General features: G+C 44.3%; 4 protein-coding genes across 12 annotated transcripts; all 4 read left to right on the top strand.

Moving 5' to 3' along the window:
* The first annotated feature begins 24021 nt into the window (after positions 1 to 24021).
* TNIK (TRAF2 and NCK interacting kinase) lies at positions 24022 to 343312 on the top strand. 8 transcript variants are annotated; one of them, XM_075004331.1, is made up of 33 exons: positions 24022 to 24445; positions 79567 to 79632; positions 203631 to 203687; positions 208803 to 208928; positions 226580 to 226690; positions 231028 to 231118; positions 231939 to 232069; positions 244924 to 244978; positions 246791 to 246869; positions 254380 to 254555; positions 257451 to 257517; positions 258916 to 259120; positions 273491 to 273601; positions 275229 to 275315; positions 277334 to 277525; positions 278344 to 279477; positions 286846 to 287010; positions 289040 to 289273; positions 293599 to 293705; positions 297569 to 297732; positions 300311 to 300408; positions 308739 to 308923; positions 311182 to 311308; positions 314945 to 315109; positions 321231 to 321345; positions 322417 to 322587; positions 323898 to 324041; positions 325603 to 325737; positions 326792 to 326892; positions 330047 to 330196; positions 331955 to 332114; positions 334388 to 334527; positions 339327 to 343312. In XM_075004331.1, exons 1-33 carry the CDS (start codon positions 24389 to 24391, stop codon positions 339408 to 339410), a joined length of 5190 nt encoding a protein of 1729 aa, XP_074860432.1. In that variant the 5' UTR covers positions 24022 to 24388; the 3' UTR covers positions 339411 to 343312. The 8 variants fall into 8 exon arrangements, with proteins under 8 accessions (XP_074860432.1, XP_074860425.1, XP_074860426.1 ...); XM_075004324.1 differs by lacking the exon at positions 278344 to 279477 and having other exon boundaries at positions 273494 to 273601; positions 339327 to 342903; XM_075004325.1 differs by lacking the exon at positions 278344 to 279477 and having other exon boundaries at positions 311182 to 311299; positions 339327 to 342903.
* A 25855-nt stretch (positions 343313 to 369167) lies between these two features.
* Positions 369168 to 403570, top strand: SLC2A2 (solute carrier family 2 member 2). Of its 2 annotated transcripts, XR_012646807.1 has the most exons (13): positions 369168 to 369221; positions 373950 to 374045; positions 375292 to 375533; positions 377155 to 377279; positions 379230 to 379345; positions 381963 to 382125; positions 383697 to 383884; positions 386163 to 386267; positions 391300 to 391401; positions 393934 to 394137; positions 394350 to 395765; positions 400089 to 400165; positions 402730 to 403570. XR_012646807.1 is itself a non-coding variant. In XM_075004115.1 (11 exons), exons 1-11 carry the CDS (start codon positions 369189 to 369191, stop codon positions 394551 to 394553), a joined length of 1578 nt encoding a protein of 525 aa, XP_074860216.1. In that variant the 5' UTR covers positions 369168 to 369188; the 3' UTR covers positions 394554 to 400160. The 2 variants fall into 2 exon arrangements, 1 of the variants encoding a protein (XP_074860216.1); XM_075004115.1 differs by lacking the exon at positions 402730 to 403570 and having other exon boundaries at positions 394350 to 400160.
* A 10911-nt stretch (positions 403571 to 414481) lies between these two features.
* EIF5A2 (eukaryotic translation initiation factor 5A2) lies at positions 414482 to 425050 on the top strand. The gene is made up of 5 exons (XM_075004398.1): positions 414482 to 414661; positions 415126 to 415315; positions 416704 to 416808; positions 419270 to 419401; positions 419984 to 425050. The coding sequence occupies exons 2-5, from the start codon at positions 415151 to 415153 to the stop codon at positions 420041 to 420043; spliced, it is 462 nt and encodes a 153-aa protein (XP_074860499.1). The 5' UTR covers positions 414482 to 414661; positions 415126 to 415150; the 3' UTR covers positions 420044 to 425050.
* A 6564-nt stretch (positions 425051 to 431614) lies between these two features.
* Positions 431615 to 434757, top strand: RPL22L1 (ribosomal protein L22 like 1). The gene is made up of 4 exons (XM_075003916.1): positions 431615 to 431677; positions 432913 to 433005; positions 433397 to 433518; positions 434495 to 434757. The coding sequence occupies exons 1-4, from the start codon at positions 431669 to 431671 to the stop codon at positions 434637 to 434639; spliced, it is 369 nt and encodes a 122-aa protein (XP_074860017.1). The 5' UTR covers positions 431615 to 431668; the 3' UTR covers positions 434640 to 434757.
* The last annotated feature ends 36664 nt before the right edge of the window (positions 434758 to 471421 follow it).

The following is a 471421-nucleotide window of genomic DNA, read 5'->3' as shown; positions in this document are numbered from 1 at the left end:
GAGTCCCATCAAAATCAGGACCATTGCAGGACCAGGGCTTAGGCTGGGAGTGTAACTCCTGTGCAGTGAATGAATGTATGCAATGCAAAGCCAGTGTACATGAGATCAGATTTGGGCCTGAAGATCAAACATGGAATCCAATGAACCTTTTTTATCTTTTGCTCTGCTTTTCTTTTTTTATATTCAAGTGCTCGTGATCAGTCCATTTTTAATCTACCAGGCTAGTTTCCTAACATAATGTATCATAATGCTGTGAGTAATTCCTATTTATCTGGCTCTCTCCTGACATGTGGAAGATAAGATTCACAGGTCAAGAAACATACAAGTTTCCTCATACTGAACTGATTGGAAAAACAAAGAGCTTCCAAAATATTTTTGCTTCAGATGGACAAGGGTTGATGTGATTCCAAATTTCTGTACTACTTTGCTTTAGATAGATAAAATTGTGAACACAGTGAATGTTCCTTCTGTGAAGGGTTTTGAATTGACTGTTTTGTGTCCCTGGTACTACTAATGGCTGCTTCCTTCCCTATGTATGGCTGTATTTGGGAAACAGATATGTATTATTTGACTGAAATATAACTAAATATAAAGTATCTGAAACATTTAAGTGATGGCTTTTCATTTTAAATTGCTGTTGGAATTGTCTTGGAATTAAATTCCTGTTGCTTGTCTTTTTGCAAGCCATAGCCAAACTGTGCTCTTGTGCTGAATGAGGAAAACAGCCTCTGCAAATAGTGGAACTCCAGGGCTGTAAAACTTGGGTAAAGGCAGAGCTGGCTCAGGGTGAAAAAAAATCTTTAAAAATGCAGCCCAAGACAAAATTACCAATGGGACAAAGGCATTGTTAACTTGTCTATGGTCAGTGAAAACCAATTAATTTTAAAGGAACATTTCTGAGATGTAGAAGCAGGGTCTGTGAGGTTCTAGGCAGGCACTACATCTTTGTTGTGACCACTGCTGACCAGGGACACAGGGGCTACGTCTACATGTGCACGCTACATCGAAATAGCTTATTTCGATGAATAACGTCTACATGTCCTCCAGGGCTGTCAACGTCGACGTTCAACTTCAACGTTGGGCAGCACCACATCGAAATAGGCGCTGCGAGGGAACGTCTACACGCCAAAGTAGCAGACATCAAAATAAGGGTGCCAGGAACAGCTGCAGACAGGGTCACAGGGCGGACTCAACAGCAAGTCGCTCCCTTAAAGGGCCCCTCCCAGACACAGTTGCACTAAACAACACAGGATCCACAGAGCCGACAACTGGTTGCAGACCCTGTGCATGCAGCATGGATCCCCAGCTGCGGCAGCAGCAGCCAGAAGCCCTGGGCTAAGGGCTGCTGCACAGGATGACCATAGAGCCCCGCAGGGGCTGGAGAGAGAGCGTCTCTCAACCCCTCAGCTGATGGCCGCCATGGCGGACCCCTCTATTTCGATGTTGCGGGACGCAGATCGTCTACACGTTCCCTACTTCGACGTTCAACTTCGAAGTAGGGCGCTATGCCCATCCCCTCATGGGGTTAGCGACTTCGACGTCTCGCCACCTAACGTCGATTTCAACTTCGAAATAGCGCCCAACACGTGTAGCCGTGACGGGCGCTATTTCGAAGTTGGCGCCGCTACTTCGAAGTAGCGTGCACGTGTAGACGCGGCCAGGACTGTGACCAAGGGGAAATACAGGAAGTCCCACCCTAAGAGGCATCAATGGCAGCTCTCTGCAATTTCATAAGTGGCTGGCACTCCCTATATAAACCAGGAAGTCATTTCTGAAAGAAGTGGGAGCAAAGCAGATCTTCAGTGTGCACTTCTGCCCTAGAACCTACTTCACCTCCCCTTGCTGTGATTCACCTGGATCCAGACTCTCAACTTAGGCACAGCACCTCACCCAGACTCTGGTTTACTGACTGGCCCTCCCACCCCCACCATTCAGGGACCCTAACCCAGCCTCACCCTGATTCTCATTCCATTCTTTCTCAGTTTGGTAATGGACTCCCACTTTGCAGTTTGATCTGTTCTAGCCTCAAATTGGTCTCTGATGCAGACCTATTGCTGAGCAGCTCGCTGTGTGGTCACAAATGCTTGGCCCTGACAACGGCGCTCACATCATGCCCCACATTTAAATGTTATAAATACAAGTTTTGACATGTAGTGTACACATTTCTATCACTTCCTCTGTTGGTGAGGCCCATTCTATAGCAGGACAGAAAGAGAGGCTACAGGTCAGAACCACAGATTACAGGTTGTGAGGCACAGAATAATCTTACTGCAATCTAAAGCAAAGTAAATCTTGCTCCCCTCCTGCCCTCCCCCATCAAGGGCAAGTCGTCTTTGTCAGCCTCCCAGAATACAGAACAATGCATGATATAATCCAATAATTGTTATTATGGATACATATTTTGCTCTCACTTCCATGCTAAATGAAAGGGGGTGGTCAAAAAATTTGACGTGGAATAAAGGGAGACCAACCTGAAAAAGTTCAGAAACACAGGTTTACAATATCTATGACAGGTGCTGCTGCAAACACACCTAATCAGCCCCAATCAAGGGGGATAGGTTGAAAAGCCTTATGTTTGCCGGGCAATTGGCAACACCCGCCAGCTTGAATGCTTAAGAGCTACTAAAGCTGGGAAGGAGTGAGAAGGAGAAGAGCAGCTAGAGAGAAAGGTCAGTCAGAGAGGGAGGTGGAAGTCCTCTAGCTGGTGATTGACCCAGCCTGTGAAAGATGAGAAAACTCTAAAACTGTATGTAGTTAGGCAGAGGTAGGGGGGAAATGTTTAAAGAATAAAGGACACAGGTGTTGTCCAGGGCTGAAATCTTGTTGGATGTATTTGGGAGAACAGTTTTGGGCCTGGTGCTACAGTTTGGTGGCCCAGAGATAAAGAGAACCCTGCAGTGGTTGACTCAGCAGAAGGAGGTGTTGCAGACCCCACGCTAGGGATGTTGAGTAGCCACTGAAAAAGGCTCCCCCCCCCCCCCACCAGCCCATTGGAGCTAGGACATGGCATTTAAACCATGTCCAAGCTCCAACCGGCTCCTTCCCCCTTGCTATGGCTTGCTGCTTGAGCCCCAGCTGGCAATGAGTCATCCATTTCCCCCCTGTGGTGGCTTTTCAAAGAATCACAGCAAGGAGAAATTGACATCATTTTGTGGCACTCTTGGACAGTTCTCAAGGCCATGGCACACTGGTTGAAGACCACTGATCTTGACCCTAAACATCCCCACCTGAGAAGAGAGCACATAGGAGTATAAGGGGGACCAAAGGATCACCCTGGGTTATCCTTAGGGGTGGAGACCCTGGGGCTGTGAGAGAGGGATCTAAGGAAGGCCTGAAGGTGATCCACCCAGCCAGAGAGGGCTGAATTTTGCTGGGCTGGGCACCCAAATCCAAGGCATGTGGCAGCTTGGGTGAGGTCTGTCCTAGCCCTGATCTCTTGCCAGAGGAAAAGAAGCACAGGGGGCAGTCAGGACAACAGACCTGAGGCTGTGACTGGTGTGAGGACCTCTGCATTGTTGTAACATGTGGGACCTCTCACCTCCTTCCTGGTGTATGTTTTGTGAGTGGAGAAGTGGTTAACCCCACAAAGATGGGCCCAGGGACCCTCCAGGTGAGTATGAGGGGTTCCTTTAGAATACCTTCCCAGGTAGAAGAAAGCAGGGCCAAACAAGACCAAGCCTGGCTTTCAGTGCTAGGGGGGGGCGTGTGGCAGGGTGTTGCTGCAAACTCAGCTAATCAGCCCCTGCAAGGCCACTCAAGAGGGATAGATTGGGGCTGGTTGAAAAGCCTTATGTCTCTTTGTGATTGGCAACACCTTCCTGCCTGGTGAATCAGGAGCAACAAAGTCTGGAAAGAAGACAGGTATGGGGGAAGCTAGAGAGGGAGGTGGAAGCTCTGAAAATGGTTTTGACCCTAGCCTGTGATAGGTGAGAGACATGTGAAGACTGCATATTGGTGATGGGAAAATGTTTAAAGAATAAAGGACACATGTTGTATGGAGCTGAAGTCTCCCTGGACTTATTTGGGAAAACAGACAAGTCTGAAGGAAGTATCCAAATGAAGTATTTTATAGAAGTTATTCTGTGGTGGTTGCTCCCCAAACATTTTAAACTGAAAGTGAAATTTACACTGGGAAAGTCAATAGTCATGGAGAAGTAGCCATGTTAGTCTGTTATCTTCAAAAACAATAAAAGCAGCCCTGTAGCACTTTAAAGACTAACAAAATAACTTATTAGGTGATGAGCTTGTGTGGGGCTGACCCACTTCTTCAGATCTGGAGATTGTGCTATTTCCAGTACAGCACTGACCTGAAGAAGTGGGTTGGCCCCAAGAAAGCTCATCACCTAATAAAGTATTTTGTTAGTGTTTAAAGTGCTACGGGACTGCTTTTATGTTTAAGCAGCCCTGTTCAAACCCTTTTGCAAAAGCAGAAGAATGCTAATTTCTGTGTATCTAATACTTTACCTGCCCATGCCCCAAGGCATATCCAACTTCAAAGCTTTCCAATGCCATCTGTTTCCTAGATAAGCACAATAAATCATGATAAGGCAGCAAGGAGTTTCAGTGAGGCTGGATGCAGCTGGGACTAAAGCAAGCTGCCTGTGAATGACACCTTAAGTCTTTCCTACTCTGACTTCTAATCTCACTGCTAATTATATACTTCCTGCATCAGACTTCTTTAGTCTTGGAAATAAAGATAACTAAGAGAGAAGAGCCCAATAGCACTGAGTGTCAGTCACTTTGTGGTCATGGAAATACTTGCAATGATTATTGTTATAATATACTGTGGCCTTGTTTAAAAGGTCAGTGTTTATCTGCAAGCAACCACAGTAGTTTCCTATTCTAAGTGCAGGTGGAATGTGTGCTATCTCAGTGTGTGGATATGTTGATGCACAAGAAGAAACGGCCCTGACTGGAGAATCATGGGTCTGACTGTCATTTACAGCAAGGCCCCTTTATGCTGATGTAAAGCAGGCTTACTGTAAAGAGAGACATCAAATGCATGGTTACTGGTCTCCTTCAGACAGAAAACTGTGCATGCTGAGCATGATTTCATCCATGTCTGCTAGTAACCTGGTTTGGGTTTTTGAGCTGTAGTTTCTGATTCATAATCCACAGTTTGCATACCATGCAAGGAGGAAGAGGGGATCACTCCCTCTCCACCCACTGACTTCAGCAGGGCCTGGATGTCACCAACTATGTAGAATTCAAATGAAAAAGTTACACAGCTTGGCATTCCTGTAACCCTCAGCCTTTGCTGAGGGAAAAGGAAGCGTGTGTATCTTGAACAACAGCTGGCATCACTGCTGCATGTAATGGACTGGTTCTTCTCCAGCTCTCTTTACACCAAGGGAAACTGTGCAGCCAGATCATCTCCCAGTTCCTGCTTCCTCCAATAGGGAAATTGTTCTGTAGGTGGATCAACGCTGTATATGCCAGAGAGAAAGCAAGAGAAGAAGAATTATTTGTCTCCTCCAGGCTGTTAGCACATCTGCCTTCAAGAGCTATATTGTGAGGCCAGTTCTTTGGCCTTCGCTATTAGAACACTCATCTACTGAACTCTCACTGACTTGTAAAACTGTAAAAACAACAAGAAGTCTTGTGGCACCTTATAGGCTAACAGATATTTTGGAGCATAAGCTTTTGTGGGCAAAGACAAGAGCATCTGACGAAGCAGGTCTTTGCCCACAAAAGCTTATGCTCCAAAATATCTGTTAGCCTATAAGGTGCCACAAGACTCTTCTTGGTTTTGAAGATATAGACTAACTTGGCTATCCCTCTGATATTTGTAAAACTGTATGGTTTTGTATGCCTGGAATTACTACAGCATTCTAGGTGTTTGGGAAGAGGAAGGGGGGAAAATAAGGAGGTTTTGTGGAGACAGCTCTGAAGACTCAAAGAAAACAACAAGTGGGAGGATTTATTCCCCAAAAATCAAAGTGTTTGTTTCTCTGCAATTTGTGCCATCTCTTCAGATTTTCAAGTATGTCTCTGAAGCACTGATGCAAGTTGAATGAAGGCTTGAAGAGCTTGAATCACAACAGCACAGTGAGTAAAATGCTCATTTTTATTGGCAAAAATCAAAAGTGACAGATACAAAATTAGTTCCATTGCTTTGATTGATTACTTGGCACATAAAGCTTGGAATGATTGCAACAAGGAGGCCTATTAAAGTTCAAGCTAGTACATAAATTAAATTTTTGCAAAAAATCTTACTACTTTTTTAAAGAGAAACTTTTCTGAAATGGTAAATGGATTAGAGCCAGGAACAGAGATGAATAATTTTCTCAGCAGTCAAGCTGGTGTGAATAATTAAGCATACCCTGAATGAGTATTTGAGGACAAAAGGAAGGAATAACACTATACTAATGTTGTTTTGGCTTCATTGGTCTCTGTTATCTTGAGATCAGTATTGCCCAAGAGGAAATGGAAGAGTTGGTAGCATGCTGTTCAACAGCTGTGCAGTTTGCTACTAATGGCCTTTCTGTAGCGTACATCTCCACTGGGAAGCCTTGCAAGTTTTGTGCATGCTGATGGGTCTTACATCATAAGAAGGCTCTTATTGGTGGGAGACACTATGGTTTACAGTGCAGCACAGATAGGAACTGGGAACACCTGATTCTCCACTGGGCTGGGAAGGCAGAAGGCAGATAGAAAATTCGAAGGCTTGTTACCATGCTGTGACAGGAGCGCAGGCACATGAGAAGCACAAGGGAGGAAACAGAAACTTTGTACCAGATAACACAGACTGAGAACAACAGGCAGGGCTCGTGTTAAGTTGTAGTTAGAACAATGCACAACTGGTATCACACCAATCCTCAGCACCAACCATCTGAAGGAGAAGGTTTTCGTCAGCACCCACAATGCAGATGGTCTTGGATTGCCTGCAGCCATTTGTTTTAACATAAAGAAATTATACTTGTTTGGTATTCACCTCTTTGAGTGTCTCCAAAAAGCTGGTTTCTATCCCTGTTCACACAGTGCAGTTCCCTTCACTTTCTGCACACACATCTGAAAGCAGAGCAGGGACCTACTTGTGCAAAACGGCTTGCTAGCTTTCTTACTGCATATTTATAATGACACCTTCCAAAGCCATTCCCATGGACTGAGGATGGGTGCGAGCAGTTACCCCTTTTGGAAATTCTTCACGTAAGTACCGTTTGCTACTAATCCCCCCAACTTTAATATGTCTCCATCAGTTTTTTGTTTTTCTATCAGGCAAGGATTTAAGTGGGGAATGGGAGAGTGAGAATTTCTTCATAAATACCACGTGTTCAAAACAGTGCCCACAGCTGGAGGGAAATCCTCTTCCCTTTCCTTGATTAGCAACAGAGAGGTAGCTGTGTTAATCTGTATCTTAACAAAACAAAAATCCCGTCTTGTAGCACTTTAAAGACTAACAGAATAATTTATTATATGATGAGCTTTCCTGGGGCAGACCTACTTCATCAGATCTGGAGATAGGGCTGTATTAGCAAGTTACATCTATGGGGGTACTCAGCGCTCTTCCAGAGTGTACATTAACTGAGTTCCTCTCAACCTTTTTATGAATAAAAAATGCTTATTTTATGTTCATCTATTTTTTTTAATTTATCCTTTTCTGTACAGTCATAAGTACGAGGGCAAGTTTATTGCCTATAGGAAATTTATTCCAAACAACCAATTACAATTATGTTTTTAAACAAATGCATTGCAAGGGTAGAAAAAAATGGTTTGTCTGAAAATTGTAGGTATTGGGGGTACTTATTTATTTAAAGGGCTACTTTTTTTTGTAAAGTTGAGGAACACTGAGCTAGAGCACAGTAACTTGACATCACAGGTGCCTTTCTAAGTGGAGCATTATTTTACCTGGATTTTTTAAAAAAATATATAGTCTGAAAGATAGATTTGCAACATTACAGGAGTTTAGGATTTGTTTGGGCAAATCTGTCCTCAAAACACAGATTTGATTATATCAAATGTAAACCATGACAACTTCAGAAACAAGCCATCTTTGGGATGTACGATTGATTGACGAAGCAGTGGGAGGTGAGGGGTTCCCCTCTTCTTATATACTGTCCAAACCTTTTTTCACTGGCACCTCAGGTGGGTAATCTGGGAGCTCCAGAGGTAACAGTATGAAACACAACAGCAGACTCTCCACCTGCTGTGGGTAAGGAAAAGCAAAGGATGCATAAAACATACTGACCAATGGGTTTTACACTCTACTCTGGACAGAAGAAGCTTGTTTGAGCACCTTAAGCCCACAGCATGTTGAATCCTGTGTGAGCCCCATTTCTGTCATGGCTGTAGTCTTGGCTGACTCAAGAGACTGCACAGACCTCTGGAGCAGAAGGCATGAAGCTAAAGAGCTGGGTTTTGTAGGTAGAATGGAATGAGATGTCTAACAGAGGTTACACTAAGGCTCTGTTTTCATTGCAGAGTTAATGGATGTTAATCTGTGCTTGAATTAACCCCTCTTGAGTTAACCTTGCTCCCATGAAAGCAGCCACAGTGTGAAATAGCATGAGGGCTGCACAGAATAATTGTGTTAGCCCTACAGAGCAATGCTAATTCAGCCAGTAGCCTGTACTCCCTGAGTAGCCCATCAACTCCTGGTTATACCACCACACTGGAGTTAAAGGTTTTTGTGTGTGGATGGTCTTTGTGTGAGTTAGGGGCTATACTCAGGTTAACTATGCACTGAAGACAAGTCTTTACACAGCTTGGGAGGTAGGAAACAGGCCTTGAACTCCTTGAGGCAATGAAGAACCTGAGGATTCACAATACTGGGTCACCTGAAATTATCGCCCTCAGGCGTTTATCCATTTCAGAATTCTTTCCATCTTATTCTCTCTGTAGCTTGCTGTACTGGCCACCCCAGCATCGGTACTGTGAGCATCTTATAGACAGCACTGCTGATTGAGAGGTTAGTCCACTAACTAAAGCACTAGCTTATGACTGACCTGGGTTCAACAGTGTGCTCTGCCACATTCTTCCTGTGGGACCTTGGCCAAGTCACTTAGTCACTCTCTGCTTCAGTTTCCCAAACTGTTTTTTTTTTTTTGAAGAGAGACTAATAGCATCTCTCTACTTTACAGGGGTTCTGAAGACAAATACATTAAAGATTGTCAGGTGCTCAGATACCATGGTGATGGGCAGCTAGCATATACAGGTATACAGTAGTCCCTCGGGATGCACCAGGGTTGCAACCCTCGCGTATCCTGAATTTTGGGTAAGTCGGAGTGTTTGGGTGCTGGATTGGGGATGAGGGGTTAAGCCTGGGGTGGAATAGGGCTGCAGGCGGGAGCGGGAGGGTAGAGTTGAGCAGGGGCGTGTGCAGGGGTTGGAGCAGGGTCTGTGGATGTTGGAGTAGGGTCGGCGGGGGTGGTGAATCCGACCCCTGTGCGGGGCTGTACTGTGCCAGGGGCTGGGAGCCCCATGCATGGGTTGGGGCTGCAGGGGGCTGTCTCATCTTGAGGAGGGAACAAGGGGTTTTAGCCCCCCAGGCTGCCTGCAGCAAGGGACAGCTAGGCAAAGTAAAAGCCTTTCCCCTACCTTCCCAAAGTAGTGCCTAGCACTGCTCTGCAAAGGCAGGGGGAAGGGGCTGTTAGCCTGCCTCGGTGACTGCAGCTGTGGGAAACTAGGCAGGCTGACAGCCACACATCTTCAAGTTGTGTGAAACTTGCATTCATGTGAGTTGCACGCAATCTGAAGATGCATAAAGTGAGGGTTTATTGTATTTTGGGCTAGAAAGAGTTCATCTGTGTATGTGTGGGGGGGCGGTTAATCCAAAGATTTTGGAGCATTTCAGCTAACTTACAGTAAGGGACTCATACCCATACTCTACACATCAGACACCCAGAACCATTTGTGGCAACTTTTTTTCCCCACAAGGCACTGGCACATAAACCCAAAATGAAACAGGACTGCAGAAACTGTGGGATAGGTGCCCACAATGCATTGCAGCCACAGTCGAACTTAGACAATTCACTGGGGACACACTAAATTGACTTTGTGAGCAGGTGTGGACTCTCAACTTCAACTTTATAAAAATCTAATGTTTAAAAAATCAACTTCAATAAATTTGACTTCACTCCCAAGGGTAGACATACCCTGTGGCTCAGGTTTATATAGGTTCTCTGAAAAGCAAAGGGCTCAGAATAAACGTGCTTCATATCTAAGGGTTTAATATCCAGGTGTAATAACTCCACACACTTTTTTTTTTGGTTCATCTCTGAAAACAAGAGCTATGCAGCTGTTGCCCTCTAGATGGTGGTAGATACTAAACATGACCAGCATTCAAAAAACATGTCATTGTGCACCATAAGAAAGTCTCCCTTTTTTTTAATCCAGAGGTTACAGGTTCTAACACAGACTATGTATTATATTTATGCACCACTGAGTCTAGTTGATATGCTAGGAAGAACCTCTCCAGTAGCTCTGTGTGAATTTGTTCAGTGTCAGTAGGAACATGTACCTCTAGCAGTGCAAATGAGAGGCCAGTGGAGCAGTTCAAACGCACAGTACTGCCTTTGCTGTGGGATACTTGGCTTACAGTTTTACTCTGAATATCTCACACAAGAATACAAATATTGTGCAGGAAGAAGAATAATGCTGTGAAAGGCTATGTTGCTGTAGCTTGAACCATATTGAATACACAGCATTTAAGCAACCCAATTAATGCCTTTGCTACAAAAACCAAAGAGCCAGAATTACACTTGCCTCTGAAAATAGGCATTTAAGGTAATGGCTTATGCCAAATGACAAAGAAAATTTATGGGCACTGGGAAAAGGAGGTGGGAACCAAACAACAACTGTTTAGATTGATGCTGATTTGTAATTAGGGCTCCCAGCTAAGCACGGTAACGATCATAGTACAAGATGACCCGCACGCGAGGTTGTGCTTTGGAACATGACATGGGTAATATTTGGAAGGAGGTGTTATGGAACCTCTCCTAATTTCTCAGGCATGCACCTGTGTGTTTGCACTGAGCTCTCCTTTCAGTGACAGCAGCTGAAGGGGCTGCTGAAATTTTCACTTCACTGTTCAATTGTCACAAAATAGGCAGCATTGTATTATGCTGTAGTGCACTTTTTGCTGGTCTTGTCTTAAATACATTCTCTGCTTAAAAATGATAGTTCCCTCAAGAGACCGTATCAGCTTTCCAATGGTTCACTGTGATATATATCTCCACTCTGCTTCCTCACAGACCTTATCTGTATGATATCAATTGTACAGAATAGAAATGCTTACAAACCTATTTCCTGCTACAGGATCAGCAATTATACCCATTTACACGCTCTAGGAATTTCTCCTGAGCTCCAGATGGGTACGGATGAGAGTGGCTGTGGAACCAGACTCTGTGTAGAATAATGAATAATTCATTCAGACCTAGCTGCTAACTTTCTACTCTTTTTTGAGTTGGACTGCATCAACTGCTTATTGCCCTAAAGAGCCTCAATCATTCAATTCGTTCTGAATTTGATGGTGCTGGGTTTTCTTCTGTATTTCCTGTGCATCCCAGATTTATTAAGACTATTACCTTTTCAAAAAGATTTATTCAAAACACCTCACTGAGAAAATCTCATTGGGCTGTGGCATCTTGTTTTGAAAGGAACCTTGCACTAAGATCAAAATGGTGGCTATAGTGAAAACAGATTAAAACTAATAGTCTCAGGCTATGTCTAGCCGGGCGGGGGGGTACTGTTTCAGAATATGGCGGTATTCCTAAATAGCTGCCTGCATCTATGCAACCCATTCGTTGTCTTGAAACAGTTTTCGAGATAATGGGAATGCTATTCCAGGGTCCCTCTACACCTCATGGCATGAGGAGTACAGGGATGCCTCAAAATAGGGCTTTATATCAGCATGTGGTGCCGTTTAGACGCATGCCGTAAGGATGCTCAGGGTAGAGCAGCACCGGAGTTGCTTTGCAGCACTGTGCAGAAGCTCATCTGAACTGATTTGCCACCATCTGGTACCACTTTTTGAAACAGTTTTTAATGAGTGTCAATGCAATCTCCCTTAGCATCATTCTTCCTGGCCTTGTAAATGAGTCGACTGCATGGGACAATATCAAACTCTTTACTGAAATCCAGATAAATTATAGCCACTGCTTCATCATTATCTGCCCGTTCAAAAAGATTTGTGCAGGTTTCTTAGATAAGGATTTCCTTTTATGACAGCAGGCTACAGACCTGTGTGAAATTATACTGATTGTGTCTAAATGGTAAGTAAACTATCTTGTCACCAGTAACAAAGAGGAAGCCGTGCTAGTCTATACACTATCAAAACAAAAAGCAGTCAAGTAGCACTTCAAAGACTAGCAAAATGGTTTATTAGGTGAGCTTTCGTGGGACAGACCCACTTCTTCAGAAGTGGGTCTGTCCCACAAAAGCTCACCTAATAAACCATTTTGCTAGTCTTTGAAGTGCTACTTGACTGCTTTTTGTTTTTATCTTGTCACCAGTATTTCCAATACTTTCCCACCAGCAAGGTTACACTGCACCTGTTGCTAAAAGACGCTCCATGGATCCTTTGCCAGTCACTCATAGCAGGACCTATTACCAGCCCTGACAGTTTTTTTTCAAATCTAATCTGCCCCAGACCCTTGGAAGGCCCCCATTAGGATTGAGCTCCAACCCTTGGTTTACATAGCCAGCACTCTAGCCACTGATCAAGGATCATTTTTCAAAAGCCCTGAAGGGCAGATATTTAAAGGCATTTGGGTGCTCAACTCCCATGGCTCTAAGTAATTTAGGTGACTGTCCCAATTTCAAAGCACTCAGTGAAAGAGAGGTACCTGCATAAAGATGAGAATCTGGGCTTTAGGAACTCAATGGCCATTGCCAATCAGATGGTAGCAGTACCATCTGATTATCTGATCTGAATTCCTCCATCTCCCACCATATCAGCATCTGCCTGTAAAAAGTCTATTCATATTTATTCACCACCCCATTAACTTTAATTTCTGTTCTAACCTGAAGCCAAATCAGCTGATGGTCACCACTGCATGGTGTGGCCTGTATCTCCATCATGACTCCTGCATTCTTGTCTGGGCTTTAAGCTGAGGGAGGCCCCTCCCACTCTGTAGGTCAGTGTGCATGCTGAAATTTCTTTTAAATTTATATCCTGTACAAGGCATTTTACAAAGATATTTTCAACCTTATTCTCTTCATTTCTCAGACTTTTGTTTTATCTTGGATGAAGGAAACTGCATGTTACCAGCAGACTGGGCCCTTTCCCTTTTATTTCCTTATTCGTTTCACATCACTGCTGTTTTAAGTCCAATGATCTGCAAGTGACTGCAGTAAATGAGACATAACAGGAACTAGCCTCATTTTCCCTGGCATTGGTACTGCAACATTGCCCAGATTTTCTTAAATTCCTATCTCTAGGGTGAAAGGCATCTTCATCCTTTCTCTCCCTCTGTTCTCCTGTCTTGCCTTTCCACATCATCCTTCCCTTTGTTTACATTCTTCAGCGATTTCTGTAGGAGCCAGAGTATGAATTAATGTTCTATATTTATTAATATTTGCATTAGAATAGCTTCTAAAGGTCTCTTCCAGACCAGGCCCTAAGCCTCACTGTTCTAAGCACTGCACAGATACATGGAAAGAGGCAATCTGTAGCCTGAAGAGCTTATGAATCTAAATTGACAAGGCACACAAAGGGAAATAGATATACACCAAGATGACATGATTTGCCCTGGTCCTAGGGAATGAGAATTAGAACTCACGGCTCCTGACGCTCATATCAGCATGCTAACTACCAAATCACATTAGCTCACTTGTAGTTATTTAACATAGCCATACTGAAACACTAGTGGGGCAATGAATATAAAAGATACAGACACAACGGGTCCCCAAAACAGCCTTCACAGCCCAGGGGCTGCGAGCTACCTTTAGACATACACACTTGAAATACTTAAAACTGCTGCTTTGCGTAAAGTCTCCTGTAAACCAGAGAACAGTGGACTGTGCTACAGAGAGCCCATTGGTTCTGATTGTTCAATGAGCAGAAGCAGATGCAGAGATTTTTCCTCAGTCTTTGCATTGCATTTCTGCAGCAAATTATTTGGCAAGCTGAAGCTCAGATGGTGCTCAGACCTGCTTGTTGTGATCAGCAACTACAGAAGCCATGTCCAGAATATGCCAATGATAATGATTGATACTCTTTCCTTATACACAATGCTAGTTGTTCTTATGTCCCAGTAGATGGCAATATTTCTGTTAACTGTGTACATAGGTGGGAATCTCTTTTACATAAAACTCTCCTCTCAAGATATACTCCTGGTAATTAACTAGCTGTTAGATTTGGTATAGTTTTAAAAAAAACACACCTACTATTTTCTATAGTTTTTTTTTTTTAACAATAATACAATCTGCTGTACATTGTAAGTGCCCTTCAAAGCTAAGGAAGGCTACATTTACACAGTACCCAAACTCAAAATAAGATATGCAATTTGTGCTACGCAAATTGTGTATCTTATTTTGACATAGGCTATTTTGACATTTGGTGGTGTCTAAACAGTGCCAAATGTTGAAATAATGCACTATTTCGAAGCATCCCTTACTCCTTCAATGAGGACTACCGGGATGCCGATAGTGCACCTGTTATTTCAAAATAACAGGTGTATTTCAAAGACATGGAGTAGCTATTCTGGGATACAAAGTATCCTGCCATGTAGCCATAACCAAAGAGTCCAAATGAAAAAAACCCAGGAGAATTCAGCAAGTTGTGGAAAAAACAAGAAGTAACTGGTTGCTCATTCTAACAAGACCTATCTAAACACCAAAGGAAAAAATGATTAGTCCATACTGTCATTTCATAGATGAGTATCAGAAAAAAACAATAGTTTGCTCTGTCAGCTCACCATTTGGGGAGAGGAAGAGAGAACCATGTATCCATCCCACGAAAGACCATTCTGTTTTGCCCAGTTTTACAGTGGTTCATAACAATGAATATAAGATTCTAGTTCTTGTAAAAATTGCTAGACTCAGCCACAAAAGAGACAGCTCCAAGCGAGGGAGTAATAGTGTAAACTTCCCCTCCCTGCTCTGACAATGTGCCTTACCTCTGAGATGGACAGACATTTCAAAGGGTGACATGTCCAGCCATTTCTTGGTGTTTTATCCAAGGTGTGGGCTACAATACGCAATGCTGCTGATCTACCTCAGGTAGGCAAATAGTTTAACTTAAGTCAACATACATACCATGGTGTCTTGCCGGTAGGGGCTGCTCTCCTGTCAGAGCCGGCTACTCTTCATGTTTGGGTGGAGTACCTGTGTCGAGGGGAGAGCGCTTGGAGATTAATATATTGTATCTAAGCAGACATGATAAATAGATGCCAGTGATGTCTGCGGTGTTGATCCCAGGCATAGTGTAGACATATCCTCACAGTGCCAATAATGTGTTAGCTAGTGCTGATTTTTACATTATTTTTTTAAGTGGAAAAGGGCTAGTAAGTGAACTGAGACCATCAGTTCATTCATCCAGACCATTCCGTAGTGATCAGGATGGATCACAGCCGGAACAGGTTTAGTCTAACCCACTATCTTAGGAATGAAAGACTCTAATTTTGGGTGCCAGACCATCAAACCGTTTATGTAGTTGACTTACATGGGCAGTTCTACAAAAGTATGTAATGTTACCAGTATACAGCCAAAACTGCACTGATAAATCAATGAACAGTACCTGCTCTTATCGTAAATAAGCTAGCCCTTTAAATTGTAAAGTGGAAGTTTCATTAGTGCATGTTAAACTTGCTCTGGTTTTACAAAGACACTTTCCAAAAATGGAATGACAGAGAGAGCTCCCATTTCCTGATGTCTCATCTAGTTCTTCACCATGTGGGATTCTCTGCCATTATTTTAAATGTATTTAGACAGTGAAGGTAGCTAAGAAAGCCACTCTTCCATTGCCATGGTCTTTGTTTTCTCTTTTCTATGCATTGCTCCACACTTTCAAAAGTCCTGGTTCTGTAGTCATTGTACATGCAAAACATCAAATGCCTTCAGGGAAAGGACCATCGCCCCAAACCCAAAAAATAAAAAATCCTGGGTCAGGACTCAAAAATTATAGGACTGGCAATGTTCAAGTCATGCTTTCAAAGTTTTCTCTGCACCCAGGGGGCATAGAAACTTCTTTTTAGAAAAGGATGAAAACTGAACTTTTCTTCTGATCAATTGACTCCAGGCACTATGGTTTCAAGAAGACTATGAAACACTGTAAGAATCATCATGATGGTGTTGGCAACACAACGTGTATGTAAAGGCAGCTGGAATGGGCTCGGAAATCTTTACCTGGGTAATTATTATATCTGTTTAATTGGAAAATTCCCTACTCTGCATTTCCCATTGTCCTTTAGCAGGATCCTTCTCTGGTGGGGTGGTCACTGAACAAGAGGAAGAGGAATGGCTGACATACAGGCTTTTAAAAAATCCAGCTAGTTGTGTTTAGTGTCTTTTGCTATTCATATCTATAGTCTTTGCATCGAGGGGGGGTGGACATACATGTGGAGATGGCAGTATGCAGTACTAGCACGTAATGACAGAAGAACAGCCCTGAGAACAGAAATACCTGACTTTCTGCAAAGGTTATGGTCCTGAGTTGTATTCTTGAGATCACAACCTAAAGGCATTCCTAAGTTATGGTAGAAGATCATAGTTTGCTAAGGAGTGAAATCACATCACATTTCCTACAATCAGTACACAAATAAGATTTTTCTCTAGTTTTTTTGACACATCTAATCATTGGGGATGTAAAGTCCTATAAAGATTCAAAGATTCAATGGGTACATATCCCTTTATCCTCAGATTTGGTCTTTAAGGGTTTATTTTTCTGGAGAAGAGGTTAATAAGCCAAACCTTCTAGAGCATCATGGAGATATGTAACACAAATAAATAATACACTGGACCTTAGATACTCGCTATGGACTAATAGGGGACTATCAAAGATGCCAATGTCAGTGTGCATACACTAACCAAGGCAAACACAGCTTTGCAAATTTTATTTCTATTTAAAAATGGAAGGTTTTAAATTAAACCTTAGTGTTCTATTTAACCCTCATAAGGGTAAATAGTACAAGATCACTTCAAGGGACATTAACATCCCCAGCACTGAAAGCCATCCCTTAACACCCACAGGCCAGATATAGGGCTTAATCTGCATAAGTTACAGGTGTGATGTGTCACAAAAAAGCAGTAGGGCTTCTTTTAACACACTTAATGCTATTGTTTTTTAAATGCTTGTAGGATGCCATTCCATCTGGCCAAATTACAAATATTTGAGTCATGATGTGCAGCGCCCCCTTTATCCCTCATGAGGACAAAAACTTACCTGCAGTGGCAGAAAAACAAAAAAGAAATATTGTTCCCTCATTAAATGCAAAATGTGGAAGGGAAAAATATGCACTTGAGGGCACAGTTAGCACAGCCTGGTGGATTTTACCATCACTCTGTCTCTTTATTTGAAGCGCCCTTAGATAGTTAAATGCATACCATTGTTCTCTGTAGCTGAATCTATGGAGTTGTTTCAAAGTGCCCACACAGTTTCCCCCATTGCAGTGATTACAGGGCTTTGTTTTTAAAGGATGCAACAACTAATTATTTTAAAAAGCTTTTCTTGTCATATGTTCACTCTGGGTTGAATCCTGCAGGCCCCGCACACACAGAAAGCCGTCCTGATGAACTCCCAAGAATGCAAATAAGATCACTTGTTTGAGGAATGGGGCAGGAGCTGCTCCTGAAGATCTCCATAAAAACTCCATTTCTGAACTTCTTGCTGAAGAGACAACACTACTAATGACATTGACATTGACTTCATTAGTTACTCCAGATTTGCAACAGTGTAATGGAGAGCAGAATTTGACTCTCTGTCATGTGTATCAATGGACATGATGAAGTAACCCCACTCTGAGCCTGCCATAGTTGGTAAATAGCTGCCTTACATTGCCTTATACCCAGAATGGGAGATCCAAGTAACTGAACCACCCAAACCAAGCCCGAAGAACAGATGGAACATTTGGCTGGCCCTGTGGGAGTGCTCTTCTACACCCCAGCTCCGCGGTAACAGCAGTGAGGATTGGAAGGAATAAATTGTTTTTGCATCACTCATGTACAACTGAATATGAAGGGTCACTCTAAGGGGATTCTGATTACAAAATATCAAAGGCTTCCAGAGGGGCTTTGTCTTTCTCATGGCGTGTCTTGTAGAACCAATCCTAGTACAGCTGTAAGGGAAACCTACATGAAATGACAACATTCACAGGGAGCAAAGGACCTTTCAGAGACACTAAATTCTTCAAAAGACACCACCTTGCTTCTGCATTCTGCTTGAGCCTTCACCAAATGGCCATTGGAGAGAGTGGAACTCTCTTCAGTGGAAAGACAAGGTGGGCGAGATAGTACCTTTTATTGAACCAGTGAGGGAGACAATCTTTCAAACTACACAGAGCTCTTCCTCTTCCTGAGGTCTTGGAAGAAGTCTCCAAGTGTCGCAACTAAATGGAAGTTTGGGCAGATTTTCTAACATAGTTTAAGCATATGATCCTGGGACTGACCCAACTACAGTTTTGTTACATAGGTTACCTTCAACTGTCAAGGGTGGCCTCAGGGCTGTCTGTAGGCATATGGAGAGTACTGCATAGTGCACCACTAAATTTGGGGAACCACTTTATTTCCCCACTAGTTAAGTGCTATTTCGAAATGCAGATTGTGTGTAGCAGCATTATTTCAAAATATGCTATTTTGGAAAAGCAATCCCAGAATAAGGCTGCTGTGTAGCCATACCCTTAGACTAGGGCTACACTGTAGCCATAACTCAAAATAATTTATGCAATCTGTGAAATGCAAAGTGCATAATTTTTTTTCAAGTTTAACTTATTTCAAACTTGGCACCATCCACATGGCACTGAAGTTCAAAATAAGCATCTATTTCAAAGTTTCTGCTACGCCTTGTACGATGAGGGGTACCGGAACCAGAATACCATACTTGAAATAGTGCTGTATATAGCTATGGTGTTGCTATTTTGGGATACAAATGTATCCCAAAATAGCAACTATAGCGTAGCTAATAGCCTTAGGGACTAACAAATTGAGGCTTGCATAGAAATAGTGTGCTGCATTCACTCGTTGATGTGGATACCACCTGTTCTGTTAGTAATAAAACACAGGCAAAGTGTCTCAGAGTGATAGTGAAGTTCCCAGAGTGTTTTCTGCTCCTTTGCATCTCTCCTTTGGAAACTCACATCAGCATGAGAATGGCCAGTCACCTGATGTCCCAATTAAAATGCATTTGGGAAGATCAATAGAGGCAGGATGGACATAAAGTAGTCATTAATTTCTGAGTATCTTGTAACACAGCTGCGGCAGGAATCACGTTAGCTTGAAATCCAATTATTATCCATTTAATAGAGTATTAATATTTAAACGCCTTTTACTGTATTTAGACAATGCCCTTTAACGATGGCATTTCATGTAAAAATGTTGGCCTAGCTCCTCGGCTAGTGTCAGGCCCTACTGGGGACCTGGGGTGAGTAGAGGAGAAAGAGTACAATTACCCCAGGGCCTGGCAATACAAAAGGGCCCAGAGCTCCCAGCCCCATGCCTTTAAATTGCTGATGGAGTGCCGTAGTCTGTGGGGGGGGCGCCATAGGCCAGGCGGAGCTGAGAGCTAGCTGCCTCAGCCCCGCCCCTTCTGCTACAGGCGCTGCCCTTTCTGGGAGGTGTAGAGCAGACCCCTTTCCTTGCCCGGGGGCCTGGTGATGCTGTGAGCCCTGCTAGATGGCATAAATCAGCATATTTATATGGAACATAATGTGGCAGTGCCAATTTACGCTCACTGAAGGTCTGGTCTAATAGTCATGGAATTCTTTGGAAATCAGTGTATTGGGTCAATCTTTCTTCCTTCTCCCAATAATCAAATATATCAGTGAATGGGTTATTGCGAGTCTATTATTTCAGTCACTCTTTTTCTTTGCAAAGCCTATATAATCCTTTTGGAACTAATCCAAAGCCTATTGAATTCAATTGAAATCTTAAGTAAATGTGTCCGTTTAGCACATAATTTTTTTTATATCTTAAATCATTATTTTTATAACTCTAATCACTTTTGTAACTTAAATCGTAATTTGAAACCCATATATGGACAAAATTGATGTATCGTTATTTTGTATTTTTCTGCAGAATGAAATATTCAGAAAATTTTCAATTCAGAAATGAGGAAACATTTTGTTTCCAAATTTTCTAGTTAAAATAAATCATTTTGATAGTCCTTGAAACTGAAATGTTCCATTTTGATTTGTTGAACTAATCCAAATTTTTTCATTTCAAATCAGTTCCTGATTAAACTGCATTTCTATAGCTTAGTGCATTGGCTGATGGAAGTTGTTTTTCAGGACCCAAACCCTTCATTCTTCACTAAGGACAATGCTCCTTGTCTATATACCACATTCACCATAAATACTCACAGTTATATGACACCTATGATGTACCAGGCTGCTTGGTGAGTGTGAACTCTGCTTTTGTATCATGGAAGATGTAGTCCTCTAGTGAGCCCAGTCAACAACATACAAGTGAGGTCCAAACTACAGCTCCCCTGAAGCTATGCAACACAATAGGAAAAATGCTGTTTAATGCTGAACTGATTAAAAATGACAAGTTTCTGGTCAGTTCAACAAAATGAAATATTCTGGGTCAAGTGAAACTAACCTAAAATTAAATATTTCATGTCAATGTTTCTGATGTCTTATCACTAATTTCCAGCACAACTGAAATTTCTTGAACTCCTAAAGTGATCACAGATTTGGATACAGTAGATCTCCGACTTACACCAGGGTTGCATTCCTGTGCAATCCCACATAAGTCAAATTTTGTGCAACTCAGGGGGGAACCAGGAAATTGATTCAGTTCCAGGTACTAGCCCTGGTCAGGTTCCTGGCTCCAGTGACTGGAGTGGAGCTGGGAACCAGACGGCAGCCTGGCTCCCAGCTTCCCTCCACTTGCTGGAGCCAGGAACCTGACCAGGGCTATTGCCCTGGTCAGTTTCCCTGCTCCTGTCAGTGGTGGCAGCCAAGAGTCAGGCTCTCGGCTGTTGCCACTGACAGCAACATCTGCTGTCCCTGACAAAAACGGTCTCTCCTGTCAGGGGCGGCAGCCACGCCAGTCAATGATACATCTCAGCTGCCACTCCTGATAGGAATGAGGAAACTGACCAGAACAGCAGTGCTGGTCAGCTTCCCCACCACTCAGTGTCACGGTAACCCGAGATATGCAAAACTCTCAAGTGTGCATATCTCAGGGGTCTACTGTCTTATAAACACACACAGATAGTAAAGTAACTTCTTTTCACAGAACATCCTGTCAGCAGATGTTCATTAGGCCTAGAGCTGCAATTTGCACTGAAGTGCATTGAAGCAATGGGAATTTTCACTACACTATAAACTGTATAATTTAGTATACTTAGTCTGTTGTTGATATAAGTTGGCTCTGTATATTTGCCATCTTCAAGGACAAATTATTTATATAAGCCTCTATTCTGCAAGCAACTCTGCCAGCATAGCAACAACATTGTTGTAGGTGTCCATGTTAACATTCCTGTTTGAAAGATTAAGGTGAATACCTGTTTAAAAAATGCCACACACTGTTTCAAAAATTATATTTCATATTTGCTAAATTGAAAGAATATTAAAATACATCTTCTCTTACCATTTCTCTTATCTGGAACAATTAAAGCAGTAACACTGCTTCCATTTTTGTTTCTTACTGGCTTCTAGCCAATTTGGCTTTCAGGTTCTCATGTATTAGTACAAAATTGCAATGTTCTAGGTTACAACCAGTATAAACAACACTAGGTTTAAAAGACAATTCTATTGTTTAAAAGTAAGAGAATAATATCACCAATTTGATTGTTCCATTGTTTTGTAAAATTCTTCATCCCCATACTTTAAAATTTGAGTCTAAATTAGATCATTTAAATGTCTTCAGAGATTAACCTTTTTGCAATATGTTACTGATTTCCTTATTGTTGTACAGGAAACCTTGACAGCAGACCAACTGGGCTTGCAACACTGTGCCACTAAAATGCTTTCAGATTCTATTTTTCTGTATATTTCAGTTACCTGAGACATTTGGCAGTCCAATTAAAAGAATTATTTTTTGGTTTGCACTTTAAATTAGGGGGAAATGCTGTAACTACCAGCACGGGGTGAAGACGCTGTTGATCCATTTCTCTTCCTGTATCAGTAACTCTGCCATCAGTGCTAATGATGATAATAAGACATTGATTCAGTTCTAGAGCTCTGAACTTCCTGCCCTGCAGGGTATTCACTGTGCAGACAACACAGTGACTGTCAACAGAGGGGACAAAGTGAGGCGGAGCTATGTGCTGTCCCTGGATCTGCTACTGGTTTAGATCCTTTCTTATGTGGAAATTTTAGTCTGTAGGCTCTGTTTTGCTAGGTTAGCCTGCTGTTGGTTGGCTCTGCTTCCTCTATTACTCCAGCTAATAAGTGCACCTCAGACTACAAGGCCCTTTTCTCACTAGCTGCAGGCATGAAGCCTTTCTGTTAGTTACATGAATGTTTGCTACTCAAAAAGAAGTGCAAAGAGCAAGCATTTTAATCCATAAAGCACAATTAAAATACAACCTTGTCTCCCACACACATGTTCCTGTGTGGTTGTGTTGCCACTTCACAGATCTACGTTTTGTAAGATCCCCACAAAAACCTGTGAAGTTTGACAGTCTTTCCAGTGCATCTTCTATAATATCCTTCCTGAGGCAAAACATGCATGGAACGTACCAGGTGTGGGGGTGGCTGACACTAACAACTAAGGGAAATGGGAAAAGATGGCTCTTCCTGCATTCTGCTAGATTCTACTGAGTCTTGCCCCCAGACCCAACATTATACAAAGTAGAAAACAAGTCTAGCTGCATCTACTGGAAAAAAAAATCCAGTTATTGACACATCCCAGAGCAAGAGCACTGCAACTGCCCTCCCAAATCTGATATTTGAATCCTATTGGTTCAAACTAATTTTTAGGCCTCATCCCCATATTGATGGGCATAGGAGAGAATAAGTGTAGTCACTCCTACCTCTAACAACTTCAGATCCTAAGACAACGTGGAACACCAGTGCTGCAAAAACCTGTGTTCAAGCATCTGAATCTTGGCAATTTTTGGTCCCCAGCCCCCAAATCTAATATACAGTAAGTGGCTTCTCCTGCACTGCAATGTGGAATGCTGAATTCTTACGGTGAAGGAGGAGTGGAATCTCGTGTTTTCCATGTTAATGGTACAGTTAGAGGACTTGGGGCCAAAAAGGAAGGATCCAGCTGCTAAATATTTGTGGTGCTTTTGTTAAGAGACATCTGGATTTTTGCAGTAGAATTTGGGGAGCTAGAGTTCTCTCTAGGGCTGCTTGTGTGCTTGGATTTGGGATTTAAATAGAACTATCTGAATCTAGAAGGACCCCATATACATTTTTGCAGACCTGCTGCATGATTTTGCCAGAGAGCCTGGACATTTTGTTTTGTTTTTGTTTTTTTGGCTTGTCTACATTTTTCCATTTAGACAATAAAGCTTGGGAACATAGTGCTTAAAATGGGCTGAAGGCAGCAGTACCCAGGTACCCTGTATGCTTCCCCCGCCCCCCAGTATTATCAGGCTGGGCTTCAGGGTCCAGATTTTGCTCTTAAAGCAGGAACAGCCACAGGGCTTCTCAGATTGTCCACAAGGACAGATCCGGACTTTTGTGGTGCTCCAACTGCAGGATGTCTGTGTGTGTTTGTGGGAATGAGGGCGGTGTTTTATTTCCTTTGAACCCACAGAGTCTTTATCCTGATGGTTTATCCTGAGGGTTACACGTCCAGGAATCAGCAGGGTCGGGCAGGTCTGACCTCTCCTTTCCCAGCAGGAGAGCGCCAGCGCATGGCCTGGAAACGCTGCTTCTCTCCTGAGGGAAGGCAACACCCACTCCGTGACACTCACTCCTCCCAGGAAGCCGTGATAGACACCCGTGTGGCGCTCTCTCCCTCCGACTGGCGGAGTGGATGTGTCTCGTTATCACAGCAGCCAATGCAGCCGCCATCCCCAGCCAAGCAGAAAGCATGTTCCATTTAAATACACCCACTCCCCAGCAGCGCCCGTAGCCTGGCACCGGCCTCCCGCTCCCGCTCGAAAGGATTGCAAGCCAGGGGAGATTTGCACGGGCACTCTTTGCTGAGGGATTTTTGTTTTGCTTTTGGGGACGTGTGTGGCGGTGTTCCTCGGCGTGCTGCGAGGTGTCTCCCCTCTGAGCCCCGCATGAGGAGAGGCGGGGAATAGACCCAGCGGGGGGAATCCGAGCAGAAGGTCGCAGCGGTTCAGGTCTTATCCGTGGTCAGTTTCACCGGCAAAGAAGTAAACATGGCGAGTGATTCTCCGGCGCGGAGCCTGGACGAGATCGATCTTTCCGCCCTGAGGGTGAGCAAAACCCAAACAAGCCGGCTCCTCATCCCGCCGCCCCTGCCCCTGCCCCTGCCCCTGCCCCTGCGCCCGCCTGGCGCTGCACGAGACAAGTTTGCTATTGTAGGCGCGCGCGGGGTGGGGGTGGGGGTGGGGGGCACGGCTTCGCCTGTGCCCGGGTGATTGGGCTGCAGCGCGGGGCGCGCCTGTTCGCGCGCGCGCGTGAGAGAGAGCAGCCGTTATCGCGCGCGTGCGTGTGTGTATCTCTGTGTGTGTGTGTGTATCTGTGTGTGCGCGCGCGCGCGCGCGCGTGTATCTCTGTGTGAGTGTGTGCGCGCGCGCGCGTCTGTGCGTGTGTGTGTGTGTGTGTGTGTGATGCTTTCTGAAGATCCAAGCAGAGGAACAAAAATCTAACTACAACCGGCTGGTCCAGAGCGCCTGACGTTTCTGTAGCCCGGCCTGCCCCCCGCCCCAGCGAGGTGTGTGTTCACCCGGCTGCCGAGGCGCGGGGGGGATGGAGATCCCGGTCGGTTTTGGGGTCGGCACGGGGCGAGGTGGGGATGAGTCCAGGCGTGTCCGGTCCTCCAGTGGCTGGTGGGCCCGCAGCAGTGTGAGCGCTGGTGCCCAACTAAGCTGCTGCGGCTGCCAGGTAGCAAGCCCTGAGCGCCGGGGCGGAGATGCTGACATTGTGTGTGTGTTGGGGGGGTGGGGGGCTGGCCATGTTGTGTGTGTGTGTGTGTGTGGGCTGGCCTGTCTCTGCGGGTGTGTTGCACCGAGAGGTGTGACTTTCCCTAGCAGCTGGGTTCAGGCAGGTGCCAGAGACACTGGTTTGAATTGTCTCTCTCTCCCTGTTACTCTGTTACACACACACACGCACACGGAGCCTTTAATGCACATACACAAGACACTGCCTTTCCTTCACCCCCGCACTGACTTTAATGCACACACAAAGGGAGGATGTGGCTTTGCTTTTCGTTTGCCCTCAGCGCTGTGGCCATCCTTACAGCAGCAGTCCTCCCCACCCCCCCGCTGATCTGCATGCTCTTGCTTGGGGCCTGGCTCTGCTGCTGCCTCTCCCCTGTCTGGAGCGAGGGGGTGATCGAGTCCATCTTGCTGTTATTGTTGTGAAATTTGCACATAATGATCCCAGAATTATTTCCCTCCTCACCTCCCTTGGCCTCAGGAGAATGGGATGCACCTCTCCTTGGCATTCTCATCAGGCACCAGCTTGTCTTACAGGTCTTGATTAAATATGTGCTTATTAGCTTGCACATTCACCTTTGTAAGTGTGTATTTGTATATACACACACGGGTCGCCAGTGGAACTGAATTGGTGCTGGCTATTAACACAGAGGTGGTAGCGGGGTACGGGGGCCTGGAGGGTCACACCTGGTGGTACAGCTCATTGTTACACATTGACGCTACACCCTGGAGCTTTTATCAAAACAAAAAAGCAGTCATATAGCACTTTAAAGACTAACAAAACAATTTATTAGGTGATATTATTATTACTATTTTATTACTATTACTACTACCATATTTTAGGAGCTTTTGTGTGTGATCATCTTTATATGTTGTCATTAGCTACCCCATCCCCAATTTACTAAAGCTAGGTTCTTATTTGAATTTAAAATGTACTATTTCGATTTCTAATTTACCAAATATGGCAGCCATCACTTTCTTTGTGATCCTTCCTATTCCTTTCCCCTTCCTATTTCTGTAACTCGTTTTCTTCCATCGTTTTGGTGCTTAGACTATATTGCTGATTTCAGCTAACTGTTAGGTTCTGCTCCTTTCAGTGACTAACATAGGCATGGCTGCTGAAATTCCTGTCTGAAGGCTTATTCTTGCTTTATTACAGCAATACGGCTGGCACTGAGTTTTTTTGTGAAAGAAAAATAAATTTAAAGGTGGCATCCACGAAAGACTTTTTGGAGTAGGTTGTAGAAATATTATTTGCTTCAGTGGAAACAAGATTCCTGTCTGATTCATTTGCCCCACTTTCAGGTTTCTGGTTGAATAATGGTGAAATGATTGCTCAGCAGTTCAAGGTGTGGACAAGATTGTAATATTAGGACCATGCATTTTAAAAATAAACATTAAGGTCCAATTCACCTTCACTTGTGCTGGTGAATATCCAGATAAATGTTAACACCCGTGTAAAGGAAATGTAATCTGAGAGAAGAATGAGCTCTGACATAACTGTCCTTTTATGGAACATCAGCAGTTTAATGTTCTTACAACACATTAAGAATTTTTTTAGTACTAAGGATCTGACTGTTTTAAAATTATGTTGTTATATTTTTGTTGTGTGTGTGTGTGTGTGTGTGTGTGTGTGTGTGTGTGTGTGTGTGTGTGTGTTGTCAGCAGGTGGGTTAAAATAACAGGTGTTGTGCAAGATACATTCTGTCCAAAATAATTGCTATTCTTTTGGCCTCTTAGCAGGACTTCGTTTGTATTAAAAAAAATTATTCCAGAAATGGAAATAATTCCAGAAATGGAGATATGAAATCCTTTGCTGAAACTGCATTCATAATGACTCTTGCTATGTACTCTCTCCATGGCATTGTGTGCCTATCCTCCCAACTCCAGCCTCCATTAATTTAGTCAGCCACAAGATCTATTGGCTTAAACAGCATTTAGATGATATGTCTCTCTGTGCTGCCACTTTGAACCCCTGAAGAATGACTGATGCCAATATTCACAGGTGGGGAAGGAGGGCATAGAAGAAAACAAAGGGCATACTGTGAATCTTCACCTACCAAAGTGAAGACAGTCTGTCCAGAGCTCCAAAAATTAAGATACCTGTATTTTGTTGGAGGAAAGATTATTTATATCTTCTATACCAGATAAATTATTCAAGAACAGTTAATTTATGTGAACATTTGACCCTACATGATGAGCCAAGGTCAGCAAGACCCAGGCTGAGCTGCTGCTCTGACTCAGAAGTAGCCCTTAGCAATAGAGATCAATTTTTTTCTCAACATCTAGCTGTGAGGAATATGGCACATGTCATTAACTCATTTGGAACTTCATTCTCTTTTCTAATGCCTTTTTCTCCCACTATGCATGGTATACATTTCCTGGAGGTAACAGACAGTTCCTGGATAGGCACAAAATCCAAAGTGAAGGAATACCAAACACTGAATAATGTAGATGGGAGAGGCCTATTTATGGCACGTTGATTAAACTATTTAAGTCAAACAAAATAGGGGTCCCTAATTTGTTTTGGAATAGATCTTCTAAACTAAATTCATTTAGCACTTAGAATAACTGAAGGTTATTCAGCTGATATGTTGAGGATTTTCAATCATTCCACAGTGTGTGAATCAGAAATCAATAGTAAATTTGCTGCCAGAGCATAAAATATATCAGCGAGGAATAATTTCATAAGGCCCACACAATTTAATTTCTTACAAAATCAGGAAAGCCATGTTGCTGCAGCTTTGTAAATGTGTATGTCTGGGTACAGGAAACATTATCCATTTCTCTAAACGTATGAAATAATGAGAAATAACTCTTTAAAATGTTATAAGCCAGAAGCAGACGGCCATTCAACACTAGGCTGATATAATAGTTCATGCCTACAATCAAATAGGAAATACTAACAGAAACGCTTCTGAAATGTTTCAGAATTCAACTGAAAATTCGTTTTTGTAAATGTACCAGTCAGAAAGATAATATAATGCACAGTAAATGTGCCTATTAATAAGCAGTCAAGTGAACTTACTGCTAGTTCTTAATAAGGAGGTTGTCAGTATTTTTTTCTCCTTGTTTCCTTTTCGGTCAAATAATAGGGGTATATTCTCCATTACAATTGATTTTTAAATGATCTTTATCGAAGATATTTAAGAGCAGGTTAGATAAACATTGGTCAGGAATTAACTAAACGGTGCTTGGTCTTGCTGTGAGGGCAGGAGCCTGGACTTCATGATCTCTTGACGTCCCTTTGAGTTCTAGTATTCTATGATTCTGTGATGTGAAGTTAAATATTGAATAACATGTGAATTAAACCAAGGATCCTGCAAACCCGTTTACACAGAAGCCTTTTAGTGGCCCAGGTGGTCCCATCAACTACTTGACTGAGCAGGAATTTGCAGAATTGGACTGTAAGCAGACATTAATGAATGACATTAAAAAAAATATTTCTGCATTGGTATTTATAACAGCCAGAGACTGGCCCACTACAGTAGTATGTGCATGTGGAATAAACATCTGAAGCAATCAAAAATTATGCATTGAGGTGTGACCTGCTTAAACTACGTGGTTTGGTGAACCTGGTACGCATATTTATGGCCCAGTTCTGCCTCCTTCACTGTTTGTCTCCACTAATCATTTTATAAAGTGCTCATAATCATTGCATCAGTGTGCCTTGGATTTCACACGGAAAGCCAAAGGCACCAGAAAACACAGATAAGGCCTTATATGTTGGAAAAATTATTGACATATTAATCATCCAGAAGGCTGATAAGTATAGTTAATGTCATGGAAAACTGCAAGTGAAGATGATGAAGATATCTAAGAACAGGTAGCAACACAGTTTGTACACTAACATGGATTAGAAAAACAAAACAATATTCATTTGTACTGTGTTGGAAGCTATTATTTTATATTTTTGCCAGTCCTTTCAACATATTTAATAGCAGAACAAACTGAGTTGGCTTGGATATTAGCAGAATAATATTCACATCAGAAATAGTGCAGGCTCTTGAGATACAGATGAGGATATAAGTAACTAGAGATTCAAAAGGACATTTTTGCGACTATTAAATTTACAACCATGCTGTAAATCAGCATACAATAGTGCTCTCTCTGTCAGGTCCTTAAAGATTTTGTTTTTCCTTTAAGAGGTTTTATAACCTGTGTCTCTTTATGGGACCCCTCCCAGATGTTGTGCCACGGCTCAAACATCTACACTGCAGTTTTACAGCCCCACAGTCTGAGGCCCATGAGCCTGAGTCAGCTGCCATAGACCACCTACAGGCAGGGCCTTCTGTAGGGAGTGCAAGGCCTGGGGTAACCCTCTCCAGTACCCCAGGTGCATGACTTCCTTTCTCTCTTTCCCTAAGTCTTGCCCCGTTCCACCCCTTTGCCAAAGTCCCCTCCCCCAAGCAACATGAACTGAGGGATTGTTGGAGGGCCTGGTGCATGGTGGTAGCCAGGGTCCCCCCTCATACATTCACCACAGCAGCGGGAGCCAGATCAACCTGGCAGCCTTCTCCCTACTGCCCTTGTCCAGCTGGCAGTGCTCTGCTTCTCTGCAGCTGTGGGAAGTGGAGCACCCTGTGGTTGGGGTGCTCTGCTTCCTGTTGCCAAGGGTGAATCACATCGAAGTGTGCTGGGAGAATGCGGCAGGGTAGGGCAGAGTGGAGCCGACTGCTGGGTTCTATTATTCGTGCACTGGGCTCTCTGGTAACTCCCCATAACACACGGGGTCCTGTCCATAGGACAGTTGATGGAGCCACTGTAGAGCCCCTCCAAAGCACAGGGCCTGGGACATTCACCCCGAACCATCCTATTGATGGGAGAGCCCTGGCCGTGGGTGTTTACTGCTGTGCTGAAATGCCTATAGATTTTAAGGCCAGAAGCCTTAGACTGATCTTCTGGCTCCTGCAGGCCATAGAATTTTACCCACTCACTGCTGTAAGATCCCCGTACACTCTGGCTGTGTTACTGAAGTTCTTATACTTTAAAGACTGGAAATGATAGAAAATCCCTTATTTACTTTAGTTCAAACAAGCAATTTACCCCTGACCCATGTTGCAGAGGAAGGTGAAACCTGCCCAGAATCTCTGCCTTTCTGACCTGAGGGAAAATTCCTTCCCAACCACAAATATGATGATCAGCTAGACCTGAGCGTGGGCCAGACCTATCTACCAGAAATCTGGGAAAGAATTTTCTGCAATAACTCAGTCCTCTTCCCATCTAGCATCCCATCTGTGGCCACTGGATACATTTGCTAATAGCAGTGTCTGCTGGGCCTCATGTCACCAAGGCGAGCTCATCACATTATCCCTTCCATAAACTTATCAAGCTTAGTCTTGAAACCAGTTGGAGGTTTTGCCTCCAGAACTCCTCTTCAACAGGTGTTCCAAAACTTCACTCCTCTTATGGTTAGAAACATTTGTCTAATTACATGCCTACATCTGTTGATGACCAGTTTATACCCATTTATTTTCCTTCCACCTTTGGTCCCTAACTAAATTAACTCAGCTCCCTCCTCTGATGTATTTTGAGAGAGCCATCCTATCTCCCCCAAACTTTTGTTTTATTAGGCTAAACAATACGAGTGCCTTTAGTTTCCTTTTGGGAGTCAGGGTTTCCATTCCTCTGGTCATTTTAGTTGCCCTTCTTTGAACCTGTTCCAGTTTGAATGTATCTTTCTTAAACAAAGGAGACCAGAACTGTGCAGTATTTCAGATGAGATATCACCAGTGGCTTGTATAAGGGTAAAACATGTCCCAGTCTCTACTGGTAATATTTATCCCATTGCAGGGGATGGCAATAAGCACCCCAGCAGGACAGAAATGGTTTGCTAGGGTTAGCCCCTGTTTGGCCACCTCATGCTTTATAATCAGCATCTGCAGAGACGGCTGCTCGTAGCTCCCAGTGGCTGCAGGTGATTGTTCCCAGACAATGGGAGCTGTGGGAAATGGTGGGCCCACATTGGCTGGGAATGGTGCACTGCAGCCAATGGGTGCTGCAAGTGACCATTCCTGCAGATGATCCAATAAATAAAGCATTTTGCAGCCCCTTTGGGCTAGCCCTGGTGAATTGCAACAGGCCTGTGGACTGCTTATTGGTTATCCCTGCTCTAATGCATTCTAGGTGTGTTAGCAGCCTCTCTCATTGTTTTATTGGCTCATAGTCATCCTGTGATTGACCAGTACACCCAGGTCTTTCTTCTCCTCTGCCACTTCCAGTAATTTCCAATTTATTGCAACAATTCCTGTTCTTAGTGCCTCTGCTCAGGAATTTTCATTTTGTAGTATTAAATTTCATAGCATTTCTGTTACCCAGTTTTCAAGGATCTCCAGTCCTGAAGAATATTCTTGTTTTCTGGACTGAATGTACCTCCCAACTTTTTGTCATCTACAGATTTTGTCAATGTGTGCCCATTTCTGTGCCAAAATCATTAATCAAAACATTAAATAAAATTTGTTCCAAGACTGATCTTTGAGGAGCTCCGCTCCAGCCTGACCATGTCACCACCTCATTTCTCTATAGGATAGATTTCAGTGCCCCAAAATTTAGTTCTTCGAACAGGTATGTTAGTGGGATTGGGCCCCACGGTAGTGCTGATAGCTGCCTTGGGCTCAGAGCAGGGTGGGTGGGAGGCCCAGCCCTCCACTGCCAAAGGCAGAAGGGGCAGGGCTTAGGGTGGTCAGCCTAGGCCCCCCCGCCGTTCTTTTAGAGCTGCCCGTGGAGCAGTGGCACACCGCTCCACAGTGTTTCAAATAGGCCTGTAGCTCTGGCCACCACCACTGCTACTTCAACAGCTTTGGTGGCTGGACCGCCAGTCCCCTTTGGAATGCTGGGCTGGGAGCAACTGTTCCTTCCCCTCCCCCATCTGCAGGCCTGAGCCCTCAAGACTGCCTGCGAGCTACTGCAGTGGTTGCCGTGGCTTGATCAGCTACTGCACAAGCTGTTATCACCGTTTCTCAGCCACTTGAGGGCAAAAGCTGGTCTCAGAAACCAAATCCTATTCTTTCATCACTTTGTGAGCCCACAGTTGCATAACTGTCTTGTATGACTTGTGGTAGCATGTCTGGATTTAACCTGTTTAGCTTCATTTTGTTCCTACATGTCATTTAAGCACATAGCAACCCTTCATTAGTTGGAGAAGGACCTGCTGGAGTGAGAAAGGGGGTTTTAAAAAAGCCAACAACTAAATGTGTGTAGTGAGTATCAAAGCCTGCACTTAGTACAGACTCAGGGTTGTGCCTCAGTACAGACACTTTTGCTTAGGTCAGGGATGGCCAACCAGTTAGGGACTACGAGCCACGTGGATAGAGTGCAAAGAGACACACATTATGTATTTATTTTTATCTATGTAGATAGATAGATAGATAGATATATGGCTCAATGCCCTGCCCCTCTCCCAGAGCCAGACACCCTTAACCCCCACCATCTCAATGCTGGTAACTCACCCAAGCCACCACTCTGTGCTTTGGCTTCATGCAGCTTGAGAGCCCCTCAGACCATTTCTGGTCTGGGCAATGAGATGCAGCCCGTTTCTTGAGTTCCTCCTCCTGAGTGGGAGCAGCTATACTTCTGTCTTTAACTGTAGCATGAGCCTGAAAACCTGGACTCAGAGAGTTGCATCTGTAGTGCAGTTTACACATATCCTGAGATGTGATGCAATATGTTCATAGTCACACAACAGGCTACTGGTGGAGCTGGGGCTAGAACCCAGGGCTCCCACTAGGCTACACTGGCTCTTAAGCCACAAAGAAGCCTTAATCACTTCAAGCTCAGTTACACCAAGTGCTGCATTTAGCAATTAAAAAAAGTCAGTAGCTTTTGATAATTTTTCTCTACCTCCTTTCATTGCTCTGAACTAGGCCTGCACATTGAACTGCCTAATACAGCAGGCAGCAAATGCAACAAATACTGACAGCCTGCATGTAAATGACTTACGATTTCAGAGGGAGATTTGTCTAAAGACTATTTAGAAAATTGAAAAACTTTTTTTTCCCTTTCCAGCACTAATCCTGAGTTTGGGGCGGGGGGGTGCTCAGCTTCTTGCAAGACTGGGTCCTAGCTTTTTGCTTTTGTACCCAAAGAGTTTGGTTAATTGCTTGTTCTGAAAAGGGAGAGAAGTGACTGAAGTTTAAAAAAAATGAAATTAACAAAGAGGCTTAACCATAATTCACTTATAATTTTTTGCATTACTGATTTTGCTATTTTAAATGGCAAACACTTCCATAGCAGAGAAAGGCTCCTACCCTTCCATCCAGAATGTATTTTTTTTTCTTAATTTCCTGCATTTTCACACTTGCTCTGCATACTCACTGGGTCGCACCCCAGAAATTCCAGGTGTGTGTAGTAATCAATCATCATCATCAGTGGAGGTAATAAAATAAGGCAGCCATCACCACTTATACAGGTGGATTTTATGTATCTTAGAGAAGAGCAAACAATATTTCTTCCTTCCAGAATAAGTTAAGCAAATGTGATGTTGAAGCAATTGCCTAGCATAGAACTAACTAACTAGCTCATGTGAATTTAGCAAAGAGTAAAACCAAGATTGTTTAGTTAAATGCTAGTATAACAGGAATTGCTGAAGGTGAAAGATACTGACCTCCATCTTGTGACAGGAACATTGGCTTTGGAAATGAGTTGGTCAGAAGAGGTAGGGTGTCTATGTGGAAAATTTGACTTTTTTTCATTTATGGCTTTTTGATGAATTTTTTTTTTTTAAGGAAAACAGGTGTTTTCTATGAAAATCTTCATTGAGCCAAATAAGTAATTTTTAGGGGAAGGAGGAAGTTTCACTGGAAAATTTTTGACCAGCTCTGACTGAGGAGATTTGAACTTGTTTGTGGAACACCTGGGCAAAGATATCTATCAGTGTGTTACATTCTGACATGAACCCAGAGGAGCAAACTCTAGAGGAAAGGGCCAACTTTGAATTTTCTGTCCCCAATAGTAGTAGTTTTAAAAAGGAGGGAAAGGAGACCTTTCTGAATTTTTGATGGGCTATGTGTATGTCTTTTGACTATGGAGGAGCTAGCAGAAACTGCACAATTTAAATCCTGTTTGTTGACAAGCCAGATATTAGGCAGGCTCTACAGCCTTGACCCTGACCCACGAAGTCTGTTCCCTTACAAATGAAAATCAATTCCCTTTCCCTCAGGTCTTAGAGTGCCAAATATGCCTTATTAGTTGGGGTAACTTCCAAATGAGCACTGTTTTGCAACAGGCACATCTGCCAAATGTGTTCTGTTAGGGATACTTGCTGGGGAAATAAAAGATCATTCAAAGGTCACAGGTCCTGGCTTTACCCATTAAGCCAATGAGCAGGTAGTCTCACCAGGAAAACTGTTGATTTCACATTGTACTCTTGGTTTTTAGATAGCACTGTGTGTGGTGGATGTGTGTGTCCGAGAGAAAAAATGGCTTGAATTATTTAAGAGAACTGGGATGCTATCAGTCGTGAAGTGGAGGGCAGAATGATAACTTCATGGGTAGTCTCTGATAGTCGGAAAGAGAACTTCTGCAGTGCAGCCTGTAATTTTGGTATGGGAGTATAGAAAGTTCCATCCATTAGGAAGCCTTGATCATCCAACAAAGGAGGCCAGGGACCATTCCTCTGTTTAGGATAGCTGAGACTTAAGCAATCCAGATCGTGTCACAGTTGTGAACTGAAAAAGAGATTTGCCTGCTGTAAGAAAAATGTCTTGTTCAGTTTGTCCTAGAGCCTGGAAAGGAGCACTCCCTCCTTAGGAGCAAGTCCTCAACAGTTTGGTAGGCGTAATGTACGTTTCTTAATGACCCCACTTCCAAAAGTGTGTGTCTGTTCATTTGGCTATAAAAGGTGTATGAAACACTGAGAAACTGTGTCTGCATGCTTCCTCTGTGGAGTGCTTTAAAGAGCTAAATCACTCAGTTGCACCTTGTTTTGAAAATGGCACATTTTAGGTGCAAAAGATACAGCAGAATATGAATGTTTCTTAACTAGGAAGAATCCGCAATTCATTTGGGTAAGTCAACACATCTCTCACTTCTTTCCTCTTTTTATTTGTTTACTTCTAAGATAAATTAATAGCAGGGAGGTAAAAGTTAATCAACATTCCTTCTCTAGCTCCTCCTATTGCCTAACTACTATATTGCATTGCATGTTGTATATTGTGACAATCTCCAGTCATTGTGTCATGTTCTATCTCCTGGAGAAGGCAGATGTTGTTAGAGGGGTACCAAGTGCCGCTATGATCACTGCAATACTTAAAGGCTCTTCCGTTAGCCACGTCTTTGAGGGCCTCCTTGAAATCTTGACTTTACACCTCACCCCCCAAACGTGCATGTCTTACTCACGGATACAAATGATTGATACGGTGAACATTTTGGCAAGTGTGACTTTTTCAAGAGTATTTAGCATTGGCCAATGCCACTCCCCATGAGTTAATAGATGTTTACCACTGCTGCCAGTGGGTGCTGAGTCAGTCCAATGGAAAACACTTTATGGGCTTAGATCTTTTGAGACCTTGTGAAAAGAGAGGCCTATGTTTTCAAATGTGGGTGCCTAATGTCAGGCGAGTGAAATCAAGCCATCCTGACTCTGCAGAGGTGTGGAGTATCCACAGCTTGAAATCAATGGGAACTGCTACTTGAGCTCAGTGTGTCTGAAAATTGAGACACGTTTATTAAGGTGCTCAATTCTAGGCAGCCAAGGTTGCAAACATTGGTCAAAGTGAATCCAGGTATGGGCATGTCTGGTGACAGACTTTGCCAGACCCTGGGTAAGGTTGGGGAGTCAGCTCTGGATCCCTGGAAAGGGCAGGGCTGTGGGCTAACCCCTTCCTCTACCTGTCATTGCTGCGGGGACCACACAGCATGGTGCTCTGGCAGTGCTGTAAGGGGAACAGGACTCTGGCTGCTTCCATAGTAGCCATAGCATGGAGCCTTGGGCCCCTTTGTATCATCAGGCCCGCCAGAAACTGCTTTCTTTAGCCCCCAGCTCCTCCCCATTGATGGCCATGAAAGCCAAATGTGCCTGGAATTTTTTTTTTATTCAGTGAACAAAATGGTATTGACTTTATGTACAGCAGCTTATCTTCTAAACCAGTGGTGTCCAAGACAAAACTTAGCTGTTGCCACAGTGCTTCCCTCACCCCCAGCCAGTCACCCTTTCCCCCAGTCACCCGCGCTGCAAACTCACTGGAGCCGCCACCATGAGCGAGCCGCAGGAAGCGCTGCTGCCGCTATGAGCTTGTCCCACCAAGTGGTGGGGTGTGTGCATGGAGGGTGCTCCATGTGTGTGGCTCTAATGAGCTGCTTCACCACTCCGCACTGTCCAGTTTGCCACATGTGGTGAACAGACAGTGTATTGGATACCACGGTACTAAACAATATAGCTGGCTGTTTCGATGTTCCCTTCTCAAGAGACCAAATTGCATGGTGGATGAATAGCCTGCATGTTTTTCGGTTTAAAAATAAAAGGCTCCCCAGAGTGCTAGATGCTCCCCCAAAAGCCTATCCCTTAAATATACTGGATGTGGGGATAGGACATCTTCCTGTATGTTAAAACAACCAGGACTCTGGTGGCAATTTAAAGGCTAACAAACTTGTTAGGGTGTTGGGCCAAAAGCTTTCATGAGTGTTATGTACCCCAGGCAGTAAAAACTCAATAACTTCCACACTGTTTCAGGTGGAAATGAATCCTGATAACCCAGGTAACACCTTTGCTCCCATTTCCCTACCCACAATAGGCATGGTGACTTCATCTGAAACACAGTGGTCCTGGCAGACCAGGCAATTTTCCTTCTTGTTCAATATTCACTATTAGCACCTGCGCTGCCAGTGTCTGTGGGGGGGGGTAGTCATGCAGTACGGAGCATCTTTTAAATTGCCAATGCCCTGGGGAGGAAGAAAGCAGGAAGGGAGGAGGTGAAGCAGTCCTCTTGCAGTGTTGCCTGGGCCCCAGGTTTTAAAATTATAATGGCTTTAAATAGGTTTGCTTTTCTGGCCACGCAGACAAGCTGTCTTCTTTGCAGTGAGGCTTTGGCCGTTCGATATTGATTAGCTGAGACACGGTGGAGACTCTGTGGTCTTCCTTGTGTCCCTCTGTAGAGATCAGTGTATAAGCGTGTTCGGGGAGCTTGGACCGCTAATGGAATTGCGGTAATGAGAGCTTTGCAGATCGTCTCCAAACTGAAATACTCAGACACAGGGCCCAGTGAGGCTCTTTTTAGGGTGGGACTGCTGAGGTGCACCTCCCCTACCTTTTTGCACTCCTCACTGCTGCAGACTGGTGTGGCACCAAGAGCTGCCAGCTCTGCAGTACTGGAGGGACCAGATGCCATTTGCAGCAAATGTCATCTGGTCTGGTAGTGTTGGCAACTTAGCCACAGCTGCAGAGCTCCAGGCTGGCAGCAGGACTCAGAGCAGCAGTGCAGTGCAGTCTTCAGGGATGCCCATGGACAGCAGGCCCGGAGCCCATGGGAACAGTGGGTGGCATGACCCTGGCAGGCACCAGGGCCAGCAGGGCATGCGGTTGGTGGGACCCTGGAGGGACTGCCCCAAGACTGGATATGGTAAAGCTGGATGGAAAACCTTAGGGTACTTCCTGCACCCCATGACAGTGACTGCTGCCTCCTGTCTGGGCTGCTACAAATATAAATACTGCCTAGAACTTTGCAACTGGTGAACATGATAAAAATGGACAAAACCGGCTTTCTCAAGCTAAGGGCTCTTCCCCAGTGGTGATGGACAGAAATCTCAGCCATTAACTCCGCACTAATATTAAGTGAGGGTTTAAAGGGCATCAGGAGTGCTGTGAAAAGGGGAGGAGAGCTGGTTGTGGCAGAAATGAAAGGGAGCAATTGGAGGGAGTTGGGGTGGTGAGAACACCCCTATTCAGGCTGGCAGAGCTCATCTGCTTCACTTTGCTGTCCCGAGAGTGATTAATTTAAGCCCATGTTTCAGGACTTTCCTGAATTGGGGCTTCTGTCACAAGTGTAAACTCCTCGTCAACAATGCTGTGTTGCCTGCCCTTGAAACTAGAGAAGAAGATTGTGAAATATTCAAATAATTTTATTTGAATGCTAGGAGTGCTCCCATTGAAACCATGGACACAACTGAGCTAGGGACTATGCAAAACCAGAGATGATCTTGGAAAAACTTCAAATCTAAGTAGCCAAGGCAGAGGGGGGTGAGGGGTGGGGTGGGGTGGAGGGGCAGTAGTATTGTATTTCCATCTGTAAAATGGAATCAACAAGTTTCACAAAAACTCAACCAGTAAAGCACTCAGATGTGCTTAACTTTAACAATGTGAGTAGTTCTACTGAAGTCAGTGGGACTGCTTACATGTCTGCAGTTTAATCATTGGCCCTGATCCAGCAAAGCACTAGTGATTTGCTGGCGGTCATTGTTTGGGATCTTCTTCGCACTCCTCCTTAAACACGCCTTTGGATCTTCAACAGAGGGCATCTTTTTTCACACAAGATCTGATGGGAAACTTTAATCTTGCAAGGCTGAAAGCTAAATCTAAGGTGTGGAAGTCCTCATCAGAGATATGCTGTTCGCAGATGGTGCTGCTGTCGTGTCACACACAGAAGACCAGCTTCAGAAGCTGCTGGATCGGTTTTCCAAAGCATGCAAGGACTTTGGGCTCTCCATCAGCCTAAAGAAGACAAATTCACTTGCTCAGGATGTTGCTGTTTCTCCATCAATCAGCATTGACAACTATATGTTAGAGGTCGTCCACGAGTTCATTTACCTCGGGTCCACCATCACTGACACCCTGTCTTTGGAGACTGAGCTAAATAGGAGAATTGGTAAAGCAGCCACAACTCTGTCCAGACTCAGCGAGAGAGTGTGGAATAACAACAAGCTGTACACTCACACCAAAATGCAAGTCTACAGAGCCTGCATCCTCAGCACCCTCCTTTACGGCAGCGAGACTTGGACCCTGTACACCCACCAGGAAAAGAGGCTGAACGTCTTCCACTTGCGCTGCCTCAGGTGCATCCGTGGAATATCGTGGAAGGACAGAGTGTCCAACACTGCTGTCCTTGAGCAAGCTGGAATCCCAACTATGCATGCCCTCCTCAGGCAGTGGCAGCTCCACTGGCTTGGCCACGTCCACAGGATGAATGATGGAAGGATCCCAAAAGACATCCTATATGGCAAGCTAGCCTCTGGCAAAAGACCTCCCGGACGCCCCAGCTGCGCTACAAAGATGTTTGCAAGAGAGACCTCAGGGAAGTAGACATCAAGCCAGACAGCTGGGAGGAGCTGGCAGACGATCCCAGCAGATGGAGGCAGGAACTATACAAGGGCCTTCAGAAGGGTGAGTTGAGGATCAGACAGCAGCAAAGGAGAAGCGAGCCCACAGAAAGCACAGCAAGGAGCTGCCAGACACCCATTACATATGCAACAGATGCAGCAAGGACTGTCACTCTCGTGTGGGTCTTCACAGTCACAGACAACGCTGCAAATGAGGATGCCAAACAGAACTACGAAGGGCACGTTCCATAGTCTACGTAGACTGAAGGATGCTATTACTGCTACTACTCATTGGTCACACAGGAAGTCTGTAGTAGAGCCAAGGGCTGAACTCTCATTTCTTGATATCCTATTTAAGGTTTAAGTCACAGGGCATTCTCTCTTTCCAAGCTCTCATCTCTGAGGCTGGAAATAATATATATTAAATCCTATTGGACCAAACTATCAAAGGGGCCTTTACTCGGCTTCTAAACTTGGCCGCCCTCAAGCAAACAGCCTTTGAGCATGGAAATTGTGAGCCAAACATTTGGCTGCTCTGCATGTGAGGGTGCAGGACTTCCCCCCCCCGCACCCCCCACAAGAGTGCAGGTCCAATATTCAGCTTCATCCCGCAAACTCTTGAGTACATAATGTGAGTCAAGTTGCTCAGTGCCTGTTTAACTTGGAGGCCACTTATAAAATGTCTTGTTAAGACAGCTGTTAAGAGTCCATGCTCTGGAATGTACAGAATTGTTTGTTAGACTGGACAATACATTTGAAAACTATTTTGAAATAACTCACTCTATGAGCCTTGTTCCACTATATTGGGAGTCTGTCTGTTTTGCAGTCTATGGACCTGAAGGGTTCTCTGACACCCTTGTGGAAGCTATTAGTTGTTGTTAATGCAGCAGAGTTAACTGCCACTGTGGGCCCCCAGACAAGGTGGGAGGCAGTCCTGCCTCTCCAGAAACAAGAGTGGAAGGGGTGGGCCCTAAGGCAGCAGCCCTTAGCACTACTCGACTTGCAGTACGGGCCCCCTTCCCCTTCCCTCAGAGCAGCGTGGAGGGGCACATCAGTGTGGCCATGACACTTTAAAGGGGCCTGGAACTGCAGGCACTGCTGTGGCCAAAATAGCAGCAGTAGTTGCTGGAGCCCTGTGCCCCTTTGAAATGCCGGGCCCCAGGGGTATCTGCCCTTCCCTTCTCTGCCCCCTCGGCTGGCCTGTGTTAACGCGAGTGGTAACTGTGACACTAAAAACCTACACTAGGCAATTCTGTCTTTCATTAACAATTTTATTTGGTTATGGGGATGGTGTTCAGAGCTAAGTATATCTGGTGCAGGATAGAAAGATAAGGAGGAAAATATTAGAAGTGACAACATAAAAAACAGGAAATTTATAAATACTTGGAATGTGCTGATCTGCTGTCTCCTGGTATTAAATTACCTAGATTTTCAGTTCTCACTCTTGTGAATCACCTGTTTCTGTGGTCTGGTATTGGGTTCCAAAGGCACTACATGGTTACACTGGATGTGGAATGAGCATATCATAGAACTGGAGGGAACCTTGCAAGAGCATCTAGGCCGCTCCCCTGCACTCATGGCAGGGCTAAGTAGTATGTGGACCAGTGCTATTCTGTACTAGGAAGTAAAAAGCAAGTGGGTAACTGAAGGTAAGAGTTGGTCAACATATGCAAAATGAGCATAACAAAACTACTTTTCCTGAAAGGAAGTAATTGAGGGCAAGTTATTGTTTATGATGATGACCTGGCCCAGGTGACTCACATAATGCACTATAATGAGTCACTAGTTAATGATGACCTGCAGAGGAAAAGTGCCCAGTTTCAGGAAATTTATGACTAATTCAATAACCAGGCTAAACAAGTGCATTTAGCATGTTGGTACCTAAAATGTACCTCAAAATAGCTGGTATTTAGAACCATAAATGCATCTCTGCCAGTCACCCCAGTTGGCCAACTAGCTGGTCTCTCTCACGGGTGGTAAAAATGTCATCTTAGCGAGATTTTAGTATGTGGTCAAAGTTTATATTAGGGGTATATTTTATAAAGGTTTAGTGAATGATTAAGAAGCATTATAAGCCTGTTCTAAACATGAACATCCGTTTGGCCCCCGTGACAACTGACTAATACCGATTAAATATTGTTATATTCTAATCAACCTTTAAGCATGACCTAGCCTATGTCAATACACTGCTTTACACACACATACAAAGGCAAGGCCCCTTCACTGAGGAACTGATAATCTGAAGGCTAGATGGGGACTTCTAGGTTAGAGGCAGCCCTTGGATCTCCTGACTCAAATGCCTGCCTCCAAGTCAGTATTTCTTCCCCTCTGGCTTCTTTGCCCCATGGGGAAGGGTCGCGATTTGCCGCTGGCCTGAGGCTGCTAACCCTCTGAATTTTTTTTCTTTTAATTTTTATTTCCCGTCTCATGGTGCTGGGTATCTTCTCTTCAAGCCCTGTCGGCCACAGTCTGGGGACAAGGAGAGAATCTGTCACTTTTTTAACAGTCACTTTGTATGTCTGTGGGGAAAAAAGCTCAAGCTGCTCTCTAGAACACTGATAATGGCTCTGAAACTGGGATTGCAAATAGTGAGAACCCCCCATTTATTAGTTTGAAATGTTTTGGTATTATTTTAGGGGGCCTAACTTGTAACTTTAAGCACAGGGGCAGATAGTACTGCAGAAGAGCAAGTTGAGTCCCCTTAGCTAGAGCCAGACTGGCCAGCAGGTAAGGTAGTGAAGACCCCAGACATCAACCTTCCCCTGCCGCCTGCTCCAGAATGGCCCAGACAGGTGCTGTGGATCCTGCATGACCAGATCCAAAGTCTGGGTGGGGCAGACAAGGTTGCAAGAGGACTTTTGACTGCCTTATGCAGTCACAGTCATGCCTTAAAATTGGTTACATGCAAATAATGAAAGGTTCTGGGGAGGGGACATTAGCAGGAGATGGAAGGAGATGGGTTTAAAGGAGAGAGCCAGTCTAGCCAGCAGGAAAACAGCTGCTTTATTTAGTGATAGGCCTACTTGAAGGTTAGGAGAAGATCATCATGGGGCATTTGAAGGCAAATGGGATTATTTCTGATGAGACCCCAGCCTTGAGAGACAGTCACACAGGATTTAAAAAAAAAATCAAAGCTTAAAGCCCTTAATCTTACCCTCTTCTTTCTAAATTGTATTTTTGTCCATTTCTTAAATGACTGGCAGTGATCCAAAAGAAGATTCTTTTATTGTTTTTTGCTTAAAACAAACCAAACCCACCTCTTCTGTTAGGTGATGTCTTCCAACTCCTCTTTAAAAAGCCTGCATAGAAATTTGCTAGGATTCCCATAGTGTCAAATGTTTCCAAGGCTTCAGACACTCAAAGACAAGCCAGAGATGTAATTCTGCTGCCTTTCCCCTTGGGACAGCTGGTAACAGTTCTTTAATTAAGGCTTCTTGATTCTCTAGCCCAGCCGAAGCTGTCAGGCTGATGACCCCTGAATGCCTTATTCAGAGCTTACTCTTCATGACATCCACTTTTTATTTTAATACTTGTTTTGAACTGCTCCATCATTAGCATGGTGTGCTTGCACTGTGCTGCTTCTGGAGGGCCATCATGCCATGCAGAGCCTTGTTCCCATCCTTTCACAGTCCTTTTTCATTTCTATAAAAGGAAGAAGCCCCTGGGGTGGCTTGCCAAGGAAGATCTGTGGCCATTTAGTCATGCTCTGAGAGCATTTGGTTTTCGTTCACCTTCAGCAACTAATTTCTCAGTTCCAGATTCTTCTCTGGTTTTCTTCTCAGCCACATTGAAAGACAATTCAGATACACTGTGTCCTGTTATACCTCATTTCAGTCTCAACTGAGACTGAGTATGTATATTTGGTGTAGTCTGTCAGGGTATCAAAGACCAGTGATAGCTGGACAAATCTGACATTGCCTTCGGTAGATCACCACCTCTGGAACATTTAGATTTTATAAGGCAAGCCATAAGCCTTTTCCTTAGTTTTGAGAACACAGGCAGCCCACATAACACATTGATTGTGTGTATCTGATCTGGGTGAATAATCGGAACTCTCTGGATATAAGGTTTGCATAATTCAAAATCTGATCAGCCTTTGAGCTGGGTTTGTAACCTGCAAATTATTGAAAGTGCTATGAAGCTCTGATTTACTGGAGTCATTGAGTGCACCAAGTTGCAGGCATCTGACCTGAAATGCACATGTCATCTCTGTTGCACAATACATAAAGAAACTCCTACTGGCGGTAGCTTTCAGGGAAAATCTGTCCAGGACACATTCTTTCCTACTTCCACAAACAAATTGTATCTTTGGATGATTGACTGTGCGGGGCCTTGTCAATAGAAGTCTTTCCCTCTGAGTCAGGCCCTACGGTATGAAGCTTAAATAAGCAACCTATGAACAGACTGAAACATAGGTTCAGATTCCTGAAAGCGCAAAATGCACATCCTGAGATTGACTGGAGGAGGAAATGTTACCTAGAGAAGGTGGCATGAAACTCCTGTGCCTTACTGGAATTTAGGAAAGTAATTATTTCAGCTGGTTTGATTAGCTAAAACCAGAAGTAGTGCTGACAAAAAACATTCACACGCACCAACTTTAGCTGACACAGGCTTGTGGCTAAAAGCTGCATAGTGTAGACATACCCTTAGGGCTATGAAAGCCAAATACTAGCTCACCCCACTCAACCAGTGGCGTTCAACCTTTTTCATTTGCAGACCCCTAAAAATTTTTAAGTGGAGGTGTAGACAGCTTTGGAAATCCTAGACAGTCAGCAGACCGCAGGTTGAAAACTATTTATATAGGGATGACAACCCTTTACAGATCCCTGAGACATTTTCTGTGCACTCCTGGTGACCACAACAAACTGTCTGAAAACCACTTCCCTTGAGTTTCCAGGAGTTTTTCCTTTGAAGTGGTGTAGCAATTCAGGCTTCTCATGCCATACTCTGCCTTTCCTGCATATATGCATAAAATCACTTTGAATTCAAAGGCTTGGACTTGCAGTCTTGACTGCAGCAATGTTCCAATGGAATTGAATGAGTTGAGTTTGAATTGAATGCAACTTTGTTTTGCTGAAGTAATGATTACAGGAGCAGATCCCTAACACCATCCAGGATAGCAGTATTGCAAGACTAGCCCATCATACGCACAGCCTTATCAGAGACAGGCCATACCTCAGGGAAATTATTTCACAAACATTTCTGAGATTTATTATGCAATGTCATGTGATATTTGTGTGAGGTAGAAAGCCCAGGTTACATAACTTTCTTGTGAGTGTAGCGTGTGAGCCTGTTTCAAGATTATGCAAGTAGCAAGTGCTGTGGTTGCAGAACTCTGCAATGTGCCCTCTCACATTCACTTTCTGTTTCAGAGTAAGTTAACGCAGCTACTTACGCTTCAAATAAAATTATAGCTCAATGAGATACTAAAATAAAGAAAGTGGAAGTGAAAGTTTTATTTTTCGCAGTCGAGTTTGTGAGCCAGATCATTAGTTGGTAGTCTGGCTCGGAGGCGTGGTCGGTTGTGAACACCTCTTAACAGGGGAAAGGTCTGTTTTCAGTCACGTTGGTATCAGCAAAAGGTTCTTGGAACCACTTACAGCTGAAATTGTTTTTTTGTTTTGTTTTATTTTTTTTTAAAATCAGTTCCAGCCTGCTGACTCTGCTACAATCCCAGCTCCCTTCGTACGACGACTAGGGCGTTTGGGAGAGATGGTTTGCCAAATCCAGGAGGGCCAACGCCCACTGCAAGCCCCAGGGCAAGGTGTGGGCTGTGGGCTCCATGTGCTGAAAGGTGTGGAGCCTTAGAGGGGCACAGACAAAGGCAGCCAGCCCTTAGTGCTGCCCAGAGTACAGTGTTGGGCCTCCTGCTTCACAGCCCTCAGTACCTGTGTGGAGCGATGGAGTGACACTCCTGTGGCACTTCAAAGGGGCCCAGAGCTCCAGTCCACCACCTCTGCTACTGTGACTGGGAGCTCTGGGCCCCTGTGAAACACTGAGCCCCTGTGCATTTGCCCTTCTTGTCTCCACCCCAGTGGGAGGATCTTGACCAAATCTGAATATTTCTTCCCAGGCAACCTGCAACCTGAGGCCCATGTGAAGCCCATCGGGTTCTATGTGTGGCCCACAAGATATTTTGGTTACTGGTGCCTATTTGCAGGGCTGCCGGATTCTGTCGATTTTTGTCTGTGTAACTTTTTTATGTACCACTATTGCGAAAGTGCCACAGAGGTAAAAGCAACAGCACATGAAGTCGGGTGTGAGCTGATTGCCCGCATTGATTGTAAAAGCCATGTACTCCCTCTGCATCCAGTCAAAGCGCTGCTACGGTTCCATTAGAACACCCTGCAAATTCTGGCTACACCAGCACAGTTAGCAAAGCTACTCTAACCTGGGAAAACATCTTGGTTATGACAGTCTTGTGGTCCATTGAGGTGAAGGAGGGTCACTCATGCAGCCTGCTTGCTAACTAGCTTGACTATTGCTATGTCAGACATATTGAGGGGAACTATTAACTTGCACATTTTATATGAAATAACCTATATTCCCAAGAGGACAATCAACTAAGATTTCTGAAGCCTTTTTATGTGCTTTGCTGGGGCCATGAATACTTTTCATCCCATGTCTGGAGAATATCTCTGTGGTGCGAGTTTGAGAGAGAGGGTAGTTATAGACAATGTTTTCAAGAATTCATGGCCAGATTTTCGAGTGCTGAGCGCCCAAACATGGGCTAAACTTTGCAAATAGCTCAGCCCTCCATCCTCTGCACAAGGACACCCTGAGGAAGAAACAAATGACCCTTTCTCACTGAGGAGATGTCCTATCTGGAGCTGGACAGAAATTGGCAGCTTTAGTAGAACTGTATGTATTCGGTTACTCTGATGGTTGCTGCTGTCCCGGACCAGTTGTAGCTTGTATATTTTCATTTACTTAATAGCTGTACCCAGTACAGCTGCCATCATTTTTGAATGACCACTTTTTAAAGGCACTAATTTCATGTTACTCCCTTAAGTCTCTATTATTTCTACATAGCAGAAAAGGAATTTTAAAAGTTTACCATATTTAGACCTGCAAATTACACTGGCTAGAAGTAAAACAGTTCAGTTGACTTGGGTGCACTCTCCAGGGCCCATGAGTAAACACTGCTTGTCCACCTCCTTTTACTCCATTTATTATGTACCCCTTTCATGGCAGGAGCTTCAGCTTATTTAATAATGAATCTATCCGTAGGAGATACAAATGAGACCTCTTATGGGGTAAGGAATGTTGTATCTTACCCGAGGTGACTCCAGAAAAAAGGGGAGTGGGGTGGTCAGAGCTATGAATAGAAATTAGAGCTGCTACTTCCCCATCTTGTACGGTAACTCTCTACTGCACTGCTGCTTTAGGATTAGATGAGGTATGGTCCTAAGTGTTTTTGATGCTTGCAAGAGCTGCTGAACAAATTCCATTAAGTAAATGTGTGTCTTGTAATCTTGCCAAAGGCAAAATGCTAGTGTTGAAATTTGGAAGGGGAAATCACTTGCAGGTTTGAATTCCCAGCAGGAGAGGAAGATTAAAAAAGTGAAGATTCCGGACAGGAAAAGGCGACACCAAGTTGCGGAGACATCCCAGCAGAGGGAAAGGCCAATACAAGGAGGTTTCAAGGAAATGAAGGACAAGTGTGTGGATAAATCCAGGTCCAGGCTTATTTTTAAGGGAGGGTTCCCTGTCTTTGTATTCCTACGTAGAGTTGTATTAACACGTCATCCTTTGCACCTTTATTTCTGAAATGTACAGCAACCTCCATTCTCTATCACTTCTCCCAGCTTTTGCAGCCAGAAGTCAATTTTCATTCTCTCTGGGCTTTACCAACTAAAAGTCACCAATTCTACAGTTAGTTCTTCATTAGCTATAAAGGAAAAAGCACCAAACCAGGTAATATGTAAATATATTCTCCCCCTTCCACAGACATTCTAATACCTCTGCTCAGTGTGCTAGGAACTTTATGCTACAGTTGTGCACCTGACCTCTCCTGTGCTGGGTAAAGTTACATTCTCTGAGGAACGCTCACAGTGGCTCTGTCTTTGCCAGCAGTAGGAGGCTCTCTCTAAACTAAACTAGAAACACTACAGCAGCACAGCTTCAGCAGTGTAGTGCTTCAATAGACAGATGCTCAACAGCAACCAGAGGGTCCTTCCAGCTGAGAGGTAGGTATCCTGTTGACAGATTTCAGGGTTAGACCAGCCCTTAGCCAGCCAGGTCACTTCCCTCATGCAGTATCATGGTGTTAACTTTGACGACACCTCTCTTTCTCACTGGTTTGTATTCAAGGTGAATTTCAGTAGAACATGTAGGGATAGTCCCACAGAGCAGATTCAGCCTGTTGAGCAACTCATTCATTTGTACTTTCCCATCTATTCCCCAGCAAGTATCTGTTTGTACAATACATGCTTGCAGGTCCTTTCATCAGGAATGAGAAGTGGCACACCCTGCATGCCACAAAACCACCAGTACAAAGTTATTACATGCAGCTTGTGACTCAAGGGCCAGCTTGGGTAAATTAGTGAAACAGCTTCCTTGTCATGGGAGTTCAATTGTACCATACCTAGTGGAATAAAGTAGGTTGAAATCAGTGCTCTCTCTCTCCTAAAATCCTCTTTCTCTTTCTCGGGTGCACATGCCATTAGCAAAGTAGAGAAGAGCTACACTCTTTAGACAACAATTGCAGAGATGCTGATTTAATACCACCCGGCCCCACATGGCTCTCTTATCCTCTGGAGGTGGGTGCTGCAGCAATAAGTGTTTGATAGGCCCAGAAGCCGGGTGTCCATCCCACACAAAGCTTGGCCAAGAGACAGTGGGGCAATTAGACTGCACCTGGAAGAGAGCCCGAGACAGACAAAGGCTAAATGATGATGCCTCACTGGGCAGGGATTGGCTAAGCTTGTATAAAGTCAAAAAGATGAGACTAGCAGGGGACCCACAGAGACAGTGGTATTATCATGTTGTCTTTGGCGTGCTTATTGCTGAAATGTGTGGCTAGCTCCTCTCTGTGTCATTTCTGCAGTCGTGCCCTGGGAAATGGAAGGTATGTTTGTGGCTATGGGAAGTAGTCTACTACTGGTCTCAGGGAGACAGGTTAGAGAAAAGGTCCAGAAAGGTCTAGAGAAGAACCTTGCTGGACTCCAGCTTGGACTAGGGCAATTGTCTGCTGTCTGCATAGGCACCAGGGATGTGCACAAAAAAACTAGAAGTACACTGCTCTCATACGAGCTGTGTGTTTGCAGAGTTTTGTGGCTGGGCAGCAATTCTTGGAAAGAAAAAGAACGTACCTACAATTTCTGTAAAGTGGGGGGGTGCTGCCTCTGTATGCTCATTGGTCAAGAAAGAATTAATGCAGTCCAAGGGATGATCTGGGGAACAGGACTGTAGCTTGAATCATCTGTTGGTGAGGACAAGAAACTGCTTTGTGGGGGAGATGTGGTTAGAAATAGGTTAGGGCAACATGTCCGCTACTCTAACCCATAATGCTAGGCATGGACTGGAGCTTTTTTCCCAGTAGGAAAGCAGGCTGGAATTAGCCTTGTGGGATGAGAAGGACCTGAATGGTCTGAAACAGGCCCTCTGCCTCTTCAGTTTTTCTTTAAGTGAAGTGCATGATCCAGGAATCCCAACATAGCCAGCACCTTGCTGGCATCTTAGCCTTACGTGGCTTGCCTTGAAAAACGTTTAGTGCTTTGCCACACTCACAAAAACACTGATGTGGGGGCTGATAGCCCTTTGGGGCAGCTCATAGACATAAGGCCATCTACTGCAGGGCTGCAATCTAAAGTGCTTTATTTGTATTACTATAGTGCTTTGGAGCCCTAGCTACGGACTAGAACCCCGTTGCACTGAGCACAAACAGAACAAAAAGACAGAAACCCCTTGGAGTGGAACTAACTTCAATAAATATGGAACACTATTTTTAAGACAGTAAGCAAATCTTGCAGCAGGTTTCAAGTTAGAAAAATACTTTGCACATTCCAATGGTTTTTTCTTCTGTAAATCTGAAGCATTGAAAAGTATTGTAAGGAGAGGGGAAGCTAGATTTCATATTATTTCATCCTCCTAAGGCAAAGGAACAGAATGGTAAACTGCCAACAGTGCTTTTTTGTTTGCCTAAAATAAAACCTATTGCAGCCACCTTTGGTAATATATGGGCACACAGCCCAGGGGAATTACAGTTCTTTTAAAGTGATAAAACCCAGCACGATAGAATCTGTTGTCTCTGTGGGAATGAGCTGCACACCCACAGCACAAACTGGGGTGTTATTGTATAATTCTGTGGGTTGCATGGGGTTGGTGGCCACTTCAGTGCTAGAAAGAAACACATTTCTGGAAGTTTTAGAGCAGGGGCTCTGCAACCAAAAGAGCAAAAAGAGCCATTTGTTCTCAAGCCTGTTTTTTAAAAAAAAACAACTCAGTAATTTAAGAGACACGGTGCATGTGAATATGAAATGGTCCTTAATAAATAATGTCAAACCATACTTCCTGTAAGCCCTATTTTAAGAACAGCACACACACACATCCCATGATGCTGTGCCAATATTAAAGGGGGGTTATCCAAAGTTTCAAGGTCACATATCGTTTGCTATTTAGATCTGAGTTGTTCATAACTGAGTTTTTAGATGTTCACTGAAATATTGAAAATAATTAGGAGGGCTTTTTTTTTGTTTACTTTGCAGTTGTAGTGTCAGGAGCCACAAAGAAGTCCTTAAAGAGCTGCATGTGGCTCTGGAGTGGCAGGTTGCAGATCCCTGTTTTAGAGGGTTGTGTTTTCTCCCATGCTGCTTCCCCTGTGTTCTCCTCCCGTCAACTAGCAGTTGCACAACTGATTTGGACAGAAAGGGCCAGGTTCTCTGCTAATGTAAATTATGGATTTAATGAAGTCAATGGAACGTCACCAATGTACACCATGTCAGGAACTAGCCCAAGCAAAATAGCTATGCATATGGTGGAAGCAGTGTCCTCTGTGGAGTCTGACAAATAAGGAATGACTTGTGCCATTTGTTTTGTGGACAGAATAAACTATTGCAGAAACTTTTGTGTCAAGAGGATTGCTGGTTATGAGCACTGTTATCTAACGCTGAAATTATTTGTCTCCTGTCTTGCCCAGCCCATGTGAAAAAGTATGTGCATTATTTTATCAGAAGACTCTCTTCATTTACTGGGTATAAGACAAATTGTCCTAGAATGATGATAAAGGGGAATGGAGACAGGGAGGTAAGATTAAGGTGGTGTGATGCTTCTCTTTGCAGCAGACTGTCTGGATGGATTTCCGTGGAAGACATAAATTTCTTTCACTTTGAATGGGGCTTCTGGGCAGTGAAATCTGCTTTATTCCATACCTGATGTAAGATCACTTTCTGAATCTGCTTTGGTATAACTTCTTGTATGGTCTTCCTCAATGTTTATTTTTCTCTTGCTTCAGAGAAGATTGTCATACTAGTCCCTTCTGGCCTTAAAAAAACCCCTACACAAGCCAACAAAAAAGCCCACTATTAATCTACACACAGTAGGTCACACATGTTCTGGTCTTGTTAACATTTGTGCATGTCAGGTTCGTGGAGGGCAGAGGGGGAGGGGAAGGAGGTCTGATTTTGATCTTGCTCATGTTGGTGTAATGCTGTTGACTTCAGTTGTTACTCCTGGGCTGGGTCTACACATGCCCCTTCCTTTCGAAAGGGGCATGTTAATGAGCAGGTTCAAAATAAGCTAATGAGGTGCTGCAATGAACATGCAGTGCCTCATTAGCATCATGGTGGCTGCGGCGATTCGAAAGTGCGGCTTCTTGAATCGTGCGCTGCCTGTGGAGACGGGACCTTCTGAAAGGACCCCTCCCCCAAGTTTTTGAAAGCCCTTCTTCCTATCTGTGTGATCGGAAGAAGGGCTTTCTAAAACGGGGGGTGGTGGGGGGTTCCTTTCAGAAGGTCACGTCTCCACGGGCAGCACGCAATTCGAAAAGCTGCACTTTCAAATCGCCGCGGCCGCCGTTATGCTAATGAGGCGCTGCATGTTCATTGCAGCACCTCATTAGCATATTTCGAACCTGCTCATTAACATGCCCCTTTCGAGAGGAAGGGGCACGTGTAGACCCAGCCCTGGTGTATGCTTTTCTGAGCCTTGATTTATGCTAGACCTTACAGTCGACTGCAGATATGCATTTCTAGCTATGGCAATTGCATAGCTAGAGTTGACATATCTGCAGTTGACTAAGGCCTGTCATCACTAAGGGAGGTCAACAGAAGTGTTTCTCCAGTCAACCTCCCTTACTCCTCGCAATAGCAGGAGTACGGGGGGCAATTGTTGACCCCAGAGACATCTCCTCTGAGTAAATATAAACAGGCCATTAGATAAGACTGATAAAGTGGTATAATGCCAGTTTACACCAGCTGAGAATTTAGCTCTAGTAAGCTTAAAGCTCTGAAGGTCAGACTCTCTTCATTGGTAGTATTTTGAAGATACTGAACCTGATTCTCCGCGGTCTTGTGCTTTGTGTAGTCGTTAACGCTAGGCAGAGAAGGTATAAAATACAGGACTCAAAGATTATGGAAAGTGCTAAGGCCCACAGAACTGAGCCCCTTAAGTTTTCTAAAGGCTATTGATGCTGTTATAAGGAGTCACTAAATATACATTTATGGAGACTTTGTCTGACCTCTGTAAAATCAAAATATAATCACAAATATTACTTTATATTAAGTCCATGTGTCTTATGGCTTTGATTCCAAAACCCTGTGTGAGGACTGATAACTTACTCTGGTGAGAAGCCCTATGAATTTCAGGGAAATACTGGAGAAGTGTTAACCAGCATAAGGGTGGCAGAATCTTGTCCCGTATAATCAAATCAAATTGGTCTAAATACAGTTTTTTGTTTCCCTCTGTCTTCTCCCCTTTCACTCCATCTCGTGGTCTAATTCCAATCAAAGGTAGAATCCAAATGGGCAAGAAAGAGTCTGGCTTCACATAGCCTAAGAAAAGGCTTGTAATTGATGTGGTGGGTCAGGACCCTGATATGTCAACTGAGATGCTTAGTGTCCCATTTCTGCCAGTCTGGGCACCCTTTTTTACCTGCTCTTGCTAAGCCAGGCACTAAGACCTCCTCTAGCAAAACCCACAGGCAAGGCTACACTGAGCTGTAGATACAGACATGGAGACCAGCACTGGGAGGAATCATCTTAAAGGATTTACTTCTGCACCCAGATATTCACCTCCTCTTTGGGGTTCAAACCCCAAATTAAATGAAATTTGCCTACCTTCCTTGTTGTAAAGGAAGGTATACACAGTTTCTCCCTCCCCATTAGAAATTATATAAACTAGGTTATGTTAAAACCAAAAATATGGTGGGTTATCTATGGAAAGGTGTATTTTAAGTGAACAAAGAAGTAGCAAACAAAGCAAACCAGTTTACTTGGAAAAAAATGCACAGCACACAATCTAAGCCAGATTAACTAACAAAGCTACACGAAAGATTCACCCAAAATGTGGTTCAAATAAACTTCTTCACAGACCAGATGCCCTGCCAGTCTGGGACTTCTGGAGTTTAGTGAAGGCACCTCTACAGCTTGAGCTAAAGGCCAGATAGCTCTCAGCTCAGGCTGTAGAGGACATTCATTCTTTTTCTGTGAAGTGGTCTGGGTACCACTACATGGGACAGTTAACCACACATAGGGGTGTGGGTCACATTTACACCCATTCATTTTCACCCTTGAAAGAGGTGGGGAGTTACCTCACACCCTACCCTTAAATAGGATTTGTGTAAGGTGGGAGGCCTTTGTTTCATAGCTGACCTGCTCCCAGCTTGTCATAGAAAAGTAAAGAATTCAAGATGGTTCCCAGGATTAGTTAACATAGTCACATGTCTCTATAGTGCCCTGGTAGCACTCTTCACAGACCAACTGCAGATGAGCAGAAAAGTTAAGCTCTTTACAGTTCAGTGTCTCTTGCTGATGGGCCCTCAGCACTACCTGTTTTTTTCCATTGCAGTCCTTACGTGCCAGCAATGGGAGTGACCCAAGCAGCAAATATGCAGTACAGATACACAGGTGAATACTCCTAACATAGTCTACAAAAATGATACATGCATGCAGATGGGAGAGTCACATGCTGTAAATCATAACCTTTCCAAAGACTAGCAACAGAGAGGAAGCCTTGCTAGTCTATACACTATCAAAACAAAAAGCAGTCAAGTAGCACTTTAAAGACTAGCAAAATCGTTTATTAGGTGAGCTTTCGTGGGACAGATCCTCTGTGGGTCTGTCCCACGAAAGCTCACCTAATAAACGATTTTGCTAGTCTTTAAAGTGCTACTTGACTGCTTTTTCTTTCCAAAGACGTGTTGCATGAGCCATTTTGCATAAAGCGTATCTCAGGTACAACATTTGTAGCATAATTATATGGAATGCCCCGTCACAGGTGTAAAATGCTGAGTGTATAGAATTTTGTTTTATGTATCTGCCCTTGCTTAATCATGGTTTTCCATGCAGTGGAGCCCCTGCTGGTAGCCTGAGGTCTAGCTCCTTGCATATTCCCTTTCCCAAAGCTCACTGTGGGTCAGGAGTATAGGTCTTGGCTTGATTGTAAGATTTGGACTTTAATAGTGCCATTGAGACTGTACCTTAAGGTAACTGTGCCTCTGTGGTCAGTCTCCTAGGACAGTGTCTGTCAGGGTAGAGAGTAACTTTCTGAGCATGCCCTCCTTCCAACAGATGAAGCAGGGAGCAAATGGGCCACCTTGTCATCCCAGCTGTTCTCAGACAGTTTTTAAGTTTTCTGACTAGGGGCAGCTTAAACCCCACCATTGCCTGTTCATCAGCTTTGTCCATGAGCAGTTCTTTGAAACCCACCTACCAGAATGATAGCCTTGGAATTTGTCCAGAAGGAATATTGGAGTGCAAAGTCTTTTTTGCTTATTCAGGTGGAGAGTGATGTTAGGAGATGATCCTGCTGCAAAGGGATCAGAGGGATTCAGGAGGCACTTAAGAATTAGTGCTGAGGGTCTGTCATGCTGCAGTGGAGCTATGCTTTTGTTTTTTTAAGGCTAATCTTTCCTGGCAAGCCACTACATCTTCTTCGCCCCCCCCAGTCCCCCTGCCCACTCTATTTAAGCAGTGTAATACAATTTTTGGGAAATCACTAGCTCTGTAATTATCCTGCTAGAGGAGTTGAGTAGTTGTGGACAAAAGAAATTTAACAATCACCCCCACCCCCCGCAACCCTTCAGCTCCCCCACCCTGCAGCCAGGCACCTCTGATAAGAGCTGACCTCTCCTGTTTATCTCACAGTGAATTTTCCAGTAGCAGAGCTAGCACATTTTCCATGGTAAAAACATATGTCCCAATCAGTTCTGGAACCGCTAGTTGATTTTGGGGGCAGGGAGGGTCCAGGGGAAGCAGCATGGGAGAAAACACAACCCTCTAGAACATCCAATGAAGACAATGATTTTATGTGAGCTTGGGCCTTACATCTCTATCTTAATTTACCCCTCTGTAAAGCACAGTTGAAACTTCCTTGCCTTTGACAAATGATTTTAAATGTTTGAATGGAAGATGCTTCGTAAGGGTAGAATATTAACAATATGATTTGAGACACACAGTGGGTGGGCTTATTGGATCAACCACTGTTGGCTGAGAGAAACTTTCGGGCTACATAGATCTTCAGTGTGTCTGAGCTCAATACAGATTGGGATACATTGTTAAGCCTTCTGCAAGAGCCCACTTAAAATGAAGCGGACAATTAAGAGTTAGCAGCAGTGGGATGTATTACACATTTTTGTAATGAGCCATAAAACCAGTGTCTGTTTAGTCCATGGTTGAGAGCAGCATTTCTTAAACTGAGAGACCACAGGGCACCAAACAATAATATTTTTTTATGCACAACACCTGAATTTTCTTCAAAAAAATTGTTGCTGGACCAAAACCAAACAAAACCTAAACAGCAACATATACAGCAAAAACAATGAAGTAATTAAATCAGGTAACTTAGCAATGAAGAATTTACAGTATATCTGGTGTTAATAACCAATAATATTTACCAACGGTGTATTTTACCAAATTCTCGTGGCACACCTGCAAGTTATTCATGGAATACTAGTGTTCCATGGAACATAGGTTAAGAAACACTAGTTTTATAGTGTTCGGCAGACTTACAACTTCAAGACCCCAAGCTTGTCTTTTGAAATTGCTGTGCAGGCCTTTTTGAGAAGGAGGTGGACTGAGGCAAAAATTGTATTGGGCTTAGTTGGGGTGCTTTTAAAAAATGTACCTTTTTGCTCCCTGCAAATACTCTGAATCCTTTCATTTTGAAGCTCTGGAGTTTTGTAGTCAGTCTGTCATCTTTCATGCTCTGTTAGAAGCATAATCCATATAGTCACATCAGAAAAGGGGAGAATTTCTCTATAGCACATCATCTGGTTCATAAATTGCCCTTACCTGAAACCGTATTGGACACACACTTGGGCAACTGGTACCAACACTTGTATTGCACTGTTGGCTCACTTATTGTGCTGTGCCTTCCTGTGGAAGACAAGGACCACTAATTTTAAAGTTATGTTTTAGTCTAATGGAAAATACATGTCTTGCAGATGCACCGGGTGCAGTTAACACAAGTAATGAGATATTCTTCCTAACCCTCTCAGTGGGCTCAACGAAAGGTCAAACATGATAGCACTTGTCTGTGAAATATGAAACCCATTTCCAGGGCTGCACCTGCATTTTTATAGCTTGTGCTCCTTACTGAGTGCCATGTTTATAAATTCTTATAACTGTTGTACTTTGTAAAGGCTGGAGTTCCTGAAAAATGACTTTCTTATCCACCCAGTGGAAAGAATGCAGCAGTGTGCCAAACCCAAATGGGAACAGATACAGCAGAAATAAATAACTCATATCCATTTGTTTTACGTTGATTAGTCTGTACAGTTATCATAGGCCAAAATAACATTTAAATCCTTTGGGACTAGCAAATCAAACAAGAGTAACAGCAATTAATTTATAAGCCTTTCCAAATGTTTTCCCCATTCCCTTTCACACCTATGCATCCAGAAAATTAATCTTGCCATTTGTGACTGTGGGCCAGATCCTGCTCTGTGCTGTGCAGCTGTTGTATTTGGGGAATGTAAGCACAGAGAACCATGCACGCTCCAGTATGGAAGGCTTCCAAGCAACACCTCATGTGAGCATTATATAGGGGGAATGGCCAATGTGCCTGGGCTTAGCACAGGAGACTGGCCCTTGTCTGTTGAGGGCAGTATCTGGTGGCGAGTGGGCCCAGTGACCAACGTTCCCTGTAAGCTGAGTGCTTGGGCGGTCTCCCAGGAGAGAGTCAGGTGCTGCCCAGCTAATTAGCAGAGCGCCCTCAGCTGCCCAAATCAGTTGCATGTGCTTCTATTGGTGGTACACATCTGCACATGCCTTAGTGGACAGAACAAAATATTTTCTGCACACGGCTGGAAGTATTAAAAGGAGCGTTGCTAGTGACTGCAGCACCGACTAGCCAGGGGAGTGTGCTGCTCCTTTTCAAAAAATAGGCAATGCATAACTTCCCATCTAAGCTATTGTAACTGGCCCCATGGTGTTCCAGCAAGGTGGGATTTATTTTACATTTCCATCTCTTTTTTTAATCTTTCCAGCCTATTTCTGTGGATTAATAAGTGGAATTCTTTGTTTCAAGATACTCAACTGTCTGGCAAACCCAGGGGACATCTCGCTCCAGAGTTTACAAATATTACTGAGATCCTTGGGGGTAGCAAGTCCCTATCACATAACATGTTATGGTGCTGCAAGGGCAATTTGCCAAGGTATGACACTCAGTCCATTACATCAAATACTGCAGTTGGATTTTCTCATGGGCAGGAATAATTTGTGACCAAGGACTGGATGGTCCTCTCCAGTACCAAAACGATGGGACCACAATCTCCTGATTGGGAGGCGGAGTGGTGCCATGATATCAATATTAAGTTACATCCCAGAACTCTGCATCTTTAATGATCTTCTAACATATGGCCAAATACTTCAGTCAGGGGAAATTCCAGAATGAATGTTGCTTGTGCAATTTTAATTGTGCCCTATGTACATGTGGATTGTGATACAGTTTTTAATTACATGATCATATACTATCTTTTCCCCAGGCTCTGACTCTTTCAGGATAGCTTCCTTCATTAGCCAAACGCTGCACTGCCTACATAACCACCAGTTTCCTCCTGGGTGTTTTCTCTGATGCCCTTGCCATATTGTGTATGAACGTCATGTTACCACATTTCATCTTCACAACACACCTGTGAAACTAGATGCTTTCCTGTCCCCCATTTTACAGGTGGGGTGCTGAGGCATAGAGAGAATGAGCCTGAAAATGTTGTGCCCACTTATTTGGGGGGTTGGCTTTTGAGATGCCTGGTGTCTGGAAGCAGGGACTGTAGCAGAGTCAGTCTTAGGCAAGGAATGCAATTGGCCCGTAGTAGGTTACCTGACTAGTTGAGTCAATGGGCTGTCTTTTAGTCCCTGCGACAGTTCAGTGGCTGCAGCTACGATAGCTCCTGCCTTGCCTTACCGCATCCCAGGCAACCCGGTTCTGTCCATTGGCTCTGATTCCTGACCTCTGATGCTAGTTTCTGGCATTTGGCCTCTGACTCCTAGAGGAGTCAGGAATCGGAGTTGGAACCTCTCAGCACGATGCCTGTTTTGACCATTGGGCCTGCCTCCTTCCTCAGCACTAGGGATGCCTGCCTATATCCTGGTCACATGACACCTGGGGCCTGACTTTTTGTATGTCCTCCCACTCACTCCCCAGGAGTACTTAGGATTGTGTAGCACAGGGGGCAGCAACCTTTCTCAGTTGGAGCACTGAAATTTGACCTTTTGACCTCTATGTACAGTCCAAGTGCCAGTGACACTTTTAAAAATCACTAATAGTCCCACTTACAACAGCTTCATCAATAAATGAAGATGCAGAGCTTTACCATTTATGTGGTGGTTGGTAGCATTAGCTGCTCTTTTGTTAATTCATAGTAGTGTGGCTTTGAGTAAGCTCCCAGCTGCTTTGGGGTGTGAGGGGCAGGCCTGAGCTCCTGTCTCACATGCCGATGAAAATTGGCACCTGTGTTGGGGGTTGCTGACCTCTGGTGTAGCACTTCGGCTGCTTGGCTACTCGCCCTTTTCCTCACTGCTCTTATTCTCCCTCCTCTTATCACTATTTAAATTGGGCTGGGCTTCTTCTCTGCTGCCAGGACACCAGCAAGGGTATGAACGAGAGTCTGTTCACTCAGTCCCTGTGTCTGGTGGCACAAGGGCTTCAGGAGGAACAGGGGAGAGTTGCTTCTCCAAATTTTTCTCAGGTCTATGTGCCACCTTTTTCTCCCTCTCCAGACTTTGCAGGGTAGAATATAGTCACATGTAATTTTCTGTATTCTGTTAAACTTTACTTTCTGCATAATTTTTCTCAGCTGGCACGGTAGCTAAGAGGAGCAATTGTAAGAAAAGTCTCGCTCTCCACCTGCGGCCAAGGGAAGGAGCGTGTTTACTTGTTCTCTGCGGGATGGTGATACCCAGTCTGGCTGGTGTGTAGGAGCTGTATGGTGATGGAACAGGCTCATGGCAAGCAGACACTTCAGAGATTAGCTATCAGGTGCTTACTAGTCTCCACGAACATGCAAACTGCAATTTTTTGGGAGGATTGTACCTTGGCTGAAGAGAGGTAAATTTGATATGTAGCAAAAGGTATGCCCCAGACAACAGGGCTGTCCTGACAAATTTCAAGACACTGCAACAAAAGCTGGAAGCCCAAGGGCTTCTTAGTGAAAAGAGTTACAAGTATTTTTTTGTGACATTGGCATACCAGTCTTGTCTTCTAATATTATCCTTTGGAAATGCCAGAACCGTTTTAGCTAGAACTTTATACCAAAAATAAAAAAAATCAGCTTATGGCAGAAACCTAGCAGGGAAAATGTTTCAGCCCAAATAGTAAATGTTAGTAAAACTGTAAGTGAGCGGAAAATGAGACTTATAATGGAAACAACCTTAACTACAGGCAGCACTGCCAAATTCCACCTACAGTAAAATAAGGATCAGCAACATTTTCAGTGTTCTGTGTAGAAATCTCATGCTTCAGGGCACAATCTGGCTATAGGGACATCCTACTCCATGCCACATCTGTAGTGCCATGCAATTGGCTAGGTGCATCATAAGAAGTTCCCCTTATTTGCAGGATATTGAATTTGATTGCAAATTGCTTTATCCTTTGGTTCCTACAAAGCAAGCAAACAAAACTAGAAGTGAAGCCCTAATAACTTGTGTTAATATGACTGGTATGAGACCCAGCTTCCTGAATTAGATCATCTGTGTAGTACAACTTCAGCCACAAAGGACCTCGCAAGTTTGCTCTGGGGAAACCATCTGTGAACCAGCAGAACATTTTTGCAAATCAACATTTTGGGCCACATTCTCCGCTGATGTAAATAGTAGTGTCCCACTGACTTCAATGCAGCTTCCCCATGTGCATCAGCTGAGAACTCGGGTTTTGCTCTCAGTCATGTACAAGTGAGGGCCTGTTAAGATAAAGACCATGGAATTTCTGATGTGAATCTGGTACCATTTAAGGTGGCCTGTGAGAAAGACTGCTTGGTTCTCTGCCTACAACTTCCTGGTGTGAATTCCATCATGAGAGGAATCTGTGGGTGTGAGAGTACAAACTGACACTCTTATGTAGTTACACTTGATTTTACGGCTTTGGTCTTTGTCAGAGTTGCTATTATTTAAGATAGTTTATTCAATATATCTGCATAGTTTTATGGTGTGTCAGCTGTATTTTGTGCAGCTCCCCAGCTACAGGAACACGAAATAATTCAGAGTAACCTGCTGTTTGTATTGTCCTTTTTTGGAACTATTGCTACTGGGGTTATCTGATTCCTTCCTAGCAACTAGCTGTTATGGTGCCTGTTATGACGAGTTGATGAAAGGAGACAGGCGGAAGGCGTGGAAAACTATTTGAAAAGTACTAATAGTAAAATAGCAGAGCTGTGAAGACTAGGCTAGTGCAACAAGCCCTTCTGAATCCAGTGTAAAAAGCAATCAGTTTATAAAGGAAAATCAAAACAATAACCCATGTTGTTCTTCTAACTCAGCAAAATATGAGGATTGGTAAACTAATGGCAAGCCATTTAAATTTGAATGTATCCATGTTTCAGGAGAAAAATAATTCTGCTTCATTAGGTCCAACCATCCTGTGACAGGCAGTGAACTAAGTGACCTAACTTCTTGGGTACTGTCCACCCAGACTTCAATAAGGCAACACCTGATTAAATTCTGACTTCAAAACCTCCCTTGCAATGCCAAACTTGAAAATTTGAAACTTGAAAATGGTCAGTGCTAATTCTTTCTCAGTAACAGCGGAGACCGATGGAAGACACAAAAGAAACCCAGCACTTAATAGCAGACAGCTTTAGACTGGCTTTCTCTTTAGCGCCTAAACATATCAATTTAAAGGTAAGAACTCTCTCCTCAGTCACTCTGTCTATCAATCTGTCCATAACCAACAAAGGAGAAGGAAGCAGTGGAGCGCAAAAAGACAACAAAAGCTTTGAGTGGGGAAATCCTAGACAGGGGCCCTTAGCACTGTAGTACCAAAGACTTCAGAGCTGGTGCAATGATTTGCAAAGGTATCAATGAATTTTCAAGTTACCATGTCTATAAGTAGCCATAAGCCTGACTTGTTTGAATCACTGACCGCATATATGTTGCACCAATGATGTGTGATTTTCGCCTTACTCAATTTTCAAATTTACCTATTAGAAACTTTGTTTTGAGAAGTACTATTTAGAAGCTATTCATATAACGAATCAATTTCCCTTTGGAAGCCTGAAATCTTTGGCTGGGTATGCTGGTATATTTAACTTGGTGCAAGTGCTTGGCTGATGTGGAGCAGTTATTTCTCAGATGGACAAGATCTAAACATTTATGAATATTATCAGCATGAGACTGCAGATAATGCTTCCTCAGTGAGAAAATCTAGCTGCTGTTCTCTTTTTGTGATCATGAGGTTGATTAGCATGGCACTCCACAACCATTGGTTCATTTAGATTTTTTTTGGAGAGAGATTTTGTAATTCTGTCTCTACGGCTCTTTACAGACATAGGGCTTCAGTTCAGCCGCATCCCTAAGCATGTGGTTTCTATGAAATTAATCACATGTCTAAAGCCAGGCATGTGCTTAGTAGCTGACTGAAGGGGGGAACCATATTCACATGGAATACTGCTCAGAAAACATCAGTGTCTTCACCTTCTTTTTGCTGACACTTTTGTATTCCATGGGAAAATGGAATCCCATGCAGAAGTTCTGATATTCTGGATGCAAACTCTTCTGTGAACTGGACCACAGAATATTGGCTGACTGGAGATTATTGAAAGGGTGGTAGTTACAACACTGATCTTGTGTCCAGTGCTGGACAAGTGACGGATGAAGGGAATTTTCCATCTTCTCACTCTTCAGATTGAACTACTTATCCAGCGAAAACATTCACGCTGTTTAGCTCTGTTGTTCCCAACAACCAGCCGATCTGGACAACTTGGAAAGAAAAGAGGATATGTCGTTTGTCTACATTGGATATCCACACCAGCATGAAGATAGAGACATGATGGGTTATGTCTATAACAGATATAGATATGCACGGATATGCAATTTTAGCTACACCAATTGCGTAGCTAAAATCAATTTATCTGTGGTCGACTTCCATGTCTGACCATATGGCAGAGGTCGACAGGAGCATTTCTCCTGTTGACCTTCCTTAGTCCTCGCCTTCTCCTGAGGAGTACTGAGGTCTACGTCAACCCCTGGGAGCATCATTTCATGCATGAGTGAAGTGAAACCCCAGTCGATCTTCCACTGTAGAGTGGCTCTAGTGAAGGCAGAGTGGACAAATCAGAAGATGACTCATCCTGAGAGGCTGCAGAGGAATGATTGAAATAGATGGAGAAGTCAGTTTGTGTCTGACAGCTGTGACAGAACTCTTTTTTTTCTCTTGTCTATGCAGTGAGTGCACAGCAAGCCAAGGTGTGAATAGTAATGTAGCCTTGCCAGTGATCTTGAAACTCTATTCAAGGTGCTCTTTCATGATGAATATCTTTATTTTGGATGTGGAGCCAGGAATTGTACTATTTCACAAAAAAAATTGCTCTGTGAATTCCTTATTATTTCAAATAAAGAATCCTGTGTTGCTTGAGTAGGAAGGAGGTTGAGTAGTATATGGCATTGATAATTACATGTGTAAGTCTCTGGCTGGATAGGCAAAGGAAGAAAAAAATACTTTTCTAGGTGAAGGGGAAATAAGATTGAGCAATCCCTGTGAATAGGACCCAGTGGTCCAATGTGATTCTGCTTCATTTTCAGCTTCAAAGCAAAACATAACACTAAAAAAAAATGGAAGGCTTATGTCAAGGAAGCCCTACTGTGGGGTGTGTGGTGAGAGGAGTTACAGCTAGAAAAGAATCCAGAACGACTCCTTGTGAAAGTTGCTAGCAGAAAAACATTAACTGAATTATTTTTCTTGCTGCTCTCTTCCCCGTTCTAGTAAAACCCTTCTGTCTTGTTCAACGCTACTTCTGACGATATTCTGATATTATTCAAAGGGATGGTAGTCAGGAATACCTTGAGGACAGGCAACTGGCTATTGCATTTGAAAATCCTTCACTTTTTCTTTGTCACACACCTCGATGGGCAGCTACACTGAGAAGTTTTGGAGCTTCATGTGCTAACTCTCCTGACTCCCTGATGTTCCCACTACATTTATATTTGTGCATGCTGGGGAAAGCCACGATTCAGCAAGGTGAATGGGTTAATGCATACATAGAGGCAACAGCAGGTGGCTTCTTATAACATGAGTAAGACTGGTTGTACTCTGTTGCCCACAAGATATCTGGGATACATTAAAGATTGGTAGCCGTTACCACGTGCTGTCTGACTCCCCACCACAGGGAATGCCTCAAACACATCTACCTGACTTCAAGAAAACAACTTTTGGAGGAACGTAACAAACACAGGACCCAGGCCTGCAGGTCTGTCACATAATCTCTCTTCTGGATTTCAACAGGGCTACTTACATAGGTGCTGCAAGACCAGGCCTGTACTGAGTAAAATGTGATGGGGACAAGGATGAAAATTGATGAGCGTGGAAAGGCTGGGGAAATCCAAATACAGCATAGTTAGGGCAACACAGACTGCAACTCTTCTGCAAAAGCCCCCACCGAACACAAGCAAAGGAGCAGTTAATGTAGTTGGCAAGGAGGTCTGTTAGCCTGCTGAACAGTAGGATGTCGTAGAAGCTCTGTTGCTCTGGACACTTGATTAAGTTTACACTGGCTTTTTTTCAGGCACTCCCCCCCTTTTTTCTTCTGACTCCCCACCTAAGTGTTCACACAGCCAAGCAGGATAATTCAAGATTAGAGAGTTTTTCCCTCAAAACAATTACTCCAGCTTTGCAAATGACTTTTGCCCAACCATCCCCCCCCCTACAAAAAAAAAACCGAAACAAAAAACACCCCCCCCCAAAATAAACAACAAAAAAACCTTTCAAGGTGGAAAAGGAATGTGTGTGAACAAAGCACAGCTATTATCAGCCCACATGAAGGCTTCTTTTGCAATGCTGTGGCTGCGAATTGTGGCTGTAAATGAGAACAGTCACTTTCACAATGCCTTGGCTGTGTGAATGCAGTTTTCCTACATTACTTATTTAGACATTAGAACACTGAAATAAGTAGGGTTAAAAAATGTGGTATAGACATAGCTTAATGTATTGTAAGTAAAACTTCCACACAGTCATGGGAATGATCTGATGATTATTAAGTAAGAGAGAAGCCCTGTTTAACTTGTGTTAATCTACTTTGGATTGATAGTATGATGGATGGATGTGTTGAGATGGCCCTCAAACTTGATGAAGGAGAAAATAATTTTTTAAAATTAAAACAAGGATGACATGGGCATTAGTTTGAAGTCTCCCTGCTCCCACTTATGTTGATTACATGATGTAACCAGAATGCCACTCTCTGACTACATCTACACCAGCCGGCTACTTCGAAGTAGCCGGCACAATGTCAAAATAGCACCCGTTGCGTCTACGCGTGCCGGGTGCTATTTCGAGGTTGAAATTGACGTTAAGCGGCGAGACGTCGAAATCGCTATTCCCATCAGAAGATGGGAATAGCACTTTACTTTGACACTGAACGTTGAAGTAGGGTGTGTGTAGGCAATCCGCGTCCCGCTACTTTGAAATAGCGGAGTCCTCCATGGCGACGCTTTGTCCAGCCCCTGTGGGGCTCTATGGTCTTTGCCCTCAGCGGCTCTTAAAGCTGCAGGGACCCAGAAACCCCATAGCAGGAAGCTGGCAGCGTGCACGCAGCAGCCCTGCCCCGTGGTGTCCCTGCACTGCTAGAAGGACATCATGGCAGCCAGCCAGCCTCACAAGCGCCCCCAGAGCTCCCCCTCCGGGCCATCCCAGGGCTCCCAGGCCTCCAGCTGGCGGGGTAGGAAGCGGGGCCCATCCTGGACAGACCCTGAGTTCCAAGACCTGCTGGGGCTCTGGGGGGAGGAGGAGGTGCTGCACGTTATCGGGAGCAAGCAGCGGAACGTGGTGGCGTTCGCCCAGCTGGCCGAGGGCCTGGCTGCCCGGGGTCACCCTGCCTGCACTCCTGACCATGTCAGGAGCAAGGTCAAGGAGTTGTGGCAGGGTTACGCCTGGGCCTGGGACTCAGCCAGCCGGTCAGGGGCAAGCAGCAAGGGCAGCCCCAATTTCCAGGAGCTCAGGGCTATCCTGGGCCCCCGGGGCACCTCCTCCCCCCCAGCCACCCTTGACACCATGGCCGACGAGCCCCAGCCGGCCTCGGAGACAGGGTCAGGACCGGAGGCCAGCCCTGCCCCTGCATGCCTACAGCCGGGACTCTCCACCCTAGCCACAGAGTGGTCCAGTGAGGAGGGGGAGCTGGTGCTGGACGTGCCGTCCCACAGCTCCAGCTGGGTGTCTGCCTCATGGGCATCTCCGGAGCCTGGCAGTGCACCATCAGGTACGTACCCCACAGGGCACAGACCCCCTGAGCATGGGGTGGGGGCACCAATTGACCGGGGGCCCCCCACAACACCCCAGCCTGACATGGCCCGGGCAATCCACAGCACAGGGACGGTGCCACAGCCACCAGTGCCCAGCAGCACCTCCACCCGTGGACAGTGCTGTGCCCCACCCCCGGTGGGAGGGGAGAGGGGAGGACCACTGGAGGGGGCCACCCACAGGATCACTGCATGCACCAATGGGGGATGGATGGGGCAGGGACACAGGCTCTTGGGAGGGATGGGGGGTGGGCCACGGGTCAAGGCTGGGTACTCACGGCCTCCCTTCCCCTTTCCTCCTATTTCTGCAGCCGCACCATCCATCGTCCCTGACAGCCCTCCCAGACCACCGGAGCACCAGCTGTCGGGGACACTGCCTGCCCCAGTCCAGGTCCACTCCCGGGGATGACACTGCCGCACCACCACCACCTACAACCCACAGGTGGCTGCCGCCCTCTGGTGCCAGGCGGACCTCATGGAGCAGAGGCTCCAATTCGAGGAGCGGGAGGCCGCCTGGTGCCGGCAGGCCTGGTGCAAGTTCATGGCCATCTTTAACCAGGTGGCTGATACCCTTAAGGAGCTGGTGGCCTGTCTGCCTGACCCCGCTGTCGTCCCACCCGCTGCCCCACCCACCAGCTCCTCAGAGCAGGAGCCACCCGGGGCCATGGACCCACCTTGGCCATACCTCCCCGTGCTCCTGGCCCTCAGCCAGCCTCGCCGGGGACCCCGGCTGAGAGGGGGACCAACCAGCCGGACGCGGTGGGGTCGCGCCCTTCCACCTCTGCCCCAGAATGATGGGCCGATGGGTGGCCTGCCCTCATCTCCCCCCTGTAAATAGTTGTCCCCACCCTTGTATATAGTTACTTATAATTGACCCTCCCGTTATAGCTTGTAGAGATGTCCCCACTTGTACATAGTTATTATTTTCATTAATCTGTTTTTTGCTAATATTATTATTTATTTGCCAAAAAGAGGTGACATTTTTGTTTTTTTTGTAAATATGACAGTTTTATTTTTCCCAAAACCTGTGTCCCGTGTGCTTTTGGTGAGGGTGAGGTGTGGGTGCTGGGGCGGGGTGCAGGGATGGCCGGGGGGGTTGCTTACTGGGTCTCCTGGTCAAAGTACTACCTTAGGGCCTCCCGGACCCAGACGCCGTCCTGGTGGGCCTGGCAGCTTGGGGCGGTGGCTGGCTTGGGGGTAGGCTGTTTCAGCCTCCTGTGCCCAGCCCTGCACGAAGGCCTCCCCCTTGCTTTCCACCAGGTTGTGGAGTGTGCAGCAGGCCCCCACAGCCTGGGGGATGTTTGGGAGGACCAGATCTAGGCATGCCAGGAGGCAACACCAGCGGCCTTTCAGGTGCCTTAAGGCTTGCTCAACCACTTGTTGGGCATGGTTGAGGCAGGCATTGTAGCGCTCCTGGCTGTCAGAGAGGAGGCCTGTATAGGGCCGCATAAGCCAGGGCTGGAGGGGGTATGCTGCATCCGCCACAAGGCAGAGGGGTATGTTGGTGGTATCCCCCAGAGGGATCTCCCTCTGGGGGATGTAGGTCCCTGCTTGCAGTTGGCGGCACAGTCCCAAATTCCAGAAAACACGGGCGTCGTGGGTAGAGCCGGGCCAGCCCACGTAGATGTCCTGGAAGCGGCCACGGCTGTCGACCATGGCCTGCAGGACCACAGAGTGGTAGCCCTTCCTGTTGACATAGCGGCCACCACTGTGATCTGGGGCACGGATGGGGATGTGGGTCCCATCAAGGGCTCCGAAGCAGCTGGGGAGTCCCATGGTGGTGAATCCCTCAACAGCCGCATCCAGGTCCCCAACTTGGACGACCCTCTTCAGCAGCAGGGCATTGAGTGCACGCACCACCTGTGGGGAGGGAACACGGGTGCTTGTGAGGGTTTGCAGAGTGTGACCCCCTCCTGAGGCCCCCCTCACCCAGGCCCCCCTCCCCAGCAGGGAGTTCAGCCCCAGGCCTCCTTACCCCCATGAGGACAGCCCCGACTGTGGCCTTTCCCACTCCAAACTGCTGTCCCACGGAGTGGTAGCTGTCTGGAGTGGCCAGCTTCCAGACAGGTATCACGACCCTCTTCTCGACAGGGAGGGCGCACCGCATGTGGGTGTCCTGGTGCCTGAGTGCGGGGGTGAGCCACTGGCAGAGCTCCATGAAGGTCTGCCGGCTCATGCGGAAGTTCCACAGCCACTGTTCTTCATTCCATTCCCCCATAACCAGGTGCTCCCACCACTTGGTGCTGGAGGGGTAGCTCCAGAGTCGGCGGGGCACCCAGTGGGGAAGGGCGAGGAGGGCCCAGTGGTCGGGGGCGTCTCCTGGTGCTCCTGGGGAGGGCTCCCATTCCACAAGCTGCTGGGCAGCTGCCCGGGCAGCATCTAGAAGGGTGCCTGCTCCGCAGGAGGCAGCTTGTAGGGCTTCCAGCTGCTGCTGGAGGTCCATGTCTGCGAGCTGGAGGTCTGCGAGGCTTGCCTCACCAACGCAGGGCTGCTCGTGCAGTGCAGGCCAAGTGTGTCTGGGAGGGGCCCTTTAAGGGAGCGGCTTGCAGCTGCCCCGGAAGGGCTAGTGTGCTCTGTGACCCGGTTCGTGGGCTTTCCTGGCCCCTTATTTCGAAATAGGGGGCTTATGTGTGTGGACGCTCCGCGTTTCCCTCGGGGGCGGCTCTTTTTGATGTTCCCCGGCGCTCCTTCGACATTGAACTTCGATGTTTGCCAGCCCTGGAGGACGTGTAGACGATAATTGTCGAAGTAGCCTATTTCGAAGTTCTTACTTCAAAATAGGCTACTTCGGCATTGTGTCCTAGTGTAGACATCGCCTCTGTTGATTGCTTGATATACCATACTATACACCAATACCATGCAAGTAAATGGAACACATTCTTGGTAAGGTCTTCCCATTCTTCTGAATTAAGAAGACCTCTCTTGGCTGGAGTTTAATGAACATGCAGTGTTTCTTCCTTCAAGCAATTGAGTCTGTGTCCTCTGTGTCAAGAAGGAACATTCACTGTTTCATGGTAAACTCTGTGACCCTTAACAAAGATTCAGAGGGGTAGCTGTGTTAGTCTGGATCTGTAGCAGCAACGAAGGGTCCTGTGGCACCTTATAGACTAACAGAAAAGTTTAGAGCATGAGCTTTCGTGAGTTAACTCACTTCTTCTGAAGAAGTGAGTTAACTCACGAAAGCTCATGCTCTAAACTTTTCTGTTAGTCTATAAGGTGCCACAGGACCCTTCTTAACAAAGATTGTGGCTCTTCCCTTTATATGTACTGGCTGAAGATTGTCATATTGCCATTAATTTACAAGAGGCAACTGTAATGTAAAATGAGACCCTTTGGTGCCTCTCAAACTTGGAAAACTGCACTTCTGACAACAGTTTCCAATATAACCCTGGCCACCTGTTGACAGGTTGAGACAGCTGGATCTAAAAATCTAGATTTCTTTTTAAGATAGATGGTTGATGTTGCTTGGTGTGGAAAACATTTCCTATCCCTGTAAAGGGACTGCATATTGTAGACTGTGCATGCATCAAACCATGGTATTTTGAAATGTTTATAACACAGGCTGTGGTTATCCTTAGTAATAGTGAGATGAGATTCCATTGCAATAGAACTGTGTTGGCTAATGTGCCTGGGGTTCTTGTAAGTTACTGACCCATAGCTGTTCACTTATTTCATGGCTATGCAGTTCCTTGCTCTGATTGGGTGAAGGAGCATAACATTTGGATAATGACTGTAGTTATCTCCACATTTCAGCTGGGGGACTATTTGTTCTTTCAGAGTGGAGGAATAACAGTACAGTGATTATGCAAATACCTTCATTCTGATCTTTTGCTTCTCTCCCTATATAGTCATTGCAATAATGGTTGCATCAGTGTCTCTCACCCTTTCCACTCACTCACAGTTTAAAGGAGTCATTCCTAGTGGCTGGGATGGTAAGAAGATGAGCCTGGAGGAGGTTAAGATATAAAGTTGGGTGATGTTATAGTCAGGAGACAACATTAAATGCAGTGGTGTTTGTTTGCATATGTCTTCAGAGGGAGTTCTGAGGGCAGTAGCTAATGGAGCGCTGGGATTTGAAGGATGCAGAACATGTTCCAGTATAATGATGACTTCAGGGTGCTTTCTGTTAATTCAGTAAGAACCATGTCCAGTACTGATAAACACCTGCAGCCTTCAGCTCTGAGTTTACATAGCCCGGGATATGCTTGTTACCCTGTTAACAGGAAGCACCCTTGAGTTATCATTTAAATAACAAACTGGTGAACAGTTGGTTCTTTCATGCCTTTTTAGTTATTGAAATCTTGCAGTAAAGGTGGTGAGGGTGGATTCTCCACCCCCTAGTAATTCTGCTGGGGTCTGGATTAGACAGAGCGAAGCTACTTGAAATGTAGAATTCTTCCTGCTGCGAATTCTTGTACAGCTAGTGTCTTACTGATAAGTTTTTTTCTCCTTTTTGAAGAATTTTTGTTTTTTGTCACTAAAGTATAGATAGACTTTGCTTTATCATTTACACCCAGAAGTCCTGAAATTCTTTTAATTACACAATAATTTTGGTAAATTGCAACTTTTTTTCTTGGTTAAGGCAGGCCACCCCAACCCCCACCCCCAGTTTCTGGTGGTGTTAGTTCCTGCACCAGTTGTGAAGTCTGACTTTATTTGCTATTGACTTTAGGGAGCAAGATGAGGCCTGATGTTGAAAGCATAAAAGGTGTTTCCTTTGTTAGCTCCAGAATGTGTCCTTCCTCTCAGTCCTAGAGCAATGCATTGTTCACAGCCCCAATCTGAAAGCTATGGAAGCTCAGTAAATCATGAAAGGAAGAATACAGTTCTTTAGGGTTATAGAATTTGCTGCTGGCCATGGATCTAGGTATATGCCATTATACAGGATACTTATTTCCATGTAGGTGTCTGGCTGGTGGTTCTTTGTGCCTTTAAAACATTTTACTGGTGATCTTGGGTCAAATTTTGCTCTCTTGTTGACATAAATCCAGATTAACTTGTTGTGTTCAACGAGCCTCTCTCATGGCTGTCCTGTAGTGGTTAAGGGCCCTGATTGGAAAACAGTTGTCTGAGTTGTCCTACTGAGGCCGATGGAATGTTTATTCAGTTAAAATTACTCCTGTAACTGTGGGCCTGGGCCCTTGCACTACAGGGTGGCATTAACAGCAAAGCCATTCGGAGGATCGGACTGGTTAATGCTTAAAGCAAATACTTAAATGGAAAATCTGAGATTAATTCACCCTATTTTGGAACTGAGCCTAACACAGTGTAGCCAAAGTAACAAAATTTAGCAAATCTTGTATCATTCATGTGCGTATTATAATTATGTATACTGTTCTGTGAGAGGCAGTATGGGCTAGTCACTGTGCACAGAATATTGGTAAGTATAGTTGTGAGCCCTTAGATCTGTTCTCAGTTGTATCAGTTACCAATTGTGTGACCTTGCTCAAGTAATGTCTCTCTTTGCCTCAAGTAATGTCTCTCTTTGCCTCAGTTTCCCTCCTATATTTTGTCTATATTTAGATACTGTGTTTGGGGGAACTATGATCATAGGCAGTTGAGCACAAAGTGTCCCTTGCTGCTACAATAATACAAACCGTTGTTCTCGCCCGCCCAGCGAAATGTGGCGTCGGTGCACAAAAAGTCTATTTTTTAAATCAGAAAAGTTGATTTTTCTCCTAGTTTGCCTAATTGATTTGATATTACTTCAACGTGTTGTGTCCATACACATTCTGGAAGATTTAGTTGAAGAGCTGTTTGAGAATTTAGAGCTTTTGAAAATGGGAGGTTGTAGTCACCACTGAGTTGCAGCTGTAACAATAGGTTTTCCTGACAGTGAAAGCTCCAACAAGCAGAAATGTACGCTGTCAAAGGAACAATTGCAAGGACTCAGGATATTTAAGATGATGATTATGTAACTTCCACCATCGCCATTGTTGTTGCAGTTTCCAGGCCATTTGGTAAGGTGGCAGAGAGGGGCATGGAATAGGTATTAGCAGGAGGGTAAAAGTGAGCCTTGGAGCTCTTTCCTGTAATGAGCTTTTTTGGTGGGGAAAGGAAGATCAATGAATTGCCAAATGTACTATATTCTATCGCCGTAAGCAGCAGAGAGTGCAAGTTCCTTTATCTGTGAAACCCAGTCTGGTCTGAGATTATGAACTGCTTCTCCTGGACAGAGCTCCCTGTCTCTTTATTTATTTTTCCTCCTGAATAATTTAAAGATGCCTATTTTAATTCATCTGTATTTTGATTCCTTATGATCAGTTCCACTTTCCTGAGCTTCTGTTGATCTCTACTACGCTCCTGCAGGATCTCTACCATATTGGTCAAGGCCTGCAGTGATGGCCAATTTGCATTGCAGCCCTTGGAACAAAATAGTAACAATATTTTGCCCAATAGCAGAGAGCCAGAGTATCTCACACCAGCTATTAAGATGCACAAGCCCTTCCCTGCATAAGAAATTGTTTAGCGTCTCTGTGGATGGAAAGTGATTTCCTTTCTCCTCTCCTGGCCCTGGCGTCTATCATATTGAAAGGCAGGCTAACATATTACTTCTCCATGCACTCATAATGAAAAGACGCTTCAAAATACAACTAAAACAAAAATGTGCCTTCCTGCCATTTTCAGGAAGAGAAGAGACCAAGGGAATGACATAACCCTAGCCTGACTAGGGACCGGTCTCTTTTCTATTTTGGTGAACAACTAACATTCCAGTCATGCAGCCATGGGTACATTGAAATTATCAGAGGGGTCACTGTGTTAGTATGTATCCGCAAAAATAACGAGAAGTCCTTATAGACTAACAGATTTATTGGAGCATAGGTTTTTGTGGGCAGAGATCCACTTCATCAGATGCATGGTGTCTTTCATCAGAAGTGGGTCTTTGCCCACGCAAGCTTATGCTCCAATAAATCCGTTAGTCTATACGGGGCCACAAGACTTCTCGTTGTTTTACACTGAAATTGAAACTCTGTGGGCCAGCAGTAAAGGGAGATTCCAAGTCAATTGTGGGTGTAATAAGCAAAAGAGACAAAAATAGCTTTTGCCCTAATAGGGGCTAAGGTAAGAGCCGGGGGTCATCTTGCTCCAAACACCAGGAAGCTGCCTAGATCAAGATGGAGTATTGCACGATGGATCATGTGACTCCCTCTGGCTAATGGAAAAAGCTAGTGTTTGTAATTGACTCTGCATTCAGAGCTGCCACGTGTTCTGAATGCTGTGAAACATTTGTACAGCTGACAGCTGATCTATAACCCAGCTGAGCTCTCATGCCTGTAGCTGGGATGCAGGGAGGAGGTTTTTCTGCTGTCTGTCCTATTCACTGGGGGCAACTATTTGCCTAGCTTAGTAAATAGCAACAGGACTGGCCTTAGGGCAAGATGAGCAAAGAGGTTGCTGTGGGCCTTGTGCCTTCAGGGTCCTGTGTTCCAAGTGACAATAGTGTTCACTGCCCACCGGCCTGGCCCCACTGTCAGTGTGCTGCCTTGGGTTGGGCCCTGTCTGGCTGGCTCTGGTGGCCAGGCATCCACTCAGCCTTCCCTCACTGCTCAAGCCACTGGATCCCAGTGGCAGATGCGCAACTGGCAGCATCATCACAGCAGTGGGCTCAATAATGGCCACAGGCCCTCTGCTGAGCCTCCAGCTTCTTGTCTCCACACTCAGGCCTCTCACGATCCCCCCACCCGCTATCAAGTTTTGTGCAGCTCCATATTTTATTCCATCACTGCTTGGACAGGGCACGTTGACCTTCAGCCGACGTTCTTATACAGAGGGGTCAGCAACCAAAATAGCAAGAACAATCATTTTAAAAGAAAATGGTAAAAACCTCGATAATTCAAGAGCCACAAAATGAGACGGTCCTTAATAAGTAACGTCAGACTATAGTTTTTGTAACCCCTATTTTAAGATGAGTGCACACAATGACTTGTAATACAATACGTATTTACTGCAGGATGTTAAAAAATCTTTTTACATATTCGATTTCTTCACACTCTACGCGTGTGTTTGTGCTACTATCTTCCTGACTTTCAATCCAAAACCCACTTTAATTATGCCACTTTTACTTCATGATTAATTTCAGTTTTCTTTCTTAAAATGTGTGTTGCCCTTCACAGCAGGAACACCGCCAGCTTCCTTTTCCTTTTCAGAATCAAGATTCTATCAGCAACACGATCATATCCCACTGTGCAGTGCACATATGAAAAGGGGGTTTATCCATTGTTTTGAGATCACTTATTTGCTATTTAGATATGAGTTGTTCATTGTTGGGCTTTTAGATGTTGACCATTTATTGAAAATAATCAGGAGGGCCTTTTTTTTACTTTGCAATTATAGTGTCAGGAGCTGCAAAGAAGCCCTTAGAGAGCCACATATGGCTCCAGAGCCTCAGGTTGCAGACCCCTTTTTATATATATATAAGCTAGCCACACGCCACACCACAGATACACAAGCCCTGTTGCCAACACCATCTACATATCTACACAAGAGACACCATCCCAGGACCTAACAACACTACATCAGGGGCTCCTACACCTGCACATCCACTAATGCGATATATGCTATTATAGGCCAGCAATGCCCCTCTACCATGTACATTGGACAAACAGGATAATCTTTGTGCTAAAGGATAAATGGATCTAAATCAGACATCAGGAAAGGTGACACACAATGGTGGGGAACACGTTAACCTTCCTAGACATTTGCTAATGGAGTTATAAGCAGGCACTCTTCCACAAAAGAATTTTATCAGCTGATTGCAGAGGGAGACATGTGAACTGGAGTTCATTTGCAAATTCAGTAATATCAGTTTAGGCTTCAGTAAAGATCTTAACAGGTTAACACATTACAAAGGCAATTTTCCCGCCTTTGATATTTGCATTTTCACATCACGTGCTATGAATGATACACATCCAGCCTGACTTAATTAGCTTCATTAACACAGTCCTACAATTGACAGGTAATTTCTTTTGTTATGTAAATCCTGGATTCTGTAATTTCTACTCCAGCACATCTGGTGAAGTCTGTTTTACCCATGAAAGTTCATGACCTAATACATTTGTTAGTCTCTAAGGTGCCACAGGACTGCTATTTGTTTTTAAAGTTACAGGTTAACATGGCTCTCCCTTGAGCTGTGAGAAAGTAGTTAAGAGCGGAGCCTGACAAAGAAAACAGCATGGATACGAAGTGGGTATTTGGTGATGTTTCTTCACATAGGGCCTTAGAAAGCCAGGGTGAGGCCTTCACACCTATAACCCCTGTGCTAATTAATTTTATGTAAGGGAGGTGGTGTAGGTGGCTGGAGAGTAAGTAGTTTGGTTTGCTCTTTTCAAAGGGTAGACTGAAAAGGGGGTTACCTGATGGGAATTGGTTTTGCACCAATCAGAACGTTAGTTCTGGGATTTTGTATAATTTTCTGGCTAGTGCTTAAACAATTACAGGTTGAACCTCTCTAATCTGGAATTCTCTCATCCAGTCACATCTGTAATCCATCATGATTTTAGTTAGCTGGATGAGCACTTATCATATTTGTGGGCCAAGTTTCTGTGGTCCTATAAAGTTTGTTTACAGCCACCAGTCCTGACTGTGTTCTGTGCTGTTGTTTAGTTGTAATTTACCTCTAAATGTCATCTAAGAGCTCAGAAAGCAATGAAAGTGTTAGTAATGTGCCAGACAATACTGACCTCCTGTGGTGAGGCAAATTCTCTCATTTGGCATCTGTCCAGTCTTGAGGGTGCCAGACGAGAGGTTCAACCTGTATTACATTAAGAGTTGCAACATTCAGTCTGGGAAGATTGATACATATAAAAGAGGATCTCCGTGCTAGAAAGGGAAGACCAAATTCTGGATGCTTGCTTAGGGAGGTAGAAAAGCACTATCACCACCCTGGTACAACCCTGGGTTTCAGACATATGGCCTGAATCAGAGATCTGCAACTATGTGCCATAGCTAAACATGCTGATCCGTACCCTTTGTGAGCAGCTAAGAGAAAAGAGAAGGAAAAAATGTTAATACCACCCGAGGCAGTCTGCAAGTGAATTAGAGTCAGAAATGGAAACTTTTAGAAACTGTTAGATCAGCTAGTCCATCTCTCTGTCAGTGTAGTGTTTAGCCTGGTCTAGTTTTAAATATCCCAAGCAAAGAGGTTTCTTTTTTTGGGAGACTATTCTAGTCCAAAGTTATTTGTAATAGTTATTGTAAAGTTTTTTCCCTTTCATAACATCATCTCATTCTACCTCCCCAGGCTGACAACATGCACCTCTCCAAACCTTCCCCTCCCAATCCTTTGTTATGCTCAATAGTTCCTTTCTGTTTTTAATATTTTAGACCTGTATCTTCCCTTTAGTGGTTTCCCAACCATGACACCAGATACTTGATAACCAGGGCTGGAATTCTTTAGATTCCCAAGTATTGCATACGCTGTACATAGAAAGCATAGTGCAAGACACACTGCTGTACCACAGACATTCCTACACTGAATACGATCGGCGGTATGCTAAGCATGTGCTTCTGTAGAGGCAGATCTGTGCTAGCCTTGCCGCACCCTGGCACTGCAAGAGGTGCAGGAGCAAGCTTTTTTGATACTTCCCTCCACCCAGGCCACGGGCATCAAAGGGCACTGTCAGAGAGATGCCTGGTTTGAAAGAAGCAATCACAGGCTCCCAAAGGAGTTAGATCACAGAGACTGGAGTCCTGCTCCAATGCAAAGCGTACAGGAGACTGAACTGAAAACAGCAGTATGTTGCAAAGGCTGTCACTAGGCATGTCCCAAAGCTGACAAAGCAGTGTTCTTTATAGACATGAAATCGGGACTTGGAGCCATTAGTGCACCAGGTTCTTATAAGCAGAAGAAAAGGAACAGAAAAATAGATGCCAGCTGCTGTTTATTTTTGAGTTCTGCTTCCCAGAGTTATTTTGCTCGGTACTCTCATTGAAACTACCTTGGAAGAGGTTTTGCCATGTGCTCTGGGTAAATATTCATTGTGAATTTAGGAGAAAACTGTGCTTGCATGACTGTAAAATGTTAACATGAGTGGAAAAGCCCCAATGAGACAGTTAGCCAATTTGAGTGTGCCCATCATTGATTTTTGTTTTGTAGTGTCCAGGATGTGGATTTCTTGTGTGGGCTGGTCCAGGCTGAGGTTAATAGGGGAATGGAAATTGGGAAAATCTCTGTGGAATTCCTCAAGGGTCTCCTTCCTGTGAGTCCATATGATGAAGAGGTCATCAATATGGTATTATAAGCAGAGGAGGAGTGCTAGGGGACAGGAGCTGAGGAAACATTGTTCTAAGTCCACCATAAAAATGCTGGCATATTGTGGGTCCATGCAGGTGCCCACAGCAGTGCTGTTGACTTGAAGGTATAAATTATCCCCAAATCAGAAATAGTTGTGGGTGAGGACAGCGTCACACAGCTCAGCTCTCTGGCATCATTGGAGATAGTGAGTCACTCTCCTCCTCCATGCAGCTTCTGAGGGCTGGAAGGTTGGAGGTGCTACGTGCAGACTGGCCTAGGCACTGGCAATTCTGCCCAGGGCTCCACCCATTCTGGGGGTGTAGAGCCAGGCCCCCCATCGAACTTGCCTCTGGGCCCTCTGTGGCTGTTGGCCCTGCTGGCTTTTGGTGACCTATAGAGAGTACAGCTTCCTTAAATAGGGAAAGGAGGAAGGCAGCTGGGGAACTACTTCTTCCTCATGGCATTCATGCACCTGGTCAGGTGGAATCACGGTGAGGAAACCAACAGTGGTGCTTTGGTAGGCACTTTTGGATCAGAGCATCAGTGTGATACAGGGCTCCTTGAAAAGAGATTCTATTATTTGTGCAGACCTATGTATAGGGAGCTCATAAAGCCGGGGCCAGCAGCTCCCTGCACCTTGTAATAGGTGAGCTGTTAACAAAGGGGTATTAACATGATTGTTTCCCTCTCTTTCTCCTCAGGCTCAGTCAGTTACAAAGGGGAACTGATTAGACTCCTGCTCAGTTTCACTCTGCAGCCAGCTCTGTGTATTAGAGACCTGGACTCAGAGAGGAACCTGAGTAATTCTTACCTGTTAACTAATGACTAGCTCTTCAGACTTGACACTTGCCATAAAGATAGGCCATAAGGAAGAGACTGATGCAAAACATGGATAGGGTTGAAGCTGGCTGCCATTCAGATGCAGGGCTTTCTTTACTAATTCCGGGTCCAGACCAGCTGGAGCACCTACACCTGCCCCCTGCATGTAGTGATGGGGGACTGGCAGCTCTCTATAGGGGTGGGAAGCTGTGGTCAAGGTCTTTGGGGACAGCACCTAAGCCCAGAGTTGCTGGGTCCTGGGATGTGGGGAGAGGGCAGGAGTAGGTCAGGGAGGCTGATTTGATGGGTGAGCAAGCAGGAGGCATGGACAGCAGCAAGTGGCATGAGCTGCAAGCTAGAGGGAGGAGCTGGGCGTGGCCAGCAGAAGGGAAATGACTGGTGAGCAGCAACTGGGCGCAACCTGAAGCAGGATGGAGGCCAGGGTGAGGGACTGGCCACTGCAGCTGGTGCTGCCACATAAGCAGCACACAGCTGCTAGGGAACCATGAAATTTGGGAGCCAGGTGCGGCTCCTCCCCATCTTCCCCCAGGGGAAGCCGGGATGAAGTCATAGCAGCATGGCTGTGTGCCTGGCTGGCTTTCCACAGCTGAGGGAGGCCGATGGGCAGACAGCTGCTGCTGTGGGGCTTCTCCCCTGCTTCCCCCAGCTGGGGGTGCTGGGGCTAGAGTGCTTTTGGTTTGCACTTAACTCGTGTTAATGTGAGTTAGGCGCACATCGAAATGGCGCATGCCAGGGGATTACTGTTTAGGTATCATTGCATCTTGCCTGTCTAAATGTCATTTTGGTGCTGTCAGTCTTTTAAGATGTTAATGCGCTAGCGTCTTCCTAGTTATTAGCGCCTGACCTCAGGAGCAGAACTATGCAAAATTATTCTCTGTGAAAACACACAGCACTCAAATCTTGCCTGATTTCGTATTTCATTACAGAATGGAACCATAGGCCAGGCTGGGAGGAATATTGGGTTGGAGCTTACAAACATTTTAATTTATGATGCTTGAATGACATTGAAGCAGTTAGGATGTCGAGCTAGGAGTAACTTGGTGGTTCCAGCACCTTTGGTGTAGAGGTTTTTGAGTTAATTTGAACCCTAATCTTCACACTCAGGGTGGGTGGGAGCAGGGAGGGAACAAGAACCCGTATGAATACAGGCCTTTGTATGCACGGGTATCTGCGGGCGGTGGAGTGGGTATCTACACAGAACTCTCACATCCCTCTCGGCCTGGCCTGAGTGTTGGCTCTGCCCAGCTCTCCTCCCTCTCATACCTGGTGAGCACTGAGCTGCGGGAGCTCCAGCCCCAGGTGTCGCTCAGGGACACATGTTGCCCACATCACACACTGTGCTGCCCCAAGCTTCTGTACATGCGTAAGTAATCATAAAAATACAACATAGAGCCTGCAGTGGGCAGTAAATGAGCTCAAGCACCACCGTGACAACAGGTTCTAGGATCAGATCTTACAGATGCTTACTCCAATGCATAGTGCCAACCCCCATATGTAGTTCCGGTAACTGGTAAGTAAACGTGTTACCTGGAAATCGTTTACTAGGTCAGAGCCTTAGTCTATGTCCACACTTGCATTTGATCAACAAAAATGTTGCTCACGAGTGCTTCACTCTACCCCCTTAAAGTTGTGCTGTGGCAAGTGAAAGTGTGAATGCTGCTCTGTTGGCAGGAGTGCCCTGCTGCCGAAGAAACGAAACCCCTTTGCTGGAGGTTAGAGTTATTTTGTGGACAAAAGCACTGACAAACAGTTCACACAAGCTGACTTTTAGCAATAAAACTATGTCGACAAAGCCTTGTTGCTAAAAGTTGCTTGTGTTGACTTGCTCTCTAGAACTACTGAATCACTAACCCCTTTCATTTCAGATCAACTTAAGGCTGCTACTACATAGGCAGATTAAAGTTACTCTTCAACAGCTGTCAGTGAAATGCTGACTTGATTCCAACTAACTGTTTGTTTGGTTTGAGTTAATCTGTAAATGTTCAGTACGTTTAAAAAAAATCTGTTTTTTCCTTTAGGATCCTGCAGGTATCTTTGAACTGGTGGAACTTGTTGGCAATGGAACATATGGGCAAGTCTATAAGGTAAGATCTCTCAATGTGTCTGAAATGATTGATTTCCTGATACATGAGTGCATGCATTAGAATGGTCAGTTCTTGTCTACAATGCACTACATCAGTTTCAGAGCTGAACAGAATGTAGACACCTTCTTTGTGAGCTTCAACTTCTTTCAGCAGCTCTGTTGCCCAACAAAGTGAATCTTACATCCATTACAATGAGGTTCCTAGTTCTGAAATTGTTCTTGGAAACGGTTTTTTTTTTTACTTTTTTTATTTTCAGTCTTTCCTGAATATGTTCAGCAGAGCACAATCTAGTTGTGCAGTAGTTTAATACATTAGCTTGTCACTTGGAGAGAGCTGAAGTCACAGCTAGACAGGTTGACAAATGAAATGGTTTGGTTTTAATCTAGTTCCCCATCCACATGGCAAGACCAGCATATAGCGTGACTCATTCTGCCAATCTCTATTAGCAAAAGATCACTTCCAGAAAGGAACTTCAGAGTCCTGGAAGCCTGCTTTAAAATTCTTAATACTGGAAATGGTTCTCAACCAAACTCCTGCAATCTCTGGATGCTACTTTGAAATTGGTATATGGTTTTTCTACATTATCCCAATTTCTCTAATGAGCGAATAAAATCTCCAGATCAAATTACCATCGTAATTCAGAATCTGGATCTTAGTTTGTTGCAGGTTTTTAAAGGCTGGTCTCAAATATATTTGCAGCATGGTGTGATGATGAGAGTTAAGTCGCTGGAAACAGTTTTCACAGTCTACTTCAATCTGTGCTAACTGGTCTGGTTCTACCCTGTGATAATTGTCCTTCTGGTTCAACTTTACTAAGGGTCTCTCAGTTTACATGCCTGGTTTATACACACAATATGTATTTCCACATGCAGCTCAGATAATTGTGAACAAAGTTAGTCTGTCTGTATGCTCAAATTCCCTTTTGATAGTTCAAATACTCTTTTTTTGCACACTGCCAATCAGTCACTTTGAAAATGCAGTACTTGTTGTCATGCACTGCCATACGCCAAGCTTCCTTCAAATCAAGAGAAGATGGGAGGAAAAATATATTTAAAAAGCTGTCAGGAAATATTTGTTCTGAATTCTGGTTTCCACATCATCCTTTTGCTGTAGGCTAATTTCTTTAATCTGATGGTAGAATTTCAATGAACCAAGGATGAACTGAGACTTCTGGAGTATAAAAATGTGTGAATGTCTAAGCTGGAATAAATACAAAACTTATCAAGGTCATATTCTGGTGATTCTTCCTCTTTTGCTATTTTTTAATGGTGATACATGAAGTTGATGATTTGCTGTTTTTATTTCCATTGTTCTTCCTGAATCATCAAGGCCAACAGCTTTAATTTTGATGTTGAAATGTTTTTTCTCAGCTGGTAGAAGAAGTGTGGAGTTTGACCTAATTTTAACATGTGCATATTTCTAATAATCAGTGGAAACTATGTGACTGTAATATCCCTTCAAAAGCTTAATGCTTCAATGGAAAAGCAGAGAAATGACATACTTTACACTCTTCTGTACAAAGTTCTGTTTGTTTCCTGTCAAAATATTTTATTTTAAGAGTCCAGTTATCAGAAGAAGAACACTTTAAAATTATTCACACTTAATTTTTTTTTGTCGGGGCAGGGTAAGAGGTTCTGATAAGTTCAGCATGTGGCCGTTTTTCACTTCTGGACAAAACATCTCACTATGTTTAACTAATCTGACACTGATTTCAATCCAAGTGACTCACAATGGCTGTGTCTACACTAGCCAAAAACTTCGAAATGGCCACGCAAATGGCCATTTTGAAGTTTACTAATGAAGCTCTGAAATACATATTCAGAGCCTCATTAGCATGCGGGTGGCTGCGGCACTTCGAAATTGACGCGGCTTGCCGCTGCGCAGCTCGTCCAGATGGGGCTCCTTTTCTAAAGGACCCAGGCTACTTCGAAGTCCCCTTATTCCTATGAATTCCTATGAATTCACTACGTACACCACAACAGAATTTGGCTGTGATTCTGCAGTGTGTTTGAAACACCCGTAGAGATTGCTGGGTGATGTGCAAAGGGGAGGACGTGCAACAGAATGTTTGAGGCAGAATTCTAGTGGTTGAAGTAAGGGAATGGGAGAACCACGGAATGGTTATTCCTGCTATGTTATTGTGGGAGCTTGATGTAGGCCTGCTTTGACTGCTGTATTTGGGAGGCAGCTCCAGGAGCAGCTTAAGGACAGGTGGGGCCCTGGGACAACATAGACCCAAGGCGCGCCCCTCCCCCATATATTAAGTATTAATATAACGTTGTTATTTATGCTTTAAAATCTATTCATGCTTATTACTCATGATCAAAATAAAATTACACTTGCATTACTTTTAAAATAAGAATGACGTGACACACTTGTTCCCTTAAAGTGAATTGTTTAAACAAAATGGAGTTATGGAGCCTTCGGAAACCTCACACCTGGGGGGCCCTGGGGCAGCTGCCCCTTTTGTCCACTGGGCAGCTCTAGTTAGGAGTTGTGCACAGGGAGAGGGTGCAAATACCTCACCTGTCTGAGGCTTTCAGTTTGGGGTAGTATAGGAACTGCCGTTCTGGCCTTTCGCCCTATACTGCACCCATGGATCTTGGTGAAAGTCAACTAACATCTCCCTGGCTCCAATGACCCCTCTATAGGCAGAGAATGACCATGCCTATGAGTCTTTGGAAAGGGTTTTGAGAAGGTGCCCTGTAAGTGCAAAATATTCATTCTCTTGGTGGCAGGGTCTCATTCTGGATTGTTGGGTGTACAGTGAATCAGTGCAGCAGCTTGACTGTGATGGAGCAAACTGGGCTTAGCAGCTGACTGTCAAACAACCATAATCCTATTCATGAGGATGTTTCTCATCACCAAAAATAGCCATATTTTAAAGTTGTTTCTTGGCATTACATTGGTTTAAAAAAAAAAAAATTGTGGCTGCATCCACTGACTCTACCAGCTCCCAGGCTCTGTAACAACCTACCCTGGGCTAAGAACAGAGGGTTTGTATGTGATGTGTTGTGTCAGCTGTTAGTCTTTAAGTACTGTGGCCTTCTAGCTCACTCATCATTTGAAGTCTTGAGTCTGTCATTTGCGTTCTCTTAAGGAATTGTTGGGTGCTTGTCCTGTGTAGGATTGTGGCCCACAGCAACTCTGCCCCCCTAGTGCTACAGGCACTGAGCTCTGTGCAACCCTCCCACTGCTGTGGAGAAGCAGGGCTCAGGAGCAGAGTAGTCAGTAATCTGGGCCACCATAGCCACTGCTGCCTCACTTTCGCCTGTTCTGCGCAGGGCTTGTAGTATGCTGGTAAGATTGCTGGTCTGTGCTGCCCTCTTTTCCAAGTGTTCAGAGCACCTGTGAGCCCTAGCACAGGAAGAGTTGTAATGCCAACAGCTGGAGCCTGACTGCCGCCACCCAGAGTAACTGAGGGGTCAGTCTCCCCTTGATCTTAAGGGGGATGGGTCTGAATGACAGGAACTGCAGCATTTGCAGTGCAATGCAAAACCCCTTCATTTGCATTTATGAAGCAGCTAGTTATAGTGTTCTGAAGACTGAATGCTGGAATGGTTTTGGCACAGGGAGAGCTCTGAGGATTGACATTTCTTATTAGAGCAAGAATATGAACAGTCAGAGCAGCTGCAATAAAAAGAATTGCTAAAGGAGCTCTTTTCCACACTCCTTCAGTCTTTGTTTCCCACTGTGTATGTGGGGGGGGGGGGTCAGCGTGACTCTGGGGGAGGTAACAAATACTGCCAAAGTGTTTGAGATATTAGCAATTTCCCCATCAACCAGCCTAAGACAGCCACGTGCAAATAAGAAGTTCTGCCTTATTAGCATACCACATTTTCTAGCTTGCCTAGGTCCAATATGATGTTGTGAAATGTCTCCCCGATCCACAGCATGTGAAATGAGTGCAGCATGATAGAAAACATGAATGGCCAACATATTTCATCGGCATTATTACTGGAATACCACTCTTGGGGATTCCAGTTGGTTTTAAATGGTATTGGTGAACAGCCCTTCATTATTCAAATTTAGAAGGGTAGTGATGCAAAGCAACTTCTAGGCCACCTGGTGCTCATCCTTTGATTGCTAGACAGCAGAAAATAAGAAAGCAGTCCTGTAGCACTTTAAAGACTACCAAAATAATTTATTAGGTGATGAACTTTTGTGGGACAGACCGACTTCTTCAGACCTGGAAACTTCTGAACAGAAAATAGATTATTGGCCTATTTCCATTTTAAGTATGGCAGCAGCTCCCGACTTGAGCTATACTACCTCAACAACATCACTGGGAGGAATCACGCCTCATGGAGAGACTGTGTTCTTGTATATCAGTGACGGGTGTTTGTTACGTCTTTAGGAGAAGCCTGTTCTACCAGAAAGTGGTAGCAGGGATCACCCTCTAACCTCAAGAACAAGGCCCTTGTTTGGGGACAGAAGCTAGGGTGTGGCGGGGCTCCATGAACAACAGCCCCACATTGAGTACCCACATAAATGTGAGACACTGTCTGGTCCTGAAAGTGACCTGTATAGAAGGATCACTTGAATGATAGAAAACCCCCTTATTACTAAGCTAGTCATGTCTCTGTCTCCTAACTGGAAGCTCTGGGTTACAAATACTTTTTTAGGGGTAGGGAGAGGTGTCAGTTTATCCTCATGCACTGCATAACCCACTCTCTCTGTCTTTCTCTTGGTTATGTTTTTAATTACAAACTGCTTTGGTGGGCTTGAGCTCCTCAGTTGAATTGGAAGAGGTTCTTTTTCTAATAATTCAATGTCTAGCGGAACAGATTTCGGAATATTTTGAGAGGGAGCTACCTACTCTTAATCTATTTAAGATGAGGTTATTGTTTTGTGTTTAATTCTGTCATCTTGAATACATGAATACAATTAACCATACTTAAAATAATCAGCCACTGACTCACTGTTTTGCTGCTTACACATCTACATTCAGTCAACTGTGTGCAACGATAATGGAAATACCTTTGAACAGTTCTCTATTATGTGAATATATTTGACCTCTAATACCATGGCTTGGCGATATAAGGAGAGGAAAAATGTTAATTGAAACTCGTGGAAATTATAGGCAACAATTTTTTTCTTACTCATGGAAAGCAGGAAAACTTGTGACCTTGGGCTTTCACTTCATGGGATATTCCCTGCATACGTCACACCACTATCTTACGTATATCTCTGCATTGCATTGCCTTTTGTGGTATTGTGGTCTCTATGTCCAGCTTGGGACACTCTCCTCAAATGCGATACTCTGTATCTTGACCATGTACACAGCTGTAGGCTGAGAGGAACATGCAGAGGTTACAGTGTTGCCTAACTCTTTATCCTGGGCTGTCTCCTCTTTTTAAACTGAAATAATGTCATTCCTTCTCCCACCTACCAGTTGCCAAATAACTCAGAACAATACTCATATGACTTGTAGCTTTTAGATCTCATAACAGTCTAATTTAGAAGACAGAATAAATCGTGTAATGGCTTAGTGATTAGATGGCATTTACCAGCTAATTAAACAATCAATAGTTACTGTGTAATTATAGACCTATTCTACAGCACAGTACTTTGTAACCAGCAAGATAAAGCAATGCTAAAGTTCTAAATATGGGACCAAATTCCCAGTGCCCTGAGGCCTACAGCATTTGGCCCAGAATACAAATGCTGTTAAACTCCTGGAGTGGATAACACCCAAGCATTGATAGTTAAAATTGATAGAGAGGCACCCATCCAGCTTGTCAGGGTGACTTTTGGAGTCTGGAAGATGGCCCAAGACTTGGATGCAGTCCCTGATTGTTCCTGTTCTGCAAAAGGAGGACTTGATGGTTTGTGAAAATTTTGGCACAGTATTATTATTGAAATGCCCTTGCAAAATACTGCTGCAATTCATCTTGAAGAGGATTGTCCCTGAGAAGGAACATTTTGGCTGAAGAACAAGCTGGGTATCTAGTGTAATTTAAAGTCAAACAAATATTCAGCCTGTGTAGCCTATGGGAGAAGGTGCTAGAGAATGGTGGGAAGTTGATTTTTGCCAAGGCATTCAACAACATCCAAGAAATCTTAAGAGGAGTCACTAAGGGAAAGGTAGAACACTGTACCAAAATTAATCATCTGTATACTTGCTGATGCTACTGACCTGATTTAAATTGTTGCGAAGAGAGATTCAAAAATTATTAGGTGAGTAGTAGTGGAAGCAGAGAATTTCAGTGTAAAGATATTACAAGAAAAGACAAAGATATTACAGTAAAATTCCTTTAATCCAACATCTGATGATTCAGAAATCCTGATGGTCCAGCATCTGGCAAAAATATGTTGAGTACTGGGCAACAATTCCTGTTCCTGTGTGTTACATCTCTTGTTCATGGTGATATGACCTTGTGGTGCTTTGCACTATGAGAATGATAAATACGAAATACTCTTCTAAATAAATTTGGGAAGAAGTATGTGAGACAAATATAAAATACTCTTATTTCTGTATCCAAGAGATAGCTGTGGTAGTCTGTATCTTTTGAGAACAACAAGTACTCCGGTGGCACCATATAGACTAACAGATATTTTGGAGCATAAGCTTTCGTGGGCAAAGACCTGCTTCATCTTTGCCCACGAAAGCTCATGCTCCAAAATATCTGTTAGTCTGTAAGGTGCCACAGGACTTCTTATTTCCGTATGTCACATGCATATGTAAACTCTAATGCTGTGTAGCGAACAATGTTAAAATCTCCCAGGCTTTTTTTTTTAAAGTAAAGAGGGTAGATATAAAGCTAAAGGCTTCTGTAACAGAAGTCTCATTTGTTTGTCTCTTGTTCTTGCAGGACAAACCTTTCTGAGTATAGTTTTCACACTACCCATGCAGAAAATACGTTAGCCCCTTCGTCAGTATCAGTTGGGAAGGGCTCTTGGCTGGTCCAGGGATCTACATGGTAGCTTACTGCAGGCAGTAGGTGAGCTAGGGAAGTGGGAAGCACATTTTGGGCCACCTGCACCATAGACTGTACACATTTACTATGTTTCTCTCTTGCTACTGGAAGGTACATCAGAATGCAAAGCAATGATGTACATCTGCCCTATCATATGCAGCAGATGCCAGTTATTGTCAATCTTGATTGACAACTTTCAGTTATTAGCAACAGTTTGCTGACAACTGATCCTGCCTGGCTGACTTTAATGTTAATGGGATTCAGATATTAGCAACTGAGATGCTGCTGCTTCTTTCCTGTGCAGCCTTGTAGACCACTAATGCCTCTGCTCCCCATGGAAAGCTCTGGAATCTGGCTTGCAATGCTCTGAACTCCTCTTACCTCATACATAGGGGGCCCCCAGCTGTGGAGCCGCCCTGCTGTCTTGGGTGTGGGAAGAGCGGCTACAGTCAGGGCAGTGAGCTGGTTGGCAGCATTCCATGGGCGGCAGGAGTGGAGAGAGAGCCCATGGGAAGACATAATATATGTCCCTGTATTCTCTAGGATGCATCTTACCTAGGGGCCTAGGCTAGTGGGCTAGCAAACATCCAATGCTCACAGCTCTTTATCCCCCACCAGCAGCAGCCCAGCAGACTCGCCTTCCACATATTGGCAACCTCTGAAATATGGCAACGCTTTTCTGGGAACCAAGAGGCTGCTAACAAGCAGAATCCACTGTGTGCATTTATCCTGAGAGAATTCCTTTCAGACCTGCCGCTCTTTTATACTAGGGCTGTTTGTCAAACTACCATGCTCAGTCCTATGAAATCTAAGACACTGCTCACTGTACTAACACTAAACGTGTGTTAGTGTTTTCCCCCAGGACACAGGCTGAATAGAAGTTATTCCTCTGCTCAGGTGTATGCTCCCTATATTGCTGTTGTATATAGGCCAGTGGTGGGCAACCTATGTCCCTATGTGGCCCACTGGGGCGCCACTTGCTGCCCATGGATCCCCAGTGGGCTGTGGGCTGCTGCAGCCCACTGAGTCAGAGGGCCATTTATGCCGTCCACCCACTCTTACTGGTTGCCTGTCCTTGCTATAGGCAAATGGTGTCCTGTTCAGCCCTAATACAATGTACCGAGTTTTGTCTTTTGTCTATAAGGTGCCACAGGAATTCTTACTGTTTTTGAAGATACAGACTAACACGGTTATGGCTATCGCTCTGATACTTGTCTTTAGCATGATCTTTCTTCTAGATTATCATCTGTGGCTTTAATGGTATCTAATACAGAAGGTATTTACAAGCTCACTGAATGCTTTCGTGCAGGAATATGATCTATATCTTACAGGAATGGCTATCTGGTGGAAAGGATCGCTTTGATCATGCACTCAGAGGAGGCTGGGTTTTAAAATGACAATTGTAGCCTCCTTGTTTATCTACTAGTTTATTTAATGAATCAATCCAAGGTGTGAATGGCTCTCTGCAGAGCAAGCCAAAGGTCCTTCTCTGAGGTGAGTTCCATCTGCCACGCACATAAGACTGGCAGTTTTGAGGAAGCCAAGTGGGTCTGTTGGCCAAGGTTGCAAGTGTTAGCTTATGAACTGTGCTTAGATTACAATCTTATCTTTAGTTCCTCTTCTGTTTTTATGTCAGAGTTAGAAAGCTAAGTGAAAGAGGAGGATACCTGTTCTCTGTAGTGCCGTGTGCAGCTAAGGGTCGGTGTGTCTGTCTGTCTCTGTCTGTCTATCCTAATATATGGGGGGTGAATTGCTGGCCCATTGAGTTTTTATTTAGTCCTTACCCAGCTGGAATTTGCCTGAGGTTAGGTATAAACTGACTAAATGCTTCATCATTTGGCCCAGTGGAACTTTACTTGGGCAGGGTATGTGTGTGTCTTAAATTTAGTACTTGCAGTTAGCATGCTGCAGAGTTCTGGAAGGACTAGATTTTACAGTAAGTTCTAGTGCTTAGCTGAAACCATAGCGAATGCCATGGGAACAGGGCATGCACCCAGTTATTGTTTGTCTAAATATGGAGCTGGCCCAGTGAACTGGGATGACTAAGGGCATGCAGCTTTCCAGTACCATTGTTGGTGTGCTCATTTACACATCAATACCTAGAATGCCCTTCTGGCTCACAGCTATTTCACGGTAGTGCTTTGTGAATTTAATTGAGCGGCTGAATGCTGTTTCTGCAGGAAGTAGATTTGCTAAAGGCTGTGTTTATATTTTTTCCTCATTTTTTGGAGGGAAGAAATAACCAGAATTGCACTGTTAGAATGTGTTAGATGTTTAGCTTGTCAGTCATGCAGCTCTGAGGGAAACCAGATTATTATTGAAAGTTTCTTCAGACCTTGGATTTAGGATTGTTCTCATGGGGACTGTGGAATAGACATTGCTGATTCCCGCGCTTGTTGTTAGTTGATCCCTGGAGAGTTCAAGCAAGCAACGCAAGACAAAGATGCCATTAATTGTTTTAATAATCAGTTGCTTTATCATCTCTCTATTTGAAAGACTGACGGTCAACAGTGGGGTGATTAATCACTGATTCTTTAGCTGAGTGGAGGAAAGAGTTACTGTACTGCACAAAATTATTGTGCCAAGGGGCTTGTTACTGAAAAGAATGAATCATAGTTTATACTCCTAGCTTTCATATCTGAAAATGAACTGCTGTGACTTGTCTGGGAGACTGGGCTAAATACTTGAAGAGACACACTTGCTCAGCTAATGGTGTTGGTCCCATGCTTTGTCTACTCACCAGATCTTGGATACAGTCTGATGTACTTGCATTACCAGAAATCCCTGACCAAGGTTTTAGAAATATCTAGTTAGGTAAGATGTGAATTATCAACTTTCAACATTGTAATAGTGTCTAGAGGTCCAGATGTCTTAGGTTCAATACCGGCACATAGTAAAACAAGCAACTTGCTCAAAGGAATCAACATCTAATTTTCAGACAAGAAGTGCATTTTGCAACACAATAGGAAAGAGATTGAAGGCAAATAACCTGTACATGATCACATTGTTACATAAGGTAGTGCACAGCTAATGTTTGATGCCATTTTTGTGTAGTATTGTACCTTCATTTGTGCTGGTTCTCTTAGTCTCCAGCCATTTTCTTCCTCAGGCTTTTGTACTGCTGCCTATCACCAGGTTATGGGAGCATATCAATTTGTGGTCTTGGACAGACAGCTTTCATAAGCATAATAAGGTGTAAGAGCAGATATTAACACAAGTAGTGAAGTCTTAGCTGGGAGAGTACTTAGAACAATGATTTTCTTTTGTTTTTTTTTCTTTGAAAAAAGAAAAGCTTTGTTACCAGAGCAACTGGTACATCTTGTGCAGTTTAATCTGTGAAAGATAGAATCCTCCAAGCCAGTCCCCTCCTCCCCAGCCAACCCACACACGCCCACATGCCAGTATGTTACAGTTAACTTTTGTGCTTTCTGACTGGTTCAAGGGAAAGGTGTTTTGTGCTTCTAGCTTTTAGATTGTAGCTTTTACATGGTAGCGAATGAGAGTCAAGAATTAGTTCCTTATCTTCTGTTTTGCATTATTTTAAATTTGTTTTTTGAGTTTGTGGTGGGAGTGGCTGGCATAAGGGCGGTCAGCAGAACGGTGGGATTATGAGATTACATTTGCCCAGGCTTTCCCCCGTGTTGGTGTGTTAGCTCTGCTTTGGCAGCAAGCAGTGCAATAGTAGTTGTAGCTTTGAATAAAGGTAAAGTCAGGATGCATCGTGAGTGTCACAGTGTTATGTGGTGTGAAAGGCAGAAAAAGAGTTTCCTATTGTGCCATCTTTAACCGTGTATGGAGCTGAAGAGGTGTGTGGTCAAAGGGAGGGGGAAATGTTTGGAGAACAGCCATTCTGTTTGGCACATTCTTTATTTGGGATCAAGGATTGCAAACTCTAGCCCTGAGTAGCAGCAGCATCTCTCTCTAGTGATTAACCTGTTGAGTAGATAATGATACTAGGGAATGACTGGTCAAGGAAGTACATATTGGCCCCCTTCCATGTTTTTCAGTGGGTATAAGGATTCTTATTAACCCTCCTCAGTCATCCTGACATCGGATACACATATACTAAATGTGAGGTTGTCATTTTTTGCTGTAACAGCTCCCTTTCTTAACCAGGATGAAATGACATTATATCAATATGATTGACAACAGCCTGGGCACTGTACATGTACAGTAAACGCTTTCATATCTGGCAGCCCTGGGATGGGGAGGTTGCCAAGTATTCAGATATTCTGGATAATAGAGAGGTATGCCTAGCAATGCATTACACTAAAGAAAAACAAGATTAGATATTAAGAAACAAACAAATATGTTTAGAGTATTTTATTTAACAGCAGCAGTAGTATTGTACACCATAAACTTGTTCTGTATTTGCTGTATTTATTTGTACTTACTCTTCTCATACTGTACTTAGGGAAAACATAACTAAAATTTACTTCTGGTTAAAATGCCAGTTATTTGAGAGTTCTGGATCATAGAATGCCAGATATAAAAGAGTTTACTATAAAGAGATACGTTTCATATCCACTGAGAAGAGGTGATATGACTGGGAGACAATTCTCCTGGGTTTATGGCTCCTTACAGCAGTTGATTCAGATGCCATAATGAGTTGAAAGGGCACTAAGATATTTTATTAAAGGTACAACAGATCAGTGTTGCCTGTAAGCTGAGTGCTTGGGTGGCCACTTAGGAGAGATTCAAGGACTGCCCAGCTGATCAGCTGAGCACCCACAGCTGGCAGCATGTGTTTCTATGGGTGATGCACATTTACATATGCCTTGGTGCAGATAACAAGATTTATTCTGCATGTGGTTGGAAAATTTAGAAGGAACACTGCAACAGACATTCATTTTCAAAACACTACCTAACTTTAATTGTTTGAATATTGCCAAACTTCTCAGAAACTAACTACCCTGTGATAATCTACAGCATTCATCATTTTAGGATGATCACTTTATTCTAAATAAATTAGCCTTATCCCATGGAGCTAACTTTGACCTGGGCTAAGGAGTTTATGCCCTAATAACCCCCTTTCCTGCGAGGGGAACTGCACTAGATGTAGCACAAATAACTGCACTGTACTGCGTTTCTTGCATTATAAAATCACATGCTGAGCTGTTGGTCTATGCTGGAGTGCATCATGACACCAGTGTTCTGAAATGGGAGGTAATCATTTGGTGCTCACCCATGCAATAAGAGGCAAGAGCTGCTCAGAGCTTGGTTCTTATGGAGAAGTTGCTGAGAAGAGTGTTTGTTTGTTTGCATTTTGTCAGGGACCACCTGCACCTAGTCTTCATAGCCTTGCCTACTCAAAAAAAAAAGTTACTTCCTGTGTTCTAGGAATGGTGGCCTATATGTGGCTCCTTGAGGGGAGCAGAGCTGGAGTATGATATCCTTAATGAAAAGTGAAGGTGGTGATGAATGAGATGCTGTACCTGTCAATGCAGTGGCGCCCTCGGCTGTACTCCTGTTTATGCCATGGATGCACCCGGGGGAGGGATGCTGAGTCATTAGTTTGCGCTGTCCCAAAAGCAGTGGCAAGGAGGAGCAGGGCTGGCTGCCCCACTGCTCACTCAGATTTGGCACCAGGGTTTCTCTGTCGTGATGTGTTGAGGGGAGGGGAACTGCAGGGTCAAAACTGAGTGACTGGTGTTGTGACCACTGTTCTTTAAAGTCACAATACTCTTCAGGATTGGCTCCTTGTCCCGTCTGTCCAAACCTGACTGGTGCTATGACACCCGTGCACACTGATTCCATTCTGGTCCTTTCACACGCTCTTCATCCCCACACCCGCCCCAGTCATTACAGAGGCTTGTGTCCCTCTGCTCTCCTACAGGGCTTAGTCAGTGACTACATCGGGGTCTCAAACTTCTGGTTTGCAGGCCGTCCCTTGCTGGAGCAGTACAATCTGCCCCAGGATTACGAGGGAGCCAGAAAGGGGCAGTTTTCAGTTATCATCCCCCAAGCCCTACTCCTTCCTGCCACCACCCCCTTTCCCTTCACAGTACCCACTTGCTCCGCACTCCTGTCTCCCACCCTCACTCGCTTTCATGCAGCTGGGGCATGGGTTAGGGTGTGGGGGTGGGGGTGGGGAGCGTGAGTGCTGTGGCTGAAGGTGTGTGTTCTTGGGTGTGGCCAGGGATAAAGGGTTTGTGGTGTAGATGGGTGGGATGGAGAAGGGCAGTGGCAGTATGAGTTTTGCCATGTGATTGACTGACTGGGATAGGTTGGTAGAGGCACCCAGGGGTGCATTCTCAAGCACCTCCCAGAGCTCTCATGATGCTCAGAGCATCTTAAGCAGATTAATTACAACTCGGATTTTAGAGGCGTCAGAAATATTAAGTTTATTGTGATTAATTGTGTGAGGGTTCTGAGGTGTGTCTTCCTCATTTTTATGTTAATGGTACAGTATATCAGGGAGCTGATCTCCAGTGGGATTCTCTGGAGAGAGTATGCCAGGAGGGAAGACAAGTAGAGTTGAATGAATGTTAATTTTTTTGCAAGCTGAAATTTCCTGTGACTTAGTGAGGATCCAGAAAACTAATTAATTTCTTCTAGGAAATCCTTCCCACCTGCGTGTTTGTTTTTTATAAGCTGTTTTATTTCCAGGCTCTCTTCCAAGCTATTTCTTTTTGTCCAGGTGGGGCTTTTTGTTTTTTGTTGTGTTTTGTTTTTTGGTCTGTGGCTCTAATCCTGAAATCAGCTCTGTGTGGAGGACATTGGGGGCTGCCCTCGGGAACTTGAGCTCACTACTCCATTGTAATTGAAAGCAATAAATTCCCAAGGGCAGGGAGTGTGTCTGACTCTGTGCTTCCCATAACTCTGAATCTAGGGTGCATAATGTATCTTTCTAGTTGTTATCTAAATACTACAATAGACAGTCCTGATGCAGCTAAAAAGGCATTTTTCAGGCATTTTTAGGTTTGGGCCCTTTACAATTTTGAGGGTTTTTTTTTTTCCCCCAAAAGAAAACTAGAGGTAACTTGTTTTTGACTGATTCTAAGATTGTGACTTAAAAAAAAGGGGCAATGGGGGCAATGAAAGCCTTAAAATTTGCCACCTTTCAGTAGTTATGGTACCCTGGGACATCTGATTATAAGCAGGGAAAGATTCTGTTCTAGGTGTCACAAACACCATTTTTTTAATGGCAGGAGTGAGGCTAGCTTGATGACGTGTCTTTTTTATCAAACAAAATGTAATGATTGGCAAGGTGGCCCAGTGTTTAGCAAACTTGCCTGAGACAGCAACCTGGGTTCAAATCCGTGCTCTGTTATAGATTTGCTGTGAGGCCTGAGGCAAGTTAAACCTGGGTTCTCGTTCCTGCACTACTACAGGCTTCCTTTGTGACCTCAGAGAAGTTACTTGGGGTACGTTTTCACTATGGGGAAGCTAGATCCTGCCACAGTCGATCTTCTGGAGCTGGATTTAGTGCAGTGTTGCTCAACATTTTAAAATATAAAATATGTGTATATATGTACCCCTGCCCCATACCTACAATTTTTAGACATTTTTTCTACCATTTTAACACATGTTTAAACAACTTAATGATAACTGGTTGGTTGGAAGAAATTGTCTATAGGCAATAAACTTGCCATTGTGCTTGTGATTGTGCAAAAAGGATAAATTTAAAAAAGAGGATGAAAGTAAAATAAATCCATTTTTTTAATTGATAAAGGTTGGGAAACCAAGGAGTGAATGTACCCTCTGGAAGACTCTGAGTACCCCTGGGGTATATCTACCCCTGCTTGAGAACCACTGATTTAGTGTGCATGCCAGGGACATGCTAAATTGAATTTGCAGGGTGCCTGTGTTGGTGCCCATGCTTCTGCCCCTCATTGCGAGTAGGGGAAGTGGATGGGTTTGAACCTCCCTTAATGGAAACTGCGTGGCAGCCTGAATTATGGTAAGTCAACTTCAGCTGCATAATTAACATAGCTGGAATTGTATATGTCATTTGACCTTCCGCTGTAGTACAGATTTGCCCTCGGTCTTCCCTTGTGTCTGTTTCTCTTCTATAAATTGGGGACAAGAGCACTTCAATCTCATGGGAGTGTTAGGAGAATAAATACACTGAAGATTGAGGTGTTCTCAGGTGGTGGTAATGACGGTATCTAAGTACCCAATGTTGTATAACACATTCTGATGCACGAATTAGTATGCCAGCATTTGGAAAGCCAACATTTCAAGGGCATGCAAGTTCCTTCCTATAGCAATGCAATACAACCATGAAGAAGTCAATAAAAAAAATCCAAGACACAAAACTTTTTATTTGGCTCTTGCCCTGTAAAGTGAATTATCTCCAATTAATTCTAACAATGCTAACAATTCTAACAATGATGGTCTTTTCTGTTCCTTTTTTTTAAAAGGCATTTTGCAGAATATTTTGGCCTTATCTCTTTGCATTGGACTCTCTCTCACGAGAGATGCAGGTGCCTGTAAGAGTGCTGTTTCAAGGGAGGGGGAAGAAAGGAAAAAGGTTATCTTTCTGTGAATATTGTTCAGCCAATATTTTTGAGGCTTTTGGTGGTCATTAGGGTTTGCGCCTTCAGATGCTTGTCTTGCTTGTCGTTTTTTTTCCTTCTCTGTTCAAATGATGTGGTTTGACTCGCTGTTGAAGTCCAACTTAGAAGAGCTGAAGGAAAGACATGCCTAAGGGGAACTGATTGGATCTCTTTGCGTTGCTTGCTAGTTAATCTTTGAAAGCTGACTGTAGTACTAAGCATCACCATTTATTCTTAGTAACAGAGAGTAAGCCGTGCTAGTCTATACACTATCAAAACAAAAAGCAGTCAAGTCGCACTTTAAAGACTAGCAAAATAGTTTATTAGGTGAGCTTTCGTGGGACAGACCCACTTCTTCAGACCAGAAGTGGGTCTGTCCCACGAAAGCGCACCTAATAAACTATTTTGCTAGTCTTTAAAGTGAGACTTGACTGCTTTCTGTTTTGATCATTTATTCTTAGCCGTACCTGAGAAGCCCTTTGTACTAATTACCTGAAGATGGAATGTGACAAACAAATATGGCTGCTTCTGATTTTTTTTTTTTTTTTTTTTTTTTAAGGGGGAGGCTGTTTCCATTTAATTAGCATGGAAGCTTGGCCTAATTTTTTCTTTTGTCAGTTTGATTGCGAAAGGGATATAAACTACAAGCTTAAGAGACTGAAGCCCTCTCTTTATTCACCACAGATACCATAACGGTGCAAATTTCCCCAGGATGGGATGGTAGATTTTTCTGCAGACCCATTCAGTCCTTGGCTTCCCTGCTTTGATAGCCAATAAAGGGGTCAATTAGAGCCTCAGGCTGCTCACTACTGTCATTTTGAGTCTTCTGCATGAAAATGAGAGGCAAAAAGTAATTAAGAAGTGAAGGTCCTGGGGAGCCTGAGACTTGATTAGGGAGAGACTAATACTGCCAGTCTATGTCTGCTTAGTAACAGAAACAAAGGCTAAAGAGGGACTGCATAGATGAGTGAGGTATCAGACACAATTATCCTCCAATGAGACACCATGCTTCTCTTAATTTGTACTCTTGAGGAGGCATACGAAGGGCCTCAGAGGTCTCCTCAGCATAGAAACCTAGGCCTGGCACCTGATCTGCTCCAGCCACTGTTTCTTGTGCTAACTGATGCATGCTACATGAGGACGGGCAGAATAAAGGCTTTTGTGTCTGGTTCTTGAGATGTGCTCACTTATCCACAAAATACTACTGAGAATCCCACACTTGTGTAATGTCTGTGCCCTGCCAAGCAAATGACTTCCACTCACTGTAACTTGCACTGGGTTGCTGTTAGCAACCTAGTGGCTGAAACCCGTATAGTCCTTTACCAGTCCCAAAGCCATTCTCAGTCGGTGACTCTTTTTATGCATTGTGCTGTTGTAAAACTCTCAGGTCCCTACAGCAGGTGATAGATATTGTCAGACCCTAAGGCATGTGGTGGTCGAGCTGGATGCCTCCGTTCTGTCCCCTTTCTCCTGGAAGGGGGGAGGCCTTGGGTAGAAGGGATGGGGCTGGGGCTGGTGCTGTGGTAGTGATGAGCAGCTCTGGGACTGGGCCCTTTTAAATTGCTGGGTCTGAGGGCAACTGCTCCCTTTGCCTCTCCCCTCACTCTTGGTCGGGTGACATACTCCCTGGAGGAGGACTGATGTTGCTGGTCAGCCATGTTTCCTTTCCCTCTTTGCTGGGTGCTCTCTCCTTAGAAGAGGAAACCATTCTACATTTAACTGTTAAATCAGTTCTAGACTAGGATTGACAGGCTTGCAGAAGTAATCTACTTTAAATATAGAAGAGACAGGCATAGCACCGAGGCTGCTTGCCATTGCAAGCTGGGTATATATGTGTTGTCCTTCTCCTTGGGGTACTCCAGTATTTTGAACTGGACATTTGATTGTAACTGAGGTGCTCAGAGGTCTACACTGTTCAGGTTTGGCCCCTTGTCCCATCTGTCCAAACCTGAGCAGTGCCATGACACCCATGCACACTGACTCCATTCTGGTCCTTTCACACGCTCTTCATCCCCACACCCGCCCCAGTCATTACAGAGGCTTATGTCCCTCTGCTCTCCTACAGGACTTAATCAGTGATTTCATCAGGGTCCTCAAACTCCTGGTTTTGCAGGCCATCCCTTCCTGAAGCAGTTGTACAATCTGGCCCAGGATTACTAGGGGTCTGGAAAGGGACAGTTTTCAGTTACCATTCCCAAGCCCCACTCCTTCCTATCACCACCCCCCAAAACAGCTGGTCAGTCCCACTGGAAACATCTCTGGGCTCAGTCATCAGTGGAACAAATCTAAAGCATTAGGAGCCCAGGTCTTTGGTTATTGTTAAGGCTGGTGGTTTTTGCCCTGTTGGAAAAAATGTGCAAGTTGTAATTTGAGCATTTTTAAAAAAAATTACATAATATTTTAATTCTTATGTATACATTAGAAAAGTATTGCAGCTACTGGTAGCAGTCAAAAAGCATGTAAAGACAGCTAAGTGCCAACAAAACTTAGTTTGGATTGTAAGCTCTTTGGGGGCAGTATCTTTTTGATCTGTTTGTACATGACATAGGCCAATAGCGCCCTGGTCCACAATTGAGGCTTTGAGGTGTTGTTGGAATAGAAATAATAAATAACTGAATGAAGTTCCTGCAGGCAGATGTGGGTAAAAGGCTGACTTTATGTAAACAAAAACCAAAACAAAACAAACAACAACCCCACAAAAACTTTCCAAATACAAACCTTAAAAAATCAACAGCATTCAGGGATCTGCCCATGTGGAGGTTGTTGAAGGACTGTAACATTTGGCTCTATGCATAGAGGTATGTGTGTTCTTTGTGTTTTTTAATCAATGAAAAATCCCTTTGTCCTTACCACAGACTTCTATCTTTAGGGAAGAGAGCAGAAGTAGTAACTGAGCTGTATCAGGCCACTTATCCTTAAGTTTCCTTTTACTCAGACTACAACTCTGAAGGTTTTGCATTGAAATTTGTCTGGATTTGTGTTTCATCTTTTGAATGGCTTCATGTAAAATGCCAGGGTTTCAGCTCAAAACCAGGTGGAAAATATGGTGATTTCAGATAGGTGTCAGCTTTGGTTTTAGGGCTTTTTAAAAAATGAAAATGTGGTGTATGAGCCCACGAAAAGAAAACCAAGGCCACGTCTACACTAGCCCCCTGCTTTCAGAAGGGGCATGGTAATGAGCTACATCAGCAGAAGCTAATGAGGCACTGCCATGAATATGTGGCTCCTCATTAGTATAATGCTGGCCATGCACAGTTCTAAAGTGCCGCTTTCGAGCTGCGCTCCGCCCACATAGATGGGGGCCTTTCAAAAGGACCCCCCACCCAGACTTCAAAAGCTTCTTCTTCCTATTTGGTTTCAAAAGGCCCCCGTCTACATGGGTGGCACGTCGATTCTGAAGGGAGTTCCAATGAAGGTAGCATATAGTCCTAAACGTATACTCTAGCTCCCTTCTGAACTGTGTGTGGCCAGTATTATGCTAATGAGACACTGCATATTCATGGCAGCGCCTCATTAGCTTCTGACAATGTGGCTCATTACTATGCCCCTTCCAAAAGAAGGGGGCTAGTGTAGACAGAGCCCAAGAGACATTTAGCAAAATAAAACCACTGATCATTGGACAGTTCTCTCTCTAATCCATTTTACATTTTATCTGTTCCTTATTTGCCACAAGAAAGAAGAATATAGTTTTTTTTTTTTAAAAAAAGTCTGGTTTTAAGCCATCTTTTAAATGCTTTTGAACCTGTTTTATAAAATAAACATTGAAAAAAAAAAAGTTCTGTGGCACTTTAGCAATGGCACCTTAGCCATGGATAAAGGAATATAGGGCCTGTCAGAACAGAGCAATGGTCCATTTAGTCAGTTATCCTACTTTGACAGTGGTCAATGACAGTTTGCTTAAAAAAAGCATGTTAAAATCCTCCCTGGACCTGATTATGGAGTACTTTCTTTCTGACTTTAGCTGGTGATCAGACAACATGTAGAAGTAAGAGATTATGATCTCTTGAATGTTATCCAAGAAAAATATAAATGCAAATGGCTGTGAAGTTTCTAAAATTTATCTATCTGTGTTTAAATGGGATCTACTAATTTTTACAGCTAAAACTGAATTTAAGCATGGAGGTGAGGGAAGTATTATCATGCAGTGTGTAAGAAATAAAGTATTGTAATGACAAGACCAGAGAATTTTATAGAATATCCCCCTAGCTTGGTTTGGAAGCTGTGCTGAGGTAATTTAATCTCAAGTGAAAAAGTGGTTTGTTGCTATTAACTCCATGGTGATGTACTGAGTAGTATATTCAATGTGAAGAAATGCATTTGATGTTTGATTTAAAGTCAGCTCTGCCCTCAGTGCATCAGTCAGTAAAGTTGGCAGGAGAGAGAGTCAGGTGTTCCAAAGAAGGTGTAGTAGCAGGTGTGAAACCTTTGCTTCCAACGGGCACCATGCTTCCAACAAGCTATGCCCCCATGAGAACCACCTGCCTCCCAGTCCTGCTCCTAAAGACCCAATCTGCCCGAGTGATTATCCAAATCCCTGAAATTTGCTTGTGTGTGCAATAGGGTGTACTTTGGTTTGTAGATATATAAGAATGGCTATACTAGTTCCATGTAGACTAAGACCCTGTTTTCCAGCAGTGTCTGGTGACAGATGGTTCAGAGAGAATAAACAGAATAGGACAGATATCGACTTTCCTATTCTCTGTTGTCCAATCCCAACCTCTGAGGTTTAGGGACACTCGGAGCACGTGGTTGCATCCCTGACCATGTTGGGAGGATGCAACCATCCCCTAATAACAGTTGATGGACCTACCCTCCATGAACATATCTAATTCCTTTTGAACTCAGTTACATTTTTGGTCTTTACCACGTCCTATGGCAATGTGTTCCACAAGTTGACTGAAGGATGACTTGCTTGTGTTTGTTTTAAACCTGTTTGTTAATTTCCTGGGGTGATCCTTGTTCTTGAATTATGTGAAGGAGGAAAAGAGCACTTTTGCTACACATCTTGATTTTATAGATCTCTATCACATCCATTATTTTTCCCTTTTTGTGAGCTTGAGGACCTCAGTCTTTTTAATTTCTTCTCACATGGAAGCGGTTCTATTTCCCTAATCATTTTATTTGCTCTGTTCTGTACCTTTTATAATTTAATAGGATTGTTTGAGCTGCATCAACCAGAAATATAATATTTAATGAGTTGGGTACCATGAATTTATATAATGATATAGTACTTTCTATCTTATCTGTTGCTTTCCTATTGATTCCTAACCCTATTTGCTTTTTAACCTTTTCTTACTTGTCACTGCGCTCTGAGAGGCCGAGACCCTCCCATATGTGGCATTGCCTGTCACAATTTTGTTGTTTTTCTTTAAAGTCTCAGTTCATAGATTCAGGTGACTGAGCATCTCAGTTTACATTAAAACGTTAAAAAAAAATCTTATAGTTGACAGTTGTGGGGAAAAAAAAGACTGAAAATGTGAGCCCTACAGGCTCTGAAAACAGCACTCAAATTAATAACACTTTGAAAAAAACAAAAATAAAACTCGCAATTCACGCAAATCTCATGCTTTTTTGAGGGCACAGCCCAGACCTTGTTGGGTTTTTTTTTTTGAGGTTTGACAATATTGCATTTATCTATCACTGTACTGTATGAATCTGATTTACTTCAGAATGAAGAGTAGAAATAAAACAGACTCTCAAACCAGAATTTTTTGCTAGCAATTCCTTTTCTGATGGGACTCTTCAGATCTCTCTTCACTTTCATACTACACCTCTGCACTGCTATGTTTATTTTTATCTTCACAAATATTGCTTTAAGGAGCATGCTGAGTGACTGAGACGTTTTAATCCCACCAGCTGGAATCCTTATTTTTTATTGCCCTTGGATGCTAAATGATAAAATCCTTTAAAATGTTTTGATGAATTCAGCCTTCATTTGTCGCCTGACGGTAAAATGCTTAGGAGCTGATGGTTTAGTGGAAGCCAAAGGTACTTTGTATGATACCTTGCCAGGATCGAGCTGCGACTGCCCACATAGAAAGAGACAGACAGACTCTGGTGATCTGCCTTCTCTAGGCTTTGCTTCTGCAGCGTTGACATGGGGCCTGCTTTTTCTTCTACTCTGTCAGGGCTAATTTATCAAGTGGTGGAACATAATAAAAATCTTTTGTTTGGAAGATCAGTCAGCTGTTCTTTATCAATGTCCTCCTTTTTTGGAAGCAAAATTTTAAATTTATAACATGGATTCCATCATATTGGTGCTGCTCAGATGACTTTTGGCTCTTCAGGGGTGTTTTTGGATAACGTTAACAAGCCACAAAGCTGGCTTGATATCTGTGGTCTGAACATTTAAAATAGTAGGGACTAATGAACAAAAGAAGCCATTTGCATTACACGTTTATTTACTCAGAATACATTTCTCTTGTTCTCCTTTCCAAAATATTGTTGTCAAGCATGGGAGTGCGTTGGAGTGCTCCAGCTAGACATGTGTCTCAAAGGTAGAGCTAGTCAGCAGCTATCTCAGCATTGGAGGTGGGAGCCAGGGTGAGAGAAGAGTGTGTGCTGAGGGGGAATAAAGTGTTGTTCAGTTCTTTTTGCTTTTCGCTTATGTTTCCTTCCTGACCTCTGCTCCTTCCCTATTTATCTGGGGTGAAAGTGTGTGTGTGTGTGTGTGTGTGAGCGAATGAGCGAGAGTGAGAGCATGCGCTGGGACTTCAAACCTCTAGGGATGGAGTTTCCACCACCTCTCTTAGGAGTGCATTCTAGTCCTTCACCGCCTTCCTGGTAAAATGCTTTTTTCTAATATCCAACCTGTACTTTCCCACTGTAACTTCAGACCACTGCTCCTGGTTCTGTCACCGTTGAGAACAGTTGCTCTCTCCATCCTCTTCAGAGCCCCCTTTCAAGAAGTTGAAGACTGCTATTGAATCGCCCCTCAGTCATCTACTCTTCTGCAAACTCAGCCCAAATCCCTCAGCGTCTCCTCATAGGTCATGTGCTCCAGCCCCCTAATAATTTTTGTTGCCCTCTGCTGAACCCTCTCCATGTGTCCACATTCTTTCTATACTGGGGGGCCGAGAACTGGATGCAGTACTCCAGGTGTGGCCTCGCCAGTGCCGAGAAGAGGGGAACAATAACTCCTCTAGATCTGCTAGAAATGCTTCTCCTAATGTGCCCCAGTATACTGTTAGCTTTCTTGGCTACAAGGCCAAACTGTTGACTCATATCTAGCCTCTCATCCACTGTAATCCCCTGGTCCTTTTCTGCTGCGCTGCAACTTAGCCAGTTCGTCTCCAGCCTGTAACAGTGCTTGGGCTTCTTCCATCCCAAGTGCAGGACTCTATACTTGGCCCTGCTGAACCTCATCAAATTTCTTCTGGCTCAATCCTCCAATTTGTCTAGGTTACTTTGGACCTATTTGTACTCTCCAGTGTATCTACCTGACCCCCTATCTTCGTGTCATTTGCAGATATGATGAGGGTGCAATCCATCCCCTCATCCAGGTCATTAATAAAGATGTTGAATAGTACTGGCCCTAGAACTGATCCTTGGGGTACTCCACTTGAAACCAACGGCCAATCACAGAGTCATTAACAACTACACCTGGGCCTGTCCATCAAACCAGTCTTCTATCCATCTTACAGACCATGTATCCAATCCATACTACTTTAACTTATGGGCGAGAATGTTGTGGGAGACTGTATCAGAAGCTTTGCTAAAGTGAAGGTATATCACATCCATTAACTTTTGATATACAATGTCCTGTGCTGTAGTGCCCAATCCAGTTGCTCAAAAATAATGAGTTGGGCTCAAAAATGATGATTGGTTTAAAATTACTATGGTTTCCCTTATGGTTTTGGAGCTTTAGGTATCAGACACCCAAGATGTTATCTGCAACCAGGATGACTAAAAGATGGTGTGTGGTGTGTTTGTTTGTTTTTTTTAAGGGATGGGAGATTGTGGTTTCTTTTTATGGTAGCTGGGATTCAAGACTAGGCTTTTAAATCAAAAAGTCCAAACATTTAATGAAACTTGTGATAATAGCAAGAGTAGACATGAGTGCTTGTACTTGGTAAAGGAATTGTGTGCTCCAGGGGCATCAGTGGGTGTCGAGACCAAACCCCGTTCTCCATTATACATCATCAGTGGAAGGAAGATTGAGTCAGGCAAGCTTCTCGGACAAGTCAGTTCAAGACGACCCTGTGAGGTGACTATTTTGCATGACGGTTTCAAAGCTGGTTGAACACTTCTCATTTTAAACCCTGCCATAAGCTGACCCTAAAGATAAGCCATAAATTGTCATGAAGTATAATATTACTGTAAATTTGAACTCCCTTATTTTTGTTAAGTAGACCAAATGATATCTCTCGAGTTGCAGAACTCTAACATATAGTTGTGCTTCCAGGCCCTTTGCAAAACTCACTTTAAGAAACTACATACAAGAGCTTAAACTAAAGGAAGCAGCAGTTTTATCCCTCAGTGCTGCAGAAGGCCAGGAATGAATCAATCAATCACACAGGAAATGAGTAGTCTTTTACAATTTACATGCAGTCCTGTGACAGATGAACAGCAAATGGCCTTAACAAGTAAACATTAAGATCTCCTGTGGATTTTTAATGAACTAAGGTCAACAAAGAAGCTGCTGGGAGCTGAATAAAATTTAGGAGTAACAGAATCTTAAGAGTCTGTGAAAAGTCAAATTATTGCGTTCTGTGGTAAAAATGACAGGAAAATTTAAAGGTAGACTGTATAATAAAACTAATTTAAAATGTAAAAACCCTTTCTGAGATATATAACAGAGACTTGGCCAGCTATAAGAAAAGAATCTGAAAGCTCTCCACCAATGTCCCTTTAATCCAGCTGTTCCCAACCTTTTCCAGAAAGGCTGTGTCTACACTGGCACAAAACTTCAAAATGGCCTATCAGCTGATAGGAATAAGGGGATTTCAAAGTTGGTGGGGTCCTTTTGAAAAACACCTCCATTTGGACAAGCCGCGCAGGAGCGAAACACAGCAATTTCGAAGAGCTGCGACTGGTGGCATGCTAATGAGGCACTGCATACGCAACTCAAAACTGAGGCTGAGTTGGAAGTAGATTCTCCCTGGGAAAAATATACCACCCCAATTCCCGTCCTCTGGCTTAACCCCCTCTCAGCCCTACAACCTCCCATCCTCCTGCTCCCTAGCTTAAACCCTTCTCAGCATCCCCACCCTCCCGCCCCCAGAAAATTTGCATCCCGGTTTAAAAAAAAAAGCAGAATTTTCAGTCTGCTTTAGAAAGAGAAGCTGCTGAACGCTTTCATGTTCAAATTCCACACATTAACACGTGGTTTGAACCGGGATGCAAATTTTCTGGGACGTTATAGGTGCTCTTTGGCATACTTGGCTTAATCTAATTCTTTATTCCCGCCCCCCCCCGCCCCTCTGCTCTCTATTTGCTCACCTTGATAATTTTTTTTCTGATTTGTCAACTTTGATTACTGTTTTTGGTTCTCTGTGCCTTAAATATTGAGCCTGTTCTGGTCTGGCTATGATCTGAAGAAGTGGGTCTGTCCCACGAAAGCTCACCTAATGAATCACCTTTAACTGTCCGTGCTAGTGGGGCATTTTTTTTCCTCTTTGCCTGAAATGCTACTAAAGATACCTAATTAATAACATGAGTAGGTCTTATTCCAGGGGGCCGTGTGAATTGCTATATATACACCAGACGGTGATACGTAACTCAAGATTACAGTGAATTTGCTTATTACTTAAGCAAGGATGTATGTGATGCGGGAAGAAACTTTGATCCTGCACAAATTCCAGAACTGTAGGTACAACAACTGTATGTGTTTAAGCCATAGGACACGCTTTTCTGACCCACTTAGAACAAATGTGTGTGAGGTGTGCACCAATGCTGAAGCTTTTCTTTCTCCACCATGGCTGAAGTGTTCTGCATCCAGAGCTACGGTGCTACCTTTTTGCATTTTTGTATCAGTGCATTCTAGGAATCTCTTCCACAGTGCCCCAGCAATGATCAACCTACCAGGAGGCATCCATGAAGAGAATCACCATTGATAAATGATGCAATTTATTGGAGGAGATCTTGCTATCTGAGGAAGATTGGCCAGACCAATTAATCCAGTACCACAGTGGTTACAGGAAAACAAACCTCTGCCAGGCTACTCCTGTGTCAGGAGCTGAAAAAAAATCCTGTTAGCTTCCTTCATTACTGACATGATACAGGGCCACAAGTTATGTTTAGAAAGGAACAGGTTTTACCAGTAGCTGGTTAGAAATGTTAAATGTTGTAGTGTGGGCCAGGGCTCATTACTGTCATGTGAACCATGTCCCCCTCTATTGGCTGGGTGGGGCCAGGACTTGTTACCAGTGTTCCTGCTATTTTATTGCATCCAAAGCATGGAGATACGCATATATCTCACAGAGCTAGTAGGGACCTCAAGAGATCATCAACTCTAGTCTCTCACAAAAGAACCTATCACCATCTCTTACACATTTTTTTAAAATCTGTTATGTCTCAGAACCTTGAAATGCCCCCTCAAGGATTGAGCTCACAACCATGGGTTTACAAGGCCAATGCTTTAACCAGTAAGCTATCCCCACCTACCCACCCACGGATGGAATAATTTGTATGTGCCCCAAGGCATTTGTAGATGTGCACCATCAATAGAAACACAGGCTGCTGGCTGTGGGCATTCTGTTATCACCTGGGCAGCTCCTGAATTTCTCCTGGGCAGCCCCCAAGTGCTCATCTTACAGAGAATACTGGTTCTTCCTGGCAGTTACTGAAGCTCTACTCTATCCTTGGTTCCAACTCTTCAGTTGAGTGTGCACCTATTTTGTCGACTAATTAGCCTTCAGCACAGGGATTTGTTACAGTGGGTGAGAATAGCACCTATGCTGTCAATCTCATGAGCACTCAGGTGAGCCGGTAGGTGAACTGATTTCAGTATGTAGAACAGGAAAAAAATGAAATGTGACTAGTAGCTTGAAAGCTCAAGTGTACAATTTAAAACCGCTTTTCTTATTGGGTCTCCTCTTTTTTTTTGAATGGAGAAGCTACCAGCTCTTGAAGTGTTTGAATTAAATTGGTACTGTGTTCTTTTATTAAATGATAATTAAGTCAGCTGGCAATACGGCTGGAGCTCGTTATAAAGACTTTGACTTGTCTCACATGGGAGTTGGTAATCACAGCACCTCTCAGGGGATAAGCCTGCTTGAAAAGTGGTTGTGTTGGATGTACCATTCATATCATTTAACATTAGGTACCATCCAAGACTTAATAATGCTGGAATAAAGGAAAACATTTTAATTCAAAAATTAGAGAAATGGGAACTGTTTTTGGCCCAGGGAGAATCTCTTAATAAAGAAAAATAAGTATTAACTACTGTTGAGCAAACTGTTAAATTTTCAGGCAAACCAGAGCTTGCGACTTTCAGTTGCAGGGTTCTGAAATTATTGAAGTACCGTGGGACATCTGATGATATAATACCTCACTGGAATGAGGTCATCAATAACTCTTGCCTGGGTGTGATTTGCACAGTTGTCAGCATCTGAATTACCATACTATATCTCTGCCTGGGAAAAATGTTGCATTTGGAAAAAAGGGGAGAAAAAAACCCTCCAAAGCAATAGCTTTTCAGACAGCTGGTTTGTTGCTAATAAAGGCTACAGGAAAATGATTACCTATGACACATTCTAATAGGAATGTTCAGAGTCTAAAGCTTAGAGGCACTGCAAGCAATACAAGATCAAGCAACGTCCTTTGGGGAGAAACAGGTGACTAGCACTGTCCACACCAGATAATACCTGTATTAATTTCCAGAAAAGTACACCTGAAATGAAGATGAAAGGTGCAGTGCATTCATGCATGGGGCAGAGCAGCACGGTGGAGGAGAGAAAGGAGACAAAATTAAGGGAGAAAAGGAGCATTATCTCTTGGTGACTGAGTCTGTCATTTGGAAGAGAGAGCGTTTATCAAAGAGGGAGACCAAACTGCTCAGTAACCTGGAAAAGGGACACGTGTGTGTGTGTGTGTGTGTGTGTGTGTGTGTGTGTGTTCGTGTTTTCTCTAGTACCTTCCAGACGATAATCTCAAGGAGCTTTACAAACTGTGTAAGCCTCACTAACTCGCCCCCCCTCTTGCACATGAGAAAATTGATCAATAGAGAAGTTACGGCTGTCTACATCTTTAAGCATCCACTCATTGTGGGCACCTCAAATTTTGGGTGTCCAACATAAGCAAAGTAAAAAAAGGCCAAACTTTCAAAGGAGCTGAGTCCTCTCTGGTCTCATGGGGGTAAATTACAGTGTGGTGTGCTTAGCATCTCTGAAAATCAAATCCTGGATGACTCTAGGAATAGTTTTTGAAAGTATGGGCTTGAGTAATTTAGGCCATAATTTTGCCAAAGAATGTCATGGCCTAGTCAAAAGACCTTCCTTCCAAATATGAAAAGCTGAAATCTGCTGTGTTGCCTAATCCCACAGTGTTGATGTGACCAGCAGTAGAGCTGGTTGGAATACAGTGGAACTGTTTTGTGATAACAGTTTTTGGTTTTGACTAACTTCTGAGGGATGTCTTGTATTCTGGTGATCCACTGGCCTTGCATCTGGGAAGGTGTAAATCTGCCTGCTCTGGGATGTGGGCAAGGGAGAAAACTCCTCTGCTTTGACTCAGGCAGATCAAGGATTTAAGCTGGGCTCTTCTGCATTCCCGATAACCACCCATACCACCTCACTCATACTGCAGCTGATATTTCAACTCCCATCTCAAATTGCAAACTGACATTTTGACACAATTCTGTGTTTGCAGAAATAGTGGGAGGGTTTGGTTTTGGTTCAAATGGGGTGAAAAAAAAAATTGAAACCTCCAAAGCTGCTGTGCAACAGAATGGGCTTCCTCTACTCAGCTGTATTCAGCAGTTATGTGTATTTTGGACACTTCTGTCAATACAGAATGCAAGATTCAAATTCACTGTGACCTTTAACAATATGCCACCTAACCCTTTGTGATCTTATTGATGCGTGATAAGAGATTAGCTCCTTTTCTATCATGAGCGAAAACTGTGTCCAGCTGGAAACCACAGTTCAGACTGTGCACTTGAATGTATTTTATAAAAGTAAGACTTATTAGATAGGTAAAAGCATTGGCTCAATTGAAGATAACCTATGCTTTGAACTAAACTAAGTATCAGTCAGTGATAGACAGTTGTACATCTCTGCACTCCTTCAGAACCTGATTCTGAGCTCAGAATTTTGTCTGAAGAAGCAGAGGAATGGACTCCAAAGGCCTGATCTAGAGTAACTGAAGTCATTAGAGGTCTTTCTTTTTCCTTTAGTCCATTTTGGATCTGATCTGAAGTGAGGAATCCTATGACAAGAATTCTTGCCTGAACAAAAACTCTATTATGCCAATCCACAAGAAGTAATATTGTAGACAGAACAATGAGTGAGAGGCAAGAATAGTTACTGCAAATACGAGGGTATAAACTATGAGAGACGGAATCCCCATTAAAGTACCATGGTGATGGGAGTTCTTCATATAAAGCAAGCATCATAAAAATAAACCATGTAGGCATCTTGCAGAATGTCATTCAATAATGTGATATACCCTTTCTGGGAATCTTGACACCTCGCTATTAGTGAAGCGTCTGTTTTCTGTTCTGCTTGTTTTGGTTTTTAAGTCACACAGATGCTTCCACACAATTATGAAAAAGAGAAGTGAGATCTGGTGAAGCGTCTGCATTTCAATAATGGTAACTAATTTATACATTAACCTTTAGGGATTGTGGCTCTAGCTAAGAACATAAGAATGGCCATACTGGGTCAGACCAAAGGTCCATCCAGCCCAGCATCCCATCTGCCGACGGTGGCCAATGCCAGGTGCCCCAGAGAAGGAGAACAGAAGACAGTGATCAAGTGATTTATCTCCTGCCATCCATCTCCTGCCCTTGTTCAGAAGGCTAGGGCACCATACTTTATCCCTGGCTAATAGCCATTTATGGACCTAACCTGCAAAAATTTATCAAGCTCTTTTTTAAACCCTAATAGAGTCCTGGCCTTCACAGCCTCCTCGGGCAAGGAGTTCCACAGGTTGACTGTGCGCTGTGTGAAGAAAAATTTCCTTTTATTAGTTTTGAACCTACTACCCATCAATTTCATTTGGTGTCCCCTAGTTCTTGTATTATGGGAAAAGGTAAATAATTTTTCTATATTCACTTTCTCCACACCATTAATGATTTTATATACCTCTATCATATCGCCCCTCAATCGCCTCTTTTCCAAACTGAAAAGTCCCAGTCTCTCTAGCCTCTCCCCATATGGGACCCGTTCCAAGCCCCTAATCATCTTAGTCGCCCTTTTCTGAACCTTTTCTAATGCCAATATATCTTTTTTGAGGTGAGGAGACCACATCTGCACGCAGTACTCAAGATGTGGGCGTACCATAGTTTTATATAGGGGAAGTATGATATCTTTTGTCTTATTATCGATCCCTTTTTTAATAATTCCTAACATCCTATTTGCCTTACTAACTGCCGCTGCACACTGCGTGGATGTCTTCAGAGAACTATCCACTATAACTCCAAGATCCCTTTCCTGATCTGTTGTAGCTAAATTTGACCCCATCATGTAGTACGTGTAATTTGGGTTATTTTTTCCAACATGCATTACCTTACACTTACCCACATTAAATTTCATTTGCCATTTTGCTGCCCAATCACTCAGTTTGCTGAGATCTTTTTGTAGTTCTTCACAATCTGTTTTGGTTTTGACTGTCCTGAACAACTTGGTGTCATCTGCAAACTTTGCCACCTCACTGCTTACCTCATTTTCTAGATCATTGATGAACAAGTTGAACAGGATCGGTCCCAGGACTGACCCCTGGGGAACACCACTAGTTACCCTCCTCCATTGTGAAAATTTACCGTTTATTCCCACCCTTTGTTTTCTGTCTTTTAACCAATTCCCGATCCATGAAAGGATCTTTCCTCCTATCCCATGACCACCTAATTTACATAAAAGCCTTTGGTGTGGGACCGTGTCAAAGGCTTTCTGGAAATCTAGGTATATTATGTCCACTGGGTGCCCCTTGTCCGCATGTTTATTAACCCCTTCAAAGAATTCTAATAGATTAGTTAGACACGACTTCCCTCTGCAGAAACCATGCTGACTTTTGCTCAACAATTCGTGCTCTTCTACGTGCCTTGCAATTTTATTCTTTACTAGTGTTTCTACTAATTTGCCTGGTACTGATGTTAAACTTATCGGTCTATAATTGCCAGGGTCTCCTCTAGAGCCTTTTTTAAATATTGGCGTTATATTGGCCGTCTTCCAGTCATTTGGTACCAAAGTGGATTTAAAGGATAGGTTACAAACCACTGTTAATAACTCCGCAATTTCACATTTGAGTTCTTTCAGAACCCTTGGGTGAATGCCGTCTGGTCCTGGAGATTTGTTACTATTCAGCTTATCAATTAACTCCAAGACCTCCTCTAATGTCACTTCAATCTGAGTGAGTTCCTCAGATTTGTCACCTAAAAAGGCTGGCTCAGATTTAGGAACCTCTGTAACATCCTCAGCCGTGAAGACTGAAGCAAAGAAATAATTTAATCGCTCCGCAATGGCACTGTCTTCCTTGATCGCTCCTTTTATATCTATATCGTCCAAGGGCCCCACTGCTTTTTTAGCGGGCTTCCTGCTTCTAATGTATTTAAAAAACATTTTACTATCGTTTTTTGAATTTTTGGCTAGCTGTTCCTCAAAATCTTTTTTGGCTTTTCTTATTACATTATGGCTGTGTCTACACGTGCCCCAAACTTCGAAATGGCCATGCAAATGTCCATTTCGAAGTTTACTAATGAAGCGCTGAAATGCATGAGCTCATGGGAATAAGGGGACTTCGAAGTAGGCGGGGCCCTTTCGAAAAGGAGCCCCGTCTGGACGCGCCGCGCGGCGGCAACGCGCGTCAATTTCGAAGCGTCTCTGCCGCCCGCATGCTAATGAAGCGCTGAGTATGCATTTCAGCGCTTCATTAGTAAACTTCGAAATGGCCATTTGCATGGCCATTTCGAAGTTTGGGGCACGTGTAGACGTAGCCTATGACACTTAATTTTGGAGTGTTTATGTTCCTTTCTATTTTCCTCACTAGGATTTGACTTCCACTTTTTAAAAGCTGCCCTTTTCTCTCTCACTGCCTTTTTAACACGGCTGTTTAGCCATGGTGGTTCTTTTTTAGGTCTCTTACTGTGTTTTTTTATTTGGGGTATACATTTAAGTTGGGCCTCTAGTATGGTGTCTTTAAACAGTTTCCATGCAGCTTCCAGGGATTTTAGTTTAATTACTCTACCTTTTAGTTTCTGTTTAACTAGCTTCCTCATTTTAGTGTAATTCCCCTTTTTGAAATTAAATGCCAGAGTTTGACCGCTGCGGTGTTCTTCCCAACACAGGAATATTAAAAGTTATTATATTGTGGTCACTATTTCCAAGCGGTCCAGTAACAGTTACCTCTTGGACCAGATCCTGCGTTCCAGTCAAGACTAGATCGAGAATTGACTCTCCCCTTGTGGGTTCCTGTACTAGCTGCTCCAAGAAGCAGTCATTTAAGGCATCAAGAAATTTAATCTCTGAATCCCGTCCTGAGGTGACATGCACCCAATCAATATGGGGATAATTGAAATCTCCTATTATTACTGAATTTTTTATTTTGATAGCCTCTCTAATCTCCCTTAACATTTCAGCATCACTATCACTGTCCTGGTTAGGTGGTCGGTAATATATTCCTAATGCCATATTCATATTAGAGGAATGAATTGTTATCCATAATGATTCTATGGAACATTTTGATTCCTTTAGGATTTTTGCTTCATTTGATTCTATATTATCCTTCACATATAGTACCACTCCACCACCCGCACGACCTGTTCTGTCTTTCCGATATAATTTATATCCCGGTATGATAGTGTCCCACTGATTGTCCTCATTCCACCATGTTTCTGAGATGCCTATTATGTCAACTTCCTCCTTTGAAATGAGGTACTCCAGTTCACCCATCTTATTAGACAGACTCCTAGCATTTGTGTAAAAGCACGTTAAAAAACGTTCTTCATTTTATTACTGTTTTATTCTAAACATTTTGCCACAATATTACTTTATTTTGGCAAAATGCTTAGAAGAAAACAGTTTCATAGAATAAATCCATGATTCAGGTCCTTGCACTGAATAATCCCTTATTTCTAAGTACTAATTTGGCTGACAAGGATATAAAAAAATGCCAGTATTCTATGTAACACACTTGTGCAATGGACAAAATTAATATTCATGCTAATTACTATAAATCAAGTCATTTCAATATATGGTATGTCTTATACTCCCCTGATCACTCATAGACTAACCTACTAAGCCTGTAGATGCTCATCCTTTTAGAGCTCAATGGATGCAGATGTTATAAAACAATTTATATAAGGCACAAATGTAGCAAAAACATGCAACAATTATAACCCTTTTTATTGTTGGAGGTAGTATTTTTTGTCAGGATATCAGCAAATTGCTTTCATTGCTTGTATCATTTGTAATCTATGATCACCTCAGAAATGACACAGGATTAAGGCAGGATTTAGTGGAATCCTGCATCACTCATCAAAACACAGGCCGACCAAACAACAAGAATGTAGGAACCTGCTCAGAGTTCCCCAGCTGAGCCCTAGTTTTACAGGGAAATAGCAAGAAAAGAGAGAAAGCAAATATATATTTGTTTGGGGAAACACTAAGCTAGAAGGGATAACAATGAAATATGCCTTACATCACTGAGGACTACCAGAAAGTACAATACCAATTTTAGCAAAAATAAAAATCCTGAAAGTTTGATGCTCTGCTTAAAGGAGGATTGCTGGAAAACCTAGAAACCTGCCCATGTTTTGTGTTGAATTCAGCAGTGAAGAAGAATCTGAAATCCTAACGGGATGCAGAACACAGGAATTCCTATGAAAGTATTTTCATTAAAGTAGGGTCATCTTTAGCTCACATAAGAATGAGATCATGTCTAATGAACTAGTGGGATACTTTGAAGAAGAAATGAAATAGAGTTGACTGGAAGCCCAAGACATAAATTACCTGAATTCCTGAAACAGTTTTGGTTATAGTGCGGCACGGACTGCAAGCTCTCTAGGATGGCATTAGCTGTGAGCCTTTTCAATTGTCGAATGCAATGTTTTGAATATCAAAAACAGAAGGCGCCTGTGAACAGTCACATTTCAGTACGGAAAAAGGTGATCAGGGAAATTAAGCGAAGTGATAAATGCTACCAGTGGTACAAAACAATGAGTGGGAGGGCAGTAGAGTGTGGATCACTTCAAACAGGAAGGGGAATAGTACCATTTCAGAATGATTTAACCATACGAGCAGAAGCAGATTCCTGGCTTAGGCACCTTAACGTAGACATGTGTAATGTAATCCAGAAAGAAGGGAAAACCCCAGTCTGGACAGCATTCCATTATTGCTTTGTGTAATCTGTTTTGTGTAATGTAGTTTGTGAGATGGCATTACCTGCTGGATAGATTAGAAGTACTCTCCTTCCCTGACTGGCAAGTCTCATGCAGTGTTTCTCCAGGGAATACAATGCTTTGAATTTAAGATGAAAGTTTAAGCATGAGAGAATGGTGGGCTCTGGTTGAAAATGTTGGAAATGGAGCCACTTCTCTAATGTATGTCACTTGTGTGAATTTGCACAACTGTGGGGGAAGCTTGTGTCCCACTGTGTATAGTCTACTTTTTTTGCAGACAGCTTGTGTTTTCAGTATGCCCCTTTCACAAGCAGTACATGTTCTTGTATGGGTATGTTTTATATATGTACAAGGAATCTAATGTTTCAAGCAGCTGCTGTTGAACATTCTTACTCTAACATGTATGAATGCACCCTGTGAAAAATCGGACACCTCTCTAGCAGAGGCAAATCCCTTGCTTTGATGAATAGCAATGGGAATCCTCTATCATATGAGGATCAAGGGGTGATGAAGAATACAGGTATGGATTCCAGGTAGGAATTTAGTCTTGTGCGGTTTTAAGTTCTCTGAAGGCACATCAAACTCGGGGGGTGCGGGAAGAAGGGCATTCAATACCTCACAGACTTTGATACTAGTCTGTAGTATGTTTTATGTGCTATATATTGATGGGCTTCTACTTCTGTCTTCTATCTACCCCTATCACGAGGGAAAGACATGATAGTTTTGGCAATTGTGCTGGAGAACATCTCAAATCAGTTTCTCCAAAAGGCTGAACTCTGACAAGATTCTCTTTCCATTAAAAACTGAGATTCAGCTTCTTAACTCAAAGGAAAAAATAATTCTTTGCTGGTATGTGCATTTAAATCCCACCTGCCCCCGTCAAATCAGTGGGAGAAGAATGCTGAGAACCTTGTGGTAGGCATTTAGAATTATTATGAAATAGAAATTTGGTTTTTTAAAGTCTACAATAGTTGAGTTGTAATGAAAAGGAAAAAACATATTAAACAAGTAAATAAGGGAAGTGATATAGAAGGGTGGACTGAGTTTAAATCAAGGTGGCTTAAATCCAGTGATTTTAAATAACCAAGGCTATGCACATTAGTGGGTTTTGCTGGCAAAATGGCTGTTTTGCTGACAAAACCCACAGTGGTCAGATTCCCAAGAATCAACTTTTCCATTTGTACTTCAGTTACTTTCTAAAGCAAGATGTATTCTCATTGGTTGATATAACCATTAAAACATGTTGATTTACAACTAAAATAGAGTCTTTATGTTAGTTTTGGTACAACTTTTTTGCTATCTGGGAGGCTACTATAGCTATATACATTAAAGACATCATCATATAGCTTAATATTTTCAGTTCCCTCTTAACTGTAGATTAAAAAATGGTGAATGATCTTCTGCTTATACTTTTCTTTATGATTTATGTCAAGCTGCATTACGATAAGTGTGTAGTCTAGTTAAAACACAAAGAAACAGTGTATACAGTTTATTTTTGTTAAACAAAACAAGCCCTTAATACAGTACCTGACCTATTCTGCCATGTTTTATAGATCTTGGAGTCAAAAGTTAAATGCTCTGTCTCCCATCCCCATTTCTTTCTTTGTATAGTAAAGCAGCCTTTTAGTCATATTTTGATCAAGGCTCATGAATTCAGAATTTTTAATGAAATGTTTTAACAGATTAGATTTAATAGGATAAGATTAGATCTTAACATATTTTGTATTAAATCCAGATTTCAGTTTAAACCAGCTTACTTTTGAAAAGAAATATTATAATTAACAAAATACAAAATCAAATTTAAATAAAAATCAATTTCAAAAAACATCAGAATTTTATCTGCCCTGTCATTTGGAATTCTGCATAAAGGACAGCATCTTTTGATTTGTGAAGCAGGCCTAGAGAGGAGAACAGGGCAAAATTAGAGGGTCTGGGAACACCCAGTCTTGTGGATTGCACTCCTGAAAACCCTTTGACATTCCAGCTTGACCAGAACTAGCAGATCTCTTTATGCCAAGATAGGTCAGTGACCACCCTGTTCTTTGTCATGGCATTGCAGAGACGCTGCTGCTCCTGGATGATTTTCAAGTTCCAAGTCTCATGATGAATTGGAAATCTCTTGTTAGTCCTGGATGTTTCACTGTCATCTGCCCAATCCCACTGAGCAGATAATGTTTTGACTAGTGGAGAAGAAGCCAGGGAGTATTTTTTAAAAAAAAAAAAAAATCCTGTTTCTTCTGATAAAGTAAGAAGGCGGGCAGTCTAAGTGGTATGGTGTGTGACTCAGACAGAGCCCCTCTCATGCTGGGTGTTATGCGAAGCATACATAATAAAGCAACAATCCAGTGACGGGTTTTGACAACATCTCACTGTCCTGTTGGCGTTTTGTGGCCTGTGGTTGAATCGGGGCAGGCTAGCGGGGTCACAGGACAGGATGTTATGCTACAAGACTAGGTTGCAACAGACTTGCTTCTCTGTTTGCCATTTCCCATCGTTCACTGGTTTACAGGCTGCTGTAATTCTCATACCAAGCATCCCCTTTTCTAGTATGTTCACTCACCTTCACTGCCTCAGTCTTAAGTGTATGTGAGTGATACACTGTATGTATAAACACGTTGAGGAGCCTGAACCTCTGCTGCCAGTACTTCAGCCTTTTTAGAAGTATTTTTCTTTCAGGCATTATTGTACTCTTACATGATGGCCTTCATCTCTTCATTCTGACCTGTAAAGCGTTTTAGTTCTTGTTGATTTTTTGGAGGACTCCTTCCCCCAAAATTAGAGCTCAAAAATGTGGGAAGAGTCTTGGATTTATATATCTTCTTTTAAGAAAATTAACAGAATATTTTGTAGATCTAGTCAAAATTGTCCCATTTTAAATTCTTTTAATATTTCTTATGGAAGACTGGCTGCACTTTAAGTGATATACCTTAAAACTGAACATTGGCTACGGTTATGCTACGCCGCTCTGTCAACAGAAGTCATTGTCGGAAGAGATTTCCCTAGAAAACTTCTGTTGACAGAGTGCAGCCACACACAAAAGCCAATCGGAAGAGTGCTCAGCTCTGTTGACAGAGCAGATGGACTGCCCAGCTGCTCTCTCACTAAAACAGGCAGCTGGAAGAACAGCAGAGAGGGCTGCCCATTGTTGTGGATGCCCTGTCTGCCGAGAGAACTGCCCCTGGGCTGTTTACATGCTTGTTTTGTTGACAGAATAGGTCGACAGAAGCGTTAGGCCTCAATGCTTTGAGGCAGAATGTTGCCAGCAAAAGTGTTGTGTTTATTCAGATACTGTCTACAAATCCCATTTTGTGTGCGCACGCCTCATGAGTTTTGTTGACAAAATTAGAGTTTTGCTGGCAAAACTTGCTAGTGTAACAATAGCCATTTTGTATAATGAAAAAAGGCATATCTACTCAGAAAGATGGCTCAGATACAGTGTGATTTATGCTGATCTCTCCAAAACTCCCAGAAGGGGCATTTGTATAATTCAGAAAACTGTGGCACAGTTGGGTAGTCGTTCTCTTTAGGCAAAAGTTAGCTCTAAAATATCAGGCATGTTACAGGTGGGGTTTGAAGATCATCTGCAGAGCTCTGTCCGGAAACTCACAGAGGGTTTATGCATTCCACTTGTATGCCTGTAAAACTCTTCTCTCTAATGAGAGTTGGTTGTGAGTGTGTGTTTGAAAGCTATAGGATTGCACCCTTAATAAAAGGAGCTGGACAGGAATATTCCATCAAAACAACTTTTCCAATGAAAAATGCCCTGTTTGCAAAACTCTTCTATGTGAGAATTTCATTGGGGTGGGGAGGGATGACAAACCACTCCCCCCCCCATTGGAAAAATTGAAACAGCAGCTGCCCCTGCCTGCCTCCAAAGCTCTGCTGTAGGGACAGTGTGAAATTGATGAAGCCTTCCAGGTGTGGAGCTGAAACATACTGTATTGCTTGTCCCAGAAGGGGATTGTTACAGAAACCCCTTCCTGTGGAAAATTTCACAGTTCTGACTTTCTGCCCCAATTTGTGACAAATTTCTTTTTCAGAGGATAAAATGGCCAGAAAAAGGCAAGGTTGACAAATCAGGCAGCCCAGTAAATCAAATGCTTCCTGAGGATCCCATTTCCCCCATAAAAATGTCTTTCCTCATCCCTGCAGTGTGACCTGAGGCCAAGCATTTGCCCTTCCTGGGAAGTGAATGGCTGCCCTTTGCAAGAGCACCTAATTGGCAGCTGTTGTTGGGGGCTAAGCCTTTTGTCAGCCAGTGAGAGGAGCACAGCTAAGCAATGATACAGGAGTACGGAAAAGAAACATTTCTGTTCTAATTACTGTTTGACAGATTATTCTCCCCACTTTCTGAGAGCTCTCGCGGCTCACTAGCGTGCCCCCTCTGGTGAAGTTAAGGGGTGAGTCATTTGACAGCACTGTGTGTGTTGCTCATCACTGCTAAGGAGCTGGCTTGCTAATGCAAGGGTATTGCAGACCTTTCAGATTTTTAAGCAAATGTAATTTTTTTAAAGACAGAGACAAAACAAGAGGTTTCCATAAAAGAAATGCCTGGAAAGCGAGTGTTCAGCATCCTGGCTGAGTATCGGGGAGTAATGTGCTGAGCTCATCCAGAATTGCTTTGTAAACACCTGACACCGGTTCAAGATCTCTTATGTAGTAACACGTTGTTTTTCTGCCACCCACCTTTTACTCTGAAGGCTGAGCCAAAGAATAACCATTGACATGGGTAGCTTAAGTGTGTGTGTGTGTGTGTGTGTGTGTGTGTGAGAGAGAGAGAGAGAGAGAGAGAGAGAGAGAGAGTTGTAACTTCCCTTTACTGTGGTGGATAGGATGACTACCTGTTTGTATTGTGTGGCACTGTGATGAAGTACTATTTTCTTTGCATCGTGCTAGGTCATGGTAATATTGCACCGTCATGTTAGTTTACGTCCTCTTAATAGGGTAGATTATGAACCACTTACTCAATATGAGTACTTACTCACACAGGTACAGGTTGAACTTCTCCAATTCAGAACTCTCTCATCTGGCAACTTCCCTAACCCACATAATTTCAGTTATTTGGATGACAACTTACCATGGGTGTGGCCAAGTTTCCAGTGGTCCCATAAAATTTGTTTCCAGCCACCAGTCCTGGCTCTGTGTTCTGTGATGTTCTTTAGCTGTAATTTACCCCTCAATGTGTTTTAAGAGTAATTAGTGGAAGTGTTGGTAATGCTGCTAGATAATATGACCTTCCTGTAGTCTGGAAAATTCTGTTAGGCACTGGTTGGTCCCCAATGGTGCTGGATTAGAGGTGCAACCTGTAGTCCCTTTGTAGTCAATGAGACTAAATAATCAGCGCTCATGTGAGTAGCTTGCCAACAAGTTTTGAGTGACTGACTCCCTAATCTGGTCCTATGCAATGATGGTTCATTATATCATCAATACACCTCAAAAATGTGCATCTCTTTTTTTGTCCAAAGATATAGGACATTCCTTCAGATCTTGGAGCTAAGACACTTCTGTGAAGATCCCCAGGCAGCTGAGCACTTAGTTGGATCCTGAGGGTTACCTGGACTAGGGGCTGATGTTGCTTTGACAGTATATGATCAGGATGCTTAGATTTTTTTTTCCCTTCACACTTTACCTTAGTTTGTCTTTTTCCTTCTTCGCTATTGATTGTTAGAAAGCTATTGAAGACCTATTTACCCAAGTTCCCTGTGGCAATTGCACTCCATTGGGTACTGTCTGTTGGGGAGCATTGAATGAACAGCACACATCAGCTCTTCCGCTCAATGTGTCAGCTCCATGACTTGTTTACACTTTGCAGTTGTGAGGTCATTGCCAGATGTGGGTCTCTTATGTGGTTGCCAAGAGCGGTCTGTAATATGCCTAGAGAAGTATGATGTACTGTGGGAGTACAGAGGGTGTCAAAGTTCATTTTAAAACAACGATTTCTAGATCTGATAACAATGTTGGGTGGACTTCAGAGGTATTTACTGACAAATAAAATTAATGAACCCAATTCATTCCTGGTATAATTCTATTAACGTCAGGGGAGTAACACCCTGGATAGATTCAAGGGTTCTCTCAACAAATTTTTTGGTTGCTTCAGAATGCAGTTACCAATTTTTTCTCATGGCTGCTCCAACATTTCCCTGCCCAGGGAAGGTGGGTCGGGAATTCACTGGCTACCTATGGAATCCCAGCCTCCCCTAGCTCTAGCTGGGCAAGAGTAGGGGAGATGCCCAGGGAAATGCTCTGTTGTCAGTCAAGGCAGCTGTAGTATTCAGTCAAGAGCTACCTCTGCCACTCTGCACACTGGCCCCACGTGTCTCCAGAGGCACTGCCTGGTGCTCCCTGAGGAGGCTGCATATCTCAGGATGCTGATCTCTGCTGGCAGTGCAGATGCAAACACCACAGTGGTGCTAGCAGCAGGGAGAAGCTGCTATTTGGCCCCAATCTCCACTCATGCTTTTGCTGTGGCAGGAAAAGTATCATCTTGTGGCTACATCTGAGAAACATTTGATTAGATTGTGCATTTGCATAGCTGGGATCACTCCATTGCAAGTCCCACCCTGGGTAGGTAGGACTTGGCACTAGAGGAGCTCTCACTAACATTAAAAGTGGCAGTGTGGACATTGTTACACCAACAGAGGCCCAGACTAGCCACTTGAGTTCAGATGTACCCTGCCCCCTGGGTCTGAGCTCAGATGGCATGTCATTTGTGTGTGTGCTCTCTCTTTCTCTCACATGTTTATATCTGTCTATCTTGTTACCTTGCTAGTGGCTGCACAGAATAGTAACTGCATGATATATCTGCTTGCAAAGACCACACAATAGCCATTGCTTAACTTGTATTGTTCTGCAAACAAATATTGGGCAGTGCAGGCATAAGAAGTTTAATTTAAAAAGAGTCTGTCACCAGAAAATCAGTTACATGAACAATTGCCTGCTGAGTCTGGCACACTGAAGCCTGATCCTCCGAGCACTGTCCATATACTTGAAGTAAAATGTGTAAGTAACTCGTTTAAAGCTAAACATCTGTGGGTAAGTGATTGCATGGCAGAGGCCTAAGGTCCTGATCCAACTGCTGATGAAGTCTTGCTGGAGTCTTCCCCTTCACTTCAGTGGGAGTGAGAGCTGTGTGTTCAACACTCAACTAATGGCCGGTCAGAGAATTCAAGGCCAGAAGGGACACTTATTATCCAGACTCTCACCTTCTGTGTGTCAGAGGCTGCTGTCACCACCACCTGCACGTGAAACCCAACAACCAAAATGAGACTAAAGTATTACAACCCGTAGAAGACTAGATTATTATGTACCACTGGCAGAGTATAGGAAGGGCTGAAGAGCATGAAAATCAAAGGACCTGTAAATGGCTAGGAACTGATTACATAAGACAGATCTAGATAATCCTGTGCTCAGATTTGGAGGAAAATGGATTGCCAAGTGTACATATAATGGTCAATTAGACCTGAACTTGTGAGCAAGAGCCAGATGGCCAAGAACCAGAGAGAATGTTTGCTGTCAGGTTAGAGAAGTGCTGTACCTTACATGTATTAGAGTGGTAGCTGGGTTAGTCTGTATATTCAAGAACAGCAAGAAGTCCAGTAGCACCTCATAGACTAACAGATATTTTGGAGCATAAGCTTGAGTGTTATACCCTACGTGGTATCCCATCTCCAGCTGTGGCCATTTCTGAGGCTTCCCTGAATACTTCCTGACTGACTGAAGCCCTGAAGCATGAGGAACATCAGACATGAAACAGATGTATCCTCTCCTACCCTCCCCCATCCCCACCCTACATTCCTGCCCAGAAATTTGTCCAGCTCTCTCATAACTAATTGTTTGCCTCCCCAACTCCCAGTGGGAGGCTGTTCCAGAACTTCCAGCTTCTGATCGTGAGAAACCTTTCTCTAATTTCCAGCCTAAATTTGTTCATGTGTCAGGCTTGTTATTTAGCTTAAGTAGCTTTTCATCCTGCCTGGTGTTTACCCCGATGTATTTATAGAGAATAGTTGTATTCTCTCTCAGACTTTGTTTTGCTAGGCTAAACAAGTCAAGCACTCTGCTCTTAGGAGAGAGGCCCCTTCTTGGATAAGCCTTGTGGCTCTTCTCCTGTACTTTCTCAAACATGGATGGCCAGAATTGTACACAGTATTCCAAACAAGAACTTATCTGTGCCTTATATGATGGCGTTAATACTCTGTACTGCCTTGCCGCTACACTCTAGGCTTGCATTTGGTTTTTCATAGCTGCATTGGTGGCTCATTCATCCTGCAATCAACTCACACTTTCAGGTCTTTCTCATAGTATCACTTCCAACTTATGAGCCCCCAGTTTCTAGCAGAAATTCTTATTACATCCTAAATGCATCATCATGCACTTTGCACAATTGTGTTTCATTCAACTGCTGTTACTTCAGTCTTGTCCCTTGAAGCTAAAAGCCATTAGGAAAAGCAAGTGATTTTAATACCAGACTTTTGGGAATTCCTTCCTTAAATCTCTAGTCCAGTGGTGTCCAAAAGAAATTTCACTACTGCTACCCTGAGTCAGTAACTGACCCCCTTCCCACTCGCCCCGCAAGTCAAACACCCCCCTTGAGATCACTCACCAGAATTGTGCTGTGGCTGCAGCTACGGCCACCATGAGAGCCACTCATGCAAGCTACTGCCACATGGCAGGCCACAGCCACCAGCGCCACAGGAGCTGCCTCCACCGCTGCTGCCATGGACTTGTCCCACCCATTGGTGGGGCACATGTACAGAGTGGATGGAGGGTGATCCACGGGTGCGGCTCTGCTGAGCTGCATTTCACCTCGCGCCGGCGTATTGGACATTGTGTGACTCAAAATTGGTCATACTGTAAAATGAATTGAACATTGCTTCACGTTTTATTGGCTTCTAGATTTTATTCATAGCAGCTTGTAGTTAGCAAAATATATTGTGCTTTTAAGTATTGGTTTAAAGTGAAATGGGAAAAATACTCTTCTTTCTCTCAGTTTATAGTGTCATAGTTCAGGTAATGGAAGATAGTGGGTGTACTGTCTCATCTCTCTCTATTGACACTTGCAATGAGGGGGATATTAGAATAAATCTGGATAATTCTGCTGAAATGACCAAGCAATGAAATGTTTACAGGTGACATTTTAAATATCAATATTGTTAGGTTTCATGTTTAACTCCCCTGTTGAGATGAATGGCAGGCACGGTGTGCACCTCATCGAGCTTATGTTTCACGCTCTTTGCAGTATGAATATGAGAGCAGGGCATCAGGTACTCTTGAGTGATGGTTTCTCATCATTTACAGAACTGTAAAGATTAACCCCAGCATTTTTAAAAGACAAGTTAGATCCTGCGGTAAAAGGGGATGAATTCTATGGGTTGGTGAAGTATATGGGGCCTTACTTATATGGTGAAAGAACATGCACAGGGACAAAGTGCCCACCCTATCTCTTTAGCCATCCCCAAAGAAAGCCATTCATCACAGCTGATCCGGCAGAGGTGAAAGCTACAGTGAATGTGCAGCCCCTGGGGGCAGATGGATCACATCTCATCACACACACTCGTAGCCACCTGCACTCTTACACTTACACAGACAAACTCAGGTGAAGAGTTGCACAGGGACAGCAGAGAAAGCCTAGGCATAATGGGTCCAGTGCGTCTTGCTGCAGTCCTGAATCCAGGGTGGCAAGCTGATTGTATGAGCCCCTTGTCACCTTGCTCTCTTGTCAGCTGTAGTACTTGGGAGCAGTCAGTACCATCCATCCTGGGGAGACGGAGGAGCCCAGGGCCGCCTCCTGCCCTATCGCTTTCCACCTCACCCCCAGCCAAGACTAACTCCTGCAGAGAGGTGATGGCAAGAAGCAGAAAAGGGAACTCCTATATCTTTGCACCCATATTCTATGTGCATTGGTCCAGTCCCCCACTGCTCCATGATGCTGAATAGCCATGAGTAATCACCACTGTCCCAGGACTCTGTGGCTACATCTGCACAACAGAGTTATTTTGAGATAACAGCTGTTAGTTTGAAATAACTTCACTAGTGTCCTTAATTTGAAATAACAGGAGCATTATTTTGAATCGGTAACCCTCATTTCAGGAGGAATGATGCCTATTTCAAAACAGATATTTCGAAATAGATACTATTAAGACACAGAATAGTGCTGTTTTGAAAGAAACCATAATGGTGTCCAGTGGCACTGTTTCAGAATGGTACCATGCGTCCAGAAATGCTATTTTGAAATAGCTGGGTGCTATTTCACAATGCATTTTGTATTTCGCTGTGTTGTTTTGAAATACTTTGGGAGGGATAGCTCAGTGGTTTGAGTACTGGCCTGCTAAACCCCTGGTTGAGAGTTCAGTCCTTGAGGAGGCAAAGGGGTTTGGGACAAATAAATGGAAAAAAAAAGATTGCCAAGGATTGTGCTTGGTCCTGCTAAGACGGCAGTGGACTGGACTCAATGACCTCCTTCCAGCTCTATGAGATGTGTCATATCTTATTTGGCAATACCTCTGTAGTGTAGCTGCATCCTGTATGACCATGGGTCATCAGCTAATAGTAGATGGGACTTTGATCTTCTTTTGTTGCACCCTCTTTCTCTGTCTTGAGTGGATTCTTTTGCAGGGCTCAGCTCCTGTTATTCTCTGGCCATTGAGGTACTGCTAGCAACTGGCTGACTAGACCAGCTGGCTTCAGGGACTGATTCCACTGTGCCCACTCCCACATGCACATTTTCCTTACTCATACAAAGGAAAGCTCACTTCAGAGAAAGAAATCAGCTTACAACCATATAGAACAAAGCTACATCGACTAAACAAAGCTACTGTTCCAAAGCTTACAGAAAGCAACAGGGCTTAAAACTATCAGTGTTGCAAGGTACCTGCTAGGAGGAATGGAAATAGTTTTCTGGGTGAAATTGCCAGTATTCAAGAGATGGAAAAAAAATTGCAGACAATATCACAGGTTGATCCAACAGTCAAAGTCTCAAGTGAATGCACGAGCAGCGACAAAAATCCATTTGAAATGATTCTCTGCCTGATGCCCATCTTTGTGAGCGATCAGTGCCAATTATACTCCTCACTTTAAATCTCTTATTATTAAAATAAGAATTCATTACCATATTTCAGGGGTGCATGACTGAGAGCTTTAATGAACACAGGGGTGCAGTGTTATCCCCCGGCAATGCAGCATTTAAAATGAAAAGAACCAGACTTATGCATACAGTATTAGTATAAGACTAGTGGGGTGCACTGGATTTTAAAACTGGGATGAGGGGGTCATAGATTGGGGTCATTCCATTTAGATTTTCAACATTTTAGAAATGATTTAGTGCAAACTGGGAGAGTTTTGATGCTACAGAACCAATAAAAGATCCAGAGCCAAAATTAAATGTGTGTTAAACTGAGGACAATTCCACTGACTTCCTGGCACATTGCATCTCCGTGCTTAAAACATGAAGAGTGAGGATGTGAATCAAGTGCATGTCTCAGGTGGCTGAGTGTCAGTTTAGAGATGAGCTCCGTGCAGACTGATGAATGAGAAGGCTTCCTCCTGGTAGAGGAGCATGGACACTTCTTTGCAGCTGCTATTGCACCTCCATCCTGGAAGGTGAGGATAGTCAAGGACACACTGTGCCCACTCCTTAATCTGTTCCTTGTTAATTCCCCACCTTTTCCTGGTGGAGGGGGTGTAGAGCCATACTCCAGACACTGCTCCCTCTTTGCAAATAAGAGACTGGGCCCAGCATTCACCAGCGGAGGGGGAGCAGTGCTTGACTCCACTTATTTGTGCCTCACCGCATCCCTGGGAGGCCAGTGATATTTACCACCGCTATGATACAGAGGTGGGAGCTCAAGCATAGAGGAAAATGGAACTCTTGAAAATGGACCAGCCCCAGCATACCAGCTGGAATCATTGGGAATAGCTGGTGCATAAAGTTAGACGTGTGTATGTCTTTGCAGGATTAATAGCATTTAAGGCAAAAAGGAGCATCGTGATCATCTAATCTGATCCCCTGTATAGCCCAGGCCAAAGAATTTCACTCAGTAATTCTTGCATCATAACTTCAAGGTTAGCTGGAGCACATTCTCTACAGCAGTGGTTCCCAACCTTGTGGTCTATGAGGGTATTGCAGGGGGTCATACAAACAATAAAAATGATTGTAGAAGATAGTTGTAATTGATCGTAACTTTGCAATTTGTTTATTTTTAAATTAAATTTCTTCCAAGAATGTTAGCGATTGCTGACTGAAAATCTGTTGTGGTTTCCTTTTTTCATTGTGGCTAGCATTGGTTTTAATGATGGTCTGCAAGTGGTTTGGAGGGATGATCAAGGGGTGTGCCAACAGTTGAGGGGGCAATTGGGGTCTGCACTAGTGAAAAGGTTCGGAACCATTGGCTTGATTTAAAACCTTCAAGTGTGGGAGATTCCGTGACATCCCTTGATAAGTCATTCCGGTGGCTAATTATGCTTATTTTAACTTTTTCTACCTTATTGCCAGTTTAAACCAGTCTAGCTTCAGCTTTCAGCAACTGAGTCTTAGCTGTTTGCTGTGTTAGAGTCCTCCAGTATCCCATCCTCTCCCTCTGTAAGGCAGTGATCGCTCTGGGCCTGAATTCACTGCTGATGTAAATGCAGGGGGAGGAGAGAGCATGTGTAGGGTGAGGATGGAGAAAGGTGATCTTATCAGGGTGACCTGACTTAGACTGAGCATGAGCTCATCCTACGGTTTCATTAAAATATGCTTGATGGAGGAGTGTGAGATGGGCCGTGGTGCAGAACTTTTAGCCTGAGTTTAGGGTGGTTGCATTTTCTCATTAGTAGCACAGCCATGAGTGAGTGAGCATAGCTTCAGCAAGTGCAGATAAACCCCGTGCACTACTGCATTCTCTTGTGCATTCGGTAGACATGACCTGCAACAAGGGAAAAAATATTAATGACATTTCCGTAGCTTCCTTAGACTTAAAATCTCCGGTTTAAATGGGCTAAAAGTGAATTCTTAGGGACTAAAGCTTGCAGTTGTTGCCTTGCTGGTTGGAGGCAGGGGGAGGAGAACCGAGTGCCAACAGTCTTTGGAATGTTTGTTATTGTGAAGGAATTCATACAAGGCTTAAAATCACAGCTATTCTATGAAAGATTGACCCATTTGTACCTGTCACCTAGATCAAGTATACCACTTTTATTAAAAGTACCTGCCTGACCTACTCTTTGAATAATAAATCCTTCGCTGTTTTGGAAGAAATTATTATTATCCATCACAACTTGAGAAATCCTGTATCTAACACTGATGATAAATATGCCATCTGCCAGCACATAAACTTATTGATGATAAATTTTTGTGGGCTCTACTCTATATGTACAGGTATAAAACACTGTTAATACTTGATGCTTTATTTTGACGATTCTTCCACTGGGCTAAGACTGGAAGTGCTTGGTATGAATCCACACACTTGACTGGCTTGCCATATTTCATGTTTAATTACCCCCAAGTATTTTAGATTATTTTTGCTCTCTGGCTTTTGCAGCTTGTTACTTGTAACCACTAAAATGAGCTTTGCCATTCAGTAGGTATGAAGCTGCATCAGATGTTACAACAAAATCATAATGACCTCTTCTGTTGCTTTCTTAACAAGATATAAATGAAAAACTGAATAGATCAATTGGGGCTGTAATCTAGATTTGTGATGTGGAATTGGGTCACTGATAAACCAGTGGTTCAGCCTGGGACATATTACAGTCAATATGCCTGTTGTATATCACCCTCTTATTATGATGGCATGAAAGCTAAGAAAACTCAAGGTTATAATCAATTTCTTTTGACTTTCATCTGTAATATAATCAAGAGTTCTGTCAGCTAAGCAAGGAGCATTTAGTCCAAAAGCTATGGAGGGTCAAGCAAAGAATTGTCCTAAATTTCTATCTTCATTAGGATTCAGATGAATGTCACTGAAAGAATATTATGAAACCTCTCGGGAGTGACACCTATAACTGGGGGCTTGAATTCTATATACTTAAGCCTGCTTTCAGGACTGGAGATTGAGGTATATTTTGACAGGTATTTAGTTGCTGGTTATATGAGTTCTTAACCCCAGCTATCATGGGTCTATAGAAGCATTGGGGAAACAGGTAGAATAAGAGAGATTGGACAGACTTAATTGTCTATCTACAGTTTTGGTCCCAGGATATTAGAGACAATGTGGGTGAGTCCATATCTTGTTGGACAAGCTTTGTTGGTGAGAGAGACAGCTTTCGAACTTGCAGACAATTCTTCAGAGCACCATTCTCACCAACAAAAATCAGGCCAATAAAAAAAAAATCATCCTCCATATCTGTCCATCCATCTGACAGCAGTAGTTGCAAAGAGCCAACCTTTCAAAGAGGTCTGTAAAGGCCAACAGTTACTGTACGTATGCAATGCTGGCACACAATATTTGCACACTGACTGAGAACTACCACCTTGTATTCGTCATTCAGAGTGCACCACTGAGAGACTTGGAACCAGAGATGTTAATATTTAACAAATTAACTGGCAGTCCCTAACCTGCTGTGGGCAGAGGTTTGCTCCAGCTCTGCAGAGCCACCAGGGGCAGGGGAGCTCCAGCTGGGCCAGAGTAGCCCCCTCAACGGCAGGCCCGGGGGTGGGGCAGTTAGGAAGGGAAGAAGGGCTGCTAGAGAGGATGCTGGAGCCTGGCTGGGCTGGAGCAGCCCCCTGCTCCAAGGCATACCTGTGGAGGCTGTGGATGGAGACTTCTGTGACCCAGCTGAAGTGTTCCTGTCCACAGCACTCCTGGGTTGGGCCACTGCAGATGGGGGCTGCTCCGGCTAACTGGAGCACTCCTCACCCATGGCTGCTGTTGGCCAAGAGCAGTCCTGGTTCCCGGCACATCATGGGTTGGGGTGCTTCAGCCTGTCCAGAGCAACCCATCCACATCAGCAGCTGTACTCCCCTCCCGCAACCTGTTTAATCAGTTAACTGGTTAAACCTAGTGTTTAATGAGTTAAGTAATTAAACAGGATTTTTCACTCCTACTTTGAAGATGTGAAAGCACTGCCTGTGTGTAAGATAATATATCACAATATCGGCTAACATGATGTTCATCTAATCTGGGGCAGAAAAGGCAGTGGGAAACTATAGCATCACCCAGATCAGAGAGAGAGCTTTTCCAACACCTTGTGCAGATGGTACTCAACAATGTTCCCCCTAATTTTTTCCAGGCCCCTGTGGATTTTTTCCATCCCTATGCAGAATAAATTTTATGTGCACTGAGATGTGTACAAATGTGCACCACCAGGAGAAACATAAGCCTAGTTCTGGGCACTCTTCTAATTTGCTGGGTGACATTTGAACCTCCCCTGAGCAGCCACACAAGCACAGACAGGGAACTCTGACACCTCACCACTGTTGTGACATGGATTCAGTAGCAACCCACACAACAAATGGCAGATATGCTCCCTTTAATAAACTGAAATAACCTCCATAATTACCATCATCATGGCAAATAATACATTTCCTGTTACACATGTCACATGGAGAGGTCACTAGAAAGCTTGATCCCTGCAATGAAATAATTTTACTATTAAAAACAAAATCCCAGGAAGCCTATAAAAACAAAGTATCAAAGGGGAAGCTGAGTTAGTCTGTATCTTCAAAACCAACAAGAAGTCCTGTGACAACTTATAGACTAACAGGTATTTTGGAGCATAAGCTTTTGTGGGCAAAGACCTGCTTCGTCAGGTGCATGAGTGGCGAGGTTTCAGAGAAGAATTTGAAGAGGAAGTCTCAGTCAAGATTTGACTCAGTCCCCTTGACTGAGACTCCCTCTTTAACTCCGCCTCTGAAACTCCCCCCGCACCATGCATCTGATGAAGTGGGTCTTTGCCCACAAAAGCTTATGCTGCAAAATATCTGTTAGTCTATAAGGTGCCACAAGACTTCTTGTTTTATAAAAATAAAAAAAAAAGCTTTTTCCCTCCATGGAATGAATCAGAATACGTAGTGTCTGTGATGCATCCTAGGCTGCTAGCAGGTAAAGGAGATTCTTCATTAAATGAATCAGATTGTGCTTTTTTAGCGGCGGCGGCTCTGGAGTCTCTCACTGCTGCTCTTGATGCTGCTGTGACAATGGATGTGGCTTTTGAGGGTGCGCATAGAGACAACTGTGAAGTCTTAAGTGTTGAGGAGTACAGTAAAATTCCTTTAATCTGGCCTCTGATGGTCTGGAAATCCTGGCAGTCCAGCATCGTGCAAAAATAGTCCCATTTATGGAGATAATCTGACAAAATTTGATGGTGCGGCATACAGAAGTGCCCCAAGGTACGTGTGTCTCAATTAGTGTAAGTTGGGGGCGTGGGTTGGGGCTGTGGGAGAGGGACAGGAGGGTTAAGCCTGGCGTGTTCTAGGGCTGGGGTTGTGGGGGATGCAGAAGCAGCAGCTGCGCCTGCTCCCACTCCCAGCCCCCTAGGGCCTAAATACAGCACAATTTGTCACTTTTAAATATATGGGAACTTCCCGCCCAATATGCGTCGCCCTATGAAGCTGCAGGAGCATGTAGTGGTGACATCCAATAGTTTCGTAATCCAGCACCTATCTGGTCCCAGATGTGTCGGATTAAAGGAATTTTACTGTAGTTGCAAGAGATTGGTCATACACAAGTATGAGGCAGTGAGGTTAGGTGTGTCCTTAAAAATAATGTTGCTGTTTTCCTTCTAAAATGAACATGGACGCAAGCCCATAAACATGTGGCAGGTTCACAGTCTTGTTGTGTGGCTCACTCAATGAAGAAATAGAAGATTTACTTTTACATTTAGATTCCTTTTTAGAAAAGTATTAAAAACAAACATTAATCATATTTCTGGGTTCAAAATCATTTTAACTGTAGCCGTGCTATACGGACCAGCAGCAATGGGCTTAAATTGGAGCAAAGGAGGTTTAGGTTGGACATTAGGAAAAACTACCTAATTGTCGGGGTGGTTAAACAGGGGAATAAGTTGCCTAGAGAGGTTGTAGAACTTCCATCGATGGAGATATTTAAGGGAAGGTTAGATAAACTTCCATTGGGGTGATCTAAGTCAGGAGTCTACAACCTGCAGCTCTTTAAGGACGTGTTGTGGCTCTGGATGCTATAATTGCAAAAAAACAAAAAACCTCCTAATTATTTCTGATACATGGTGAACATGTAAAAGCCCCACAATGAACAACTGATATCTAAATAGCAAGCAATATGTGATCTCTAAACACTGGATAATTTCCCCTTAATGGCCGTGTCTACACTAGCCCCAAACTTTGAAATGGCCACGCAAATGGCCATTTCGAAGTTTCCTAATGAAGCGCTGAAATGCATATTCAGCGCTTCATTAGCATGCGGGAGGCTGCGGCACTTCGAAATTGACGTGCCTCGCGGCTGGTCCCCACGGGGCTCCTTTTCGAAAGGATCCCGCCTACTTTGAAGTCCCCTTATTCCCTGTGAATAAGGGGATTTCCCCTGTGAATAAGGGGACTTCGAAGTAGGCGGGATCCTTTCGAAAAGGAGCCCCGTTGGGACGCGCCGCGAGGCGCGTCAATTTCAAAGTGCCGCGGCCGCCCGCATGCTAATGAAGCGCTGAATATGCATTTCAGCACTTGATTAGTAAACTTCGAAATGGCTATTTGCATGGCCATTTCGAAGTTTGGGGCTAGTGTAGACTTAGCCAATATGTGCAGTGCATTGTGGGATATGATTCTGTATCTGTTTTGATTGTATTACTAATAAAGTCTTGATTTCTTCTAGTTTTATTAATCACAAAAAGTCTGAATTATTTCAAAGTCAAGCTGCATCATAGAACTTTGGCAGGGGAGACTGTTTGTTTTCCCATAGGTTTTCACTGTTTTAGTGTAAGCATTTGCTATGTGTAATGCAGAATGCATGGTACAAGTGGTCATCTTGAAACAGATTTCAGAGCTCTGTATCAACAAGTGCAACTGGGAAGTTTTAACAGACTGTTAGCTGGGCTTTTGTAACTTTTAAAAAAGTGTATTTGGGCAAATATATGCAATTGGGCAAGTATATGCAATGCTTTGACCTTGGAGAGTTTTTGAAGGCTTTTTATATGCACATTTTGAATGTTTGGGGCTACAAGTTGGAAGTAAGCAATATGGCCTGATGTTTAGATTTTTTTAAAAATGTTGAGCAGCAGCTGTTAGTGAAATCTCCCCTCTTCCTCAATAATGTGTAGTTTTTTTTTCTTTAACTGGAACTCCCTAGTTACTGCTGTCATGGCCAACCATCTGACACCTCCTTTCTTTTTAAAGATTAGTCAGATTACAACACGTTTCACTCACAATGTTGCATTGTTCCTTTTACACTGTGATAGGGAGACACTGCCAGCTTCAGAGCAGGTGAGCCAGCTGGAAGGAGAACACAAAGCAAATATCCAGTCGCACACTTGTAGAGCACTGGGTCCTTTCTCCATCCTGTAGAAAGTAAGGCTGAGAACTTAATGAGAGTGAGGGCTTTACAGAACTCTATCGTTGAAACAACTAGCTTATTTTTAGTACAAATCATGCCGCTGGAACCATTTGTCCCTTGCAAATGAGTGGGAATTACTTTGCTGAGTTGTTTCCCCCATAATTTACTTAAAGAAGAATGCTGCTCAATGTGCCACTGCATGGCCCTGATAGAAGGGAACAGAGAGGTTCTTTTCTGTGCCAGTACAAGCACAAACCTCTCTGTTGCTTTGTAAGTATTAATAGCAAATGTGTCTTGCAGACCCTTTTTACTTCCTCCTGTGACACTGTTCTCCTTGCTGGAGAAGGCAAGAATGGGTTTTGTACTCATGACCAGTGTGAGATGAGCTGCTGGCATCTCCTGAGAGGAGCCATTGTTAGTCGCCTTGATACATTTGGGGCCATTTTGTTAAGTTATATTGTGCTTTACTCATTTACAAAAATAAAAAATTTAGGTCAGTTTGCGGACCTTCATGTTTCATTGTTGTTTGGCTTAGACATTGAGCTCCAATCTTAAAACTTTTGCCAGAAAGGAAATGTAGCTTTAGGCTTGTTTTGTTACATGGATTATGTATTTGATGTCTGATAATGAACAGAAGCTGGAAAGGAGGAGGAGGAGACTGTAGAGGGTTAAAGCACGAGGAGAGGGTACAGGAAAGGTCTATCATCTGGTTCTTTTATACCAGGGGTGAGCAAACTTTTAACATTGGGCCCCCCTTTTTGTCCCTGCAATTAGCTGGGCACCCACAACTTGTATAATAAAGTCCAAACTAACAAATTTCTGTTATATTTGTATGAATAAAACAAAACAAAGCCCTTTGGGCATGTGCCAGTCTATGCTAGGCAGCAACATAAACTGCAGTGGTACAAGGACAATGCACACACTGGGAGAAAGGATGTTCGCTGTACAGATGGAGGAAAAGCATGTTTGAAGAGCCTGCCCTACCACCTTCCCCCATCCTCCCACACAGCTATTAAAACAAAAAATTTACTCTGCTTAAAGAGCCCTCTCAACTCCAGCAGTCCCAGGTAGTTCACCTTGCTCTTTCAAGAGCCCGAAAAAGCTTGGGGGGGGCAGTAATTCCACTCCTTCACACCTCTGCCCCCACTCAGTCTTGTCCAACTGACATCTGTGTCTTGTGGCCCTGTACTATAAGTGTTTTTTATTGCAGTAGCACTTGGAAAACCCAACAAAGACCAGGGTCTCCTTGTTCTAGGAGCAGAAGTGACTGATTCTCCATTCACATGTAATAATTTCACACCAGTTGAGTTCCCCTAATGTCACTGGCATTATCTAGCTTTATAGCTGTGTACTTGGAAATCAGGCTCAGAGTTCATGAGGGGTTTTGGGTTCCTACAGACTGCAGGTGACCCGAATATGCAAATTTTGGAATGGACATGAATTTCCCCAAAATGCAATGTTGCACAGATCTGGGCATTTCTGACGTAAGCAGCTCCTCTATTTTAGCCAAACCAGTGTGCTTGTTCCTGGAAACAAGGGCTTGCTTTTGTTCCACTGATGTCTGACAAAAGTCCCATTGAGCACAATGGGAAATAGGATCAAGTTTTGAAAACTGGGAAGCTAAATTATTGTTTTGAGTATATTATTCAGCCAGGAGTACAGCCCTGTGTTCTTCTCTGAATATTCCTGTTAAGGAAAGGGTTAGGGTTCTATACTAAAACACCTTGATCCAGATACCTTTTCTTACAGCAATTACAGTATGTAATATTCTATCAGAGCCCACATTACTCGGTCTTACACTGTTTCCTCAGGGGACGTAAAAGAGAGAATGAGTAGATAACAGATTACTAGAGTAGAAGCATGGAGTGGAGAATGAGCTGGAGGTTATCTGTGAAGCACTCTTAGAAAATACCAGTGTGCATACATATTTATTCTTTGCATATCCTATCTTTAAAAGCACCTTGGCTATTTTTGCAAGGCAGTGATACCAGCTAAAAGTCAGAGCTCCCTGCATCCACTCAGAACAGGAACACTGTATTTCGCAACAGAAATGCCAGATCTACTTTTAGTTGCTGGGGTAGCTGGACTAGTTCCAGTCTCTACAGGCCAAGGGTTTGCTTTCCAAATATGAACACTGAGTGCACTCCATCTTCTTATTGACAAATGTAAACTCTTCCTTGCAATCCAGCCACACCCTCCTTCGGAGGTAGGTCAGTAAATATTATCCCATTTACAGATGGGAATTTGAGACAGTGACGTTAACTGGCTAAAACTACAGAGTGAGTTCATTCAAACCTAGGATTAGAACTCAGACATTCCTAGCGCCTTATCGGGTGTTAAGCAACGTCCCTCCACACCATGTCTTTTAATGAGCACTCTGCATCATGGCATTGTCAGATGTGACTGGACAATGGTTGTAGTTTTATGTTTTGGTAAAGTGCCATGTTTTGTTTTTATAGTTGTGAAGGGTTCTTTTTTTTTTTCTGATTTGTAATCTAATTCCAGATTACGTTTCAAAAAGTGTTTTTAAACAGAGCTGTGCTTGCACCTTGGGTACACTGGTGAAGATCTGGCATGATTCCGTTGTAAAAGAGCTCACAATCTGGTCCATTGGGACACTGCTGGGAAGGTCCAGGATTGTTTATGTATTTCACTGAAACTTTGCTTCTCAGTGATTTTTATCTTAAACTATGTAAGATGCCAAATGCCTGACACTTCTTACTATTTCCCATTGTCCTCAACAGTTCTCTGCCCTTAGCACGCAGAAAGTATATCTGACTTGCTTTAACTTTATTTCTTAATTGCTGGGACTTACAGCTCCATTAACTTACATGTCTAATAATTATTTCATGGCAAACCTCCTCATGGATATTTAATAGTCTGAAAGCCCCATTGAAGCTCAAACCCTGTCATAAGATACCACTTTACATGATACTGTAGGGTTTCTAGAACACACCTGTTTGACCTTTGAATTGAAGATCAGCCTCTATTAGGCAAATGAATTTCTCTCTTCTTCTGTCCTCTCCCACTCTGAACTCTGTGGCTGGTTGTCTAATACAGGGCTTTTTGTATTTAGTTGCAATATTAAATTCTTCTTCTTCTGCTTCTTTTCCCTCCAATGTTAGAGTTGTCATTTTTAGAAATAATTATGTATGCTATAGAGTTATAGTGAAGGTCAATAATTGTATGTTTTTTAAAAGAGCAGTGATAATAACAAGCTTCTGCCTGGGAGCCAAAACACATGGGCCATTCTGTTAATGACTTTAGAGTTTGTGTCTTACTGAAGAGGAATTTTCACACTGCTTGGGAAAGAAAGTCTGCTGAACTCTCTCTTTTATATTCAAATTCGACACACAAACCCTGAGAAGAACACTGAAACAAAGTCGAATTTCTGTCATTTGAACTGTAAATTGATCTTTATGAATGTAATCCGTTTTCTCTGTGGGTAAATCTGGGCCTGTAAGAGAGTTTCCACAACCTGCGAAGACTTTGGTGCAGAACTTCTGCCTATGGCTGCATAGCAGCAGCAACCTTATTATAGCTGGACCATACTATCAGCATGTAAAGAGCAACTAAAGACCTTTGTGCATTCCAGTGCTGAGCTCAGCTTTGGGAGGATTTATTTATACCACTCAATGAAGGAAGTTTCCTCTAAGCACCTTATTGCCATTGTTTCTGCTGTTCAGAAGGAAACGATTACATGTCGCTGAAAATGAAAATACAGTGGCTGGTTGTAGAAAGTCCCAGTTAAAACATGGCTGATTGATGACCACAGAAACCCCTTGCTCACGAAAGCTCACGCTCAAAACTTTTCTGTTAGTCTATAAGGTGCCACAGGACCCTTCGTTGCTGTTACAGATCCAGACTAACACGGCAACCCCTTGTGAACCACATTGTTCCATGACATACAGACAGTCTATTTGTGAGACTGCAGTACGCCACTGGTGCATGGGGTATGAGCCCTGTGCATATGAATGTATATTGCTTACATTTTTTTCCCTTTATCTTAGGTATTTATAGTAACAGTCTCTGCATCGAGCTAAAATAAGCATTGCATGTTTTTTTTGTGATGTTTCTCTCTAACATACAGAACATGTGTATATTTATATGCATACACTATTACACTTGGCACTGGTGGAAATCAGTTGACAAATGCCACTGATTGGACATAGCAAAAGGTTGAATTTTCATATGGGATCATGAAGTAAAATAATCCTGCTCTTGTAAACTTTATTGCACTTCCTACACCCCGTAAATGAGCAAGTGAGCAGAGAATATAATTGTCTTGATCATGTCTTACTGAGATATGACAAAATAGCTTCCAAATTGCAATACTGTTACTTACAGTAAACAGTAGACAGGCAGAACTGAGGGATGCTGTGATAGGCACATGATTGCCAGCAAATCAAACCAAAACATATAGGTACAATTTTGGACTTATTGGCCTTGAAGTGACCTCTTAAAATTTAAATATTACATGTACTAAGATGTTGATATTTTGGTAGTCGTCAGTCCCCCTGGAAATTTTAATTCACTTTTAGGTACAGGAGAACAATGAATTAACTATGGTGTGGTGGAATCTCACTCTTCTCTGCCAGTAGGTAAGACAGATAAACCTTCCAAAAGTAACAGTGCCTGGGCTGTGTCTGCACTAGCAAACTGACAGCTCTATCAAAGTGACTGTGCCACTAAGAGGTTGCTTGTGTAGCTGCCCCCATCTACCAATAGGAGAGAGGCTTTCCCATCAGTGTATTTAAACCACTTACAACCAATGGCAATAGGTATGTCAGCAGACAGCATGTCCCACTGACCTAGGATGGTCCGCACTGGCATATTTGTTGATGTAAGTAAGTTGTCAGAGGGATATTTTCCCACACCTAGTGCACACAACAATCTGGGAACAATCGTCAAGAGTTTCAGTGACATGTTCTGATAGTGGCTGGGTGAGGAGTGGCAAACAGGTACTAATTGTGTGCTGATAATCTTCAGTAGCCCAATGAAAGAGTAAGGTAATACCAAGCTTGTTTACCTCATCATCATTGCAGATATTACCAGGAGGGATCTTTTGTGTGTTGCACAATTTTAAACTTTAGTCTCAACAAAACACTGGTAGAAATCAAGCAAATAAAGTAATAAACCAACCCATTAACATTCAAGTGAAGCAACATCTGAGGCAGCAGATGCTACCAGTTCCTAGCTTACAATCCTGGCTCTGTTTGTGTAAAGGTAGCAGCTATCGGGGAAGCCAAAAGATTTCTTGCCCATTTTTATTAGCAGAGAAATTGGCCCTGTGTAAGTAAGAATGTGCCTTAGCCTTCTCTCTGAAGTTGCACCTGACCTCAGCTCACCTCCAGAAGTGGGTCCTCCCAGCTCACTGGTGATTTTCACTGTCAAGGCAGCATGGAGAAGCTTGTGCTGTTGCCGCTACTGCTGCAACCGGCATGTCCGCTATGCCATTACCATGCATAAAAAGACAGCTTTGGTCTTCAGGGCCATCAGTCTGCTTATTTACATGAATACTAGGCTGGTTATACATGAAAAATAAGTCGATGCTATTCACCATAATGTGCCTTATCAGGGCTTGATGGTCTCTAGAACAACTCTACATGTAACAATAAGGCTTAATAACAAGAATTATTTACAACATGCACCCACTGTACAAAAAAATCTTGTGTAAATTTTAATGTGCAGATGCACAGAAAAAATAATTGTCTTGTCAAAATTAGCATGACAAACCTGGGGATGCAGAATAGCAGCAGAGTTATAAGTTAAATAGCTAGCCTCTGTTTTTCCTTCTCAGAGCTCAGGTAGTGAGTGGAACTCTCAGTGCAGATAAATTATGTACTTGAATATGATGGTCCCTGCTTTCTAAAGCACTAAGGACATGAGTTCAGGGGCCTCCGCGTCTTGCAGGATCAGGTTTCTCGTTTCTTGTCTGCTGTTGACTTTTCAGAGCTGCGTTCCATCAGTGGCCATCTTGAGGTACTAAGATTTTAAGATTGAAAATGGGATTGGATTGTTTCGTGGATATAAAGAATATCCAGAGATGAGATATTGAATTATTTTAGTCTTCAGTAGCTAAGCCAGCCCCTAACTGGCAGAGGTCATAACGAGACCTAAGTGAGGGGGAAAAATAGATTTTTCCCTGTCTGCCTACTGCAGGAAAATATATTATTCCCTGTCTGCCTACTGAAGGGTTCTTAGGCCAGCCTTTGAAACAGGTGGTGCTGGCCTCTGTCTGAGACAAGAGACTGGATTCGATGAACCTCTGGTCTGATGTGGTCTGATGTTTCTTTTGTTCTTACCTTGATTCAAATAGATGTCACTCGTGACACTGACAAGATGGGGAGCTTTCCAGAAGGAACTGAACATGTAGTTTAGTACTTAGGGCTAGGTTGTGGCTGCTAAGATACAGCCCCACCGTAGTTGTATTTATTGGTGGGAGCTCCGGGATGCTGGCACAACACCTCTGGGAGAGCAGAGGAAGTGGAAACCAGAGGGCTACACGACTTGTTTACAGCAAGAGGGGCTTCCTGTTTCTAGGACTGAGCGCAACGTTCCCTTTGCTACTCAAGCCAGAGTGAAGTGTCTGGAGGTACTGGAGGAACTGCAACAGTGTGAGCAGGAAGGAAGCTTGAAAACACAAATTCCACCAACTTTGCAACTGTCAATTAGATTTTTAAACCTAAAGGTTCCTGAGTGCTATTTAATATCATTAGTACTGTACTGACCTTAACTAAATGAAGCACACAAGGTTCTCTACCATAAAGCATCATTTTACACATGGAGAACCTTAGATACAGAGATGCTACAAGTTACTTTCTGAGGCCCAGGGACCTCAATATCAGAGCCAGAATTAGAATACGATGACTCCTATTATTGATTCTATCTTCCAATTTCTTCCTTCTTCTGGACCATTCAAATCAAAGGGTAATATGGACTGTTTTTAACCAAATAATACAATGTTTAATGGCGGGCATCTATTTTATTTATTCCTTTATTTACAGTGCCCATCAGAATCCCACCAGTGTACTAGGGCCCCATTGTGCTAGGAGCTGTATAATCACAGAACAAAAAGAGTCTCTGTTCCAAAGAGTTTGCAGTGAAATAATTGGAGAAAGCTCCCTTATGGGGAACAGTGACTAGCTTCCTGGCCTTATGCATTCCAGCTCCTCGCTGCCCTGTACAGACCCATTCTGGCCCTTAGGTAACATTCTAGCCAATGATGCATGGGCTAGAATAGCATTAAAATCATTCTCCTCTAGCTGTTTTATATCTGCAGGGCTATCAGGAGTAAAAAAGCAAAAAATTGCAAGATGAGAGATTTAGCTGCCTAAATTCTTTAGCAACTAGCACTGCTAAATTTAACAGACATCCTGTTCACAATTCCTTCCATTTCTATTAAGTGGCCAGCCTCTGTTTGGTGTTAATTATGCATTTTTATACATGTACCTGAAATTTTATTTATTCTGAAAACAAATATCCCCAATATCTGGTAGATCAAGTGTAGAAAATCAGAATGACAAAAGGAGCTATTCACTCCAGTTAGAGAGACAGAGCAACAATATTTCTGTCTTACATGACCATTTCTCACATTCAAGCCCTTACCTCCCTGCCCTCCCCGCCCCACAAAAAAAAACCCCACCAGTGCTGGAGCCTCGTTTTAATTGTTCTGATATAGAAATGAATCAAATAGTTCTAATTCTTGAAACATGTTGTTGACCCCTTTTTTCCCAAGATTGCTGGCTGCCTGCCAGCTCTGATTCAGTCAGTTTGCATCTCAGCCATTTGGGATTTCTCCTATCGCTGAGACTGTTGGATCAACCGCACATGTCAGGGGGTTCATTATTTCGAGAAAACCAGAAGGTAGGATAGCTTTGAGACTTATTTTGAAGACTGAAACTGTTTTCCAAGTGTTTGTATTAGAGGGTCTCTGACAAGATGTAAATTGGATTTTTGGTTTTTTTGTTTTTGTTTGTTTTAAAAAGTGTCTGTTATTCCTCTGGTGTGTTTCAAATGAGCAAAATGTAAAAATCTGTCATTTAGGGACCAATGTTTCTTCTAATCTTTTCTATCCATGTGCAGAATAAATTTTTATGTGCGCCATCACTGGAAACAAAATCTAGCTGTGGGCCTTCTGCTAATCAGTTGGGCAACGTTTGACTCTCTCCAGAGTGGCCAGAGAAGTGCACAGTTTGCAGGGAATGCTGTTAGGGACAGATTATGCCACCCTTCACTGCACTGAGACTGCTCTTGGAAGGTGCCTACCTACTCTGGTGATAAGGCCAATACAAGACCATATCTGGGACAGAGCAATGGTGTAAAATTCTACTTGGCACTTGTAAAGGTGGCACAGCTAGCCCTCCATGATGTTTGTTTTACTTTTTGCACATCACTCTGCTTGGACAGTGAAACCAGACATGGGGCTTGCATAGGTTCTAGCCACACAGGTACAGTCTTGTGGCCGTGTTGCTATAGTACCATAGCATAGGTACTTCTTATGGAGAGGAGCATGTTTTTTTCCATTGATGTACATAATCTACCTCTCCGAGAGGTGTTTGCTCGGGCAACAGAAGAATTCTTTTAGTGACCTAGTTGTGTCTACAACAAGGATTAGGTTGACCTAACTACGTTGTTTAGAGCATGCAGTTTTTCACAGTCCTAAGTGATGCTTTTAAGTCAATCTACGTTTTAGGAGTAGATCAGGTCTGGGTCAGTTTCCTTGCCCCCTTTTATAGTCCCTTGCTATAGCTCTTGGGTTAATACGCTATTGTTGCAATTAGGCTTAAGCAAGCAAAATATTTACTCCATCAATATCTCCCTTTTCCACACAAGAATGTAACCTGCACTTGGGGTGGTGATTCATTGTTGCTCTGTAATGGCTAGTCCACCTGACTTTCATTCTGCTACTGCTTGAAGCTAATGGACCAACTCTCTTAATTCAAGTGGTAAAGGTAGCTTTCTGAGTCCTAAATAGCAGAGATCTGTATCTTTAGGTATAGCGTTAAAGGTCTGTGGTTCAAAAACTGTCCAAGTGCTATCAATTTAAAAGAACGCTTGATCCTGATGTGTTTCCATCACAATTCATTGGTGTCCAGGGTGAAGGCTAAGCCTGTGGACTGTGATTCAGAAGAACTACGTTCAGTTCCTAGCTCTGGCACAGACTTCATGAGTGGCCTCAGGCAAGTCACTTAGTATCTGTGTGCCTCTGTTCGTTGTTTGTCTAATGAGGATAGTAGTACTTCTGTCCTTCAGTGGTATCATAAGGAGATATTCACTAACATTTCTTAGACACTTAGACACTCTATGAAGACATAGCTAGGACAGTAGCTATTAACCCTTATTGTACATCACACTTGGAATATGTGGTAGCACACAAAATTGTAAAATACACACAAAGGGCTTCTCTGCTGCTGTCAGAGTCGAGGGAGGAAAACATTTAATTTTTTTACTCCTCTCCAGGTGGTACCTTTTTCCCTTTTTCTTCTGGTGCAGCTCAGTAGCAGTTCTAACTAAAGTGGCAACTGCAAAAACTTCTTTTATGACAATGCGGAATATGATGCTTTCCTATTGAATGTGACACACAGCTGAAAATATATTAACTTTGATATTTGGTCACCAGAACTGAAGATAAAGTTATGACTTAAAAAAGTAAAGACAGATACCAGAAGCACACACTTGACTTATCTTCTGTCACATTATTTCTGTGGTGAAGTACCTTAGGAGGACTTCATGACATCATTTTGCTCCATTAAGATGACAGCAGTAGAGGTCTTTAGAGAAATACGAAGTTGCTGTACTGCACAGTGAGCTCATATTGAGATCGATTACTTTTTTTCCCCAAACTGATCAGTCATATAATGTGCTTTTGAATTGTAATATCAAGAGTAAATTATAAATGGCTGCTATCCTTTATAGTGTATGTGTTGCCCTGTTACTTAGTGCTCACTTATTTGTGTCACCTTGCTCTGAAATATTTGAGGTGCCTCATGACGTTGGATAGCTACCCAAATTGGTCTAGCAGGAAGGTGATAGTGTTACTGTAGGTCTTAACTTGAAAAGATCTTCAGGGTCTTTTTTGTTTTGTTTTATGGGTTCTTTCTATTTTAATTAATGATCTTCCTCTTGCTTTTTATTGATGTAGCACTGAAAGGTTGAAAACCAGGATAGTTTGCAGTTGTGCTGGATGCTACGCAGTCATGCGAAAGGATAATTCCTGTTGCTAACAGCTTACAACTTTAAAATGTCCATGCGCCCACAGATGAACAGGGGAGGGAAAACAGAAAATTCTGCAAAGAAATCAAGAATTGGAGGAGAAAAATGTGACTTCTGTGAAATATACACAACTGCCCAAAAGACACAGCTTCCGTGATGTAGCATGGGGCCATGAATAGAGCAGTGTCCTAGGAACTGGATCGTCTGGATTTTGTTCCCAGTTCTAGCATAGATTTCTATTACCTTGTGCAAACTCCATTCCTTGCCTCCTTTTATCCTCAGGATCCACCTTTCTAAACAGTTTTTTGAGCTACAGATTAATGGAATGATCCAAAGCCCGTTGAAGTCAGTAGACAGGCTCCCGCAGAGCTTTGGAACAGCACTAAAATTATGTTTATTCATATGGACCAAATTTTCCCATCAGACTATATACACGTGAAACTCCCGGTGAAGACAAGTTGCCAGCTGTCTTTCGGAAGGCAGAATGCGGCTGAGTATGTCTAGTTTTCTCCATAGCCATCCATCTTTCACTTTACACTGTTCTCCAGAAACATAACCCCAGCTTTAGTTTTAAAAGCAACATATACCCCAAATGATCATAAAGTCAGTGCGTTTATCACAGTGTTAGACCTTATTGGGCATTGCAGACAGTGATGATGTATGGCAATGCCTATGGCAATGAGGAGCCTTCCTTAAATCCTTTTAAAACGAAACGTTGAAGGCTTTGATTCATTTTTTCTCTTCTTCCCTGAGTTAAGAGAACTTGAAAACATAAGAACAGTCACAGTGGGTTAGATCAAAGGTCCATCTAGCTCAGTATCCTATCTCTGACAGTGGCCAATGTCATATGCCCCAGAGGGAGTGAACAGAACAGATAATCATTTAGTGATCCCTCTTCTGTCATCCATTTCCAGCCTCTGATTAGCAGGCAAGGGACACCATTCCTGTTCATCCTAGTATTGATCGATGTACCCTCCATTAATTTATCTAGTTCTTTTTGGACCTCTAATAAAGTCCTGGTCTTCACAACATCCTCTGGCAAGGAGTTCCACAGGTTGACTGTGCACTGTGTGAAGTAAAACTTACTTTTGTTTGTTTTTAACCTGATAGCTATTAATTTCATTTGGTGACCCCTAGTTCTTACATTATGGGAACAAGTAAATAACTTTCCCTTATTCACTTTCATCCTGCCTGTCATGATTTTATAGACCTCTATCATATCCCTGCTTAGTCTCCTCTTTTTTTAAGCTGAAAAGTCCCAGCCTTTTTAATTTCTCTTCATATGGCATCCATTCCAAACCCCTAATTGTTTTTATTGTCCTTTTCTAAACCTTTTCCAATGCCAATATATCTTTTTTTGAGATGAGACAACCACATCTGTACATACTCTTCAAGATGTGGGTGTACCATGATTTTATATATGGGCAATGAGATATTCTCTGTCTTATTCTCTATCCCTTTTTAAATGATTCCTAAGATTCTGTTTGCTTTTTTGACTGCTGCTGCACATTGAGTGGATGTTTTCAGACAACTATCCACAAACTCGCTCTTGAATGATTATAGTTAAATTAGTCCCAGCATTTTGTATGTGTAGTTGGGATTATTTTTGAAATGTGCATTACTTTGCATTTATTAACATTAAAATTCATTTGTCACTTTATTGCCCAATCACCTACTTTTGTGAGATCTTTTTGAAGCTCTTCACAGCCTGCTTAGTTCTAACTATCTTGAGCAATTCAGTATCATCAGCAAATTTTGTCACCCTACTGTCTACCCCTTTCTCCAGACCATTTATAAATATGTTGAATAGGGTTGGTGCCAGCACAGATCCTTGGGGGGACACCACTAGTAACCCCTCTCCACTCTGAAAACTGACCATTTATTTCTACCCTTTGTTTCCTGTCCTTTAATCAGTCAGCAATCCGTAAGAGGAACTTCTTTCTTATTCCGTGACAATTGACTTGGTACCGCACGCAATACAACAGTGCTCTTCCATTGAGCTGTATTTTCTTCTCTGGTCTGTGATGAATAAGGTACTTAGTGGAGCTGAAAGTCCCCAATGTAAAAATCTATTTTGCAGGTGCAAAGCGTTTACTTTTTCGTTAAGCCTAACCAGAGGTTTAATTGTTGCTCTTCAGAATAGCAAAACAAGAGAATGTAATAATTAGCACTGTCATTATGTCCTTTCCCTCACTTTCATGCTGACATTAGCTGGGTTGAAACCTATTTTTAACCTCTGCTGCATTGGTAACTCCCACTTTATATTTTCAGCCTGGATTTATTTGTTTCAAACTTTGTAAATTTTAAATACCCTAAAATGGGGGTGGAGTGAAATGGAAGTAATTAGGTTAAAAGAAGGGTGGTGGGAAAGGGATCTGTATGATGCAAATGATGGCCAATAAATTATTTGTACATGACTGACTTTTCTGAGGTCATGAAAAATACTGTTTAACAAGCAGTAAAATAAATATCAAAACAAAACACTGACTGGCTTACAGGGTAAAAATGAAAAACAAGCAGTCCTGTAGCACCTTAAGGAAGAACAAATTTATTTATTAGGTAATGAGCTTTCGTGGATAAGACTCACTTTAAAAAACCTGATCTGTATCTTTAGACAATGCCCTCTCAGTTTAAACAGCAGAATGATAAGGTTATCGTGATGAATCTGGGGGCCTTGGGAGGGTCTGTGCCATCTTTCCGCAGCTTCCCACATTGCTTTCCCGCATCCACTTCCAGCCAGGGCATGAAGTGGGGAGTTTTGGCTCCACAGCCCAGCCATGGGCAGCTGTGGGGAGCTGTGGTGTGAACTCTCCTCCTACCCTGGGTGGTAGTCAGGGGCAGGCAGTGGGGCCATCAGCTTCACTGGGCCCCTGGGAAGGGGTTGGGCCTTGGATGGAAAGGGCAGGGTTGGGGCAGCAAGCCCTCAGCACTGCCTTGGACCATGGCGCACCCTCCTCGCTGGAGTCCTCAGTACTGTTTGGAGTGCGCCGCATGGTGCTCAAGTAGGATTGCCAGACTTCCTACCAGCTGCAGGACAATCCCAGATTCAGTCAGCAGTCCCACGTCCTGCAGTTACACACAAATGTCCCACAGAGCTGCGGATTCAGATCTGGGGCTCCCCGGCTGGCTGGCTTCCCATGGCTGGCACTGTTGGCCCCAGCTCCATGCCCCGCCATCTTCTAGCTGCGGGGTCCCCTCCCCGCCAGAGTCCCGTGGCCGGTGCTGCTGGTGGGGCTCGAAGCCCCAGCTGGCTTCCAGCCGCAGGGCTGCAATGGTCCCTGCCTCCTGCCCCATTTTTTGGAAACTTTATGCAGGACTGGCAGCCCTGGCTGGGGATCCTGCAGGTCGGGGTGCCTCTCCTGCCTAAGTTTTCCAAAAATCTGGCAGCCCTATGCTCTGGCAGTGATTTAAAGGAACCAGGGCTCCAGCCGCCACTGCTGCAGTAGCAGCAGTAGAGGCTGGGAGCTACAGGCTCTTTTGTATTGATGGGCCCTAAGGCCACTGCTCCCTTTGCCCCCTTTTGATCCCTGTCAGTGGGTCTGGGGATGGGGCACAGGCCAGAGGCTGTGCTCCTCGGGCCCCCTGCACCATGGGCACGTGGAGAGACCCAGCATCCCACACATAGCCCACGCAGCTCTCACTGTGGCTGACTATGGCTTTGAAGTCCAGCCCACTGGCCAGAGTGAGGTCTGGGAAAACCACATGGGCAGCTGTGGGAAACCTGGGTCCCTCCACTTGCCCTGGGTGGAGGGTCTGGGGAGCAGGGACACAGAAGGGGCTACTTTTGGCTCCCTTCCAGGTATGCTCTCTGGCCTTGGTCCATCTTCTGGCTTGGCTGGATGGGGTCTCAGTGGGCCATCAGCCTCCACACTTCTGGGAAGATTTCAACACACTTGCTGTGAAGAGCCCCCTCTTCTTTTCTTTTGCTGGAAGGATTAAACCCCAGTGGTGGTATGAAGATGAGGATTCTTCAGACTCTATAAAGGACTTACTCTGCTGGGGGTGGTTAAATGTTTTCTTTAAACAGCTACTGTGAAGGAACCATAGGAATGGGATTTCACAGTCTAGACCCTCCAGATTTGTCTTGCTAAATAGCTATTAGGAGAGTGCTTCCAGACTTCCCACAAACACAGCTAGACTTTGATTTACATATAAGCTTTTCTGAACATAATTTTTTCTTTGCTGTTATTTTGAATGTATGTATGGACACTTAACACAAAATGCATGTTCCTCTTTGTGTCGCAGAGATGTGCGTAATACCTAGCCCTCACCTCCCTTTTGTTCTGTCATCTCCTGCTCTTGTATGTATTTTACTCTCTCAAAACCAAAAGAAAACTTAAAAAACAAGCCATATGGTCTTTATTTGTTGGAACTCTCTGCAATGTCTCTGGTTGTCACTTGTGACTTTACACTCCATCGGGACTCATCTTCAGATTTTTGTGAGGTGCCGTGCACGTCTGTGATGCTGTATTAGAACTGTAATCACAATAGCACCTAGAGGCCACATGCAGCCAGAAATCATGACTCCACAATTCAAGATATTGGGGCAGAGTCTGTCTTCTACAATGTTTTGTATAGGCACAAATACCATGGGAATAATAGTAAATACTCCACATTTGCCTTTTGTCAACAGCATGGGGAAATGTTACGGATCCTGTATTTAATTGGGCTAATGAAAGCTGAAGTGTCTGAGAACTAAGCACTTCTAAAAATCTAACCTTTAGGTCCTGATCCTCCATGAAGACAGTATGAGGGCTTCTGTACACTTAGTGCTTGAGCTGTGCTGCTGTAGAGCTTGGTGAAGATGTTACCTATGCCAACAGGAGAGCTTCTCCCATCAGCATAGGTACACTACCTTCCTAATAGCAGTGTTTCCTGGCATTTGAGCTGCCATCCAGGAGAGATTCAAATGGTACCCAGGTGATAAGTGGTGCTCACAGCTGGCAGTATGTATTTCTACTGGTGGGACAAATCTATGCATACCGTAGTGCACAAAACAAAATGTATTCTGCATATGCATGGAAAAAACTAAAGGAAATGTTGCCTGAGAGATGACGGCTATGTTGATGGGGAGCAGCTGTCCCATCAACATTGCACGATCTACATGGGCAGTTTGGTTGGCATAAGTGTCACTCAGCGGTTTGGATTTTCCAGTCATTATACCAACATATGTTGGAATTGCAGGCTACATGAGTGGATGCAGACTGAGGCCATGACTGCTACTTTGTGAAAGGGATTTCTTTCTTTTGGGTCCATGTCTTACCTGTGCATAAAGTGGCTGCCTAGAAGACAGTGATGGGCTGCCAGCAGGAAGTGATTCTGGTAGGAGAGTTTAAGTTCTTGGCAATCTTTTGGTTCTTTGATTTGGAACTTGAATAGTTCAGTTACTTGTTCTTGGATTTGATGGGGTTTGTATCATTGTGACTTTTTTTTACTTAAAAGATATTGGCATTTTAAAATATGGGGTTCTAACTGTACATTTGCAGCTCTGAATCTGTTAGTAATCCCTAAATAGTTATCCTGCTGCCTTCTAGTCATGTAGTGTCATTGTATTCTCCCTACCAGAATGTCTCCTCGAAGCATAAAGACTTGAGTGGCTTAAAGACAAAGCAAAGCAGCTTGCCAGGCTGTAGCAGAATCCATGTAAATTCCGAGCAAGGAGAGGAGTAGTATTTTTATGAGCCAGTGACACTTGTCTGTTACTTCACCTTTGGCATCTAGCAACATGATTTCAGATTGACAGTGACGTTTATAAGCTAATGGAACACTTGTATCCCGGAGTAGGTAAAGTAAAACAGATGAGTGGCAAATAGAGATTACAAATACAAAAACAATTGCTCGTGCTGAATCCTACATTGTTTAGAATACAAATTTCAGAAACTTTAAAAAAATCTAGATAAGATCAGTTCAACATCTGTACTATTTCCTCATATTTCCTTATGCTAGATATGGAAATTACCTAGAATGTGGCAAATACTAAGATTATTTAAGTGTAAATATTTTATTATATGCAGAATCTGGCAAATTTTTCACTCAACATGGCTATATCTACATGGGATGCTGCTGCTGGCAGGTCATGCAAATGAGGTCACTTGACAATGCAAATGAGGCATTAATTTACAAATAGTGTCTCATTTGCAAACTCTTGCATGATCGCTGTCCTGGCACAGGCTTCTGTCACCACAAAACAAGATGCATAGATGGGGTTCTGTTGACCAAAATTCCTCTTGTTGACACCCCTTTTCCCTGATTAAATGAGGGATAAGGAACTGTCGACAAGGGAGGTTTTGGTCAACAGACACCCATCTACACGACTTTGTTTTGTGGCAACAGAAGCTTCTGCTGGGACAGTGATCACATAAGAGTATGCAAATGAGACATGATTTGTAAATTAATGCCTCATTTGCATTGTCAAGTGACCTCATTTGCATGACCTGCCAGCAGCAGCAAGCCGTGTAGACATAGCCCACGTGATTGCATCAGTGCATGTGCATACCCTCTCCCTTGCTCTGTGTTGCAAAATAAATAAATAAAATCATCAAGGCAAAGGTCATGATGTGAGATCAAGTAATTTCTGAAGAAAGGAAATTCCAAATGTTAATGTTCCATGGGCAATGGTAATTTAACTGCATCCTATATATCAAAGAAAGGAGAGAAAGGAATAGAAAATATTACTAACTGGCTATATAGGGTGAAAACAGTGAAACTAACTGTTCACAACATACACAAGGAACTATTTGCAAACAGAAGAAAACTGAGTCCCAAACATCTTTCAGTTATTGCAATAGTTGCATTACTTGGAACAATGGTAGGTGACATTTTTTCAGGGACTATTTTCCAATTGAAAAATAACTGTCTTTAGACAGAAACCAAGCATAGGGAATCTCAGAATATTTCCGTAAGGCAGGAATATGTAAAATCAAAGCATAACAACAAATGGTCCTGCTACCTTAAAGTGTAGTTGAGCTTTAAAAATGACACTAAAAGTGGCCTTAAGGAGTTCCATATTTGTCTGTGCTTTAACACCCTATCAAATGTAATTAGCTGACAAATAAAAAGATGGCTTTTGTTTAATGGCCAGCCCTCTAAACTCAGCCTATATTCTGAAAATCAAACTGTGGTCTTCTCTTGTGCATTATCATCGTCAGGAATAAATCTTTTTTTCCCATTTCTCCAGGTGGCTAGAATTTATTCTTGCTGTTGGCACTCATGCCAAATTGTTCAAGCACAGGTTCCAAAATCCTAATGGTGTGACTATGGAAATGTAGCGTGTGCCTGCGGTCTCAATGACTGTAGTGGAAGCAGAGATTGCCTGGGACGTCTTAAAACAAAGGCTGCTTCTGTCAGGGTGTCAAAATATGAATATAGGAGCTTGACTTTAGGCACCCATATTTGCCAATACTGGTTTTGATTAACAATTCTGCTGATACCCAGTGGGTATGCAATGATGAGACTTGATGCATTGATCTAATAGGTCTGTACAACAAACAATAAAGAACAAAAACTGGTCACGGAACATGAATGAGTATACATTTACAGCAGATTTAAAAGGTTAATTTAGCATAGTCTGTCTTCAGAGTAGAATCATAGCTACAGCTGCATCTGTTAAGCACCCAGAGTTGTAAAATAGATAAGGATGAATACATAAAAATTTCGAGGGAGAGTGTTTCTAGAATTAAGTGTGCTTTCATTATATGCTCTGTGTATATATTATACACACACTCTCTCTCTCTCTCTCTCTCTCACACACACACACACACACACACACACACACACACACACACACACACACACACCCCTCGCTATATGAGCACAATTGGTTCCCAACTTTTTGCTCATAGGTGAAAACTTGTACGAGGGACACTAAATTACCATTAAAATACATGTAAAGTCTCTGGTTTCTAGTGCTCCTAACTTGGCAAAGGAATGGCAGCATGTGGCACTGCTTGTGAAAGGTAAATGAGCCTTGGGGGGGGTGTGGGGGTGGGGAGGGTTAAAGGCTGGGGGTAGTTTGGGGCTACAAGTGGGAGGGAGAGTTAAAACCTGGTGGCGGGTTCAGTCTGTAAGTTGGACGGGTGGGGGCAGGGTTAAGGCTGCGGTGAGTTCGGTCTGTGGGGCAGGCAGGTGATGGGGTGGTTCAGGCTGCTGCAGGTTGGGTCTGTGGGGTGGGGTTTAAGGCTTCAGCAGGTTGGGTGGCTGGGGCTGGTGGGGGTTTCAGGCTGCAGTGGGTTGAAGCCACTGGGCCAGTGAAGGGGGTCAGGCTGCAGTGGTTTGGATGTGTGAGGGGGCAGCGGGGGGTTCAAGCTGCAGCAGGTTGGGTGTGCAGGGCGGGCCGGGGTTTCAGGATGCGGTGGGTTGAGGCCATGGGGCCAGCGAGGGCATCAGGCTGCAGCGGTTCGGGTGTGCAGAGTCAGCCAGGGGGTGAGGGGAGGGGCGGTCAGGCAGTGGCAGTAGGTGTCTGTGGGGCTGGCGCGGGGGTCAGGCTGTGGTGGGTTGGAGCTGTGGGGAGGAGGGTAAGGCTTTTATTAGCAGGAGGTGTTCACTTGGCTAGTGAACAAAGGTGAGTAAGTATATGTCCCTCGTTTTAGTGAGTACTCGGAAGTAAAGTACTTGTTTAATGAGGGATGAGTGTATATTACATACACTGTCTTAATTTCCGAGGCCCTCGCAGTCTGTTGTCAGAGCATTTTAGGAAGACTTGAAATGGTGATCCAATCAATACTTCTGCCTGCCAAAGATTCGTTTGTTTTCTGTAATGATAGCTATTAGATGCAACAGTTGCCATTCAAATGTAAATAACCCTGCAGGGTTATTCCTCTTCAAAAGGCAACTGGTAGCAGCATAGGCTGATTGCACCAAAACCAAAGCATTGCATTTCTCCATAGAAGCATACCTGATAAAAGACAGCATTTGAGGAGGAGGGTTCTGTTCTGTAACTTATGGAGAAACATAAGCCAATAAATGGAAAAAGCCTTTTTTGGGGGCTCCAGCTACATGACAAAAATCCATCATCCTGAAGTGGCTTGCCCATCAATTCTTGATGCAACCACTCTTATTCCTGAGACAGGAGGTCTAGCCAAACTAGATTCCAGTAATGGTTAACCATTTTTTTTAAAGTTTCTATTTAGAAGCCTAGCACCAGCCAGAACATTGAGGTAGTTGAAAAATATGGAGTCTTATGGCGTGGGTGGGTGGCAAGAGCTCCATATTAGTACGGCAGCAAAAACTGTGCACGTGTAAACAGGGTACATGGAAAATATTTTATGCTCATCCTTCTGCCCCAAGTGATACATTCTTCCAGAGGGTGGGGTGTCTTTGGAACATGAAGCCGTGTCGTATCCTTTTGCTGTTAGCCAATCTAGCCCCAGACGGAGGGCCGTGTCACGCGTACTGTAGCTATCCTAAATTTTTCACTTTCCCTTGCAGCAGCATTTCTTGGGTTTTGTTTTGCAATGCCTGCTTTCCTGTACTTCATTTTTGATTGAAATAGTTATATTACAATTTCGGTTTAGATCTCTGTCTTATGTAAATTGGAGAGATTTTCACTGTTACTTCAGTGGGAGAGATGTATGTGTACATAAGCAAATGAATTAGTCACACTTATAACCAGGTGGGAGCCACTAGAAAAATTAGTTGACTGCTGTGTGATGCCTTATTGTAGTTCAGAACCAGGTGATGTACTGTGGCTCTTCCCATCCCAGAAGTGGTTTAAATAGGAAGAAGAAATACATATTGCTAGAATAGAGCATTTGGGATGTTGCTTGAGGTACTAGGTGAGAAGCCCTGCTGTGTTGGAGGTTTGAGATTACAGTGTAAGAAATGGTGAATCATGCTTTCAAGTGGCTTTCTGCTATTCCTGTAAGGTGCCCTCAGGATCCTGGGGGATTTGAAGTAATGCTATGAGGAGTTGGCTTTCAAAGAGTCCAGCATGGTTTGGAATTCCTCCATGGTGCAACCTGAGTGATCTGCTCACCAGAAGTTCCCATTGTGGCAAACAGGCCTTGCTGTGCTGGTCCATTAGAGTTTTCTTTGGGTTCACTTTGCCTCTTTATGCTGCCTGAGCCTCTTTGTTTCAGGGTTACAAGAACTGGAACTGTTTCTGAAATCATTGGAGAGCCCTCCAGTGTGGTCCCCTGCTGAAAAAGGAAGCTGAAATCAGGATGAAGATAAATTTCATTGGACATGGTGTCTAACATTGGGGTTTAAGTTTAGAAGTGGCCAAACCCAAACATGTGGATGAGCCTTCATGGGTAAGACCCACTTTCTTTAGATTTGAAGAAGTAGGTCTTACCCATGAAAGCTCATTAAAAGTGATATAGGACTGATTGTTGTTTGTGAAGCTGCAAACTAGCATGGCTACTCCTCTGAAACCAAGCATGTGGAGTGACTCCTACATGGCTGGTGACAGGCTTTGCAGGGCACTGAGCAGTACATGTGTGGGTGGGGGGACATCAGCTCTAGGCCCCCTGGAGGGGGCGGTGCCTCATGTGGAAGTGGGTGGGGCTAGGGGCAACCAGACCTCAGAACCACCTGGACTGCACGACACCTCTCCCAGCCAGCCCCAAGTGTTGCCCAAAGCGCTGGCAGCAATTTAAAGGGCTGAGAACACCAGCAGCCATGGTAGCAGCAGTTCAGAGCTCCAGGCCTTATAAATCGCCAAGCCTTGGTGCAATTGCCCCCTTCTGCTCTTGACAGCCCTGGACTTATTATCTGTGTTCCCTGTAAGCTGAGCACTTGGGCAGCCACCCAGGAGATATTCAGGTGCTGCCTGGCTAATCAGTAGAGCACCCACAGCCAATAACGTATGTTTCTATTGATGGTGCACATTCTTCTAAGCCTTGGCACACAAAACAAAAATAAAATGTATTCCACTCATGGATGGAAAAGAAATTAGAGGGAACCCTGCTTGCTGTCTGTGGTTGTGTAGTATCTGGCCCTGTGGCTAATTGGGAAGCCTTTGGGCATTACTGTAGTGTATGTAAAGAATAATAATGGGGATGCTAGGTTGAGAAGGTAGTTTGCTGAAAAGTAGAAGTCACCAGGAAGAGGATGAATACAGAAACGAGAGGAAAAAGAGGGACATGAATGAATGGGGTTGGACTGCGGGGAAAAAAAGTAGGGATGGAAGATGACAAGGAAAGAGAGGAAAAGGAGATAGAGGGTTGTGAGAAAGGTAAAGAAAAAAATAATCCAGAAAGCCACCTGCAATGTGGCTGATTGGTAATTTTTTCTCTAGGGGTGTCTGGTTTTACGGATATTCTAGGAGCCTTTTTTGAGAGTGATAGTTCTGTCATTCTTCTTCTCCTCTCCATCTTTTTTCATTTGCTTCTGTCGTTTTCTTCATCTCTCTCCTTCTAACCCCTAACTGTCTTTAGGATGTGGCTCTTCAGTGCAGGCCTGCCACTCTTTATCTCGTGGCTAGTGCCCACGATATGGTTGAAACACTTTAGATGTAAGCCTTGGATCCATAAAAGCGGCGATGTTGCTTCTTTTAGGATGGTGAAATTCCCTCCCCCAGTTCAGTCCTCCCAACCTGAAGACCTCTACAGCCTTTCTGTCTCTTGGACAGTTTGGTGGAACTATTCTTTGTACAAAGAAAACACTCTCAATGCAACGTCAGGGATATTTTAAGTAATACTAATTTGCTTTTAAAATTTCCTTCTGGTTTTCTGGTTATTGCGTTACTTCAGGGGGTCTCTCAGCTCAGAAGGGAAGAATTTCCAGTTAATCTGCTTAGAATAAAAGTGTTCTCTCAAAGGCCATTAACCTGAAAAGGCTTCTGTATTTTGAACATATCTGTCAAACCTCATAAAAAATAAATGCTTTCAGATCTTTTCACTGAGATTGTTTTGAACTGTCCCTGAGCCTGAGGGAAGAAAAGGACATTATTGTCTCTTGTAACACCTGGTGTTTTTCTCCGTTAAATCTTGATTAGTATTTAGGAAGAGATCCAATGCCCCTGTTTTAGTCACAACAATAAGCTGTACTGAAGCTTAATAACACAGAATTTCTAAAAATAAATAATAAAAAAAAACCTGAGGGATTTTAACAGAATTTCTTTCCTCCTTCAACCCCAAAACTTAGAAACATGAATATTCAAGCCTCGGTATATATTTATCCCTATTGTAATCCTGTCAGGTGAGTGGGACTGTCATTTCAGAACATCCAAGACTTAACTCTATCAAGAGAATGCTGCAGATGGTGTGTCTCTGAACATGCATAAGAAGCTTTTTCCAATCTTTAAATGCCTCTGGAATCTGTCTCAACAACTCATCCTCTGGGATCACAAAACCAGTAACTCCCCTAAATTTTGCAGGGAAAAAACTAGACTGATGAGAACCAACAGAATCTGGCAACTCTGTGGATGGGCAACAGTAAATGAAATCTCTTGTGAGCCATACCTAGACCCCAAAGGGCTGCATGTGGCCCTCTGGCCAAAGGTTGACCACCACTGGAATATGTGTTTGACTATAAAACTACACACTAGAGAATGATGACATGAGGTAGGGGTGTGTCTAAAGGTTCAGACATGTGGCTTCCTGAAACCATTCTTTGTATAAGACTAGTTTCCATCTCAGAGGATTGCTCCTTTCCGATGAAGCAAAGCCCTGGCACTTCATAAGGGGCTTTCTTACAGCGCTTCCACCAATCCCGACCAGACGCTGGGCCCTCTTCAGAGAACGGCTACTCATCCAAGCTGACTATGGGAATTTGCCCTGAGCTGGGTCGGAAACCCCCTCCTGAACTTCCATTTCCTCCAGTTGAAGAGATTGTCTGTGGATTTAACAGGCCGTAATTATTGTACTAAAAGCCAGGAACATCTACCGGATCCTTCTGGAGAATTTGATTCCGGTGGACATTGGGGGTGAGGGAGAGGGAGAGGGAGAATCATCTAGAAAGGTTAATATTTGTGGCTAAAATATGTCCTAGCAAAGATCATGGAGATATAGTTGTAACTAGACTGAAAGTATCAGGAAGTCTGGCAATCAGGCTAGTTTCTTGTTCTCATTACAAATGGTCAAGTGACATTTATAACTGTTTAATGAATCCTATTTAAAAAAAAAAAAAAGACTAATGTATCCAGGAACATTATCTTATTTTTGCAGGCATCTGTATATTGTTTTTAAAGGTTAAATGCACACCTTAGGGTTCAGTGTTTGTGATGCATTACCAGTTGGTAACGGTTTGCTTACAGATTTTCAGCTGCATAAATGCTGTGTCAGGAGTGAGTGTTTGCATGTGTGCATAAAATGTGTCATCTTTTGACAGGTCATATACAGCACACGACAATAAAAACACCTCTGTGTACATGTGTGGGATTCTTGCTGTCAGCTGAAAGGTCAAGAGAAATCTTGATGTAGTAAGTAAAATTTCCATTGATGTATAATGGAAACACAGAAGACAGACTCTTCTTGCCAGCTAAAAAGAGAACACTAGACAGACCTGCAGCTCACACTCTACAAATACACTCCTCTGTTCAGTAACAAAGAGGAAGCCGTGCTAGTCTATACACTATCAAAACAAAAAGCAGTCAAGTAGCACTTTAAAGACTAGCAAAATGGTTTATTAGGTGAGCTTTCGTGGGACAGACCCACTTCTTCAGACCATAGCCAGACCAGAACAGACTCAATATTTAAGGCACAGAGAACCGAAAACAGTAAGCAAGGAGGACAAATCAGAAAAAGATAATCAAGGTGAGAAAATCAGAGAGTGGAGGGGTGGGGGGGCTTGTCTGCATACTTGGCTCAATCTAATTCTTGACCTTCCCCCCACCCCTCCACTCTCTGATTTGCTCACCTTGATTATCTTTTTCTGATTTGTCCTCCTTGCTTACTGTTTTTGGTTCTCTGTGCCTTAAATATTGAGTCTGTTCTGGTCTGGCTGTGGTCTGAAGAAGTGGGTCTGTCCCACGAAAGCTCACCTAATAAACCATTTTGCTAGTCTTTAAAGTGCTACTTGACTGCTTTTTGTTTTGATACTCCTCTATTCAGCAATACATCACTGTCTGTCTGTCTCTCTCTTTCTCTCCCTCCCCCGACCCCGTGAATTTTGTACATCTTTAATAGAACCCTGAGAATCTAACCATTTTTTCAGTCTTCCTTCCAGCTGAGTCTGACTGGACATGCCATAATAAAAAAGGTAGCTTGCTATGTAACATCACTAGAACTTTCCCTTCCTGTCTAGAGCTGTCAGCTGCCTCTGATCATTACTTGTGCATGTCAGAGGAGTGAGAGACCAAGGCTACAGCTATTACTACAGCCTGAATCAAGGCTTTGAGATCGATCCACTGGTGTTTGATTTAGCAGGTCTAGTGAGGACCTGACTAATCAGCCACAGATCATTCTTCTGCTTACCCTGTTGCTCTATCCTGAATGAGAAGAGTAAGGGAAGTCTACAGGAGAGTTTCTCCCAGCAATCTCCAATGGCATAGACCCCATGGTAACTCAGATTAAGGTGTGTCAACACCGGCTATGCTATTAAGTTGTGTACCTTCAATTGGCTCTCTGCTCTAGTGCAGACGTAGCCCAAGATCAGTTGGTCAATGCAGTTACCAGGAAGCCACCGCTTAGAACATAACATTACAAGGTTTCTGTTTTTTCCTTAATTAGTAAACTAATGCTTTAACTACACAATAGCTTATAGGCAGTGAGAGGAGCTTGTCACACACGGGGAGCTTTACTTGATCTTGCTACTGAAATATTCCATTTGATCTGATGGATGAAAGAGTGTGAACCACTGATATATGTCTACACTTCCATTTATATGTAAATGAGATTTGTCCAAAGTGAACCTGTTAAGTGTCATTTCCATATGCACATTTAATCCCTTGGGTCCTAATCTCTTTAGAAGAAAGCCTAAAAGCTTCTTCATAGCTTTGTCTATTGGCAAATGAACTGGCAATTTGGATAGGGGGCATAGGGTCTAAAGAGAATTAACAGTTTGACACACGAAAGAAAATATCAGACATTCAGAAGGACATGGAGGAATGCCAAAGGAGGACAGACATCCTCACACTCTCTTGATGAATGTATTATTTCTGGCTGCCGTTTTAACTGATTGGGCCAGTAAAGTTAGCTCACTAGCATATTGGGTTATTGTATCTTGTAAATAAACAGAGGGCTGAATTTAGTGATATTCCAAGGAGTTATAAGCCAGCACTGAGCATGGCCTAGAAGTATTTTTGCACTAATTGATAGTGTCTGTCAAGAGGAGTTTGATTCAGAGGTCTGCATGAGGCACTTTTAGGCCAGAAATGCTACAGTGATCATTCTAAGCATTATGAACCTCCATTCCATCTTCACTCTTTAACTACCTTCTCTGCAGAGGTTTGTTTGCTTTAGTAGTGCAGCTAGAAAACATTTTGGTGTCTTCCTTGTTTAAAAAGTGATTCTAATCTGAAGAGTGATGCAGAGCGTTCAGGTCTCAATACACAATACTTATGTCGAACTGAGGAGAGTTTGTCCAGACCAACAGGTGCTTCACTTTAGGAAAGATGTGGACAAATGAGAGAGTTCAGAAAAGACCAACAGAAATGGCAAAAGATTTAGTTAACCTAACCTATAAGAGAAGGTGAAATAATTTTGCGTGCTTATTCTTAAATAAAATGGACTATGGGCGGGGGGACATTGTAAGTCTTCAAATGTTGTTGACTATTATGGAAAGAACAGTGATTAATTGTTCTCGATGTCCACTAAAGGTAAGACAAGAAAAAATGACTAAGCTGCAGCAAAGGAGATTTAGGTTAATATTAGGAAAAAACTATAAGGATTGTTTAATTGTGAAATAGGCTTATAAGGGAATTGTGGAATCCCTGTTGTTAGAATTTGGACAAAAACCTGTCTAGGGATGGTCCAGCCTCAATACAAGAGGCTGAACATGACGACATCTTAATGGCCCTTCTAGCCCTACATTTCTATGATTCTAAGATGCATAATTGATGTTGGGACTTATACTGCTCACTGACTGCACCTTCATATCGGAGACAGGACAACTGTAACACTGCCTTTTGTGCTTGTTAGACAGGCCCTCTTGATTGTAGCATGGAGGTGATGCGACTGTCGCTTGATATTTTAGATGATCTTCAATTTGAATTTGATTCAATATGTGGCTTTCTCATTTCCTTGCAAACAGATTTGGTAGGATTATCTACATCATGAGCCATCTAAATACTGGGCACCCCAAGTCTGTACCAATGCATGTTGGTGATGCTGACCACCTGATGGAAGGCATCACCATCTTTCAAGACAAGACCCGAAAATTGTAGGGGTTACAGTACTTCATAAGCACTTACGATGTGTTACTGGCAGTCTCTTTATAACAGTTGCATCATTTTAACATCCTTTCTGAAGGGTTCTGCTTTAATCTGAAAATGCCAGTGTGTTAAAGTGCTAAGAATGGCTCTTCTAAAAGGACTTTGCATATTCCCTTGAGGGGTTAATTTCTCTAGAAGCTCAAAGGTAATGGGTTTGCAGTCTTCTCCACCCTTCCACTGAGTGCTGCTAAATTAGAATACACTCTAGTGAAGGAGAATGGTACAGCTGTCTCTAACTATTGCAACAACTCAGTGATCAGCTGTTTCACTGGGGCATCCAACCTCCTGACAGTCTTTCCTTTTCCTTCCAGAGACAGATGCTTGCCGTGCCACCCATGACTCTGCACGCCCTGTTGTGTGGGGGATGAATTGGGATTCATGGTTTGCACCCCCTCATCCTGTAACAAGGTGGGGGGTGGGGCTCATCCCAATGAAGCAGTACTCATTCTTTCTCCATGGGAAACATCTTAATGTTCCATCTGGGGCTCTAGAAAGCACTGCCAGCATAGGCTGCCTGGAAGGTGAGCTGGAGTAATGCGTCTTTTGGGTGTCCTGACACACCCTTATCCAGCCAGACACGCTTATTGTTTGAAGAATGCACTGACTCATTCCAGGTCTCTGGGGGTGGAGAGGGAAATGCAGATATTTTGTGCTGTTATGGGCTTTCCACTACTGAGGTGTCTGCAAGTGGAACCTGCACAGTGATACTGGTCCATGCTGCACCCCAGTGCTGTAACATAGTCAGAACAAACTTTGATTACATCCTTGTGGGCAAGATGAAACCCTGTTACAATACAGTTTCCATTAGAGATGGCATAAATATTGTTCTTAGTGGGGGGTAAAGCAGGCTGTCAGTTACAATGCTGTAAATCTAGAGTCATTCTGATTAGTCGGGATGGACATTCAAGATCAGAATGCAACTGCTCTGAGAAACAATTATTCTGGAATAAACACTCCATGTAGGGGAAGTTACTGAGGTAAAATTCAGTTTCTTCTGAGCAGGGTTCTTCGTGTTTTCCCGTGAAAAATAAAATCCAAAGACACAGGCTCAGATTCTGAGCTCAGTTGCACCACAAAAAATGCTCACATTTGTAACTGATACAAGGCATTCAGAGTTGTCTACAGAGGCAAACAGGTATTGCTCTAGTACTGGAATAGCTATTCTGCTTCAGCTATGCCAACCTATCTCATCATTTTGTGTAGCACTAATACTGTAGTATCTAAGCACATGCTACAGGTCTCTACCACCAAAATTCAGTATATAAAATATATTCAATTCAATGTATAAAAGAATATACCTAAAAAGAGGAGTTTTATTTTTTTCCCCCTATCAGGAAGAGACTCAAGAAAAATAGATTGCTTGGAAGCTTATACATTAATAAATTATAATTATACTTAGCACGTTTCATCCGTAGATCTCAAAAGCACTTTAGAAAGGTGTGGAAAATAAAACTGGAGGGCAGGAGGGTGGCATGGTAGATCCAGGAGTGGAATGTAGGTTCTTGAGTTCCAGTTCAGGGCTCTATTATCCACTTTGCCACGTTACTTAACCTAACATCCAAAAGACTCATTTCCTGCTACTGAGCATCCATGGGGTTCTCTGCTGGGTTCTTCCCCACCCCTCAATTCAGTGTCCCAATAGTACTAAGTTTTTGTTTTGGAAGTTATATTTAATTCCAGCGGGGAGCGGTTAATTTGTATTTCAGTGGGCTGAAAGCACTCTAGAGCTGCTGAATGACTAAAACGACTTCATTGTGTTATTGATAGAAAAACAGAACTTGGTGTGTTGTCTCTGAAGTCTCAAGAGAGAACAGTTTTGTCTTTTGAAATTCCTTTTCATTCCATTCCCTCTTGTGTAATCTATTAAAATCAGCTTAAAATAATTTTGAAAGCGCCTTGTACCGAGCTGCCATCATTAAACCTTTGACAGTTTAGTCATGGCTCATTGCTCTGAAAAGATGTAACATCCACCCACATTTTTTCTCTGTCTCTTCTGAAGAGAGTGGGTATTTTTAATTATCCTGCAAGAGCAACATTGGTCCTTTTGTTTAGGACTGAATGTGGTAACTAATGCAGTGGGGGGCTCCAATGAGCAGTTATATTTGTTGTGCCAATAGCTTGTACTGCACTCAGCACAAAGCACAGTAACTTACTACGTCTTTTTCCTTTTCATTGCTGATGTGTAGGATGCTTTTATGATCTTGTTCATGTCTACAGAGCAGATCCTTAGTGGGTATAAATGGGTGTATCTCCATTAAAGCAAATGGCACTAAGATTGATTTATATCAGCTGAGGATCTGGCCTTGTATTTTAACCTCCCTCTTTAAACATTCCCAGCCTAACTGTTGAAAAGAGCTGGGATTGACCTGTAAAACTCAGACCTAGATTTGCAGCTGAATACAGTGGTGGTTAAGTCAGTGGGGTTGGTTCAGGGTCTCTTTGCTCGTTTATGGAAAACGAATAACTCGCTCATATAGAACACAGTAAATTGCCATCCATTTAATGTGAAATAGGAAGGGGTTTTCTTTAGCTTCAGCCGGAAACCTGAGTGAGGTCAGTGATGAGCTGCTGTGGCTAGGTGGGACTCCAACAATGCCCCTGCCTGTGCCTAAAGTGCTCCCCACCAGGTTGAGGGTTGCAAGGTAGGGGTGTGTGTGGCATGAGGGAGAAGAGTGGTCAGAGAGACAGGGACTAGATCCACCACTAGTTTTATTACAGGAATTTTTTGCTGGCCAGATGTGGCCAGTACTTGGTCATCTGGCACCTCCTGATCTGACCAAAGGGGCAGGAGACTGACTAGAGAATCAGTGCCTTCATGCTTGAGGAAGAGGTTTGTGATGAGAGGTAGTCAAAGGAGTCTGCAGGATCCACAGTGGAGTGCAAGGTTTGGGGAGGGGAATTTAAAAAAAAAATGTAAAATTTTCTCTGTGCTTATAAACAAGGGCTAAAATGTGCTTCAGTTGCAAGGTTTTCAGAATATTATTTGCTCACATCAGTGCAGGCATCACCAAAACTATGGAATAAAAATCCCCTCTTGTAATTCCGATGCCCTTGGAGATAAATATCAAGCGGCTTCCTTTCAGTAGCTAAACAGTTTTCTCTTCTGTGGATTTCAGTTTTCTCACACTGAGTTCCCCAGCTCTGGTTTGTAATTGCCCTTGCAGGCACAGTGGTTGGTTAGGTGGTTTTTTAGAGCTTGTGCAGATCTACCAGCCCTTGTGACTAGGCTGTGGGAAGTCAAATGGCTCCAATCCACTTTAAGTCTTGCTGGCAGCCGAGGCAGGAATCTCTGGCTGTGTGTTTTGGATTAGTCCTAGATCTGCCAGGTTATGAGTGGGAATCCTTTTTCCTGGTTACAAGGCTTCTGTGATAAAAGACCAGAAAAACCCTGCTGTGACATCAGTGATTTATTTCCTCTGAAGTTTGTGGGTTGTTTTTTTCTCTCTCTCCCTCCCTTCACTGCCCCTAACGCTCAGCTTAAAAAAAAAGGTTTTGCCAGAGTATCCTGTCATATGTCATTGAAAATCACGGAAATGTTGCAAATACTGTCCATTTCCTCTGGATGTCCCCCCCACCCCCACCCCACGCCTTTTAAATGAAAGGTTTAAAATGGGGAGAGAGGAGTGGAAGAAAATTGGTCTGCCTTGTAAGGCTATTCTGAACAGGCCTGAACCTGCACTAGTAAAAATATGGTCTAAAATCAATTTGGCAAACAGCAATGCAAAAATCTATTTAAATCCCTTTTGTTTACATGCGCTGCTTAACTGCAGAAACATCCTGGTAGGAAAGGGATTTTGAAAAGTATCAGGATATCACTTTGGCTGTTATGTTTTTTATTAGCATATATGGCTGTCTTTGGAAAGTGGCAGTTCTCACCATGCATTTATAACTGCTGGTGTTGTACATTGTGATGGATGGGAGAGCTACTATCCCTTTTCGAGACAGCTCAGTCTTCTAACTAAATTGCCTGTAAAGGTTTAAACCCAGAGCCCTGTGTTGGCAAGCCACCAGGTGAGTCAATAGGAAGAGAGAGGGAGATTTTTAATTTGAAGCAGTTAACTGCTGGGTGAGTCTTTTTTGTGTGGCCAGAGGAGATACAGAGATGGCTTAAGTCTGAAACCAGGCTTGGAAGTTTTCAGTAATAGCCATGCCTTGAGAGAAATCTTGGAATGACAGATATGTGAATAGAAAGGAAATGTTTAGTCAGACACAATCAGCTTATTCATTTATTTTGGGTTTAGTAACTTTCAAACTCAATTCTAGGGAAGTAATTCTCGATGTTTTAATCCTTTATTTATTTATTTATTTATTTATTTATTAACTTATTTATAGCTGCTCTATAACATCCTAGCAACCAAGTATACCTAAGCAGTATGTTGCCTTTGTTTTGTTAATAAAATCACCTATTTAAGGCCTTTGATTCTTGTGTCCTTGAAGGTAGAGGAGGCTCTGTATGTGTGCATGCCTATGACTGAGAGGTCAGCTATGTGAGATTTGCTGTTGGTTTTCTCTTTTGTGTTTTCAAGCTCTTTCCTAAGGGAGCGTTAAAAGCTTGGGGTCAGGAGCAGCAGGTTTGTATAATTTTTGGTGGTGCCCGGAATGATTCCAGTCTTGCCCACCTACCTGAGAAGTTGATATATATTATCCCCTTTTCTGCCAGCAAATAAATGTTGGTTACTGGCTGGGGCCCCAGAGGCTGGAGGAGCTGCGGTACTGAGTGCGCTGAGAGCCGCAGGAGGTGGAAGGAGCCAGGCCAGCATGCAGCTCCTCTCCTGGTAATGGGGAGAGGGAGGGGGAGTGGGAGGTGTGAGGAGAAGAATAGGGCAGGAGGGAGGAAAGCAAGCAGGGGGGCAGAGAACAGGAGTGAGTGATGGGCTGGGAAGGTCAGCGCATTGTGATACAGTAGAACCATTTGGATATAATGGACTTTTGGCATTACCAGACACCCCTTCCCCCCATTAGTCCATTAAAATCGAGGGTTTATGGTACTAAATTATTCATAATAGGCCACTGGAATATAAAAATGTAGATACACAGTTGTAACACGGGTGGGGCTTCAGGGCTGGAGAGCCATGGCAGACTCCCTGCTGTAGGGCCTGGGGGCCAAGTCCAGGACCTGCTGCTCACCTTCAAGTTGGTCCTGGATCTCTAGTTGTCCATGGACCACACTTTGAGAACCACTGCTCTAGGGCTGTGGATCCTCATCTTAAGCCACAGTATCTTATGCTTTTGCCTCTGGACACCCTCAGTTTAATCCTACAGGCTACGTCTACACGTGCACCCAACTTCGAAATAGCTTATTTCGATGTTGCGACATCGAAATAGGCTATTTCGATGAATAACGTCTACACGTCCTCCAGGGCTGGCAACGTCGATGTTCAACTTCGACGTTGCTCAGCCCAACATCGAAATAGGCACAGCGAGGGAACGTCTACACGGCAAAGTAGCACACATCGAAATAAGGGAGCCAGGCACAGCTGCAGACAGGGTCACGGGGCGGACTCAACAGCAAGCCGCTCCCTTAAAGGGCCCCTCCCAGACACACTTTCATTAAACAGTGCAAGATACACAGAGCCAACAACTAGTTGCAGACCCTGTATATGCAGCACGGACCCCCAGCTGCAGCAGCAGCAGCCAGAAGCCCTGGGCTAAGGGTTGCTGCCCACGGTGACCACAGAGCCCCGCAAGGGCTGGAGAGAGAGTATCTCTCAACCCCCCAGCTGATGGCCGCCATGGAGGACCCCGCTATTTCGATGTTGCAGGACGCGGATCGTCTACACGTCCCTACTTCGATGTTGAACGTCGAAGTAGGGCGCTATTCCCATCCCCTCATGGGGTTAGCGACTTCGACGTCTCGCCGCCTAACGTCGATTTCAACTTCGAAATAGCGCCCAACACGTGTAGACGTGACGGGCGCTATTTCGAAGTTACTGCCGCTACTTCGAAGTAGCGTGCACGTGTAGACGCAGCCACAATGGCCTGGAAAAGCATCCTGGGTGAACTCCTGGCTTCACTGAAGCCAACTGAAGTTTTGCAATTGATTTCAATTTCATCCTCATACCTCATCCTCGTGTCCCGGGAAATCTATTGGAGAACCAAATGCAGGTTTTGTAACTGATGGGAGATCCCCACCAAAAAAGAACGGGAATCTGTATCCCAGGATTTCACTGTAGTGTCAGCCAGGGCACACCACCTGTCTATGATGATTTAGCACCAAGTGGAGATTCAGTGATAACATTTCTGCACTAAAAGGGAAGGTCTTAATAATAAAGTGAAGAGAGAGACCAAGTAATACTATAAGGAGAAGTTCAGAGCCCTGAAGAACCACCTCTCCCTCCAAGAGAGGGCCTTAGTTCCAATAAGGGCAGGCACAGGATGGAATTTCTGGATTGTTTGAATCCTTGACTCCCTGCAGTTGTTATCTGGACTGAAGGATTCAGGCCCAGCCTCTTACTAGCTCAAGCAATGTGCCAAGTTCATGTCCTTTCTTTGCATGTGGCACCTCTTAAACATAGAGCTTCAGTCAGATTTATGACCCTCTGTCCGTAAGTCCTAAACTTCATCTGCTGTGAGAGCCCATTTGCATCCTACACTCCCTGTGTTTTCTATGAGGCTCTGAGACCATCTATCACTGCAAGTGATTGATTGATTGGACAACTGTATCTTTGCCGAGGATAGTCTTTTGCCTTTGCCAACACTTACTCTTCTGTATTTGAAAAGACATAGTGTTTAAAATTGTAGGGTGGGGACAACAACAGACTTTTCTCTGATCAAAAAATATAATTTCTGTCATTGTCAGTAATAATTCTTCAAATGCTTCTATATCCTTTGAATAGCCTCAAAAGTTTTACCATGTGAATTTAGTAAACAGTGTTCTATTAACATGGTTTTTTGAATCATAAAATCATGAGTCACCTTCTTTAGGAGATCCATTTTTAATTAGTGTTTACTGCATTTTAAACCCCTTTGTGGAAATGCTATGTAGGGTGCATTTGAATTACAAATGTATAGATGTTTAGAAACTTCTTGTGGAAAACTACAATTCCTAATTCTAATAAATTCAAGTGTATTTACAGTGCTCTAAAAGCTGTATGAATTGGGTCAGTAATGAAGTATAACAGTGCATGAAATATAACTAATTATTTTTATCTTCTGAAATATTTAATACTTCTGTACCACCTTTTAAGGACTTGAAAGCCTTTGTTAGTGTACCACTAAGTCTCTCAACATACCTGTAAGATAGCTATGATATTATTTTGCTTTTTTTATGGATGGGCAAACTGAAGCCAAGAATGCTCAAGTCACTTGCCCATAGTCAAACTGAAGTTATAGAAGATACAAGAATAGAACACAGCTATCTTGCCTCATAGTTCTATGTTCTGATTACAAGCCCATAGTTCCTTTATAACTGTCATTTGGGAAAAGTATACCCTGAGATTCTCACATGTACCAAAACTCAAGAATCCATAATACTTTTAGAAATTCTCCATTAACTGGAGAACCTACAATGAAATATGTCGTGTCTGTAATCACATGTAAAGAGCTTTTTTAATTTCTACATCCTATTCATTGTGTTCATTATTTCCAACAGCGATGGCTCCTTAGAGGAGACAAGTCAGCAGTTTCCCATGCTCTAAAGAAGGGATATTAAGGACTCTACCACATTGTTGCAAATTGATTCAACCAAATTTTCCTATCCACTTTCAGATATCGCCCTCGGGTGTGGCCTTATGGCAAGGTGAGCAAGGCCCCGTGTTCCAACAGACTATAGCTTTTACCACCAACTGGTTGGGCCCTGTTGCCAGTGCGCCACCTTGGGCCCTGCCCACTTTCAGTGCCCCACGGGGCTGGCTCTGATCACCAGCCTCTCCGGGTTTCATTTCATATGGCAAGCAGTGATGCAAATTGTGGTTTTACTTTGTAATTGATTTTTTTAGTTGGGTGAAAAACCTAAATTTTTAAATGGAAACTTCTGACAACAGATTGGGTGTGTTTGCCACTTAACTAAGTATTGGTCCTGCAGACAAAGGGTTGTTCTGTTGATTCACTGGAGTTGGTGGCTTATTGTCCCATGTATGCATATCGTGGGTAGTGGAAGCAAGCCCCAGCCCTGCCCCAGCCCGCAGCCCCCCTTGGGGCCACTAGCTTCCCTGGTCCTGCCTTCCCATCCCCAGCACCAGGCAGCTGCACAGTCCTAGGTCTCTCCCTCCCTGCTCCCACCTGCCCAAGCTCCTAGAGCCAGGCAGCTCTAGCTTTCTGGGGCCCTGGCCCTAAGAACAGCTGGGTGGCCCTGGGAGCAGCCAAGCAGTCATGCAGCTCTGGCTCCAGGAGCAGCTGGGCAGCTGCAGTAAGGCCCTAGCCTTCCCACCCAACAGGAGTGCGTTGGGCAGGGCCACCCAGGTCGACTTGGGAAAACAGTGTGTTCACTTGCTTCTATTACCTGCTGCCCATGGTATACGCCTGGGAGGGAGGTGGGGAGTACCTCTTCAAAGAGGTGGGTATGCTGAGCAGTCCCAGAGATAGGGGCCGCAGAGCTCAGAGAGAAGGTTAAAAGCCGAATGCTCTCTTAAAGTTTTCTTCATTAACACAGCCAAAATGCAGGGAAAGGGGGTTTGACTCTACACAGCATGGAGACTTTGCTTTGGAGCCAGTTGGGAAAGGCACTTGCTCCTGCTGTGCTTGACTGAAAACCTGTCCCTGTTTAGTTGTTGATAAAGTCCAGTCCCTCTCAGATCCCAGCACAGGTGCATGGATTATACTGCATCAGTCCCACGGTACCCTGAAATTTTTATTTCAAAACAGACATAAAACTCACTCTGGCCACACGTCCTTAGTTGTCACTTGGCCACTCTGCACTGGTGCTCATATGGGATATCCTCGCACAGCCATATGTCACACACAGTGGGGAACCCCTCCTGAAAACCTTTCCTGAACCCCCACTTTTTGGAAAGGTTGGGGGTTTGTTTGAACTCACTAGCAGCAGCATATTCTCCACAGACCGGAACGCACCAACTCAAAGCAGCACCACACCTTGCCAAAACAAGTACAAAACTTGCTGACGCTTACTGCTTCAGTGATGACCACCACCTATGACACAACTTTCAAGATCTAGGCATCCTACAGATGCCTATACCACATGCTGTGATATCTCACCCAATGAACTAAATGCTCCAATGATAATTATGTAGGTGAAACCAGATAATCAGTATGTTCTTGAAATGAACTCTCACAGGAGCATGATAAAAAAGGAAATCACCCTTTCGCCTGTGGGAAACCCTTTACACAAAGTGATCACTGTGTCTGGCCTACCAGTCTTCCCTCTGAAAGGAAACCTGTGCAACACTTTGAAAAGACAAGCTTAAATGGGACCTTAAATTGCTAACACTAACATCCTGGCCTGAAAAGAACTGAACTAGATTTGTGGCTTATTACAACTGGTGCATTAAGAAGTGTTAATGGGCCACTCCATCTTTAAGCTCCCTTAGTTTATGTGCTACTATGTTTGGTAAACAATCTTGTCCCACCTTGTATTTGGCTGTCATGCTCTGAGTAGCATTCCTAGACCTGCAGAAGAGCTCTGTGTGTCTCGAAAGTTTCTCTCACTCACCAACAGATATTGGTTCATTAAGAGATATTACCTTGGCTTGCTCCATCTGCCCTTGCGCTTGGAGTGATTTCCAGATCAAGTAGACTTACTTACTCTAGTTCACATCAAGCTAGCATGATAAACATAGTAGAGTGAGCTACAGCAGTGACACGGGCAAGCTGTCCTGAGTACAAGTCCACCTGAAACTTGTGGGTCTGTAATTGGATGCCTAGCCTGTAGTGCCACTTGTCACTTGCTGTGCTACTGTAGATACTATATGAGTCTATTTTCTTGAGTCTGGACTTGTAGCCACTGCTCAAGGGTAGTGGTAGCCTGAGAAAGAACTTCAAAAGTGTCGTATGTTGTAGGAAAAAAAATTAAGTGTAACGAGGAAAGCCTAGTCTTTAAAACGGTTTCTTTACTGCTCTTTCTACAGTATAGCATGATCAGTGTAAATTTAGGATTAGCTGCGAATAAGGTTCCAAACAAATCCCTTCAGATTTCTGCTAAGATCCTTATCAGCCAAATAAAAGCCCATCAGCCCATGTCCATATGTGTCCCCTTTGTAAATCTGATCATCCACCTGCCTATATTCCAGCACCCAACTGCCTCGGAGACAGATTTTTTTTTCATGGAAACTGAGTGCTGAGTACAAACGCACAGTCTCCACAGAGCTCATTAAAATTATACAGTATTGATTGTGTCTGCGTAAGGTATTTCTTTGTGAATAGAATCCTTAATGGTTATATAGTACTCTAAATCCCTTTCTGCTTTGATAACCAATCTAGGCATTGCACAGAATGATTGATTCAGATCCCATAGCAATTATAAAGTAAATTATGTACCATGCCAGTGCAGTGCTGGTTTTCTCCATTCCCTGAGGTAGGGGAAGTACAGTATGGCTTTCTCTGACTCCCACAGAGCCCTGAGTTATGCCATCTTGCCTGCAACACCTTATGTGTGGTTTGACCTTCCTGAACTAATCTACTTCTATAGTCAATCTTGTGGTTTTGTTTGTTTTTTTTTTAAATAGAAAAGCTTAGTTTCTTGTTCCTCTTCCCTGACCTTGTTGTGCCTGTCTGTACCTACAGTATTTCAAGGGCAGGGCCTGCCTTCTCTTGTACCCCTGGAAAAAACCTACCACATTGTCAGCTCTACCCTGAAAAAATAACTAACAATGAAGACAAGAGAGTGACTGGAGAAACAGGATCCCGGTTCCAAATCCTTACTTCCCAAGCACTCCCACCTGCTTTAGGGATTTTTTTTTCTGAATTTTGATAAGTAAAATGAGAGAAAAATACAAGTCGAGTAGATAGAATCTTGTAGAGGCTCTTTGGGAGGAGATATAATCATTTACCCTGCTGTAAGCTGGACAAACTCAAGAGTTTGATGCGAGCACAGACAAGATCCAGGAACTGGAGGATTAGGGGAAGTGTGGGACATGATATAAAGAAGTTGACTGGATTACGTCCCTATTTCTCTCTCATGGGTACACAGCACTCAGAGCTTCGCTCACTGTGCCTGATGGCTATAGTTATTACAAAGATGGCAATGCATAGGCACACTCTCCCTTATAGCATACTGGTTGTGGGCAGGTGGGATTGAACCTGTGACCTTAGGGGCTAAAGCCATGTGCTCTACACGTGAGCAAAAGGATCCCGGCCACTCAGCTAACGATGTTGACTAGAGACTTCATTCTCCTTCGTCAGTGGTCTCAGAGTTCCACGCTATGGAAATAATGTGGATAGGGATGCTCTACCCACCCCTGCTACTCTTCTCCTAATCCCACTCTTGTGAGGGTGTGGTAAGAGTCCTGCACTCTGTAACCCAGGGATTCCCAGTTTATGGTTGGGACCTAAACGTTGGTCACTGTTAGATTTTTCTAAGGGTCGCTGGCGGGGTGGCTCTGAGCCACATGTGACTCTTTAAGGAACCATTTGCAGCTCCGAGCATTCACTCACTCTGACTCTTAGTCCCTGCCCTGCTGTGCTGACATGGAACTCAATGTAATTGGTTTAACAGCCAGCAGCTGGGATTCGCTTATTAAACCCATGACATTGAGTCCCATTTCAGTGCATTGGGGCAGGGAAGGAAGTAGGAGGGCTGGGGGGCCATATGGAGGCAGCAGTGGTGGTCTGGCAAAGGAGCAGTGGGGGGCAGCAGTGGCACTTGTGTGAGGTAGGTGGGGGCAGTTTGGGGCTGCGAGGGGTTTTGCTGCGGGGGGAGCTAATCAAGATTTATTTAAAAACAAATTCCCCGGGGAGAGCCTCCTACCCCCAGTTTTGAATTGCTTTGGGTCACAAAGTTTTCCTGAATTGTCAAAGTGGGTTGCCACCTCGAAAAGGTTAAGGAACACAACGTAAAAATTCCTCACCTTAAGTTGTTATGCATTTCAGAAAATGGAAAATTTAGTGTACCCTCCCAGCATCCTTGGCGACTCTCCTCTCTCATACTGCACATAGGATAAAAATGGTTTAAGAATGTATTTTGGGTTAGGATCTTTTCTTTAAATGTTACTTAAAATGCTTTACCTGTATGGTACGATAAGCAAGTGTTACACTAGGGTTTAAATAGTCACATAGGCAAAAATTACACTCTTAAGTCCCTATCCCCTTCTATTTGTTATTTCTTATGGAGGCAAATTCCTTATTATAATTGTTTCTCTTTAAGCCGCAACCTTATGGTCCCTGTCCCTGTATATTGAGGACCCCCTGTATAAGGCCTAATTCCCCTCAAGGTTCTGTTCTCTGGCATTTCCTCTGTTGGCTAGGCTTTGCACACCAGCTCCTATAACCAGAGTCAAGGTAGACCAGCTGCAGGTCTTTTCTCAGTGTCTCAAACCCCTGACTGAGCCCAGCTGATTGGGGAAGGATCTGCCTTCCTACCATAGAGAGGCAGGATCACTAATCCTGTGCTCCACAGCAAAGGGATTTCCTCTGTGCACTGCTGTGGGGATGTGATGCTGATGTTGGTAGCAGATACAGCGAGGCCGTGAACACACTTTCATGGCCCAGGTCCATTCTGGGGAGCTGGGAAGGCAGTGATGTATGGGGTTGTGTTTTTGGCTCTCGTAGGAGCAGGAACTTCTGCACTTGCATGGAGAGTGAAAAGCATAAACTGTGGCAGCCTAATCTAGCGACTAATCAACTCTATTGATTCCCACATACACAAACAGCCCTTAAAAGATAAGCTACAGTAGTACTGCTTGACAGGAGCTCAAGAGTACAAAATCCTATTTTACAGCCATATAAATATATGTCACATGAAGGAGAGACTAGTAAGAGTAGAAGAGGACAGGTCTGACACTCCTTTCTTGCTCATTCTTGCCCAACAAACTTTTAAAGATTTGCTGTGTAACTACTGTAGACTAATATCCAGTATCTGGCAGTTGCTCTTAAAAAAGCAAACAACATAAAAAGCCTTTTTGGTGCCCATGTAACACTCTGCCATCATACTAGTACTGATACTGCCTGTTTGTCAATATGAACAGGGCTGGATCCTTCTACATGAGTGGACTTTAAGCAGTTGCAAAATGTTTATTGAGTGTTGAGTGCAAGTGACTTAGAGCTAACTGGGGGTACGGTACATTTTCAATGCTGCCTAGGGCAGACAAAAACCCAGAGGTGACTCTGGATAAAAGGGAAAGTGACTTCCCCTGCATAGAGAACTTCACACAGAAAACAGCTCAGACTGAAAGCAACATAAAGACTTTGCATCTTGGGCCACAGAAGTAAGCACCTCTGGCTCATGAACCTCTGTTGGAATTCTACGCATGGTTACAGCTCAAGCTATTCTTATATACTTTTATATTTTAACACGAAGATCTAAGTAGCCCCCCAGAGAGATAAAGTAAAAGCTTGTGGCAATTGTAATACTTTACACTAAGCTTCATGAAAGACATAAACATTTACCAGCCCACTGCTGTTATTTCTGCTACTGAGCATTTTGAAAGGGGGCCTTTTCATATTAGTAGTAAGGAATTGAGCTGCTGAATCCAGATGTTTTGGGGTTAGCACAGAAATAATGAAATACTGTGTTACAGCTGAAAGTCAAGGCAGATACTTCAGTGCTAGATACTAGATGCTAGTGAAGATAGCTACCGTATTCCTGATCGGGGCCCCATGGACACCTTCTAGAAAAATGTGGTATTAGAAATGATGGATCTGAGCCTCAACATTTCACTCGGCATTTCCCCAGCATTTGGGGTAGTTGGATCTGTGCGTGTGCTATCTCTGAATTAAAACACCCTGGATAAAATTGTGTGATCCAAACAATGAATGAGGACTGAGTTCTCCATTGCAGGAGGTTTTCTCTCAGCAAGACAAAGAAGATCTGAGTTTGTCTTCTGTGAAGTATCAGAGAGGTAGCTGAGTTAATCTGTATCTTCAAAAACAACAAGAAGCCCTGTGGCACCTGACGAAGTGGGTCTTTGTCCACAAAAGCTTATGCTCCAAAATATCTGTTAGTCTATAAGGTACCACAGGACTTCTTGCTTCTTCTATGAAGGATTGTCTGGGTCACATTGGAGACCACTGCTTTCCCCATAACCTGCTGCAGCAGGGTGAGGGGAGCCTGGATTGATATTCAGGAGGACTGGTGGTTACATGTCACAGCCAGAAGCTCTTTGGAAATATGAGAACGAGGCAGTGCTTTTTTTGTGCTGGTACTGAGTACTGGCACCTCTACAGCCCCAGCCGTGGGATGGGGTGAAGGTGGGGAAACAGCTCAGTACCGGCTGCTCTTTTTTCACAAAAAAAGCACTGGAAAGAGGTAAATCTTGGTGGGCAGCTTTTGGTTGTTGAATTTCCTAGTTTGAGACCTAAAAAAGAGGTCAGGGTTCCCCATCTCAGGGCAAATTGTGAGCAGTCCCTTTGTGCAGGCCCTCTCTCCCCACAAAAGCCAGTGCACAACAACATGCAGTCTTCCTAGGAAATTGAAACAAGAATAATTGGCCTTGGAGCAGCCTTAACCCGCAGTTGGGAATGGACGCATGTGTGCTATTTCTGTGTTGCATATGGCACCTGGTGGAGGGAGCACAGCAGATGCATCGATAGCAGTCAGCTTGTTAGCTGAAGCACTTTGCCTGTCAGAGGGAGCAGTCAGTACAGGTCAACTGTGAAATTGTCATTGAATCTGTGCAAACAGACATCCGTTATGATGGCTGTAGTCAATCTGTGGAATTTTAGTTCCTGATATTTCTGTCTTTATTAACCATGATTAGAAACATATTTTCCCTTGTGTCCTTATTGAGCAAAGAGTAGTGGGATTGTGTTTATCTCACTAAGGCTACGTCTACACGTGCACCCAACTTCGAAATAGCTTATTTCGATGTTGCGACATCGAAATAGTCTATTTCGATGAATAACGTCTACACGTCCTCCAGGGCTGGCAACGTCGATGTTCAACTTCGACGTTGCTCAGCCCAACATCGAAATAGGCACAGCGAGGGAACGTCTACACGCCAAAGTAGCACACATCGAAATAAGGGAGCCAGGCACAGCTGCAGACAGGGTCACGGGGCGGACTCAACAGCAAGTCGCTCCCTTAAAGGGCCCCTCCCAGACACACTTTCATTAAACAGTGCAAGATACACAGAGCCAACAACTAGTTGCAGACCCTGTATATGCAGCACGGACCCCCAGCTGCCGCAGCAGCAGCCAGAAGCCCTGGGCTAAGGGCTGCTGCCCACGGTGACCACAGAGCCCCGCAAGGGCTGGAGAGAGAGTATCTCTCAACCCCCCAGCTGATGGCCGCCATGGAGGACCCCGCTATTTCGATGTTGCGGGACGCGGATCGTCTACACGGTCCCTACTTCGATGTTGAACGTCGAAGTAGGGCGCTATTCCCATCCGCTCATGGGGTTAGCGACTTCGACGTCTCGCCGCCTAACGTCGATTTCAACTTCGAAATAGCGCTCAACACGTGTAGACGTGACGGGCGGTATTTCGAAGTTACTGCCGCTACTTCGAAGTAGCGTGCACGTGTAGACGCAGCCTAAGACTGAGACCTCTTTTTTAAATGTAATTATGCATAGCAAATCTAAATCACCAATACCGTTCCATTGGTATACAAAGATTTCAAGTGTGGAGTCCTGCACTGACTGACTTTTCACTGTCCTCTGTTGTACCTCTAGCACCAAGAGGATTAAGGGAAAAAAGTGGCTCAGGTCTGCAAGAGTCTGGTCTGTGAACTTTTCCTTCAGTGACCACATGATAGAGACACTGAAAGCCCCCCCGCCCACTACGCACCTCCCTTCACATTCCATCTCTAAACTGCTGCCATGGAACCAGTACTTAAGCCAAGCGGATGGCATTCTTGAGGTGTTTCAGGAAGCTGTGCTTCTATCCATATGTGTGGTATTTTATCCCTGGGGCACTTTTTTTTTCAGGGCAGAGGTTTTTATTGCAGAAGTCTGGGCCTAGATAAAACGGCATGTAAAACTCATGGGGATCCACAGCTTAAAATCCAACATCCTTTAATTTAGGGCAAAGGCAAATGTTATGGCGAATGTGCTAGGGCGGGTAGGTCAAACTCAAAGCCTACTGTGGGCCGCCCAAATGAAAACTGATAGCTTTCAGGACCACCAAAGAAAATGTACATCTACCAGAAGGTGGCCATTATTTAGTATTATAGATTATTCTTTAGGTATATTTTATAAAATTTCTTCAGATCCTGGTTGAATGTAATACAATAATTTTAATTGAGAATTCAATACTTAATATGAATTTTATTGTTTTATAATTTTATTAATAGTTCATAAAATCTGATGTGTAAAATTGTTTGCTCCCCACAGTTCCCCCTGCACAGCTGCCCAGGGGTGGGTGGGAGGGAGGGGTTGGCAGAGAGAGGGAGGTGCTGATTAGTGGGGCTGCTGGAGGGGATGGTGCAGGGGGAGGGGGAGGAGGAGTTAAGGGAGAGGGCTGTTGGTGGGTGCTGAGCACACTGTCTCCATCCAGAAGCAGGCAGCCCGCACAAAGCAGATCAGTGCTCGCATGGAGGCTGGCCACCACCCAGCAGAAGGGTGGTGGAAGAGTGCCTGCCAGCCTCATTTGATGTGGGTTGCTAGGAGATGGATGTGCACACTGCCAATGGGGAGGCGGTTGTCAATAACACTAGGGGTCTGCCAGCATGGGAAGCAGAGTTTCTGTGTGCTGCCCCAAGGGTCAAGGTGGTGGGGACAGCTCATGAGGGGCCATGAAGAAGACTGACCCTTCTCCTTCCCCCCCTCTTGGCGGTGGAGCACTTTGTCTCTACAGCTTAAAGGCCCAGCTCCCCGCCCCTCCCGCTTCCTTGGGTGAGGGTGCGTCAGTCATGGAGGGTCATTGCCCACTAGCAGATGGTGATGGGGCATAGGTGGCTGCACGGCAGGGAGCATGTTGGGGCCTGAACTTAGATACTTTGTAAACGTGTTCACGGGCTGCAAAATATTCAGTCGGGCCACACATTTGACATGCTTGTGCTAGGGATATAATGGGCACATACAGCGTCTCAGAGGCTGTCTGGTAAATCACTAACCATAGAGGAAACACTGCCTGTTTGGTAGTATTAAGCCCTTGCTAAACGGGATCAAGAAGTGAGTGGTCCAGCTCAGGTGAAGAGACTTGGCTTAGCTCAGCTTAAGCTAGCCCTCTAAAAATAGCTGTATAAATGTCGCTTTGGAGTTGCAGCTCAGACAGGAACTCAGGATGTGAAGTTCACCCCCTTCCTAGGCTTCAGAGCCTGAGCTCCTTTCTGAGCTGCAACTCCAAAGCACTGTCTGTTCAGCTGTTTTTAGAGTGCTAATCTGAGCCAAGCTAACCAGAGTCTATCAGCCCTGGAGCCTTGCTTCCACGGGCTGTGTAGACATGTTCCAAGGCAGAGTTTCCCAAACTAATTCGGCCATGGAACACTTTTGGTCTTGGAATATATTGACGGAACACATACATGCTCATTTGGAGGTTGTGGGAGGGTTTCATACTGAAAAATTGCAGCACGTAAAGCTCAGTATTTGCTGACTAAATGCTGCTGCCCTGACCCAGTTCTGGACCCCAAATCCCTGCCCCAATTCAGTGCCCTTACCCCTCTCCCTTTTTCATACCCTAACCCTCTCCCAGAGCCCACACCCTGCACCGCCTCTTGCCTTGAAATTTCCTCTCACCCTGAACCCCAGCCTGGTGAAAGTGAGAGAGAGTCAGGGAGAGCAAGCAATGGAGGGAGGGGGATGAAATCATAGAATCATAGAAGAAGAGTAGGACTGGAAGGGACCTCGAGAGGTCATCGAGTCCAGCCCCCTGCCCTCATGGCAGGACCAAGCACTTTCTAGACCATCCCTGAAAGCCATCTATCTAACCTCTTCTTAAATATCTCCAGTGATGGAGATTCTACCACCTCCCTTGGCAATGAATGGGGAGAGGACCTCAGAAGGGGCAGGATGGGCAGGGGTTGGGGCAAGGGTGTTTGGGTTTGTCTGATTAGACAGATGGAAACCCTACTCCCAACACACATGCTGGAAGGTGCACTCTGGCACCTTATCAGAAACATGGCCTATGTCAACCAGTTTGCCTGGTGGGGCTCTTAAACCTAATTTTGTTATTAGTACAGTGATATTAATTAGGTGTGCCAAGAATCAGAAGTGCTGAGGGGATGTTAAAGGGCGGTAATAACATAAACTTGTGTTACGGAGAACACACTGTACTGCCTTGTTTTACTTGCGAGAAGTGCTTGTTTTCTCAGTTACTACTGTGGGGGAAAAGCCCAAGAGCCTGCAACCAAAGGCGAAAAGAAGAGGGTGGGATTATAAAGGCTGTGGAACCTGAACAGTGCTGAGGAGGAGGTGTGGAAGAGACTGAGGGTACACACTAACCGGCATGCTTTTGTCCCTGCTACATAGCAGTAGCAAAGTGATTTAGACAGGTGATATTCAGCTGCCTTATAGGTAGTCTTCGTCATAAGAACATAAGAATGGCCATACTGGGTCAGACCAAAGGTCCATCCAGCCCAGCATCCCATCTGCCGACGGTGGCCAATGCCAGGTGCCCCAGAGAAGGAGAACAGAAGACAATGATCAAGTGATTTATCTCCTGCCATCCATCTCCTGCCCTTGGTCTGAAGGCTAGGGCACCATACTTTATCCCTGGCTAATAGCCATTTATGGACCTAACCTGCAAAAATTTATCAAGCTCTTTTTTAAACCCTAATAGAGTCCTGGCCTTCACAGCCTCCTCGGGCAAGGAGTTCCACAGGTTGACTGTGCGCTGTGTGAAGAAAAATTTCCTTTTATTAGTTTTGAACCTACTACCCATCAATTTCATTTGGTGTCCCCTAGTTCTTGTATTATGGGAAAAGGTAAATAATTTTTCTATATTCACTTTCTCCACACCATTAATGATTTTATATACCTCTATCATATCGCCCCTCAATCGCCTCTTTTCCAAACTGAAAAGTCCCAGTCTCTCTAGCCTCTCCCCATATGGGACCCGTTCCAAACCCCTAATCATCTTAGTCGCCCTTTTCTGAACCTTTTCTAATGCCAATATATCTTTTTTGAGGTGAGGAGACCACATCTGCACGCAGTACTCAAGATGTGGGCGTACCATAGTTTTATATAGGGGAAGTATGATATCTTTTGTCTTATTATCGATCCCTTTTTTAATAATTCCTAACATCCTATTTGCCTTACTAACTGCCGCTGCACACTGCGTGGATGTCTTCAGAGAACTATCCACTATAACTCCAAGATCCCTTTCCTGATCTGTCGTAGCTAAATTTGACCCCATCATGTTGTACGTGTAATTTGGGTTATTTTTTCCAACATGCATTACCTTACGCATTAAGTGGGTAAGTGTGCTCTTTACTTCCACCTTGGCAGACAGTTTGCAAAACTAACCCCGCTCAGCTCATGGAATGACCCTGGCATCATTTGTAAAAACCCTTTTGTGTCTAGGGGAGAGTGCAGAATGATGGAGCAAATAAGTCTAGCACAAGGTGAGACTTTGTGAGGAGAGATTTCAAGAGACCCAGCTAAGTGAAAGCAGCTTGTGCCTTAGCCTTTATTTTTCATGTTATACCTATTCTAATTTGATGTTAACTGACCTGTGGGCAGAGACCTTGTCTTCCCATGCATTAATAAAGCTGCATGTTGATGCTATATAAGTAGCCTTAATTCCATTACGTATAATTACTTTCAATGTACAGCATGAGATATCATGAAATATTGTCTACAGTCACAGTGGTCTGTGAACAAAAGCTACTTTCTTTCTTGGTGCAAGTTATTCTCTTACTTATAAACAGTGTTATTAGTAACCAGGTGTCTATGGTTGAATACTTTGTTGCACAGTAATACCATAAATAGGAATGAAGAGTTTTAAAGAGTTTTAAATGTACCTTTAAAGTGAGGATAGTTTACAGTTTGGAAAAGCTATTTACAGAAATTTGCAATTCTGCAATGGTTTAAAATCTCTTCCTGAACTGACTTTTTCTGCATACGAAAAAGGGGAGAAGTCTAAGGACTCCAATACACTGGGGAGGGCAGATGACACAGAACACTGTGGCTAGGAGCTGTCAGGAATCTCTTGGATACTTGGAACTGGTGATCAGCACTGAGTTCTGAAGCCCCTAGTGTATGCATGGTGACTTACTTATAAAAACTGGTTGTATTTGTTAAGATGTAGTGACTAACCTAAGCACAGAGCCTATAGGAATAGTATGGCCTGCCTGAGCTATTTGTCCATGGAAAAGCTGAACATGCTGAGGGGGAAACACCATCCTACTGAGGTGATATTTAGCATTTAAAAAGCAAACTTTTTACATTGGGCCCTACTTTTCATTCCTGCAATTACCAGAGCTCTGCCCCTCCCACCCAGCACCTGTCTAATGTAATCCAAATGGACAGAAATTTGGGTTATGTTCACATGGGGGACAAAAAAATTCAACATGCATAAGAGAATTAGAATGTAGAATGTAAAAAATGTATTAATATATAAATGTGAATATATACATACATAAAAACATTGATATATTTCAACACTTTTAATTAGATAGATGAGCCTGAGACAGGGCAGCTAATTGTGCTGCCCTTCCCCCGCCCAGTGAAATTTCATGCCCCCAAAGGCAGCCCACCCCCTACTTTTTGCCCCCTTGCCTTAACCATTTTCAAGGATGGAATAAGAGACTCTGTCCAATTGGGTTGATATATGGCCTTTAGACCCTTACGGAGTCCTTCTGTAAACATCCTCCTTCCATCTGGGCCCTTATACATGGTATGGCCTCCTTGAATTTATCTGCAAGGCCCTAATGCTTTGCATTTTTACCTTCTTTTTTGGGGAAAAAAATACACTTTAGTGAATCGTATTGATCTGTTTAGAAAACTCCATTTGTTCTTTCCCTTCTTGTACTTTGATTTGTCTGTCTGTTCATCCCTGCCCCTGACCTGGAGCTGCTTGGGGAGAGAACATTTTTCCTTTTGTGTCTGGAAAGCATTGAGCACATTGTGGATATTTCCACAAACAATACATTAATGAAGATTATCTTGAGATCCTTTTTGGAAGTAGCTCAGATGTTTAGAACTTTGGCGTCGGTGTTTACTTCCTGTTGATCAAGTCTTATGATGGTGATCACTCATTGCCGAGTAGGGTCATTGTTCTCGTCAAAAGTAAGAGCAAACAGCAGCGATCTTTCTCTCTTGTCCTTCCTTGTTGGCAAGAGGCAGGCTTAGGTGGTGATTCTTGTTAATTTAAATAATTACTGCATATGGGAGATTGAGATTTCAGGCAAGTAGACACAAGGTGGAAAATAAATGGTAGTGAAGAAACAGAGGACGCATGTCATGATGGTCATGCTCACCAAGGCATCCTTCAGTCTGTGTAGACTATGGATTGCGCCCTTCATAACTCCATTTGAGATTGTCATTTGCAGCGTTGACTGTGACTGTGGAGGCCCACATGAGAGTGACAGTCCTTGCTACATCTGCTGCATATGTAGTGGGTGTCTGGCAGGTCCTTGCTGTCCTTTCTACGGGCTCGCTTCTCCTCTGCCAGCTGTCTGATCTTCATCTCGCCCTTCTGAAGGCCCCTGTGTAGTTCCTGCTTCCAGCCGCTGTGGTCGTCTGCCAGCTCTTCCCAACTATCTGGGTTGATGTCTACGTCCTTGAGGTCCCCCTTACAGATGTCTTTATAGCGCAATTGGGGGTGTCCAAGAGGTCTTTTGCGAGAGGCTAGCTCGGCGTACAGGATGTCTTTTGGGATCCTTCTATCATGCATCCTGTGAACGTGGCCAAGCCAGTGGAGCTGCCACTGCCTGAGGAGGGTATGCATGGTTGGAGTTCCAGCTTGCTCAAGAACGGCGTTGTTGGGCACTCTGTCCTTCCATCATATCCCAAGAATGCGCCTGAGGCAGCGCAAGTGAAAGACATTCAGCCTCTTTTCCTGGCGGGTGTACAAGGTCCAAGACTTGCTGCCATAGAGGAGGGTGCTGAGGATGCAGGCTCTGTAGACTTGCATTTTGGTGTGGATTATTAGAAATACTTCACTCTAATGGTCAGCCTTGTTCGGTCAACATGGAGTATTAGCCTGGTCTTGTGCAATTAGAGCTTTTTGTGCTGGGAGAGGATTTATAGCCTTCCAGCTTTCGTGATGATCTTCTGAAAGCTAAGACTGTGCATTCCCAAACTAAAAGAGTAATAAAAACTGTCCAGCTGAGTTTAAAACACCAAAACAGTCTTTGTTTAAAAAAAAAAAGAGTTTGTGCTTGTATGGTTTTCAAGGGTTTTACTTCTTAAATCAGAGAGGGAAAGAATGGGAAATGGCAGGAATATGTAGGTATGACTAAAATCTACAGTTCTCTGATTCAGTGCCGCTCTCGCTCTCTTTCTCTCATACTCCAAGGGGACAGTGTCAAATTGCAGGGAAATCCTTGTTTTAGCAAACACCCAACTTATTCTTACTCAAATGAGGAGAGAGAAAATATATTTCAGAAATGCCTAGTGTGCTAGTAAATAAGATTTAAGGTGGACGCATTTCTCATGGGCTACATCTTCATTAGAAGCGTCTGTCTACAGAAGAAGAAATATTCTGTCAAAACTTAGATCACATCTTCACATAAAAGCGGATTGATCATTTGATCCTCTCCATTGACAAAAGGGCCCCTCGGTGCATCCACATGTGGTGTTTTTTTTTTTTTTTTTTTTTTGGCGACACTTTCTGTAGACAAAACGCATTTGTGTGTAGGTGCTCTGTGAGTTTTGTCAACAAAACCTCTGTTTTGTTTACAAAATTCTCCAGTGTAGCTGTAGCCATGGATTTTAATTTCCTATTACTGACGTGCTTGAATTAAAACAACCCTGCATTGTATGAGGTGCTGCTATCCACCAAGAATGCATTCACATCTGATGGGAATGGCACATAACTGGACAACCCTGGTGGCATTCTTAGTCTACATCTATACTATAAGTTCAAATGTATTAATATTGATAATGTAATGAGGATTTTATATACTCAGATTTGGCTATCTTCATCTCACATGCTCCTCACAAAGTTGATTTGTTGCTGCCACACTCAATCAGCAAACATCTGCTGTTTCAGCAGTGCACTATGGGAACCTATCCCATAGTTCCCTCATACCAGTAGCATTCTGGGTATGTTCACTGGTATTTGACATCATCTTCCCATGTTGCAGAGAGGGACAAAATACTTTTGGAGCAAAAAGAAAAAAACCTCCTCCAAATGTGATTCTCCGCCACCTCCCATTTGTGCATCCCCAGTGACTTTATACAAAGCCAATAAAGTCTGAGCCACTTTCTATGACAGGAAAAGGCAGAAGGAGCCTGCACTCTGCTACAGGCTCATAGTGACATCTGCCTGCTTTACATATGTTTGGAAGTTAATAGGGGTTCAGCAAATGTAAGGAAAACAGGATTATATTTTTACTGAATCAGCATTTTGGGTGGAAGGGGCAGGGTTGTGACTAGGCCCACCCCCTGCCAGCCTTTCAGGATCAGAAGGGGCTATTGTTCTTTTGAATTGCTGGGCTCAGTTGCAGTTGCCCCCACTGTTTACGGGCCTGACTCCACAGACTGACTGACTGCTGCCCTGCTGGGATGACTTTTAGGAAGTCTCTCAACTCTTCCTTGCTTCAGTTTCCCAATGGAAAATGGAGGTAAAGCTATAGAACTCTTTTTTGTAAAGCACGTTGTGATCCATAGGACTGTGCATATAAACGATATATAAGCGCACAAGGACACTGGAGCTGGGTATTACACAGTGAAACTCCCAGTTGCTTAAAAATGTGAATTTTTCTTGAATACTGATGAAAGGCTCAGGCCCTTTACTGCAGGTTTGTGGAGTGACCCCTATCTTTTCATTTGAAAATAGAATTCATCCCTGCACTAAGGAACAGTACCCTGTGTTTCACCCTGAGAATTTTTGCTATTTGCTGTTCATACAAGGGCATTTTTCATTTTTACCATAGTGATCTCTTTTGAGTTGTACCTTACTTCAGCCAATATTTGTATTGAGTAAATGAAATACCCAGAATGCTTTACCCAAACACTTGAATGAATCAGTTGAAGTTAATTACTTGTGGAAATTTACCACTAGTTTCCTAGTGTGCTGCCACATCACCTTTAAAATGTAACTTTGTTGTCTTCCTCATTCACAGAAATTAGAATTACTTCTGTAGATTGACATGACATTATCAAGTTAGTGATAGTTGGGATAACATTTTGAAGGTAATTAGGAGCATGAATTTATGCTCAGATGAATGCTTAATCAAAAACTAAGGCAGCTTTGAAGGTCACACTCAAATAAATTTGAAGATGAGATTTGGGCTTATACCCAGATAAGCATTGACAGAAAATCGAAAGAAAAAATGCTTAAAGGGGCAGGGGAGGATGGCCTGTTTGGGTGGTTCTTTTTTTTTTTTTTTTTTTTTTTTTTAAAACATTGTCAAATATATCATGATGTAAGGCAGTGCTATATCTATAAAAATAAAAGATGGGAAAATAAAGCTAGCTATTTCAACATAAATGAAACTGGCAAATGGTTTAATTTTGTGGAGTGAGTGATTGGAGGATGGGTTTGTTACCTTCTTAGACATCTAAGTATTTGAAAGCTTTTTTTAACCTCTCATGAGATATAATCTTGCCAGCTCTTACTCATATAAACAGTTCTTATTCACGTGGGTAGTCCTATAGACTTCAGGGGGGACACTGGATTGAGGCTTTGTAAAATCCATATGGAATTTCTGGCACGTGATTGACATACATCTTCCTCTTTTATCCTTTCTTTCTCTCTCTACACCTAAAAAAGAACAGCTGATGCATGAATGAAATACAGTTCTCTTTGAACTAGAACATGGCAGCTGTTCTTAAACAGTACACAGCAACATTATACAGCTTAGGGCATTTAAAGCATATTGTATAAAATTGAAACTACCAAAGGATTTGAGTTGACAGGGGGACATTTACTCAGGATAGAATTAGGTCAGGCTGCTCTGTGGGCTCATTTCCCTCCCTTCCCCACCCTCAAGTGACCTCTTCTTCAATGATCCCAAGTTGCCAGAATCTGTTTTATTGGCATTACCTGCAGCTATAGCTGCACAGAATCTCTCAATATCTTGGGAATTAACACCGTATGGACTTACTCCTGTGAGCAATACCCACTGAAACACTGGCGCCACTTCCTGCAGCACCCAGAGTTTTGAGTTCCTTGGAGGATTTACTAAGTTCCTTGGATAACTCCTGCTTAAGTACCGTGCTGGCCGAACCCTACATATGTTGATGAGTGTTGACAACAACACCACAAAGTGTGCATACAGTGGGAAGGGAGACCATAAAAGTTTTCTTAAAAATTGCTTTCTTTTTGTTCTGGTACCTCTCTGTCATCCCCACCAGGAGAGAACCTGGGATGATTAAACATTGGTTTGTGGTTTTCCACAATCACATTCAGACTAATGACTTGGGTGAAATTCTCATCTTAGCTCTGCATAGTACTACTCTGCTTTGGGATTCTGCGTCCACTGTAAGTATGGCTCCATTGTCATGATTTGGCAAACTGAGCATGTGCAGGGAGGGTGGAATGCTACCACGGAGATCTGAGGAGAATTTGCACTCAGCTTGCAGGCAGCCGGAGAAAAACTAGTGCTTGCATTTTCCACTATAAAATGCATATTTGCCAATGTGTTGGCTCTTCCTTTGTCACGATTGTGGCCTTTCAAAGGTATGCTGAGCTAGGGTAGGAATTCATTTAAATACATCTTTTAAAAACCTGCTACCAAGTGGGTTTAGTAGTCTGTCTGAAGTATTAAAAAAAATAAGGCTATAATAAATAACATGCATATGGAATTCAAACAGAGGTGGAGAATAACAACAATGTTAAAAAGCAGATTGCTATGAATTAGAACTGAGAATAGTAATAATTGTAAAGTGCAGATATTTTACTTTAATTTCTGAGTGCAGAAAGGTACAGTTACTCTATTAACCTAATATAGTAGCAATCTAAGAGATAATGCAGCCTAAGGAAACAGCTGCCTCAGTAGTTTTATGATAACACTGGTTGCAGTTTTATTCATATTTCTAGAGTGAACAGTATCTGCCCCTTTGCCTAATTCTTCATGTACCTTGCTGGGCAGACACCCTGATACGTTAGATGGTATAAGAGAATTATTATTGCATTTATTCCAGCACTTGGCGGTCGGGGCAGTTACAGTGGGAACAGGAGCCAGCCAAGTCAATAAGTGTTTTCCCCATTGAATTCAGTGGGAGGAGGAGCAGGCCGTTGGTTTGTCATTATTTTGAGGCTTTGAAATCAGAAAGCCTGACTGAAGAGCCTGAGACAAGTCCTAACAGGCAAGGCAATGCTCCCATGCATTTTAATGAGGATAGAAATTGTGATAGATGCTGAACCTTCTCCAGCTCCCACTGATCTCTTTGGGAAATGGGCTGGAGAGTGGGGGATCTGCCAAGTGTCAGAGTGTAGTTCAGTAGTTCAAAGGATTTCTGTGCTCTGCACCAGCTATGCTACCAAGTTGTTAGTCCTGTAGACATAGTAGGCATCCTTCAGTCTGCATAGACTATGGATCGCGCCCTTTAAAGTTTCAATTGAGGACTTCATTTACAGCGTCTATTGTGACTATAAAGACCCACACGAGAGTGACAGTCCTTGCTGCATCTCTTGCAGATGTAGTGGGTGTCTAGCAAGTCCTTATTGTGCTTTCTGTGCGCTCGCTTCTCCTCTGCTAGCTGTCTGATCTTCAACTTGCCCTTCTGAAGGCCCTTGTGTAACCCCTGCCTCCATCTGCTGCGGTCATCTGCTAGTTCTTCCCAACTGTCCAGCTCGATGTCTGCCTCTCTGAGGTCTCTCTTGCAGACATCTTTGTAACGCAACTGGGGGCGTCCGGGAGGTCTTTTGCCAGAGGCTAGCTCACCATACAGGATGTCTTTTGGAATCCTTCCATCATTCATCCTGTGGACATGGCCAAGCCAGCGGAGTCGACGCTGCCTGAGGAGGGTGTGCATGGTTGGGATTCCAGCTTGCTCGAGGACGGCGGTGTTGGTCACTCTGTCCTTCCATGATATTCCAAGGATGCGCCTGAGGCAGCGCAAGTGGAAGACGTTCAGCCTCTTTTCCTGGCGGGCATACAGGGTCCAAGTCTCGCTTCCATAAAGGAGGGTGCTGAGGATGCAGGCTCTGTAGACTTGCATTTTGGTGTGAGTGTACAGCTTGTTGTTGTTCCACACTCTCTTGCTGAGTCTGGACAGAGTTGTGGCCGCTTTTCCGATCCTCCTATTTAGCTCAGTGTCCAACGACAGGGTGTCAGTGATGGTGGACCCGAGGTAAATGAACTCGTGGACGACCTCTAACGTATAGTTGTCAATGCTGATTGATGGGGATTCAGCAACATCCTGACCAAGTATGTTCGTCTTCTTTAGGCTGATGGTAAGCCCAAAGTCCTTGCACGCTTTGGAGAACTGATCCAGCAGTTTTTGAAGCTGGTCTTCTGTGTGAGACACTACAGCAGCATCGTCTGCAAACAGCATGTCTCTGATGAGGACTTCTCGCACCTTAGACTTAGCTTTCAGCCTTGCAAGGTTAAACAGTTTCCCATCAGATCTTGTGTGCAGCAAGATGCCCTCTGTTGAAGATCCACAGGCATGCTTCAGGAGGAGTGCGAAGAAGTCCCGAACAATGTCGGAGCAAGCACGCATCCTTGTTTGATGCCGCTCCTGATTCTGAAAGCATCCGATAATGCGCCGTCATATTGGATGGTTCCTCTCATGTCTTCATGGAATGACTGGATCATCTTGAGTAACTGTGGAGGACAGCCTATCTTGTGGAGCAGTTTGAACAGACCATCCCTGCTGACCAAGTCAAAAGCCTTGGTCAAGTCGATGAAGGCTATGTAGAGTGGCTTTCTCTGCTCCCTGCACTTCTCCTGCAGCTGCCTTAGAGAGAAGACCATGTCGACGGTAGACCTCTCTGCGCGGAATCCGCACTGTGATTCGGGGTACACCCTCTCAGCAATCTTCTGGAGTCTGCCAAGGGTGACGCGAGCGAACAGTTTACCAGTGACGCTTAGGAGGGAGATTCCACGGTAGTTGTTGTAGTCGCTTCTGTCTCCTTTGTTCTTATACAACGTTACAATGTTAGCATCACGCATATCCTGTGGAACCTCACCCTCTTTCCAGCACAGGCACAGTAGCTCATGTAGGGGTTCCAGGAATGTGTCCGCGGCGCATTTGATTACTTCTGGTGGTATACCATCCTGACCAGGGGCCTTTCCTGCTGCAGTGCTGTCAATGGCTCTCTTCAGTTCATCCACAGTCGGTTCTTGATCCAGTTCGTCCATTACTGGTAGGAGCTCGACGGCATCGAGGGCTGCGTCAACCACAACGTTCTCACGTGAGTACAGCGTCAACACGGGAGGCAACAGATACCGGTTATAAGCTCTTGCTCAATTGGCGTAGAGAATGAGCGCCAGGGGTTGCCTTCGACAGTGAGAGAGATCCTTGCATCTCACTGGACAGTCACCACCCGCCTCAAGCTGGGCAGCCCCCAGCCAATAGGGTACTGTCCCGCCACAGTTCACCTGCCTCACTGGGTGCGTGAGGCTTAAGGTTCCTGAACCTGACAAGTGACTGAAATTTGGGCACCAGGCAAACCAATAAGAGAATCAACAAGAAATGAAAAACATCAACAATTCAAGCTTGCTTGCTGGAATGTGCGGACCATGCTGATTGGCTTGACTGAAGATCTTCAGGCCATCAGTGACACCCACAAGACTGCTGTCATCAACGAGGAACTGAAGAGGCTCAGAGTTGATATCGCTGCACTGCAAGAGACGCAACTCGCCAATTCGGGATCCCTAAAGGAAGAGGACTACATCTTTTTCTGGCAGGGTAAAGCCCAAGAAGAACCCAGAGAGCATGGTGTTGGCTTTGCTGTCAGAAACACCCTTCTACAAATGGTGGAATTAGTCATGGGCGGATCAGAAAGACTTCTTCAGATTACGCTTCAAACTTGCGCCGGTCCCGTCCACCTGATCAGCGCTTATGCTCCAACCCTGTATGCCACACCAGAAGTAAAAGACAAGTTCTATGACGTGCTTAGTGCTGCTGTAGCGCAAATACCTGCTCGTGAACAACTGTACATCTTGGGTGACTTCAATGCAAGAGTTGGAGCTGATTGGGCCCCATGGACTTCCTGCTCAGGACACTTCGGTGTGGGAAAAATGAATGACAATGGAAAGCGTCTCCTTGAACTGTGCACATACCACAATCTGTGCATCACAAACACATTCTTCCGAACGAAGCCACAGCACAGAGTGTCGTGGAGACACCCACGCTCAAAGCACTGGCATCAACTAGACGTGGTCATCACTAGGCGTAATAACCTCAAAAACGTCCTTCTGACGCGCAGCTATCATAGTGCTGACTGTGATACAGATCACTCGTTAGTTTGCTCCAAGCTCAAGCTGAGACCCAAGAAGCTGTACCTCTCTAAACCTGCTGGAAGGCCCCACATTGATGCCAGAAAGACGGCAAACTCGGAGAAAGCTGAAAAGTTCAGAGAGACCCTCCAGGAAAATCTGCGCAGCGGCCCTGGGGCTGCCATCCAAATGGCAACATCTGAGGGATACAGTTTACAACATGGCCTTGTCGGTATTTGGAAGAAGAGCTAGAAACACGAACGACTGGTTCGAAGCTAACTCTGATGAGATGATTCCAGTCATTGAAAAGAAGCGTGCTGCACTCCTGGAGTACAAACGCTCACCGAGCCAGAGTACCCAGCAAGCGCTTAGAGAGGTCAGAAGAACAGTACAGCAGACAGCCAGGCGCTGTGCCAACAACCACTGGCTCCAGCTACGCAGCAGCATCCAGACCTGTGCCGACTTTGGTAATCTCAGAGGAATGTACGAGGGTATGAAGAAGGCATTAGGACCCACCCAGAACAAGATGGCACCTCTGAAATCCAAATCTGGTGAAGTCATTGCTGACAAAGCCAAACAGATGGAGCGCTGGGTTGAGCACTACTCCTGTAGACATACATTTCAGAATAGTCAGTAACTGCTAGTGCACCTGGTTTACGGTGCCCAAATTCAGGTAAGTGGGGCCTAATTTTTTAAAAGAGCAGATCACCAGCAGTGTTCACACTAAATCTGGCTACTCACTTTGGCATTTAAATGAAGGCTGAGCTCTTCCAAAAATCAGTCCCTGTTTGCAGGGCTGAGTCTCTAGCTCTTAGGGCTGGACTTTCAGAGGTGTGGAGCAGTCAAGGAAAGATGGAGTCACGCCAGTGTACCTAGAAATGAAGGGCACCTGGAACCACTCCATTACTTTTGAAAACTTAAGCAACTATGTTCTTTGGTGTCTTACACACACACTCTCTTTTCCCTGTTAATTTTTACTCTGCAGTATGTAGGTATTGGCTGGCAATCATCTTGTTTTTGCTGGAGAATAGGAAGGCTGAGAGAAGTGCAGAGGGAAAGTCCCATGGAGCAGGAAAAGCAAGGTTTAACGAAGACCTCTGTTGCTTTTCTGGTTCAGTGTCTCACCTGCATTGCATCCTTGCTGGTCCCAGAAGTGGGGAAATACATTCTACCAAGACTACATGAAGATGCAGATAGAGTTTTTGCCTAACCTGTGCCCTGTTACACGGGAGGATGCAGGCCCTCAGTTCAAACAATTATTTAAAACAGAGGTGGGTAATAAGCAGCCCGCGGGCTGGATGTATTTCTCCAGGGTTAACCCCTGGCAGACAGCCAGACCAGACACTTTATTTACCAGTGCATGCACAGATAAGGCTGCTCACAGCTCCCATTGGACATGGTTTACCCTTCCTGTCTAAAGGGAGCAGTGGGAAGCACTGAGCCAGCTGTGCTGCTTTGCACAGCTTCAAGTGTTTTTAATCAAAGATGGTACAGATAAATGTTTCTATAGAAGTCTTATCACCTATCGCAGAACTTCAAATCTAACAAATGTTAGTTAAGAAATTCCTGGGCAGGTTCCCACCTTACTGTGCCTGTGAGTGGTTCTGACCCCGCAGAAAGAAGCTTTCCATTTTTCATGACAGCTACTCTACACTGCCTATGAAGGGACCTGCATATTGCACAGTGCAAATAGGCAGGATTTTTGGAGGGAAGGGGTATCTTAAAACAGAATTCAACTCCGAACAGTCACTTCACAAGAACAGCCAAGGAAGCTGATGTGGCTTCACAAGGCTGCTCAGATCCTTGATTCACCAGGGTGGAGAGAACCACTCAGCATGCCTCTGTCGAGAGCAGAAATTTAGTGATATTTTTGGGAGATTTGAAGTGGAGTTGTGGGGGTCATGCTTTCTGGGACAGTGGTCAGATTGGCAGAGACCCTAAAAGTTTTTTCCCGTACCTAGGTGGTATGGGGCATGCAGATTTGAACTAGAGTAAATAGTGTATAACTCTAAAGTATAATTTAAAGTCTTTAGATGGAGAGCTGAGGATTTCAGTGACTCAACCAGAAATTATTGGTCTAATTTAAGAGTGCTTAGGTGAGGTTCTGTGCCCTGCAGTTGTGCAGGAGGTCAGACTATTAGGTGATCATGATGGTCCCTTCTGGCCTTTAAAGCATGTGAAGAATCCAGGTGAGGAGGAAGAAAATGTGAGATATATCACTGTTCTTTGGAAGTGACCAAGGCACATGTCCTGCAATGAGTTCCATATGTGGACCTTTCTTCTGCACAGAGAAGGTTACTTTAAGGTTGAAGGCTAAGTAAACTGCCTCAAGATCTGCTTCCTACCTCTTCCCTCCCGCAAACTGCCTGAGCAGCCATTACTTTCTCTTTCTCTTAAGGAAAGGTTGTTGCCAGCTGGCTAGGCCAGGGAGTGGAAGGGACACAAGCTGGGCATCTGTCTGGAAGAGTCTGGAGGGAGAAGGAGGTGAGAGAAGTTTCACATAAATGGCAGCTTTGCAGAAATAAAATAGCAGCAAAGTTTGCTTACAGTGAAGTTAATATGAAGGAGAAACAAGATATGTAGTTTTGGTACACAGACAAAACTGGAAGGAGTAATCAGAGGACTTCTAATGCACATGCATTTCAGAACAGTAATCAGAATGGATAAACGCTAGTGGTCCAACTTCCAATACCTGCTATAAGAATACTGTGAAGTAGATTCGCACCATCCTTCTCGTCATCCAAGAGATGTCCTCTGGATGTCCATCTTTGAAGTTGGAGGAATCTTCAACACCTTGCATCTGTCTTCTCTCAGCCTTAAACCCTAACCCAGAACCCATTTAAGCAGTGAACTTCTTTCCATTGGCTTCTGCTGGCTTTTAATCTGGTCTTGAGGGAGAAGATGCCACAGGAACTGATACCAACCTTGCCTAAGGTAGGCCTAGTCCTGTTCTTGGTATCCTTACATGATCCAGCAGATTAGAACACAGTTTCTCTTCAACTCCAGGGACCCAAAAGACTGTTTGCTTTGTCAAGCTGGAAATAGAATGTGGGACAGCTACCTTAGTTCTACAGCAAGTAAATAATCTCAGTCTTGTTTTTTCCCAGAACTGGCCAGTGGACATTTCTACAGCACTATGGAACCAGACAGGAACTTTCTTATATTCTTTTTCAAGTTTGTGGCTCATGGTGAGAGCAGAGTACCTACTTGCAACCTCTGTGTGGAAGTTCGCAGTACACACTAAACAGCTTTGGCTCTTGGCACAAGTCAGACACCTCTACTTATGCTGGATTTGGAGCTAGTCTGAACTGAAAAAATTGTTCCTCATTTGTCAAAAGGGGTATGTTTGCCGATTTTGCATAATTCCCTGAATAGATGCACACCAGTTATGTTATTCCATGACAACAAACCCCTATTAAAACAATCTCTGGCACACTGCTGGAATATTAAGTCTTTGAAGTTATACTTCTGATTTTCAAATGCATGTGCTTGTTTGCAAGTGCTTTGCACAGGATGTGGTTATTGACTAATGCTGTAGAAAGCGAAAGTTGTCACCATAAAGGCTAGTAGTATGTAAAGATATGATGAAAGAAAATATCTAAATTTGTTTCAAGTAGTCGGTGTATTTTCTAAACACAGTTTTAGCAGTATTGATAATTACATTCGTTCTGAGCACCATAAATCTCAGAGGAGTTAACAAAGTGATTGTAGTAGTGACACAAAGGCTATGTCTACACTAGCATTCCTCTTTTGAAAGAGGCATACAAATGAAGGAAATCAAAAATGCAAATGAGGCACAGATGTACATATTTGGCACCTCATTCGCATATTCTTTCGAAAGAAGAAAAGCAGTGTACTTGTGGCTCTTTCGAAAGTAAACCCCATCTTCAAAAGAACCCTTTGTCCTGGAAAAAAAAAAGTGGGGGGTGTTCTTTCGAAGATGGGGTTTACTTTTGAAAGAGCCGCATCTACACTGCTTTTCTTTTGAAAGAATATGCGAATGAGGTGCCAAATATGTACATCTGTGCCTCATTTGCATTTTGATTTCCTTCATTTGCATGCCTCTTTCAAAAGAGGAATGCAAGTGTAGACGTAGCCAGAAAGTCTGTACCACAGCTGGAAATAAAAATAAATCCAAATCTCTTGACTTCATTGGCTCTCTTATAGCTGGACCACACTACAGCTGCCGTATAAACTGTAAACAATTACAATGTACACACTTATGCAATGTCTATACTGGAAACACTCGAGCCGTGCTGCTAAAGAACTGTTCTGTAGATGTGTACTGCAGTGACAGAAGGGGCTCTTCCATGGCTGTAGTAAATCTACGTCTCGCAGAGGTGGTAGTTAGGTGAACAGAAGAGCTGCTGACCACATTGAGGCTTAAGTCATCTTAAGGACATCTCTGTGTGAATTTTTCACACCCCCGAGCAACATGGTTGGATCCACCTAACTTTCTAGCATAGACCAGCTCTTAGAGTAAGGGGCTCATAATTTCATTAATTCAAGGTGAAGGTGTAAATCTTTGATGATAGAGACAACATAATACATCATTGCAAACAATTATTTGCCTTTTCAGATGTTTTGCTTATGCCACAGTGGAGTAGAGCATTTCTCAAGCACATCTAATCTGTCTTCACCTTATTCCAAAATCTTTTTTTTCTTTTACATTAACATAACCTGCCCAAGTTTTATTTTAGTGAATGTTGTATTCTGACTGCTCACACTGCAGAAGCTCTTCTGTCCATTACTACACTAGCAAATATATCTATAGGAGCTTTGGTTCAGTAAAGAGCAAGGCTAGGACATCTGGGAGCTATTACTAGCCTAGCACTGCTTTTCAGCTTAGCTCTTTATAATGTTGGAGAATTCAGAGATTCTGAGGTCAGAAGGGACCACGGTGATTGTGCTTAACAAAGACCATGGAACTTATCCAAGATAATTTGTTTGAACTGACACAAATCTTTAAGAAAAATATACACTCTTTTTATTTTAAAATTGTCAGTTTTGGTGAACCCATCAGAGTTCTTGGTAAGTTGTTCCAGTGGTTGGTTACCCTCAGAGCTACAAATTCGTGTGTAGGCCTGGTGACAGGGGTCTGGTAATTCAAAGGGGCATAGAACTCACGGCCACTACTGCTACTGTGGCCACAGCAGTGGTTGGAGCCCCAGGCATTTTAAATAGCCGCTGGGGTGCTGCACCCACTGTGTGGCTCTGAGGGTGTGGGCACTGGGCTTTGGGTGATGTGGAGAATTGGCTGCCTTGTGGCCATCCCTTCTGCCCGAGGCCTCACTCCTTCAGGGAGCACAGAGGCTCACACTTTGCCCAGGGTCCGTGCAGGCTGCCAATTCCCCTCTGCACATGCCTCTATTTCTGCTCTGGAGACTTGGTCCATACTTTTTTTGGAAAGGGGTGTTGGGTTTGTGGGTGTGTTTTTGGAAAAAACACCTTATTACAAGATCTCCCTGCCCCAAAGCCTTCATACAGCCAAACAGGATAACTGGAGATCAGAGGGCTTTTTCCTCAAAATAATTTCTTTATCTTTGTGAATGACTTTTGCCAACTCCATCCCCCAAAACCCTTTCAAGGTGGGAAAGGAATGTGTGAGAACAAAGCACAGCCTGTGAAGGCTCCTTTTGCAGTGCTGTGGCTTTGAACGTGGCTGTAAATGAGAACGCTCTGTTTCACAATGCTGTGGCTGTAAGAATGCAATTTTCCAACATTATATATTCAGACTTCAGAACGCTGAAATAAGTAAAACCCAAAAAATAAAAACCCATTGCAGTTTTGCAATAACCTGCGTTTGCCTGACTTCAGCTTCCAGTCATTGAATCCTGTTATACCTTTCTCTGCTACACTGATGAGTGCATTATCACATATTTGTTCCCAGGGTAGACCCTGGTAGACTGTAACTGAGTCACCCTTCTTGTTTTTCTTACGCTAAATATTTTAAGCTCCTTTTGTCCATCCCTAATGATGATGACACCAACCCATCTCCCAGGGCTGTTTGTGAAGTTTAACAATTAATGTCTATAAGGCCTCGGTGAGGTGAGGTACTATGGAAGTGCAAAGAACAAGCTATGTTTTTACAATGGGACTTGCTGATCTCATGCTACTGGACAAAGAGCTGCTACTCAGAGATGAATCTAGGGGTGAGTGAGCTAAGGGGTAGCTGCAGATGCCTTCTGTGTCGTGGTGTCCAGTACATTCACCACTTGCCACATGTGGTGCATAGGACACTGTGTTGTGGCACATACAGAGGGGTGACGGGGTGGCCAAGCACGGCTCTTGGGATCTTAAAATGCAGCTCCCCCGAGAGCCGCACACAGAGACTGCTGGCTGCCTGCTATGCGCATGTGCCCCACTGCTTGGTGGGAGAATCATGCAGTGGCTCCGGTAACAGTTCCAGCAGTGGCTTTGGTGATGGTTCCAGTGGCTCTGGTGACTCACCAGCGCTGAATTAGAATGGAAGGGAGGGGGCGCTAGGAGTTTGTGGAGGGGGAGTGCCTGGCTTTGAGGGACGGAAGAAATAACAATTAGTAAAAGATGAAGATCGCAAAGCGTCACACAGATTTCTAGTAACACTAATGTATGGATCATTTGAAATTTTGTTGTTTGTGTTATTTAGTATGAAATATCTACCCATATTTTTATATTATTTAACAAAGTTTTGTATAATATAATGTGGCGAATATGGAAAGACAACAAACACAAGTGTGGCGAGCTTTGAATTCCTGTTGGACACTGCTGTTCTATGGGATGCTGCATTGTTGGATTCCCACCCCTCCATTCTTATTGTCCCGCTCTTGCTTCATTGATGACCAGCCTTTTTATTGTATTTATTTGGCTCAGCTGCTGTGCAGGGGCAAAGGTCGGCTCAGAAAACATTTTTAAACCCTGGGCAAATCATTGGGGCTGCTTGCTCTGCTGCGCCCAGTGATTTGTTTTGAAACTACTGAAGCAGGCAGTGTCTGTGAGTATACAGTTTGATATTTCATTATTTCTTTGCCCACCCATTGCCTCTGCTTTTCTGAACACTCAATGAGCCTTGATTGCATCCCCCGCTGTTGCTCCCTTTGTTTTAATTGGTGTCAGTAGGTTTGGGGGCACTCTGGCAGAACAAGCCACGGTGAATCTGGCAGCTGGAGGATCTGTTTTCATGAATTACACTATCTAAATAAATGGTGAAATGTAGTACTTTAAAGACTAACGAAAGGATTTATTCGGTGATGAGCTTTCGTGGGACAGACCCACTTCATCAGATCAATGGCACTTCTAGTACAGACTGACATTTATAAGTACAGAGGACCAAAACAAAAATTGCAATAAAAACTGACAAATCAAGTACATAGGGTTGAAGTAGGTGGTAGAAGGATGGGGGTGATGTTAAGTGTCCTGCCTGAGACAATTACGAGCGTCAAAGGAGGGGAAGCAGTCCTTGTAATAAGAACATAAGAATGGCCATACTGGGTCAGACCAAAGGTCCATCCAGCCCAGTATCCCGTCTGCCGACAGTGGCCAATGCCAGGTGCCCCAGAGAAGGAGAACAGAAGACAATGATCAAGTGATTTATCTCCTGCCATCCATCTCCTGCCCTTGTACTGAAGGCTAGGGCACCCTACTTTAGCCCTGGCTAATAGCCATTTATGGACCTAACCTGCAAAAATTTATCGAGCTCTTTTTTAAACCCTAATAGAGTCCTGGCCTTCACAGCCTCCTCGGGCAAGGAGTTCCACAGGTTGACTGTGCGCTGTGTGAAGAAAAATTTCCTTTTATTAGCTTTGAACCTACTACCCATCAATTTCATTTGGTGTCCCCTAGTTCTTGTATTATGGGAAAAGGTAAATAATTTTTCTGTGTTCACTTTCTCCACACCATTCATGATTTTATATACCTCTATCATATCACCCCTCAATCCCCTCTTTTCCAGACTGAAAAGTCCCAGTCTCTCTAGCCTCTCCCCATATGGGACCCGTTCCAAACCCCTAATCATCTTAGTCGCCCTTTTCTGAACCTTTTCTAATGCCAATATATCTTTTTTGAGGTGAGGAGACCACATCTGCACGCAGTACTCAAGATGTGGGCGTACCATAGTTTTATATAGGGGAAGTATGATATCTTTTGTCTTACTATCTATCCCTTTTTTAATAATTCCTAACATCATATTTCCTTTCTAACTGCCGCTGCACACTGCGTGGATGTCTTCAGAGAACTATCCACTATAACTCCAAGATCCCTTTCCTGATCTGTCATAGCTAAATTTGACCCCATCATGTTGTACGTGTAATTTGGGTTATTTTTTCCAATGTGCATTACCTTACACTTACCCACATTAAATTTCATTTGCCATTTTGCTGCCCAATCACTCAGTTTGCTGAGATCTTTTTGTAGTTCTTCACAATCTGTTTTGGTTTTGACTGTCCTGAAGAACTTGGTGTCATCTGCAAACTTTGCCACCTCACTGCTTACCTCATTTTCTAGATCATTGATGAACAAGTTGAACAGGATCGGTCCCAGGACTGACCCCTGGGGAACACCACTAGTTACCCCCCTCCATTGTGAAAATTTACCGTTTATTCCCACCCTTTGTTTTCTGTCTTTTAACCAATTCCCGATCCATGAAAGGATCTTTCCTCCTATCCCATGACTGCCTAATTTACATAAAAGCCTTTGGTGTGGGACTGTGTCAAAGGCTTTCTGGAAATCTAGGTATATTATGTCCACTGGGTGCCCCTTGTCTGCATGTGTGGGGCAAGGGCTTGTGCAAATTGGTGTGTGTAAAAACTGAAACAATGGAGGGGCTATCAAACCAGTTGCTGCTCCTTTTTTGCTTCTCTGCCTATAAACCAGCACAACAATATTTGCATTTTATATAATACTTTTGTTGCCTGGTTGGAATACATGCTGCTGTCCTGGCTGCATAAATCCCCTAGTTAAAGGAGCGAGAAGTCCCAGTGGGGGAATTAGCTTCCTATTGAAGTAATAAATTTAGGTGGAATGAAATGCTGTATTGCTCTCTGAAATCATTCTGCTGCCTGCGGAGTCATTGCTTGCACATCCAGAGTCCACCCACAACAAGTGCATCACTGGAAATCCCTAATGAGAGTTTTGGTGTCTAGCAGCGGTTGGCAAACTCACACACTGCTATGGACAAGATAATGCTATGCATCTTTTTAACCTGTGGGAAAGGGCAGTGTTAGAGCTGAGAAGGGCCTGCTAGCCTCAAAGACCCAGACAATGGCTTCAGCATAAAGCACAAGCAATGTGTGGAGTCAGATGCTGCAGGTAGACACCACTGTAAAACCAGAGTAACTTTACATTGCTAGTAGCAGACTCACTCCAGATTAATACCCAAGGAGAATTTAGTTGACTTTAATACACATATTAACATTCATTCTTCCTGGCTTTTTTTCTCCCCCAGATGCAATCAGAGCAGCAATCTCAGCTTTCCTTTGGGAAAAGCAGCTGCATGCATGCTCCAGTTTTTCCTTTTTTGGGCACCAAAGAACATGTCCCGGAAAACTGGTGATGTTGATCCCCCGGGACAGTAGGATCCTCTCCAGTGACCCAGTTTTGCTCATGCAATTTGCAAAGAGTGATGCTGGACAAAGACTGTAATATTATCACATGAAATCCTGGACAAAATGAATCTGCTGCCCTAATTGAGACATTCCATTCTTCCATGTTTATACAATCTGAATGGGAAATGCTGCAGTTGATAGGAAATACCTTCTTATCTTTATTTGTTTTCCCTAATGTTGTGTCTGTCTCTGTCTGCAGAGACTTAAGATCAAAGGCCTCCAGAAGCTATTTTACTCTTGTGCAAAACCGATAAAGCCATAGTTTAAAATTCCCAAATGTGCATTTTTTTAAAAATACACCAACTTAATTTAATACAAGACAAAGTCTCAAATCAAAGCTACTAGAATTCCCACGGTTCTGTGCTTTTAAACACACAAAGGGTGCAGTGAAGTAGTAGGAGGTCCTCAGGGGGCATGAATCAGCCAATAACCAGCACCTCAAATGTAAATTACTTAGATGATTTTATGCCAGTGGATCAGTGGTTCCCAATCTTGTCAGTAACATGGCACACTTCAATGAGACAAACAATCCCACCGCACACCCACTTTTTCCCTAGTGTGAAAGCCTCCAGATAGGAGTAACAGCTGAAAATTTCAGTGGTTACTTGATTACTCATGGGGAGGAGGCAGCACCAGAGAGCAGTTGCCCCTCCCTGCCCACCTCTTCGAGAGGTGGTTGATTGGTTTTTCCCTCCCCACCCTGATCTTTGCAGAGCCTCGGCAGGGGTGGGAGAGAATTGATGACCTGCGCCAGCTGGGGTCTCAAGAAACAAGGCTGCCCTATTCCCAGCTGGTGCAGGGTTGGTTGATTTCCCCTCACAAAAGCTTCGCAAAGTGTCTGCGGGAGGGAAATTGATGACCTTGCACCAGCTGGGACTCAGGCAGCCTTGCTGCATGAGCCCCGAGCTAGCAGGGGGTCATCTAAGTGTGCCATGAAATGTCATCAATCTTCCCTCTCCCCACCATGCTCTGCAAAGAGCTGGGACCCGGGGGCAGGGAATCAAATTTCTGTGGCACATGTAGCCAGTTCTCAGAGCACACCAGTGTGTCACAGCACACTGGTTGAAAACCACTGCAGTAGAGGACTGGGTTTCGTGGAGCTCCACTCTGCTATACCCCAGGCATGACCCTTACTTCACTCCCCATTAAAGTTAAGAGGCTGTGCTGGAGTAGGAGGTGGCTGGTCTGTGTAGCCTCCTTCCGCTTTATGGCAGGAGAGAGTACTGCTGGGCAATGTTCCCTCCGGCATTGGCCATCTGGGGTGGAATAAATTTTGTTAGGTGCGCTAAGGCATGTGTGGATGTGCACCACCAATAGAAACACGTGCTGCCCCATTGTGGGTGGCTATGAGTGCTGTGGTAATCATATGGGAAGCAACTGAATCTCTCCTGGTGACCACACTAGCAGTCAGATTATAGAGAACACTGTTCCTGGGCCATAGGCTGAAAGGTTCTCCTGTGTGACTTCAAAGGTTTGGAACTCAGGGATCTCCTTGGGCCACCCTGCATGCTGCTCACATCCCCACATCATGACACACAGATGCTGTCCTGGTGCCATTGGTGACTCTTCACATGCACAAGATTCCAAGCTATAGGCTAGACCTCCCTGATCCAGCAACCTCGGGATCTAGTGGTCCTGAATGATGGAATTTACTGGAGTAAAGGAGGTTAGGCCTCCAGGCTCTCCTGGGGGCCTCCAGCCTGCTGGCTGAGCTCTCCTCCTAGCTGCTGGCCCTGCTTTCTGCTTGGGGGATCCACTCCTGGCTCATGTGTCTGGGCTCCCTGCCAAGGAGCTGCCCCAGGGGCTCCCTCCATCTGGCCCACTGGCCAGGCTCCCTACTCTATGCTTTGGGGTGGGGGGGGTCCCTGCACCAGCCCACTGGCAGGGCTCTGCTCCTGGCCCACCGGTCAGACTGGCTCTGCACCACTGGAGCGCTCTGGTCCAGGGGCTCTCAGGTCCAGCCACATCTGAGGTCCTGCTGAGCCATGGATGTTGCTGGACCAGAGAGTCCCAGACCAGAGGGGTTCAAGCTTGAGGTTGGCCCTCAGTGCAGGTTTGGTGCTGTAGGGGTTGATCTTGTCTCATTCGAGTCAGTGGAAAATATGCCGTTCATTTTCATAGAGTGGGAACTAGACTTTTAGTGACTACTGAAGAAGGTCACATGCAACGAGGTGCTCTTGTAATTCTATTTCAGTAACTTGTTTGACCTGCAGTCCCTCACTCAGTATAGGCTGTGTCTCCTATGACCTCATGCCACAGAGTTCCTGCAGAATAGATGTTTTCATTAAAAAAAAAAAAAGACAAAGCAGTCAACAGGTACCAAACAGCTGAATCAGACTGGGGAATGAATTCCAGTTTGAAATGCCATTTGTAGGAGAGCTGCACCTGAGCCACACAAAGAATTTGATCATAGCGAAGAGCATAGGATCGTGATTTAGGAGCCTTGGATTCTTCCTTTGGCTCTGTCACTGACTTGCTGTGTGACCTTGCACAAGATATTTCTGTCTGTACCTCCAGCCATTTCCCCTTCTACCATCTGTCTCTGTATTGTAAGCTCATCAGGGCAGGGTCTTTCACTTTGTGTTTGTACAGTGGTGCTGCTGTGATACAAGCAATGATTAGGAAAAGGTATGAGCCTTTTTTTTATTGGTAGCAGTGCAAAAAATAGTTGCCTACACGTTTTCTTGGAAGCTGCCCCCTTTCTTTTCAATTTCTTTCCTGTTTATGTTTTTCACATTAGCGTTGTATGTGAGAGAAGTGGCAAGATAAGAGAAAATGTGACGTGAGCAGTTTTGGTAAAATGTGTAAGTTCTTTGTGGGAAGAAGGAAATCATCACTGAGCAAAATGCAGCACTTTGTTATAGTACAAAAATAGATTGTGCTACAGCATGTAATGAAAAAGTGAGCAGTTTGCATATGTACTAGCCACTTACTGGCTGTGCCTCAGAGGCCAGAAGTACAACAAAACGAGCCTTTCATAGTCTTTCTTTTTAAACTTCAGCTTTTCTGTTTCACAGCTAGTGGGGGTTGGTTACTTAACCGTCCTGCTGTTGTCTGCTGACACATTCTGACTGAACAGCTCTTGTATTTGTGGTTTGCTATTTTTAAGAGACAGTAACCGTCAACAGTTTGGTTTCTTCATTTTATCCCCTCGCCCCCAATGCAAGTGCATACATTCATTTTTTCCATCAAGAAATTAACTACTTGAGTGCTGCCCAACAGTCATCTTCTTACAACTCCTCAGTGTATTAGTTACCAAAAATAAAGGCAGGTATCAGAGGGTTAGCTGAATTAGTCTGTAGCTTCAAAAACAACAAGAAGTCCTGTGGCACCTTATAGACTAACAGATATTTTGGAGCATAAGCTTTCATGGGCAAAGACGAAGCAGATCTTTGCCCACGAAAGCTTATGCTCCAAAATATCTGTTAGTCTATAAGGTGCCACAGAACTTCTTGTTGTTTTCAAAAATAAAGGGTTAACGTCCATTCATATTGCAGTGAATCCAATAGCAAAGGTGTGTTGGTATACATGTTTGTCAGAACTTTTAAATATAGTGAAATGTTTTCTGTAAAGGGACATGGTCAATTCATTTCAATCCAAAGATGTAGGCATCATATAAAACAGTGTTCCAAAAAATCATAATATGAAATGCTTGTGAAATAAAACCATCATCTTGTGTGTTCTGACACACCGTTCTCAGTAGAGATAAAACATGGGATCTTCAGCATGGTGAGTCGGATCTAAAACCTATTAAACTAGTGGGAAGATTTTTATTAGCTTTGGTGGGTTTATAATCTGGTCTGTATTTCATGAGTTCAAAGAGAATTCTTGAGCTATAATCCAAGTATCAGTGGCAGTCATCCATCTTGAAAGATAATGGTATAAGCAATAATTCAGTTACTATTTGTCATGATGCAGCACCACAAATGGTTAAAGGTGGACTTCTTAAATCATAGTCCTTGCCAGTATTCCCTGTAATTTTTTTCCATGAAAGAGTGGAATAAATTTTATGTGCACCAAGACATGTGGATGTGCACCACCAATAGAAACACATGCTGCCAACTGTGGGCAGCTGTGGGCTCTCAACTAATCAGATGGATGGCACCTGAATCTCTCCTGGGCAGCCATTGAAGTGCACAGCTTATAGGGAACTCTGGTCCTTGCCACTGAAAATCCAGGTGTAAAGCACAGGTCCAGAAGATGAATCAGGTGTACTAGTCACATGTGAGGCCTGCTGAGCTTTCTTCTTCACTCTTCACTTCCCCCTTTTCTCGAAGTAGTGGGCTGTTCAACAGTAGGTGAGGCCAGCCACTAGAGCATGCTTTCAAGGCAGCTGTCCTATCCATGTATTTATCTGTTCAGTTATTTTTATTTTGGAATGGGCATTGGATGGCATTGCTAGTTGTGCACACAATGATCTTTTGTGTCTTTTTCTGTCTTTTCAATTGACCTAAACAGCATGTGAATGGGATAGCTCAATGGTTAGTGCATTGGCCTTGCAAACCCAGGTTTGGGAGTGCAGTCTTTGAGGGGCCCTTTCAGGGGTCTGGGACAGGTTAGATTTTAATTTAAAAAAAATGAGTCAGGGATGGTGATAGGTCCTGCTGTCCATGCAGGGGACTGGACTCGATGACATCTTGAGGTACCCTCCAGCAGCTCTGTGAGGATATGTATTTCTCCATGTTTCATTACACTTATGAAGCCCGTTTATTGTCTTTGTTATTACTCATTATTGATATTTATTTAAATTCAGTGAAAATAGGGTGGGATTGTTGCATTTAAACCACCCCCTGCAACATTCTGCATCAAAACAGAATAGTTTTTTGCTGATGCACAAGAACCTGACAGTGAAACCTAGTGGAAAGGAAGAGGAAGTCCCTCAGTTTTCACTTTCCAAGCTTCTATAATTGTTTTGTTTGGGTGTTTGGTTTTGTTATAGATAAAATTTACGTGCTTTTAAGTTCTGTTCAAAACTCCATTGATAGGAAGTTTCCGAATGACATCATGTTCTCTTTTGGGGCTTGAGTTCCACATGGCCAGCACTTCCTCAGGATCAGGCCCTGACTGGACACTTACAAGTGTCTGATTTATATAAAAAGTGAATGGTCCAAGGGTACCAGCGTCAGGGGAGGGCTTCTCTTGACAAGCAGGACATTCACAATGATCAGCCCTGTCTGCTGTGCTTCTTGGGGCCTGTTATGTAGAGAGAGCATCTGGGCAGTACATCTGCTCTGTCGGGAGAGCAGAGTGTTCTCCCGATTTGCTTGTGTGTGTGGCTTCACTCTGTCAACAGAAGCTTTGTCGGGAAATCTCTTCTGACAGTGACTTCTGTCAACAGAGCGCTGTAGTGTAACTGTAGCCTATCAGTTTTCCCTCTTATCTTTTCCATCCATGTGTGGAATTCATTTTTATGTGCACCACTGGTAGCAAAAAAACAACCAAAAAACCACCTGTGAGTCCTCTGCTAATTTGCTGGGTGGCATTTGAATCTCTCCTCTGTGGTCACGCAAGCTCCTCACATCCTAGGAAAGTGGGTCTGTACTCTGGTGAGCATTTATCTGTAATGGACAGTTTGCAGTAAGGTGATTGTCTTTGCTCACGAGAGGCCGAGTGCTGGAATGTGAAAGGCAGCATAGTTCAGTACAGAGTGACGCTAGCAGAGCTCTTGTTTGTGGAGAAAATGTAACAAGCATTAAGAATCCTTCGCTAGTTGATCAAACACACAGTGGGTGAAATGGAAGTTTCACACAACGGATGCTCAGAAGGTACACAAGAAAATATCGGTAATGTTGGAAATGCTGCCATAGTGCGATTGTTTAATAATGTTGTTGCATCAATGAGACAGTGACAAATTCATGTCAAACTTGTGTTGTGCATGAGGTTACTCATCTCAGACCTAGTTCTGTAAACCTTAAGCACATGAGTAGCCTTAAACATCAGTGGGACTACTACTGTAATTAAACTTTTGCAGAATTGGGGCCTATTACAATGCATTCTTGGTGTCGCTATGTAATATAACCCAATGAAAATTAAACTGTTCCTTTTCTTCTTTCTTAGGGTCGTCATGTTAAAACAGGGCAGCTTGCTGCGATTAAGGTTATGGACGTCACCGGGGTAATGTATCCTACTTTGGCTATTTCTGTATCCATGAATTACTAACAGGAGTCGGACAGAAGTCATACATGAACACAATGTGATGACTTGTAGAAGGATTCAGTTTGGGTGAAGAGAGTACAGTAAACCTGAAATGTGCTGTTTTGAGTTGCGTCTAACTCGCATTAACGTGAGTTAAGCACAGCTCAAAATTCTGCTCCACAACCAGCCCTGCCTCACACCACCCACACACAGCTCTGGCTCACCCCCCATTGGGGGGGCAGCTCCTCCCGGCTGCAACCAATCCCCGGGGAAGCAGCAGCTGCAGGCATACTTTGCCTGGAGTCCCAGGGAAGCGGGAGCTCACAGCCCCAGTTCAAACCCCCCTGCACACCCTCCTGCAGTCCTAACCCTAACCCAAGGCTTCATCCCCGTGCCTACTCCTTCCACGGCCCCAGCCTTGGGCCAGGATTATCCCTCCCTAACTGCACCCCCCTTCCCAATTCTGAAAAACAAATCTGTAAAAAGCAGAAAACCTGCCACAGTCCAGCTTCTGTTTTGCTTCCCATGCTACTCCTTAAATGCTTTATTGAAACTTCTAATAACAATCAAATAACCCCAGCACTGAGAGATCAAGCAGGAGAAATGTGCAAATAATGAGATTGCAAGTATCAGCTGGCCATCTGTAGAAAGATGCGGATGCAAATCATGAAGTCATCTGCACATCACAGTGGAAAATCCTTGTGTGATAAATCCGCAAACAGCTACTCCTTCATCTCCTATCACTGACACAGTGCTGAAAGTGAACTTGTTCTGTAGAACCTGTAAGTCACAGTGCTTAGTTGTCCTTAACTATGTTCAGCCTAATTGACTGGTGCAGAAGATTGCAGAAAGCTACCCACAAATTACTGCATTTGATCACTGTGTGTAGTTATGATCTCTGAATTATGGACTGAGATTAATGTTTAAGGAGCTGTCCCTTGCATATCCAGTGTGATCTACTTCACAGAGATTATTGTAATAAAACTGATGGAACAAGACAGTTTTTATTCCCTATGGTTTGAGGCTTTTGCTTTAGGATTCAGCAGCTACTGTAGGGACAGATTTTGGTATGATAATGGCTTCTTTAAAGAGAACTAAACTCCATCAAGTGTTTATCTGATGTCCTGCTTCTTGTGAAGTGTTTATCTGATGTCCTGCTTCTTGTGATGTCCTTGGGATTCACACTTTTGTTTATCTCTGTCCCTGAAAGTCTCTGACATGCCACCTTGATCTTCAGTGTTCAATCTTGGTGTTTCATCTTTATTCTTAACTTAAAATAATTTTAACTTGAAGATGGACCCAAAATAAAACCTTGAGTCCAAAAGTCCTATCCCTTTTCCCTCCGCTCCTCTTAGTGGAGTGCTTTCGAAGCTGTGGTCTGGGGATTACTTAAGGTTTGTCCAGCACATGCTGGTAATGTGCAGCAAGGTGGCAAGTCATACACCACTAGCTCCTCCTCTCCTTTGTAATGAAAATACCCTATTAATGGAGCACATAAATTAAAGTGATATTTCAGGGGTTCCTCGTTGCCTACAAGTCTCATTGACTTCAGCGAGCACTTTCAGTAAGCCTTGGGAAATCGGGTTGCTTTTACTTTAGTGCCCAACTGTAGGCCCCAATGTCTGAATGTTTTGGCTCATGTCTGCTTTTTAGGGTTCAGGCTTGTCTTACCCCTTATTTGCCTGGACTATTCTGCTCTGAGGTTTCGCAGCCAGCAAAAAAGTGACAACTGGCATGGTCATACATTTAAGATAATGTGATGTCCTCATAAAAAGAGCTGAATTCTTCTGAGCTGCTGTTTCCAGCAGCCACCAACCATTCTGAACTTCTAATGTATCACTCAGCATTTGTGTAAACAGCAGGCTTTCTAAGATGGGATGGGATGCTTAGAAGCAGAGGTGGGCTGGAGCCAATCGATAGTTCGTATTGGAATCTGATTTCCTTGTGAGTAGAAACAGTGGCCTGGATAGTCTTTTGTCGGTCTGCGCTTGTTAAATTGCCAGCAGCTCCCACTGTTACATTGATCAAATAAACCCAAACAACAGTCTCTGGCAGTGAAGTAGAACAACGGGAGAGAGGGAGGCCTTTAGGTTGCTCTGTAAAATGTCTAAAGTTATGTAGGCACTAAGCATGTTAGTACAACTGATAAAACATTCCCCACTCAAGCAATGCAAGTGAAATCAACATAGCTTCTGCAACTCATGGCCCGTGGCTACACTAGCACACCCCTTTTGAAAGGGGGGATGCTAATGAGCCACTTTGGCAAATGCTAATGAGGCAATGTCATGCATATGCAGCACCTCATTAGCATAATGGCAGTGGCACGCATTTCAAAAGTGTCACTTCTGAAATGCACACCACTGGTGTAGATGGGGGTGTTTTGAAAGGATCCCCGAATTTTGAAAGCCCCTTCTTTCCAAAATCAAATGGGAGGAAGGGGCTTTTGAAATCTGGGGGGTCCTTTTGAAAGGCCCTCATCTACACCAGCGGCTTGCGTTTCAAAAGCAGCACTTTCGAAACGCACACCACCACCATTATGCTAATGAGGCTCTGCATATGCGTGGCAGTGACTCATTAGCATCTGCCAAAGTGGCTCATTAGCATCCCCCTTTCAAAACGGGGGTGCTAGCATAGCCATGACCGTGGAGTTTATTCTGCCAGCCGCAGAGTTGTACCCCCTCAGCATAGAGCATCTTCACCAGACATATGCACAACTGTATCAGAGCAGCTGTCTATGTAAATGTGACCTTACTCAGAGCCCTTTAAGCCAATTCTTAACCCTCTTTGGTGTTTACGCTCTTCAGATTCTTGTAGACAATAAAACTGGTGGTTGTTTACCCACACAATACTTAATTAGTGCATTTTAACCTTTCCTCCTGCCACTTCCTGCAGTCTCTTAATCATTTTTGCTGCTCTTCTGTGCATTCCTTCAGAAAGATTGTTAATTTAGTCACTCTCTGTAGTAAAGAAAGAAATCTGTGTGTCTGGCCATGGCTGGGAGACATCTGGTCAGAAAATACAGTTTAGAAAGAGGTTGTGTTTGCAGATCAGGTGATCACTAGGGTGTCTCTTTATTTGCTAGTTTATAAAACTGAAGTCAGAACAAAACAGATGGGATGGTAATAGAGGGAGATGGAAGTAACGTTTATTCAGGACTCTTCAGAATAAAGGTAATCAGCAAAAAGGGGTTCACTGCTCTTTCCTGCTCTACGGACACAAGATATCGACATACTAGAATCCTAGAAATAACATACAATAAAATGAGGCTAGGCATATCAAGTCCGCTGTAAACAAAGAAAACAAGCCAAGAAATAGGACCCACAAATGTGTAGCCTTATAGTTCTCCCACCAAAAGACTAGCTCATCTCTTGTCATTTTGCAGGCCAAACTGAGCCTCCATGTATGGAAGTTTAGCTCTGCAAGGGTCAGTGGAGTTCCTCCAGGCCTGACTTTGTCCTCATGAGAATATTCTGAAATTGTTTGGACAGGGTAGATCTTCCTAGTGCTTATATTAAGTCAGTCATGGAGCGTACATGCTTTTTGACAATTTATATATTTAAATCTCAAATCCAACATGCCCTACAATATTTAAGTCCAGCAGAGTGACCTCAGAGTTTTGCAACCCAGCCTTAATTTCCATGCTCTGCGTGCATGACCTTTCCTTAACAGGGTAAAATCCTAATCTTTTGTAAACATACTTTCTGGTTACTGTCTGACTTGTCCATTTCAGAGGGGTAAGGACTATGGGGTGACTGCTGTATTCAGGTTTGTTCTCTGGAATAATCCAAATGAACCACGAGCACTGGGGATAGAAAAGTATCTTTTGTGGAGGAGATGGCGTTGCAGAGCAACACACGTATGGTACGCCCTTGAGTCCAAATGGTTATCTTCACAGAGTTCTGAAAGACTAAATGTAAAATGAACAAATATATATTAACTGACCTGCCAATAAAGATGTATAATCTATCCTTGATGGCCTCATAGCTCAGCAATCTGGAGCCTTTTTTTTTTTGCTTCATCAGAGCTGGTAACTAGTCTTACAAGAGAGTTCAAATGCTTGGAGACAGAACTGCTTTTTCACCCTCAAAGTAGTTTCCTAGGATAAGTCAGTCTTAAGACCTCTTAAGCAGTCCTTATTGCAAGCACTAAGGCACATAAAATAATTCACATAAATTCACAGTCTTATAAAGTTTGTGGACCATAGCAAGTTGGGAGAGGTTGCAAGTGCTTTGGAGTTTATTCAAAATGATCTAGACAAACTGAAGAAAGTATTTGAAATAAATAGGATGAAATTCAATATGGACAAATGAACTTAGGAAGGAACAATCAGTTGCACACATGCAGAATGGGGAACAACTGCCTAAGAAATAGTACTATAGAAAGGTACGTAGGGTCATAGTGGGCCACAAGCTAAATAACTGTCAGCAACGTGACACTGTTGTAAAATAAGCAAACGTCATTCAGGGGGTGCATTAACAGGAGTTTTGTAAGTAAGACATAAGAAGTAATTCTACTGCTCTACTCTGTGCTGATTGGGCCTCAACTAGAGAGTACTGCATTTAGTTCAGGGTGCCACATTTCAAGAAAGATGTGGGTAAACTGGGAAAAGTCTAGAAAGACCAACAAAAACTATTAAAGATCTTGGAAAAAATGACTTGGGGGGAAGATTGAAAGAATCGGGTTTGTTTAGTCCAGAAAAGAGAAGAATGAGGGGACCATGATAACAGCTTTCATTTACATAAAAGATAACAAGGAGGAGGGAAAGGCAATGGGGTTCAGATTACACCAAGGTAGGTTTAGGTTTTGACATTAGGAAAAACATCCTAACTGTCAGGATGGTTAAACACTGGCATAAATTGCCTAGGTAGGTTGTAGAGTCATAATCACTGGAGATTTTTAAGAGTGGGTTAGATTGTCAAGGATGGTCCTAAATAAAAGGTGTAAATAAAAATTAGTGGAGAGCAAGGAGGGGACAAGCATGTGGCCTGCTTAGATTAACAACTGCAAAAAAACATGAAGAGAAATCATACTGATGAAGAATCTGTGAAATGTGTTCTTTGGTGTCACTGAGTTTTTTATTTTTTCTTATCCCAGGATGAAGAGGAGGAGATCAAACAGGAGATTAACATGCTAAAGAAATATTCTCATCACCGAAATATAGCCACATATTATGGTGCTTTTATTAAAAAGAACCCACCTGGAATGGATGATCAACTCTGGGTAAGCAGTGCTTTTAAATGTCCTCTTCTTCCCTTTTTGAGTTATTGAGTTTCCTTTTGTTGTAGTCTAACTGCCCCCCACATTGTTAAAGCTGTTATCTGCCTTCCCCAGGAGCCATGGTTTTTTTTTAATTTCTATATCTTCATATTGCTTGAAACTAGTTACAGCTTGTGCTGTGAGAGAACATACTCCTGTTTTGCCACAAAGGCGGAATTGTACCTTTGATACAGGACTCCATCAAAAATCAACCTGTCAGTAGGATTTAGTGATGTGTTAGAGGAAAGGAAGTTTGATCAAAGAATTTCCAGTGTAATACTAAAGCTATCTACAGGTTGCACTTCCCTGGTCTGGCATGGTTGGGGAAGTGTCCCAAACAAGAGGATTTGTCAGACCATGGGAAGACCACAGCTACTGGCCCCTAAGCCTGCTGCTTATGATAAGCAGGCATTGTGCCTGATTCTCCCCATTCCCCACCTGCTGGGCTGCTCGCCCAGCTGCTGCATGGGGAAGCAGGACAGTGGCATCTGCTGCCTGGCCAGCCCCATGCTCTCTGGGGCTGCCACTCTAACCCATGTTCCTGGGACTGTCGTGGAGCTCCAGTCCCAGATTCTACACTGCCATGGGGCAGATGGGGAGTCCTGGTCCAGCCTGGCCCTGACCCTTCCCAGCTGCCAGGCAGCCAGGGAACCCTAGCCCCATATGTCTGTGGGGCAACCAGGGAATTCTGGCCCAGGCTCTGGCCCTGAGCCATGGTGGGACAGCTGGGGAATGGTGGCCTCAACCTCGTATTGCAACAGGGCAGCTGAGAACCCTGGTCTGGTCCCAGCCCTGTGCTCTGGCCTCTGCCCTCTGTTCAGGGACTCTTCTCCCAGCTGGTCTGCCAATGCTGCTGCCCTCCTGCTCTTACGCTCCTGGACTCAATGATCCAAGAGCATCCATGGTCCTGCCAGATCAGAGAGTGCTGGTTTTTGGAGGTACAACCTGTAGTTGAATCCCTGAGCCTTTTGAACCTCCAAAGGCTGCAGATAACATTGGTTTCAGTTGGAGTCATAAGTTCTCAGCACCTCACAGGATCACAGTCCCAAACTTTCCTCTGTCCCTCCATATATTGCTTGTTTTCGCTTGAATGCAGATGTATACGATTACAAGGGATGCGTTGGCTACTTATACAGTTCCCCAAACTTTGGAGAATTAGGTTCGGATCTAGGTCTTCTAACACAAGAGAAATGACCATGGTCTCGCTCTGGATCCTAGTTGACATATGTCCACCACACATCTGGCAGCATCTGTTCAGGAGAGACCTCAGGCTGGAACATCAGTAAGGGTGTGGCAATTCAGGATTCCATCTAGTTCTTTGTCTGACTATCGCAAACACTAAAAATAGATTGAAGATAGGGTGCCAGATTTTGATCTGTTACACTGATGTAAATCTGTACTCCACTGAGTAACACCTGGGTTACTGAGATCATCTGTCCCTGTAAATAGAGCTTATCTTGTGGCACCTTTTAGGGGAAGTCACGTGGTAGTTGTGTTGCAAAGACTGAAAATAGTGGGACATTAGCGCAAATACAGCACCATAGGTATTGTTTTGTAGTTCAAATAACACTTGTATTTCAGGTAACTGGAACTGTGATATGTGCTGTGGTAACCACGGTCAGATACAAAAGTAATAGCTGCCATACTAGAGCCAAACTTTCTTATAACCTCAGCCCCATTAAGTTCTCAGGAAGGAGGAATTAAGACCTAATTATTCTAGAAAAATTCTGTCCCAGGCTAGAACTGGCAGCAGTGGGCCCAGGGCTGGAACTGGCAGCAGCAGGGCCAACGTCCACCAGTCTGGTTGGGGCTAGAGCCAGTGGCAGTAGGGCCAGGGCCAGTGGTAAGCAGACTGGCCAGGGCTGGTGATAGGGGCGGGTGTCTGGCAAGCCTAACCAGGCCTGAAAACCCGGCTGGGACAGAGGCAGAGGAGCCAGAATCAGAGCCAGTAGCAGGTAGGGGTGGCAGCCTGGGGGGCAGGGAGCCTCCCCAGGTCTGACAAATTCCCTCATTAGGGACCAGGGGGTCCAACCTTTAGCGTGCCAGCCTAACTAAACAGAACCTCAGTGGCATGGGAACATTATTAAGAGTGGAGATGCTGAAATCCAGCCCGTGATCCCTGTCCACCCGCTCCCCAGCTGAGGCGGAGAGCAAAGCTCCAGCATGTGGGACCATCATCCAGCACCTTGGATACAGAGCCAGCAGCAGAGCACCTGCTGCATAGGTAGCAGCTGGGATCTTGGTGCTAGGCTGAGAGCCTGGGGGTGTTGCAGCACCCCCTGCCCCAGCACCCCTAGTTCCTGTGCCTGTGGCAGCCCTTCTAAAAAAAATCCAGTCCATGCTGTCATTTCAGCATCAGATGCTGTACAGGGACCACCTTGTTGCTGCCAGAGCAGTTGAAGCAGTGGGTTGAGGGGAGAACTCAGCTGTACCCTGTTAGGCTAGCCTGCCCCTGAACGTGCTCAGTGGCCCGTCCCATCTTCTGGGGAACCACATGGGACAGGCGCTCTCCTAAACTCTTGAGATAGAATCCTAGGACTGGAAAAGAACCTCAAGAGGTCTCTGAGCCCAGTCCTTTACGTGCAAAACAGCCCAAGTATATCTAAACCCATGCCTGATAGGTATTCATTTTAGCTGCTCTTAAAATCTCTAGTTATGGAAAATCTGCAATTTCCCTAGGCAATTCCAGTGCTTAACCAGCCTGACAGGTTAGGAAGGGAGAGCTTTGGCAGGATCTCCCAACCTTCTCTTTGATCCAGTAGAGGGCACCAGCAGCCCATTTCCTCTCTGGGATAATAACTTTCTCTTGCTGGGGGCTTTGTTGTTGGCCCTAGAGCTCAAGTAGCAGCAGTCTGTGTGTCAGTGCTGAAGGTTCCGGGTGGTCACCCTATTGATGGAGCATGAAGATGTTGTTACAGCTGTATATGTTGGAATTTGTTTGTACTGTGTTGCTGTTTCAGTCTGTTGATTAACTCTTTCTGGTCAGACAAGTGCATTTCAAGTGTAATCTAAGGGCCTCCACAGCAACCTAAACTTGCTAAACATAAATAATCCCAGGTTAGAATCTCCCCTAAATAGAATAGACTCCTTTGTCAAATCCTCCACCCTGGGAAAAGGTGCAGGAAAATAAATGAACCGCCCCCCCTTTCCGATACCTGGACTCAATGAAGGTGTAAACTGGGATTGTGATGCTTCCAAAGCCGCACTTCTCAAATTTCATTGCATTGCAACTTCCTTCTGACAATATAAAATTATTACACAACCCCAAAAGGGACTGGGCATTTATTTGGAAGCGGGCGGTGGGGGAAATGTGGTGAATATGGAAAGACAACAATTACAAGTGTGGAGATCTTTGAATTCCTACTGCACACTGCTGCTTTAAGGCTTGCAGGCTATTGATAAAAGTCATGCTAGGTTCCATCCTCATTACGCGTGAAAGGGATTGTGTGGACAGAAAGAATATGTCCTGTACTGGAGTTAAATAAGAAGCGTTCAAGAGAAACTCCTTTGACAGTGGGAAAAGGCAATGTTTTTGTCTCCGTATTACATCACAGCAGTTTGAGGTATCTGATAGAATGCTCATATATAACAATTTAATCAGTTGTTGCTTCAGAGATAAAGGTTTGTTTATTTTTCACCAGCTCTTTATTGAAATAAAACTGTTTCTGATAATGCACAACTAATTCTCTTTATCGACACTGAGAAGGTTGAAACGGAAATCAAAAAAGGGAGCTTTCTCAATAAAGATTAAGATCTCTTGGAAACAAGGCAAGCTTCAGACAGCATATTGTCGTTCCTCCACAGTACCTTAGTGGTGAAGAGGTCTTTCAGTTCTATTGTTCTCCATTCAGTAACAGCAACCAGTGAAGAAATAATGAGCTGCTACACTGACTAATTTTCCTGAAACTAGAAAGCTGCACACAGCATATTCTGTTGTCTCCTGCTATTTCAGATTTAGTCTCAGAAATCTGACATGTTTATAAACAGGAAATAAAATCACTTGCATATTAGGGAATAGAGGAAGAAGAAGCAGCAGAAGATGATGATAAAACATTTGACACTGGAGATGACAGTGACCTTGTTTTTTTTTTTTCACTTTCTTCTGCGGCATGGAGTGTAGGTCACATGTTGGGATTATCTGCATGTATCTCACTTAGCTTTGCCATTGCCAGCATTTCAGGCATTGGTGCACCTCTGTCCTTCCTGTTTTGAGCTTGTGTTTAGTCTCTTGTGGGCTATAACACTTCGGTTGGATTAGAGTTGTGGGGCTTAGTGTGAAGGTGGTATTGGTGGCTTTTTGATATACAGGAGGTCAACTGGGTGATCTGATGGACCCTTTAAGCCTTAAACTTGGTGGCTGTAAGTGGAAAAGATGTTGAAATGTGTTTAACCATGCTTTGGTCAAAATGTTACTTTCAAACAAGGGGGAGAGGTAGGTATGTTGGAGGGTAGAGAGGGAATCCAGAGTGATCTGGATAAATTGGAGGACTGGGCCAAAAGAAATCTGATGCGGTTCAACAAGGAGAAGTGTAGAGTCCTGCACCTGGGGCTGAAGAATCCCAATCATTCTTATCGGCTGGGGACCGACTGGTTCAGCAGCAGTACAATGGAAAGGGACCTAGGGGTTATGGTGGATGAAAGTCTGGATATGAGTATACAGTGTGTCCTTATAGCCAAGAAGACTAACAACATACTAGGGTGCATTAGGAGAAGCATTTTGAGCAGATCTAGACCAGTGGTTGTTCCCCTCTATTCGGCCCTGGTGAGGCCACATCTGGAATATTGTGTCCAGTTTTGGGCCCCCCCCCAGTATAAAAAGGATGTGGATGTGCTGGAGCAGGTTCAGCAGAGGGCAACAAAAATGATTAAGGGGCTGGAGCACAAGACCTAAGAAGATAGGCTGAGGGATCTGGGGTCGTTTAGTTTACAGATGAGAAGGCTTAGGGGTGATTTAATAGCAGCCTTCAACTTCCTGAAGGGGAGCTCTAAAAAGGAGGGTGAGAAACTGTTCTCAGTGGTGTCAGATGGTAGAACAAGGAGTAATGGTATGAAGTTGAAGAGGGAGAGGTGTAGGTTAGATATTAAGGAAAGACTACTTCACCAAGAGGGTGGTGAAGCATTGGAATGCGTTGCCTAGAGAGGTGGTGGATTCTCCATCCTTCGAGATTTTTAAGTCCGGGCTTGACAAGGTCCTGGCTGGAATGACCTAGTGGGGGTTGATCCTTCTTGAAGCAGGGGGCTGGACTAGATGAACTCCTGAGCTCCCTTCAAGCCCTATGATTCTATGATTGATATCATCTTCTCTCTGCTCATGCAGTTCTTCTGTTGGTGGAGGTTCTATGCAGGAAGCTAGAGAAGACTGAGACAAAATACACTGCAAATCTTAGAGAATTTTACCCCAGACAACTATTAGTTTGTCTTATCCATGTAGATGGGCTACAGCTGTGGGCATAAAGTAGCAGAGCTCAGCTAACAGGTGGACTAGGACATTGAGTCACTCAATATCAAGGAATGTTTTTGGGGAAATAGAGCTGAAGTGAATCTGGGAAACACAAAGCTACAGCTCTGATTCCCCCAGCTGTGTTGTGTGTTGGTGTGTCGCTGTCAGCTAGTGTCTTGTTTTGTCCTAATTTTGTCTGGTCCTTGCGCAGGCACACAAAGAAGGCGCAAGAAATCTTCCCACTTGCTTGGGACCTGCCCTGATAGTCTGCTCTCTACACATCGACACAAAATTTTCTTCAACAGCGGTGGGAGGGGGTGAGACAATGGCATCCTTTGCATTAATTTGATGGATCCAGATCTAAAAATTTAGAAGTAGTAACATGACCCTGGAATAGACAAACAGTGTTAATAATGTTGAGGTGTTGATATACAGAATTGTACACAGATTTGCTTTGTGCCATGGTGAACTCTTTTAAACATTCTTTTGACCCTTTAGTAAAGATACAGGAAAGAAAGCAGACAGTTAAAGCATTTAATGGTAAGCTATGAAGTAAAGCTTTCATTTTAACAGCATCCCTCTTTTCCCTTGACCTGGATGGAGTCTTGGGAGTGGGGAGGGCCCTGTCTGACCATCTTCTAGATGGTATTAAAGATGGCAATAGTTTTATTTTTGGGTAAAAGAGAAGTTACTTGAGATGGGCTAATGCTCTCAGTGTTGCTGCTGTTGCTAAAGTCTGATCCCAATTCCTAGAAGACAAAACCAGATAAGCGCACACAGGCACAAAGGGAAAGAGAGCAACCACAAAGTTTTTAAAAATGCAGCTTTTATTTCTGGTGTGGAATTTAGCTGGCAACCTCACTGTTTTAAACTCCTCCCCACAAAACACAGGCACAGTACATGGTCTTAGCAGCTACCTTGAGACCTGGTAAATGTAGTAGCATTTGTCTGTCCACGGCATTACTTTTTTTAGCTGTTTTCTGGTCAAAGACAAATATGGAGTCATCACTGGCTAAGCCAGGATCTTATTAAGCAGAAGGAAGACGGTAAGAAATAGGAAAGAGGGAAAAATAAGACAGGAAAGAAGAAAAAATACGCTTGAAGAGTTGGGGCAGGGCCAGCCCTGGCAGTGCTGGTGCCCTATCCAGTCCAACATCAGCAAACTTCTCCTTCCCACCCTTCCGTGGAAGGGGGCTGCAAAGGCAGAAGTTATGGGGTGCAAGAACACTGCAGGGCACAGCGGCTCACCTGCAGCCTCAGCCAAGCAGGTGGAAATTGCAGGAGGCAGCGAGTGGCGTGAACCTGCAGTCTGGAGAACTCAGGAATCGGAGTGAGTGGGCACATCACGACCCTTCAGTGGGAGAAGGGGAAAGTGCTACTTCTCTCCCCAGCCGCTGCTACTCTTGAGACCTCCCTGCTGCCTGGTGGGTGGTGATGGGTAGGGTTGCCAGACATCCTGCAGTGTGCAGGACAGTCCCGTATTTTCCTGACAAGTCCCACATCCCACATTTATGCAAAAATGTCCCAATGAACATTTTTGCCTAAACGCAGGACATGGCACTTGTCAGGGAAATTTGCCACCATCTGCCAGGGTTCCTGCAGCTGGGGCTGCTGCTGCAGGGCTGCGAGGTCCACCCACCCCCTAGCTGGGGATCCTATGACTGGGGCTGCCAGCCAGGGCTCGGTGCCCCAGCCAGCTTCCAGCTGGAGCTGCATCTTGCCTTTCCTGCACCCCCATTTCTGGAAAGCCTAGGTGGGACAGGCAGCCCCAGCTGGGGATCCAGAAGCTGTTCTGCATAATTTTTCCAAAAATCTGGCAACTCTATCCGTGGGGCACAGAAGGTGGGGAGAGTGGGAGGGCTGAGCAGGGGCTGGGGCTGGCAGCATTGAGCCCAGGGTGGGGGGAGATGGGTTGCCCACTGGAGCCAATACACAGAACACAGCTGCTAGGGGACCACAAAATATGGGAAATTTGGTGTTCCAAATTTTGTGTTGCCCTACAAAGCTATGTAGTTTGTATATGGGTAGGTTGGGGGTGGGGAGAAGAGAAACCAAGTCTCACATCGTAGGTGGTATTTAGGGTGGTGGAACTGGCAGTGTATTCTGGGTACCTCTTTTGGGCCTGCTCTGGTCAGGACATCTCTCAGGACTGGGTGTCCAAGGAGATAGCAGGGTGGCAGCCATGATGGTGAAACTCACTTCTCCCCTGTCTTTCAGCCAGCCAGTGTCACAGCAACTGTTTTCTTCCTCCACTGATTTTTTTCTCTTCCTTTTGGGACCCCCCCAAAGGAATTACGGGTTGACTAGCCCTTCCTTTCATTATTTTGTCCAACAGTTAGATTTAATTTTCCACCCTCCCATGTTGGTTCATTGATTTCCAGCCTCACACTGTTTTATCATGCATAATCTTATCTCAGTCCTTGATTTCTGTCCTTTTTGTGTGGACTAATTCAGTCCATCTCTTTTTCACCTTTTCCCATCAATATTTGCAGGTTATTAGGACACTGTTTGAATTTCCACATACTAATCATAGCTGGGCTCACAATTAGGGGAAAATTGTAGGTCCAGTTATAACACCCCCTCCACCCAAGTGACCTGCCACGGAACTCTCCCCTGTACATAACCTTTGTAGACATCAAAAAAGCCTTTGACAGCATTGATAGAGACCCTCTGTGGAAACTGCTGCAACACTATGGCATCCCATCCAAAATTATTAACCTGATCCGTTCAATGTACAAACTCTCAACATGCCAAGTTGTTCACAACTGTGTCTTGACAGAATTCTTCAGCATACTCTCAGGAGTGTGACGAGGGTGCCTATTGTCACCTTTCCTTTTCTTGATCACAGTGGACTGGATTATGAGGAGGACAACAGATGGCCATCAATGGGGTATTCAGTAAACACTTTGCAAACCGCTAGAGGATATTGATTTTCACTGACAATGTCACCCTCCTTTCACACAGACATGAAAGCATAGAAGAAAAGGTCACAACACTAGACAAAATTGCGTCAGTGACTGAACTGAGCATTAATAAGGGAAAGACCAAGACAAGGAGGATCAACCAGTCCAATAACAGCAACATCACACAATGCTACCACCACACTGGGAGGGGATGACCTGGAAGATGTGGAGCAGTTGAGCTACGTGAGGAGTATTATGGACAGAGACAGAGGAACAGACAAGGATATCAGTGCCAAGATAGGGAAAGCAACAGCTGCATTCAAGACTCTTTGTCCCATATGGAGTTCACAAATACTATGTGCAATGATGAAACGGCAGACTTTGAACACAAATGTGAAGTGTGCTCTTGCATGGATGCGAGACTGGCATCCTAAAAAGTCTTCAGATCACAAGCTAGATATTCATAAACAGATGCCTGAAGTACATCCTTCACATCAAATGGTAAGATATTGTCACAGATGAGGAGCTTTGGAACAGAACAGTAGAAGAGCCACTTGATATTCAAATCAAGAGAAGAAATTGGGGATGGCTAGGCCAAGCTTTCAGAAAGCCATCATCCAGCATAGTTTGTCAAGCTCTCAAATGGAACCTTTGAGGAATACATGAAAGAGGAAGACCATGAATGAAGTGGAGGAGATCTACTGAGATTGAAGGACAACAACTGGGATACTCCTTGAGTCAACTAGAAGTTTTGTCTCGACAGAGTGAAGTGGAGACTTGTGATGACCTGTGCTCCACTTGGAGTGCAAGGGATTAAGTCAAGTCTATGAGCAGGACATCATGAACACTCCTCGTGAGCTGGGGAGCTCATGAGAGGGATTGTGTCTCTATCTTCCAAACGCAGAGGGATACATTCCCTACAGAGAAGAATGTGCAGTCTAAGAAGACAGAGGGTGAACAGTGGGGCCACTAGCAAAAGTGGTAGTAGGTCTAAAGCTTGTTGATGATTTTTTTTATAAGATAAACACACTGAATTTCGCCCTTCATGCACACAGACAACATCTCTCCATCCTATCACCTATTGTACCCCAAACATCAATTCACAGCCTGCATTCCAGTCTCTTTATGACCTACCTCTGATCGCTTAACTTGTTATTCCCTCCTAAATGAGTCCACTCATCAGGTAAATAAAGCTAATAGAGTAGAGGGCACAGTGAGCAAATTGGTGTTGGTTGGCGTTATTGTACAGTATACTGGGCTTGTGTAAGTGATGGATCATGAGAGGGGGACAGAATTATAGAGAGGGTCATAAAGAAGCTTTAACTTGATTGCTGAGGTGTTCAACACAAAGAAGTCCTTCCGAAACACATTGATGTTCTAGAGCTGATTGTGGAAACGTTATCAGAAGTTCTAGGGCTTCTTCTTAATGGTATCCTGTGGTTGTATGCTGTATGATAATAGGGGTGCTGCTTTGATGGATGATTGTCAGCTGTCCTTGCCATCTGCAGTGTATTGAAGAGATTAAACAAAAGCATCTGCCATGCATGTACAATTGTATTGGATTTTGCTCCTGCTTCTGGAGTTCAATTTACACGGTATGCAGAATAAGCTTCAGAATGGTGACAGCTGAGAGAAGAGCAGTGATACTGCTCATTCCCCAGTGAGAAGTACTGGCCCTTCTGGTGGGAGATGGTTTGCTTCCATGGCAGCCCTATAGATAAGTGGTGAAGTAGATGTATAACCAAGGGGGAAAATTACAATATGCAACTTTCAGAATACGTATCCTTGGCAAGTACCTTGGAGTCCATACTTGCATGCCTTGCCATGTGGTCTCTGCTACTGCTGGGAGGGAGTGCAGTCAGTCTTTTCTAAGATGTAATGTCACTTACAGGCTACGTCTACACATGCATGCTACATCGAAATAGCTTATTTTGATGTAACGACATCGAATAGCATCTACACGTCCTCCAGGGCTGGCAATGTCGACATTGGGCAGCACCACATCGAAATAGGCGCTGCGAGGGAATGTCTACATGCCAAAATAGCACACATCGAAATAAGGGTGCCAGGAACAGCTGCAGACAGGGTCACAGGGCGGACTCAACAGCAAGCCGCTCCCTTAAAGGGCCCTTCCCAGACACACTTGCACTAAACAGCACAAGATACACAGAGCCGACAACTAGTTGCAGACCCTGTGCATGCAGCACGGATCCCCAGCTGCAGCAGCAGCAGCCAGAAGCCCTGGGCTACGGGCTGCTGCACACGGTGACCATAGAGCCCTGCAGGGGCTGGAGAGAGAGCGTGTCTCAACCCCTCAGCTGATGGCTGCCATGGAGGATCCCGCTATTTCGATGTTGCAGGACGCGGATCATCTACATGTTCCCTGCTTCGACGTTGAACGTCGAAGTAGGGCGCTATTCCCATCCCCTCATGGGGTTAGCGACTTTGATGTCTCACCACCTAACGTCGAAGTTAACTTCCAAATAGCGCCCAACACGTGTAGACGTGACGGGTGCTATTTTGAAGTTGGCGCCGCTACTTCGAAGTAGCATGCACGTGTAGACGCAGCCACAGACAGATCAACTGAAGAGTAGTTCTCCCAAGAATGATCTTAAGTCAGGATAACTCCAGCTGCAACTAGATAGTCAGCAGATGCTGCAGGTACAGAGGAGCGTGCATCAGGGAAAACCTGCAAAAACAGAAAAGGAAAGTTGTTTAAATGTGCTATTTCATCTTTTATTAAATTTTTTTCAGCAGCTATAATCTATAAGGGCAGGGTAACTTGCACTTCAGTATAGATTTGCACTGGTGTTCCTGACGACAGAATTTGGCCCATAGTATTCTAAAAATGATGATCCAAATCCTTCCATCACCTACACACATGCAACTCATCCAGGCTTCTGGAGGGTTGCACATGCGTGTACCTAAGAGTAGAACAAGTCTCGTTCCATAATTCTGTGGATATCCACAGACCATGTTGGTGGATCGGATGTGTATACAAGCTTTTTATCTGTGCTGGGCTCCATTCTGTTTAGTGGACATGTGGGGGAATGTCTTTGCACAACTGAAACCTTACACAACTCACATTTAGAAGTTTGAGTTTGGCAGGAAACAATTTAAGCTGACCTTTATTCAGTTCAGGTCCTTCAAAGCTTACTTTCAGCAACAATCCATATGACCTGAAAGCAAATTATGAAAGGAGTGCCTGGGAAGAGGCATTTATAAGTATATTGTCATTGAACAGGGCTGGTTAATGGAATCTGGCTGAGAGGGCAGACGGTTTGTCATAAACAAGACTTTTAATTGCTTTGTGCTAAATAAGCCTGTGCTATTTAATTTCCAGTTCTGTTCAAAGCTATTGCTTCAGGAGCTGTGTTGGTATTGTAAATTCTCAGTCCTGTGAACGTGTCCACTCATTTCTCCTCCCCTCTTTGAAATCCTGCTTAGAAGTCTTGGCCATAGCTACTTTTAGGCTTCCAAAGTGACATAAATTACTTGTCTGGCCTTATGCTGTTCGAAGGTCAAACAGAAGATAACCACACAAATTATATATTTATGAAAGTCTGCTAGGGTGTTTATATTGTAGGCCATTGCTTGGAAAGACTGAAGACTGGCATGTCAGTAGCATGTGTCCCTGTGCTCTGCTGAGTCAAGCAGCCAGGCAAACATGTTGCTGTTGTAGCAGGGCCAAACCTTTAGGAAGAAGCTGCGCCAGGTAGTGCTCTTTAATTTGTAGCCTCTTCTAGCTCTGGTGCTTGTTGAGTCAATTACAATTTACCTTTCTCTGTTCACTTCAGTGTGCTGAATGGGAATGTTCCTTTCTACACAATATTTTAATCAATGCTTAATACAAAATCAATTGCTTTCTCATTTTCAGAAACAAGCAGCAGCTTTTCTGCTGAATAGCCAGGTGAATTTTTCATGTCGCGCTACTTGCTCCAGGTGTTAATAATCGTGGTTTAGTATAAAAAGTAATGTGTGCCTCAATAAAGAAGCAGTTCTCGATAAAAGAGCTATGGAAGCGTAATGGTTCTTAAAAAAGTTTGTATTGGCTGGGGTCAATACCGTGGCCTGTGTGCATCCCATTCTGTATATAAGCACAGAGCTGATAGTAATGTTTGTAGTACCATAGGTGAAGTTGCAAGCACAGAGCTTTATCCACCTTGCTCCCCACCTTTTCGTTTTGTGGATGCCCACATTTGCATAGACAATGGTGTCTAAAATGCCACCAAAATTCCACTGCATTACAGATTCCATGTCTGGTATGAAACTAGTAATGAAGGCTCCATTGCATGTTGATGCTTTGAAACAAGATAATTATTTGTCCCTTTCTCTGTGGACAATTAAGTTCACCATATGTCCTCTACCATAAATCTCTGCCCTAGTAAACTTATTCATAGTGGGTACCAGGAGGGCAGATGACCATGTGGTGGATTAAACACATCTTCAGTTAACAACAGAGCTGGTATAAGATGCAGTTTTGTCATGAGCTTTGGCATGGATTGGTTGAACAGTTGGGATTCAATCAGTTACTCTTGAGCAGGTGGGTGTGACAAGGAAGAACTGGGTGTGAGGTACAAGAAAATTGGTCACAGGAAGGGTAGGGAGAAATAATTCTGGAGGTCCCCTCTTTGGGGCATTGAAATTGTCCTGAAGGGATCCAGGTCAGTTTGCTGGATAACAGTGTCGCTCACAAGAGCTAGTAATTTATGAGCTCTCGATGTCAATTCAGAGCTAGCAAAATGTGATGAACAGTGATGATGGGGCCAGAGGGGACCTGAGAAATGTTTTTGGAGGCCACTTCTTTATCAAGAGTAAAATGACTCATCCACAAGCTGTGAGGATTCACAAAGCAATGCACTCAGAAAATGCGGGCCAGAATGGAGTAACAGCTGCCATACATTCATACGCCTTGCTTCTAAAGATTGCTGCTCTAGTCTAACATAAAAACAAAAATAAATAGTAAATTAACTATATAAAAATCCTTAATGATCATAGAAGTTAAAAATTTAGAATGTAGTTTTACCGCTCCATGCCATCCTGCTTATAATTTTAGTTGAGTAATAAAAATGTAGTCAGCATTTCTGGTTTAGTATCTTTCCCAGTCCCTAAACATCTTCCGTATTTAACAAGCTTGGTAAGGGTACAAGCAGTTATTAGACTAATGGCTCTATTAGTCTTGCATCTCCTGGCACTATTGCACGGATTAGACAGCCCACAATGCAAGAACGTTTGATTATCTCAGAACACTGTACAAATCTGAGGGAACGGATTCTGATGACCAGTCCTGTCATATATCATCGGGTTTACTGTTGTTTTATAAATGGAGAAGCTGACTCAGGAAGGCAATTACCTGGCTGGGGGTGAAACCCACACTTTTGATTCCCAGCCCATTGCTTTAAGCCACAAGACTGCTCTTCCCTTCACAGTGGACAAGTTGTGTTGTCTGATGGTTAGCAAACAGAGCAGGGAACATGACTCCTGTACATGACTACCAGCTTTTTGCCACCAACTTGTGTGATGACCCCAGGCAAATCACTTAACCATGTCAAACATCTGTTCCTGAATGTATAAAATGAAGGTATTGGCCTTGGTATAGGCCAGAGATGTCATGAAGCCTATTGTCCGTAAATTGCTGTGTGTGTGCAAAATAGTGTTAAGGTTAGTCAGTGGGGAGGTGAGGATGAAGTTCAATACAGCCTGTGGTAAACTTCACTGAATACTATCTAACTACAAAGCTACATTATTGCAGTAGTTCATGAATTTAAAACACAAACAGGTAATTCAAGATGTCATGGAAGAGCAATTTCACTTCGCATACTTTGTCCATCACTATTTGTAGCAATTGCTTAGTTCCTTATCCAATCAGTCCAATGTCTTCAAAAGAAATACTGTTGTTTTAGTCGGAAGTCCCTTAGGCATCTACTGCAGGCTGAGAGACATGGATTGTTGAAGTTGTTAGCTTGCGTCTTCACTTTAAGAATTAATGGCACAGATCATTTGAAATGCCTCACAGGTAGCAGCAAATATTCATTGTTAAGCCCCATTGGACCCATGCCCAACTGAACCTGGGCACTGCTGGTATTACCAGTAATATCTGTAGTTGCTGGATATTCTCGTACATATTATGGGATATCCATTTCTTAGTAGCTTTGAGAAGCTGAGTTGGGCATTAAAGTCTCCTCGGACTTGCACCATTTTTTCATTTCTAGGAGACTTCATAATTATTCAGGAATTACATGAGGCAAGTGGCTACTTTGTGTACTTTTTGCTAGCCATCTTGACCTGATGGAAATCTAGGACAGAAATTTTGGGCTGAGTGAGCTGGCAGGACTATAGAGGTGATCATTCAAATTATTGGATAAATTGGATACTTGTAATGATGTTTGGTGTTTTGGTTTAAGAAGTTGTAATTGCACTATATGGTGTAATGGTCCCTCGTTTTTCATTGCTTTCTAGTTACAAGCCATAGAAACATAAAGGTTCAATGTGTGTCTGTCAGTCTTGAGGGAAAAGACACATGTACAGTGATTCCCAACCTTTTTTCCTTCCTGGGTCTCAAAATTCACTCTCAGTTTCTGGCCACAACTCACCCACCCCTTAGCTATGTGCAAAGTTGTGGGTTAGGAGTTATAGTCCGAGCTCACAGATTTATTTAGGAGGTGCTGGATGAATGTGAAGTGGAAGATTGGGGCTGGGGGCGGGGTGCTCTGGGATGTGAATGTGAGATGACAGAGCAGGAGGTGGGGATCTGAATGAAGGTATACGGAGTCTCTCTCACACACTTCAACCACCCTCCATCTCCAACACAACCATATGCTTTGTGATAAAACCCTTATATTTTATTTCTTATATGTGTATGTCAAAATCGTTATTTACCTACTGACCTATCTACAGATTTTCAATAGTTCCCATCACTATAATATCCTAAATGTTTGTTTTTTCCAGATACAAATGTAACTAGTGCCATTCCCATGGAGCAATCAGTTAAGAAGGAAAAGAGACAGCCAAGAACTTTTTTCTGCCCAAGAGTTACATTAATCCATTTTATGGGGAGTAATTATTAATCTAGTCTTTTGTTTTCTGGGTTGTGAAACTGTCTGCCAGGTCACATTGTTTGATCCTTTGTTTTAGGAGGGAGAAGCCCTGATCTCTGTGGATGAGCTAATTACCCGTGTGGTCGCAATTGATTTAGCCAATCTCAAGTTCATTTCTTAAGTCGAGTTTTGTAATGTAAAAGTAACTTTTGTTTCTTATGGACATGCAAAGAATTTTTCATCTTTCATCTGGAGCAGACCTGAGAAACAAATTGATTCTAGAAGTTCTCAAAACTAGACACTGTATGGAAAGGACATACTAAAACAATGCTATCAAAACAAAAAAGCAGTTAAGTAGCACTTTAAAGACTAAGAAGATAATTTATTAGGTGAGCTTTCGTGGGACAGACCCACTTCTTCAGACCATAGCCAGACCAGAACAATTCAAATTTGACACATTAACACGTGATTTGAACCAGGATATAAATTTTCTGGGACATTATAAGGGCTCTTTGGCAAACTTGGCTTATCTAATTCTTGACTCCCTCCCCCTGCCCCTCTCCTCTCTGATTTGCTCACCTTGATAATTTTTTTCTGATTTGTCAACTTTGATTACTGTTTTTGGTTCTCTGTGCCTTAAATATTGAGTCTGTTCTGCTATGGCTATGGTCTGAAGAAGTGGGTCTGTCCCACGAAAGCTCACCTAATAAATTATCTTCTTAGTCTTTAAAGTGCTACTTGACTGCTTTTTTGTTTTGATAGTATATAGACTAGCACGGCTCCCTCTCTGTTACTAAAACAATGCTGTACTAGCAGGAAGATAGACCATCTTGACCTAGTATTATAGACTCAGAGATTCTATGATACTATGTCAAGATGGTCTTTCTTCCTGCTAGTACAGCATTGTTTCTGATGCCCCATTCAAGTGTCTTATCTGAACTGAAAATGATAATAGTGTTTGATTGTTGTTTTTTATGACAGCCAATATGGTAGTCCCCTTGGCTGACTCATCCAAGCAGGTGGAGGGCAACTAAATCTTTTATTTTTTCTCAGCATTTCTCTTTTCAGCTTTCAATTTTTAACAGTGTTGTCACTTGCTTTGAAAATGTGAAATATTAAGTCCTAAGTAATAAGCCAAATTATTTTAGTGAAATTAAAATTATACGTTTAAGAAGTGTAAACCAGTCTACAGACTGGGAAGTTTTCTTCCATGATCATTATGTTAATTGGAATGTCTGTGTGCACACACTCACACAAATATATTGGGCCCAGTCCTGCATTCTTTGTGAACAAATTTCCCCATAAAATCAGTAGGCTTTGGTGGATGCATAGACTGCAGGATCAGAGCCACTGTGCTGATCTTGTCTCTCTTATTTCATGACTGAACGCTTTTGGGCCTGGGCGTGAGTAAGAAGCTCAGGTGCATGCCCTTAGGGTTGCCCACTTTGGTTGGCTGAACTCCTGGGAATTTCTTCACATGGAATAATCTTTAATTTAAGATTAATCTTTAATTCCTGGAGGCTCCAAGACAATCCTGGAGGGTTAGCAACTCTGCATGCCCTCTGTATGGACTCTTACATTTACTGTTTAAAAAAAAAAATTAAGCAGTGGAAGAGTGGGAAAAATGGTCTGGTCTGATTTGAAAGAATTCTAGTAAACAACTACTCATAGCAGAATGTTCCACAGGCTCACAAACTTTACCCACTAAAAATGTTTTCTGATATGGAAGGAAGCAGAGAACAGTCACCCAGCAAAAGAGAGAAATCTTAAGATGATCGTTGGAAGTGGTATTCCAAGAAGAGAACTTCTCCCCAATGTAATGGTGTTTGCACACACTTATGGAAAAAGCATGTTAAAAAGAGTGACTCTGAGGCACATGTATTATTTGTATTGGTATGGAACCAGGTCCTGTAGAATATGCAGTGGTGGGATTGGTGACTTGAAGATTTCTCACTCTCCTCCTCCCCCTGCCCCCATCCCGGCATAGCTTTTCAGTGATAAAATTACTCTACTTTTCTTGATCTATTGCCTTTTGAAGGAATGCAGGCCTCTCCAGCATTGCAATGCACCATGAAAGAAAAAAAAAACTGAAAAATTATTCAAAGATCATTTTCTGTCGCAGTGAAATTGCACCATAAATACCTTGCCAACTGCAATGTACTACACTGGGTTATGCAACCCAGAGGACACCTTCAAGTTTAATTACAGTCATTGTACTTTTGTTTCCTTTGCCAGCTGGTGATGGAATTCTGTGGTGCTGGCTCTGTCACTGATCTGATCAAGAACACAAAAGGGAACACTTTGAAGGAGGAGTGGATTGCATACATCTGCAGGGAGATTTTACGGGTATGTGTCCAAAGTGAGCTACTGTGGTTCTACATGTCATTTACCAGGATGGGCTTTTTACATTTGAAAAGAGTTAAAGCTTGCGAGATGGCACTTCAGGCTGTATGGCTAATGTACTGGCATAACCTAATGCATCTTAGGTGCCTGTAGATTTGAATGATTCATGTGGTTGTCTGCTGCATAATAAATACATGCCAGTTAATGGCCCCCTAGCTCTGTTAGTTTCTGGACTTTTAACTCTGTTTTTCCTTCAACAAAATCTTAATTTCCTTTAACACCAAGTAAGTACAAAATGTATTTAAGATAGAATTCTGTTTTCAATTAACAGAAAGGCAAGGCAAATACAGTCTGCAAAAGGAGTGGGTTTTTTTAAAACATTTTATTAAATGCAGACTCAACTGGCACACTTTTTTATTTTTCAGTGTGTCTGGTGTCACTACTTAAATGAGGATATTGGAATGTTTGTACCCAGGAGATAAGAGTCTGATTTAGGGTTGCCAGGAATCTGGTTTTCAACCAGAGAGCCCAGTAAGAAAGGGACCCTAGTGGCTCTGGCAGGCACTGTCGACTAGGCCATTAACATTCAGATGGCAGCACGATGGGGGGACCCAGCTCCTTATCTGCCTTGGGTCTGCACAGCTACCAGAAGTGACCACCAGGTCCCTGCAGCTACTATGTGCCAGGAAACCCCATCCACATGCTGCCCCTGACCTGCAGGTACTATCCTCAGGGTTCCCAGGCAATGGGAGCTGCAGAGCCAGCACTAGAAAGCAGGTGCAGGCTCCACCGCTCCCATTGGCTGGGAACCATGACCAGTGGGAACTGCGGTGGCAGCACCTACAGGTGTGAGGGCAGCACATGGACAGAGCCTCTCTGTGCCTAGAGGCTGCAGGGACCCTGCCATCTACTTCCTGGGAGCCACATTAAGTGCCATTGGGACCATGTTCCTTTAGTTCCCTCCTGTACCCCAATGCTCTGCCCCAGCCCAGAGGCCCTCCCACACTCAAACTCTCACCCAACATCCACACCCGAAAACCCCATCCCCTGCCCAAGCCTGGAGCCACCTCCTGCACTCCAAACCATTCATCCCTGACCCCACCCCAGAGCCTGCACCCCCAACCAGAGCCCTCACCCTCCTCCTGCTCCCATTTGGTGAAAGTGAGTGAGGCTGGTGGAGGGTGAACAATGGAGGAAGGGCAGTATGGGGCAGGGCAGGGTGACAGTGTTGACAGCCCTATACTGGTTGGAATGGCTTACACTGGTGAGTGGCAGTGTTCTGTAGCAGTGACTTCTGTGAATAATACATTTCTGTATGATGCCCAGGTTATTCAGGTAGGCAGTCTACATGATCATTATAGCAGGGCCTTAAAAATTATGAATCTAAGAAATCAGGGTTTTTTTACATCCATCATATACATGTTGTGGGGATCCTGCACATCTGAATGAGTGACACAAAACTGAGGAAGAAGTGAAGATATAAAATGGTCATGAAGTTCCACTTGCTGTCCACCGGTGACAAAGCACTTGTTTATTTATAACACATGCCACCATCAGCACCACCACCAACAATTTGATGAGCACAATAACAAGTTTTGTAATTAATCAGCTGTTGTAGTGACACATCCTTCAGCCTCAGGAAACCACAGTTACACAGGCTGAGTTAAACTGGTAAGCCTGTTTTACAAAATAGCCCTGCTAGTGCATTAGAGCTTAACCACTGGATTATGATCCAGAGCCACCATCCAGTGTCAAGGCTCATGAGTTGGCTCTGCAATGCATGGCAGCAGCAGGCACACTTTTGAAATGTCTTCTTGCCTAGTTGTGTAATGTTACCTGTCTCCTGGGCTCCAGCACCTCCTGTGGGTTGTCTGCTTCTTCCTGGGTTTTCCAAGGCTCGGCCTTCCAGTCAAGTCACATAAAAGTCAAATCTCCATCTGGGTTAACTGAAAGGGCCAAATGAAAATCCAAACACATCTGAATAACTCTTCTGTCCCCTTTTGTTGCATCTGCTCCCACTAACAAACTGTGTCTGAGGGCTCTCTCGCATGGGAGCCTACCCTGCTCTCCCTCTCTTCTGCCATTGTAGGCCCCAACTCAGCCTCCCACCAGCTTCCAGGAGCCTTAAGTGCTCCCTAAGGCTCCTGTTCAGGCTCTCCAGGGAACTTTCCCCTTTTCAGGGGCTGCCGCAGGGATCATTTCTGTGGCTGTGACTTTTCCCAGGAAGAGAGAAGGAACTACCTACCTCTTCTCTTCTGAGTTAACTACCCTCAGCTGCCCCATCCCCTGCCCAAGCCTGTACTCCAAACCATTACATTACACCTAGCCAGGTTTGCTAAGTGTCCCTGTGTGACCTGACCAGGGTAAGGCTGAGAGATAATTGCTAGGTCAGGGGACAGGCTGAACCCAGCCTGCCTTGAAGGACCAGCTAACCTGTGACAGTGGTCTACTGTTTCTACAGAGTTAAGGGAGAGGAGTCATTTTCTGACCTATAGCTCAAAGGATTTATGCAAACAGCTTGAGTGTCTATCCCCATTCTTCTTTTAGGATCCTCCTGTCCATTATTTAGAATGCAGGTTTCCCTTATGTTATGGAAAACAAACAAACAAATAAAACAACAACAACAACAAAATAAAAACCCAACAACATAAGAATGATAGTGCTTTTCATTCCTTCTTTAAACAAACCCATGCATTTAAAGTTCAAGCTGTGGGTGTGGGTGTGGAGGAAGGTACAAAACTTCAATCTAGTTTTACAAACCACAGAAGAGTTTGAGAGATTGGTAATACTGAAAGATGCCATTCTCAAGAATTCAATGTTGTTACTCTTTTGTGTTTTGTAGCACAATTGAAGACATAATACTCACAGGAAAAAAATGGCTTGTGGCATGTTTATATGCTGTACAGCAAAGGAGGCTTTGGTCCTTATACAACATATTTTCATTAACAGTGTACCAGATATATTTTTTAAGGTACAGGTGTACACTTATGCGGCTTGTGAAAAATCAGTATCGTATCTTGTTAGACAAATTTTCTAGCCTGCTAAGGTGGCAGCCATTCTACCATTTGGGATTATTAAGCCTTATGGTTCTTCAGTTAATTAGCCATTAAAATATTCCAGGCCTATAGACTTTGAGCATTTAGATGCATTTCAAATGAATTCACCCCAGTCACTGGAAGTAAAGGGGTGGCATGTAGAAACAATCATTACATATTGAAAACTTTATAAAAATTGTGTGTCCTTAATGGTGTTTATCTTGTAACTAGATCGGTGGAAACTCATAACTATTATTTATGATTGAAGGTTTGATGTAATTTTATAACACTTAGGGCTGGAGCCTGCATAGCTGAATTGAAGCTTTGTCATTTCCTTGGGCACACACAGGATCAAACAGCCAGAGGCTAACACTGGAATAATTCAGTGAAGAATTGGAACTCAAGAAGGTTTCTGAATCTCCATTGGAATTGTTCTTTGTCGTAGTCCTAAAGTAGCAAGCCTAAAATAACTAATAACTGCCAGCAGTGATAGCAGAAATGATTTTATTTTTCAGTGATTATTCAATATGAAATGAAATTAGTACCCATACAGATTTTTTTTAAAGTAATCCATATTATACCAGACTAGAAATATAGGTGGCTGTCATGTTAAACTCTGAAATAGTACACACATGAAATAAAAATGCAGGCTGTGCAAAGAAATTAATGAACTAATGAAAAAAGGAACAGTGGAAAGCTAGTTTACCCATAGCCTTCAAGAGAGATTTTTTAATTTGAGCTATGTCTCTATTAGGAGTATGTGCAACTTCTAGTATTTGTATTTCTAATAGAGGTTTTTAATGCATGTGAATGCTATTTATTGGGCCAATATAAAATGAGATCTAGTATTTCAGTTTCTGGTTGATAGAAATACAAACAGAAGGCCAGATTTTCTGTTTCAGCACCTAACATGGCTCTCTATGGCAAAAAAAAAAAAGCCCATGAAAAAACATTAATATGAATACTGAGGTATTGAGGCTAATATTGAGATAATACTCAGTCCTAAATCTTTATCAAATTTGCAGTTGTGTTTATGGGGTTTTGTTTGTTTTTACTCGCCATATCAGGCGCAGACTGCCATGACTGCAGTTAGTAAGTGGATGTTTCTACTCATGACATCCCAATGTGGAATGTAGGACATTTTGTGCACATGAAAAAGAGAAGAGTTTTGAGGCAATTTAATTCCGATATAAATCTCCCATTTTTGGTGGGTAATTAGTATGCTGATGGCAAGTGGGGGAAATGGTATCAAATAATACTCTGAGTTTCTTTTATCTGACCTTGCTTATTCCCTGAATTTTCTAGGGTTTGAGTCATCTACACCAGCATAAAGTAATTCATCGAGACATCAAAGGACAGAATGTATTGCTGACAGAAAATGCGGAAGTTAAACTGGGTAAGAATGGCACAGAACTTAATGTAAGGAAAGTGTGGGATGAGTATTGCTGGAAGATGGAATAAAACTGGTAAAGAGCAAGTAACTGACTTGCTTTCTTTGGGAATGGGGACAGATCAGGTAGGTTTTGTGAGATCCCTGAGATACCGTGGAACCACCTTTTCTGGTATAAAGGCAGGGAAAGGTGGTTCCAGCTAAGGGCACAGCACAGTGGCTCATCCCACTTTACACTGGCAGATTCCCCCTTCAAAGGGAAATTCTCCAACCATTTTAAGTTACGTGGTACAAAGGGAACTCGGTAAACCAGAGAATTCAGCCCAGATTATCAAATTCCATGCTTAACATTTCCGTACAATCCTTTGTCCTTAGCCTTTAGTTCCTTATGTCTGTTGTATTTATGCCATTTCCAGGAACAGCATTTCCAGAAAATGGCACTTTTAAGTACACGTGACTTTCCCTGACACACACAGAATAGGACAAAACAAAGTTTCTGGTTTGTTTTCAGTTCCCAGCTCTCGTCTCCATTAGTGAGTACTAGAGTCTTGAGCTCTTCTTACTCAACTATAGTAATGAGAAGCGTGTGCGCTGTTCACATCAGAGGTCAAATGGCCAATCCATCCCTGCTAGGACTCCACTGAGGTCAGGGGAGTTCAATCAGGAGTGACTTTGGCCCAATACGTCTGTTTTCTAAAGACTGAGGCTAGTCAGTCTGTATGAACTTAACATGACTTTATTTTTTTTTCATCTTCATATGTTGTGGCTGAAAGATAACATTCAGTTTTGTATTTGTTTATCTTTTTTTTTTTTTTAATATACACAGTGGATTTTGGTGTTAGTGCTCAGCTTGACCGAACAGTGGGCAGGAGAAACACCTTCATTGGAACTCCTTATTGGATGGCCCCTGAGGTTATTGCCTGTGATGAAAATCCTGATGCCACTTACGACTTCAAGGTACCAAATCAAGCATCTTCATGTTGATTTATATGTTACTACAAATGTGATACTTCTGATGGTTTTAAAATATTCATTAAGGTCTCTGAGTTAGTCAAGGTATTAAAACAAGCAAATTTACTCAGAAAGACCATATCTCAGATTAGTTATTTTAAATCAACCTTGTCACTTTTTGAATTGACGATTCTGATCATAAGCATATGAAGAAGAGGCTGATCTGATCTGAAATGATATGTCCATGTCATAAACATTATTAACATTCAGGATTTTTTCAAAGGATTTGGCATCTTTTTAAAATTTGTAAGTGCACAATAAAGCGCAAAAAGTTCTCCCCTGCATTAATGGCAGTCTGGTTCCAAGATGTCAGTCAGTTATTAATGTGAATCCTTTTTGTGATGCTTAAGCATTGAAGATTACTGCACAAGGTCTTCCTCAGTTCTGAATGAGGTATTAGGGGCTTCCTTTGAACTGCTGTGTTGTGCTGTTCAATACCATATATTTGTAATACTAGCCTGTTAAGAGAGGAAGAGCTGAAATTGTATCTTTAAGTCTGCGAGTCTGGTGGGCATCCATTTAGAGGTCTTATGGTTGTTCCATATTCAGAAATTTGTGGGACAATTCCAGTTATCACTGAACTGTTTATGCATCCCAATTTTATCTGAGGCTTGATGACAACCTAACATCATGTGAGTGCCCACAACATCGTCATGAAGCTGCAATGTTGCTACTGCCCAAGAGTTCCAGACCTGATTTTCAGAAGTGCTGCAGTGCATACTCCACTCCCCTGAGACCCAGCCCCTATATGGGTCGAGCTAGATTTCCAAAACAAATAGACAGTTTTAAAAAATAAATAAGTTTAACCATTGTTGTGCATTTGCCCATTTCTCCTCCCATGAGGGCATTGTGAGACGTCATGTTTGAAAAGTACTCTTGGCCCTTTGGAGGCAAGGACCTATAGAAGACTCACTACATATTAGAGATGTGACTTTCCCATGTAATTACACAAACATTCCACCACTCTGACGCAGCGTTACAGCCTCAATTGCTCTTTCCCACAGAACAGATAAAATATATGTGATAGAGGGCCCAAAAAATGTCAAAACAATCTGAAACATTTTGTCTATTAAGATATGTCAGTCAGCAGCTTAACAGATTGGTTTCTTCAGAGCAGCTGTCCAGCTTCAGAATTCATCCTGCGGGTTATTTAAATTGTTGCTTGTTAATGATATGCAGATGTGCAAATAGTTAATCCCCTTTTGTTAACCACCATGATATACGTTTAAAAGCTGGATAGTCTTAGAGTAGGGATCATTTAGCAAACTTTATTATATGTAACCCATGCCAACCACTGTGTGGTCTATCTCTACTGCAAGCATTTTAGTTCACATGACAAAACTTTTAGGGTGGTCATAATGTTTCTTTTATTTAATGCATATAGTGTCTGCCAAGTGATTGCCAAATATCCAAGCAGATTTAGCCAACCAGCGGATTCCCTAACCCTGTAGCTGGTCTCTGTGTGTATACATGTAGTCTGTATAATACTGTTCCTGAGACATGAACTAAAAGTGTTATTGTTCATTGGCTGCAGCTCTACTGCATGAACCAAGAAGGAGCCCCTTATTAACTCAGAGGAGCAATGTTGAGCTAGCCTCAGCTGGATTGCTCTTTGGCACCTCTCACACGAAAGAACTGGCTTTACAGGGAGTGACTGTTGAACAGCATGGATCTGGTTTCATACATGTTGGCTCAGGGAAATGTAAATTATACTTCCCCGTGCCCCAGAGGTATTCACAAGAAGGCAGGTGGTGCTGCCCTCGCCCTCTCCCAGGCATTTCCACTCTGGGGGATTGGCTTTGATCTTTGGCCAGCTCTTCAAAGGAGCATCCCAAAAAGAGGCTGCAGGGAATATTTGCTGAATTGGCATTTCCTCTAGCTTTACTGGTAATGCCCCTTCCAGCAAGCACAGCTCCTCCATTGCAAATTCTCACTCAGGCTTTCTGGCTCAAGTAGCCTGTGGGTTTCCATCTGCTAAATATACCCTTAGGGTAGTAAGCCTCTGGTTCACCTGAACACCTGATTCTTCCTCTTGAGAGGCTCTTGGATCTCTTGGTAGCACTAGATAGACTTCTTGTTAAGCTGCATGCTCTAAATACGGTTTGGAGAGGTTTACAGCCTGAAAAGGAGTCAGACACAGGGAAGAGCACTTGAAATTTCATAATATTATAAACATTCCTGGTTTTAAATCTTCCTGGCCTTCATTTTTTCCCTCAGAAATCCCTGATGTTTTCCTCCTTCCAAAACAGATACGGTACTTAATATGCAGTAGAATGGTGAGCAAGAGCTGGGATTAGAATTCCCCTATTGTCCTGGGATTAAATGCTCTTAACGGGCTAGATGGCTTTGTCTTTGAAGCTGGCATTGGCTGTTTGCGGCTATAAAATAAAAGGCTGATTGCTGCCCATGCGGCAAACTGTGGTGTGTTTTCAGAGTTTATTATAACCTGGCAGCCATGAGTTCTGGCTCCAGTCTCAGGTTCACCTCCCTACAGCTGATGCTGTAGCTTTGAAGTGGAGAGAAAAATGCAAATGATCATTTTTTAAAAGGATGCAAATCAGATCGTATCAGCTATGGCCAAATGGCTTGAGATAACAAATATAAAAGCCTGGAATTAGTGGATTAAAAAAAGGGACCTCCACAAATTTAATCCTGAGGGAGAGGGGAGGAACTGCTTCTGATCTCACAGTTTTCTTAGGCAAAGAGAGCTTGATGGTGTAAAGTACAGAAGGAAATAACAAATAACGCACAAATATGAATCACATCAAAAAAAGTGAACACAAAACCCACATTGTTCATACATTTTTCCCTAGGGGTTTCTTTTTTGCTGACAGAAATAATGTCAATAAGCTTAAAATCAAAGGAAACATAGATTTCTTCCTCTACTAAAGTGCAATTATTGCAAATATTCTAGGGTATAGGGTATACTAGTATGCTTTCTCTCTGGCAGGTGGACTGCGAAGTTTTCCTAATTTAAAAAGAAACCCAAACTTTAAAAATCCATATCAGTATAAAATGTATTCCGTGATGTGTTTATCCTTCCCTTTCAGACCAGCAGAGGTGATAATCCTTTTTTATATGGCTCTAGTTAAAAATCACTTGGCATCTTGCTTGTAATCTTAGGCATTTCAATATTGGAAGGCTACTGAAAAATAGAGAGGAGTTCAGAGAAGAGCAATAACAATAAAGGGATTGTAAGGACTGACCCATGCAGAAAGACTGAGACAGTCAGTATGTACTGTGTAGCTCAAGTGAACAACAATAAAGGAGGACGTGATGGTCTGCAAGAGATTAAAAGGTGTAAATGCCAACCGTGGAGAGGGAGCTTTTAGGCCAGTACAGGGAATTGCAGCTAGGGCAACAGGGATGAAATGCTATAAGGAGAAAATTTAAGCTGAATGTTAGGCAGGAAAAATGTTATGCCAGTGAAAATAACTAGACTTCAGAATAGGCTCCCAAGGGAGGTGGCAGTGACCTATCAATTGTGACACTTAAACCAGGTTGGGCAAACCTCTAAGAATATGTCAGCATGTCTAGTAGTTGGAGCATGTGAGTAGGAGTCAAGAACTCTTACGTTCTAAGACTGGGCTTCCTTCTTACTCTGACTGGTAGCCTAAGTTCTCTTGGGTTAAATTCAATTGTGATGTAACTCCATGAGGCAGGTGGAGTTTCAACAGGGATGAATCTGACTCTGACTTATTCTTCCCATCTAGGGATAACAATATCTGTAAGACAGATGCTGTGAGGATTGAGTTAATGGGCATGATTCACTCCCTGTGTCACAAAAGGATGCAAATTGTACCCACCTGTGCCAGTAGAGGTGACTGCATCCAAGATGTTATGAGGCCCAGGGCAGTTCAACATTGCATCAGGGTTCAGAAGAATCCTACTGGAATAGGCTGCCCAAGACTTGTTTTGAATCAGTCTATCTCTGAGTGCTGTGCACATCTCATTGGCCAGCACTACCTGCCTGGGCAATGCAGAAGTTTCCTGTAGTTGCCCTAGTGGCTGAGTACTTGCAGGCACCTTGCTCTGCCACAGCTGACCTCTGAGCAGACTTTACCACTGGGGCTGAATAGAGTCCAGTGTTTGCAAAATGGTTTGTGGTTATAAAGAGTACTATCCTTGCAAGCACACGTGCAATTCTCCTTCCTGCTGCTGTTTGTTAAATTTCAGTAGCTCCCAAGTGTGCCAGGTGCTTTCCTAACACACACAAAGATATACTCTTTGTCCTCTGAAGACCACACATTACAAAAATCCAGAGAGAAAGCAGAGAAAATGTACAGCTCATCTGGTATAATAGTATAAATAGGTATAAAAACGTGTTTTTAGGAGGTTTGGTTTTGAAGGGAACTTGTAGAGGTTGAAATGGAGGTGAAAGGTGGAAAGAGCCTGCAGGAAAGTGACAGAGGAACAGAAAAATGAAGAGGAAAAATGAATAGGAGGTAGAGAGAATGGAAGGCAAAGAGGAAAGGCATAATGGAAAGGGATCATGACTTCAGTGGGAATTGCACCCTTGCATTTCATGGCAGAATCAGAACTATTGCGTTTTAAATGTGGCTATTTGTGATTTTTAAGTCTGTCTATATAAGAAGAAGCCAGCATGTAAAGATCATCCCATCGGGCAGCGTCTTTCCTTAAGAGACCAATGTAAAGTATATACCCAAAGTTTTCTGTAAAGAATTTTCAAGATGTAGTTCAAGTCCTACCTCTACTAGGTAACCAATTTGTGCTGACCCCTCAGGTAGCTGACAGGTTTCCTGCAGTATGTTACTAATCTTCAATATTCAACAGCTTTTATGAGATTGTGGGCTTTTTTTTTAATAGTCTTAACACACCTATAACACCAAAATAACCATGGCTTTTACTGTGATACCTCAGTGCAGGGAAATTAAAGAAGATGTGGAAGTCTGGCCTTGTCTTCAGCGTCTTAGCAGAAGTCAACAGAACATAGTGTTGTGTCCTTGGTTGTGGGGCAGAGGGCAAGTCTATCTGTGATTATATCAATCAGCAGTGGGTCTCCTGGAGCCCTGTGGAGGAGCAAGTTGAGTGCTTCTTTTGTCAGAAGCATGACTTCACCCCACCTCTTCCACCTGCAAGCCCGCCCCATTCTGCCTCTCCTGCCTGTGGCCCCGCCCACAGTCCTTGCCCATTTCTCCCTTCCCTTACAGCCTCATCTCCCGCATCATTCATTTCTGGCTCCCTCCTCCACCATGGCCTCAAGACTGTGCCCCCGCAGGGGGAGATTTTTCCAAGGACCCCAAATTGTTCATGGCCTGTGGTAAACTGACATCGATCTCAGTGACATGTGGGATAACTGGCTTTATGTCAGTGAAGACAGGAAATTCTTAGTAGACTACAGTATAGAAGCTGGCATGTTGAAAGGTACCAGAAGGGGAAGCCATTGCCAGTGGGTGCCTGCTGATGGCCATAACTGAAACTGAATTTTGGTCATTTCCTTGGCTCTACAGTGGAATATATCATCTATAGTCAAGCTCCTTGGCTTTCCTTTAGCTGAGACTCTTTATGACGCCAGCTGGCTGCCCACCAACCTCAGAGATGTGTCTGGGGTGATACTTCAAATGAACGCACTGAAATTAGTCTGTGTTCTCTTTTTAATATATTTGGTACTTGGTTATTAATCATCATGCAGCTATACCCTCACCATGTCTAGAGTAATGAATTACCCAACTTCTGCCAAAAGTAAGTTGTATCATGGTCACTAAGAGAACTTATCACTTTCTCTGTCTCTCATGCATATATATTATTTTGTTCCTGTCTCCTGGTAATTGAAGTATTTTCTCCAGAGTGCAGGAACTGAAGTGTCTTTGAGATGCATTAATGGATCTAAAGGCTTAAACCCAGCACATCAGTGAGTTCTAGATGCTCTCTGGCACGGGCAGTTGAACACTGCTTACAAACGTCTCCTGGTGAATAGCCAGGAATATAAATGTTGCCATTTGAAAATGTGATAATTCTAGGAGAAGGCATACAAGTGTTATATCCAAAAAGTTTTCCAAGAAGAAGCCCCCTGTTTGCTCTAGCTGTTTGGAAGATCAGGAGCTGAAATTGCCCTGTGGGCTGCAGGAGGTTTGGAAGCAGAAAGCAAGGAAGCTCTTCTCTTTCTCCTCTCTTTGGAGACATGTAGCTATCTTGTGTCTCATTTAATCAACAGTATCTAGCTCAGTCTCCTTTTTCTGTCTGGGCCGCAGCAAGAGGGTGGCACAGCAAGCTGCCAGAGCACTCCAGATCCCACCGCTGAAGGGAGTTGGGGGGTGGCCCTGCTACTGCCCCGCTTCAGGCCCATGTAATCCACAGGGGCCCTCCTAGTCGCAGGATAGTTGAAGCAGCCACCCCAGAGTCCCCAAAAACGCAGGGCCAAATTGTCCTATGAACAGGATGGCTCAGATCTAGGGCTGAACACGGCTGCTTCTATGCAGGGTACTAGGGCAAAACCCGCCTCTTAACAAAAAAATTGGAAATTTTCCTTCCCCTGAACCTCCCTTAGAAAAGGACAAAGAAGGCAGTTTGGATGGGTGTGATAGGCTCAGAGCTGACTTATGCTTGATAGTTTTAGTGACATAATTATGTCTGTTAAGGGGAGAGCTAATTTTTTTCCCCCATGAACTATTTCAGTAAAGCCCAAGTGTAGGTCCAGGACTACAAGAGAAACACTCTGCTGGTATAGCTATATTGATGCAGGTTGCACCTTCCTCATACAGCACCCTCAGCACCTGATCCATCTCAAATGAGGGAATTTTCCATACGAACGGAGGGCCCCAACTCCAGCCCTAGACCGCACCCCCTCCAGCTGCTGGCCCTTCAGAGAAGCTGGCTTCAGCCCCCATCTCGAAGGCTGCCTCCAGCTCCAGCTGGGGAACCAGTACAAGCCCTGGTCAGGGAGCTGGGTTGATGTCTCCGCCCCAAGCTCGGCATTGGTTCCAGCTGTAGCCAAGAAGCCAGCACCAGGGACACAAGCTCCTGGCCTCCCCTGCATAGGGTCACCTTCCACCCACCCTTTCCATAGTAGCCTTCCAGTCAGGGCGCTCTCATCCAGGAACATCCATGGTCTTGCTGAACGACAGATGTTGCCGGACGGGAGTGTTCTGGTTTTGTGAGGTGAAACCTGCACTGTGTACTATCAAAGAACTCCCTAGTGGGCATGGTTTATATCAGCACCATTGCTGGCAAGCTTATTCCAGCCCTCCTTAACCAAAACAAGCTTTGCCAGCAGAAGCATAGCTTTGTTTCTGTAACTATGGCTACAGGAGGGGCCTCTTCTGGCACAGGGGTATTACTGGGGCATTACACACCTAAGTGACATAGCTATACCTCAAGACTGGAGAAGCTCTGTCCCACCATTGTTGCCTCAGGGAGATTTTTCTAAGGGCCCCAAATTATGGCCTCTGGTAATCCACCACAGATCCCAGTGTGTCTCATTTGGGGAGTCCAAAGATGTTTATACAGCAGACTGAGCCTAGATTCAGTTCTGCCAGTATGAAAATACCCTGTACTATGATAGTTTATTTCCATTTCTGACTCAGAAAAAGCTACCATGGTATAAATGTCTCCAACAAGGTCCACAGCGGAAGGGTTTTGCTGCTTTAGCTGTACACGTATGGTTAGAGGCAAAGTTTCCTCGTGTAAACAAGTCCTGGGACTTCGACATATCCAAATTCCATATCTAGCTCTGCCACACATCGCATGTGTCTTTGGGCAAGTCACTTCTCCTCTATCTCAGCTTCTGTATTTGTAATATGAAGATGGTTATATGTTGCTACATCATGAGTGCATGCAAGATGTCCTCGTACAGCCATGAAGGTGCCTCAAATGAAAGCATGATCTGGCCACCCAGCCTGATTTAGTCCATCCTCAGGCAAAAATTCCAATCAGAATTCAGCTTGAATTAAGGACTTTGGGGTTTGTCCTTGTCAACAGGTAGCTATCCACAGACACATGCAGACTCAAACCTGGGGCATCTGGAGCTTAGTGCAGGTACCTCTACAGCCTGAGCTAAAGGCCATCTGGTTCTCAGCTTAGGCTGTAGAGGACACTTATTCTTTCTCTGTGAAGTGGTCCAAGTGCCACTACATGGGACAGTTAACCACAAACACATCACCTCTGTCAGTGGCACTGCCAGTTGGATTCATCCCTAAGTATTAAAATATTTCAAATGTGTTGAAGTAAAAAGCAAGGAGAGAAGGGTGCAACAGAAGTTGGTGTGACTTGTGTGGTGTCTAGGCAATGGTTTCTAGGTGTTCAGAAATTGCTTCACCGCAAGACCCGTGGAGCATCCTTGAGTCATATTAGCTACGTCTACACGTGAAGCCTACTTCGAAGTAGCCTATTTCGATGTGGAGACATCGAACACGTCCTCCAGGGCTAGCAACGTCGATGTTCAACATCGACGTTGCGCAGCACCACATCGAAATAGGCGCTGCGAGGGAACGTCTACACGCCAAAGTAGCACACATCGAAATAGGGGTGCCAGGCACAGCTGCAGACAGGGTCACAGGGCGGACTAGCACTTCCGGGGCAACAGCTAGCCACTCCCTTAAAGGGCCCCTCCCAGACACACTCAGCCTGCACAGCACGCGGTCTGAAGAGCCATAGGCATGCAGACCTTGGGCGACGCAGTCATGGACCCCCAGCAGCAGCAGCAGCAGCAGCAGCCAGAGGTCCACCCAGCCGCCCCTGCAGGAGCAGGGCTCGCCCTGCTCCATGCCATACGGGAGGCAGCTGAGCACCTCCTTGCCACACCGGAGGAGGAGCGGCCCACAGGGGAGCAGGACTCAACCCCCAACCCTGCAGCACCCCGACCCCCCCCCCCCACCGCCTCACACGCCGCCGCCTGTGGAGCTACCCCACCAGCACCGATTGGTGGGAGCGGCTGGTGCTTGAGGAGTGGGATGACGACCGCTGGCTCAGGAACTTTAGGATGAGCCAGCAGACATTTATGGAGCTGTGCCAGTGGCTCACCCCCGCACTCAGGCACCAGGACACCATGCGGCGTGCCCTCCCAGTGGAGAAATGGGTCGGCATCGCTGTCTGGAAGCTGGCCACTCCAGACAGCTACCGATCCGTGGGACAGCAGTTTGGCGTCGGCAAGGCCACCGTCGGGGCTGTCCTCATGGAGGTAAGAGGACCCACGGGGGGAGGGAGGGAAGCAGCCCTGGCAGGGCAGGGGGGCCCGGGCAGGGCAGGGCCACGCACACCCTGCTCACCCCTCATTGGTACTCTCCCACGTGCTTCCCCTGCAGGTCGTGCGCACCATCAACGCCATGCTGCTCCACAGGCTCGTGAGGCTGGGGGACCCAGATGCCACCATTGCGGGCTTTGCCATGCTGGGCTTCCCCAATTGCTTTGGGGCTCTGGATGGGACTCACATCCCCATCCACACCCTGCAACACAGTGGAGGACACTACATAAACCGCAAGGGCTACCACTCAGTGGTCCTCCAGGCCTTGGTGGACAGCCGGGGCCGTTTCCAGGACGTTTATGTGGGCTGGCCTGGCAGCACCCACGACGACCGGGTTTTCCGGAACTCGGGCCTGTGCCGCCGGCTGGAGGCGGGGACCTACATCCCCCAGCGGGAGATCCCTGTGGGGGGCACCACCATGCCCCTCTGCGTCATCGCAGATGCGTCATACCCACTCCGGCCCTGGCTCATGCACCCGTACACGGGCCATCTCTCTGCCAGCCAGGTCTCCCTCGGCGGTCCGTCCGTCGGTGGCGGGTGGCGGGGCGACGGCGGACGGCGCGGCAACGAGCGGAGCAGCGGGTGGTGTGGCGGGTGGAGCACTCAGGGCGGGCGCAGTGGCGGCCGGCGCGGCATGGGGGGCCAGGTAGTCCACTAGGTGGTTGAACGTGTCCATGTAGGCCCCCCATGTCTCTTGGCGCCAGGCCAGCACCCGCTCCTGGAGGTGGAGGCGGTGTTGCTCCACCCGCAGGCGCTGCTCCACGACCTCCAGCTGCTGACGATGGATGGCCAGCAGCTGGGGGTCCGTCGCCGTCGGGTGGTGGTGCTGGGTCCGCCGTCTTGCCCGCCGTGGGGCCGGTCGGTCCTCCGCCGAGGGGCTGGCCTGGAGAGATGGCCCCGGAGGGGTTTCCGGGACCACTGAAGCCTCGCCGGCGCTCTCCGGTCCTTCTGATGGTGCAGCTGTGGAACACAGGAGGGGGGGAAGAAGAGTGGAGACATGCGTTAGTGTGGGCCCCGAGCTGTGGCCCTTGTCCCCCCACCCCTGTGCTGCAGGTTCCCCATCCCCGTCCCCGGGAGATGCTGCTGTGATGGGGTTCATGGGTCCCCCTGCACTGCACCCCGTCCCCCGGCGGGAGTGACTCTCACTTCACTCAGCAGGGTCTGACAGGAGAGGTTTCTTAGGCCACAGATGCCCAGTTTTTCCCAGAAGTGACAGTACAGCAGTCAGAGACAGTCCTTCCAACCCGTCCTGGGGAGAAGACCCCAAGGGGTGCCCCTCTGGGGTGTAGCTTTCCCCCTCCTCAGGCTGGCTGCCTTCCAGCTCTCCCTTCCCCTAGCCTCTACCTGCGCCCCCCACCCCAATTCAAAGCCAGCTCGGCTCCTCCCTCCTCTTTGTTCAGGGCAGAGGTGTAACCTGCCAGTTGTAGCCCCAGGATCATCCTTTGCCCCTGGGAGCTATTCAGCTTGTTGCTCATATCTAGCCTGAGTCTCGCATTTGCACTCCCCCCACTCCATCACATGCTGCTGCTGCTGCTGCTGCTGCTGCTGTGGGGTGTCCCACCCCCTCCTCCCGGGGGACCCTAGAGGTTCCGCTCCCCCCTGCCCCGGGGATGGGGCATGGTACTGTCATGCTGGGGGGGTGGGGCAGGGGCTGATGCACTCCTGTGAGGGACATGGCACTGCTGTCCTTGGGGCCATGGCCATCTGGGCATGTGGAGGGCCCTGGCCACGTATCTATTACCCCCGCCCCTCAACCTCGGGGGTATACACCGGGGGGATACATACCTGTAGGTCCACTCCTACGGTCCAGGGACACCCGGGGGGCAGACGCCCGGCTGCTGCTCCGGGATGGGAGGAGGATCTGCAGCCCCGTCTCAGTGGAGGAGGAGTCCCCCTCCTCCTCCTCCTGCTCCGGTGCCCCGGGGGTGGGCTCCAGGGGGGGGCCCCCAGGGTGGGGGGCTTACCTCCGGGGCAGACTGCGGCTCCAGGTCCTGCTGGGGCTCCTCAGCCGAGGTCTCAAGAGTGGCCGGAGGGAAGGAGGTGTGCCGGGGGCCCAGGATGTCCCTGAGCTCCCTGTAAAAGGGGCAAGTGACGGGGGCGGCCCCAGATCGGCCGGCCGCATCCCAGGCCCAGGCGTAACCCTGCCACAGCTCTTTCACTTTACTCCGGACATGGTCCGGAGTGTGGGCAGGGTGACCCTGGGCGGCCAGGCCCTCAGTCAGCCGAGCGAACGCATCCACGTTCCGCCTCTTGCTCCCCATTACCTGGAGCACCTCCTCCTCACTCCAGAGCCCCAGCAGGTCCCGAAGCTCGGCCTCCGTCCAGGAGGGGCCCCGCTGCCGCTTCCCGGCCTGGCTGCCAGCCTGGAAGCCCTGGCTGCCCTGGCTCCCCTTGCGGGGGGTCCCCTGGGGGCGCTGTGGGGCTGCCGGGCGGCCATCACAGCTGGGGTGGCTGGCTGTGCTGGCTGTGAGACGTGCAGGCTGGCCGCGTGTCTGGGCTGCCGCCTGCACGTTCTCTCAGCTTCCTGCACAGGAAAGGGAGGGAGAGGGGACCTTTAAGGGACCTCTCCACGTGGCTACCATTGAGCTGAGGGGCTGGAGAGAGCGTCTCTCAACCCCTCAGCTGATGGCCGCCATGGAGGACCCCGCAATTTCAATGTTGCGGGACGTGCAACGACTACACGGTCCCTACTTCGACGTTGAACGTCGAAGTAGGGTGCTATTCCCATCCCCTCATGGGGTTAGCGGCTTCGACGTCTCGCCGCCTAACGTCGATGTTAACATCAAAATAGCACCCAACACATGTAGCCGTGACAGGCGCTATTTCGAAGTTAGTGCCGCTACTTCGAAGTAGCGTGCACGTGTAGACATGGCTATTGATGTCTTATTTACTCTCAGTGTCTCACATCTGCAGAGTCCAAAGGTGTCCTGTGTTTGCACGTTCTATTTTGCCTTGTTCAGTTAGGGTGCCTGTTACAGTGCACATAGACCAGAAGCTGGCAGACACTGGCAGTGTAGGAAGAGGGAGATAAGGTGAAACAATTCAGCACAGAACTGCCCAGAGCTGCAGCTGCCATATCACATGTCTGAGTTTTACTCTCAAAGGGTATATTGCTTTATTATTGAAACTTGATCACCCTGGATCATGGGGGATCTGAGTTCTCATATGGAAGTTGTTTTTCAGTCATTCAAATAAAAAAAAATCCAACTTTCAATTCAGGGAGGGAAGTCCTTTGCCAAAGCACTGACAATGAGAAAACCATAAAAGGAAATCTCCATCGCAGTAAGTTCCAGGCTGTAGAGAGACCATACAGATCAGCCTCTCAGTAATAGTATGGCTCAGAAACCCTTCCCAGGGAATGCAGTATATTAGAACCCTGAGATATGCACACTCAAGTTTAACGTGCCTCATGGTGGTGGGGAGCTGGCGCCTGGCCCTGGGCTCCCTGGAGTGACTTGGAATTTGAGTTACGCATGGTTGCTCAAGAACGTAACCTCCGCATAAATCAGGGGTCTCCTGTACAGTTATTCCTCCCTCAGAGGACTCTCAGTTGTTACAAGTTGCTTCTGCACTAGATGTTTCTCTGTATTTTGTTTTTCAGAGTGACTTATGGTCGTTGGGGATAACAGCCATAGAGATGGCCGAAGGTGCTCCTCGTAAGTAGACACACTGCATTGGTTGAGTTATTACAACTAAATTGTAACTCGCTCTTGTTTGTTAAGCATCATCCATGCCCCACGAATTGCATACAAAGAGTCCCTGCCCCATGGAAGTGAAAAAATTAAGAGTTCACAGGGTGCCCTCGGGAGCCTAGAAGAGGGGATGAATGTTGAAAACTAAAACAGGAAGGCTTCTGGATGCTATAAGTCAGAGTGGTCCAGAGGACAGAGCCCTGGAACAGGGGAGTCCTGAGACCTGGATTCTCTTCCCAGCTGTCTCACTGACTTGCTGTGTGACCTTGGGCAAGTGCTTCAATTTCTGCGAGTTAGAACTGGGATAAAAACAGCTGCCCTTTTTTGTAAAGCACTCTGAAGAGTATGAATGGAAAAACATTTTGAAGACACTGGAGTAGTATTTCAGTGGCCTTTCTTGTGACACAAATAACAATGCATCAGATTTAGGTAGCACATAAGCCTATGAAGAGTCCTACCATAAAACTGAAAGGACCTTGTTTTCTAAAAGTAATCATGCAAAGATCCCAGATGCACATGGCATGGCTTCGAAATGTGGCTCATACATGAGCTGTCATCTGCACCAGTGCCTGTCAGTGTGTTTAAGCACAAAGCTGCAGGTCTACATCTTTCTTAGCTTGCTTCAAACTCTGAACCAACAGCCAAAGCTGGGGAAGTTCAGATCTTGATCCAAGCAGTGCAGCTCAGTCCATATCTAGAATCATAGCACTACTGGAGCAGAAAGGGGTTCTCCTAAGGAGCATTTATCCCCCACACCCCACCTTGTAGTGGAACGTTGGAGTTCTTGTAACTTCAGAGACATCAGCTGTGTCTACACTAGCATTTCTCTTTTGAAAGAGGCATGCAAATAAGGGAAATAAAAAAATGTAAACAAGGCACTGATTTACATACTTGGCACCGCTTTGCATATTTCCCTTTCAAAAGAGCTTCTTTTGAAAGAAGACAAGCAGTGTAGACATGGCTCTTTCAAAAGTAAACCCCATCTTTGAAAGAACCCTTCTTCCTATTTTGTTTGAAGAAGAAGCGTTCTTTCAAAGGTGGGGTTTACTTTACAAAGAGCCACATCTACACTGCTTTTCTTCTTTCGAAAGAAGCTCTTTTGAAAGGAGAATATGCAAATAAGTCACCAGATATGTAAAGCAGTGCCTCGTTTGCATTTTCAATTTCCCTCATTTGCATGCCTCTTTTGAACAAGGAATGCAAGTGTAGACACACCCGTCCCGTCTCTAAACTCTCCACTTGCCCCATCATAAGCTCTATCTGTGAAATGCTCAGTATCTGTTCTGTTTCCTGTCATCAGTCGTCCCATCCGTGGGCTGGCCACCTCAATGGTCCTCTGGATGTGGTGGTTCCCCATGTTAGCCATGGGGCCCAGAATGGTCTGTGGGAGCATCTAAGCAGGAGAGGGTGGAATCTGGCATGGGGCCACAGCCAGGGACATGCCCCCCAACCCCCGCGCTCACCACAGCAGTGGGAAACAGAGCTACCCAGCAGCCTGCTCCACTCTGCCCAACCATCTGCTCTCCTGACCCCTATATTGCTTGCCCCCAGCAGTTCTGAGTCACATCACACAAGGAGCGACTTGGGGGAAGTGGTGCAGTGGAGGCTAGAGGGGGCAATACGGGCGGGAAGAGGTGAAGCATGGGTGGAACTTAGGGGAAGGGGTGGGGTGGGGGCAGAGCAGAGGCAGTGTGGCCCGTGATGGGAGGGTTGCTCAAGGTCCTGCTAGGGACAGCCCTGCCTGCCACACCTAATGCCTCTTGTTGTACCTTTTAGCCCTTTGTGACATGCATCCCATGAGAGCTCTGTTCCTCATCCCCCGGAATCCAGCCCCACGGCTGAAATCAAAGAAGTGGTGAGTCTAATCTTCAAACTGAGGTTCAGACTTTGTAAAATGGGTCACTTGTTAGCATTAAACCATCTTTTTTAGGTGTGGAGGTCTGATCCTGCTCCCAACGAAGTCAACGGTGTAATTTCAGTGGCTGCAGGATCAGGCCCTGATGAAAGGTTACTTTGATCTCAGCTAGCTGCACTGTGTGCGTGGGGTGACAACTTTTTTTTCTGAGGCAGAAAGAGGGGAGCTCTCTAATGTTGCCATTTCACAGTAAAGCATTGGCTTTTGTGAAGAGGTTTGTACAGCCTAAAGCCACATGACACTTGGCTGCCATTTCTTTCTAAAGAAATTCTGTTTTCAAGTGGAAACGTTTATTCATTCCAGAAAGGGGTCGTTTATCTTGAAGGCTCAGGAATGTGGAGATTTTGAACTAAGTTTGGGTTTTATTTTCAAATTTTGGAAGAAAAAAATACAACCGAATCTTGAAGGAAACCAGGACCAAAAAATCCCCACTGCCCTTTTTAAGAAAATGAAAAGAATCCCTGAGTCCAGTAAATATTTTGTTACAGTGCAGATGTAAGCAGAGACCCTTAAAATGCACTGGACTTGAGGTTCCATAATTTTCTCATCCCAGGTTCAGTTGTGGTTTGGCCAGGAAAGACAAGAGCCTTGCCAGTGATATAGGAAGAGAGTAATTCAAATATGGAGATGCAGGAAAAAATGCTGCTTCAGTGCTAGAATTAGAATTACTACCTCTTATCCATTAGCGTTGAGAACACAGGAAAGTGGGTGCACGGTTAAAGGCATGTTTTGAAGAAAAGTGAGGTACAAGTGGTAGTATTTCTAGGTTACATCTGTGGTAATGTTTCTAGATTAGCAATCACCTGATTTCATGTTACATCTTAATTGGAAACCAGCATCTCTAGTGCACCAAGCCCTGTAAAACACGCACACAGGCCCAGCACTAGTTTAGCCATCTTCCTCATCAGCTGGTTGGATCTTAGTGCAATGCCAATGTGAGACAGTTTTCTTACTAACCTGAAACAGTACCCACAGCAGTTATTCAGAAGTCAGCAGAGAGATGAGGGCATTGTGTGACATGATGATCTGTGACAGGGGTGGGCAGCCTGTGGGCTACATGTAACCCACTGGGGCTCTACCTGCAGGCTGCAGACCCCCTGTCTGCCCATCTCCTCCATGTTCCAGCTCTGGAAGAGAGGGGAAGGAGCAGGTACAGAATGCGAATCAGGTAATTTGCACCCTCAATTGCTGGGAGGGATGGGGAGAAAAGCAGTAAAGTGCTCTGGTATGTGAGAGTGCAGGGGGCAGAAAGACAGGTGGGGAAGACAGGTGGAGTCCCAGTGTGCTGCAAACTGCTGTGGGACATTGAGGTGGAGGGCCACTCGTGCAGCCCACTCACCCTTCTCAGTTGCCAATCACTGCTTTAGCCTCAACTACATTAAAGTACCAAGATGAACATGGATTTTTCCATAGGAAGAAAATGGCCAGTAGACTGCAAAGCCGTTGATGGTTGAAGAAGAAGAAATTAAGTCAGTGAAATCCAGTGATAAGTCAAAAAGATTTGGGATCTTGCCTGCTGTTGCAAATAGAAAACCCCGTATAGAACCACAGTCTGCCGCTTTCTGCTGAACTCTTGCGCCTCCGTTTAAAATAGCCCTGATTCTCTTTGAAGTTCAAGGCTGGCTGCTTGTAATCTTCCTCTTATGGTTCAAATCAGCATGATATGATGATTTACTTTCTGCCCCTGAAGTCCTTACGCAAACAAAGCTTGCATTTGGGGGCTGCTTGGGTAAATGCTAGGACCCAGGAGAGCACTCACTCTTTATGCTAAGCATGGTATTTGCTATAAGAGCTCTTTTCAGCCAAGCATCTGTGACTGTGACTGAGGGTTTTGCCTTGTCCTAGCTTGTGAGCCACATTCTGGCTTATCTGGGCCATTTTAATGGGCACAGAGAACCACTAACTTTTAATAGGCCTCTGCCCTGAAGGCCTTGAGCAGTCGAGAATGTCAGATGTTTGGGCTTGACTGTCTTTTCTGGAATCATTTGAATGCACTAGTGATTGCGTACAACCACCCACCAGCCTGCAGCTGTCATGAAGCAGTGCTCCAACGGGTGTGGGATGCTTGCTTAGCCAGTGCAGGCATAAGTTAGGGCAAGGAGCTGGGACTCCTGACTACTCTTTTGTGGCTCTCTCATTGGCTCAAGGTGTGATCTGGAGCAAGTCTCCATGGTTCAATTTCCTCATATGTAAGACAGGGATGATACAGGGGTTCCCTATCTTTTCACTAGTGCAGATCCCCAGTCACCCCCTGCCCCCAACCGTTCATGGACGCCTGCCAAAGCCAATTCTAGCTGCTACGTACACTTGATTAAATGAAAAAGGAAATGTAAATCATTAACATTTAGACATTCCACTTGTGGATAGTTCACTGTGCTCTTCAGTCTCCTTTCTCTTCAATGAGCCTGATTCAGTCGCAGGTTCAGGTTGAATATATGGCTGACGTTTGGATGCTTCTAACCATCACGATCATTTCATCACATATAGGTGCCACAGCTTAGATTTTCTGACACTAATTAATAACATTACTGGAAGATATTTAATTTTAAAATAATTTATTGTAACTTTGCAATTTATTTAAAACTTATTTTCTATGATCGTTTTTACTACTTTATTTTCTTTTTCATGTACCCCCTGCAATACCCTTGCAGATCCCAGGTTGGGAACCAAGGATCTAATATGTAGCGCCTGGGTTGCTGTGATGTTTAGTGAATATGGTTGTAATGCTATGAGTGAAAGGTACCATTGAAGTGTGAAGGGTAAAAATGGTATCCTTCTGGAATGTCTGAAACAGTTGGGTATTGGAGACACTATTTTGCAGTGGTTCTGGTCTTACCTGTCGGGATGTTTTCAGAAAGTGGAATTAGGGGGATGTTATTTGACCCCATGGCAATTGTGGTATGGGTCCTGCAAGGTTCCATGTTGTCCCCTATGCTCTTTAACATATACATGGAGTCACTGGGAGAAGTTGTAACGAGTTTTGTAGGAAGGTTACACCAATATGCAGATGATATTTGCAATATGCAAATTCATTTCCCTTTGACACCAGAACGAGGTCTGGCAATAACTGATGTAAACCTGTGTCTGGAAGTGGTGATGGACTGGTAGAGGTCTAATAAGCTGAAGTTGAATGCAGATAAGACTGAGGTCCTGTGGATAAGGAGACCATGTGTTCAGAAATGTGTCATGGTACCTGTTTTAGATGGGATTACTCTTCCCCTGAAAGAACGGGTATGCAGTTGGGGAGTCCTTCTGGACCCTTTTTTAACATTTGAAAATCAAATTTCTTCAGTGGCTAGGAGTGCTTTTGGGCAGCTTCATCTGATCCACCGGCTGTGACAGATTTGGCCACTGTGATCCATGCTCTTGTCACATCTTGACTGGATTATTGTAATGCACTCTATATGGGACTGCCTTTGAAGGGTCTTTGGAGACTTCACCTGGTCCAGAGTGCAGTGGGCCTGAGTTTTAACTAACACATGTTACGCAGAGCCCATTATGCCAATGCTCCAGCAGCTGCACTGGCTTCCAGTGTGTTTCCTGGTACAATTTAAAGTATTGGTCATGATTTATAAAGCCCTAAATGGGTTGGGTCCATGGTATTTAAAGGGCCATCTTTTCCCATATGAACCCACCCTGGGGACTGAGGTCAGCTGGGGAGGCTCTGGCTTGCTGTTCCCCCACTGGGGAGATAAGATTAACATCAACATGGAGCCGAGCCTTCTCAGCCTTTGCTCCCAGCCTGTGGAATTCTCTTCCCCGGGGTATTTGCGTGGCACCAACATTAACATTGTTTTGGTGTCAGGTTAAAGCCACCCATTTTTCTCTGGCTTTTATTGGTGTTTGAGTTGGTGTGCGGATTCTTCTTACAAGATGTTTTTAGTAGGTTTTATGTCCTTTTGGAGTTTTCTATTTTTAAATCTTTTTATATATGTTTGTTTTTAAAAGAAATTTTAAGCTGCCTTGACTATTTGAAATAGAGGGCAAGGGTAAAAATATTTTAAATAAATAAAATATAAAGGGTTATTTTGTATGTCATTCATAATGTAATCAGTTATGCACCCCCCCACTAATCAACATTTCTTTGGATTGAAGATGCATGATGGGTGCCCACCTGTACTCACAAAAACAGACTACTTAGCTTTTCCTTCTAGGTACAGCAATCCTGTATGACTCTCCCTGTTCACATCCATGCTTCCACAGAGAGCAAGAGAATGGGGCTGGAGGGTAGATCAGACTGTGGGTGGATAGCTATAGTTTGGCATGCAGGTGCTCCAGCTTTTGACAATTACAGCTGTGTCTTCTGTCATCAGAACATACGACAGGCCAGGGTGTTGTTGATTTTTTGTTGTTTGTTTTTGTTTGTGATGGAGGGTGGGGTCCTTGCCGCTCGGCGGGAGAGGGCTGATGGTGGAGAGGGCAGACAGCAGGGCAGCGATGGGGAGGAAGGGCAGGACAGGTGAGGACCACCCACATGCCCAGGTCCTCCAGCAGCGCATACACCGCCTTTATTGCCAGGCCCCTCTCTGTCACCTCCATCACGGGCCAGTTACTTGAATGGGGAGAGGGAATCCAGACTGGAATGGGCAAAGAAGGAGAAAGCTGTTAAAGCATAGTCTTGGTGCAGGCTTAGGAGCCCCGTGAACATGAGCTCGAGTGGGTGAGCATTGACTGTTCTTATTTAGTGAACAAATCTTTGTGCTCCTGGCAAAGTCATTTACTCTTTCCACCTTATTTTTTACTTGTAAAATAGGTCAATAATAGTTAGGCAACATTTGTCTGCTTTGCCTCTGATAACTTGGTACAAAGTCTCTGGATTTGATAACGCACAGGTTCACACATGTAGAGGTTCACCCTCAGTTTGGGGGTTGAAAGTTTCCATAATCTCAAAGTGAAGCTTGTGTGAAGCTGATGCATTTCACCAGGCTTCCTGTTGGAAACATGCAAAACTGAAGGCCATGTTATTTGGCCATGTTAAATGCGTTGGGTTTCATGGGGTTACACCAAGAGATCACCTGGCCCTGAAAAGTTGCATAGTTTAAGTGATGAACCATGAAAGTGTTTAGGAAATGCTTGGCTATTCTCAAATGCTGCAGTTTTTGAGTACTTGAGGATTTGTTCAACATGTTACCTGCAGGGCTCTTTGCCGTCTCCTGAAGAGAGTGGGCATGCCATTAGCCCCCTCCTTGCCAGAGCTTTACATGCTGTTCTTCGGAAAGCTGGCTTTTATTCTGTGTGCTAAGTGGGGTTTGCAATGTGACAGTATGCAGGGTAAAGCCAGAGTTGTGTGTAGGTGCTAGTTTGTTTCATAGAATCACAGAACGCTAGCACTGGAAGGGACACTGAGAGGTCGTCAAGTCCAGTCCTGTGCCCTCACGACAGGACCAAGCACCATCTGACCATCCCTGGTAGGTGTCTATCTGGTTTTATAGGGGCTTGGGTGGTCCTTCTTTCCCCTTTGATTCAAGAAGATTCCAGCATCCTGGATTTCACTTTGAATTTCATGTTCAAAGAAATCCAGAAACTCAGAGTGAAAAGCATCTAAAATAGCAAAGGTTTGCTTTATTAGGATTAAAGCCATATCAAAATGCCACGTTTTGCAGCATTCCCCCTTGAAAGAAGCTAGAGCGTGCCGGAAAAGTACACGAGTAGTGTTTGTGAATTTCATTGCTTGCACATGCAGATATTTGAACAATACATGCACAGATGATCTTACGCGCATGTGCAAAGGGACTCCATCTTTTAGCTGCTGTGTAACGCTACCTTTCAGAGTCTGACTGGCAGCACAAATTCTGTATTTGCTTTCCACTAAAGCATTGAATGTCTGTGCTTATAATATAACTTGACTGTCAGTTTGACATTTTTGTTGTACACAGTGTCATAATCTAACTTTCATGTGTGTATTAAAATAACAGTACTGTATATAAGCAGCCTGGGTAAACAGGAGGTACTAATCTAGGGGAATGTGAATTAAACCCAAAGAAAGAGTCAGTTAGTAACCAGTTAGTATGTATTGTACAGTACGTGTCATACTCTTTAAATATGTAATAAAACACTGATTCTTGGGGCAGTTCATTTCAGCAGTGTACAGCAAATTACTTTTTCATGGTGTGTTTTAAGCAATCAGGTTCTATAAAACAGAGTACCACTTAAATGAGGTGTTTTCAGTTGCTCTTTGTTGTCAATCGTAGCAGTCTCTGGCCACAACTCTCTGTAATGATCCAGGCCCTGACCCTACAATTAGATCTGTTAGATGGCCACATACAGGAGGGGGTCTGCCAACATGGATCCAAATACACATTCAGAACCTCAATCTTTACCTTAACATGCATGAAAAACTGGACTGCATAAAAGCTTCCCCTGACTTGCTCCTTCTGAGATATTCCAACAAACTGTTCTGGAGAGGGAGGGTGGATGTCAAAAATTTACTCATTAATAAATCTGCAGGGGGGATTTCATTGGAGCTGGTCATGTTTATTTTTACATCCTAATTTGTATGGATTAGTACTTAGAGGATAAATCACTTTTTAGTCTACAGTTGAAATATAAAATCCCTGAAAGCTTATTGTTTTGCCTCTCAATGCAATTCATGTAATATCTGTTGGCTTCTGACATTAATTTACAGTAATGTTCCAGTTTGCTACAGCAACATGCACCACAGTGGTCTGTCATCATCTCCTCCTTGTTAAATCCCTGTTCTCTTGGGCTTATAATGTGCTGAAACTAGTTCCAGGGAAACCTTTTGATATGCAAAGTCCGAGGCCAATCAAAATTTGTTTTCTAAGATTTGCTTTGGCTGAGGTTTAGTTTCAGTTTGTAGCATGGCAGGAAGGGGAGGATGGCTAGACTAAGTCAGAACAACGTTGTTCCCACTTCACTCAGCACAGCCAGAATGACAACCCCCACAAGAAGGTGGGGGTTGAAGAAGTGTGGGTGCCTGCTGACAGTCTAGATCTCACAAACATACTATAGTCAAGATGTAATACCCTGTGAGATTAGTGTGTGCTGTCCAAGCTCATGGAGGGAGTAAGTTAAGGGCTAAGAAAAGGGAGAATGTGTAAAAGATTAAAAATCTGTGTAATATCAATTTGGTAAATGTAAATATCACAGTTCACCCCAGATGTCTGTTACTGCATACAAAATACAACAATAGATGATTATAAATAATTGTTGCCCTTTATCCGTATTTTATCATGAAGAAAGAGAGATCCTTCTAACCATCAACAGGAGAGCAGAAAAATTATTTCAGGACAATCCTATTGAAATATTAAACAATAATTATTTTTTAAAAAATTTACTCCATAAAAAAAAATCAAGTTGGTAGCACCTTTTAAGAATCCAGAAATGTCTGTTGTATTTTTACAGGACACAATTCTGGATTCATTGGGGGAATTTTTGTTGTTGAATTTTTTTTTTAAAACTCAGTTGCATATTTTTCTTTCTCTGCTAGGTCTAAAAAGTTCCAGTCCTTCATTGAGAGCTGTCTAGTGAAGAACCACAGTCAGAGGCCGACAACCGAACAGCTGATGAAGCACCCATTTATTCGAGACCAGCCTAATGAAAGGCAGGTTCGCATCCAACTTAAGGACCATATTGATAGAACTAAGAAGAAGCGAGGAGAAAAAGGTTAGAGGCTATTATTTATCATATATATATTGTGTTAGTGTACTGGAAACTTCAGCCATAGAGCAAGGCCCAGCTGAATTTGATACGGGATAAACACCTAACAGAAAGAGAACTGAACTGGGGCATGATGCTTTACTGAAATCATACTCTGCTTAAGGACTGGTCACAGGTTGAACACACATGTTACTTAATTTAGAAGATGATTTAGTTAAATGGGTACAGCCCTGTGGTGCAGATATTCTTATTTTAAATGAAGGGTGAACTATTACCTTGTTGCTTAAATTAATTTATTTGTCTTAAGTGTGATGAAGTGTAGGGTGTGTCTTTTGTGTGAGAATCTCACATGGGGTGTGAAGTCCCTGCTGGCTATCACCTACGCCTGGCCATTCGTAACCTAGGTGACCAGGCCTGGCCATTTGTAACCTGGGTGACCAGGTAATATTTTGCTTCCTGGGGCAGCTAGACAAAGAGATGGGTGGAGCCTCGTTGTTTTTGAATTAGAACCCCAGCCAGTTAGAGGGAGTTAGTCTGGACGTGGGAGAGGAACAAATGGGGCCTGGATCCCCAGGCCTGGGGTTTCCACTGGGGGCCTTCTTCCCCACCAATATGGGTCGGACTGACTACTTCTGATTGCTTTACTGAGGAGTCTGTACCACACTATGTCCCTGTTGCTTAATAAACCCTCTGTTCCACCTGCTGAGTGGGAGTCACTCCTGGGTGTGAATGGGGTGCAGAGCTTGGAGTCCCCTTGCATCCCGTCACACTAAGTAAATTCAAAATGCAGCATTCTGAATCTGTAATAGGAGTCCACACCAGGGAGTGCAGGCATCTCTAGTCACTTAAATCACAAATCAGGCTGTGTTGTCAAAGCCAAAGAACCATTACAATTAGAGCTTGTCCAGGCTTTTCATTCAGAACTATTTTCTGATGAAAAATGTGCTTTTTTCTGGGGGGGCAGGGAATATCTTTCAACCCTCTACAATTTTGTTGAATTTTCATAAATAATTACCTCCCTATCTCCCCCCACCCACCCAAAAAAAAAAAAAAAAAAAAAAACCTTAGAAGTGTAGGAGTTTGGTTTTCAGTGAAAACCCAGCAACTTAGGGGAAAAAAATAACAAATGCTAATATTTAGTTTTTTCATGGGAACAAAAATCATTTTTGATCTGATCTAATGTCTGTTATTACTGAGCATCTTTCCAAAGAGGAATGCAAATGAGGGAAATTGAAAATGTAAATGGGGCACGGATTTACATATCATGCTTTATTTGCGTAATCTCTTTTCAGAAGAAATTCTTTTGAAAGGAAAAAAAGCAGTGTAGATGCGGCTCTTTCGAGAATGAACCCCATCTTCGACAGAACCCTTAGTCCTGAAACAAAATAGAAAGAAGGGTTTTTTCAAAGTGTAGATGTAGCCTGGGAGTTTTACCATTCACTTCACTGAGAGCAGAATAGGAACCTATTGTGCTATAGCAATGTTGAATCTAAGTGCTCAGTATGTGTATTTATAATCTATTGTGTATGTACACAGAGAAGCTGGAAGGATCCACTAAAGCCATGTTCTCTTACGTCATGTTATAAAGTGACACAACACAAATCATATATATAAAAACAACAAGAAGTTCTGTGGCACTTTATAGACTAACAGATATTTTGGAGCATAAGCTTTCATGGGCAAAGTCCCGCTTCGTCAAATGCATGTATATAAACTGTAAAAGTGTCTATTTAAATGAAAAATCAAGTCCCTCCCCCAAAGAATTTACTGCAGTGTCTGCAACAGGAATAACTTACTGAAAAGAATACATTTCCAATGAACTGACTTAACTCATACAGAGATATAGTGAAGCTTCATAAAGGAAGACACAGTAGATAAACCTGTTAAAAGAACATATTGCCAGTGACGACATTTGTATGCATACTATATTGTTTTTTATCTCAATGAGTGAATTTTTTGTAGCATCCAGCCAATTAGCACATTATTCTTGCTCTGATTTCTTTTAAGCAATATCAGTTTTGTTCTTAAATTCCATTTCCTGATAATTTTTTCAGTAAAATGAAAACAATGAAACTAGATTCTAGTGAAGTATTAAATGTATTTAGTCTAGCAAATGAAGGTTATACCCTAGAGATGGAAAATAATTGGATAAATGTGAGCTTTTCTTTTGCTATAATTCTCTTCATCCGATAAAGATTCAATGTTTCACTTATATCCCAATAGAAATTGCCGAATGTGGTACAGCATTATAATTGAGTATTTATGTAAATGCCTTCACTGACTGGGAAGTAGCAATATAGCTATTAATAGGAGAGTGAAAAGTGCATATGTTTTGGCAAAAAAAAGTTTATGCCTTCAGAACTGTATCTAAATCTTGTTTTCACAGGCTTGTTATTCTAGAACTCTGCCCTGACCCTTAGCTTTCTTGAGAGTGTTCATTGAGATGAGGTTCAGAAATTATACTTTAAACATTTGTCATTTAATGTTACATGTTTATTTTACGACAGAGTATCAGCAGTGCCTGTCTTTACACCAGCATCTTGCCACTCTGTTAATACAAATCTGTGTCGTATGTTGAGTCAGGAACACAGTATTCAGTTTGGAACTCCATCCTTAACTCATCCCTTTGTGCAAGGGATTGCACAGCATGTGCCAGATAGCCACTCCAGGACGTATGCTTCGGCAAACAGGAATGCATTATGCTTTTGACTGAATTTCCTTGGTTTTGTGATCCTCATTTAGAATCAGACTTTTGGGGCAAAAAACCTTGAGAATATTGTTGATTTTTCCCAGGGTAAAATAAAGGGGATTTTTGTTCTCAGACCAGAGCATCTGAGTCTTCGAGCAGTAGAAAAACAAATGAGTCCAGTAAAGGCCACTGACATTCAATTATATTCCTAGATGAAACAGAGTATGAATACAGTGGAAGTGAAGAGGAGGAAGAAGAAAATGACTCTGGAGAGCCCAGGTAAAAATCAGGTGTTCATTTCTTTCCTTGTATCTCTCGGATTCTGCACAAAACTGACTAAGATTATAGGATTGTGTGAAGTAGAGATGGAAAAAAGACGAATTTGATCATTGAGTCTACTCTCTGCAAAGATGGGCTATAGTTCCTCTGATAAATGAAGTCTGGATATTAAATTGATGCTATGGCTCACCTTGACCAAAAGGCTGAGGAAAAAACGATACTTCATTTTCTTTGTGGTTTACAATACAGTATGCTAACGTCACAGGGAAGTAGAGGTTCTATGCATGATATTCACTGCTGGGCACCTGTATGCTGGCAGTTTAAAACAGCAATGATCTCTCAATCATTATTTTATCTTATTCTTTCGTTAAAAAATGGTCTAAAAATCATCAATATCAGGCTGTTAACGGTCACATCAGCAGTGTACACCATCTAAAATATCTGAATTCTTATCCCTAATCTGATCAGTTTTTCAATATACAGATGAACATTTCCATATACTCATTTAAATCCAGCCTCCAAAATAGCTCTTGCATTTTTTCACATCTTATATACATAAAACTCTATATGCAGGTGAATTTGCATAAACAAACCAGATTTTTAGATGTCTAAGTACACAGCTCACTTAACTAACTAGTTTGTGTAAAGGAATTTTGCACATATAAATGTTTATGCTCACAAGAACCTAGATCTGGGAAACTGCATGTGTAAGAATTTGGGTAAGGTAAAATTGTAGACTTGGTTTAAAGACAGTTTTTGACAATATGATCCTTTTATTTTCAAGTATAGTTCCTTCTTTACGTGTCGTTTCTTATCATGCAACCCTTCTGATTGCTTCTTCAAGCTAAACGGTGCTTGAACTTTCTTTTGATGACACTTTTAAGAGTCATTGTAATTAGTATCAAGCTATTCCATTGTTTCACGGAGGCAATCTGGTATTTTTATTTCAATGATTCACACTAAATCGGCTTTGTGAACAGCTAAATATAGCACATACAACTGCAACGGAAGGGGCTTTGCTTTAGAGTTACTTAAAAACTTGACATAAATTACTAGTGAGTTTGTGAACAGTGTAAGAACCAATGTCTTCAAGTGAACTGCATCACAAATTCAAGGCTGATCCACTGTAAAGTTTGTGGCCTCCTGAATCCTTTTAAAACATGAGGCAACCGAACAACTGGCAAGTATCTGAGCTATTCTAACTTGTGCATTTGTGATTCCCTGCTTTCTTTCACTAAATACTGTGCAGCGCTCCCTGCACCTATTGGTGTACAAATACTTGAAATGGCAAAGGGCAAAGACAAAAGGGAGCCGGAGTTAAACACAGATATACACACAGAATTTCTCCGTCGGGAATATAAACCCATACCATTTCTGTCATGCTTCTTCCCTGTGAAGCTCCATCCTCAATCTGCCTGGAGAGTCAACACTGAGACGGGATTTCTTGAGGCTTCAGCTAGCGAATAAGGAACGTTCAGAAGCCCTCCGACGGCAGCAGCTGGAACAGCAGCAGCGAGAGAATGAAGAACATAAGCGACAACTACTGGCAGAGCGGCAAAAGCGGATTGAGGAGCAGAAGGAGCAAAGGCGAAGGCTAGAGGAGGTAATTCTCAGAGTCCTGAAATGGGCTTTTAAATGAATGTAATGTGTAATTTTTTTTGTAGGAGAACAAAGATCCTTGTTCAGCCTGTTTAAAATGGAGTATGTTCAAATCTGGCTGGGACAAACTCTGATAAACCAACATGCGTTGAACAAACAGCCCATCCGATCTGTCATATACGTGGTCGTGTACTCCGTCCAAACGACTATCTCCTCTGAAGTCAGTAAGGCCCATTCACTGTACTGAACCTTCCTTATAATGAACAGAAAAGGGTCCCCCCGAACATTTATTGGACACAAAGTTCCACTGTAGCTGCATTTCATCCTAAGGGTCGTCTCACCCTCGGTCTCATGGCCTATAGGCCATCTGTGGCCTGAGCAGTTCCCCAATCTGTTCCATGCACAGCTGCTGGCACTGGAGTCCCTGCAGCCCTGATGAGGTCCTTCTGCTTCCCTCAAGTCCACCTTCCCATCACTGCTCCTCCCTCTTTCTCCTCCCATCACATCACTTCCCTCAAGGGATGCAGTCTCTGGGACTATGGGGATGGCAGGAGGGGTGTGTCCCCTGCACTTACTGTGGTGGCTGGAATTGAGGGGAAGTGGAGCGACACAGAAGCCTCTGCTTTCTGCAGCACCCCACCCCCAGCATGGGCTGGCTTGGGAGATGGCACAGAGTGGAGCAGGTTGCTGTGAAGCTCTGCTTCCCTGCAGTTCCCACTTCCTCAGTGAGTGCTGGGTGCAGCCTAGCTCCCGGAGCTGGCCCCAGCTCCCCTAGGGCCCCACAGGCTAGCCTGAGTATGGGGGATCATCCTGTTCATAGGATGGTTGGGATGGCCCTGCTAAGAGCCCCAAAAGCACGTGTCCTAGGACAGTCTCACGAAAGCATCCCATGAATGGAAAAGCTCTGTGCATACCTCCACTGGGCCATAAGGATGTACTGCCAGTGGCACAGAGCTAGCACCAAGACTCCACTCCAGCCCTGCTGTGCTACTGATGGTAGCACTGGAAGCCTTGGGGGAGGGTAAATTGCCCTAGGGTGGAAGCAGAAAGTCCTTCATGATATCTGCACAAGTCCCATATCCCATTTAAGTCCATCTTTAGCCCTATTTTGAATTCCAGCCCTTGCTGGTTATGTAGTGATGGGAAATTACTTTCTGGCTTCTGCAATGATTAGTATAGGTCTCTAAGCATGACGTTTGACCTTGGTTTCATCATACTATCTACGCACAGTTTGGGTCATAAAATAATTGACCCTATTTAGAATACAGCTATATTATTTGACCCTGACTTTGAGTATTAACGAGTGCATACCTTTTGCTTCAGATGGAGTGGCCTTTAACCTCCTCAAGTGAGCCCTTTGTTCTTATGGTACAGAAAGGTCTATGAAAGAGTAGCGGGGTTTCACCTCTTTCTAACCTTGACACGGTCTCTCATGAAGAAACGCAATGTCCATCTCATCCTGAAGTCATCCCAGCTGCCTCATGTAAGGATCCATACATTAAGAGCAATTAAACTAGCTTTGCAAAGAGGACATCAGTAGGGAAAAACCCTTTGCAGCAAACAGGCTATTGGGGCATCCACCCCATTCCTTTGAACAGGTCAGAGCACCTGTTGTATTTAAATTAAGTTTCTGTACTTGTTGCTGTTTCCATGCAGTGGCTAATATAACTCTGACTAGAGATTTAGACGTGAAAGAATTTCCGGCAGCTGATTGTATACTTTGTAAGAGCAACAAGTGGTTGTTTTTCAAGTTGGTCCTGTGAGCCTCCTTCAGGGCTGTAAACAGCAGGGGGGCAAAACACAAGCTAAGCATTTTCCTGCCTGGGAGATGTCAGTCTGTAACAATGTTAGTGTGCAGTGTTCCACACTTGATAAATTGCAAGGCAGGGATTTTCTTTTTTCTCTGTACTGTTAAACAGTCAAGAGCTTGTGAAAAGTCGAATAGGATTGCGCGCGTGCGCGCACACACACACACACACACACACACAGAATCCCTTGTGTTAGTAAGTGATTGTTTTGAGGACTGTGGTAAGAGAAGCTGACTCTGCCATTGTGCGAAAATGGATGTTGCTGAAAGCAGTAGTGGAAATGGAACAACAGCAGAATAAAAGCAGCACCAGATTAGCTGAAATCCGATAATAAATACAATACTTACTTGATTTGCTAGGGTATTAATATGTTCCCTTTAAACTGAAGCAAATCATTCTCTTCCCCAGACAGGGTTTGAGTTAAGAGCTCTAATCCCCTTGGCTAGGCTCTGCAGGGACCTATCCTGTGAAGCACTCATTTTACTGGGATTTCAGGGTGCTGAACATGTTGCAGGCTCAGACCTTTAGTTCATATGTGGCTCTGAAGAAGTCCTGAGCTTTTCTCTTTCCATTCAAAATTGATGTCACTGTAGCCAGGTGTTGGAACTAATGACTGAACTCCAGCTAACTGGAAAAGTACCCTGAGCTGTTCCCTCTCTCCCGGTTGCTATCTCCCTATGAATGTTTAGGTTTTGAAATGAGAGGAAACAATATTACACGCCAAAGGAGTTGTGGAGGCAGGAGGCTGTGTGCTGTTTTTGTCATGCCACACTGTAGGGGAAAAGAAAGTGCAGCCCTACTTGACAGTATCCTCAACCCAAACGTTGTTCTGATGTCAGCAGTTCCTTTTGTTTCCTGCTCCAATTTCCAATTACTGCTGAATTTTAATAACAGCAATTTTTTTGCCTCACTTCCTCCTACATCTGAGGTTGTACACACCGACCCTATGCCCCAGCTCATGTCTCCTAGCAGAAGCAAGAAGCTATGTGTCAAGCAGCGGTTAACCTAATGTCTGATCGTATATCTTGTGTTCTTGATTGGTGTTTTTAGCAGTAGCAGCAGTAATTGCCTGTCTCAGGAAACTGGTGGGTTGTTTTTTTTTTCAAGTTGCTGAATAAGAGTGTGTCAGTGCAAACCTCTAGCCGCTGGCACTATCAGCCAAGCTAAAATCATGGGTTGGTTTTACTGTTTGCAATGTCTTCAAGTTTTGCAACTGCTTCTGTTTCATAAGTCACTATGGCTCAAATTTTGAAAACCGGGAAGAGCAATGAGCTCTCGCACAAATACCTTCCCATGTGGACTGGATAATTGCACATATAAAGAGGCACTGAGGCACACAAGATGGTGGGGAGGATTGCAGGTGCCCATGGATTTTTTTCCCCCTCTGCCACCTTTGGGGCCTTTTATGAAAAATGGGAGTTGCCTATATGGATGAAGATCTCTCTACCAGTTTTGTACTGCCACCTCCAGCAAATAGTAACATTATTAGGGCTTGTACACAGCGGGTAATTCATAGGAAGGCTAATGCAGGAATAGCAAAGGGGTGAATATAAAATGCAGTAGCTATTCTGTGCTTGGTCTCTGTGTGAGTGCTCTTCCTCTGCACTAAGACTGTCTTTATGCAGTTTAGAGTAATCCATTTCTAAGGCAGATCATTCCAAGAGCACTTTTGTGGGGTTTAGGATAGAGTCTGAGTTAGTACAGGGAGCTAGTGTGGCTGTTCAAGGCTTTCCCCCATGTAGAAAAGCCTTAGTAAGAAGAGAACAAGTAGTTTCATTCATTGGCTACTGTTTCTCTGGATGGCAAGAAGAGGAGAACTGATAGAGTAAGAATTAAATACAGTTCTTGAGGGGATGAAAACCCTTGTGCCTCAGGGCACGAGCCAACCTCTAACTAATGCAGGTTAGTAGAAAACTTTCCCTAGGGCAGGTCATTCATTATTTGCCTGCTGTGAGGTTGCATGCACTTTGCTCTAAAGCATCTGGCACTGGCTAGAAGGACCATTGGTCTTCCCGGTCTGGCAATTCCTGTGTTCCTAAGTGAGACATTGTTTTAACTTTATCTACAGCAGGCAGCTGTGTTTCTGGCAATAGATCTATTGTACGTAAACTCTGCATTCTGTGTGACTCTTGCCATGTTATTGTCTATATTCTATAATATTTATGGGGGGAATTAGATGTAGGGTACTATGTGTATGCCGTAGTTAGGAGAATGACTTTGTTATGAGGTCATAGAACTACGTCAGCACTCCCACAGTAGGGATGAGACTTATGATAGTCTGCAGAGAGGACAGGGTGAATTCATGGATTCTGGGACCTTACTAACTATACTTACTGGCAGCCCCTAACTGTGACACATAAGTGGTCTCTCTAGCCTATTTATATGTATTTCTAGTATGTAGATGTGAACATAAGGGCAAATCTTGTAGAAATCAGGGTGGGAGGACTGTTTAAGTTAGACTGTCCGTCTCCTTACGAATTTAGGATCATTCTGTACTGTGTCTATTTTGACTTTAGATGACTCGAGCAACAGGCAACCAAACAGTGCCTCCGAGTGGCCAGTAAGCAGCTCCCTGCTTCAGTTTCCCGCTTCATGTGTCTTCTCTGGTAATTTGTGGCTTTACAATCATAACAAAGTTATAAAGTTCCTCCTCAAGTCCATGCTTTTACCAGGCTGCTCCCAGACCTTTCCTGCACAAAGTCTTAGGGTTCTCTGATGGAGCCTATTTGCTCCCTGCTGCCAACCCTCCTGGAAGCAATGCAAAATTGGTTCCTTATCCATTTCCCTGTAGCAATTGACTATTATATTTTTCCACTTGAATTTCATGAAAGGGGTCTGAGCATCAGGCCTAGCGATTGAAGTCTTCTGTCTGCAGAAGAGGGCAGAATCATCGGCATCTTCCCCATAATCCCCAAAGATAGTGGTACCTCAATCCTGACTGGTGGAACCTTCCTTATGGGTGAATGGGAAATGTGGTTGACATATCCCTTCAAGGATGCTAATTAGTCACCTGTCCATCGAGGAATGGACTGAGAGCACCAAACAGCCACCAAAGGGTAGCAATCACAAGTGCCTTGGGTTAGATGTCATTGCCAGTCCCCAGAGTCATCTACTGCCTCCCAGAAAGTTGCTTGAAAGTTTGGAATTTGCTTTAGAGAGTAGTGTGCATTACCCCATTGTGTGGACAAGCCCTTACACAGCAGTAAATCATTCTTGCGTTGGAGTTGAGCTGTTCTTGCTTACAACAGTTCTACACTGTCTTCCGTTGGATTACTCCCACTTTATGTTGGTGTAATTAAAAGCAAAACATGTTCTCTCCTGTTGAAAAGTTTGACTGAAGAGCACTGTGTATGGTCAGTGAAAATGTCTCTTGATTGCAATACTCCATCCACAGATCACTGTATAAAGGGGAGCAGATTGAAGCTGAATTTGTCTTTAAAACCCAGTTTGGACCACACAAACACCCTGAGCCCTTGGTTTACTTTGGTGTCTAAGCCAGCCTGTCTAAAAGTGCCAGATGTGCCAGTGTTTATACAGAGAGTTCAGACACTTAAATCCCTCTAAAGAAGGTCAAGCTGAGTAAATGAATGAGTGAGCTGGAAGACAGCAAAGTACCAAAGAGAATGACTTAGAAAGATGCTATGCCCAGACTTCAAAAATGTAATATGGTTACATTGAATCATATGTCATTGAATCATATTAATCAGAGATGGGAGAGGCCTATCAGGGTATCTAGTCCATCTCCCTGCCATTTTCTCTTGCTTTCGCCAGTTAAGTTTTAAATATCCCTGTAGATGGAAGTTTCAAAATATCACTAGCAGTTGACTCTTCCTCCACCCAATAGAGCAGCTCACCATAGAGAAGTTCTTCAGCATTTCTTGTCTTGATGTCATCCCATCACTTGTATGTGTCCCTTTGATGATCCTAAACCAGGGCTTCTTTACCTTTTTCATAGCATAGACCACAATTCAGAAGGGAGACTTGGTCATGGGCATTTGTCTTCCCACTCACAATCTCATAACATTTCACTGAAAATTATGCTTCCAAATCCACTAGTTAGCTTTCAAAATCTCATCTTTAATCTTTCTGGTTTCCATGGTAGTTCTGTGATGTCCCTCTGACTTGGCTCATGTCTTTCTGGCACTGAGGTGAACTCATTATTCTAGGGCTATCCACACCCATGCTGAACAATTTCAAACCTGTATTCTGTCAGGAGTACCTGATTTTAGTTTTGATTCTGGGAGGAGTCAGATGACTTGTATCATAGCAGAGAGTGGGGAATACATGATGTGGAAAGACCTTAAAGAGGAAGGAAGAAAACCATCAGTGCCAGAGAAGGAACCACCTCCTAACATCTACAACTTGACCAATGTTGGTTGAGAGAATGAGTCCTATCCTTTTTGAACTATTTAGCAGCAAAACAGTATTTGAAAAATTATGTGGAATTTTATCTTGAATGTGTCTGAATATGTATAATTTTTATCTATCTCACATGCACACAGAGGAACAGTGTATAGTTTGTCCTGAAACGAGTATGATGAAGACTTCTCAATGGAAGAATCCATCCCTTTGAGTAAAAGTAACCTATGATAGTATGTTATTAGCTTTTAAAAGGATTTAATGACACTTACATCCAGAACCTTTTGACTTGGAATTAGAATTCAAATGATGCCCCAGGGACAAAGAAATGCGATAGCTATATTGGCAGGATTCCATCCTACAGGGGTGTACCCCAGGATCATGAGTGCCACTTAACTTTTCACATTTGTTGACTGTACTCAAAGCACTGTGTCAGATTCTCTTCTCCATTGCACAGCTGCAACTTCCAAGACAATGGAAGACAGAACCAAGTAAACAAGAGCAGAATTTAGCTCAAATGCTTGTTCTGCTGGGAGCAAAATAAGCAGATGCTGAAAATAAAGGAGAATTCAAGAACAAGAGTCATCCTCTTTTTATTTTATTGCTACAGAAAGTTGGGCACATGTGTCCGAGACAAAAGAATATTAAAACTGAATAACATAAAAGAAAATGTTCATATGACAAATATTTATTTAGTTGTTTTGAATAACTTCCTGCCCATAATACAAGAACTAGGGATGACCAAGTGAAATTAATAGGTAACAGATTTAAAACAAACAAAAGGACGTACTTCTTCACATCATGCACAGTCAACCCATGGAACTCCTTTCTAGAGGGTGTTGTGAAGTCCACGACACTTACAGGGTTCAAAAAGGAGCTAGGTAAATTCCTGAAGGATAGCTCCGTCAATGGTTGTTAGCCAGGATGGGCAGCAGAGGCATCCTTAGCCTCTATTTGTCAGAAGCTGGGAATGGATGAGAGGGGATGGATCACTTGATGATTACCTGTGCTGTTCATTTCCTCTGGGGCACAAGGCACTGACCACAGTCAAAGACAGGATCCTGGGGTGGATGGGCCTTTGCTCTAACCCAGTAAGGCCATTCTTACGATTTTTCCTCTGTTATGACTAAAAGCTAACTTCCTAATAACCCTTCTCCCTATGTCCAGCTTATCAACAGACATTGAACTCAGGACTTTTAGCACCACAGCTCAAACCTCTGCCATTCCCATTAGTGCCGACAGCCACAGTAGACCCTGGGGCAAGGGGAGAGGGGGGCTCAGCTCTGTGCCCTGAAAGGGTGAGGGGCAGGAATGGAGGGAGCAGGGCCAAAGGCATTTAGCTCTGACTGCAGTGCTGCCCCTCCCCACCCCGAGTTGTGTGCCGGAGCTGCACTGCCATGACATTTTGAAGGGACCCAGGGTAACTGCCCTCTTTGCCCCCCATATCAGCAGGCCTGGCTGTCCCAACTATTAGCTCAACTGAATCATTGGCTTTGTCTGATGCAGGCTAGCTAGTAGACAGAGACAACATAGATGCTAGGGCTAGAGGTGCTGCCACAAACCCCATCCTGAAGTAGCAATAACAACCTAAATACATGGCTTCTGCCTTCAGCGTTCCTATTATAGCAGTTGTTTCAGCACCACTGGGAACAGACGCATTTAGACAGTGTTTTATGTAGCCACATGTCTGTGCACTGTTGTATCTTTCTTTTCTGTTTCTAGGCAGAAAATATAAAGGTCAAATCTTTACAGAGAATACGTGAGACAAATCTGAGTGTCTTGTTCTTTAGAGATGAAATTTCATTCAGTGCAGTTCTAGGGGCTAGATCCTCAATTGGTATGAATTATTGTAACACAGCTGTTTGTCTCTTCAGATAGAAACTAACCATATAGTAGAGCATCCATTCCACTCTCCAGGAGCAATTGGCAAACTCTTCAAAACTCAATGCATATGGGCTCTATCAGTCACCAACCAACTCATGGATAGACCGTACCAGCCATGGCCATCCGCATTTTCTTTTGGAGGAGCAAGAAACAAATGACTTCTATAGATTAGGATGGGGTATCCAATACATTCACCACTCGCCACATGTGGTGAATGGGACACTGTGTTGTGGTGAATACAGGGGTGGCCAACACATGGCTTTTAGAGCCTTTACATGCAGCTTTACCTGAGAGCCACATGCATGGAGTGCTGTCCGCCTGCTCCGTGCACGCACCCCACTGCTTGGTGGGAGAAGCATTTGGCAGCAGTGGCTGCTCTGGTCAGTTGCTGGCATTGAATTAGCACTGGGGGCGAGGGCAGGAGGACTGGGAGTGCCTGGCTCTGTGAAGTTTGGATAATATAATGTGGCAAATATGGAAAGACGACAGCCACGAGCGTGGGGATCTTTGAATTCCTATTGGACGCTGCTGGATTAGGAGAATGTTTACTAATGGAACTGCATCAGGGCAAACCCGTGCCATAGAAATATGGCATCGCTGTTGCTTGCAAGGTCAGTCACGCCACGGTCATGCACCTAGGCTGGTTTTGTACCTGTGTTGCTACATGACTACCAAAAACCTTGGTATAGACAGGGTAATTGTTTTCATGTACTTACTTATCCAAATGGTGGTTTATCCTTTGCATGATTGTTAGTTTCATAAAGTTTAAACCTGGGACAGGTGTGCAATTCTTGCCCAATTCTTTCACTTTTACTTAAGTCATCTTTACTTAACTTCCTCTTGCTGTTTCCTTTGCTTTGTCTTTTAAAGTCTGCCAGGCTTATACTTGGAGCCCACTGGTATGGGGAGGCTGTCTTAGAATATGGGGTCCTTTGGGCCAACCTTGATATTCCCAGACTGGAGTTCTAACATCTGTGAAATGCATACCAAACCTTGATTCATAATAATGGGACATACCTACCTGCTCCACACAGCAATGCTTGACTATCAGAATAGTTGGTATTTCAAGTCTGCTTCCTTTTCCACTGTTGGCCTAGAAAGACAGCATAGCGCAAAGATACTGCCACCTAGAATATATTTTTCTATCTGTTACTTGGAATTCCCCTTGTTCCTGTCTTGTGACTGATATTTACATTTGGTAGCAGCAGCTGAATTTTTCCAAGAGTTGCTTTTGATGAACATTATTGCCTTTCAGAATTGGTCTGCAATTTGTTCCATGGTTTAACCCTTACATGACTCCATTATGCTGCCTATTCCCTAGTGTATCTAGTTTAACTGACTGAAATGTTACTCTTCTGAAGTCATCTTTTCGTGCCAGGCCTCAGAGGACCGGCCCAGTAGTGGCTTTGCCTGCAGTTGGCTTCCATCATCAATATTTAAAGCCTATAATTTCTAATGCTATATAAATAGGGCCCCATTGTGGCTGGACAAAAAGCTGCATAGAGCATCACCTGTGAAGCTATATAAACACGCACCATTAATTGGCAGTCTTACCTTGTATGAATAATAGATCTGTATAGTGTGAAAATATACAACAGACCTGGAACTTAGAAAAGCATTATCCCATGGCAGGGAAAAGAAAGAGAAGATGGACAGATGTAGGAGAAAAGCAAACAAATGAAAAAGCATCTTCTAATCTTTTGCTGCTATTTCCTGTCATGTTCCTGCTGCTCTGAATCCCTCATTGAGAGGACCTTCTTTTTCAGTCATTCCAACAGTATCAATTCAGCACAGCCAGAGCCGGTGAAATTGACAGCGGCCTAGGCAGGGGTAGATGAGAAAACAATGCAGTGCTGAAATCTTCAGCCACTCTATCATGCTTCCAGGTCATCTCCGAATGCCTGTTGGCTATAGAAGCAGAGCAATGAGTGGAAGCAATTCCAGCACCTCTTGAGACTGAATCTTCTGCTAATTCACAGTATCTATGGTGAAATGGCCTGTAATTCACTAAGCGGTTATCTGCAGTTGGTCATAATGTGACCTGACAAATGACTGTCATGCAGGCAAGAAGGCATGCAGTAGCTCAATATTCTCAGTCAAGATTCCCAAACATGTTTCAGCTTCATATCGCTGAAGAGCCAGGCATTACTTATTTTATTCCATTGATGTGTTATTAAAATAACAGTGCAATATTATATCTTAGCGTGCAGTAGGTATTTGGAAGTTCAGATTACTATATTCAGCTAGTTGTTAAATGGTGTGTTTTATTACAGAGGGTTTTCATGTGGGTGGGGGCTTGAGGGCCATGTGTATGTGTGTAAATATACAGTAAACTCTTTCATATCCAGCAGGTCAGGGACGAGGAGGTTGCCGGGCATTCAAATATTCTGGATAATAGAGAGGTGTACCTAGCAGTGCATACCACTAAAGAAAACCAAGTTTAGATATTAAGAAACAAACCAAAATGAATGCAGCATACTTTACTGAACAACAACAGCAGTACCATACACAGTAAACTTACACAGTATTTATTTGTATTTACTTTCACGCTACTGTACTTAAGGAAATGTAACTAAAATGTACTTATGGTTTAAAATTTGTTTGAGAGTTCTGAATATTAGAATGTCAGGTATGGAAGAATTTACTATGTATGATATGTCAGTGCATGCATGTAATGACAATGGCTTTTATTGATAGAAACAAAAAAGCAGTCAAGTAGCACTTTAAAGACTAACAAAATAATTTATTAGGTGAGCTTTTATGGGACAGACCCACTTCTTCAGACCAGTGGATCTGTCCCACGAAAGCTCACCTAATAAATTACTTTATTAGTCTTTAAAGTGCTACTTGACTGCTTTTTTGTTTTGATAGTATATAGACTAGCATGGCTTCCTCTGTTACTATTCCATTGATAGAGAGTTTTCATCAGAAGGACATTTTTGGATGACAAATTAAACTCTCAGAAGTTTGGCACTCCCATAAATTATGGCCCCTGCTGCAGGGTTAATTCATCCACCCTGCATGCTCTGTGTATTTTATAGTATAGAGATCCGCAACATAAACAGCCATATGGATTCAAAAAAGGCACCAATATATGAGATCAGACATTCACACACTCATTCACATTTTATTTAATAATGTGCATGTAGCGTGACTGTTTACACTGACATTTTTGCTTTCTGAACCTTACAGCTGTAGTTAAGTTTTACAAAAATGTAATTTTCCTGCTCTGAGGCAGGTTAATAACACCAATAAAAATGCCAGTGGCCTACCTAACTTTCCCACCATTAGAGCAGCATTAGGACTAGAACAGCAGCCAAATATCCATTCTCATCTACGTCACTAATAGTGGATGTCTAGAGATGCAGATGTAGTTGCAGTTCAAGTAGCGTACACAGGCTGGTTTTAATCTAGATAACACACGTAAAGGAGCTGTGAAGATGTGGCCCTGTGAGTTGTGTATCTGTGCCCTAACCTCCACCCCCTGCTCCATCACCTGGGCAATCTACTCCCTTTGCTAACCACAATGATATCATTCCAGTGGGTCTTCACAGTTAGCTTTAGCACTTGTAGTTAGATGCAATATTGCACAGGTGTGCCCATCCAAGCCGCATCGCACCTAAGACTGCAGAGCAGACCTACCTAATGAGACCAGTGTCCTGAAAGTGAAAGGCCCTTAGAGTGACCGAGTGCCCGCAGTTTTCTCGTACTGCGCCAAGTGATGCATTTTGTTAAATTCTTAAATAAATTGTGTGCTCATTTGTAGCACGGTGACAATTTTTAATACGTCCATTATTTTTCCGCAAGCAAATCAAGTCCATAGCAGCCATTGTCATTTGTATGATTTACCAAATACACTGCAGCAGAACATTACTGTCCCTACGGAGTCACTACAGGGTTCTGAGTAATTGTATCTGCAGTGACTGAGATGTCCTATTGGAAAAAAAGTGCACAGGAATTCTGATGCTTATGTGGATAATGACCCCTTATTACAGCTGTGTATTCCTCACCACACTGGAACCCCATAGATCCCCAAGATACCTATTATTGAATATTTGCACACTGCTGTCCTCTGGTGGTCAATCTGTTACACTATCCATGGAATTGTTTTTTCATAACATGGATGTAAACCAGACAGATAACATACAGGTGTGTCTATTGCTTTTAGTTGCTGTTTCTAACCCCTTCCTCTGTTATAAGCTGTGCTCCTAAGAAACTCCTAACGGAAGCATATTGTCTAGCATTTTTGTTTTACACCCCTCTGAGCAAGCTGTCCCAGTCCCAACCATCTTTCTATTACTTCTTTGCCAGAATAGGTCAAATCTCTTGGGACTGAATCTCTTCTTGTGCAGATGAAAATCAGGACTGAGTCTAATAACATCAGTGGAGTTACCCTGAAATAGGACCAGTATAAAGACAAGGAGAAACAGGACACTAAAATGTACTCAGTTTCAGATTCATGATTACCTACCTCCCCTCATGCCCTGGAGAGATGACTTCAAGTAGAGGGAACTCTTCATAGCGCTGTACTTGAACAAATCACTCCCATCAATACAGATACAACCAAGTGCTTCATGGCAAGGTGCGCTGTTCCCTAAGTAGGAAGATGTGTCCTGTAGATACAGTATCACCAACAGCTGCTGCGGACCCTGAGACAAGGTGGAAGGGGGGCCCAGCTCCATGCCCCAGAGGGGATGGGGCCATGTACAGTTGGCTCTCAGCACTGCTCGGACTGCAATACTGCCCCACTCACCCACACACACTTCTGCACAGCCATGCGTGGCTGGAACAGGGCTGATGTGGCAATTCAAGAGGGCCCAGAGCTCCAGCTGCTGCCACTACCAAAGTAGCAACAGCAGCGAATGGGGCCCTGGGGGCAACTGCCCCTTTGTGTCCTCCCATCTAGTCAGCGGAACTATGTAGTGAGCAGCAGTGCAAGTAGTAAAGGTTGGAAAATGCATTTTGACAGTGCAGCAGAAAGTGGAAGCCAGACAGTCAAGTATCTCAGGTGGCAGAACCAGTTTAACCCACTGCTAATTAATAATTTTACACATTTTCTTTTCTGTCTTGGAACCCATAGGGCCCATTGGCAGTGCATCTCACCCTTCTCTGCAGTCGATATTGTATATGCACCGCATGTAGGACCTGAGTGGCATGTAATTAGAAAGCCACATTGATTTCCAGGAAAGAGGTTGCAAATGAGGGCAAATCCTCCACATAAAAAGCAGCTTGATCTTCGAATGACTTGACTGAAAGCTTTATTTTTCTTAGCAAACAAGATAGCTTGGTGGAAAATACGCCGTGCAATGGGTCTGGTACTGCCAGCATAATAGGCAAGGGGTATTTTTTGAGTAGTCCCATTCACTCCAGTAAGACTCTCCTTTTGGCTCAAAATCACATCCTCATTTGAGTCTTACTTATTTATAAAGTTCAGTAATAAGGCCTCGATATTTGCTTTCCTTTGAAAGTGTGTGGGAGCAGTGCCCTGGTGATCGATGAAGCTGCTGCTTTGTCCTATGTGCCGCACTGCTCAAGCGAGGACTGTGGGTGAATGTCTGTCATCACTAAACTGCTTTTGTCTAGCTCCTTTGTTGGTGACCAGTGTGGCTGCAGACTCAGACAGCCTCTGAATTGCAGCTGTTTTCTGCAAAGCATACAGAAGAGATTGTAGTGCATCCAGACTTGTCCCTCAAATCAGAGTTCAGACCTCAGAGCTTCTGTGAAATGGCAGTGAGCTGAATGAGCATTTCTTCTTGCACAAAGCCCACCAAGCACCCCCTTCTTGCCAACGTGAGCAACATCCAGGCTGTCATACAGTTTTGCCTGGCTGGGGAACCAAGGACATGTTTGCCTTATTCTGGCTTGCTGACAAAATACAGCAGCCTGCTCTGTCACACATTGTCTGCCTTCATCCTGTCCTTGCATTTCTGCCATACTCTGAAATGTCATGATTTTGGCAGCCAGCAGTGTCACTCTTTTAATATTCGTACTTACATGTTCAGGACCCAGCTATTCTTGTCAGTCACATATTTGCACAAGAGCTGTTGAATTCACTGGGAGTCATGCACGCAGCTTAGAAGATAAGAGTCCTTTGGCTTTCCATAGGACAAGTAGTGGAAAAAGTTCACGTGAAATTTTGAAGGCCCATCTGAAAGTCCAGCCTTCATATACCATCGCCTTCTGAAAAGAAAGGACAAGAATGATTTTATTAACTGGCATAGAGTTTGTAAGAGCTTTCACTTTTTCTTTTTATTTTCACTTTTTCACTTTTTATTTGCATCTGCATCTACCTTACTAGCTCATCTGTTTTTTTGCACACACAGCAGCAGAGAAGAGAGAAAGAGATGAGGAAGCAGCAGGAAAGAGAGCAAAGGCGGCATTATGAGGAGCAGATGCGCCGAGAGGAAGAGAGGAGACGTGCAGAGCACGAGCAGGTAATCTGCAGTGGATTCTGGACAAATCAATCCCCAACATCAAATGCTGAATTCTGAGGTCAAAATTGCTTCCACTTGGGATTATTGTCTATTGAGATACTTTAGTTCTTTGCAAGCACTGGTGAATGACCATTTGTTAATAAGTTAAAAGCAAACCTACTTACTTCTCTCATGTTTGATCACTTTCACAACTAAAGTGTAAATTGCTTAATTGCTAACCCAGTGTTTATTGCTTTTCACTGTATTAATTCCCTTCTATCTGTTGGCCAGCAATTCTGAAGCCATTTAATGTACATTTTCCCACTCCTATGCTTCCTATATAAAGCTTTTGTTTACTATTTTCTCTAGTACTTTACCTTGATTCCCAATAAAACTGGTCACTTCTCTGCCTGAACTTGCCTCTTCATAGCTCTCAGAAGATTTGGCTTCTCAGGACAGTAGGGTAAAAGGAGTAGAAGAATATATGTTGCTGATTTGTCAGCACCAGCTTTAGAATGGGGTGTGCTTAATGCTTGTCCCTCACCCCCATCATGAAAAATAGAATATATATAAGAGTCAGGAAGCTGTTGCATAGAACAACATTTAGCATAATTCATAGTAGCCATAGAGTGTTTCAGTTTTTCTGACAATACTGTTGAACTTACAGAGGTGCTTTATGTCTTCAAGACACTGCATAAGCACTAAAGGCCTTGTCTTGATCAAGAGCTGAGTGTGAAATTCCCATTGACTTAATTGGCACTACTATTCCCTACACTGGAGTGCTCCACCAGCAGGGTTGCAAGGGTTTGCCCTTTAGCTAAATAAGGCTTTCAATGCCACTGCAAGGCTGGGAATACTTATCTATAATTACCAGTGCTTTGCCAGTATATCTATACCAGCTGTAGATACAGCTTATGCTTACAGATGTTTTTTCTGCCTTCTCAAAAGACGTTAGCTATGCTGACGCTATCAAAAGAGTTGTGTCTACAATGGAGGTTTTTCCTGGCATAGCTACCAGCTACAGGGCATTATTTTCTCAGGCATAGCTATACTGACCACACTTGGTAGTGGAGATCTGCCCTTACATTACATTTTCAAGATGAGGAAAGTGAATAGCCTGATGTGGAGATTTTCAAAGGCCCAGAGGAATCACTTTTCTGTACTGACCACTGAAAACCACTTGCCTTCCTCTGCTCATATGGAAGAGACTAATTTAAAAAAAAAAGCTACCCACCCTCCAAATTCTGAGCTCATTTACACCACTGTAAATCCAAACTACTTCCGCAATCTGTAATGGAGTTAATCTCCATTTACATTGGAGTAAATCAGAACAAAACGTTGCCCAACAATTACAGCTGTACTGTTTTTTGTTTGGTTTTTTTCCTCCAGTGCACTGGAATGTAAAGCTTATGTTATTTCAGTTGGCTGCAGGCCGGTGACATTCTCAGTGTTTTCAGTATAAATTAATTGTCTTTGCTTTTTTTTTTCCCAGTTGGATCTCTGCATTTGAGTCAGGGCCTATTAGTGTTTCTGTCATTGCTACCCTTCATGCAGCAGCTCCTTCCTCTGTGGAATTACTGTCTTTTTCTCTTCTCTCTCTCCCTATTCTCCATCCCTGCTGCCAAATCCCTGCTGCCCATGTCTCCAGGAGTACATCAGGCGACAGTTAGAGGAGGAGCAGAGACAGTTAGAGATCCTGCAGCAGCAGTTACTGCAGGAACAAGCTCTACTTCTGGTAATGGGAAGACCACTTCCCTGCTTACCTGCTTTCTGTTTGTAGTGTGTCTATCTGTGTGTGCCTGTGTGTCCCCATGCCTTCTGAATGGCTAGTATAACAAGTCAGGCTGCGTATGATCACCTGCTGCATGGATTTAATAAAACCTGTAAACCGCATAAACCACACAGTTCTCCAAAGCTCCACTGCTAAAAGCAACATGCTGAGGTTTCGGTTTCGTAAATGCAAATGGAGCCGCACTCTGAATTTTTGCACTTTTCCTCTCAATTCCATGACCCCTCACAGATTCAATATCCTTGCCGAAAGCTCCTTTCTCACCCAGTCTGTCTCTGTAATGCCATGCTTTCGGCTTCACTGGAAGTGCAGGCCCTTTCTCGGCCCCACTGTGTTTATTGCAGAGTAATTTTTAAGACCATTAGCAGCGTACTGGAATACAATCAAGCTAAAATGTGCTTGTACTGTGCAAACCCACTCAGCTTTACAGGATTTGATAGCCAAATTTCATTTGTGAACTATTAGTTGTACTTTCCTGACAGGAACATTCTGTGTTCCCTTCTCATGCTGTTGCCATTTTAGACCGTGTTTAATACTGCATTGTATCCTGAATTGCCCTTTTTCATGTAAAGCGAGAGTTATGTTTATCATTATTTAGGGATTTCTTTTCAATAACACAGAGCTCATGATTAGTCTCTGTTTCCATTGGCATTATTTAGAAAAAGTACTTGCACAAATCCCTCCTTTTAAAGGGTATTTAAGTGTTAAAGATTTATTAATTAAACCTTTAAAAAATCCCAGTGCTTCAGAGAGATCTGTTAATTGGCAATTCAAGTGTTGCCACAGTCACCCGCTCCTATGAGGTACGGAGCACGAATCGACATCCAGTGGCTTCAGTGTGGAATGAAGGCCTTCCACACCTTATTAGGTGGGTCCCCCTAAGCCAAACCTGGTGATAAGCAGTTGTAACGTACAAATTACTCAATGGATTTTGTTTGGAGAACTCAGGGTGAACCTGATCCTGTTCTTTGTACATACAGACTGCCTAGGGGATTTAGATACTGGCTTCCCTATTTGAAATATGGCTTTTAACATCTCAGTTACAGTCATTTAAGTTAACGTACTCAGTACATATGTTGCCCTTTTTCTTGGGCCACATACAAACTTGGCATAAGAGGATGTGGCTGTGTTGAGGGCACTGAAGCTGCACTGCAAACACCAGATCTGGTTGAGGACCTTCATTTCCAAACATCTTCAGAATCATGAAGGTCCAGAATCCCATTTCTCCAACGGGGATGGTTGCTTAGACCAATTGACCTTAGTGGAATGACTTGTGCAAGCTGCTGCCCACCTTTGTGAGCAAGGGGTCCGAATGTGGCCCAAAGTGATCGACTACTACAGTGCCCCATACATAGGGGAGCCAATAGACTGGCAGGGCCCCTGGGCAAGTTGGGGAGTGGGGCTGGCTCTGCACTCCTGGGAGGGGTGGAGCCTTGGGTGGAAGGGGCAGAAGCAGGGCAGCCAGCTCTAAGTACTGCCCAGGGCATGCCACCACCTCCACCATGACCTTCTCGACCACCACCCCGACAGCCCTGATAGCTGTCTGGAGTACATATGGCACCCCAAAAGTGATTTAAAGGGCATTTTTGAATTACCAAGTCCTGGGGCAATTGCTCCCTGTATGTGTCATCCCTTCTCCCCCTCCAGCCCCACCCCCACCAGTTGGTGAGCCTGCCCACCCAGAAGTAACCATCAACATCCCCAGTTCCTACCTGAGAACTCTTAAAACTTTGAGGATTTTTTGGTTTTTGTCTTCTAGAATAGGTTTCTCTCCAGGTTTCTTTTGAGTTTATTCCTCCACTGGGCCTCCACAGACTTAAGAGTAGGGCTAAGCCATACTTTTCACTTGGGTGTATTTTTCACCAGACATAAATATCTGATCGTTCTCACTCCCTCGCTTGCTAGCCTGACTGTATCTGTACAGCATCTCTCATCCATGTTATGGTGGTGTCCTTCTTGGGTAGGAATATAAACGCAAACAGCTTGAGGAGCAGCGACAAGCAGAGAGGCTGCAGAGGCAACTTCAACAGGAGCGAGACTACCTCGTGTCCTTGCAGCAGCAGCAACGGCAAGACCCAAGGCCAGCAGAGAAGAAGCCGCTGTACCATTACAAGGAGGGAATGAATGCCACTGAGAAGCCAGCCTGGGCCAAGGAGGTAGGAACGACTCAGTCTACTTGTGCCAGATACTTGTTTGTCCACACAAAGTTGCCTATTATGAATGGAGAGTGGGGATTGGATGTAGTTCTGTTTGAAAGGCTTTCACTACAAGTTATTCTTCTGGGTCTAGATTCTCCTCTGACTTACCCCAGTATAACCCTGTGGGCTACACTGGGGTTACTTTTCATTTACAGCATTGGGAGGGAGTGCTAAGGGAATGGAAATCCCAGAATGCCAGTGCCTGTTTACTTTGCAGTTCAATTAGAGGTGAGGATTCCAGAAGCCAGGCCAAAACCAGGGGCATGTGTAAGACAGTGCTGTAATGATTATTCTGGTGAGAAGTGCTGGATGAAAAGTGGCCTGGTGCAATTCAGTAGCTCTGAAGTGGATTGTTTTACACGGTTTACATTCCAGTTCAGTTCTGAATTCGAAGCTGCTGGTGATATGCATGGGAAGGTTTTTTCTTCCTTTTGTAGAGATTATATGGTACCAAGTTTCCTATCTAGTTATTGTTGTTTGGGGCTTTTCAGGAACACAATGTCTGTTGCTAATCTTTTATGCATAAACAAGCAGCAGCATCTAGCAATGATTATTTGGAAGTTGTGAGGCATGAATACTATAGACCATTTTACTGGCCAGTATTGAAGGAGATGCACACATGCAATCCTGCAGTACAGTCCCTGGATCATATTCATTCCTCTTCCTTTTCCTCTACTTCAGAGACATTTTAATATACAGAAAGAATACTGTCTATTATTACTGTTTGTCCTAAAATAGTGTGTTTTAATAGTATAATTTTGTAATTCTGCTCCCAGGTACAACGATATCTTAATAACTCGCCTGTTCTTCCAGCTAAGCAGAATCACTCTTCTGTTGCCAAACCGTTGGCATCCTTCATTAATGACAAAGATGCAGCACCACAACCCAACATTAAGCCTTCTTCTAATCTTTCCAAGTCACAACCCTCAACTAAACCAAATCTGCAATACCTTCAAGCATTAAATCATCGGAAAGTAAACCCATTAGTCTCTGCTAAACCAAAACTCGTTCCTCCAATTATTAAGATTTCTAAACCAACACCCCAGGTACAGCAACGCATCCAGAATGGAAAAGAAAACATTTTGGCACCTTCTCCATTGAGACTTGGGCATCAAGAGCGATCAAACAAGAATGATGGGATATCCCTCAAAGGGTCTCGCTCTCAAGGATGTAGTCCAGTTAGGAAATCAGGGTTGGGGGTCACCTGTGTTGATTCACCTCATGTTTCAAATGGAATAAGTCCTCACTTGCCTGGTAACAGAGTAAAAATGGACTTTAAAGAACATAATGGAGACAGGGGAAGAAAATGTACTCCCTCGTTCATGCCTGCAAGTGCCTTATTTCTTTCAAGCAGCACACCGTCGTTAAACCATATTGACTCAATGTGTGATAAGCTAGACCTGAGTGCTTCTAGCCCAGAACACATTTTAAGAAAAATGGAGATTCAAGCACTTCCCAGAAAGGTCCGTGCTTCCTTTGAAAGTATCCCAGAACTCCTTCTACCATCTACAGGGTTACATCAGACCCAAATGCAACAGAAAATAGGAAGAAGCATGGATCAGCTGCTTCTTCCATCTCTTGACCCTTCTCCACAATGGTCCCAGTGCAATGCAGCCATTTTGACTCCCTGGTCTTCTCGCTCTTGTTCATCTTCTATGGAATTACTTTCCTTTCCCCTTAATTCCGATCCAGTTCAGTCTTCCAAAGATTGCAGCAGCAATGCTCCAAATAGCATGCCTCCACAGGCAGCCCCAAAATCATTCTCTAATTCTTCCTACTGTTCTCCCAAGCTTTCTCCTCAAGCATGTAATGGGAAAAGTTTTTTAAATTTGCCTGTGACCAGGACATTCCTGTCATCGAGCACTCCTGATCTGAGGGATGTCAGACAGTTTAACTCTGAGCTACTTCTGGTGCGTGACGTCTTCCCAAATCTGTGGGCTTAGCATTTCCTTAGATTGGTAAAAATCAGCACTGCTTATTGAGCTTTAGCTGTGATGGAAATGCGTGGCAGTAAGCAGGAAGATGGGACGGAATTCTATCTTTAATAGCACAGTTTTGAATAAACTGTTCTGAATTCCTAACGTGCCTCTGGCATCTTACTGTCTTCAGTTCTGTCTATAAAAAGATTCCTTCAAGTCAAGATTTAATATGTTGTATCATATTTGGGATGAGGGATTTGGCCATTAGTTCCAATGTATGTCTATGTCTACACATGCCCCTCCCACTTCGGAAGGGGCACGTAAATGAAGCGGGTCAAAATGCTAATGAGGTGCAGGTATGACTATTCAGTGCCTCATTTGCACAATGATGGCCACCCAGAGCGTCGAAAGTGCTGCTTTCGAATTGCAAACTAGCCGTGCAGATGGGGTTCCTTTGAAAGGAAACCTGTGTGCACAGCTAGTTTGCAATTTGGAAGCAGCACTTTGGATACTCTGGGTGGCCATCATTATGCAAATGAGGCACTGAATAGTCATACCTGCACCTCATTAGCATTTTGACCCGCTTCATTTACGTGCCCCTTCCGAAGTGGGAGGGGCATGGGTAGATGTAGCCCAAGGGCCTAACTGTGCCACTCTTACTCATGGTGAGTAATATTTAATTCCATGCGTCACCCTATTTCTTGGCACATAAGGCATGATACAAGAGTGAGTAAAGGCAGCAGAGTTTGTCCCTAAGCATCTTGCTGCAATATATGCTATATAAAAAGAGTGGTGTACTGTCAAAATTTCATACAGCTGATTATTAATTTGTGTAATCAAGTAAATTTCCTAATGAAAGAAAAAAATACTATGATGTAGTTTTGGAACACAATAAATTCAAGTGCACATTAGGCCTTCAGAAAATATACACATACAGAAAATACCATTAGTATCTACAAAATTTTGTTTAGTACCCCTCAGCCTTTTTGTATTTAAAGACTAGATTGTACAACACAAGTTTTCTCAGCCCTAGTGCACTTACTTCACTAGGAGTTACTGTTTTGGAGTGACTAACATGATCAAGGATTGTACAATCTACCTGTAAATAGTCTAAGCCTTCCATTTTTTGTGGACATAAGAACACTGGAGGTTCCCTCTTAAGCACACTTTCAAATCACACATCACGTTTTTTGCTATCACTTGACAGTCTCATTTACTGTGGTAGTGGTCTGCTTTGAACCATGGGTAACCAATAATCACAGTGTTTTGATCTAGGTTTATTTGGTTGTGTCCAGACAGACTCCCGTTTTGGCTCGCGAGAAAGTTGTGTTGGGGCTGTGGCTGTTCTGGCTGCCAGTTTTTAGCCGTATTAGAGGCAATACAAATTGCATGGGCTTACTGCACTGAAGCTTTTCTGGATCAGTTAATATCAGCATTGGTAGTGACAGTCCTCTACCTTCTCCAAGATGATTCATGGGTTAAAATCAGATGTTTTAATGAGTCCAGAGTCCTATCTGCTCAGCCAGACGTTTACCCACTTTTGATCTTCTTCCCTGCACATTTCTTTCTCAGCTGGGGTTTATTAGGAGCAAAGTGATAACTGCTTTTAGCTACAGGTGTAAGATCTTTCCAAATGCCATATGGTTCACTCCTTGTTGTTTATCTTATTTATATAGAGCAATAGATATAAAATATTAATAAAAACAGAAACTGAAATTTTCTGCAGTTAATTTATTACTCTAAAGAGTGGAACATGGATGTTCGAGGACGTGTGCTTCACAAAATGGTGTTTCCCTGCAGGAACTTTACCACATGCAAAATACTTTATATGTGGGGTGTGAGGGATGCCTACCCAAAATTGTGATTTTTTTAATTCTCCCTCTACCCCTCTATGTCCTTTTCCAAAATACTTTATATGTGGGGTGTGAGGAATGCCTACCCAAAATTGTGATTTTTTTAATGCTCCCTCTACCCCCCTCTATCCTTTTCCTGTGTAAAATGATAGTGGCCCCAAAAGTGCCCAAGGTCAGAAAGATTCCCTCTGGAGCAGAGCTATCTGTTTCTATATCTTCCCATACCCACTAGGTTCTGGGAGAAAAGAGTTGTTTTGGGATTCAAACTATAGCCTTGAGGTAATGGCACACAGAGTTGCTGTATCAGTGGATCGTTCTTGGTGCTTTGAGACGGTACCATTCCTATATTTAATGCTGTATGTTCTTGGCATCAAGATTCTGGGGAATTTATTTTATGGTATTTGGTTGATGCGTAAAAATTCTCCCCACATCAAGGACTCCTGGCAGTCTTTCACACTGCTCCAGTGGTAACAATTCAGATTTTTCTTGAGGGGGCAAATTCTGGTCCCCATTGTCCAGCCCCACTCCCCCAACCAGGTCACCCCATTCCATTCCCCACCTATCACCTTCCCCAACAGCCAAAACAGGCTAAATATGAGGGTATGTCTGCTTGGAAATCTGTATGCATGATTCCCAGGTCATGCATAAATAATAATATAATATATATGGGAATACACATCTCATAGAACTGGAAGGGACCTTGGCAGGTCATTGAGTCCAGTCCCCTGCACTCTTGGCAGGACCAAGCACCATCCATGGTGAATTTGTTTTTAAAATCTATTTGCCCTAGGCCCCTAAATGGCTCCCACAGGGATTGAACTAACAACCCAGGGTTTAGCAGGCCAATTATCAAGCCACTGAGCTAGCTTGCTAAAGCCATCAGTGTGCTTCTGGTAGTGTGAGCAGCAACCAGCAGTGGCATGGTCTAGGCCCATCTGAGTACAGATCTTCCTAGACCCCATGTACACATACTCAGCACAGCTTGCCCATGCTGCCATTCACTGCTGCCCTTGTGAGGGCAGCTACACTGCTAGTTTTAGTAGTATGGTTAGGCCAGCTATCACCCTCCCAGCTCTCTGTAGACAGAGATCCTGAATGGCATACACCAGGTCACGGTGCCATTCACTGACATTTGGCCTGGCTACCCCGCCGCATGCAGATGGGTCACATTTTGGCATTGCAACAGGAGTGATGCTCTGGCCATTTTGGCAGCAGCTGTACTGATTTAGTACAAGACGTACATTTAGTGAGGATGGCCCACTTTTTTCCCATATGGACTGTTTTTACCACACAGGAGCTAGCTTGATACTTCTTGAAAAATGTATTTTGTCACTGATGGGCACTTTATCAGGCTGAGGTCCCCAGTTTGTTTCACGGTATTGGCAGGAATTGAGCTCATCCACCTATCAGCTGCAGTCTAAAGGGTGAGCAAAGAGTCAATCAAATCCTGGAGCAGTATCTCTGCTGCTTTTTGAGTTCCCACCCAGATGACATGCTTCCTCTGCTCTGCTACACCAAATTCATACATAACAATGCAATCTGCGCCTTAACTCCACACAGACCATTTTTGGGAAATTATGGCTTTCATCCCTGCTTACATCAAGATATAGCCATGAGCTGCCCATTATTGGTTGCTTTGGATTTAACCTCCCATGTACACCGAGTGCATTGGGAGCCGAAGGAACATTTGCAATTGACTGAAAAATCCTGTAACCCCAAACAGACTAAGACCATCAGCCTGCTTCTGATCTGGCCATAAGGGACAAGGTATGGCTGATGTCCCTGAAGCAGGCTGCCGGGCTGGCTGGAAGAGTCAGCAAACCAACTTGTAAGCCCAGAGGCAGTTCTTCGGTCATTCAACACCTTCGCACGTGGCTGTGATAGCTCTAATGCTTGCTTGTTCCAGCCCTGCTCCTTACTGGCTTCGCTCCCGGTAACCTGGTCCTTAACCGTCGGGTCTGATTTCTGACTTGGGCTTTGGCATCTGCTGTCTGACTTGGGCTCTGAGTTTGGGTTCCTACTCCTGGGTGTTGACACGTGCTCTAACCACTAAACCTGATTCCTGCTGTACCCAGAGAGGACACCTGCCAGTGTCCTGATCTCTGACACATCACTCAGCCACCTATTCCTCCACATTAGCTGTAAAATATCCCATAATCCGCTGCACATTATTGCTTGGCACTCTGTCAATGAGCTCCAGAAGTTGGCGGGAGGACTCCAGTTGAATCCTTGTTGGCAGTTGTAGTTAGTGCCTGAGCTTAAATAATAGGCAGATTTACTGGAACTCCTCTGAGGCAGATTGAAATGAGACTGTTGCTGACTGGACTGTATCCCAGTATTTATGCAGATGCATCCTCATTCAAAAGAAATGCTGTTTCTCTCTCAACTACCCCTTCTGTCCTTGTGTACGTAGCTAAGTCCTCTTTGCAGGAGTTGTTAAACTGGCCTCCAAACTGCCACTGGTAGGGTATGCAGCTGGGGAAAGCACAGTTGTTCTGTCTGGACTTGAGATAAACTAGCATGGTCTAAAAAAACTCTACACAGGCCTCCTCATTCTTAGGATAAAGACTTCCTACAGGACACCGTCTAGTTCCTAAGTTTGGGTTTATTTTATTCGTCTCTCAATACTAAGTGCTTCATATTCAGGGAGAATGGTTAATTTGCATCAACAAACACTTTTTTAATACTTTTATAATCCAGTTTTTAACTGAAAATGTTATAATTATTCCTTCCACTTATACACATACAATTTTTGTTATTTTAGAAACTATCTAACACAACTTAGGCACAAGCTAATTTGTTCTTCATACAATTTGATTTTAATAACACGTACATTGGATATATATCTGGATTAGCCGAAAGCAATTGGATTTTTCTCATGTCTAACTTAGCAACAAACTTGTTGCCCACAACAGAGGACTGTGCACTAGTCTTATTCGTTCCAAAGAGAAACAAATCACCTTCTTGCTGCCATGTTCATTTTTTGTTTCAAATCTAAAGAAAGCACTCTGCATTATTTACGGTATCAAAGGTAAGGATGTTTCTTTCAGTGGGAACGCACTGCAGAGCATTTGCGCTGGGATCTTAACACTTAGAGCTGCTCCTTTTCAGATGCATCTGCTGGAAATACCCTCTTGCAGCTGGCCGTGTCTCCTTGAAGCTTTGTTTTCCCTTTCAGCTTAAAAAGGACACATTATCTGTGTGTCAAATACAGTTGTCTATTGGTGTCTTGAAACTTCACTTACTGTATTGTCTGCCTGGTAACTTGGATTCCTCGAGCCATCCTCTAGCAAAATATATTTGAAGTATGAGGGTGTTTTTTGCATGCCTTGATCTTCCGTTGCCTGTTGCGGTTTTTATGGGTCTTTCTCATCTTTTAGCGGTTGGAACTACCACTTGAGATTTCCTGATCATATGGTCAATGTATGATCTCAGATTTTGCAAACACAACAGTCAAATGATTACTGTTGTAACAGGTTGCAAAAATACATATTCTTGTGTAATTGTAATCTCTTGCAGCAATGCGAGGCTCAATGAGCTTTGACAGGGTTGGGGACTGCTTTCAAGGCAAATGTGAAATGGTCTGTAACCTGTATAGCCATTTTAAATGGGTTAGTCAGATCAGTACCTAGGCATTTCAAATACACAATGAAACAAAAAACTGATCTGGTCTGGCTAGCAGTCAAGAAACAATCACAGACGTGCATTTGGAAAGACTCCATGCAAAGAGTTCAGGATAGACTCTGGGAGCGGGATGTACTATTGGGTATACGTGTTTGATTATGTTCAAACAAAACAAAAAAGGACTTCTGTATTGGGCAACTTGTACATTGTAAGTGGAGGCCCAAATTCTCTGTGGGCATGGGCTGGTACTGCCCCACTGATTTTAAACCACTTGTTTTCTCAAATTGGCAAAAATGGGGTGGGCTAATTCAGAATATGGATGGTTGTTCATGAGGCAGAATGGTGCTTTAGTGGCATCACATTGGTCATCTTCAGAAGTTCTGCCCAACAAAGGACATGAGCCAAATGAGACTCAAGTATAAATTGACAAAGTTGTAATGGGTTCTGGGAAGACCCTTTTCTAGTCTCATTATTATTTTGCCACTCTTGTGAATAGCACCACTCGGTTTTCCAATAATGTTGGCTACGATGCTGAAAGCTTTCTTCTGCCACCTCCAGACTGTCCAGCAGCTCCACTTGGTGCTCTGCTTGTGCCACAGAAAGCAACTGGGGTTTGATCCCAGAGCCATGGGGATGTAGATCCCATACCAGACCCCAAGAAAGAAAGGAAAAGAAGAGAAAGGGCTTGTCTAACTTGCTGGTTTTTGTGGGGGTGGGAGGGAATTTTATCTAAGAAAGAAAGAAAGAGAAAGAGTGTTCACACTCCTATGCATGAAAAGTCAAGATAAGAGAGCTTTTCCCTTAAAATAATTACTCCAGCAATGCAAATGACTTGTCAAACCCCGCCTCACACTTCAAAGTCAAAAATGAATGCATGTGAACAAAGCACAGCTATTATCAGCTTATGTGAATGCTCCTTTTGCAATGTTGTGGCTGTAAATGTGAACACTGCCTCTCACAATGCTGCTGCATGTGTGAACACAGTTTTTTGACTTTACTTATTTCAACTGTGGGCCATCAAAAAAAAAGTATTGTCAAAAAAACATGCAGTGTAGACACAAGCCTAAGAGGTAAAAGTACAGTGTCAAAGAGGAATAGAGGGATGAAGAAAACTGAAACATGGAAGTGTCATGAGAGAAAGTAGATGAAAAAGGAAAGAAACAAATGAAATAAAGGAAATCTATCCTGCCACTAATAGTGCCCCTAGTCAGTGTCAAGGAGTTAGTGCCTTCAGAAGAACCTGGGTTAGGTAGTGGGAAGATCAGGAGAAAAGAGCCAATTAACTAGATACAGAAAAGAGAAAGAAAAAGGAGAGTACCATATTAGAAGTTCTTTGGTTTCATTTTCAAAGGCAGATCTCCCTCACCATGCAAATTTAGCTTTTTTTTTTGGCTCTCTTTTCTTTTCTACTTCTTCCTCCCTCCATCCATCTTCTTTGTATGTCATCTTTCTTTCCGTCTTTCTTTCAGCCTTCTCTAACTCAGCTGAAATGCCCGATTCTATCTAGAGTTTTTTGTTGGGTGTCATCTCTTGCTACCCACCAGGTGCTAGTCAGTTTTCAGCAATTCCCCCACCCTATTCCCAGTGTCCTTTTGTCTGGAGCTCTGAAATTGCCACTTTCACCCCACTGAGCCACACTGGCAGCAAGGAAGTACAGAAAGGAGAACGTTGTTTTAACATTTTCCTTTTGGAGTTTGCCCTAGTATGGAAGTCCTTTTGAATGCAAGCATAGGGCGCTTAGCTTTAATGGGTATGAAAGAGGTGCATAAAACCAATGTACTCATTAGGAATCTAGGAAAATGGCTATACAGGTGACTCAGAGTAAAATTGCAGGGAAGTAAAGCAACTCGTGTTCATTGATTCTCCTGTTGTGTTGCCTTAGGTAGAGGAACGTTCTCGACTCAACCGGCAAAGCTCCCCAGCAATGCCTCACAAAGTGGCTAACAGGATATCTGATCCAAACCTGCCTCCTCGTTCAGAGTCCTTTAGCATTAGTGGGGTGCAGCCGGCTCGGACACCACCCATGCTGAGACCAGTGGATCCTCAGGTAGGGTGCTTTGGTTGTAGGTCCCTGCAAGTTTAATTTCAGAAATCTGGAAGCTGGTGGTTCTGGTAAGATAACCACAACATTTGTGGATTAAAAAGGAAAGAATTTCTTAACACGTGATTTCTCAGCCCTAGACTTGTTTGTGAGTAAGAACAGCATTGACATTTATACTACATGGAATAATAATAAAAGGATTACAGTGCTCGTGGTGCCAAATATAGTATGATCATTAGCTGAAGACATGATTGTGTTCATTCTTCTCGCCTCCATAGTATAACACAGTACTGTTAGGTACATTATGATGGATTATGATGTTTTCTTCCTTCCTTTGAATCATCAGGTATTGGCTGCTATTGGAGACAGTTAAAGGACTTAGGTGAACCATTGGTCTGCTCCAGTATGTCAGTTCTTTTGTTTCTGTTGGGACCCTTTTTATCCAAAGTGAAACCAGAGAGCCTGGTATAATAGACAAATTATGACTTGATGCTTAGGGTTATCAGAAATAGCATTTGCTTCTTTTCCTTCAGTATTTTTTTTTAAATATTCAGTTAACATCAATAGCAGTAACACAACTGGAAAAGCCTGAGCACAAGTTTCAAAAATACATTTCCACAAAACGTAATGCGGCTGTAGAGACCTGGGCCCAGTTCTGCCCCAGAAACGCTGGCAGAGCGCCTGTGCTCTTGACTCGGGCCTCCAAGGATGTGACTGCTGCCAGCACTGGACGTACAATGTTTGCCTAGGTTTTTATGGGGTTTTTATAGTAACATCCACAGTTTATCTGAACTCCATCCACATTTGGTATCTGTCTCGACTGAAGTCTTTAGTACCACCCCGTGAACTAGTGTTTCAATATGAAGGATAACTTGCTATGTGAAGAAGACCTGCAGCACATTTTTTCCAATGAGTCCAGAATTAATCAAACAGTAAGCGTCCCATATCACATTAATCTTTAACTGAGAGAAATTAAATATACGTTATCTGCCTCTTTTAAAAGTTTTCAAACTTTACATTTTTAGAACAAGTGACTGTCATTCATTGTCAAAGTGTCATATATAGACTTTTTCCATTATTAAGATGTTATTGAGAGGCTTCATCATTTCACACACAAAACCTCATATAAATATATGTGTAAATTTGTTATTTACACTGTTAATAGTGGATGCCTTTCTATGCCGTATCAAAAGAGCTCTTGGCTAAATCCCTCCACAGCTTGTAAGTGTGAAGGGTTTTAGGAAGGGCATATGCAGATTTTAGAAAGTTTTTTTTTTTTGGGGGGGTGGGGGGAGGGGGGCAGCTGTGATCTGATGTAACCTAGGCATTTTCAGAAGGATGAGATGCAAGGGTCATGCCATACGCGGCTTCTAAGGCTTGCCGGAGAGAGAATCCTTAGGTCTATGGGAAAGTGTACTATCTAGCCAGACTGTGGAGATTCACACCATTATTGGTTTGGTTTTTTTTTGTTGTTTTTTTAAAGCCATCAGCGCTTCAGACTCCCTGGAGAATGAAGCTGCTTCTTTGCATTTATTTTTTTCCATCTTTTATCTTTTTCTTTTTTCTTTTTTTTTTTAATTAAAAGCCCTAGGAAATTTCATACCAAAGTCATTAAGAGCTTAAGTCCGGGAATGCCAAAGTTAACTTTTCTAATGCACTCTTAATTCTGCTTCCTTGTCTATTTGAGGCTATAGAACAAAATACATGATATATTTTTTGAGAAATAATATGTGATCATGTATATGAAGACTATCATCATGAATATGTGAGAGTAGTCAGAGTAAAGGTTACATGTGCAACCCTAACTTTGGCATTTCCTGACTTTAAAGTACTGAACTATGCAACCTTAATTTTTTTCTAAAACAATTTTATATAAGAATCATTTTATATAAGAATCCAAAAGGGCCTGGAAAAAAAGGTGCAGATTTCAAACCAAGGTGTTTTTAAATACATTAGAATTATTGAGAATTTTTTTTATTTTTTTATTTTTTTTAAAGATTTTATGCTGATGGTTTTGTTTTAACTTGGTGCTTAGATTCCACATCTGGTCAGTGTGAAATCCCAAGGACCCGCCTTGTCTGGCTCCCAATCACTACATGAACAACCCACAAAGGGAATGGCTGGGTTTCAGGAGGCCCTGACCTCTCACCGCACTGAGATGCCAAGGCAGAACTCGGACCCCACCTCAGAAAACCCTCCTCTCCCCGCTCGCATTGAAAAGTTTGACCGAAGTTCTTGGTTGCGACAGGAGGAGGAGGTTCCACCAAAGGTAACGTTTGTATTGCTCCTAACTTCAAAAGCTTGAAAGAAGCAATCTCAGCGCTCTTCCCCTGGCACACCTCAGTGCTGCAATGCAGGGGGCAGAATCCTGGAGCTTCTTTTTGAACTGGTGGAGTTTGCATCCTGTTAAATTCAGGGACTAGTCCTGTGCAGTGCTGAGGATCTCCTGCATAGTGCTAAGCATGACGGTATTCAGCACTTCACAGGTGTTCAGCAGTTTGCAGGTCTGGCCATCTGCTGATACGTGGTTTTTTTCCCCCCTAGAACTACTCTATGTGTAAGTCTCATGTTACACCGGAAAGGAGGTTCACAAGCCCAGGTTGAATCCACAACAAATCTTGTCCCTTGGAAATAAATGTTTTCTGCTTAAATTGAATTATTAGGAAAATAATATGTGTCATACTCAGACTGTTGGTCCTTCTAGTTCCGTATCCAGCCTCCAATTGTAGTCAATACCTGATGGAAGATTTGTAAGGATTCCAGTAGCTTTATGCCTTCAATGACATTATGGCAGCATCTGGCAGTGCCTCTTTAATTAAGACTCTTCTGAAACATATTTCAGTTGTGTTGTTCATAAGCTTTTTTTGCAAGGGGTTAGGAGAAATGATTTATAACTTTGTGGTTACAATTTTCCAGAAAGGAATCAGCTCTCAGCTCAGGAGCATATATGCAAAGAAAAGGTATTGCAAATTGGTTAGACGCATTGATGTAAACCAGGGGTGGGGAACCTATGGCCCACAGGCTGGATCTGGCTTGTGAGGCTCAGGGCTTCCTGCTGCAGTGATGTGAGCTGGCACTTGTGCTTCAGTGACACTGGGGGACCATAGCTGGAGCACAAGCCCCAGCTGTCTCATGCCACCATGTGGGGGGGTTGGGTTGGGAGGGGGAAGCTCCGAGCCTCTGGGGTGTGATCCAGACAAGCCAGGGCCCAGTCCAATCCATGAGCTCTCTCTGGTGGGGGAGGTGCTTCTGCGTGCTGTAGGGACGCACTGCTGCAAGCACAACCCCCCATTGCTCCCATTGGCTGAATAGCAGCCCGTGGAAGAGGCCAGGGGAAGTACTGGCGACTGCCTTCTCTGCAGTGCACAGACCAACGTGTCTCCCCAGAAGTGGCATGAGTCTCACCCCCTCACTCATCCCATGCCCACTTCCTTCTAGACCCTGCACACTCAAACCCCTCCAGCACCCTTCCTTTCTCCCAGTTCCCTCAACCCCACCCTTGCTCCTTCACCCTCCTGCACAGAACCAACACTCTCACCTCTACACTGCTCCTGCAACCCCCCGACTTAGATCCCACACCCCTTCCCCCAGTCGTCTCCTGCATCCTGCCTCCCACCCAGACACTGCACCCCAAGCTCACTCTTGCACCCTACATCCTGCCCAGACCCTGCATTTCACATGCCCCCGCTCACTGCCTGGCAGCCCCTCCCATGCACTGAGCCCCCCATTTTGGCACCACCCACGAACTTAATGGAACGCCACAAAATCAACTAGCCTCAGACGGGGGCCATATCTGTAAGGCTGATGACCGTCCCAACTGATTTTTCTGTGGGTCAGTGGCCCCCAGACCAAAGAAGCTTCCCCACCCTGACGTCAACCATATGTTTCCATTATTTAAATGTCATTTTGTTCTGCTCCAGCAAATATGCAACTTAAATTTTAAAATAAAATAGCTACTATTTATGTATGGAAGCTATGAAGTATTGTGTCAGTGGAAAATATTATTTACAATTTTGGCTGCCATTTTATTGAGAGGATCTATTCGTGCCTACCTGAGGGAGGGTAAGCTGGCAGTAATTTTTTAAAACAGTAATTCTTTGGTGTAAACATGTTTCTTGATGCTAATGGCCTGGACAGTTACTACGCAGTGTCTCACCTTCCCTTACTACAGTAAACTCTTTCATGTCTGGCAACCCCAGGACTGGGAGGTTGCTGGATATTCAAATAATCTGGATAACAGAGAGTAATACCTAGCAATGCATAACACTAAAGAAAAAACATGATTAGATATTAAGAAACAAACAAATGTATGCAGAACACTTTATTTACCAACAACAGCAGTATTGTACACTGTGAATTTATCCTGTATTTGCTATATTTCTTTGTAGTTACTTTCATTATACTGTACTTATGGAAAATAAAACTAAAATATACTTATGGTTAAAATGCCAGTTATCTGAGAGTTCCAGATGATAGAATGCTGGATATGAAAGAGTTTACTGTAATGTGATTCTGAAGGTGTCCACTCCTCACCTCTGGCAACATCTGCTACTCTCCAGGTTTTTGGAAATCTAATCAGTTGAGTGTCAGACCCAGGCACAGGGCAAAAATAGCGACTGTTGCATGTTCTGCTCAGGGTAATGGACATTGATGGTTGCTTCATCCTCCTATTAGAATCCTCTGATGCTCCTATGACTGGGAAGTACAGGTGACTCTTCTGGAGGAGTTGGCAGGGATGGATAAATGTTGTTTTGAATTGTCCTCATTCATTGTCCTACCAAAAAGATAAAAGGGGTTAATTGCTCTTTCCCAGGTTTCTCACTTGCAGTCTCTCAGAAACAGCCCTGTCACCCCTCTGATTCAATCAGTATGTGAGAGTATTTTTAGAGCTTGTGGGGTGGGCTACAGTGTCTACAATATGCTATTGTTCCCCATTTCCTTTCACTCAACCAGGACAAGCAGGTTCCTTGTTTACCTAGTACTTGCTGGAGACCGGGACATGGATAAAAGCTAGCAGACTTTTGGTCATTGAACCTGATTGACCACAGGCCTTTGTGATCTTGTGTCTGACAGTTTTCAAAACCAGATGTTCTAGAAGGTGAAGGAGGCTTAAAAAAAAGACAATGAAGGAATAATCTCCCCCTGGAGAGACATGAAGACTGCTCTCTCCCAGCCCACAATATTTTTAAGCTATCTAATATACATGCAGCTGGAAGGGACCATGGTGTCATTGAGTCCAGTCCCCTGCCCTCACAGCAGAGCCAAGCACCATTCCTGACAGATTTTTTTAAATCTGTTTGTGCCAGCCCCCTAAATGGCCCCCTCAAGGACTGAGCTTACAACCCTGGGTTTACAAGGGCAGTTCTCAAACCACTGAATTATCCCTCCACCTCATAACTGTGGATCTTCCTGTTATCAATGTAGTGTTTAATCCATTCTTAAATTCTACTAAGTTTTTTGCTTCTGTCTCATCTTGTAGCAGAGAGTTCCACGGGTAAGCAGCTACCTTAGCTCTTACAGGGGGCTGAAATATTGCATAACATCCTGCATGATACTAATGGGTAACAGGCACACCAAGAGCTCTAAATTACAGTGGAGTGAGTCAGGATCAATTATTCCAGCCAAATGTTGAAGTATAGGGAGATACACACCTCATAGAGCTGGAAGGGACCCAGGAGGTCATTGAGCCCTGTCCTCTTCTCAGGACCAAGCACTATTTCTTTTTTTTTAAATCTATTCGCCCCACATCCCTAAATGGCCCCTCAAGGACTGGGCACCCAACCCTGTATTTAGCAGGCCAATGCTTAAACCCCTGAGCTATCCCTCTTCCAAATAGCTGGTTTTCAGTGACATCGGGCTTTCAGCTAAATTGTACAGCTGAAATTACTGAGCCCAAAAAGTCATATGACTTCGTCAAGGTACAAAAGCCCAGTAAGCAGTGGAAGTCTTGGTAAGGCTGCTAGACAATATTGACCTCCTGTGGTTCGGCAAATTCTCTGATTTGGCACCCAATTAGGTCCTGAGGGCGCCACAAGCAGAGAGGTCCAACCTCTAGTTGAGTAGCTTAGCAGTGACACAGTGACCATCCTTCTTCTCAACCCTGGTCTTTGACCACTAGGCAGTATTGCCTCTGTGGTGGTATTACAATCTAATTTATTTTTACCTGAATAAGCAACTCTAAAAGCTGCTATAATGAGTTTACAGATCAGTCCAGATTTTAGGACTGTTCTGCTTTGAAATGTGTTTTTGTTAAATTTGATGTTTGTATTTAATGCTTTATATAAATCTCACTGCTTGACGTGAACACCTACATCTTTTAACCTTCAGTTTATATTGTTATGGAGGGCCCTGCCCTACGAAGGATAAAGTAAATGACTTTTCAGGTCTTTCCTGTCTCAAACATCTGTGATTCTTTGTAGGTGCCAAGAACTTTGTATTTTATAACTGCTGTAAATATTGAATATCTCTCAGTGGAAAAGTAATTAATATCCAACTAGAAAACCTGCCGAAAACTCATCTTCCCCAAGCCCATGAAGAGAACGTAGAAGTTCAATCACAGTCCTAATAACATGGACTCTTTTAATTTTCTTTCAGGTGCCTCAGCGAACAACTTCCATATCTCCAGCGCTAGCGAGAAAGAACTCCCCTGGGAACGGCACTGCTCTGGGAACCAGATTAGGATCACAGCCCATCAGAGCTAGGTACGGGAGGCTACATGGGAAAAAAATGGATTCATTAATATTTTCCTTCTCTTAGTGTTATAATTTTCTTGTTGGTGCCCTGGGTTGTGAGCCACACAAAGTAAGCGGGAGCATCGGGCCGGAAGCCAATGTCCACAGACTTTACTGAACCATCTCTGTGGGGTCAGCTCTTGTAACCACATCCTGTGTACTGCTGTAGAGAGAAGCAGTGTCTGTTCATAACAAACATCAAACTAGTGATTTTAGGTCCCAGACGGGTTGGCGTCAAAGGTGAAATTCCTAGTATGCCAGGCCTTCGTCCTCTTGTCAATAAATTTAGCAAAAAAAGAAAAAGCTAAAAATGGAAGCAATCTTTGCTTTCTTTTAACCTAGATTTACAGATAAATGGCCATTGCCTTGCACCTCCACCAGAGCTGGGTGAGGTATGAGGTTTGCATGAACTAGAATTGTACAGCATCACCGGAGGCTGCAAACATTTGAACTCTGGGATTCCTAACATTATCTGTGCAAAATCTGAAGGAGTTGAAATTTCTACATTTCTAGATTTTCCAGAATTTCTAGCTGGATAGTCAGAATGCTCTGGACTCACAATTATTGCTATTTATTTGATTGGGAATTTTGCCATCATCTGTTGGAAGCAGGATCTGTTCCTCTCACCTCCTTCCTACTGCACATTGTGGGTCAAATTCTGCCTAACTCAGTGATGCCAAGGGGTGAGCAGAGATAGCAGTAGAGTCATTCTCCAGCATCTCTGCTAGTCAGATCAGGGTTCCACCTGCAGTGCAGGCAACTGTGCAGGGTGAGGGAAAAGGAGGGGTTACGTTCCTCTTCCTGTAAGTGAACAGGAATTTAAGCCAGATCAAACAATGACAAAACTCCCAGTACGGTTAATGGGTTCCATGGGAACAGTGTATATCGCTGGCTAACATGCTGCTGACAATAACCACTTGGGGACTAGACAGTTCTCTCATTCCAGGTTGGCCTATTAACCATTTCCACCCTTCACGCTATCGGGAAAGATCCTACCCTAGTTTACCCTAATCCTCCCTATGCTCTCCTCTTCCTTTCCCCTTGTGCACCAAGATAGAACATTATGGCTACGGCTACACGTGCACGCTACATCGAAATAGCTTATTTCGATGTAGCAACATCGAAATAGTCTATTTCGATGAATAACGTCTACACGTCCTCCAGGGCTGGCAACGTCGACGTTCAACTTCGACGTTGGGCAGCACCACATCGAAATAGGCGCTGCGAGGGAACGTCTAAATGCCAAAGTAGCACACATCGAAATAAGGGTGCCAGGAACAGCTGCAGACAGGGTCACAGGGCGGACTCAACAGCAAGCCGCTCCCTTAAAGGGCCCCTCCCAGACACAGTTGCACTAAACAGCACAAGATCCACAGAGCCGACAACTGGTTGCAGACCCTGTGCATGCAGCATGGATCCCCAGCTGCAGCAGCAGCAGCCAGAAGCCCTGGGCTAAGGGCTGCTGCACACAGTGACCATAGAGCCCCACAGGGGCTGGAGAGAGAGCGTCTCTTAACCCCTCAGCTGATGGCCGCCATGGCGGACCCTACTATTTCGATGTTGCGGGACGCGGATCGTCTACACGTGCCCTACTTCGACGTTCAACTTCGAAGTAGGGCGCTATTCCCATCCCCTCATGGGGTTAGCGACTTCGACGTCTCGCTGCCTAACATCGATTTCAACTTCAAAGTAGCGCCCAACACGTGTAGCCGTGACGGGCGCTATTTCGAAGTTGGCGCCGCTACTTCGAAGTAGCGTGCACGTGTAGATGCGGCCTACAGGATCTAGCCATGAGATTTTTAAAACAATAGAAAAGGCCAGAGGTTCAGTAATATCAGAAGGAAAAGAATGAGCATAGACAGGTGAAAGCTTGTCTTTGATTTGCAGATCGCAGTAGTCTGGTGGGCAGAGCTTCCAGATCTCTTCAGATGAAATACCAGCTTGAATCTCAGGAATATTTGTTTTCCATTTAGCTTTATATTATGGAAATATTCCTCACTACTTTTCTGGATTCCTTCCAACTTTGTATAAACTCTGATTTTGTATTTAACGTTATTTTAACTGCTATCCTATTATAAATTATATCAGCCATTTCCATGCACAAAAAGCTGCTGTCATTCTTCACAAATGTTAATATTTCTGTTCTCTTTATTAATAACCTCCTGTGCAAGAATCAAGGTGCACTGTACGATAATTCTACATAAAATTCACCCAAGACAAAGTCAAAATGAAACTGATCTTGCCAAGAAATCATTTATGGTAATGGAATTTTGCACAATAAATGCAATTTGGGCTATTCTAAGCACTGGCTAAATTCTTCAGACTTATTTATAACTCACGTGTAACACACATCTTATGCAAGGCCTTTGATTTCAAATTACATAATGCAGAAGTATTGCCACATGTTCTCAGTACTCAGAGTCCTAGTTGAATTCCATGTAACCAGCTTCCACTCATTTATAGGAAGATTTTGAATGATAAAATCAGTTAGCAGAAATGTTGTATGAAAACGTATTGTACAATGCTGTATGAACATACTTTCTCTTGCTATTTCAGTGTCAAATAAGGATTAACTTTAGAAAGATATGTGAAATCCTGAAAAGTATTGAGTGTCTGCAAATCAAAACCACTTTAATTTAAAACTCAGAGTGTGTTTTGCAAGAAAGAGTGAGACAGAAAACAAAGTTGGCAGCTTGTGCATCAGATTTCAGCCCCTTTCTGTCTGACATGACTGAGATATAAGATCTTGAAAATCTGGGAATGCTAAAGCAGAGCACATATACTTTCCAGTCATGTTGCAAATTTTAGCAGAGGAATAAATATTATGGAAAAATAGTTAATTGCAAAGCACCTACTTTTAAAAACAGGAATATTTTAAATATTTAAAATTAAATTACTTTTAAATAACTGATTTTTATTTTGTGAGGTGTTATTTTTTGTTTCTTTAATGAAAGCCAAATCCTGAGTTGGTATAAATTTTGAATACCCCTGTTGACTGTAGTGATGCCAGATGTGATGCTGTCAGAATTAGCTCTGCTATACCTGGCTTTTCCTTAGACAAAGAAAACTCCACTAAAATGTTTTTCAGGACCAATTCCAGTGTGTGCAGGGCATTAAAACTCTCTGTCTGGGCCTGTCTGCGGTGTCAGCTAGTTGTCTTTTAAGTTGCTGAAAATTACTGGTTAGTGATGGAGGGAAAATTTACAAAAGCATCTACACTGCTTTTCAAATATGCTTAAAATCACTTGGATCTTGTTTCCACTAGGAAAAAAGATGTGTTTTCCACTTGAGTTAGCTAACACAAAGTAACTAACCTGAGATGAAACCCTAGGGATGATAAAGCAGTTAAGAGTTTTCATATTTGACAGCAGGATGATTTAAAGGCTATGGAGGAATGGAGTATTTGCACTGACCTGCTAATTAAAAGTACAAACTGCCTTTTCTTTTCTTGGATTTTACCTCATGTTAGTTACCACATTCACTAATTTGAGTTAAGACCACACCTTTTGTCCTAGTGCAGATGCGTCCTTAGTGGCTTGTCAGACTGAGTCTCCCCATTGGGCTGTGAGCTCCTCAGCCACGTACACACTTCTAAAAAGTCACTTTGATGACAATTTTACACAGAATGCTTAGGCTCTGAAGTGCTCAGAAAATAGTGTTATGCGTCGTGGGTGGCATGTCATCATGTCTCTCATGTCAACTTCAATAGGACCTAACTCATTGATAATACTAACCTGTTCTCCGGCTTCCAACTGAACGAAGACTTTCTCAACTCTTCTGAACAGTTATACCATCTAACCACAGTTTTTTCCTTTGTTTTGATGTGCATATAGTAACCCTGACCTGAGGAGAACAGAGCCCATCATTGACAGTCCCCTACAGAGGACCAGCAGTGGCAGCTCCTCCAGTTCCAGCACCCCCAGCTCCCAGCCTAGTTCCCAGGCAGGATCCCAGCCTAGTTCTCAAGCTGGCTCCAGTGAACGTAATAGAGTAAGAGGTGAGAAGACTTTTTTTTTTTTAACTGACCTTTTGGCCCTCATCCTGTAACTTTTCTCCACTTGCTGTATAACCTTTGGCAAGTCACTTAACCTGTCCAAGCATCTGATCTGATCATGTGTGCGTGAAACTGATTTAAGTAGATTCACTGCAGCCATGGAGTTGCATCTGATTTTGGACAACTGCGTTTTCTGAAATAAGGCTCTGCTCCTACACCTGGGTTTCTTCCCTGTAATCTGGAGATGATACCCACTGATTCACAGGACTTTCAGGCTGTCCACTGTAAGGAACTGCATTTGGACAGAGCATTATTTATGTACTTATTTATATATTATGCAAAACCCTCATAGACCTGACTTAGCATTGTGCAGGCAAAGTGACTACACATTGAATTCCAATGTTCTGTATGAATATAGTTGCAAGATACTCCTACAGAAAGAGGTAAAGATTCTATTGCAACAAAATATAATGAATTCCCTGGTTCACTTATTTTCTTCTCTCTGATCCAAATTCAGCTTTTTTGTGTGTTTTACTTCATATGTGTGTAGTGTCTTCTAAACCTCTTTCAGGACAGAACCATGTTAATACTGAGTTTATATGCCTGGCTGACTTGTTTCCTAGCATACTATAGTTGTTGAAAGTTTTCTTTTTCCCCATTTGATCAGAATAGGAGTTGCCAAAGCATATCCAGATAGTTTATCTATATTTCTTTCCAAGTCCTTGTGAAATCCACAAGTGAAAAGAACATTAAACAAATGCTGCATCCATGCTTTGAATTTTTTATGACTTGTCTGTAAGTTGTCTGCAATATTTTTGTAGCAATGTTGGTCCCAGGCTATGGGAGAGACAAGGTGGGTGAGGTAAAAATTTTTTATTTCACTCAACTGTTGGTGCAACAAGCTTTCAAGCTTAGCTCTTCTTCTGGTATGAAGAAAAACTCGTCATAAGCTCAAAAGCTTGTCCCTCTTATGAACAAAAGTTGATTCAATAAAAGACATTTTTACCTCACCCACCTTGACTGTAAGCTGACACATTTCTGGTTAAAATAATCACTCCTCTAAGAAGTCAGTAAAAGCAATTTACAAGCAACTGTTCTGATTTTGGTTTTTAGTTAATGAGGCATGCTATGAGGAATAATGTCCATGCTACATCAGATATGACAGTACTTCTAATTTATCATATGCCCAGCTCCTCTGCAGCATGAATGTTCCTTTAACAGAAAAAGGACAAGAATTGGAGAATATGGGCATTAGGCTTAGTTATCAATTCTCTTGCTACACAGAGAGAAGACAATGCAATAGTGTTATATCACAGAGAGCCCATTTCAAAGAAACTGCATGGCAACTGGCTTTAGAGAGTTATGTAATACAGTTATAAATTAAAAGAAGTGATGTCTGAGAGGGAGAGGATTTGAGCTGTTTTCAGCTAAGCAATAGATGAAGCAGAGAGAAACAGGAAAAGCTTTTCCAAACATGAGGCAACAGATGCTGTGACCCTGCCAAGATTGCTTAGTGGGACATTACCAAGCTACATAGAACTGTGATCAAATCACAATTCTGGGAGACCCTTTTCTGACTTTAGCACACTCTCACATTATGGCTGTGAGCAGGTCACTCAAGGCCAGGTTGTCCATGACCCTTATGTAGAGGTGGGGCACACAGAGATTTCCCTTCCATAACCTCTGCAAGTATCAGACAGAAACTTTAGTCTGTGTGCTTGGGAGCAGGTCTGCTGACAGGAGCGGGGCAAAGCAGGCACCTGTCCTGGGGCCCAGCAATTCAAAAAGACCTGGGGCTCCAGCTGCCACTGCTGTGGCAGTGGTCAGAGCTCTGGGCCCCTTAAATCACTACCGGAACTCCAGGTGGTGCACTCTGAGCAGTGTGAAGGGCTGGAGGAGGGTGGCTATCACCCAGCTCTGCCCCATTTGCCCAAGGCCCCATCCCTTCCACCAGTGTGGAGACAGGGCCCCCTCCCGCCTGGCCCAGGGGCCTGGCATGTCTGTTGCACCCCCTGCTTGGGAGCACAGGGACTGCTCTCTGACTGTGTTACAGAAGGAGTAAGTCACCACTGAAGGAGACTGGCCATGAGCTGTCCCCTTTCTTTACAGCCTCGCTACCTTGATGCAGGTAGCTTGCCCTTTCTCTCTCTACACCAGAGAGTGGAGGCAAGATGATGCTTCAGCACGGTCCTTTCCCACTGTCCCACTGCAGCTGGATGCTTCTGTATCACTCCAATGCAGGTTCTGCTTTTGTGGCACAACCTTAATCTCCATACAGTGAAGACAACACCATTTGCTTACATCTGGGTTAGAGGTATAACTCACTCAAGTGAGAGCTGTGAGCGGGAGGGGGCTTTAGAAGTGCAAAGAGCTGTCTGATGGCTAATTTCTAGACAAGCGGAGGGATCAGACTGCAATAAGCATTTTAAAAACATGGAGGATCATTTTGAAATGAATGAATGAAGAACCACTGGCATTTTCAGAAGTGCCATTGTGCAAAGTTGACAATGCCATTCTGCACATTCTGCTGCCCTCTCAGTTTTTGATCTCCCACTAATAACAGGGATTTGTTTTCACCCAGGGAATGCAAAACCAGAAGGCTCACCAGTGCTCTCTCATGAGCCATCTAAGATGAAACAGGAGGATAACAGAGATGTGACACGACCAAGTCGACCTGCTGTGAGTCTTAAATTATGCCCCGTGGAATTTGCCACATTTCCATTACTGGCAATCGTGCAGCTTTGGGAGCCAGTAAAAAGAGGCAAATGCCATCTCGTCACCAGTTCTGAGGCTATAAATCTGCAGTGTAGCAAGATTAAATGGGTTATATTAATGCATAGAGATTGTATGGTTTACAATAGCCCCAGGCCAGAGAAGCCCTTCAGCACAGCTTAATTTTAAGCATGTGCTGAAGTGCTTTGCTGGATTGGAGTCATAGTTTACATATTGCACACATTTGAGTTGCATTATCTTAGGGTGATTTCTAGATCAGTCATTCAGAGGGGGTGTGCTGCATTCAGAGGCTTGGTACCCAGCCATTGCTAATTGTCCAAATTTAAGAAGAAAATGGCAGTAATATCTGTGCACTTTTATTTTGTTACCTTTTTGTTTTGGTTTGTTTTGGTTTTTTGGCAAAGGCCCATGAAAATCCCTTCCAAAGTCTTTTTTTTCTGGTTTAATGTTGTGTCTGATGTTTGTATGCTAAAACTGCAGAGTGCACTGGGCTCAGAAACCAAATGGATTTCCACTGTTTCTCTCTTTTAATGTGTATTAATGTTTTGTTGATGTTGTTTTTTCTTTACACTTCACAGCATTGCGCTAACAATTCTAATTTTATTTCTAACCTGCTTGCCCTTCCTCTGGCTTTTTCCTGTCCCGATCTGTTTCCTCTGATGCTGCTTAATCTTCCCTTACTCCCAGAGCTATAAGAAAGCTATAGATGAGGTTAGTGATATCTTTTCTTAGTTGGTCATGCCTTTGCAAGGTTGACTAGTTAGAGCTTAATATCAAACCATGTTTTCTTGGTGCTGACATTCAAAAAGGTGACAATGGTTCAGATTTCAAATTTTGAAGATTGTATTTAGATACAGTGAGATAATATGAGGGGAGAAATTGATCTGTTAATACATTTTGCTCAGTATCTTGGCTTCACAAAATCCATTTGCAGACCACTTGCACAGAAGCTAAAACAGGAATTACTATGAATCTTCATGAGCAAAGCAAATTACTTTATCAGTGTTCTGTGGCGTTTAAAGGGTTTAAACTTAGACTGGAACTTTCTTGCGCTGACAAAAGCTGTCTCAGTAGATTGTAGCAGAGACCAGATTCTGCTCTGTTTAAACCCAGTGTGGCCCCGTTGATTTCAAGGGGAAGTACAAATTTAGAAAAGAGCAAATTATCCGTTTTCAGATGAAGTCATTGCCTAATAACACATGTTTTTTTGACAGCATGAGTCAGGGCTGATTCTCTGTGGTTGTATTGTTGGGGCTATAGCCTGATAATTTAAGGAAGTTGGTTTAACACAGGTGAAACATTAGTTTATAATATTATGAGCCAGATTCTCAGCTAGTGTAAATTGTCACAGTAGTTAGCAGAGCTGTGCTGATTGACACGAGCTAAAAATCTGACTCTCGACCTTTAAAGGCCTTGAATATACTTGGGGTTTGCACTGGTGAATGGCAGAACCCCAAGTGCAGAAAAGGAAAGCAATGACTTGCATTACTTGGGCTTGCCCTGCTTCTGGTAAGCATAACTCATTCAATTTACTGTTATACAGGTGCACAGCAGAGCCAACAGCTACCACCGTGGGCCCTTGGGAAAGGGTGGGAGGGGGACCCAGGTCTATGCCCTGGAAGGGCTGGGGCTGAAGGCAGAAGGGGCAGAGCCAAGAGTAGTCAGCCCTGAGTGCTTCTTGAACCATGGCAGTGCCCTCTTCTCTCTACAGCCACATGGAATGGCAGAGCAGCACTAGCAGAGCACTGCAAAGGGGCCCAAAGGTCTGGCAGCTGCCAAAGTAGCAACAATGGCAGCTGGAGTTTTGGGCCACTTTAAAAAGCTGGGCTCCAGGGCAACTGCATCCTTGCCTCTCCATCCCACCCATTCCCTGGTTGGTGGGCCTGCAGGTTTAGCTATACCCAGGCCCACCAACAGCAACCCTGGGCCCCAGGTCAAAAAGGTTAGTAGGCCTGGAGCTCAGATATTTCAGAAGTGATGGTGGAATGTGGGCTTCTTTGCCCCCAAATTCTGAGTAAGGAGGACTTCACCAAACATGGCCACAGTTGTTGGCAGCCTGAAGGAAAAGAGCAAGGATTCAATGGATGTGGATTCTGGGATTCTCTCCTCATTTCCTAGAGGAGCTCCAAGCAGAATCAGCTTATTGTACATTATAGGGGCAATATAGATTGAAGATTACACAATCACTGTCTCTGTTGTGCCTAATGAAATATCTCCTAGCACAGCGATGGGCATCGTAGGCTAGTGAGTGGGTCCCATGGCTGTCTCTGCGTCTCAGTGGGCCTCAAGATTGTCATAACCATGAAAGTCTCCCAGGACAGGGTAATTTTGTTAACTGCTCTTATGCACCTACAATTTGAGGGGTGTTCCAGCTGAACCATAGCAGAATGCTGATTGGATGCAGAGGGAGCAGATGGCTCTCACAGTCACAGTTGTGTGCAGTCAGCACACACCTCACTTCATGTGCCCTGACTTTACATGCATATCACTTCAGTAATACTGGCAAGAAAAAAATCTTTGTGGATGGAAACCAGTGGAATCTGGCAACCCTGCATGTGGGCAGCATTCAACAAAATGTCTCAAAGGCCATATGTAGAACTCAGATGGGCTCCATTTGGCCTGTAGGTTGCCCACCACTGTGCTGGGACAATCACAATAACACCTTTTTGATATAGTGATGTTACTTATATATATGGAGATACACATCTGCTAGAGCTGGAAGGCACCTCAAGAGGTCATTGAGTCCAGTCCCCTGCCCTCACAACAGGGCTAAGCACCATTCCTTTTGTTTTTTTAGTTTTTGACCCAGATCCTGAAGTGTCCCCATCAAGGATTGGGCTTGCACCTGTGGGCTTAGCAGGCCAGTGCACAAGCCACTGGGCTATGCCTCCCCCCTTAGCCCACTTACTGCAGCTATAACTATGAAGCTGCAACCTGGACTAGTGAGTGGGCTCCATGACTGGCTATTTCTATATTAATGAGAAATGTTAGTAAAGAGCCAAATCCTGCCATGTGCCAATCAGTTCTTTTGTGAGGGCCAGAGTACCCTCAACTCTCCTTTTTTTCAGGGACAGTTGAAGGCACTCAGCACCTGCAGGTTCAGACCCAAAGTTATATAAAAGTCTTTCAAGCAAATGCTATAAATCTTCAGAGGTGGTTCGGGAAGTGGCTTGTTTCTTGCAATGTTCTGCACGTGGATTTCTCTAACATAGCTGGTGAAACATGGGTTCACCTGAGCTGTCTGTCTCTATATTTAATCACAGATTTTATGTTGGCTTCCAAACCTATCCACCACTTCAACAGTAACCACAGTGCAACTGCATTTGGAGAACTGAGTTGAATAGAAATCTCAAACCTAGGGCATTGATTGGCAGTACCCGTCCGACATACCATCCATATTTTTTAAACACAAAAATTAAGTTATATGAATTTACAATTCTTGCCATATGTAAATATTATTGAAATAGATTTGTGTATCTAACAATGTTGAATTCTTAAATACATACACTGTACATTTCTGATCTATTATTTATGAAAGGTCTTACACGTATTTGAACATGCACTAACCCTGTTATTAACTGCACCGTTAACTTACACTTCCACACACACTGGTAAGTGACTCCTTTTGACAATGATTTACTAGATGAAGGAGGAGAAATAAAAAGAGAAAACAGCCTGATAGCTCTCCTTGGAGTGAACATTTTGTTTAATGAGATAGTTTGCTAATAAAAATCCCACATCAATCAATATCCAGATAGAGGTAACATGAATATAAAATTCAAGATAAATGAACTTTGTGATTCTGGAAACTGAACTGACCTATTTCCAGAAAATATTAAATCTAAAGTACTTTTTGCAAGTAAGAATGATTTAACTGCACTGATAATGCTGTCACCTTCAGTAACAACATTTCCAACATTATTTGGTGCTAAAGAGCACTTCTTTTCTAGCTGTTAGATTGTTGGGTGGGGGTTCAAAAGTGAGGCAATGAATCAGTAAAACCTTACAAAGTCATTATCTAGAGAAAATGATAGCATCAAAAAATTAACTGTCCCAAAGGCAGAGCCTATACTGGAAAATACAGGTTATCTAATGGCAATGTCTGACTCTTTGCATATGATTGCTACTTTAATTTCTAAATGTAATGTTAAAAACTAATTAAGCTGGTATTAAACAATACCTGGGTAACTATCTGTTAATGATGACCTATAGCAGACTGATAATATATTAATATATGTTAATCAACTCTGTGTCTGACTGAAGGATTGTAACATTCACAGACTTTCAGAGAAATTGCATGCTTATTTTCTAAGCAGCAGATTTCGTCACTATGATTACGTCTACACTTGCAGTCCTCTTCCGAAAAAGGAATGCAAATGAGGGAAATTGAAAATGCAGATGGGGCACTGATTTACATATCTCGTGCTTCATTTGCATAATCTGTTTTTGGAAGAGATTCTTTTGAAAAAAAAAGTGTGGATGGGGCTCTTTCAAAAAAAAAACCCCAGGTTCCAAAGAACCCTTCTTCCCAAAACAAAATAGGAAGAAGGGTTCTTTCAGAGATGAGGTTTATTTTCAGAAGAACCCCATCTACATGGTTTTTTCTTTCAAAAGAATTTGTCCTGAAAAGAGATTATGCAAATGAAACATGATATGTAAATCAGTGCCTCATTTGCACTTTCTGTTTCCCTCCTTTGCATTCCTCTTTCAAAAGAGGACTGCAAGTGTTAACATAGCCTATTACTCTGAGGTTGAACCTTACTCTGGGCGCAACCTGACTGAGCAGTAACTTACTCAGCAAGTAGTCCAACTCACGTCAGTGTCTTTAAGGATAGTCAGATGACCCTAAGAAGTCAGATTGAGAAATCCAGGCTCAGATTTCATTCTCTTGGCTGCTGCAGTTTGTGGGCAGAAATAATGTGGATGCAATTTAATATATACAGTTAACTTTGCTTGGAAATTGCAAGTGTGAAAAAATGGAGACCAGTTTTTCACAATCTGGTCCCTTGATACTTGGAAATAATTGGTGCTAGTCCTAAAATGTTGGGAAAATCATGGCTTTAAATGAGATGCTGTTTTGCAGTGTTCCTATGTACATAAGGTTGGGGAGAACTCTGACTGTTTCAGGAAGAAGTGATTATGGAGTGAATAGGTTTTTTCACTATAGACTGAAAACATATTTAGACCATTCAAATCTTCATTTACTCTCATTTCATCAGTTTAGGAAAACCAACCAAACAAGCCATAGAAGCTGCTTGATTAATTAGTCATCGTGATTATGGATTTGATTATATTTCCATCACCAAGTTATTGGCATTGGAAATAAATTCTTAAATGCCATATTCTCTCTTTAGTAATAATAAAGATCTTTTCTAAAAGGTAATGGCAACACTTCATTTTTTGTGAGGAATGTAGCAGTGTTGCCTGATGGACACTAGACTGGAATTTGGGAGACCTTGATTCTATTCCTAACTATGCAGCTAGCTTTCTCAGTGACCTGAGGCAAGCCCTTTTCCCCCTCTCTGTGCCTCAGTTCTCCCATCTGTAAAAAGGGGGGTAATGGCTCACCTTCTTAATAAAACAAAAAAGCAGTCAAGTAGCACTTTAAAGACTAACAAAATAATTTAGAAGGATTTAGATAATTTAATAATTTAGATTATTTAGGTAATAATTTAGAAAGATTTAGATAATTGAATAATTTAGAATTTTGTGTTCAAATTCAACACATTAACATGTGGTTTGAACCGGGATGGGAACTTTCTGGGTCGTTATAGGGGCTTGTTTGCATACTTGGCTTAATCTAATTCTTGACTCCCCCCACCCCCGCCGCTTCTTCTGCCCCTCTATTCTCTGATTTGCTCACCTTGATCATTTTCTTTTCTGATTTGTCCACCTTGATTACTATTTTTGGTTCTCTGTGCCTTAAATATTGAGTCTGTTCTGGTCTGGCTATGGTCTGAAGAAGTGGGTCTGTCCCACGAAAGCTCATCACCTAATAAATTATTTTGTTAGTCTTTAAAGTGCTACTTGACTGCTTTTTTGTTTTGATAGTATATAGACAAGCACGCCTCCCTCTCTGTTACTTCTTAATAAAGTGCTTGGAGATCTAAAACAGAAGAAGCCACTCTTGAAAAGCAAGGTACTACATCTTGTAAAACAGAACTTGAATTTTAATTTTAATTTGTTATGATGGACCTGAACTCAATGAGTCTTTCTGCAGACTTTACTGGGTATTGAATCAGGCCTTTTATTTTCAGTCTTAAACTTCTAGCCATGCTCTTTACTATGGAATATGTTGTTATCTGTTTCTCCAGATGTTCCATCCAAAGCATGGATGAGATGATGTATATTGATAATACACTGACCTAAAAATGATCCCCAACTTTTATTCGTGGCCATTTTGCTCATGCTTAGTGATGGTGGGCAACAAGAAAAGAGGAAAAAGGCCTTCCCAGCTGTTGCTATCTTGCAGCCACAGTGTATCTGCAGGGACTGCCAAAAACTAAATTTAGTTACACTGACTTCAAATGAATTTGGTATGGTTGCAGGGGAGTAAATCAAAGGCGGTGTGACTACTAATCAATAGGTTGTAACTGAGAACATGTAGGCATGTCCCCATACTAAGTCACTGCATTGAGATAAAGCCTGCTGACCTCAAGTTGTGATATTAATAAAAATCCCCTCTACAGTGTGAAACAGTCATGCTGTTTCTCATTCCCTGCCTCAGATGACTGAAAGTTTCTGATGGTTTCCCACTGCAACAGGCACCAATGAGATCTGACTTCTGGGCAAATTTAAATGTCAACAAAGCATTTGATTTGATCTGTGTGGAACTAGGGATGAATGATTATTTACTTCACTTAACGCAATGAGGGCTTCATTTGGAGTTACTAATCTGAATGACACCCCGAGATTTGATTATGTCCAGGAATAACAAACAAGTGAACTAAAATTTGCTCTGCAAACTATTACAGTGTCTCTATTAAAAACATGCTGGGTTTTCAGCCTCCATTAGATATGTTTTTCATATTTTTTTCCTCTGCTGCTAAGGGGTAAATCTTAAGACCTCCCTGATCAATTTTAATTAACATTGTTATCCTAGTCACTCAGCTGGAACAATATACTGGAGATTTGTGGAAAGCAGTAGAGAGAGAATATGGCCATAAACCAGTTGTGGAATTTAGTATTTTTCAATAAGTTTCTTTCTCCCTAATCCTTTGTCTCTGACCGAATGCACTGATGGCTACATCGGTCACTAATATAGGGAGAAATGGTAAGACTGACAATTGCAATGCGTTGTTCGTCATGTGCATGCTTTGTGCAATAAAATACTCTAACCCATTCTAATTAGAGCTCTCATGCTTTTTTTTGCCCTACTGCTTCCCCCTGCATTGCTATAAAAGCATGTAAGATAATAAAAAGTCTCTTTTCTACACGGTGCCTGCACTGTCCCTTGTACTCGAGTAACTGTCTATTTTATACAACTGTCAGGTCTAAGGTTTCATCCATGTCATGGTAAACTGAAAAATGACTTTTTAAAAAGACTTCTATTTCTTTTTTCATTTATTCCTTAACTTTCTGGCTAGGACATATTGCACATTTCACATAACATGTTTAAGTTACTTCTGCTCAGAGCTTTTTTCCCCCATTGTTATGGTTGACTCAGAGCCATGACTCAAACTTCACCAAACTTGGTGCTGCAGTGAGCTGAGGAGTTTGACTCTGAAGCTGTCTCACTGCTTCCCAGCAACTTCCTGCCAGCTCAGAGTGATGACTGAAATGGATCTTGCCTTGGGGATTGCACCGTTCTTAGAAATGCAGTCATTGCTTTCTTCCCAGTGGCATTTATAATGGTGCAGATGCCATTCTGGTGTGTCTTTGAGAGGCTCAGACAAAAACTGGTGAGGAGAATTTCTAGCTCTGAAATAACATTGTTTTCCAGTTTACTATGATGGTGACTGAACTTCACCTTTTCAACAAGTATACTTTTGATGTGTATATACATATGTGTTTATATATATACACACATGCGCACACATATGTATGTATTAGAAATAGGTGGGTGATTGATTTTCAATGAACATAGTCAAGTTTCATTTTGTTCAATAAATGCTACATGCTACAAACATTGTTTTATGTTTGTTTGATGTTTGTAAAAATTGTGTTATGCTATTTCTTGTTGCTTGTGCTTGGCTTTTGAAGAGATGTATGTGGCACTTCTTTTGTTTTAAATACAATTCATGTTGCCTTTTAATTTTTTTTATGCCTCCCCTTAGGATCTGACTGCATTAGCCAAAGAGTTGAGGGAACTGCGTATTGAAGAGACAAATCGCCCCCTGAAAAAGGTGACCGACTACTCTTCCTCCAGTGAGGAATCAGAAAGCAGTGAAGAGGAAGAGGAGGATGGTGAAAATGAAACGCATGATGGAACAGTGCCTGTCAGTGATATCCCAAGACTTATGTAAGAGGCCAATAATTTAACAGCAAGGCTATGTAATTGCAAAATGCTTTTTGCCTCAGGAAGTCATAATTTTGCCTTTATGCACAATGGTTCCCAACTGGTCTAGTGGGGGTCTCTTGCAGTCCACTGGTCCTGCTGGTTGTCTTTGGAGCATTGGAAGGTTATATGAACTAACTTCTCCTCCTTGCTGCCACATGCTTCACTATCTAGGGTCTTCTCTGAGAATTTAAAGTTAAAAACACATTTATACTTCACTGATTTTATTTCCCATTTAGTCAATGACAGTCATTATAGCTGCCACAGTGCTGTTGTGAATGGGAAGTGAGAGGACCATGGGACTCTCTCTGCTAAGATGTAGTCTGCATTGTGAAAGAGTTTGAGAACCGTGTAATATCTCACGGACCTTGCTATTCCTTTAGCTTCTGGTGTGGTGGGGCCAATATACCATCTTTCTGAGTTTAGTGAGTAGTCTGAGGATTTCAGTCACCACCAGGACTGCCAGCAGGGGGAGGGTAGTTTTCCCAGGCCTGTGGCAGCAGCAGCAGCAGTCAGACCCCCAAGCCCTTTAAATTATTGCAAGAGCACCATGCAGTACAGCCTGGGTGGCACTGGGGGCTAACTGGGAGAGGGGTGGTGTGGTCCGGATGGCACTAAGGGCTGAATGCTCCCAGCTTCTGCCTGAGGCCCTGCCCCTTCCAGGGCAGAACCAAACCCCCCAGAGTTGCCCAGAACCTGACAAAGTTTGTTGCCAGTCCTGGTCACCACTTTGGATGATGTCCTGACTCTGAAAATCAGTCATTTCAGGCCAGTTGGAAAGTTATTACTAGGCAAGGCCAAATTCTTAGCATTGAGCTTAAGTGACTGGGCCTGATCCTATTCCCACTGAACTCAGGTGCAAACCTCTTGTGTGTTCAATGGGAGTCAGATCAGGCCTGCTGTAGTTATTATAGTAAGTGTATGTGCTTGTCATCTTCCAAAACCACAACAGAACACGTGCTGGGGGCCCTGATCTTGGAATGTGTGAAGCACGACTCTCCCTCAATTCTTATTCTATCTTGATCAGCTGTTCTGTGGCCTTGATCATAAATCGTTGTGAGAAGCTCAGATACTATCATCTGAGATAGCAAAGTGTTGTAAACCCTGTTTAACAAATGGGGATTTGAGGCACAGAAAAAGGAAGGGTCAAATCCTCAACTAATACAGGTTGAACCTCTCTACTTCAGCACCCTCAAGACTTGACCAGTGTCAAACCAGAGAATTTGCCAGACCACAGGACGTCTATATTGTCTAGCAGCATTAGCAACATGTCCACCACTTTCTGGACTCTTAGAAGATACTTAGGGGTAAATGAGAGCTAAATAACAGCGCAGGACACTGAGAGCAAGAGCTAGTAGCTGTAAACAAACTTTATGGGACAATGGAAAACTTGGCCACACCCACGGTAAGTGGACATCTGACTGACTAAAATCATGCTGGACCACGGATGTTGCCTGACCAGAGAGTGTCAGACTAGGGAAGTTCAACCTGTATAAATCGATGTCAGTAGAGCTATGCTGATCCCATCCTCCTCAGGACTGGGCAAGAATGCTGCGGTCGAACACCACTTTCCTAGGACCCAGCTCACTGCCTTTACCATAGACCACCACTGGCAATGGGAAGAATGAAGTAAGCAGGGAAAGTTATAGACTTAAAACCCATGTATTACAACATGAAGGTTGTGCTGCTTTGCAATTCAACACATTCTAGGAGAGTATTACAGTGTTATTGCAGTGTTATGAGATTAGCAGTGCAGATGCTCAACCATTCTCTTGGAAACACTAAATCTGCAAAGCCCAGGTCCCACAGGGTGTATGTGTGCTGGAATAAAACTGCGGTATGGCTGAGGCTGGCATGGGTCAGCTGGCTCCAGCGTGTGGGATGCAGAGCTAAACATTTTACCGTGTTGTTTGACCTTTGAGACCCTCCACACATTCAGCCCAAGCCTGAATGTCTATGCAACAGTTTTACAGCCCTGTGGTCTGGGTCCCTGAAGCCTCAGTCAGCTGATTTGGGCCACCTCTGGGTGTTTAGACATGCTGTGTAGATGTATCCATGGACAAGCTGTGTAGCTGTACCTATGGACACCATCACAGGTCCCTTTTAGGTCCCTAGTGGCACATCCAGGCCCAGTCCATCTTGAAATAAGATGCAGAGAGAATACATTTTTTGACATTCATGATGGAAATTTACAATGCTAACATCTTCATTTCTACCACCAGACCAACAGGAGCACCTGGAAGCAACGAATCATATAATCTAGGAATGGTGGCATCCCATAGTCTAGAAACGTCCGATGCAGATACATTTAGCAACATTTCAAGGGAAGGCACTTTAATGGTAAGGGAGGTAAGTAGGAGATAAGAGTATCTATGAAACATTTTCAGGTTTTGGCTTTGTAAGCATGAAGAATAATTATACTGTGTATTCTGAACAGAAAATGATTGATTAAATTGTGCTCATTAATGGCTCAGTAATATAATTATGCAGCATAAACAATTATAACAACAGAAATGATTCTTGCAACTATAAACAGCAGTGAATAGGAATACTAGAAGACCAGGGTGAATTTTGTGTAAAAAAATCAGAGGAAGTCCAAGTCAAAGGAGTTGCTCTCAATTTGCACCAGTATTAAAGAGATTGGAGTTTGGCCCAAAATTTCTCTTTTTCTTCACTGCCTTTTAACTGCTCCCCACCAGTAGTTAACCATCTGCCAGACAGATTCAGTTGATTTTGTATGATTACAACTTCTTACCTGAACACACTAATTGCAACATTTTGGCTCCTGTACAAAGAGGGCTAAAAAACCTAGAACATAATATCCGTGACTGCATTTATGAAGAAGATGGAATGCCAAGTTGGAGAAGTCTCCTGGCTGGACATCAAGCATGTCTCCAAAGGCCACAATAACCTTGACATCTGGTTTTAAGGAGTTACTGAGGAAAAGCTGTGGTCATCCCATGGAATATGATGGGTATATTGCCCATTTGAAATCTTGGTCCTCCACTTTCATCAAATCTCCCCAGTTTAATTCTGTTTGGCTCCTTTTCCCCCTTGCCTGATTCTCAGGTGAATATACTGGTGAGGATGACAGTATGAAAACTATTTCTATTTCAACTTCATTGTGATAAAAGACCGAGGAAGGCATATTAAAAAAAATTCACCAGGGAGAATCCTCAGATTCTTTTTTTCTGTTGTGTTTATCATATTATAGATTTTCCTGAAACAGTTGGAGTGGTGTTTGCCTGAAAAGCCCCACTCTGTTGATCCTGTTAGGTGTAGGGGTGAGTGGAGTCTACTGAGTCAGTGCAGCCGGCAGCTCCTTACTCTGCCTGAACATAAAGGACAGGCCAGTGGCTGCCTAGGAGGAGAGAATTTAGGATGTGGTGTGGGCAGTCCTGGGTGAGGACCTTAGGCACTGCTAAGCCTATGGAGCAGGTTTGAGGTGGTCTTTGATATCTGTTATTTTAGAGCTAACACCAAACCCCAGGAAAGATGTGAGTTTGGACTTCACATAGTGGGAGCAGTTTGTTTTTAGAGTAGGCCAGAAAACGTGCCTCCTCACAATCCCTAGTGTTCTTAGAGCAGAATGATACTTTATTGTTGTGTCAATTCTTTGTCCCTTTGGAGAAAAAATAACTCTTTCCAAGGGCCAGCCTAGGTGATGTACAAACAGGCACGTGCCCTCCAAGAGTGGATAATGTAGGTCGTTGCCTTTGTCAAAATATTGCTCCAGGCCATGACAAGGCTGGGGAAAGGAGTACAGCACTATGTTCTCAAACTCTCCACCAACCAAACACCTGGCAGCTGTAAGTAGCCATTTGCAGGAAGAATATACAAAGAAGGGTCAGAGACCTGTTTGCTCCCCCCTTCAAAATAGCCGAAGACTTCTCACCAAGACCCAAAGCAAGAGAGAAAAATTCCACACAATGCAGCAAGAAAGAAAGGAGACAGCAGAAAAAGTCTCACAACTTGAACTTGGTCCTGCCACTGAATCAGAAATGGATTCAGTGCAAAGTGAGCAAGTGGCATAAAACACATCTAATCCATTGCTGTCCTTCAGTATGTTTGTGCAGAGCTTCTTGAAGCATAGCGATATTTGGACATCTTGTCATGCCAGTGAAGGTAATTACATTGAATGCAAGTGTAAGCCACTGCCCTGAGGAACCAGCCACATTTGAAATGCTGGTATTATGCATTGCTGCTGTAAAACTTGCTTTGCACACACAATATCATAGGAGAGTACTGATCTCAGGTAAGGATTTCAAAACAATCAGGCAATAGGGATCTGAAAAATCTAACTGGTTTTAGAAAATATAATGTCCTATATAATGGTTCTGTCCTGTTGCTGTCCTAGGATCCTCTCCAAAGCCCAGTGAAGTCAATGGAAAAACTCTTGCTGACATCTCTGGGCTTTGAATGAAGCCTTTTCTGTCCTCTTCCCTGCACAAGGACAATGCACAGTTCTAAGGTGAAAAGTGTTCAGTAATCAAAGGTCATGTTCCTTAGCCTGTGTTCTAACTACTTACACTAAACAATCTTGTGTTTAGCTGTGACTCTCTTAGTATCTTTCACAGACTTGAAGGAGAGCTTTGCATAGCTTGAAAATTTGTCCTGTCCACCAATAGAACTTGGTGCACAAAAATATACTACCTCACCCACCTTGTGTCTTTAATATCCTGAGACCAACACAGTTACAACACTGCATAAAGCAAATGGCTAATATGCATAGCCACAGATTGTATTTTTGAGGAGTCTTTACAAATACCCGACACATCTCCTTAGCTACAGAAATTGATAGGCTAGCTGTGTAATTGCTAATAAAAATAGGGATGGGAGAGAACTTCCATAACAATAGCTATCTGTGTGGGAAAAAGTGCTAGAGATGGTGACTGCTCATTTGAAAGTCCCTGGCTACAAAGGCATCTGATATAGACAGCTACTTGGCAGACTCAGTTATGTCACAGAGAAGTGGATTCATGAACACCTAGGAAGTTTTAGGGAAATCATTTTTTCCTTCCTCTGCCTTTGGTACTTGACTATTTGGTAACCTGAGAATTGGACGGCTGCAGGGACCAGGGCTATGTCATCTGTGGCTGCCTATCACAATCCCAGTAATCTTTTAGATGGAGTAGCCCATTCAAACATTTCTCTAATAACTGTAATGAGGCAACAGCTAGTTGGAAGTGTGGTGCCCTTCCAGTGAGTCCTACTAGACTTGTATTCTCCAAACAGGTGTCAGATGTGACTTGCACAGTTTAGAGAGATCAGCTTTGTTGGTTTCCAGTGAGAGCCTCTAGGTGGGGAGAGAATTAAATAAGATGGTCTTGGATTAGCTCACTTCTCTAATAATGTTTATGGAGCAGGTTTTTCTCCTCTCCACAGAGGCATGTAACCCTTGGTGACTTGGTGACTTTGTGTGCACATCAAGATGAGAATAGATCTGTTATTGTATGGAAGGGACATGTTGGTGCTGTTCACTGATGTTTGGTAACTCAAGGAACATGGTTTGGGAGCTGTACTGGCTATTTTGGGAATCCTGCCATCAGACCATTTACCCCTGGAGCTTTTAAAAGGCAGAGGGACCTGCAGCGTCCTCCAGCATACAAAGACCCATTCCACAGATGTCAATGAGACTAGACCTATTCTCAGGCAAAAATAACCACTGGCTTTCAGGGATTTGCACCTGTGTGCCTATGGGTAGAATTTGGTCCAGGGTTTCTTTGTTACAAAAAGGTTGATCCAAAATCATCATCATCCATCTTCTCCTCTTGGTGTAACATGGCTAATTGCTTCTGGATATACTTTGTGATTAATTCTCTCTTTCTCCTGATTTATATTTTGCTGCTTGCCAGATATGCATGGGGAGGATATAGCAGAGAGGACTCCTGTACTGTGCTTGCTTTGGTGCCTGGATATACTGCAGTAGATCTGTTTGTTTGTTTTTTCCCTGTCTCCTCTTCCTTGTACCTTGTGTCTCTGCAGACAACTGGTGAAAAAAAGCGTTCTAGCCATGCAGCCAGCAATGGCTTTGCAGGGCACATCAATCTCCCTGATCTGCTGCAGCAAAGCCACTCGCCCGCAGGCACACCGACCGAGGCCCTGGGGCGAGTCTCCACGCATGCGCAAGACATGGACTCAGTGGCTGAAGTAGGTGGTGGGGCCTCTTTGTTAAATGGCTATTCCTCGTCCTTTGCATTGCTTTGAACAAGAATTAACATCCTCTGAAGAAGGGGCTTTCTCAGTGTTTTCCTCCAGACAGCTCTGCTCTCCTGTCTTTCTTTCTGGTCCGTGAATACGAACGTAGCTGAAGTAACACTGAATTTGCTTAGTGATAGATCACCATTGTATGTTCTAATAGTGAAAATTTGACTTAGGACTCCCTTGAACCCCTGCAGTTAATGTCAATGTTTAATGATGATCTGCCTGAACCAAACATCCCAAAAGTTTGTGAAAATCCACATCTCCGCTTAGCAATTTGGGTTGAAATCTTGGCCTTTTATGAAGTCACTTTACCAGTGACTCTACTGGGGCCTGGATTCCACCTTCTGACTCATCTCTGATGGTGAAGTGAACCAAAAGATTGGTTAAAGATGATGTGAATTGCAGCATACCCTCAATTCATGGGTGTTTCAATAAACGGCAAAGTGACTCCCCTCCCAGCTCTTTGGTAGCCAAGTGGTTAAATGGTTGTGGGGGTTTGTTTATTTGCTTCATTGGATACAAAACTCCTAACAAACATACATATAAACAGAGTGAATCAAAGCGTGCCATTCATGGGCATTTACTAAATATTCACAGTTTTCTTTAGGCCAGATTCTGCTTTCAGCTGCAAGCCAAGATCACCCCATATTAAGTAAAATCTGTGAGTGAATATTCAATAAGAAATAGGCATTTAATTTTGTTATGTAAGTCTTAGTCTAAATGATCCATCATTTTATTCTCTTGACTTTAGATTATCCAGCTGATTTAAAGATACCTTTATAATCAATAATAATAATAATAATAAAATCTGCTTGGAATAAGGGATCCTATTCCTTTTAAAATGTAAGGTAAAATGTAAAATGATACATGTCTGGGGCTAAAGATTTTTTCTGTTTTCTTCTAAAGGCAAGAGAGAGTCAGTTGTTTAGAAAAGCAAATATTTCTGAGGTCGTTCTCAGACTGTTCTTTAAAAATGGAGACACAACATGTTACATACATTAATAGGGTGTGAACCAAAAAAAAAATCCTTTGAGTTTCAAAAATAGAATTTCTGTGGCTGGACAAGTTGAGGATGGGTGTAAGCTGAGAGTCTTTGGCTTCAGTTCAGACTCCTGAATGAGTCACAATACCACTAGCTGAAACCTCCTGTCACATCAGGAATCTGCATAGATATATTGTTTCGTGGAAGGTTGACATGGAAGACGAAACTCACCCCAGAGAAAGCGTGTACCTACTTAAGTCCTGCATGGAGTCTGTGTTGTTGATGAGTTCATGCAGTGCTGCCTTTGTACACCTGCACAGATCAAAGATCTCCATGCTGGCCTTATATAGGCGCAGAAGGCCACAACGAGAAAGGGCTTCAGAGTCACATTTATACAGGTGCTGTCGCCCTAGGTGCCTCATGCAGCTGATGTGTTGGGACCACAGCCGTGATAAAGGCCCAGTGGCTGGAGGTGTAGCTGTCGAAGAGCTGTGTGTTAGCACGGTGCCCTAGCCCTGTTTTGTTGGGGTGGAATACTCTGTATGGGTTGAGTGGATTTTTCCTTTAGTGAAAAGGGCTGTGGGAAGAAGGATTCTAAGTGTTGCAGTCTATTCCTGCAGAGAAGTATTTTTTTTTCTGTATTACCTCACCATAACACGTATATTCCAACTGCCCTCTTGCAGACTCAGATTACACGTTCATCCCTTGCGAAACAGTGTAGGTCATGCTGACTAGTGCTAAAGACGATATATGGAGAATTGTGGCACGTACCTGTGTTGTGTTGGAAAAGCGTAAGATGACCCAAGCTTATTTTAAGTGAATCTTTGGGGTGCATCTATTAAAACCAGTTTTCTTGTATCTTTTATTTTGGACATTTCAATCAAGAGTGGGTTTGAACCTAGCCTATAGGAGTGACAGATAGCGATTACTCCATCTGTATAGCTCTGCAGAACCGGGGGTGATATGTCAGGGCTAAACAGATTGGAGGAGACCTAGTATTATTACCTCACACTGCAGCTTTGTAAGCTGAGATGGGGTTTATAAAAGAACAGGACCTGCAGGAAGATGAGGTCTTAATATTTAAATAACAGATTTGAAAGTTCTTAAAATGCCACCGTCTTAGATGAAGAATCGCTGAGTCTGAGCAAAAAAAGAAAAAGCTTGACACATCATCCATTGTAAACCTTGTGTTTTGAAAGTGTCTTATCCTTAATGAAGGGAAAAATCCCTGTAAATACTAAATTTTCGCTCTGGAGTTGCTGGTGCTTCATGGAAAATTTAGAAAAAGACATTTTATATGGAAACAATTCTGCTTGTGTGTATTTATCTCTCTCACACAAAAGTATGTGTGTCTGGACATGTATTATGTTCTACTAATACATTTGCATGAAAGTATGAGCTGTTTTTTCAGAGTTCATCTCAGACTGCTAATTCCCTGCATGGGAATTAATTATTCTTTATTTTAACATCACAGTCTGTTGTTATGGAGACAGAAGTGATGTCACAGGAGAATATGAATAGGAGAGAAAGGTAGGGGAGAAAACAGGAGAATCAGGGAATGTAGGCAATGAAAATGACTATTAATGTTAGCTCATATGAACCATCTCCCTGGTAGTGCAGGAATGTGCTTGCAGGTACAGTTTCTAGTGTTTTCTCTGTTTAATATTAAGTTTTAAGCAATGAAGCGGCTTCTACTCTTTCGGAGGGTGGTATGGAGGGGGCCATGGTACATCTTTCAGGGATGCAGTTTCTCCTGATATTAGACCTACATATTCTCTTTCTAAATGTAATCCTCTTAGCCCTAGTTATATCTCCATGTACCATCCTAAATGATTCCTCTCCCATCTTGGTGTTTACACCATTCAGGTACTTGAAGGCTGTTAAAATAGTTTCTTAATCATACCTCAGCCAGGCTTTACATAGAGAAAACAGTTTACAAAACTCCTAACGTCCGTTGCCTATCAATGGGACTTTGGCTTCAAAGTCACTGTGGTCCTTTTGAAAAGTTTATCCATAAAACTTTTTAAAATATCCATATATCAGCCCCACCAATCTCTGATCATTCCTGTTGAATATTCACTGTTTATTCAAACTGGATTTTTGTTCATTACAATATTACTTTACATGTTCCCATGGTGATAAAGAGCAGAGAAGAAGAGAGAAAACCTAGCACAGAGTTGTTTCTAAATAGAATGGCTTTCAGAGTGTTCTATGAGTTAGACTTTAAGAAGGCCTTCATTCACCAAAGCTTTATAGGGAGTTTTTGGAAGCTAAATAGCTGAATCATGGAAAGACGCAGAAGAGCTGCTTTCAACAAAATATTCATTCTTAAATGTATTAGCTTAATCCGTTCCTCAGGCGATCTTGCTGTTTTTGCTTGAAACCCACATAGCCTTTTGAGAGCAGTATAAAATTACACTCACCTTAGAGCGAACTACCCTCATACAAGTGTACGCTTATCTTCTTATAGTCAGGGTGATATGCAGTTACTCAGTGCAGTGGCTTTGAGCTCTGGCTTTGTACAGAGTTAGCAGATTTGATTTGAAATCTATGCTAAAGAACTAAAATTAGAAAAGTGTTTCTTCTCTTGTGGAAAGACTTGATTCTTGTTGTTGTAACAGCTTTTAATATCGGTCATACATATAACATATCCTGGGCAATTATGATGATAGAAGAATAAGCTGCTCACATATGGGGAAGAAAACATGCCACTGTGAGTCCCATAAGAATTTCATTTTGTTCAGGAGAATGTCTTAGCCTCGTTTCCCTGCACTAAGAAAACACAGGTTTAAAAGGAGAGCTATGAGATGTGAAAATTTTTTCAGTTTCTTATCACAAAGTTTCAGCTTTGTCATCAGCTCTGATATGTTCAGGTTTAATTTTCTTAGCTAAGATAGGATATTTGGAGCCTTCTCACTTTAATTCTGCTGTCATTTAAACTAAATTCTGGAAACAAAGTAGCCCATTGAATACTGCCAACGCAAAGTGGTAGGATTAATAACGATGCAACCTGACAAAGCTCTTCCTCTTGCTTGGTGGGTCCCATTGCTTTTTGGCAGATTATTTGCCTCAGAGGCTCACAGTAGCCTTCAGGTTAGATGCAGCTTGTTATTCTGATGAGCCACTCTCGTCATTGGCCAGCATGGGGAAAAGAGAGGAGACCAAACGCCATAGTCTCTGCTACCCCTCCAAGTGATTCAACGAAGATAAACCCCTCCTCCAAATCAGTCCTTCTCCCATGCTATATAGAGGATGGAAAAAGAGAGAATGGGGAGACCCAGGCCTGCCTTCTCCTCTGGGCTCCAGCCCAGGGCCCTGTGATAGCCGCTGCCAACAGTGTCTCACATTTCAGTTGCTTGATAGCAATGATTCCCTGGGCCACTTCCCCCACAGGGCCCTCCTTACCACAGGCCCTTTCCTCTGCTACCTGCTAGCACTTAGTCCTCTCAGACACCCCACAGCTCCTTATCTCCTGCACTCTTCACCCAGCCACTGAGCCAGAAGAGAAGAAGCCTTTTTATAGCCAGTCTCAGTCTTTATTGGCTCCAGCTGTCCTGCTTAACCTGGTTCCCTTGAGTTTACAAGCCTCCTAATTGGCCCCAGCAGGTTCTTGCTGGTTCTTGATCCCTGCCCTTATTAGTTTGTTCTGCGAACATTCTATCTAGGGCTTCTATATCTCCCCTTGATTGCTGTTCTGTAGCTCTATGGCCTAACCCTTCACAGTATCTTGTATCAAAAAGCAGTCAAGTAGCACTCTAAAGACCACCAAAATGGTTTATTAGGTGAGCTTTCGTGGGACAGACCCACTTCTTCAGACCATAGCCAGACCAGAACAGACTCAATATTTATATATTTATATTGAGTCTGTTCTGGTCTGGCTATGGTCTGAAGAAGTGGGTCTGTCCCACGAAAGCTCACCTAATAAACCATTTTGCTGGTCTTTAGAGTGCTACTTGACTGCTTTTTGTTTTGATAGTGTATAGACTAGCACGGCTTCCTCTTTGTTACTATTCAGTATATTGTATGGGTGAGGTGGTTACATCCATGCAATAGACTGCAGAATCATGGTGGATCACAGGGCACAGTAATAAATTTCATTTAACATGTCTCCTGGAACACCTCACCTGGGCTCTTCCCACTAATCCATGTCTGCTAAGAGTTGGAACTATTAAAATACTGAATCTCTACTGCCAGCCTGACACAAAAATGTGTCCTTCCATCCACATCCCACAAATATGTGATTTCATCTGAGAATCTAAAGTAGCTTAAGGTACAAGATGTGAGATATTCCGTTCTGGATCAATGATGGATTTAAAGTCCAATATCACATACCCCATCATGACTAGAAGTGAGTGCTTTTTAAACAGATGTTTTGTAACTTTCCAATGGGATAAATATTTCTTCTTTTTTGCCCTGACAGATCACAGGGTAATGACTAGTCAAGGTATGTCTACAAGTGTTCTCCAAGGTGATTTCAGAGGTTTCTAAAATGTATTATTTTCTCTTTCTGCAGTCCATATATCAGAAAATATGCTAAGTAAAATACCTTAGCATTACAAGCATAGACACTGCCTAACCCCCCCGACTCCTCCCCCACCCCAAGAAAAGCGGTGGGAATATTTTTAAAAACTCTCAAAAATTCCTGAAATAGTTTTGTGTAAAATCTGTGGGGTGTCCCAATTACACAATGATACTAGCCTGTGTGATTTAAAGGTTTCATTTGTGCTTTTCCTGGATGTCCTACAAAATTCATGCCTGGATTCACCAATCGTGAGATGCAGTCATCCCAGATTTTTGTCAGTAAGACTTTTCTTCCACATAATCTTGTGTTTGATAGTTAGCATGTATAAGTGCATGTTGTAGTACCTTTTATAAAGCACAGTTCAAACTCTCATGAAGGAATCTCCCTTTTTCATTTATTTATTATTTTGAGATGTGTATAGGAAACTGATCTGATGGCAAAGAGAGCAGTTTTGAACTGTGGGCCCTGGGTGAAGATTAGTTTGTTGTTCTCTGCAGGCCAAAAGATTGAGATTAAGTATTATTTCCTTCATCTGAGCCATTGTCCTGTTGTTTGTTTTATAGTATGGCATGGGAAGTAGCACCAAAGCCTCTTTCACTCCGTTTGTGGATACCAGAGTGTATCAGACCTCCCCTACTGATGAGGATGAAGATGATGATGAGGAATCACCTGCAACAGGTAGGAAGCTGAGTGGACAACGTGGGGTATGAGCTAAATGTGATCAGAATGTACACCCAGAACATAACCCAAATGTTTAAAAGTTTGCATTTTGGCTTTGGCTTTTTTTTTTTAAAAAAAAAAATCCTTCCACTTTCCATTCAAAACCCAGGTATGATGAAATGCCGTAAAAGAAGCCTGTGAGAAAGCAGGAATGTGTCTGGGTCCCTGGTGGTTGGGTAGCATAGTGGCTAGATCATACAGCAGGCAGCAGAAATGGGGGAGGGGGTTGCTGTCCCCTTGTCCTCTGTGCTCCTGGCCCAACAACCCTGAACACTAAGTAGTCCTTAAGTTTCGGGCAAGGCCCCAGTAGTCTAGATTCCCCTGAGGTGGGATCTCTCAATGGGTACCCTCTTTTCTCAGAGGGGTAGGGAAGTGGCTTATGTGCTCCTGTGACTGCTGAGCAGACAAGTTGTGGTTCCTCCACTGAACCTCCGCCTGTCTCCCTACCAGTCAGCCCCAGACTGAGCCAGACTCTCTGCTTTTCTCTTCCCTCCAGGCTTGCCATTGTCGCAGCTAGAGCAGAGCAGGGCTAGCTGTACCCAGAGTCTTTCTTTAAGACCTGGGAAGCCAGGTCCTCCTTCCTTCACAAGGAATTGTAGTGAAAATGTCCACCCTCCATATCAGCTGGGGCAGGGGGAGAATTTTCCAGGACCCTTTTGCAGAAGTAGAGGTTTGGATAGTTCAAAAACTTGGCTGCTGCTATTATTATTTATTTAATTATATCAGGACCTCATTGTACAAGGCACTGTGCACACACACAAGAAAAAGACAGTCTATGCCCCAGTGAGTTCATCATCTAAGTATAAGATAAGAAACAACAGGTGGACACAGAGAGACAGGAAGGGAGCTCAAGGAAACAATGAGACAGTTTTGGTGAGCATGACAGGCCAGCTTGTTTGTAGCATTTTTAATATCTTATCCTTAATCTGAAAATAAAAGGAAAGTTTCCCTGCTGAATCAAGCAGACAGGAAAAGTAGCCAAGCTGTGATGAAGCTGAGAAGGCTATTAGTAATACATTTTCTTTTTAGCCCTTTTTACCAGTGAACTGCTTAGACAAGAACAGGCCAAACTGAATGAGGCAAGGAAAATCTCTGTGGTAAATGTGAATCCTACCAATATCCGCCCTCACAGCGACACGCCCGAGATCCGGAAGTACAAGAAGCGCTTCAACTCGGAAATACTTTGTGCTGCTTTATGGGGTAAAATGCTAATTATCTAACACAACTTGCAAAGTCTGGAGCTTGGGGCTAATAATGAAGGGTTTTAAAACTCTGCTGCTTCAGCATGCGACCACCCCTCAGTCTGCAGCAGCCTCACGCTACACAACAGGCACTGTGAGCAATTCGTAACTGTTGGAAACTTGAGGACCAAGGGCTTGACTGCATGTTGATTTACTAACAGATTTTTGTGAGCATAAGCATTCATGGGCAAAGACCCACTTGATCAGATGCATGTAGTGGAGATTCCAGAGGCAGGTCCTCCGGAATCTCCACTATGTACATCTGACAAAGTGGCTCTTTGCCCACGAATGCTTATGCTCCCAAAAATCTGTTAGCCTATTAGGGGCCACAGGACTACTTTGTTTTTGCGGATATAGACTAACACGGCCACCCCTCTGATACTGATGTCTTACTGTGTAACAAACCCACATGTGAAGCTACAGCTTGCCCTGCAGTAGACTCTTTTGTGGACACCGATACGATGCAGTGAGAATCCAAGAGTACGGCTTCACTACTTGACTGTGTGGTCACTTGCTATGCAGGCAAGCCCTAAGTTAAATATCCACGTCACATGAAATGTGCCCTCCCATTTTTGTCATCTGTGTGCAGAATAAATTTTGTTTATATGCACTGAGACGCTCAGAGGTGCACCACCAATAAAATGTGTGCTGCTAGCACCACCATCCTGCCTGCTGTGGGCACCGTGGGTGCTCTGCTAAAGAGCTGGCCAGCATTTGAATCTCTTGGGCTGCTGCCCAAGCACTTAGGTTAAAGGGAACACTGATCACATGTGAAAAGGCCCTTAGACACCCAAAGGTGACCCATTGCCAGTTAAGTCCCCCCAGTGTAAGGGGCAGGTATCTGCCTATGCATTCAAGCTTGGAAATTGAGGTCTCTGTTTTGGAAACTTATTCAGCCTTGTATTTGTTTCATGGCTTATTGTGTTGTCCAGTAATTTAAGTTTTAGTGCTTGCTTTTATGGATTGTGCTATGATAGTTGTGGTGTTAAGAGGCAACGTGAGGTAACACTTTCAAAATTTGTCCATCCATGTGCAGAATAAATTTGGTTGTATGTACCGAGGTGTTTGCAGACATGCACCACCAGTAGTGCCCTGCTAATCAGTCAGGTTGCATTTGAATTTTTCCTATGTAGCCACCCAACCACTCAAATTAAAGGGAACACAGGTAGAGAGATCTGCATTATTCTTAGTCAGTTTTGGACCCAGCCCTGAAAGCAACAGCAGTGGAAAGCGGTTTTAAGTCATCCCGTTTGCTTCTTTAATATCTAGGTGTTAACCTACTAGTGGGTACAGAAAATGGACTGATGCTCTTGGATCGAAGTGGCCAAGGAAAGGTCTACAACCTGATCAACAGGAGGCGATTTCAACAGATGGATGTGCTAGAGGGACTTAATGTCCTTGTAACGATATCAGGTACACCTGTTACTCTGCCTTGCTGTTTACATCCCTTTTCTCTACAATTTCCTGGGGGCAGTTCTGTCTCACACAGAACCTTCCTCATTAATTACAGGGGTCAAAGAAACTAGATATGAAAAACACCTCTAAGGGGAACCCGTTCTGAGTCAGGGTCCACACAGGTGTGAAACACATGGTGCTGACTGAAAAATGAAAAAAAAAATAGAAAGAAAAGACACTTTCCTCATTCCCCTTGAAAACCAGCCCCAGAGCCTAGGGTGAGGCCAGGGCTAGTAGAATTTGTGTCCCCCATCTAGGTTCTGGCGTGGGCAAAAAATGAGAGGTTCATTGTGGGAGGGGACTGCTAGGAAGTGGGCTTGGGGTGTGGGGTCTTGCAGGAGTGGGACAGGGGTGTCTGGGAAAGTGGTAGGGTGTTGGAGCAGGCTGGGGAAGGGTGATCTGAGTGGGTATGGAGTGCAGGAGCTGGCTGGGAGGTGGGGGGTAGGTCTAGATGGGAGGGGTGCAGGAGTGGGGTGTGGGTCTGAGTGGAAGGCAGTGCAGGAATGGGATGGGGGTTTCGGTGGGGGCTGCAGGAGCAGTCCTGGGGTTCAGGGTCTGAGCAATAGGAGGGCGTATGTCTGGTGCAGATCCCAGGGGGCAGGCGCTGCCTCTTCCCCCCAGCCCCAACCCCTGCTGCTCCTGTGGGCTGCAATTCTGGTCAGTCAGGGTAGTGAGGGAAAAGCCTCCAAGCAGCACTTCTCAATGTTGCTATTCTCCCAGCCGGGTGAGGGGAATGGAGCTGCTTCTTTCTCCTACCAGACAGAGACCGTGGGCCAGATCTGTCTCTGGCTTGCCTGACTCCAGCCTGTTAGGGCTGGTGCTCCACAACCCACAGCGGATTGGACGCTGGGGGAGAGCCCCTGAGCCTTGGGGGCCCAATCCAGGGAAGTTGTGGGACAGATCCAGACTGTGGACCATAGGTCCCTCCCCAGCAGCTCCTGTCTTAGGGCATCTTGTTCCATCATCAGTTGCAAGGTGCCCGGCAGCACCATTATAATCAAGGCTTGTCACCAATTCAGTTTTCAGCCAACAGCTCTCTGCTCTCAGCCCTGAATCAAAGGACAATTTGAGTGTTTAAATATTCAAGCCTGTTTGTCTAGGCACTCCACATGCAGAACTCTCATGGAAATAATATAGCAGTCCTGCCTAGAGAGAGGCTGCCTATTTGAAAAAAACAACAATACTATTTGCCCTCATCCATAGAGGGAGGATCTAACGAATGGGAAGAAGGGGCTTTCAAAGTCCTGTGTCCTTTCGAAATGGCCCTGTCTACACTGGCAGCATGCATTTCAAAAGCAGCACATTCAAAACGCACATGGCCGCCATTATCATATTCATAGCAGCGCCTCATTAGCATCTGCTGAAGTGGCTTATTAGCATCCCCCTTTCGAAGTGGAGGGGTGGGCTAGCGTAGCCACAGCCATAGAAGGGAGCAGAGTGTCATGCTGAGTGTGGGTTGCAGTTGCCTTGTGGTGTTTTTTTTCTTCAAGTATTAATGGGAAGACTCCTTTTTCACTAGGAAAGAAGAACAAGCTGCGAGTTTATTATCTTTCATGGTTACGAAATAGAATTTTACACAATGACCCGGAAGTAGAAAAGAAGCAAGGCTGGATCACTGTTGGAGACTTAGAAGGTTGCATACATTACAAAGTTGGTAAGTGGAACAGGGGGAATGTAATAGATCTAGTCACCTCATAAGGATTTCACTTGGAGGATGTTTTAAGAAATTCATTGTCACCATTAAAACCACAATTTACGCAATTATTGTTGTAGTACTGAAAGAGAAACTGTGAAGTGACAACTCACAATTTTAAAAAGACTTTTCTTTTATCACAGTTTCACCCAGGCAGTAACAATGAGTATGCATTTAAGAAAATGACTTAACTGAATGATGGGCACTCATGTCGTACTGCTCAACTTATCACCTATCACCCATGGTAGTATTCTTACACTCTTGTGATAGGAATATAGGAATTTACACACCAGAACATACAAATGAATCAGCTAGTCTGGAATTCTTTGTCAGTGGCCAGTACTAGGTGCTTCAGAGGCCGATATGAAAGGCCACATAACTGTGCAATATTTTTCTGTCATTGGTTTTTCCAAACTCAGTTATCAAATCAGTTGGTGATCCATTTATGCCACAAAGCAGGAGTATTGATATTCATTGAAATTTGATCCCAACTATAACTGCTGTTGATAATTTATATGAGTGGATTAATCATCTTTAAGTGTGCTCTTTTCTTCACAGCTCATAGTCCATTATGAAGGAAAGTAGTCTGATGGAAGAGTCTTCAAAGAAAGTGTCTTTAAACTTAGCTTATTAAATATTCCCCTGTATTAAATATGTTTAAATAACATTAATTGCTGAAGAAACATAATCAAACATTTTTCCTTTGATTCTCTAGTCTTAATTCTGATCTAGTCAAATAGGAAAAGGATTTTTCCCCTCTTGTTTCTAGGTAATGTGGCACAACAAAAATCCATTGCAGTATTTTGTATTTTGGTAGCATTTTGAACAGTGGTATAGGAATAAGGCAACAAAAATCATTATGCCATCGTCCTAGTTAAACTTTGAATCCATCTCTGTGTACTAGACAAAAATATTAGCACTGGAAAGATAGTCAGAAGCTCTTCCTTGAGTTAAATTGTGTAGTCTTGTTTGAGTAAAATGGATGTTTTAAAATTTAGTTTTATTTCAATTTTAGTGAAATATGAAAGAATCAAGTTCTTGGTGATTGCCTTAAAGAATGCTGTAGAGATATATGCTTGGGCTCCTAAACCATATCACAAGTTTATGGCATTTAAGGTATGTTTATGTTGTTACAAAAATAAATCCATCGTCATAAATACATGGGAATTTCTTTATTATGCAGATTATCAAACTATCATTTCCTTGATTATTTTCCCCTTCTCAAGCCAGACGAGGTATCAGACTCAGGTCTTGTGTGTGCTGAATAGAACTGATCTGGCAGAGTTACTACATGGACTTTTCAATGGCACATCTCCTTCATATTTCAGGCAGACACACAGAAAGATACGTCAAGAATTTATTGTACTTAACACTGCCTTTGAAATTATTGGATGATAGGTGCTATAATAGTGCTAGATATTGTTGGAGACCATGTATTGGTATTGTTTATGCTGGGAATGTATTCTTTTGCAAACGAAAGTTTTTGGCCGAAACTGTAATTTTTTTTCATATTGAAGTATATAAATTATTTTATCTCAAACTAATTTTACATGTTAATGACTTTAAAAAGCTGCATTTTTACTTGTTTGGTTTACATCGTTATTCCTCTCAAAAGAGATTTTTATTTTAGGGTGTAAAGTTTAACACCCTCAGGCCACTTTCTCTGTTTTTTTTTCTTTCCTGTCTGTCCCCAAGATTTTTCACTGGTTTCCTTATTGTACATAAATTGTACCTACACTGCCTGTGCTCTGAGCTCATTACACTCAGCATTTGATAGCACTTTCTAGGCACAGATCTTTGCAGAGAGCTAACTGCAAGGGACAATGGATTCAGACACTGTCGCATGAGGAATAATCTTATTTTATGGTCTCTCTCCAGCAAATATGACACTTCCATGAGTTGAGTGTGACTTCATACTCAACAAAGGGCAATGGACTTCAGGGAGTAAGGAATTAGTCAGAGTTAGGGCTAGCCTAGACTCTTCAATAGAACAGCAATTTTGGCACGTGAACCAGTGCAGCTGGTGAAGGTGCCTTATGCTGATGGGAGAGTGGGCTCCCATCCGCATCATAAATTTACTGCTGCTAGAGGCAGTAATGTCAGCAGGAGATGTTTTCACACCCTCATAGTGGTGTCCATGCTTTCACTTAAGGTGGTGTAACTTCCATTGCTTATTCACATCCCTGAGGCATGTAAGTTATACTGAAGAAAGTGGTATCTTAGACACAGCCTAAGAATGGGATGGGATCCAGCTCCCTGACCTTCAGGCAGGTTTTGAAACTGTAGTTCAGTGCTCCTGTGGCTGCTATTGGAATCTATGGACTAAATTGTCATCACTCCCTTTCCATACCAGTTCAGGGATTCACAGGGACTGGAATTATGCAAATACAGAATGGCCCTCCCTTGCCCTGCACCATCCAGTCCCTCCTAGTTCATTCTTGTTCAGTCAGCATGAAAACAACAAGCAGTTACAAGTGGTCTCCCATCATATGTTGCCAGGCCTACACCCAAACGCAAGCCTTACATGGCATTGTGCGTTGCAAGGGGGAGTTCCTCCCTATGTATTGGCTGAAATACTCTCTTGCATAACAATGAGCTCTCCTCCACGGTCCTGTTTAAAGGCCCAAATCCTGGGGTTACCCAGAAGCATGTGCAAAAAAGAACTGTGTTCAGAATGGGAGCATGGTGAAATTTGTCTAAGCCTCACAAAATATCATGCAGAAAACTCACATTTTTTTTAATGAAGGCACCATCTGACCCCACAGTAGCCCTCCACATACCATCTTTCTGCAGAGATTTGTGCATCAGCAGAGGCATGTGGGCTGGCCACTTCAAAGACTAAATAGTGGCAGAGATAAGAGTTTTGTTTGCTGTTCTGTGGGTGTAAGAGGTTGTGGCCTTAAACTCAAGTATCTATGTAAGGAAAACACACAGGAAATGTAAGTGATCATTATGAAGATGTGATAAAGGAGCTTGAAAGGAACAAATTAAGGAGAGACAGATAACATTAAGCAGCAGGCTAGAACTTTTCCTAAACTTTAACACGGGAGGAGCATTCCCCACGCACCACCCATACTCTCCAGTACCTTGGTTCCAATGGAGAAGTTACAGGGCTCCTTACCATTATAACCAAAACGAGCCCCAGGTTACTAGCTCTTTACAATACAACCCATAATGCGGGATGGGCTCTCCTTGCTTATCTCTCCCCCACCCCCACCTCTAAGTGCAGCTATCTGAGTTCCAGCACCCTCCCGCAGCCTATGAGGGCCACATGGTCTGACCTCAGCCCACAAAGGCTGCAGGGTCCTGCACTATTGTATGAGCCCAAGGCCTAACATCAAAATGCCGGGTCTTTCACCCCTTGGAACCTATTCATATTATTCTTTTAACTGCACTGGAACCAGCTGCTAGTGGCAATGAATAAACAACTCCAGGCAGTATCTCAGTTAGCTACCATGTATGTTCCTACTCAACCCACTGTGGTTGACAGTGCTGCAAGGAAGATAAAAAAATTCCTGGTACTTGGCTGACTGGACCAGGACAGCAAAAAATTTCCTGACACCCACTCCCTTAAGCAGGTGGTCAGCTAGACCCTCTGCATCTGTGGATTGGATTCCTAGTCTTGCTTCAAGTGGGGAGGAGGAGCTGCAGAAACGGAGCTGAAAGAAATTCTACACAGCCCCTGCATGGAGCTAGCTCCTGCGAACTGGGAAATCCTGGCTAGTCAACATTCTCTTCCCAAACTGGCCAATGGATGCCAAAGACACCCAACGGGAGGAGTTACCTACTGCCCTTTTGTGAGTGTCTCCCTCCCTCGCTATAGGAACTCTATCTCCCTTTCACAGTTGGTCCCATCAAGTTCTCCCCTCACCATTGGTGTGAGAGGTTGGCATATGCAATACCTATTCAGATGGCCTTTCAAGCTCTCATTCCAGCTATTGCATCTGTATTTTCCAGTGGCTGCTAGTACTGCGCAGTGACATGCATCTTGTGTGTAATCTGTCAGACAGACTGATTGTTATAACAGGGAGGAAAAACATTAGAGCAGCACTTTGAAGCTTCTTGTGAAGTACAGGAACACAAGAAGAGCTATACTAGTGGATCTACGGAGAGTGGCAGAGTGACCGAGTAATACCCCATGGGGCATCTGAGATGAAATAGGAATATCAATGACCCATTTCATACAAGACAAAACGTGATTTTCTGACTGCAATGTGCTGCCAGTAATGGGCTTTGTATGCCATCAAACTGACTGAATGGATTTTAAAAGTCTTTTGCAGATCTCCAGCATAAACCATTGCTTGTGGACCTCACAGTAGAAGAAGGTCAAAGATTGAAGGTTATCTTTGGATCTCACACTGGTTTCCATGTGATTGATGTAGATTCCGGGAACTCTTATGATATCTATATACCGTCTCATGTGAGTACACGGAAGAGCTGTTTTACTGTATGACTAGCATGACAAATAATGTACATACCAAGGTCTGGAAGAGGGTTCAGCTGTTGCAAATGGTAGTTAATGATGTGGCATTGTGCTGTGAGTAGTAAAATCACTAGCAATGACCTCTCTGACAGGGATGAGAGTGGGTAAGAGGTACTGTACACTTAGTTAATAAAGAAGAAGAATCTGATTCTACAGTCTTTACTTACGTGGGAGAAAATTCAGTCCCATACCAAGCTTACGTAGAATCCGTGCTGGAAAGTCCTATGGAAGGAGGAATCCTCTGACATATACCATGGACCAATAGTGGAGGCATTCCATAGCTGCTGTTTCCTTGCTGGGAGGATAGTTAATAGGGAATCAGGTTCCACCCCAACAAACAAAATGGCCAGTTGCAAGGAAACGGCCCTCATACTGCAGATCCCTTGTGAGAAGTCCAAATTCCCACCTTCCACCCCACTCAGTTTTCCTGAATAAGCTGCATTCAGCCTCTGTGTATGAGTGATGTGGCCTTTTTTGTACAGTTGCAGAAGCAGATGATGTTGAACTGTGGTAAGAAGCTATTGTCACACAGCTTCCGCTAAACTGCTTTAAGCATGTTTTGTAAACAAGGTGAAAACAGGACTGAACTGAGAGTACAAACATAGTGGGTTTTAGAATTAACTTGGTTTAAGCTGGGGTTAGTTCTGTTCATGCTCACACCTGGAATCATGCATGCGGGTCTGGTTGTTCTTCAATGGCTGTTAGCGGTGGTGGTCAGGGATGCAACTCAGTGCTGTGTACATTCTAAACTGCAAACTGCCAGGAGCTGGGACTGGTTGACAAGGGATGGATCAATTAATTGTTGCCCCATTCTTTTCATTCCCTCTGAAGCTGACTACTGTCGGAAGATGGGATAATGGACTAGATAGACCGTAGGTCTGACCTAATCTGGCCATTTTTATGTTCTTATTGTATAGCCAACACACTTGGGTTGTCAGCAGGTGGAAATGAACCTGTGACCTTAGGGGCTAAAGCCCTGAGCTCTATCTCATGAGCTAAAACCCACTGACTCTTAGCCAAGGCTGTAGACCAGAAGCTCCACTCTCGCTTGTCCATGGTCTCAATGCCTCTGGAGTTACATTTCCACCTTGCTTGAGGAAACCATTGGAGAAACAGGGTCAGCTGGAACGTTTTACATCAGCTTAGGAATTCCCTGTCGGTTCGATTAATGGCCCATCTAGGACAATAGTCGTTGTCTGGCAGTACTGCCAGTGCCCAACACTGACGAGGAACGTGCAGGGATTGCTAAGTTAGTGTGTTTCCTTAACTGCTGAAGATGAGATATGTAAGAAAATTTGCTGTATTCTAGCTTCTATCCTTTCTCCAAACACCGCTTATTCCAGAAAGGAGAATATTTCCTCCCCAGTTCTGTACCCAGTATTCTTCATTTGTGTAGCACTGTAATTTGAACACAAGAGGTATTTATCAGTCAATAGCAGTTGATATGTGGTACTGTCAAATGTCAGACATCGTTTTCTGGGGGGTTTAAAAGTTGCAATCTCCTTATAATGGCTGAGGCTTTTTATCTTTGACACTTCAGACAGTTTGATGGTGGGGTAAACTTGACAAATTACTCTCTTTCAAGCCGATCTTTAAATGCCGATGCACAGCAGTGTAATAGGGTGGGATTTTCTTAGACTTTTTTCCCCTCTTTGTTTTAATTCTGATTTGCGGGGGGCGTTATTTTAATCACAGATTCAGGGCAATATCACTCCTCACGCCACCGTCATCCTGCCGAAAACAGATGGGATGGAGATGCTGGTATGCTACGAGGACGAGGGGGTGTATGTGAACACCTATGGACGGATAACTAAAGATGTGGTGCTGCAGTGGGGAGAAATGCCTACTTCTGTGGGTAGGTTAACCCTTCCTCTTTTCCACCATTTACAAGTGTCATGGAGCTGACTACCACTGCAGGCCTGGGGGTAAGATGGGGGAAGGGGCTACTCTATGCCCTGGAAGAGGCGGAGCCTCAAGCAGAAGGGGTAGGACCAAGGGCAGTTGGACCTTGGCACCACCGGGTGCCTGGTGTTCTTCCCCACCCTTTACAAGCCGAGCAGAGTGATGCTCCCGTGTCATTTCAAAGGGCCCTGGAGCTCCCTGCTACAGCTCCAGGCCCCTTTGAAATGACAAGCCCCTGTGCAGTTCTGCCCCCCTGCCCTGCCCCACCACACACACACACACACACACACACACACACACACACCTTTGTGTGGCAGGCCTGACAAATGTAAAACAAGATGAGAAATAAAGGACATGAAGATGGGGTCATTTGGGCATTTGCCAGTCAAAGCAGACCACTCCCGCTTAGATGATGGACCTGGTAATTCTCCATTTGTAGACTGGGCCTTGAGGACTCCCTGTTTAAAGTCACGAAGCTGGCGAGATAGTGTGTCTAGTGGAGAGGGCACTGGGTGGGGAGCCAGGCAAATCTGCATTCTACTCCTAGCTCTACCATTGGCCTCCTGTGTGACCTTGGGCAAGTCTCTTCTTCTCCCTGTTCTTCTGTTTGCCCATCTGTAAAATGGAGATAAAGATAACTGTCTTCTTGTCAAAGCACTTTGAGGTCCATGGAGCAAAAAAGCACTCAACAGGAGCCATTGTTGTTGTTGTATTATTTGAGTGCTTTCCTTGGGTGTGGCTGGCTTCTTCTACCTCTGGCAAATGGAGAGCTAGACCAGGGGTGTGGGAGCTGGGGCCTGCAGTCTGGATCTGGCCTATGGCTTGCCTGGATCCGGCCCATGAGGCTCACGGCCCCGTTCCCTGACATCTGGCCTACAGTGGGGTTGGGGGACGTGGAGTCCTGAGCCTTGCAAGGCCAGAATGAGGGAAGTCGGGGCCAAATCCAGCCCATGGGCTCTGGCTGGGTGGGGGCAGGAAGTGGCTCTGTGCCCCACCATAGGCAGTGCCACTGGCTGCTGTTCCCCTGCTGGGGGAGTAGGTGGGGGGAGGGGCACAGCACCAGAGCTGCCTGGAGGTTTTATCACACTGCTCTGATTGACTAGAATTCCAGCTGAGTAGAACAGGGAGGGACAGTGCCTGAGAGCAGTGGGGTAGCTGTGCCAAGTAAGTACACATGCCCCACATCCCCAGACCACTCCTGCAGACCCCCCACCTTTCACCTGTTCCTATACCCCCTCCTGCTCAGACCCCCACTCTAGCCCACTCCTGCACCCCCCCACACTCTGACCCCACCTCTCACCTGCTTCTGCATCCTCCCTCCCAGCCAAACCCCAAACTCCCACTTCTGCCCTCTCCCTCCCACATACCACACCTGCTTCCCTGCAGCTCCCTCCTGCATACTGAACCCCGAACCCTGCATTTTTCACACACACCACCGCCAGACCCTCAGATGAGTAAATCTGGCCTGGGGGAAACCCTAAACCGTGGTCCTCCCTGCTCTGTCCGTGGTGCTGGCGTGTGAAAGGACTGAAGTGTCACAGTTGAGGCCACATCACTCAGGCTGGGTCTACATGAGCCCCTTCCTTTCGGAAAGGGCATGTTAACGAGTGGGTTCAAAAGATGCTAATGAGGTGCTGCCATGAATATGCAGTGCCTCATTAGCATAATGGCAGCCATAGCGATTCGAAAGCGTGGCTTTTAAATCACGTGCTGCCCATGGAGATGGGGACTTTCCAAATGGACCCCCCAGTTTTCAAAAGCCCCTTCTTCCTAACACCAGATAGGAAGAAGGGGCTTTCAAAAACTTGGGGGGTCCTTTCGGAAGGTCCCCGTCTCCACGGGCGGCTCGCAATTCGAAACCAGCACTTTCGAATCACCATGGCCACTATTAGGCTAATGAGGTGCTGCATATTTATGGAAGTGCTTCATTAGCATCTTTTGAACCTGCTCATTAACATGCCCCTTCTGAAAGGAAGGGGCTTGTGTAGATATAGGGTAGGGGTGGGGTTTTTGTGGGGGGTTTTCTTTTGGAGGAATGTTTTTTGTTTTTGATTTACTTCTCATTTTTAAGTGGCCCTTGTGGGTTGGTGGCCCTCACCCAAAAAATTTCCCCATCGCTGGCCTAGGCAGTCTTTGAATATTGATTGGTGAGAGTGGCTTTGTCCGTTCTTTTATTAATAGCCTGCCAAATGTTTTTAATGCTCTTTTGGAAATTCCTTTTGACAGCCTACATTCATTCCAATCAAATAATGGGCTGGGGAGAAAAAGCTATTGAGATCCGTTCAGTGGAGACAGGACATTTGGATGGAGTATTTATGCACAAGCGTGCTCAAAGGTTAAAATTTCTATGTGAAAGAAATGATAAGGTAAGTCTTCCGCACAGCTTGCATCAGTGCTTTACATCTTTAAGATACAGCCAGCTGCCTTGAGGTTTCAGATCTAGTTTGCCTGGAGGTTAATAAGTAATCACTCTGAGGGCCTGCTTGATGCACACAACACACAAGCAAACCTCTCTAAGTAATTTTCTTATGTAGAGACAACCAGTAATGGGCAGAGGCCCTATATTGATTTGGCTTGAGTTTCCCCTAAGTAGTGATAACAAACCTACTTGAGGAGTCTACTCAAAACCTAATGGGAGCATTTGCCTATCTTTCAACAACTGGAGCAGATCAGTTGTGTTTCCATTTAAAGATTCCATTTTAATGATTTTTTGCATAACCGTCCCCCCACACCCATCTGGCACAGTGAAAATACTGCTGAAATAATACTCCAGATCAAGCTCCTTCACTAATCAATAGCCTGTACTCTAAAATATTGCATAGTCACAAATCAGCTCTGTGTAAAAAGTCCATTCAGAATCTTGTCACATCAGTTACACACATAAATTACATTAAAAGAGTATTATGAATGGTGCAAAGTCAAGTACTTAAAAGTTAACCAACGCCAGAATGCAGGTTGCCCTTGCAACCTTAATTTGATCCCCCTCTGTTCATGTATTTTGATACAGACTTAATGTTTTGAAACTCGATCAGTTCCATATGTGCTGTCTGAGGAAGATTGCCCACATGAACTGGTAGAACAAAATTCTTAAGATGGAGGTTCTTAAGTTGTGTGGTGTCATGGGCATGGAAGCAATGCTTGCAAACAGTTTCGCTGGATGGTTGGAGGATGGATGATACATGGATACCAAAGATGGTTTTCTATGGCCAACTTGCTCATGGAAAGCATTCTATTGTTGGTCAATATAAGCATAATAAAGACATTTCAAAGGCCAACATGAAGTCATGTGGCATACCTCCCAATGATCTGGAAACTCTACTTCAGGACAGATTGTCCTGGCGGTAAACCACCGTACAAGCTCTTAATAGTTTTGAGAGTCAGAGTATCCAGCCATTACAGGAAAAGCATAGGATCCAAAAAGAACATACAATACCTGCATTTAGTAGGTTTCTTACGTGACATCTGTAATCGGCTCTGCCGATTAAGATTCGGTTCAGTCACTCACCAGTGGTGTCCTAGAAGATGAGATCCATCAGTCGATGGCTCAGTCCAAGAAGAATAGTGTGCTTTGAATGTGATTTCCTGTGTTTGCAAATTCCTAGGTTTTTAAAAAGCAAATTGATGAAGTAGAAAGTCCATCATTTGGCATCAGTGTGATTCCCCCTATAAGCAGCGTGAGAATGCTTAGATCCCCTAGACCCATCTATTCCCTGTAGGCTAGCAGAATAACTGATAGCAGTACTGGAATGTCATCCTCTTTGTGGACCAGCACACGGGAGGGATGAAAGAACCAATTTGCCTGTGGGTTTCACAGGTGAATACTAACGGCAGAGGAAGGTTGAGACTCAGGAACTGTGTGTTACATTCCAGGCTTTAGAGGGGAGTGCTCTGTTGTGGACACCAGCTCTTCCACATGCTTTCCCCAGACTTGCTGACTTCCATGCCATCCTCTCCGATATGTCCTTATCCCCATCCTGTTGCCTCATTCCTGGTTATTTGTCCTAAGCCCACGCTCCATGCCCAGCCAGTCAGTTACTCTTTCCTCCCCACACCCCTTCAGTTCCAGTCTCACCAGACTCCATGTCCCAGTCTGCTCCTTTTCTTCCCCCACCCCTGCATTAGCTTTTGTCCCATATGCATTTGCATCAGTCAACTCCTCTTCCACATTCTCCTGGTGGGAAAATTGGGGTCACAGGGAACAGAGGCGAGAGAGGCTTCCTGTCCTCAGGTCCAATGTGTAGCCCTATCCCAGCCTAGAACTCAATTCAGCTGGTTGCAGCCATTACAGGGAATTTCCAGCTTCAGCTCTTCAGCTGTGGGCTGGAGCTGCTTTTTGGGGAAGATGCATACACACTCCACTCACACGCACAAGCTGTGATCAGATGGTGGGTGCACAGTCTGGTTACACATGGGAGCTATGATGGGATGGAGCACGCTCAGTGAAGACAAAATATTTAGAGAGTTTTTTTTCTTTTAAATTTTAAAAAGCTGCTAAAATCACAGCCCTCTGCTGAGCATGTGCAAACTGTCATTTTTGAAAGGCTTCAAACTGGGTAGAATTTTACAAGCCCAGCCAGAGGCACATCCCCATGATAAAGGCTGTCCCTCTGCCAAATTTCAAGTCCTTTGATACAAAGTATGGGGACTCTAGAGCTTCAGAGAAGTGGTTGCCAGCTTTTTTAACATAGCAAAACAGCATAATTTTCCCGAATTTCATTCTCAGAAAGAGCTGAACATTTTGGCTAATTTTTTTTTTCAAAAGATTGACCTGAGGTAGATAACCAGCCTGAAAAATTGTGCAGTCAAAAATCTTGGCAAAGTAGTAGTAGGCATCCTTCGATCCTGACGGATCATGGGTTTGCGCCCCAGTGGGACTGATTCGAGCAGCGTCTTTTGTGGCTGTGCAATCCAATCCGGGAGTGGCAGTCCCTCCTGCACTGTGAGCAGCAGTAGGCAGATGTCGCTCTGGTATCACGGGCACGGATCTTCCTGAGGGGTCTCCTGTCTTCCGCTTCCTTCACCAAGGTAGTTTCATACATAGCAAGAGCTTCCTTCACTCCCTGTTTCCAGGCATGCCTGTCTGAGGCGAGTGAATGCCAGGTGTTCGCACTGATAGAGAGAGTACTAAGGTCACGCTTGCACGTGTCCTTGTAGTGCAATTTAGGTCGCCCTTTCGGCCTCTTTCGAGACGCCAGTTTGCTGAAGAGGAGGTCCTTCGGTATTCGGCCATCCGCCATACATGAGACATGGCCCAGTCAGCGCATACGCCCCTGTTTGAGAAGGGTGAACATAGAGGTGGTGCCTGCCTTCTCAAGCACTGCGCTATTGGGGACCTTGTCCTGCCATGAGATACCGAGTATGCACCTAAGGCAGCGCATGTGGAATGTGTTGAGCCGCTGCTCTTGGCAAAGTGGTAAATAATTAAAAACAGGGCCTTAAAAGGGGAAGCCCGGTCTTTAATTGACAGGGCACTATGGAGTAACTCCAAGCCTAGTTCTCCTCACTGGTACTGATAGCAAATCAGGAAAGCCCCATCAATTTATTAACACCTATTGTAATGATGGTTGGTCTGCATGGGTCATTTCCATGCTTCTGATTTGCTCAGAATGCAGCCAATACAGAGACAACCAACCTGCTGAATTTTCCTTATCCATCCCCCATTCTCTCAGTTGATATCGTAAGTGTTGGATTTCAGTTTCCTTGCACTAATCTTGGAGAGTGTCCCTCTGCATGTAGAAAATGTGGGACTGAACAGAGGTGTCATCTACAGTAACCAACTTTGAGGGCTAATGTTGCATGATGGTTTCGTGCATACACACACACTGCCCAAAAACATTCTGCAAGGTTGTAATTCATAAAGTCACATGTGGTCTCGAGATACAGTAAACCCTTGAGTTACATGGAGGTTGCATTTCTGCAACCCCCTGTAATTCAAATTTTCATGCAAGTCGAGGGGAGACAGGAACAGGGCTGCAGCTTGCAGGAGGCGGGAAACTGACCAGCCCAGCAGGACTGGTCTGTTTCCTGGCTCCCAGAGTGGTGGAGAGCCGGGACCCAGGAGGCAGCCTGTTTCCCATCTCCCCAACATTTGCAGGACCTGGGAAACTGTCCAGCCTGACTCCCCTCTGCTTGCAGAGCCAGGAAACTGAGCAGGACAGCAGCCTTGTTCAGTTTCCTGGCTCCAGCCAGTGGAGGGGAGCCAGAAACCAGGGGCAGCCTGGCTCCTGGTTCCCCTCTGCTCCTTGGAGCCAGGAAACTAACCAGGACTACTGCCCTGCTCAGTTTCTTGGCTTTGCAAGTGGAGAGGAGCCAGCATCCAGGCTTCCACCTGCTCGCCAGCTCTCCTCCACTCCAGAGACTGGGCAGCTGCTCCTGTCTGGGATGGCAGCCTGACTCGCGGCTGTCCCCGCAACAGGAAACCGCTCCTGTCGGGCAGCGTTAACCCAAGACACGTGCAATTTGATTATTTGTATCTCAAGGGTTTTCTGTACTAGCAAGGTGTAAAGTTCAGACTTAGTACTGAAGAATCATTATGTGGCATCCGCCAGCTCTTGTCCTCTGTAATGGCTTGTCTGGAGTGATGCCTACTTGTGAACCTTTCTGGCATCCTAACAATGCTGACGATGAGGGGGACAGACTATATCCCTATGTTTCCTGGATGCCTCTGTAACTTTCACCCCTGGGAGGTGGATTGGAAGACTGCAGAGGCTTAGACCCACAATTTCCTTCAAGTAGAGTCCACTCATTCCTGAGTGTTCTCTTATCTCTTCCAGAATCTTTCTGGTTAGGGACAGATTTCTTCTGCCTCAGTGGCTGTCAAGCTTGTAGTTGACTTCCCCTCATGCAGAGAGGCGGAGCTGCATCCTGCAGTCCCACTGTCTGACTAACAGGATTAAAACTGAGCTTCACTGGAAACCAGGTGCCCTGTCTCCATTCAGCTCTTCAGGGTGGGGGGGAAGAGGGCAGGGGGAAAGAGGGGGACTGGTTTCCTCAAGGTATCGATAATGGGATGAGGAAGCTTCCAGCTCTAGCTTGCTTGTTTGACCCTAGCTTGGGTCGTTAGTGATGAAAAGACATTTGGTGGCTGTTAAATGAATGAACAACAGAAAAAAAAAAACAACATGCAATTAAATGTGTGTGGGTTTTTGTTTTTCTTCCCCAACAGGTATTTTTTGCATCAGTGAGATCTGGAGGGAGTAGCCAAGTTTTTTTCATGACCCTCAACAGAAATTCCATGATGAACTGGTAATAGAAGAATGCTTGATGCTTACCTTCATGGCATTATTAATTTAAAGGACATTAAACATGTGGACTAACACTCTAGAGGCAGTTACGGAAAGCCTTGTGGAATACACCACTCCCCTACACTCTCTCTCACAAACTGTACACCCTTCATTGTTGCAGTCTGGTAATGGAGAAAGAGGATTCCCTGGAGATCCCTAAGAATGCAACATGGTGTTTGGGGCAGAAATAGACACGTGCACTTCGAAAGTAGCGAAATAAACCTCTGGTTGGCCTCCTGACTAAGCTGTGTTATGGTGGATTATGGACTTATTTTTATTTTACTTTTTCTTTGTCTCCTGCTCTGTAAGAATAGGGAAGAAAATAGTGTCAAAGTGTTTTTAATTCTGTCTGCCTGCTAGCATCAAATATATAGTATGCTGTAAAGTTACTAATTAAAACTGGTGAAAGACAGCACAATAAATGTACCTTTTATCCTTGTGATGAAGGCTGTAACCATAAAGCTGGGTAATTTTGGAAAATCTTTTGCCTTCACCAACATTTACGTGTTGCTTTTGGCAGCAACAGCTTAATGGATTTTTAAAGAAAAGAAAAATATTAGTTTTCCCCACTTTTGGGAAATGGATTTTAAGTGGCTAAACTACTAGCCTTAGACTAATAAAATCAACAACCATTTCTGTCAGTCTTGTCAGTCCATATTTCTATATGGATCTTCACATAATGGTGTGTGTTGCTAGGAAAAGTAGTGCCATTTGTTGTTATTCCTGAAAACAGTGGGCGGGTGCATTAGCATTTCTTTCCCCGTGCTACATTATACAAAAGATGGAGCAAAAGAAAGGGATGGAACATAAGCTGAGAGAGACACAAGATCTTTCAGGGGATAAATCTAGGTGGAAAAATGCAGGGAACCACTCGGACGACAGGTCTTTTAACTTAGGGTCCAGTCATAGTGAGAACGGATCGGAGTGTGCAGCTTAAAGGTTGGGCCCACTTAACAGTTATGTTGTGCATTCAGAATTCCCATGGAAGACCATGATAGCTGAGGGTGCCTAGCCCCAATCAGGATTGTGGCCCCAGTGATCATGTGGCTTATGTTGATTTTGTCTTGTGAGGCCATTCTCCAGGTGTGAAGATTGGGATGGGCAAATGAGAAGGTTCTGAGAGGCCAGCATTCACTCCGTGTAGGGGAGAGAGGGGATTAGCGGTGCAGGGAGAAACTGCAAAGAATTTTTAAAAATAGGGTTTCTTTAGTGAAGATTCTGAAGCTATAATCACTTTCGGCCCCCGCTCCCCTCCCCTCGAATTACCCAACATACCGTGAACGACAACATCTGTGCAGAAATATGTATGTATTTAGTTCAGGTTGAATTGTGTCCCTGTAAACGCTGCTCAGTTGATTTAAATTTTAAGTGAGTATCTGGGATTTTTTTTCTTTTGATAGCTGCAAGCATGGCTGCCTATGGTATTAGGGTGTTGCATTATGAGATCTGTGTTGCTGTTTTAACCTACCTCGTTTTGTTTGTTTTTGTTTTTCATTTTGCTGTTCATTGGCTCACTGTTACCTCCAGGAACATATAGAGAGCTCAGCTGGCAATCTCTGCTATAAAAAAAAAAAACATAATGATGCTATTTTAAAAAAAAAAAAAAATCATCATTAGTTAACGTAATCTGCATCCTCTGCTGATTAAAAAAGAATCTCACAGTGCCAGTCCTCAGGGACCTGTAATCCAATGCACCATCCATTAATGTGCTGGTGGACACCAGTTTTGTTCATAGTAATTGAAAATAGTGTCTGGCCATACTGTCAGTGAGAGCACAATAAATATCAGGAATCAAGGGCTAATATCTAGCAAATTAGTGAAAATCTGCTAGTTCTGACCTGTGATTCTTAAAGGTTCAATAGGGTGCATTCAGGCAGTTAAGAAATGGAATCCAGGCAGTTGTTACAGCTTCATTTCTGAGCTTTTGCCATTGGAAAACCATGGCGCTGTCTCAGTCAGAAAATAGAACCCTAGTAAGGTACCTTGATCCTTACCTCAGTTCAAAGTATCACGCACAGCTGTTGGTTAATGGGCTCTGTCTTCCACAAGAAGGACCTGCGCAACGGCAGTTGCTTCAGTGACTCAATCCGTATGGCTATGTCTATGACAGCTTATTTATCTGCACTTTCCTGTTGCTAGCATCGTTTTAGCACCACCTCTGGCAGCAATCTCCAGGCAGCCAATGTACATCAGCTACCCTGGTCAGAGCATGTCACCACAATCCTCTGGGTATGATGCCAGCGGCTGCCAGCACTTTGTCTGAATTAGCACTGCCATCATGGACACTACAAGGGTGAGAAATTCTGAAAATGCTAAATGCCAGCAAAGCTTGTTGTGCATGGTCCAGCTGAAGACTCAAAATCAACAACAGTGCTTTCCTAGTACTGCGTAAACCACAGAAGAGCGCTAAGTGTATTTGGGAGTGCTCCTAAGTAACGAGCCTAAACTTGTACATTCCTGTAAGGATCACTGAATCAACAGTAGAGAGGCTTCAGTCTGTGGGTATTTTGAAAAGTGTCCTTACTTAAAGAGCAGGTATACTGACTTGGGCTAGCTCTAACTGCAACCTAGGGCTGCCACTAAGTGCTCAGGAAGGACCTCCCTTTCAGTCCACATCTCCAAGCATCAGACACCTACGCACCCTTGTATTTTCCTTTGCAGTGAATGGACAATATATATTCAGCAATAACTTTTCTGATTAAATTTAGCAGCTGCTGTAATTGTTGGATACTGGAATTAAAACTGAATCAAAGTCACTTCACAGTGATTGCCACCAGCTCTTTATATGTCCACTGGGGCTACCTTAAACAAGAAGCTTCTTATTAATTTATGTTGCAAACTGATGACTTTTTTTCCCTGACGTGACATGTTCAGAATACACAGCTTTAAATGATTTTTTTTATTGTGGGATTTTTGGGGAACAGTGACAAAATAAAAGGGAATCATTGTGTTTAAACATGAGGTAGTTTGTGAACGTATTTTTTAAAAACCGTACGGTCATTGAAACAAAATCATAAGAAACCAATATGGATGCATTCTTGTTTACAGAGGATGTCTGTGTGCATAACATAGATGAAAAACATTTCTGGTGCCAATGACAATAAAACACAAAACTTCAAAGATGAAGCCATGCCTGTTATATGTTTGTACCGACCCTCTCCCCCGGGGGTAATAACCATTAGCAACTCACAGAGGCAAAATAATCCATGCTCCTTCAAAGGCAGTTAGAGGCTCAATATACTACAACAAAACAGAAGTTCTGGGAAAAATAAGATTTCCTATTAAATATCAGGTCAATGACCCATCGCATCAGTACCCTGCCGGAGAAGTGTGGAAATATCTTCATGGCGCTTGCAGCTCTCATTTGCACCCTGAACCAGAAGATTTTATTATTCTAAATAGCTTGCATGGTGAAACTGACAAAAATGTGATCAACATTTCAGTCAGTGGTCAGCAGACCTCTGGTGTGATATGAAACACTCAACAGTTTTCAAAAGATACCATTTGTTCTTCTTCCATGTCCTCTGTTCAATGAATGCCCATGGATTCCACATCATTGTATCACTTATGAATCCGGATAGTTCTTTGTATGGAAGAGGAAGTTTGACAAGCAGACCAGCGTACAATGCACCCAGCTGATAAAGCCTTGTGTTATATGGGCATGAGAGATGCAAGGCTGTTTTTTCATTCAGGTCCATTATATTTGGCTCCTGTACAACCATGAGCTTGAGTCATCCTGGAAAGACACTGGTTTCTGAAAAGACCCAGAAGGGGGTTGTGGCAGTGCTTCACTTCTTCTCCCACTGCAGCCCCAAAAGCATACATTGTAGGTCAGAGTCACGGGGGTTAGAGCTAAATGAATAGCTAATATCTTGGTTCACTGGGTGACCCAGAAAATTGGGGAACACTGTGGTGGGGGAAATCATTTTGGGTTGACTGAAAAAGGAAAATTTAGCATTTGTCAGTTAATCAAGAAACGAAGAAAAAAATGAAACAATAAAATATGTTTGACTCAGAACGAAACGTTTCCTTGTCACATTTTAACCTTTTTAATAACATGATACAGGTTGCACCTCTCTAATCCAGAACATTCTCGTCTGGCAACATCCATAATCTGGTATGATTTTATTTAGCCAGACAACCACCTATCATGGGTATGGCCAAGTTTCCTGTGGTCCCACAAAGTTTGAGTCCTGGCTCATGCTGTTTTTTAGCTGTAATTTACCCCCTCAATGTGTTCTAAGAGCCCCGTAAACAGTGAATGGCTATGTCTGCACTAGCCGAAAACGTCAAAATGGTCATGCAAACGGCCATTTTGAAGTTTACTAATGAAGCGCTGAAATACATATTCAGTGCCTCATTGGCATGCGGGCGGCCACGGCACTTCGAAATTGACGCGGCTCATCCAGACGGGGCTCCTTTTCAAAAGGACCCCGCCTACTTTGAAATCCCCTTATTCCTATGAGCAGATGGGAATAAGAGGACTTCGAAGTAGGCGGGGTCCTTTCGAAAAGGAGCCCTGTCTGGACGAGCCGCACAGCGGCAAGCCGTGTCAATTTCGATGTGCTGCGGCCGCCCGCATGCCAATGAGCCGCTGAATATGTATTTCAGCGCTTCATTAGTAAACTTCGAAATGGTCAATTGCATGGCCATTTTGAAGTTTTTGGCTAATGTACACACGGCCAATGTGTTGGTAAGGTGTTAGACAATTTTGACTTCTCATGGTTCAGCAAATTCTCTCATTCAGCAAAGGTATGTCCCAAAGGTGCCTGACGAGAGGTTCAACCTGTAGTAAAATTAAACCAAACAAAATGTCAGAACATAATGACTTTTTTTTTTCAGATTTGTGGTCATTTAGGGGGTGGGGTAACTGAAACAGCTAGTGAATTCAACACCAATTTCCAAAATATTTCATTTGACCCAAATCTGCCATTTTGGGAGGAGAGGGTCTTTACTCTGAAAATCATCTTCCTGCTGTAGCTGGGGGATACCCTGATTTAGCATACCTGATTTGATTACACAAGTAGCCTTTATTATCTGGGCCTCCAACAGAGTCTGGACTCCCTTTAAATTTGCTATCCCATGGCAGGAGCATAAGAGGTACAGTTAGGGTTAGGATAACTCAAATGCCCATTTCCTACTCCCAGGGTGCAGGCACAGAGGTAATGTAAGCCCTATACCTGTAACACCAATTTCATGATCCAGTCCTATTGCAGTAAACAGTACACAGAAAGCACTACCTGCATTTTATATAAACATCTCTACTCTAGATTGGCATTAATTATTCCCTCTCAACAATTGATTGAAAGACACTGGGATAACAACCATTTCTTACAGTCCTTAGACCAGCGTATTGTTCACATTAAGGACTTCTTGTTCTATAGGGCTGTGTTCTGATGTGTCCGAAAAGCCACATGGGCCAATCTGATAAAAAGGCAGATGTGTTGTTATTTGGGTAACAATTAAGTCCATGCTGTGGGGAGTCTGGACTTTCCAAAGCTGGTCCCTAGTATGCCATTTTGGAAAATCCTAATTCCTGTCAGTAAAGAACAGTCATTGTTCTCATAAGGAAATAATAAATAACATCATCACCACCAACTGTGTACTATGGATCATCACAATACTCCGGCTTGGTAGGTATAGCTTCACCATGTTCAGTTTACATGTGGGGAAACTGAGGCAGGGAGGTCACGAGATGTGCCCAGTTCCACACTGCAATGCAGTGGCAGAGCCACCTTAGAATAACAGAGCTTCTGAAGCTCCTAGTCACATGCTGACTCCCTGAGACTCTCTGACTAGGCCCATTAAGTGCATGTGCTGATCACTTCCTCCCTCCTTAGCCATCATTTCAGGTAGAGAGTGGGAGGTCATTAGTAGGCTGCCACCTTTTTCTATTTAAAATGTTTTAACCAGCAAACCAAATGAATGTGTTTACAGCCTGTTTTCGTGTTTGATTAGGAATGCACTTAGTGAACATGGCACAACCTTGTGCCCTTCACTGTGCCAGGTAATTTCCAAAGCATCAATTTGCTTTTAATGTTCACAGTAGCAACAGGTCTAAGCAGCAATGGCTGGATCCTCAGCTAAAGGTTGCCTGTGTTCAAAGCGCATTTGGTTTTGGAGCCCATATTTAACATATTTTATCCTTGAAAATCCATCCATCAGTAAATGAATTAACTTCACTGTAGTTAATGGACTCACATCACTATGGAATCAGCGTAAATTGGATCAGAAGCATTTTCAGACGCATGTATGCAATTGCCAGAGCAAAGATGCTCTTAAGATGGTTACAGTAAAGTGTGAGAAAGATACCACCTCCCCCACCCCAAAAGAAGGGGACACAAGTTATAGTGACCAAATCATGGCCACACTAGTGATGTGTTAGTGTAAATCGGCCCTCAATTTCACACAACTAGGGAAAGATGAATATCTGTTTGTAGATGCTGAGAAGTGAATATTTTGTTCTGTTTCCTGGTTCTGCACCATTTATACAACCTGTAGGCTAGGCAGTCCCTTCTGACAGATAAAACTCCAATGTGCTGTCTTCTGTCTTGCTCACGAAGCTTCTTGAAATGTTTTCTGGTTTCAATATGTGGTGAAAGAGAAAGCAAAATGCTATTTCCTCTGCAGCTGGTTGTAAAACGGACAGATGCAGCAGCTAATTGGCTTGTGAAGTGGGATGTGGGGTACAAATCTCTCTGAATTGCTGATTCAAGTCTCCTGTTTATAATGTAAATAGACATGTACAACTACTGGGTTTATGATATTAATTGAAGTGTTTCTTTTTCAGCAGTGATAAATATTACCTGTTATTTTCCTGACTCTCACTTTCTACAGGTTGAACCTCTCTAGTCCGGCACTCTCAGGACGAACCTGGTGCTGAATGAGAGAATTTGCTGAACCACAGAAGATCAATATTGTCAAGAACATTAACAACTCTTCCAAGTGCTGGCAAAATTACCAACACTTCCACTGCTTACTGTGCTTTTAGAAAAAAACAAAGCTGCAGAAATGTAGCACTTTAAAGACTAACAAAATGATTTATCTGGTGATGAGCTTTCATGGGACAGACCCACTTCATCAGATCAATCGCATTTCCAATACAGACTGACATTTATAAGTACAGAGAGCCAAAAAAAAAAATTGCAGTAAAAACTGACAAATCAAATAGGATTGAAGGAAAGGGGTGAGAGGTGAGGGCGGATGGCAATTGTCCTGTCTGAGATCAACAGAAGGGAAGGAGTCCTTGTAATGCTGAGGAAATTGATGTCTTTGTTCATACCCTGTGTTAATATGTTGAATTTGAATATGTGCTCCATCCACAAATTTCTCACTCTAATCTGTTGTTAAATTCTTTATGTTCCAGCACACAGATTCTCACGTCTTGAACAGAACGGCCCACTCCATTGAAGTGTTCACAGACAGGCTTATGTGTATTGAGTTCCTTGATGTCTGGTCTGTGTCCATTTATTCTTTGGTGAAGGTTTTGCCCAGTTTGTCCGATGTACATAGTGTCAGGGCATTGTTCACACATAGCAGCATATATAATGTTGCTGGAAGTGCACAAGAATGTGCCTTTGATCTTGTAAGTAACATGGTTAGGTCCAGTGATGGTATCCCCAGAATAAATACATGAACAAAGTTTGCAGTGGGGTTTGTTGCAAGGAAAAGTTCCAGGATTCGTAGTATTGTGGTGTAGGTTGTGATTGCTGGTGAGAATCTTTCTCAGGTTAGGAGGTTGTCTATAGGAAAGGACAGGCCTGTCACCTAGAGCCTTCTGGAGTGTAGCATCCTAATCCAAAATAGGTTGTAGATTTTTAATGATGTATTGCAGGGGTTTGAGTTGGGGGCTATAGGTGATGACAAGTGGTGTTCTGTTGTTGATCTTCTTGGGCCTATCTTGAAGTAGCTGGTTTCTGGGTATTTGTCTGGCCCTGTCAATTTTTTTTTCACTTCTCCTAGTGGGTATTTCAGTTTTATAAATGCCTGGTAGAGATCTTGTAGTTTTCGGTCTCTGTCAATAGGGTCAGAGCAGACGCGATTGTATCTAAGGGTTTGACTGTAAATGATGGATTGTGTGGTATGAGCTGGATGGAAGCTGGAGGCATGTAGGTAAATGCAGCAGTCAGTGGGTTTCTGGTAGAGAATGGTGTTGATGGGGCCATCAGTGATGTGTACTGTGGTATCCAGGAAATGTGCTTTTAGAAGACATTTAACGAGTAAATTACAGCTAAACAAAGGCAAAGAACACTGAAAGCCAGGACTGATGGCCATAAACAAACTTTATGGGCCCACAGAAAACTTGGTCATACCCATGATAAGTGGTCATCTGGCTAACTAAAAATCATACCAGATTATGCATGTTGCCAGATAAGAAAGTGCCAGAAGAGACGTTCAACCTGTAGTAAGTTTAAAGTTGTGGTCAGTAGTTGTTCACAGTGAAAACTCTCTTCATTGCAGCTGGGCATAACAGTGATCTGCTGTGCATTCTGGTTCTGTTTAGCTTAATTCATAGTGAAGATTTGATTGAGTGAAAGTTGACTGAATTTCTTGCTTGAATGCTGCTTCAGAAGGTCCCTTGAGGCTTGTCTACACTACCACCCTCCTTCGAAGGAAGGATGGTAATTATGGTGTTGGGAGTTTACAAACGAAGTGCTGCACTGCATACGCAGCACTTCATTAAGCAAATTCTCCCCCCCGTGGCAACTTCGATGTACCAGCTTGCATCTAGCTGTGGCTCACCCGCCGGTACTTCGAAGTGCTGGGGCAACTTCAAAGTCCCTTTACGAAATTTTGAGTTTAAAACTTCGAAGTTGCCGCAGGGGGGAATTTGCTTAATGAAGTGCTGCGTATGCACGGCAGCACTTCATTAGTAAACTCCCAACACCCTAATCACCATCCTTCCTTCGAAGGAGGGTGGTAGTGTAGACAAGCCCTTTGAATATGAATCATTCAAAGATTGTGTTCTCCACAGCCAGAGAGAGAGCCCTTGTAGGTTTTATTAGGTGCAATGCTGACCTAGTGCAGATGGAATATCAAGGCTTGGGATGGCACCTTGTTCACTTCAAAAAATTCCATCCTTTCCTAGGAAGTGCATATTGTTCCTGGGAACAGTTCTGAACAGTCATTCTTTGATGCCTTGTTTATAAGGGGCTGTCTAGGACTGACCAGAAAAGTACTGCTTACAAAGAGTGGCTGTATCTCAGATCGAAAGTAAGTTACTCACACAAACTAAACAGCAAGTGTCACCTCTTGGAACAATCCAGTGACAGTGAGTGATGTACATTTGCTCACCTAGTTCTCCATTTCAATGAAATAGTGGTAAAATGGAGATTATAAATAAAACTGCTCTAACCTGGAGCTCTTACTCAGCAACGTGTCTTGCTTAACTGAGCCTAATACCTGTTCTGCAATCCAAATCAAATAGGCAGCAAGTGTATTGTATTGGCCCAAATGGACAAACATGGTTTGTGTCAAAGCTAATGAACAGCCTGCAGCCTGTGTCTGGGACAGACGTAATGAATAGCACGTACCCTGCATGTCAAAGCTTCCCCAGTGTGTCTGTGAAATGAAGGTTTCTTTCATAGCTAGCAGCCAGCATGGGTAGATTTGTGTTTGTAAGACAATGAATAGTAGCAAAATATGTATTTGGGGCACCTTATAAACACATGATTCCAAAATGAGAAGAACACGAGCAGAATCCTATAGTCCTTAATTATATAGCAGCAGTGATTGAAATGCACCACTCCTTGCTGAAGGCATGAATGCAGGACTGCACATCAAGTAGAAATTTACAGTGCCTGTTTCTAGGATGATAAAGTGAATGCGTGAAGGCACTGCATACACAATAAATTCCAAAAGAGATTTATTCAGAAATAGACTTAACGTTGAAGAAAAAAAGGTGCCTGCCCCACACAAAGGCCTGTGGTATGAAACACGTTGCATTGCCCTGAAATCTTCTTATATACACATTCACTACATGTAGAGCTATAGCCACAGCACTGCTCTCCCAACTCAACAGCCTCTCTTCTGTCCTGGCTTTTCATCTCTTTCTCTCCACCATCTGGAATTCTGAAGTAAGAATCGTCTGCCTCCTCTCTTGCTCTGACCATGTCAGACGCACACATCCCCACCCTCCTTGAATCCCTTCATGGCTTCTTGTCTCCTTCTATATCAAAGTCTCACTTGGGGGTTTCAAACTCACCGTCTGTGAGCCATCAGCAGCTGGAGCATTTCTGCAATCCAGCCTGGGAGTCCTGGTGTGTCTGTCCCCATCTCCCCACCCCTTCCCACCATTGACCCACATGGGGGTATGTATATCCCCACCCCCAAACCCTGCCCCTTCCCACTACTTCCCCGCCCTCTCCCTCCATTGCACCCTATCCACCCAAGGGATGTGGCCTCGGGGATTACCAGAGTGCCCTGGCAGCTTTTCCTCCTCACCTTCAGAGTGCTGCATGTTCAGTCTCGGCATTTATTGCTGTTACAGTTCAAGGCAACTGCTTTCCATGTCCCAACAAGAGCAGGTCCATCCCTCCAGCATGAGTTCCCAAGTAAGACAAGCTACCTGTGCAGGACTGCGTTTGCCTTCATTTTCTCCAAGTAACCTTACAGCCCTTTCTAAGCAAGCACATTTAATTTTAAAGGGAAGCATAACAAAGAAAACATACTAAAAATAATAAAAGAGCTTGCATGCATGCTAATAAGCTTACTAGACATTACAGCCTCAATCTCCAACAAGGGCTCTGGTAGAAGTCAGTTCTTCGGCCCCACACAGGGTTTTTTCTGTGGGTACAAGTTTACAACCATTTTAACTTAGGATGTTGATCTTGTTCGCTAATAACAGCTGATTGACAGACAAAGCTTCCTTCCCTATGGGATAGCTTCAAAAGGCTGGATTTTTGCGTAAGTGGGAATGGTACCTTTGTAAAACACCTCCCTCTAGAGACTTCCCAGGAAATGTGCTTAATTGTTTGTCTCCAGTTTCTTCTTGTCTGGCACACCATATCAAATAGTTCTTTGATGTTCATATCACTTCCCAGGGTTTAGACTGGTCAGGTCCATCTCCAGAGAAGTTACATACAATTCCACAATAATAAATATACTTTGTATTTTTAATACAAAGGATTCCAAAGCTGCTTAAAGTTAATTCAGTGGGGTTTTCAAAAACTCTTGCAGAAGATTAGTTAATCTGTCTCAACACCTTTCAACGTTAGTGTCTCTAATCCAGTCTAGCATCTCTTACCTTAACCTGCCTGACTAGGTTGAGGCAGGAAAAATAGGGTAACTAATCACAGAATGAAAAATTAATGGTAGCTTAGGTACAAGTGATCCAGACTTGATCGAGTTTATAATGTGCAAGCAAAATAAAATCAGAGCAGGTGTGTGTGTGTGTGTGTGTGTGTGTGTGTGTGTGTGTAATTGATGATTTAATAAAACCAATTTCAAAATGCTAACAACAATTATGAGGCAAATCTGCTGTAAAAATGAAATCAGAAAAATGTGAATGATATTTAGGAATCATTTAAGACCATGTCACTAGACACACCAAAGGCCCCAGTCCCACAGCTGAGAAAGAAGGTCATGCTGGTTTAAAAAACTAGAGTTACCAGGAAAAAAAAAAGAGGACACCCCTGAGAGGGAGTGTATCTGTAGTAGTATCTACCAACTCACATTGTAGTAATGTGTTATAGTGTGTATATATAGCACTTCAATACAATGTGAGTTGGTAAATACTGATACAAATACACTCCCTCTCAGGGGTGTCCTCTCTTTTTGAAAAATCAAATATGACAACCCTAAAACAAAACAAAACAAAGAACAAAACCCTAATTCAGTGGTCAAGTGAAGGCAGCTGCAATATATACAAACTCATGGAAGAAAGGGGAAGTTGATAGCAATGAATATAAATCTGAAGCTAGAAACTATAGAAAATTGATAAGGGAAGTTAAGATACACAAGGAGAAATCTATGGCCAGCAGAGTTAAAAATTTAAGAAGGACTTTTTAAACCATGTTAGGAACAGAAAGAATGTTGACAATGGTATCGGTCCATTAATAGATATAAAAGGTTGGTTTACCAATAATAAATACTGCAGAAAAGGCAGAAAGGTTCAATAAAGATTTCTGTTCTCTAGCTGGGGAAAAACAAATGATACAGTTTTATTATATGGTGATAATGTTCTTTCCATTCCACTCATACCCTTGGAAGATGCTAAACAGAAACTACAATAGTGTCAACTGTGTGTGTATGGTAGACATTTTTAATTCAGCAGATGCAGATAACTTGCATCCAAGAGTTTTAAAAGAGCTGAAGGAGGGACTTGCTGGACCATTAATGTTGATTTCAATAAGTCTTGATGATCTGTGGAAGATCCAGAACACCAGAAGAAGGTTAATATGCTTCTTTTTTAAAAGGATTAAACAGAATGACTTGGGTAATTATAGGCTTGTCAGCCTGTCCTTGTTCCCTGGAAAGCTAATGGTTTGGCTGACAAGGAAGTCAATTAATAAAGATTACAAAGAAGGATTTAATTAATTCAAATCAATGAGGGCTTGTGGAAAATAGATCCTGTCAAAGTAATAGTGTCTGTTTTGTGAGGTTACAATTTGGTTGAAAAAGATACTATGGTCATTGGTAACTTCCAAACGGTGTTTTGACTTCTTGCTGCACAATACTGAAGGCTACATCTGTACTGACAATAGAAGATTGACCACTTAGGTTTGATCTTGCAGGCTGCCATTTCACAATGTTGACCCTGGAACTCCTCACAAGCCACAAAGTTTAAGGAAGAGTAACAGGAAGCTCGCTCCAATTGACCTGCTGTGAAGACATCCACTGAAGTCAATGGCCGCAAAGTCGATTCTTGGTATGCAATTGGCATACCAAAAATCACATAGCAGCCGTTCACCTTCCAGGTAAGTGTAGACATAGCCTAAGATTTTAAAAACTAAAAGGAAAGAAAATTAACATGCCACACATTAAGTGGATTAAAAACTGGCTAGCTGCTAGATCTCCAAATGTAGTTGTAAATGAAGAGGCATCATCAAGGAGATATTTTCCTAGTGAGGTCCTGTAGGGATCATTTCCTGGGCCAGTGCTATTTACTAGTTTTATCAGTGAATCGGAAGAAAATATAGACGCATCCCTGACAAAATTTGCAGATGACACAAAGCTTGAAAGTGCGCTCAATAATGAAAGGAACTGATTCTGAACAAGCTGGATGGCTTGGGAAACTGGGCTCGAGCAAACTTCGCATTTTAGTAGTAGTAAATGAAAATGTATGAGTCTAGAAACAAAGAACGTAAAAACCTCTAGGGATGGACATTCCACCACCTCTCTAGGTGACCTATTCCAATGCTTCACCACCCTCCTAGCGAAACAGTTTTTCCTACTACCCAACCTAGACCTCCCCCACTGCAATTTGTAACTATTGCTCCTCATTCGGTCATCTGTTATTACTGACAACAGTCCCTCTCCATCCCCTTTGCAACTTCTTCTTCAGGTAGCTGAAGTCTGCCATCAAATCTCCCTCACACTTTTCTTCTGTAGACTAAATAAGCCTCAGTCCCTCAGCCTCTCATAAGTCACGTGCTCCAGACACCTCATCATTTCTGTTATCCTTGGCATGGTTGTGCTTGCTGCTGGAAAACTGTCCAGGTCTGATGCCCACAACTCCAGGAGGACACTGATTGGAGAAAGGTCAGGGAAGAACCATGGGAATAATGAAAGGGTTAGAAAATATGCCTTGTATGAATGGAATCAGAGAGGCTGATCTAATGTAAGGTTAAGGGGTGACTTAATCACAGCCTGTAAGTGTCTAAGTGGGAGGAAATATTTTTAAAATGGGCTCATCAATGCAGTAAAGAAAAGTACAACACAGTTGAAACTAGGAAATTCAGACTGGGAATAAGGCATAAAGCAAAGGCAGACAACGATTTTTCAAGAGGGGAGCTCCAAAAATTTGGTAAGTGGTCAAGGGCCACATCCTTCTGTGTTAATGGAGGAGGTTTGGGGTCTGGGATGGAGGTTGGATGTAGAAAGGAATTTTGGGTAGGTGATTGGGGTGCAGGAGGGCATATGGATGCAAGAGAGGATTCTGATCTGGGTAGTGGTATAAAAGGGGGAGCAAGATCTGAGAAGTGGCTGGGGCCTGAGGCAGGGGTTTGGGTTGTGACCTGGGGCAGGGAATTGGGGAGAGAGTTGGGGGTGGAGTGCCAGATGCCAGCTCTGGCTGGGAGGTGCTTACTGTACCAAATGGCTCCCAGCCAGCAGCCCAGGTGGACCCTCAGGCAGGCTCCCTGCCTACCATGTCCCCACACACCATTCAAGTTCCTTTACACTACTCTAGCTGCTGCTTACGCCCTTCTTTACATCATCAGTGTACCTTAAAAGGACATGTCCTGTAAGTAAGAGTCAGGCCTAGCCATGGAGTAGCTTCCCAGGCAGGAGTGAGCTGATGAAAGGCACAGCTCAGTCATGCAGAAAGGGAGCAGACGTGCATCATGAATTTGTTAATCATTCATGCATTCTGGGAATGATGCTTAACAGCTCAATATAGCAATTGAGAGTGCTTAGAATGAGGCATTGCTCATTTTTATCTCAAAGTCCACAGAGAAATATTAATCCAGTATGAGCAAACCTTGACTGGTTGGAAGTCCTGGGGCATAGGCCAGCAGAGAGAGGATGAGTCATAAGAGAAGTTGGACAAGGATTTCAAGATAATGGATATAAGCATATGGTTGAAGGGACCGAAAAATGATCCATGGGGAGACTGGGCAAGTCACATGGAGCTGTGGATAGCAGGAAGGGGTTGAAGGCAAGAGAACATGCTGAGGAGTTACAGGTATTAATAGAAGACAACCCTTATGTTGCATTCAGGGCTGAAGTCAGTATTTGTTGTACCATGTCTCATATAACAACATGAAGTGACTCCATTCTTATTAAATAAGCCTGGCTTTTTATTAAAGCCATTAAACGCAGAGCTGCCCCTGCTGCAACTTAGCATTCCTAGTGTTCAGCACTCAGACTGATTGCCTGATTCTTCATCCAACCTCCTACTGCATCCTGGGCTCCTTCCTTCCATGTTCCATGCAGATGGCTACAGGCATCAGAGTCCTGAACTGCAACATCTGATTATTGTGCGTGGAGAGAGAGGCATACTGATAGAAAGTAACATTGATGCAGGACTGGTAGCAGGTGATGCACCACCACCTTATGAACCACAGATTAAGATGAATGGCTTTCTAGTAAGAGGTATTGTGATCTGATCATATCTAGGAACTTTAAGATTTTTTCTTCCAGGACGCGCTTATGGAGAAAGGAATGGGTGCACATAGAGGACGTAATAAAGCCAAATTCTTTCACTGCCTTGATTCTCTCTTTTGCTATCTGCTTGCGCACAACAACACCAATGTGATGCTGTCATATGGATGTACACCAAGGTAAGGCACCATTTCAGAAACAGTCTCTAAAGAAAGCACTTACTTGGAAGAAAATAGTGGGATCATGGTAGTTCAGAGAGCACTAGTGGCATTAGCTATTCCCTTAGGCCATGGCTACACTACAGAGTTTTGTTGACAGAAGGGGCCTTCTGTCAACATAACCCAGGGAGCATCTACATACTTGAAGCATTCTGCCGACCGAGTCTCAACAGAACTCTGCATTTGCCACATCCACCCTGACTGAATAGACCTTCTCAGTTCTGGCTCTCCCCTTTACTGGGCCTGCTTCTTTAAAGCCTCCTCTGAAACCCCTCCACACATGCATCTGACAAAGTGGGTCTTTGCCCACAAAAGCTTATGCTCCAAAATATCTGTTAGTATATAAGGTGCCATAGGACTACTTGCTGTTTTTGAAGATAGAGACTAACTCGACTACCTCTCTGATACTTGCATTTGTCTCAACAGTATTATCCCTCAAAAATTTGAGGCATAACAATCTGTTGACAGAAGTGCAGTGTAGACACTTCTGTCCACAGAGCCGACTTCTGGTTGCCCGGCAGCCCTCTTTGAAGAGCTGCTATTCTGTTTTCTGGCACCGGAGGGCAGTGCAGTCTGACAGGTCTCTGCTGACAGAGCAAGTTGTGTGTAGATGCAATCTGTCAACAGAGGTTCTGTCAAGATTACCCTGCCTGCAGTAACGTCTGTTGACTTCTAGTGTAGACATAGTCTTACTGAATGTTATTTTGTGGTAGGGGACCTTAGGAATCAAAGCATGGGGCTTGATCATCCCAACGTGACAGATGCAGTGTTACCCACTTGCTTGAATTTATCACAATATTATGATATTTGGTATTTTCACTTAAATCCACAGCCCTTGGAAGTAAGGGATTACATGAGAAGCTCAGCATCTACCACTGAAAAAGGGTGTGGCCCTCATGGTTGTAGATCGAATGTTGAAAACATGACCCAAAAACAACAAGGCAAAGAAAAAGACACCTCATTTATGCATGTTTGAAAATCTCATGATTTTTGAGCCAGTTTTAGGATTTTGAGGACCATGACTCATGTTCCCTAAATGTGCAGGGCTGACAGTCCTGCCAACCCTTAGAGGCAGAGGGGAAGAATACGCATTCCATCTGACATGCTTCCCCAAACTCCTGCATGCTGGGTGTTTTGTTCCATAGACTACCTTATTCCTACCTTCCTTCAGGGCTCAGCAGTAGCTGTAGCACAAGGTATCATTAATCTCCTGAGAGATTGTGCCTGGCTATGAGAGGACCATTGGGCTGTTGTGGCAAGAAACTGGCCTTGGATCAGGATCACTTGTCCAGTTAAACATGTTTCTAATAGTTCCTCTTTGCATGGATCTCAGTGACCAGGCTGGCACCAAGTGGATAAGTCTTCATCTTGAACCACAATATAAAGTCAAATGCTTTTTTGGTGGGTTGCAGTGAGTTAATCTAGGAGCTCCCAAATTCCCCTCCCCCACCACCACCCCACCCCCCAAAAAAGGCCAAATACTTGCTATGGAGATTGGCTCTGAAGAGACTTAAAATTTCCAGCTTTCAATGCTTGATCTTGAGCTGAATGCAAAGATGCTGGTGACAAGATGGATGACTGCATACTGGGGCATGTTGCTGCATCCAGTCTTGCTCTATAACTGTTTGCAGATTGCTGCATTTTATGCAAATACTGTGTTGCACTTTTGGAGTCCTGGCACCTTCCCAATGCAATCCTCTCCTGAGAAAAGTTTCAGTAGCTGCGTCTACACGTGCACGCTACTTCGAAGTAGCGGCACCAACTTCGAAACAGCGCCCGTCGCGTCTACACGCGTCAGGCGCTATTTCAAAGTTAACTTCGACGTTAGGCGGCGAGACATCGAAGTCGCTAACCTCATGAGGAGATAGGAATAGCGCCCTACTTCGACGTTCAACGTCGAAGTAGGGACCATGTAGACGATCTGCGTTCCGCAACGTCGAAATGGCTGGGTCCTCCATGGCGGCCATCAGCTGGGGGGTTGAGAGATGCTCTCTCTCCAGCCCCTGCGGGGCTCTATGGTCACCGTGGGCAGCAGCCCTTAGCCCAGGGCTTCTGGCTGCTTCTGCGGCAGCTGGGGATCTATGCTGCAGGCACAGGGTCTGCAACCAGTTGTCAGCGCTGTGTATCTTGTGTTGTTTAGTGCAACTGTGTCTGGGAGGGGCCCTTTAAGGGAGCGGCTTGCTGTTGAGTCCGCCCTGTGACCCTATCTGCAGCTGTGCCTGGCATCCCTATTTCGATGTGTGCTACTTTGACGTGTAGACGTTCCCTCGCTGCGCCTATTTCGATGTTGGACTGAGCAACGTCGAAGTTGAACATCGACGTTGCTGGCCCTGGAGGACGTGTAGACGTTATTCATCGAATAGACTATGTCGATGTCGCAACATCGAAATAAGCTATTTCGATGTTGGCTGCACGTGTAGATGTAGCCAGTATCACTTAGCCACTGGTAGATCTCAGAAACCATATCAGCAAGCTGTCTATTACAAAATAATGTTAGTGGAGCAAAGTTTGCTGGGTGGCCTGGTCTTTAATTGGCTATACTTACAGGTGTTCTTTGTGATTCCACACTAGGGCTACGTCTACACGTAAAGCTACACGAATAGGCTATTTCGATGAATAACGTCTACACATCCTCCAGGGCGGGCAACGTCGATGTTCAACTTCAACGTTGCGCAGCACCACATCGAAATAGGCGCTGCGAGGGTACGTCTACACGCCAAAGTAGCACACATTGAAATAAGGGTGCCAGGCACAGCTGCAAACAGGTTCACAGGGCGGACTCAACAGCAAGCCGCTCCCTTAAAGGGCCCCTCCCAGACACAGTTGCACTAAACAACACAAGATACACAGCGCCGACAACTGGTTGCAGACCCTGTGCCTGCAGCATGCATCCCCAGCTGCCGCAGCAGCAGCCAGAAGCCCTGGGCTAAGGGCTGCTGCCCACGGTGACCATAGAGCCCCGCAGGGGCTGGAGAGAGAGCATCTCTCAACCCCCCAGCTGATGGCCGCCATGGAGGACCCGGCAATTTCGACGTTGCGGGACGCGGATCGTCTACACGGTCCCTACTTCAACGTTGAACGTCGAAGTAGGGCGCTATTCCGATCCCCTCATGAGGTCAGCGACTTCGACGTCTCGCCGCCTAACGTCGAAGTTAACTTCGAAGTAGCGTGCACGTGTAGACACAGCTTAGAAAATGCCAGTTAGAACCTGCCTTCAAAACCAGTCTTCAGCTATGATGGGAAATGAATTGTTCACATACATGTTGTTTATTATTGGTTGCTACAGCTGTGTTAGCAACAGCTGTGAGCTCGGCATCTGCCAGCTCTGCGTGAACAGGCGAATGTGGTGATCAAATAGAAGACTTCCAGGAAAAACTTAGAAGCCTGTGAATTAGAGATGGGGGCTCAGCCCTGTGTTCATGAAGTAGCACTTGATGAGGTGTAACCCTGAGGTCCTGATCACTTAATGGGGCTGCTCTGTAATGCCCCTGTGGGAGCCAGAGGGGTACAGAAGGTGTTCCCTGCCTTAGTTGGTAAGTTTTGGCCAGCTGCATGGAGCAGGGTGGCCTGTGCTGTAAGCTTGGCCTCAGTCTCCCAGCCATTCAGTGAAATAAGTAGCCTCAGAGGCCTGAGGCCCCAGACAAGGGAGAGTGAAGTCTCTGCTCTGCAGCCACAGCTGAGAGCCAGCTGGCTTTTAGCTCACGCAGTAAAGCAGTGGTGTCCAAAAGCAACCGAACATGCCACCCCTCCAGCCAGGTGCCAAGCTCCCTACCCCCTCACCTCCATGCAAACTGCCACCGAAGCCACCCAGCCCTGAGCTACCCGAGCCCCGAGCCACAGCAGCTGCCTGAGCCCCGAGCTGTGCCATGCGAGCTGTCCTGAAGCTCAAGAGAGCCACAGGAGGAGCTGTCTCCGCCTTGGCCAGCGTGCTTGTCTCACCAAGTGGTGGGGCAGGTGGTGGAGGGCGCTCCACGAGTGTGGTTCTAAGGAGCCACTTCGCCACACCACACTGTCCAGTTTGCCACATATGGGCTATGTCTACACTAGCCAAATGGCCATTTTGAAGTTTACTAATGAAGCACTGAAATACATATTCAGCGCCTCGTTAGCATGCGGGCGGCCGCAGCGCTTCGAAATTGATGCGGCTCGTCCCGACGGGGCTCCTTTTCGAAAGGACCCCGCCTACTTCGAAGTCCCCTTATTCCCATCTGCTCATAGGAATAAGGAGACTCAAAGTAGGAGGGGTCCTTTCGAAAAGGAGCCCCGTCGGGACGAGCCGCGTCAATTTCGAAGCGCTGCGGCCGCCCGCATGCTAATGAGGCGCTGAATATGTATTTCAGCGCTTCATTAGTAAACTTTGAAATGGTCATTTGCATAGCCATTTCGAAGTTTTTGGCTAGTGTAGACACGGCCATGATGAACAGACAGCGTGTTGGCCACCGCAGCATTAGAGCATGTGGCTTTACCTCCTAAGGTCAAAGGTTCGTTCTCTCCACAGGCTCCAGACTTGTCTGTCAGTGCTTTTAAGTAAAGAAGCAAAACTTCAAAGGCGAGCACAGCATTGTAGCCCATGAAAGTGATGCCCTGGCCCTGGGATGCCAGGCTAATGTGGAGGAGTCCCTCCTGTGTTCCAGTCTCCCCCAGCTCTGCCACAGGGCAAAAAGCAAGAAAGCCGCCTTACTCTGGTTCCTGGCTCTTGACCGGTCAGTATTTCCTGCAGGCCCTCATAGGCCTCTGGAGGAGTGCTGGTTGGTTGCTTGGTCTGAGCGTATTTTCCTTGCACAGGAAGTGTCAGGGAATTGATGCTTCCTGCAGGGGGAAGAGCAAGCTTGATAGACTGTCATTACATACCTCCTCACTCAGTACAGGCCCAAGGTCAGAGCCCTCCCTTCTGCAATAATTGCACTGTCCTCAAAAAGAAGTCTGTGTTGTGGTGCTGAGAAACCAGTTGGTGTTCCCAACAAGAGGGAAGATGACTGAAGTGTCAAATACTAGGATAATGTGAGGGTTAGTGTCCTTCATTGCCTGCAGTTATTTAAGGTGTTCATGGAACATTGTTGGTCAAATGGAGCCCCTAAAAAATAACAGCTCCACAGCCCATTTGATGACAAGGTTCTCCTTCTCAGTGGTGGAATATCGAGTTTCTTGTGGCTGCAGCTTTCAACCAACTGGATGTTTCACACCTTGAAAGTTTTCCAACAGCAGCACTCCCAATCCAACTGTGGGAGCATCAATTTGTAGTATAAACAGGTGGGAGAAGTCTGGATATCAAAGTGCAGACTGCTGAGAGTGGATATCCTTTATCATGATAGGGCCGCATCACATTCAGTTCTCTGTTGGAGTGGTCAGGATGCATTGACCTTTGGGAGGTCTATATGGTGCCACTAGGGTTGAGAAGTAGTGCATGAACCTACAATAACAGCCAGCCAGCCCCTGGAAAGCCCATATCTGTTTCTTAAAAGTGGAAAGCAGGGTCCGCCTTAGAGGGTCTCTGTCTTATCTTGCAAGGAGTGAATCCTGTTGGTCCCTGGGTTACCCTTGGTACCAGGTTTTCCACTTTCTGAACACAGATTTTTGGGGATTGGTGATGAGTCCAACTTTTTCTAGAGACTGCAACACAAAGGCCAGGTGCCCCAGATATGACTGTCAACTTGCATGGCAAACAATTACATTGTCCAAATTGAGAGCTGTAAACTGGCTGTGGTGACGTACAACCTGGAATGTGGCCAATACCCCATACAGCCCAAAGGGCATGTTGATGAACTGAAATAGCCCAAGAAGGGTAGCAAAGGCAGTGTTTTCTTTTCAATCTGGAGAAGTACCCCTTTGTTTAGTTGCCAGCAGGGACCACCTAGCCCCTAGGGACAGCTAATCTGACCTGTTACCACAGGCCACCAACAAGCACCTGCAAACTAAACCCAGCAACTTAAACCGAAGTATTGCAGCCCCTCAGATATTAGACCAGAAGTGGGCAATAATGGTTGATGTGGGACCACTCCAAGAATTTGCTAGGTGGTCAAGGGCCACACTCTTCCGTGTTCATGGAGGAAGTGCTAGATCTGGGATGAAGGTTGGGGTGCAGAAGGGAGCTCAGGATCGGAAACTGGGGTGCAGGAGTGGGTGTGGGATTGCGAATGGAGTTTGGGTGAAGGAGGGGGCTCTGAGCTGGGGCAAGGGGTTGGGGTGCAGGAGGAGGGCTGTATGGTCTGGGAGGGAGTTCTGACTGAGGCAGGGGTGCAGGATGGGGTTCAATGGGTTTGGGTAATGACCTGGGTCAGGGTATTGGGGTGCACAGCTGGCACATCTAGTTTCTTGTGGCTGCAGATTCCAACATAGGTAAGTACTGAAGGGGGTCCAGAGTCCAGAAGCCAGGGGTGGTGGTGACATTATCTAATAGAAATATTAAGACAGCTGATTAAAATATGGCACAAGGTCAGAAAGGGTAAATGATAATTGAGCAATTACAGTTGGGTAGAATAAACCTTTAAACTGCAAACTTGCTTTGGTAGAGGAGTAAAAGGGTAGGTAGTTGCTCAGGTCTTATCATGTGAACAGAACACTTTTCTGTTACTATAGCTCTGATTCAAGAGCAGAAGGGAGCGTTAACATTTAGGATGAAACTTGACTGAAGTAGTATTATTGTTTATATGTCTCTGGGAAGGCTGTAGTAAACAGGATGTCAACTGTGTAATGGATAGATTACCTTGTGCTAATTGCTAACATGTTTGGGAGACAGAAGCTTACGTCAAAAGCCTGTTGTGCTCTCCCAGTCAGTTCCAAAGATGTAAAGTCCCTTTAAACAAGATCCTTTTTCTCTCATTTCTGCTTGGATGCTCATGGGGAAAGCTGCAAGCCAGAAGACATGAGATCCCAGGACATCCCGGTACTCCTTTAATGGGCATCGACTTAAGTCTCAGATCTGCTTGAGATTTCATACAAGGGAACCCGAAGCCAAAAGGTTTGAATGCCCAGTCTTAGGTGGGAATCACCCTGGGTATGGGTTTTGAACTATAACCATGGCCTATGTTTAAAATAACTTTCTGCAACTACAAGATCACCATCTGTGTTATGTAACTGAACCACAGGAGCTGAACTCGTGCATGTATATTGATCTTTCAAACAACACTCTCTTTTTTCTTTTTTTAACACTGTAAAACCCCGAGTTATGCGGGGTTGTGTTCCTCGCAACCCCCCCATGTAACTCAAATTCTGCAGAAGTCAGGAGAGGGAGTAAAGGAATGTTGAAGTGGGGTGCCCATCTCAAAGCTGCCCGCATCTACGCCGCCAATCTGCACTTTGAAATTTGCACAGTTGCCATTATGCTAATGAGGCACTGAATATGCATGTTAGCACCTCATTAGATAGCTTCGACTTACCTCATTACCATGCCCCCTCTGATGGGAAAGAGCAAGTGTAGAAGCAGCCTAAGGGAGGTTGATGGGAGAAACTCTTCCATCCACCTCCCCCTGTGAAGACAGACATGAACGTCAATTGAAGATAAGTTGATTCAAGCTGCGCAGATGCCAAATTGCATGTCTATAGTCAACTTACCTACCTAATGTAGACCTGCCCTAAGGGTGCATTCAGATTCTGCTTATGACTTCCCCACATTGCTGGCCTGATGGGGAGGATGTGGGGTGTCTCCACAGAGCAGGTATTTCCTGCACAGGTCAGGTCAACTGGGAATGAGCAAACAGAGTGTGTGAAAGGGGCGAACACTTGGCTTCCCCCCCTCCAACATGCAGCCAGCACAGCTGAGATCTCCACAGAGTTGCAGTATACGCTTTTGGTAGGCACTGGTGGCGTCCCTCTTGGAGCAAGGCCAGAACTCAGGATAGCCATGTCTACACGTGCACGCTACTTCGAAGTAGAGGCACTAACTTCGAAATAGCGCCTGTCACGGCTACACATGTTGGGCGCTATTTCGATGTTAACATCGACGTTAAGCGGCGAGACGTCGAAGCCGCTAACCCCATGAGGGGATAGGAATAGCGCCCTACTTCGACGTTCAACGTCGAAGTAGGGACTGTGTAGTCGTTGCACGTCCCGCAACATCAAAATTGCGGGGTCCTCCATGGTGGCCATCAGCTGAGGGGTTGAGAGACACTCTCTCTCCAGCCCCTGTGGGGCTCTATGCTCACCGTGTGCAGCAGCCCTTAGCCCAGGGCTTCTGGCTGCTGCTGCTGCTGCTGCAGCTGGGGATCCATGCTGCATGCACAGGGTCTGCAACCAGTTGTTGGCTCTGTGGATCTTGTGTTGTTTAGTGCAACTGTGTCTGGGAGGGGCCCTTTAAGGGAGCAGCTTGCTGTTGAGTCCGCCCTGTGACCCTGTCTGCAGCTGTGCCTGGCACCCTTATTTTGATGTGTGCTACTGTGGCGTGTAGACGTTCCCTCGCAGCGCCTATTTCAATGTGGTGCTGCGCAACATCGATGTTGAACGTCGACGTTGCCAGCCCTGGAGGACGTGTAGACGTGATGTCACTACATCGAAATAAGCTATTTCGATGTAGCGTTCACGTGTAGACGTAGCCGATGAGACAAAAATTATGCCCTAAGTTTAAAAATGTTGTTGTGGACAAGCTTTTCATTATGGGCCAGAATCTCTGACTACATGGGCACAATAAGTGTCCCTTTAACTCCATAAAGAAGAGCAGACTGTGCTGGGTGCATGCTTTGTGTGGTTCCTCTGTCAGCCTGTTGCAGCTCCCCATTCTTAATATCATGGGCAGTTGCTTGTCCATTGCTGAAACATGAGTATTTCTGTAGCAGAAGTGGGATGAAAACGGAGCCTCTGCATTAAACACGGCTTGATTTACTGTGTGATAAATGTGCTTTCTCTACATCTGTTGAAACAACACAGAGATTGCTAATGATCCATTATGTTAATTTCCTGTTTGTTATCCATGGATACAGTTTGAGGGTCACTCAGCTAAGATTCTGACACTGTACTCCCTCCGCACATCGTTCTGCCATGGAAGTCAGTGGGAAATCTATGCATGGGCTCTGATAACAAAACCTACTGATGTCAATAGGAGTTTTCCCTTGAGCCTATGGAGAGCTTGCAGGATTGAGCCCTTAGCCTGTGAAAAGGTGCTGACTTCAGGTATCTGTCAGTAAATTCAGCCGTTCCTGTCTCAGTGATTAATCTTGTCTGTAAACACTCACTATCTAAACTCTGTTTTATCAGGGGAAGGTTGAACAAACTCAACAATTGCTCAGATTCCAAGCCAAATGGACTCTCCTTGATTCTCCTGATGCATGAGAAAAGGAACACCATGTGACTGGGGAGATTTTGTATCCTAGGCACAAGAGCCTGGCACCCACTCAGATGATACTAAGACAAAAAGAGGGTAACCAGCCAATAAGCTGCCATCTGAGCATGGTTTGAGTTGTTCAAGACTAGGGACTGAGTTAGAAGCTGTTGTAGTGTTCATGTACTCACATGCGTACAACAGCTTTCTTTATTTAAACATAATTGGGGCTGATTTGGAAAATGTGGAAACCCAAGCCTGCTCCTTGGCAATCTGTTCTGTTTTCCAAAGGGCGCTACAGCACTTTATGCTGGTGGGCAGCTGCAGTTTATCTCCTGCCATGGGATTTAGTTTTATTTTCTTTTATTCATACAAGACGCATGCTGCAGTGAACTTTTTTTTTGTTAATGAAATCTTGTCATTTGAAGAATCTTTCCCACAGAAAAGCCAAATTCATTGGTGATATCTGAAGCAGCTCAAAAAATTCTAAGGCCCTAATTCAGCAAGGTATTTCTGAATAGTATAAGAGGGGTAACTGAGTTAGTCTGTATCTTCAAAACCAACAAGAAGTCTGGTGGCACCTTATAAACTAACAGATATTTTGGAGCATAAGCTTTCAAAGACAACGACCCAGTTGGGAAGCAGGTGGAGGGCTAGCTCAGTGGTTTGAGCACGGGCCTGTTAAGCCTAGGATTGTGAGCTCAATCCTTGAGGAAGCCATTTAGGGATCTAGGACAAACAGATTTAAAAAAACAAACAAACCGCTGTCAGGGATGGTGCTTGATCCTGCCAAGAGAGCAGGGAACTGGACTCAATGACCTCCCAAGGTCTCTTCCAGCTCTATGAGGTGGGAAGTATCTAGGATCAACTTATCTGACTATCCTCACAGATGGGAGAGCCTCCCTTACTCCTCACCATAATGAGGAGTCTGGGGCTCAACTGCCAAGCTCTTGTAGCTCAATTTTGCATGTCACCACTAGGCACATGAAATCAAGCCCAGGAAGATTCATCCTGACCAGGCTGATCATCCGGTAAGTGCAGACATACCCTTAGACTCAGTCACACATTGTTTCTAACGTTGGCACCAAGATGGCAGGGGTTGTGTACTCGTTGCTCTGGGCACACTGAAAGTACAGCCAGGAATAGCATTCTGCTGTCTTACTTCTCACACAAGTCCAGAAGCACATCTATTGCTCTGTGTGCCTTATATCACTTCATGTAAAGAATTACCAAGAGCAAGGTGATAAATGCAGGGAGCCGAATCTTCAGAAGGACTGAGCAACTGCAAACTCCCACTGAAATCTGCTATAATCCATCTGGCTCTACCCTGTGTCCTACGCTACGTCTCTAATGTGTACCAGCAAGAAATTAAGTAAGAAATCCCAGAGAGAACCATGGCTAAATGAGGGATGTTGCTGAAGCCCCAGATTTGCACAATGTTCAGGAGGATTGAGATCAGTGATGGGCAACCCAGGCTCAGGTGTGGGCTGCATGAGTGGCTCTCCTTCATCTGTGGGCTGCAAAATTGTCATCATGAGGACAGCCTCCTGGGATAGGATAGTTTTACTAAGTGTGCTGGCACACCTAGAATTGTTTTGATTGGCTGCACAGGGAGTGTACAGCTCTCACAGTCAATGTTGTGTGCAGTCCACACACACCTCGCTTCACATGTGCTTGCTCATGGGAGACGTGTAGGTGTTCACTCCACCCCCCCGCCCAGTGCTGTGGAAGGGAGGGCAAATGGCCAGTCAGCGGCCAACAAGGGAACTGCTAAGGGGACTACTGAGGGGGCCCTGGTGCCAGCAGCCAGGTGTGCTTCCCCAACACTCACTGGCCATGGCTAGACAAGCAGAACAATGTGGCCCCAGCTTTCCCTGGTCTTGTGGCTGCACCACTTGCGGGAAGGATGGGACCAGACCTGCACTCACCAGCAGGAAACAGAGCAATGCAGCCAGGGAAGCAGAGCAAGTTGGGGCCATGTTGTTCTGCTTTCCTTGCTGCTGCCAGTGAGTGGGGGAAGGACTGGCCCCTCTCTGTCGGCATTGCCCCAGTCCCACTAGTTCCCTGGGCCACAGTGTCAGGGGGACAGGGAAGAGGGGAGGTGTGGTGAAACAAGGGTAGGAGTGGGAGAGGGATGCGGGTGGGAAGGGCCTGGAGTTGAGGGGGTTTCTCCCAGCCCCTCCCTGGACTGGGTTGGTGGGGTCACATGTTCGGCGCCAAACCCATCACTCTGCCCTTGCTTTATGTCCATGTCGCTTTAGTAATACTGGTAAGAAAATAACTACATGTATAGAACCCAGCAGCATCTGGTAACCCTGTGAATGGGCAACAGCAAACAAAACGTCTCATGGGTCACTTGTAGAACACCAATGGGCCAAATGTGGTCCATGGGCTGCAGGTCGCCCACCACTGATTTATATGCAATGTATTGGTCTGGGCCCATCTCTAGTCCCAGCTGGATCCACCACAAACTTGCAAAGCTGTTAATTCCCTTGTCCTGTCAATCAGCTTGTCTGTACTTATTTGCTCTGCTAGGGCAGGGGTGGGCCATATTTTTTTTTGGTGGGGGCACTCCAAGATTTTGGTGAGTGTGCAAGGGCTGCACTTTTCTCTGGAGGTGGTGCAGGGTCCAGGCTGTAGGCTGGGTGCAGAAGGGGGCTGGGAGTAGGGGACTGTGGTGCAGGAGAGGGTGTGTTGTCTGAGAGGAAATGTGGATGAAGGAGGAGGTTATGATCAGGGCTGAGTTTTGGGGTGCAGGGTCAGGGCTGCGGGTTGGGGGGTCTGGGCGCAGCAGAGGGTTATAGCCTGGGAGAGGGATGTAGGAGGTAGTGCAGGGTCTGGGGGAGGGGGCGGAATTGGGGAGCAATGTCAGAAGTAGGTGGTGGCTGGGAGATCCTTACTTAAGCTCCTTTTGGTCAGCTACACTGTGAGGCAGGCTTTTCTGACCGCTCAGCAGCAGGCCACTATGCCATCCCTGCCCCAGCAAAACATCTTAGGTCTCATTGGCTGGTCTCCTGCACTGCACCCACCCACAAGCAATGGGAAATCAGGCAATAGGAGCTGAGAAATTTTGTTGCACTCCCCACCCCCAGCAAAATCTCTCCTCTCTCATTAGACAGTTTCTGGCCAATAGGAGCTGAGAGATTTTGCAGGGGTTTGGGGACAGCTTGTGATCCATTCAGTGGGAGCTGAGAGGATTTTGCTGGGGATAGGGTAGTAGCCCAAGTTGTCCCCACTCTGCAACCCTGGCGGCCAGACAGGGGCTGGAGTAAAAGGCTTTGCGGGACAGATCCAGACCATGAGCCATATCTTGCCTGTCCCTGGTTTAGTGTCTGAACACAGTATTTTAAAAATGGTGTTTATAAAATCCACTTTCCAAGCACACCCTGAGGGGAAGAAGGAAGGATATCGTCAAAGATAAGAAACAGAAGCTGAGAATAAGGAGACGACTTCAAAAGATTCAGATGAGACTCCAACTCCCAGTCAAAACTAAATGCACTTACATACCTGCAGTTCTTGTTGCTGAGCCTCCAACAGCTCAAAAATCAATTGGAATAGATAAATGGACTGAACTTTCCTCCTTAAGTTAAAGTTTTACTTGCACCTAGTGCGACAATTTGTTTTCTTCTTTACACAGTACATTTTGTGTCCATGCGAACAGTGCTTGAGTGACTATTTTGCAACCTTAGATCCTCTGTCCAAAGGACAGGCACACAGGCTGCAGCCATGTGAAATTCCTCAGCTGTGAACTATACAGATTCCCTTTTGAGGTAGAAGTATTTCTCAGTCTCTATAGAAAGTCAGTCTCTGGCTGCTCTGTTGTAGATGCCAGAGTCATCCTGCAGATTTCTCGTCTATAAAGACGTCACCAGTTGCTAAGACTGAAAGCCCACCAGTTTAATGCATTTCACCCAACAAGAACATGATGATCTCATGAACTCTCAGCCAAGACCAAGCTAATGACCTAGTACAAAGCTCATCTTTATTGATTAGGTACTTGAGCCAAAGAGTACGTGGGATTCATGAACAAGAAACACACAAGCTCTTGAACGGTTCCCAAAAGGCTGAGTATAGGAATAGTTTTTTTAAAAAATTAGGAATGGTTATGAAAACATGAAGGGTCATTTTATGTATTATTTATTTACAATATGTTTTAAAAATCAGTATGTTATGGTAAATTATTATTCTTTTACATAGATATGTATTTGTATGCATGTATACAGATAAGTTGATAGATCTCTTTTGCGGGGGTATGTGTGTAATTATTTAGTTGTATTATCATAATGCCAATGTACACACAGATATCTTTTCAAACAAGATTTATTTGTTTGTTTGGGGTTTTTTTTGCCAATAAAGAGTTAACTACTGTGACCGCTCCATTCAGTTTGTGACCTTTTTATTAAAGCTAGAAAGCTTTTCTTTCCCATATCCCTATTGAAATTCTGGAACAGGCAAAAGGAAGAGTTGTAATTCAGTACATAAATATTACACAGGAGCCAAGAAGGGTGATCACGACTCTGCTGATCTTACTAGAACCAAACAGCAGGTACTGTGAATAGGTACTGAAGCACTTTGTGCAGCCTAGACTCTTGCTGCTGCACCATACAACATAATTGCTCATTGCTGCAGACTCTAATGTTTTTTACCCTCCATGAATCTGGATGGGAGAAAAATTGAACAGTCGTGATTCCCCCACGTTGCATTTTAAATTTCACCATAAATCCATTTCTCTGTCTCCCAATTGTTGATTTGTTCTGCACATCTCTCTGTCTTTATTATTGTTGCACCCTAAATGATACTGAAGTGTTGCTAAATATGGGGGTTGTCATTATTCCTGTTGACTAATCCCATTGTCCCAACTGCAAGTCATTGCCCCCAACTCTCCCCTCCGTGTCTCCTTTCAACTGCCCCTCCTCCTACACCTGAGATATAAAAGTACTTGCCTAGTGTCTGGAAGAGTCTCCAGGCTTGGAAAGGACTGCACCCAGACAATCCTCTGCAATACCAAGAGAATGGAGAAGACAAGCAAAATGCAAGAGGAAAAGGTAAAAGGACTCAACTTTACTACTTAACGGGGAACACATAGCAAATACGTGAGCTGCTATTGATTGTTCATAGCAAAAATACTGCCCAGATCTGGGACCTGCTTGGAAATTTTTTTAAATGATCATTTGCATTTACCAAATGTTTTAAAAGGGGGTGGAAGGAATGGAAAAGAAAAGGAATATAACAATGCATGGAAAAACATTGCTAAAATTTTAGTTAAAAATATCAGCGGGGTAGCTGTGTTAGTCTGTATCTGCAAAAACAACGAGAAGTCCTGTGGCACCTTATACAGTAACAGATTTTTTAGAGCATAAGCTATCATGGGCAAAGACCCACTTTGTCAGATGCATTGGAGTGGAGATTCCAAAGGCAGCATGAAAGCTTATGCTCCAAAAAATCTGTTAATCTATAAGGTGCCATAGGACTTCTTGTTCCCTTTTTGGTTAATTGTTGCATTGTCAGTTATGCAAATGCCTTCGGCAGGATTTAAGCTTGAGTAAAGCCTGAAGAACCGAGCCCACCCTATTGAACATATGCTTTTTAAAGCTTTATATACTACTTCTTAAACTGACTGATGAAAGTGTGTGCTTCAGTTATTGCTCCAGGGAAGCCTTTAGTTGTGTGGAGGAATTTCACTACATACCATCAGTTTGTGGACTGTCTCTGCCCACACTGGTGAGCAGAATGAAAACCCCAGTTGCTTTATGCCCCACAGTGTGCAGGTCTGCTTATAAGTCCCTGCCCTGCAATGTAGGGAGCATCCCTCTCAAAGAAACTGTCTGCTTTCAGCTCCTAAAGGAGCTATTGGACATGGAGGGTGCAGAGCACCTCCAGAGGCACTCCCTGGCTCGCAGGACCTCCCGAAAGACCCACCTCTTGTAGCAATCAACCCTGAATGATGTGGCATCTCCTCAGCACCCACTGATTCCAATGATGTGGAAGGCACCCAGCAAAATAGTGTGTTGGGGGAAGTGGAGGGGGAATACTGCTGCCTCAGTGGCAGCAGGATCAGGCCAGACTGAGGAATTTGATCTACAGGAGAAGCAGCAAGACTTCCCCTCTTTGCAAACCTGCGGGATGCTCTGTTCTCCCTGCTCTTGTCCTGCCATAGCTGGCAAACGTCTTCACCCATGATCACCATTATCGCTGCTTTTACAAGTTCCTGTTTCCATGTGGCTCTAGAATCGGGCTGGCCCTGTTTTCCATGCTGAATCAGTTATTGGCAGCTCTCTTCCGACTCCTAAGCTCCTGTTCCTAGGGGGATGTCATGCTGACAATAGGAAATAACCATGAGGCTAGTCTTCTACACAGTCAATACAAGTGACTCCCTGGGGGATGATGCTTTTGAGGGCTGTATCTATACTGAGTGACTTACAGGCTGGTCATCTTTCCAGGACAGCATCCAACTACCCGTATTTCTCCATGTGTCAGGTGACCATATTTCCCTATGTGGAATATGAAATGTGTTAAAGTTACTAGTAATCAAGCAAGTGCAATGGCAATCAGTCAGAACTATGCAGTATATTCAAAGTAACAAGTTGGCTTCATGCCCATTAAAAAGAAATACTGCCTCCTTAGATTCTTTTTATTTACCCACTTAGCTTTAAGGTGTTAGGGTTCCCGTGGGGAGATATGACACACATACTCCCATACACCTATCTCATTCAGTGGGTGTGGAAGGTGGCGTGACCAACCAACCTGACCCTCCCTTCCTGTCACTCTCCGCCTTCCACACCTGGCTGGACTCCTGGGATGGACCCACCTCTCCTGAAGCCTGGTGCTCCTAAGGCAATGTGGGGGTTGGGAACAGGGGGGCACAAGATTACATGTTCTCCCCAGCTAAATTTCTGCCTGGGCTCACAACGGAATGTGGCCGCCAGCAGCATTTCAGCACTGTGTGGAAGGGAAGGGCTGGGAGCGGCTTCCAACCACAGGGAAGAAGGAGAGGGAGAAGGAATAACTTGGCCTGCATCTTTGCAGAGTTCCTTCCTTCCTTCCTTACCGCATAGTGTGGAAAGGCAGCTTCAGGCTGCTGCTGGCCACCAACGTAACCCAGTTGCCTCCTGTCCCCTGGCTGTAGGGAGAACAGGAAGGGGTTAAGGCCTTGGCATGCATTGTACATTAGGGATCTTGACTGCAGGGGTTTCAGCAGCCTTCGAACCTGGCCAGAGAGTGGCTGAGGAGGAGACGGTGCCTAGGGGACAGAGCAGTCCTATGCTCCCTGGGAGCAGGATCCAGTATAGTCGGAGGGAGACAAACTGGGTGCTGTGGAACCTGAAGGTTTTGGGGTGGGATCTGACTGGAAATGGCTTTCCCCTTCCACTCCAGAGCTTAGCTGAGTGGTGGAGATGCTTCCCTGTGCCAGTGCTGTGTGTGGCTTTGGCATATGCAGTGCTCATTTCTTCTGGTTAGTGTCCTGGGCCACAGGGTCCTGGAGCTTCCCTTGGTACCAGCCCAGCCACAGGTAGTTGGGGAAGCTGGGGAGCTGAGCGCTCCAATGAGGGGCTAATTCCCTGCCTGGTGCTGGGCATGGGATGCACCTCACCAGGGGCAACATGAAGGAGCAGCAGTGTTGGTGAGTGGGCAGAGAACAGTGAGAGGAGGAGCACGTACAAGGCTGATAGCTGGGCAGCAGAGATGACCTAACCAACCACCACCTGGCGCCTGCTTGCACTCACCAGGCCCCGCAGCTCAGAGCACACAGCCAGTGCCAGCCAGAAACAGGGATGGGGCTCTTCTAGCTGACAGCCAGTACATGGTGGCTGTGATGACAGACTAGCAGGAGTGGCTGGCCCTGCATGCTGCACCTTTGCCCTGTCACTTGACTTTCACGTCCCCATTCTCATTCTCAGCCACTGCCCACTCCCAGCTCTGGGGGGGCAGGAGTCTGGCGAGTAAGGATCTGAACAGTAGCAGAGCCCACTAGTACCGGGGGGGAGGGGAAACAGAAAATATGGGGAAATTTGCCCACTTTTAAGAAAAAGTCGGGATATTTGCAGGAGGGCTTAATGAAGGACTGCCCCTTTAAAAGGGGACATTGGGCAAATAAACTCAGTGTCTGATCGTGAAGGCCAGCAGCTTAGGGTCCAGCAGATAATGGTTTTCAAATGTTAAATGGAAGCACAGGCCCCTTTGGAAACCTGTTGTCAGCAGGCAGAGTAGAATTCTGTTCAGTTGATTTACAGTCAAAGTCTATTGCAGACCCCTTGGACGAGGCCTGCAGAGGCTGAGAACCACTGCCAGGGTGAGGCCTGGAGTGGGGGCACAAAGGGTCATGTGCTCCAAGCACTGTTGGGGGGCGGGGAGGGCCCAGGAGCCGCAGGGGGCCTGATGCCCACAGCCACAGTCCCCTCCACCCCCAACCTCGCCGGCAGTGGCAGTGAGAAGTGGAGGAACCCAGCCCCAACCCCTCTGCTCCCCTGGCTCCCAGCTGCATCAGACAGGGGTGCAGCCACCTCGCACCTCCAGGAGGCAGAAAGTGGAGCCATGTGGCTGGGAGCCAGGAGTGCAGAGCAGAGGTTGCCCTGCTTTCCACTGCCACTGGTGAGTGAGTGGTGGCGCCGACCATGCTGCTGGCCCCTGGTGCCCTGTTAGTCCCACAGGCCATGTTGCTCAGGGGAAGGGATGGAGTGGAGGCAGTGTGGGGGCAGAGCTGGGGTAGAGCCTTGAGGAAAGGGGTGTTGCAGAGGCAGGTAGGGGTAGGACCTGGGCTAGGGTAGGAGTTGTTCTAGGCCCTGCGCCCTCCTAGGGACAGACTCTCCTGAGCTGGGGGGGCATAGGGAAGGGTCACAAGGTGGGGGGGGAGTCACTTGACCCTTTCCCCCACCTTGTGTCACTCCCACCAGTTGCCTCTGACCACTGCTGTAAGTTGGTAGACAGGCCCTGGAAGAGATTGGGGGAAAGGCACCAGGAATTAGCACAGCCTAATGTTAGACCAGAAATCAACTTCATTTCAAGATACAGTTGACATTCATGCGTGTGGTGAGTGCTTACTGGATCTTGCCTTAATGAATTATTTACAGGAGCCCTCCTCTTATTACACAATGTGCCATTCTGTCAGCATGGTACAAAAGGCATAAAATCCAGGCTACGTCCTCAAGTACATGTGCTGCAGGCAGGCTGGCCTGAACTGGTTTGTTCTCTGGTGCAACTTAGAGAAACCCCAGGACGGCTCTAAACTACATCTGACTGGAAGCATGCAGCCCCACCTGCACAAAGCTGTACTAGCCAGTCATAGGTCTTTCTCTCAGCACCAACCCAAAAGTGCTCTCTATCTTATGCCTCTCACACTGGCTGCACTAGGAAACTGGGGCTGGCAGGCAACCAGTCTGGTGTAAATTAAATAAGTCTCAGGATTTCTCTTGTCTACTACCAGTGACCCCAGGGGATCATTCTGGCAGCTGGGAATCACCAGGAGTGGGACACACTCCTTTTCCCCTAGACATTCCCTTACACCAGGAAGGCAAGGCCTTGGTGGCATGAAGGAGCCACAGCAACAGCTTTACAGTCTCTGAAAAACTCCTCCCATCTCCCCCAGCTAGTCACACTGCTTTACACCACCAGGCCAGTGCAGAGCAGTATGGGCCAAATTCTGCTCCCTAGTAAAGTCAAGCAAATCCCCTGACTTCCATGACAGCAGAATTGGTCCAGATTTGTACAGCTGACTTGTGGAGCCTGGGAAATAGAAAAGTGACACTGATTTTTTTTGTTCCACAATTCTCTCCTAGCACCTCACAGGAACCTTGGTTCTCTCCGTCTTCACCGCAGTGCTGGGCTTCTTCCAATATGGATACAGTCTTGGTGTCATCAACGCTCCTCAAATGGCAAGTACAGCATATCGGATTTCTTGCAAAACAGGCCAGGACTTGCAGCAGTGCTTATGAAACCTAGTCCGTTGCTATACTATTATTTATAAGCATTAGTGCCTCAGATCCCCACTCAGGATTGTGCTAGGCTCTGTACAAATGCATAGGACAATGAAGTCTTTATCGCTAATACCAATCATTTAACAAAATCATGTACCATTAAGATAATCTTCTCAGTGTTTTCATTACCATTGTTTCCATAGAGAAAGTGCAAAGGTTCCCAAGTTCTTGGTCAGATATTTTAAGTGCTACTATTCAATGTGAGTCTGAAATCTGGTAAATGGGTGGCTGGAAAATGGGACTGTGGCAACAGAATAATCCCAGAGACAGCTGCAAGTAAGCGTCTAAAATCACACCCTGGATGTTCCCACAACCCTCTCGTAGTGTCCTGCATCCTCCCAGCTGTCTATCCCCTGCCTGTGCTTTATGAGGTAACTGCCCTGATTTCCCTAGCATGCATTGGAACTAGCACAGTCCAGTAGTCTCCTATGTGTGGCCAGACGGGCGTAAAAGATGCACGGTTCTGTTGTAAAATAAAGCCTCAGTGTGAAAACCACCATGTTTTCCCCAAATGTCACAAGCTGGTTTAAGCACATGGGTGTGCTCATGACCCCTTTGAGGTTAATGGCAGAGCTCTCATTGACTTCAGTGGGGCCAGTATTTCACCCATAGTATACATACAGCCAGCCTGTCACCAAGCCAGGCTCCAAAATGTGGTGTGCCACTCCCAGGATCAGGCAAGGGATGGCTATTTTGTTAGGAGAGCTACCAGACAGACAGAAAACTGCCCTCATCCCTGCAGACACCCCTCCCACAGCTCTCTGGCACATCAGCTTCTGACAGCTTCCTAGCTCAGTCACCTCAATTCCCTCCCTTTCTGGAGCAGCAGCAGTAGGGCTGTTTTCCTAAGCCCTTTGCTCCAGGGATGCAGAAGAGTTCGCTCTGCTCCATGGCTTGCCCTCACCACAGCCTGCCACTTGAAGCAATCTGTAGGCCCACCCATAGCCCAGCCTTCTTTAATTAGCTGTCTTGAGCTCACCCACTATGGTCCTGGGTGGGGATTGGGTTTAGTCTGCCCATGGGGGCCAGCTACACTGTGATACAGGGTTTCATGGGCTACAAAGGACAAAACCCCTGACTAGGAGATGAAGGCTTCTTGGGTAGTTAGAAGCAGAAAAGCTGATGCATTTCTGTCTCACTGCAGGTAATAGAGGCCCATTACAGCCATGTGCTGGGCATTGCACCTATTGACAGAAGTGCCAGCAATTTTTCAGACACAGATGGAAATATGAGCTTCTCAACCCTCGAAGAACAGGATGTAGGCAAGAGTGTCACAAGTTCCCATCACACCCTCACTCTGTACTGGTCCCTGTCCGTGTCCATTTTTGCCATTGGTGGAATGATTTCCTCATTCACCGTTGGATGGATTGGAGATAAGCTGGGCAGGTGAGAAACACTCTATCTCTGCACATTGACAAATAGCCAGACAACATTGAGGTTTTATTTTGAAATGGTGTTGGCCAGGAGGAGCAAGAATGAGAGCCAGCTGAGATGGCCCAGGGAACCAGTGTTCCCCAGAAGCGGTGCACTTGGGCAACCACGCAGAAGAGGTTCAAATGCCGACCAGGTGATTAGCAAAGTACCCACAGCCGGCAGCAGGTGTTTCTCCTGGTGGTACATGTCCGCACATGCCTCGGTGCACATAAAATTTATTTGTCACATGGATGAAATAGTGCAGGATATCTGAATTGGCTATGAGCTGTCAGAATAGTACCAACCAGCAAGAAAAAGGGTCAAAGAGCTGGCCCAATATCTTATCTGGTGATATGCTTTTTCACAAACTGGTAGCCTAATCTAGAGCTAAAATCAGACTTTGGCCTCAAAATTGCTCTGTTATCAGTACAGCACTCACAATGCAAAAATCTTTCCCCATTTATTTCCAAAGGTTAAGTCCCTAGATTTGAATTTTTATGTGGAGACCACCCCTGGAATTCTTTCTCTATTATTTTTTCCAGCTTGGGAAAAAAATTAATGAACCCTCCAAAACACAGCCCCTTAAATGGTTAAAATCTGGTTTATTGAAATCCTAAATTATAAATCACAGATTTATTGTTGTTGAAGCTTTTATAACTTCAGAAAATAGAGGTTAGCAGGTTTTGTTGTTTTAATTTGAGCCTTTATTTCCCATAACAAAAGAGACTACAGTCTACGTGAAGGGAACTTGTACGGGATATGTGTTATAACTCATTAGACGTTCACTTATTCTGATTGTATCTCTGCCATACAATTTGCAATATTTTCATTTTTCAGTATCCTTTAGCTTTGATTAGCTCCCTGACAGTTGGTTTAAATTTGTATTATAATGCCTGAAAGATTGGTGTATGTCTTCATTTAGAAGACATGGAAAGGGACATGCAGCACTCTTGCACAGTAGTTTGACAGACCGCAGACCATGTGAGTAGCAGGGAAGTTTTAAATAAGTAACCTAAGAATCCAGAATTAAATCAAGCGAATGAGAAAGCAGTGTGTCAGTCATTCCCTTTACACCATGGCTTACTGCCAGGAGTTCAAATCATGTGGAATGCTTTGTGCCTTCAGATCCCACAGAGATAGGTAGACACAGAAGCACAAGACATTAATTGAGTGCAAGAATGAGGGTCAAGGAGCTGGCCCAATATCTTATCTGGTGATATGCTTTTTCACAAACTGATAGCCTAATCTAGAGCTAAAATCAGACTTTGATGAACAAGACATTAATCAAGTGCTTAAAGAAAGATCCTATTACACCAATATAAATAGGGAATAACGCCTTTAACTCCCTGAGCACTTAGCGTTTCACATGGGCAATACAGATGCAACTATATTGGAAGATACAGTGACCTTACTTGAATTTTTATACAGAACGTGTAGTAATAATAATAAGAAGAAGAAGAAGAAGAAGAATTAATAAGACTGATGTAGAGAGCATGAGAACACACATTCTTGAAACTCCAGAATATCTAAAGTGTGATTGAATTCAGTGCTGGATTTACTATCCCAATATAGTTTTGTTCTTAATGAATTGCAGAGTGAAAGCCATGCTGGCTGTGAATATTCTGTCCATCATTGGAAATCTCCTCATGGGGTTGGCAAAATTTGGCCCATCTCACCTCTTTATAATAGCTGGAAGAGCAATCACAGGACTGTACTGTGGTAAGTTAAGGTGGGTTCCAAAATCTCTCTGTCTTAAGTTGTCTCTGTGTATGACAAATGGGCTTCTATGGTAAGTCCATTGTACCAAACTAGGGCACACCAATATAACTGTAGAAAACGAAGAAGAAATATTGAGAGAGGGGACTTGTTTTTTTTAACCAGAACAAATGTAACCTCACACTTATGCCAAAATATCAGGAAATGGAAAGTGACAACCTGAAGTAGATGAGGAGAACTGTACACACTTAATTAAAAGGCAAAGGTCGGCTTTTCAGCTAGTTTAAATTGATATAGCTACATTAATTTCAAGTAAGCTATTCTGATTTACACCAGCAGGAGTTTGGCCTCATTTTCCGTTATCCAGAATATTAATATTAAATCATCAATGTCAAGCCACAAAAACAAATTGGCTGTGTCAAAAAGAGGTTCAAAGCTGGAAAGGATGGCCACATTACCAGTTATGCAAGAAGATTCCCATTTCCACAGCAACTACAAGGACTAGAGCTGATCAGAATCTTGGAAGGTTCCTTTGTGAACATATTTGAAAGAAAAACACAAGTTTTCATTTTGTTCTAAATTTCCTCTCCTTTCCCAGCAATAAAAAGATTACAAATTATTTTTTCTAAACGAAAACTTTGTTTTTCATTTTAAAAAAATTATGTTTTAAATTTCTGGTCCCCACACCCTCCATCTCATCTTTTTTAAACTCTCATTTTTTATAAAATCTTGTTTTATAATGTAACAACTTTTTATTGAAAAAGTTGCAACCAGCCCTTCCAAACATTGAGTTTTATGCCCACCAGAACCTGTATGGAGTTTTAGCTCAGCCATGTGCCTGGGTCAGATTAATTATTTGTTAAACACTGATGTGTTTGGTGCTGTTTAAGACGATCCTGGCCCTTATTTCTTGTAGTCTGAAAGGTAAACATGGAAAGACAAGATACTAGATAAATAAAAGAGTTAACCTTAGAGAAAAATGTTTTCTCCCTCAATCAGTTCCTTGTCACCGGTTACTGATGTAAATACATGTTGTATGTACCTCCCTCATCTGGCACCCTCGGGATCTGATTGGTCCTGAACAAGGGGATTTGCCAGACAAGAGATGGTCAAGTCTGCAGGCTGCCTGGAGGAGGGAGGTGTTCCTACAGGGCTGTCCTGTGGGGCTGCTGGGCTCCCCTACTCTAGCTGGGTTCCCTGCTGTGTCAAGGCTGCCAGCAGGGTCTGTGCCACATCTGGGCTTCCTGCCAAAGGGCTCCTGGTGGGGCTCCCTGACCTAGGCTCGCATCCCCATAGTGGGGCTCTCCAACCCCAGTCGGGCTCCCTATAGTGGGGCTCCCCAACCTTGTTCCCTGCCCGCAGGGCTGCCCCTGGGGCTTCCCCGAATAAGCTGCCAGTGGGCTCCCTGCCATCAGCAGGGCTTCTCTGAAGCTGTGCAGCTGGAGCTCTCATGTCCAGACACTCTCTGATCCAGAAACATCTGCAGTCCTGCCAGATGAGAAATGTTGCTGGATGAGAGAGTTTCAACCTGTGCAATATATGTGTACGTTACCCTATGCACCAGACTAAGAGGGAAATTAGGAAGGATCTCTGAGCTCAAATAATGGAGCTCAAAAGCTGGTTGCCCAGAAGAGAAAAATGGTGACTCTACTGGAAACAGATTTACCCAAATCAAGAGCTTGATTCTGCTCCTGATTCAGGAAAGTTTTTCTTCTAGACAGACTTCCACTTGCTTAAATATCCTTCTGAATGGGGACACAGTGAACAGTTCCTGTGAAGTACTGAGTGTTCTCCACCTCCATTCATGCCCATGTGCATGGAAGGAATTCATAACGCTGCAGGCGATGCTCAGGGTCACACAGTACTGAGCCCCAGCTCATTCTGGGGTGAGCATTTTCAGCTGATTGCTGAGCTGCCATTTACAATATGTAACTCATATGTACGTTTCTCCAGGGCTATCGTCAGGACTTGTTCCAATGTACGTTGGTGAGATATCACCTACAGCCCTCCGAGGTGCCCTGGGAACATTGCACCAGCTTGCTATAGTCTCAGGAATTCTCATTAGCCAGGTATGTAAGAATGTAAACAAAACCATTGAGTGATGTCATTTTAAACTAGCGGGACTGCATGTTGATGAGGGCTTCAAGGAACCCCTTCTTAAAATGCAGCTAGCAAGTTGAAGGGAAATTTGGGGTGATTTATGGAACCTTCTTCCTGGGTATGAAATCATTCCTAATAAAGTAACTCATGCTGAGAAATGAAAAACTCTTCTGAAGGCAAATTTTCCCCTTTCCTTAGAAGGGTTTCGTACACAGCCATTCACATTCAAGATAAATGCTGCAGGTGTAATATCCAGTACAGGTTGAACCTCTCTCATCTGGCACCCTTGAGACCTGACCAGTGCCAGACAAGAGAACTTGCCGGATGATGGGAGGTCAATATTTTCTAGCACATTACTAACACTTCCACTGTTTGCTGGGCTCTTGGAAGACATTTAGGGGGTAAATTACAGCTAAATAACAGCACAGGACACTGAGAGCCAGGACTGGTGGCAGTGAACAATCTTTATTTGACCACAAGAAAGTTGGCTGCACACATAAGTGGTCATGGGGCTACTAAAATCATGCCGGATTATGGAGTTTGCCAGATGAGAGAGTTCTGGATTAGAGAGATTCAACCTGTGTTACTGTACCCAATGGCAACAGACTCAGCTGTGTGAATTGGCATGGTTCTAGGCTCAGGCATTCACACAATTTAAGGCCTCAGAGGGGCTCTTATGTTCTTATAATTTGATCTCCTGTACATCACAGGCCAGAAGACTTTTATGCTTGTATTTTTGGGAAAAAGCTTGAAAAGATTCATTGTTTTCAACAACAGTGTTGTAACCCACCCTGGTTATGGTTGTCCAGAGCTGAACAAACAGTGGAAAGAAAATATCTGACAATACTTATTAGGTATAGAAGCCTAATTTCAGTTTGATGGCATTCACAACCCTCAGTTTTTCACTTTTCAAAGCATATGAGAAGTTTTGGCCCCAAAACCACAAAAAGTAAATTTTAAGCTGGCTTTAATATTTGCTAAAGGTGAATTTCAAATTGCACTTTGCCATTTCAGAATTCACACTGTGTCGGTTAGTGACTGTGACTTATGTAAGTAGCCAACACACATTGTGCATATCAGAGTTTGAATATTCACAATAAACCATAACCTTTTGTGAACCTTTTGTGTGCAGGAACATTAAAATTGATGTTTGCTCATTGTGATTCTGATGACAGAGCAAAGAAAGATGAAAGTAGAAATTTGTAAGAAAGAGCGCTCTCAAAGTGCAGGCTTATACTTTTGGAAGTGCATAAGGTCTTATCACTGAAAGCAACAAGAGTCACAGGTGCACTTTTGTAGGCAGGTTTTGGTTCAACTGAATGTTTTCTACCATTTTAATCTTACACATTTACCTAAGAACATGTCATTTACAAAAAAGTACAATATTGGCAGATACAAAGATCCAGGAGAACAAAGTCTGAGGAGAAAAACATTTCATCTGCACATCTATTTTTCTTGAGTTATTTATATTACAGGTTAATTTTGCCCACATGCACTGATTCAGCAAGTGTTCTGTTCATGATGTAGCTGCAGAATTATGCAGTTTCATCAATGATATTGTAGCTAGGCAGTCACAAGTTTCTATAATCATGCTGTCCCATCTAAGCTACATACAAAAAATAATATTACAGTACAAGTACTCCTAACTGTGCCAGAAACCCATCTATCATTAAACATAGAAGACCAAATTGTACTGTTGGCTAGTTTGCTGTAAATATCAAATAATTCCACTTAAGTCTATACAGTAGACTCCCGAGTTACACATAGGTTGCGTTCCTGAGCAACCGTGCCTAACTCAAATTTCATGTAAGTTGGGAGGAGCTGGCAACCAGGCAGCAGCCTGGCTCCCACCACCCCTCCACTTGCAGAGATGGGAAACTGATCAGCACAGCAGTACTGGTCAGTTTCTTGTTTCCAGTGAGTGGTTCCAGGCTCTCCTGGTCAGTTTCCCAGCTCCCGCAAGTGGAGGGGAGCCTGGAGCTGCCCTGGATGCCACCTGGCTTCTAGCTCTTAACATTCACAGTTTCTACTCATGTTAATGCAAGTAATCCATAAATCAAGATCCTGTATGTCTGGGGTCTATTGAATGTGGGAGCAGGAACCTTTTCACAGATACGATTGATATGACTTTCAGTCTCCTGTTTCTCAGTCACTCACTCTGATATTTTTGCTCTCTGCAGAAGTGGTTTTACCCATGAAAGCCCATGACCTAATAAATTTGTTGGTTTCTAAGGTGCCACAGGACTGCTTGTTGTTTGTGAACCTACAGAGTAACATGGCTATCCCCCTGAGACAATGTCTATGGAGTTATTCCAAAGTTACAGTGGCATTACCAAGAGCACCACAACATGGACTATTATGTAAACAAGGTCTTAACATGTCTTGTCTAAGGCTTTGTGGCATCTCTTACTTTGGCTGTCATGAACACGTTCCATAATCTATGGAACCAAGGGGTTGGGATAGAGAGCTCCTGTTTGCTTCCAACTTCTTTCTGAGATGCTATATGAAAGTGCAATGTTAGTCTGGACTTTCTAGTTCCACAACCTAATTTCATCTGATTCATTTAACACAGATCCATAATTTCAGGTCCTTGGACTAGACTTTCTGCTGGGCAATGATGACATGTGGCCTCTGCTTCTTGGTTTATCTGGTGCTGCTGCTCTTCTTCAGTTTTTCCTGCTCTTAGTGTGTCCAGAAAGCCCTCGGTATCTTTACATTAAGCTCGGAAAGGTGGAGGAAGCTAAGAAAAGTAAGACATCAGTTCTGTTTAATTTTTTAATAATACATAAAACACTGTGGTTGCTTGGAGCAGTGCCCGGATAGTAACTCATGTGCTTAGCAATGGGTCTTGGTTCCAGTCCATGTCTGAGGCCTGTTAGACTGAGATCCATACACACCAATATGTGTGTCTATTCACTGAATAATGCATACCCCATCATATCTTATTTGTGTACTAATCTGGATTTGCCAAAATTTGCATAGAGTGGAACACATCTTAATGGCATCTAGAGCTGTGTGGGAATGAGAATTTCATGTTTGGGGAGGTTTCAATGAACTTTCAGGAAAACAACAAATTTCAAAAGTTTACCACAAAAACAAATAAAAAAAAAAGTCCTTTCAGACCAACTGTGAAATATTTTGACTTGTTTAAATTTTTTGTTCTGGACTTGATTCCAAACACGTTGACATCAATGGCCATCTTGCTGCTGCCTCCCATGGACTGTAGAATAGAACATCTCTCCATATTTCAATATTTCAAGGAAAACCTGTGCTTACAACTTGCAATAGAAATACATTTCTGAACAAAAAGTAGTTCTGAAACAAAGAATCAAAATACTATTGAATTGCTTCATTTCAGTCATTTTTAATGAAATTTTGTTGTAATTGTCTAGTTCTGACTATACACGTTTTTGATGAATCAGCATTTTCCAACAGAAAAACATGTCACTGATACATCATAAACCACCTTTAGTGGAACTGTATCTCATGACAGCTCTCATTTTCCTATGCCAGCTGCAATTGCAGAGCGTATAGGAATTGCTTTTATGCAGTGTGGGTAGCTCTTCCTCCCTATTTCCAGCTGTTTCTACAGGAAACAAGAGCAGTCCACATAAGAAAACAGCTGGAAAGAGAGAGTAGTACATGGTATTGTTAATTCTCCTCTGTCACGTCCTTAAACCATGATAATGATTAGAATGGTTTTCTTGATAATGCACTCTAAAGGTGTGTCTACACTTACTGAAGATCAACTCCTTCAGGCTCGACCTTCCAGGGTTGAATTTAATGCATATAGTGGGGATGTGCTAAATCGAACCTTCAGAACATGCTAAATTGGACCTTCAAAGTTTCCCTCGTCAACCTCCCTCTGTGTGGATGGCCAGAAAAATCGATTTTGGATACTTTGATTCCAGCTACACAGTTTTCGTAGCTGGAATTATGTATCTTAGATCAATCTTTTGGTCTAGTGTAGACCTGACCTAAGGCATTGTCTACACTAAATCCCCGCCCCTTCCCCTCTCAACCTTCCCCACACAACTTCAGCTCTGCAAATAGATGAATTTGACATACCACAGCATCTTCCACATGGTAAAGTGAGAAGGGTCTGCGCTCCCATCAATTCTAGCTACTGTTTCTCATCTTTGTGGAGTAAAGGAGTCAATGGCAGAGTGGTTGGTGATGGATTTATCACATCTAACCAGACACAATAAATCAATGTCTGGTGGATTGATCACTGCAGCACTGCTCCCTGGTGTAGTGGAGACAAGCCATCAGCCCTTTAATATTCCCTTTGAAATGAAAGCATGTCTTTTTTTCCGTGAGGCTTAAAAAGGCTCAGAGGAGACTGTGACCCCACAAAAGAACTCGCTGAGATGGAGAAGGAAAAACAAGAAGCTGCCAGTGAAAAGAAAGTCTCTATCAGGCAACTTTGCTGCTCTTCGAGTTACAGGCAGCCAGTCATTGTGGCACTGATGGTTCAAATATCTCAGCAGTTTTCAGGAATCAATGCAGTGAGTATCCAAGCAACGTTTGCATTCTAAAAGAATTGATACTGATTGGTATTGTATGCATAGTCTAAGGCCATAGTGGTACTTCAGTAATTTGCAAAAGAAATCATCATTGAAATCAAGGGGGTGGCATGTGGGGACAGACCCCAGCGCAAGATGAGAGGAGGGCCCAGCTCAGCACCCCACAAGGGGGCGTTTCCAAGAGCAGAAAGGATGGGGCCAAGCGCAGTCAGCTCTCAGCACCCACCAGACCACGGCACTGACCCCCCATGACCCTCATTCCCTTGCAGCTGATTGCAGCCAGAGCAGCGCTGCTACAGCACTTCAAAGGGGCCAGAGTGCAAGCTGCTGCTGTTGCTAAAATAGCATCAGTGGTGACCGGTGCTCCAGGCCACTTTGAAATGCCCAGTCTGGGGGCAACTGCCCCTTTGCCCCTGCCCCTTTGGCAGGCCTGTATGTATATATGATATGAGACTGTTCTGCTGAAAATCAGATCACATAATGTATGTTAAATACCAGCATGGTCCCCATCGCAGTGGTGTGTGAACCCCTCAGTCTTTGTTGTATTTATCCCTTATCCTCACATCATGCTCCAGGGAGTACTGTTATCTCCATTTTACAGAAGGGGACCCGAGGCACAGAAAGGGAAGAGTATGGCTATACTGCAGCTGGGAGCGTGTGCAAAAAATAAGAGCATGGGCATTACAGCTCAGAGGGCAAATAACTCACACGCACGCACACCTGAGCTCAAGTTTCTAGACCAACTCTGTACCAAAGTCGAAATATCCACACCGCGTGCTACTGTAACATCAACAGGCCCTGGTGGCTGGCAGGCAGGACAGAAGCTGAAACCTCTGGAGCTAAATGCATGAGCCTCTACTGCAGGCGCTAAAAGCTTCTTAACTAATGCTGTAGAACAGACTCATTAATATCTAAGGCCACATCTACAAGGGGAGCCTCTGTTGACAGATCGCATCTACATACAAAAGCAGACGGAAAGAGCAAGCCGCTCTGTTGAGAGAGAGCAGCCAGACTGCCCAGCCCTCTCTCGGCAGAGTGGCTGACCAGAAGCTCTGCAGACAGGGCTTCCTGGGGAACTGTCCTCTCTGTTGACAGAAGTGTCTACAAGGGCACTCCTGTCATCACAACACTGTCCTCGGAGGCATTATACCCTGATCGGGACCAGGGATAACGCTGCTGACTGAACAGCTGAGTTTTATCAACAAACTCTCAACAGAGCGTTTTAACCATGTAGATGCTCAGCGAGTTTTGTTGACACAAGCCACTTTTGTCAACAGAAGCTGCCCATGTAGACATGGGCTAAATGATATTGGTGCCACTAGATCGGACAAAACACCACACTCCAGAGCTGTGTGGGTCGCACTAAATCTCACCGAATCATTTCCCTGCCATTGCTGGTGCCTCAGGCACTGGAGCACATTGGTTCCTCCTCTTCCCTGCCCTGTGACATGGAATGGTCTAGTTTCCTGTGAGCTGCAATGCTTTAGTCTCATTTCAGTTGTTGGATCTAGTATGCAGATGTTGGTTGGTGCTGGCGGCCTGTGCAACACACAAAATCAGACCAGATGATCTAGTGGTCCCTTCTGACCATAATCTCTACTTGGGCTGGGAGGTTTCAAGCTGCATTGTAGACATACTCTAAGTAATTTGCCCAGGGTCGCATAGGAAATCTGTAGCAGAGAAGAAAGAGAACTTGGGTCTCTCATAGACCAGGCTAGTGCTCTAATAACTTCACTATCCTTCTTATCTTCCTGGCAAGGGAGATGGAGTAGATGACCTGCCCATTTTTCCCCCACAGACCCATATCTAGTTCTTAATTTTAGTGAGACAGGAGTTACCTTCTCTTTGGAGAGAAAGGAAAACATTTAAATGATTTGAATGAAGGAAAGTGTATTAACATGAATTTTAAAATCATCCCTAGTAAGAGGTTTGCCTAGCATTAAAAAGAAGCTTGCCCTTCTGACAAATTGGCTTTCAAGATAAAATGCATAATTATATGGAAGAAAAATAGGTTTGGGTTTTTCTTTAATGTATGTACTCTGTGGTTTAAGGTGGGAGATTCAGTAGGATTTCTAACTCCCTTGGGATCCTTTGAAATTTCTAACCTTAATTATTGTAACAAACTGTTAAAAAAACAGCTGAAAAGCAAATCATAACTGAATTACTTCAAATCTCAGCCAAGCAAATGCAAATCTTCCCCCAAAGACAGAAAATTATATTGCAGTGTAATATAACCTTTTATTCTAATTTGTTTTCATAGATCTTTTACTACTCTACAAACATTTTTGTAAGAGCAGGAGTTGATCAACCAGTTTATGCAACCATTGGTGTTGGTGTTGTGAACACTGTCTTCACCATTATCTCTGTAAGTATATATTTCCTCAATAAATAGTTTGACAGCCTCATAAAAAGAATACACACGATAATTTGATTATAAGATTAAGATTTTATTATGGTGTTCAAGGGAGTTGTAGAGCCAAGAAAGTCACAGAGTTGACCCTGCAAACTTATTCACAGGAAAAATGCTCCCTTGCATAAGTAATGATTGCAAGGCCAAGTCTCAAAGTACAGCACTGCATTGTCAAATGTACTGAGAACGAAAACTCTGCCTGCTTCTGTACAAAGCATGAACCGCGGCTAGTTTGTGTTTACTGCAATAAACCTTGTGGCAGTTATCAAGCTCCTGGAGATTGAAGACCTCTTGCTCATAGTTTTGTCTAGAATAGTTAGAGTGTGGGTAACACTGGTGAATGCTTTTCATTAATGAACTGCCCGTGTGTCACAAACTCTGTCTCAACCCTGATGTTCTCTATTATATTTATATAGCACCCATCCTGGTGACAGCTACATGATGTTTTGTAGTCTTCGTGGCCCATTTGATCAATAGTCTTTCTGCCTAGAATGCCAACAACATTCCAGTTTCTGCAGTAACTAACTGAGGTTCTTTTCATGGGAACACTTAAACAACAGGAACTGGATAGAGAAAACCCAAATCATTTTCTGTAGGCCTCCAAATAACCTTCTGAAGGTCATGACTTTCACCCCTACCAACCAGGTGTAGTTTTGAGCCAGCAATCTACCGCTACTGGTGTATGTAAACTGCTGTCACCAAATGCATAAGACACTACAGGCTTCCTGGACAAAATCATTTTCACGAATAAAGACCAGCACCTGCTATAAGAAAGTGATTTGTGTAGTTTATTGTGAAATGGGAGCGAAGGAGTTAAAGGAGTTCCTGTGACACTTTGTATGTTCTTCTATAGCCACTGCATATCAGTTATGGGCCTGTTTACCTGGCTGTATGGTGACATGGACTCGTCAATTCTTTGACCCTGAGTGTTTAAATATTATCTACAATTTGTCGATCAGCTACAGATACACTGTTTTTCTGAACGCTTTGCACTGGACAAAAGGGCTACGTCTACACGTGAAGCCTACATCGAAATAGCTTATTTTGATGTAGCAACATCGAAATAGGCTATTTCAATGAATAAAGTCTGCACGTCCTCCAGGGCTGGCAATGTCGATGTTCAACTTCGACGTTGCGCGGCACCACATCGAAATAGGCGCTGCGAGGGAACGTCTACACGCCAAAGTAGCACACATCGAAATAAGGGTGCCAGGCACAGCTGCAAACAGGGTCACAGGGTGGACTCAACAGCAAGCCGCTCCCTTAAAGGGCCCCTCCCAGACACAGTTGCACTAAACAACACAAGATACACAGCGCTGACAACTGGTTGCAGACCCTGTGCCTGCAGCATGGATCCCCAGCTGCCGCAGCAGCAGCCAGAAGCCCTGGGCTAAGGGCTGCTGCCCACGGTGACCATAGAGCCCCGCAGGGGCTGGAGAGAGAGCATCTCTCAACCCCCCAGCTGATGGCCGCCATGGAGGACCCGGCAATTTCGACGTTGCGGGACGCAGATCGTCTACACGGTCCCTACTTCGACGTTGAACGTCGAAGTAGGGCGCTATTCCGATCCCCTCATGAGGTTAGCGACTTTGACGTCTCGTCGCCTAATGTCGAAGTTAACTTCGAAATAGCACCCGACGCGTGTAGCCGCGACGGGCGCTATTTCGAAGTTAGTGCCACTACTTCGAAATAGCGTGCACGTGTAGACACAGCTATGGAGTGGAGATAGCAATCGGCACTTGAACTCTGCAAGCCAGTGAGACAGTGTAATGAACAGCTTCAGACAAAAGCCCCATTTAACCTCTAGGAATACAGCTGATCACATCTCAGAGTAACTGCTACGTAGGGCTGTGTAGGAGTATAACAGGGCTTGGGGGGTCCCCAAGCCCCTTTAGCCTCAATTCAATTTCTAGGTGCTTTAGCTCCACAGAGGAGGTGCTTAGTGGGGAGGAGCTGCTACTGACCCTGTGAATTCCAGCAGCCCTGGGGTTTATCCAACTGCCCCAGCCCCTTCCTGAGCCTCAGCTGGGTTGGGGTCTGGAGGTCTCCAGTGTCTGTCTTCCAGGTCCCTGTGGGGACTGGCTCTGACTCCAAGGAGCAATACTTCTCTTCCAGTGTGGCAATGAGCTGGCACTAGGGAGCCCTCTCTCCCTGCATAACCAGACAATATCTGTTTTAAGACATTTATATGCTATCTCTCTGCTGTTTGTGGAAGGACCCCTTCAGTATGCCAGCTTCCTTGTGAGTCACACCTCCCTTAGGTTATGATGTAGGCCCCTCTGCCTTCTGGGACAATTCCAACAGAGTCTGGGAAAAACCCTCATTGGGTCTGACAACCCCTCTTGAGGACCACAACCACACTGTTTTGGGTTCAGCCACAGGCCCCTCCACCTCTGGGAACCACTCCTTACTGCCCTTCAGCACACCTGGGCCTCACTGGCTCCCCTTCTTTCTCCTGGGCCCCAGTCACTTACTGCTGGATCCTCAATCCATTGTATGTGGCATATCCTACCACTGCCACCAGATGTAATGGGGCTCAGGGGTCCCCAAGTTCTGGTCCCCATCTGCAGTCAGGAATGACTCTCACTGAGCAGGTGGAACAGAAGGTTTAAGAGTTGACAGGGACACAGCATGGTACAGAGCTGTCAGTACAGCAGCCAGAGACAGTTAGTTCAATTCTGCCTCCTTTGCTCCGCTCCAGCCTGTGGTTTAACCCCCTCTAACTGCCAAGCTTCAAATTCAAAAGCAGCCAGGCTCCACCTCTCTCCTTTGTTCTGTTTTCCTGGTGAGTAAAGGTGCTACCTGGTTGCCTAGGTTACAAACAGCAGGGATTAGGTTACAGACAGTAGAGACTCCATACCTTATATGAGCTATTCTGTATCCCGAAAACACCCTGTCATACATACACATACCACTTCATCACAAGGAGGTAAGGAGTGTTCCTGTCCCCTGGGAAGAGAGCCTGGGTGGAGCAGGATGACCTGCAGGAATCAGTTGGTAGCCTGAGGCCTGGTATACCTTGGTATATGTATGTGTCCCAGGGGAGTGAAGTCCACATTCCTGAGGGATGTGGCTATGTTGACCTAACCCCTAGTGTAAACAGTACTAGCTTACAGAAGGTCAAGAAGATTGGCTACCAATTCTGACAGAAGCATCCCTACTGTCAGCATAGATAGTCACTACATGATGCAGGATTGATAACACCTAATATACATCATGAGCTGTGCCACTCTAGCGTTTTGAGTGTAGGCATACCCTGTTGCAGCTGCACTTGTGCAAACCCTAGAATGGACCTGGTGCCTTAGCAAAAGCTATTATGTCTCTGGTGCATATTACCCTAGTTTGAAATGGAGATGTTAAAATGGTTAACTGGTTAAATGATGGGTGCTTAATGAGTTAATTGTTTTAACCTGGGTCACACCAACTGGCCCTACTGCAACTGAGGTTATGTGGTCCTGCTACTGGTTCTGCCAGCCCGGCTGCAGCTACGGCTGCTCTGGCCAATGTGGCTGGCTGCCACCAGAGTTAACTGGCAAGAGTCGGTTAATTGGTAAGCATGCCTAGTTTGAAACTCACATTGGTGCAGTATATACAGATGGATTAAAATCGTCAGCATAGACAAGGTCAAACTACTAAAATACCCCCAAAGGCGGTGCAAGCTTCCTCCATTTATTTCAGTGGGCAAGACAAGCTGCATTCATGTGAGTCACAATTTAAACTGATGACCCCCATGCATTTGCACCAGTAATTGCAATCTTCTCCAATCTGGACAAAACCTCTGTCTGTAAACACAAGCAATTCAGCAATGAATCACTTTAGTTGGGGAGGATAATCTCTAGAGTAAGAAGGATCTTGACTTTTTTTCGAATTGGAAGGCTAGAATCTATAAAACCTAACCTGTGTGAGAAATCAGTGGAGAGACCTCAAGTTTTTGGAATGTGTGAGTTCTGCACATCCATACATTTGCTTGGTCCTTTGCTATGTTGCTATGAGTAACAGCTGGTTATTAATCCCCATTAGCAGGTAGCAGCATAGTGTAAATTAAAGATTTACATTCAGTACCAAAGTACAAAGCTCTAAAACAGGAGTCAGCAACCCCCAGCACGGGTGCCAAGAGTGGCATGCAAGACAATTTTCATTGGCATGTGAAGTGGAAGCTCAGCCTCATTCCTCCTCTCCCATGCAGCCAGTATCTGCCCATGGATTAACAAAAGACCAGCTAATGCTACCAACCACCATTTGAACGGTAAAGCTCTGCATCTTAATATTAATGTAGGACTATTAATGACTTTAAAAAGTATCAATGGCACTTGGACTGTATAGGAAGATCAGAAGGTCAAATTTCGGCTTTCTGCCTCAGAATGGTTGCTGACCCCGCTCTAAAACATGAGTTAAAAGAGAAAACTATTGCTAATAATAGTAGTATGATGTTATACTCTATGGCTATGTCTACACTACAGTGCTCCCTCAAAAGTTCTTACAGAAAACCTCTTCCGAAAAACTTCTTTCAAAAGAGAGCGTCCACATCCAAAACAGTGGTTCGAAAAAAATCGATCCACTCTTTCAACAGACAGCATCTACACAGCCCCTGCTCTTTCAAAAGAACAGGCCAGGCATCTAAAAATCCAGCACCCTGAGGACTGCCCTTTCAAAGAAAAGGGCATGCAGGGCGTCTGCATGAGTTTTTTTTTTTCTTTTGAAAGAATCTTTCGAGAAAAGGCGCTCTTCCTGATCCGGGAGTGGAAGAGAGCCACCAGAGAAAGGGCTGCATTCTTTTGCTTTCAAATCAAAAAAGCACATTTTCTTTGCAGATGCTCTGTGGGTTTTTTTGACAAAGGCCCGGCTGTTCCAAAAAAACTTGCTAGTGTAGATGCAGCCTATGAGGGCTAATTCCTGGAAGGTGCTCCGTGTAGGTTTAATACATCTATGCTACTAACTGAAGAGAGCAGACTTGATATTGCCTAACATACATCATGATTTTCTGCAGGTCTTCCTTGTGGAGAAAACAGGGAGACGGTCCTTGTTTATTGCTGGCTTGATTGGTATGCTAGCCAGTGCTGTAGCCATGACTGTTGGGCTTGTGCTCCTGGTGAGTTGTTGTTTTTTTTCCATGATTTGTTTTTATTGTCCATTTGCATACAAACATATTGCCAATAACTCTATTTACCACTGAATGTGTTACAAATTTATTTCCAGTAAGATCAGAACAGAATCCTTCCTCATGCACAAGTTCATAAGCATAATCAGCTCACAAGATGAACTCCCAGCTCATGCACACACCTTGCCTTGTGAAATGATCTTATACAACATAAGTAAACTCTGATGCCTGCTTTGCTAACCTCAAACAGCTTGGAGAATGTTGGAATTTCTACCATAATGGACCAAACCTTCAGAGTGCATTTAAGAACTTTCCATGTTGGACAATCATTAGCTAATTTCAAAACAGTTCAAAACATTTATAGCTATAGCAGGTATAATGAAACCTCATGCTTCAGTGCAAAAGCTGATGACTACAGATGTTAAGAAGGAACTGTTCACTAAGACAGCATTGTTCATTTAGCCAGGGTTTGCATTTTCCTATGAATCATCAGATACTAGTGTCTGGTGGACCCAAGGTATCAGACTTGCTGGTTCAATGGTCTGCTCCAATATGACAATTCCTATATTCTAATTATAAGCCTCAGCCACAACCATAGACCTGTACACCTTCAGATTTTGTACAAGCCCACTTTTAGAAGTGAATCTAAACAGTGTAATCCTGGCCTGTCTTTAGTTTCTATCTGTGCAGTTTTCAGTCTGATCTTGGGAATGTTTGTTTGGAATTAGGAATAGGCTATATTTACAGGGGATTCATAATGTATATTTTGGTGAAGGATCTGAACCATTTGAGATTCTCTCCTTGCTAATAAGAATAGAATTTGGCACCCACTCCAGGGCAGAATTTGTCACAATATAAGTAGTCCAGTTTGTGTCTTTGTGACTTTGTGCATGGAGACTAGGAAAGTATCTCACTGCACGTTGAACTTCTCTAATCCAGAACTTTCTTGTCTGGCAACATCCACAATCTGGCATGATTTTAGTTAGCCCGATGACCACTTATCATGGATGTGTGGACAAATTCCCACAGTCCCATAAAGTTTGTTTACAGTCACCAGCCCTGGCTCTCGGTGTTCTGTGCTGTTATTTAGCAATAATTTACCTCTAAGAGTCCAAGAAGCACAGCAAGTATTGGTAAAACTGCTAGACAATATTGAGCTCCTGTAGTCTGGCAAATTCTCTCATGCAGCACAGTCAGGTGCCAGATTAGAGGTGTTCAACCTGCACAAAGACCTTGGAACAAATTCTACCCTCAGTTAAACTAGAGTAAATCCACTGAGTCAAATACATAGATGACGGATAAGGCTATGGAAGTTACAGGTCAGTGTGTAAGTGTACGGGTGTGATCAATGGCAAAATTCTCATGAATACCATTAGGATCAGGATTTCGCCTTCTGAGCTGAACAGAGTCTGAATGTAAGAGCTCTAAAACATTGGTGTCAGTTAAATGTGAAGAGATGTAAAGAGGAAGTGGGGGGGTGGAACAAGGGTGGGGCACACAAGGGGATGGGGCGAACTTGGGAGGGAGAGGTGGTGTGGGAAGAGGTGGGATGTGGGGGTGGGAGCTAATGCCAGAGGTAGGGTGAGGGCAGCTCTCCTTGAGCAGAGAAGGAGTTTGCACACCCCAGAGGAAGCCTGCACCTGTGTGCTTAGCTACGCCCCACAGTGTGGGTGTCCCTTGCTTTTCATTGGTGGGAGTAACTACATGTGCACGACCTGCTGCTGCCAGGGGTGTGTAGTGAAAATAGAAAATAGACCCAATAGATGATTCACCCGTTTAGGGCAAGTGTACGCTGCAGAGCTCTGATTGCAGCAGACGTGGATGGACCCAAGCTAGCTCTAATCTGGATCACTTTCTTACCAATGATAGTGAAGCTTTGGCAGCACGGGCTTCAGCATGGGCTACATAAAGCCACCTGGAACTACTCTGGTGGCTGACTTATGCCGAATGCTGCTGTGGCTTCGGTGTTCTCATACCTGAGCTGCATGGATTAAATCTAGTTTGAGGGGTCTGTACACATGGGCTGCAATTACATATCCCCTGTTGTAGTGTGGACATATCTTTTGATTCCCTCCCACTCAGATTCATTGTGATCTGTCTGGTGAGAACTGGCATTGCTCCATTGGCTTCACTGGAGCTATGCAGATCTATACCAACTAAGGATCTGGCTCAATGGACCACATCCGGAGGTGATGCTTACGAATTGCATTAGGGAGAGTGGATGTGGATCTAAGCAGTCTATCGGCCCTTCTTCTTAATGATGTGACCCCAGAATAATTCAGTTCATGTTAATGCACCTCCTTTGGATTTACCCCTGTGTAACTGAGACTGGTAAATGGCTTGCTCCCTTTAATCTGTTACAAGTTTAATTCTGCATGTCTGTTGCTTTTGCCTAGCTTGTTTGAACAGAAAGCAGCTTCTGCAGCAGCACAATATTTCAATGAATTAATACACTGTAAAGACTGTACTGGAAACCCAGTCACTCATTTTATGAATGCACTTTTTACTTGCTTCTGTTCACAGAGCACTTTTGCTTGGATGAGCTACGTGAGCATGGTCGCAATTTTTCTCTTTGTAATTTTCTTCGAAGTTGGACCTGGACCAATTCCCTGGTTTATTGTTGCTGAACTTTTCAGTCAAGGGCCCCGCCCTGCAGCAATAGCCATAGCTGGATTCTGCAACTGGACCTGCAACTTCATCATTGGAATGTGTTTCCAGTATATTGCAGTAAGAAACATTCCTAAAATCTCGCACATGACTAACATCATCAAATCATTGGTTTTCAAAGCAGTGTAGGGAGTAGACACACATATCTCCCATTAAAATGAAAGGAAGATGCATGTCTAAATTGCTTTGAAAACCTTAACATTTGGAATAGAAATGATAAGAAAGCCATGGGTTATTAATTCATCACTGTCCCTTCATTTTTCCCATTACAGGATCTGTGTGGCTCTTACGTGTTCATGATCTTCGCCGTTCTGCTCCTAGGCTTCATTTTATTTGCACACTTTAAAGTACCAGAAACAAAAGGAAAGTCTTTTGAAGAGATTTCCGCTGAGTTCCGCCGCAAGAGGCGCTCAGCAATAAAAGGACCCAAAGCTGCTACTGAACTGGAGGATTTGCAAGGCAGCAAGGAGGTGTAAAAACACTGTAACATGTGTACAAGAAGGAGATTCAAGAACATATCTTTAAATGCATCTGAAAGAACCTTAGACAAAACCGTGGTTCTGTAAAAGCACTGCAGCTCAAAACACATTGGTCAAATCAGTATCATGTTTCTGACTGATACACCTAATGGTGTAGTATCCTATCAGTGCTGACATTAACCAGGTGTTAAATTCTAAGTGCTCAGTTTATCTTGGTGTTGTCCTAAAAAGACACAGGAAAGAATGGAAGGAATAGCTACAGATAGGCTTCTATGGTGCATTGAATTGATTCAGTGCAGCAAGAATCTTCATTTGCTGGACACTAGTATAGACCAATCCAGGTCATAATGCGGAAGGGGTAAAAGAAAGAAAGAAAAGAGGAGTCGCATGATAATTTATTCTTATGGATGGTTTCACTCTTCCTTCCCATGCCTGCTTCTTCCTTTGATGAATGATAGGAAGCCTCGGAAAAACAAACACTATTGCATTTGTTATATCAAAGATATAACTAGCTGAAGGTGAATTTGCCACCTTATCCTAGAGCCCTGTGGCAAGATTTCCATTAGAATGAGTTAGAATTAAACCCATCTTACTTTCTTTGGTATTTAATGGCTACGAAAATACTTTCTGGTCCCACAAGGACTTTTCAAAACAACTTGAACACTTGAGGAAAGTCTTATAAATTCTGATTGTTGTAGAGTAAACTCTTTCATATCCAGCAGCCCCAAGACTGGGAGATTGCCAGATAATCAAATATTCTGGATAATAGAGAGGTCTAGTTAGCAATGTGTAACACTAAAGAAAAACAATATTTAGCTATTAAGAAACAAACAAATGTATGCAGAGTACTTTATTTACCAACACTACCTGTGCTGTACGCTACAAACTCATACTGTATTTGCTGTTTTTACTTTCACTATACTGTACTTATGGAGAATGCAACTAAAATTTACTTATAGTTAAAATGCCATTTTTTGAGAGTTCTGGATGATAGAATACCGGATATGAAAGAGTTTACTCTATTGATATTTTGGCAGAAAATACTAATTTCTATTTTCTCAGGGCACACAATTTGTCCTTTGTTATAGCATGTTTACTGCTATCACCTGAAAGATGGTAGTATATTCTACAGGAGAGGGCACTGGATTAGGAGTCAGAAGACCTGGATTCTATGCCCATCTATGACACAGCCTCTCTCAGAGACAGTAGGTAAATCTTTCCATCTCCTCACTGCTGTTTACCCTCTCAACCCATATTTGCCTATTTAGATTATAAATTCTTTGGGGGAGGGACTATCTCTTACTATGTGTTTGCACAGTGCCTGGTACTACAGGGCCATGAGCTCTGCTGGACCTTAAAACACTGCTATAATCCAAGTAAAAAATAACAACAACCAAGGGCCAGATAAATTGGCTTAGCACCATCAACTTCAAATGAGTTCCCATTGACTTCATCAGAGCTATGCAACTGACACTAGCTGAGGATTTGGCTGATGGATGATCTACACCTAAGGATACATTTATTCCAGCCTCACTCAGAGTGACAGCAGAAGATTTTTAAAGCCCTGAACAAAAGCCTTTTTTTTTTCCTGCTTGTTTTTTGTTGGGTTTGCTTTGCTTTGCTTTTTCACTTTGGAAATCTCAGGAATGTCTGTTCTCATATTTAGATGTTCTTCTAACATCTCAATCTCCAGGGACATTTTAAATCAGCGGTGAGTCCTAGGTAAAATACACTTATGAGACTCCTTTTGAGTAACCACAAACAGCTGTACAGTACGCTTCCTGAATGTCAGGCTGGCCATGCTGTGGAACTGCTATACCAGCTGTTCAAGCTCTGTGTGCTTGTTGTGCTGCTGCTTCCCACCATGCCAAAGGCGCAGCTGGGCCAGATCTGAATGAGTGGTGTCGCAATCCCCATCCTAGTGAGCAGTACCCTGAACAGCAGCAGGATGAGAGGTCAGTCCTGAAAGCTCCATACCATGGCCAGACCAGCTGTGATGAGTATAATGTACAGCTGCTTGTTTGCGACTGATAAGCCCCATCCCCCATTCCCAGATACATTTGAATCCCAGACATGTCCCCAGTTTGCCTAGCCATTAATCTGATGCTGGGTATTTGATTGCCTTCAATTGAGGTTTTTGCCACAGGTATCCATTATTTAGTTATATGTGAAGCACAAGGCAAACTTGAATCAATAATAATAAAACTTAATTAGGGTAACTTTAGCTGATGCTTTTATAATAATATATATGTACAGTGGATCAAATGGACTGAAAAGCAACATGATCAAGGATCAGATCCTCAGCTAATGTAAATGGGTATGTCAAGTATACCTATTAACACTGACAGAGGATCTGGATTATATTTCTTTTCCTCTCTACATTTTACTACTTTGGTGTTAAGGCTTCAGGACAAATTCTGGACCCATTAAAGACAATAGTAGTTTGGTCAAACTGCAGTGGGACCTAGAATTGGCCCCATAGCATATATTCAGGTAATGAGATTAATGCAATGGGGTAAATTAATTTCTGGTGTAATCTTGGCTGCAATTATACTGCAAAGGAATTTGGCCAATGACTGTCATGTGACATACTGATCACAGATAAGCAGTAGTTGAAATTATGAATACAAGATCACATGAAAACCAGCAGTTTCAATTGTGATGCTACATAACAAGGTCATACTGAAAACACTTGTTCGCAAGTAAAATGGTACAGATCTCACAGGACACAAGTTTCAGAGATTGCCAGTCAAGAGTTTTATACAGTATTAAATATTAAAATAGATACTGTGAATGTAAAAGAAATTAGGCTTGTGCCTTCAGTGATATTATCTTTGCCTGTTACTTAAAAGTGAGCCTGAACAATGCTGTTAATGTTTCATATGTTTTGTTGCTATTTTCCTCCATTAGTTTTGACGGTGGGAGCCAGACCCCTTGGAATGTACCAGCTAGCTGATATGGTGCTCACATCTCCTTGTGTTGCAACCATTACACTAGCACTGCATCAACTAAATTTAAAATGTGTGGGGTACTGGCTGGACAGTACAGGGCTTGGGAGTCAGGAATCCCAGATCTTGATAATCTGAAGTAAATGGGAGTTGTGTGTGACCTAGTTTATATTCCTGACTCGTGTGTAACTGGATAAATCAGGCTTCAATTTGCCACCTGTAAAATGAGTACAATACCTAATGGATGTTGTGCAGCTTGAGTATTCAGAAAGCACTTCATGAGCCTCACTGGGCTGGCAAAGTATTATTACACTGAAAGCCTTCCTGGGGCCAACACTAAGGCTATGGATTCACCATAGAGTTAGCCTGGGTGATTGGCACCTGGGCTAGCTTAGTCTGGGTGTGAGCAGCCCCAGAGCAAAACTACCTGTATGACTGTTTCCTCATCAGTTCTGCACTCACCTAAGTGGAGCCAATGGTCCTCTTTCCCAGTCAGTTGTAGGAGAAGCTGACTGTCCTTCAAGGAAATTATGGGTCAGCAATGAAGAACTATCAGCACTCCAGTGAGTGATTTAGCCTTTATCTCACTGCAAAGAGGACAGGATATAACAAAGTACAGGCTCTGGCCCACCCACCTTTCCTCTTTAGACAGGCCAGCTAACCTGGGCTTAAAGCCCCCTCAAACTCAGGAAAAGGTTTTTTTGTGTAGACAGCAGAGGGTTGGTCTACAATCCACGAAAGCCTTGTGCCTACTCTATAGTGAAGACACATCCTGTCTTTTAACAGGATGCTGCAAATGCTTTGAGGCAAAACAAAGCTAGATTTTAGCAGGAAGATTCTCTTTGAGGCATTTGTGTAAACCGTATAAATTTAGATTGCAAATGTCCATAGGCTTTTACATCCCTTTCAGCTGACCTGTTCTCCTTTGTGATTCATGCACACTGCTTCATGAAGATAGATGCTGTTGGTGTTAAGTCAGCATAAAACATCAGCCTGGGCTAGGTTTAAAGGAGTGGCTTTGAGAAGAGAGGCTATTTATTACCAATAAGTCCACTCAGTCTTGGACTATTTCTATATAGCCCCACAATTCAGACCATGAAGGTGTGAACTGCAGTGCACCCAAAAATACAGTACTGTGCCCAGCAGCAATCCTACTGGCATATATCATTAGAAGATGACATGCATGAAATTGTAATCCTCCTGGCCCCTACAAGTGTTTTCATGCTGATTTCCTGTTCTGTAGTATCACAGTTGGCACTGCTGGTCATTCAGGTACCTTTTATTTCACACCTGCAGTATCCACAGTAGGGGCCAGGAAGGTTACAATGCACCACTTGAGCATGTGCTACAATTCACAGTCCAAACTACAAGGCTGTGTAACGAAGGCCTGGATTTTCCTGCAGCAAAAGTTTGTGTGTTAGTACAAGAATGATAGAGAAAGCATTGATTAAATTCCTCAAAAACAACAAGAAATCCTGCAACACCTTATAGCCTAACAGATATTTTGGAGCATAATTTTTTGTGGGCAAAGACCCGCCCACTCATGCATTTGATGAAGTGGGTCTTTGCACACGAAAGTTTATCCTCCAAAACATCTTTTAGTCTATAAGGTGCAACAGGACTTCTTGTTGTTTTGGAAGCTACAAACTAACTTGGCTACCTCTCTGATTAAATTCCTATATTTATTAAATGAAGCTAATTTAAAAAGTGTGCACTGTGCTGATAAATGCATACTTGTATTTGGCCAAAGAGTCAGAAGCCCTTTTGTAAAAGTGCTTCCTAAATAGACCTGTCCAGTAAAAATACTTTTTATTTTTTATCTGTCTTTCTCTCTTCATTTCACCCCACATTCCTGTGAAGTGTTTTACTGCATTTTGAAGTAACATCCATATCACACTGTCTGATGTGTGTGCCCACCCCAGGGCAGTGTGTAAGAAAGCAGGGCTGAGATCCCAAACTGGGTACGGTCTGTAACTAGATTTCACCAACCCAATAACAAATGTAAATTCCTGACACACCGTAACAACCTTACCACAGAGTCTCAGACAATCCTCTTGGGCTCTCCAGTCTGCTTTGCCATCCAGGAAAGCTGGCTATGTCGACACTAGACGTTAAAGTCAACTGTAGATATGCAATTCTAGATACAACTAGACTAGAGACTTTTCCATGGACCTCCCATATGCCTCATGATATTCAAGAGTGTAGGAGTCAACTGCCAACCCCAGATAGTTCAATTTTGTGCGTTCTTACAAGGTGCATGAAATCAAACACTGGCAGATAAACCCTGACTGGGTCAATCTTCCACAAAGCAAAGACATACCCTTAGTGATAGGTGGTAGCTACACATTAAAGATCACAAAAGAATCAGGTTGCTTCTAGGCCCATGAGGCCAGTCATTTATCCATGTCAATTTGTACCTCAGATCTCACATGTCGCTTGTAGCCAGTCCTATGGTAAAGTATGAATGTATTCAATAAGAAAAGAAATAAAAGAGTTATTACAATGTTAATAAATTAGTTACACCTTCTATAGTTTTAGTAGATGACAAAATTGTAGAAATCTGTCAGTTTTCAATGTCTTTTAGGGCTACCCAGGTTGACACTGGAATCTCCATTTCTGTTTCATTGCTCAGACCTCATCAGAGTCCAGACAGAAAAAGAGGTGAAAAAAATTTCTTGTCAGGTATCTTTATTTCCCTCTTCCAGCAGTCACACTGATGAGACAAGCCCTTTTGCACATAGATTCTTCATGGGAGTGCAGGGGCAATTAGCAAAGTCTTTGTATTGTCATGTCCCACAATGGCTGGCTTACTTTTCATAGCCCTTACAGATGGGCAGGAAGCAATGCATTTTTCCGGGGATTTACCATTTTGCATGGGGTACAATTTTTTCTTGTTGGGTGAGTTAGAGTTCAGAACAAACATTTACAGCTATAGCTCAAACACATCAGCATTACCTTCTAGCAGGGACACAAAAATTATAAAGAGGATTAGTATATGTAGCACCTTACAAGCATTTCATAAAGGCCTGAATTCAAAACACAGTGTTGGAAATTCAGTGCCCATCTTAACTTTACTAATGCACAGACAAGCTGGACTTGTTTCCAGCAGTGAATCTGTCAGCACTTGGTGAGAGCTGGCAGTTGGTATGCCAGCATCACTGTCCATATGGCTTGGAGAAGGAGTCCAGCAAAGGTAGCAGCTACTGTCCCACAACAGATTCATTTCCTTTCTTTACATGATTATGTATAGCTATTTTTTCTATGTGCGGATGATACCACTATGTGAATCAGGCACTGCGATTCTGCAACACCTTAGCTATGTCTACACGTGCACGCTACTTCAAAGTAGCGGCACTAACTTCGAAATAGCGCCCGTCGCGGCTACACGCGTCAGGCGCTATTTCGAAGTTAACTTCGACGTTAGGCGGCGAGACGTCGAAGTCGCTAACCTCATGAGGGGATCGGAATAGCGCCCTACTTCGACGTTCAACGTCGAAGTAGGGACAGTGTAGACGATCCGCGTCCCGCAATGTCGAAATTGGCAGGTCCTCCATGGCGGCCATCAGCTGGGGTGTTGAGAGACACTCTCTCCAGCCCCTCAGCTCACTGGTGGCCACGTGGAGCGACCCCTTAAAGGTCTCCTCCCCCTCCCTGCCTCTGCAGAAAGCTGAGGCAACGTGCAGGCTGCAGCCTGCACACGCGGGCAGCCTGCAGCACCCTCAGCCACCCACCCAGCGGCGATGGCTAGCCAGCAGCGCCCCCAGGGGACCCCCCCCAAGGGGAGCCAGGGCAGCCAGCCCAGCCAGAGGGCCAGCCAGTCTGGGAAGCGGCAGCGGGGCCCCTCCTGGACGGAGGCCGAGCTGCGGGACCTGTTGGGGCTCTGGAGCGAGGATGAGGTGCTCCAGGTAATGGGGAGCAAGAGGCGGAACGTGGATGCGTTCGCTCGGCTGGCCGAGGGCCTGGCTGCCCGGGGTCACCCTGCCCGCACTCCTGACCACGTCAGGAGTAAGGTGAAGGAGCTGCGGCAGGGTTACTCCCGGGCCCGGGATGCGGCCAGCCGATCTGGGGCCGCCCCCGTCACTTGCCCCTTTTACAGGGAGCTCAGGGACATCCTGGGCTCCCGGCACACCTCCTCCCCTCCGGCCACCCTTGACACCTCGGCTGACGAGCCCCAGCAGGCCCTGCAGCCGGAGTCCGCCCCGGAGGCAAGCCCTGAACCCCGGGGGCCCCCCCCAGAGGCCACCCCCGGGACATCGCAGCAGGAGGAGGAGGAGGAGGAGGAGGGGGGCTCCTCCTCTGCAGAATCCAGCCTGCAGATCCTCCTCCTGCCATCCCGGAGCAGCAGCAGGGCCTCCGACCCCCGGGGATCTCCGGACCATGGGAGCGGACCCACAGGTAGGTACCCCTCTCTGGTGGACACCCCGGGGCTTGAGGGGCGGGGGTAAGAGATATGTGTCCTGGGCCCCCCACATGCTCACATGGCCATGGCCCTCACAGCACTGCAGCCATCAGCCCCTTCCCCCCCACCCGGCATGACAGTGCCATGCCCCATCCCCGGGCCAGGGGGGAGCAGAACCTCGAGGGGCCCCCGGGAGGAGGGGGTGGGACACCCCACAGCAGCAGCATGTGATGGAGTGGGGGGAGTGCAAAAGGGAGACTCAGGCTACATATGAGCCACAAGAGCCGAATATCTCCCAGGGCCAAAGGGGGATCCTGGCGCTACAGCTGGCAGGTGACACCTCTGCCCTGAACCAACAGGAGGGAGGAGCCGAGCTGGCTTGGAATTGGGGGGCGAGGGCGGGGGTCACAGGTAGAGGCTAGGGGAAGGGAGAGCTGGTAGGCAGCCAGCCTGAGGAGGGGGAAAGCTGCATCCCCGAGGGGCCCCCCTTGGGGTCTTCTCCCCACAACGGGTTGGAAGGACTGTCTCTTCCGACAGCTGGTGCTGTCACTCCTGCCAGAAACTGGGCATCTGTGGCCTAAGAAACCTCTCCTGCTGTCAGACCCTGCAGGCTGAAGTAAGAGTCGCTCCCACCAGGGGACGGGGTGCAGGGCAGGGGGACCCCTGAACCCCATCCATCACAGCAGCATCTCCCGGGGACGGGGATGGGGAACCTGCAGCACAGGGCTGGGGGGACAAAGGCCACGGCTCGGGGCCCACACTAACGCCTGTCTCCATTCTTCTTCCCCCTCTCCTCTCCTGTGTCCTGCACCTGCACCATCACAAGGACCAGAAGAGAGCGCCGGCGAGGCGTCAGTCGTCCCGGACAGCCCTCCGGGACCCTCGCTCCAGGGCAGCCCCTCGGCCGAGGACCGACCGGCCCCGCGGAGGGCTAGACGGCGGACCCCGCGCCACCAACCGCCACTGGCGACGGACCCCCAGCTGCTGGCCATCCTCCGTCGGCAGTTGGAGGTCGCGGAGCAGCACCTCCACCTGCAGGAGCGGGCGCTGGCCTGGCGCCAGGAGGCATGGGGGGCCTACATGCAGACATTTAACCAGCTTGTGGACTACCTGGCCCCCCATGCCGCGCCGGCCGAAAGATCGCCCGCCCTGCCCGCTCCTGCAGCCCCACCACCAGCTGCTCCGCCCGTCGCCGGCCCGTCCGCCGTCGCCCCGCCACCCACCCGCGAGGGCCAGAGCGCCGAGGGACCCCTGGAGCCACCTGACACTCGCCGGCCCCGATACCTTCCGGTCCAGCCCGCTCCCACCCAGCGGCGGACCAGGCTGCAGGCGCGGCGGGGCTCCCGGCCAGCGACGCCCAGTGCCGGGCTATAGGGGCGAGGGGCCCGGGACGTGGCCCCCCCCTTTGTATATAGTTGCACCCTGTTTGTTTGGCCCCCCCCGTTTGCCCTGTCCCCCCCATGTAAATAGTTCTCCCCTTTATCCTCCCTGGTTTCCTTTTTATTATTTATTGCACACTGTTGTTTATTTGCATTGTTTTATTGTTCTACATATTGTTTTGGTTGGACGTTTGTCCCTGTTTTCTGTTTGTGGTTGACATATTTCTTTTTACATCCCCAAAAAAACAGTTTCAGAAAGACCCAAAAAAAGTTTATGTTCAGCCACAAGTGCGTGCTGTCATTTGTCCAGGACAAGTGGGGGGGGGGCGCTGGGGTGCTCCATGGTGTGGGCGTTGGGGCAGGAGTGTGGGGGAGGAGGGGGCGGGCAGTAGGGGGCCTGGCCAGAGTTCACCCTGCGGCCTGGTCATCGAAGTGGGCCCGCAGGGCCTCCCGGACCCGGGTCCCCTCGGGGTCCACCTGCCGACTGGGGGCAGCAGGTGGCTGGACGTGTGCCCTGGCGGCCTCCACAGCCCAGCCCTGCAGAAAGGTCTCCCCCTTGCTCTCCACAAGGTTGTGCAGGGCGCAGCAGGCACCCACAATCTGGGGGATGTTGTTGGGGCCCGCATCCAGGCGGGTCAGGAGACATCGCCAGCGTCCCTTGAGGCGGCCAAATGAGCGCTCCACCACCTGGCGCGCACGGTTCAGGTGCTCGTTGAAGCGCTCCTGGCTAGCCGAGAGATGGCCCGTGTAGGGGTGCATGAGCCACGGCCGGAGGGGGTAGGCCGCATCTGCAATGACGCAGAAGGGCATGGTGGTGTCCCCCAGAGGGATCTCCCGCTGGGGGATGTAGGTCCCCGCCTCCAGCCGACGGCACAGGCCCGAGTTCCAGAAAACCCGGGCGTCGTGGGTGCTGCCAGGCCAGCCCACGTAAATGTCCTGGAAACGTCCCCAGCTGTCCACCAAGGCCTGCAGGACGACAGAATGGTAGCCCTTGCGATTGAGGTATCGTCCGCCACTGTGATGCGGGGTGCGGATGGGGATGTGAGTCCCATCCAGAGCCCCGAAGCAGTTGGGGAAGCCCAGGGTGGCAAAGGCGGCGATGGTGGCATCTGGGTCCCCCAGCCTCACGAGCCTGTGCAGGAGCATGGTGTTGATGGCACGCACGACCTGCAGAGAAAGCACATGGGACGGCACCAATGAGGGGTGAGCAGGGTGTGCGTGGCCCTGCCCTGCCCTGCCCTGGCCCCCCTGCCATGGCCTGCCCTGCTCTGGCCCCCCTGCCCGGCTCTGGCCCCCCTGCTGTGGCCCTGCCCTGCTCTGGCCCCCCTGCCCGGCTCTGGCCTCCCTGCCGTGGCCCTGCCCTGCCCTGCTCTGGCCCCCCTGCCCTGCCCTGGCCCCCCTGCCCTGGCCTCCCCCCGTGGGTTCGCTTACCTCCATGAAGACAGCCCCGATGGTGGCCTTTCCAACACCAAACTGCTGTCCCACGGATCGGTAGCTGTCCGGAGCGGCCAGCTTCCAGACAGCGATGCCGACCCGTTTCTGCACCGTGAGGGCACGCCGCACGGCAGTGTCCTGGTGCCTGAGTGCGGGGGTGAGCCACTGGCACAGCTCCAGGAATGTCTGGCGGGTCATCCTGAAGTTCCTGAGCCAGTGGTCGTCGTCCCACTCCCCAAGCACCAGCTGCTCCCACCAGTCGGTGCTGGTGGGGTAGCTCCACAGCTGCCGGCATGTGAGGCGGGGGGTGGAGCGGGGTGCTGCAGGGGTAGGTGTTGAGCCCTGCTGCCCTGGGGGCATCTCCTCCCCTGGGGCAAGGAGGTGCTCAGCTGCCTCCCACATGGCATGGGTCAGGGCAAGCCCTGCTCCTGCCGGGAGGGCTGGGTGGACCTCTAGCTGCTGCTGCTGCTGCTGCTGCTGCTGCTGCTGGGGGTCCATGACTGCGGCGCCCGGGGTCTGTGTGCCTATGGCTCCTCAGACCGCGTGCTGTGCAGGCTGTGTGTGTCTGGGAGGGGCCCATTAAGGGAGCGGCTAGCTGTTGCCCCGGAAGCGCTAGCCCGCCCGTTGACCCTGTCTGCACCTGTGCCTGGCATCCCTATTTCGATGTGTGCTACTTGGGCGTGTAGACGTTCCCTCGCTGCGCCTATTTCGATGTTGGGTTGAGCAACGTCGAAGTTGAACATTGACGTTGCCGGCCCTGGAGGACGTGTAGACGCTATTCATCGAAATAGGCTACTTCGATGTAGGCTTCACGTGTAGACGTAGCCCTTGAGACACACACTCAGCTCTGTTAGTGCAGCACTCCTGGGCAAACTTTGGTTGGCTCTTCAGCCAATGCTGACACATAGGAAAGCACCTGCATTTGTTTAAAGACTATGAGCTACAGAATCCCGGTAGGGAATCCCATTTGTGTTCTTTGTACCATTCCTGAACAACATTCCTTGATTAGTTTTATTCAAAATCCTTTCACTTTCCAGCAGATACCTCTAAAGAAAACAGCTGTGCTTACACATGGATTTTTCAGACCCAGAATTTCCAGGCAGTGCACCATTGCTAGTGGTGGCACTTTAATGCAGGCTGTTGCATAGAAAAAGCTGGTTTCATCATTGCATGGTTCAACAATGGCCAGGCTATTAACACTATATGATGTGCAGGCCTTTATCTACATTGTAAGGTTAATGTTCTATGTTAGGTCAAACTATTGCAAGTGTAATTTACTATCTCTGGTGCCTTGCAAAGGAAAAGGTCATTACAGAGTTTGTGAAATCTAGACACATGTTTACCCCTGTCTCATGACATCAGGTTAGCACTTAGAACCTGTACCCTTTACCTGCACGTTCCAGTTTAAACCTGTTCCTGATACACAGCTTATCCAATCATTTTTTATCTTTAATGTTACAGTTTTACAAACTTGCTAATCATTAAGATAATTCAAAAGACCAAATCATGCTTATTAGCTTAATGGTTGTTGTACTTTAGTTAACATGCAAAGGATGTTCCCATGCCACAGTTAGCTAATAACACATTATAATTAATAATCCCTAGAAAAGCATCCTGTCAGCAAGACCTTTGATGACTATTTTTCTAATGCACTGAGGTTATTGCCATTAGGACTTTTCTGTTGTGTCAGATAAACGGCCAACAGCCGCCACTTTCCAACTCTGTAAGCATAATTTGAAAATTAGCTTGATTTCCCTAATCCAACAAATGCAGGACATTTGGACCCATTAACTTTTTAAGCTTTTGCATCCACCTAATGCGGATTTTTCTGCCTCAATTCATGCTGTTTTCCATGTCTTTCTTCCAAATGGATCGCCTCTTTCTACTGAACCAAACAACTGAGGAGAAAGAGGCTGTTGATAGTTCTGCTATAAACTGAGAGTGCAGCCATGGGAGGTGCTGTATACTTTCTGAGGTGTTCACCTCCTGCTGAAGTCATGCACAAGTGTGAGCTCTGCTGCAAAATTTCTCATGAATTTAGCAAAGATTAAGGCCCTGATTTAGCAAAACACTTAAGCGTCAGTGTTCCCTGTAAGCTGGGTGCTTGTGCAGCCCCTCAGGAGGAATTCATCGGTGCCCAGCTGATTGGCAGAGTGCCATGGCGAGGTTTTCTTTCTACAGGTGGTGCACATTCACACGTGTCCTGGTACACATTAAATTATTCTGCACATGGAAGGAAAAAATCCACACACAGATGAAAAAGATTAGAGGGACCGTTGTTAAGTGTGTGCATAACTTTATACAAAACCCATTAAAGCTAAGCATGTGCTTAAGCTTACATCTACACTTACTGTGGAAGATTGACCGCTCACGTTCGATCTTCCGGGGCGCCATTTTGCACATGCACTGAAGAGTATGTTCTGGGATCAACACTGACCACAGAACTCCTTAGGAGCCGTGAGGATTAAGGAAGGTCGATGAGAGGACCTTCTGTCCGGAAGACAGCCACCAAAATTGAAGACTGAAAAGTCAATTTTAGGTACACGACTGGCATACCTAAAATTGCATATCAGCCCTTGACTTTCTGCATGAGTATAGATGCAGCCTAAGTTAGAGGTTTTCAAACTGGGAGGTGCCCACCCCGTGGGGGTACACGGAACCTTCAGGGAGGTGAATGGTAATGCCAGGCAGCTCCGGCTAGTGGGGCTTGTGGAGGGAGTTCCATCTCCACCCCCGGCTCAGCGCACCACCCATTCTGTGGGTCAGTGACAATATCTCCATGCCCAGTGATGACTCTGCCCACTGCCTTCTCTCACCCCAAAAACCTGAGGGTGAGGAAGGGCAGGTGTTAGGGGTGAGCAATCAAAGATTGCGATTAAAAAGAGGCTGCTCTGCTCTGAAAGATGGAAAACAGCTAACCTAGAAAGCTACATGCCTATTAAATTAAAGCTTTGTTCAGAAATCATCAACGGACCATTTAAAACATTAAAACGGAGTTGCTTAGTAGCCACAATAGAGCAGAGAAGTTGCTTTTAAATAAGCAAAAGTTCTTGCAATGCAAAATGTATGCCAGCAAATATGAATTCACAGCTGTTAACTGAAGAGAACAGGTTTGCAGATGACACCAAGACATGCCTCTTAGATGGATTTTTCACAATGGTGCTATTAAGTCATTGTTTAGAGTCATTTACATGCATTACTCTGAATATAGTCCCTACCCTATTGCAGTTAAGCATGCATGCTCTTAATTGGGTGTTGGGGGAAAATATTTAGTGACTTCTGTTGGCTTGCAAATAGCACTAAAGCAACTGAATTGAGGATTTCAAAAATAACTAGCAGGTTTTGTTCTGCTTTGGGTTCCATCTGTCTAGTGGTATGGGAGTATTTGTGATATCATGGCAGTTAGTACCTATGAAAGCATGTGTGTGTGTTTATGGTACTCATTGCATAGGAAATAGCACAAAAGAAGCTTCTATACTTCTGCCAAGCTAAGGAGAAATATCAGCTTCCAGCCACGTTTCCACATTTCTCACAACTGTTAACTAGCCATCTGCAGCTCAGCACTGAAACACAGAAATCTGCTTGTTACTGTTAGAGGACATGAGTGCCAATTTCATGATCTGATGTCGCACTAGTTAACTGTCACTTTCAGCTCAGCATTTGTACACTAATCCACCACATCAGAAGAACATGTGATTAAGATTAAAGAGGGGGATGGAGTTGATAGACTGACATTTTGCTATCAATCAACTCAGCTAAACAGCACCTGCAAAATGTTGGAGGCGTCAATATGCTCAAGCCAATTTATCCCAACTAAAACCTTGGGATGAAAGCTGTAGCCCGAGGACTACATCTACACTAGAGAGTTTTCATGACAAAATAGGAGTTTTTTTTGACAAAACTCACCTGCTTGTACACAAAATGTGTTTTGTTGACAGTCTGTCAACAAAACTTGACACTTCCAACAACAACTTTCTGCCTCTCTGTGATGAGGAATAATACCTTTGTTGACAGCTTGTCAACAAAAATGCCATGTAGACACTCCAGGGGCCCCTCTGTCGACAGGCAGGGCTTCTGGTTCACCAGGAAGCCCTGTTTGCTGAGCTTTCAGCAGGTTGTTCTGTCAAGAGAGTGGTCAGCCAGTCTGGTAGCTCTCTGTCGACAGAGCAGATTGCTCTTTCAATCCACTCTTGAGCGTGGATGTGATCTGTCAATAGAAGTTTTGCCAGAAGATCTCTTCCAACAGTGACTTGTGTCAACAGATCGCTGTAGTGCAGACGTAGCCTAGATGTCCAGTTCTGAACTTAGCCCATCCCACTTCTAGAGAGAAGTTCCTGAAATGTTGTGATTTGGAGACTTTCCCTCATAAGGGACTGTGATGTGTGTGTGCAAATTTGAAGAGGTACCCTGGAGGCAGGGGTTGAGAGCATAGCATGGCTCTGTGCAGCAGTTCACCAGAGACGCTCCCTGATTTGTTGTAATACATTTTTATTCCTCTTTCACTGGTCTGTTATTAATTACCCCCATGAATGCTACAAGGTGTCAAAAGTGGGATCTCCGAAAAGAAATTCTACAGATGCTCCACAAGGGCTATTTAGCAGTTGAGAAGCACAAACAATAAACACCAGAGTTGTTGTATTGCCCAGATCAATCAAGACATGACTAATGTGGTGGGAAACTGCCTTTCTGGCTTGAAATACGACCATGCCCACAAACAGAGCTACTGAAACCTCCACACTTCATCCAGTTCCACAATAGCTTTACAAAGTAAGCACTGATTTATTTGTCTGCAATCAAAGAATTGTTTAGTAAGAACAGATGATTATTCTCTGTATCAATAAATTTGCATACTGCACAGTACTAATAGTGAGTCAGTCATAGCTGGCAGGAAGGGAATCTTCTACAGATATGGAATTCCAGATGAAGTCTTTAGCAATATTGGGCTGCAATTTTCCAGTGCAAGTTTTAAGCAATATGCCATAGATTTCATCACAAAACATCAAGTCCAAATTACCCCCAATAAAATTGACTTGTGGAAAGGCCTATGTGGACACAAAGGAACCTTATGAAGAAAGGTTTATTCATTTACCAAAACACATCTCATGAGAATGGCTTTTCTCGTTCTCAGCTGTTAATGGGAAGAAGAAGCAGATCTAATGTGCTTATTACTGAAAACCTGCTAAAATCTCAGAACAATGAAACCATATAGAAGAAACAAATTTGTAAGAGAAAGCAGAGATATTATTTTGACAAAAGGATCTATGATCTCCTCTCTCTTGAACCAGATGACAGAGTGTGCCTGAGAAATCAAACCACTAATGCTTGGGACCAAATGGTTACATTTAGGCTATGTCTACACGCTGGGTGCTATTTCGGGATATGAAGGTATCCCAAAACAGCAGTGCCACAGCTTTACACAATGCCCAAAATAGCACTGCTACTTCAGGTGTGCTATTCCAGTTCCGCTACCCTTGTCGTACGAAGAGTAATGGAATGTTCAGAATAGCCCTGTAAGGGAGTAGGAGGAAGGCTGGGCAAGGCAGGAATAAACAGAGCCTATTTGCCCAATTAGTGTGCACCTCCCCCACGCGCCTTCACCTGCAACCGTGTCAGGCTTGGAAGGAGTATAAAAGAGGAGAAGCCAGCCCAGTTCGGGGCTGACCAGCCAAGAGGCAGGAACTTGCTCTGGCACATGCAGGGCTGGAGTCAGAGCTGCCACCAGGTCAGCCACCAGAGGAAGGAACCTCTGAATTCTTCCCCAGGCAGAGAGGGCAAAGAACCCCAGAGAACCAACCCCCTGCAGAAGGGAAGCTAGACTCTCGGGACCTTGCCCCAAACTAAGACCACAGCCCTTAGGGGTGGGCTGCACACCTACACCCTGGGTCTCTAGGTTCCACAAGGGGCCTAGCCACTAGATACCCTGCCATCAGGAGGAACCACTTACAAGCCCCTTATTCGGAAATTTGGTGCCATTTGGAAGGCACCAAGTTTGGATTAAGGTATTTTGAAATAATTCACACAAATTGTGTAAAGCAAATTGTGTGAATTATTTCAAAAAAATCTCACTGTGTAGATGTAGCCTTAGAGAACAGCTGAATCCAAGGTTCTATGTAATGCAGACAGACCGGAAGACACATTCTGATGAACTCAAATCAAATGACAGCTGGGGTGGACGCTCGCATTTCCCATCTGACTGGTCCTTTATCATCGATGCACAGAGGGGAAACTGTCAAGGAGCAAGAGAACAACTCAGGTGCTAATGAAAAACTGATACTGAAACTGGAGAGGGAGATTAAGGCTGTGCTACTTTATGCGCCTAAGAATGGCACGGGTGCACTGCGACTGCTGTGCCGCTGTCAGGTCTCGCTGGTAACCACATAGCATAATAAATGGGTTCTGCTGATGCCATATTTAGCTTTAGACTAACAGATATTTTGGAGCATAAGCTTTCGTGGGCAAAGCCCTACTTCAGCAGATGCATGAGTGGGTGGGGGGGTGGTATCTCATGCATCTGATGAAGTGGGTCTTTGCCCACGAAAGCTTATGCTCCAAAATATCCGTCAGTCTATAAGGTGCCACAGGCTTCTTCTCGTTCTTGAAGACACAGACTAACACGGCTCCCTCTCTGACACTTAGCTTTAGACATCCTCCTTTCAAGCTCACTAGCACTATCTGCAGATCAAAGTGATGAAGTGCAGCAGAAACCCCAGAACTGAAACTTTTCACAGGAATGGCTCCAGGGGACAGATGTTTTTGGAGAACCATCTGCAGCCAGCAGGGCGGACAACTATGGCAGGCCCAAGGGTGGGAGGGGACGGGACGGGACGGGAGGGGACAGCTCCACACCCTGGAAGGGGCAGAGCCAAAGGTAGTCAGCCTTTAATACTGCATGGAGCATGGTGCTGCCACCTCTCAACCCCCTCAGAAGCATTGCACAGCAGCATAGTGACATGTTTCAAAGGGGTCCAGAGCTCCTGGCTTCCATTGCTACTGCAGCAGTGTCAGTGGCTGGGAGCTCTGGGACCCTTTGAAATGCCAGATGCTATGCAGCTGCCCCCTCTTGGACCCCCCTATTGGCAGCAACCATATTTTATCCAACTGTATTCATTGTATTTGCCTCAGATTTATGTGAGGGTCAGCAGATTTATTTTGAAGTGCAACATGTTAAGACTGTGCGAGGGGATTGGTTTTGGTTTCTACTGGTAGTACATATCTGCACATTACCTCAGTACTGGTGAACAAAACAAAATTCATTCCATCTAATAGTTTCCATCCAAGAATCACTGTCCAGGAGTCACCTGGAATTGGGCTTGATCTCCTTGAGGCTTCTGCAGCCAACATGGGAGATCAGATGCTAAGTCTGTCAGTGCAGTGGAGCAAAGGAAGACTTCCCCCTCACCTGGACTTGCTCCATGCCTGGAAGTGGCTGGCATATCCCTATAGCCTCTGGAGGAGGCAGGGCATGAGGCCTCCAAATGCTGCCCTTGCCTGTAGGAACCACTCCAACAGCTCTCATGGGCCTGAAACAGGGAACCACAACCACTAGGAGACGTGGGGGAGATGCCTGCAGATGGGGGCAGCGCACAGAGCAACCTGTCCTTTCCCCTGAGGAGCCACTGCTGGACAGGGTGGCCACTTTTGGGATTGATGCCGGGACAGGGCAGGGGTGAACCTGCTTTAACTCCACTGTTTCACTGCCGAGGAGCCACCTGAGGTAAGCTGTGCCCAGCCAGGGTCCACATCATGAAGCTCTGTCCAAGTCCTGAACTCTCTCCTGCAATCCAATCCCCAGCCCCAGGCTAAACCCAGAGCTCCTTCATATGCTGAAGTCTTGGGAACTCAGAACCAGAGCCTGCACCTCCCTGCAACCTAACTCCTGCCCCAGGCTGGTGAAAATGAGTGAGTTTGGGAGAGGGAGGATGGACAGAGTCAGCAAGGCAGGGCTTCAGAAAAGGGGTACGGAAGAAGGAGTGCCAGGAGTATTTTGGTTTGAGGTACATCCTTGATTGAACTTAAATTCAAAAAGTGATTTTTTGCTTAAAAAGATTGGAGACTCCTAATACTCTGTATGGCTATGGTTACACTGACCCGAACTGCTGGCAGTATGCAAATGAAAGGTCTTGAAAATGCAAATAGCTGCTCATTTGCATATTTGCTCACTGGCAAATGCTGCCACTGGTAAAAAAAAGTTGTATAAATGTGGTGCTGCTGGCAAAACCCGACCTTTGTTAGCAGCCTCTTATGTCTGATTTTTTCCAGAGATAAGCTTGTGCTGACAAAGAGGGTGGGGGGTGCCAGCCAAACCACATTTACACAGCTTTTTTTGTGCCAGCGGCAGTATCTGCTGGTGAGTGAATATGCGAATGAGCAATCATTTGCATACTGCTGGCATATAAATACTAGAAAGAGACAAAGATCCATATTGTGTTAGTGTGCTAGACTAGCATGTATTTTGGCCAGGGTTCAAAGTACTTTAAAATAGGGATACCATATTGGAACTTTCAAAAAAGAGGCTACCCCTAAGAGGGAGTGTATCTATATCATCTACCAAGTTAGTAGATACTGATAAAGATACACACCCTCCCAGGGGGTTTCCTCTTTTTTATTTAGTAATCCTATCTAAAATTTCTTACAGATACTGTCTTATTCCAATCTGGGTTCTGCCAGTCCTTTAAATAGCCCCCTACTGGCTTTTGCCACAGCTCAGCAGGCACCCCAGGGAGCAGCTGCTTAATTTGGCCTCTGACTTTGGCCCTTTTACCTGAAAGGCAGCATGGTAAAATCAACCCAGTGATGAACCCCATCCATCCCCATCTGCTACTGACCTAGAGTTCTGCAGATCTGGCTCACCAACTGAAAGGCAGCAAGGCTATGGTGCAGTGACAGGCCCCCTGCAGTGTGGCTTTTTCCTATTGGAAGGCCGGGTGGGTGCCAGTTAAGTCCAGAGATGCCAACTATCCCTCCTGAGAGGAAACACCCCTTGCTTCTGTACAAGATTGTGAGTTGCTGATGCTGCCCAAAGGCGGGGAAGCCGCCCCTGGGCAAAGCAGGGGAGTAGGGTGGAGTGTGGACACTACTGTTCATGGTGGGATGGTGCAGGGCAGCTAAGGAAATCAGCCTTTATCCTTGAAACAAGTTGGCAACACGCCACGCCCCAGCCCCGCAGAACACACCCCCCGACGGGCCAGAGGCCCAGCGTGGGGGCGGTAGACGAGCTGCTCCCCCCAGGCCATGATCCTAAGCAGGGGCTGGCTGGAAGGAGCAGGATGCACTGGGAGCAGAAAAGCGGAGGGAAGAGGCCCCATCTCGAGGGTTCAGGGGCCTTGCCCGGGCCGCCGCTTCGGTGAGTGAGCTCGGACCAGGCTCGCCCTGTCCCTCCCCGCCCCCCCCGGGCAGCCACGAACCAGCCACTTGGAAACTGCCCCGGGACTAATGGCCGCCACCATCACGTGACACTAGACTCTCGTGGAGGGGTATTGTGACCCAAGTCCTTTTCCATTGTAGGGTAGCACGTGGCTCGGCGCACGCGCCTGTGGGCCACTTGTTTCCGGTTGGGAGAGGGTGTCCCACAACCCCTTCAGCGGAAGTGCTCTTGCCGTAAGGCATGTAAAGGAGGGCATGGTCGAGGGGGAAAAAAAGTGACGTCCTGTACCACGTGGTCAGATTCCAGCCAATGCTGAGCGGCGGTGAATCGGCTCGGTACGGACAGGGCGCGCGTGTGACCTGGAAGTGAGCGCGCGCCGAGTCACACAGAGCCCGGCCTGAGCTGGCCTCCCGGCAGCCAATGAGCGCTGCGCCCGCGGGTACAAAGCGGAAGTGGCTGCGGGGTAGGGAGATAGAAGTGGGCGTGAGCCTCTGTTCTCTCTTCCTTCTCCACCGGCCGCTGTAGCGCCAGAGGCCGGGCGCGTGAGTTCTGCCAGCGACGCTCCGTTCCCCTAGCGGCGGGTGAGAGCCGGGCTAGGCACCTAGAGAGGGTCGGGGGTCCCCGGCCTCGGCGCACGGTGGGTGGGTACAGGTGGGGCTTTGCCTCCGTGTTCTGGGGCCCCCAGTCCTGGGCCGGCGGCTCTACAGCGCCTCCCAAGAGGCACGTGGGACGGGTCGGGGCCCCCGGAGGCGTTCCTCGCGCCGCTGTGCGCCCCGGGCCCTGCGCCTCGCTGGGGGGGGCTGCCCAGAGAGTGGGTTGCCTGGCGAGTCTCTTGCACCGCTCCCCCGAAGGCAGCCCAGCTCACTCAGCGTGGGGGCAGGGCTCCTCTGCAGTGCGGCTAAGTCCCCGTGGCTGGCCTGGGTAAGGGAGTTGCTTAGTATCTGCGTGCTCGCTCTAGGTGCAGCCTGTCTCTGGGACCCACACCTTACATGTCGCTGAGCTGTCTAGTTGCTGCTAAAAGCTGCATCTTCTTCTTATTTCCTAGTAACTACCAACGCACCTAGCTTGCCATGGCTGATGAGGTTGACTTCACCACTGGAGATGCTGGTGCTTCTTCCACATACCCCATGCAATGCTCCGCACTGCGCAAGAACGGCTTCGTCGTGCTTAAGGGACGTCCTTGCAAAATTGTTGAAATGTCGACCTCTAAGACTGGCAAGCATGGTCATGCCAAGGTAAGGAAGACTGGTGCATTCTCTTGCCTTTCCAGTTGGGCTTGAATAACTCCTCCCTCAGGACTCTTTATACTAATGTCATGTGTATGCACAGTGATATGTTTCTTGATTCTCCAGTTATGTTTTTATGCACATAATATGTGTGCCAATGCCTCAGAGCAAGTTTTCTTATTATATAATCTCTACCAGGTAAACAGTGGGGTCAATAAGCAAGACCACATGTGCATTTTGCTTGGGGAGTCTTGAAACTTGTGTGGTGGCAGACCAAGAGTTATGAACTGGATGGCCATGCTTTGAGAACGTAGCAAGATTACACACTAGAATTTTCCTAAATTAGGGTTTAGCAATTATGTAAATGTTAGCAGGCATACTTTGTACTAGTTCTTTGTATGGCTTCATTAGTTCCCTGTATTTCTAGTTAACTGGGAGTTAACTTTGATGTACTTTTTGGAAGGCTTGTATGGCCACTTCTTGCTTTTGCAAGTTGACAAATAGTTGCCACAACATGTTATTTGAATACTTAAATCTTTGACAGGTGTTTGTACCTTGATTGTACAAGTCTGTCTGCTAAATAACTGAGGTTAACAGTAGTTAACTAGGGCTTGGGACAAAAACTGAGACTAGTAACCCATGGGAGCAATAAGGAAATCCATGATTTTATAGCTTTAAAAAGTTGCAAACAGAATATCTGGTCTGGCCTACATCTGATAGGTGGATTCACCTAGCTAGATCCTTCTGGCTGTGTTGGATTGTCCATTGAGACAGGTAATCCTCTTTCCATTTAGGAATGGCATGTGCTACTGTAGTGGGGGCACACTGTGATCAGTATCTCCAGAAACTGTCATTAAAACTGGCTTTGTCTACCAATAGCTAAGAGGCTCTGAAATATTTGCTGAAATTGGAAAAAATAAATGCTGGTGACCTTGTTCATTTGGATCTCTTAAGTGACATGGAAACAGCCCAGACATCTGTGGGTGGGTGGTTTAAAGACAGTGGACAGGGAAACAAATACCTTTAGGTGGGGTTAACAGTTCATGGGTGCTGTTTATACCTGGGTTTAGTTGCCTTGTTGCTAAAAAGCACAGATTGGACCTTCTCGTGTCAAGTGACATCACTGTAGAACTGGGATACCAAGACACTAATTCTTATCCTCTTCTGACAAATGTTTTGGACTCTCTTCATACATGGTAATGAAATGAAGTACAAAGAACTTTCTCTTTCAGGTTAAGTATAAACTCATGGACTAAAATTCTTGCCCCCTCGGCTCTAATGGAATCAGGTTTGTTTAAAATGAGCCAGGAACTTAAGTTATTGCCCTGAACAACAAGCTGCCAGTGACTGATCTTCAGTAAACAAAAACTAATTGCTCTTTACTTCTGTTCTTGCAGGTCCACTTAGTTGGTATTGATATCTTTACTGGCAAAAAATATGAAGATATCTGCCCATCCACCCATAACATGGATGTTCCAAATATCAAGAGGAATGACTATCAAGTGAGTCTGGGTGCTAATAGTAGCTTCTTGTCGTCATAATGACAAACTAGTTCTTAACTACATGTCGTCATTTTGTAGATGGTTAAAATAACTAAACCTTGCTGCTTTTCTTTCTGAAGGGTGTTGTGACTACAGGTTGAACCTCTCTAATCTGGAACTTTCTCATCTGGCAAACTCTGTAATCCAGCATGATATTAGTTATCTGGATGACTTATCATGGGTGTGACCAAGTTTCCTGTGGTCCCATAAAGTTCATTTACAGCCACCAGTCTTGGCTCTCATGTTCTGTGCCGTTATTTAGGGGTAAAATACAGCTAAATGTCTGCGTCTGGTAATCAGTGGAAGCATTGGTCGTGTTCTAGAAAATATCGAGCTGTCAATCCAGCACTAGTCAGGCTGAGGGTGCCACGTGAGAGTGGTTCAGCCTGTACCTTGGTGAATGTACGTACTTGTATGCTCTAAAATTTTGGCCCAAGGTTTGGGATGTTAGTTTCATTTTGCTGCCAGGGATAACATGGCTCTCAAATGTGGGGGCAGAGGAAAGTATCTTTACTATAAGGAGTAGAAAAGACTGTGGGTAAGATTTCTGGGCTTTCTTTAGAGAAGCACATTTAGTCTTGGCTGTACTTGAGTGTGCCTGTTGAATTTCTTTCACATTCTAATTCTTGATTCTTTTAGATGGTACTGCTCTAAAAATCAGCATCCTCCTGAAGGATCTGAGAAATGTAGAAGAAACTTCCTTTGTAACCCTTTCCAAGTATTAGAAGGGTGCTGATAAAGTAATCAGACCTCACATCTGTCACCTACCAGTCTACTTTTCACTTTGCAGTAACATAGTTAACATCTTGTGAGCCAAGCTTTAGCCTTGCTACTTGTATTAAGGCTGTGAAATGTATCTGAGGGCTAGCAGAGTTAGTCTGTGTCCTCAAAAACAAGAGGTCCTGTGGCATGTTATAGATTAACATGTTGCGGAGCATAAGCTTTCATGGGCAAAGACCAGCTTCATCATAGGTCTCTGTGCACAAAAGCTTACGCTCCAAAATGTTAGTCAATAAGGTGCCACAGGACTTCTTGGCATGAAATGACAACTCTGAATTAGTCGGAGTGTGCTGAGCTAAACATCTCAGAATCAGATACTAGAAACTTCTTCTGAAGTAGGATGTTAATGGTTTACCACTAAATCTCACCCTAAAGGGATGGGGCTTACTGGTTACAATGCCTTCAGCTGTCAGGAGGCTGCTCCAGCCCTGTAGGACACCTCCCTCCCCCCATGGGCAAGGGCACTCTTCAGGTGACCCTTGTCCAGTCTCCCCATTTAATTGGTTAACTAATTAAACAGGCTTTTTATATTCATTCTCAGAAATCAGCTATGGTAGAGTTCCTTGGTTGTTTAGTTGATTTCTATCAAGATCATATTACATCCCTGATTAGTACTAATTGTCAGATACTAGGTCACATGTTTAGAGTACTAATGCTAAATCTCCTAAGAGATGGAGTATTCTCTTTTTGCTTTAGTATGCATCACATACTCTGTATCCTGTATTGCACGTGCTCTGGATATTAACATCTTCAGAGCTTTTGGCCCCGCATTACAAGCCCTAAGTCAGTTTTATAGGGCATGAGTTTCCAACTTCTGTATTTTTAAGCACTATGGTCCTGGTTCTTTACCTTCATTTAGTGCTCACTCTACTTACTGAAAAGTAAGGTCTTCTCTAGGTCTCTTAGGATGTATCAAGTTGGTGTGCCAAATGTGGTGAGGTCTTAATGGGCAATTTTAGTCTCGATGTCCAGAGCTAGCTTCTTTCTTGGCTATTATTCAAAAACTAGAAACTGCTTAATTTTCATACAGACAATGGCAGTTCAGCACTTTCTTCCCAATTGACCTTGACATTTCTCCAGAGCTTACTGTCAGGTAAAAATCAGATTTTACTTCACAAATTAAAGTCTCTAAAATTTTCTACGTGTAGAATATGCAACTGAGCTTTAACACTCTTGCAAGTAACTTGTTTGAATGCAGCGTGCCTTGTGAAGCAGCACTGAAGTGCTAGACATAAAAAGAACCATTCATTCAGGTAAATGGGATCTGATATGGCAACTTAGAGAAATATGCTGACTTTCTGATTTAGACAGCATATTTGTTTGTAGTGTCACAGATGGTAGCACAACTATCTGTATACTTAACTTGGCCACTGAAAACAAATGTGCAGCTCAATTTAGAGTTACTAGCTTTCAATCCCTTCTCTTAAAACACTGACAGTCTTAAGTGATCTTTCAGCTTGTAATTTGGCACCCATGTTAATATGACAAATGCAGAATCTCAACTACTTCAGTATTGGAACTAGCACGTAACAAGGTGGCTTACTTTCAGTACTTGATACGTTGAAATAATACAAACTAACAAATGTTGCTGCTTAGACAAATGTAGCAGTATGAATCTTCTAAAAATCACTTCTCCCTGTAGCTTATCTGCATTCAGGATGGCTACCTCTCTCTGCTGACAGAAAGCGGTGATGTCCGTGAAGATCTGAAGCTGCCGGAAGGTGAATTAGGCAAAGAAATAGAGGGGAAATACAATGCAGGTGAAGATGTACAGGTAAGAATAAAGCAGTAAAGGGCAAATTTAAAGGTCTCTTTCTTATAAGAGATTCTGGGATAATGAATTATCTTGATTTCTTCCTAGTGTGAACTAGAAAGAGTGCCAGATTCTGACACTTTGAAATGCCTTCTTACCCATCTTATGAGTATAGGTGCCTCAGAATAAATCTTGGGCCAGCCCAAGCAATTTAACACTTCTCTTCCATCTGTAATCAATGGGGACAAACAATAAGCTCTCGTCAGCTGCACTTGCATGTGTCCAGATTCTTTTGCTTTGTCTCAAACAGGAAATTACAATTCTAGTTGAGGCACTGTCGAAACTTAAGTTTTACTGGCATAAATGTGCGAGTTAAGGGTGAGATCAGAATTGCACCCTTTGCCCAACATCTTAAGATACAACTAATGGAAATGTGGCTTATGAGCAAAAAGCACACTAGTATAAACTGCATTTCCACTAGGAAGTCTGTAGCTACAGCTGCTTCTCAAAATAAGGTAGAATAGGATTTCCTCCAAGAGTAGTTTTCAGTGGGCTATGTTATGTATTGGTTATCTGTAACTTTTTTTATCCTTTGCCTTCTAGGTGTCAGTCATGTGTGCAATGAGTGAAGAATATGCTGTAGCCATAAAGCCCTGCAAATAAATGAGATCTCCAGGCTTGAGCAACTGCTCAGGTCCAGACAAACCACAGATCTTAATTTTGGTTCTGATTGTCACCAAAGCTACGGCCTTCACAAGCAACCTCATTTCTTTTTGACTTATTTCAAACTAGTGCTGGATTAATGTTGCAGGCTGACTGGCAATTTTCGTAATCACTGATGTTTTAATTCATTGTATCTCTTTCTAACATGGCTGTATGTTTCAGTTCATGGGTCCAAGAAACCAGATGAGGTTTCATTAGCAGGTATATTTTTATTTGCTTGAGCAAACCATGTCTGTCTGTGTGAACAGACAATGTACAGTATTGAGAGATTTTAGGTAAAATAGTAGAAGGAGATTATAAACTAACATAGAACATAAGTAATAGTTATTTTGACATAACATTTAGATGGAACTGACAAATAGAGAAGCATTTTAACTTTAATATGTTGTGAATTGGTATTCTTATTGAACTGAGGGTGCCAGTCTTATTTCTTAAACCATGAAACTCGTGATTAAAAAAAAATGCCAATGAGCTTGACAGAGTCCTGGTGGCCATGTGCAACTAACTGTATTACCTCTTGTTACACTCCTTTTTGCCAACTTGTTGGCTTACTTTATTGTAACTTTAACTTCATAAAAATGGTGTCAAACTCTGCCTTTGGTATAGGCAGTGAGTCGATGTTGGTTGAATGTTACATAGCCAGATTAAAGGTGCACAAATAGGTGGGATTAGATGATAGTGATAACTTTCACTTGAGGCCTTTGTCAGACTTTAAAAAATAATAAACAGAAAAATTCAGTTCAGTTGCTCTTATAGTTATCTTAAACAATACAATGGAGTGACTAACTCCATAGGAATCTCTTGAAGTGCTTCCAGTGTTAGGTATAAATGTTCAGGGTTCTAACTACTTTGTAGCACAAGGAGCATAGATTTTTATTTTTTTTGACCCCTCTTCTCTGAAACTAAACTACAGCAGTGGAAGTGAAATGCACATCCTTTTTCTTGTATGAAGGAAACGTAAACTTTTTTGCAGCTGAAAACTAAAACTTAGGCACAGCAGACACTGATATAAAACACAATCATGGCTCAAATGTAGGTGTAGGAGGAGTAGTAGTAGTAAATTACTACCCCGAATAAATATGGCAGAAGCTAGGTAGTAGTTGCTGTCATACAGGAGTTATTCCTGACTCATTTAAAATGTGTATTTAGGCATGAGCCTTGTTAATGGCAAACACCACAAGCCCTGGAAAACAGAATTGTCACTAACTTAGCATCTTGTTTGCTCCTTACATATGAATTTCATTCTGCTGTAAACTAGTTCTCAGATTTTATTCAAACTTAAAATTCCAAGTCACTTTCCTATGAGGTGTAGCAGAAATAGACTTATATCAAGCATTAGTCTTTTAAACTTCAGTTGAAAGAAATTTTGAGAGCAGTATGAGAATGTCAAGATTAAAAAAGTTAACCATTATAAGTCTTTAAAGTACTAGGTCACATGTCAAAATATGCAGTTAAATACTGTCAAGCTAAGTTTGTGAGTGTTGTTTTTCTTGTACAAACAAATCTGTCCTTTTTAGCCTACCACATTATAAACTTGCCTGGCAGGTTAATGGCTGCTCACTAATGTGGGACAAGTTAAATATTTGGAATGCTTCCCTTGCAAAACGCACACAATTCATAACCTCTACCTTCCATTGGTTGTGGGAGCTGTGACTTTGTGCTACTCTATGCCACCCTAAAATAAATTTAACTTAGGTGCTCTGCTTCAGCCCTTTCAGTTTGTGGGAGAGTCCGACGTGTTCAGCTCATAAGATGCAGAATTTGAAACCTACTCTGCATTACGGTAGAGTGGGGTGAGCTGGAGTGACTAAACAGATGTGAGAATGTGCCCATGCTGTCACATACTATGATAGAAGGATGAGCATCATGCAACTCAAGCTAGCAATAAATAGCTACTTAATCCATCTTCAAAGCACAATGTACTGTAACTGGCCTTTCCACAGGCAAATAACACTGTTTCTGCCTCACTTATAGGATGGTGTGATCAAACTTCCTAAATGCCCTTGCTTTACATGCAACAGACTTTGATTCTTAAGTTGAGTCTGTGGACCTTCTTAGAAGCTGGAATCAGTATAAATTACAGTGCTTTCTTAATAGCTAAACCCCAATCCTCACCGCTCCTCTTGGCATTCCTGTACCCTAGCAGAAAGTGGAGAGGGGGGTGCAAGGAAAGGGCAATGCTCATTATGATGATTCAAAATATCATAGTGTAGGTCGTCAATCAGTGCCTCTGGAGCTGAACTTACAGGCAAGACGAGGTGCCTGTAACCAGCTGGGATATTTTGCATTGATGTAGCCAAGCTAATGCAAGTTCTGGCTGCTATATCTTTATAGTAAAATACTCCAAACAGCAGTTCAAAGGCTGGAAAAATTCAGCTCCTAGTGTAGCCATCATCTTGTTTCAGTACACCTTTTAAAAGGTCTCCTATGCAACTAAAATGATGCAGTTAGATGCAGCTATTTACAAGTGTGTCCTAATAAAACTAAGTATCTTAAAATAGTCCCTTGATTAAAAGAAGTTTCTTATGGCTAAAAGGCAGTTCTGCTAACTACTGCTTGAAGTTCTGCAAAATACAGGCTCTAAGCTGACACTGCTCCTCCAAACAAGAGTTTGTTCTGTTGCTTGGTTCTGTAGCAGTCTTACGTGTGACTAAATACCTATTTCTCCACCTTTGTAAGGCAATTTGATTGGTGAAAGGGTAATTATTTGGTTATCATACATATTAAGTTGTGTAAAGAAAATGTTACTAGTATCTTGGACACTATGTAACTTAACAATTGTGCTATTTCAACTTATTGTCAGTAGTCATACTTGCAGTAAACTTTAATGTTTTACTAATAGTGGTTCAAATTGCTACATCTTCCTGAAATCTGTGTCAAACTTAATGAGAATGAAAGTTTCTTGCTTTCAAAGCTCCACATTAAGACACATCTCCTCTGTTTACCTAGCTTCTAAATCAGCAATTCCCAAACTTTTTCTGGTTGTGGAACACTTGGATATCATGGCACTCTCTATGGAACGCTATCCTTTTTTTTTTTTTTTTTTTTTTTTTTTTTTTACATCATACTAACTGTGAGGAATGTTACTGATGGAAAGTACATCAGTTGGATTATTGTATGGTACATGCAACTCAACAAATAACAAAACCAGACCTTAACAAAACAAATAGAGCAGGGGTGACCTAAAACATCCCAAAACTTATTTTTGTCCCTGAGAATGGGGATGAGATGGCCATTACTCAATTTCAACAGCAGAACACTTTGCCATAGCTTGCAGAACACCAGTGGTCTGCAGGAACATAGTTTGGGAACTGCTGTTCTGAATTAAGGGTTTTTAGATAAACCTGTTGCTGTTAAGCACAAAAACTGCAGCCAATAAGAGTTTGCAGCAGTTTTTGGAGTTAAAAAACTGACAACTAGGGGGTTTAGGAAATACTTCACTCCTACTCTTACACTCTTATGGCATCAATCTTTATAGAGTTTGCGTCTTTCAGTTCTTTAGATGTACTGTAGGCTGGTTTTGTCTCAAATGTTGGTAAATATTTAGCAACTTAAATGGACCCTTTTAATTTTTGCTTGATATGGCAGCTTTTTAACTAGACTGTTGCCAGTTGAGCCGTTACTGAATGCATTGTTCTCAGGGCTGAAGTTAATTATTTTAACAGTAACTGCTTGCAGGTCTCCTACAAGGTTGTTCAGATACATAATAGCTTGTAGCTTGTGCAAGATTTGTGCACAATGTATTCTACATAATCTGTAAAGAAATTGCATTTGGGAATAGGTCAAACTACTGTAGTTAGTAGGCTTATTAAAGTCAAGCATGCAAAATATTAAGTAGACCTAAATTCAATAACATACTTTTTGTTGGCTAATTAGAATGTAGCTTTTAGAAGAACCAGGTTTGGTAAGGAAGATTCAGTATCTCCTTACTATTCAGGCTTCTGGGTATCACAGTGAATCTTGTGTATTAAGGCAAATTTAATGAAGGTATACATCTTAAAATGAATATAAGGTGGAATTCTAGTTTTGCACAAAATGTTTAAAGCTGCTTGAGTCTTACTTTAACATCAATAGTCTATCCCTGAAGTACAGTATAGTCTATCCCTAAATCCTTTGGGAGAGATTCTGTATTATGGTAAATAACCAGTGTGAACTTAGAAACATTCTTGTTTAGTTTAAATGCTTGCTACATACTGTGAAATAAATGATACCCATTATTCTCATATTATCCTATACTGTATTATAAACATCAAGTACTATTCAGTGTATTTTTTTTAAAAGGGAGTCGGAAGTGAGAGATATTTTAATTACTTTATTTATGCAATGACACCTTACTAATCATAGCAACAAAAAAACCCTGTAAATTATTGTATCTAGTCTTTAGGGATAAGTCAGCAAATGGATCTATTGGTTATCAGCTGGAAGGATTTGAATATTTATATATTTATACTTGCTTTTAAAGTCATAAAACCAGTGACTTGAAAGGTATAGCTGTGCATCTTTCATTTCTGTAAGAGTGAAGCTCTGAGTTACTAAGAGCAAGGAAAGCTTGCTTGGCTTACAAATGATTGTTGAAGGAGGGCTGATGAAGCTGACTAAACTGTTTATATGAAATGTTTGTGCATTTTGACTTAGTTACAGCAAGTAGGTGGTGGAAGCTAAACTTCAAGTCTAGTTATGAATACCGATTTATTTTTATTTACTACCTTTAGCAATACATACGTTCATTCCATATGGAAAAACATTTTTTTAAACTAGAAGGGCTTGTTACAATTGTATGGGGAGCTGGAGGGGGTGGGGGAATGCAGACATTCCTGTCAAAAGAATAAAATCCAAACTCTTAACATTTTGTAGTGAGTATTTCTTTACATGTTGTGAATGTAAATTTCTCCAATAATAAAGAAATACCTTAGTGATAAGCACGATACAAGAATTTGATTTCATCAGGAAATATTTTTATAGTGCAAGTAAAAATCTTTGTTGGAATAATGTTTCCCTAACAAACTGAATGATCAGAACAGTGAGGGGTCTCTGGATGATGGAAGCATCATAAGAATGGCCGTAGTAGGTTAAACCAAAGGTCCATATAACCCTGTACTAGCTGCTGCAGAGAGAATGAACAGAAAAGGTAATCATCAGGTGATTCATCCTGTTGCCTAGTCCTAGCCTCTTGCAAATAGAGACAAGGGACACCTTCCTTACCTAATTATTTGTAAAAACCCTGTTGCAGTCTTGACCTTCAAAACACACTCTGGCAAGGAGCGCCCGGTTGACTGTGGGCGGGTTCAAAAACACTGCCATCATGAAAAATCTGAAGAATGTTGATAAATTCACCTGAGTATTTTCCAATGCCCAAATCTTTTGACTGCATCGAACACCTTAGGTCAAGTGGATGAAAATCTCAGAGATCCTGATGTTGCTCTTTACATTTCTCTTGTATCTCTCTGGATGTAAATGTCATATCAGCAGTGCCTCAACGGGCACGTAATCTGCACTGGCTTTCAGGAATGCCATTTTCAAACACATAGCAAAAGCTGGTTGTAAAGGATGCAGGCCAGAGATGCCCTGATGGTCACCACAACGCTTTTTCTCTTGTATATGTGTACAAGCTGGGCATCTTTTGAGGTCCTGGGTGACTAGCTCCTTCTCCCAAATGGTGCTAAATAAATGGGTGAGACAGTACGTCAGCTTGTCACCAGCAGCTTTAAAAATTTCTGATGGAACTGCATCACTGCTAGGTGCCTTTCCAGATTTCAACTCTAACAGATTTTTGTACCTCATCAAGACTTGGTGGAATGGCCAGCTGTAAATCATTAGCCCACTGAGGAATCTTTTCAAGAATACTGCTGTCAAAAGTTGAGGCCTGATTCAATAATTTGTGAAAATGTTCAGCCCAGCGGTTAGGATTTTAGCACTGTCTGTGATCAAAGTGAAGCCATCAGCAGAGAGCACTGGTGTACAGTCAGCAATGTATGGCCCACAGACTGCCTTGAGCCCATCATAGAATGCTTTAAAATCATGTCTATCAGCCATAGTTTGGACTTTGACTGCTTGAAATTTCCACCAGTCCTCTTATATTTGTTGTAATTTGACTTGTGCTTCCTGCTTAACTTGAATATATGCTGATTTCTTGGAGGCATTCTCTTTATTGTTGATCCAAGCCAGGTATCACATGCATCTTAACAAGAAGAGCCTTGGTATCTCTGTCCTTGTCATCAAACTATATAAAGAAGGAGTGGCCAACTCACAGCTCTTTGCTCGATGAAATGCACTCCTGCTTGGAGCCACATGCCTAGACTGCTCACTGCTGCTCTGCACATGTGTCCAGCACCTTGAGGGAGAAGTGCATGGTGGTGAGAGCCCCCCCCATGCAACCAAGGTTTTGGGTGTTAGAGTCGGGGAAAGGATGGGTACAGTAGAGTACAGCAGGGAGTTTGAGGGTGCCTGGCTCTGGAGGAGGGGAGGAAGATTGGGTTAGAACAAGGGGCTGGCTGTCAAGGAGGGGAAGGGCATTGAGCCATGTATTATATATTTCTTTTTATCTATATATAATGTAAATAGATAAATATATTATACTTGGCTCTTGGCACTCTATCCACAGCTATTTTGGCTCTTAGTCTCCAGTTGGTTGGCCACCCCGGTATATAGGTTATATGGTATTTTCTGTCTTTCTATCTCTTTTTCTGGTGATTCCCAACATTGTGGTTTAATTTTTCTTTTTAAAATTATGCTGCATTTTGAGGGGCTGTTTTTAGAAAACTGTCCACCGTGACCAAGATCTTTCTTGAGTAATAAGCTAATGTAGATTCCATCACTTCATTTGCATGGTTGGCAAAGCTGTATTAAGGTAGGCTGGTGCACAAAATTTTAGAGCCCCTCTTCTAATTTGTCACGCAGAGAGGCTCACAGATTATTTGAACATAAGTAGAATATAAAAGGATTGGGGATTGAAACAAGATGAACTTTAGTTATAGCCATTTTATTATAAAAGATAAGTTAACATTGCAACATAATTTTAGAATTTTTTTCTTGCTTCTGCAAAAGCTAGGGCATCTTCATAATCTGTAATTAAAGCAAAATTACTTTTGAGGGGTTAACAACCTATGAAAACAATTTGTAATGAGGTACTTGAATGGGTCTTGTTTAGAAGGAAATTGTGCTAACTGTAAATTTGTCAATCTAGAAAGTCAGATGAATAGTATATGTGTGTGGTGTGTGTTTGTTTTGTTTTTTGCAACCATCTGCCTCTGTGTAGTGCTCCCAGTCCACAGGAGCTAGAGAAAGTGCTAGATTTACAGTCTGGTTATGTAAACTACAATTACGGTGGGGGTGGGGGCAGGGGCAGGGAATAATCCTAATCTACTAGGAATCCAGGGAATCTACTAGGAATTTAGGTTTGAATTACCTGGAGCTTCCCCTCCCCAACTCATTTTTCAAGGAACTGATTGTTCCCAAGTAACGGAGAGAAAGCTGTGCTAATCTATATACTATCAGAACAAAAAAGCAGTCCAGTAACTCTTTAAAGACTAACAGAATAATTTATTAGGTGATGTGGGTCTGTCCCATGAAAACTCTTCTTCAGATCATAGCTATACCAGAACAGACTCAATACGTAAGGCACAGAGAACCAAAAATAGTAACCAATGTTGACAAATCAGGAAAATATTAAGGTGAGCAAATCAGAGAGTAGAGGGTCAGAAGTGGGGGGTGGGGAAGTCAAGAATTAGACTAAGCCAAGTATGCAAAAGAGCCCCTATTTAAAAAAAAAAAAAAAATTTCCACAAAAAATATAACAAAAAATTTTCATCCCTGTTCAAACCACGTTAATGTGTCGAATTTGAATATAAAAGAGAGTTCAGCAGCCTCTTTCCAAAGTAGTATAAAAATTCCGCTTCAGTGAGACACACTTTCAGGTCATTAACAGAATGGCCCAATCCATTAAAATGCTGGCTGACCAGTTTCTGAATCAGGAGTGGTTTTTGTGTCTGTTTTGTGCCCATTCATTCTTCATCTAAGAGTTTGAAGTCTGTCCAATATACAAAGCATCTGGGCATTTTTGGCACATGATGGTATATATGATGTTAGTTGAGGAACATGAGAATGTGCCTGTGATTCTGTGAATAACCTGGTTAGGTCCAGGGATGGTATCTCCAGAATAGATATGTGGACAAAGCTGGCAATGAGCTTTGTTGCAAGGAAAAGTTCAGGGACTGGTGTTCTTGTGGTATAAACTGTGGTTGTGGGTGAGAATCCTCATGAGGTTGTCTGTAGGAGAGAACAGGCCTGTCACTTAGGGCCTTCTGGAGTGTGGCATCCTGATTAAGGATTGGTTGTAGGTCTTTAATACGTTGCAGTGGTTTGAGTTGAAGTCTGTAGGTAATGACCAGTGGTGTTCTGTTCTTGGCTTTTTTGGGCTTATCTTGGAGTAGCTGGTCTCTGGGTATTCGTCTGGCTCTGTCGATTTTATTTTTTTATTTCTTCTGGTGGGTAATTCAGGCTTATGAATATTTGGTAAAGATCTTGTAGTTTTCAGTCTCTGTCAGTAGGATCAGAGCAAATGTGATTGTACCTAAGGGCTTGACTGTAAACAATGGATCTAGCTGTGCGTGAAGGATGGAACCTAGAAGCGTGTAGGTAAGTATAGTGATCATTGGGTGTCCGGTACAGTGTGCTACCGATCAGGCTGTCCTTGATTTGTACTGTAGTGTCCAGGAAATATATTTCTCGCGTGGAGTAGTTGAGGTATAAGTTGATGGTGGGGTGCAGATTGTTAAAGTCTCTGTGGAATTCTTCTAGAGTCTGTATACCATGGATCCAAATCATAAAGATGTCGTCAATGTATCGTAAGTAGAGGAGGGGTAATAGGAGACGAGAGCTGAGGAATTGTTGTTCCAGGTCAGCCATAAACATAGGAGGATATTGTGGGGCCATGCGGGTGCCCATAGCAGTTCCACAAATCTGGAGGTATAAATTGTCCCCAAATCGGAAATAATTGTGGGTGAAAACAAAGTTAGAGGTCAGACACCAGATGGGATGGTATTCCTGATCACTTGTAATCCATCTTCATGTGGAATATTAGTGTACAGAGCCTCTACATCCATGGTGGCAAGGATGGTGTTGTCAGGAACTTTTCCAATGTTTTGTAATTTCCTCAGGAAGTCAGTGGTATCTCAGAGATAGCTGGGAGTATTGCTGGCATACAGTTTGAGGAGGGAGTCCACATAGCTGGATGGTCCGGTGGTAAGGGTGCTAATACCCAAAATGATAGGGCGTCTGGGGTTTCCAGGTTTGTGGATTTGGGGAAGTAAATAGAATAATCCCAGTTGGAGCTCAGATCATGTGCCTTTTCTATTTTGATTGTTTCCAAGGTCACAATCAGACCTTTGAGATGAGACCATCTGAAAAGACTTATGCCCTTTCTGCTGCACTGGGCACCATAGCAGGGAGATGCAACAGGGCTGTATGTGCATGTAGGTGTGGAAGCTAGCCTATAGCTCACTGAACACTGTGTGTGATGAAATAGGCACTCCAAAAAAGTTAGTGGTGGGTTTTCTGGGGTTTATTTGTTTTCTGCTATCTGTTGAAAAGAGAGCAAGAGAGGTCCAACCAAGCAAAGACTGGGCAACACTGTAAGGTTAGAGGCCCTACCCCCCACTGGTATTGTATGATTAGAATGTTATTGTAGGATGGGGGACCCAGTTATCCAGGAACATGTGGGTTGTTCCTGTGTGACAGAATCAATCCACCTCCTATCATTAGAACACTGCTACAGGATTGGAGATCTGAACAAACAGATGATCGGGGACCTTTCATTCTCAACAGCTATTTCCACTGGTGTTTACAACTTCCCCTCCCCTTGAAGTTAACAACCCTCCCTTTCTCAGGTGCAGACCTAACTTGTCCTTTTCCCAACTGTCTGTTCTTGTTAAAGTAGTGACCTCCCTTTTGTAGCTCAGGACTAATTGCAGCATCACAGCGTGCTGCAGCTTCTCTAAACTAAGCTGACACCCATCAGGTTTGCTAGGTTACTGCAAACTGCTCTGGGTGGCAGGAAGAGGGGAGGAGCACTGAGCATGAAAGGCTTTACCCAAGTGGACCCATCTTCCTATGTATCATGAGTCCTCTCTTGATGATGCATGTGAAGCACTGGTGTTTTGGCATTCAAAGGATCCAGCAGCAATGAAGGTGTGTAAACAGAGGGCCCCTGCTGTCACCCCACCTGCAAGTGTGTTTTGCCATCACACCCAAGCTACGTCTACATGTGCACACTACATCGAAATAGCTTATTTCGATGTAGCGACATCAAAATAAGCTATTGCGATGAATAACCTCTACACGTCCTCCAGGGCTGGCAACGTCTACGTTCAACTTCGACGTTGGGCAGCACCACATCGAAATAGGCGCTGCGACGGAACGTCTACACACCAAAGTAGCACACATCGAAATAAGGGTGCCAGAAACAGCTGCAGACAGGGTCACAGGGCAGACTCAACAGCAAGCCGCTCCCTTAAAGGGCCCCTCCCAGACACAGTTGCACTAAACAACACAAGATCCACAGAGCCGACAACTGGTTGCAGACCCTGTGCATGCAGCATGGATCCCCAGGTGCCCCAGCAGCAGCCAGAAGCCCTGATGGCTGCCAGGACGGACCCCGCTATTTTGATGTTGCGGCACGTTCAACTTCGAAGTAGGGCGCTATTCCCATCCCCTCGTGGGGTTAGCGACTTCCCCGTCTCGCCGCCTAACGTCAACTTCAACTGCGAAATAGCACCCAATATGTGTAGCTGTGACGGGCGCTATTTCGAAGTTGGTGCCGCTACTTCGAAGTAGCGTGCACGTGTAGACGCAGCCCCAATGAGCAGCATCCCACATTGCAACACCTGTTAAGTGCCCCAGAGGCAGGGGTTTGTACCCAGGGTCTTTTGCCCAAGCCCCCTGACTGTAAAAACTGCTTAGGCCAAGGGGAATAGGCAAGCTTATTGCTCCAAGTAAACTGCACAAAGTGCACCCTGCCTCTTCTCTCTGCTCCCCTTTGTGCCCGGTGGGGTGTGTAAAGCCCCGCCGTGAGGACGTTAAGGTCTGGCCCTGTAGGGGTAGGCCCTTAAATAATATAATTTGGGAAAAGGGGGCCCAAAACTTTAGCTTTAGGTTGGTGGGGACTTAACATTTTAAAGATGATTTTTCTCCTTTTAAAAGAGCCCGAACTTCCCTCTCCCTTTAATTCTTAACCTTTTGGCAACTCAGCCTCGGGCTGGTTTTGTTGGGGTTGCTCCACTTCCCAGCCCTGTTCGCTACGGGACACTAACGTGTGACCCACACTCTAACCCTGCAGGGCACAGATCCTGCTCCTTCCCCAGCCCAGCGCAGCTCAAACAGCTGCGGCGCTCGCGCTCACACCCCGCCCGCTCGCTCGCTCGGACGCTACTTCCCCCGCCCCCAACATTCGGCCCCGTGACCCTTCTTTACGCCGCTCCCTTGTGCGTAATGACGTTACACCCACGCTCAATAAAAATCCTGCGCGGTGGCGCCTTCCGCCTTTTCAGAGGCCTGACAAGTGCGAGCGACATGGCGCCGGTGAGTGAGAGGGACAGGAACGTGGCAACCTAGCGGCCGCGGGGCGAGTCAGCGCCGGCCCCCTCTTCCCGCTTGCTCTCCGGTAGGGGAGCCGCTTGTGGCGTTAGGTGTCGCGTAAGGCCGTACCCATTGCCGTGGCTCCAGTGCTTTTCAGCCTCGCTGCCCATGGACGGCGCCTGGCCCAGGCGGGTTTCTTATCACCTCCCCCCACACACACATTAAGGACAGAACCGGGCAGAGGCTGGGCGTGTTCCAAAACCGGGGGAGGGAGGGACTGGCGAACTCGAGGTATAACCGAGAGCTCAAAGCTTAGCTACCTCGTGCCTCAGTTTCCCCCCGAGCTCGGCCTAGCCGGGGTGGTGTCAGGTTCCCAAAGTGCCTGGAGGACCTCGGGTGAAAGGCACGAGGGCAGGGCGCAGGTCACTCGCATTGGCCCTCAGCCTGTAACGTTTCAGATTTGCATTAATAGCTGCCTGTCAGTGGCGGGTTGTGGCGTGGGGATGAGATTTCTAGGGACGGGGACCCAAGGACAAGCACGCTGTTCCGTATTTAAGTAGTCAGTAAAAGCGGCCTGACCTTTTTTTAAAGGTGCTGAAGGCTCCCTGATCCCAGTCATTTGAAAGGGGCTGGGGATACTCTGTAATTCTGAAAATCTCCTAGGGAGACAACTTAGGTTAGCATTTTCAAACAAAGGTATTCCATCCTCTGCCCAGGCTTTGTGGCTGTGCCTTGTGGCTACTTTGCCTGCTAGGCAGGTAGACTTATAATGCCAGTTTTGTGAAGTCTTCTAATACATACAGTACAATGATGATGTTTTTATCTGTATATATAAAGTCAGTCATTGGACTTCTTACTAAGGCACAGAGTAAGAAGGTCTTGATATATAGTTAAGCTGTTATATTTTGTTTTAAAGTTCTTGTACCAGCATGGGCTATTCTAATATAAGCACAGTTACACTGGTGAAACTGCCACTACAGTAGGGCTTTTACCAGCATAGCTATATTAGTAAAATATGAAATTCCCTGTATGGCCTAGCATTGCAGTAAAACTAAAGTTTAGACCAGGCCTTAGGAACCAATTTAATCAGCTCTTTGTTTAGGAGGTGTCAGGCAGTTGTGTGGCACTCTCCTTGCAAGGGGTACTAAATGAGTCCATTTAATGTTCCTTGTAATAGAAGAGGGTTGTGAAGGGAAGGGAAGTGATAGATAATATCTAATTGACTCTTATTTTTAAAGCAAAAAGACAGAAGGTCTAAAAAATCAACTTGCAAGTTTACCCTTGATCTTACCCACCCTGTAGAAGATGGAATATTTGATTCTGGAAATTTTGTAAGTAGCTCTATTCAGACTCTGAATAAACAACTTTGTGATATGTTTAATATATATGGAAATCAGATCACAGATGATAAAGTAAATTATAAGTTTTGCAGAGTAAATTGTAAGTCAGTATGGTTTTAGTTTCTGAATTTTGTTAAAAGGGCTTGAATTTTCAAAAATTTCAAAACATTTTATAGACGGAATATATTAGTTAAATTGAAAGTAAGGTTATTCAAAACTATTAGAGGTTGCTTCAGTTGCTGACAGCAAGATTTTGTTATATGTACATAATATGCAAAGGAAATTTTAAGTTTTAATATATCCTATGTGGCTAGGGTCACTTCCCTAGTTCATACCTAGGGCACCATTCCCTAGTGTTCTTTTTCCCCCATTTTTGAAATAGGAACAGTTCCTAAAGGAGAAGGTTAAGGTCAATGGAAAAACTGGAAACCTGGGGAACATCGTTCACATTGAACGTTTTAAAAACAAGATTACAATCATGTCTGAAAAGCAGTTCTCTAAAAGGTGAGCATAGTTTTTATTTATAGGGTGGTTGTTGATTTGCTTGTTGTTATGGTTGAACTGATTGGGAATTATCCTTTAGTTGAATGGGATTTAATTCTGGTGTGATCTATAGGGGAAAGCAGTACCGTATCTAATTTTCTTAGTGTGTAAATATCAGTTTCTTAAATCAAGCCTGTATCCAGTTTTTGTATCACTTTAACTTGCACGTAGCCATGTCATGTCTTTTTGTGCTGAAATACTTGAGATACGGACTTAATTATGAACTAAGGCTATGTGTATATGACAGACTTAACAAAGATTTCCCATGTATCTGGTCTGTGACAATGAGAGAGCTCTCCAGTCACCTTAATAAAACCATGCCCAAGGAGTGTTCTTAGCTACATCCCTAGGAGAGGGTTTCCCACTTCTATTGGTGAAAATTGCCTTAGTCAGAGGTTGTTTTCACGCCCTTGGCCAACAAACATTTTATCAGAAGTGCTAGTGTAGACAGTGTTGGATAAAGGTGCCTTATACAGGTTTAGCTTATTCCCCATGATTTAGCAGAATATGTTTTATCTATTAAGCACCTTTTATACTGAAGCATTTGCATCCACACTGGGAAATGCAAAGGGGGGTTGCTCCTTTAACAGTTAAAGCATTACAGTTTGTGTGTGTGTAGATGATCTTTTAGGATGCAGGGGAAGACTAAGTGTGTGTTCACTGTCTTGACTGCCATGGCACAGTGTGATCGTGAAGTATAATATTTTGCAAAAATCAGATACTTCAGGAATCAGATTTTACATATGAGGTAATTAATATATACTCAGTTTTAATTTCTGAACAGGAGTGCTAGTCTTGGTGACCACTGGAAATATTCAACATGTAAAAACTACAATCTTTGTATTTGTTGCGTTCATCAGTCATGGATGTCACACAGAAGATAGCCATAAGAATGCTTATGAGAAAATGTTAACGATATTTGCTCTTTTTTTAAAAGGTATCTGAAATACCTCACAAAGAAATATCTCAAGAAGAACAATCTTCGTGACTGGCTTCGTGTGGTAGCCTCTGATAAGGAGACATATGAGCTGCGCTACTTCCAGATCAGTCAGGATGAGGAAGGATCAGAGTCTGAGGAATAAATAAAGCTTTTACTGAAAGCTTTATTCTTCGAAACAGTGTACTAAAGACTGAATATCTATTTATGAGAGCACTTTAACTTATTAGTGAATAAAGGTTTTGTATGCTGTTTCAAAAAAAGATCATGCTGAAGTGGTCATCTTATTAACCTTCCTTCCACTTTCATTCACAGCAAAAGGCCAGTGTAGGGCACAGTACTTTTTCAGTTCTTTCATTGAGGTAAATTAGGAGCACTTCTTGTGAAGTCAGTGGAGTTCTGCTGGTGGAAGACCAGCAAAAGAGCAGAAAATTGGGTACTTTGTGCTTGCATGTACACTAAATTTGCATATATAATGGCATTTGGATTTTGGCATGTGTGTTCTGAGAGGATTTCTTGTGATGCTAGAAGGCTAAATAATAAAAACAGTAAGGTTTTGATGATACAGAAGAATGATCTATTTATGTACAGAAAATATGGAGTAAGATACCAGGTGCTAACATGGAGACTATATCTCCAGATTAGAAGATAGATAACACATCTTTTAGTATTTTCAGGTATCACCAAGTGTTCTCGTTTAGTTCCCACTACAGAAGTTTTTGAAAACTAAAATAAGGAATAATATTTAGTTTTATTTTCCAGTAAAATAAAATTGACAAGTCCCCATTGATGATCACATTTAAAATGTTGAATTTTACTATCTTTCTGTATTTTTTTAATTTAGAATTTCTTTCCCTAATCCGGAATCTAATTTTTTCTGTTGGCTGACTAATCGTGTATTTAAAATCAAGGGATCCCAAAGCCGAGAACAAAATAGTGCATGCTTTAAGATAGAAGAATAAAATGGATTAGGAACTATGCCATTGTTTTCTTCATATAAGCAAGATGTATCTTGAATATCTTACGCAGCAGAATAGTTATGCCGTTCCTAACAAGTGTATGGTCTAAGGCCCAAATCCTAGTTTCACTGAAAGGAATTTTGCCATGAACTAGACTGTAAACATGACAAATAATGTTAAGGGTTATTAAATATAATGTTTCCTTCGAGGTTTATGCCATGTAACAGTTCACACAAGTGAGTCTAAAATTGCACAAACCTTCAAAATTATAGTTTTTGTGCTAATTAAATTTGAGGCACCAAATAGCGCACAGATAATCATGTCATTCTAAGCATACCCAAAATTGATGATGATCAAAAAAATGATAGGTGATGGGGATAGTCGTTTGGAATGTGTTTTGTTTTTAGTCCATTAGTGGGTGACATATCTAGTCTTTGTTGTATTTTTACGCTTTTAGTAAATACAACAATGTTTTTAACAATTAGTTGTATTTTGGTAACTGAAAGCAAGCAGTCTCGTCTCTCACACACACACACACACACTCGGATGGCTGGTACATTATGCAAGAAACAATGAGTATTTGGAAGGGGTGTGTGCAATAAGTTGGTAATAGAAATTAATATAACAGCGAGTAACTCAGTCCAATGTTTCAACATACTATTCCTACATTTTTAAGAGAACCACGTTCTGGTGGTGCCAAAAATCACTTGATAGTGTTCATGATGTTAGAGTTATGATAATGGTGTTCGAGGGTCTCTGTAACTACATGTGTATTTCCCTTATTATACAGGTTGGACCTCTCATCTGGCATCCTCTGGACCTGACTGGTGCCAAATGGTAGAATTTGCCAGATGAGAGGAGGTCAATATTTTCTAGCACATCACTAACACCTCCAGAAGACATTTAGGGGTAAATAACAGCACAGAACACTGAGATACAGGACTGGTGGCTATAAACAAACTATGGGACACGGGAAACTTGGCCACACCTGTAAGTGGCTGTCCAGTTAACTAACTAACATGCTGGTTTATGGATGGTAGCAAATGAAAGATACCCAGATTAGAGAGGTTCAACCTGTATTTAGTTAAACAGACTTGTGAATATAGTTTGAAAAAAAGTTCCCCTGTATTTTTCAGTCACATTGCCCGACAATAAGCTGTCCTTTCAAACTGACTGACCCAACAAAAATATGCTGCTTAATTGTAACGGTCCTGAATCAGATCAAAACCAACAGGTACCACCTCCTGTACCACGTTTTTTGTCCTTTGCTTTAATGGTTGCTGGCTGTTATTCTGGCATATACTAGTAAGCCTTGGTGAGCTACAGATTTTGTATTCAAAAACTATGAAAACAAAGATCTGGGATTTTATGCAAAGTCATGCACCAGATATGGTTAGGTGCAAAGTGCCAACACACTTGTTCAGTGTTTTCGAACAGCTATTTTAAAAAGGAGTTTGTTTCCTGGCTACTGATTGTGTACTCTGGCTGATAATGAAGTGGAATATTCAAAGGCCTATCTTTCCATGGTCTTCCCATCTGTGTTGACTTTTAACACTGAAACCAAGTTTCCATGTGGGTTTTGATATAAATTGTTCCAGAATTTAGTGTCAAATGAGAAATTTTTCCTGTAAAGTTACGGCCTATTAATGATTGCTAAATATATACATGCATTCCATTTCTACACTGCATGGTGTTGAAGGGGTTACATTGGTCAGTGTGTACTGCTTCTGTTTCACAAGCATTATAAATATAATGGGGGGAAGGGGAGGATAATCTTAGTAATTTGAGTTTTATTTAAAAGTCCAAAAAAAATCAGTGGGTTTTCAGGGATCTGTCACTTCATTCACCATAATTACTCATATAAGTATATGGATATAGATGAAAATGCATACACTTCATTAATTAGTGATGTAACCTTTTTGTGATGTCTCTGTTGTGCTTTAGCATAGTACTGTTTCTGTTGAAGAGCACTAGTGAAGATGCAATGTATGTTGATGGTATGCATCAGGCGCATGCATAATCCATCTCAGCCTGGTAGTCTACATCACCGCTCAAAGCATACACAGCCTTGCATACAAATTATTTCTGGTGTTTGTTTTTATTTTTTAATTAGAGGGCGGATCTTGGTTAAAATCATTTTTACTATCCTACATGCACAAGTTATTGCCCTTTGCCTGCCTTATTTGAGGGAGAAAAAAAATAAAACTGGAAACTGCATGCGATATCCTCGCCCTAGTGAGTTTTACCAGATGCCTATGCCAAAGCAGGTAGCTCATACTGTCTATAAAGAATTAGTTCCAGGAACTATTATGGGTGTAGAAGATATGGCACACAGTTCAGGAATTTTGAGTCAGTAGAGGGCAGTGTTGCATAGAAACACTGGCCAATACAGTACCAGTTCTGTTTCTCTAATCTTGCAACATATACAGTAGCATGCCTGTTGCTTTCTTTGCAGCCATCAATACATTAACTTTAATGTGTGAGCCCTTAGCTTTAGCTAGAATTGCAGTTTATTTTCCTCTCAGCATTGTTCTGTTTACAATAGCATACGCTGATGCCCAAAGCTGCTGTGTCATTTTTTGAAGACAATGGGAGTGGGTCTACATTTTCATCCCTCTCAGAGGATTGCTGTGTAATTCCCACTAGCAGGAATGGGAGCAGTACATAGAAAAGATGATACATTTCAATGATAATGTTAGCCCTTTAACGCAGTAAACATAGGACACATAATATGCTGCCTACAGCTCTAACCATACACTCTACATGGAGGTCTTGGTGTATTTCAACATTGCCATGCATTCTTTAAGCAGCAAAAGAAGCCATTGCATTTGCACTGTGAGACTGATGCAGGCTGCTTTACACTTCCCAGCATTTTGTGTTCAACTTACCCCTGTGATGGGTCAAGAGATCAAATCAATAGGAAATGTGAAAGTTGAAACCCTGAGGCTTTTAGCTCGTCTGCGAGCTTCCTAGTTACCAAGGGCTCATGCCTCCACTCACACTCAGGTAAGATTGGGTTTATGTGAACATGAAAACTATTTCTGCTAATAAAGACACCGTCCTCCACCACAACCTTCTGGCTCTTTTTCCTTTCCAGGGTGGGGTTGATTCTCCTTCACAACTTTTCCTTGGCTCCTGTCCACCCCAACTCCATTCCTGTTCCTCTGTGCTCCTTTCCCCACCTCTTCCCAAAATCAGTTCTCCAGCTCCTGCTGCCACCTTCCTCTGCTATTTACTCTGTTTCTTACCCCTGCACTCCTTCATGCCTTACCCTTTTTTTCCACACACTGATTGCTTTCTTCTCCTGCATGCTGCCTGGCTACCACTGAAGAAGCACTGAGAGCACAGGTATGTCTTGTCTCCTTACTCACTGTCCTGGTGCCCAACTGCCCTGGCAGATAACAGGAGCACTTTCAGAGAAAGTCCTGTGTCTCTAAACTGGAGCACACTCTTTGCAAGCAGAAGTGGAGCATTTTGCTGTGCTAATGCTATTCCATGGTGTATGTGCTACTCCAGAGGGAGTTCTGTGCCTAATAAGTGAAAAATGTGCACAATATTTTAAAAATTTTGCAAAGGTCCCTGTATTTTGTGAATAAATGTGGAGGTTTGATCATGGTGGGGGGGCAGAGGCCAGTGGTTACATGGGAGACCACCCTACAGCCTCTGCCTGCCCCCGCAACATGTGCCTTACCTGTGATGCTGCACCCAACTCTGACATAGCATAAGGGCTGGGCCTGTCCCAGAAACACCCCACAACCCTGTAATGCTCCAGGCATAAGATAGTGGGCAAGATGGATGGAGCCTCCAGTGCATTTCTAGCCGTGTCCCCAGTAAAGGTGTGAGGCAGGCAGGCTCAGCCTGACAGGATCCTAGTGTATTGTGCAGTCACAGAAGAGCCCTTGGGATGTGCCCCAGTGTGCTTATCATGTCACTGACATCCATCTTCTTGCTTTCTGGAGCTCCACCACCACCCTGTCCAGAGCCAGCCAAGGCACAGAGTTGGAGTTACTGCCCCCCTGCAGAGCGGTGCAGATTCTGTTTAACCATAGGTGTGAGTGGATGCAGTTCTAGGGCACAGCACCCAGGCAATAGTCCCCAGAAAGGATCAAAATCCTAAATCTCTGCAAAAGATTTGCAACAGGGAGGGCTCATTAGATAAGCCTCCTTTTACAATGAAAGGGAACTAGGCACAGTGGTAGCCCGCCCCAGGTAATAATTTACACTGGGCTTGATTATAAACAAAAAAAAAAATTAAGCAAAGCAGCAGGATTTAAGTGGTTATAAATGAGATAAGCATATCAACAGGAGTTATCAAAGAAAAGAAAAACTTCAAAGCTAATTCTGTTCCTCTAAAAATCTAGTTACTTGTGAGTTCTTCCAGCTGCCCATTTATCAAGTGAAATCTTCAAGTCAGAAATTATCCTGACCTGGGTCTCCAGTGAGGGTCTTTCTTTGGGTGTGCAAAGCAGTTTCCAAGGCAGGCTGAAAACCAACGACAGAGGAACCCCAACGTCCTCTGTACACCTTTCCTCATGGAGGGAATTCCATTGTTCTTTTTGTGTAACAGTATATGCTGCAATGTAGATTGTCACGTGACCAGGTCACCAGTCCAAGTCCTTTTTAGGACATCAGCTACTGTCTGTCTGTTGGGTTGCCACCCATTAAAGGCACTTTGTTGACTGAGTACAGGTTGCACCTCCCTTGTCTGGCACCAATGAGAGCTGAGTGGTTGTGGATGAGGGGATTTGTCAGACGACAGGAGCTCAGGCTGGCTGCTGGGGGGGTGGGGGAGTGCCCACTCCTGCAGGGCTCTCCAACAGAGCTGCCTGGATCTCCTCAGGCGGCAGGGGTTCCCGCAGTTGCAGGGCTGCCAGAGGGGTTCAGTGCCCAACTGGATGCCAGCTGCAGGCCTGCCAGGGTTCCCCTGGCTAGGTCCCCACAGCTGCAGGGTTGCCAGCAGGGCTCTGTGCCTCAGCTGGCTCCCAGCTGTGGGGGCTGCTGAAGTTCCCCCACCTCTGGCAGAGGTTCCCACTGCTGGGGTCCCCATGATTGCAGGGCTCTGCTTCCCAGCTGGGTTCCCCAGGCAGGCAGGGATCCCCTTAGCTTCAGGGCTCTGTGTGCCAGCTAACTTCTTCCAGTGGGGCTGCTGGGGTTCCCTGGCTGGGGTCCTGCAGCTGCTCTCTGGTCCACCAACATCCATTGGCTTGCTGGATGAGGAATATTGTGGGAAGAGAGTGTGCCAGCTAAGGGCGTTTCAACCTGTACTATCTGCTGCCAAGCCAGACTCTCACACTAAGGTAGCCACACCTCCTTTTGATGTCTTCACAGAGCCAAACATTTGGTACACATCTGTAGACAATACTTATAACTTCAACTACCATGGTGCTGCATGCACACAAATAGGATTTCCAGGTCTGGCAGGTTATAACTGGAAAATGATAGGTCACAAGCCATGCCTCAGCCAAAGCATTTCTGAGATATGTGTATTTATAGGCATAGCCCATTTTGCATAAAGCCAGGTGGGGCCATCACATCACGTATAGAGGACGTTAGTGAGGGGAGAGCCACGTATGGAGTGAGATAGTTCTGTGTGGGGCAATCTGGTGGCGGGGGGGGGGTCCAGTGTAGCTGGGGGGGGGGGCTGGTGGAGGTCTGGATGAACAGGGGCTCATGGGGTGAGGGTTCCAGAGGCAGGGGGAATGGGACTCAGCAATGAGAAAGCAGTTGAAGGGGGTCGGAGCACAGGAGAGGGCATCTGGGTGTGATGATGCCAGGATTTGTCGTGGGCTCTGGGTGCAGCTGTTTTGGGCGCAGTGGGGGAGGAGGACTTGTCAAGGAAGGGGGTTGCAGGGAGTGCAGTGGGGGCGGTGAGCTGTGTGCAGGTGCAAGGGGTGGGTGGGGCGGTTGAGTGCAGGGATCTCAGTGGGGAGATTTCTGGGTGTAGGAGAGGTGGGGCTTGGTGACAGTGTTTGCATATGTGGGGGTGGGGGCAGCTGCAAGGGGGTTGGGCTGGTACAGTGATCCCATGGCTAAAGGGCAAGCAGGGCAGGAAGCATATGGAGGATGGGCAGTCAGAAAGGATGTCTGGGGATGGGTCTGAGCTCGCCCCGGCCTCTCCTGGTAGGGGAAAAGGAAATCCCAGCCTCTTCTGTGCCCAGCATGGCCAGGATTAGCAGCTGAGGGTGGCGCAGGCTGGGGCAGCCCCAGCTCCACCCCCACCCCTCCCCATGGTTACCACTCCACCTGCTGGAGAGTGCTGAATGACCAAAATTTTGGGCCTGGGCTGCTGAGGCGAGGGATGTGCCCACTCTAGCACCTTGCACTTGCATCCCCATCGGGAGTCATTTTTTTTCTGTGAGCTCTGTGGGGGACATGAATGCTGTGTGCACACAGTGGTGAGCAATTCTCCCATAAGTAATGTACAATGTGAGCTTTCTTCCAGAGGTTTACGACTTGGACACATTTGGGTGGATTTTTTATGGGAACAGCAAAACGCACATCCCTGACATTAAGCTAACAGCCCTGCCCCTTCCCAATGTTGAGTTCCTGTGCCACAGTTTGGAAACATTACAGCTAGCCTGAGCCAGTGGGTGTGTGAATTTTGTTAATGTGGGTGTTACATATTTTCCTCTAATTTCATCTTTGGAAGTGATCGAACTGTTGCAATTGAAATTTTCCAAAACAAAAACAGTCAGCGGCAAATCACCACCATGGAAAATTTCATCCTGATTGCAAATGTCTGGTAGTCATAAGCAATCAGTGTAATGTGATGGAAAGTACTAGGCAACCAGCTCCACATATAATAATCTCAGATGAAAGAGACTGTCTGCATGTGCATGTGGAAGGAGAGGGAGCAGGGGCAAAGCTTTGTTACAGCAAAACTCTTTTTGGTTTCAGTGGACGTTTATCTAGAGTAATGACTTAGGGCTGCAGGATTTGTACCATGTTAGCAAGCAGTAATAGAAGTAGTTGTGTAATTCCCTGCATAGCATAACACACCTTGTAACTGTCCTGCTCTTTTGACCTAAAGCACCTTCAGAGAGCGCCTTATATTGTACAGAATAATGGACTGTGCACATGTGCTAAGCTAAGGTACAAATAAAAAAGTGGTAACAAGCCTCTCAAAGTGTGTTTGGCTATAAAACCATTTAATGCAGGCTAATTGCAAGCTGGAGTCCAATATTAAAGAGGGTACAGACATTGCATATCAGTGCAGTTATAGAAAACAGAGCACAGGGCAGAGCGGCGTGGTGCATGTGGAAAGAAATATTCAAGCAGAAGCTTTACAACAGCACAAAACAATTGTTAGTGGGGTTGAATGCAAAAAAAAAAAAAAAAAAAAAAAGAAAGAAATAAGGAAAAAGAGAGAGAGCCAAAATAAAGATTGCTCATAGTCCAGATCAGCCAGGATCCAACTTTCCAGTGTCTCTATATATTATCTTGTGCTTCATATTCATTTTCCTCCTACCCAACTTTCTCATTCATTTTTCATTTCCTTCCCTGCATTTGACCTTGAATAGTTGAAACAGTTTATTAATATCAGTTTTAAACTTGTTGTAAACATATGGAAATCAGCATCTCGTGATAATTAAGCATTGACCCTTAGGGCCCAGACCTAGTGTATACCATTGGTTTGCTAGGTTCAGGAGAAGCAAGGAAAAAGCTGCTTTTGTGTGTCATTTTTCACTGCATTTTTGAATCATTCTGATATTCTTGCCCTGTCCAGTAGGAAGTATGTGGAGTGATATACTCCCTTAAAAAACTAGTTGAATTTGCTGAAAATGGGGGGAAGGAAGTTTTTAAAGGGCAAATATTTGCCACAATGTTTGTACACTTTGACAGATGAAAGCAAAAACAACAACAAAACCCACTGGAAAATGATCGGCATATAGCAGCCAGCTGAGGCTAGAGTTTAACTGTGATAATTACTGTACATGGGACACATCAGCTCACCTCCAAACTGGCAGTGTTCTTTAATGACTCAGGCACCACACCATGCTCCAAGAGATCTGAAATCTGTTCATCTGACTCGCTGTAACTTCATGGAAATCATGTTCCCGTCTCAAGCCTCTGTTTCTCCTCCTGCTCTCAGAGCAGGTCTACACTACCCCAGAAGATTGACCAGCTCAGGGTTGATCTTCCAGGGTTTGATTCTGTGCATCTAGTAGGGATGCATGAAATTGTCCTCTCAGGGGCTGCAGTAGAAACTCTTCTGTTGACCTTTCCCTATGTAGACAGCCAAGTTAGCCAAGCGCAGATATGTTGGTTGCCGTATCTAGAATTGTGTCTCTGCAGTTGCTTCTCTTAGCTTAGAGTAGACATAGCCTTAGTCTGTTTAGAAAGTAAGCTCATTTCTAATCAAATACATTATAAATAATAAAATAGTTTGAATTACAGTGCCTTTTATCTGAGACCTACCAACTGCTTAAAAGGTACTGTGCCCACAGCCCCTTTGTGAGAGTAAGAATTGCCCGTGTAATTTATTTTATCTAAACAAAGTAATTGATGTTTTTATGACAAATGAGGAAAATGTGGGCCCAAAAGGGCAAACCTTTTGCCCATGGTTTTAAAAAAATGTCAATAGTAGTGCTGAGTAGTCGAGCTGAGAACAGAATTCAAAATTCCCAACTCTTTATGCTGTGCTTTAACCTCTACAAACAACTCTTCTTAGTGTCTCATTCTGAGAAGGTAAGCTTATTTTGTTAGGCTGAGTTAATGAAAAATGAAGGAGATATACATAAGAGATCTCAAAGTGGCCAGCTAAGCATCCAGATGTTGAGGCTTATGTGACTGTATGGAACATTGTAATCTTTTTGATATTTGTCCAACCTGTTTCTTTGTAGCTGGAACATGATAGAAAACAATCTGAGCTTGCAGGTGGATTGATGCTCCAGTAGATGGAGCAATATCTCTAAATTACTGGCGGGTATTTGAGAGACGAAGAGGATGAGATAATATTTATTGGACCAACCTGGCCCAGTGAAAGAGACAAGCTTTTTTCCTTAGAGCTCTTCTTCAGGTTGTGTCTTGCATTTCACAGAGTTTGCCTGGGACTTTCTCTTCTACGGCACAGGACAGCACTACTTTGTATGTAGAAGCTATACGAATTTCTGATTGGAATATTGTTAACCTCTAGCATATAGATCACTCTGTATTAAATTTTTGGAAAACAATTCTAAGTCCTCATTATTACTATACACTGTTTTGCCTCTGCAAGGAATAAACAATACAAAATTAGTTTTGTTTAGTTAGGAAAACAGACGACTGAGAGGGGACTTGATAGTAGCTTTCAAGTACCTAAAATGGTGTACAAGGAAAAAAGTTATTCTGCTTAACTTCTGATGATGGGGCAAGAAGCAATGGGCTTAACTTGGACCAAGGGAGGTTTAGGTTGGGCATTAGGAAAAACTTCCTAACTGTCATTGTAGTTAAACACTGAAATAAGTTGCCTGGGGAGATTGTAGAATCTCCATTGGAGATATTTAAGAGTAGGTCGGATAGGCATTTGTCAGGGATGATTTAGATCAGGAGTGTCCAGCGCAGGCCGCATGCAGCCCTGGACAGCTAGTAATGCGCCCCCACAAGATCGTAAACTTTTAACATTATTATGTGATTTATATACATTAACTATAGTATATATTTTATATGCGGCCCAAGACAATTCCTTTTCATTCCATGCGGCCCAGGCAAGCCAAAAGGTTGGACACCCATGATTTAGATGGTGCTTGGTCCTTCCTTTAGGGCAGTGGACTGGACTAGGTGACCTTTCGAGTTCCCTTCCAGTTCTAGTGTTCTATGAATGTAAGATATTATCCTTATCCTGGCTAATGTGCCCAGTACAATACATAAAGGAAAACTTATTCATCCAAGGACCTTAAAATCTATCTTAGGCAAACCATACATTACAAGTGGATCCAATCCCTCTGATGCTGTACTGTTGAGGTCAAAGGCAGTCCTCCAGATCACAGACTGCATATATGGCCTTCTTTCTCTACTATGGTTTTCATAAACACTGCACTTGAGAGCTAATGAAACCATAGAAGAGAGGGATTTATAGGTACCGGAAAAGAAGAAAAATGCCCCAGATCTTCAGCTGGTGTAAATTGGCATAGCTTATGAAGTCAGTACACCAGCTGCTTAAAGAAAAGTTAGTGGGCTGATGCTGAAAGATGGCCCAGAGGCTGAAAGCCCCCCAACATGAAACAGTTGTGGAGAGGGAAGTCAGCTTACAATTGCTAGGGATGTGAGACTGTGCATTGAACGAAGAGTTCAAAATTGACATGTTTACCGTAATCAAAGAGGTGAAGTAAAAAGAAAGGTTCCATTTTAACCATTATGTGCAGCGGGGAGGCAATCAAAAAAAAATTATGCAGCTGTAGTACCCTAAACCTCTCAACCTGGGTGCTGTTAACATGAATGTGCAATTGTTAACTGAAGCTTAATAAGATAACAGTAATTGCCAAGCAGATTGAGTAGTGCAGGAAAGAACACAAATGTTTTTTCTTCTTTACAGTGCAGTGGAAATCCAGGGCTCAGTTTCACCTTCACAGAGTTTATTCCAGTTTGTATGCTATCCACAATAACATGGTATCTAAGGGCTTGTCTGTACTTAAATGCTACCGCAATGAATCTGTAGCACTTCACTGCAGGTGCCCTGTGGCAATGCCAGGGGTTCTTCCACCCCTGTATGTAATCCACCACCTGCAGAGATAGTAGCTGGGGTAATAGGAGAATTCGCCCATCAACCTCGTGCTTTCTACCCTGGGGGTTAGGTCTGTTTAACTGCAATGCTCAGGGATGTGGATTTTTTTGTACCCCGATAAATATAGTTATATTGACCTAATATCCAAGTGTAGACCAGGCCTAATTGCCTCTCAAAAGAAGATGAAGCAATTTGTCAACACAACTCTCCCTGGAGAAATGCAACATGTGGGCACGTATCCAAGGGCAGAATTTGTCCAGCATGCATTGATTCCCAGTAATCTACAAACATTCTACAGGTTTTTTTTGGTTTTTTGTTTTTGTTTTTTAGGCTGTGTCTACACAGGCACAAATCTTCAAAATAGCTGTATTTTGAAAATTACTAATGGGGCGCTGAACTGAATATTCAGCGCCTCATTAGCATTAGGATGCTTCCGGCCACGGCACTTCGAAAGAGCTGCTTTCGAAAGCGCGCAGCTGAGTGCGGCTACACGGGCTCCTTTTCGAAAGGACCTCGCACCTTTTGAAATCCCCTTATTCTGATCAGCCAATGTGTGTAAAGTAGGGTGAATTTTGCAAAGGAAACGTGTCACCAGGCAGTCCTGGAGACTGGCATCCTTTGATTGCTCAGTGGTGCAGCACATTGCTGACAGGGAAGCTTCCCCCTCCTGATAACAATGAGAGGGACTCCTTAAAGGGTATTAAGCAATGTTTTCTGTAAGCTCAGTATTTGTGCAGTCACCCAAGAGAGACTCAGGTGCCACTCAGTGGATTAGCAGAGCTACTGCAGCCACTCCCAGCTGGCAGCATCTGTTTCTATTGGTGGTGCACATCCACACATGCTTTGGTGCACATAACAAAATTTATTCTGCCCATGGATGGAAAAAAATGAGGGACCACTGGTGTCAAGAGGCATTTTGGTTTCCATGACCACTCGTGTCTTGGGCTTCCCTGTTCAAAAATGCCAGGCTTGCCACCTCAAATTGGACTAAGACAGTCAAACCAATCAGAGAACAGATGAAGTGGCCAAGCTGCTGCGGTGAGAGAGGGCTGAGGTGCTATGCTCTCTGTAGGGCAGACTGAATACTGAAACCCCTCATTCCCAACCCCACCCCAGGGCCTTAGCTGGATTTGAGCTAGCAGCTGAGACCCAAAAAGCTCTGTATCCTATTACCTGTTATTTAAAGCATTAAATATTTTAACCCAACAAGACTAAGTGCTACAAAAATCAAGTGTAATTTAGATCTTGGTTTTTTCATGAAATTTTGATTACTACACCAGTTTTCTTCTATCACTCTAAAATAGGTGAACATGACAGTAAGAATAATTTTCGTGTGACAAATCTGTTGCCTGTAAAGTAGAGGCAGTTTAAAACATCATATTCACTTTCTCCACATTCTGCAGGGTCTCGCTGAACTGAATCACCAGATGCCAATAATAACATCTGGATCAGTAGTTTTTCATAAATCACTGGAACACGGGCCAAGCAGATGAAACCATGATTTCAATGATAAATACAACGAAGTGCACAAATAATATTCACTTTGGCACTGAAGGTCAAGGATCACCTTCCCACTTGAGGAATGTGATCCTTTGTCACCTGTGCCAAAGTGCCCAGATACCTTTCTCTTGTACTCTTGAATTAGCCAGCAACATAACACAGTTTTGGAATATACACGACAGGTTTAAAGATTAAACATAGATTTGAAAAAAATAGTGCAGTTTATTTTAGTTAAATTCAACCTCTCCACCTCTCAGCAGTGGCAGGAAAAACAGTATTTATTTCATGCGTGCTTCTCAGAATACAATGCCTAAATTATCATCATGCCAACAATTACCTTTTTTTTTAATTTAATTTCACAGCACCAGGGAGCTCTAAAGTAAGGCAAAAGAGTAATATTATTTTCAAAAGCAAAAGCTCTCAGCCTCGGCGGGAAAAGATGATCCAGTATGTGGGGCACTCATTGGGCTGTGAGAATGCTGGATTCAAGTCCCTGATGTGCCTCAACTGCTTGGGTGACAAGGAGTCTTGTGAGGCTAAATTACGTTAAAGATGAGCGGAGTTCAGACTGTACAGTAAACACTTGAAATAAACAGTTATAACTGTGGCAGGCTTGTGCTCAGCACAGCTGAGATACTGGATGTAAAGGTAGCGGTAGTGCTCTGGTTCTCCACTCAGTTATACTTGACACATTGTTCTTAGACCCTGTATAAAACTAAAAGGGGGCAGGAAATAGTGTAGCCTCAAATCCCTGTGGAATACAACTATTTGGCTCTGTTCCTCTCCCAACGTCTGATTTGCAGGAATGCAACAGGGGCGGAGGTGAACACCAACCAAAGCCACGATACCATTGGGAAAACCCAGCAGCAACCTCCCTCACAGAAGCCAAGCCAGGTGCACAGAGGGTCTGTCTGCTTCCACACTCTCCCTTCGCTCCTCAGCAATGCCAACAGACACAGCTGACATGCCATGCTACCATTGGTTGCTAGGTTGCCTTTGAGCCCTTCTGCTGTCAATGAGGTTCACAGACCAGTAGCACTTGTTAATCCTGCTCTTTGTCTCACTGTTCCCCTTACCCTTGATGACCACCACTATATGCGTTCCTAGATGCATCCCTGATAGCCTCACTGAGCATCCTGCTGTCACCATTCCATAAATCACTCCACTTACTTGGTATTATGTGGGAACAGCCCTGTTCTGGAGAAGCAGTTTGGGTTGCCTGTTCAACTATTTCCCTTCTCCATGTCACTCTATTGTATCCTTGGTGCAGTGCTGAAAGGAACCTAATGTAACTTTTCTGCAGCTATTCCCATTCGTCTTTCCAAGTATTTGCACTGTTGGAAAATAAAGTCTCTGGGATGTAGGAAATCTTTATTGGTACTAAGTGGTGGGTGTTGTAAAGATTCCCCAGTTTTTTTCACCTTAATCTCTCCAGGGAGTTTCTTTCAGATATCGGCTCATAGTATAAGTGCAAACTCATGAAAACCCAAGGGACAAGCATCTGCCTTCTGTCTGGCATCAGACTGAAACAGTGGATGGCCTTATTCCTTATTCCTATGGCCTTATTCCTCTTGCTGAGGCTCTGAACCTAATCACGTTTTTGGATTGCTGACATATAACACAGGAACATAAAATAAACCCCCAGATTTTGTTGTTGCAAAAACCAGCAGGTGTTTATAGACTTAGTTTAATGGTAAATGCACGTTTCAGCCTTCTTCTTCGGTTCATCTTTCACGTTAGCAAACAGTGGGCCCTGGTTTACGTGGAGAAGCATGGTCTGGTAGTTAGTTAAAGTACAAAGCTGGGAATCAGGAGAGCATTAGTCTAAGGGTGAGTTCTACAGAAGCTAGCTCTCTATGATGACTTGGCTTTGAAAGTTTCACCATTGACTTCCATAGGAGCAGAATTAAGCCAACAATTGGTGCAGCTACACTGCAAAAAGAAAAAAAAATAAGAAACTCCGTGAGGGGAGGTGTATCTCACAGGTCAAGGACCAGCACACGTTGGAATGTCTGCACTGCTCTCGTTTGAACCCCATCGCCCCCAACGCATGCTTGTTGACCTGTAGTCCAAAACTCGCTGCCTGTGGAGGGTTCATTTTTAACATAGATACACCCCATGAAAATTGCCTCAAAGTTCTACTCTTTGTGTCTCCCTCATCCAGTTACATTGTAAAGCATGGTTTCCCTATGTGGCGGGCATGCTTCCCACTGCTTAGGGTGACCATCTATCCCGTTTTTGGCAGGACAGTCTTGTATTTGGGACCCCAGAAAGGTGTCCCACCTTATTTTATAAGAGGAACTTATTGTCCCATATTTGCTGTGCGGGCCTGAGGGCACGGTATGTGCCTGCTGCAACAGAGGGAGCCAGCAGGTTAGCCTGCTTTCCCCGAGGCTGGGGTTGGAGAGTGCCATGGCTGTGCCGTCCCTGCCACTTCCCTGAAGTTCAGGGAAGGAGGGGGCCCCAGCTGCCCCCCCATTCCCATATGTTGGCCTTGGGAGATATGGTTGCCCTACCCCCCCCCCCACCCCGGAGGGCCATGAAGACATTGCTGGGGAGATGTGAAGCAACCCAGCCCCATCCATCATTGCTCCCATCTCAAGAAAGAGCCGGTTCTTGCTCCCGGCTCTCAGCCCCTGCCATTTCACGTGGGTGACCCTGCTCAGCTGCTATAAAAAGCAGGCAGCCGGTGAAGGCCCACATGGAGCTAGCTGCCTCCTACAAAGGTGAGTGAGTGTGGGTTGGGTGAGGGAGGAGCAGGAGGATGGGGTTAGATGAGGCAGCTGGTGAGCCCTGGATTTTGGGGGTCGGTCTCGGATGGGTGGCTCACAGGCAGCAGGGGCAGCTGTCCTGCAGCTCAGGAGGGCAGCTCAGGTGGCTGATTCCAGCAGCACTAGGGCTTAGGCAGGCGGCTTGCGTGGCTGGCCGGCCCCAGCAGCACGGGGATCAAGCAAGCAGCTGGGTAGCTGGCCTGCAGCTCGGGCAGGCTGGTCAGGCGGGCGGCCTTGCCAGCACAGGGCTCAAGCAGGCAGCCCCTGCAACACGGGGCTCAGGTGGGCAGGTGGCTGGCATGGGGCTCAGGCACCTGGCTAGCTTAGGTTGGGGCCTGTGCTGTTAGCCTGGATGGTCCATAGTTGGTCTCCTAGGATTTCCTGACTTATGAAGAAAATGCAGCATCATCTTTCACATTAAATTAATTTGTTTCTGATGTTAAATTATGTTTTTATTAAATTTTTGGGCCAAGAAAAACTATTTGTGCTTATTTTTAATTTTAAGCGACATTTTTATATCAAAATTTTGTGTTTATTTTAAATTCCGAATTGAAGTTTTTGTTCAAAGGGGATTGAATGATGGTAAAGAAGAGGTGGGGCATGAGGGTTTCTCAAAAATCAAAAGTGGGGTGTGATGCTGAAATGTGTAGGAACCACTATTGTAAAGTATTTGAGGTAACTAGATGGGGAATATGCTAATTACTTCACAGTTAGATTTCTCATTGAGTGGCAAATGAGACTGTTAATTGCAACACAGTATAGAATGATAGCTGCTTAGAGAAACAAGAGCTGCTTTACGCTATGTGTCATAGCCAAGGCTGAGTCCCAATATGCCTTGATACAATAACCTGAGTTGACATATAGTACTCCAGTACACCTCAGACAATACAACTCAAGAGAAGAGAGGAATCCCTTTCTTTTGCTTCAATTATTTGTGATTAGACATCACTGCTGCCACTGTTCCAAATGACAGGATAAAATGAGGTTGTTCAGAAGGAGGTCTAAGCTCACAGATGTCATATTTGAGTTACAGGACATGACAAGAATTGGGTTATACACTAAAGCCACAGTGGCCTTCAAGATCAGAACTAGACTGGAGGGTTTAAAACAGGTTATACCAGAAATTATGTTTATTTTGCTTCTGTTTTTGTGTCTGTAGCCTGCCAGTCTGTATGAGAAACCCTGGCAAAATAAATGTTTTCCTTGTCTTTCTTTTACTGTAACTTTTTTAAGATCTGAGTTTATACCTACCCTGCTGTGGATAGACATCAACAATTTCTTCACCCCATAAATCCTGCTGTAATGATTTTACTGCTGTTCAACATGAGGGGAATGTTCATTATTTGGAATTTGAAAATGACGTTGTGTATTGCACAAGGGAGGTTATATTTTGTGTGGTGTATTTTCATGTGGAACTGTATTACAGCTGAAAGAAATTAATGAAAACTAAACAAAGATGAGACGTCCTTATGAAGACTTTGTTATTGCAGTTAGATGGAGTTGCTGGTTGTTTTCAGTTTGACTAGACCCAGTGACCCAGCTGAGCGGCCAAAACCTAAAATATTCGTTATTAGGGCTATAACTGTGGAATATCCAGGCTGCACTGTATGTAAAAAAAACATAACACTTGTGTCAGGTACCTGTTTATTTATTTTCTCTTTTTCTCTCTCTCTCTCTGGTTCTCCCCCCCCCCCCCACACCCCCTTTGTTTTTGGTTCAGTGGAGCTCTGCCAGTTCAAAGTGTTCAAAAATCATGAGTTGTGATTAGAAGTTGCCCAATATATCATGACTGGCTTAAAAGAATGTTTTTTTATTTATTTATTTTTTTTGTCTTTTGGGTTTTGAGCCTTTAGGGGCCATGTGTTTCCAACTTTTCTCTGAAGCCAGGATGGTTAGAAACTGATTTTGCCTTTTAAATGAAAACACAGGTCTTCATGATGCATACTTTCAGAAGCTGGGACTTTAAATGCAGATACTGTAAGGCTTCCAATTAAACTGGGAGAGCTGACAACAATGTGCTTGTTAAAAGGATTTGGAACCTGAAAAAATTTTTCCTCATTGGTTTGGCCCAGGGGCATCGTTTAGGATTTTGGTGGGGCACGGCAGTGGGGCTAACAGTGTCACCAGGCCTCAGGGCAAGGGAGAAGTGTGGAAGGGGCGGGGCTGAGGGCAGATGGGGTGGGGCTGAGGGCAGTCAGCTCTTAGGGCCCCTCCCAAGTTGGAGGAGTGTCAGAGAGGCACAATACAGCTGAAGCTCCTGTGAACTGCTCCACACAGGAGTACAAAGGGGCCGGGAGTTCCCAGCTGCCCTTAAAGGGCTGGCCCAGGGCAATTTCTTCTCTTGACCCCCCCCCCACTGTCATGTGTGTGTCTAGGCTCCCCTCTTCCCTGTGGGGTGTGTGTGTGTTTGGGCTCCCCCCAGCCCTCTGTATGTGTATGTCTGGCTGGGCTCCCACTTTCCCTGTGGGGTACTCGTGTGTGTGGCTGGGATGCTTCCCTTCCCTATGATAGCATCATACACTATGGGCCTAGTCCAATGCCCATTGAAGCGAATGGAAAGACCCATTCACTTCACTGAACTTAGGCCCTCTGAGATCAATTTATGAACTGTTACTTCTGGGAAAAAAGAAACGTTCAGCCCTTCTCGGTTGTTGGCTCTACATTAATCTAGGATGGCTGAATCTCACATCTTCTTTGGGCTGTGGGAGGACAACGAAAAGTTTGAAAAAGCTAAAATGAAACTACCCAGGTGATGACCTTTCACATCACTGATCTCAGTTCCTGCTTCAAAGTAAGTGAAACAATAGTCAAAAAAGAGCAGCGCTGGCAGAAAACACTGCATGTGGTAAAGGCACGTAAATATATTTGGGGTGCGTGGCATCGGAAAGTATCTTTACTCACCATAAGAAAACGGGTCAGTGCCCTTACCAAGAGTTTTTCTCCTGTATAGGTTGCTACCTTAAATCTAGTTTCTCAAAACTCACACAACCCACCTGGTCTCTTAAAGGGAAAAGAACTTCCTGAAATTTTCTATATAAAAGATCTTGAACACAAACCCAGCAGAAGGAATTGGTTTTTCATCCACTCCAAAAGGACAGCACAGCTCACATCAGAAAAACACACAGCAGTGTCAACATTGGGTGTGAGCCCAGTTCCTGGTACAGGCCTTGCAAACATGTACAAAAGATTAAAAGTGTCAGTTCCCCCAAATTGCTATGCTTCTGTTGCAAATGTTCACAAAGTACAGATCGTTCATTTGGATGAAAATAAGCACAATAATATGAACCAAGGTCACTTATCTTTGGCAAAATTTCACTGTAGAGCAATATTCCAGAATGCCTAGGTAACACTGGCCACAATAAATTATATAATACTTGACCAAGCTAAACTTCACTGCAAATCTAATGATATAGGATTTAGAAAGGCTTAAAATTCAAAGCACAAACAGAATGTACCACATCAATGGTCATATTCAGCTTTTTAAAGAATGACCATTCCCAAAACCCCTTTTCTTTTACCTTTTCTGTTCAGAATAATTTCAGTGATTATCTTCTGGAAGATTGGGGATATACAATTCTGGGTAATTTTAAAAAAAAATTAGGTTGGGTTTTTGGTATGGCCTATAACCTATAGACATGTTTCATTTGCTTGGGGTAACTAACGAAAGAAGATCCGGTTTGATTTATGGGTGTCTGGCTTGTCTTGCTTCAAAGGCTAAATAACAAAGGCTGGAAGATTCTTAGGAGAATATGAGCATGTTACTAAAGTAAACAACGTTTGCTCATCTGCATCATATAACTAGTAATTATTTATTACTACTACTACTTAACCCTGGTGTTCTGTGTGCAATATAGGCCATCTACAAGTCTCCTCCACTTCACTCTGTCTTTGGACAAAACTTCTAGCTGGCTCCAGGAGTACCCCAGTTGTTGTCCTTCAATCTCAGGAGATCTTCCCCACCTTGACTGAGGTCTTCCTCTTTTGCATTTTTCTTGCAGGTTCCATGTGAGAGTTTGACGGACTATGCTGGATGGTGGTTTTTCTGAGAGTGCGGCCTAGCCATCCCCAGCTTTTTTCTCTTGATTTCAGTGTCAATTGGTTCTTATCCTGCTCTGTTCCAAAGCTCCTCATTTGTGATGAAGGCTTGCCATTTGATATTGAGGCTGTACCTCACACATCTGTTTACAAATGTATGTAGCTAAACTGAATAGTGTGTGACAGGCCCAGGAAGAGTTAACCTGAAGTAGGCCTGATCCTGACCAGACAGAATTCCCATTCCATTTGGAGATGCCAGTGCTCACAACCAAGGCTGGACTTGGGGGAAAAAGACCCAGGTACCACATGGGGTGCTGGGCTGGGGGGGCGTGGAGCTCAGGGTGCTGTAAGCTATTCAAAAATTTAACCAATGGAGGGGCATGCTAAACATGCTACTCTCCTGGACCGTCATTTGGTCAAAGCTTAGAGTCAAGCTTACTTCACTGAGAGAAAGGATTTGGCATAGTTTATACTCTTCTGGATAGGGGAAATAAATGGGGGTAGTATGTTACACTAGAGCCGCGTCTACACGAGCCAGCTACTTCGAAGTAGCCACGCCAACTTCGAAATAGCGCCCGCCACGTCTACACATGGCGAGCGCTATTTCGAAGTTGAAATCGACGTAAGGCGGTGAGATGTTGAACGTCGAAGTAGGGCACGTGTAGACGATCTGTGTCCCGCAACATCAAAATAGCAGGGTCCCCCATGGTGGCCATCAGCTGAGGGGTTGGGAGACGCTCTCTCCAGCCCCTGAGCTCTATGGTCGCCCCGTGCAGCAGCCCCTTAAAGCTCCCTGCCCCTGCGTTCCTGTGCAGGAAGCTGAGAGCGCGTGCAGGCAGCAGCGTTGCCACGCAGCGAGCCTGCACGTCTCGCAGCAGCCCCAACCCACCACCCTGCAGTGATGGCCGCTAGCCAGCTCCCCAAGCGCCCCCAGGGCACCCCACCCAAGGGGAGCCAGGGCTCCCAGCCTGGCAGCCAGCAGGGGAAGAGGCAGCGGGGCCCCTCCTGGACAGAGGCTGAGATCCGGGACCTGCTGGAGCTCTGGGGCAAGGAGGAGGTGCGCCAGGTAATGGGGAGCAAGAGGCGGAACGCGGATGCGTTCGCTCAGCTGGCCGAGGGCCTGGCTGCCTGGGGGTCACCCTGCCCGTACTTCTGACCACGTCAGGAGTCCGCCCCGGAGGCAAGCCCCGCACCCCAGGGCCCGCCCCCAGGAGCCCACCCCTGGGTTGCTGGACGAGGAGGAGGGGGACTCCTCCAGGGACCGGGGGGGGGGGGGGGGGGGGGGGGGGGCTCCGCATCGCCCGCCCATCCCGCAGCTCCAGCAGGGTGTCCACTCAGTGGGTGTCCCCCGACCGTGGGAGCAGACCGTCAGGTATGTACCCCCCCCCCCCCGCGTGCACACCCCCAGGGTTAAGGGGCGGGGACAAGAGACATGACCAGGGCCCTCCACATGCCCAGATGACCATGGCCCCAAGGACAGCAGTGGCATGTCCCTCAGAAGAGTGCATCAGCCCCTGCCCCCCAGCAGGACAGCACCATGCCCCATCCCTGGGGATCAGCGGGAGCGGAACCTAGGGTCCCCTGGGTGGGGCGGGGGGGTGGGACACCCATCTTCAGCAGCAGCATCTCCCGGGGATGGGGATGGGGAACCAGCAGCAGAGGGGTGGGGGGACAAGGGCCACGGGTCAGGGCCCACACTAATGGCTGTCTCCACTCTTCTTCCCCCGTGTTCCGCAGCTGCACCATCGGAGGGCCCGGAGAGCGCCGGCAAGGTGTCAGTGGTCCCGGAGAGCCCACCAGGGCCATCCCAGCAGGCCAGCCCCTCGGCGGAGCACCGACCAGCCCCAGGACGAGGCCGACGGCGGAGCCACCAGAGGATGGCCACGGACCCACCCCCCCAAGCTGCTCGCGACCGTCCAGCATCAGCTGGAGGTGTCGGAGAGGCACCTGCGGGTGGAGGAGCGGCAGCTGGAGCTCCAAGAGCAAGCGCTGGCCTGGCGCCAGGAGGCTTGGGGGGCCTTCATGCAGATCTTCAAGCGCATCGCGGAACACCTGGCCCCCCCCCCATGCCGCGCCGCCCGCCGCTCTGACTGCCGTCCCTCCACCATCCGCCACCCTGGGGCCTGCCGCCGAGGGGGACCTGGGGCCTGCAGACACCGGCCGGCCGTATCTGCTAGTTCGCCTGGCCCCGCCCACCCAGCCTCGGCCAGAGCTCCGGCCGAGGCGAGGGTCGCGCCCTCCAACCCCGGGCACCGGACATTAGGGGTGCGGGGCCGAGGACGTGCCCCCCCCCTTTGTACATATCCCCCATTATTTGTATATAGTTTGTGTTGGACCCCTGTTCTGTTCTGCTACCTGCCCCCCCGCATGTAAATAGTTCCCCCCTTTTTTTATATATATATATATTATTAATAAGAGATTGCACTGTTTGGTTTCAAACAACGTCCATTTATTTGCAAGAAAAGTTGCGGGGGGTGTGCTCTTGGGTGCTCTGTGGTGTGGGCGTGGGGGCAGGGAGTGTTGTGGAGGATGTGGGGGGGTGTGCAGTGGGTGGCCTGCCAGCGTTTACCCTGCAGCCTGGTCAAAATGGGCCCGCAGGGCCTCCCAGACCCAGATCCCCTCTGGGTCGACCTGGCGACTGGGGGCAGCGGGTGGCTGCACGTTGGCCCTACCAGCCTCCACAGCCCAGCCCTGGAAGAAGGCCTCTCCCTTGCTCTCCATCAGGTTGTGGAGTGCATGGCACGTGCCCACAACCTGGGGGATGTTGGTGGGGCCTGCATCCAAGTGGGTGAGGAGACACCTCCAGCGCCCTTTGAGGCGGCCAAAAGTGCGCTTGACCACCTGGCGCGCATGGTTCAAGCACGTGTTGAACAACACCTGGCTGGCTGTGAGATGGCCCGTGTAAGGGTGCATGAGCCAGGGCTGGAGGGGGTACGCCGCATCTGCGACGACGCAGAGGGGCATGGTTGTGTCCCCCACAGGGCTCTCCCGCTGGGGGATGTAGGTCCCTGCCTCCAGCCGGCGGCACAGGCCCGAATTTCTGAACACCCGGGTGTCATGGGTGCTGCCAGGCCAGCCAACATAAATGTCCAGAAGGCAACCCTGGCTGTCCAGCAAGGCCTGGAGGACCACCAAATGGTAGCCCTTCCTGTTGAGGAAGCATCCTCTGCTGTGCTCCATGGCACAGATGGGGATATGGGTCCCATCCAGAGCCCCAAAGCAATTTGGGAAGCCCAGGCTGGCAAACCCCACGATGGCAGCATCCGGGTCCCCAAGCCGCACGAGCCTGTGGAGGAGCAGGGCATTGATTGTGTGGACGACCTGCAGGGGGAGGACATGAGAGACCACCAGTGAGGGGTGTGCAGGGTGTGTCTGGCCCTCCACCCCAGGGCCTCCCCCCCAGGGCTCCCCCCCGGGGGAACCTCATACCTCCATGAGGACAGTCCCGACGGTAGCCTTGCCCATGCCAAACTGCTGCCCTAAGGATCGGTAGCTGTCTGGAGTGGGCAGCTTCCAGACAGCGATGCCGCCCCGTTTCTCGACGGTGAGGGCACATCGCATAAAGGTGTCCTGGTGCCGTAAGGCAGGGGTGAGCCACTGGCAGAGCTCCAGGAATGTCTGCCGGCTCATGCGGAAATTCTGGAGCCAGCGCTCGATGTCCCACTCTCCGAGCACCAACCGCTCCCACCAGTCCGTGCTCGTGGGGTAGCTCCACAGCCGGCGGCGTGTGCAGGCGGGGTGGGGGGAGAGGGGCGGGGTGGAGGGCAGCAAGGTCTGGGGCTGCTTCCTCCTCCCCTGGGGGCAGCTCCTCTTCCACGAATAAAAGGTGATCAGCTGCCTCCTGCATAGCACTGAGCAGGGCAAGCACTGCTCCTGCAGGGGTGGGTGGGTGGACCTCTGGCTGCTGCGGGTCCATACTGCTTCGACAGGGTGTGTGGGCCTGTGGCTCTGCAGACCACATGCTGTGCATGCTGAGTGTGTCTGGGAGGGGCCCTTTAAGGGCGTGGCTAGCTGTTGCCCCGGAAGTGCTAGTCCGCCCTGTGGCCCTGTCTGCAGCTGTTCCTGGCACCCTTATTTCGATGTGTGCCACTTTGGCGTGTAGACGCTCCCCTGCAGTGCCTTCTTCAATGTAGTGCTGCACAACGTCGACGTTGAATGTCAACGGCACCAGCGCTGGAGGATGTGTAGACACTATTCATCGAAATAGCTTATTTCGATTTCGCTACATCGAAATAAGCTATTTCGATGTAGCATCCCCGTGTAGACGTAGCTTAGGACAAACAAAAACTTGGGTTCTTTTGATTTATATCGTAATGCCACTGGTGTCAGTTGAGACCTTACTTGTTTAAACCAGATGAAAAGAGCTCAGCTCTGGACACCAGAGGAGTTTACAAAAATAATGCAATGGTGCGAAGCAGCTAGTGTTTGGGCTGGTGCTGAAATATCAGTTACAGATCCAAAATACAGAGTTCATGATACAAAAAACTTTTTTACTCATCTCTAGCAGGAAGTCTGTTTTTCTCAAACACTGATAAAAAATTCACCAAGTGCTATAAAATCAAAAGTAGGGCATGAAAAGTAGCATTCATTCCAGTGCACTTTGGGGGTTCTTTTCAAACTCTTCCTGTCCTTGTAAGTAAATTCCACAGGGGGAAGAAAGGCTTTTTAAATCGCAAGTGCAGTGTGTTCTGCTTAAATCCTCTTGACTCTTTCTATTACTGTCTATCAGTGTGAGATCACACTGACATGGAATGCATACCGTAAACGTAATATTCTAGTTGTGCATTTAAAGATGGTGGCCAGTGTCCTCGGTATATTACCGAAGGAGGCCAGTAGGTCTGGAAATTAGTATTATGACTTGTAATCCGGCTGGATTTTTGTCTTGTATTTGTGCAATTTTAGTTGGGTGGAAAATTATTGCAATTACAGAAGACTATTTACAATTTATGTGCGTGTTATAACTGAGATTTGCAATGACAGTTAAGCGATTTGGATTCTTAAGTTACCAATAAAATTAATGAGCTTTTTGTGTCAAAACCCCCTAGGCACCTTTGAAAATCTTCTGGAACTGCCCTGATACTCCAGGACTTATTGGAAATCAACTTTAAAGGTCCAGCAGTCTCCTCAGCCAGCCTTTTAAAAATCATGGTTGCAGGCTATCTGGAATCCACTGATTTAAAAATATCTATCTTGAGTAGCCCTTTACCATCCCCCAGAGATACTACCAGAATGGAAAAAATGTAATCACTGCATCATGAGACTGCATCATCTGTTTCTCCCCAGAAACAGAACAGAATATATATATATTGTCAGGATTTTCTTTATTCTTAATATATTTTAAAAGCTTCTTAATGTCCTTACCTCTGCTGACCATTGATTTTTTTTCCCCGTGGTGCACCTTGGTTTCCCTTATCAAATTTCTTCAATTTTTAATTTATGTTCATTATTCTCAACTTTCCCTTTCTTTTATTTTTTGTATTTTTGTATTAGTTTTATAGTTGCCTTCACAGTCCCTCTAGACCATAGTATTGTTTTAAAAACAGCATAGGTTTCTTCCTCTGTTCTGTGATCATGGCATCTGGTAAGGTGTTCTTAACTGATTCCCAATTATCACTCATATTTCTCTGATTAAATTGCTCCTCTCAGTGGTTTGGCTCATAACTGTTTTCATCTTTGCGGAAATGACCCTGTTAAAGAATTATTTATATATATTACTGTCCTGGACTTTATTCTGCTTCCACATTATAAAAGTGAGCTCATCATGGTTACTTGTGTCTAAAGTGACCACTAACTGTTCGTTATGTGAGTGCTTCCTGGTTACTTGACAAAACCCAATATAGAATTTTCCTGTGACACCTGCAACACTTTTGGAGACAGGAAATTGTTGTCTATAATGTTTAGAAATGCCAGGATGTTTTACTACATGCACCCATGAGGCATGTCCCTCAGACTGAGGTCCCCATGGTCTCACTGTGAAGTCCTGTACGCTAACTCCTTGTTGCCAAGCAGCTAGGTAGCATTGCCATGGTTACACAGTGATCCTACACTATGTGTCCCCTACTCATTATGGAATCTGAATTCATAGGCATAAGCAGGGATATAGCCCCACTCAGTCTTTCTCCAAAGCAGTTTGAGGGGGTCTGGATGGGGAGCAAGTAAAACTAACCCATTGGCCAAAGTAGGTAAGGTAGGGCATGAGGAGTGCAGGCAAGAGTAATTTCTTAGCAGTGTACTTACTATTCCCTGAGAGCTAGAGCTGGTTGGAAGGTTTCCCACAGAACACTTTTTCTGCCAGAAATTAAAATGAATCAAAATTGAAATATTCAACAAAATGTTGATGAAGGCCAGGCTGGTTTCCTCCTCAACCCCATCTTTGTCTGTGGCAGCCCAGCAGAGCTATAAAACTCGAAAAATTCTATGTATGTGCTCCAGGAAGTGGTTTCTGCACACCACTTCACACAGCGATCGTGCAGAGATGCTGTACTTTTATGGCCAGAATACATTAACGCTATTTTTGCTGCCTATATATTCACCTGAGTAGGATATAGTTATGTCATTTTTTTTTCTTTGCTCTTCCCAGAATTTGATCTTAAATTTTCAGGACCAAGACAGAAAAAAGCTAATTATTTTGGATCAACCTGAAGAATTAAGTTTCCTAATGACCTCTGTGATTCTGTAACTTTACAAGGGTCTCTTCTAGCACGATTTGGATGAATGCATCAACATACATACAAACAAAAGTGCAGGAAGGATTAAGCTTTGATGAAGTAATGCTTGTTGTAATTGATTTTACAGACACTTAGCAAAGGCAGAACTGGAAGAAACAAAGAGATGACCGGCTTTTTAATATGTGAATGGAATATCTGGCAAACACTGAGTAATATTTGTTATATTATTAGCATATGGATTGGCTGAACCTGTCTCTGAAACGACTAGCCAAATCCTAGTCTCGTTTCTCCGTCAGTTCATAAAGACAGAGTGCAGTATGAAACATGGAACACAATGCTTCAGTGCATGGTTACAACTCTGAACTTAATGTGCTTAGAACTGGTGAGATAAATAATTGTATCGCTGCATCTCTCTGAGAACAGCCAGCTGCAGTGTACTATGAATTTGCCATAGAGAATTGTGTAACTGGAACACTGCAGAGAAATGCACGGAGGGCTGAGTATGATCTCACTCACACCAAGGCAGTCAGTGGATTATCCTTGTGTTAAACAGGTGAGAGAGAGATCACCACGCTCCAATTCAGAGACATGCTTTCTGTGTGTTTAGAAGAGCTCACCAAGCCATGTTCACGAAAGCATGTAAGTGGGGTACTCAAAGCACCTGCTTTAGTGTCACTGGCTTTTTGGGACTTAGCATATACTTCTAGACAAGCATGTGGTTTAGTGCTTTTCAAAAGTACAAAACTGCAAGGAAGGTTGATCACTCCTGATGCAGGACAGAACAGAATCAGTAACCATGCTGTCACACCCTATCACCCCATGCTTTATGAAAATTGGCTTATGAGTATGAATATGAAGCTCTGAAAGGTTCTTTATCCAAAACAGGCTATAACATGTAATTTCAAAGTTATAATATGCTGCATCGCTGTATATCCTATTTTTGTGCATGTATCATTTTTCTGTGAAATTAGAAATATGTGTGACGCTTTTAATTCTAAATTTGCTAATAAGGGCCATTAATAATACTTTAGGAACTTAATGGCTCAACACTCAAACCAATGATCCATAAAGAGTTTTATGTTTGTCTGTAAGCCCAAACAGTGGCTGGTCCTAGAAAGACATGTGACCATGCTAGCCAGTACTGGAATCCATCTTGAATCTGGTACTTTTCCATGGAGAGGTAGCAACTGAACAAAGGGTTCCTGCCTTGGGGAAAAGGCTATATAAGGAATGGAAAAAAAATCAGGTCTTTGTCTTCAGCTGGCTTTTGAAATTGCCTCTCCACCCTCAGGGGATACACCTGAGAAGACCTTGAAATGCAGAACTGTTGTGAAAGTATGAAGGAAAAGTTGCTGGGCCCAGGTCAGAAAGAGATTCACTCTGGCTTGAGATAAGAACAATATTTTAGGGTGAGAATGTGCAGATAACAGGTTTCTCAGTGTATTAAAATCAGCTGTCATCCTTTCTTTATTTTAAATTAATAACTTATTTTAAGCTGTCTATTTTCATTTGCCATTGCTCAAATCCTACTTTTTATACCTAATAAAAACACTTTTGTTTATTATCAAGCCCAATGTATCTACTTGTGTGGCGGGGGAGAGGTGGAGCAACCATTGTGCATATCTCTGTCATTGATAAAGGGAAAAAACAGCTTCATGAGCTTTCTCTGTACAAAATTCTTGCATGTGGTAAAATGGATTTATATGGGGCTTGGTCCCTTTTGGGGCTATTTGTTTCCTGGGTGTTGTCAAAGGTCTTATATCTGAGTCCTCCCAAAGCCGAGTTGGTTCAATGTCTGGGTCGCTCTGCTGAGGGGCAGTTACCCCAATGCTGTGCCTTGACTGGAAGAGACCAGAGCTTCTGGCCCAACAGGACAGGGTGGTGGGGGCCCCAGAAGGTATGTAAGTGGGCATCAGTGACTTGATCAGCACACCGGGGAACCAAGCTAAGGGGATTTCTGTGCTCCAACCTGTCACACGTGTGATTCTAACAATCCTTCAGGACAACCATTTCTTTAAACGCTCTTTAGTGCAGAGGCTACTAATAATTCAGGGAACATACATTTGGTGAGGTGGTGAGCTACAAGCAGCTAACTGGGTAGACAGACAGAGAAGTGTTGGGTGTCCCAAAATAATTTCTGGGTGGCAGAGTGAGACATGCACAGCCTGTGTCACATCCCTCCCCACAGCTGCAGTTTCTGTTGTCTAAGTATCACAGTTGAGTACAATATGTTCTACCACCAGCTAATGAACACAGCTTGGCTGTAATTAAGTGATTTTATTTTTTTTCCTCTTCTCCTCCTCTGAAATATCAATCTGGAGATTAGTAGTAGCTATGGAATCGCTGACAAAATAATTTTATCATTCCAAAAATATTGATGGGCCACTTTGTGCCGGGAGAGCAAAGTCAGCTTAGGCAGAAGAGGTTTTTAGTAGACACCAACCAGCAAGAAGGATAGTTAAGGTGACTTATACTTTCCTTCCAAGACTGATTTTTTTTTTCTTTTTTTGCATGCTACGTGCATGGAGGAATAGTTTGCAAACATGGTGAGTTGCTAAGGAAAGGAAGCTGCTTGGATGTTCTGGCACCCACCTAAGCAAATAGGGGTGGGGGAACAGGGAGATAAAACATGCTGGATAGAAGAGTTGGCTAGCTGTTACTTAGCAACCTTACATCCTGATCCTTGAAGGTGCTGAGTAGCTCTTCAGAGGCACTGAGCATCCTCGGCAGGCAATGAGATAGGAAGGTGAACAGCTCCTCTCAGGATGTGCTGAGGACCCATCAGGCTCAGGCCTCACTGCAAACCAGACGCAGATTGTTTGATGGGAGATATGCAAATATGGGTCTTTTCTGAAGATGTAAGCCTTGTGAAGATTCACATGTTGAATAAAGTTTGTCCCTCTCCAGTTATTATCCACTTTATTTGTGACAACCATAAAGAGTGTCTGAATTTTTGCAGTAGGAAGCCAATGTATGAGCTTGTTCCTCAGGCACAGGAGTGAGAGCAAAAATGTCTGAATTCTGTTTTCAAGTGCTGCCACTGACCTGTTTTGTAACTGTGGTGATTCTGCATAGCTCCTCTGCTACTAGGAGTGAGCATGGAGTACTGACGTACCTTGCTGCAGTATTGTGAGGAAGGTGCTATCGAAGTGCAAAGCATTTCTATATAATCACCCAGCTTGCATAAATTTGTCAAAGGGGCAAATCTTTCCACCTTTTTATGAGATTCTGGAGTTGCCTCAGACATAGCACTAGTGTGGTTTCATTGCATGAGGCTGGGGCAAGGTCTGGACTCAGGACACAGGCTGGCTGTGCTGTGGAGATCTGGGGGTATGCCAACACAATGGAGTTTGGAGGAGGCTGTTAGCAGGAGCAGGACCAGGGATACTACAGTCACTATGAAAATCCCTCAGCCACAGCCATCTGTAGAGCTGGGAGGACAGAAGGGGTTGAATCTATTGCAGCCTTGGGACTGCAGCTGCCACCAAGTGTGGAGATGACTTCAGCCACAGCCATTGTTGAAGCCTCCAGAGTCCAGCCGGGACACCTGGGCCTGACTTGAGACCCAGAATTGAGCCCCACGTATTTTGAATGTATCTAGCTCATTAGATTATTGAACAATTCAAAGTATTTCTACTAGCATTTAATTTGTCGTCTCAGTGTATCTAATGCACCAAGTCCCGAGAGAGACAAGGTGGGTGAAGTAGTTATCTTTTACTGGTCCAACTTCATGTGTGGCAGGTACAAGTTTTTGAGCTAGCTGGAGGGCTTTTTCAGGTCTCAACCCCTTGTTCCCGGTCATCCTTGCATGACTTGTTTCTGCTCCACCACCATGCCACAAGGTCTCCAAAGACGGTGTGCTGGATGGTGGCAGGTTGCTCACTGGAACACCTACCTATGGCACATGACCCCTGCATGGACACGAGCACTCTGGGGTGAGTACTTGCAGCACCGGTGCATGGAGTCTGGAATGCGCACGTACACATGGTATTCTAACTTCACCAGCTTTCACAGAATCATCAAATCATAGAATACTAGGACTGGAAGGGACCTTGAGAGGCCATTGAGTCCAGCCCCCTGTCCCAATGGCAGGACCAAGTACTGTCTTTAGGACAATGTAACATGAATTGACCAAAGTTAGCAGCATAAACATGGCCCCAGGCTTTGGCTACACTAGAAACACTGTCATGGCATAGCTGCAACACTGCAGCAGCTCCTCTGTAGCACAGCTGTGTACTACTCTGGCAGAAGGGAATCTTTCATCACTGTCATAAACCCACTGCTTTGAGAGTTGTAGTGAGGTTGACCGGACAGTTCGTCTGTTGACTGAGTGGTAGCCGCAATGGGACTCTGATCAATTTAACTGTGTTTTTCCAGAGGATGTATTTTTCACATCCAACAGCAATGTAGTTAAGTCAGTCAGTCAGCTCATCCCTGAGACAACAGTGGGACACTTTTCTAATGACATCTGATGCTCAGCTTTGTGTTGCAACCAGATAAAATGATGAACAGTGCATCAGTCAAGCTCTGTTTGGAGACAGGCATGAACCACAACATTTCGGAACCTGGATATTTATACCCACCCCTTTCAAAGTCTGGTCCCTCATTTCAGTTTAACTCATCAGAGAAAGAAGGCATAGCTGAAATATTTAGCTCTGTCTGGCTTCTGATTTTAAATATACCCAGAGTCAGGGGCTGTGGCTCTGTGGTTTTAGTTGAGGCCCCCAGTAATCACTACATTAAAGAGTTGTGTGATTGCTGCTCAATCAGTCTGGTGTAATTTATAGGCACACCAGCAGATTTACCGGGTGTTGCTCATGCTCTTAAGTCAAGTAATGGATTTTTGGGTTGTTTCTTTTGGAAAATAAAAGGGAAAATGTACCCCATGTGCACCCACAGATCGGGGGTAAGACTCTGGGGACCAGTCCCAGGAAGCATGTTGCTCTCCTGGGCCCTGCTGCCTGTCTGGGGGGCAGGGCAAGGCTCTAGGGGTGGCTTTGGCCTCCAGCAACCCCACACCCCAGCCTGCAGCCTGTCCACAGGGAGGTAGGGCAGTACTCAGGGGTTGAGCCCTGGCCTCCAGATGTGGCCAGATGTGGCTGACGCACTCCCCACACTCCAACTGCTGGTCTGAGCGACACCCTGGCCTGAAGCTGCCCCCTCCACCCACTGCAGCTGGTCCAGAGAGGGAGGAGTGAGTTTCTAGGGGCTGCTCCAGCCTGAAGCTGTCCCCACAGCGTGCAGCTTCTCCTCAAAGGGGGCCACATCTTCTGGATGTGCTTCCTGGACCCTGTGGTGGTCCAACAGAGTGTGATGCCACAGGATGGAGAGCTCAAAACCCCTTCTGGGACCATTTTGAACAGGGGAGGGGTGCTACTTACCTGGTCCAGGGTCCAGCAACATGCAGAGTCCCATCCCTGGCTGGCTCATCTCCTGCTGGTGTGGCTGATCCCCAGTGATCACACTGCAGTATGACCATTTTTCATGCTTGCTGCTGCCAGTGGTCACTCTGCAGTATATCCTCCCTCCTCTCTGTCCCCTCCCTCTCCATGGGCTGGAAAACATTCCCATTCCAGACACATCCCATTTTCCTGGCACAACCAAATCCTGATCTTGCTTTAAGTTAGGGTAAGAGAAAGCTGCATACCAAATTTGATGGCCTGAGCTCTTATTGTTTAGGGGGTGTTCTTGAACAAATGGGGTTACAGACAGATGCACTAGATAGGTAGATAGATAGATAGATAGATAGATATCCAGTGTCTCATTATATTGCCATAATTACAGGCATTCCCTGAGTTACGAACATCCACCTCTACAAACAAAAGCTCACCTGTCCCCTAAGGATGCAGGTAAGAGGCACAGGAGTCGGTAAGCAGTGCAAGGACTGTCTAGAAGACTACAAAGGAATGGGGTGGTCATTCAGCCAGCAACTGGAGAGAGTTAGCACTTTGAAGGGGAAACCACTGTTTTTCTCCACTCACTGGTTGCACAGCTGCTCCCCCCGCCCCTGGTTTCCCAAGAGTCCTCTGGTCTGTGCTTGCACTGCTCACTGCCTCCTGGTGAGCAGGAACTGGGATGCAGCCTGCAGGGATTGGGGGCAGCTGGGGCTGGCTGCAGGAGCTGGTGCAGAGCCTGCAGGGGTGGGTAGGATGGTGGCCAGGGGGTGTGCAGAAGTCCCCTTCAGAAACCACCTACCTTCACATCCTCCTTTAATTAAACCTGCCTTTCATCAAGCACCATCGTTCAAGGTTAAATAAAAGTAGTAGTAGGCATCCTTCAGTCTGCATAGACTATGGATTGTGCCCTTTATAGTTTCAATTGAGGACTTCATTTACAGCGTCTACTGTGACTATGAAGACCCACACGAGAGTGACAGTCCTTGCTGCATCTCTTGCCGATGTGGTGGGTGTCTGGCAAGTCCTTATTGTGCTTTCTGTGCGCTTGCTTCTCCTCTGCTAGCTGTCTGATCCTCATCTCGCCCTTCTGAAGGCCCTTATGTAACTCCTGCCTCCATCTGCTGCGGTCATCTGCTAGTTCTTCCCAGTTGTCCAGCTCGATGTCTACCTCTCTGAGGTCTCTCTTGGAGACATCTTTGTAGCGCAACTGGGGGCGTCCCTATTTCTACTATTTTCTACTGCAAATATACACTCCTTCCTCTGCATTGTGGGTTAAATAAGTTGTTGTGGACTAGTCTGGGAACCTAACTGCCACTTTGCTTCTATGGGAAAATGCATTCTGAATTCCAAACAACCGACTTACAACAGAACTTTGGGAACACAAGCCATTCAGAAGTTGGGGACCTCCTGTACACAGCTGTACCTTCTGCACTGTGAAGTGAACTTGCAAAAATAACCTGATACTGCTGGAGTCAGACCAGCCTTTGAAGTGTGATTGTTATCACCTACAATTCCTTCGGCGAGTTGCACTGTTTGGTTAATTAAATTTCCTTTATAACAGAATAGTTTGGTGCCAAGAGAAACAGAATCCCACATATGTTTCTCTGTTAATTATGTTAACAAATGTACTATGGAGATGACCGCAGTTGTCTTGTCCAAAAAAAAAATTAAGCCCAAGCTCTCCAAGGAGGGCGGGTGTGTTGCTTTTTGTGCTTTTCAACTTACATCTATAACTAGTTATGACTCTACCATGAATGATTAAGGAAGTTCTGGTCCCTCCTAGGGACTGTCCTAGTGGTTTTAAATCATAGAGTGGTCTGCTTTTGTCTTAGCTGTATGTCCAAGGAAAAGTTAAAGATCCTCAGGCATTAATTGAGGAGAACAGCCTACCCCAGTACCAGCGCTGATAAAACAGATTTTAATACCCAAGTCTACAAGCAGGGTGGATGGATAATGACTACCATGTTTGCCTTGCAGTTAGGTTTTTGTGTACAATATGCAGCTTTTCGTGTTGCTACAACCACGTAGTCACTGTCAGCTCTTTTGCCAACTAAAAGCTTCCATGCTGCAACAAGCATCGAGAGCTTGGTCAGCAGGAATGTACGCCTGTGACAAACTGCTGTTCACACCAGCACCTGTCATTGGGAAAACTTTTGCAGGTTGTTTTTAAACACCTCTGAACAACAAAAGTTTTGTCATTTGGTTGCCAATGTAGACATGGCCTTAGCATAATACTGGTGCCCAACCTAATCTCTATGTATGTAACATGCTTTGAGAGGCTTTGAATCCGTAACGCACTGAATAAGACCGAATTCAATTTTAATCTCAAATATTTGACTGACTCAAATATTTTTTTTCCTCCCACAGCTGGTAGGTCTGCTGTACACATTGAGAATCCTTGTGCTGCCCCATAACTAATGCACATGAGAAACAGGATTTAGCCAGCTACATTCCTGAATGAGGGTTATAGACATACATGGAGAGACGTGTCGTGAAGGAACCGAGCAGGCTTAATACTAATATTCAAGGTAAAATTCAACCAGGGCTGTAGAAGTCCCCCATAGCAGAAGCCTGGCAGCCAGAGATGAAAGTAAGTCTGTACCCAGGTGCACCACTCTGGCAAGAAGGAGCCTGCCAGCTGGGGCACTCAGCTGCAGAGGAGGGGGGCATATTCCCAGGCAGGTTCCCAGGACTCTCCTGTAGGCTGCTGTGCTATGCAGCTGGCAGTCAGGCAGGTTAAAGAGGCTGGCTGAGGGTGCTCCTCCCTCCCCAGACTGGGAACGATGCAGCTTCACGCCCCCCTCAGGGCACCATTTAGGGCAGGCCAGAGGGGCTGACTCCCCCCTGAGATTCATAGCAGGCCACTGCTTTCTTCTCCATCGCTGTCAGGGAGTGAGAAAAAAGCCACACAGCTTGTGTGCATCCCACACCCTACTGGCGGGGAGGGAAGGAGTGAGTGAGTGGCCCATGCTGAGTGCTTTCCTCTCCCGCTCTGACACGGATGAAGTGGAACAACAAGCAGTGCCCTGGTTGGAAACGCAAGGGATAGGGAGCTTCAGACTCTTTGCCCTCCCTAAATAATGCCCTTGTCCCAACCACATTACCCCAACCCCTGCCCTGAGCCCCTCCTCATGCCCCCAACCCTGACTGCTCCACCCCCACATCCCCAATCCTCTGCCCATTGGAGGACCAGGATGGCGATTTCGCAAGATGCTGAAAGGTGTGCTCTAGTTCCCCAGCTACCACCTGGGGACGGGGGGAGCTGTTGGCTGAGGGCATGTCTGCAACACACGGCTTTCAGTGACAAGGCTGTGTCATGACAGCCTCATTGCTACAAGTCAGCTTGTGTGCACGCTGATTGCCGGCACATTTCTCAGCAAAATTCTCCAACCCTCAGCAAGGGGGTTTGCTGTGTTGGCAGCAGAGCGCTCCTGCCAACAAAGCAGTGGCATAGCCAGAAGAGCTCGCTTGGGTGGGCCCTTGACTTTGGGTGGATGGGCAATGATAGGGAGTGGAGGGGGGACAAAAAAGAAGGGGCCCCCTCTCCCCACCTAGCGTGGTGGGAGGGGAATGGACAGGCTGGACAGGTGACCCAGGGATACATCTGGAGAGTGGGGTCGGGACCAGGGCAAGCCCCTGCATGCACCAGCCCACCCAGTGCTCCAGCCCAGGAGTAGCATCCCAGCCCGACTACTCCTGCTCCCCAGATGGAGCAGCAGGCAAAGCAGGCTAAGACCCCATTCCCTAGCCCTGCTCCCCAGCAAGTGTACCAGGTGGGCCGGCAGGGTAAGTGTTAGGGCATGAGGAGAGCTGTAGGGTGCTGCAGAGATAGGGCTGGATGCAAAGTGGATAGGTCACCGCCCACCCAGGCCCACCTGTGACTATGCGCTTGTAACAAAGCAGCGTTCACACTTTCACTGTCTTTCATGATGTTTTTAAAGTACCTGTGAATTACAAATGTTTTGTCGATCAAGTGCAAACGTCGACATACCCTGAGAGTCAGATGGCAGCCCTCTGTGCAGCCACCATGCTCCACGTGTCTTCCTAAAGTCCTCCAGCAAAAACAGGGGAGGGCAGAAAGAGAGGGGAAGTGAGGAGAAATAAAATTAGAGCATCTTCAATCTTCATAAAGGAGCTCATGCCCTTAGATAAAAGCCTTGCGTCAATATCTCTTGTTTGGGGAGGATTTCTCATTGCCTAGAACGGACAGGAAAAATGGGAATTTCTGAGTGAAAAAAACCCTACATTCTAATTTTTTTGATAAAGACATTCTGTGTTTCCTCCAGGACATTTCAAACTTCTTTAGAATGAAAATTTGCATTTCATTTGGACTTGAAATGTCTCTTTGTTTAGGCTTTTTAAAACCAAACTACCAGAGTGAGACATTTTCAACGGAGATGTCAAGTCTAAGATGAAAACTCTAATTTCAAACTCTCCCATGGGGTAAAAAATGGAACTTTCAGCTGGAATTGACCTTCATTTCAACAAACCACACTTTTTTCCTGTTGCTTTTTTCTCTTTCTTACATACTTTTCCCTCAGGCTCATAGTTGTAGAAGACTTGTATTTTACCCATGGACAGCAACTAAAATCTTATCAGACTGCTTAGTAACAAGAGTCTTCCCACAGATCTGATGCTATGTGAACAACTTCCCTGTTTTTCATTCAGTATTCTTTAGAGGTTTGCAGACAATGAATGTTCTTCAGGTAACAAAACATTTCCACATTTAGTCCTGTCCTGAAGGCAGGGGACTAGACTCAATGACCGCTTGAGGTGCCTTGAGTTCTAGTGCTCTATGGCTCTATGATTTCTTTAGCATCAGATAATTGCAGCCTGTACCACTCTGTTATGCTGAAAATAGTAACCTGATTTGGATATTATCCCCCAGCCCAAGTA

Source organism: Carettochelys insculpta, chromosome 10 (genome assembly GCF_033958435.1).
Source record: "Carettochelys insculpta isolate YL-2023 chromosome 10, ASM3395843v1, whole genome shotgun sequence".
Lineage (NCBI taxonomy): Eukaryota > Metazoa > Chordata > Testudines > Carettochelyidae > Carettochelys > Carettochelys insculpta.
The sequence above is the reverse complement of the archived record's forward strand: the minus strand, read 5'-3'. Positions and strand labels throughout refer to the sequence as shown.

Bases quoted from the DNA above. Each gene is read 5' to 3' on its own strand.
- RPL22L1 (XM_075003916.1), top strand. The intron at 433,006-433,396 runs GTAAGTAGCTCT...TTTTTGAAATAG, and splicing joins TATTTGATTCTGGAAATTTT to GAACAGTTCCTAAAGGAGAA. The intron at 433,519-434,494 runs GTGAGCATAGTT...TTTTTTTAAAAG, and splicing joins GAAAAGCAGTTCTCTAAAAG to GTATCTGAAATACCTCACAA.
- SLC2A2 (XM_075004115.1), top strand. From the start codon at position 369,189: ATGGAGAAGACAAGCAAAATGCAAGAGGAAAAG. The intron at 377,280-379,229 runs GTAAGTTAAGGT...ACGTTTCTCCAG, and splicing joins AATCACAGGACTGTACTGTG to GGCTATCGTCAGGACTTGTT. The intron at 394,138-394,349 runs GTAAGAAACATT...TTCCCATTACAG, and splicing joins TGTGTTTCCAGTATATTGCA to GATCTGTGTGGCTCTTACGT.
- EIF5A2 (XM_075004398.1), top strand. From the start codon at position 415,151: ATGGCTGATGAGGTTGACTTCACCACTGGAGATGCTGGTGCTTCTTCC. The intron at 416,809-419,269 runs GTGAGTCTGGGT...TTCTCCCTGTAG, and splicing joins TCAAGAGGAATGACTATCAA to CTTATCTGCATTCAGGATGG. The intron at 419,402-419,983 runs GTAAGAATAAAG...TTTGCCTTCTAG, and splicing joins ATGCAGGTGAAGATGTACAG to GTGTCAGTCATGTGTGCAAT.
- TNIK (XM_075004331.1), top strand. From the start codon at position 24,389: ATGGCGAGTGATTCTCCGGCGCGGAGCCTGGACGAGATCGATCTTTCC. The intron at 279,478-286,845 runs GTGCGTGACGTC...GTGTTGCCTTAG, and splicing joins TTAACTCTGAGCTACTTCTG to GTAGAGGAACGTTCTCGACT. The intron at 324,042-325,602 runs GTACACCTGTTA...CTTTTTCACTAG, and splicing joins TGTCCTTGTAACGATATCAG to GAAAGAAGAACAAGCTGCGA.